This window comes from Trachurus japonicus, chromosome 21, assembly GCF_045865225.1.
Source record: "Trachurus japonicus isolate A0001 chromosome 21, Traja_1.0".
Lineage (NCBI taxonomy): Eukaryota > Metazoa > Chordata > Actinopteri > Carangiformes > Carangidae > Trachurus > Trachurus japonicus.
In genome coordinates, this window is record NC_140927.1 from 18,829,691 (window position 1) to 19,406,406 (window position 576,716).

Sequence of the window (576,716 nt, forward strand, 5' to 3'; positions counted from 1 at the left end):
AACAGAAGGAGATCTGTTTTATGTTTTGAGTACAGGCAGATTTCTACTTTAATATTTAAACTGTCTTTCTTCAGTCTGAGGCTTTCAGTTTCCTACTACTGAGACTTGTCAATTCTTTCTTGAAGTTAACAGAACAATAGGTGTTCAAAGGTTGAATGGCCGTGACATAGCAATCAATTGCACAGACATATAAAGTGCAGATGAGAACGGTTATTGACTTCCATATATAATGCATTCAAATTCTGTTGCAATTATCTGGCATTTCAGACTAGAAATTGAATAGATGTTATAACATTTGTTTCCTCTGGCTTCACTGCCACAGACAATGGTAGATTTTCCCCCCAATGATCCCAGCTAGAGCTATAGATTAGTCCACAGCAGCCTGCGTGACAGTGTGAAAGCACACACCATATCATTTTATTTTAGAACGCCATTAATTCTCCGGATCTGTGATGTTTGCTTTGCTTTGTGTTTCTGGAGAAAAGCTGATGTTTGCACGGAGCGATTTCATTGGCTGCCGCAGTCTTTGCTCGGAGCATGTGAGCTCAATGTGTTAGAGCTGTATGGCCGGCAGGGCTCACGCTGAGCTTTCCCAAAGAGCCACGAGCAACCCAGCAGGTCTGCGACACACACCTGTGCCTAATTAACCTTTGTGTGTCTGCGTCTGGGGTGTGTGAATTGGCGAAGGAGAGGAGGCTCAGGACCAAGCCAGGGGCATGAGGCAGTAGCTCGCTACACAAAGCGGCTCCACAGATGTTGAACATTTAACCCAACAAGAAACACATTTATAGTCAAAAACTATTCAGTCAACAAGGGAAGATATTAGACATTAATAGCTTGTATACGGTAAACTGCGGCACCACAACCTGGGCTTAATATCCCTTAACCCAGTACATTCATTCAGCAATGAATACACCAATCAAATGGTTCGCTGACTGCTACAAGCAGTTTTATTGATTAGACAAAAAGGATAAATCGGCAGGTTCTTCAAGAAAATGGAGTGAAATAAGAGGAGACAGACACCGACAGGAGGTGTGCCACAACAAATCAAAACACTCCACCCACCACAGCACTCGTCTTCTCCACACTTAGGTAAAAACCATTCCCGACGTACCCGCAGTCTGCCACCAGGAAAGCCAATGCAAGGAAACCGGCTTTAAAATATTAAAAGCCCACAGTGCTAAAAAACAATCTAGCAGATAATAATCTGCGCTTGACTGGAAATAAAAGACACTGACAGTTAGACAGGACTACAGCATAAAAGTAAATTATTTCACATGCCCTCTGGCTAGTACATACTGCCTGTTTCACAGATATTCATCTAGCCCAGGCAGCTACAGGTCTGCAGTCTTCACAAATCACTACACAAGAACCAAAACAATAAGCCAGCCAATGCTTCATATTTACAACACAGTAGACATATTTCCACATCTAATCCACAATGGAGCTCTACACCTGTTCAGTTTGTTTTTTTATATTTATTTTTTATTTTTTATATTGAAATTGTCACAATTTCTTCCTCACAGCCTCTCCACTTCAGTTTAACACCAGTAGTTATCAGTGTTGAGGAACATCCAATAAAGCATTTCTTAAGTTTCGGCCATGCACTCGGTCTATTGTGGAGACAGAGTTTCTTCGGGGAATACAAAGGTATGAGGTTTGGCTATTCAAACTTTGCATTTCACATTCATGTAACATCCTGCAGCATTTACCTTCACACAGTGAGCGTCCTTCACCTTTCCTTCAGAACCTTTGGGAAAGGAGACCAAATCTCTCTGCATGAGTGGAATCGCTAAAGGTTAAAGAATAAGTCGGGTGATAATACATATCTTTTATTTTCAAAAGACTGAAATCTTCGGTGAATTGACAAAACGTTATGTCCGTTGTGGCCAAAAGCCAGTTCCAGTTTGTTCCTGTCTGCCAGTGCCGTATTCCTACGTTTACGTCCGTAAAGCTATTAAAAACGCATGAGCAAGTGACGCTGTTAAACCGGATGACATGTTCCTTCATCACACTGAACATGGACACTGTAGTTTATTATGAGTCAATCTGACAAACACTGTCCTAGTGACATAAATATTTACTAGTGCACTGCAGCCATGGATGAAAATAGTTCCTGGCAAATACATTATTGACTCTGGTTTGAATAATTGCTAAAAAAAAAAAAAAAGAAGAGTACAACTGTTTTAGGAGATAGTTCAGTATTTATTACAAAATTAGACAATGTGCAGTGTGTGTTGATGTTTACCAAGAGTCTTGGCTTGAACGGGAATAAAAGGGCCGAAGAGCTACTGGAGAGAGTTTGCAAAATTATCATTAGCCTTAATGATATCACGTTTTTGTTGTCAAAAAACAACAAAAACGTGATATTTTGTCGGAATAATTTAGGTGAACTCACCCCTTCAAGTGTCGCACAATCCTCTCAGTTTATGTTTGGCTTAGCAAAAGTAGCTCTTTGTTCCAATACTCAAAGCAAATTTCTCCACTGTTGTTTCCTACCTGTACACTCTGAGAACTGTCACAGCCTGTCACCACAAAAATCAAGCAGATAACTCTCTTGTCAGCCTAAATCACTTCCCATGATGCTCCCTCATGTTCACCGTCTCTCTCTCTCTCTCTCTGTTGGTTGCATGTTTCCATACAAACTGCTGTGCAGCTAGATACTATGGAGTCTGTGTGGTTGGGTGAGGCTATGTGGACACACTGTCAGGAGTGATTTGCTGAATCAATCTGACAGTTTAGACATCTCCCCCCCAAAAAAACAAAACAAGTATACCACAAGATTTTGTGGATAAAAGGGCTGATCATCTTCAATACTAGTTGGTGCAAATGTTGATAAAGTACTCACAACCAGGCTGGGGGAGCAGTTGTATAAACTATCTGGGTGCCCTCCGATGTTTTCCGCTCGTAGCTTTTTGAAGAGCACGCAAATCTCCTCAACACCACAAGACATTTCAAATAAATTCTTCATTGGGCTGTCAAAATGCCTTTCCTCTCCCTTCAACACCAGCAAGAGACTACCGTGATCTACTATGAAATGGCCTCATTGTGCAGGGCATCAAGGATTCTACGGCTCCATCTCCGGGTGTGCTCTGAACTGTGAATTTCAGATTCAGACAGCCCAAGGCCCAAGGCCATGAGCCGCTAGCGCTGCTGAAGCACTCTGTTGCTTCACACATCTGAAATTGGCTGACATGTTTAAGTTTGCCGTACCTTTGCTCGATCTTTGTGCGATTGCTCTGTGGAAACCATGCAAAGCGAGTGACTCAAGACCTACATGTGTCAGGGCAATGACGTCTCTCCCCTTCTCTAATTTTAGTCTGCATTTCCAGAACTGCCATGTACACACATTTTGATGAGATTTATGGTATATACGGAAAGGCAGTTAGACGCATCAGCATGTAACATGGTAATCTGAGAGAGGATACTTGACAGATAGTTTTCCACTCTGTCTTGGTATCCCAGGGTGCTGTAATCCCTTAATATCTTACCAATAACTATTAAGGATTTAATGTCACTCGTGCTCTGTCGGTGCTCGACTTGATTCTCTCACAGTTTTCCTGAACCCAGGACACAGCTGAGACAGACTGAGCCCATAAAATCTTTAAAGACTCCTTTCACAGGTCACAGAATCAGCCGCGCAGAGACAGGATGTTCGGAAGCTGTGTACCAGAAAAGTCAAGGTGACCATTTCGTGTCAGAATATCCATGTCAAGTTAACCTCTATTGACTTGCTTTTTGCACAATATGAGAATAAGACGATGAGGTAATAGTCTACGATTCACACGTCAAATGAAAAAAGACCAACAAAAGAATATTGACTTAAATTAAGGGTTTTTAGTTTCACTTCATTTGCTGTAACACTCAATGAAGCTTTGTCAGCCAAATTGTTTGTATTCAGGCTCAGAGTTAAGTCGGTCACAGTGTGAAAAAATGTAGATCACACCAGCTGAGAGATGGAAAGAAAAAAAAAATCCACATTTTAAGTCTCCTCAAAAATCCTCCAGTTAATTTTTCATGGCGGTACCTTTTAAGAGACATGTCAGTTTGATTTAACGTTGGGCTGACAGTTATTGGTTTTTGGTGTTTACCTCTTATCACTTCAGAAAACTGGGGAGGCCAATTTATACTCTGGATGCACATAACGCGGCATCAAAAATTAAGATCTTGACGCCCTGGAAACATTATAAAAGCTTTCTATAATGCCGCTCTGTGTGTAATTGGTTATGCTCTTTGTGTGCTTGTGTGTCTGTGTGTGTGTGCTTGTGTGTGTGTGTGTGTGTGTGTGTGTGTGTGTGTGTGTGTGTGTGTGTGTCTGTGTGTGTGCGTAAGAGGATGGCAGGCGCTTTAAAATTTATCAGTATTTTCCCTATTCTGTGTTTAGACTGACACAGCACAGAGCCATTTCTAATGCCCCTCTTTTTCTTCCTACAGCCTCATCTGCAGCTTCACTCACTCACTCACTCACTCACTCACTCACTGGACCACAGACACTTTGCATCTGAATGATGGAAGCGCAGCCTTGATGTTTGTTTTTAAACTCCCATTACTGATGCCTCGAGTTCGCTTTTGTCGAATTGGAGTTTTACACAATAAACAATCAAGCTGCAATAAGTGTTCATTGACACAAACGCTGGCACATTTGATAAAGAAAATCTTTTCTAAGGAGGCTTTACAGTGAAGAAATTGTCTCAAGTGGTTCAAAGGATTTGAAGTGGAAGAGGAGAGGATTGATGTTTGCGCTGCAAGCCCCTGAGTAGAACTGGCCCAGGGTCTAATCAGAGACCAACAACGCAGCCCTCCACAACTCCCCCGTCCCTCCACACAGCCATAGGATTTTCTCTCACTATTCAGGGGCTGATAGATGAGCCTCTCTTTGTATTTCAGCCATGTACTTTCTTAAATCTGAAAAGCCAATTCATCTTGGGCAAATGCAAGAGGAGGAGGGAGTCAGAGAAAAACTTCAAAATTCTTTTATTTTTTATTTTCAGTCCTCCTCGCCGACGCTCAGGTGTCGTTCGCTATACCACTTTGTCTCTCCTTCATTAATTGTCTTGGTGATTCACCCACATCACGATCCTGTCTACAATCGAAGCTGGCGAAATCGTGACTGGGCTATAACCCCTCTGTCTTGTTCTCCATGTTGTTAAGTTCACAGTAGATAAGGAACAGTCTGCACAGACGGTTTCATTGAGGAAAGATATTACACAAAAAAAAGGGGAGGAATGTGTTTCTGTTTCCTGATGGACTGGATTAATCTTTGCTTTTCAGGTACAGTGCTTTTCTGACATTCAGGCAAAGTAGTTTATCTATGCTTGCTGTCAAATAGAATTCAAGCATTTAGTGAGCCAGACAAATAACCAGTGTAATAAATCATCCCTTTTTTGTGTAGAGGGGCATCAGAGAGGCTACTGTGTGGACAGCCTGTTTGAAGTTTAGGCACTTTCATTACACACATGTCAACAACCTGTACAAAGTTTAATGGTAGTGAACTCTGATTTTTTTTTTTTTTTCCACTTCCAGCGGCAAAATGAAAGCCTATTTTTCCAAGAAGATTATTTTTCAGCCAGAAATACAATATATACGAGAGTGTTTTTTTTTTTTTTTTTAAATCCCCCAGTGTCTCACCGTGCCCATGTGTTGGGAGAGAAACGGTGTCATGTTTAATTAGCAAATTCTCGCAGTGAATGCGGACACCTTGTTGACACATCCATTCCACATGAGCTATTGCTGATTCCTTTGAATGCAATTTACATAATTATACCTCATCCAGTCCTGTGAAGCACATGCCTCAAACATCATGTTGCTCGCAGCAAAACAGCATGAGGAGAAACAGCCATATTAATGCTTATGGCAAGAAAACATTAAATGTTGAAGCTGCTTCCTCCATCTGCATTGTATGAGACATGATGGTCTCGCTGCATTACAAATATGACCCCCAACCCCCTCATATGAGCACACACACACACACACACACACAGACACACACAAAAATAACACTGACTCCTCTTAAAACATACACACAAAGAGAGGAAATCTCACCGCCTGAGAAAGATGACCTAAATTTCTACAATGCTTAGCACTTACTGTACATACTTAAGTTGATCCGCCCTCACTATGCAAAACCTACAGTGTGCACCACCTCATTCCAAAACATAAACTCTCATTTACATATGCAATATTGCAAAACGAGGCTTGCCAACGGTGTGTATATAAGCTCTAAGGTAACATTCAAGTCAAACAACACCCATTTCCCCCAAAGAATAATGACACATGACAATCTGAATTGCCTGAGCATACTGTCAAGAGGGCTCCTCCGAAGCTCCCAGCATTGAATTTCACTCTGAATCCTGTCTTGCTCATCTAATAACTTTGTTTATGTCAGCCATGGGACATGCCTGGTGAGACACCTTGAATGTTGGGATACAGCTCTCGGTCCAAACATAAAGAGAGAGAAATGAAATATTCTGCTGTCTTATTGTCTCCAAACTCCAGGAGAAGAATCAATAAAGCATAACACTGGCTTCTCTCTGAGTTTAAGACTTCCGATGGGGTTTGAAACCCCCATGTGACGTCGGAGGCTTTACTCTCGCATATGAAAACACCAGAGTTTTATTTTGATGTTTGAATTAATCAGCGGAGAGCATCTTCAGAACAAAAAGATCTGATGTTGCCTGTGGGATCGGCGGCCATCTGAGATTTCGCAGCCTGTATTTAAAAGCATGTTTTGAAGAATGTATTTCAACAGCCCATAATAAGCTAAGACGATCCAGAGTGCCTCTCATATCTTGTCCATAAAACATAGCTAGCTAATCTTTTTTTTTTTTTTAATATGCCACATGCTTTTAATGTCCTGATCTATCACTTTGGTGAGTAAAATTGACATCAAAGACTTGCGTTAAAAATACACTGATAGCATGGTATGTTAAAACACAACTTTCAAGTGAAGGCTCCAGCCTTGTGAAGTGTGTCACTTCTACCAATACAATGGGGCAATTAAGCAGGTCAACATATGTAGATACCAAAGGAGAACAAAGGACACAGTTCAACATTAGGGGACTGTGACCTCATTACCATGTAGCTCAGATGTAAAAGAAATTATTTAAGCCTCAGCTTTGAACAGAAGCTAACAGTACTCTGACTTTATTGTGCGTACATCACACTTTTATTGTGAAACGTCCATTATGTGAAAGTGTTGATTTTGCCATTTTGGGAAATATGCTTATTAGCGTTCTAGCAGAGAATAAGATGTGAACATTGACACCACTGTCGCTTCTGTCCATTAATTATGAAGCTACTGCCAGCCGACAGTATGCTTGTCTTAGCATAAAGACTGGAAACATAAAAAACAGCTAGTGTGGTTCTCTATAATAAAAAAAGAAAAGAAAAAAAGGTAATCAACCGCTGAGTCGTACTACTTGACAAGTCCCAATCTGTTTGTTTCATTTGACCATAAGCCCTATGACAAATTCTGGTTTCAGACGGCATGGAACGAAAGACTGTTTCCAGGCAACATGTCATTTTCGATTCAATGTGTGGATAAAGAAGAAAAGTACTGAGCCTTCGATGTGTTGAAATAGTCTGGCTAGCTGCTCCAAGTCTTTGTGTGCTAAGTTAACCGGCTCCTGGCAGCAGCTCTTATTTACATACAGACATGAAGATGGTATAGCTATTCTTCTCAACCTCTTTGCAAGGGAGTAGCCATAAGTGCAATAACAGCCTTTGAGGTGTCAGAGGGCCCACTTACTAAAATGTAACTCAAATGTCATATAATGCCAAGTTGAACATGAGCAGAATAACTGACAAGAAAAGAGAAGTGTTGACGAGAGAGCAAGAGACAGACTCACAGAAGGAGAAGACAGACAAAAAAAGAGAGTCTGCCCTCTCAAGAGTTCTTTAAGGCGAGCGATCTCCCACTAGAGCAATATTCAGTTGAGCTGAGCTCCACCACACTGTAATTTGCCTCTGATTTCTAATCTTCGTAAAAGAATGCGAAGCTAAGTGCCTACCACAAATGCAGACGATCATGGCATTTCTTCAGGCACATTATGGACCAAAGTGATTAGAGAACTTAAAATGCAAAGGCATCCCTTGAAACTGAATGCATTTACAATCCCATTAAATATGGAATTGTGTCTGTGGGCCAACAGTAAATTCAAAATATCTTTCCCTGCAACCGTTTCTTTCTTTTTTCTTTTTTTTCTCATACATTTTCCGTTTGGCACTTGCTTCCTTCACTCTCTTGGTGGATCTGTTTGAGGCTGTGAATAATTTGCCCGTAACTTTAATGGAAATAGCTACACTTGACACAATCATAATTGCAAAAATACTATATCACGCTTTTCCATCAGCATCATGACGACATTTTTATGACTTATGATTGTGACAGGTGGTTGCGGCCCTGTAAATGAAAAGCAGTTTTATAAATTGGCATAAAGATATACAATTAAATATTAATATAAATGTAGCTTTAATTCAGAGCTTCGGATGCAGCGCTAAGTCTTCCTGGAAAAGTGACCTTGAGCTCATTTGTTAGAAAATAGTTTTTTCTAGTTCAAATTCTGTACTCTGTGTTATTATCATCTCTTACTGCAGTGATATGTGAAACTGAGTAGCTAGAAACTCCAGCAGGTCATAATGAGCAGGAAAATCATCCCCGCTAAAAAGCATCCAATATATTACATTTTGGACAATCAAAGATACAATTATGTGTAATGTGTAAATGAAGCCACCACAAACTGTGGAATTTGCACAACACAACGAAAACAACCATCTGGTAAATAACCTTTCTCAACCATAAACAACCATTTACTTATCATAAGTTTACATAAACGCCTCCATGTCCCAGTTCAAACTAATGCTGTATTGTAATGGGTAATAATCCATCTATCACAACAGCCATTTGACCTAGTTTATTGTAATCCAAAGAGAATCGCCCACACGGAATCTAAGATCACCTTTGTTCTCATACGAGTAAAAAAAACAGTCTACGCATAATGTGGCTCTAAACTGAGATCATCTCAGTGAGATGAGATGAAAGAAGACACACCTGAACCACTATTACCCCTTTCCCACTGGCCAAAAAACCCGTTTAAACCCGCTAACAATCGGCTTTTGGTGGCAGTGGGAAAGGCGCAATGAGCCGCGTCGACCCGCGTCGACGCGGGTCAAACGACTCAGCAAGCGACACGGGTTAAAATCGCCTTTAATCGGCTCAGCTCTGCTCGGCTTGCAGTGGGAACGCCAGACCCGCGTCAACCCGCGTCAACCCGCTAATTTACGTGATGACACTGAACGTTACGTGACGCACGTCATCGCGCCGGTCGCGTCTCATATCACGCACCAAAACAAAGATCCGCTCTTATTCGAGACTGGGACAAACGTCTCTGACTGGGATCAAAAGATCAAAGAACACTGACCGAAAACGATTGAAAAATAAAGAAAAGAAACGACAGTGTGTTTAACTGACGTGTTGTGCCGCGGACGAACCGCCATATGGCCGCGGCAGACTCGTTGTCCTCCGCGGTCCTGGTGCTCCGCAGGTCGGCCAGACGCCTCGTCTGCCTCGGCCGACAGACCTCCGCGGCGGGCGGCTGTGGCATGACTCGCACCGCGGATGAGAGCGGGGCAACATGGTTGCTCTGTCTGATCCCCCCGCGGGGGGTCAGACTCGGCTTATTTTGGTCAATGGGAAAGGGGCCAAATGCCGATTGTTAGCGGGTCGACCCGCGTTTAAAAAACCCGCGTCGACCCGCTAATTTTAGTGGGAAAACGGCTTATGAATAGTTTTAACTAATTTGTTGTGTGCAAAACTAATAACATTCTCATCCTCAGCTATGTTTTGTGCTTAAGACAAATTAACAATGGCTGGCATATTGAAACACAAAGTTTACATGTGGTAAACATTATACCTGCTAAACTTAAAGCAGAAGTAAGTGGTCCGGTCGTTTTCGCTAATGCTGCGTTCCAGGCAGGCTTTTGAAATCGTAAATTACAGCTTCAAGTCACAACTTACGACTTTGTAGCGTTTCAGGCAACCCACTCGTGTTTTTCCGACCTGTTTTACCGGTGAAAGTCACTATAACGGCCACTCGTAACTTCCGACCGGTGAACTCGTACCAGATCGAACTGGTACCACTTCGCGGTCGGAAAAATACGAGTTTCCTTGAACGCACCATAACAGTCCTCGTCGCTACGTCACCACATTCACGGCGTTCCTTGGCTGCACACACAGCCCTGCATGCCGTTCTCTCTCCTCATTGGATAAAAACTGTAGGATACGAGAAAAGTTTTCTCCTCGGCTCAGAGCAGAGCAGAGGGACTGAGAGACCCGTGTTTCAGACCAAACACTCTATGTAAGTGATTGCTGTCGGAAGATATAACTATTTAAGACTTATATTAACACAAATATATCACTTACTTCTGCTTTAACATTGCCACTTTTAACTTGTTGGCATGCTGAAGTATTTCAGCTAGAAGAGAATAGTCGTAAGTATTTGGTGGTAGTTGATTGTTTGGCCTCTCCTAGGCAGCAGTGCAACATGATGTAAAATTGTAAATGATGTGCTGTCTATGTGGGTTAGCCTAGGTGGCACATGTAACATTCGTGCTGACCAGATGTGTGTTATCCTGGAACTACCCAGCATTCACCTGTATGTGACATCATCATATCACCAGTAAAATACCATTACACCAAAGTAAACACAACAATGACGTATTATCATCTTGCAAAGGTATGGCTAAAATGTTAGGGTCAGCAAACACTCGGTTAGTTATCCAGTGTCAATATGGAGTAGCATTTAGGCCTACTGTAATTTGGAGTCAATCTGATGTCCTCTGTTTTTGGTCTCCACCCGAAGTGTCCAAGGTTTTAGCTGTTACAGGTTCCATGATGTTCATCAGTAATCTTCCATTTGGTGCTGGACAGGTCAAGTGCTGTGCCTTTATTCTGAGCCTTTTCATTAAAAAAAACAAAAAACAAACAGTGTTGGTTGTCTGGAAATGAGAGAAGTGCAGTCAAGGACGATTCAGAGACGTGGCTGATGCTACCCAGACAAGTCCAGTTGCAAAAAAGAAAATACACATCTTTAGAGTACAGATACTAAAGGTAGTTACTTTACAAACATTACACATAGCTACACTCTTTCTACAGGTGGCTGCTGAGCTCGCACATGCAACCATTGGTAACATTGGTCTGTTGATGATTCTGTGTGTAAACAAACATCACCTCTGGCAATTAATGTATTTTTTTACTCTGCAGTTTGATACATCTTCATTAAAACCTGCTAAAAACAAAAGTCCCCTATGACTTCAAGAAAGCAACAATCACAGAGCCACCACTGCACTAATTATGAAAAATAACTAGTCATATTATGTCAAATTAAACAGCAGAAGCTGGCCCACAGCCTAAAAACCATGTTTTTATGACCCAAACACTACTCAAATAAACAACTTTACATCAAGCACCTCTGTGTGGACCCAGACGCCACATTTCTGGTACTGTACATTATGCAGAACACATCAGCTACCGCTCATATGAAAGAGTCGGCTACAAAGATTGGAACGATCCATAGCACCGCGGCTACACAGAAGCTACACAGAAGCATGGCGGCAGAGAGAGAAGCCGAAAACTAGCAAAGTCAAGCAAACACAGACACTGCTTGGCCAAAACATGGTTGTAAATGTCCTCTTACCTTTGCTGTTTTGCCGTGAAAAGTTTGTTTTATGGGTAAATCCACAATGTTTCCAGTTGAACTTTGACCGGTGTTACATCTAAATCGGTCCGGACGGAGCCGGGGGAACCTTTACTAGAGCACTGGAATAAGAGTAAGGACCATAGGTAAGGACCAATACATCCATGGTAAGGACAGGCATTGGTCCTATGGAAGCGCCTCCTGATGGCGGAATATGGGTATTGCAAAAGTGCCCAAGAGCTGACATCTCTGCATTGTTGGTGAATGAGCAAGTGCGGTATTTTCAATAATTTAAGGACATTTCTAGATCACCCACGTTAATAGCATCATTGAGGACCCCTTACATATAAACATTAACACATAGGCTAGTAAAAAAACAAAAAACACAGTTTTCTACATGAATGTTTCAATCTACATTTTATAATAAACAAATTATAAGTGTAATTTGATATGACCAAGACACCTAAAAACAAAAACACGGCCGTTTTCATCAATTTAGAAGCAAGTGGGCAACACACATAGACATTGGAGTGAATGGGTTTTCTGGGCATTTTTGCAATACCCATATCCTACTGGTGGTTCCAAGTTGTGCCAAAAATTGACATTTTGGAAAGCTCGCCTGAATATTTTGTAGTAAAATCTCAATACTTTTGTACTGCTTCACTTTATCAGAATCAACCACTGCAGAGATAATGTTCACACATTGTACAATCATTTGATAGAGGTTTTGAGCTTCAGCAGCATCGTTCTGAAGGACACTCATCCAAAATATGATTTTTTTTTAGGCGAACATTAAATTTATTTAATTTTTGCTGTGTGTCATCTTCATTTACTCTTCACCAGTAACACATGTACTGAAATTTACACATCTCAGCAATTTCTCATTTTTTTCCTTTTACTATGACACCAAAAGTATTCAAATAGACCTTGTGGTTGCAGAGATATACTCATTTTATTATGGATATGCAATTTTCGAGAATAGGCCTAGAAAATAGGCTTGGTTTTTAACAGTAAACACTTCAGTCAGTTCATATATTCCCACCAAATCCCCCTGAGTTTGCAGGTAATTTCAGCATTTAATCCAACCACAGCTTTCTGTGTTCCCCCACTTTTCCCCAAAAGTTCCTTCCTGTGTATGTGACTGGGGAACAAAGAACCCTTTTTTAGAAAAAGGGTCCTATATGTTCCCTGCTTTTCCCCAAAAGGACCCAGAGAACATGCAATTTTTGGTCCATACCTAGAAGTGGAGTTGTGACTTTGCAGATTTTTGGCTTTTTTGGAGTGAGAAGTTGAGTTGTGACTCTGAGTGAGAAGTGGAATTGTAAAAATAGAAAAAGCATGCACATCCCAAAACCTGAACGCTGGGTGCCGGACAAAAGAAGTCAATGATATGAAAAAGGAAAAGTCCGCACACCAGCAAGCTCCAGAGCAATAATTTATTATCACTCAAGGGGGGAGTGTAACTTTTTGGGCTCAAGACCCTTCCTCAGACCCTCCCATAGTTTGAGGAAGTGTTGGAGGAAGGGTCTTGAGCCCGAAACGTTACACTCCCCCCTTGGGTGATAATAAATTATTGCTCTGGAGCTTGCTGGTGTGCGGACTTTTCCTTTTTCATAGAAGTGGAATTGTCCCATTGGTTGGGTTTAGGCAATGAAGAAAGGAGTTGGTTAAGCTTAGTAAAAAGACCAAGTAGAGGCTAGACAGGCCAGATAGATAGAGTCCAGATAAGTAGAGAGAGATCATCGTCCAGCAACAGCGGGGAACATAGGACTCTTTTTCAGAAAAAGGGTCCTATGTTCCCGGGTCACAATACTGGGGAACATAGGACTCTTTTGGGGAAAAATGGGGAACATAGGACTCGAGGAACATAGATGCTCCCGTGATAACAACATTTAACAGCAAGTTAGCTGGCATTATCATATGTAGCCAGTTACTAAACAACTATATAACATAGCATAAAGTTACTTACATTGAAAAAAAGAAAATCCAATGCTGAGTCAAGCTGGAGCTTGTGGGTGTCTCCATCTCTGTAAAGACAAACTAGAATTGGCTTCAGGATTGGACTGCGAAAGAGAGTCTGCCTTGGACTTCTCCACTGGGACTGTGGTCACAGGAATGATGACACTCAGAGAGCTGGAAGAACTGACAGAGCTAATAAAGACACTGAGGGAGCAGGTCGTCTAAGCACTTCATGGATGAAAGTCACAGATGATTTGATGTTTTACTGGGTGACCAGGGTTTGAACTGTCAGCACGGTCAGTGTCTGTGCCATGGACTGAGATCTGTCTGTCTGTCTGTCTGTCTGTCTGTCTGTCTGTCTGTCTGTCTGTCTGTCTGTCTGTCTGCCTGCCTACACGACACACAGACATAGAGATTTGACTCCAAACTCTTTCTCTGCTAAAGACTGATTGACTACATATTGAAAATAGTAAATTGTAGGTATATTGTTGTTATATCATTAACATAACCTTTAACAACAGCTTAAGGTAAACATGATCTCAGAGAATCAAGCGGACCGAAATGTGAGTGTGACCTTCACATATACAGTAGCTAAAGAAACTCAGTGACAGGGAAAATACTTGTTTTTATTTTACCTTATAGTGATTGTATGATACAATGGAAGCAATGTATTATTCAGCATGAAAGAAATTAATTTCAGGATGAGACAGACACAGGTAACAACAAATTGAATTTAATGCATTTCAGTCAGCAGCCAGCATGAATGTTGCACTGCAACATATCTCAACCTGTATATTTCCAAAACATAATCAAAACACAGTTGAATCCCCAATGCAATAACCTCTGATTTTCAAAATAAGAACATTCTGTCACAGCTGTACTCTTATTTGGAGGTATGTACTGTAAAATATCCCACCTACCTTTGTTGTGTATGCAGCCTCCACTATTTCGGTGTGCCTTTGTGGGCTTTTCACAATATTTCAGATCATTATTGTTTCAGTTGTTGTTTCTGTTACAACAACAGCATGCTGTGGACTAATGAATTCTTGAGAGTAGTATACACACTGCTGTCATCACCAACAACTCCCCCCTCCCCCCTCTATAAGATAGATGGAGAAGTTAAGTAAATATTAGGGGATAAATTGTGTGCAGGCTTTTGTCTATGCACTATGGTAGAGCTGTTAGACACTATGTTTTTCAGGGACTCCAGCAGAACAAAGAAGTGCACAAGTATAATTATTCTGGGGAAAAATGCACTCAAATCTAATAAGCTCCACTAGGTTTAACAAAATATCCAAAAATAGGGAACGTGCATGCACACATGTGGAAACTAAATCAAATTAAGATCTATTTATTTTCAAGAACAATGTTTAAATGTAGTTTACGCAGCCAATTCCAGCTATCACATTTGAAAAATCTGGGAAATTAGCTTAACAAATATTGAAACTGTTAACGCTGTGCCAACGCCTAACAAGTAGGCTACAACAAAACAGGAGCATGCATGTGTGTGCAATCCAGTACAGTGCTCAAGTACATATTTGACTAGACACTGACTGTGTGGCAATTGTAATGTTGTCGTATTGTGCCCATCTTTGATACACACACAGATGTCACTGCATGGCCAAATGTGTATGGATGCCAGAGCAAAGTATGTGAACATCACATCAATAATTGGTTGTTGAAAATGTCATTCTAAAACCTTGGGCATTAATATTCTGTCTTCAAGACCATGAGCTCCTTCTGGGGGGGATTTAAACAAGACTGGATCCTGTCTGCAGAGATTTTCTCGTGCAGAGATTTTTGAGATCAGGCACTGATGTTGGGTGATAAGATCTGTCTCACAGTCAATATTTCAGATCCAGCCCAAAGGTGCTGCATGAGGTCTCCTTTCAAAAACCTTCAAAAGACCTTCTCTATGAAATTTGATGTGTTTTTTTTCTCAGGTTGAAAGAGGAAAATTGCATCCATGCTGCCAGAGCTATTATCTAATTAGCTTGCCCTTTATTGTCAGAGATATATTTGCATGCCATATAGCGGTAAGAGCATGGCATAAACTATTGAAAATTGCCCCGAAACCACACTTAACATGTTAATATGTGCATTCAAAGGTGCAGGAAACAAATGGCTCATCCAGCATCACAGACCACTGAGTGTAAATTGAACTTAATATAATTTGAAATTAATAACATGGGGGGAGTTGTATTAAAAAGCTATAAGAGATAAGTCAACAACTTGTTTCCCATAAATCCGGAGGGAGACTAGATACAATTCAAATTGAATTTATTCATAGAGCACATTTTAAAAAGAAGCAAACAGCTGACCAAAGTGCTGCAGTCTAGACTCTAATTTTGACAGATAAAGAGGACTGGGAAAATAAACAATCTCTTTATCTGAAATTTGAGGGAATTTTCTCAAAGAAACTCTTGAATAAATCCCTTATCTGTTGTTGTCTAATTGGGTGGTGAAAATAGACAGCACTGATTACTTTTCTTTTCTTTTCTGAAGCCTACACAACAGATAACCAGAGAATGAAAACTCTCCTATTGTTATATCAAGAGATCGATCTAGCATCAGTGCTTCTTTAGAGAGGCTGTGGATGATAATTAAGCTGTTCTCAAATGAGCTGAGCGCTCAACAAAACCAAAAAAACAACTAAGATGCCCTTGTAAGCGCGTGGACCCACACACACACAGAGAGGGAGAGAGAGAACAGGCGCTCAATAGACAATAAACTAAACATCAAAAGAAGGGGAAATAGGCTTTCGCTAAATAAAAACCATCACTCGGTAAAGGCTGTGGTAAGACGATAAACAGTGCAGGGACTATCTTCAAGCAGTGCCATATCTTCCTGTCCCTTTTTTCTATTTTGCAACTTTCTTCAGTGTGCACTCTCAAAACTGGCTTAGAGATTTTTTTTTTTCCATAAGGGGGTATTTTTAATTCTAAAGCAAGGGATTGGTCACACTTGGTCTCATTAGCATGAGGAGCTGTATAAACCCCGCCACGGCAGAATTTTGAGCTGTGTTGAAGGCGAGGCAACAAGCGTATCTGACTGGCTGCGCGCAAGGAGCAAGTAACTTTCACTTTCAGCACATTTCAGTTTATAAAGGCGGGCGCTGCATGGAGAGCTCGCTCCAGAGGTGAACTGGTCCCATCTGTTCAGTACGCACAATGAGGCTGCCTACCGAGGGGAAGATTACTACGAAGATGACGCACGGCAAATTTATAACTTACTGGTACCGCTGGATTTTTATATCGTCAATCCATCAATTTTTATTTGCCTCAGTGGCTCAATCGGAAGGAAATACTATACGATACCAGACCAGTGAGGAGGACGCACCAGGTACAGTCATCGGAAACCTTGCCAAGGACATGTCCTTGAGTCTGTCTCATTCCTCCAAGAGCAATTTTAGGATGATGAAACAATTCAATGATTCATTCATCAGGGTGAGAGAAAGCGACGGGGAACTGGCTGTCGGGGAACGAATTGACAGGGAAAGAATCTGCAGACACACTCCACAGTGTCTCATTACTTTTGACGTGGTAAATTTCTCCAAAGATCGCTACAAATTGATTCACGTTGAGGTGGAAGTAAAGGATATCAATGACAACTCTCCGGAGTTTCCAAACAAGGAATCTGTTGTGGAGATCTCAGAGAATGCAGCGGTGGGGTCCCGTATCCCTCTAGACCCAGCTGTGGATGCTGATGTCGGGTCAAACTACATCCAAAGCTACCAGATTTCTGTCAACAGTCACTTCACCATTGATGTGCTCCTGAGAGCGGATGGGGTTAAATATGCGGAATTGGTGCTAATGAAAGAGCTAGACAGGGAGACTCAGTCATCATACACTGTGGAGCTGGTCGCCACAGACGGAGGGAACCCGTACAGATCAGGGTCAACAAAGATAACTATCAAAGTGACTGACTTTAATGACAATAGTCCCGTTTTTGACCAGAATAGTTTCTCTGTCAGTTTGCCAGAGGACGCGCCGGTTGGCACCGTCATCCTGGACTTAAACGCAGTTGATGCAGATGAGGGTTTAAACGGAGAAGTGGTCTACGGGTTCGGGAAACAGGTTTCTCACGAGATCCGAGAACTTTTCCAAGTGGATAATAAATCGGGTCGCCTGACGCTCAGGAGCCCGGTGGATTTTGAGGACAAAAGCACCTACGAGCTAGACGCGCAGGCGACTGATCTGGGACCTAACCCGACCCCCTCCGTGTGCAAAATCATAATTCATGTCACAGACGTTAATGACAATGCCCCAGAAATCAGCATCACCCCGATGACCTCCATCACGACGGGTATCGCCTACATCAGCGAGGCGGCAGACAAGGACAGTCTGGTGGCGCTGATCAGCACCTTGGACAGGGACTCGGGTGTTAACAGCCAGGTCCACTGCACGCTGTACGGCCACGACCATTTCAAACTCCGGCAGGCGTACGAGGACAGCTACATGATAGTTACAGCGGCAACACTAGACAGGGAGAGGATTAGTGAGTATAACTTGACGGTCATGGCTGAGGATTTTGGGTCACCCCCGTTGAGAAAGATCACCCAGTACACCATCAGACTCAGCGACGAGAACGACAACGCCCCTCACTTCACTAAGGCTGTCTATGAAGTTTCAGTGGTGGAAAACAACGCCCCGGGGGCTTACATCACCACAGTTGAGGCCAGCGACGCGGATCTGGGCAACAATGGCAAAATTACTTACAGACTAGTGGACAGTGTTATCATGGGGTCCCCAGTGAACACCTTTGTGTCGCTTAATTCAGTGTCTGGCTCCATATACGCACTGAGAAGTTTTAACTATGAAGTAATGAAGCATTTGGACGTACACATCCAAGCCAGCGATGGGGGGTCACCACAGCTGCAGAGCACAGCTGTCATCAGGCTGAAAATAGTTGATCAGAATGACAACCAACCATCTATTATAGAGCCACCCCTCTACAAAGGATCTGCTGAGGTTTTCCTGCCCAGAGATGCACCTGCGGGTTATGTGGTAACCCAGATAAAGGCCACAGACGCTGATGAAGGCATTAATGCACAGCTGTCCTATAAAATCACAGAGGGGGGACACCTGGGTTTTTCCATCAACAAAGAAACGGGGAAGGTGCACGTGAGCAGACAGCTGACATATGATCTCACAGACAATGTCAAAGTCACAGTGTCGGTCAGTGACAATGGGTCCCCTGCGCTCACCTCCACAGCCATTATACACTTGAGTTTCATAGAGGGAACTCTCCCCAGTTTGCCTTCCTTTGCTCAAAATGGCAGCGAGGAGCTCTTTGAATGGGACATGTCCATAGCCATAATCATTGTACTGGCAGGGAGCTGCTCTCTCCTCCTGCTGGCAATCATTCTCATCACAACCATTTGCAGCCGCCGGAGAAAAGAGACGAGGGAGAGGGGGTGTGATGAAAAAGAAGACATACCAAATGTGGAGAAAGTGGAAAGTGGTCATATTGATTCAGTGATTGCCAGCCACAAAGGGAAAGTGTTTGATGCCCATCCATTTCCAGAGAACCCACCGTTGGCCAGCAGCAACACCACGGCAGAGCCAGGCTGCGAGGATGGAAGGCAGACAGCAGGTATCTTTGAGCCGAACAGCAGAGTGATGGAAGGTAAATTAAAGGTAAGTTGTGGAGATTTTGAGTTTGTCACACACTGACTATGTTGTTGACTTTGGCGTTTTGACTCAAAGTGTGTTGCAACTGTCTTTGCAGGGTTATTCTACACTTCCAGGATATGGGAAAGAAACTGTCAGACCAATAACTATATGGAAGGGCAATTCCTTCACAACCATATCAGCAAGAGACCCCCACATCAGTGGCAAGGACAGTGGAAAAGGGGACAGTGACTTCAATGACAGTGATTCTGACATAAGTGGAGATGTGCACAAAAAAGAGTCGCCACCAATGAACAGTGAGTGTCAGTCAACAATAAAATATGATCAAATAGAAATTCAGCTGGAGGCAAATGAGAGCATGTTATAGTGAAATCTGTGCAGTGTTATAACTGATCTTGTATTGTGTCTCATGGTGTAATTTGAATATAGAAGAAAAAAATATGCCATATACCTAACAGATTGCATCCAGTTACAAAAAAAAAAGAAAGAAAAAGAAAACATGTTCCAGTCCACTGGACACATTATGATTGATTTAACTTGGGCTCAACTGGGGTTTTCATATTACATCCTGACAGCACTGCTGTTTTCCACAGGTCTCTGGGCTTGTACAAGTGAGTGCAAAGTGTTGGGACACTCGGACCGATGCTGGAGCCCTTCAGCTACAAGGCCCAACACGAGCCTGGCCTGTGGACCGCATCTGTCAACGTTCTCCAAGACAGCTTCACTTCCCCGGGACACCAGGAGGGAAAACTACTACCCAGCTCACATACCCAAAACCAACGGTCTGCAAAGCGTGTACGAACAAGTTCAACACCAGGAACTTGATTATATTCTGGTTGGTCCTCCCACACCGGCCAGAATACAGGAAACGGATGAGATATCAATTCCAGAGTATACAAACTCTTAAACGAGAGCTCGTACACTGGTGGAAAAGCATTTGATCTTTATACTGTACAGTACTTTTATCTTAACTGACTCTATGTTGGATTGTTGCAGTGTTTTGTAGTCTGTCATGTGTCTCTTGGCTCATATAAGACTGTTCATTGTACCATGTGTAATATGCAAGATTTTGTACATTAATAATATATTTTTCATACTGATTCAATGTAAAGAAGATTTTATTATGAACTTTCAAGAGCATGTGTTATTATTTAAAGGGCATGACCAATGGACATTTACGCTGAAAGGGGCCTTTCTGCTGTGGAAAACAATCAGTATGAAAGATTACCATGTTTGTTGGTAGATTTTGTCACATTGTTGCACAAATAAATGGCTAAAATCAAATTGTTTTTGCTGTTGAGCGACAGTTTAAACATTCAGACATGGGCTTGCAGGATTCAAATGCAATCTTATTGACAGAGCCCAACCTATTGTCTTGAGGAAATAGTCATAAAAAACACAGAATGACCTCAATTAGCCGGCTGAATGCATTCCATTTGCCGTAAAGGCTTATAAACCACAATAAATCAAATGCTCCTCCGCAGCTAAATTGATAGAAAGCTTATGTCAATGTCATATTCTTTTCATGGTACACAATGTGGTTACTGTGCAGCCAGTTTGCTGCATTTCTGATCAAATGCTCTTACAATTACATATTTTCAAAGGTCAAAGAATCCCCTCAACTTTCCTGATTGCCTCCCAGCTTACCAATTATCCAAAAAATGTGGCTCAGTCTGTTTCCAAGCAACAGCAGCACAGCATATTAGAATCTCTTTTTCTGTCTGTGCTTTTTTTCTTTTTAAGTTATGATAAGGATCAAGTGTAACCTTGACCACAAATCTACCGTTCTCACGTTGCCAAATCAGGGAATTCATTATTAAGCAAAGGTTATTTCTGTGTCTGTGTGTGTGTGTGTGTGTGTGTGTGTGTGTCTGCGACTGTGTATGGTGTTGCAATTCAGCGTTCTCTTAGTAGCAGATTGCAGGAACATGAAGATCAAAGGAGATCTGCTGCTGCACATAAGTTGGACTATAAGTAGTGCAATCAGGTCATTCTTGCTGACACCTGTAACTGCAAGAAAACCCTTCTACTCATAAATTTGTACAAGCCATCATAATTGCCGGTACATTATTACAGGTTATCTTTGAGACAGAATAACATAGGCAAGCTGTGATTATTTATAGGGGCTTATACTTAAGTATATTTTCCTCCAACCAGTCCATCACTGCTTGTCCCTGATGAGCCTCAGAAGTCTTGTTTTAGTTTGGTACCACAGGATGGCCACCTTGCCTTAGGCAACCTGGGCCTACAGGTAACATTCAGACGAAGAATTTAGCCCACAGAATTTATATCAACTCCACGTCATTCACACTCAAGTGTCAAATAGACCTTCTGGTGGATACCCTGATTCTGGTATCTGAGGCAACAGTACTAGAGAAGGAATTATAGAAGACATCATGAAAGAGACTGTGGAAAAAGTCCAAAATACCACTCATGGATATGGCTTTTTTGAACACAGCATGCCTCTGGTAAGACAGCTTTAATACATTTTTGATTAGAAATATAAATGACATCCATGACATATTAGTCTTGTAAGTTGTTTTTTATAGGAATGTTATTCTGGTCCTGGGCGGTGTTCAGTATGTGTCATTTCTTCCTTTGCTCACTCTGAACTTTTAAGGGACAAAGCGCATCCAGCACACCCACCTCTGCTACACTCAGTCGCCTCCTGAGATTCGGAGCTGTGGTTCTTATTGTCGGTGCTGTGCTAACGTTGTGTGCATCCATGGCCGCTCTGTTCCTGTGGAAAGTCAGTGAAAAAAATGTAAGCAGAAACAAATCCAAAGACGACACAAAATTTGACTATGGGCCTGATTGTTTGTCATTTTTTAAAACCTGTCATAAGAGGCTCTAAGAGGTCTAAGAGGCTCTAATATTGGAAATTGAATAACCAAGAGCCTCCATAAATAACTATCACTATTCAAAATGTGAAAATGCATTTTCGAATCTGTCTACAGTACATACATCAGTTGTTTCTGTAAGCTTTCTCTATCTCATAAGGAAGAGTGTTGTTTATTTGTGTCCTAATGAGCTCACCTGTAGGGCAAACATCCCCATCAAGGTTTGCAATAGCATCTCCTGTGGTGCTTTGTTCGAGTTTTCAGCATGCTGCAAGTACCCAGAATTTCTATAAGACAAGCAACAACAAAAACACAGTGCAGGGGAATTGTACAAGAAGTATAGAGCTTGTTTTTTTTTGTTTTTTTTTGCTGTATCCAACTTCTTTTGTGTTTGCCACAGTTTAGTTTACATAACTCGACTAATCAGTCACTTTAACTTCCCCCTTTGATTGCTGTCAGGTTTACAATCTTCGGTACAGTATGAACATCAATGGGGAGGTGAGGAAGGGCTCCGTGGAAATTGATTCTGACAACAACCTGGAGAGGTTTAAAACTGGGAGTGGAGCTGAAGAAGCTGTGGAGATTCATGACTTTCAAATTGTAAGTGAGTTTGTCCTTGTTCTCTCTTCCTGAGGTAGTTCAGCTGAGACTCCTTTTTTTCTGTGTGTTTAGCAAAGTAGCAGAGCTATGAGTGTAAACATGGCATCTCTGTGATTTGGTGCAGGGAATAACTGGAATCCGCTTCTTTGGAGGAGACAAGTGCTATATAAAATCCCAAATCAAAGCCAACCTTCCACACATGGGAGCTAACAACAAAGAGGCACTGATGTTTGACCTGGTATGCATGCTACTCGATGCAGAATGTTGCAAATTGGGGAGAGAGAAAACAAAATTACAGTATTAAAAAGCAGAATACATTCCTCACTCCTGCTGTTACTCAATTTCTCTTCTTCTATTTGAGTGATTAAAAAATTATCGTTTTTTCTTGTCAGACAGATGAATTAATGCCAGTGAGGTTTGATGAGGAGTTCCTCATTTGGGTCGCAGGAGAGCAGCCACTGACGGACACTAGTTTTCTGAGCGAAAAAATTCTGGGTCTATGTGGGGATCTTCCTATTTACTGGCTCCAACCTACCTACCCTAAAGGTGTTGCTTGTCTCTTCTTTCTTTTTATCATATATATATATTCATTCACTCCATCCTACAGATTCCACAACATAGATTCCAAGCAAATTACCAAAGCAAATTATGTTTCTTTACATTATATTCAGATCTTGGTTCGACTGCCCTGCTTATTGCTGACACACTTGTTACAGACTTGTCTAAGAAGTTGGTTGAACATCTTGAACATACACTACATTTTGAGTCATACACCAAAAAAGGCTGCAGTCTTGTATTAAAAAAGAATGATGTTGAAATATGCAAGACTTCCTGATATCACTGCTGCTAATTTAATTATTCAGAGCATCTGAGACGGGCCCAGCTATGTAGGATTGAGCTCTGAGGATGTGTATGGCGTCTTGTGGATGTTGACCCAATACTCTCGCCCCTTGTGGCCGCTGTAACAGATGGGGAAAGGGGAAAGAGAGACGCAGAGCGAGCCAAACGCCAGTTTAACATGGAGGAGTTGGAGGCAGCTGCTGAGGAGAAGGGCTCAGTGAGTCACGGAGAGGACGACACCCCCAGAGTCACGGAGGAAGAGGAGGGGACACAGTCAACCGCGGGGTCAGCATACAATCCTGAGAACCCCTACCATGTGAGTACCGACTTCATCAACAGCACTGCGTACGATAAACAAGACTCCAGAGCTGGTGAATTTTTGATTAACTATCAAGAGGCATAAAGCGAGGCCTGAAGCAACCCTCAAAGTAACATTATGATGCAAAGTTTCTCTGTTTTGTCAACAGTTTTACAGATGACTACATAACATCATCCTTAGGACACCAGCCTTGTTTAAAAATGTATTCTCACGGAAACAGAAGTACATGGTGTGGAAATGTGTTAACCTGGATTTGGTCTTTCTGTCAGCTGTGGGCGGTATATACTGCTGCTGCTGCTGCTGCTGTTGGGGAGGTGTCGTATTAGTAGCTATAATTACAGGTCACTGGGGTAACAGCTGCCATTCCAAGTTGATGAACTTATGAACCAAAGGGAAAATTCCCACTGGTTATAAAAATTCATGTTGCCTAAGAGAACTGGAGTCACGTGTTTGAGAGGGGAGGGGTGAGGGGGTATGAGAAGTCTTTTGAAAACATTTGAATTGCAAATGTGGGATTTTTTTTTTTAAGGACTTCAAAATTAACATTGCCTCCAAACTGCAGCGCAGCGGAGGAGCAGGAGCCAGGGAAGAAGATGCCGTGACCTTTGACACCATGTTGGACCACCAAGGGATCTGCTGCTCAGAATGCCAACGCAGCTACACTCACTGTCAGAGGATCTGCGAGCCTCTGCGTGGCTACTGGCCTTGGCCTTACAACTACAGAGGGTGCCAGGTAGCTTGCCGAGTCATTATGCCTTGTCGCTGGTGGGTGGCACGCATTTTAGGTGTTGTGTAAGTAAGCACGCACCATTTGTAAGGGAACACTTTCTTTATTTTATTTTAATTTTTTTCTCCAAAAGACCAAAAGAAAAGGTCTCTAAAATCACAGCTTCTGTTCAGATATGCATACAAACATTCATTCTCTGGCTTTGACTGTAAATAGTCAGATCTGCACATATTATCTGTATGATTATCTGTATAATAATACCTATGCTACCTGACTTGACATTTGCATATACATTTTAGATATAAACAGGTGCTTTCTCTTTCTTGGCATGCACTGCTTCTTTACATACAGTAGAATCAGTAGAGCTGGAATACATAAATGGCATATTCCTATTTGCAGCAACAGACTCACAAATGAGCACATTCATTTTTGCATCATGTAATACCGAGGCTTAATGCACTGTACTGTGTTTAATGGAGGGTATGGGACTGAATCCAAAGGCTCAGCAGATCATGTACTTTTTCTGACTGAATAGGCTTCAATAAATTCTAATTACAGTATATACTGGCTTTGATGTAGCCAGGGGTTTTTTGTGCGTGTGTGTCACATGTTGTTTCCATGGTTCCACCGGGTGCTTTTCTGATAAAACTGAAGTGACAGCAATGGTTGCCATAACTTCCATTCACAGCTCAGAATCAGTTTGAGGGCAATGCAATTTGTGCACACTGACATCTGCATTGATGTGATGTAATGTGAGATGAGTGTCATGGCGATGATGGAAAATATTTCCATAAAAGTGACATTTTTATTAAATAAATAAATCAGTATTTTTTTTTTCCAGGGAAAGAGGAGGAGTGTTGATGCTATAAGCTACCAAATAATATGATCACAGAGACAGGCTTTTCTTTTCATTTTTACGCACAGCTGTTAGTGGGACTTGTGGCGTAGGGCATTCTTAAAACCTCAAAATCAAAAGAAATCAGATTACTATCTCCAAAGCCATATGCCAACTTTCTAAATAACTGAAAGGAGCCATGTTGCGATCAAGACGATTTCACAGAGGGTGATCCCGGCACATCAAATTACAACAGATGTGAAATTGCACCGTGTCTGCCACTAAAACCACATTGAAACTCTGAAGCAGTGTGAGGAAACAACACAAAGAGATGCTTGTCTCTTTGCTTGGAGATCTTTCCTGGTTTTCATGGGGGTAGAGGTGCTTATCACATCTGCAGTGCTGATAAGACGGCCTCTGTGCTTCCGTAGGCTATATAATATTAATCCCTCTCCCACGTCTGCAGATGCACTTAAAGGAAGGTGACAAGCATGACATATCCAGGACCTCCTGATGGCTCATGCTCTGGAGTGCAGCCGCTAAAAGAGCCCCAAGTACCCTCAAGTGATGTAAATTTGCAGGGGGAGTCCAATTTCCATCACAGCGCTGTCACTGCCATGGTCATTAAACTAAATCATCCCGCTGTGTGTCACACAGCTCCCATTTTAAAGTCCCCTCAATAATGGAGTTATACTTGGACTGCAGATTGTAGCACAACAGTGAATGTCTGACCTGACAGCAGCTGTAAGAGTCTCCTGCACATTATTTCATCTTTAAAAATCACAGCCAGACAGCGTGCATGGGCGAAAGAGATACCTTGAAATAATTCATTATTTGAGAGACGTTTTGGTGTCTTAGCCGCACCAGTTGCAGTTCAACGGGATCAGCTCTAAAGTTAGAAACCGCAGCTGGAATTTAAATATGATGTGTTGTGTGCCTGTTGCTGTTGGCGGTTTCCTTGGGTTTCACTTAGAATATGTTGATACAGCAGCACAAGACAAAGAGCTCTGAGTCTATGCTAGAAAAAAGGGAGATGAGAAACACAAAGCAAAAGGGGAAAAAAAACACATCACCACAAGCAACAACTCAAAATGGCATTTAAACTGAGAAAAAAATACATAGCTCGGTACAACAGCAGTTTTGTTATCCCGAGGCCCTGTTTCTAAAAAACTTGTTTCCTTTTACCATTCCTCTCCTAAGAAGAGAAATGTGCCCCCGTCGAGTAGAAAAGACGAATGTGTTGGAGAGCAGCGTCAGTGTGTGAGACAGTGGTGCCTTTTTGTTTGTCTCCCCTCTGGAGCCAAGCTTACCCTGGGAGCCCTGCAGGCCAGGGAACAAACAGAGCTTTGTGAGCACTGACCCACTGTTCCCAGCAGCCAGACTGCAAACCTCCACTCCTGTGCTAATAGGAAACCACAGATGAGAAGTCCGCAGCAGGGGGAGCTTTCTCGCATCCACCTGTGCTTTCATCATTGCCCATCAAAACAAGCATAGGAAGGCAGGGTGCTGTGGTACTCTGGTGACCGCTGAATCAAAAGCTTTTTCACCAACATCCTCTTGGCACAAACACTTTAGCGGAATACATTTGGGATACCGTAGCCGGTGATTTATTTGGTGGCACAGATTTGAGCTAATCAAGCCCATGCACTCACTAGAGCTCCCTATAAATACGTCAATAGCTTGTCATAAATTCGCCTGTAGTTGCCCAAGAGGCATTAGGAGTGTGAATAGAAGTGTGAAGTGAACCACTCTAGTAAACGTGTCCTACATTTGATTGCATGTTTTCCATTACATCCAGACATGAATGAAATAAACAGTAGTGACAGTCCATTTTGCACCTTAACCAGAACACAGAAACCCTTTTAGGCTAGCTCATTATGTTTTTCTGCAAGAAAGCACCGCAATATGTTTATACATGCTGGCGTTGGGGGAAAAACCTGTAACCCAACTGCTCTGTGCTGGCAATGACTGCCCATGCAGGCACAGAATATTTGTCTTTTCTTTTCTTCCTGAATGGTCAGAAATAACATGGCTGGACGAAAAAGGCAAGTGAGGGGTGGGGGTGGGGGTGGGAGGGTGAGAGGGTTGGAGGGTGGTCAAGAGAGGGGGAGAGGGGAGGGGGGGTGAGTTTGCTACATGGCTTAAATGCTTTTTAATCCCATGGTTGAGTGACCACTTGCAGCTCTGCCCAGTAGTCTGACTCTGCCTGCCATTTGCAGGTCTCTCTGAAGTTTCTTTGCCATTGGCTGGGGTGTCCGCCTCACTCGCTCTCTCTCTCTCTCTCTCTCTCTGTGTTATTTCCCTCTCCCTCTCTCCCAAACGCCTATTTAGTATGCAAGCCCCAAATGGCCATTAATTAAATACCTGCTGATACTGTATAAAGATCTCTATTCCACCAAGTTAAAACTGTAAATATTGTCTGTAGACCCGCCTGCATTCAGTGAATTACACTTTCTATGTAATGAAACAATAGTAATTTTCCTGGGTGACTCAATTAATCAGCACACACAACAGGGATTTTTTCCCCCTTTCTTTCTGTCTATTGCACTTGGTTGCATAGTGTCCTTGCCACACTCTAATAGAAAACCTGTAGTGTGGTGTAGGTCTAAATTGGACGCAGAGCTGGAATTTGCACCATTGTTTTCCTTGAGACACGCTGCATATGTGACAGTGGTTGAGGCATTCAGCCTGCAGCGGATGTCGAGAGTTCCTCACCAGAGGTGGGCAGTTATCTCTATAACTCTGTGGGAGGAGGACACTGTATAATCAGCAGCATAACTCAGCCACATCATCAGTTTATTTACCCTGTCAGTGGAAATTTAGTTTGAAAAGCCAATGCCAATGGGATCAATATAAAAAAAAATAAAAATACAGATTTCCCATCAAAATATGGTATTTGTCAAAACATCAGTTATCCTAGGATGTACCCCAGAAGGTACACATCCTCTAGTGGTGGGGGAGCTATAGATAGCTCAAAGCAGAATCAAATCAAGACTTCACATCTACAAACTGTAAAAAAAAAAAAAAAAAAAAGGAGAAGGAGAAGAAAAAAATCAGCTCCTCCACAAAGCAATGTCAAGAGGCTTGCCACATGAAAGCAGAAGTTGTCCAAAGAGAAGCGGAAAGTACTGACAAAGTTTATGAAGAAAAAAGTAAATGTGTTTTTAATCCTCAGCAGCACAGGCAACAATGAGGGAGCCTGAGTGCTTAGATATGCCACCCCGGGGGCAGGCTCTATACTTAAGGCTTACAACAGCCTCATTATCTCCCTCAACTCACATCAGATCCTAGCAGCAGTTTGTCACAGGCAGGCTCCTCTCTGCCAGTAGGCATCAGACCAATCCTCCTGCAACACTACTGTACATAATTGCCATATGGACAGCATTTTGAGCCAGACTGAAGACTAAAAAGCCCTCCAGACAGATTCCCCAGATAACTAAATGAATATTTTATCTCATTTCCATCTAATTTGCACCACATTATTATACAGAACTGAAATTTTTAATTAATTGATAGAACAGATCAAACACAGGTTTATACTTTGATTTTCGGGAGCTGTTATTTTGATAATTTGCATGACTTTTTTCGCATGCCAAGCTTTTTAATCTCCCAGAATTTTAGCATCTCTATATAGAAACACCATAATAAAACATACAGCAAATTAATAACTGTCGCTGCACATGAAATGCTTGTCTTGGTTGCATGAGCAGTTCCAGAGAGAAGTCCTTTTACCTGCCACCCCACTGATTAATTAATTTCACACTGTTTAATTAAATCCACAGTCTGGGGAGTCTGGGCAGCACCGTGGGGAGCCCTATCTGAGCCTTGTGTGTACAGAGATTACCGGTGAAGGTCTCAGGCACCCCCCTCTCTCGCTGATGTTGACACTGACGTCACCCTTCTCTGGATAACAGAGCGTGATTGTGTCAATGTCATCAGGCAGTTGTGAGCCTTTACTGGCGGGGACATGATAGCACTGTACCATTTGTTGATTATCTGCTGGCATTTACATGCACAAAGGACACTGTAGCATTTCACGGTGTTTGACACAAATTAGCATTTGACAGAAGTGTCTTATGAAGTGTGTTGCCTCAGTATGTAAACCTTGGATTTCCATACAGTTACATAGCTATACAAATACAAATTAAAGCCATTTGAAATAGCCATGAAAGCCAATGGCTTTGGAGTAAATGAGCAAATTGAACTTGCGTATCCTGTCCAACACTGTTGTGGGCTATCCAACTGTCAAAGCTTCAGAGACACAGAGACACTGTTTCTCTTATGTCAGAACTGAGAGGTGCACAAATGCAAAACACGGCAGGCAGTATAAACTGTGTGGGCAGGGAGGCACGCATTTTACTTTCTCTGTTCTCGTGAAACATATTTTTGGCATCTCTAATCACAAACAAACATATTTTGAGTCAGATGTCTCAAATTTGTCTTCACTGTACAACTTCAAAATAAGATGACATTTAAAATGTGACACAATTTATGAGTTTTGAGGACTGTGATATATGCACAAACAAAAATTTAAAAGGATTATACGGATTCTCGCCCCTTGATCTGTCATAATAACAAATCTAAACCTACTCTTCGCTGTCATTCGCTCCATCTAGTGTTTATACATTAAGGGAGGCAAAGATAATCGATTAGGTACATGAAGATGGCAGCCTGCTGGTTTGATGTGATGTGATGTGGAACCAGCGTTTCCTTGTGCTCTCTGCTCCATGTGCCAAGAGCTATTAGAGCAACAAACACTTTGCACAAAGGCAATGGTACAAAAAAGTCAAGATATGAACTTTTTACACATGGTTATATTTCAAATGAAAAACTTAAGCTGTTTTTATTCATCTGTTTCCTTAATTGAAAAATAAAGTGTCAAAACTGAAGGATTCCAGTTAACAACAGATTAAATAAGACATTTTCTCTGCATGTGTGCTCATACTGTACTTGCTTGATGATACATTATGTTAACCGCCATAAGATGAAACCTCAGTGTAAGAAATGTACAATATTTTCCCAGGGAAACTTTAATCAGCTTTGGTAAATATCATTAAGTCATGGCTTCATCATTACGCCTCTCGCTCTCTCTCCCTGCTGTATCAGCGTCACAAACATCACAGGCATCCACGAGCTTTTATTCAAACGAACTCCTGAACCTTTACAAACAGTTGAGAGTTGTGTTCTTTGCTGCGACGAGACAAACTTTTAATAGGCATCCCAGCACACAGCGCACGCAGCATCAAGACAGTTTTGTCGACTGATACAGCATTAGCTGGAGGAACAGCCTTCTATTTGTGCTTGCCTTGTCCTGTGACAAGGAGACCTATCAGGTGCTCATCTCACCCCCCCCACCACCCTACCTCACCCCTCTCCCCCCATTCCACCTCCACTACCACCACCGCCACCCCTCCTCCTCCTCCTCCTCCCCCCCATCCCTCTCTCCTCCTGACCTCATTCTGTCATCTTCGTTTTCCTTCTTCCCCACTCTCAGGTCTTTTATAAAGTGTCTCCATGCATTACACATTTAACAATGCATTAAAAATAGGCCACCATCAATCAGTCATTCAGTAGCGGAGACAGAATCTACTTGTGGCACCAATTTGGTATGTTTCTCATGGTTCAAGAACGAAAGGAACGCTATAAACTCCTGGGCTTCTGTGTATGGGAAACTTAACAGAGATGAAAGTGCACGTTTATGTGCTAATAATACACCGTACCCCTTAAAACCCACCGCAATAATTTTGAATTCCCATTTGCTTGATTTCCTGAGGCAGAGTTGTCTTTCCAGAATCCAGAAACAGAATCAAAATAATATATATACATGCAGGCGGTAAGCTGTGACAAGATTTCTGTTGATGGGTGCCAGGTTAACATCATGCCCAAAACAGTGATTTGTGAACTGTGATGCATGATACAGGATAGGTACTAGGTAAAATCTGATGTAATGGTTGGGAGTGAGTCAAGCCCTGGGGGCAAATAGTCTGAACACTCTGACTCCAGGTTGCTCATGCCAAAGCAGATGTTGAACTGACGACAGCAGTACAAAAGACAGCACCTGTGTGTTATTCACAAGGTAAGGTTTATATTATTAGGACGGCACATGAAGGTTGCCAAGCTACAGATGGAGGTGCTGCCTTGGTATAGTGCTTTGATAGCCCTATATATATTTAATAAAGAAATACTGAAGAACTCACAAAGTATTTTCCACAGTTCCACATGAGTTTTGTTAACACAGTAAAGTGTTCTCCTGCTCAGGCAGAGGTGTGGAAGTCTGCTTGTGAGCTTTGATGTTGCTGCTGCTCTGCTCTGAGGCTTGATCCTGCATTCTGGATTTCGAAACAGACTGCACTTCGTCATGGGTAACAGCTTGAAGAGGTAGACACCAACAGCCCAGACACGCCTGAAGGACCACACACACACAAACAGAGAAGACATTCGGTCAACGGGCAAAAAAACATTTACCGTCAGATTCATGTGGAGAAAAGGGTCTCATTAGAAGATCTATTTATGCGTGGAGTATTTGTAGAATAATGGAAGTGGAAGGCAGTCTTGATTGTGCTGTGTTAATAATGATCCAACATATAAAACCTTCATTAATTCAGAGAAAGCATAAAAGAAAACATTTTCTCAATGCAGACGTATTGAACGCAAGCCTTAAGTTGTCCTTTAAATGTAGTAGAAAGGAGAACAAGTATATGATTTTATACGTAACAATTTGTCAAGACCATTATTGCAGAAGAACAGTATCTTTATGCTCTGCACTGTGCAAAAACCTGATGATAGCCAAAAGAAATCAAAGCATGCTTTAGATATCTTCCTCTGAGCTGGTAATACAATAAAGGCTTTTAAATTTCTCCCCTTGAAAATTGCCTTGAAGCTATGTTTTTTTCTCCCCCATAACACATCACTCTGATTCAGTGACAGACTGTCTCGTACATTGCCAAGTGGGTGTTTTTTTTTCCCTGCTACTGTTTTTCCAGACCATTTTCACTTATTACCCCCTCAGGTCATCACTTGGCCCAGTCTGGCCATTTTACAGACATGACTCCATATGTCCGTGATGACACATGATAGCTCATCCAATGTGGATGAGATTGTTTTCAACCCCCACCAGCTTTTGTCTAAAATTGAATAGTGCCACACACAGGTACTGTACAACAAACATGAGAAAGACCATATGTCTCACCTTGAAACATTTCTTGAATCTTTTGCTGACCATGTACAATGCAATAGGGTTGATGCAAGAGTTGAGTGACGCCATGGTGATGCCAAAATAGTCCAGGACAAGAAAGGCACTGGGAAAGAAGCGTGAGAATAAAGTAAATCACACAAAAGAGCGGAAATCAGGTAATGCACATTTTTTTTAAAAAAGAGTGTGGTAGAACATTTTTAATGCATACCTCAGTAGTTTACATCTATTAGGATCTTTTTGATCATATATGGTCGATTTCAAGATTCTGCTGAGGTACAGTGGAAACCAACAAAGTGCAAATACGATCACCAAGCTGAAGACAGTTTTTGCCACCTCTCGTCTCTTTAAGAACAAAAAAAGAAAAAAGATAATCAATATTCAAATTAAGGTGAAACTGAAAAATGTGAAATGTGGTGAAAATGTTGTCAAATTTCTTTGAAGGGAGAAGGTTTATTTATAACCTGCTTGGTAAGGTCGCTTAACGTAGTCTTTCTCAGCATATTCCTGGTCATGAGTGTGTAGAAGACGAGGGTCCATGCCAGTGGCATGCAAAAGTAGAAGCCGAAGAGCCACCAGTCCTTCACTGATTTATAAAACTGTTGATTAAACATGACAGAAGCCCACAGTCAGTCAAAGCCACAGATGACACGATGATCAGTGGTTGCTATGTTAGAGCATGCATGAAAGCATATTTGAGGCGGTGATAAATATTACTGTATGTTGTATATGAAAATACTGTCAAATCAAACACATGTTGATGTGCGTGTTGCATCCTGTTGCTGCATCCTGTTGTTACATTACCTGCATGAACTGTGTGGTTTGCATGGGATGAAGCAGACATATTCTCAGATGCTTGTCTTTATAGTTCATTGTTATCATATCAAAGCCGACAACTTCAGGCACAGCCAGCAGGATAGAAATAACCCATATCAGAGTTATTTCGATTGCTGTCCATACTGAAACCCCGCTGCCTTTGATTCGATTCCAGGATACTACAGCTCGGTATCTGGAAAAATCAGTGGGAAACTGTTTTGACTTTTTGTTTGTAACAATCATATTTCTTTTCTTTTTTCTTTTCAGTTAAAGAGCATTTCAAGGGCTAATGCTCTAAACAAATCTGTCTCCTTGATGAAATACAGATACTAGCCTGCAAACACTATTTTCTTGTAGGGCACCGTAGAGCAGAGCTTATCTCTTTACCTGTCAACACTCAAAGCACATAGGCTGAGCACAGTAATTCCAACAGATGTCTTCTGTATGAAGGGGACCAGTTTGCACAGCGCTAAACCGAATGGCCAGTCCTCTGCTATGAGCTGAAACAAAAACAAAGGACATTTTCAGTATATATATATATAACACATACACACAAACACAATCAATTCAAGCCAAGATTAAGGTTTGAAAATGGGGAGAAAGTGCAGAGACAGGGTAAGGTGTGACACTGTAATTGCTCACTATGAGGTTAGTAACTCACCCTGTATGCGTTGATTGGAATGTCTATCACGACGTGGATTAGATCGCCCAAAGCAAGACTCGCAATGAGTATGTTGGGTTTGCTTCTCATGCATTTGTTTGCGTAGATGATTTTCAGCAGCGCTGCATTCCCCACTGTTCCGACCACAAACACAAGTAGAGAGACGAAAGTATTGACATATTTGAAGGTGTCTCTGATTCCAGCTGACTCCAAGCACATAGGAGGGGGTGGTGTTTTCGGTCCGGCTACTTGGGGTGGATGGATTGAGCTGTTGGATTTCTGTTTTTCTAATATTGAAAAACCAGGTGAGGTCGTTTCAGAGGGTTCAGTCACAGGCAGTGGTTCTGAATGCTGATGGCTGGCCTCTCCTCTGATGAGAATATTTCCCAAACAAAGGGCAAGAGCTAGAGTCCACATTGTTGATGACTTCCTCAAACAGCCTTGAAATATTCTTGATTTATTTATTTTTTTCTTGCTTCACCACTGGATTGAAAATGAGAGTGAAAAATAATTAGAACACCTCAGCTTGAGATTCACAGCAAAGCATATGCATGATACAAAATGTTTAATCTAATTAATCAAAATTCAACATGAAATGAGTTAACAGCACAGATACTGTGTGATACAGTGAATTATGCTGGCTTACCTTTAGATGTGCACATACAAATGAATGCATGAAATGAATTTCTGTAATACCTACAGAATAAGCTGTAGGCTTTACACAAAGGACAACTCTTTGTTACCGTGCCTGCTCTAAAAGTTAGAACCCAGCAGAGGGAAATCAGGGCTTTATAGACTGAGGTACTGCTGTCAGCATTAGTCATCGATCTGTCAGTGGTGACTATAATTACTGCCCTTGATGCATCACCCTGAATAAAAGGATGGTGTTGAGGGGTATTGTCTGTTATCACAGAGTGAGATCATTGTATAAGCTTCAATAGGGATATTATGTTACAGTTGTTTTCCCTTCTTTCATCAGAAAACTTGGTCATTTTCTTTGATGCGAAGACTCCAGAGAACATCCGAATGGTGCAAAGTGTCTATTCTAGCAAAGTGAGAGATTTATTTCGCCTATAGCCACAAAGGCTCTATCACTAGTCATCATTAGTGAATGTAATGGAAAATGGAAGACTGTCCTCTGTAACTAGCTGTATGACATTTTGGATACATGAGCCTCCTGGGGCTGTATTCCAGTACCACTTAGCTCATTTGCTTAATTCATATGCTCTTTTATTGCGTTTACATAACCAATGAAATATCAAAAGGAGGAATTTCTTCACTGAGCGGGTCATGGTAGATCCTAATGATTAGCTGTAGTTTGAAGACAAAATTCACATAAGTAGGAACTGGCTACCCCGGGCCTGTGATCCTGCAACCATGACCAGATGCAGATCTAGCATTTTGGGTCACTTCCAGCCGTTGTGCACCTGGAAATTGTGTTTTATTTTTGTGATGGGGCCAGTTATTTGGTGCATTTAATGAGAAATCTAATTGGCTACACAAATACCTGTATAAGAGAGGACCAAGTGAGATAACATACGATTCCTAACGTTAGTCAGGATACTGCTGTAATACAAAAATGGGTACAATCCTACCTCTCCTTTTCTCCTTATACCTTCACTTAAGACGGGAAGTTTCTGCAATATGGAAGGCACAACCACTGCCGGGCAACTGCACTTGAACAATAACAAAAATGATACAAATGGAACTGTGCATTATTCAGTGAGTGCCCTCTGGAGATTTCGCATTGGTTGTCATGTCACTTTTTTTTTTTCCTCTTAAAACATGAGTCAGTCTCCATCCTACCAGAGAGACACTGCCTCTGCATCTCCTGAGAGTCCTACAGAAGGTGACTTCTCTCCTCGACAGATTTATGACAACCTGAAGAGCCTGGAGGAGCAGGAGACATGTGACGACCGGAAAGATCCCATTGTTAATATCGTACCTGACAACTACTCCAGCTCTTCTTTGAACGCTCAAATCTGTGTTCCGCTGGCGACAAATGACCTTGGAAAACTATTTGCTGGCATGCTTCCACAAGAACAAGTGATAAAGAGAAGTAAGTTATAGTTGAGTGGGATATGAAAAAACAAAGCATGACAACTGTTCACAGTAAGGATACATTAATATAACATATTCTCTTTTCTATCTAGGCCAGTGGACAGAACCCAGTTCAAGTACACCATCTACAGAACAGGAAATGTAAGAATCTGTGATTTACAGTAGCCTATTCCTTATTGATATATAATAATTTTCATGGAACACCCCCTTGATAATTCAGTGAATCGTCTCCTTAATAATTCAGTGAATCTGTTTAATAGCCATGCCATCCACCTATTATAATTTATACTTGTAGTTGTATGTAGTTACTTGAAACAGTAGTATATAGGATTTATTGGCATCTGCAGTGAGATTGAAGATTGCAAGCAACTGAACAACACTCCCCTCGCCCCTCCCTTCCTGTCCAGGTGTGCAGGAGAACTAACAATGGCCTTGAGGCAACATAAAAAAGCCTGTAAAAACAAATCTAGAGCCAGTCATTGGTTTGTCCAATCTGGGCTATACGCTTGACGTATGGTGGTGCATCATGACACGCTCCTCCAAAGAGGACATGCCCTCAGTGTAGATATCAAGGGTGATCATACAAACATTATCATGAGCAGTTTATTCTCTTTCTGCCTATACACTCCTCTTAAACCCTATACACACTGCTCCTTTAACATGCTGTAAAATTTGTCAGAAACAAGTTTGCAATGCTTGGCACTTTGGCCCACGCTGGTCTTTGACCATTTAATGACACTGCTGGTCAAGGTGGTCAAAGTGGTTAAAAAGCTTTATATCCTGCAAAAAAAAAGCCATTAAAACACTGCCACTGCGTCTGATTTATGTGGAGCGCTCAGTATAGCCACTATTCGGCGGTGGCATAGTGGTAATGAATGCAGTTTCATTTGAAAACATGGATGGCTGGGTTTAATACAGTTGGCAGTCACCACCTCGAGTCTGAAGGGAAAAAAAGGTGGCTGAAAATGTGAATGTTATTCAGTCTCAAAGAACTGAGGAGAAAAATAACAGTAAACTCAGCTTGGAGTGTAAATATTCTGTAATCTGAGCAATGGCCATTACCTTTTAAGACAATTTGGTTTGTTTATGGCTATATCAATAACCACTTAACAATATTCTTTATATAAATATTGCAATTACTGACCATATTAGCTTCCTAACAACTTAAATGGTTTACTGTACAGTATCAGCTTTGGTCTTGTTAACTTTTCAAGTAGAAGTTTATTCATAACCCTATAATAATGATAATTAAGCAACAAGCTAGTCAACTATTATAATGGAGAAAAAAAATTACCGTATGAGGAGTTGAAGGACAGCAAAAAAAAGTGACTAGATGCTCCATGTCTGCAAGCATATTATCCAAAACAACTTTACGAGGCAATAATATGTCAGAGTTATGTCTTCTTTTTTTTTTTAGCTTGTTAAGGGGTTCCTCTGTCCCCAAGAGACCAAACAGTCAATTAATACGAACACTAAGATGAATAGAGTTGTTCTGGCAAAGCTGTAATAGCTGTAATTCTTTGTCTCCTGTCTCTGTGTCCCGAGCAGTCCAGTCGCACCAGAGTTCATGGAGGTTCACGAGCTGGTTGGAAGATTCATTACTTTGGTGAGCTCTCAGACCCAGACAGATTGCGAGTGGGTGGAGCGTAGCCCCTTTTTCAGCTGTCAAAGTAAGCTATGTTATCAGTTTGAGTGCAAAAGGGTCACCTGTTCCTGCCCCCGTCTTGCCTCTCGTGACTTAGACATCTGTCAAACTCCTAATTATTTGACTCTTGTGCAGTTCAAAAGGAAATTGAAGATCCCCAGTTCCTGCAGGCAGAGGTAGGTGAGCATGGACACAGCCTCTGATTGTTCAGCAGGATCCTGCATGAGACAGAAAAAAAGATACATGGTTATGTCAAGTCCTTTTCATTTCTATAACCAAACCCAGTAGAATCAGTATGCTGCAGAGCAGTAAAGCCTTTTGTCAAAGAAGTTATACATATACAGTAGGTTATACATTATGTATCTTACACCCACAAAAAAGAGTGCAAATTTTGGATTCCTGTATTCACATCAGGAGACAGAGGAAGAAAAGATGCCAGAGAAGAAGTATGATATACCCCGTGTGTCTCTTCCTCGTCTCATAGCATACAGGCCAGAGCCAAAACAAACCCCTTGTGATCAAAAGGTACCATCAATTTAGTGCAGTATCTCTTTATTACCCATAGTGCCTGGAAATGGCAGTGGTGGCCTATTTCATTTTCACACAGTAATAGCAGCGTGTGGAGGCTATAATATCAGAGGTGGCGAGGTGATTGTGAATCTGTTCTTTGCTGCACGGCAGGTTCCAGAGGTTGAATCTGAACCGTTTGTGCGTCAAGCTCGCTGTGACTACTGCCTGCAGCTCTCTCAGCTCTCTCAGTTCTTCACATACGTTGAACTGCTGGAAAATGGAACCAACTTTGAGGTGAGCGTAGCTCGTTTACCTCCGACAAGAAAATTGAAAACAAATTTATTAGCAATAATGGCTGTTCAGATAACCTTTCCAAGAAGACAGAAATGTCTCCACTTTATGGGGGTTGAGAGGAGAAACAGAAAACAGAACAGAAATGCATAATGTGTTGAGATTTTTCTGTTATTCAGCTCTTTTGTTGCGAGCGAGCAAAACAAATGAGAGAGCTTATCCTGGGAGAGGTAAAAAATCTGGCACAGAGGGAGCCTGAAAGAAAAATTGATGTCAACCCTCCTGCACCCTTCATGAGTGAAAAGAGGAAGAAAGCTGCTGGAGAGCAAGCGAGGAGAAGGTGAGCAAGATGCTTTCCTTCTCGCAAAACTTTCAAAAAACTTCATATGCATTGATTTTCACATGTTGGTAAAACAGCTCAGGCAATATACACACAACTGATTGCACTGTAATCAAACCAGCACCATTTCTTTTCATGTTGTGAAAATATAAGGTGGCACCAGGGTCGGATTCTCAACATGCCCTTCAAGTTTTTGGCACATATTGCAATTTTTTGAGAAAATAACAATGTGTTTTGAAATGTAGGGTGAGGACAAGAACAGACAGCAGTAAGTAAGGCCCTAGGCTAGCACAATTAATACAAATGAAAATAAAGTGCACTGTCTTTCATGTTTCTCATTGATAAAATGTCAGTAAATTCTCCTTTGTCTGCTCAGACCATATTGGGATCAAGCAAAACCCCAGCCTGACAGAAAATATTCCCTTCATCAGCAATACGCCTATTATCCCTATGGGCATGTTTACATCTGGTGAGCTAAAGGTAAGTTCTCGGCTGTTAGGGCTACGTATAGGACAAAAATGGCATCAGTATAAATAAATAGATAAATAGATAATAAATAGATAGATAGATAGATAGATAGATAAATAGAAAAATGAATGCAAAAACTCAATGCAAAATAAAAAACAACAGGGAAAACTACTTCATGGAAAGCAGCCAAGGTTTGTTCAGAGTTACTAACATGGCAACAGTGGAAAGGCAATGCTCCTGTGTACCAGTCAAGGCGGTATAGTGGATCCAATCTGGCTTTAGACCAAAGAAAGATCACCTACCTAATTAACATATGGAGACAGAATAAATGAAGAAATACATAGATGAATCTTGAAATGCACAAATAAGTACAGAAATAAATCAATCAATCAATGTTAAAATACAGAAATAGCATTTTTCTTATCACGATTATTTAATTTAGCATTCATTTATGTATTTAATTATCCATTTAAGTCTACATTTATTTTTATATTATATGTCATTCTTTGTGCTTCAAAACAACTTTGAACTATTTTGTGTCACAGATTAAGGAAGTCCACATGAAGTTCTACAAAAATGGGAAATGTTTTCTCACCTTGTACCCAGATGGAACGGGCACCGTCTTGTATCCTTTTAAGCTGCGCACAGAGCGGAGGATCAAGGACTGGGTCATAGCACTAATGAGAGGGTCCGCATTTGTTCCCTTTGATGAAAGGTTTGCACAGTGTTAATTATACTTAATAGAAAAAGTTATCCTTCTGGGAATGCAGCCATTATATCCTCTGCAGAAGCTGCTGACTTTACTTACATCATCTTGGAAGACAAGGACACAGAAGCCGGCATCAAAGCCATCCTAACAAATAAAGGCCACTCAACATGCCACCATCCCACTGGAGAGATATGGTAATTGTTCCTCTATAGTAACCATTATAACTACAACGGTTAATAAATGTTATAACAAATTTAACAAGTTTCATTTAAACAAGGCCTTAAAGGAATAGTCCAGGGGAATATGTTTACTGAATATCTGAGATAGGTTACAAGCTTGATACAACTCTCATGCCTTGATGTATTGGTAAATATAATAGGCAGTTAGCTTAACTTAGCATAAAAACTGAACACAAGGGGAAGCGACTAGCCTACCAGTGTTTCAAGGTAGCAAAATGTATCCTCATTAGTGTCTCTGTAGTTCACTAACTAACCAATAAATATGAGAATACATTTAATTCTTCATTAAAAATTGAATAAGCCCATTTGCCGCAAATGTCTATTACATAGCCTACCATGTTTTAATTAAATGGGTCAATTAGAAATATAGATGTTATTAGATTTCAGAACCCTTTTTTTCCTTCTTTGTATTAAATGCTTAAGAACTTTGAAGGTTCCTAGAATACATTTAACCAGTTGCATCCCCAATCTTTGTGTGTCTGAAGGTTCAATAAGACCCCTAGTGGAGGTCTGCTCTTCGATGAGACAGGAGATGTGAGGAGGCAATGGAAATGGTTTTATTTTGACCCACATCTTCGTAGCCTTCCCTTCAAGCCTCTCACCCTTGCCCTGGGCCCACACATCAGTGTCCGCGTGCACTCACTGGAGAACATGCACATTGTCTTTTCACGTCAGGAAAACCATGTGCGCTTCAATGTGGGGTCAAAGGTTAAGGTAGGAAATAATAACTGCGCTATAAATTGTGCACGCAGTGATTTACTGTTAAGTGTTTCTCGTTGTCTTCTTTACCTGTGCATACAGGAGTGTACATGTAGAGTACATGCAATAAATTTTACATGCAGGGAAAAAAGAGAACAGATTTGAAACGGGACGTGTTTTTCTTTTAATGCAGCCCATTTGTCCAGAGAGCCATGACGAGCCTGGGCAAGACGATCTGCAGCAATATATCCAAATGAAGAGCTCAGAGATTTACTCTCTGCTTGGCCAGATGCAGACCTGCATGTCTCACCCATCTGCAAATCTACACAACATTAAGCCACATAACCGTTTCATTGCCCAGACTCAGCAGCTTAGCAGGGTAATGAAAAGGGAGAAATCACCCAAAAAAGATAGAGGCCCATGTAAATTAAGAGAGAAATAAAGAATTGGTAAATGCTGATATCATTTATGGCAGTGTTAATGCTTATTGTTTTAAATCCCCCGTCTGGGAATTATTCACAGTTTGCCTGTAAGAGGGCTGTTTGTTTGTTTTTATTTTTACAGGAAAAGATGGAATAGTGAGTCAATTGAAATCCAGCAGGAGATAGTAAAGGGGGAAAAAAACCTAGGAATAAAACCCAGCTTGTTTGGATTTTGTTTTGTTTTTTTGGAAAAGGGCAGCACACCGTAGTCTTGGATGTTGACTGAAACACATGCAAAATGCAATTAATACTTGTCCTCTCGCTGGGAACAAGACCTTCAACATTTTCAGAGACTAAGATAGATAATATTTCCAGCTGATTACATTTTGCAGCAAGTTGTTGTCCCTAATAGAAAAGCTTGCACAGATATAAATTGTGTTTTATAAGATAGCAAAAAGGCAACAGTCAACAGGAAAACACAAAGATTTCAATATATACAGTAAACCCCATTCCCTCTCTCCATTATCCATCATATCCCTTCTCTCATCCTCCAATAACATCACGTGCCTTTATCTTCCCAGTGGAAACCAGTTTCCCCATCCTACCTAACAAGGGATTACCTGGCATTTATATGAAATCCAGTAGCTGATAAACACCAAACAGTAGCAATATAACTGCTCCTCTGTTGTCAAATCCTTTCCCTGAACTTACTATTGGCAAAAAGCAAAGCTTCATTTGGGTCCCTTGAGAAAAATGGCAGAAGATCAAGTTGGATTTCTTACTTGGATGCTCAGATCCAGAATATCATTTCTAATTTATGTGGGAAGCAAATGGAGCGAAGTGTCTTTGCAAAGGCTAAATAGCATGCATTAGAGGCACAAAGCTTACCAACAAGCAAATGTAGATAACGGGTTGTTCATGCCAAAATTCTGAATGCTCAACTTTGCTTAAAAGTATTTCTTTTTCAATATGTTTCTTCAATGACACAATCATCCCATGACCTTTTCAGTCTGGCAAAGGCTTAGAGCTTTTATCTCATTATTTAATAGACATGGCAGAAGAAGTCAATGCTGTAAAAGAAACTAAAAGCTGCAAAGCTTATACAAACATTTTGTGGGAAACACTATAAGCAGAATGAGTTGCCAGGACTTTTTGATAAAATAAGCACATTAGCAACATCCCTTCTAAAGCAGATCCCATGGGCTCATTCACCATGTTGCAAAAGTTATTCGCAGTACAGTTGAAGAGAAACCTAAATTTAGAAGATTTAGAAGGATCAATCCTGATCTTCATTTCAATTTATTTCTAATTTACTTGTAGCTGATGGCCACATTTTTATAATCTCCTATAACCAGTTTAGTCTTCTACTGTAATAATGTATTCCCATTATCCAGTAACTATATATGGCACACTGGAAGAGCCTTAATTAGTGTTATTCCCAGACCTCTAAATTATTGAGCACATACGGTCAATGACTGTGGGTATAGTTGATTTACACATACGTACATGTACACTTGAGATTACAGTATTTGAAGATGGTAGGGACACGCTACTGAGATAAGAATCTCACGCTTCTCTAATAAGCGTAATTAAGGACAGTATTAGCAGAGAAAATTGCACAAGGTTTTTGGTATGCACATTACTACCTAATATACCATCACAATTTCATTTTGGGATGTGACACAACAAAGCCAAATTAGGGGCAGGTGATATACTGAATATAATCAATGTATTTCAGCTCGTTCCATATCACACACCGGTAATTGCTTAAAGATGTTGATCTCCTTCTCACAATCAAAGACACAGGATGTTGCTTATTTCTTCCCAACCTCACATGAAGCAGTAAAGAAGCTGTTCTGACCATATATATAGATACAGATATCTATGGTTCTGACTGTGCATTCATGAAGATTTCAATACGTTGGTATATTGAATAAAAATATCAAAATATGACTTACAGATTATGTAGTCAGAGTCATAAAGACCCAACATGGGTCCCTGCAACAGATTGTCAGGCTGACACAAAGCAATGATCTCAACATCATGGAGCCAGTCTGGTATCAGAGATGAGCTAAATCCACATTACTGTGTGGCAAGTTGAAAACCTATACTGTGAGGGCGTTTGTGATTAGATCAGACGTCCCGGTGGTCGACCAGGAGGGATGCATGGAAAGGACAACAATTCATGTTCTGGTTTTTTTTATAATAAGTAAATTACAACAATTAACTGATATGTTGTTAGGGCTGCAATAATTAGTTACTGTGCAGGCAATCACTATTTTCTGTTTATCATTTTTCGTCACATTGCCACTCTGTCCTCTGCTCCATGGGAGGTGGAGGCTGCACTCGGTACACAATGACATACACACATTTAGACACATGGAGCAAACAGCAGTGCAAAGAGGCTGCAGTGGGCATGGAACCAGGTGAAGTAAAGATAAGTGAGGATTACTTGAGTGCAGCCTTAATGGCTTGAACAACCAAAGTGAATGGCAGCGGTGAGAAGAAAAGCAACCGAATAAAAGGAGGTGGACACTGAAGAACCTCAGCACAGTTTCTTTCTCCCATTCCTGTCAATGTGTCTACCATAGAAACTGTTGCTTGTTCTGCGGTTGCTATGATACACTAGCATCGAAAAACATGCTGTTTTTATTCAACCATTGTGTATCTGCATACAAAATTGTTTTCCTTTTCATTTGCGGTTTCTCAGCTCACCTCTTGTTTGACAATTGAGTCACCAGGCGAATCAGCCGAGATGGACTCGAAAATCCAGAACTTGCAAACAAACATACAGTAGGTTAGAAAAGAAATGACAGAGACTTTAGTCACAGGATTAGGGAGTCTAAACACTGCAAATAAGACAGCCAAGACAGACAATAACCATTTACCACATTTACTCACTTTTAAAAGAGGGAAACAAAAACACAAGAATGGTATTTATGCATCTGTATCTTGCAATAAACATATAAAAATGTTTGTTAAATCATCAAATTAAATCCGCACGTCGTAGGTAGCAGACACTGCATATGTGTGAGCTCAATAAACTAATAATGAATAATTGCTTCCAGTGTAATCTCAAATGAATACCTGACACTCCATGCGTTTGACAGGTGGGTTGCCAGAGTCAGCGCTGGTACATAGTCTGACCTGAGACATGAGGAGCAGTGGAGTCAAAGTACAGCCTCTTCATGTTTCCTGCTAATTATGAATCTCCAACCTTGACTGGGAGATGATTGTGAATGCCTGTGATAATTAATATCCTTATTATTTTCATTTGGGCACCATGAATACCCAAGCCAAGAAGTGCCAAGAGGCAAAAGACATAAAGAAAGAATTGGGGTTGACATCAGAGCAGGTGAGCATCTTGAGTCTGAGTGTATACAATGGAGGTTTACAGCAATAAACTGATAATAAGGTATTCAAGCTTCTTTATAAATTGGATTGAGGAAATGTCTTTGGCAAAGCAAAACAGACACTAAAAGCAGGAGAGGTTTCTCTGAACTGGATGTTTTATGTTAATAAACTAAGATTTGAAATGCACTTTGTAGCAAAACCTTAGAGAAACGGTGAATGGATGCAGTTAAATACTGCGCATCAGGTCATTCTGTGTATTTTAGAGATAATTTTACCGTTGCAAAGAGAAAAACCGAATGCGACTTTTCGTAGCCTTGTCTATCCTTGTCACACTGTAAGTTTTATCATGTGAAAGATGATATGACATGGTATCCAGAGACGTGAAGTTCCAAGGTTTTGATTTATTCATGAAGCACTAGCTAAAGACCTCAAAGAATTTAATAAATTATGAAGTGTCTTTGTTTTTTTTCCCCCCTCAGAGCGTTCCTAAAAACATGAAGTCTGACTTGGAGATATCCCCTAGATATTGAAGTGTTGGAATTGCTCACCAAGGTAACTCCCTAAACTCCTGCTGCCTGCCAAGGAGAAACTGACGAGTCTTTATAACTAATCAGGACAAGCTATGGAGGAAAATGACACTTTTTAACTGCTCCTATTCCACATCCTGTATGAATACAAATTTATAAAGGGAGCATGCAATTAGTGTACGTTTGGGTAGTATCAAAACCTGTCCATCAACGCTGCCTGCTTGTTTTCATGTAGCTACGTTGGTCCAACAAATAATGGCCTTGCTTGACACAGATGTATTTTGAAGGTTTGTTTTCTCCTCCTCTCTTTCTCTCTTTAGATCCCAAAATCAAAAGACACTGTGAAAAATACCAGAAAATGAAAATATAACGCTTAAAATGTCTCTCTGTCATGTGTGTCAAATCCATCACCTGCCCATATAAGCAAGCTCAACATCATAAGCTTGTGTGCATCAAGAATCAGGCCCGAACATATTAGCAAAACAAATTAAATCAGATACAACTGCAGAAAACAAATAAATATAGCAAATATGACAAGTCAAATATAATTGTGTATAATTGTGTTTGCCTCTCAAACCATTTTTGGAGCCATATATCTTTCCACTGCACATAGTGGTTCTGCTCCATTGCTCTGAACGACAATGCTGCAGTGATAACCTCAATTTACGTAACTCCTGTCATGTGACTTGTTACTTTCCAAAATAAAACAAAGCCTCACGAGTGACATTTAATATTCCAACCAAACTTCAATCATTATTATATATTTATCATTACACAATATGAAATACACATCTTAATGAAACCCATGCATGGACAGCTACAGACAGTGCTTTGTAATACCTCACCTTAGTGTTTCTTTTTGAAAGAGAATAAGAACTAAAAGAAGGAAAGGAAGAGGACAGACATAAAATGTCTATTCGATAACATTACAGTGCACTCGAACAAGTGACGTGCTCAGTTTAAATCAGAGCTGAAAAAAAAACTAAAGTGTGATTTTGGTCATTCTCTGTGTCAGCGTGTGCAGTTTGGAGCTGGGGTGATAATGAAAGCATAGGAGGAAGGACTAGTGAAATGTGAGCATATGTGGATATTTAATATGGAAATTGAAATGCCACCAAATTTATAGCATTTAAATCTTTTACAACAAAGGGCATCTAGCTGAATTCATGTGGTCTGAATTTCCCTGTCTGACATTTCCAGGTGATAATTTCTACAAGGGCAATTTTAGTCACAGTAGCAGTGAGGCTCAGGGAGCAGCAGGGCTGGTTGAGTGTCCAGACTGAACGGACATTCATGGTCCCAAGAGGATCAGTCTGATCGACTCTGACTTTTCCTCTAATGCCACCATGAGGTTGACATTTGTGGCTCAGGGTGAAATATCTTGACAACTATTGAATGGCTTGTCATTAAATGTGTGTGGAGTAGGCAAATCATTATGACTTTGCAGATGTCCTCACTCTCCTATTAATTTGTCCCATATTTTCGTTCAAGACCAAATATCAACAAAACCAATGGCATTCCCATCAGCCCCAGCTGTATATTATGTGCTGTGCTGATTAGCTCAGCTGATCTGACTCAGTGTTAGCATTGTCACCCAATTACTTTCACTGATATGAACATTTATTTGTACTATGTGAATACGCTGATTGTATTTGATCTATGTAAAGTAAAATGTTCCAATGTTATCAATTCATGTTTGAAGCATTTTACAGCAAGGCAATTATTTGCTTCCGTTTTAAAATATGAATATATAATAAACTGAAAATGTACCTACAATCCAAATTCTTAATGTTATAGATTCTACATTTTTACTAGACCTGTTTTCTCTCTTTTTGAGGCAGGTTGTTCTGCTGCGAGAGGGCATGGAAGGGTGCAGCGGCTTCCACTATAAAAAGAATGACTGACAGGGACCCGGCGGTGAAAAAAAAAAAAAGATCAAAGGTCAGGATTGCTCTTGTCCATTGCTGGCTTCAGGAATCAGAAAAAAGCTCAAAACGTCAGATCGCTAAAGCAGGTTATACACACACAGCACTGACTGATGTCTCATGCAGATTATACTGCATTGCACTTATCTCTCCATTTGTTTCATTCATGTCATGATGACACCTCTAACTACACTAACAACAGAGCACCTGTTTGCTACGCATTGTAGCACACTCTTAAATAATGCCTGATAGCCAAGGGAGGAAGCTTAGTGCTACTAGAAACCGTGGATTCTCAAAACACACTCTCTTTCAGTGGGAAAAATAAAAATGCTGGACTGAAGGTTTTGTCATTACGTTAAAAACACAACTGCTTTTCACAGTCAAGGCTGAGGAATCCACAGTCATACGTCCATTGGATGTCCTTCGTTCAACAAAGGGTGAAGCCACTTGTCAAACATTACGACACTGGTCAAATATTTAACGTGATTTTCCCAGTTGGAACAGGAGCGTGTGTCATGTACTTGACAGTGAATCTAACTGGCATTTTACTGACCTGATAGCATAAATACTTAATGCTTGATTGTTCTGTTTAAAAACTGTCCATCAGGAAGGGCTCGCTATTCTTGTCTCTGCTGAGTCAGCTGATCGGTCTTGTGTGGTCTTCATGGGAAGACAAAAGGCAGATTTTCCTTCAAGCAGTTTCCCCCAACCAGGACAGACTACCTGTTATCACAACACAATAGCAGCAATTTGCTATGACTGGGTGTTTAATCATTCCTAATATTTCAATTTTCCAGTGTAAATGTAACTGACATAAAATCAGCATATTAATTAAATCATTAAATCAGCGGCTCTCTGTAGAAGCATTTAGAGTTTGGTTTATTTTAATTATTCAGATAAATGGCAGCAGACAAAAACTGTCTGGTGAGAGACAATGAAAAGCCCCGAGGGAGCTGCTGCTGAAAAGCTGTTTCTCTTTATTAGGGTGAATGTGACTCTGTGGGGAGGCGCCCACTGCAGTGACACAGGAGATTTGAGGAAGCAGCGGAGCTGGCTGGACAATAAGGATCATGTCTATGCTCGGCCCTGCCGTCCACTCTGCCTGACACCGAGCCTTAACCTCAACATCCGCATCAAATCCCGAGAGAATATGTGCATCACTTTCACCTCTGGCAATCACGCGTCGCAGCTTAATGTCAGGGCAAGAGCGAAAGTGAGTTAATGTGGCTTGGCAATAGTACAAATACAAAAGAAATGAAGAGAAGATCCAGTTTAAGGCCAAATCACAGATTCTCGCTTAACTGTCATAGCTAAATCAAGGCAAAGGTCTAACGCTGCCGGGGCCTGACGCGTTACAGCCGCATCTGCAGCAGAGGAGTGCAGAGATCAATGTCCTGCTCCAGAACATCCAGTCCCTCATCACCTATCAAAAGACTGTCAGTCCACAGAAGGTCAAGCCCCAGCAAAGCCTCATCTCACAGATGGAAAAGATGGCGGTTGCCAATGAAACAGCAACAGTCTGCCAAGAAGACCCCCTAAAGCTGATGATGTCCTTGAATGGCAGTTTCTCATTTATGTGAAACGACTTCTAATCACTGAATTTGAATTCAATGACAAATGTGTTGTTGTTTTTTTTTAAACAAAACCAAAGACGATCATTAACCTTTTTTTTAATCAGAATGTTCATAAATAGTTCAACTGTACAGACCATTTTACATGGGACACACCAAAGCAAATGTTACATCACAGGTGCCCTGTTACCTTTGTTATTCTGTGAGGACCGCGGGGAAAGATATCACTCAATCTTATATAGTGCAAAATTGCCAAGGTCAATGGCCCATGGTCCATTTTGCCGGAGTAAAAGCACATTAGTTCGTATCAACCTAGTTATAAAAAGGAAAAAGTATAAAACATAAGATTTTGTCGTCTTTTGTACATATTTGCAAGGGAATAACAAAAACATTCACACAGAGAAGATGGGAGAATTTTTAGGAAAACATCTGGCAGAGATAGAACAGCTGTAGGGATTTTTGCTATGATCAGAGGGGAAAACCTGTTGGACCTGTCAGACCATCCTGTAGCACTTCAGGTCATTTGTGTAACTGTGTTACAAAGACTGTTACTATTTAAAATAAATGAATAAAATATTTTGCAGCATTTTAATCTTGTTATCCTTCCAAAGCCATCAAGGGAATCCAGGCATCTGAATGCAAGCCCCTCTTTACTGGCCATTAGCTACCTGGCTAATGAGAACCCCTTTAGTGCTTTTTATTTTTCCCTAAACCAAAGCGTCCTTGTCTGAACACTTGGATAATTTGACCCGTCCCACCCTCGCGTAGTGTGCAAATTATGTTCATTCACAATAATTTGGTGTTAAAAAGATATGCAACTGTGATCCAAACCCACCCGACGTGAAAACAGCCCTGACCACGACGCCTTTAACTTCAGTCAAACAAAGTGATTAGCTCGGTACCAAAAACAACACCCTCCACTTCCCAGTGTGTTACAGACTTCAAGATGAATACCTGAACCTCTCAATAGCTGCAGCTGTTCCAGCCTCTGTCTGAGAATCTTTGGCCTGCAGGATTTTTGCTTCCTTTTCTTTCGTTTTCATTTATTTTTATTTTGCCGTCAGTCCAGCGTTCCTGTTCCGGCTTGCAGCTCAGGTGCACTTCCCTGGTTCTGACTCCTGGTCATGGCTGGACTTGAAGCATCCCATCGCTATCCGGGGGGTGTTCACCAGCGTTGCCGCTCCAAACCGGCACATTACTTATTCACAGACAGCAGTAGATTAATCTGAAAGAGAGGGCATGAAAAGTGCTCACTGAGACTTAGCTGGCATACATTATCTATCATTTCTCCACTGAAGTTGGTCTCAGCAGTTTTGGATGTTGCCGCAGTATTACTGAAACCATCGGGTTGCTTTCGGGCTGTGCTAATCCCACAGTAACATACCTGCTCCATAGACGGACATGCGATGATTTGAAGGTCCTCTCCACTGTATTCCTCCTGAAGCAAGGCGAGCAGTCTTTGGAATACCTGCTGGATGTTATTCTGTAGGAAAAAAAACATCCTATTACTGAGTGCTGGAGGGAAATTAATACTACATTTCCATCTGGCCTACATCCCCCCCCCTACTTTCTACTTTCCATTTCAACACCAAAATTTTGTTTCCATCCCTAATTCAACTTCACCTGGCACCTTGATGATCGGTACACATGGAGGACTAAGATTTGTCAATTAGGGCTCCATCATGCTGACAAATTTGTAGCTAAAGGCACAATCTTTGAGCAAGAGCTTTACCCCAGGAGGAGAATTCACAAACAGAATTATTGTCTATATTTTTCCCCCCAAAAAACTGACTGACAGGCTTTTTACTACACAGACTTAACACTCACTAATGAATAAATGCATGTCATGAATGATTTCTGATGCTGCGAGAAGTTTGTTTACATGGTACAATCAACAAACACCCCAGTGTAAGAAAAGCTTTCATTTCAATGTCTATAAGGACAGAAGCATAAATTGCTTTTCTATCATTGAGTTCAGCTCTTCAGTGAAATGAATGACTTCTAATTCTTTTTTTTTTTATTACTGGTGGACCTTTGAGTGAGACAAAGGTATACCTGCTTGGCAAATACTGTATGAAACTTGCAAAGAAACTGACTCATGCAACACATGCTACACCCTAGCGTCTCTGCCACCCACCCGGACAGGCTTGAAAAGGATGAACTCCGTGTCTCTATTGGCTAAGTACAAGGACATGCTCTGTAAAGTGCTTGGCAGCTTGCTCTTCATCACACGGTAGGTAGCCATCACTATATCGTTGATCTTTGCTGAGAAGAGGGGGAAAAAACAGTACTAGGTTAAAAAAAACACTGGCCTCTAGCACACGCTTTATAAGTTTTGATGAATTACAGTGTGATGCTCGTGGCGTTTCCTGAGACAAATCTTACCTGGCTGAGCCCAAGGTTGCTGAGACAGGCTGTAGGAGGGACCACCTTGAATTGCCATAGTTTTAAGAGCTGCTACCTGAGTGCAGACACAGTCAAAACAAAACATTACAATTTGAGAAAAAGACTTCATTTGTGCTAGTTATATTCACTGCAAAAAAAGCACAAGATACGGTGCTGCCACCTGAGCCAATTCCATTCACTATTAGACTGCACAAAGAGCAGAGCTGACATGAACAGTGGTAGCAGACTGCGAGAGGTGGGTAGAAAAAAAAGACACACGATACAATCTTTCAGCAGGATCACTGTACACACAGAGCCCGGAACAATATAAACCATCAAAACCCATACAGATGTATACAGACACAAATGGATAGCAGCAGAAGTAGATATCCTGGATGACAGTCAGCCATTCTGCCCTCAGTTAAAGACTGAGACCTTTACTGATCAGTAAACAAGCAAATTACTTTTTAAAGTTTAAAGGGTTTCAGAGGTATAACTGAAAAAACAAAAGTAAGGACAAACCATCACTGCCTGGGGCTAAGTCTGCCTTCACTCTTAACATTTACCTTGGTGAGAAACTCATCAAGGTTCCCCACAAAGATCTGAGTCTGCTGCTGGATGAACTGTTCACAGCTGAACTTCAGGTGCCTGTCCACATCCTTCTTCGAGTCAATGTAGTGCTCCTTTATCTCTGGTGTTCCCTGAGGGCCGGAGAGAAAAGGCAGTTTGGCACTATCAAATGGCGTTTCCCTTAGGCAGGGTGCTATCAAAGTATATAAAGTGTATGGTCTGTTCAATAAAAAAAAAAAAAAGGAGAAAAAACACTACCTCCAACAGGAATTCAAGTATGGCGTTGTGACTGTTAAGTCGGAAGAATTTGGGAACAGCCTTAGGGTTCAGGATTTTGAAGGCAGCATCTGAACACAAAGCAGAGAGATTAAATCTGGGCTGATGTAGAATTAGAGTGCCCTCTAGTGCTGCAAATTTAAAATGACCTTGACTGAGACGGGGGTGATAGGCGGAGTGAATCTGCCCTGTGAGCCGTCGGTTAATGTACATTATGGTGTTGGATTACACTGTAATTTCCACATTAATTGTTGCCACTGGTGCATGTTATAGGCACAAGTTGCTTAATGAGCATGAGAATGTAATGACTGGCTTTGTGGAGCTGAACACCAATGTTCCCCTCCACCTCTAATTATCTTACCTCGCGTTTTCTTCAGGTCCAGTGAGATTTCCTTGATGGCGAAGTCGGTGTGAAATGGGGCAATCTGTTCACGCATTATCAGCAGGTGCTTGATCAGGAAAAGTTGCCCATCTATTTGTGTCTACAGAAAGTGATAGCACACTGTTAAATCCACACTGCAGGCTGCCAAAACAAAAGGGCATCTGCTGACTATCCGGGCTACAGAGAGTATAAAAAGCACAGGCTCAGGGATGATAAGAGAATATGTCTAATTAATAACTGCTGATTATCCATAGCTGGAAAGGGGCATATTACGGTGACACGGAATAAAAGGCTGCTGAAACCATTTACTGCTCAGCTAGTGACTAAAACATTGGAAAAAGACATCATCAACATGGGGTGGGAACATCTCCTCTGAGATTGATGCTGCTGCTTTAATTTGAAGTGTTAGGTTGAAACGCGCCAGTTAGCACAGATATTGACAGCAAATTTGAAGGCGAGAGAAGCCGATAAATAAAGGATGGTCTGCTGAACACTCTGTAGGGCATAATAAAGCACCTATTAAAATAAACTTTCAATGACATCCCAGCTGGTTAGTTAAGGATCCTGTAGCCTGAAGGAATTTGAATAAAACAGTACACATTTTATCTAGGCGGGAATTGATCTTATTTACTATGTAAAAAGAAATGTACTCAACCGGCTATTTTGATCATAATGACAATGGAAAAGTTCAGTGAAGTTACCCCCCAGAAAAAAAGCACACACACACACATAGTACATACATACACACACACACACACACACCAACCTTGTTTTTAAGGATGATATCAGAAGCTTTAAGAAGGGACTGGATGCAGGCAGATAAGGCTTCTTGAGATAAACCCTGGAAGACTGCTCTCTGGAAAAAGACCAAGTCACAGTGAGAAACGCATGAATAAGAAATGCAAAAGTTGGAAAGAATATATACACAACACTCCCCGCTAGGTTTTAGAGTAGAGGGACTAAAGCAGTGATTAATAGAAATTGAAGACTTACATCTATACATCTATAGAGCTTGGACAGACAAACCAGCGTTCGTCTGACAGTAGGGTACCACATGCCGTGCAGATCAGCAGGAGAGATAGATGTCTGGAGGCGTGATGCTTCGACATTCCCTGTATTCATTGTACAAAAGGAAGAGAAGCCATAAGGCAAACGACAACAACACCAAAAGTTGCACAAAAAAAGAAGCAAGTGTCACAATCTGGAAACACAGACCAGCAGTACTGTTTCTTCTACCATCAGGATCCTCAAGCTGTACATCTGAAAACATTGACTCTTGTGACATCTGCTTCATCTGCTCCTCCTTCAAGCTCTGAGCAATTCTCTATTGATGACAGGACAGCGAAGGCAAGAGAAGGTAGACAGAAAGTGTTAGATACTAGATACTAGGCTACGTTGCTCCATTTTGCTTTAGCAGGGAGCCTTCAGGTAATTTGTAAATAAACAGAGGATAAAATTCAACTCTCAGAATGAGTCTGTAGACAGGCAGATAGGGAGATAAACATCTGAAGAAATATAAAATGAATCAGGGCAGATGTAACACAGATGAGCTGTCAAATATAGGTTAAGATTCAAAAGGCATATTTAACATGTGCAGATATCCTCAAGTCAAAACAGCTTCCTTAAATTTGCATAACTCAACTTCAAATATACAGACTGTTCAGGCAGCTGTAGATAGACAGAATTTAATTAAACTAGCTGAAAAATAGTTTGATGATAGACAAAAAGACAGATAAACATCTAAGGAACTGTCAGAGCATATGCCTGCACTATCAGGTAGATTTGATACTGAGAAAATAGTTTACGTCAGTTCATTTCAGTTCATTTTTTTAACATAGGCCGAGACTCAAAGATAAATTTAACATGTGCAGACATTTGCAAATCCAAAGACCTTCAAAGTTTGGACTTGTACATAATTCTAATTACGGTAACACATTACGACTTTTCAAGGAGCAGGAGAAAAATACAACACAGGTATATCACAGGTGGGGGAACACACTACTTCACTTTCCCTTTGCCACATTTAGCAACAAAAGAAACATATTTTAATGGGATGTGATGGCAATGAACACAAGAAAAGAATTAATCAAATTCTTGGAAATCAATATAGTCTTTTATCCAGCAGAGAAGCCAATCAATAACTGTTTGCAGCTTCTATGGGGTGATGATTTGTTGTTGTCTTCTGCTGTATTTAAATTGCTGGTCAGGCATTACTGGTATTCTGAAAACCATTACTCGATCCAAATATTTCTCAACATAAAACAAACTAAAGAATTGATCAATAAATGAATAAATATGACCAATGCATTAATAACAAATGATGAAAAGACTTGCTTTCATGCATGTTTTGTGAGGCTGTTGGAGAAGCAGCTGAAGGGACAACAACTACTGGGTGTTTTGTTTCTGGAGATATCAAGGAGAGCCGATATCGCTTTGAGCATGCGGGACCCACCTCCATCATCTCCAATTTCTCCGGATAGGCCAGATCCCCCGGAGCGGGGTTGTACCCCATGATATCAGTCTGGATGTAAATGTGAGTCCTGTAGACCAGTCTCTCCTGGACATCCTCCAGCATCTGCTTTACAACTGCATCAAAGGCTCCCAGCTGAGCAGCTGCACGAAGGCAAACAGAGGTCAACTCACAGTTCAACTTTCAGTTCAAGCTTTGCTTTCGACTCCAAGACTTTGTTGTGAATAGATTTTTTTTGTCCTGTAGGGTCTGTATAAACCTGAACAGTATGTGGGATATATACTATTTGTTGGATATGATGGACTTCAAATCAGTGTGGGTGACTGAGGACTGAATGCAAATATATTGTAGCATAAAACCATCCAAACTTCCAAGTTTTAACAGCTATCATGTTCCCTTGTTTCTTTTGTGTATATTTTCACTGGGGGTTGTCTTTTCAGACACAAACAAATCAAAGTGGGCTCAACGTCAATAAATAGACTGTAATTTTAGATTAACTTCAGGATCATAACAATGTGTTTTTCCTTTAATTACATCTAGTACTAATGTCACTTATGAGATAATGAGTCCATGTTTTGTTGGATTAGAAAAGTTATGTTTTTGTTGGCGAATTAAGGCAGAAATTTGAATAGTAATTGGTCATTTTTGCTTAAAGCCTGCAGCTACAATATCATTATTTATCGCTTGGCAAAATTAAGCATTGAGGAGGACACAAGGGATGTCGTTTTCAGTATTCTGTTTTTCATTTATTTGCAGATCATTAAATTTGGAAAGTATTTGGTCTTTCTCTAGTGTTGTAAAATATTGCCAATTTCAGGCAAAACACTCACAACAAATTCCATTTCAAACATAATTTTGTTGCACAACAGAAGCGGGAAAAAACAAGAAGGTTATCCAAAATTATACGTGGTTACAGCTGTGGCGAGTCCCAACAACTCCAGCACAGCTGCACCCTGGAGACTCAATTCTAACCCCCCCCATGTGGCATATGAGAAGCCTTCAGGAAAACAAAAACTGTAACCTACCATTGTTATGAACATGGTCTTCCAGCATCTCATTCTTGAGAATGCTGCAGAGCTCGGACAGAGTCTCCAGGTGGATGATGTGGATGATTAAAGGCCGGAGGACATCATACAGGGACAGACATAACTTCTCTAACAGTTCACTGGTGAGAGATTTAAAAAAAGCTTTTCATTGCTGAGAAAAGGTTAAATCTACACTTTCTGTTCAGGTTTTGTCAAGTTCGGGGGGAAAAGGTCATGGCAAAAAAAGGCTGAAATATTTTTTGCTCTTTAATAATAAACCGCATTTCCTTCCCAAACTGTGCAAATGAGTAGTTCCATGGCTAAACAGATCAAGCTGAAATGGCCATTATGTGCCGAGATCGCCGCGCCTTAGTCAAACACATACAAGACAAAAGCTCTGTGTGTGCTCAGGGATCATGTTACCAATAAGGAAGGTGCTACTCACTCGAGTTTTGGAGTAGGTTTAGAGAAGAACTCGTTGTACAGCTGGTGTTCATCCTGGCAAACGTGAACCATAAAGGCACAGCCACTGCGAACCTGTACAAACACACATCATAATCACCCACCGCAGTGCCTCCAAATACTTTGCCTCCGCTTCAAACGGGCAAACATTTCCCCTTCGCATAAATGATGCAGGCACCCATTACAGCAACCTCACAACCTTTCAAGTTGCATTAAAAGAGAAAAGAGAGAAAGTGAGAGAGAGAGAAAAAAATGCCGGACAGGTAGTGTGGCTGTTTTGACATTTCAAAATTCCTCCCTTTATTTATAGCACCCCCATCAAGCCAATTAGTGAAGTGTTAGAAATGTCACAGCAGCGACAGACATAGTCCATCCAGGTGCCATAATCTGACCTGCTTTGTCTGAAGTATCACATCAGAATAACCATTTTGACATTAATTAGGTCACTTAAATGTTCTGACATGCAGCACAATAACTCACAGCTTTACAGATGAGCTATGACTGAGGGTGGACTAACAACACCAAGCCCCTACGCGGCAATACACATGCGAACAAAACAACAGCAAGCTTCAGATGCCTGCTGTGTGCAATCTCAGGGTTATGCTCATTTATCATGTGCACAGCTTTGTGCCTGCACCAAACACTCCAATAAATTTCCCAGAGGGTCCATACTGGGCATTCTTTGCAAACCCAAATGTCATTTTACAATTTCTAAAGGCCAGTCCCGGCTTTGAAGCACTCATAACCTACCAGAGCACAGTGGTCTTTGCTGTTCTGGTTGGTGAGGTCAGTAATGGTGGATGCGATGCTGGGACTCAGGAGTTGCTCTCTCTGCTCAAGGTAGCACTGGTGGATTTCATCCAGGAGCTGGTGGTATCTGCACGCATCAATAGAAGGCAGGATGAGTTAAAGGGATAGTTCACCCAAAATTCAAATTTCACTCATTATCTACTCACCCTCATGTCGACTAAGGGCTGGGAGAATTTTCAGAGTCCTCCGTGCCTTCTCTGAGTTACGCACAGCAGTATTTGTCCATAATGTTTGTGAATGGTGCTCACTTTTCTTCGTCCAAAAAGACACACCAAAAAACATCCAAATACCCCCATACTGCTCGTCTGTAATGTCCCTCTTGTATTGAAGCCCCGACATGACAAATTGTTCTGCCGGTCAGTGCAAATCTGGAAGAGCAGTGAACTGAGACACTGGGAGCTTCCGCTACAAACAAGCTTAAAATATAGACTTATTTAATTTTTTTTCGGAACAATTTCTCATGTCGGGGCTTCAATAAAAGAAGGACATTACAGACGAGCAGTATGGAGGTATATGGATGTTTTTTGGTGTGTCTTTTTGGACAAAGAAAAGTGAGCACCATTCACAACCGTCATATGGACAAATACTGCGGCGCAGACCCCCCCTGTAACTCTGAGAAGGCACAGAGGACTCTGAAAATTCTCCCAGCCCTTAGTCGACATGAGGGTGAGTAGATAATGAGTGAAATTTGAATTTTGGGTGAACTATCCCTTTAATTTGGCACCAAGAACGGCAGGGAAAAAAAGAAATTGAGCGAGAACGCTATACTGTGTTAGTTGAAATGCCAATACTCACTCAGGTATCTTTTCTGCTCGTTGTTCAATCTGTTCAATCAGGGACTGAAAGAAAAAAAAAGAAAAAGAAAAATTTACTTTTTATTACAGAAAATGATGTGCTGCATAAAATCAGCCTGTTGTAGATATATACTCACTCTAACTTTAGGTGCAGCCGCCCTAAACTTTACATAATAGAGTGTGAAGGCATTGTCGACGTTGGTCAAGCCCATTGGATCCTGTGGTTGCAAGAACAAAAAGAAATTAAGTACTGATAATAAACAAGGCACTTACAGTGTCAATGGAAACGAGTGACTTTTCCTTACCCTTTTTGTTAACTGGCTGGTAAGATTCTGCATAGTGTTTACAATGTGGATCTTCATGAAGTGCATAGCTTTGGAAAGACATTGCTTAAACTTGGCCAGATAAACTGGATAGTCCTTGAAATTTGGCTGTAATCAACAGAAATACACAAAACATTATACAGGTTTACTGTACAGTAAGTGTGATCACATGAAATTTTCTAACATTTCTGACGTTGTAACAGATCGACATTATATTGTCAAGGTCTTGATATTTTCACATTGGATAGAAATGTGTGTATAAAACACAATAGTTAAAAAAAGAATGTGTGCTAATCCTGACAACACTTGGTCTACGCCAAATTATTATCTACTCTGGTAATAAAATAAGATTTGCACGGCCAAGTGCAGCAAAAGCTACTTACATGTGAAGAGACATATTCAATGCAATCATCCAATTTCGACAGCATTGGTATAAACCCTTCACTATTTACAGACAAGGTTGGGGAGTTCAGTTTCTGCAAAACCAAGGAGAAAAGGTCAAGTTGAAGTAACTCATGACAAAAACACCTCGGATTTTCCAACTCGTGGTCTTTCTGATGAAAATATTTCTTCTTTTCGTTTCAAATCACCACTGCCACAGAGGGTGCAGTCCAGATTTTGCGACTATATTTCAAATATTTGTAAAGTGAAATCAATGCTATGTCATATTCAAAGCATACAATGTGATTAGACATATAGCAGACATCCAAGTCCTTTAGAATAAACCCTATAATCTGGGACATAGCAGCTGATTACTAAGGATAACTGGACTTATACATAATTAAGCAATTAACTGACACATCATTTACAGCGTATGCATTTAGTTAACAAATGATGACAAAAAGAAATCCAGCCTACCGTGTTGATGTTTTCTAACTCATTAAAATATGACAGTTTCTGCTGTATGCTCTCTGCCAGGTCAACAAGCTCCGACTGCAAAGAGAGAGAACAACAAACCACAGCTGACATAATAAGGCATGGCAGTTTAATTCAGTGCAGTTCAACTTCCTCGGATTGGTAAAGTCTACAGACATCTGTGAGCATGAGCAGCTACCTACAGGAGCAGGCAAAATTCAAGAAAAAAAAGGTTATGTCAATAAAAGGGAGAATAAATAAATGAGAAATATGAATAAATACACCACAGAGAGAATGAAGAGCAGCCTGCAGAATGCTTGGTAGACATTTCATTTTCAGACATGCTTTTATCTGCATCATGACGTTCTGAACTAGAAAGTGCAGTTTTTTCCAGTCATGTCCAATAATTCCTGCAGGTCTTACCACAGTCATTCTTAGACAATTTCCAGACTCAGAACAGTTTAGACCGTGCAGGTATTAAAGCTTAGACTACAGTTCCTGTGTTTGGATGCAGTCATGTTTGAAAATACTAAATATTCTGTCTTTTACTGGACTGGGAAATACATTATATTACAAATCAAAGATTTTCCACTCCAAGTCTTAGCAATATCAATAAAGCTGGGTGGGTGTAAAGACCAAAACAGCAGCAGTGTTCTTACCTGTTCTTTTAGGAGCTGTTCACAGGCTTCATGCAGGGTTCCAGTCTTATTGGAGACAAACAGGTACTGTTTCTGAAGGGAGTCTAAGTGCTCCAGAGCCTCACTGACATCTTTCAGAATAGCATCGCACTGTTCTTGGTAACAGTTCAGATCATCTCTGGTTTTCCTGAAGGGAAAGCAGACATATCATCTGTCTGGTTTGACAAAACCATGCAGTGAAGTTACGTGGGAGAATGCTTAGCAGTTTCATTACAATTTCACACTGAACACAGTGTTCCCTATGGGCTGAAACTTTAAGCAGCTGTCAATGGCAGAACACCTGCTGTGATATCATTACTCTCTAAAGGGGTATGTTACCATGTTGTTACCATGTCTGTTAAAGTACTGAACTGATTAACACCGAATTTGGCGGAGGGATGGGACATTAAATAATAATAATAATAATGATAATAACGTTTATATAGCACCTTACAACATCCGGAATGATGAACAAAGTGCTTTACATAACAGATACAAAGAGAAAAAGAACACAGAAATGATAAAATACATGACAAATGATGACAAATGACAAGTGTCACTGGATATTAAAAGCCTTTCTAAATAAGTGAGTTATAAGATTCGACTTGAAGAGTGCCAGGTCATTAATAAAATGTAATTTGGGGGGTAAGGAGTTCCACAATTTAGGGGCCGCTATCGAAAAAGCACTGTTTAAAATTTCAGAAAGGAACCAGGAAACATTGGATGGGGAAATATACTGGTAACGATCTGGTTTAACAGGGAGCTCCAGAAATCTTTTTTAATCACTTCAATCAATCTCAATTTCATTATCAAGAAGCAATGTATAGATCATGGTGTAAAAATGAATGACATTAATGATCTACATAATCACTGACTGCATGTGACAGACTGTCACCAGTCTATTTTAATTCTGGTGTAAATTCAAGAGGTAAAGTTTATCATTTACAGAACAAGATAGCAACATATTTCTGCTTTACACTTAGCATAATGCTAGAGTCCCAACTTGAAGAAACAACTTCTAAGATTAGTTTAGATCCATCCCATCTGCAATGACCTATTGTTTCAGGCACATGGCTGTTGTGTGTTTGTGTCTAAAGTTTATTATGTCCAGACTCTACCTGACAATAATCACAAAACAAATCTGAGGTGTGGGCAGTGATTCAGATGATAGAACCGGAGGTGTCACTATTGCATATAATAACATCATAATCTAGGATGAAGCACTTTAAAATGTATGTACCTGTATTTTGAACTCTCATCCTGGTCCATGTTTGATTGTAACTTGGCAAACCAGGAAAAAAACTGCAACACAGAACACATGCAGATTGTTGTGGTGGTACAGCAAACCTCACTAGCTAGTAGCTACAGCTGTGTTTATTTATCACAAAGTCACCTGCTGTGCAGTCTCTATCCTGTCATTCTCCATATCAAGCATCTGGAAGCCCTTGAGCAGCACGTCCTCTGTTGAGGCGGGGACCGTCGCTGTGAAAGGGGACTGCAAAGACCGGGACGAGAGGCTGCACAAGTCCTCAATGGGAAGCTGCAAAACAAAACAGAGCTGCTGGTTCCTGAACACACTCACCAAGCTTGAACGTACAGCTAGCATGGTAGTAGCTTGACGTGACGGAGCAAGAGTGCAAGCCCACTGGTTTGCCTTCAAGTTATCATTGCGACGTAAATATCTTGTTGGCATGAGAAACAGGTGAATAAAGTCCACGCAGAGGCAGTTTGGTGGTTTAGTTTACCTCCCTTGCGTACGGAATTTAAAATTAGCAACCCTGTTAGCTTGCTAGCTGGCTCGGGAGTCACAGCTCACCTCTGAGGGCACAGACAGCGTTTCTGCTGCGGCTCGGATGTCCAGCACAGAGTCCATTTGTTTCTCCGTGAGAGGGGCCATGGCATCGGTGCGGCGATCCCATAACGACAGTTTCTCCCGGGTGTCTTTATCCGTCAAGTCCAGGAGAGACTGCTCTGTGGACGCCATCGTTGCTTTGGACAGCGGCAACGTCAGCAGCAACGCGCAGGTACTTCCTGTCCCGGGGAGTAGGGGCGGGGCTTAGTGAGGAGGCAGACCGAGGCTGACCCTGGTTCAGTTTGACACCACAGTGCAAACAACAGTGTTTACTGACTTCACTGCAGCATAAAACATTTAAAATGAGGAATAAACATTTTGTTCCCTTAAACAAAATGTAATAATGTTCAAGGTAAATTTTTGCATTCAAAATCCTATAAAAGTGCATAATAAAATATACTCAGTCAAAAAGAAAAGCCCTCTTACATATAGCAAAGTGGCCCCTATGGCTGATATACATCCATGTAATTAATGAGATGGCTAATGCTGATGCAACAGCATGTAAGCAGCACTTTACTGCTCTAGCTGCTCCTAGTGGAGCTATTTCTCCTACTTCACGCACCGGTTGTTAGTTTAGCTCAGTGGTGTCAGGTATCAGGGCCCTCTAGAGGGTCACGGGATAAATTTGAAAATCTGAAGGGTTGAGAGATGATTGATGAGAGAGAAATATTTTAGCAAAATGTTGGTGAGGTTTATATTGAATTTCTATCCATACAAGGAAATTGGTATGTCGCATAGGCTATGTTAGTTATGACAGAATCATATTAAATCAGGTCCTTCACTGTAATATTTTTCTGAATGTAGGCTACTGTACCCTGAACTGCTATAAATTCAGCTCAGGTTTCACCTGGATGACAGCTGAAGTCCATAACACTATCATTATAATGCTAACACCACAAGACAAACAGTCCAATGTGATAGATGGGATTCCTGGGTGGGACTGACTGTGGCGCCCAGCAGCAAATTAATCTGTCACATGAAATACCGATCCAGCAGGTGGAGCCCTGGGGTGCATTTTTTTTAATACTCCAAATTGAGATTTTCACTTCTTTTTCATTATACTGGCAAATTGGTTTCTTTTTCTCCAAATAATCAGTTGCATTTTTCTTTTCTTTTCCCCATCACATGTGCGGAATCTCCACTAGGGCTCTGCCAACTCCACCATGTCTGTCTTATTTTATCATGGAAAGGATTAAATAGTGTTTGAAAGTGTTTTTTCACATTGGAAAAGCAAACGATGGACAGAAATATTTTCTATTTTGTCTTGGTATTCATAAATTATGAAATTATGGGACACACCTCACAAATCAAACATGATTCTCACATATTTTCTTAACCATGCTCTTTGTAGAATATGACACAGAAATGCTATTTCATTTTGTGCTATGCTTTAGTTGTCCTTAGCCATTTTTATCAAATTATATATTGACTAATGACTTACATACAGTAACAAAACATTGTTTTAGTGCAATATAATGGAAAAAAAGTACCTTCATTTCAGTGCTTTAATATAATATTATCTTTTTAATCTTTTAGAATTTTACAGTGAAATCTAAAATCATGTGTAGGAAATTATTCATATAAACAGCTTCCAGGGTGTCTTTTATTCACATAAATACACACATTTCAAAATCCGACAAAATCTGGTGGCCTTGCATGGAACAGAGGTGGTGGTGTTCAGTGTCTGCAAGGTGTCTCACAGGGAGGTCACAGAGAGTTCAATGTTTCCTTTTTTTCTTTTCTTTTTGTGCTCGTCTGTCTCCTTTAGCTGAAAGGAGACGCTGCAGAATTCAAGCCACGTTACTCCAGCACAAAAAGAGATGTCAGAGCGAATCTTGTCAGAAGTTGTATTTTGGCTCCGAGAGTGGGTCAGAGTGAGTCTTGTAAAGCAAGACTGACACTTTTCTCCACGGTGGTGGTGTTTTCTTTTCACCGTGGCGTTGAGAGCTTGTTCAAGCTTTTAATGAGACAGCAACTATAAATGAGTGTAAACAAGTAGAGTGTAATGAATTATCATCTTACTGAGGCCTATTTTTAGCATGCAGCGAGTCTTTAAAGGAGAAGGACAAGTCACACAGTTGATCAAATGAAGTCACCTTTATTGCATCTTGTCAGAGAGAAATTAAATGTAGAAGCTGCGATGATGAGTTCATTTGAAATGGCTACAATGAGAAGATGAATGTTCTCTTCACGCTGAACTGTGCTCGAGCGTTTGCAGCTAATAAATGACTCGACTGATTTCAAATTAAAATTTCTAAGTGAAATTGTTATCCGATCTATTTAAGTGCCTCCTCCTTACAAAACAATGACAAGTAAACATTTGCATTATGGTGCATGTGGCTTAGAAATGGATTTTATAGTGACAACAACTTTTCTTCGGAAAGTGAAGATGAATTAAAAAAAGAAAAGTCTTAAAACCCTTACATTTATCTTACAATACAGCCTTTCAAAAACATTAGAGTCAAAGAGTTGGCTTGTCACTTGCCTTTAACAACACAGGTATGGAAAAGCGTGCAATATGAATTGGAAAATAGCTCCATGAATTTAAAATCGTAAGCAAACCCTTTACACCATCCAGCTAAGGAATGTACATAAATGTGCAAAGCAAAGAAATACATTTACAGATACTTGTAAATAATTTCTTAAATAATTCAAATTATAATTTCAACATAGGCTTGATTAGGAATGTACACCAGGGCAATTAATTCAGTCTGGTCTTTTTTTTTCTTCTTTTTCTTCTTTTTTTTGGAGTACACAAAAGAAAATCCAGCAGGACCTGTTTTGTCAGTTGTTGTAGTCGGTCCCCTCTAAGTGGTCAGGGATGGGCAGTCCCGTGAGGATAGTTAAACACCTGTTCCACACATTGAACACGGGGCAAACCGGCTGAGCGAAGGCGATGTCATAAGTATACAAGTGCTGAGAGCCGACGGCATCGTAAAAAGACAGGGATCCAGAGTCGTAGTCCAACAGTATGCCCAGACGCCGCAGGTGGGGTGATGGCTCGATAGGTATCTCCTTGCTGTTGTGACGCACCACCCACGAGTTGTTGCAGCGAGACAGTACCCAAGAGGCCGAGTTTTTGCCGATCCACTCGTGTTTCGGTGCCGACTTGTAGGCAATGCCCACTGCGAACCTGGAAACCAAAGAAAAGTCAAATGGAAGATTTCATAAATACTAGCATGCTTGTAAATATGAAACATTATTCATGATGAAATGAACAAGAGTAAAAGTCTACAACTATGCCAGAGATTTAGTGTAATCTCACTGGAATCTAGCCAACAATAGATGATTCTGGACTAAACACAGGTGAACCGACCCACAGTAACAGCCTTAGATCCAGATAAAATGATTTTTACCATGTGCTTCCTCCTATCAGAGCCTCCCAGTAATGGCGGCCACTGTCGATGTAGACATTTCCCGTGACGCCGTAGCTGCTGTGACTGGAGAAGCGGTCCTGACTGTGGCTCTTCTTGGATGATGTCTCGTCCCTCTCCACTGTCAGGTTGTCATGAGACACTCTCAACTTCCGATGTGCAGACTTCGGATCTAATTTGAATGGCTGACCTTAAAAAAAAAAACAACAACAAAAAACAGTCCAGTAATTCAGCTTTTTCATCATTAATACTAACATGAAATTCTGTATAGGTACTGAATTTGATGTACTGTTTGTCTTGAGTTTCCCTGGTTCACTGCTGCGGTTTCCAGCCTGGTTTATGGCCTTCACTATGAAGATGTACTTTGTGCCACACTGGAGCCCGTGCACTGTGTAGTGATTCTGCTTGATGTTCGGTACAATCATCCAGCTATCAGCAGAGTTACATAAACCTGCAGTCCAGACAGAGACAGAGTGTGTCACAGACAAAGAACAAAACCAAGCTATTATCAAAACTTAGTGCCTCCTTCAGTGCTTTGAATCAAGATAGCACAGTGTAATTGTTTGCAATGTTTTAATCTACAGCTTCTATTTTGACTCATCAAATATATTCACATTACCCAGTCATCCACGCGTGCGCTTGAGCACTGAGCTGGATGAGAATAAATTGCTTGATCAAGCATGTTGTGACCTTGTTAGAGCAATCAATTCAAACAGGCTGCTGCTCATTTCAACCCTGAGATAATGTTGAACTTATGATGCGCATCTGGATGTAAATCTAGTCTGACTAAGCTGCTATTTTCTTTTCCATACAGACACTGCAAAAAAAAAGAAAAAAGAAAAAGAAATGCAGTGTATTTCTGTAACATCTCATTAAACATACAAGCCAGGAGGGCAGAGCTCTTTTCTCCTGCAGCTTCAATGCGATGTTATGTTTGGATATTGTTTAAAGCCTGCAAACAGTTTAAAGCCATTCTGTTGAAATCCGTTTCACATCCCTGCATCATATCCATGTTTTTTCACCACAAACATTATACAGCAGAGCAGAGACTTACTGACAACATTGGATTGGCTGGTAAAGATGGCGTACTGGAGTTCATATGATACAACAGCGAACTCGTCATCCGATGTCCAGTGGACTGTGATGGTGTCATATGAAGCCGTACACAATTCCTCGCGGATCACTGGTGGATTTGGCGCTACAGTGGGGAAAACAAAAGACAAATCTTCTTCAAAGAAATTCATGAAAGCTGTGTGGATGCTAGTTTCCCCACAACAACATAAGAAAAAAAAGATGAAAACTTGTAGTGGAGAACAGTGGTGGTAAACTCCACCATCCATTTGTGTTTTTTAATCCTGACAAGTGTAATTAAACTCAGTAGAGGTTCCTCTAGCTATTATAGCTGCAGCTCCCATGCAGAGTTAACTTCACGCTGCACAACAGGCGCTAAGCATAAACAATCAAACCTGTTTCTTTCAGCAGAAAATAAATCTTAATTGCGCTCTTGCTTTGTTTGGCTTTTTAGGTTCTCATCACTCGCTAACAAGCACAGTTATGGCTGAAATATAAACTCCCTGTTGCTATCCATGCAAAAACCTTATACCTGTATGAATCCATAATCACAGGATAATGTGAGGAGACAGGTTCCAGGTGCACTGTTTGGATAAAGGAACCATACAACTAATCTGAAATAGTTATGATAAATCATTTGTAGTTTTCCTGCTAACTATTGAATATCATGTGTTTGATTCTCTACCATCACTCACCTGTGAGATAATCCAAACTTTCTAGCATTTTCTTCTCCCTCGTGAAGTCCAAGGCAAAACTATCAAACGTGTCATTCAGATTAATTTCTGGTAACAGGATTTGAGAGGACGCCGTTGCCATTGACACTCTGTAATAAACAAATAGACACAAGATATGTGTGAGACTCTTATAGACGATGGGCTGTTTATCTTCGGCCTGTCAATGCTGCCTCACCTCTCACAGATACTTTTAGCCGTCTGAAGGAAGCGAGTGTGGTCCGTCTCCTTGAGGGTTTGGTCGGCCTGAGAGATGAGGGACGAGGACCTTTCGATGCACTGTTTACAGCTGGCTATCTGCTGGGCTAGCTTCCTCAGGCGCATAGACTGGGCACAAAATAGGACATGTTGATAGATGAAAAGCTCAGTAAATAAACCAACCAACGTATGACCTTCTGTATGAGGCGCCAACCTGCCAGATGGGTGATTTGATTTTACCCCACAAATTGCAAAATCCTTCTGGGGGAAAAAAAAAAATCTGATTTACACCTTTGACAATTTGATCTTTGGGCTGTGTAACAATGTTGTAAAAGCTACGCTGGCACACGCGGTGTGTTTATGAAACATCGCTCGTAACTCTGTCACAGTAACCAGAGCCTCCCATCCCCCCACTGTGCTTCACTGGCTTAGAGCAACCTCGCAAGTTGACATGAGGCACGGGGTGAGGAAGGAAAGCGTCCCCCTCCAGAGACGATCATCACAGGAAGCAAGGCTGATCTTAACACTGACACTGAACGCAGCACAGCATGCCACTGCCTGTCTAATGGCATCTAACAGGGCGGAAAGGAAGCTAAAACAATTTATTGCACATTGGTATTGAATGTACATATATATATGACACTGTGCTGGACCTGCTCCAGAGCTGAAACAAGGGATGTGGTACTATAAAACAGAGGAATAACCCCTGCATACTAGGCAGACGCTCTGAGGTTTATCACAAACTGTGGAGCTCTAACTCATCACTGTGTCTTAAATACTAAAGTAAATTGGCCATCTTTATGTGTGCTGGTTGTTTAATGTAACCATGTGTTGAAACTGTTTGACCTTAACTTTATGTGCTGCCATTCTTGGCCAGTTCTCTCTTGCAAAAGAGATCTTGGATCTCAATGGGACAAACCTGGTTAAATAAAGGTTATAATAATAATAAACATACAGAGGATTTTTTTCACTGTTAGATGCAGCTTTAACACGTTTTTACATTTTAAAATGGAAAGACAATAAGTAATTCATCATTTTCAGGGTGTCACCTTCAATTTAGGCAATTGCATGCTGTAATTTAGTTTAATTTAATTTAATTTAAAATAATTAATTGCTCCTTCCTGGGTTATAAAATTGAAAAAACACTAAGATCTGTGAAGCACATTCACAACAAATTAGAAGAACTCAAATTAAAAACTTGTCAGTGAGCCTGGTAAACTCCATGACACAAGTGTGATGCTAATATATGAGAAGTATAAACTGGGGCTAATGTGTGATTATGTTAAAATGCAAAAAACTGTGGTACAAAAAAAAAAATCTGTCTTCAAATGATGCAACCATGTGTTTCATCGCTCATGAATTCAGCTCCTCATCTGTAGGAATATCTATGTGTTTTATTTATAACATCAAAAATTCAATGCCCTTGTTTTGAAGAGCAACAGGCTGTAGATGCATTTTCCCCCAACAACGCTGTATAATAAATGTGTTAAAGCTGACGTTGTGTAAGGACACCGCGTTCAGCCGCTGAGCTGTGAGCTCACTTGTCAGCTGTGCGGGGAGGCAATTATCAAGACATGCAAGGTGATAAACAAACAAAGGTTATCAGGACACAAAAGGTGATAAACAGTACCTTCCCCTCCTTTATCTTGGTGCCGATGATTTGTCTTCGCTGCTGTATGATATTAATCAGCAACTCGCACTCCTCAAGCAGCTTGTTTTCCTGCCGTGATGCATTTACCTAGACATGACACACAGTAAGAGCAGATAACACACAGTCAATACAGGAACTCTCATTAATTCCCTTCCATTGCACAAAGCAAAGTTTGAGATCATTATAGCATGTGTAACTCGCATTGCAATCAATTTTATTCAAACCTGATGTGGTAAGAAAAACACATTAGAGTCTAATTCATGTCAGTTCATCTCACATTGGGCTTTTTTTTTATCCCACACACGTTTAATTAGAGCCACTGTAGAGAACATGTAATGACTTTGCAAAATTAGCATGTTTGATGCGATGCGGTAAAACCATTTAAGGTTACATGGTTTAGTATCATTAGAGCCATATATCATGACCATTGTGTATTTGATAAGCCATCTGTTTTCTATGTCTTTATGTGTAAATATTTGGCTCACACTTGATGTGAAATTGTGAATATACTAAAAATGCACAGACACTGCAGACATTCTTGATCTATAGACTAACGAACACTTAATCTTGTTGACATGATGAAAAGCCACTCTGAGATACAGCGATTCATCATGGTGTTGATAATTTAATGAGTTGTTACACATGAAATGCCACAGAAGCTAAGAGACCCCCCCCTGCCCCTCTCTGCCCCGCCTTCTCCTTCACGCACACACACACACACACACACACACACACACACACACACACCTGAAAGGGAACAGATAAACAACCTCACCTCCACGTGTTGACAGGTTTGGATAAGTTTGCCCATCAGACTTTCCAACTCACTGGTCCTCTTGATGAGACTGCTGAGGTTGGAATCCAGGGCTTGCTGCAAAACAAAATTGAAAAGGAATATTTCATTACGCATGGATCCCCTCACCCCCACCACCCCCCCTCATACATGCACACACACACACACACACACACACATGCGCGCCCAAAACATCAAACTGTAAACAGCTGAATAAATCTCAGAGGAGAGTTAGGTGAGTGGGAACATAAGGACCATATCTGTAACGAGCACAGCAGAGGACACACAATGCTGCCGCTGGATGTGACTGGCCATGTTTGTGTGAAGCACCATCCCACACACACACACACATACACACATACACACATACACACATACACACAAACACACACACCTCTCCCACCGCCATCCCCAATCCCAGTCCTCCCGGTGTGCCAAAGATCCCATCATACTGCCTGCTGAGGCCATGGAGCTTAGCAGAGCATCTGCCAGTGATTTGGACAACTAAACCCCGCCTGTGTTAATCACTGACTCAGATCAAAGGCTTATGTTTCAAACTTAATCCCTCTCTGTAATTGGGCAGTATGATGACTGTGTACTACGGTGGTGCAAAATGTCTTTTGATATTTTGAGCATTATTCCTCTCAAAATAAAAGATGAAAGCACAATGATATTACGGGGTCAATCAATAATTGAATATTAGAATAAAACTTTAGTCGCACCTGAAGTGGAAACAGAGACGCAGAACACTGAAAGTAATTTGACAGATGTTTTAATGCAAACACTAAGACAAAAACATAAAATAAATTAAAAATCTATTAGTATTTTGTGCTGCCTTAAGAATCCTAGATTTTCTCGACTGCAGCAGATAAAAGCAGAAAAATACTCATTTTAATCTATTATTGAAAGTCTTAAATAATATATGTGAATTGATTTGCGACTTTAAAGGATTAATGTCAGAGAGGGATTTTAGATTCACTACATCTCCATATGTTGAAAGTGCAAACATTATAAAACTTTTTTTCCCTTCAAAGGAAAACATCTCAAAAATCCCATAAAACTGATGTAATTTTTAGTTCAGCTAATGTAATTTTGAACATCGTCCAAGTTGTTTTCCTTTTCTCAGAAAGGAAAAACTGCAAATAGTCAAAGAACAAACAGGTAAGAGAGACCTGCAAAGCTTTAAAGACCATTTTCAGCTTCAATGTTTCGCATTGTGATTTTATAAGGTGTGTGCGTCACTGTCTACTGAAAATAGCAGAGATCTTATTTTACTGCTCTCAAAAATATTCATTATTTATACGGAGGAGAAGGCGATGAAAGCCATCTCAGATCCTGAGCTGCAGGTAAAGGTGAGGCAGGTTCAAAAACTTCCACAATGGACACATGAAACACAACGGTGATAAAACTGAGGTTGAATGTGGACAAAGGTATGCACATCAAAGTCTCATTGTTTTTCTGTTGTTTGATGATGAGTATCAAATGAACAAAAGGAGAGACAACAGAGAGCGGGAGAGACAAATGTTAAAGACAAAAGAGCGTGAGAGACAGAGTGTGTTCACCTCTCTCATTCTGCTACAGTGGTTTTCTCAGAGCGCCTAAAAATCTGGCTTCTCCTGCAACTTTAATACTCCTCATGTGTTTGGACAGCTCTCCCTAATGGAAGTCTCTTTCCTAAAATCATTTAAAGCTGATGAGAGGAAAGAATAGCTGCTTCCTTTTGTATGCGAATGCTTCTGGTCCCATACCTTTGCTTTGGCCAGTCTCTCTTCCTTCCTCCCACAGTCCTGACAGGTCACTGTCAGGACCTGGGAGTTTTATCCTGTGTCAACATTTGAAATTGTATCCATTGTGAGTGGTTGTCGCTTTATCCTGTGAACACCACAGGTCCTGAGACACATGAGCGTTTAAGCTTTCAGTGAATTTCACAAACACATCACAGTGTAGACGGACCAGCAGTCCTATTCTGCTGCGTTACAGCAGTATCCGGTAACTATAACGTCAACAAACTGTGCATTAAAGGCCCAATTGCTTTTTTATACATGCACACAGAGAAGTCTGTTTGAGATCTTTTCTCATTAACATTTTAAATACAAGAGTTTTGTATACATATTGCATTGTACTGTATATGAGCTACAAAAGACTCAGCTGTGCCTGAATAACCTCCATATAGTGTTTTTCATACATAATACAACTTAAATATACTGGATATTGCTGTACATGCTGATTTTTATTCAACATCAATATATATGTTTTGTGCTTAGATGTATAAACAGGGCAACCACACTTGCGAGTCATGGTGACCTGGTTTTTCTTCTCCCGAACACTCAATGGGCACAAAAGATTTCTCCCTTTTGCCCAGTGCATGATGGGATGTGCTACAGTGACTCCTCTGACCCCAAGTGGGAATACATTTAAATAATATAAATAATGGATGATGGATAGATAATAACAGATAGAAGACCAGACCAGGGGTCATGTCATATAACGCCACAAACCAGAGTGAAGAAATGATTGCATTATACATGCACAGACACACACAGACACACACTCGCGCCTTTACACTGCCACAGTATCCCTTTGTGAGAGGTTTTTGAGAGAGATGTGAGGAACTGTGGCTGTAAACATATGTTTGGAGAAACCAACAACTATGAACAAGCTCAGCTGCGTGCCACCTGGGTCCTGCCCATGAGAGAAAAACAATTTCTCTCCAAGATGGGAACGGTGCGGTTTCCTCTGTCACTCGAGGCCTCTAACAATGCAGCTATCGAACAATAATGTAATATGTGGTCAACGAGACACAAAAACAAAATCAAAGCAGGAATTAGTAGTATAATATCCCTCTATAAAGATTATATCAAGCAGCTGAGGATATTATAGAGCAGAGGAAGAAGATCACAGCTTGAAAGTCTATCAGAAGATAAGATAAAAGGACTCTAGTCATCTCAAACTGCCTTTTACCACTGGGAGAATGTGCTTATTAAAAAGGGACTGTACATTAAGTGCTACATCAAACAATGGCGACACAAAGCGGAATATTGCAGCTGTCACCTTGGTAACCACCAAGGCTACATTTTCATCTCCTATTACTTTGTTGCATTAAGTGCCGGATGTATTTCACTAATTCAGTTTTTCTATGGAACTAAATGTGGTATGACCCCTTTAAAAAAGAAAGTAGCAATCAGGTTGAGGTTGTTCCATAGCATTTATATCTGTCCCTGAATGTGTAATTAAAAGAAATGATGCTGATCACCTGGTCTGCCTCCTGGTGTGAATGATCACGCCCCACACAGAGAAAGCGGCCAGAAGATTTCTGCACAATGACAGCATGGTCAGACAAAGCAGACATGTTAAGACCGGTCCACTGAACTATCTCAGCAAAAAAAATAGGAAAAAAAAGAAAGAAAAAAAATCCCAGTCCCACCTTGACCAAGCATTGTGAAACAGAGGAACAGGCACAAAAGGGGGGTTTTGGAGTGTTACTTGTGATACAGTAAACATTCCCGCTGTGAGTCATGCTGTGAGTGGTTGTGAAGAAAAAGGAGGACCATCGTTTTTTTATTCTTATTTCATGCAGTCTATGCCGTGCACAGTTCTACGGATAAACTTTCACTTGAAAAGCTCAATCCAGCTGAGTTGAAGACTTGCTCCCAAATTAAAACAGCAGATATTTTCATACTTCGCCTTTACTTGCTTGTGTACAGCTAAATTGCTATTTCATGTTTTCAGGCTTGAAAGTAAAGCTTCACCGCATGATTGCCTTAGTTAGTGGCTATATAAAATGATCCCATGAGGCTGCAGCAGCCACAGTACAGACTGAGTGTGTTGGCAAAACACTAACCTAATAAGTCAGATTCTCTTATACGAGAAGCTCATTCTACTCTGTAATGGAAGGAATGCCGCCGAGCCACCTTTATATGCTCTAGCAAACAGCATCTTCTCATGTCTTATTGATGTCAGCCCATCTGCTGAAAGTGAACAGCTTCACTTAACCTAAAACTGTGAAAGCAGTCTCTTGCATTGGGGTGTCATTACATTTCAGACTGGTACAGAGAAAGAGAGAGTTTCCAGCTCACTTGACTGTGTGTTCTATTCATGCAATGTATATTTAATGCAAAGGCATTTCTTATGATAAAGTTGGTCTCAAAGAATAAGGTGGGGAAAATATTCATTATTTATATTATGGTCAACGTGATCTTGTGAATAGACCATAATTGAAGCCTATTAATTTCTATTGACAACACACATCTTTAACAAGTCATAATTATCTTGTTTCCTGTATTAAAAGAGGGAAACAGCATGTTAAAACAGCTGGACACTGTGCTGTGGGTAAATGCAACTTAAAACGGGAGTATATCGTGCATTTGTTTGGGGACTATTTTCAGTCACGGGTTTGGCATGCTAATGAGTATTTATGGTAGAAAGACGGTTTATGTGGGATTGACTGAAAATAAACTACACTCTCCATTTTCATTGTAATGAAGGAACATGTCACCCAGTGCAATGGCGTGACTCATTTATGTGGGTTTCACACAACAATGGAAGTCTATGGAACACAGAGGAATCAGCTATATCAGGCTCAAGCTACATAGATTTGTTAGGTTAACTACCGGTTTTGGCCTTTTCATGGGAAATTTCTTTGACAATAGGAAAAATATACAACATCACCAGACACAAACACTGATGTAAAATCCAACTGAGTTAGTGAGGAAGTCATTTTGTTGTGTTCATAATATTTTAGATTTGCTCAAATTCAAGCCATGCTTCACATTTGAATTGCAACAGTAAAGAGCGTTTGAGAGAGATGAAGCTAATTTTCTCTGATATTATTCAGTACAAAGTTGTTCTATGTTTCAAGTTTGCATTATTTGCTTTTCACTTCCATGTAATTACATCAAATATTTCTTATAAATCAGATTCAGTACCACAGTTCTACAATGAAAAGCATTACGAAAATATATATTGCGAATCACAGTCGAAACCGAACACATAGAGTTTTTGTTTACCTTGGTGTCTGCACTAGCCTGTGCAATATTAAGATCCAGCAGCTTACAAGCACTTACATCTTTTATAAAATGGGAATTCAACACTTTTGCTTGCAGGTGTGAGTCTGTCATGCTGTGATTCTGTATGAGCAGAAAATAGGTACTGTGCAAATGTATCTGAGGGTAAATATGGCAAGAACGGTGAGTCAAAGATCCCAGAGCATTCCTCAAACTACACATCATTTCTTACCTTGAGTTTGTCATATCGGTCACTGAGGGCTGCCACTTGGTGGTCTCGGTGTCGGCCAACCAGCTTACACAACGCACAGATCAACTGCTCATCTGTCACACAGTACATGTTGACCTTCTCGTCCTCGTGCTCCAGACACATTAGCCCTCGCAGATGGGAGTCCAGCAAGGGTTCGATTAGTCTGTGGCCCGTGAAGGGCTTCTTGTTGGGGTGGGTGGCCTTCAGACATTCGTCGCAGTATGACACCTCGCAGGTGACGCAGGTCTTCACGGCATCCTGGGGAGGGTCCTGCTCGCAGAACTGACACTGCACCCGCTCGCCGGGAGATGTCATGGCTTTGCTGTTGGGGACGGCTCGCTCGCGGCGGGTCTCGTTGGGGGAGTTGGGTCCGCTCAGTGAAGCTTTCTGATAGCGGTCGATGATGTTCTGCAATGTGACGTTGCGTTTGAGTCCCTCTAGGCCCCTCTGGTTGAGGGTGATGACATAGCGACAGGTCGGGCACTGAAAGGCACTGATGGACTGAATTGGCTCGCTGGGGGTGCAGTGGGAGACCAGGATGCGATGAGCACAGTTGAAACAAAGGCTGTGAGCGCAGGGCAAGAGCAGCGGGTCCTCAAAGAGCTCCAGACAGATTGGGCAGGTCAGCTCAGACTCCAGTGTTTCCATTTTCAGGCAAAACAAAGAGGGGACGTCTGCGAAATCCAGGGAAGCTGATCAGCTATCTGTGAAAATTATAAAAAAAAAAAAATGAATGAGAAAACAGTGAAAACACTCGAAACGTTGGCCTTGCATCCCGACCAGAAGAGCTGAAGTGATTTCCTGATTAACAATCCATACACAGAGTATGAATCTGCAAACTAATATACTAATAATCAAATTTTACATTTGTTTCAGCTTCACAAAAGTCATCACTTCACTCATGAAAGTTATTGTTATTCCAGCCCTGATGTCCAGGTTGAGATAAGAGGCTTCCGTGAGAAAACATAAATAAAACAGACATCATGCATATTCTGTCTGTGTTATCAACTGCTTTGGAAAATAAAAACAAAATCAAAATTATTCATCTCTATCTTGAGTCATTGGATTTCCATTGCAAACCAAATGTGAAATATGAATATAAATGTTATGTAAATACTTGTTACACATATCTGATTATGGAAATGAAGCAAATTGGAGAAATAAAAACGAACAGGCAGGAGAATGCTAAAAAAAAACCGACAACAAAGCAACAACAACAACAAAAAAAACACGTGTTTGCATATAATGCATACATCAGAAGTGAGCGTGTATAGCCGATTTAGCTGAACTTACAACTTCAAGAATGCAGCGGCAGCTCATTTTAATTTGGCACAGGAATAGTCTAGCCTGTCCCCATGTGTTCCTCTCTATACTGTAGCCCGCAGGCCAGCAGGCCAGCGAGGACTGACAGCTCAGCCAAGCAGAAGTCTATTGGCCTGCTTGCTGATGGCTGGGGCTCCACACTATCACAGACACTAAGCCTTTGTTCCCGGCCAGTCAGACACCCCAGCTGCGAGTGGACACACTGTGCTCACAGCGTCTCTCGATGTGAACTCTCTACCTCCACTCATTATGTGTGAAGAAGGCAAAAGCTCATTATCAGGACAGTCGGACACAAGTAGCCTTTTGAAGTTGTGAGGATACAGCAATTACCTCGGAGCTACAGACCTGGGTTTGTTCTTTCCATTCTATTCAAATCCTCACAGGCACCCAGCTATCCCACTGTACAGTAGAAAACAAGAGGCGATTGTTGCACTTGTCTCCAGTGACTGTGATGCATCTGTGGGCCTTTGTGCTTCTGCTATTTGGTTCTTTAAACACAAAGTGGAGAATGCAAGTGTCTAGAAGTTATTATAGAGGATCAAAGACAACCTCCTAACTGTTCAGTACCCTCACTCTTGGACAAAACATGTTGAAAATCAAGCTTTTGGTATTTTATTATTAATTAACTCTTTAACATTTCAGTTGAATTTTAACCACTGTAACTACTGTACTGTAAGTCTGTGGTGAATGATGAAGAATAAGTCTTGACTTGTGTGTTTAAGCAGCCTGAAATCAAACGGAATAACTTGTTCAGCATGTTGTAATTTTCTGTAACAAGATGTTACTCAAAAACACGAGGCAGCATCACATCACTCCTAGCAGAGCTAAAACACAGTGGCTCCTGCATTTGCACAAGTCTCAGGGAAAGTTCACTCAGGCTGTCCTGAGCACAAAGTGAAAAAAATAGCTTTGTATGACAAACACAATGCAAAGACGATACCCTCTGATGTCATCACCTGTGATATAACATATCCTCAACATTACAAAAAGCTTGTAAAATAACACTGTCCCACAAAGAGCCACCGCGAGCAGCGAAACAGCCCCGAGTATGTTACGCACTCCTGAAAGCTCTCCCATTCATACACGGTTTACTTTACCCACCGATGGATTTCGCCCCACTTTGCACAGCCGAGACATTTCTGCTGAAGGAAAACTTCTGACCTGAATCATGAAAATATATTTATGACAACAAATGCACAGGCCGTAAACCCCTGCATGCTCGTGGAGAGCAGGGCATCCGGACGGCACGAGTCAGTCTTCGCAGCCCCAGTAATCCTGCAGCAGAGCTGTCATTAAGGCAAGAGATTGAGCAAGAGGTAGCAGCAAGCACAACAGGAAAAGTTGCCCGACAATTCCAGGAAAGCCAGCTCCACCTACAGCTGGAGCGCTGGCCAGTATACTGGAAGAAGAGAGAGAGAGAGCGGACAACAGTGTGAGAGAGAGCAAGAGAGAGAGCAAGAGAGAGAGAGGGAGAGGGAGAGGCTGAGAACTGTGCAGAGCCCCAGCCAATGTCCTCACAGGCAGGTTAGTGTCCTCTCAGCCCGGGCCATTCAGAAATTCAACGCGTCAAGATCAGTTTCAGGTTTCCTTGTGTGGCCATCCCTTCTGATTCTAGCAGCACAATGGAGGGGAATGAGACTTCTCTTGGCTGGGCCATTGGGGGATTCAAGGAAAGAAAAGGCTGAAGACACAAGCACAGATGAGAGACAGCCTGAGAGGCAGCAGGAGTCATCTGGAACGTGAGACAGAGGTCTGCAACCCCCCCTCAGCATCCAAGGGGTGAATTACATCACGGTCTTGTTGTTGTCTGTCCCTCAAGAGGCTTATGGAGTGCAGTACACACCATGAGCGCTACGGTTCAACCTCCACTAAAGCGTCCACTTAGACAGATAAGACTACAAATAAAGACAGGGGGCTACATAACATCATCTGCTACACACAACTCTGTCCCAGTCGGCCCTCACGTGGAAATCTCCGAGGTGCCATCTGCCTACCATGTGCCTCCGCTTCCAGACACACCCCCACTGTGCACCATTTGAATTCTCCTGTCATTCAAAGGAGTCCCCAGAGTGACCGTCCTCTCCGAGAGGCAGATACACACTGTAAACATTAAAGGCACGCTAAGTTCAAACAAAGCGATGGGTGTGAGCTACATTGCTCGGGAGATGCTCATGGGAATGCGACTGGCATTCCCCAGGTTTCTTCTATATTCCCTCCAACTGGGACAAAATGTGGTATAATGAGATCAGCGGGGAGGATGTTTTCATTCAATTAAGGGGAAACAGTAAGAGAGAGATTTCCAAATAGCATATAACAGCAGCTTATTCTTTATCTCCTCTGCTCACTTCTGTTTTTTGTACTTAAAAGTATTTACAAGACAAGACTACAGCGAGATTTGACATTTGGTGAAGCTGTTTGATGAGACAGAAAGCTGTGGTGCATATGTCCATGTAATACTAAAGTTTAAAAGTAAGGCATAGTTTTTTTTTTCTTATTAGTTGCATATTTTACATACCTCAGAACTGGTAGTCATGCACTCTTAGTATCACTATTCTTGAATATAGCTTCAGTTACAAAGGTTAAGATGAATGACCAGACAGATTAACAATTCATTTCACTCGGCTACACCGGCCATAAAGATGAGAAAATGACAAAAGCTATGGAATGATATATAATAATACTAACCATAACTTTGAATTTAGAGCAAAGCTGAGAATATCCATGATTTACTTTAACAGCTATGTTTGCTATGGGCAAAGAGTTTGAGGAATTTAATGCAGAGTTGAATGCAGACAGGTGTGTGACAGATGTGAGGCACTTCACTGCGAGGCCTTTTGTCAACTGACGAACTTGAGCACTAACTTCACATTTGGGGTTTTATTTGATTAGGAAATAATGGGTCATTTAGAGATGAAACAATTACATGTCTCAGATAGGAGGACAATTTCCTGCTCAAGCACTTTCTAATCCTTTTGGTTATGGTCTTTTATCACCCTTAATGATGGCTCTGAACCATGTATTCAGCAACTGAAAGACTGTGATTGCTCTTTGTCTTCTTTCCTGGGGCAGACACCTAACATATTTATCTGTAATCCTGTCTTTGCAGCGTAACTGTGACCAATGTGTGGCCTGTTGCTGCTCCCTAAAGCAGCCGGCTCAGCATCAGCAGCACACTCAGGCCTTAATGTGATTTACAGCTGTAGCAGCACAAGCCAGCTGATTAGACTGACAAATCTACCTGATCTGCAGCTGCACACATTACCGAGATTAGCCTCATGCAGCCTCGCCCCAGACTTACATCCATTATTGTTGTTATTCAAATGATTATGGAGGGGGAAGTTAATTTCAAATCAAAAGATTTGGGTTAGTGGATGTAGTTAGTTATGTAAGTTATCTGTCAGAAAGGATTACACTGGGAAGAATGGCAGTGTCAGAAGTTGTTGCTGCTGCTGTGCACTCATTTGGCAAACTGGTGCTAACTCACATTAAACTGTAATGAAAGCAAGGAATCGAGGCTTGAGCTTTCCTTCCCCCAGTGGACACCATGTTTTATAAGGAAGCTCCACATAAAGACACACACACACAGGGCCAAAAATCTGTAGCTAGCCTACTGTCTAGCAGGGCCGTTGTACTATAGGGGAGAAAGGTGATGATAATTATAGGGGCCCAGCGCCCAGTAGGGCCTACAAAAAACCCAGTAGTCTAATCTTGTATGTATGACTGATTTATTCTGCATAAGACCCTGACTAATAATCATAGTAATGCCGCATTAGCATCAAAACAAAGTAGGCTAAAAAATGATAAAAATGATAATACATACGTAGTCTAAGAAAAAAAAAGGAAAATGGGGGGGGGGGGGGGGGGGGGCACTTTAGTATTCTTTCAGGGGGGGCAAAATTTCTAGCAACGGCCCTGCTGTCTAGGGTCTAATGACTGTCAGGCTAAGAACTGGAAATAGAGGTCTACAGGTCAAGCTCAACTTTCTTTTTGTTGCCTTTCTTTCCTCTGTCCGCTCACTGTCTGTGCTGTAGGCCTGCAGGTCATCGTGGTCGGCATCAGAAGTTGCACCAAAGTCTCATTTCCTCTCCGCGGCTTGGCAGGTGGCATCATCGGGAAAACACTGTATCCTTTCCACGACCACAGGAACTGCACACAAAGTGACTTTCCAAGCATGTGGCTGCCGCCTACTGTTCAGCAGTCCACTCTCTCTCCCACACACACACACACTAGGAGTGTCTGTCTCACACACAGACTGTGTAAAAACTACCGAGGAGGAGCTGTTTGTCTCAACGCATAGCCAACATTAGTTAGTTTTCCAGCCTGTTTTCTATGCGCCTCTTCGTGTGGATAAACAAGTTAGACGTCACACAACAACGACGCCTAATGTGAAGCGACAGTCAACAGTCTGTACCCTTTTTCTTTTTCTTTTTTTTTAATTTGTTTCTCTCCTCTTCTAATTGTTAATGTTTTGTTTTGTTTTTTATTACCGTATCGCCTGACTTTTACCTTGTTCCATATCTATTTTTTGTCTAAAAACGATATTGTACCAGAGACGTTCTAATATGATTGTACTCTACTTGCTTGTCAATAAAGAAAAAAAAAAAGCGACAGTCAAAGCGCGACACCGTGTGGCCGGTGTAAGAACTGCAGCCAACATGTTTATCCATGCAGAGAGGTGATCCTTCTTATCCATGAAAAATGCCTCTATTAAACTGTGACATTTTACACTTGTAATTGAAAAATTATCTACAGTCAACAACTTTAATCTAATTATATATTTTCTCCATATTCATCTCAATTCTACAGGTAAACAAATGACCACAACAAGAGTGATAATAATATGCCATTATTACTCATAAATTTGCCCTCTGATTAATCTCACCTCACCCAAAACCAATGCCATGGTTCTTTATGAAAGACCACATTATGTTGCCATGGTGACAGCTCAATATCTAGAAGTGATCAAAGGCTGCGCACTCGGGTGGGAAGATGTCTAACATTCCTCCTCGCAGGAACAAGATAAGTTACTAATTAATAAGGGGAGCCATGGAGCCAACTGCAATGTTCCACTTTTACTCTTCATTACCTCCACGTAAACAAGACACCTATGTGCTTTAATGTACGAGGTCCTGTCACAAACTGTGTCCAGAAGTGTAGCCAGAGCATGTGTGGATGTAGCAGGGTGAGAACATGTCTTTATCTTCTTTATCTTATCAGTGAATGAAATAGTGTTTTTTTTTTTTCTTTCTGCTGTCGAGTTACACACGAAGGGCTGGGTTTTATCTCCCCCAGTGCTGCAGTGGATCTCAGAAGAAAGTTTGAGTAAAGGTAATAAAAAAAAGTTTTACGATCAAACAAGGGAAAGTGAAGCTTATTGTAACTGTACATCCAGGAATAATACTGCAAGGTCCACTCCTGTGATTGCTCTAACAAATTATATTATATTCCTTTAGTCAGAGCCCAAAGCATACACTGAGCGGCTGCTTTCATACTGGATAACTACTCCTACTCCCTCTGATGCTTTTTTTTTTTTTAATCACATAACTCCCCCTCGGCCCTCTCACTTAGTCATCTTATCCCTCCAGTATTATCCACAGCTAAAAACACTGAGGATTCTGTGAGCACAACAAGGCCAAACAACATCAGCTCTCGCACAGAGCGCTACCTGGAGGCTTTGGAAATATATGATGACTCACTGTTTTGACAGCAAAACACAGAGGCACAGTAACATAAAAATGCAGACTGAATCAAGAATGACCCTCTGACTTACCCGCCACATGATTACATCCATATACAGGCAAGAGAGGAAAGAGCCACCCTTTTAAAGTCAATCAGTGCTGATGTTTGGGGCTCTGCACAGTTAATCCACTGCAGTGGTCAGAACTTTGAGAGAAGTGACTCCTCTCTCCCACTCTCTGTGAGTTTCTGACCCTCTAACCCTGTTCTCTAAGTCCAATGAAAATCAGCAGGCGGATCGAAACTTTCCACCCTTCTCTCTTCTCTCGCTGAGAACTGTACAGGTCCCATCCAGACAGTGGGCTGCAAATTGTTGCATTAGCCAATCGTACGTGAGGGGGCAGGACTTTGTGTGCTGGTTTGGTCTATCACTCAGGGCTATCAGAGCATGGAGTGTTGCCCATTACTTTCAACAAAGCTTTTTTTGTCATCCTCTAAACAGACATCTTCCAAAGAGCTGGGCTGCGCACCACAAAAACAATCAGTGCATTAAAAACACATTCTCTTCCCTTGCTATTTGCATAATTGGTAAAGATGACAATCACAAGAAATATCAAACATATTCAGGCCAAGTCTGAACTGTTTTGCATTTCCCATCAACAAAAGTAGGTTAGATTATTGTAGTTGGAAATGTGTTTCATGCTCAAGGCAAAATTCAATAGAGCCAAATGAAGTAGTGCATAAGCAAACACAGGAATCAATGATGATTAATATTCCCAACAAAGGACAAGAGAGATGCTTTGTCAGTGGCCCAGAGGTACGTTCACAGAGAAGCCTATGTTTGACCAACACAGCAGCGTCTGTATGGACAGTTGGCACGTTCGTTAACACAACTGTTGATGTGATAAAACTCAAGTTACCTCTTATCAAATGCTACAGCAACCTTAGTCTTCAAAATGGTCGCACTCTTCTTGTTTTTTCCACATGAACACAGTCACTGAAATGGAAACACACAGGAATGCACTGCGGTTGCCACAGCTGACTTAGATAGTGTTGAAAGTTGTCTCGGACAGTTGGCATCTGTTCGCCAGTCTTTGGCTGCGTGGAAAATGTTCTCAAACCTTGACTGGCTGACACAGTTGGCATTTAAACGATGATGCTGATTGATCATGTAAAAATGAGATGTATTTTCACAGCTGTGGGTCTTGGATCTGCATGCAGCACTGTTTATCTGTGGGGGCTGAGGTTTGTAGTTCAGCTACCTGAGACGACCTTATCAGCCGCGTCAAGTCAGTGTTTTTGATCTGGTATCTCCGTGCGAGGCAGGTGTTTATGTTTCTTGGTAAAACCACAGGATACAAGGCACAGATTGATTTAAATTAGTGGAAACTCAGAGCCCCTGCCAGGAGACCTGCAGGGCTCAATAAGGTATGAAAAGAAAGGTGAGAGACAATGACAATAATTTATACTTTGAGGTTGATCAGATAATGGCTTGACAAGTAACATTAACACATTAACATCTTTGTAATTGCATGAGAATCAGAGTAAAATTCAATTATACCAGCAGTAAGTACATGATGTGCAGTGTGAAAACACAACGCAACACAATTAAGCTGAAAACAATAAATCAATTTGTTTGCAAAGCAACTGCAACTGAAATTCTGAATTGTTTTTTCATTGTCATCTCCCCTTCTCTGTAAATCCAGGAATATTTGACTAAATTTCAAACTTGTAGACATAAAAGAATGCAGAATCCTGCAAAAGCACGTTTATTTCAGTGCCCCCCAAAAACTTTCTCAAAGCTCAACTTTACACTCCAAAAGAGACTTAAAGGAAGCTTTAACGTGTCGCCCCCTGGAAAAGCATACCATCCCTTACCTCACAGTCTGTTAGTCAGTCAACCAGACAGTCCATAGTCCAGGTGACAGATGTATATAGAAATAAAGCCCAGGAAGAGATTTTTCTCAAAACACAGCTTTCCTCTGAAGCCTCCCTTTAGCTCCCACTCTCTGGGCTGTGCTGCTCCGTCTGTCTCACCGCTATCTCTGAAATTCTCTTCACACAGCTTCTTCTTCTCTAATCCTCTCTTAAGGAAGCCAAAACTGCTCCAAATGGTTCAACCAGGCGCCCGACTTCTCAGGCTTTTCCCTCTTTGTATTATTTTGTTGGCTGGGATCATTAACTTAGTCCCATGAGAACATAAGGAGGTAAATAACCCCCCCCCCCCTCCCACCCACCCACCCACCCCTACACCCCTCCCTCCTCTTTCCTGTGGGAGGCTGTCAATCACATCTGATGATGAGGTGGCGAGGGTGGCGAGGGGCGGAGGGCTTTTATCCGCCAAGGAGGGGCTTCTGATTGGCCACTGGGGAACAGAGGTGCGCTGCATGACAAATGGGAGCACCAGGATGGATGGGCCTGAAGAGATGCTCAGCTGAGGTTATGTGCACATTTATAATAGACCTTTATGCAGCTCGCTCATTTGCATGACGCTCAAAAGAAAATAAAGTGACGGACGTGAATGAGTAATCAAAGCCAATATGGAAAGAGTCCTATTTTACACAGCTGGATTCAAGGACATGTCATTTATGCCCTACATGACTAACTAGGTAAATGTGAGGGTCAGTCATGAGAATAATCACATGGCTCTTTAAAAGTCTCTTTGGTACAGTCTGGACACTCAGTGGGGGGACTGGGAGGAAAGCATAAAGCTTCCGTTGCCATGACAGTGTGGCAGAAGCAACGATGAATCTTGGCACTTGAGCCAGATGCCACTCTAATCTTTTCACTGGCAAACCTTCAGCTCTCTCTTCACAGCTTGTTTGTTTCTCAGTCAAGCCTACTGCTGTCTGTCAGTCTCCAGTTCCTTCCAACATCCCATGCCAATCTAAAGTCTGCCGCGTTTAGTAAGGAAAAGAAATGTGGAAAGACATTGTAAGCGGGACCTGGGAGGAGGGGGGGTCACACGGCTCCCAGTGACCACGACTAAACTCTTCGGCTTGACAAGTAAAAGGGAGAGACAATGGACAAATTAAGCACGACTTCCACTGTGATTCCTTTGCTTGGCTCGCTCTGCACACATTAGCAGCACGCTAATGGATTTGTAAACAGCCCAGCACAAATCAGCTTCGCATGTAAAACACACAGACGGGCAATGCTACATTATTCTAACATCACTCCTTGGATGCATGGCACCGCTCACAACAGCAAAGAGAAATCTACAAGAAAGTGTTACCGCTGCTGCCCAAGGGCCACACACTGCTCTACAGATATCCATGAATTCTCTGTGAAATAATGATTTCACAATGAGATTCATTTCACAACAACAAAATGTCATAAAACTCATGACATTTGCATGGACCATGGAGTCGTGCTGACATTTGAGACCAGTGCTACTCCAGGATCAAGTCAAACTCTTGAAGTACAATAAATATGAAGAGGAAAAATGCCTTCTTTAGCATCTTTTTTAGCCATTCCACAAAAGAAAATTTGTCTGGGCTGTGGTTTTAGCAAATGTCCCCACCTAACCCACTGGAAATCTAACCTGATCCTTCATCCAAGCTCACACACAGAGAAAGACAAATACAGACACATGCACACAAAGTTTCTGTGGCTTTTGTTCCAGAAAATAGACGAAATAACAATTTAACTTCCAGCAATCTAAACAAAAAGTGACGCATTGTTTACATCCAAATATTTGACATCCACTGTGTCATACATACAGACAATGACTGTTCCATCGCAGAAACTTGATAAAATAAGGCCCAAAGCCACAATTTAATCCAGTCAAGACGCTGGGAGGCTGACAATAGGAATTCAATTTTATGTTTATGTATTTGTATAAATGACAATCAAGATGTTGATGTTCTTGGTGTGAGCTAAAATTACTTCCAGAAAATATCTTGCATTTATTCTGCAACTATATTCCCTTATCATGTAACAGCACTGTCAAAATAATTATTCAAAACAAATGAATATTCATCCCAGCTAAATAAGGCCATTTGCAGCCTGAGGCACTTCTCTTGGTGGTGGTTGGCACATCAAGCTGTATTAATTGGAAAAAGACCCGAAAGGGGCCAGAAAAGCCCTCCTGAAGCAGAAGATAAGAAGTTGGAACAAAATAGGCTGTGAAATATGATGTTACATAAACTTTGATGGGGTAAAAAGAAAGAGGATTTCTCTCAGGGACCAGACTTGCAGACATTTGTTAGCTACATCCTCATGTTCCAAGGTTATGCTTCACCTTGGTGCTCAGCTATTAGCAATTGTAAAGTCATTTTTGCACTGAACAAAGAACCCGGGAATCTCTATGTAATCTCAGTTGTACAAATCTGCATTATACAGAAAAGAAAGAATAAGAGAAACACTTGATCTGAGGCAGGACAGACTGGATATGGTGGGGGGAAAAAAGAAAAGAAAACTTCTTCAGAATTTCTCCCTAAAGCAAATCATCATCACAACTTTTCCACTGGAAACTAGCAGCCAAAAAAGGAAACAGAGTGAGCCTGACTTACATGCTTTTACCCACGGTGATCCTCCAAAACACAGCACAGAAGATACAACTCCCACTGATGTGTCAGCTCTCTATTTCAGAAGCACATGGATGAGAGACTAAACAAAACATACAGTAGCATCCCGGCTAGTCTCCTTCCACGCTCCCTCCCTCGTTGCTAGATCTCCCCACCCTGCACCCAACCCCAGACAGCCATATGCTCATGCAAGCGTAAAACATGCCCAGGAAGCGTCACTTCCACTGGGTCATTTCATGGATATTCTCTCCATTAATGCTCGGGGTCCATCAACCCCCCCTCTTCCTCTCTGGGCTTGTGCTCTTGCCCCTGGCTCCCCACCCTCTCAGCAATAAGACAAAGAGGTAACAAATGGAGTCAAAGAGAGAGAGGGGTGGGGGGTGGAGGGGGGTTGCATAAACCTTGGGGACCACATTTTTGATGAGTTTCTGGCTAAACAAGCAGGCCCCAACCAGATGGGACTAGTCTCTGGGGCTGTGCTGCATCGCTGCATTTAATACACAACTCCATACATCCTGACAATAAATGTATTCTGCTGCTCACTAAACAGCGCTCACCACATCACGGGCCGCATGCAAGTGCAAGGCAGCGCAGGACAGCACAGAATTTCTTCATCATGTTCTTTTTGTTATTAAGCTCTCAGAAATGACAGTAATTAGAGCCTGAGTGCAGATGCCTAATTGAGTTAACGCATGCTTCGGCGTCAAAATTGTCTTTTCGAGGGCAAACCCTGATCTAAGCAGCAATAATTGTTTTCCCAACTAGGACAGTCCAAAAACAGCCACTCCTCATTTTTTTTTTGCCAATAAACAATAAGATGAAAGCAGAGCCAACTCCCAGCATGGCAAAGGTTCAAGATTTTAATTGCTTTCATCCCCAAGCTATGCTGCCCATAACTAAGCAACACACAGACAATCCAAATAGCAACTGGAACACCTTAGTATAGCGAGCCAATCAACGCTCGCTGCTATTGATCTTTGAGACGCTACTTGGTGCAACTCAAGGCAGAATTTTGTCCTCGTATCTTCTCATCGCAAAAGTCATTTGTGTGCAAAACAGTTTCTGAACACATCACATCACATCACCCACAGTCCACATGCATTTCGAGTGCTTTATGATTAGCTGGCAGAACATATAGGAATGTTGTGTGCATTGACCTGGAATTGATTCTCTTCCTCTGAGCACGCTCCACTTTTGTTGGCGTCGGATCAATTCTAGGCCTCGTTCTCTAATAACATTAAGACACTCTGGCAACGTTTAAAGTGATGTACCACTTTCCAATACATGTGTAAAGTGGTTTTCTATCAGCTCTCACTGAATGGTTAACTGGAAGGTACCATGTGTATACATTTTCTTTTATCGAATGATAAAAATAAAGGCCAAAAAAAACTTTCAAACAGCACTCACCATGAAAACCAGTTATACTTTGTGGTTGAAAGCGACACAATGAATGATTGTACTGGCTGGGGTTTGCTCATTGAAATGAAACAGTGAGGGAGAGCTGGGAATGTAAGGTCATGTGTTATGTTGAGTCCATGCTGCATTCTCATAGCCTGAAAGTCTTGGGGTTTTATTTTATTATTTTTTATTTTTTTCCTGAAAAAAAATGTATCCTTTTGAAAGGGTGCGGTGAAAGCTTGCCTGCTGCATTCTTTGCTGCTTGGAAAAGTCTGTAATTGCTTCCAGCTTCTGAGGGATCTAACTCAGGGAAACTAGTGTCACATCTTTATCAAGAATCTCCCATCAACAACAGCACTTCAGATATGGTGCCAGTGAAGCACTCAGCCACCCTGGCATCTGCTGACTCCACCCAAAAACCAAACCTCCTTTCTTCTTTCCAGCAGCCGGTGCGTTCAAATCCGCTATCTATTCGACGCAGGCAGGTATAAAAGTCACACATTAGGTTTAAGACCTACGCTGTTCCATTATCCTCCAGTGAGAGAGAACGAGACACTACACCGCTAAGCTCCAGCCTCCCACAACCAAGAAATGCTGGAGGAGGTCTGAACATCTGTTGTGGTGTGCTGCGTTCATGTGTCCAAGGAGACTGCCAGAGCCAAAGGCAGGAGCCCAGCTGTTGGGATCTGGGTCGGCTGCATCCGGGGTTGAGGGATGTTTTCAAAACACTCGCTGTTCAGGATGAGCCGCCTCTGACGGTGCTGTCACCTCTGCAGTTAGCATTGTCTGTGATAACCACCCATGTTTAAAGTCTGTACACGTAAAGAGGCCTGTCTCTGCTGCTGTGTTGTTGCAGATGCTCTTAGAGGTTAAAAGACAGTCAGACTGATCAGTTTTCCGCCTGGCTCAGTGTGGCTTTACAAAAGTATCCTCACTTTACACTCCATCTACATGTCAACAGAGCATTCCTTCAAGACAGTGTAGGACACATTCCTCAATCTTGGCCTGCGAGGTGCATTCTCCAGAGTTTAAAATGGATTAAACATTTGCTTTTCCCGCAGAGGTATCACTGATGAGAGAATATTCCTCACTTGCTGCACACACCCACACATATACACAAGACACCCCATTTCCGTGTAGTTACAGGCTCTAACAATCACACTGAACCAGCGTTAGCTAACGCCCTGTCACAACAACCGAGGCCCCGAGATTTCACAGCTGTTGATGGAGCTGGCACCGCTGACCCGGTGGAGACACTTTTGTTTATCAGTTGGAACAAGGAACGAAGAATCAGAGCTTCATGATGAGAGAAACAGGGAAATATTTTACTAAATAGATCAAAGAAAAATGACCAGGGAGTCGAAGCACACAGGGAACTAATAATAATGCTACATCCAAATGAACCATCTTCCCTGGCCATATATTATAATACATTATGATATAAGAAAAACATTAGTCCGATGAATAGAGATTGATACCAAGACAGAAAACCTTGGTTTCAGTCTCTTGAAACTGAGAGAATGAGGGCATTTCAGAGCAATAGCAGAACCAGATGCTTGCATGAAGGAAAGTAGTGAAAACCCAAAATGAATTCGCCAGAGCTCCCTATCCACAGTTATTTGGCACAATTACACATTCTGTCCTCCCTTAGAACAACATAACATTGGTTTTGCTCTCACCAAAACAAAAGTTTGAAGGAGAGCAACGCAGCTCATTGAAAATCATAAGCTATCCCCGAAAATCTTGGAAGTATCACAACAAATTGTTCCCAGCATGCTCAGGAAATGTTACATTTTTTGCCAGTCAAATAATTTGCTGTTGTTTTACGAGGAAGCTGATATCTCAAAAGTGCATTCAGCTGTCAGCAGATGTGTTGCAAGTGCAAGCAAGACCGAACACGTTGTTAAGACAACTCTCCCTCTGAATTAACATTAAAAACACCAAACAACTATCGCACTCTTACTGCATTGCTCATCAAATACAGTGTTAGGTACCTGGTTGTGTACTGCTGTGCTTCCAGGCCTGTGCACGTTAAGCATTTTCCTGACTGTACTGTACAGCAGAGTGTAGATTCACATAAGAGAACTCAGCATCCAAAGTATTGTATATAATGTGAAGTTAATGATCTGTATTTCAATAGATCTATTAACAATTTGATTCAAGAAGACTTCGACTTTGGCAGGAATTCTTTGCAGGCTCAATTCAGACACATTATTCAGACTTAACATAAAAGTGCAGGGCAGAACTGCCAAGTACTAATGGTTCCTGCTGCCAAAATTTAAGACACTGATTAAACTCCTTCTGCCCAATGCCACTAAATGTGTTTTAATCAGATCTTACCTGCTTCCCCATGGCTGCTGTGTTAAGTGTCTCTCCTGGGTGAATAAATACTAGACTATCACAGAGTATGACTGTTAAGCAGCTGGTACTTTCCCTGGGGTGAAACAGACAGGAGACAGGAGGTTGAAGGTGTTCTGTCTGCATGTACACTCCCTTCATCGGGGGTGTGTACACACACATACCTCACTGACACTCACTCTGCTTCTCATCTGCTCTACAGGTTTACACAGGAGCATGGAAAGCTCCTGAGTAGACTACTTAACCCTTTTAGTGAACTGGCATCGAATGAAGACGTTCATTAAAACCACATTACCATGAAAACCAGTCAAAAGTTGTAGCTTATCTTATCACTGGCAGAGGCTATGGAGGTGTTAATGAGTGAGGTTTCCACTTTTTCTCTCTTTTTTACAGGTAAAAAGAGAAAGAAATGTGTGAAAAGGTGTATGTAATAAGGCTGGACCTGGTGCTGATATGTTGTAAGTCAGCATCAGATAATGGGGATAAAGGGCTTTTCTTCGTCGCCACAGGCAGCTCCATTGAGTTACCAGGCACAGAAAAATAAAGCTCAAGCTTTAGGATCCACAGAAGCCAGCAGGCAGAAAGCAGTGAAGGAAAAAAAAAAACTTGTTATTAAGCAAGACAGAATTGGTTTTCTCCACCCTAATGAGAATTCATCCTGTGAGATAGATGAGTCAGTCTGAAAACACAATTCCATACTTGCAATAATGAGATCATATTTGAGGGATGCTTGTTCATCTCTCAGATGGAACAAAGGCTCAAGGTTACTGAGAATTTCAGCAAAATTGAACCTTATCTTGAGAGTTTCTCCACCCAGTCCCTTCTCAACTCCTTAAAAAAATGCAATCCCTATTAGTATTCATAGTACAAGCGCGTCAGCCAAGGTGTTTTAAAGCAGTAATGGTCACCAAATCAGAAAAAGAAAAACTGCACGGGTGCCGGATTTTTCCTTTTTATATCTTTATTTCTACCGAGGAACAAAATTTAAACCTTGTGTGTCCAGGGTCTTTCCAAGGAATAACTGCACCACACACTTAAAAGGAAAAAATAAACTGAAAAATGGATCGGAAAGATCTGGAGGTTGAAAAAGCCACTTGGGGGGAAATCAGAAACCCGGGACTCTAAAGGCTTACGCAGGTTCCCTTGGATAAGATACAGCAGAGTTTCAAACCACGCAGGAGCTCACATTAATAAAGTTCATACCACTTTATTACACAAACAGTAGAATAGTAAGGGACACGCACGATTACCTTGTGTATCACTACCCCCATAAAAGGATGCTGCCAATTACCCTCGACAAACACCCATTAACGTAACCAGATGTGCTGTTTAAATGTGATTTTTGGAAACATTGTGACAGGGTAAGAACTGGGAATAGCTACATGAAAAGAGGCAGTTATACTTTGTGGTAATACGATCAAGAAGAGGATCCAGGAAAAAAAAAAAGATGATGAAGGTGTGAGAACAGAGCCTGAAATGCTTTCATGGGTTGACGCCACCACAGAAAATTTCAGGTACATGTGAGTTATGCTGACAACTAAGGGATGGCAGTGCTGCCTTGTGGTTGCGGTGATGTTTTTTTGGACACTGTTAATCTTAAACGAACAGAGTCGAAATTTACAAAGCAGATGGGAGAGTGGAGATGGAAGTCGAAGATATATTTAGTTTAGTTTTCTCCTGTTTTCCTCCACAGTTTTTGCACTAAGTTTAGATTTATCCTCTTAATTTGATCTACATCTTCTTCCAATGCTGCCATCTTCTGAAAAAAAAAACCCTTCTGGCTCTTCCTGTGACAAAGCGGCACCTCTGAAAGATGGGAAAGTTGCATTCATGGAGTTCAATCTCCTGCAGCTCAAAACTTGTTTTTGCAGGAGAAGAATAAGTCTTTCTTGTTGTGGGTCTCAATGTTGAAGTGAAGTCATATGTGTTTCACAAGAAGGTATTAGAAATGGAGTTCAGAGTCCATCTGTCGAATTGATCTGATCTGGCTTGGAAGACTAATGGAATATTAGATCACCCATAGGCGCTACAGGCTCCAATAAAAACAATGGGCTTGTCTGTGAGGAAAGATCAGCACGGACCAAAAGGAGCAGCTCATTAATTCAGGAGTTCATCTTTAAATTCAAGTCTAAGCTACAGTCCTTCTTTGAGCGTTCAGACAGTGAAGCATTGAAGAGAAAAGGTGGCGTCCACATGCAGCTTTTTTTTTGTTGTTTGTTTGCAACAGGTTTCAGGTTTCAGGTCTCTGCCTGCATATGACGAAACCAGGGAGGGGGGAGTTTTGTTGGATTAGAGGGACTTTTTACACTTGGTGAGGAGGGATGATTACAGCTTTATCATTCCTTTGAACAAAATGCAGTTTGATGACTTCATCAATTTTTTTAACTCCCTGCACCCCACGCCCACCTGGTCAACCAGACTAACTGCATGCACACTGTACACATTTGTGCAACTCTACTTTGTGAGTGAGATTTGTTGTTTTTTTGTTGTTTTTTTTAATTTTTGTTTATTAATGCTGACACTGATGTAAAAATGGAGCATCTTCAGATTAGGTGATCACTCAGCAGACTGTTGGCACGTTGGCCTTGTGGGAACAGCATCACAGGAAGGAAGCCACAGAAAGGTCACTTGCAAATCCCCAGCATGTGTTCTGTCCACTGTCATGTTTGTGGTGCCAGTTATGTAAATTATGATGGAACACATTTTTAATTCTAATAAATATATAAACATATAATATAAATATAATAAACCATTTTAAACAAAGTATTCGCTGCTGTGTTTGAAGGTCTAGCTTCCTCCCATGTTAGAAGAGGTATCTGTGGTTTTTTTTAATTATTAATAAGCTGCCTTCATACTTTGTAACCCTGTTCCACAGGGAAGTCAATACTCATTAAAGTTTACTCAATAACAGCTTGCACTTGATAAAAAAGTCAGGTTCACTCAAACCAAGGAAAGACAGCTTTTAAATTGCATGTTCCTTCCACCTGGAATTAACTTCTAAAGATTTTTAAATTGGGCTCGGTCTCATTACATATGGATGTTTTAAACAGGTCTTTTTTTTTCTTCCTTTCAAAGTGTAGATACCATTTAATCACCTGCAATGCAACTATAGTATTTCGATCGATCCACATTGTATGACTGACAACTGACCATTCTTGTTAGTGTTGTGTGTATCTTTTGTGATCTCAGTGTATTTTCTGGGTGAGAAATCTGCACACTTCAAGATCAAAACTAGAAAAGGTTTGCAAATTACAAATGGCAGCTGACAGAGTTGAAATTGTTTGCATTCTGTGGTTTGTATCTTTTGGGAACCTTTGAGGGAAACCTTGGTTGTTGTTGGGTGATTGTTATGGTGATCATGGTTGCTGCAGTGTCTTTATACATTTACAACAACTCACTGCAAAGAATATAATGACAGGTTTTTTTTTTCCCTCAGCGGCCTGGAAATCAGTGCAGCGCATGTCTGTGTGGAAGCTGTGGGGGGGGAAAAAACAGCAGGACCAAAGAAAAGATGGACTGACAAGTATGAGACGGCATATTATTAGATTCTGCTATATCAGCACGTTTCTGAAATCATATCTGAAAATTAATACCAAAGGGACTAAAGATGAAACCAAGACAGAGGAAGAAATGTGCCGGCAGGAAACTAGAGGACGCAGTGGGGAGAGGGTTCAGAGAGAGAGCTCCTGCTGCTGCTTGCTCGTCTTCTTCGGGACTAAAGTGTGGAAATTTAAAGGTGTTGATAAAACATGCAGCCCTGTTCCCAAGTGTTTGTGTGTTTGCATTGTAACTCTTGGTACGGATTCATATTTTTTGAAGTCGCTTCTTTGATAATTACCCAGGTCGATCCTCTGCTTAATTATTAACTGCTGGCATTTTCTTTGATGCATAAAAAGGCTTGATTATATGTTTGAAGCTCGATTTAATGCTATGTGTCTGAGCAGCAGCTTCTCTCGCAATCAGAGTACATGGGAGGATTATGGAATTTTAACAAACATTACAGCCTGCTGAGAACTGTTTCTCTCAGCAGATTGATTTTTTTTCTGGTAATGATCACTTTTATTTCCCAGCAAAAATATATAAACAAAAGTGTTGAGAGTATTATTGTTTCCATCACCTTTTTTGCACGATTTCTGAATGTGGAACTCATTTCACATGATAGCTCTGTGGCTTATGAGTTGCAAAATGCACATTGGAAGTCAGGTTGAGATATTATCTTATATATCTCTCTCTCACCCACACACATGCTTTAGCTACAGCTTTGCAATGTGCCAGCTAAATGACAGACAGTCAGAAAAAAACAAATAAATAACAATATAAAAAAAATATAATATGATATGAAACCAGATTGGATCAGTATGTGTGCAAGGCTGTCTCATAAAACAAGCTTGATAAGCATAAGCTTTACAGGAGAACATCTGGACGGTTTAATTCCTGATGTTGCACTGTTGAGTCACTGTTTCAGCCACATAATTTTCTGTTTGTTGCGCAACTGACAAGAAAAAAACTGCCTGTTGCAAGCTGCATTTTGGTGGTTGTCCTGGATGTATGCTGTTAACACGACTTAAATGGTGAATCATTCCCTGGCCAGCCTGCCAAAGATCTGACATATTGAGGTTGACCCAACTTGATCCCATGTCCCACCCGATACACAGCCTGCATCCCAGCTGAGCAGCTGCCTTGTATCATGTGAACTCAAGGAGAGTAGAGGAAAACATCATTGGCAATGTGTGCACTAAAAGCCATGGGGCGCATGGGGACAGCGCGGCCACATGGGCATGCTACTGACATGTTGTATTATAGCCTGTGCCACATGTACATAGATCGTTTGAACACAAACAACAAAATGGAAAGAAACATGTTTTCTACCAATTTTCTGGGGCGAAATTTGATCCTTGTTTAAAAAAAATATATATATATATAATAAAAGAAATATTAATCAAATGTGTCCCAACAGGAGCATGAGGCAGAGCAGATGAGGTGAATTAAATGAGATTTGGTGGGCTGCATAAACACAGGCTGGTATTGCTCCACTGAGATGGCAGAAAAACAGGAGAGAGGAGAAAATGTTTCTTGTAGATATAAACAGATGAATCGATTGAATCGATTTGGAAAGCCCTGAAATTCAATTCAGTTAATAACTAAAGAAATCTAAACACTACTTCAAACCCCAGGACTACAAACCACTAGCAGCACCACCCACCACACCAAACAAGAGTGAAGAGTCACTCTGAATCTAAAGTGAGTTGAAAATTGCACCAAATTGGTTAAACTTGTCTTATCAGTGAAACACTTGGTATCTAAAACTTCACATTTCGTTCATGAAGTGTTGAACTGCACTAAGCTGAGAGGCTTAATGCAATCACTGCTAATCCTTTAATCTTGAACATTTTTTTTTTCTTGAAATAAACTTCATTACCCAGTCATGACCATGACTCCCATAAGCCACTCTTATTGACATCTGGGCCCTGTGTCACTCTTGCACTCATTAATAGTCTGCTGACTATTGTATTTCACATTTTTCCATTACTGAAATGATGGACATCGTGTTCATTCATTATTGTCATATACCGTTATTGCTGTATAGTATTCGTCCCCCACAACAAAGACCGCAGAAATACATTTCAGATACAATGGAGGGGGAGTGGAATCATAAATCAGCAAGAAATAGCTTCTTGTCTCAACTTTTCAAAATGCAAATGCAGCATATAAACTTAATGCAACAGTGACAGACAGTACATTTATTTGCCTTAAAGGTAAAATCCACTCCCCCACCCCCTTTTTTCCTCGCAAGATTAAATTTCAAAACATCAACAGTAAGCCAGGAGAAAATTTTGGGATTTAGGTCCACTCTTGGATGCTGTAGCAAAGTCAGAGAGTGTTGAAAAGCAGTCTTTATATATGAGGCATTCAGGGTTTGGTATCTGTGATGGCAGAAAATGCACTGAGGCTTTGTAGCTTTTGCTTTGAATGTGTTTTGTGCTTGCAACACCTTAATGAGCTCCACTGCGCTCTATTTCAGTTCAGCAGAGATTTGTATATCAATGTCGACCTTGAAACCCCAGGGCCAAGGCTCTCTCTTGCTTCTTGACATTCAGCCTCATCTCAGCTGTGACCTTCCTCTGTCCTCCCTGCAGCTGCTCCTGATGCCAGTGAGCGGACCCAGACAGGATGGACCCCCTGTTGGGAACAGTTGCAGCTCTCTGCCAAAGGATCATTTTACATCCATCAGTGCTGCACAGATAAGATACGAAATTGAATATTTGATCTTGATTCTTTGCTTTCAGGAGGCTGGTCACAAATGAAGAATAAAAAAGAAAAGCATCTCCAGGCTGCCCCTCCCCCCTCCCCCCTCCAACATCTTTTGCAGGTTAATAGATTGGACATTTGATGGGATATTGGGAAGGCAAACCAGTCCATTTGTGGTGCAGATACAAAAGTGCATCCAGACATCCTGTTCTGTGTCTTTGGTCTCATCGGAACGGGACTGAGTGGTGGCCAGATACGACTTGGCTCAAACAGCTGTGGAGCCAGATAGGGGCCCTGGAAGTTGAACCACAAAATTGCGGTGAGGAGGAAATCCCCTGGCTTTGTTTAACATGGGAAGAGTTTAATATCAGGGTGAGAAGGTTTACTGTCAAAACATAGTCAGATTACTTATGACTTTGCTATCAGAACAAGACTGTCTCTGTCTGTCTCAAAGGAACTCTTGCAGACTCAGCTCCTCCAAAAGCACCTCCTCTCCTAACACCTTTAACACCCTAATCATACATGTCTACATTACTCTGACTGTGCACTTCTTTACCTAGTCTTCTTGCCCTTTGTCCTATTGAACAGATTCAGTACTTAGTGCTTACTGCAAGGTCTTCTCTCTACAGAAGGTTGAGTGTTGTTCATCACTTGTAAGTCATTGCATTGGATAAAAGCACCTGCCAAATGAATGTAAGTACTTGACACTTGAAAACTCAAAAAAATAATGCAGTCTATCAAATCGCACAATTGCAGTGAACACAACTGTTTCCATCACTGTTATATCCTCAAATACACATTCCAACACTTTCTTTAAAGTATCTGTAATGGCAGACATTTTCTGCATTATTGCACGGTTACTATGAGTACTCCTTGCTGTTCTGGTGCATTACCTAATTGTTAAATTTTCTTTTATACTATGATCACAGCTCACATTTCTCATTTTCATCCACATTAAGCAAGATTAATGTGGATAGAACAAAATATGCTTTTCAAAAGCAATCAGGGCTTGTAAAAACAAACCAAAACAGTCATCATCCATAGTGGTTCCTTAGAATGAAACAGCTGTTCTGAGTGTGATGACTCACATCAGCATTATGCTCTGTGGGTAACAGTTTGAAGAAGCAGGGAAACCAACAATCAAAGAAGACTTTTTTTCCTGGTCTTATTCTGCCCCCTTGTGGTCAGTTTAGGGAACTATTTCTTTGTGTTCTGGGCAGTTAACTTACCGTTTGATTTTTAATTCATGCCCATTCCTCAAAAGACCCTCCTGGGGAAAATAGTCCAATTGCCTCTTAAAGTATAAAATGATACGTACCAAATGGAAATAAAAGCACAGAATGAAAACAGCTTTAGTTACCTGCTGGGATGCAATGGAGACACACAGATAACTCATTAATGCTTATGGGCTCCATTTTTCTTTCTATTATGAATTGACTTTACTTGCATTATTTGCAGCAGTTTATATATATATGTAGACATGTATGTAGACAATGGAACAACATTGATATTTATATAAATAATGTGTTATATATGGTCTGTTTAGATATAAATGTAATTATACCTTATCATTTATTCCCATTATAATTTACATCAAAATTGTCATTATTAACACAAATTCTTGAGTTAAAAATGTGTTACATGAGGCCACAGTGAACTTTTGACCGCCAAATTATAATCAGTTCAACCTTGAGTTCAGCTGAACATTTGTCCCAGATGTAATGAAATTTCTTCCAGAAGTTCCTGATAACAGCACACTAACAAGACTGGGACAGACTTGAAGTCATGGTGACCTCGAACCTTGACCGCGAAAATCTAAATCAGTTCATCCTTGAGGTTAAGAGAAAGTCTGAATCAAATTAGAAGACGTTCCCTCAGGCTGTAATTCTTGAAATATTGAAGATTGCACTTAGAGCCTTGAACAAAACTCAATAGCTTCAGTAGATGAAGGAACTACACATTTAAAGCAACATTACAACACAAACATTTTATTTTTACATTCAGCATTAAAAAAAAACATTCATGGCTTCCAATCAAGCATTAATAACATTCAAGTCTAATTATGACATTCAAGTCTAATATAAAAGTTGTTCATGGTCGTGTTGCAATCGCTGTGTATTTCATGACTAAAATACATTAAAACAAACTACAAAAAACATACAAAAATACACAAAACAATCATTATATCATGTTTACATACCATAATAATAATAATAATACGTACAGTTTAACACTTATGCAAAATAACAATTAAACACATCTAAGAGAAAGTTGGTGCAAAGTTCTGTCAGTCTGTTGAAGATGAAAGAAGCATTAAGTGTTATTATAGTTAAATAGGTGCGTGTCAGCCTCGGATGATGTGACGCGTTAACTTAAGTTCATCAGAGTATTAGAGTGCATCACACCAATGTTTCCGGCAGGGCGTCTGCGTTTTCTTTTGACAGTATCTGCCATATATGCCACCTCTCTGTCTGCCAGTCCGGTGCACCAGGGCCCTTTTCCTGTCCACGTCCAGAGGCGTCACCAGTGTCCACAGTCTGGGAAGAGGGGCTGTGCTGGGACAGTTGTGGAGTTTGGGGGTCAGACTGATACATGAAGAGGGAGGGTGTGGAGTGAGAAATATGGGTCTCTCTCAAAGGTCCAGAGTAGTGAAGGTGAGACAAATTATCCGTCCTGGACTGAAATAAGGGATATGCAGGATGTCTCGTCCTTGCTGTCAGGTTCTCTGAGCTAATAGCTCCTGATTGGCTGCTCAGTCGTCGCTGATGTAACGTTGATTCTGATTGCGTCTCTCCTCTCTGGTCACTCTCTGGACCACTGCTGCTCCGAGCCACTGGGAGGTGTGGCCTGCATTCCTGCACGGCCAATGAGCTTTGTGTTGGTCTGATGGGCAACTTGTGGTTACCTTGGTGACTGCTCAGCCCCTCTGACGATCCATACGACTCGCATTCTGACATGTCTCCAAGGGAACCTGTGAGAAAAAAAAAATCACTTACTGAACATCCAGCATCATCACATACCTCAAAGACAATCTGCAACAACATGTAAAGAGCTCGTAGTTACCAGTGATGTGATTGTCAGGGAAATCTCTGCTCAGCAGTTCCTGCCAAGTGTCCCAGAAAGGGTCACTGTCACAGATAGTTGAGGCCGCTAACAGAAACCAGACCACATGTTTTTTTTTATTATGTTATTAAAGGGATAGTATCATTTTTTTAAAGTGGGGTTGTATGATCTCCAAATAGCCCCTAAGTACTTTAATTGCAGTAGAAGACTCTCTGCACTCCTCCCGTTAGCAACACCAGCCCATAGCCCTGCCCAGAGATTTACAACATACATTGTTGTGAATGGACCCAAAGAAACGGCCTATTTTCACGGCCTAAAAGAGGTTTTACCTGAGAAAAAATACGCAGTTCCATTGTTCGCTATAATATAATTTTTTCCAGGTAAAACCTCTTTTAGGCCGTGAAAATAGGCCATTTCTTTGGGTCCATTCACAACACTGTATGTTGTAAATCTCTGGGCAGGGCTATGGGCTGGCGTTGCTAACGGGAGGAGTGCAGAGAGTCTTCTACTGCAATTAAAGTACTTAGGGGCTATTTGTAGATCATACAACCCCACTTTAAAAAAAAATGATACTATCCCTTTAAGGCTATGATGGACACAGATTAAAAAAATAATTCAACATTTAAAAATACACTTTATATTCAACTGTGCTATATACTGCAATGTATTTTAGTCACCTTTGTTGGTAGAAAGCGAAGGGGAGGTGCTGCCGGATCCATCTTTTGAATTGCCACTGTGTTTGTACTGCCCAGAAAGTTTGAAAACTCTGTCTGAGAGTGGACTGCTGTCCTCGGGGTATTTCCACAGCGGTCCATCTGACAGGACAGGCGAATTGTTGTCATAGGGAGACACCTCTCCGCTTGAAGCCTTGATGGAGTCACTGGACAAGCATCGCTCAGTCAGAGAGAAGGACTCCTCCCCTCTCAGAGCGCCTGGATCTCTGCACAAACACAAACAGCACAATAAATATTACATTAACCTACTGCTGCTATAAGCTCCAGGCAGATGGAAAGTAATGTTCTGAGAAAAGCACGCTGTCTTATAAAAACATATAACAGAGGGGAAGGGGGGGTAGGTCATGAATTATAACGCACATGCTTCATTTAGATAATTTAGGTGCTTAGGCAGGAAGACGTCGCACGCACGCACAGACACACATGGTTGGAGCAAACATACACACAATGGGACAAAAGGTGGAAACTCACGAGTACTGAGACGCCTTCCTTCGCAGCAAGTAATCCACAACATCAGAATCGGTCTCAAGCAAACTCATCAGCACCTCATTCTGCAGGTCAGCAGGAACCTGAGGGAAGCAGAACCATTTCACTGAATCCCATAATAAAGCATGACCGCTGTAAAATTGTATTCTCTGTTATTTTAATTAATTACTCACATCTGTAATAAATCACTGTCCCTGTTTATTTGGTGAATTACAGTTTTCTATTCCTGGTATTTGCAGTATTATGTCTAATGCAGTATGTACTGCAACAGGGATAGCATGGTGTTTGTATGATATGAGGAGAGAATAATGAACAGCATTCAGAATTAGAGAATTAATGACATTGAGAAAATATCTGAGGGGCTTTTATTGGCTTCCTTAAGAGATCATTTTCAGATACTCCAATAGGTGCATTTGTGCGTGCATCTGCACTTAAGTTCCTGGTAAAAAGAATTATGTGGATACCCTTGCTTCTAATCATTGTCTATAAACAGAACAGAGGCTGGAACGACACTTGTTAACCTCTCTAGTGAGGCTTGTGATGCAATAAAAAGAGTATTCAATAAAAAACTTAATTTAACAAGGTTCAGGGATGAGAAACAAATTGCTTTTTCAGATTGTTTTTCTGTTATACTACTTTGTTTTATAAGCGACTGCAGATGCTTAGTTCTTATCAAAACCTATAAAACTAATGTTTACATTTCATTAAGAGGTTCCGCTCTATTGAGCTAAAAAATTTCTCATAAAATCTTTTTTTTTCTTTGTTGCCAAAAAAAGACTTGACTAAGACCTTGAGATTGTTTGATTAAACCCAGGGCTTCCTTTTAACTGTTTACATGCCTTTTTTGTTCGCAGTGAGCTCGGCTTACCATAAATAGCGTATCATATGAATCGATCATCGCTTGGACCACGCTGATGATGGATGTGCTCTCCTCTGCACGGGCAAAACTCTCCACTGCAAACTCTTTGTCTTTCTTTTGCTTATGTAAGAGATTGGGTCCAAAGATGGTGGCTAGATTCAGTGATGTCATCTTGTTTCCTGTTATCTGAACAAAACAGAGGACATAATGCTATTTGTCTGGACACTCAGTTAACAGTCATGCACTGTAAACACCCAACCAAATTTGTCAAAAAAAGAAAAAAAAACCAAAAGAGCCATTTCTTTGATGGAAATGTGTTAATGTTTAGCCAATAATGTTATTCATCAGCTTTGTCAGTAAACAAGTAACCTCTAATTACCCAAAGACAATCTCACTGTTACAAGAAATGTTTTTTTTTTTCCAAACGATTTATGTTAAAAAATGACAATGCAGCTAGATTACAAGAGATTTTTTTTAATCTACCCATGGAATGAAAACGAGGAGTAATTGTCGTATTAAAAGTCGTCTCCTGGTGACCTCCCAGGACTAGTTGGGAATGTCCTGGGTACCTAATACAGGCCTGCCACCATCAATCGTTCAAAGAGACCAAGCGAACCTTTCCTTCAAAATTACAGTATGTGTGCTCAAGGGCTGAGGCCAAGAATAAACTTTTTTTTTTTGTTTTAATGTGTGGGAAACTATTAACCTCCATTGTGACTATTATCAAAAAGTAAGATTAACACAAAGGGACTTTAGGGCCCAAAGTTTAGCAGCAGAATCATGATGGCAAGTGCAAGGTCATGTGCATGAGGGCGATGAGTTCGATGTGTAGTCAATATAGAAATGTGGGAATGGCGATAACGATGATGAATCATTATTATACTCTCACATGATTTATCTCCAATCTCATATAATCCCACTATTCTGCCATAAAGTGGTGCATGACAAAAACGGTTCACCAAATCAAGCAGAAAGTCCAGATAGGCTTTGTGAAATAGAAAAATATAATTATCCGGTGGATGCGGGGGGGAAAGATGCGAATATGGTCCCCGGTGAGATAAACTTTGTGACATTATGGAGATGCATTCTGGGAACAATTTCTCTCTACTTCCCATTTACAACGAATAACAAATCATGACTGAGGAGCATGATGTTTGCAGAGGCACATCTTTTTTTCTGTGTGTTTATTGTGAAGCAGGGTGCTGCCGGCTGTGCATCATTTAATCTAGACACCCACAATGGATCATGATGTGTAATGGTGCTGCGCCGGGCACAGGACTTGAAATCAGAAGCTGCAGGTGTAGCAGACATCTGTCTTACTGCCTTTTGTTTGCCGTGGGAATTCATCAAAATCGCATTAAACTTGTAAAATGTTGGTATTATTCTGCGATGGCTGCCCATTTCCTAAACATATTGTTTGAGCTTGTTAGTGGAAAATCGGCAAGTGTCAGAATATCTGGCGGGCTGCCTACAGTCCTCAGATGTTTCATTTCATTACAAGATCAGAGACCCAATTAGGGTGGAAATATTGACACCTCGTCTTGTGCTGCCTCATGTGTATAAAATGAGTCGGAAACACATCTCGTTACAGATCACAGGTTTCTGCTTCTGCACTGGTTGTTACACTGCCATCAAAGAACGTCCAGTCTCTTTACCTCGTGGCCATTACGATCCAGGCTGTCTTCAGCATGCGCAGCCACAGTGGACAACAGGCAGAGGAGACGCTGCAGCGTGTCACTGTTACAGGCAGGAAGCAGAAATGTCAGGAGCTGGATGGCACTCTCTTGCTCTGAATGATCCAACACTGCAGCAAAAAAAACAAAACAGAAAAACAATCCAAAAAGTTGACATCAGTCTTCAATGAACCCTTCTGCAAGCCATTGACGTGAGTCGTGTTTGTGCATGTGTGTATGCAGTATGTCTTTTCTCCTCACACATTGTGTTGATGAAAGCTGTGTAAAGCTCTCTTGTCAGCAGTGGAGTTGGCATGTCTCGGAGGAATTCTTTCAGCAATGCAGCTACATCATGGACACTGTGCTCCTCATCCAAACGAACCTCCCATCCCTGGTCCAACTCCTCGCGAAGCTGGATAAAATATTGAGACGGTTAATGCAGAAAAAATGCAATTCGATGCAATTTATTTATTCAGCGCAGACATGCTTTAATGCTAACCATCTCTAATCTTACCTGGCGTACTCGCTTCTTGGAACTCCCGACACGGAAAATTCCTACCATCTGTAGGCCTAAGCAAAGACAGAGATGCTCTCAGTGCCAATACTGTGGCACTCAGCCTCCAAGACATTTAAATTGTGCGCAGTGTATTGCTAGTGCTCATTCTGAACTTTTATGATGTGTACCAAATTTTTCCAGATGCTGGCAGCAGAGATCCACGGCCCTGGGCACCTGTCTGTAAATAGGGTTGAGACTGAGTTTTTTGTCACGGCGCTTCTTCCTGTTCCCAGCTGCCTCCTCTGGAAGCGATAGCTGGAGGGCCTCCAGGAGCCGAGACTGGTTATCGTCAAGGTCAGTGATGCAATCCACAGAAACTCCACCCTGTCGAGCAGATGGGTGACAACAAGCATACATACACTGACTGTTGTGAGTGATAAAAATGAGATGCAGCCATTTAACGCCCGCACCTAATTAGTGATTATCTGAAAAGGTTATAAATATCAGGCAGGAGGATTCTACTGTGCAAGGGCCACCAGGCAGAGTTCCTCTTGCACAACAGAAACCTGTCAGCGTTTATCGACAGATAAACCTACCCTCCTGCGAGTCTGCGGGGCTCGGTCCAGCGTGCCCAGGAGAGGCGACTCATTAGGCGTCTCCGACGTGGAGCTGAGAGAAGAGGTGCTGCTGGAGAGTTCTTTGTTTCTCCTTTTGAGACTGGAGGTGAGGTTAAGGAAGGATAACATCAGCTCGGTGGGGTCACTGTGTTCTTCCCGCTGGGGATCGTGCCGCTGCTTGTGTGTGCGGTCGTTGGAAATGACCTGCGACAGTGGTATGCCAAACGCCTGGGGCATGGTCTCTGTGTGGGGAGGGGGGAAGACAGGAGGACTAAAAGTTCATCTTGCTGGCTCCGAGTCAACTGGGAAAGGTTAAATTACTCTTTAGATATATTAGTCCTGTCAGCATATTATACACTCTTGTACTATAAATCACATTGAAAACACTGCATTTATATTGCCATTTGGATTTACAGTTGTAGTATTTTCTGTTCAAAGCTGTGCTCATTCATTCAAGTTGACTTTTAAAATAAATGCTGCTCTACATAAATGTCACTAGAGAAATACTAAGAGCAGAGCTCTGAAGTGCACTCTCTGTATTCAGAGTCAGGCAGTACATACTTTCTGAAACGCCTTTGTAAACAAAGGCGGAAAAAGAGGAAAGAGGGGGCTGGCCATGCCGGAGGACAGGCTGTAATGAATGAGCCACCACTTAAGATTGTTTTCGTTATTCCCCTCAACTGCCTGTCTGACAGAGAACATCATTTCCCTGGCAGGGCTGCTGCAGCAGCGGGTGTGGCAGCGTGGCGGCTGAGGAGCGCGGCTCCCTCTGAGACTTCTTTTACCGCACTGTGGAGATTCTGATCACTCCGTGCTCCGTGGGTATAAACAGCTGAGGATGTCTGCTTCAGTGAGCCTATACAGCTTCAGCCAAAAGGATCACAGAGTATCTTTTCAAGTGTCAGAGGCTGACTAGGCTGGAAACTGAGCAAGGGGGGGAATAAAACTCTGACAACACTCAGTGGCTCTTCCAAAAAGCAAGTTGTGTTTACAGTATCTTCACAAGGTTGGAAATTCGACTTAGTTGGTAAGAAACTCTTATCTGGAGACAATTTTTAAGGGTGTGCACTGAAATTCCCTCTACACAGCTATTATATAAAACCGTGATAGGGCACTGAAAAAGGCAAATCGAAGTCAGACTGCTCTCTAATTGAACATACTGAACTGTACATGACTCCAATTACACTATACATAGACTCATATTACCTTTATCTTTGCTCTTCTCTTTCGATAATGAATCCAGCTTCTTCCTAAGTGACTTCTTGGGCTTGTGGCCTAAAAAGGAAGCAGAGGTGTCACAGGCCACTTGTTAATAAGATGATTATGTTAAAACAGCTTAACAAATCAGAGGGGCTGACAACAAACAAATGTGGCGCTGGAATCTTCATTCATAACCCCTATACAAGGGTAAGCCAAAATGTAAGCGTACTGTAGACATGTTCACAACATGAAATCAAAGGTGGTGGTTTGTTTTGCTAAATGTTTTATAAAACATGCAGTGACAAGATTTTGCCTGGGAGAAAAATAACAACTTGGTAGATACAGTAAGAAGGGATTTACAGTAATACACAGAGAGGGATCTGAGAGTCTTTTGAAACCTATTGTGCGTGTGTGTGTGTGTATTTTAATACATTTAGGGATGGTGATGTGGCAGCCCAGGTCGTGATCCCGGAGCAGCCTTCTGTAGGCCACATCTTGGAGACGAACCCTCTCCAGCTCTGAGAGGCTTTGCAAAGGGACGGGCTTCAGGCCAACGCTGCGTCCTGACACGCTGTTCCAGGTGAAGTCACCCTGAGGACACAGACACACACACACACACAAACACACACACACGCTACATATCAGATACATCTATCATTGCTGTCACATTTGAAGTTAATGATCAGCCGCGCTCCGTGCAGACCCCCAGCCTGCATGAACTGACAGATATCTCTGCTTCACTTGTCAGCTCAAAGTGAATACATTAATCATCTGCTGTTTCCCATGACACAAACTGACAGTCTGTTTTCAGAGGTGTCTAAATACTATTAACTTCTTGATGTCAGCATGCAGCACTTGTACTGTATTTTTTTTCTGCAGTCTGAACACATACACTTTGTGGTTTTTTGATTGTCGGAGCAGGAATTGTGAGCTGTTGACATTATGAACACTGCCTCCTGGTAAGAGAGTTTGTCTAAGAACCTTTCAAAGCCAAAAGGTGAATTGGATCAGTTGTCTTATCAGAGAGAGCAGCGAGAGTACAGACTGTGCACAACAACTGCATGATGCTGCATAACTGTCTTCCTGGAACTCAACAGAAAGCACTTTAAAATGATTTTCCTCTTGATCTTTTTAAAGTCAGACACTTTAACTCATTTGTACCTGTTTTAATGGACTTACACTATTTAGTAGTTGTACTGTTCAAATTGATATACTTCTTGTGTATTTGCTTGACATCACTCTAAATGATTTTCAAATTTAAATAAAGACATGAGAATAAAAATAACTGGGGGATACTTTGAAATGATCTATCACCATTCACCAATAAGGAATTTTAACTATCATCATCAATACTTCATTGGCAAACCGATGAGCCATTATGTGGGTTTAATACTGTACTAATGCCTGTGCAAATAATCAGATCTGAAATCCTCAACCTTTGAGCATCTCCATGCTGGAGATTACAGTGCTTTGATCCAGCACAGTCAAGCCAATCATATGAGCCATGTTCCAAAGAGGCTTAGTAACTCATTATCAGGATAAGGCTTACACTAAAGTGGCTCACTCCTATTAAATCTGAATTAGGACTGTACTTCTGTAGCACACTTTCCTCTGGTACATATATAGTGTACTAGACGTGATGACAAACATACAGTGGGGTCACTGGCGATTAGCTTACTGTACAAAGGGAGTGGTCATTAGAGTCATTAGTCTGTTCCCTTTGGTCTTTCACAGGTGGAATATCAAATACATCTGTATCAATACTGTTGGGAAAAAAATGATGCCTTAACTGCAGAAACATGTGATTATTTCATCATCATCATCATCATTCATTCATTTTGCACAGAAAATGCCAAGTTAACACAATCAAACCACAATTTGTTGTCTGATCAACGGTCCTAAACCTAGGCTAATCATACAGTTCAATTCCATTACCCCCATGAAACGTTTGCATGGCAACAGATGATAAAATTGCAAGAACAAACCAACAAACAAAAACAAAAAAACAAAGAATGAGAAGCAGCGTTTCATTGGCACTTTGCAAGTAACGTTAACTGCAAAGCGTGAGTAATGTTTGTTGTTATCCACCCATTTTGGTCAGACATTCCTCTGGTGTGACTATATTGGAGTGGAAACTTTCTTCCTATCTGATATGATGGTGAACTCACAGTTCCCACAGTTTTGCCTCAAACCATTTTTTTTTTTTTTTACTTTCTCTGTGGAATTCCAAGTATTGTGTGAACAGCATTTTAATGCAAAATCCCCCTTTTGTTATTACATCATAATAGAGGGCTTGAGTGTATCATGCCCATAATGTTCTAGTGCCAAATCACTCACACATTATTCAAATTTGCCTATCACCTATTGTTGGGAGATGGATAACGCAAGATAAAAAATACTCATGCTGTTATTAACAGTTATTGTCAAAGCTGGATGAAGTTACTGCTTCTTATCTTAATGAACTCATGATCAAGGCGTTCAGTCAGTGACAAAAACCATATTTTAACATCTTACAGTATAATGAAAATGGGTTCCATTTGTCTTGGCTGCCTCTTAAAAACAACATGCCTCATATGACTTTACATGGACTTGAATTACACTTGATTTTGTTGTGTTAACATTTGCAAATTTAGATTACTTTAATCATTTTGTTTTTTATTTTAACAATGGCTTGTCTTTTATCTTTTATTTATATTATCATTATATAACAGTAAGTCCTCAAAACCCCACTCCTGGTTCAGTGGATATACACACTTCCCTCTGCTGTGCACCATCATCTAAATTTAATTCAAAGCCTTGTTGAAACACAAAGCCTTTGTTTGCTCTCCCTGGAATACAATGAGAGGAAATGTGCTAGGTAGTCCATACAATATAGCAAGATTGAAAGCTCAGATTATAGCAATCAACCACACTTGAACTAGCTCCAGAGAGGTGATGGATATTCTTCAACACCCAGAAAGCCATTCAGTGGTGCATTATGGGAGACGTTTCCCACAAGAGTCCTCACACTCTGCGCATGATATTTGTTGATTAGACTTCTAAACAACAAAACACAAATGCTTTCAGATATTACACTCATTGTGTTATTTATTATTTTCTTTTTACCACTACAGTATGTGTAAAAGTGCTGTCAAAACAATAATATCACTGGAGTGTCTCTTATAAAACTCGGAAAAACTACCAGTACCAGAACAAAGTCATTCAATTACTCATATCCTGTTGTTTAAATAAATAATGGGCTCTGCAGAGTTCACTGCAGACTGTTTGACAAGCTTTCACATCAGACATCCTATTTTTTCCTATGCTTTCAAGGTTTTGCATACAATAACAAATAATAAATCTCCATTATTTACAGTTGTAGCCTACAAAAACATGCAGAGTGTGGTGGGCACTATGCTTGCCTGTTGACTTGGTGAGGTTTCAATCAAATTACAAAACTATGAAAAAAGAAAATAATAAATATATAGCTACAGTATATTTTTTATAAATGTATTTTACACTTATTGTGACACAACAAATTGGACACGAAGCCCCTCCAGTTTTTTCAGCCTTAAACTTGATTTTCTACACAACTTACAGGATGTTTCTTTCATGTGTGGTTAATCATTTTGTCCTAAAACATAACTAGAAACAGCAGGAAGGCTACTCACAGAATGAGTGTTGCTCCGTTGCAGAAGCTTATCTCCCACTACATAGACTGGTCGCCACGGACGAGACATTTCCCCTCAAATCCAAACACTCAGTAAGTTACCGCAAAATTAGCCGACGACGCCATTCAACTTCAGACGAGACGCCCCCCAGACAAATAAAGCCTGACATGCTCTTTACTGTCTCGACCCAGGGCTCACAACATGCACTTCAACGTGACCTGTTCTGACGTGCACGTAAAGTTTAGTCTCTCGACTGACGTACTTAAGTCAGGTGGGAGAAGGAGGACACGGGTGGTCACAAAAGTTTTGCTCAACCCCCAGTTTACAAAACAGAAAAATAACATTGGTCAGATAGGGTCAGATGGAAAAAGCGGATGAGCATTACAAATACTACATTACCCATGAGCCTCAGCAACCACCCACCGTTTCCATGGAGAACTTAACGAGGATGAGCCGCAAATTTGACCAGCACAGTGTAAACAAACAACAAACTAACGAAATGAACATCTATTTTTAGCACCATCGTTATAATATCCATCTAGACTCTAGTTTCCCAAAAAAGGAAAAGTGAATAGATTTTTAGCTCTCATGAATTACGCATATTATGTCGATTATCAGTTCAAACTTTATCGTCTTTAGCTTGTTGTTTTTTGTCAAGAAAAGCTAACATAACGCTAAGTGTGTCTTGGAAATCTCATAAACATACACTGTCCTCAGGGAACAGAAAGACAAACTGCAAACTGTGTGGAGCAAGACAATGGCGTATATCAACACTTTAGAGGTAAGACGATTTATTTATTCATTCTTTCAATTAGTGTGTGTGTTGGCAGCAGAGCTAACTTAGCTAGTTTAAAACAACTGAAAAAAGCTGCGAGAAGTCAGTTGCATGTCGGTAAATAAAGTAAGTAAAGTGTGTGAAGAGCTCATAGGAAGATGTTTAAAATTTCTGACCAACTCACATCTCCTGCCCGTTTTTAAGTTTCTTTCATTACATCAAAAGTTTTGACTACAAGATTATTGTGGCCAAAATAATCAATGATAACAATATTGGAGAAATTTTCAAACAACAATGGTAAAAGTGACCTATTAGAAAATATGTCTTAACTTTTGACTGGTAGGCCTACTGGCCACATTGCCACCACAGTTTTCACTGTTGTGCCTCATGTCTAATATAGGGTATTGTTGTATGAGTCTTAAGTCTAAAGTGGAGTGATGTAGTCTAATTTGTTTCAGTGGGCATACTGTTCATACAACACATGGACTATAGTTAGATAATTGTTGTAGGCAATGCAAGGTAGCTTTATTTATTCAGTACATTTCATACCAAGGGGCAACTCAATGTGCTAAAAACAAAACATAAACTAGACTAAACTAGACTTGCCAATCCAAGATTCAGATTTAAAGTTCTTTAAAAGAGCTCACATGAAAACGTAAATGTTTTTAACCTGGGTTTAAAAATGCTTAGAGTTGGCTGGGTCTGACTTCAGTTCTGCTGGTAGACCAAATGTGTAGTTGGTATACTGAAATGTTAATTTTCAGTGGGTATACTGTATAGGCCTACCTGAGTATTACATAGACTACCTGAGTCTTACACCTGTGCAGGCTGACCATGGTAATCAAACTGATGTGGCAGCAGAGTGATATGGAATAAACAAAACAAATTGACAAACCCCTGCCCGGATTCAGAGTCTGACACCCAGAACATTGGCTGTCATACTGATAAAAAATAAAACACAGTCACTCCATCCATCACATAGCTAGAGATTCAGCCTCCTTCAGCCTGAGATAAAGGGAATGGTCTCAAATATGAAGGGGACCTGCGATCAATATCAATATTTAAGTTTTAATTGGGTTATTTGGGGTAACTGGTATATTCACCACCCTTTGTCCTGTCTTGTCATGTTTTGCTTGAACTACTGGCTCCATTGCCCACCACAGTTTTCACTGTTACGCGTCCTGCTTTCTGTCTTACACCTGTGTAGGCTGACCATGGTAATCAGACTGATGTGGCAGCAGAGTGAGGTGTACTTAAACAGGAGGACCAGAGCTATAATGTCAGTCACCATGGTAACCCCTCTACAAGGAGGCCGTACTATATATTGGGTATTATAGAGCACCAGTGGCTGGAGGGAACCTATTAAACCTTACAGTCGATTAAAGGTCTTGTATCTTGAGTTGTAGAGAATTATTTGAACAAAGTCATATTACTTTTCCATGTGTGTCTGTTGGAGAAGCTTTGTACTTCCTGGACTGCTGGAATGAGGTTTGTTTGTGTTGTGCAGGGTGATGATAAACAGGAAACAGAACTGATGATTCAAATGTGATTCTAGTTGGAGAAATCCTCATTCACTCTAGGAACACTTTAGGCTGCACAGTATCTTTAGTAATATGTAGCATAGGTTTCAGTGGGAGGTTTGGTGTCTAGTTTACTTGGTTTTGTACTTTTTCAGCTTCATCATTACAAAGGATAGGATAGTCAAAAGAGGGAGCATGACAAGATTTGACAAAAAAGTTCCTGAATTTATATTGAATTATATTTCATCTTGCATTTAACCAAGTTAATTTCCTTTTGTGAGATTTTAGTGGCTTTGTACGATAAATCAGTTTCAGTTTCCTGCAATCTCTCTCTCCTTCTCCTTCAGGCCATCTCTCCTCCATGGAGCTCAGAGGAATGCAAAAAGACTCCCCATCTAAACACAACAACACAGTGCATCTGTATGGTCTTCATTCAGCCAATACATTCAAAGAGTCATGGGACACTCAGATGTGTTTTACATGGTTTCTCAGTTGAAACTTAATATTGCACTTTTCTGTTTCAGAATCAAACTTTGATTTTTATTCCTAACATTTCAAATTAGAATGTTAATTTATAGGCACATGTCATTTATGACATGGAGCATACAAAACATTGACAAATCCCTGCATGGGTTCAGATTCAGATTGGGTTCAGATTTGACACCCAGACAATCGCTGTAATACTGATAAATATGAAGCACCGTCCCTCCATCTATCACAGAGCTGAAGATTCAGCCTCCTCCAGCCTGAGATAAAGGAAATGGTCTAAAATATGGAGGTGACCTGTACAACAACAAGATGATAAACCTATATTTTATAAAACTTAAGCATTTTGCTGGATACAAAATCTATGCATGCATGTTTGGGTACTACCTCACGTAAACTCTTAATCCTGATTAATGTCCTCATTTAGTGACTACATCACTACCTCAGAATGATAAATGACTCCCTCTAAAGGCTTTATAAGTTCCTGCAGTTTTGTAAGAGAAACCTGAGCAACTGGGGATACACAGTATTCTGTTTGCAGCCATACAGTATATCTATTCTGGATTTTAAAGTGACTAACAAAAGTATTTCTCTTAAGTGTTTTGCATCATATCAAATGAGCGAAGATTACATTACGCTCCGCCTGGGTTTTTCTTTTTTTTTCAAAGGCAGCATCTCCTGGAGGCACTAATTAATGTGGACAATATTAGCTGAGTGTAGAAAGAGAAAAAAAACTCAGACTGACAGTTAAATACTTCGGCTTCTGCTCTTACCGACAGATTTTAACCAAGGGCAATATTTTCCAATATCTCACCAAGGCCTTCATATCCAGAGGCTGTAGTTGAATAACAGGCCAAAATGAAAGACATCAGTTTAAATGAATCTAAAACAAGACCGTTACCAGTGCAGGCACATAATGATCCACCGCACTCATATTTAACACCAACTGACTCGCAGTGGGGCAGTAATGCCGACTGACATGATATTCAAGGGCGTGCAAAATACTTCAGGATCATTACTCCAGCATGAAATGCCAGGAAGATGTACACAGGATATCCATGCAGATCAAAGATACTGCTGCACTGCTGAGTGTGATACAAGGAGGAGACCTAGGGGAGAGACACTTTACCTCAATAATAACCAGATTGTAAATATACCCTTCTTCAATCAGCTTATTTAGCACTTAAAAAACCCAAAAAACACTGTTATACACTACTGTCTTACTGGAGACTCATACTGTATTCTCACAGAGTGACTGAGAACTGAATCTGGTTAGTCAGTGTAAGTATCCAGCTACTGAGGCTGGAAATACCCTTGGACACTAAGCAGATCATATATGCCAGTTACGTAATGATACAAGGGTACATGAAAATGAGATTAAAATGATCCAGTGTGAAACAATGATCTTACACCTGTGTTTATATGTGACTCGATGTGTGTTTTTACTCTTGCAGACACAAACTGGATGCTGTGGCGCTGCAGTTGCAAGGCCAGGGAGGTTTAGTTCCATGCCATACAAACGGACAGTCTCCTGTGGGAAGAAATATGTGCCTGAGGGACTGTAGCCAAGGATCAGGTCATGCTGCTGTACTGTGAGAAATAAGAGTTGAGGCTTTCTTCATGTAAACCAGATGTCTCTGCTTTTCATCTCAGCTCAGACTACTGAGACCCCGGGTGAGTACACCTCTAATACAGCACAGTGACACTCAGCCTATGGAAAACACAAGGTCATTTATAACATAGATCAAAAATACCACTCTGACACTCCTTTTCAAACAAGGGAAGGGGTGTGTTTCCATGCCAGGATTACAGTATGCTACAGTGAGTTGCCACATCCTGATTATATGAATCATATACATCATAGTGTGACTAAACACATTGCAATGCTATATTTTCACTGATTATACTCATTATTAATGTTAGCAAGCTCTGACAGTATGCATTAGTTGGGTATCTCATGAAAAGAGCTGGGCCTGGGTGTGTGTTCAGCAGCAACATGTGTATAGAAACAGTGGCAGCCGAGCTTCACCAGTGTTACTGTGACTGTATCTTAGATACGATTGTCTCTAATTGAACTGCTGGTTGGATATTTGCACAGTGCACCCAGTAAATGTGAGTTTCATTACTGACATGGGGTGACATTTGCATAGAATAAGCCATTTACTCACTGTCAGCGTATAAGCCGACAGTGTGGTCATGTGAGTCTCCAGGAAAGATCTCCCACCAAAGACTTGAGCTCGACTGGCTCAAGTGGGTTATGGTCTTTCTCAGTGGCATGTTGGAGCTGTAAATCTCAGCAGTACTGTGCAGCTGTGCTTTTAGATTTCAGCTTTATAATGCTTGGCGAAAAAACTAGGCTGTAGAGCAGCCCTCTGAGCATAATGGTGTAGGCAGCACAAAAGCACTCCCCAAAGTCATGAATCACATTAAATATCCTATGTGACACAGAGCTGTCTTCAATATTAATCAGCTTCATTCATATTTGCTGTGATTACATTTCTAAGTGCTCTGGCGTGGGATGTGCGCTCTGGTCGATGACCGAAAGAGAGACCAGATACCTGGTATTCATTACAAGCCTATTGTAATGTCACATCTGTAATACATTTCCATTATACTAAACAAACAGTGTTACCATGAGGACCAGCTTAAGTGCAGCAGCGCAGAATTACTCAAATTGTGAACATGTGACTATGGTAAATGCTAAAGCTATGATAAAAAAATAAATAACTGCAAATGGCCATTGTAATTTAGTGTTTTTAAAATATTTTTTTATATAAATATTTTTAATATAGTTTCTGCTAATTAAATGATGCAGTGAGGCGCCTTCTCATGATGATGAAAAGCATGGACACAGTAATGTTTCTTCATTTGCACAGGTCCCAACATGCAGTATTAACAAAGGTGATTTGTTTGGCTATACTGTAACAGGAATGCTTGTGCATTTGGACAATTATTGAAGAATACTGCTACTGCTTTACACGGTGTGGTAAGACATTAATCTACATTTGAAAGTGAATGTAACATTGATTAATAATAAGAGAAGTTCTTGTCCTCAATTTGAAGTTTTCTTTTTTTTTGTTTAATTTTAAAATGATATAATAAAAGCAAAAAGCCTCAGCTGGAGGAAACTTCGGGAGCTCATGGTCTTGTAAAGGGCGATCCACATTCACAGCACACATTGTTGTCAAGTTGAAAAGTGTTTTGGAAGTTATCAGTTCATCAACCATTACAACCACATCCCCAGTTTCTGTCATGATACCGGGAAATTAGCTCTTTTGTTGCTGTTAGTGAGAAACAGTTACCAATTGTGACATGGTTTTCCAGTCAAACCTCTTTCAACAGACACTGGCAAGTCAGCACAAGCAGATGTTTCTACTGACATCACTTAGGCCAAAGGAATGAGTTGAATCACCTTTTTCTTGCTGTCTAGTGACGCAGCAACATAACTGGTGCATCAAAGGTCCACACACATAAAGTTAATGTGTGTGTCCTGTTAGTCATACACTTGATGATGTTGCAACAACATTCGCTCGCGATTTGTTTCCCCATTTGAAAGAATGAAATAATCAATGCACGTGTAAGTGTGCAGAAAACAACTTTTAAAAACGTTTTTCATTAAAGATTAAAGATAGATGAGAAATATTGGCAGTTCTGTAACTACCGGTACTTGGATACATCATCATTAGTTTATGGGCTACAAAACACTTCCGGAATTTAGTAAGTCTATACTGTACGGGCTGTGCGCTCTCAGGAGTACAAGAAAATAAAAGAGCTGTTTCTGCTAACACAGAGGAAAGTTTTTGGATGTTTGCCAGCCCTCGGTTCATTAAAAGTTCCACTGCTAAATTTGTTGTCATCACAATCAATATCACTTCACGCCAGTCCAGCCCAGTTATCCTGAGAAAACTAACACAGTCTGTAGTTGCTGTCTGGTATTTCTAACAGGTAGCATCACCTGTCTTATAAAGCCATCAGGTCACTGACCTTGTACGACGTCTCTTCCGCTTCGGTACCATAATGTCGCATCAACGCCGGGTCCAAGCTCCTGGTCAGTCTCAGCCTCCGCTTCGAAATAGTTTTGGGGCTTAGGGAGCACGAGAAAACGGTGCTTAGCAATCCTTGAGCGGACATATCTACTGCAGCTGGTCGGGTTGTGGAAAAAAGAAGTGTAGAAAAATAATCATCTCTCTGACACAGATCCAAACGGAGCGGAAGAGCGGCAGCGTGTCTCAGCAGCGGCAGCAGCAGCAGCAGGTCCCCTGCGCGTCTTCATGCTATTATGAAATACGCGCCTGCTGTCTCCCGTGACCCCCCTCCGCCCCCACATAGACTCTGACTCAGTACGTCCTCCTCAAAGTTTTAATTGGGATAAAAAGAGGAAAAACACTCCATAAATGTTAATCCTCTGGACGCCTAGACTTATCAAAATGAATAGTTGCAGAGAAAACAACTGTAGCCAACTTTTCTTTCATTTTACAATTGAAATCTCACTTAAAATCAATAATTGTGTTATTATTATCAAAACATGAGTTTAAGATAATTCCATGTTTAGTCTATATCCAATGTGAACTGTAAAAAAGTTTTTTGTTAGGGCATTATGTACAGTAATGTTGCTTCTTATTTGTAAGCTGATAATACAATTTGATAAGTTTTAGACCAATGTTGATTAAACTGTTGTTAAAATTTAAGCGGCTGATGGCAGTTGTACGTTTACAAGAACAGCATTATCAAATCAGGATATATCAAACAAAACAAAACAAACAACTTTTAAAATTACCCTGTGTTAAGAACTATGACACCCTCTTAATGATAAACCCACTGGACGAACTATGCCCACATTCACAGTCCTTGCTTGACCAAAATGCTTTTTTTTTTTCCTCACCGTAAGGCAGTTGAGATACTTAGCATCTAGTGCCCTATGGGAACACACTCTTCCTGTGGGAGCCCTGGGGAAGGGACCTGTGTGATAAAATGACATGTGAACCAGCGCTGTATGGCAACGATAAGGATTCATCAGATACCAGGGTCCACCAAACAGACAGGGGAAGTGGTGATAAGGGTGGGATAAGAGGGCGGCTTTGCGTTTGATTCACTTATTTGGTGGTGCTGGGGTTTGCAGAAAGAGTCCATGCAGATTCACATCAGACTTCCCGTTCTGTCATTTCTCAGTGGTATGAGCGCATGGGAGTTTACATACTAACCTCGTAAAGGATTGTCTAAATGTTAGGCCCACACAAGTTCAGAGTGGGATTTTGAAATACCTCACAAAAAAGAGTTTGGGTTAGTTTCAAATATTTAGGTTTTTTACTTGTGGTTAAAAATGCGATTGAAACATTCTCCATGTAACTGCCACAATGTAATGTAATTCATATTTCAAAGTGATGATCGCTCCCTTAATCAGCTAAGCATCTTTCTGAGAGGCACTTCACTCTACAGTGGGCTGTAGAAAAATATAATGAGTACTACAATGAGCAGCCTGCTGGCAGGAATACTCTGAGAGATTGCTGTCTCACTGGATCAACACAGGTTTCTGAGCATGTATGGGGGAGGTAATTTCTCCCAGTGATTTATTAGGTCAGTTCTCTAGTGCTATTAGATTTTCAGGGGGAAAGGAAAACAGTCTCAGCAGTAGCACTTAGATTTCTTGGTGCTGGCTTCTGCTGAAACTATGTGTTCCAGTATCTGTGATGAAAACGATAACCGAATGTAGATCTGCAACAGTGTCTTTTGCTGAAAATGTTTTAAAGAGACTGACTGTTAATATTGTTTCGACATGTATGGACATGAGCAGTTGTGCTTGAGGATTTTGAAGGACATGAAATGGAATCTCTGTCTCTGTGAGTGCAGCTGTGGATGAGCTAGCATGGCATGAGGTGGGTGACTCCTCCTTTTTGGGAAGAATAGACCAGTAGATTACCGGCCACTAGATGGAAGTAATACACCCATATTGTTGCTTAGGTATCAACTGAGTCCAGGCATGTGTGCATGTGTGCTAATGATTAATTTGGAGAATGTACTTGTGTTGACCACATTAATCTGCTTGGGGGCAGCAAAGAAAAGCTGAGCAGCTGGGCTCCTATTGCAGCCTCTCCCCCACATCCATCCCACTGCTTTCCTGGGTTTGGGTTACTGTACATTCTTGCTATACCTAAAAATGACATTGTTCCAGGTTTGACATGTGGAAATTTGACACAAATGAAATTATGCACCATACATCACCATAAAATGTGAAACCAGATGTTGATACAGCTCTCTTCTCCAAGACAAAAAGGAGAGCTAGGGTATATATACTGTATATATGTGGGGTTAGTAATGCATTTAAATGAAATTTGACATCCCCATATTCCAGACAAAATTACAGTCACTCATACTCCCACAAACCAATTGGCACACAGTGAACCTTGGGCTCCTGGCCCACCTGAGGATCAGCAGACCTGGGGCAGTTTGCTCTTGGTTACAGATACAAGATTTAGAAACAATGAATTCAATACTTTTGCAATGCAATGTAAATATATTGACTGATTTGTACCAGATTCCATAACAGTTAAATCTGACAAAAACTGAATTGTATGCTTCACAATGGCAATTTTCTCCAACAGTCATGATTGATTTTACTGCAGGTAACATTTAAAGCTCAAAATGAAACTTTATGCAATATGCTGAAATGCCATTAACATAAAGATATTTCTTTGCTTTGAGTCAGATAAGAACCAACAAGAAACTCTTGAAGTCAAACTCATGTGCAGCCGCTGTACTGCATGTCATAGGCAAGCTCTACTGAAAGAATGCCAATTCTTGTCACTATATTGAAGGAGCATTGTATTACTAGCATAGCTTAGCCCTGATCTCGTGCAGTGACTCCTTTCTGTCACTTGTCTGTGCTAGTGCGCTGCTATGCACTAGACATAGTATCATCAACATTAAATGATTCACATTAAAAACAGAATCTGTCCTAGTGGGGCACCGAAAAAACTGTGAAATTTAATGACGTATTTATCTGTTATTACTGTGCAGATATTGAGACATAACTCTTGTGAACTGCCACTGATTGTAGCTCTGAAGGAATTTACAGCTAGAGGCCTTGTAGCCTGTTAACGGCAGCAGGGGAAACAATATGATTGGCTCATTGTGGTGTATGTCTCCTTCTCTTTGGTTAACAGCTCAACATAGTGGTATAGGATTAACTTAAACACAACAACAATGCAGAATTTTGACTCACTGAGTCATTGTAGGCCCTCCGCCCGGCACAAGAGTGTGCAGTCTAAGAAGAATGAAAAGTCGTCGGCTATGGACATGCATTTGGTGCGGAGGAGAAACAGGATGCATTTGTGAAAATTGAGACCATAAGACATAAGATAATATTCAATCCCTTAAGTGGAGTGCAGATATATCAGATTGGTGACTGCTAATATGACTCTGATTACCATCTCTTAAATTTGATAGCACACATTCTCTATGGCGAAGAGGAAAAATGGGAGGAATGCTGAGAGGAAAATGCAATCTAGATGTCAGACAAGCACTTGATTAACCACTTACAGAAGCAAGTCTCTGCGTCAGGGCAAGGCCATGCCATCTCACATTTCCACTCAGCCTGATCCCTCAAACATTACTGGCCACAAGGTATTGATTTTTCATTCTTCTCAATATCCCCCTTGCTGTTAATAGAATTTACACCAGACTATCAATGTTTCAAGGAAGCCTCCCCCCTCCCTTTCCAGTATTGCCCGGATAGTCTCACTCTCAGAAAGCGCACTCTAAGCTAGCTCTCCATTAGCTTCAGTTGTGAGCATCTTACCTAAGAGAGAAGACATGGAAAGTGACAATACAGAGAAGGATGAAATTTGTGTTAATTTGGACAAAAACCAAGAAGAGCAGAGGTGAGTCTGAGGAACTTTCACTTCTTTTTTCTCCTACAAATTTCAAAATGATTGACAGCAGAGATAATCTTACAATATTTAAGGTGGGAACACTTCCCACACTCATCTGCGTTATACTGTACTTTACAATGTATCATATGAAATCTATTACTGCACCAGCATCGATTGAATGACAGTGAATTCTGTGTTTAAGTTCAAATTCAACTTTTATAACTCAATCCCCATTTAAAGAACACAATTGGAAAGGCATCACATTTTTTTAGGCTGAGATTTAAAATCTAGACTAAAGCTAGACCATAACTATAAAGTAAGTACAGTTTAAAATAAACATTGTTTTTCATGGGGGAGGTATAAAAACAAACTACATGAACTCAGTTCTGTGTGAGGACGTGGATGTGTTGTGATGTTTTCATCTGAGTGAAATCAAAGATAATTTCCTATTCTACCATGATCACATGCAAAAAACAATTATCTTCCATATCGTCAGGCTAATAGATATCGTAATCCGTGGTATTACAAATGATGCGTGTTCTCACAGATGCTGACTGATGGGCTCGGAGCCCAGCCTGCAGCAATGCAGCGCTTCTGATTCAAGTGACAACGTTGGCTTGGTGACCTTAGCAGCTTTCCATGGGCACATTGATTTTTCTCCCACATTACAGATAATTGCTGGATGCTGTGAATCCTATCCTCCCAGGGCAGCAGGGAGGAGCTTCTGTAGTGTGTTGACACGAGAGTTGCTATCTGATTTGAGGAATGTGATATCCTGCAATCTCATTGACTGCGATTGACTTCTGTGTACTTCCTGTCTAATTTGCAAGTATATTTAAGGTTGCTGAGTTGTTTTTATGCTTGTTGGGTTTGTTAGTGGTCTATTTTACTTACCCAACAACATACAGTATAATGATGATTAATGCAGTCTCATTAAATAGTCCGCTTTAATGTTAATGTTTGATTTAAACAGAAAGAACACTTTTCAGAGTTTAATGAAGGCAAGGGCTTTGTCCAACTCTGTTGATGTGTTTCCAACTTGTTTAATTAATTAAGATTAATGACCTATTTGGCATTCTTTTGAGAGGGCAAAAAAGATAATGATCCTTATTCAGATTTGTGGCCAAAATCACATTAATGCAATGAATGCAGTTGACGGCTCCTACAAATACATCTGTAACCTTTAGGGCCGAAGCAGTAGCTCTTATTATGTTATGAGTTTTCCTGTTCTGCATGGACTGACTCTCATCATTTTATGCAAATGACTGCATCTACTGTTTGTTCTGCTCCATAAAGTAATGAAAAAGTCACTTTCACTGTTATTATGTGAGGCACAAATCTGCTTTGATGGACTGAAAATCAACTTGTTTCTTCTCGCTTTGCAATTTCATTTCTCTCTCATGTGGAAGTAACAGCACCTTTTGCTTTTGGTTATTTGTTTTAGCTACCATTTATTACTCTTTTTTTTTGTTGGAACATTGGGGTGTTATAGCTTCATGTGCCCTTAAGTGTATTCTACTAATTAATCAGAAACTCAGAACTGTGTATTGCAGCCATGTAAGCTGTCAAAGCAATTTGCAAGGAAGCATGCAGCTTCACATTGTTCTGAGGAAACAAATGAGCCATCCTCCCACACACAGCGAGCAGCACATTAAATCAGATGAGTCTCAGAACACACACTGCCTATCATCACCATCCTAAATCGTCACTGTTGTGACCCCAAGACAACATGCTAATGTGATTCTTAGTCGCGTACAATGTGCAGGGTGATTGCGCTGTGCACATTCGCTCTAAGTGCTGTGGCCTGTGTTTGTAACGGAAAAAACTGGCCACTGCTGCAGTGTGCTGAGGCCCAAAGGCAAATGTTGGGCCACATGATTTGATGGATTCATGTGCAGTATTTATCTCTAAGGTCTGCTGTCTGATTTAACCTCACACAGCGTTCCATTGTGGCCATATGGCGATGCACAGCTTGGGTATACAGTATATGTATGGAGAGAAAGTGTGTGCACTATTTGCAGTACACATATCCTGAAACTATAACACCGTGCTATACACATATCACAGGAAATGTTTTGATGAAAAACACGTTCAGACATCTGGTTACATTTTAATGGTGTTATATGGGAAGCTGAACTTTAGGTTGTTGTAGCCTGCTGTGGGTGTACATGGCATGGGATGTGTTATGCAAGCAGTTCCATTTGCTTGCAGAGGCAAAGACACGTGCCTCAGCTCATAACTAATGGAAGACTGTGTATGCCATTCATGCATGAAAGAATCTGCATGGCATAATCCAGTGTGAACTATCATGATGTTAAACTGCCATGGTTTTATGGGAGAATGCGCTAAAAAGCCAAAAATATGGATGTAGAATATCATTTATTTATTAGATTAAAAATACACTATGACAAGTTCCATTATCTGACAATAAATGTGCATAAACACATCGAACGAAAATATGTATAATAAAATAATACCTGCTACTTTATTACATTTAGGTTAAGATCTAATTCCAAGGTTTATAGGACTTAGGTTTGGCTCTGTTAAGGGTGACAGTTGGCAGGCAGATAGTGATAGAGGTTGGATTACGTTTGAAGCTTAATTTTTAAGCTCTCATGGATGATAAAACACATGCCATTTCCAAATGCCTCATACAGGAATCAGATTAATATTTCAGATACTGAAATTTGGTTATGCGCTGAAAATGTTGTAAATAATGCCATAAAGAAAAAAACACTGGTGTCTGTGACTTACAGTACGGCCTGGACTGGAGGCACTCAAATGTGCATTAACTCTCCTGCTACGACCAGTGGACTTGACTTGAAATATGAAAACACCACAGGTGAATTTCATCCAAACAGGACAGATTTTTTTCATGAGAGCCTTGTTCATTGAGGCTGCCTTAACGTGCACAGCAAACCATTGGAGTCCAGCTGTTCAGCATTGATCCCTCTGTGTTTTCTGATGCACTGGCCCGGAATGTGATGTTATTTCATTACTGAGGCAGAAGCGACAAGCTCAGTCTCCTCCCCCAGGGCAGTGGCCACTCACTTGGACAGGGGCACTGTATGTAATCATAACTGAATGCCTTACTCAGACAAGCTCAGTTGCCTATGGAAAGTCCAAATCAAGCAGGGAGAAACTTTGGAGTCGGGAGAAAGGACGGGAGCACACATCAGTGAGAGGCTTGAAAGGCCTGGACAAGAAAAACTGAAACTGAAAGTACCGCATTAAAGACATGTCATCAGCAATGGACCCAGACGACAATGAAGTCGGCATCTTCACTGTCATTCAGTGAGTAGTGTACTGTGGATTGGAACTGTACTAACTTTGTAATTCAGTCAGGGCTGATTAATCACACAACTCTAGGAGCAGGTGCACTGGCAGTAGTAACTGTACAAAGACGTTGGATTGCGAGTACTTTAGCATAAGAGTTACAGAGCCAGTTTATCCTTTCACTTCATTTTAACATCATTCATTGTGACAAGAATTAATGATTGCCTCAATGGTGTCTGGCGTTTGAAAAACAAAACAATAGATTGTGTTGTTGTGCTTAAGGTTGCTGACTGAAGGTCAGAGTGGGGATGATGGGGATGGGGGTGGGGATGAGTTGCCTAGCTAGCTCATTCTTCTTTATTTTTCATCGCTTCCTCACAGTAATGATGTATCACATTCCTGTGGGATTGCTGAGGTTTTCTTTTGAGATTCACAGTTCTCTTGAAAATAATTGGTGTTTGCAACTTTTGCAAGAACTCTTCCTTTTGTGTCTTTGCACCTGAGTGACAATAGCATGCTGAGGCTACTGTGTGTTTTACAGGAAAACATCAGTTTTGTAAGGCTGTAGATTATACTGCGGATGCCTGACGTAATTGTAATCTATAGCACAGCTTGTTAATAACTACAATGGCTGAAATCCCTTTGGGTCCAGTTAGTGTGATGCTCACTCACAGGCTTGGTTTGCTGAGATACGCAACGAAATGATTTCTTTGGCCATTTGGGGACAATGGAAACTAGTTGCAACATAACACTGTCATATGATCAACACTTTGAGTTGATGGAGTGAACTCATTCATGAGCATTTACAAAATGTAAACTTGCAGCGGTTACAGACAAACATTATTTGAAGTGGCTTTACAGGCTTTCCGATCAATGTCCAATAGTCACTCAGTAGTTTTGGGCCTCCATCAACCCCTGATGGAAATATCAGGCTTATCAGTTGATAAATGCTCCACTATGTGCAGGTTTTGTACAAAACAGCTGCTGTGTTATGTTTCTATGAAAGAGCAGTGAAAGAGAACTACTCTAGGGATGCACGATAACTCTTTTTTTCTCACTGATATCGATAACCAATAACTTCCTGCTTCTTCTAACCGATGTCGATACCAGTAACTGATAACATTTTTAATAGTTTACGTTAAGAAAGGCTAAGATGTAGTGAGTAAAGATGCCTCTGACTTAACCAAATAGTATAACTGACGTCACTACTGTAATCACAACAGAAACAAGAACAGTTATGACTCTTCAAAAATCTAAATCTATTATTGTTTCAAATCAACTGAAAACAAGCAAAATTCAGGCAATGTTGGCTAATTATTATACACATATCTGTGTATTTTGGCCGATAATTATCAGCCCATATCGGGCCAATAATTATTTGTACCAATAGTTATCGTGCATCCCTAAAGTGAACCAAAACAGTAAAGTTGTGGCCTGAACAATGAAACAAGGTCTGATAACGCTGCATATTTGAGTGGCAATTCTCTTAAAGGGAAACTTCACCCAAATCCATAATTCATTGGTGAATTATCGATTATCTACTCACCGTCATGCCAATGTGACAGTTGACCGTCCTGTCACTATGCCGCCAATTGATCATGCGCCCTGGCTACTTGGCCACAGGGATATCCCTTTGGTCGAAAGGTCAGTGCGCATGACCCTTACCCGGGAGACTGGTCTCAAACCCCGCCCAGGCCCCCCTTCATCCTGCCACACCAAAGGGTTTGGAGAACTCTTGGAGTCATCAAAACACTTTTGGAGTTCCTGGGGGCGTCCGGCTGGCAACGGATTTTCATATAATGGCAGCAGATAGTGCTCATTTTTGAATCGTCCAAAACATCCAAATACCTCAATACGGCTTCAGGACACTTGGGTCAGTACGGACGAGCAGTATGGAGGTATTTGGATGTTTCATAGTGTGTGTTTTGGACGATTCAGAACTGCTGCCATTATATGAAAATCTGTTGCCAGCCGGACCCCCCCTGGAACTCCAAAAGCGTTTTAATGACTCTGAAAGTTCTCCAAACCCTTCCTTGGCATGATGGTGAGTAGAAAATTGGTGAATTATCGATTTTGGGTGAAGTATCCCTTTAAGGTTCAAGAATACAAGCAACCTCTTTCATATTGTTTTCGTAAAGTCAATTGATACATTGTCACAAAAATATGAATTATAACTGGTGGCACAGGAACATGAATTAATGCCATCTTTATTTTTCCTATCAGAGAAGACAAGTGACAAATTTTGCATTCACAAGTTGTAATAGGAAGAATATTTTTCAATTTTATGGCCTTGTGATAGATTGGTGAATGTCCTCTGTGTATCAACTGCCCACTGCATGCTGGGAAAGCGACCCCGAACAGATAATCAGACGTAGAAGATGAATGGATGGACCAAATATGACCTGCCAATGACCCATGAGTTCATTTATTAACCCTGCCTGTTAACCAGGCACGCTGTGTCTGTGTTGTTGAGCATCTTTAGCAGTCTGCTCATTAGTTTATTCGCTCCACATAGAACAGGCCCCAGCATCCCAGTATTACTTTGAACTTTATCAGCAGGTGTAGTGAAACTGGAAAAACCAAATCCATAATCTTTTCAAAGCGTAACACAACTCAGCCAGGGAAGACTTCACTTCTCATCCCAATTATTCACACCACTGAATATTCATGGCAAAACACAGTTCAGATCTTTAAACTTCCTGCTAAAAGCTGTTTAATTCAGTGAATAAATCAGCCACGGCACAGGCGTAATTAGTGTCGCACTAACAGATCGGGAAAGTTGAGTGTCTGAGGTAGTTCATAGGCAGCTACATGTTGACAAAACAACACACACACACAAACAAAACGCAGCAGATGAGACAGTTAAGTGTGGTTTCTGAGGGCAGTTGGCTGGAGGGACCACTGACACACATGTGGATGAGATCCAGGGGCCACTAATGCTAAGTTGGGATCAGAGGGCAGCAAAAGCTACAGAGTCACATTACTGTACTGCACGGTTTTAATGCAGTGCAATCTGCAGTCTAACAGTCCGTATGAACACAGCCTCATTCTGTTGTCACTCTGACGAAATCTGGTGCAATGAAGCTTTTTAGAGCTTAATATACATTTATGTCCTCGCTCTCTAGCATCGTTAGCAATTTATGCAAAGTGGTTTTGCTCTGCTTTTTTTTTTTGTTTTTAAAGTCAAACAACGTGATCCACAGGCTTGAAAAATGTAAGCACTGCTGGGTTTTAAGTGGCCAAGTCTGCCAGAATGACTGAAATCAGCTGTTTTGAAAGGGAGTGGAGAGTTAGGGATCAGCAGGGCAGCAGTGGGGTTTTATTGGTCAAAGCTTAGCCATAGTCTCCTTAGATCACGCTTCTGTCTGACCCTAATATCCTCTGCCCCTCATGTTGGCCTCTGGGCCTCAAGCCCAAATGGACAAACATAACTGTCCAGAATACGCTGAGTCTCTCAATCCTCCCGCCACAGGACACCGAGGTTGCATTTAAAGCAAATTGTCAGACATGTTCTTCACTCATCAGTGCTTCCTTGATGTCTTTGCGTGCACACTAACTTTGTTGTGTTGCAGAATGTGATTAAGAAAATGATGGTTCACTTCACTGCATTGTATATTATCTTAAACATCTGGATCAGGTGGTTTCACAGATGCAGAGATGTTATGCGAAAAAAAAGTCAACATCAATCAGGAGTTTACCTCTTTACCCATCTAGTGCCATCTTTTCCATGGCAGCAAACAAATGTGAGTCTGACCCTGAGTGGAAGTGACAACATTCTTTACTGCATGTATCACTCTCAGCAAAGGCACACTGAATCACCCTGCAGAGCCTTACAAGTTGTGGCATTTAAATATAGGATGGCCGCTACTTGACTGAGGAAGCAGTTACAAATTGTAGCTTGGCATTCCTCAACTAGTGCTTGTGTTCGGTGTATTTGTATTTATTTATTCATTACTACCCTGACATTTTTATTGATTGGGCTGTTTGTTATTCTGTCAAGCTCCCAGAAGAGATTCAAACTGAATGTAACTAGATAGGGGATAATCTCCTTTTAACCCTTTAATGTATGAGTTAAGTGGGAGGGATTATATTTGTCCAATTTCCACTGTTTAATAACCATTGGAGTTGTTATTACAGTATTCAAGCACACATGTTTAAAAAGTGGATCAGATGTCTTTTTAATATATTTGATGTGAGCCTTGTGTAGCTGTGTGTCGGCACATCACAGATGAGGACAAAAGAGTAAATTGTCTGTCTTACTGTGAGAAATCCCTTTTATTAAAACTGTCTGAGCCACATGAAGAAGTATCAAACCTCCTTGGATCAGAGACAAGGCTAATTGTCACTTGGTGGTTTTTCGACAGAGGTGACTCATCTGGTGGTGTTTGATTTATGGAGGGTGGTTCTTCCTCTTCGGGATAATAAGACACGTGATGATTCTTCATCTGGAGATGGGGCTAAAATGCGATGTTTCTGGTCTTATCTTTTGCCAAATTATATCTGTTTTCAAACTTTTAGGAGTCGGACTCTCCTGCACATTCATCAACCCTGATGTAAAAAAAAGAAAAGAAAATCCCAAACTCGCTGAAACGGCCTTACATCTCAAATTAGACGATGAAAAATATGAAAATTTATGGAGATGTATTTCGATCTAGAGAAGTATCACAGAGAAAAAAATAGATGCTTGAAGCATCTGTTAACATGCAGCTGGCTACTTCAAGCTCTATGAATCACAACAGCTCTCATCTTCTCCCCTCTGGACATCGATTAATCACAAAACCCAAATTCCATTCTGTATATTGTGATCTGCTTCTGGGACCATGCAGCCACATCAGCTCTGAGTTTGTTTGTAGGCCTCTTGTGAATGGACCCATTGAGAGTGAGCATTTAGCGGCTGGACTGCTTTGAAAGGTCAAAACAAATGCACTGTACAGTACGGGCATCGTAATGTGCAGCTTTGAGGCAGAGGTCTCAGCCGTGGGGAGGGGGACACATTATAGGTCCTCCCGTCTCTCCGGTGTGCTCTCACCGCTCCTCTCTGTTGCTTTTTGCATGCGGTGTGCCTCTGTCATTTCATCTCTGTCATGCTTTTCAACCATTTCCTGCTTTCTGGAAACACACCGCATGGTTGATGATTGATGAGACTAGCCTTTGGGGAATTCTTGGAAATTGGCTGCATCCTTTAGTAGCAATTCTTGTGGCCCCTTGCTGCCATACACACACACACACACGCACACACACACACACACACATACACATAGCATCCTCGCACATTCTTCTTTCCTCTCTCCTCCACTCTCATCTCCCACCACCATCGCCACCCCTGTCCCTCCCTCCCTCCCTGCCTCTGCCCCTCGCTCTGGCTCTCTCTGCCTCTCTCCAAAGCTGTTGTTACTGTGTGGCTCCCGCACATCATTCCACCGCGATGGAAATTAAATGAAGGTGGCTTAACACAGCTAACAGAGGCATGCTTTGAAGGATGTAACCGGGGGAAGCTGCGCTGCCAGATCCTTTTCCATGGGCTGTGGATTTGCGCTGCTGAGGCGAGGACAAGCAATCACTCAGCCATGCAGAAGCCCAGACAACAGGACTAATCTCTCCACCTGACTTGTGGAAGCTCCACTTTTTTTTTTTTTCTGAATTATTTATTCCCCCCGCTGTGAAAGACAGTGTGGGACAATGGAGCCGGAGTGAAGTAGATGGTGAATTTGTAGCCTTGACTGCAGTCTGCAGCACACATGGATGTGTTCAGCTTTGTGAAGATGCCAAAGCTGTCAGGGTGAGTCCAATGGTTGCTGCTGTGTATTTGCCCGTCTGTGGATGTGCCTGCTCATTCTCTGGAAGGTGGTGTTTCGCATGTTGTAAGGCGATAAATTGGAGAGAGAGAGAGACAGACACGAGAGTAACGTGGGGAGCAGTGTGATTAAAAATGCTGAGTTATTGATTGCTCAAGAGAGCAAGTTGTGCAGTCATGTATGATGTGAAATGAATGAGCAAGTGGGGTAGATACAGAGGTGGGGGTGGATGCAGAAGCTGATGCGGCTGCATGCCATCATCCAAACTGTCTGTATCTACTGTAAGTTCACAGATGTATCATACTGCAGACAGTGGTCATGGTTGGTTGCTTTAACTGTTTTATAATGTCATGAAATCGACACACTGAAACACTACGAAGCCCTCCCTCGAGCTGCTTCGGCTTATTGAACTGATTCATTAAATCATATCAGTTAAAGGACCGTGGGTTATAAGTCATTTTCAAGCATCATGTTTTGGTCATATGATATAAAGATATACCTGAGTGCAATCTGTCATTGGCCGTTATAGATTAGATATAAGTGGAGCGGACAAGTTTGTATGGCCAAAATGTACAGCTGATGCAGAGGACAGCTGAAACCTTGCTGTTAAAAACTACAAAATACAGAGAAATCACATGACATTACAGTTTTCATTTGTGTGTTCTTGACTTGATGGAATTGAAAATACATTTTTCAATGTTTTTTTTTTTTTTAACAAGAAGTCACGGGGAGTACATGACATGTAAGCCAACAGTCCCCAGGAATTCATTCATTGCCAGGGCAGGCGCCTCACCTTATGCACCCATGGGTCTGCTAGATTGAGTTGATCTGCCCCAGTGGACAGTAATCCTCCTAGGGGATTTGGCTCCATCATGAACACTACAGACCACTGGTGTTGGGAACACATGATCATAAAATGGGAAATATTAAATCATCAGATACTGGATATGACACAAGAATGACCATGCCGTGCATTTCATTTCATTTATGAGTCATCAACAAGACTGTGGGTTTTTTTTCTCCATTAGTTTTCTTTTCATTCAGGGATAAAAGATTGTGGTTACGTGCTCCAGCTTTTGTAGCCTTAGAACATGATATCACGCCTCAGTATTCAGATCCGTTCTGTCGTATGCAAATCACAGCTCCTTTTGTAACATTCCTGTGAGAAAACGAGGCAGGTAGCAGGGATTTTTCCATCAGATGATAGGACCGTTGTTTTCCAGTTAGTATCCCTCCATGGCAGCATTTATGATTGCAGCTCCCAGTGGACCACCAACGTCACTGCATCCTGTCACTGTTAATAACGCCACACAATGCTATCCCTGATTATGAGTTACCACTGCTACAGTGGCGTTTTTTCATTTTTTGTTTTCTCCCTCTCAGCTGCCAGCAGGAATTAAAGTCAGCAGGATGCAGTTTTGCTAAGGTTGATAGAACATTTTACAGAGAAACCCACTGTATATATTTAGAGCACTACAAGAAAAGGAACATTTCCCCTCTTTGTCTCTTCCTCCCGCCTCACAACGCCCCCAGATGTGACTGCTGTCAGAAACAAAAGCATCCTCTTCCTTTCATTTTCTTCATTCTTTCATTTGAGCAAAGATTTTTTTTCTCAAGTTTGACACTTCTTCATTGAAAGATAACTAACTCAAAGCCTCTGTAACTTCTTGTATCTAAAACAACAACAACAACTTCGACTAATTTGCCCAAAGTTGTTTAATCTGCTCTGTTTTGATCTGTGTATGTAGAACTTTGCTGTTGTGTTTCCATACATCCTGTGGGTGTTGTGTATTTGTTGGCTACAGCACTGTGACGATAATGAGCACTAACATCACATATTCATGGAGAAAGTATCAATTATGGTTCTGGCACAGTGATCGTCGGGCTCAGCGCGGTCACTCCAATGTGTGTTTGTGTAGGTGATTGCTAAATATGTTTACATTGCATTGTGAAGAGCTGTTATTGTGCGATTACGCAGCTGTTTTTTTATCTCCCTTATGTAAAAAATAGAAGATGTTCATTAGACGTGAGTGGAGATGTTCTTCTGGATGGCATTGGCAAGATTCTTCCTCAGCATAAATATTATGAAAGATCAGTTGAATGAAGATACACTGGACTGACTTTCTGCTGCGAATTGCTGCCTTTGTTTATTCATAACTGTGAGCTTTTGATTTTTGTTTTTTTGTATAGTGTGTGTGTGTGTGTTTTTTTAATCCATTAGCTATGTGATCCATTGTTGGGCATGTTTTGACTGCAAACTTTTTGCACAGGAAATCGCTGGTCTGGACACAAATTGATTAACCTAAATGTTCATCAGAGTACACAAAGACCAAAAGATCTGTCATACTTAGACGATCAAATAAGTAGCTTCCAGGGAGGAGTGGATCAGAAATGGCTCAGGGTCAGGAATGGGAGCCAGCTGGCTGGTGGATGAGGTCTCAGGCAACCATTTATTTCACTCTGTCCTTTAGAGCTTTTAGCATAAAAGCAGCGAGTAGCACAATGAGGTGCAGGAGAATCCAAGTCTAGTTCAGTGCCCACAGGGTTAGTTCATGACTATATTTGGTTAATGTTTTACATAGAGTTCTGTGGAGCAGAGGAGGCCTGGGGACAATGCAGTATAGTAATGAAATAATAATGAAAACATAAATTTCTTTCATTAGTCTTGTCTCTGTTTTTATAGCAGGATATAAAATACTAAATAATACGAGGGATGTGGTCAAATGAGAACTGTATTCTGTGTGCATGCAGTCCTGCACTGATTTGTTATATTTCCTGTGATGTAGCCTAAGTGTTGCTGCAGACTAGAAGAGTAGCTCCTTCATGAGATAGTGTTGTTTAGTTGTTGAACAGGTAAACTGGAGACGACTGGACTCACTCACTGTAAAACAGCAGGAGAAGCATAGTGGGTGGGCTGTTTTCCAGATGCTGTTTTATTCCCACCCAGAGGAGATTAACTAACCAAAAAACCTTCCTACAATATAGAAGCACCAGAGAGCTGCTCAGGATTGTGCGGTTGCCCATGGCAACAATATCAGTACTTCCAAAGACAAACAGAGATACAGTATCCAGACAAAAATAATGGGGGGAACAGAATCTCTCCTGGGTTGTTGTGGAACATTTTATTATTATAGGACAAAGTACAAATTGGAGACACCTAGCCTGTCTGATGTGGTTATGTTGCTGTTACATCATCGCTGTTCGCTTTGTATGACAGAGGTTTGTTGCATGCTGAGATAACACGCCACAGCGTTTTTGGATGTCGAATGAATACAATGTAAAGTGGACAAAAAGCAGTGAAGTCCAAGTCAGTCACGATGTGGACAAGAACAGCAGAATGACTGCACAATTATGTGTGACTACATGGCCAGCCTCACTTTCACAGTGACAGAAATAGCAGACACAATATAAATAGCAGGTTGGACTATATACTATGTGCGACGGTGCTCCCATACAGGCCAAGGTGGTGGTTAGAGAAAGTCAAGTGGAGGACAGATGTTTGCTTAAACAAAAGGCAGTTGTGTTTGTGTCTTGGCCAGGATGGAGGCAGTCTAAAAGAGGCAGAGGGGAATAAGGCCTTTAATCAGAGAGGTTCCTCTCTGTCTCAGCCACTTCTGCGCTCCACTCCCCAGGCCTCCTCCCTGGAGATGGTCATCTCATCTGCTGTCTCTCCACAGATTTCATATCCAAACAGAATCACATTAGTGGTCTATCTCTGCATTAAATGTCTCTGTTTAACTCAAGAGCACTGAGATTGTAGCGTCAAGGCCTCTCCAGCATGCATCTCAAGTCATACTTGAGATATTTCACTTGCTGTGATGAATGAAAATTGAAAAAAGTGTCTTTTATTTTTAACTTTGTGAATATTTTGAGTGATCTGTAACAAATCACTGATTTCAAACCCACGCCATGCAGTAGATTTAAGAAATACACAGAGATTTTAATTATTCTCTCTTTGAATTTCTTTAAAACTCCAAGTGGTGTAATCGTGACTGTCACTGTACGAAGTGTGTGTTTATTTATGCAGCTGAAATTGTGTCGAGTGTCGCTCAAATGTAAGAGAGTAGCTTGTTAACATCCTGTGAGATTGTTCAAACAGACACACCAAAACTAGCTGAGTAATGAGTAATGTGATGTTTCATTCATGATGGCATATACAAAGAAAGAGTGAGATTAATACTGCTCTCTGGGTGCAGATACCCCGCTGTGTCTCACCCAGTGCATGATGGGACGGGGAGAGTCGTAAGAACCGATAAATTAAAAAAAAATCCTATGAAGTTCAAATGTGAATTGTTGAGACAAACATTTCTCAAGAGGTGAAAAAATACACTACGCGTAATGACAGGCGTGCGGCACCAGAACGTGGTTTCATATAGCCAAGCCTCGTGGAGATTGTCCATGTAAATTATTCACACTAACTTGAGTGTCTGTGTTGTAATGTTCTCTTCTTAGCCGTGGCTTGTCTATAATGCATAGTTACTCCCTAAATTAACAGGATTTCAGCTTCCGCGGGACCACGAGATGCTTCTTTGCAACCTGCTTGTATTCAGAGAGATGAAAGTGAAAGTGAACCACTGTGATAAAGCAAGGATCACATTGTTCATGCAATTTTTATTAAGGACTGAAAAGTGATCTTTTCCCCATGTCACTGACAGGACAATTAAAATAATATCTTCCCGGTTACAGCTGCCGATAAATTTGAATGACAGACCATCGCTTCTGTTCATGCCAATAAAGTTATCAAGATAGATGCATGAATTAAGAAAAATGAGTTTTCATGTTTTGAATTTAGATGAAAAAAAACATCTTGTTAGTTGCAGTGGTATTAAAGGCTTAGTGATGTGGCATTATATTGATAATATTGTTAACTTTAGGCGCTATAAATCCTATTTATTTTTTCCCTTTGTTGTTAATTCCCTCTAAGTATCTACTTTTTGGACGCTACTGAATAAAGCAAGCACTGCCTAAATAAATGTGCAGAATAAAAAAAGAAGTCATAATTCATTTCATACTTTGAGACCAATTTTTCCTGTGTGAAATCCTTTAGTAGCACACGTTTGCTTCCAGCTTCGTCTTCTAATTGTCCTTGCTCTGACTCTTGGGTAACCTGTTCATGAATTGTGTAGCATCGCTTGCCCACTTGGCGCTCGATTACTTAGTCCGATGTGACTGTGCAGGCATCATTTATTAATGCTAGCCGAGGAAGATCAGTTTCCCTGTCCACCAGTGGGTGAACCTTTTCAGCCCCATGTAAAGCTGTGAGTGCTGCGACTCAATGGCATAATGCACCTCCCGCCTGCCGACAAAAGAAATCAAAGATCACAGCGACTATGACTATGCGGTTGATACAGAAACACTGTGGCTGAGAGACAGAAAATGGATTTTCTGGAACAATTTGCCAGTTCAGAAACATACTTTGGAGGCAGAGCATCTGAAACTGTAAGTACAAAATGCTTTACAGAGTAACAGACCTTTGGAGAACTGTTAAAGATATCAGAGTTTATGTGTAATCCCTAGAAAAATATAAAGTAGTATCTCTTTTTTACAACCCTAACCCTAAAAGGTGTCAATCTGCAATATCAAACACTGATCATACTGACACGGCTTTCAGCTCGGTCCCAGGGGCTGAAGTGGAGGGTAAAAAGTACAACAATGAGGTGAACATGGCTCCCAAAGTGTCAGGCTGTATCCAGTTGTCCACACATATACACACACACACACACACCATTTTAGCTGCAGGAAATGTGTTCTAAATATACACCGCCGAGGCCTGCTCCCAGCTAATGTACTGTAGGTCAGATAAATCCATATCCATGTGGAAACACTAATATCCCCCAAACACATCACTGTATTGGGAAAGAAATCGGATTGCTTCCTGTGTTCGGAGACCAATTTGAAAAAAAAAAGTAGTTCACAAAAGAAATACACAATTTTCAGCCACACTACTTGTTCCTCTATGAATTAATTATGATTTAATGCACCCAGTAGCGCTTAGGTGTGTTTTGTTTATTGGTTTAGGGTGACTTCACAACTGTACTCTTCAGCGTTATTTGGTTGCTGACTGTTTTTGCATTAAAAAGCTTTGTGGTATTGTGTAACCCTTCGCAGAGCTCCTGTGTTGCGTTGATGATGAGCTGGCAATATTTTATTCATACCTCATGAAACGGGCACGTGTGCCCATACAGACAGGCATGCTCTCGGGCACACACACACACACACACACACACACACACACATACTCCCCTACAGATACAAGCACACCGCACATTTATTATCAGCAGTACAGTAACTGGGGAAACATTTAGAGGCAAAGAAAGAGGGGCTTTGAATAATGAATGCGAAGAGCCCTGTTACACGGCAGACAAGCCTTTGAAGTGACATAACTTACTGCCACTGCTTTCATAGCATCACCAGTGTGCAGACACAAAGACAGAGATAAAGAGAAGACAAGAAAGAGAAGAGAGGTGGTGGTGGTGGGGAGGGGGGGTCGACAAAAAGACAGATGAAACATTTTAATACCTCCACCCTACCAACTTGTAGCACAGGGACACTGGGGATGCAGAGCTGTGTTGGTGAAATAAAAAAAAACAACTGAAAGCGAGATGTCAACGGGTGCAATGAATTGTTGCGTCAGTGGTGGTCAGAGCTATAGCCTCTGATAAACTTTATCAAATCATCTTGGCATTGAGCAAATCAAATAACTACTCCATAAGAGAGTTCCTCGGGGCTGCTTTTATAAAGAATCTGCTGACATCTAGAAATAAAACCAATTTCATGCCTCTCAAAGCACAAGAGTGAGGCATGACAACACCGCCTGTGTGGTTAGCTTACGTAATTAATTTGATTTGTATTCACTGAGTGAACTGTGGCTATGGGACATTGTTCATCACGCCGGAATCAGACATTTCTCTCGTCACTTGTTTTGAAACACCGCCCATGGGCCCTGCACATATTTGTTTTTTATTAATATTTGATATATCTCAAAGATCAGTTTAACCGTCTGACGCTGAGCCGGATAATGCCGGTTTTTTGTCAAACAGAAAGTGGATCTAAGCTTCACTTCTTTTCTTCTGCAGCCACAGGACCAAATCCTCAGGCTGGCCGCCCCCTTCAGGGACCTGGAGCGCTTCACAGGGACCCCCCAATGGATGGGACATGGGCACCATTAGAGAGGGGCGTGACTGCTACATCAAGTAAGTGCCCTGTGTTTAAAGAAAAGCGAGAGGGGGGAGAGCGTTCTCTTCTCTGTCCCCCAGATGTTTCAGACGCTCTGCCAACCTGTGATTATTCCAGCCACGTCACAGCCTCCACACTGTCTCCATCTGTGCATTCAGAATACTGATTCTCTCTGTTCCCCTCCACACTGCTGCGCAAACTCTGCCCCTGCCTCCTCTCACTCTCTCTCACACTCTCGCACACCCACAATACGCCTCGTGCAGTCTCACAAATGCAGAAGAGGAGCTTTTTTAGAGCGTGAGTGTGCATGAAGTGTGTGTGTGTGTGTGTGTGTGTGTGTGTGTGTGTACGCTGCTGCAGCTGATGAAGAAAATTCACCTGCACCGGGGACTTTTGTTTTGATCTGAGAGGCTTGCACGTTCCTCGGAGGATGCTGGGTCAGGGTTGTCAAGCGTAGTTGATCCTTCATAATTGGCACTTCTGGATATCTGCACAGGCAGGTAAAAAGAAACTCTTTGCTGGTAACAAGTGAGTGTTTGTCTGTTTCATCTCTTCTGTTGGTTAAGCTGCATGGGCTTTCCTGTTTTTTTGTGGTTGTTTTTTGGTGGGGATGTGTTGGAATATAAATCCATATTAGATCTAAAAATATTGTTGCATTTATGAGCCATGGTGCGTGCTAGATTCAGACTTGCTAATTGTATTTTTATTTTTTTTGCTCCTCTTCTCTGCTCACTAGATTGTTATCTCCTCTCATTGGTATTTATTATGACAGAACATAACATGTACCCACGCATGGTCGTATTTGTTCTTAGGGGGCAGGTTGCAAATCCAAAACAAATCTGTTCATCTGTGTGGCGCACGGAGCAGAAGGTGAGCTACTTGTCACACATGGGTTACAACATGAGAAGCGTGATGTCAGAGGAGTTATATAAGACGCAAGGAGCGGTGAAAGTGCTGGATGCAGAGTGTGTCTGGATGAGGCAAGATCACGGAGGCTGTTTTGGCTCCAGATTTAGCTTTCTAAATTTGAGAAAGGCTCATGAATAATCAAATGACTGTTTCTGTGACTGTCGGTGACCATCTGAGTTTGTTAAGGCCCCGGGCGTGCAGATACTTCAATTGTTCTAGCTCTAAATGAATCGCATGTCTAGTCTGCGTGACAGGGGCACATGAATAAAGCAGCAGCTCGTCATATTTACATTGTGACACGTTTTTTTTAACAGATGTAATGTCGTTTAGAAGCCGCTGTGACAATATGCTGGAGGAGTCTGTAACAGAGTGGCTCAGTATTGTCTGAAAAAGACTCAATTTAACAGAGACTTCTGTTTAAATTAGTTAAATCAATTAATTCTCAAGAGGGAGCATGAGATGGAAGGATAATAATGTCTTTTCACTGTGGCAGAGATGTCATAGTAAAGTGATGAGTGGTTCCATCATTACTTGAAATCATTTCATCAGAGCATTCACCACACATGTAATTGACAAAGCTAAATTTCCCGTTTTGGAGGTTGAGGAAATTCACAGTAGTCGGTCACCTCAAACAGATGAGCGCTACAGTGCAACATATGCCAATAAAATCTGGCTGTGATTACATAATTTATTTATTTTTTTTAAAGAGTAAGACAGATATAAACCCTTCAGTGCCAGTGCAGACCCAATATGAACAGATGAACATTTTCTACTGGTGTGCTTGCAAGTTGGAGACCAAATGGAGTTTACACTGGCGTGTACTGCCTCCGGGAAATAGCCGTATGCCCCCACTCTTAATCCAACCTTGACAAAAGCTTTCGTCTTCTCCCGCCTTCTCGGCTTTTATATGTTAGCAGACTAACTGCCAGCCATATTAAACATTAAGCATTACAACCCTACGTTTAAAAGCTTGTTTGAGTACAGTGTGACAAAGCTTAGCTTTAAGCAGTGCAGTTAGTGACTGACTGACACGTTTTTCCTTAGGATTTACAATAGCTGTGTGCACTCACTCGCTGACACCATTTTTAAAACTCGTATACTCGCTTTCCTCTATACACTTTTCCGTAAATGCCGGCCGTACACCGAAGATTGCCAAAGACAAGAACAGACCACTTTGAAGCTTAAAGGTCTCGTCACGTTCATTCATGTAGCAGAGCAGCCTCAATGCTTGTTAGCCCGTTAGCCTGTGGATATTAACCCTGATTCCTGCTTTATTTCAAAAGACATTATCTTTATGTAAGATGCTGCTTAATATTTTGTTCATTTCCACTTGATACCAACATATTGAGTCAATATGCCCTGCACTCACGTGGCCTGAGAGGAAGGCAACACTCAGAGCTGCAGAGACTGTCCATACATGTAGAGGTCCGTACCCAGTATGTGCAGAGGAGGAAAGCAGGCCAACATCCCAGCACAACAGCAGCACCAACAAGTTGCGAACCGTGTCACTGCAGCCTTTTAGAACACGGGTAACAGGATATTGCTTTTTTAAATTTTTTTTAATGAGCTTACTCCACTTTGTCTAAAACATACTTTGAAAAATAACAACAGTAAAAGAGGCTAGCATTCCCGGGCTGCTTATTTTTGTTCATCTTGTTAACTGTGCAGCACACACAGACTTGTGATTGCCGTATAGAGCGGTGTGGAGCTACATGAGCAGCTAATGGGTATTATTAGGGACCATTAGATACATGACTGTCTGCATAATGGGAACCTAGCCATGTTTAGCAGGTGGTCATGGAGGGGAGGAGACAGCGCTCTTCCTGAACGCACAGGTCCATATGGTTTTGATCTGTGCACAATCTGTTGAGACAAAACTGACTCACAAATCTAAAATAAATGTGTCTTAGTAGGACCCTCGGAAAGTATTTACTGTACGCAACCGCTGTTATCAGTTCTAATGACTGTCAAGATGGTTTTAAACAGTATGAAACAGATTCTGTGTTTTAATGTCAGCATGATGAAGATGATTAGAAAATGCATCACTGTTAGAGGCATTAGGGTAAAACATTATTATTTTAAGAAATTGCGAAAAGAATACAAAAGATAAGTGTTTTACTCACAAGGAGGCTCAATCATTGGAATAATTACAGCCTTCAGTAAATAATCATTTTAACTGACACATTTGTACAACACTAGTCAAAATAAATAATATTTGTCAAAGTGCTTATTGCGCCAATTAAAAATCAATTTGATATTCCGGCCCATCCAATGATCCTAATCTGGGCAGTATAATGAATATTCTCCCACAGAAACCACAGACGTACAGTCTCTATGATTTTGGGATGACATTATGGAGACTGTCTAAGATGAGTGAAATTAAAATTAAGGTGCCACCTGCAGCTTTTATGACAGATGCAGATGACAAATTTTACATTTAGTGTTACCGGTATTTTTGCATAATTAAGGTACTGTAGTTGAATAAGATGCCTACAGACCAAGGTTATTATAGTTTAACATTTTTCCTTAGTTTTTATTTTTATTTAGTTTTTCAGTTTGCTTTTTTCTATCAGTTTAATTTGAGTTAGTTCAACAAGTGATTAATCAGTTTTAGTTTAGTTTTTATTTTGAGGAATTGACTAATTTTTATTGAGTTTTTCAGGAAGAACAAAGCCTCTGTGAGAACCTCTGAAGATGAACTTCCAAATTAGTGGGATTTTTCCCTGTTAGTTGCATCCCATCATAAATGTTCCCATCAGTCCTCATTACGTTACATTCACTACTGGGTCATACTCAAAGTTCTCCCACACTGATCTGTGGCGTTTTCTTCCTGCAACTTTAAAACTAAGCTAATGTTATCTGCAGTTTTAGTTAGTTTTGCATTGTTCATTGTAGTTTTTATTTAGTTCTTGTTCTTGTTTTTTTTTCAGTTTACTAAATTACTTTTTCATTGCTAGTTTTAGTTTTAGTTAACTATAATAACCCTGCTACAGACAGATACTAACTAATTTGACAGTAAAGGAAACACATTTCCTTAAGAGTGGTCTTCCTTGGATAACTCATAAATTGGCACAAATGCCTCTTTCTATCATAATGCTGCTGCATTAACATAAATGTTTTTGCTTTACATATTTGCATAAGTCCAAATATTAGTTGACTGAGTGCATGACGTAAGGGGTATTTTTTCATGAATATGTGAGATGAATGATAGTGTGTTTGTTTTTTGTTTTGTTTGAGCATTTGGTTCTGGACAAATGATTATTCAAAGTAATACAGAAAAAAATGAACACTAAACAGTATTATTTATTCATTTTTTAAAAATCAGCTTCAAACAGTGCACTGCAGCCCAGGAAAGACAGAAGATGTTCTCTGTCTTTCATTATACCTTAATTCAGAGTGCTGCCAAGCTCATCAATGCAATACTTGGGGCTATGTCATTTTTAATTGAAACAAATAGCTCTTACAAACACAAGTATTATAGCCTCTTCATAGTCATACATATACATATTAGAATGCAGTGCATTATCATTTCAGTTAAATCTCGAGTGCATTACTTTTGAGGCATTTGTTTACTCACCATTAAAATAAGAACAAGAGAGCCAGCAGCTGTGTGCCTATAATACATTTCCTTACCAACAAAATGAAGCTATTTATGACTTTGTCGGCTTGTGCATATGTATTGTTGTTGTTTTTCTGCAGAACAATGTAGTTTGAGGACGGATATGCATATTGTCCTTAATGCAGTATTTATGTACTGTGCTGTATTTAGTTAAAGCATTCAAAAACCAGCAGCTCCATTTACATCTGACCTGACTGAAATTGTTCAGCCTGTACAGAAATGTGTCTTGGGGTTTATCTGGAATTAGAAGAGGACAGCATGAGGTCATTTAGACCTTAGAGCATCCTTGTTCTGACCTAAATGTCCGAGCCCTTTTGAACCTGCTCCAGACAATGAATTGACTAGTGTAGGCTGATAGAGGCGGTGTTTACACGCGAGTGCATAATGGTTTACCCCTAGTATAGGAATGATATTACCAGTTTTTAAAATATAAATCATGGTTCAAACCAGCATTCTTTCTACCTTCTGCAATTTTTTGTTTTCTGTTGAACAGCAGCAACTCCCAGCCTGAAGACACATCACGTGTTCAGGTTTATTTTCTGCTTTATAGCTGTGGGGAAGAATTATTGACAATCATTCAGCTTTGAACATCTTGTTGTCTTTGTTGTTGCAGTTTTTTTTTTTTTTGCATAGTATCAGAATTGCGATTGACAGATCTCACTGTGCCTTTGTGCCATGAAAGATTAATTGTTAGTATTTAGTGGTGAATAGTACATGTGTCAAGAATAACTGTGAATTACACAGTCTGCCCACAGCTTTAATTAACCAACATTGTTGGCACCATACGGAGCTGCCGCTGCTGCCTTTGCAGCCAGGGAGAGACGAGGAACACTGTAGAAACTCACAGATCACAGAATATGTGGGAGCTGCATGCAGTTTGTGCACGTCTTTTACACTCAAGACAAATGCATTTAGCAAGGGAAAATGCACTGATCCGGATAACTGAAATAAAGGAACAAATAAGGTTTCAAATTCACAATCGTGTCTGCAGCCACCTATTGATGACAAGTCATAAAGAATCGGGAGTTTTCCACAGCATGATCGTCCACATTATTCTTCCACCTGTTCTGCATCTTTTTTTAGCGTGGCCAAAAAACAGCCTTTGTGTAACACATTACAGTGCGAGTACTACAGAATACTGTAACTGGTGAAGCACACACAGATCTGCAATGTGAGAATAAAAACATTGGAGCTTGATTACCATCGCCCACATGATCTATTTTTTGCAGCATTGCACTTGTTCCTTATTTTCTGATTCTGGCATCTTAAACATTTTGTGGATTTAGTCTGAAAGAAATCGGCCATTTTCTGTCCAGTTGCATCATTACATGTGCTGCTATCCTGTTGTCACACTGACTGTGATTCTTTTTACTGGCTGAATCAGTTTGGCAGTAAGATTTCTTTTTTAAACTAAAGTGAGATCATTAATAATGAATTAAATAAGAGTACATCAAGCAGATGAAGAATTAATCTGCTTCTTAATTTCTTTAATTAACTGATTAATCAGTGTGTGCTTTAAAAACATCATGCATAAATGTGTCAGAAGCTGAGAAATCTATTTATACTCTGAGTAATGTGTGGAGAAATGACTGAATACATTGAAATTTCTGAAATTGTAAAAGCTGCCCCCCTTCCCCAGTGGTTTCACAGCTCTTCAAACAAAACCAGTGTTTCACAATGTAACAAGAGCAAGAAAAACATGTTTTTTTGTGTATCATTCTCCACAGCCACGTCTCCCAGAGCAGCTCCCTTGAGGAGATTCGTCTGGACGGAGACAAGTTTGTGCCACCAGCGCCCCGGAAGGTGGAGATGAGACGAGACCCAGTGCTTGGCTTTGGCTTTGTGGCAGGCAGTGAGAAACCTGTAGTGGTCCGCTCAGTCACACCAGGTAAACTGTACACTGAGCTCTTATACAGCAGTGACTCATTCATGCCGTGTCCATTATCAGCACCCCCCACCCCCCCTCAATGAGATGAAATACTAAAATGTAGCTCAAGAGACGAGAGGAAAACCACCCAGGCTGTGGTTTACAATGATGATTCATTGATTTTAACAACCCTGAATGAGTAAGCGTTCATTAGATTCTCCAGCCACCTTCAGGACACCACTAAAATCAAGAAAATTACTATCATTGTGAACACTTTGTCCCACTTCCTGTGTGGTGTGTGTGTGTGTGTTGTCAGGAGGTCCGTCAGAAGGCAAGCTGATCCCAGGGGACGAGATCATCATGATTAATGATGAGCCAGTCAGTTCAGCGCCCAGGGAGAGGGTTATTGACCTTGTCAGGTATGACAACATAGTAAGGTGAGATGCCATTTGCCTGCTGTTAAACCTGTTGTTGGTCTCCAGTGCCTAGAGAGTATTGGCCCCTCGTGGAGGTTTCCATGTTCTTCTGTCTAACAACATTGACTCAAAGTAAGACTAAATGTGGCTCTTTAACATTAATCAACGAAAAAAGACCCTTTAATACCATATTTTAAAGCAGAAGTAAGCGATCCGGTCGTTTTGGCTAATGCTGCGTTCCAGGCAGGCTTTTGAAACCGTAAGTTACAGCTTCAAGTCACAACTAACGACTTTGTAGCGTTCCAGGCAACCCGCAACTCGCGTTTCTCCGACCTGTTTTACCTGTGAAAGTGCACTATAACGGCCACTCGTAACTTCCGACCCGTGAACTCGTACCAGATCGAACTGGTATGACTTCACAGGTCGGAAAAACACGAGTTACGAGTTGCCTTGAACGCACCATAACGTCTTGTCAGCCGATGGAGTGAGCAGCCCCCGCCCTCATCAAGGATCTATTGGTCCTCGTCCCTACGTCACCACATTCACGCGCATCCCTTGGCTGCACCATACAGCCCTTCATGCTGTTCTCTCTCCTCATTGGATAAAAATTGTAGGATACAAGAAATGTTTTCTCCTCGGCTCAGAGCAGAGCAGAGTGACTGAGAGACCCGTGTTTCGGTCCAAACACTCTATGTAAGTGATTGCTGTCGGAAGATATAACTATTTAACCTCCTGTACTTATATTAACACAAAAATATCGCTTACTTCTGCTTTAAAGCAGATTTCTAAAAAAAAATAATCAAAATGAATCAGAAATACTAATACTAATTCACATAAGTAGCAATTTCCTTTAATAGGCCACTCCTCAGTAATCACCGGTGCAGCCAGTTTTTGTTAATTACACAGTGAATTGAGGGCTTTTTAGCTGATTGTCGTCAGTACACCTACCTGGAGGGTCCAGATTTTGGTGAGTCAGTATTGTGTCTCCCCCGACACCCTTAAGATAAAGCAACTCCAAACAGCTCCACAAAGTGGTGGTTGAAAACAATTTCAGTGGAATAAAACTTCCCACTTTCTGTCAGTGTTGTAAAACAATAAAACATGAAAACTTGTGAGAAAATTGTGGTGTTTGTTTCTAATCGAAGCTATTTATATATTTTTTCTCACAGTTTACAGACAGACTGTTGACCTCCACTTTCTATCCAGAATAAGAACTGTATATTTGTCTTAATTTATATTTTTAAGATCCATAAAATCAAATGCTGCAACTGAATGAATTTGGTAGATTATTGCAGGCACTGCTGCATTCACTGCAACTCATCTTTATACTGCTGCTGATGTGTTTCACGCGTCTCCTTAGATTTATGTCACTGAAACAGCTGAGTGGCTGCCTGTGAGCGTTCGGCCCTCGTCCGAACCGTGCAGCAGTCTGTAAACAGTACAGTAATACAGGTAAAAGTGTATGTGGACTTTCCTTCACGCTGGCTTCACATGAGCCCTGTGCTTGTAGTAAAACCCTTCACTGTGGAGGCAAGACAGAGCCAGGAGCGTCACTGGGACACAGTGTTCCTCCTGCTGCTGTCCACTATGATGTGTCAAAAAAAGAAAAACAGCAAATGCTTCCAGGACAACTGAAATATGTATCTGACTTCGCTTAACCACTTGATTTAGTTTGTTTTTATTGTCCATGTCTTTTCTTAAAAATTAATCATCAAAGATATTCTTCTTTTTTTTTCTGCAGGAGCTGCAAGGAGTCCATATTGTTGACCGTTGTTCAGCCGTACCCGGTAGGTTTCTGCGCGTTCCTATGTGGAAGAAATGGACGCATTCACATTCCAATAGGCTGTTTGTGTGTTGGGAGCTGATTATTTTGTTGACTGTATGAAAGCAAGTCATTAATCATGCCATATGTTTGTGCTGGCACTGTATCAGTAATGCCTTAGCTGAGTGCTAGAGCCGGGCAAACTCAAAGGGAGTCCAATTGCTGCAGTCATTCCAAGCCTTCTCATGTTGTGGCGTCAGATCCCTGCAAAAAAAAAAAAAAAACCCTCAAATGAACCTGCCACATCAACATTTACTGGAGTCACGGGGCACCAGATGGTCATGAACACACAGCACCAGGAGCATATATTCGGCCTTTGTTTGCAGTTCACATAATAAGTCAGTGCAAATGGAATTATGCTTGAATTCCCTCCAAAAATAGACCAAAGCATCAGCGTGAGCTCCGAGAAAACATACAGTATACTGTGTGGCAGGAACCTTATGATGGCTACCACGCTCTAAACACCGCAACAGTAATTATAGTGCATTACTGTATATCATGCACCATTTCCTAAAACTTGAAAAATCTAATGTCTAAACACATCCATTCACCTTGAGTTTTGATTAATCCTTTTGTTTGTTGTCGGTGCGTCAAGCTCTCAGGGTGAAAAAACATGAATGATTAGCAGGAAAACATAGAACATATAATTATTTCCTTTTACCGGGGGTTTTCTTTGCAGTCTCAATGACACAAGAGCAGCGAGAGTGTCGTCGCTCTTACGCTCTTATAAAGTGCCGCCTTAATTGCATCAGCACAGAGTGGAGACATGGGATGGCGTCATGTTTCAAGAGGGAAGCGTCCTTGAATTGTGTGGAGATGAAAAATACATGACTCATCTCTGATTGTCCTTTAAATCTCTGTTTTTTTCTCTTTCTGTTTCTATCTTTCCCTCCAAAAAGTCACCCAAATCGGCATTCATCAGCGCAGCCAAAAAGGCCAAGTTAAAGACTAATCCTGTTAAAGTCCGCTTCGCTGAAGAGGTCATCATCAACGGCCAGGTCCCAGTAAGTCACGATGGACACTGATTCAGTCTGTACACATCACGGTTCTGCACAAAGCAGCCAACAGCAGCACACTTTTTTACTCTTAAAGCTGTGGCACGGTGCAGAGTGAAGATATCAGAATTAACTAACCAAAATAAAGACACACCAAAAAATTGCACCTCCTATTTCTTTTTCCTTTTCCTTTTCATCAACCACCATCACTGGGATGAAATAGAGCGGATGTAGGTATGACTGACAGAAAAAGGGGGACCCTGTCACAGAAAGCTTCCCCAATTTGTTGGATGTGTCACACAGAGAAGAGGTTTTTAGGAAAACAGCTACAAAGTGAGGAGACTATCAGGCAGTCGTACCCTCTGAGGGGAGGACAGCAGCAGAGAGTGATCATTAAGGAGGATGCATCACCGTGCTACTTTATATTATTCTCATTACTATGTTGGCTCAAAAAGAATCTCATGGATATGGATGACATTTGATGTTTTTGGGAAATAAGATGGCTCTCTTTCTTGTTGAAAGTTAGGTGGGAAGATGAATACTACTCTCATGCAGTGCTACAGGAGATGATTATCTTTGCTTGGGCTCGAGAGAATTCTCACTGATTCACTTTAACTGCACTGTATAAACAACTTTCAATGAGAAAAAGTGATCAAACGATTGTCATTTCATCCTCAGGAAACTGTGAAGGACAACTCCCTACTTTTTATGCCAAATGTTCTGAAGGTGTACCTGGAGAATGGGCAGACTAAATCATTTAAATTTGACAGCAACACATCCATTAAGGTAGGTGCTGGAAAGATTCCTGCTTCGCTGTGAAAAGCTGTTGCATAATCATAGTTTAAATGTTAAATGCCATTCAGAGTGTGCAGTGTGTTATGAAGTGCATACTCCTCTTTTCGTTGTTACCTTGAGAACCTCCTCTGAACTTCATTATGATTCAAGCAAAATGCAGCTTGAACTCAGAGATCTTGGACAACAGTTTGCATGTACTCAGATTTTTTTTTTCTGTGGCAGTTAAAAGTTGGATTGTCTGTTGAGTAGCACTCATGTTTTTGTGTTTGTCCAAACGTGACAGTGACTGGTGGTTATGTTTCGAGCTGAGCCTGAGCTGCTGCATCTGCACAGTTCTTGTGTTGTATTAACTGTGACTTTGTCTATGTGAAAGGACGTCATCTTGACCCTGCAAGAAAAGCTATCCATTAAGAGCATTGAGCACTTCTCTCTGATGCTGGAGCAAAGAGCCGAGGGATCTGCCAGCAAACTCATGCTCCTGCATGAGCAGGAGATGCTAACTCAGGTGAGACGGCTCTGTGTGGGTGCCAATAAACAGGGCAGATGCAAGTAAATAATACACTTGATGGCAAAAACACAGAGAGGTTACCTTCCTGCTCTTCAGAATATATAGTGAGTGTTTTTGTTTTTATGCTGCACTGTGCAGTATTATTCTGCACAACAAAAGCAAAATTTCAGGCTTGTTATCAGTTTCACTGGATCTGCATGAAAAATATTCGCTTAGTCACTTTCCTGCAGAGAGATAGAGAGAATCAATATGTCTTTTACTTGTTTGTTCATTAAACAGGTGGTACCTTGAGACTTTAGCTTAGCTTGTAGCATAGTTGGGGGTTTTTTTCTTGATTATTTTTTGGGGCTTTTATGCCTTTAATTGATAGGACAGCTGTAGAGAGACAGAGAGAGGGGGAATGACATGCATCAAAGGACCAACGGTGGAATCGAACTGGGGCTGCTGCAGCGAGGACTATAGCCTCTGCATATGGGGCGCCTGCTCTACCCACCAAGCATAAGGACATCCCAGCTTGTAGCATGATTTAAATGCAGCTTACATCCTGGACCATAGGGAGTCACTACTTTCAGCCTAGAGTATTAGTTCCTCAAAGAAGCATTTTTTTAAACTTTGTTTTATTAAATTGTTTAAACAACAAAAATATGTTGAGAAGGGATATTTACAGATGTGTAGGTAATTTAAATTTGTCCCTGTTTCTACTCTTTGTTTGTTTATTTCTATTCCGCGCTGACAATCTCCTGGCTTTAGCTGCATATTTAATGAGCAGATCAAATAGTGCATGCAAAGTACTGTATGTTTGTTTTATTTGAATATAATATTAATAATATTTCAGTTAGCCACTCTATTGAAACAGCAGCTACTTGGGCCACATAAACTCAATTTATCTAAAGAAGAAACTACATGAATAACTGTCTTGGAAAAATGTCTAAGCACTTGTGATGAGACATTTTGCAGGGGGCACATACATCATGACTAAATGGGACCTTCCTTGTCTCTGGCTTGGACTCTAGGTGACACAGAGGCCAGGGTCACACAAGATGAAGTGCTTTTTCCGCATCACTTTTGTCCCAAAGGATCCCCTGGACCTACTTCGGAGAGATGCAGTAGCGTTTGAGTACCTCTATGTTCAGGTGACTATCAGCAGATGCAGATGACACGTAATAGCTTTTGGGGAAGTGAAATGTCCTTTTTTTGTCATGCTAGTCTTTTTTTAAGTCTGTAATATTGGTCTCAGAAAACACATGGCTGCTGTAGGTGTGTTGTTGTCTTGCATTTCATGATTAGAAGACTGAAATGTAACCTCTCTCTCTGTCTCTGTCTCCCCTTGTCTCCATCTCTGGCTCCTCCAGAGCTGTAATGATGTGGTATTGGAAAGATTTGGGTCAGAGCTGAAATACGACACGGCCCTCCGCCTGGCTGCTCTGCAAATGTATATTCTAACCATCAATACCAAGCAGTCCCAGAAAGTTTCCCTGAAGTATATAGAGTAAGTAGATTAGATTTCACACTGCATCATGCTTTGCTGGGATCAACTTCATGTCTCTCCATCTACAGAGCCATTTTGTTGTTTCAAAGGACTTATTCCAGCTCTAGAGGATACCACTAATCCAGAATGCTGTTATTCAATCAAATAATAATGAACTCAGTTGCATTATTCTGCTGCAATGCCAGAAGATACATCCCTCCTAGTTAGTCGATAATTCTGAATATACCCTGTCATTTGATCGATGCATCGCCCCGAGATGAAGTCGGTCGATGACTCGCTCAAGAATGAGGAGAAAAGAAAATTTTCATAGTGATTGAGTGACCTTTATTTTAATCTTTATGAAATGTGGGTCTGCAGGAAGGAGTGGGGTCTGGCGTTGTTCCTGCCCCCTGCAGTGCTGTCGAGCATGAAAGAGAAGAACATCAAAAAAGCCCTCACTCACATCCTCAAAACCAACCAGAACCTGGTTCCACCTGGTAAAAAGGTAGAGTCTTCACCCCCCTCAACCACCACCCCCTGTCTCTCTCTCTGTATCTCACATCATACCCCTCTCTCTCTGCTTTGCACCACATATGAAAAGACTCTCGACTACCACCTAGTGGAGTGTTAAGTTTCAAAACAATGATGAGGTCTGACTAGACAATATCACCTTTCTTTAAATGAGTTGAAATTTATTCTGTGAAACGCTCCTTTGATTTCTTACGGTTATTTCTTACCCTATGTCTCTTGTTTCTGTCCTTCTCTAGCTGACTGCCCTGCAGGCCAAAGTCCATTATCTCAAGTATCTCAGCGACTTGAGGCTATATGGAGGGCGGGTGTTTAAATCGACACTCATTGTGAGTAAAGCTATGCAGCTAGTGTGTGAAACAGCCGTTTGACACATAGGCCAAGTGTTCACTTCTTCACATCCAGTGAGATGAGTGTTAATACTATCTTCCTGTTTGCAGCAAGGCGAGAAGCACACAGAAGTGACATTGCTGGTGGGGCCTAAGTATGGCATCAGTCATGTGATTAACACCAAAACAAACCTGGTGGCGCTTCTGGCTGATTTTAGTCATGTCAACCGCATCGAGATGTACGCGGAGGATGAGAACAGGGTTAGAGTGGAACTACACGTCCTGGACGTAAAGGTTAACAAGCCTTCTGCCCTTTTTAGTACAAAAGCTTGTGCTGCTGACTGGTGCTGTTGTGTGAATATTTCACCCAAACAACACCAAGTCTGTTCAGTAAACATTGCAACCTCATTCTACAGACCCACTCTCCCATTTATTTTGTACTAACTGTCATGTGCTTATCTGTCTTTTTCACAGCCCATCACTCTGTTAATGGAGTCTGTTGATGCAATGAATCTGGCGTGTTTAACTGCTGGCTACTATAGATTACTGGTGGACTCACGGCGCTCCATCTTCAATGTGGCCAAAAAAGCAGATAATATTGAGACAAGTACGTCTGAAATGAATCCAGTGACTCATCAAAAAAACATGCTGTATTTAAATAGACTTGTTTCATTGTTTGGTTCCTCTTTGCAGGCAAGATGGGGAGAATAAAGCAGAACTATCAGGCCATCGAGTGTACATACAGCACACCCCATAAGGGATATGAAGACAGAAACAACCAGAGGTGCAGCCAGGATTATTCTGACCAGGAGTGTGAATACCTCGACCATGGGAGATGTGAAGGTCAACCAGTTTACATAACTGAGATCCACCAGCCCCAGCACTCGATTCACATGGCAGAGAGGGCGGAGTGCTGCAGAATCCCATGTTCTCAAACGTACCTCAACATCCCAAGGCCCAAATCCCAAGACCCCTCCAGGAGTGCAAAGGTCTCCTTCATATTCGGAGATCCCCCCTTAGACGGCGTAAACCCCCAAAATCTGGGCTACCAGAGACTGATGGATGAAGGCCCAGAGATTCTAGACAATCACAGCCCCATGTACAGGCGTCTGGAGGAGGACTATAAGATGATGGATGCCATAGAAGACGGGGATGGCTATCAGTACTCCACAAAAATCTTCGGCACTGCTGAGTGCATCGAGGAGCCGCTGCTGCACGATATCTGCTACGCAGAGACGACGGATGACGCGGAGGATGAGGATGACATCAGCTGCGAGGAGGACATGGTGATGAGTGACATTGACAAGCCTACATTACTGTCACTCTCAGGATCCAGCGATGACATCATTGACTTGACCTCCCTCCCTCCCCCGCCGGAGGGAAATGACGAGGAGGACAACGACGTGCTGCTGCACTCTCTTAATCTGGCCATCGCTGCTCCTCCTCCTGGCTTCAGGGACAGCTCTGATGAGGAGGAGCAGCAAGGGGCCGGGACTCGGGCTCAGGGGGCCCGCAATGATATCCCAGTCTCTCTCATAGATTCAGTGCCCACCCACGGAGCGGAGGGCCAGGGGGAGCCTCTGGACGATGCGGTGGTGTCCACCTTGCAGGCACTCGAGGCCCTCGCTGCATCTGAGGAACAGAGTCCGGCACAGTCAGAGAGTAGCACAGGTTCTCCTTACACTATTGTAACGTTCATCCATTAACACCACACATGTTCCAGCCATTCACTTTTGATTTGTTGTTGTTGCTTTTTTTTTCAATAAAGCCCATTTTGTTCTATGTTTCCATTTGTGTGAGTATTTCTTCATTCATTTGAGCATTTTGGACAGCTGTGTTCATTACACTGTCATTCATTTTGTCAACATTTTGTTTGCTTTCTCCGTTGCACATTGCACAATGTCAACCTTTTGTTGCTCATATATCAAAAAGACAGGAACAATGTTAAATGTCCATCTATAATAGGTTATTATGACAGTTCTCTATCAATATTTTATGGATGCTAATTTTTATCTCAATCTTAAATGGAGTGTAGTCAGTACTCATTCAGTCGTTTCCTCACTCACATGTTGATCTGCATTGCCATTACACTACCACTGATTATGTTCGACTCACTAATCTGTGATATTTTCCATTTGACTCAGATGGAGTTGTTAATGAGGTGTTTGTCTTTCTGTGGCACACAGGTGTAGAAATATCTCGAGCATTTAGTCCCGAGTCCTCAGATTCTGGCAACGAGACAAACTCCTCCGAGATGACGGAGAGCTCCGAGCTGGCCAGCGCTCAGAGACACTCGGAGAGCCACCTGAGGATGCACGTAGCCACGACGGAGGGATACCACCCCGCCAAAGAGGAGAAGACAGAGGTGGCTGCGCAGAGCGATGGCGGAGCAGGAGCTATGCAGTACAACCCCCAGGAGCACCAGGAGGATGAGGCCAAATCCTCCCCAGTCGCCTCCTCCCAGATATTCCACTCAGACGGTGGTGAGATGGAGCCAGAGACGATGGAAATAAAATCAGTGAGTGAATACTTCACTAAGATGCACATGGGATCAGTAATGAGCAGGCAGAGAGGAAAACAGAGGGAGGTCGAGAGCAGAATGCAAGGAGGAGATACGTGCGAGTCATCTGATAGATTGCACACAACCTCTCAAGACTCATCGAAGGAGGAGGCCCCTCATCTTGTTGGGAAGTATAACGCTTTCACTGTGAGAGATTCCTATTACATGAATCAACTTGATCTGGGGCGAACTCACTTAAAAGACAGGCATCAAAAATTGCAGCCGAGAGCGCCTGCAATCAAAATGGCAGACAATCTCTCTCCAGAATGTGTGAATGAGTCACAGGCTTCCCACGCAGACAGGTTGACAGAGAAGGGAGAGAAGCAGGACTCAGATGAAAGAAGCCAAAAGTTAAATGCCCATCTACGCTCCCCGTCCAAAGCGTCCATCGCTGCAGATGGAGATGCCACTTACCAGGACAGCCAGCAGCAGCAGCAACAGCAGCAGCAGCAGCAGCAGCAAATGAAGATCCCAGCATCGGAGCAAGACGTCACGCGGTTGTATGAATACCACGTGAGCAAACGCATGTCGTCCATACAGAGCGAGGGCGTTCATTCCCTCCAAAGCTCACAGTGTTCCTCCATAGATGCCGGCTGCAGCACGGGCAGCAGCAGCTGTGCCACCCCGATGGATTCCCCCCTTTGTGCCACAGACAATATGCATGTACTGTCAGAGTCCTCGCTCAAGGGGCTGAGTTACGTAACAGCTGAGGAGAAAGCTTACGGGCCTCCGGGCCAGGGGAAGGTTGGCCATCCCATGGACGCCACCCTGCTGAGGAAGATCCATGCAGCTACCAGCGCCGAGCACGGGTTCACTATCACACGGGACGGCAGTCACAGGATGCCCAAGATAAAAGAAACCACAGGTAAAACTAGACAGGAGGAAGCTGCCTCTTATCTGTGTCTGTGTCTGTGTCTGTGTCTGTGTCTGTGTCTGTGTCTGTGTCCGTGTCTGTGGATAAAAGTGGCAAAAGGGACCTTTAAGAAAGATGCTCATTACAAGAAAATATGGAATATATTTCAATCATTTGGGTTGATTTGCACAATTAGGGATGGCTGCACATTATTGGGGCGTTTTTTGTTTTTTTTTTAGAAAATAATTTCCTGCCTAGATGGCACTAGAGGTTACATTTTGGGAAATAGACTTATTCACTTCCTTGACTGATGCCACTCTCACATCTGTCCATATGTCAGAGTCAGAGTCAGTTTATTTGCCATTTGTGGAAGGAAACCACATTGGAAAAGGGTTTGCAAGAGCTCAAACAGGAACACTTAAGACAATAGGACAATAGACAACCAATAAACAGATAAATAAACTGTAGCTGGAACCACCAGCCGGCTAGCATAGTTTTTTTGTTTAAAAACAGGGGGAAGTGTAAATATGTAAAGATAAAAAATCAGGTTGTGGTTTCTTTGTAGTTATGTGTAGTGGCTTCCTGTTGTATTGTCTCCACTGTAACATTGACCGGTAACCAGCAGACTCTCTAGGAAGTTCTGTGCTCCACACCAGAAGTCGTCAGAATAGTATGAACTTTTGTAAAAACCGCTACTTCAATTTTCACACTTAAGCTTCTGTGTCGATAAAACAAATGAAACACAATGTGTTCATTTGTTAGCAATAAAGGTTCTAGTTGGCTGATTTTTTCATATTCAGACACAGGTTAGATTTATATTGAGTGGACAGATGGTGCTTCAGTATCAAAGAGTATGCTTTTTCTTTTTTTTTTGCGAAATGTCAAATTATTTGCTTAAATGTCACTTTTGCTGTTTTCATCCATTTAACCTTTCAGAAAGTATCTACCTTAAATAAGTATGTGAATTCCACCAAAAAAAAGTATTTTCTGTAATTTTAGATTCATGAAGTTATGCACTGCCTAATTAATCAAAGCATTTTCTTACAGTTGAAGATGAGATGAGATGCTTAACAGGTCTCTTTGTTTTACTACTACCCCTAGTGTAGCTTGCACACAGCTGAAGAAGGCTGGGGAAGAGTCATCTTTAGCTCTCTGTAATGAGACCAGTATCACCACCAAAACCATGTCACCATCATCATTACGAAGTAGCACAGAGCCCAGCCGGCGTACACAGGTCAGCCCCGAACCCACCTCACATGCCCTGGAATCCCCCGCAAGCGGATCTTCATGTGACCCAACAACAGGCAGCCTCAGGAAGCCACGCGGGGTCCGGATGCTCAGGAGGAGCTGGAGTACCATAATGCCAGGTTCTAAGAGCTTAGAAGCACTGTTAGAGAAAACCAAAGCCACGCTTACAGGGAAAAGTGGTGGTCCGAATTTCCAGTCTGAAGACGCCCCAAAAGTACAGAGGATATTCGCCTCCAAAACCTTACCCAAAAGCTTCTCCCAGGGTTCAGTCGCATCTAATTCATCTGGTAGAGGGGTGCTTAGAGGAGCCTCCCTGTTGCTGCCAGACTCAACAGCACCGAGGCCAGACGCAGGTACGTGGAGGTGCCGTGGACCGTTCAGCCACTGCTTCCTCAGGAGAAAGACAAACGCTGACGGTGACGACGGAGGCAGGAAAATGCCCTCGGACGCGTCGTCCTCCGTCAGCTCGGTTTCTTTCAGCCGTGAGGGAAACACGAAGCAGAAAAAGCAGAAAGCAGACCATAAAGCTGAGCAGAGTAATAAGGCCGCTGCTGCCAATGACAGGAGCCTTAAAGCAAGGCTGGCTCGTGTAAATTCAATGAAGGGAAAAACCTACAGTCTTCACACAGGGTTCGCAATTGCACGGAAGGATGCCTTAGAGATGATCGGCGTGTTGCGTTCCAGCGTCGGCCGCTCGTCCAAAGGCGAAAGGCTCGAGGTCAACGAGGCTGACATGGAGACGTACGCCCAGCTGCTTTTCATGCAGGCCAAAGTGCTGAGCAGCGCCTGCAGTCAGATGGCCGTAGAGTACAGCAGTCCGGAGGAGTTACTGCTCACTCTGACGCACAGCTTCCACACACTCTGCTGCCTGACACAAGCCTGCATGTCACTGGTGGAAGGCCTGAGCGCTGAGAGGGAGCGGCGTGAGGTGGTGGCCAAGGTGGACGAGGTCGTCATGAACTACGTGTGCCTGCTGAAAGCTGCAGAGGCGGTTTCAGGACGCTCCCCCAGTGACCAAAGTGTGAATGCATTGACACATCACTCTGCCACCATGTCTGCTATTATAAACGCACTAACTCACTCACTGAAAACACTGCTGAACAAATAAACTGTTGTTATTTTGTCTCGATTATTGATTTTAAAGCCATACATAAGAGACATGGGTTTAACGACCAATGTGAAACTGCTGTGAAAAAAAATCTTGCCTTGTGTATACAGTATTTTATTATGTAAATTAAAAATAAAATTATATGAATCATTAAAGTTTTAAATAGATTATATTAAGGCCTCTAAGAAGCAAACAACCCTCCTCTAAAGTATATTATCTAATATTAAATAATAGGGATTATTTTAAGGATTTATTGGTTATATTAGGGGTTTACCATGTAGATTATTACAACCTTATTAGTACCTTGTTTATAAATTGTCAAAATATATATTATGTTGAAGAAATGCATATATACAGCTGTAGACAAATCATTGCACAGGACAAGACATTATCTAATAAAAGTACCGCATATGACTTTTTTCATTTGCTGGATTCACCTTAATTTAATGAATACTTTACACATGAACACTGAGTACTTTCCTGTTATTTTTTGTCAACATCATTAAAAAAAGATTAAAACTTTTAAAAAGGCTCATTCCAAATTATTTTTTTGTCTATTTGTGTTTGGTTTGGCATGTGTGAAACAAATGCAAGTTCCTCATTTTAATTCTCATTTCAGTCGATCTCTGAGGCTTTGAAACAGAACAGAGGCTGACAGAAACTTTTCAAGACTGTACACGTTTGCTCCTTAAATTGCATTATTCATACAGAAAAGTTGCTTGACCCATGTCTAGTTGTATAACTATGTTTAATAATTCATTATTTTACCATTTGCTCATGCCTGGGTGGTGGTAATGTGTGCGCTTTGCATTAATGATGACGATGGGCCCATTTCACTTATGGTGCCGGAGAGAGTGTTTGCACAATGTTATGTGTGAGAGTAGTCTAGCACATGTTGCTTCCTCCTGACAGTCCTCAGCCATGAGGCTACACAGTTGTGCTTTGGTCTAGATGCTAACATTAGCATGCTAACATGCAGATGTTTTGGCAGGTGATCTCCCGAGTGTTCACCATTGTGTCAGCAGCATGCCAATGTTGCTAATTAGCATAAAACACAAAGAACAGCTGAGGCAGATGGGAATATTTTTTTGTCTTGCGGTCACAGGTCACAGTTGGAAAAATTCAAATTATGACACAGAAAATATGGTGATAACCACAGTGTTTCACATGCATCCACTGGGGACAATCAATGTCGGTGCAACATTTCAATGCAAGATAGTTGTAGAGATATTTTGGTCTGGAGCTAAGCAGTGGAGCGACAGGCTGACTTTGCCTTGCTCGGAGCCACACTGATATCATGGCTAAGCTAATTTGTCATCATGCTGTTTTACTGTGCAAAATGCTGATCAGATTGATTCATAGGGAAATAAAAACAAATCCTGCATGTGGTCCATCAAATAAAAGCCCAAACATACATAGAGAGTGGAACATAGTCACAAAGCAGACAAGATGCTGCCTGGTGCCAGAATAGCATGGTGTGCATGTATACAGTAGACCCTACCTCAAGCATGAGTTTCACATTCCCCTGCAGGATAATCAGAAATGAAACCACTCTCTCCACGGGTGATGGCCACTGAGTTACCCACAGCTCTTGCAGCTGTGCCATTAGGCTATAATGCAGCCACTAAAACAGAAAGAGGCTACACTCCTTCAGCCTTGCGATCTTAAGGCCACAACTTCATGTTACTCTTATTACTGTGTGTGTGTGTGTGTGTGTGTGTCCTACTACAAATAACAATCAGTCAACCATATTGGATGGAAGATTTGCGGTTTGTGGCAATAGGGAAGTGATGCTTGCTAATTATACACCTACTGGGTTAACCCAGCCACCTGTTACTTTCATCATGTCACTTAGAAATCAATGTTACACTTATTCTAGTGTGCAACAGGACTCATAGCAGGACCTCTTTTCCACCTTTCACATGAACAATGCTTCTCCACTCGGTGAGTAGGCCTATCAGTTATCTTCACTGATACGTTTTGTGCTGTATTTAAAATTGCGCTTATGGTGTGACATGGTATTTTAGATTTGATCACAAGGGCTGCAAAACCAGAGGTGGAAAATTAGATTTTGATGGAAATTCCTGGTTGTATTACAAAGACAAACACTTGCTGCCATTTTCAGGATTTATAGTACAGTATAAAACAGCACTGTGCCACAAAATACTTCAATCAAGTGTAATATGAGTGTTTTCTTGTAATGTAAATGTGTTACTGACTTTTCACCTGCATATATTTCTCAGAGAACCACCTCTGTTGCTGTACAGATGTGTGTGGCACTGCTGGCCCTGTGGTGCTGCCTCTGCATATCGACAGCTACCGTTTTGTACCCCAAAACTCTGCCATGTGATGTTGGTGACATCGACAATGGGAGTGCTGTGACAGTGGATTGCACTGAGAGGAGCCTCAAAGAAATCCCAAGTGGTATCCCCAGAGAGACTACCAATCTGACTCTCACCATCAACCATATTCCTGAGTTAAACTCCTCCTCCTTCCAGGGTCTGGAGAACCTGACTGAGATCGACATGAGGTGCAATTGTGTGCCGATCAAAATTGGCCCCAAAGACCACGTGTGCACTCAGAGTGTGACAGTAGAGGATGACACCTTTACAAACCTGAGGAATCTGCGTGCACTCTATCTAGATGGTAATCAACTGCCCAGTATACCTAAAGGCCTGCCTTCAAATCTGGTCCTGCTGAGTTTGGAAGTGAATCACATTTATGACATTTATAAAGCAAACTTCTCTGAGCTTGGGAATATTGAGACACTTTACCTGGGTCAAAACTGCTATTACCGTAATCCCTGTAACACCTCCTACAATATAGAGATCGGTACGTTTTCACATCTTAACAATTTAACTTTGTTGTCTCTGAAATCAAATAACTTATCTTTTATTCCAACTCAACTACCCACAAGTCTGAAGATGCTGTATCTATACAATAATAATATTGACAAAGTCACTGATGAGGATTTTAAAACCTTAACTAACCTTGAGATTCTAGATATTAGTGGAAACTGTCCTCGATGCTACAACGCCCCTTTCCCATGTACCCCATGCCCAAATAATTCACCACTACAAATCAGCAAAGCAGCTTTTAAAATGTTAGCAAAGCTAAAGACGCTCCGCTTGCACAGCAACTCTCTGAGGTGTGTGTCATCCGAGTGGTTTACCAACACACCAGAGCTGAGGGTGCTTGATCTCTCATCAAACTTTTTGGCAAAAGATATAGGAGTCACCAGATTCCCACTTTTCCTGGGTAAACTGGAAGAACTGGACCTTTCATTTAACTATGAGCTTCAGCTGTATCCTCGGACACTGATACTTAGTTGCAATTTCTCCAAACTTGAGTCCCTCCGAATTCTCAGATTAAAGGGTTTTGTGTTTCAGGAGCTACTGACACAGAGTATCGCTCCTTTAAAATCTCTCACAAACCTGGAGGTTCTAGATCTGGGTACAAACTTTATTAAAATAACAAACCTCAGTATTTTGATGGAATTAAAAAGCTTTAAAATAATCAGCCTGTCTGACAACAAGATATCTTCCCCCTCTGAGAGCCAAGATGCGGTTGGTTTTTCTGGAGCGGAGGTCTCGAACTGGTCTCCGATGTCAGCTGGTGCTGAGTACCAAGGAAGTAAGGAAGTGAGAGAGATTCATTACTTCAGATATGATGAATATGCACGCAGCTGCAAACACAAAGATAAAGAAGTTGGAGTTGTTACCTCCTTTGTTAAAAGACAGTGCAGTCGCTTTGGCAAAACCCTGGATGTGAGTAGAAACAATATATTCTTCTTGCATTCAAGATTTTTGAATCTGATTGAGCTGAGATGCCTCAATCTGTCTGGAAACTTGATGAGCCAAAGTCTGAATGGCTCTGAATTTACCAATCTGAAAAATTTAAAATATCTAGACTTCTCATTTAATCGCTTGGACCTGCTCTTCTCCACTGCATTTGAAGAGCTGCAAAGTCTGGTTGTCCTTGATATAAGCAACAACAATCATTACTTTGAATCTGAGGGCTTGACCCACATGCTTAACTTCACTGTGAATTTAAAAAATCTTAAGATACTGATGATGAACCATAACAAGATCTCTACTTCCACTAACACAGAGCTTGTGAGCCAATCTCTAGAGAGGTTAGAGTTCAGAGATAACCGGTTAGATATATTGTGGAGAGATGGGAACACCAAATATTACAAGTATTTCAAGAACTTGGTTAATCTGACTGTCCTCGACATCTCTCAAAACAACCTCGATTTCATCCCAGAGGAAGTGTTCAGCAATCTGCCTGACAAGCTGTCTGAGCTCTACATCAAAAACAACAAACTAAAATCCTTTAAATGGGAGAAACTGCAACTCCTCCAGTCTTTGGAAGTTTTAGATCTCAGTATAAACAGTTTAACTACTGTTCCACAGATGCTGTCAGCCTGTAGCACATCTCTCAAGAAACTCGTTTTACATAAAAATCTAATAGTAAAACTTGAGCCAGATTTCCTCAAAGATGCCAGCAACTTAAAATATCTGGATCTTAGTTTCAATTCCATAAAGCACATTGAGCAATCCAACTTCCCAGATGAGGTTGACAAACACTTGGACATGCTGCTTCTGCACAACAACAAATTCTCTTGCTCTTGCAATGCAACTTGGTTCATCAAATGGCTCAACAAGACCACAGTGACTATCCCCAGACTAGCCACAGATGTGACCTGTGCTACACCAGGGGCACAAATAGGTCATCTTGTAATCTCAGTGGACCTGCTGGCCTGCCAGCACAACTACCTTTCAATCATCTTCTCCATCCTCACGACTTCCCTTATCGTCAGCTTCCTGACCCTGTCCATCTCCAGCCATCTTTTCCTGTGGGACGTCTGGTACATCTACCACTTCTGCATGGCCAAGCTCAGAGGCTACAGCCGTCTGCGCTCCCCGGGTGCCGTCTATGATGCCTTTGTCATATACGACAAAGAGGATTCTGCCGTGACAGAGTGGGTGATGAACGAAATGTCAGTTCATCTGGAGCACTCTGGAGACCACTGCCTGACGCTGTGCCTGGAGGAACGGGACTGGATCCCTGGTTGTCCCCTGATCGACAACCTCTCCCAGAGCATCCACCGGAGCAAGAGGACCGTGTTCATCCTCACCAACAAATACATCAAAGGCGGCAACTTTAAGACAGCTTTCTACATGGCCAACCAGAGGCTGATGGATGAAAAAAATGATGTCATCGTTCTCATCTTCCTGGAGAAAGTACCTTGCAATTCAAAGTACCTCAGACTGCGCAAGAGACTGTACAAGCGGTCTGTGCTGCAGTGGCCGACAAACCCTCAAGCGCAGGCATACTTCTGGTTTACCCTGAGAAGTGTACTAGCAACTGAAAGTCACAAACAATACAACAATCTCTTCAAAGAGACTCTGTAAATACAAGAAAATCGGGAATATATATTGCAATATTATGTAATAATGTACATATGTATATGAATTATAATGTGTGAATATTTCACCATTTAAATGTACATTTTAAAATCAAATTATTGTATTAGATTGATGACTAAATCATGTCCTAATTTTAAATGCAGTTTACTGGAACTAGCTGGCACTTGCCATTTCAACGAATGCGTTTTATTTCCATTTTCAACAGTATGAGATAACAGGGAAACTGCCAACATGTCATGAAAAAGGGAAATGAAACACATGTACTTCCTCATTTCGTATGGTACTTTTGCCTGAGGTCTTGTTATCTGGACCATCCAATTTGTTGCATTTCACTTCAGCAACAAGGAGATTGTGTTGTTGTTGTATTTTTGCATATTGTATGTTTAAAATGAAGAAAACGGAAAATAAGTAGGCTTTGGCCTTTGGTGACACAATGCCAGACGAGGCAGGCAGGGTTTTTTCAACGGATTCTGTTTAAATTTTTACCTGAAAGACTACAGCGTTCCAACAATACAATACATGCACAATGGTGAGTTTCATCAATACATGTTCATCTGTTTGTTTTTCAAGCAGAATAGATGATCAACTTACGTGTTATTTATCAGACTTATTAGTCAGAGCATGTCACTGAGTTACTTGTTACCTGCATGTGGTTTCTGTGATATTATCTGCGATGTGCTTCTGTCATTTTGTGCTATGGACTTTATAACATTTAATAATCCTTGAACTAACTTTGTGTGAATTGATTTAACTGATTATTCAAATTATTAATTGGAATCTGTTTTGCATTTTTGATCCATTTAAGGAGTGTGAAATGAATACAGCCCATTAAAGTTTCATGATACTGTATCACTTATGTTTTTATTCTTACTGTTCATTTTTATAGGGCAACTGTTAACCCTTGTTAATGATCCCCTCATGGACTAGTTATTATAGACTTACATTGTCCAGCTAAACATTGTCCAAAATTCTTCACAGCTATATTTTAAATTGTAGCACAAACCCTAAAGTTTAAACACACGGCAAATACGGTAACGTGTCTAGAATGATTCATAAGAAATGTATAATATTTCAGGTCAATGAAGCCATATTGTACTTATTTTGATATCTGTCAAAACGATGTCAGTGAAGCGATGAAAGTCCATACAGGATATACGTATATGGGATACTATCTATTAATTTTGACAACCTTAGACCTACCGATGGAAAAATAAATGAGACTGAGGTTAGAGTGATATTATAATCCTTGAATTATTATCATCCTTATAATCCAAAAAATAACAGACTGGTTTACTTAACACAATTTTTAAAAAAGAAGATGAAATCTTCAGCAATAGATCATTTTACTGTCACAGTCTCACTTGGTATGACCAGCGGTTTATGGTGGTTAGTGTAAACTGTAATAAATTTACAATATACTATTATCTCACAAATTCACTTTTGGCAACGGTCTTTACAGTCTCCTGTAAAAGGTTAATGTAACTTGTAACTGTGACAAAATAAAATGAGCAGCTTGGAGAGAGGGTTACTTCACTTACAGACTACTGCCACCTGCTGGATACTGGTGGCACCTTTCTAAAAAAATTAGCTTTCAAAGGGAATCATTCACATTTTTTAAAAAGTCAAATGTACATATCAGCACTGAACCTGGTTTTGCTTGCTGTAATCATTCCACCTGATCAGACTGTAACTTTGAAAGGTATACATTTAATATGACTATGGATTTTGTCTCCATAATTTATGCTGAAAGTATATATATAAAGACCACTCTCTCAGAGAAACTGTCTCAAATTATTGTATTCTGACAAGAAAAAAAAGTCACTCGATCCTTTTACATTACACAAAGTTTGTGACATATTACAAGTTGCTTCAAATGACTTACTTTATTTATCTACAGGCTCTCATATGTTGGATGCACCTGCTGCTGTTCTGTCTGTTTTACCATTATGAGATCCAGCCTGCTGCATGTAAACCTGCTTGGATGTCACCGCAGTTCCCTTGTGATGTGAGAGTCTGCAATACCTCTGAGGTCGTCTTTGACTGTAAACAGCGCCACCTGCATGCAGTGCCTGACAAGTTACCTAGTAATACAACTGAGCTGGACTTATCAGAAAATGTCATCACTAATATTTCAGCAAATTCATTTTCTAAGCTTCTGAATCTGACAACACTCAATCTCAGGTGGGCAAACAAGAAGACAGGACTCACCATTGCTGCAGACGCTTTCAAAAATCTGACACGGCTGAAACATCTGATACTGTCAGGCAATTGCCTGAGACAAATTCCCAGCAATCTCAGCCTCAGTGTGAAAATCCTTGACCTGAACAGTAACAACATTACGTCCTTGGATAACAGGAGCCTTGCGGGCATAACAAACGTGACAAAACTGTTGTTATCCAAAAACTGCTACTCGTGGAATCCTTGTTGGAAACCTATGAATATTACAGATGGTGTTTTTGCAGTTATGACCAAACTGGAGGCTTTGGATTTGTCCTTTAACAACCTAACCCACGTTCCCAAAGGATTACCACAATCATTAAGGGTGTTAAAGCTGGGTTCTAACCAAATACAGTACATATCTGACAAAGATTTTCGAGATTTACATCATTTAAAATCCCTAAAAATACAAGGGAACTGTCCGAGATGTCAGACGGCTCCATATCCCTGTGTCCCTTGCCCGAACATTTCACTTAATATCCATCCTGATGCATTTAATAATCTAACACAGCTTGAGACACTACATCTGGCAGGAAACTCACTGGAATCTCTGAATCCCCTCTGGTTTAAGAAGCTGCGCAAGCTTAGACAATTGTTTCTGTCGTTTAACTTTTTGCTATATACAATTACTGAGAGCGCAACATTTCTAAATAACCTTCACAAGCTAGAAAAACTTGATATCTCTTTCAACTATGCTCTCAAATCCTACCCTATAACGTTAAGTCTTTCACAAGAGTTTTCAAACCTTGCCTCACTGAAAACTTTGCATTTGCAGGGGTTGGTCTTCCAGAATATTGGACCAGGCACGCTCGCCCCACTGTACGAGCTCAAAAATCTATCTGCACTGAATTTAGGTACCAACTTCATTATTCACTGTGATTCCACCATATTCAGCAATTTTACCCGACTGAAAATGATATACCTCGGAGAAAACAGGCTGTATCCCATTCAATCGGAAAATCCCCCACTCCCAAGTGGGGGATACAATCAAAGACCAGGCCTTTCTGTTCCACCTTTTGTAAAACCTCATCCAAAGGAATTTGCCTATGAGCTATCACACAGCCTTATCAAGCAAGAATGCTATGAATCAGGTCGAGTGCTAATCCTCAGCTCAAACAACCTGTTCTACATTTCTCCAGAGCAGTTCAATGGATATGGAAATATTTCATGTCTCAACCTCTCCAGAAATGGCTTTTCACCAGCACTTAATGGCACAGAATTTTCCTTGCTGCCCAATCTGACATACCTGGACCTGTCGTTCAATAGGATTGATCTAGCTTATGATGGCGCCTTCAAAGAACTAGAGCAACTACAAGTACTCGACCTCAGTTATAATGAACATTATTTTAAAGCGTATGGAATAACGCATAATTTGAATTTTATTAAAAATTTGCCTGTTTTGAGAGTGTTGAACATGAGTTACAATGCCATCTCCACATTAACGACAAAACAGATGTACAGCGAATCATTATCAGAACTGCAGTTTACAGATAATAATCTCGGGACGCTTTGGAAAGAAAAGGATGGCACATACAGCATGCTTTTTACTAATCTTATTAATTTGACCACTTTAGATATATCTAGAAATAAAATTACAAAGATTCCAGTGATTGTATATAAATATCTGCCACATAACCTCACCACGCTATCCATAAGCCATAACTTCCTTACTGACTTCAACTGGGACGCACTGAAGTATTTCCATCAGCTTCAAATTTTAGACCTGAGCTTCAACTCTTTATCTAACGTGACAGGTATAAACTTAAACATCAGTCAGACTTTGACTTTTCTTGACCTGAGTCAGAACCACATTTCCCAGTTGGACATTGGGTTTACACAAGTTCCCAGAAGCCTTAAGACTCTCAGCCTTAGCAACAACAAACTGACCACCATCAATCAATCCACCTTCCAGTCAAAACCTAACAACCAAATCATCCAGATTCGGACTTTGTTCTTGGAGGGAAACCCCTTCCAGTGTACCTGCGATATACTAGATTTCATTCTGTGGATTGAAAACAGTGGAGTCAATATCCCAAGACTGACCACTAAAGTGACATGTCATGCACCAGCAAACCAGAATGGTCAAGCATTGATATACTTTGACATTAACCAGTGTGTAAATGACGGTCTAGCATTTCTGCTCTACATTGTCACAACCTGTCTCATTCTTTCTTTTATGATTGTAGCAACTGTTGCTAATTTATTTTACTGGGATGCTTCCTATGTAATACATTATATCAAAGCTAAGTTGAAGGGATACAGCTCCTTGGACTCAACAGGCAGTGTGTATGATGTCTTTGTTACTTATGACACCAGCGATCCACATGTCTCTGAGTGGGTGATGAAAAATCTGCGGGTGAAACTGGAAGAGGAAGGGGAGAAGTCTCTTCCTTTGTGTCTGGAGGAGAGAGATTGGCCCCCAGGAGTCCCACTGCTGGATAACCTCAATCAGAGCATCCGATACAGTCGAAAGACCCTGTTTGTTTTAACCGAGGGCTACGTCAAGACCGGGGTTTTCAGGCTGGCAATGTATTTGGCCCACCAAAGACTTCTGGATGAAAATGTGGATGTGATCGTGCTGCTGATGCTGGAGCCTGTCCTACAGCACTCTCACTTCCTGCATCTGAGGAGGAGGCTCTGTGGGAAAAGTGTTGTAGAGTGGCCGAGAACAGCGGCCGCAGAGCCCTGGTTCTGGCAAAACCTGAGGAACGTCGTCCGAGTGGACAATCAGATGATATACAACAAGACATATCTAAAATACTTCACCACCAAGTGAAGCAAGACAGGGATCGGAATGACTGTCTGGGGGTAATTTATACATATGTCATGTGGACAATGTTATGTAAACCCATTGTTTGTTCCATCATCACCTATATCATTCTACAATACAAGAGAACTGATGATCTCATGACTGTTGCTGATTACAATGATACTAGACTACTGAACTTCTTGTAATGCATGAACAAATACTGCCAAATAAATAAATCTATTCTAAACATGTGTGATTTTCTATATGTGGATGTTTCAGTGTGTTATCTGGTCTCCATCTACCCTAGAGAAGTGCAACCTACAAAGAGGAAATTCACTCTATATATGGGCAGAGTTAACTCCAAAGTCATTCATCAATGTGTGTTGTGTTTGACTAACCTAACTCATATCTTGATTTTAAAAAAAAGAGAGAAACTGGTGAGATTTTACACATTCTAAATATTTAACAGTGATAGAAATCCTCCTGAATACACACTGCATGTTTTCTTTTCCAGTTAGGTCCCCATCTTACTTTGAGCCTGTGTGAGTTAGATAGGCTACTTCAGTTCCCCACATGGTGTCGCCACTGATACAGTTTTAAAAGGGCACAGTATGCAAGGTAAACTTAAAACTTATTTCCCCCACTCATTAACCAGTTTATAGCCCACATTTTGTTCATTGTATGAAAACAACAGACATCTGCAACCGGTATGATGACACCCAGGCCTCCTCTCGTGACAGGAGAAGCCCACTAGACTTGATTTCATCCGCTTAATTCGACACAGCTGGTCGCTGTTGACAAACGCAGTTATTTCTTTTTGGTCAAATAAATGCTCACACTTTTAAACTTGGTTTGTGTTCATCTGTGAATCGATCGCTTTGAGTGCATTTTTTCTTTAGATTTTATCACTCTATATGTAAAAAATACGTTTTTACAAAAGCTGCGTTTGGACACAGTGGGCGTGACGTCGGGGAGCTATTTGCATACTGCGCAGTACTTATAGTGTGATTGACGCCAGCGATATCACTCTGCCGCTGCGTCAACTAGACCGCCATCCTACCATCTCTCTGACCAGTTAAATAAACCCCGGTGAGTGTGTATGCGTTTCTACTCGAGTTTATTTCCGAGCCTGCTTTTAATTTAGCTCGGCTGAAAGATTGTAGTCCCGGTTGCATCGAGTTTTATTACATTTCTTCTCCATCGCCTCACGTTTTCCTGGCGCAGCATCAAACGGTGTCGGCTGCGCAATAGTTGGATTAAATAAGAAAAAGATGGATATAAAGCGTCACCGTTCGGCTTTGTGGTGTGTGTGGTCTGCCGTTAGTTAGTTTTTTCAATCTGTGTTAGTCGGCATGTGTTGCATGGACTCCCAGGTTCATTGTTCTGAGGAGGAGGAGGAGGGAGGGGGGCGGTTTGGCAGGAGTTGAGCCCGGTGTGCCTGTCTAGATGGCTGAAAGGGCGGTGGTCCCTCAGCTGCACACTGACTGACAAAGCCTGTCTCACATCAGGAGATGGACACGAGGCATATTTATACATTTACAGGTTTTAAAAGTATTCTCAGCCCTAGTTATATTGTGTCTGTAAATGGCCTTGCAGGTTCTTAAATTAGACTTATAATTAGTCCCCCATGTGAGGGTTAATTGAACTGTTTAAAAGACGACCGTGACTAACAAAGCCTGGTTTCCTGTCTCTCCAGAACATCTGCAAACATGTCTGACAAGCCTGACATCAAGGAAGTCACAACTTTTGACAAGACCAAGCTGAAGAAGACAGAGACTCAAGAGAAAAACACATTGCCAACCAAAGAAAGTACGTGCCTCTCCCACTTGTCTTAATCTGGAGCATTCAAGTAGCTGCAGTGGCTAACTTGGTTTGGTGCTAATGATGCAATCTTTCTTTCTTCTTCCTCCTTGCAGCCATCGAACAGGAGAAGACGGAGTCATCATGAAGACGTCTGCCTGTTCACTGTACATTTCACAAGCCTTGCCTTTTCTTTTCTTTTTTTCAATCTCTTGACTATGTATTCCAAGTTGCAGAACTTATTAATTGACAAAACATTGGCTGTCCAACTACACACACCACTCACTTGGCTAGATGTCGCTCTGGTGTAGTGAGGAAGTGTGGCTCAATGTCGGCATAAGTTCCTGGTCACCTGTTTTGCTGCGGCTGACTCTCAAGGTGTCATGAAACAACTGAGGGACCTACACTTCATGATTTGTAGCTCTGCTCTGGTCACCTGTGAATGCTCAGAAAGCAAGCTGTGTTTCTTTTTGTAAAAAATCTGGAATGCACAAGTTTGTTAAATATGCAAAATAAAAAAAGTAAACTGACTAATGCGTGTCTCATTTTATGGTAAGCGCACATCACCACCCTAGGTGATTGGATATTTTGTAGGTGTGGCATGTGTTCCCAGCGCTGGTGCAATGAGGCCTTCAGTTGAGCTAAAATGCTCTGACATGCTAAGCACTTGTCAAAACCTGACAATGAGAGCCACTTGAGTATGAACAGGTACTCATTTGTAAAATCGTGAAAAGACTAAAGCTGAACATGCTTGGCTTAATAGCCAGCTGTGCTGAACTTTAGCTTTGCCTCAGGTTGACTTAAACTTTTTGGCAACCAGAGAAAACTTCCCCAACTACTAACTGCATTACATTAGACCAGCTCTTCACTGCAGCTCCACCAGGCCCATGTTCAGCCAACCTGAGCAGGAGCACATCCCCATGTTCCTCCCATTTTGCCTCCAGCTGTAGCTATAGTAGCTTCCCACTGAGAAACTACAAGAGGCAATTTTGGGACTTTCTCCTGCCTTAAATGGATCTCAGGTGCAGGATCAGGGCAGCATGGTGTGTGGTAAAACACTATAGAGAGCAGGACCTGATGTGCCTGCCCTGTGTTGTGTTCAAAGGCAATGGGTACAGACTACCTGAAGTAGGTTGAGGCTGATTTGTTGTGATCTGCCCAGAGATTGTGTGTGCATAAAAGACAGGAGATAAGGTTTATGGAATACACAACTGTTGTCTAAAGAGCTTTACGATGTAAATTTAAAGCAAAATACAGAAAATAAAAGATAGATCACAAATTAATTGTCCCTTCAGGGCTGTTGTCATTACATACTAGAGTGAGGTGAGTAACACAGTCAGTGACAGCTTTGTGTTAACAGATGCTGTGGTCCTGGTGACCTCACTGAATGTGTATACCACAGTATTGCAGAAGCTGCACTACTTGGGGCCTGTCACCAAGTAAAAGAACTACCTCAATATCCATTTAAAGAAGAAAAAGAGAAACTGTCTTTGTGATTCTGCTGCACACAGACGACAGCTGTATCTCATGTGGGGAAAGGGGGCAGGGGGAGTGCAAGAGGGGATTACGTAACTGCAATGTGTCTATAGACTATAACTGCTGTGCTGAAACAACAACAATAGGCTCTGCTGAGGGACTGGCACAATTTCACATTCATCCTCCTCTTTCCCATGAGGCTGCCTTTCATTTTTAGTATGGGAAAAAAAAGGACATTAGTTTATTTTTTGTTACTTGCTTTTTTGAGAAGCACCAGACGATTTATACACTTACACACATCTGTGATACAAACACATCCCTTTGAGAAGTCCGGTAACAAAACAGCTCCTCATTGTCCTGCAACAATGTGTGCTTTCGGGAGAACATTAGCCAGTGTTACACATTACAAGACACTACACACTTTGTTTAAATAGATCATCAGTGGGGGTCTGATTGGCCCCCACACAGCCTGGCTAAGCCTGAGGTTTCTAAATTCTACCTGTTATACCTTAGAACATAAGGGCCTCTGTAAATATTTTTGTAGAAAGTACGGTCTATATGAAAAGGGCCAAGAGATAACTTCTGCACTTAATATGAAAACAACTGACTTGACCTGGCATTTCTAACCTCGTGGTCAGACTATATAACTTTACGATGAAAAATATAGCTAAAGGGAACAGCATCATCCTCAACAACACTTACAAGGAAATAAAGGCCTAAAAGCTGAAACCTGATCTTTGAATAGGGCGTAGAACATCAATGTACACGTACATGTACGGATTTAGCCTGTTTTCACTATTGCTGCATGTACGGGTCTGCATTCATTGATGGTGTCAGGCCGGTCAAGAACTGATAACTGTCCATGATGCAAATGACACTGAAATGACACTAAGGGCTGATTGTGGTGGGTTTGGCCCGGGGCACCACGAGGCCATCTGCCAGTGTTGTGACGGGCACCCTCTGGACCAGCTGTGACTCAGACTGGCTACAGCCCACTACGAAGAGCACTGACACTGTGTATGGCTGAATACGTAATGTGCTTTGAGAGTGAGAATGAGACCACACTGGAGCTTCTGCGGGCCAAAAGGGGCCTATGCTACTGCTACATATCAACAACCGCATTGTAGTTTAAGGGTTAAACTGGCAAAAAGGCTCACTGGTGGTGTGATCTATGGAATCCAAATCAACAAGCGCTAATCTCCTCCCAAATCCCCAAGATGTTCTACTTGATATCTTGCAATACTTATATTGTCTCAGAAATATTCAAGCCACCAACAATCATGCTCATTTTCTCCCCATTCTGATGTTTGATAGTAATATTCATCAGTATAGGGGAGGTTTGATGTTAAGACTCAGAGAGAAGATGGTTTCTTGCCAGGAGCAGGTGGTGGTGATTGTCACTTGACAAGAGTCTTGGCTACCAATGCGTTTACATGAGAGGTTGTAAGAGATGTTATAATCGACCCTACGCCATGTCTTGGCCAAATGCCACACTTGCCACCAGAAAGTGATGAAACAGCCAGTTAGCATGCTAACACTGTTACCTTCACAGCTCTTGGTGAGTAGACAAAATTTGAAGGGAGGAGGGTTAGCGGTGAGTTTTTACGACAGTGAAAATATGGACTCCGAAATGGAGCTCCGTAGAGAAAAAAAGCGACCAAAACAGCGAACAAGGGGCCAAACTTGCATAGTTCCCCTTTAAAGCAGAAGTAAGCGATCCGGTCGTTTTGGCTAACTTCGTTAGTTAGCAGCCCCCGCCCTCGTCATGGATCTATTGGTCCTCGTCCCTACGTCACCACATTCACGCACATCCATTGGCTGCACACACAGCCCTTCATGCCGTTCTCTCTCCTCATTGGATAAAGGTTGTAGGATACAAGGAAGTATACAAGACGTTTTCTCCTCGGCTTACAGCAGAGCAGAGTGACTGACAGACCCGTGTTTCGGACCAAACACTCTATGTAAGTGATTGCCGTCGGAAGATATAACTATTTAAGACTTATATTAACACAAATATTCCGCTTACTTCTGCTTTAAGTTTGGTGTTGAACTCACATTGTTTCTTCTAGACCGTTTAACAAACGGTTGTTGATGCCAATGTTGGTCATGTAGCAGAAGTAAAAGTCCACATTAAAATGAACTCCTTTAAACCAAATTGGCTAATGTATTGTATCTGTACGGTCTCAGTTGACTTATTATTTTTGTGTTATATGTCTCAAAGCATGTTTTTTACAGTGAAACATGTGCTACTCAGTGAGTTGATGTGCAGTCCTAGTCCATGTGGGCTAATTATTATCTGTGACAACCAGGTACGGTGTGAATTGATATGAGAGGAAATGCTGATTACATCTTCTGGTTTTAGACTGAAAAACTGGCAAGACAAAACATAATTACCACAAACACACATAGCCTATGTATTTCATACAACAACATTTAAAAAGCCCTCCTTTGCAATGGGAGCAATTTAATGTAGGCTACCTCCATAACTTCCCATTGTCTTCGTTGAAGAAGAAATGCTACAGGAGTAGAAACACAACCTGCTCCAACAGGTTATTATTGTGACATGCAGAGAAGGAAGTGACAGAATCTCACAGCTGCTCACAGCGACATGGTGAGACTCATCTCCGTGTCTCTGCTCCTTCCTCATGTTCAGTCTAAAACCTGAGCACCCAGTCCATCTGTCTTGTTCTCTGTTTCCATGGTAGCAGACAGGAGGTTTTAGGTTTTCACACATTACCAGCGACCGCAGGGTTGTTCAGAGCTCTGAATCCATACAGCTAAATCATATCATATTCTCAAGACAACACCTGACTGTGAAATATTTCTTTGTCATATTATCATCAACATCCCTCCACAATACTTTGAGCATATTTTGGCATTTAGTTTTCTACCTCTTTGCATTAGTGTTGCTCAAAATAAATGCAACAGTCCAATGATTTCAACTGAATGTGGCCTCAGTTTTTATGGGAAAATATATGTGCAACTATCACAGGACAAAAGACTTGTAACTTGGTCCTTTTTGGGAATACCTGCATGCTTAAGTAAAACAAGGGAAACCCGATGCCCCACTGAACTATTTTCAGGTGGGTTGGTTTATTTTACACTGCTGCAGGTTAACAGAATGTTTGACATTCTCTGACCTGTTCAAGTTTGTTTTTCATGTTTAGGCACAGCCTTGCTTTTCTTTAGGGGGTGAGGTATGCAGCACTGCCCAAATGCTGAAAAATGTGTTGTGCTCTGACGGAACAGCTAATACGTTATTATAATGAATGAATCACTGCGACAGCATGGGCCATGTAAACAGGAGGGATTTCTTTTTTAGAACAATTGGCTGTAAATCAGCTCCGATTAAACAAGTCCTTCAGATGGCCGCACAGTAATAGCTCAGTCTCAGTCAAACATGTCTGCTTCCTTAAGATATAACAAAATACATGAGATTAATAAACTATATGGGTCCATTTTAAATACATCTTAATGACACTAAATGGGTGTGCCAACTTCTCAGTTTAACAGAACAATAACAGAATAAGCACAAATATTTATAGATAGATTAAGAAGAGAGACGCTATGGTATGTTTCATAAACTATAAATCATTCCCTATGAGTTCAGACAAAGTAGCCTAGTAATTGAGGTCATAGTTGTAGTAATAGTAGTGCAACAAAACCACACATGGATTAATGGTGTTGAAATATGATTAAAGATGATAACATTTATCAGTGTAATTGATGTATTTGAGAAAGGCTCACTGCTGTATCTGCCATTAGATGTAATGAAAAGCTGAAACTGTGTTGGAAAAAAAAAAAGTTCATTCAAGTGTATGGGGAGGTTCAGCGTCTTTATGCTCTCAATACAGAGTGCACCAAGGAAAGGACAATTCATCTTTGTCTTCATTATCACACCCATGGTGGGAAAAAGCACTGCTGCTATTGTGTGATAGGTAGACACAAAAGCTGAGGGTCTGAGCTGGCCAATCCAGCGACACACCATTATGGTTGCTATGTGTGACAAAGAAACTCCCAGAAATGTGCCTTGTGCTATACTTGTGATTTGTGGCACTGGAGAAATACCTCTCTGGCTCACAAACTGGATCACTGAGCAGAGATGCACAAATATATAAACACGTGCAGATTTTGATGGGAAGGAGGGAAAAAAGGCTATTCAAAATGTGAAATAGCTTTTTGAAACGTCATTAGCAGAGTAAACACAAAGGCAGAGTAAATACAAAGAAAGAGTTGTCTGACCTGTTTCTCATTCTCTCAAAGGCTTTAGTTAACCTTTAGTTAGTGTAATGGGCAGCTCCTCCTACTTGAATGCACCTTGCATTTATGGTATCAGTGTTACAGAATTACATGGCAGGGATAGCAGCCAAACAAGACTCATGGGTCACTGGGTGAAACACACAGTAAGTAATGTCTAACTAGATGTAGAAAAAACACATTGAGGGAAAACAGAAGGCAAATCATAAAAATCTCATTATTAGAATATTTAGAGAGCATCAGTGAGTGTTTATTTATATAAAATAAGACACCAAGCAGGCAGACAAATTAATGGATACACCCCAGCTAGAAGGGTTTACACACAAAGTCTCCATCACAATGACAGACTCTTGACTGAAAAGTCAGTTTGAAGGATTTGTCAGCTGGAAAAGCGGCCTGGCAATTAGATGGCCAACCAAAGGTGTGTTGGTCACACACACACACACACACGCACGCACACACACACACACACACACACACACAAACAAAACAGTGGCATTGAAAACCATGACAACACATGCTGAACATATGCTGTACTAAAAAAGAGGAAGATGAAACTAACCTGCAAGGCAAAGGACAGGCGAGACGCTAGGAAGAAATATACTGAGATGATAGTCTGAGACTATTTTTGTCTCCTAGAATAGCTAGTTAGTGCAAATAAGCAACTAAAGTGTTATATGAACACACAACTGTGGCATAAGGTACAGTAAAGCTCTATGGCCTTCCCCAGGAAGTGAGAAATGTTAGAGGCTGAGTTAGAAATGTCAACCTAAATCAGGGGAGAAATATCTTACTATTTCTTTGGTTTGCCTGACTTGATTTTTTTGCAGCTAGGCAGATGTGTCCCGAGTGCACTGACAGAGATGTGGTGTTGTGTGATTCGATGTGACATGTGCATGCAACCTTGCAGCTGCAAGAGTCACCCTGGTGTGCACAGTAGCTCTCCAGCTGTGAGCCTGGCAACTCTAACGCTTCCCCCTTCAGCACCAACGTCTCCCAGTCACACTCAGTGTATACAGTACAGACGGCCGTGAAGAATTAACAGTATTAAATGCTATAATATCGGCGGTACAGACTGAATGGAGGAGGTTACTGTAGGTTTAAAGCTTAAAGTATATAATAACGGTGATCGCATGTGACATATCACGGCAGGAAGTGAGAGGAGTTAAGTGTGAAGTGGGATGCCAGTTTGCATGCTGTTTAAAGCTGGAGACGGAATATGCGGCTGTGGCAGTGGATCATGGGGTGTAAGTGCTGGAAGTGAGTGTTTTAGGTCGATAGGCGGAAACGGTGGGGGGGGGGCGATAATGCAGAGCTGGGACAAGCTGTTGTGAAAATGACAAATCAAGAGGGGGAAATATCTGACCACTGCAACTGAGAGTGACAGAGAGAGTTAGAGTAAAACAGACACTTGAGATGAGCCTTCAGGGGGTATATTCATCAGTGCATGGTTGTACAAAGGTGCAACCAGTGCTACTGTGATAAACCTGAAATCTGTGTCATAACATTGGTTGAGGCCAAAACAATGTACAGACATCTGATGTAAACTTGATTTGTCCATTCATCCTCTCACTTAACATACAGTCTGTGATATAAATAAATGAACATGACCTCTACAGGGACACGCTGTTATTAGGCCACTAAGTAGGATGAATTTCCCGGTCCCGTTCTAATGCTTTGTCACAGTCACAAGTTAAGTCCGAGAAATGCTGAGGGGCTGTGTGCACTACAGGAAACAGAAGTAGTTCCCTTTTGAGAAAAGACTAAAAGTGCCTCTGTCTGTCCATAGTTAAGACTTCAGTTCAGTTTGCAGCACTGACCAGTTCCTCCCTGACACATGCACCACTATGATGCAGAAAATGACACACACACAAAAAAAATGACCCACTGCTTTTGTTTCGTGTCATGTTCCATGTTAGATCAGGCATTCTTCCCCATAAATAACAGGACAGGATATTGACACATGACTGTTGTGACTGCTGTTATTGGACACAAAGAACCAAAGCTTTGCTAATGATGTTGCTCTCTAGTTAAGTCCCTCTGGCTTGTTGTATATATCATCGTACCAGAGCGGGATAATGCTCTTGACAAATCTTCGGAGCTCCACTATGTGTCAACTTCTCCTCCTCCCATTTCTGCTGTTACAGTGATGTTTCTGAGAATTACAGTAACTGCTTATTTACTGCTTGCAAAGGATTAGCCTCCTCTCTGAAATGAACTCATAACATGTCATTTCCAATTTATCAAAGTATTTGCGTTGCTAGTTGACAAAAAGCAGATTATTATTATTATTCCTCTAGTGAAAAAAAAAAAGTATCAACCATAACTGCTTGCAAGAACGCATTATCATGCCCCGACTGTGAAATCTCCCATGTTGCAATTTTACAGTTTCTCTGTGCGTTGAGGCAGCTTGTTTGTGAGTCTGTCTGAATCAAGAAGTGTCAAAGGTGTGCAGCAGGATGTGGTTAAAGAGCTGCAGTGCGTTACTGTAGCAGCAAAACTCTGCTGTGAAACAAAACTGTGCTGGTGGTGGACTTACGTTGCAATAGCCGTTGAAATAAAGCTGAAGATTTTGCCGTGCTGATTCCTAATTGCTGAATAATTCTTGTTTGTCAGCGGGGGAGGAAAGACAAGAAGAACTTGTTGATCGTTTTGCACATATAAAAAGATTATGCAAATACAGCCTATAGCTTCTGCATGTGTTCAGCAGCTGTTCAGGGCTGTAAACACCCCTGTATTCTGCCCCCATAACATGCAGCGCACAACGTTGTAATGAAGCAAACAGGATGATATAATGTGCCAAAAGCTGAACCCATCATACTTGTCAGAAACATTGCCACATGAGTATGTCTGTACATTTTGTGCTTTGTTTTAATGTTTTCTATTGTATATAATACAAGATGGCTGTATTAAACTATTTTAGTTTGGTGTTCTTTTATCTTCTCCTCTTCTTCACCACACCTCCAGAGTGAGGTGGACTGAACGAGAGGGCTCTTCGGACAGAAACACACTAAACCTGATGGATTTAGACAGCTTGATGAAAACAGTCTGAGGAATGTGCTTACAGTAGCTATCAGCGCTCCTATAGTCCTGGCCAGATACAGCATGTCTCAATGTGGATGTGGATGGAGCAGACATGGCCAAACTGGGGATTTACATGTTGATCCTTTGAAAAAAGACCCACAGCTTTATTTACATTCGTGGATAAAGCCATAAAGGCACACAAACATTCCCGTCCAATATATTCTGCGCTCGTGTCTGCAGCCGTCTAAAAAGCCTGTTGTGAAACAAGGCTGCTGAAACTGTGGCATTCAGGTTTGTTCTGAGAATGGTTTAATCTCCTCTTAATTAATGTGGATAAGCACTTGGAGATGTTTGTGTGTGTGTGTGTTTGTACTGTGTATTATATATGAGTGTGTGTTTGCAGCTCCAAGTGGGTCGGTGGAAGCCGTCAAGACAAAGCATGGGCTAAAGTCTTTGAACTGGCACTTCCGACTTTTGCTATTTGTGACATTTTCTCTCTTCCTTTTGGTGCAGGCCGTTTCTGCTTCATGCTGTGCACCGCTACAGAGGAACCTGTAGGTGTAACACACATGCCTCGTTCCTGTCTACCCAGACCTCAAATATCATGCAAATATGAACCAAACAAAACTTGCATGTTCAGTTACACTACTACTGTTACAGAACAACTCGTACCTGCAGATAGTATTTAACACAAAAACATACATGTACTGTATGTCCTCTCATAAGTTTAATAATTCAGTACACAACCCCAATTTTTTATCCCTGTCTTTTGAGCATCCCTGCAGCAATAGCTATAAAGCTCATTATAATAAGAAACAGGAAATGAAACCTGGTTGTTTTCATTTTCATAGACTTTTGCTGATAACCATACAAGTCTGTAATAACAGCGTAACCGTTTTAAATGTATTTCCAGGAGCCTTTAATCCCCTAAGAAAAGCGCAGGGACATTAAAACTCTTGTGTGCTGACATGGTAAGAGGTAAAAGTGATACCGGAGCATGTCTTATCCTGTTAGGCATGCAGTTTACATTATCAGTGCACTGAGGTGAGGTAGGTTGAGGTTCTCCTCTTAAGCTACATAGTTGTGTAATTATACCCAGCATGAACCTCCACAGTCCTTAAGAACAAAAGGCAGGTTTGAACTTTAACCTTTGGGGTCTTGCTACTCACAGGTTAAATGGTAAACTGAACCCCTTAAGGCATCAAAGACCAATGTTAAACTCAGTTACAGAACAATTACAACTCTTTATTATCACAGTATCTTGTTTCTTTAAGTGTAGCTTTGACAATCCAGTTGCATACTACGCATGCATGAAGTCATACTCTTTGTGTTATAGTTAATAATAACAATAACAAGGCTGTCAAGGTTTCATCTGAGAGATAACAATTTATATGATATAGTATACATGATGGGATGAGGTCTTTATGTAATGATACAATTGTAAAAAGTGTATGAAGGAAAATGTAAAAGCACAACCTGTTCTGTAAAGGAGGTTTATAAAAGAGGCTCTGCAAAAGGGAAACGTATTTAGATACAGTCATGTGGCAGGAAGTACACAGGGGAAGTTCCCCATTAACCAGCCACAGATTTGAAGAAATGGAAGTAGAAACACACACACACACACATACACACAGCAGAGACACCAGCAACAGCATATGTGGATATAGTGAGTGTATATGCACTGTTTAGAGTACATGTCAAGTTGTTCATGATTGTATGGGATATACAGTAGTCAGGAGGATCCAGCGAGCAGGATGATTCGCAAGAAAACATTGTGGTCATGCATCACTGAGATAACCCAAACTGAACCGTCAGCATTAAGGGAGCAGACAAAGGCAAGATGCCTTCTCTAAATACAGGAAGACAGTGACGCACCGTCATCAGCTCTGCAGCAGAGTGGCCGGCGTAAGAGCTTTAAGACCGACAGACTTAATAAGTCACTGTAATGTCTCTGACCAGGCAAGTCCATTAATAAGTAATGAAGGGGGGGGGGCACACGTCAACCCACTCTTGAGAGGTGTGGTGCTTCCCCGTCAGTGCCATTCTCACAGCATGGTGCGTCGCTGTTCAGTGCTTTACTATTAATGAGAGGAGAACGGGTTGTCCAGCTGAGGCCAAAGCCTGTGTTTAGCCTGTCACACCCGTCATGTCGATGGGGCGAAAGTGTCTGTGTGATCTCCCACACGGCCCTGAATCCCCCAAGGTCCGTCTCTCTCTAGTTACGCTGGTTTCAACCCCACTTAGCAGCAGCCTGTCATTGTGTAATCTGCAGGCAGCAGATGTTCCAGGAGGAGCACCTGGACTTATCAGATCTCCTGAGTGTGAATTACAGGAGGGTTCTGTTGGGTCACTAAGAGGACAGAGTCATAAAATTACATCTATATAGACAAAAAAATCGAACATTACTCTCAAGGCCTCTTTCGGACACTTAATGTGGATAACTCAAACAATACCATAAAGGTGCCATACAGCTTGTTCTTCCGCCACGTCACCATGTGGCATTTGACCACTAGCACCTCTTTCAAACAGGAAGATGAGTGCACAAAGGTTGCTGGTACGACGCATCAGTCAGAATTGCACACACCAAGTCGAAAAGATTTCTCAAGGTCCCATTTATCATCGCGAGGGGGAAGTCGTAGCTCCCCTGCACCATTGCGGACTTTGTGGAGTAATACATGACAGACCACACTGCAGCAGAAAATATTTCACTTCTGAGCTCTCACAAGAGAGATGTGTCATTAAAAAGAGAATGCATCAGTACCTGTTGCACACAGGATGCACACAAGATGTGACCCTTATTTAGACCATGTGATGCATCTGAACACATTAATAGCAGGTACCACAATATCTTTGATGAGCAGTAGCCTTTTTCATAGCAGTCAGTCAGTGTTCTCTGCTGTGCACTCACTGCTCATGTCATCTCCCACTCAGGGCAGGATGTGGTTGTGTACGCTCATCACTTTCAAAATAACTCTTCAACAGCCTCGTCTCTCCTTTTATAGTAAAAGTCTTGCTCATTGTGCCATGGGCCACAATGAGGGACTCATGAGTGGATGAATGTATGTGCCAACATAGGAGGCGTCTGATTTTATCGAATGATACTGTACCATGCACTTTGCAGAGCGGATAAACTAGGGTTTGTTTTTTTCAGTATGCATTATCAGATTACAACCTTATTGACTCACGTCTGCGAGCTTGGAATCAATTAAAGCAAGAGGAGAGTGAATTCTAGGAAGTGGGGCTGGCACATACTACCATGCAAGCTGCTAAATGGCAAAACAGAAAAAATGAGAGTCATGTAAATCTGAACCTCACATATACACTAAACTAACTCCACACTCTTTACGTGTTCATGTCAATAGCTACATGAAATCATTGACCAATGAATGGACACCTCCCATTGTTATGCGTCTCCACCTGTATTCTCATTCAGGTTGTGGTGCTGCCTTCTTCAGTCAACGAAAAACTATATTGCAGACAGATATGGACCTCTGGTGACAGAGACGTGACAAAGCGCACAATTACAACTACGAAGGGGCTGGTAAAATTCCACTCACAAACAGCTTCTGGTTTCTGTTCACGTCAAGGCACAGTGCATTAAACCGCAAACCATGATAAGTCTGAGTCGCTGTAAGAAGAAAACAACTAGGTGAGACACTCGTAAAGAAATCAAAGTAAAGCTCAGATACGCATTGATCACAGGCAGAGTCTAGAGCAACATAACGCCTTTTGTCCATTGGCTGTGTCTGAATTACTTGCAAGTGTTGAACTGTGTCTCCCCCTTCTGGGAGAAAGCCTACCTGCAGAAAATGATATAGGGGAATATACGTACATGTATATGCACTATACTGTAGGCACAAAGCACTCAAAATGTGTACAGCTATATACTAAATAATAAGCAATGCATTCTTGTGCTGTAAAAAAGAAACAATCTGCAACTACTGCCACTAAAAACACAGCAGCACGGTGTGCTTTATACCTGTTTATAATTGTTTTGCTTTGATATGTATACACTGAAAATTACACCTAACAGTCATTGTTGTGTTTTTCACTTGCGCAAAAAATTCCAGTGCTTCAGAATAGAAGAATTTCAAACTGAATGCTCGCTACCTGGAGCCACTGCACTGAAATCCTATTTGATTGACATTTTAGTCATGGTCTAAATGTAAGGGCCTTCAACTGGACAGATGAGGGTGCTGTTGTTGTGATTATAATGGCTTCCTCTGGTTCACCTGACTCCTGCTCGAGCACAGAACCCACAAAACTCAATCCACACAGCAGCACTGAGGAGATAACTCTAGTGTAGTGTATAGTACACATGACCCACATGCTCACGGTGTCAGTAATACAGAGTCAGGTTACAGACTCAAAATGGGACACATAGAGAAATGTGTGCATGTGAGTGTGTGCGTGCGCTATTCTGTACTCTCCAATGATAGCCAGAGGTGGTAAGGATATCATGCATCAAATGAAGCTAACTTAATGGTTACAGAAAGTACTAGATGAAATTGTAGAAACTGTCACCAGAACAGTACATAGAAGATACAGTATAGTATATTTTATTAATATAGGGTATATATTATTATGCATTGTACTTGCAATCATTTGCTTTCATGTTCAACACATACCATAGTCTACAGCCTGACACACAGGCTGCTCCACTTTTGCTAAATAGAGTGTAGTTCAATTTGCTCACATCTGTGTCCTCAAATGGGGAGTCCAGGTGAGTTTCACTCAAAGCAGGAATGCATATATATTTTCCATCTTATTATTATTGCGTGGTTCATTTCATATAATGTGTTTCTGGGGCAACACACTTCATGTTCAAATGAGCTATACCCAAGATTTTCTTTACAAGGCCTACATGTAAGGTTGTGTTTTTTAATTTCTTTTTCTGAGATCAGAAAAAAATAAAATACAGATGATAAACAAGCTAAATCCAACTCAGACATTGTTTTTAATGAAGAACTGAATAGATACAGTACTATCATGATCTTTTATCACAATCGGTTTCTGTCCCTTATTAACATATAATAGGTATTTTCTGCCAAAACCACTGCTCAGCTGTGCATACTTGCAGAAACCACTGCCTTCTTATACCTGACGTGGATTAGCATGTAGGATTTTCCACATGTGGACCAAGCAATATGAGTTCAGAATTTCAGATGCATCTTAATTATTGTTGTGTATCTCCTAATCTGCCTTTGTGAACTCGTCAACATTTCTTTGTTTGAACTGATTTGTTCTGGAGAATCGCATGAGCCACGCCAAACTCAAATAGGTATTATTGTTGTGGGTAAACGGGTTCAACAATGGGAGTGTCCAGACTGACTTTGTTTTGACCTTTTGCTATTCAAACAAAAGAGGAGATATAACCAACATTTAAGCAGCTCAAACAGTTCAGCTTCCTGACAGGAGTCTGGCAAAATAATCACAGACCTATATTGCTGAGCTCAACTACAGTGTTTAACGTCAAACTCCCCTCTCATCTGACAGTTACTTCCACTCACTGCACTTTCCAGATCATCGTTTTAAGCCTCCTTTGGTGGTGCGGTGCTGGACAGACATTTCAAATATAAAAGAAAACAGATTTCAACTGCAATGCATGAATGACCCCTCTGCCTTCCCAAACCATGGGAGGCTCACTACAACAACAAACGTGAAGCAAACCCTGGAGCTCCCGCAGAAAACATCACCTGTCCATCTCTCAGGGTACAGAGGAACGGGACCAGATGTTGGAGCTGACTTTGAAAGCGTGAAAACTCATTAAACTTTTTTATGGCTGAACTTGGAATTAGCATGTGTGAGAGAGCAAAACTTTCTGCGTTACCTCTGAGCAAGACATCAAAGAGTGCTGCAGCTGCTTAATGACAAGTCTATGCATGCCTGAGCTCCACAATTAGCCAGTGCAGCAAATACTAAAATATATATATATATTTATGTAGAGATACATATATAGAGCAAAGGTAGACTATTGAACTGCAAATGCATTCGAAGCTCATGTTATTGCAGAGAAGAAATACCCTGCATATGACATTTCAGCAGCAGAATAATTTTTCCTACTCCCTGGGAAGAGTTCCATGTGATCCTGTATAGGGTTTCACTGAAGAGAGGAGCACCCCTAAACATAATCTCCACCCCCCTTAGAAACACACTCCTACCTCCAAAAGTCGCAACCTCTCCCTCACAGTGGAGTGTCATTTCACAGAGTGTCAACCCACCTCTGAAATTTCAGAGAGGAAGAAGAGGAAGCAAATTATGGGACACTGATTGAAGCTGCTGCACTTAAGAGAGTGACAGATTTTTTTTTTTCCACCCCTGGAGGAGACTTTGACTTTGTGCTCTGGAAATAAATGCAATCCGGCTTGCCTTGTGTAAAGGCTCAACTGAGACCTGTCTAAGCATTTTAATGAGTGTAAGCCTCCGGGAGGAATAGTCAGAGGAACTAACAGCAACTCACAGTCAGCCCCGTGGGAAACGAAGCGCTCCGGCTGCACATAGTCACAGACATGCAGCCGTTCACCTGGGTCGGTGCTCTTCTTCTCCTGATCTACATCTCCTCCGGTAGTGCAGAGGCTCATAGGTAAGTGAGTCAATCAAGTCAAACCTCAAGCGTTAGATGATGCATGGTGTGTTTTGACCCAGAGACCTGCAGCAGGTGTAAACTTTACTTGGATATTTGCTCAGTTAAGAGTCAAAAAGATGCTCCTCAATAATGTCAGACGGATTTCTATGAGTTACTTTCACTTTGCAGTGAGCCTGAATTACACTGACACTAATAACAAACCAAAAATATCACCTATGGTTTGGCTAATATACAGTTCGGCCTACTTCCTGCCGGCAAAAAAGAGGAATTACTACCACTGTAACTGCTAGTTTGCTAGTTTAATGAGGGACAACAAATTGTCCCTACTTTGCACTGAATTATGTGCTTTAAATCTTTACAGGGAAAACTGTTGTTTTGATGGTATGTGCAGACTGCTGCTGCTGTCAACAGCACTATAGGAGCTGTGGCAGTGTGTCAGCTAAATGTGGCCCAGCAACTGTTAATAACTGAAGAGCACCTGTCACACTTAAAGAGTCCCTCTCCTCTCCTGTGAGCTATTCTGGTTGATTTTCTATCAAGTCTCAGATTCCTCCAGTCCTGCTGGAGCCAAAGCTGCTTTTAGGATGCTGCCCCGGTGAAGCCTCAACATCTGGGATATCAGATCTTGGCATTGGGCCTACGAGATAAAGATAGAGCCACTGATGCTGAAACCTGTTAGTTTTGATCTGAATGTGTGGTTCTAGTATGAATTTACTGATTCAGTCAACAGCAAATGACAAATTACCTCTTAATCTAATTTACAGGTTAAAAATACATGCGTGCAATGTAATCTCTATATAGGATATTCTGAGTGCGACGCCGACTCGCTGACCACAACCGAGAATAGCTTTACAGTAGATTCTCTTATGAGTCCGGTAATGAGAGTCAGATGAGGATCAATGTAAACAGAGGGAAATGTCTTGCATTAGGTATCGATGTGCAAAGCAGGAAGTGTCTAATTAGTGTATTTTCTCCATCTGTATCCAACATCCTGTCAGCTGTCTGTTGCTCCACAGGGAGCCCAACTTTTATAAGGGAGCCTGTGAGGGGACACTGTGTTTAGGTTGTTTGTTTTTTTTGTGTGTTTTTTTTCCACCAACACCATTGGGGCCATTAATTAGAAAGGGATGTCTCAAGGTCTGAGTTTCAGAACTCATGTGAGTGTGGACATGTGGACCCTCAATAAACATGGACTTTGCAATAACCTCAACATGTCCCGGTGGTGTGTCATTGTTATTAATGGGGCAAGGTTTTTTCGTTTAAAGGCCAGATTACCAGGTTGGGCCGTAAACACTGCTAAGGCCGCAAAATTACAGATCTTACCTTCCACTCCTCTCTTCTTCTACAAAGGCACTACCGACAAGTCCTTACTGGAAGCCAACCAGGTGTGTGTCGCTATGGCAGGAGGCTGGAGTGTTGCTATGGCTGGAAGAAAAACAGTAAAGGACAGTGTGAAGGTAAGAGCAGATTCCTTATAATCAATAAATAATAGCTCTGAAATAAAAACACTACTCTCCTATGAACCCTCGTATTAACATTCCAGTTTGCACACAATGGTTTTTGAATTAGGGAAAAATAAATAGAGATAGGAATTTTAGTTTACTGCTACATTACACTTGTGTGCGAACGGTTATTATTCTTTTTCGAGAGCGATATTTTCCAAACCCACAAAATGTGGAGGCTAAGTCTGAATTGGAAAACCTTTCCTGCACAATAGCATGTGTGGTTTATCTGCAACCCACCATTCTCAAACCACTGATGTTTCTGATTGTATTTTCTTCATGTTAAATGTTTTACCAGCTCAGTGCGACCACGGCTGCAAGCACGGAGAGTGTGTTGGCCCCAACAAATGCAAGTGCTTCCCAGGATACACCGGAAAGACGTGCAATCAAGGTGAGTATTTGGAATCAACAAAAATGCTCTGGATAAACGAAGGTCAAACTAAACTCAAGCTGATGAACTGTCACTTACTTTTAATATGCTAAATTTGAGTATATTACATGACTCATGATTGGCAATGACATGACTCTTATATTATATTATTATATCCTCCTAGATTTGAATGAGTGTGGTTTGAAACCTCGTCCTTGTGAGCATCGCTGCATGAATACTTTCGGCAGTTACAAGTGCTACTGCCTCAATGGATACACCGTGATGCCCGATGGATCATGTGCCAGTGAGTCACATCTCACTTTTTTTAAATACTCTATCTACAGTATACGGCTGAGTTTGCTTATTTGCAAAATGTGTAATTATTCGTTTGTGTCCATGTGTGTAGATTCCAGGACGTGCTCTCTTGCTCACTGTCAGTATGGTTGTGAGGAAGTTCAGGGGGAGATTCGCTGCCTCTGCCCATCTTCAGGGCTTCAACTGGGGCAAGACGGGAGGACATGTGTAGGTGAGCATCCAACGTTGATTTTTTAGGAATACAAGAAAAACCTATATAATAGTATCAGGCGCATGTGAGGAGAGTAAAAAATCAGATGGTGCAGTCGCCCTTATCTAAATCAGCAATACTATACGGAGAGAAGAGGAAATTACTTTGGCTTGGAATAGGATTTCTTGCATGGGGGAACAATTGTGCAAAGACCCTATTATGTGGCTTTTGCATGGTTGGCTTGCAAATCAGATGGATGCAATTAAGTCATATTTCTTCTCACAAAACTGTTTGAGCAGTGACAGAGCCAGTTCAACCAACTGATCTCACAGGGGAAGTAATAGAATGGTTGTAGAGCATTAAATTTCATGACTACTGTGGTTCAGACACATTGAAAAATAGACTGTAAAATGAAAAAGAAAATGCACCTTAAACTACATTTTTCCCAGATGTACTATACATAACAAGACAAAAAAAATAATGGACCCTCATTAGACAGATGCATATCAGCTCTATCCAACATAAAAGAACTAAGTAGTTTCAAATATGTGTAATCTTTTTATAAATAAAGTCTGTCCTGGGTTTGACATGCAGGCCCAGTCCTCCAGCTGCAATGTGAAACCCTGAATGTGTGTAATTAGATATAAGTATGATAACATAATGATATGACTGAATGAAAATTCAAAAGAGCATTTTTTTTTTCCATCAAATTAAAGTAACAAGCCGATTACTGTGACTATCTGGTATTGTATTCCCATGTTTCATTTATTCCATGTTGCATCCACAGCCATGTCAGTAGCTGCTTCCTGTGCCCTTCGGCGCCAAATCAAACAAATTAGCAGTGCTGGCTAGTGGGAAGCCAGTGAGGGATCATGTTCACGATGCATGCATTAAATACAACAGGATGGTGAAAGATGAAAACGTGACTGATGACTCCATGTGAATTACAAAGGAAGCACACAGTTACACCCCACACAGGTCAATAGTCAGCAGGAAGGGTCAAGCTGTTGGAGCAGTTGGAATAAGCCATTAAAAAAATGATAACACTTCGTTTTAAGGCATTCTATGTTAATTTTTTGTAAATATTGTATTTACTGTTTTGCACTATTCATTTTCCCCAAATTATCTCCCATTTTGTTTCCTTTCAGATATTGACGAATGTGTCACTGGGAACAACCTCTGTCCATACAACAGACAATGTGTGAACACCTTTGGCAGCTACTACTGCAAGTGCCAGGATGGCTTCGATCTGAAATATGTTGATGGCAAATATGACTGTGTAGGTAAGGTATACACATTTATTGATCAGAAAACATACGTGATCAGTTCTGCTCCCGAGGGTACAAATAGGATTCTTCAACTTTCCAGACCTTGATGAGTGTGCAGCCGGCACCCACAAGTGCAGCCACCATGCTGCCTGTCTGAACACTCAAGGATCCCACAAGTGCAGGTGCAAGTCTGGCTTCAGAGGCAATGGCTTTGAGTGCTCGGGTGAGATCCAAGACCTGTTTCACAGAAATATGAATTAATTAATTTTAGGAGTGACTATTAATATGTACTAAAACTTGTCAAATAAAATTAGATACAAAAGATTTTGTATCCCAGGCCTCTCCCAGATGAGAGTAGTCAAGTTAGAGAGGTCAGGAGCAGTTTTATGGCCACATATTTCATTTGGACTCTTTAACACATCAGCAAACTGCCAGACGTAGTTTCCTGCTTTCAGACTCCACTCCTCTTTGCAGATGTGGAAGGAAGGGAGGGCCACAGATTGAAAACACACCTGTATAAATATAACACTGTATGGTAGCCAGCCATCTGAAGAAGAGGAAGGGGAAAGACAGCTTGTGTTGTTGTACTCTTTGAACCAGGCCCAGATAGCAACAGGTGAAGAAGCCACATGCAGCCAAATGACATAAAAAAAATAAAGGCTGTAAAATGAAGATGCCTTTTTTTTGTAGTCAAGCCATTTTATCATCAGAGGTCGTGGGATGGAGACAAAGGCAGTGCAGATGAGTTCCTCAATGGTGAGACTGTGTGGAATCCGAGACTCTGCTTCCGCTGTTCGCTCCCTACCCTGCAATCCCATTCATCCCTTCCTCTTTCCTCCTTTTAAGAACACCTCCCCCGACTCTGCCCCTTGCTCATGGCTGAAACGCTGTACGTCCGCAGAACACACACTGTGATATGAGACCTGGAATCCCCAGCATGACCCTTAAGTAGCAGAATGTGATTAAATATGCTTGTGTATTTAACTTCTATGCAATGAATGTCACTTTCATGTTTCACCTGCATGGAGTAGGATATTTCTATCTGTTGTTTTAGCATGTCCACTTGCATTAGTACTGCCTTCTAGGAAAAGTAATGTATCTCATCCGTGAACTGGTAAGTAACTGCGAGGAAGTGATTAACAAAAACAGCAGCTGCAAAATACATGACAACAAACAACGAATTTTGCATCCAACCCCTTGTGAAATACTGTGTTTCCGAGATGTGATTGCAGTTCCACATGTCTAACCTGATTCCTCTTCCTGCCTGCAGCCATTCCAGACTCCCAAGTGAGACACGGTAAGCTGGACCACGAGGACATCAAAAACATCATCCCTGAGCCAGTCGCAACACCGTCCCCTAAGGTCCGCCAGCAGCCTTTTGACTATGATGGTGAAGTCTACATTGGGGCTCAGACAGAGGTGATACCTGATGAATTACCTGTGGAAGAAAAGGAAGAGGAGGAGGAGGAAGAAGAAGAAGACAACCAGCTCAATCCAAGGGGAGACGTTTTCAGTTAAGTGCAGATATCTTGAAATAATTCTGTTTCCTGTACCATGGGTGGTCTACAATGCATTAATCATACACAGACTAAATAAACTCTGTATATTTCCTTAGAGATTTTGCTCTTGTGTGTTGTGCAGTTATAACTTTTCCAATAAGCAGCTGAAATAAGTATACAATAGCAGGTCCAGCCCTTCAAGCATATTTACATCAATCCCAGGCTCCTCAAAGACCTACATGACTCTTCATGGAAAGTCTGTTGTTTCTAACAATGAAGACACATTTACTCCATAAGTGAAACAAACTGGATGATTTAGGATGTTTATATCAACAAAGAATTGTTTGCCATTATGAAAAGAACCACTACTCCTTCAGTACGACCTAAATAAAAAGTAAACTCTTTACATTGAATTGTTGGTTTTAACAAGAACCCAGTAATATAAAATACAGAATCTGTCACTCAGTGGCTTATTGGACACATCATTCACCCCTGTTTAAATATGCATTCTGGTAACAAATTTGCCCAGAAAAAAAAGATTGAGTATGCAGTGCGACCATGCAGTGGTATGCATCCCACTGCAACACCACATAAATGCAGTTGCCTTTCACCACCGAATCTCCATCTTTATGGGAACATAAGAACTCAGATAGCAAGAGGAGACAGGCCCCAAGACATCCATCACCTCCAGGGAGGAATGTTACTCTGTCGGCATGTGAGAGCCCAGGGACACAAGTCATCCAGGGCCTGCTTCCCATCTCCTGGGTGGAGGGCGAGGGAGGGGAGGGAGGTTACGAAGCCCCCAAGCCTTTTATTATGTTTTCCCCAAAACAGCTGTTGTGCAAACAGACTTGACTCCTAGTGGGAGAGTCTATCATCAGTACTCCAGACCTTTCTAACACTAGCCCTCTCTGAGCAGGAAGGTTAAATAACCCCAGCTGTCACTCGTCTGACAGTCTGAGGCTGCTTGCCATGGGGGTGTTCTGCTGCAACAGCTTTAAAGCGCTTTTTTTGTATAGGAGAGGGGGGGGGGGGGGGTTGTATCCTAAAGTTGTAGTTCCATCTCAAGACATGAGTGACAGCAGGGCAGGCCCACACCTGTTAGTTGAAATCCCCTTTCTGGTGTATGTTTCATTGGGGAAAATCTCTTTGCTGCATAATTTTGGAATGTTGTTTTATATTTTCTGAGGAATTTGTGGGCAAAACATCAATGTCACATGTTAACCTTATGCAGTTTTGTTGGCCTTTATTCGATGATTGTGATATTTGCCTTGTGGTATTTAGCTTGAAAGTCACGTATTCCCACTGATTTCTGCATTTTCTCTCTAAATACAGTATCAGAGGACTTTGAATCAGTTTTTGGCCCAGACACAGAAGTCAAAGAACTCCCAATTACACCAGTTCAAGAAGGTAATCATCAAGTATCTGTTTATGAACCTGTGTTTTCTATTGTTAGAAGGTTTACTTGACTAATTCTGCCCATCTTGTCCTTTCACCTTGTAGAGTTTATCATGGATTGCAACTTTGACCAGGGAGCATGCGAGTGGGTCCAAGACAAAGCTGATGACATGGACTGGAGTGTAGCCTACCATGACACTGGTAAAGTGGATTTGACTGAAAGATATTCACATCATTTTCATATGCTATAAATTTCCATATCAGTACTTGTTTTTATTTTTATAAAATCCAAAAAGAAATATTATAAACACTAGAAAAAGCATTTCCAAGAATGGAAATGGTGTGAAAGCTGAAACCAGCTGAACACTATTGCTGAATCAATGCTGAATAAGCTGAAGAAATCATTGAAACAAAGTTGAATTAGCTGAAGACACTGCTGAAGAACTGTTGGAAAAGTCTGACGCTAAAGCTGAAACAAATAACTTGAAGGCTGAGAGATTAATGCCTTCTAATAAAATGATGATTCAGCAATAAAAAAATGTACAGTATATATTTTTGTCCATCAGATACAGTTACTTTTAACAGCTATAAATTCCCTCAGGTGCTCATTATTACATGGCTATGAGTGGGCTACTCGGGGGCCAGGAGGACGTGGCTAAGCTGAAGTTGCTTCTCAATGACCGAGTCCAGCGGGGAAGCTTCTGCCTCACTTTTGACTACCGTGTGGTGGGACATAACGTGGGTGCTCTCAGGGTGATGCTGGATAACAACGCTTACCCAGTGTGGGAGCAGAACCAAAGCAAAGACCAAGGCTGGCAGACGGAGCTCCTCACTGTGGCCTGGAGAGAGAGGGCCCCAGAATCTGTGAGTCATTTATTCAGAATAGGTTGTTGAACAAATGCAGTAACAACACTTGATGATGGTGCTACTGAATGTCTTTCAGGTTAACTTCGAAGCTCAGCGTGGGACAGGTATTGGAGGAGAGATAGGGCTGGACAATGTTGTGCTGACCTCAGGGCCTTGTCAAGAGGAAGACAGTCCAGTGTATTAGGAATCTCCACCCCGGATCAACAATTTGAAACCCTCCGCTGATGACGCATGTCAAAGATTCCTGTTTCCTGTCCGTATTATGGTCTCCTATTTGTGGAGTGTTCTTTCATGACATAGCCTCAGGACATTCACACAAAGACAACTTGACACACGGTCTCACGGGGAGATTAAGTGCTACCAGTGCATGCATGTTTACTCTATCACAATGCTGCTACATCGATACATCCCAGTATCATTTCTACCGTGATTTTCAAATGCGCTCTCTTACAAATATAGACAACTCAGATCTCAGGAATCAGTGGAAATGCTAACTGTGTCTGTTGGTTATGTTAAACAGTATTGTGCTTAAATCCTGTTGTGTATGTGTTAGTGAATTGCTGAAGTTCAATGAAAAATACTCTATGACATGTAATGTGAATTCTTAGGTGAATTATTTCTGAAATTTGATCTTAGATGAATAATGTTTTTGAAGGCTGGTGAGTTTAAATGATAAAAAAAAAGTACCAGTGCAAAACTGCTGTAAATTTTGCTTTCATATTATACTGTACTATTACATTAAAACTGTTTTTTTTCTAATACTGTCTACCTTCCTTTTTTCCTCACATGTTATAAAAATGCATGGGTAAACTTCAGCGTGCCCTCTGGATGTTGAGTGTTAGAGATGCTAAGTCATTTCACATTCAAACTGAATGGGAAAAATATGGCCTCATGCTTAACATTCATGAAAAAGAAAGATTACTAATTAAAAAGATTAGTGAAAACAGTGAGGGAACGATGCCACTATGCTGTAAAGAAACTACATTTTACTTCAAGGGCTTCAGGTGTTTTTAAGTTGTACATTTCTTTACAACTTCCATCATTTCCATTAGCCTATCTTTCACTTATACTACTACTACACTAAACCTCAAAGGGAAATATTGTACTTTTATATGACAGCTTTGTTTTTTATTAAACAACAAAAATATCAGCATGAAATACAGCAGACTGGTTGTGATCTAGTCTAGAGTCCAGACTCCAGTGTCACGTTTCAGATGTGCATGACTTGATAGCTCCAGAGACATTCCCCCATTTAACATCAAAGATGGTTTCAGGACCATCTGTTTTATTCCAAATGAGGCAAGATGACCTAATTCATCATAAATCAAAGATTACAAGTGTCCATGTCGGTCCTTTTCTCCCATTAATCATGTCACTATCTTAGATTTATCCAGTGTCCCCTTAGAGACTGACCCCAAGGTCGGAAACCACAGAACAACCAAGTCCTGCAAAAGTAGTGTTGGCCAGCCCAAGACCAGCTCTATCTCCAGCAGCAATAAAATTCTGCTTAAACGGTCAAATGCATCGTTGCAATAACATCAGTCAGAATCAGATTTCAGTCATTGAGAATATTTAACAGCTTTTTACTGCTGCGTGATAACGCTTGTGTACTTTTACTTAAGTGTGGGATTGAACGCAGTATTTTAGCTAAGGTTTACATTGCAGTAGTAGGCAATAACGTCTCTAGTCTGGTGGTGACACTTACTTGAGTAAAGGGTTTCGACCACGATGGATGTAGGCCTAGTATGTGGTGTGTAAAGTCATTTGGACATCGCAGTGCTTCACCAGTAGCTTCAATTTTGTTAAATTAAAAGTGTGTGACTGGGATGCTGCTAGCTAACAGGTGAATGTCGCCCTCTGTTGGAGGCTAATGAACACTACAAGGAAGTAAAAGATGGTAAATGTCCTAATATCCATGGACGAGAAAAACATTTAAGAAACTTCTACTCGGTTTTAACTTGGCCAAATTATAAGTGTAACTTCTTCACATTATCATATGTGGAAGTTGTGAGGGCCTGAAAACGTTACCTCAGCACTCGTTGGTTGTTTCCATAGATATTTACAAGAAGACTCACCTAGCGCTGATGCGCAGTGACACGGGGTCGCCACACGGTCGCCATCTTGCGTCGGTACGCCATGTGCATGTTCTACTAAAATAACCAGAACTTTCTCAGTTTTTGACCAATTTTCAAACGGGTTTGTTTGTTATGAACGTCAGAAATGCAGTCATGATATTGCATACTTAAAATCACGAATAATATAACTGTAGCTATAGGCAACATTTTTGATTTTTTTCTTTTTTTTTGAGCAATTGAAAATACAAACTCTCAAAGAGGATGATTATAATGCAGGTGAAAGATAAGTGCAATATAAAAGTGCATAAAACAAAACAACATTAGGGGACTCATGGAGGAAAGGAAAAACAAAACAACACCAAATAGTAACGGGGGGGGGGGGGGGGGGGGGCACATTATATGTAAGGGATAATGCCCGACGAGGTGTCCATTATCAGAAATTAATGGACGACGCGGAGGCGTGAACCGTCCGACGCGATAATATAACAGGCATAATTCAACATAAAATGAAGCAGTAAAAGAAAGGGGGGGGGAGTTATACATTACAATAACAAAAGACGGGCAAAAATTTAGGCTCTTGGAATATTTGTTTTCTATCCAGATGATTGATAACTGATTACTGACAGAAGTTCTCTGTTACTGATCTGGCCAGAGCAAGTCGACTGACCCAATATGGCCGCCTGTGAGTTACAGCTGCGCGTAGTCCGACGATCCTCCTCCTCCCCCTTGAGTTGTTTCTGTCAGACATCAGATCACATGATCCGCGACTCGTCCGTGTAGCTGTTGTTAGCTTGTTAGCAGCTAGCTGTGTTAGCGCCGAGGCTTTGGAGCTGCTCATCAGGCACCGCTGCGACCTGTCCCGAGCCACACCGAGGCGTTTGGCTGTCAAACATATGCATTAACATTATTTCACTTCCCCCCGTGCTTCTACTACTCGTTTGCACGGCAGCTGCAAGGCCCGAAACTGTAAGGTACGTGCCCCATCTATCTTCCCTGATAGTAAACCTGTGCTAGCTAATTTAGTATATTACATTATTTCCAGCTGTGTTCCCTTGTTTTCTTTTCTCATGTTGCCCAGCGCAGCTAGCACTTAGCAATTCAGCAAAACAATTAAATTCAGATACTATATATACTACAATGTTAAAGCAATTAATTTAATATCGTGCACGTCGTATGTCATGGGTTGAATTTTACACCTTATTACAGTGGCCACTGCCAGCAATGGGGTGGACGCTGGGTAGGGCCTCTCTCAGCTGGGACTGCTATCCTGGGCCATCTGTTAATGAGGAAACTGGGTGTTTGTCACTGTTTTTCAGCTGGTTGAACGTTACCTACATGGCTGTTCACATCAACATTAAACAAATGAGCATGTGACCAAGGACAAGGGTCTACAGCACATGATTTGGAACAGTGGAGGAGGCTAAAATCAATCAGGGGTGAGACAAAAATGCACAAAGCATTCACCAAAACTTCTGCTGTTGCACCAGTTGTTGTTTTTTCTGTTCAAATTGATATTATTGTGGTGTACAGATGAAAATATCTTTTACATATGGCATCTCTCCACCAGGTAAATCATTTCAAAGTGGTCGATCAGGAGTAAATAGCCATGACAACAAAGACATCCCTGTTGAAAGTCATTCTGCTGGGTGACGGCGGTGTTGGGAAAAGCTCCATCATGAATCGTTACGTCACCAACAAGTTTGATGCGCACCTTTTCCACACGATTGGTGTCGAGTTCCTCAACAAGGACCTGGAGGTGGACGGCCACCAGGTTACCCTGCAGATCTGGGACACTGCTGGCCAGGAGCGCTTCCGCAGCCTCAGGACTCCTTTCTATCGTGGCTCTGACTGCTGCCTGCTCACCTTCAGCGTGGATGACAGCCAGAGTTTTCTCAACTTGGGCAACTGGAAGAAGGAGTTCATCTACTATGCAGATGTGAAGGAGCCAGAGAAGTTCCCGTTCGTAGTCCTGGGCAACAAACTGGACGTGACAGAGAGGCAGGTGTCCGCCGAGGAGGCTAAGCAGTGGTGTCAGGAGAACGGCGACTACCCATATTACGAGACCAGTGCCAAGGATGCCACCAATGTAGCGATAGCCTTTGAGGAAGCGGTGCGTAGAGTGTTGGCAATGGAGGAGAGAACGGACCACCTCATCCCCACGGACACAGTCAAGCTCCACAGAAAGCCTCGCTCTGCCACAACTTGCTGTTCATAACGTCCAGGATCACTAACATTAATTTGCTGTTATGCCTGTTATGTGACAAGGCAGTAAGTGTACAATGCTGTAGTAACATCTTATTTAAACAAATTATGCTACTGCCTTTTGTGATGATTTGTTATACTGTTGAAGGTTTGATCATGTTATAGCTGGATGGACTTCTGTTTAAAGAGAGAGATGAAACACTAAATTCATTCAAGTATAAATAAAAATTAAAGCACTGTATCACCCGCTCAGCTGTGCCACAGTTTAAAGGTCAGGAAAAACAGGAAAAGAAACAATTACTTTGTTTTGCCTCTACTCCACCTGTGGGGAACTTGAATATGTGACAACGGAACAAAGGCAATATATTTGAATTTTTACTTCCCTCTAAAATTGTTTACTATTCTGAATCTATTCTATCATAATGGCAAAATTATTAGGTGTCAATGAAAATATGTCAAGGTGTTTATACTACCTGAGAAGTGCACTTGTCATAGGTCCCTTAAATTCTTTCCAGATTGTGACAATGCAGACAAAGTGATGACCTGTACATTTGTGTTTAGAAAATAACCACTTAACTAAAATAATTTATGAGACCAATAACCTTATTTCTGAGGATTATAAAGTAGCTAAGGCACTACTTCTTGTAACTAACAAATTGAGGCTTGTTGTGATTCTTGCACCTTTAGGTCTTGTTTGTGCACATTCTACATAGTAAATAGATCATGGCTATGTGCTGGGAGCACTGAGGGACTGAACATCCCTAACGGAAGATAAATATTTAAGCAAAATTAACATGCATGGCATATGTTGTATTTAAGTTTCTGGAAGGTTTTGTATTTTGTAAACTGTTTTTACCTTAAAAATCACTGAATCAAACTACAGTATTTCTTTGAGGTAAGTTAATGAAGAAGTCATGATTGAACTTTTTGGGTTGGGTTGTTGTTTTAGGAAGGATTTTAATCTTTAGAGTACTCTATAAAAATGTTCAGCCTTAAAAGCAAAAGTCCTTATCCAATATTGAAATTGGGGAAGCATTCATTTACCTTAACTGTTTCTCATCCAGATTTCATTTATATTTAAAGTTGTACTACTGGTATGCCAAATGATAAATAAACCCCCTTGAGAATTGTTGCTTGAAGCATGTTTTTAAGCCTGAAACATCATTCAGTATTACAAAGTTTGATATTAAATTAGGGCTGCACAATATGTAAAATATCATATTGCAAATATTTTTCAGCTGTAGTGGTTGCAACATGTAATTTCAGGTGGAATGGTCACTTCTGATTTTCACTGAAAAAATGTTAAAAAGAATAAATAATTTTGTTGGGTTTTGTATCGAACACGTCCCTTCACACCTGGATAATATAATTTGTAGGCTGGGGCGTCTCTGTGGCACCACAGCACCTCTGGTGCTAACCACATGACACATCTTACATTTATTAAATACACTTCAACTCCTGCTGTATTGTTTGTGCAGCTACTGCAGTTAGGTTATTAACTAGGCCATATGGTGATCTAAATACATTTTGGTTGTGCAGCCTTAATCTGAATCTTACACTTCACTTTGCTTTTTTATGGACATTTTTTTCTATGAAGACATAATGTCAGATTGTAAATCACTATGAAGACATAATGTCAGATTGTAAGTCACTAAATCAATGCACAGGATTGTGTTCATCTATTTGTTTTATTCATCATTGGTCAGGCACTCTGGGGATAAGTTGGAATTGTTCAGCCTTAAGTCTAACATTTATCATAAATAAAATGAGAAACAGCTCACCCCGTGCACAAAATCATTTAATAATCATTCATTACCCTAGAAACTAGATCAGACAAGAACATTCTGTACAGAAAACCCATGTTTATGTTACAGTTGTGAACAGGAAAAAGACAAACACACACATGAAGTGTTAAGCATATGTACAACAATGAACAAGATGCATTCAAATCCCTGTGCATCTGATGTGATTAACTCAGGAGATGTTTCTTCCCAAGAAACTGGACTTTCCTCTCAAAAGCTGTTGAGCGGATCGGTGCATTGATTTCATAGAATGGATTCATTGCAAACTAGAAGAGACAAGACAGAATCATTAAATCAAACAATGCATGGACAAACATGAAGTAATATTTAGTCAAAGGTATTCTCATTATATGGAAGGCAACTTACCTTAATGTATAAATCATATACATCATTAAAAAAGTTCTTTATTCCGTCCTCCTGTCGCACATCATGCAGCATGATGAATCTTATATGTATGGCAAATAGTTAAAGAAAATGACTGTGCCAAGATTACTTGGGTGTAACTGTATGGAATGACAATAAAATATAAGATAATTATACTGAAAACTAATTGTTAGATGATGGCAGTGAGATTACACCTGATAAATCATAAAAGCAACAAATATGTATGTTTAGGACACTGGATTCAGAAAATCTTTAGCATTTTGACTCATAATTGATTACATAAAACTGATTATTCATTTTCTGCCGATTAATCAACTTGTCTTGCATCTACGGTATGCATAATTATCTGAACTACAGATGTACACTTCCTAAAACCAGTAAATCCTCTCATAATCATAGACTGTAAAAAGAAGCTCATAATTTAACAACAAAATGCCAGTGAATAAATGGAGGAATAAAGGATATGTCCTGCAGTGACGAAGGCTGAAACAAACCACTCGTTGAATTTGTCCACAGTTTTCAGGTACATGTTGTTGGAGAGCCACATGTTTTCATCAACCAAATCAAGGGCAGCATGTGCAATGAACTGGTTCAGGTGCCGATGGTCGTCCTGTGGTCAATAAAACAAATCTTATAAAACAGGATAATCCATTAACAAACGTTATGACCTGCAATTAACTGCAAACGCCTTGTATGGCTGACAGTAAAAACAGTTAAGTGTAATCACATGACTTATAGAACAACATCCCCACAGTTCCTGTGTTGTCTGTTTAATGGATTACACAGGTTTCATAACTACTCTTAGAGAACAAGAAAAGATGCAGCGGCACTACTGGTGTAGTTATGACTGAAGACACATTACCTTTGATTCAGGTTTTCCAGATGGCAAGAACTCCATCTCAAACACCGGGTTGTCTTGATGACCAACCATGACAAAATAAAAACTTCCAGACATGGTTTTCTCGTCTTCTTAGCAAAGCTCTGACATCAAATAAAACCAAACAAGTTGGGTTAAATAATGTAATATTTTTAAAATCACCAAAAATGTTTGTAAAGTCGTTCGGCTAGCAGGCTAACGTTAGCTGTATCAATCGGCAGATGCCTGGCGTCTTTCAAGTCTCTAAGTGATTCGTGTGAGATATAATGAAAATTAACTGGAAATAGACAAAAAATATATAAGAATACAATGTACACAACAAAGACAACACGTAATTTTCGATACGTCGACTTTTGTTTACCTGTTAATTTTTTTTGCTTCCTGGATAGCAGCGAGACCAGTCGCGTAAAGATGACGATGTTGTTAACTATTTCTATCTATTGTACAAGTTTTGCTTTTGAAAAAAAAAAGCTTAATGTAAATAAAATGATAATCATTGCGTGAAAATTATTAGGATAAACGGAATAAAAAAGTAAATATATTGCTGTTTTATTTTATCTTTGTTTACGTCATAACTATGCGCCCGGGCGGATATTTCCGTTGACGGATTTAAATGTTTGAGGCTCCTCCTGGAGAGAGATGCTTTCTGGTCGCTAGGCTGTTAAATAGCGAAATGCTTGTTGTTTTGAAAATATTTTGTTAACAAGATAACGTAGATGGTGTAGAAAAAGTCATACACAAGGTACGGCAACATGAAAGTTATTTAAAAGTTACGTTTTTGCTTTTTAGCTTGCTGTGTCAGCTCAACCGTATTGTTGTCTACTTTTGTTTGTCTTCTGTCAGCACCTGCTGCTAACACGCCTGCAGCTATGTACTCGACTAAGGAGGATGCCCTGTCCCCAGATGAGCTGAGGAAAAGACTATACCAGACTTTTAAAAATAAAGGAGTCCTCGATACACTCAAAGTAAGAAGTGCTAGTAACACCAATGTTGATTCATGTATAGCACGCCTCCCAGTCTGCTCAGGGTGAGTTTGGTCTTCATTGCTGTTTCCCTCTGCTGAACCGATTCAGACACAACTGAGGAATCAACTTATCCAGGAGCTGAAACACCCACCCGTGCCCGGAGGAGAACCAGTCCCCAAACCAGTACCTGTGAAATCCGAACCTCTCTTGGTCTCAGCCTGTAACAGCATGGTGGCTGATCACCTGAGCACCTCAGGATATGAGTACAGCCTCTCTGTATTCTACCCTGAAAGTGGCTTATGCAAAGAAAAGGTGAGCAAGACTTCAGCGTTTGTTTAATTCACTGTGGCCTGAAGTGTAAAGAATATTGTTGCAGATGAAAATGTTTGGTCTCTGATCTTGTTTGGCAGGTTTTCACAAGAGAAGACCTTCTTTATCTTCTCAGAATAAGCCCTGAATCAACCCTTTACAAATCTTTGGTAAATAATAATATTAATGGGCATGTGGAATGCCTCCCTTTCTTTAAATAGGCAGAAATAAGAAATATATATTGTCAGTAATTGTTTAAATATTTATTTTTTACAGTCTTCAAGTAAAGATAATGATAAAGGTAAGTGCAGCTCTTTCTTATATCAACCTGCTCCTAGCCTCCTGTACTTTTCATTGACATACACTTTATCTTTGTCTGTCAGGTTTGCTGATCAGCCTGCTAATGCAGTTATCCCGCCATTATGCTTATGGCCAGTGCCAAGATGCAGACACACAGACAAGCGCAGCAAGTCATGGAGAGTCTCTTGGTATGATGAATTGATGTCTTGGATTGTGTTCCAGGCACATGCCATTCATTGCTCAGTTTTTAATGTTTAATGCTCTTTCTGTCATTCATTCCAGTTGAGAAGATGAAACTGATTGATAAGGAATATGAGAACTTGAATTACAGTGGGGACAAATGGTTTCCACTCCAATCAAAACTGGCTGCATATAGAAAAGAAATAGAAGCACAGATGCAAACAGAAATGGACACTAAGGTATGCATTTTTTTATTTTTATTTTATTTTTTACAGGTAACGAATGAGACAGAACAACTACACACTTATATCTGCAGTAACAAACATATGAAACCTTATGTTTTCTTCTTTTTGTTTCTTAAGATGCAGCATTTTAAAGATGTTGAGATCGCCAAGGTGAAGATGGAAGAAAAATCCAAATTTCAGAAAGAATTTGATAAGCTGAAACAAGAGCTGGAGAGGACTTATGAAATGAAAGCAAAAGCATTGATGGACCGGGAAAAAAATGCCATTGATCGATTACAAAAACAACAAGAGGTAGATTGTTGCTCATCTAATGCTGATTTTTTTCCCCACCTCCCCTCTTTCCTACTTTTTTAATTCATGAAACCTTGCGAACCTCTCTCCCACACAGTCTATCTGATCTTGGTATATGTACTTCTCATTTCTTAGATTGAAGAAAGAAATGTGTATATGCAGAGACAATCTGTGCTGAAAGAAATAGAAACACTGCGGAGCAGAGAAAGTGAGCTGAGGATGAGAACGGAGGCTTTTGAGAAGTAAGTTAGGGTTTTTGGATTTAAATTACTCATGTCAGTTAAGGGTTGCTGTGCCATTTTGTTTCATAGAGAATTTTGTTTTGTGCAATAACAGGACTTGTCGAATTCATGAAGAGAAGGTCAAGTCTGCAGAGGAGCTGCTCAGGAGGAGAGAACTGGCTGTGAAGACAATGGAGGACACGTATGACCACAGGCTGCAGAATGAACTCTCCAGGTATTGTTTTACTGAGGGTTGTTTCATTTGTCCAGTTTTTTGTTGTTTTTTTGGCTTGGTAGTTGTTACTAATCCAAATTAGTCTAATGAGGGATATCCTCAACAGGGAATGCCACTGATGTTTTGGCGTAAGTTTAACTGCGGTGTACACAGTGTACACTAAATCTGAGGGTCATTGACCTATTTTGATCCTAGTAAGTATCGGAAATAATAGTGTGTCTCTTGGTATTGGTATATATACTGTTTTTGGTTTTAGTTTAATTAAAATTCTGTAACCTAATATTTATTATCAGTTGACCTGCTATCAGCTACATAGGATCATTTCTAGTATGTTTTTACACTGATTTAATCTGGAGAAATTTGGAACTTTTTGCTTCGTATCTGTTATTAGGTACCAGTTTGAATTGAAAGAAGAATTCATCAAAAGAACAGAAAAACTTACAGAGAATGAGAGCCGAAACAAAGGTGAGTATTTAAATGAACGCACTGTTGGATACTGACTGGCTTGCTTGCTTATTTTATGTTTAAATTCACTGTTTTTCCCCCGAAGTGGAAACTGCTCGTATCCAAAAGGAGGCGGCCGTGATTGATGCCAATCTAGAGGAACACAGTAGAGCATGTTCAGAGTTGAGGCGGCTGCAGGTAAACAACCCCCCCTCAGTGATCCTGTAGTGTCACTCTGTTTAATGGGCACCAGGCACAATGTTTCACTCCCACTAAATAACTGATCAGTGTGATGTGGTTGTACAATAATTATACAACAGCATACAGTGTATTTTGATAAGTTCAGTCTCCAGCTTTATTTTCCCTGCTCTTTTAATGGTTCCTGTGCTGTTTTTCCCAGGCTGAGCTAGACACGGCACAGCAGCAGATTTCTCTGCTGACTCAACAGAAGGAGCTGTTAAGAGAAAGGCTGGACACCATGAGTGACTACCCCGGCTTGAAAAGAGAGAAAGCAGAGCTGCAGGGGCAGCTGCGGCTGCTGAAGAAACAGCTGGATGAGGCCCAGGAGGAGAACCGGTTTCTCCACGCAGGTGAAGAGCAGCTTCTGTTCCCACGAATCTCCAAGGAGTCTTAGCATGACTCAATTTCCCTATCCACTTTACCATGAGAGAGTATGAGTTCTGCTTGCAATAATGTACAGCTGATTCCTTTGTGGCTGGGGGAACGTTATGTTGTAGTTATTGCTTATCATATGTAATCCCAGAAAATCAGTACCTCGGAATATTTGCAGTAGTATTTTTCATAACTCAGATAAATCCAGTTGCCTCAGAGTGCTTGAATGTGGGCTTACTGTGAGCTCTGGGAGATGCAGTGTACTGTGAAGCATTCATGCCCCTCTGTCCCACTGCTTTTGGCTCAGCCGAGTCTTTTTGAATGTGTTTTGCCTGCCAATGTGGGGCCTCTGTGCCATGTTTGTAGCTTTGCAAACAACTGTCTAAAAAGGAACCGGGGGGGGATGGGGAGGAGTCACAGTGAACAGAGGCAGAGGCCTCCCATTACCCATGGCAAAGAGTCCGAATTTTACCTCTCTCTTAAGACCAATGGGGCAGGGGGGGCAGTGAGTCCCTCTCCTCACTACACACATACAAAAAAAATATGGTGTTAACCCACATGTGTTGATTTCTCATGTACTGTAACGCCCATACTGGAGCTGGAGTATTTAAAAATTACATCAGAAATCACAGTTCTTTTTGTATATCACACAGTATTCCCACAGAGGTAGATGGGGGAAAGTGGACTGTACATTTAGATTATAATTGGATTCTGATGAATCCTCTCACAGATTTGGGCAAACCCTCCAAAGAGCAGCTGGCCTTGCAGATGGAGCTTCGGAGACTGCAGAGCGCCCGCAGACTCGATGAGGAAGAGTTTGACAACCAGAAACAGGTGCTGCAGGCACAGCTCCAGAGTGAGGTCAGTGATATCACCGCCTCTTACTGAGTGTGGGAAACTATGCGTTCAGCTTTTTTTTCTTCTTTTTTTTCATGCAGCTTTAATTCAACTTTTTTCAACAAAAAAAATCTGGACTTTCAGTGACTTGTGTTTATCTTTGTAATTAATGATTTGTGTACGGTAAGTCGTATGTGATTTCCAGGTGTCCGCTGTTTCCTGCAGGTGGAGCGCTGCGGTCAGCTTAAGGCTCAGCTGACTGAGTGTGAGGAGAAGTCGCAGTGGATGATTAACCACACCGAAGACCTCAAGATGCAGCTTCGTCAAACACAACAAGGTACCACATGATGGGCTGCGCATGTTTGATACACGTTGATTAGTCACTCAGTCAATCAAGTTGGCATTTGTAGGACGTAATTTGTATTTCATCTTTTCACAAGTTGGCTTTTTTTCTCTTTTGGACCACACTACTTTATATGAACCTAATGTTCATATAGATTGAGATTCTCAGTAAAAACAAGAAAGAAAGCCATATTACTTGAGCGGTAATTGCATTGTAGATGTAGATGCATGTCAGTAGTTTTTTTTAAATTAGTTTAGCAAACCTTTTCCCCGCTTTTGTGCTCTCTTATGGTGGTTGGTTTTCTGTATTAGTGCTCATTTCTCCTCTTCTTTGCTTTCCCTTGTCTTTCCTCTTTCCCTGTCTTCCGTGTGATCACGGCAGCGCTTGAAAACGAAGTGCTGCGTAACCCCAAGCCCTCTCTCGTTGATCGCTCGGTGCTGGAGCTCAGTGCTGACAGGCTGGTTCCCCCTGACATCTATGTGGACAGAGCTCTGCTGAGGGCCAGGGTGGGTTATGATGGTGTTTGTGAAGCAGGTGGGCCCCCGCGAGGACACAAGTTGCCTCCGAGTGACTCTCCGGACTCTGACATGGAGCTGGTCGCTGAAGCCAAGGCTCGGATCCAGGAGCTGCAGGAGGAGGCTGAGACCTTGGAGGAAGCTTACAGGAACTACCAGCAGAGGGCAGTGTACTCCACCATCTCACACACGCTTCTCCCAAGAGCCCATTCCCCACAACAGCCACATCCTTCGCATCGCCCCAAGTCTCCTCCAAAGAAGCGCATCCCTCACCACTCTCACACCCACTCACCCCGCACATCAAAGGGCTCACACAGACCAATGTCTCCCCAAATAACTCACACCCCCTCCCTGGCATCCCGCCATGACACCAGAAACACCTTACCACCTGCGCATCTGAGAGTGACCTTCTTAGAAGACGAAAACCGACCTGAGTCCGCAGTTTTCACTGAGCGCAGTCTCCAAACAATCACGGACCCTCTGTTTCTGAGAGACGGACACCCTGAGGATGAAAGCCCCTCTCTTCCCAGACGTCTGTCCTCCACACCGCACTCTTACTCCAGGAAAAAGCTTCAAAGAGAAACTGCAGAAGGTACCTTCAAAAATGCTTTATCCTGTGAAAACACTTCTAAGGGATTAGCTGCACCATCCCTTTTCACCTGTCAAGAAATAAAAAATGAAATCGTCTCATGATGTCAGTGCTCTTAAACTGCACATTTTATACATACTGTATATATTTTATTAATGCCTCAGAACATAAAAATAGTTCAAACGTTCAACACAGTCAGTCAAGATATTTTCATAGCAGCCTTCTTGACAATCTTTCCTCCATAATGATAAAATCTAACAAACTCTTTGCCCCTGTTAGAGGCAGTTCTGTCTCCCGTGGCGTTCCCGGAGCTGTCGTCTGACAGACAGCTCCCCCCTGCCCCCCGCGAGGAGGTGGTGACCTCAGGTGACTTCTCCTCCGAGTTCAGTCCTCCTCCCAGTCCTCAGCTCAAAAGCACAGCACGAGACCAGACCAGGTACCATCTGCCACAGGTTTTACAAGGACATTCTGTAATTTTTATACACTTATACACAGAGATGGTGAATAACAATGCAGCCATCTCTCTCTTGTATTTTTTTTTTTCAGTCCACCCAAGGTGCAGCTTGTCTTCTCCAGCTCAGACTCGTCCCCACAGCCAGAGAAGATCAGCCTTGAAGACCTCACAGGGAATTTGTCAGGTACTCCAGGCTGGCATGTGTTGCCCAGTATGAAATCACTATATTTCAATTTCTATTTTATTTTATTTAAAAGGGACAGTGTACAGTTCAAACATAAATGTTGCCATTTGATGCACTGTACCAGATTATAGCTTTTGCATCTGTAGTGCCTTGGCAGGTCACATTAAAAATACAACACAATAACAAAACAGATAAAACAGTATACAAGGATAATCAGAACATAATAGCCACAACAACATAGCTACACACGTCTGCGTGCACCCACTCCTGCCCACATCCACACCCACCTATACTGAACTTGGCTTTCTCTCTTCGTGTGACTTAAAGTCCCAGAATTCAGATCAAAGACAAACTTTTAATGTCCTGTCACTCAGTACTTTTACAGTCCCGCAGCATTATGGGTGAGATGGAGGAGAGATTGCATGCTCGATGTTTCCGTCTGCCTCAGCCTGGGGTGCATCTGTCGTCATGGCAACCCCCTCAAATTGCCATGGCAACCTCTAAGCCTCAGGCCAGAGCCACAGCTGAGGTCAATTTATTAATTAGGGACTCCTCTGATATTAATTAGTTAATCTACTTCTGACCCCTTTTTCCCCATACATTTATATGAAGTCTCAACACAACCACACACAGGTAACCTTATGTGGTTACTGTCGCACACAGACACACACAAATGCACAGACAGTGTGACAGCTCCTCAGTGTCAGTGCTCAGAGAAAGATGATCACATGTCTGTCTGATTGGCTTTTTCTTGACCTGAAGGTCGTGGGTTTGATTCCCTTGTTCACAGAGATCACACACCCCAAGCAGCGGCCCCGTGTGGCATTCTCAAAATATCTGTGAAGAGATTTTCTAGTTTATTTTGGTTTTAGATTATACATTTGTGTCTTTTTTTCACTTTTCATTTTTATTCATTCAAAAAAATCCCACTAAAAAATGTGGCATATCCCATACGGACATTTTGGATTTTGGAATGGCCGTTTTGTTAATGAGTGTGTGACTGGCCTCCAAAGTGTCCTTTCAGTGGCCCCGCACAATGGTGAAGATGAAGGGCAACTGATTATGTATTCTGTGCTGGTCCTCTGGTCCTGTTGCATTATGGTGCAGCATAAAAGATCTCTTTGTGCGTGTCTCCCTCCAGAGCCCGGCCACATTCCAGAGCTTCTCCTGGACACTGCTGTCCCTCTCACTGAGGAGGCCCCTGATGGCCCCGCTGTCCCCCGCCCACAGGACCTCCCAGAAGACCCGACAGACTTGCAGGGCCAAGCGGGTGAGTCTCTAGTCCCAGTTGACCCGAATGACTCAAATGAGTCAAACAATCTTCTATTGATTACCATCAGTCTCATGAATGTCATAGCCAGTCTACAGTACAAACCTAAAGCATGATGGGAATTGATCTGACTCATGTCAATCTATACATGCAGAAGTCCCACAAACGTTAGGTGAGTCTGCCAGAGAAGAGGATGAGGAGCAGAGGTGGGAACAAGAACGAAAAGAAAGACAAGAACGAAGGCAAAGGGAGCAGGAGGAGGCCAGAGAGAGGGAGCTCCAAGAACTTGAAAGACTGGAGAACGAGATGGTAATTATTACACCGCATCAGGTTCTTTGAAAACCTTCTGATCTTCATATATTTATGTCTACTGGGGAAAGGGCAGAATGAGTGAGAATCTGTGTCTGCTTTTGACCAGCTTTTTCAAGAGGCAGAGCAACCAAGACAGGAAGAGGAAGAAGAAGAAACAGGGATTAAGAAAGGAGGCGATGAAGAGAAGGATAATGGAGAGGGGTCTAAAGGAGAAAATCCCCTGGAAAAATATATGAAAATGGTCCTGGAGGCAAGAGAGAGAGAGCGTGGACAGGTGAGTTGTAACCAGTTTTCATTTTTGTAGCAGACTGTTAACCCGCGTATTAAACTGCGTGTTTGTTCTTTCAGAGTCCTAGAAGAGAAGAAGCAGGACAAACGAGCCCAGAAGCCAAGAGTTTGTCTGAAGAAAAAGAAGACAGGTAACTACCTCCTACATGTTGTTTTTCTATATTGACATAAACCCACTTAGATTAAAGTTGAGATTTTCACTTTAATGTTGTGGCCAAGATTTTATTTCAACTTGAATGGGCTGACGCACGGAGCCTGAAGAACAAAAGATGTGTAACTGTCCAAATACTTACCGTCTGGACTGCATACAGTCTAAGCCTACATAATCCTTTCAAAAACATTTAATTTCTCTCATGGGTTCTCATCTTCTTGTCTTTATAATGTTGTTATTTGTTCTTGAAGGACGAGTTAATTGAGAAATACTTTACTATTTTAGTTTTTTTCTGTCCCTTGAGGCTTCCATTAACTTGATTTTTGTTTTTCCAGCATAATGGCATATTCGCACAAGGATGAAGAGGATGATTTCTGGTGAGCCGCGTGGTCCCAGACTGCCATCATACACTGATAAACAAGCCTCTCTGGTCTTTTACTGGTTTAAATGTGATGCATTTGTTTATATTTTAATATTGTGTATATTTATAGGTAATGTGTATATGTGAGCTTGTTTTTACTGCAATAAATGAATAAATGCTGCAATATGATATGTTTTTTGTTTTCCTTGCTGTACACAAAGTAGTGCAAAAGAAAAACACACCGATACAGAGAGAAATCTGCTTTATTTTCATAAAAACAGTCAACAGGCTTTGAGTCTTGTCATAAAGGGATTTCCAGTCAGACAGGATGCTGGATTGATGTCCTTCTGGTGATTGATAGGTAGCCTTTATTCTTTAGTTTATTTTCTTTTGGTCCTTTCAACAGGAAACACAGCATACAGAGACGAGATGTGATATACCACAGCTTCATGTGCTTCTGTCATCTTTCATCTCTCCTCTGTACACCTGTGTCTATTGGTCTTTAGAGAACAATGCAGCTTTGGTGCTACAATATCTCACAGATACTGTGTAAAACACTGGGTAGAGAGTCACAATGGCATTCACACTTTGGCTAAATCTACCATTTAGATTTTTGTACATGTTTATAAATGACTGATGTTGCAACTATGTGTAATTTGAAAGTTAAGCATCAGTAATTCATGTGGAAGCCCTTGACATTCATAGAAAACACGAGTATACTATCAGGCAACAAAAATAATGTACGACTTATATGCTTTTGACTTGGATAAAAGAACCTACAAAAACATCTACTATAACTAATAACAGCTATATAAAAATGGATTCATTTATTCAGTTAGGGGGGGAAAAAAGAAAACAGGCAAACACTGCCTACTACTGATGTCAGTATACATGACTGTACATCATGTGAGTTGCTGCAGAAACAGATTTCTTCATGCAACAAACGAACATCACGTTATCCCTGTAACTCTAACAGAAATCAAAGACTACACGAGTAATTATGTCAGCAATATGACAACTGCACATCAAAAAAGATGCAATCATAGAAAATTAAGAAAAAGTGGTTTCTGTCAATAATAACAAAGCACAAAATCCTGACTTGTAATTAATTTACAGTTCACACATTGAGCTCTTTCGACTTGTTTAGATCAATAAGGTTGTTGTTTTTTTTCTAATACCAATACACATGGGACATAGTGTTTTCATTGTACAGATGCTACATTAAACAATGAGCTGTTGGGAAATCAGAGCTCTCATCATTGGCAAGCCTTCATCTTTTTTTTTAATTTTCCCAAATGAAAACATGGATGAAACGTTGAAGATATTAAATACATTGAATATCTTTTTGTCTCAATATTGGCAGCGGTCCACATTTAGCAAACAAGTTCTTCATATGGAATTACCCATAACAAATTTAACTCTTGACAGGAGCAAGTGTGTGTGTGTACGTTGTGTGTGTGTTTGGTTAACTTTGCAGCTACATAAATACATGCTGTATGTTTTAGCAATAAAAGAGGGGTTTTCAAACTGTGCTTGTACATGTGAGAAGTGTTCCAGTTAAATTGGTCCAGAGGTTCTAGTGCACACCTGAGGTAGTGTTAAAGTAGGCCATGAAAGTTCTGTGTGACTTTTAAGTAGCTGTACAATGAAAATTAGAGTCTAGAACCAATCAAATTACCATTAATGAATATAAAAATGCAGTGAAATACTTGAATATGAACTGACACCTCCTGTCAGAATGTGGTGCATACTTTATATTTGACTTTCTGCAAAGTCAACGTAAAACATCTTGTGAAATGTAATAGTCTTGTGTCAGTACTGTGCGACACTCAGACGGGATGTTAAGGCCTTTCATGTGTGTAATTCATCTGCATTTTTAGCTGGAATAAAAGTGTGGGGGAAAATAAAACAGAGTTATACATTCCCTTGTTGAAAGCTGGCACCACCAGCTCAGAGGAAAAAGAGAGAGCAAGACTGTAAAACAAACTCCTTGTTATGCATTGTATGAGAATAGTGCAATGTCTCAAGCTTCACCAGCAAAGACTGGTTATAAAAAGGGCTGGAGAAAATGAAAAGACAACATGAACATCAGGTTTTTCCTCAAGGAAAAATAGAAAATAATAATAATTAAAAAAAACCAGCATGAATGAAACTTTACATAGCAGTTCTAAAACACTTCCTGGTGAGTTAGTGCAGAAAGCAACACTGATGCATTAGTTTGTTAGGAGCCTGGTTAGTACTGCACAGTGTCAGAGCAGTTGGCAGGTTATTTTAGTTGAGCATTGTCTTGGTCCAAAAAGGGCCACAGTGGTTGGCCACAGTGTCTATGTGTCACTGTATGTGTGTGTTTGTGTCTGTGTACGTGCGTGGACTGTGAGCGTGTAATATCCTTATGTGTAGGAATTGAGGCATTCCTTTGAACGTGAGGTGATGTCCTGCAGCTCCCGCTCTTCCTTCATTTTGATGTCTTGGTAGGCATGCATTTGACTGGCATCCTTAAGGTAGGCCCAGTTTGCTGAGAGAATCATGAGGAAGTGGATCTGGAAGAGAAGGGTGAGGTGGATGGCCGGTGAGCATGTCAAGAGATGCAAAGCAAGCTACAGGAGTCCGAGCTAATAGTACGTACATCATAGACATACACAAAGTGAAGTTAAGCTTTTAAATAAAAGACCTAACACACAGGGACGACGAGACATCACTGAACAAGACTGTTACTTAATACTGGTGTTACCATCTCTCTCTATTCACAATACAACTATCTCACTATGCACAATACTACAGAAATGACACTTTAGAGACGTGAGGGTGAGTAAAGGAGAGGATGAGAGCCAGAAGTCGTGCATGCAAGCTTTACGCAGCTGTAAAAATGCTGGAGGTTAGTGCAAAGCATAAGATAGTGACCCTGCCACATTTGCATCTCACTTTCATATTTCTGAAACACTCTTTCTTTTTTTTGTTTGATTAATAAGAAATAGACCAGGTGGGGGATATTTTTGTAAACAAAGATTGTTTATTTTTTATAGAAAGTAAAAGCTACAGTCTTCCAAAACTTAAAGAGAAAATTAAATATATGAAATATGGAGTATAAGTAACTATAAATCAAAGAATCTGAAAAATGTAAGCATGCAGGCTCAGTGTTAAGATAAAAACAAATGGCTCTTTAATGGCACTTTGAGAAAGAATAAAAGGAGAATGTATGAAACAGAACATCAACTTCATTGCTGAGGCCATACCAGCATCAGCTCTCATAGAAAAAAAAATACATTTACTCTACTCTAAAATAGGAGAATTTCTTCTTTTATAAAATACATGAAATTAAAGTGAGGCATAGGGCCTCATACAGAAGTATAGTAAACCTGGTACTGGCCCTACCCTTCATAGTGTGTTGTGCTAATGTATGTGCAGTTACTTTGAAATCTACAAAACACACACATGGTCACCATAATACTTGTCCGCGTAATACAGTCGATGACAGGTTTTTAGTGGTTTAGAATCTATCGTCGTGACGAAGGAAATAATACTGAATGTTTGATGTGTAACACGTTGTGGTTTTTTGCGTGAATCGGTAGCAAACTTAAGGCTGAGGAGATAAACCAAAGAAATATAAAGGCCACTGCTACTTCGTCGCTGTAGCTAGCTGTCGCACAAATGCTTCGCTAGAATTCATCCTGCTGATCTGGCAATCAAAAACCTTAAGCCTGAGAACACCTTCAATATTTTTCATCGGATGTCCACGTGGACTTTTTTTAAATTTTCTTTAATTATTTTTAACTGTACGTACTATTGATACTACAAGGGCTTTTGATCAGATCCCTGAATGATATCATTTCCAATTTCAATTTCATCTTTTAACACCCCTGCATAAATACTGTTTCTTAACATTTATCTCTAGTGCCTCAGGAGTTTGCGCACAAATTTGCATTTCAGCTCTTGATTTCAGTCGTCCTATGATGTTTGTTTGTTTTTTATACTTTGTGTTGGTCAAAATCAGCTTCACAAGGTAGGAATATAAATAACACTGGTGTGGATTTCTAGCTGTGCACATTTCTATCAAATCTAATGGTGACATGTTGCTGTGAGTGCCAAAGAAAGCAGAACAAACCAGTCAACTACAAACCACCCCACTCTGAAGACAACTGTCATCAGGTGTCCTCGGACAAGCAATATCCCTGGATACCAAATGCTAAAGGAAGCACATCAGCTATTTACACTTCATGTGATTACTAATGGAGAGATGTTGTTTTTTTTCCTATTCTGTTTTTTTTTTAGTTCATTTGTTGTCAGTGGCAACTGTCTCTACTCAGTACAGCCTTCAATGTGCTGTGCTCTTAAAACAGTTTAAAACTTAGTGCAGCAGTCTTCTCGACTCTTAAACTTCAAAACAGCAAAGTTATAAGTGGTAGCCATCATGTAGATCAGCTGGTGGAAGAGAACAAAGAAGGTTGTAAGAGAACATGCCGGTGACCTCCTTGTCACTAGTAAAGTGACCAATCAATTTCCAGTAATAAGAGTAAAAGAGAAGTGAAGGAAAAATACACTGCCCATCCCAAAAAAAAAAAGAGTCACCACTTAGATTTAACTGAGCTAATAGGAGCCTCCAATTGGATAATTACTGCATGAATGATTATGTTTCAGCTGGCAACAACTTATTTAACCCTAACTGATGCAGTCTCATTTCTTAAACAACCATGTTGGAAGACACATCCTGTGGTTGTGGAAAATATGTTTATCTGTTTCAGAAGGGTCAAATTATTGGTTTACATCAAGCAAATAAAACATCTAAGGGCGATTGCTGAGACTACTAAAATTGGGTAAGAACTGTCCAACACATTATTAAAAACTGGAAGGATAGTAGGGAACCATCATCTTCAAGAAAGAAATGTGGTCCAATGTGACCACAGAGTTCATAACATAACCCCATTTTTGAAAAATTAATGCAACTCTGGACGGAAATAAATGTTGTGAAATTGCAGAAGCTTATCGAGACGATGCCACAGCAAATGCATGCCGTAATCAAAGCTAAAGGTGGTCCAACAAAATATTAGAGTGTGTGACTTTTTTTTGGATGGGCAGTGTTGCGATTTTTCTCATGATGATGATTTTTAGATTACACGTTATATGGTGCCGAAACTGCAACTCGTTCCGTCCTAAAAACATGGCAATGTGCATCTAAGCGGACAGTAAACAGCAAATGGAATAGGAGCTGAGGGAAAGCCTGTGCAATAGTCCTTAGCGTGGTTACATAAACCATATGGGAATGACAGGAGGACCACTTGGACACATGATCTGTTGATACAAACCGTGCAAAGATGGGCTAAAGGAAGGAGGATGGAGAGACTGGAGGGAAACTCACCAGAGCAATGACAGTGGCTCCTGCCCCGGCGCACGCTACGATGTACAGGTGATAAGACAGGTAGAACTGGAAGAAGACAAGCGTCAGTTAGAGAGTGGTGTCCTTATCACACACTGTTGGGGTATGTGTGTGTGTGTGTGCGAACAGGAGACAGGATCTTACCTCACTGGTGTTGCAGATGTCGCCTAGCGTAGATCCACAGGCCTTGCCTGGTGTGGCATTCCATGGAATAATTCCTGAAATATAACGTTTTAATTTACACTCAAATCCATTGTGAACCATTGTGATAATAATCAAATCTATCAGCTTCTCAGATTTACAATTCAAATTTACAATGTTACACATCCTGCAGCTTGTTCTGTAGTGTTTCTTTTTCAGTGCTATCCACCAAGCATATTAATGAACATTTCAGTAAATATGCCAGATTTAGCCAAAAGGCTAGTTTTCATCTGTTGTGGCCAGGTCTTACAGAGTTCGTGCAATAACCAGGTGTTTTTTAAAAATACCAATTACAAGCATCTTGTAAATGAAAGATGCAGTTCAGTTAGATGGACAAAGAAAATCAAGATCTTGGCCTCCACTGCATTGCTTATACTTCTGCTGGAGAACCCCTTCAGGAATTAACACCTATTAAAAAAAGATTCCAGGGAACATTTGGCTTGTTATCAGCATTTCCCTATTCTATCCCTGTTATACCAAGGGTGGAGTAAGAAAACAGATGTAGTTTTGTATTTCATTTGTTATTTAGAAAAGAAAGTCCCCGGGTGGTTGGGTGAGATAAATTTGAGACGTCACAAGACAATTAAAAGAATAGAAAAACAGAGAGGAATGTGTTTTTTGGGGGACTTAAAAAAATATGACTCCCTCTTACATGGTTACAAGCCAAAAGGGTTTCAGAATGAGTGTGCACAAATTCATTGGGTTTGTTTTTGAAGTGAATGGTGCCATGCGAGTCTCTCTTTGTCCTCTTACCATACTGACGAACATCCACACAGATGGAGTCGATGTTGGTGAGGTTGGCCATGGGAGACCTCATGGCGGCACAGGTAGACCACATGTTGTAGAAGAGGAAGACCGGCACGGCGGAGAAGCCGAACACACCGAGCCAGGCCACGCCCAAAATGTAAGTGAGGAACACAAACTGAGGAACACAAATCAGAGGGTTAACCATGAAACCATAAATCAGCATCGAAACGGTTTACAATACTCCTCCATTTGTATTTTAATCACATGGCATGGGAGTAATGTGTCGAAGCACTCTGTGTTTAAAAAGTTAGGATTGCACACAGTGGGGTGGTTGTATTAACATACCATTCCGCTGATGCAGCGTCCACAGATGGTAGTCTTGAACTCGCTGTGCAGCTCCTTGACTGCACTGGTTGTGTAGAAACCCTCGGCCAGCAGGATGATCCCGTACAGGAAGAAAAACGAAGCGATGCCATAGATGACATACTGCATCAGCTGTATTCTGTTTGAGAAAAACGTCACACATGAGTTGAGGCGGTAAAGCCGCAGTCGGGTGAAGCACAAATCATCCTATATCATGTTTTTTGTCTCCGATGTAACACCTGGAGACACCCACTAAAAACGTCAGGTAAAGTAATAGCATGGCATACCACTGTCTGGTGTGAAAAATGGCTGCTTGCAACCCTGTGTTAGATTTTGTATGTAGTCTTTAAACCATCAGTAACCTGGGCTGGCTGATTAATCATAAGCAGATGGTTATGAGCTTCCTTAAGACATGAGGAGAGACGCTAAGCCCAAATGTGGAGATAACAGGTGATACACGTCTTAGGAAATCATCCTCTGAGACATGGTATGTCTCTAGACATCTTAAATTAAACAGAGCTCTCCACATCTACACCAACATAAAACACATGTGCACTCCTGTCTCTTGTCTGCCTCTTTTATAGACCAGACTAATGGATGTGCAGTAAAAGAAAAAAAGAAGTTCCATATTAGGATTGTTTTCCAGGATTAGGTGAACATGTGAGACATTATGAGCTAAAAATAGCCCACATAAAGTCCTCATTAAAAGTGTTATCTATCCTAAGTTTGGATGTCTTTATTATACTGGTTACGCAAGAACATACTTTCCAGTCCACATAATGTGCAAGTTTGAACAGGAAACAGAGTTCATGTGTATCTTCCAAAATCTGTTTGTATTTGTTTATCAGACACCACATTAGTAGTATACACACATAGAATATGAGGTCACTTACACGTCAGTCAGCATGGCATGATCACTGGTGACCTTGGAGAAGTGGGTTTCTAGGATGGTCACGGTCCCAGTGAGAGCCACGTGGCCGCATCCGCAGAACAAGGCGACGCCAGAGAAGCAGAGAATCGTAGCCACCAGCGACGCATACGGCACCCCGCCTAAACATTTGATGCAGCACTCAAAGCAGCCTGTGGGGGAAAGAAAACAGGAATAAATGTGTCAGTGACAAGTGATATCATGTAACTGTGTTTTATACCAACGTCAACATCAGCCTTAAATTCTGTGTGTGTGTGTGTGTGTGTGTGTGTTTCACTTGTGGGACAGGAAGTGATCTCAGGGAAATGAAGATTAATATTCATATGAATCACCCGTTTATCCTTTGAGCCTCTCCCAGCATGCACTGGGCACTGGGAGAGGCTAATAAGAATCATATTATAACTAACTGCATCACTCTTCTGGACTTATTAAAAAACACAGCTCACTCCTTTTCTAGTGAGAAAAATCTCCTCCTCACTGCAACAAAGGGAATTTGGAACATATCTGTTCAAAATAGGCTTCATAAAATTTGTCTGCACTCACACCTGATGCAGCATATTTCTTTCCTTTACAGTACGGCAATGCAAAGTACCAGAAGAAAAGGTGTCTAGTTTTCCACTATCTACACTGCCCTTTAATGTTTCATTTGATAATTCATCACTGCTCTTAAAGGCCACTAATGGCCGTCTAGCAGGTCAGAGCAATGGATGTCTGCCAAGCTGTAATGGAAATCAATGGCCGCTCACATTGAGGGAATGAAGTGACCCAGATGGGCCTGTCTCATTAAACGTGTTCTTATGCCTTGTGAAATGGGGGCCGTTAACCACAACGCACTGTTTGTGGATGCACGGAAACAAACCTCAGTGTGCTGCTTCCACAATCAGATCCACATGTGTTTGACAGGATGTTGTAGAGTCACAGGACATTCGGGTCCATGGCTGTTTATGTTTTAAAGCTTTCACATATGCCTGATATCAGACTGCGGCCTTGGCCTGTTATCAGTGTTTTGTTTTTGTTTTTTCACATCAAGAACATATCAAATGTCTATGTGTCTTTATCACTACCTGTCGCCTCTGTCTATTCAGGGTTAGCACTAACTCTTTTAGCCTCTTTCAGCTTATTTTTTGGTTTTCTGGCGCTACTATTTTGGTTCACTACTCTACTACTAAAATTAAAATACTGGTTTACTACCTGTCCAGCATCAAGTACAGTAGCAGCAGGTAACTGACAACATTTGCAACCAACATGCATCAGGTACACACAAACACATCTCTAAATGAATGTTGCTAATGTTGCACTCACTCCACAAAAAGCCCTATAGAAAAATTATTTCTTATGTACTGGCTTTGAAAAGACTGCACCAACCTGCACAGAAGAGGTATTGCAACAATAATCATCAGTGAAAGAGGGCTTTGGATTATGATAATATTTGAATGAAAGGAACTGTAAACCTTATCCATATTATCCATCTACCATCAACAGTGATATGATTTTAAAAGTAATTAATTCAGAGCACATTTCCTGTTTGAACAAATTTTTGCATGTTGTAGGAAAGTGAAAAACAGCCTATACTGGGACTGACTGGGACGGCCGCAGCACATCTTAGCTCAGCAAAACTTTGCGTTTGTGTTGGGAGAAAACTGGCCCAAAATTCCTCTCTGTTCGCACGCTTCCTCTACGAGGCGAGAATCCCCAAAGTTCATCCGTGTTTGTGCTCTTCTGCCGCGACGAAAGGAAATTAAAACAGATATACTGCTGCCGGGACGCTTCATCCTGGCTGTTTGTGTAGTACAGGGAGATAAAAAACATTTTTGTCCCATGGTGGGTGAGCGAGAGTTGCCATGGCAGCATGTTAACCACAACTCAATGAGTGTGCCCACAGCAGAGTCGCTTACTTCTACCGCAGCCCACATTTCTCCAGTGAGAATGTCGGGGAGGGTGAGTGCTGGGAGCCACAGGATATTGAGCTCAGCTGCAAAGTAAATACAGTTCGTTTAGAGGAAGAGCAGCTCTTGTAGTGGATGTCACTCTCAGGTAGCTGTGATCCACGGGCAGACTACATCTTGGCTAAAAGTTGACAAAACTCATACAGTGCTGGCCGTGGTCAGGCTGTATATAGGGATTTTTTCCCCTCAGTCACACAACATACTTTCCTGGCAATGAAACTCACCCTCCTGAGGAGAGGGGAAGTTTCCATATGAAAACTATGGTTAGAGTTCATCTCTAAAAGTCACAAGGGTTTGTTATGAATTAATTTAGCTACAATCAGTTGTGATATACAAGATGCAACACTATTACCATAAGATATCTAAAAACGATGATGCTGATGATCACCATGACAGTCAGTAGTAGCCATGTTTGCTCGATTCTTTTTACAAATCTGGATCTGGAAATTAGAAATTTCGAACACAGACAGGGATGTCTAAAGTTATAGAAATAAAAGTGTCTCTGGGGACTTTAAAACTAATGTATGAAATGCTCCAAGCCTTTACAAGATCACAGCGACCCTGTATAACCACCCACTCCTGCAGCCTGTCACGGGAAAAGGTCAGGCTGACATGCCTGCATCTGCCATCACGGTCTAACTGCAGCGAGAGAGAGAAAATGTGCACTTAGTTTGTAAGCCACCAATCCTGTCAATAATCCATCTGTTTGATTAGTGTCCATTCCACAGGATTGGTTTGCTTTTGAAGCCGTCTGTCCATCCCGGCTGAGACGGGCTGGTTGGCCATCTCTCTGTCGCTGGAGAAACCTCATCTCACTTATTGGCTGTTATGCTTAATAACGCAATAAATCCAAGGTGGTATTTTCACAGCTGGACCCGACATGTTGGCAGGTTAGTTTAACTCTGTTCTGGCTGACTGAAACAACACTGGCACAAGGACAGACCCGCTGCAGAGGTTCGACTATTAGAAGACTACTCTGTTCACAAAAGAGCCTCTGTGAAAGCTTTAGCCTTGGTATTAGACATCAGGGGAGACAGACAGGGAGACATCAAAGCTCAGCAACACTTTTAAGGAGTCCTGTATAAAGTACTATGGGGACAGCGGCCGACACCAAAGTAAAATTAAAAAAAAAAAAAAAAACAGTGGGTGGATTCAAAGCAGAAGTGGAATTCTGAAGCAATCATGGGATCTGTGAAATATTACGTGTCTCCTTATCAGCTAATCTGCCGACTTTAAAAAGGCTCTACACAGGGTTTGGGGTTTAAAGAATGATTTGACATTTCGGGAAAATCACTTTCTTGCTCAGAGTTCAGTGAGAAGTCAGATGTTAGACGAGTTAGTTGACAGGATACCACACTGATGGATGTTTGTTAAATACAAGGCCACAGCCAGGAGAATGTTAGCTTAGCATTTAGACAGATGGAAACACCTGGTGTGAGTGAGCTAGCTTCCAGCTGCTCAAAACCTGAACATACTACAGTATATCTCGTTTGTCCAATCTGTACACAGCACAGTGACTTCCTGGAGTCTCCCCATGGAGACGACAAGACTCCAGGAGCTGGATATTTATTGGACAGGCAGGAGCATTGTATCTATCTTCTCATCTAACTATGCAAAAAAATAAGTTTCTTGAAAGGCGGCACTAAACCTGATGGATAATCAATGCAATGTGTTGTAGAGAATGTAAGATAGAAAGACAGCCAAGATCTGTAAACCTAATAAATAAATAGTAAATACAGACTGTTTCTCTGAGTGTAGTGTGTGGGATCTCATAGTGTACAGGATGTTGCAGTGCAAACTTGAGTCCAAATCATCCTCCTCCACAGGCGATAACAGCAGGGGCCGGTAACTCCCGAAACAACAAGCTCGCACTAAACAGATCTTCCCGGCTTGTTCTTGAGTGCAGCACTATAAATGAAAATCACGTTGGGCCTTTTCCTTCTGATGACTTTCACATGCTCCCTGACTAATGCTCCTGGTTAGACCTCCAACCACTTCAAGACTCTTCGCTCTCCATCTCCTTGTTACAGTGCATGAATGGGAGGAGGAGGGACGAAATGAAAAGTAGATTAAGAGAGAGAGAGACTCAGACAAGTTAGGGACTGTTTTGTAATGACAATGTCGGGCCTTACAGCAGAAGCTAGACTAGCCACATAGTGATCACGGGGAGAGAGGGAGAAAAAGAAGCTTGTGTGTGAAAGAGTGTGTCTACGCGTGTGACACTGTGTCAGAGAGACAAAAAAAAAAAAAAAACAGAGAGAGAGTCCAAGAAGGCCTGATACAAAGAACCAGTGTGTGCAGTCCTAGACTGTCCATCACACAGGACTCTCAGGGGCCCATTCAGAATGGCAGTGAACCACAGCCCCGTCCTTCCGGCCCACAGGCTGGAGGCCCAGGACAAGCCCACCGCTGAGCTCCATCCTGTGTGCCCCTCCAAGCACTGCACACAGCTCAGCCACAATGGACCTTAGCAGCCTCTTCAAACTCCAGAAGGATCCTGTTTATATCAAAGCCTCTCAAATCATCGCGCACTTTGAATGAGATGGCTCTTGCAAGACCAACATGAGCTCCAGGTAAGATGGCATCACTGGCATGCAGAAGAAACAAACAAACAAACAAACAGGAGGCACAGCCAGAAGTAAAAGTGAACATGAAAAAACAGGGTGTTTATTCTTTCGTCTAATGACAATACAATCCACAATACTGGATTACCCAGCAGGTAAAGTTGACTATTGGCCTGGCCCTGCAGACCTCAAGATCATGGTTATGTCTAATTTAAGTTGAGAGTCAGCAGTAGAGAAAGTGAAAACAAGTATATCAAGTGAGAAAAAAGGTGAAATAGCAAGAATCCCAACAGGATGTGAAAGGAGGATGTTACTATTCATGGTTGGCAACCAGGGCACTCAAAAAAATTGTTTTGCACCGCTTTAGTTCATTAAATTGTCTAGTATTACATTATTGCAGGGCTTTGTGTCAGTAGTTTTAGCACCTTTGTTATTTTACTGTGCATCGTGTACTAACTTTGTGACATACCAAGTTGTGTTCCAGACAGACTACCTGTATCTGTACCAAATGTTAGTCAACAAATTGTAATGAAGCTGCCATCTACAGTTTGCTGTGGGAGCTGTACTAAGAGGAAACGGGCGCTCACTTTGCTCCAGTGCCTCCAAATGGGTTCATCCAGCCATTCACCAGTACAGTCTGCCTTAGTTCAGACTTGTCTCTAACTAACCCAGCTGCAACTGGCCCCGCTTCATCACCACCCTCCATCCTTTAACGACAGCCTTCAACCGGACACTGAATGTGTCATCACACAACACTGAAGTCTTCCAACAGCTGGGGCCATCAGTGGGAGGTAGGAAATGTTAAAAATGCTGCGGCTCAGAAGGTAGAGCAGGTCGGCCACTAATCAGAAGGTCAGGGGTTCAATTCCCAGCTCCTCCAGTCTTTCTGTTAAAGATACTGAACCTCAGCTGGCCCCTGATAGCTGTTATGGAACTTATTATAAACAAGTTTGAGCTGTCTGTTCTGTTAGAAAAGTGCCTTATTAGTGTAGGAAATTTACCATTCCCCTTTTAACTGCATAAAAGAAACATTTTGACAAACATTATTTAATTCCATGTCCACAGCAGGACACAAGACCAGACATCCATACAAACAAAGTACCACATGCAAGACTGCATGGTAAAAGTATGCATTTCATATACAAACAAACGCCACTCATGCAAATAAACACGCTTGGACACACACAATTTGAGATGGGGACATTGAAACTCTTCCATCCCATTGATGAGTCCTAGAAGAGATGGAACTGGCTTCCAGCTCAATTACTGTACATTCCCCATCCCATTTTAATCTAACATCTGAGCTCATTGCTAACAGATGTGTCTGTTTACACCTAATGCTAAGTATTGTTGTTTGTTGCTCCACTGGGGCGAGCTGCAAAAACACCATTTATGAGAAACAGTCTCATTTTCCACACTCTCCACTTTGAGAGGAGCAATACTTAAAAATGCCATAATGGCCATAATGGCTGCTCTCGAGGGACGGGGGGAGATCTGAGCCTGCAAATTCATCCAAAGTGGTCCCACTGCTTACTTATCTAATGACGGAAACTTACACTCTGTCAGCTAATAGCAGTTGACTGCAGCTCACCCATGGCTCTGAGCGAAAGAAGCTGAGAGATATGTGTGTTCATTCAGTGACAATAAGCAATGATGGTCGTAATGGCTATAAATAGACCATTTGTATGCATTCAAAGACAAGGGCAAATCTGTTTACATTAACTGCTTCAAAAGGATAATTGTGTGTTTGCTTCAAATATATTACAGAAGAGTCTATTCATAGATTGATATCACATACACTCTCCAGGGTTCTCAGGGGTTGCCGATCTGGCATAAGGATTTGAAGACAAAGTACAGTTCATCATTAAAAAACCACACAGATTGGGGCACCATAGTAAGATTTCATCCTCTAACCACCTAACTGCAGTGTCCCCAACTGGAGTCCAGCTGCAGTCCGGCATGTGTTCGGCTGGTTTCCGGCTGACGACGTATGTTCCATGTCTCTCCCCATCTCCCTCTCCCCTCATTTCCTGTCAGATTTCAACTGCCTGCTCTCTAATAAAGCCATAAAGAGTCCAGAAAATATAGAAAAAGAAGTAGGACGACTACTAGCTGGAAATAAAATCTTAGGAGAGGTCATTTCAACTGAGAGGCCTGGCTGGGTGGAGGTGCAATGTAATTGAGGCTGTAGGTGGGAAATTGGCAGTTACAGAGACTAAACATAACGCTGTAGGCATTTCCTAAGCATACGACACTTGGATTATAATAGTACAATGAGATAATACCGGCACTCCTCAAGCAAAAACACTTAACGGTAGGTGACTCTTCAAATGTGATGATTTGCTGTTTTAATCAGTTTTATGTCACCTTCGGGGTTTAACAATATTGGTCAGACAAAAACCAACTTGGTCTCTTGGGAAGCTATTTTCTGACAGATCATATGTTACTGTTTGGAACAGATGTACAAGATGAAGAGCAAAAGAAAAATCAATGGTTCCTGCTGATATGGCTGAGAAGGGGGTGAGCAAGTTAATGACACTCCCGCTATAGAATACACAACCCCTTACGGCTGTCTATTTGTGAGACTGGTAATGTCTGGTTCATTTATCTTTGTCCTTGCCAGCCCCTCATCCACCTCATTAATCATCAGCACCCTCCTCACCCCCCCACCCCCCCACCCCCTCCCTCCCTGGAAGAACCAACTCAAACGCAGCCTGAGGTTTTGATTGATCTGCTGTTGATTCTGCAACAGGCTCATTGTCCTTTAAAGTGACACTAGCATGATAATAACCGGCGGCAGCAGCAGCGGCGGTGGCGGCACAGCATCTCTCCGACTGCGGGAGCGAGGTCTGCTGAAATCCCCCTCCCCATTCTTAAACTGATTAGATCATAAAAACAGAAGAGCACAGAGAACACAAGAAGCAAAACACACCTGACGCATGACATCAACAGCAGTTTTGCAGGAGGCAGTGATGCACAATTTTTTGCCAATGAAAAATCAACACTTTTCGTGCATACGAGCACTGAAAAGTCCCTGCTGAGAAAAACCTACCCAACTATTGTGCAGAGTGAAACCAAGCATTCTGGAGTAGGTTAAAGCCCCAGTAAACACAGCAGTGAAAAGAAGTGAACTGGCTCTTTGTGAGCACTCATTGGTACCTCTTTTGTCCTGCCTCTGGTCTTGGTTTTCTTCTGGTGGAGTTTCCATGGTTGTTTCTCTCCCATCCAGCAAAAATGCTTTCTTTCAGCAAATTCTCTCTTCCTATCTCCCTCTTTACTCTCCTCTCTCTCTCTCCTCTCTCTCTCTCTCGCTTCCTCTCCTTCCTGCACGTCCCTGCTCTCTCTCGCTCTCTTTCTCTTGCTCTCTCCTCCACCTTTTCGTCTCCTCTCCCAGCTTCACGAAGCCAACTGTATATCACAGCTCCTCTCCAAGCTGCAGAGGTCTCGACACAAGGGATTCCGTTGAAGTCTGTCGCACATTGCATCCAGTTTTCACAGGCAAAACGTGCATCTATTACATTTGCAGTGACTGTTTCAGGATTCGGTTCGAGTCTGAACTGAATTTGTCCTCCTAATGATATATACAAATCCTAACACACACTCCTGCCTCTCGTAGCAACCATGAAAAGCAATCTGGAGAGAGCTGCCTGGTGAGAATGGGCTTGTTACAGTGAAGGAGACTAGGAACCCATACTTTAGTTGTGGGTTGCACAAAGGCGCACAATCATCTTTTTCTAATTCCCATCTGACCACAGTCTCAGAGAGGGGGTTGTGTGTGTGAATGTGTGTGTGCTGCACTGTAGTGTTGACCAGGGTTGAGCCCTTCATCTTCTGATTTGCACCATATGCCCTGCGCTCCTGCAGCATACATTAGCAACCTCTGACCGCTGTCCTTTCCTCCATCTGGTGGCTTCTACCTCGCATAAAAAAGGACACAGGAAAGAAAGGCAGATCAACATTTCCTAAACACGGAGGCAGAGTGTCCTCTGGGCTGTTACAAACAACAAGAAGTATAAACTGCATGTGAAAATGGAGCTCAGGGAACCAGAAAGGGAGGAACATTATGAAATTTAAGAAGCTTGAAGGAGATGATAACAGAGGGAGAAACTGGAGAATGCTACAAAAACAGAAAAAGAAGATAAACTATTTGTTAGAAGTGATAGAGAGAGAGGAAGATGTATGATGGGCGATGACTTGGCTGTGTTTGTTTGGCAACAGCAGGCTGAGGAGCCCCAGGGGCATGCTAATGAGAGAAAGGCCTTTCAGCGTTGGAGGGGTTGGGGGGGGCTTCGCTGGAGCGGGCCTGGAGAGAGGGGGCTTCTCACGGATACCAGACCTCAGAGTGGAGAGAGGGGGGGATCAGCAGGGGAGGGGAGCCTCAGGGGTCAGGGAAGTGAACTTAGCGGGGATCCCACAACAACAAACGGCACACTAATCTTAAAGTTTTTCACCGTCAGCCCCGTAAAACGCCAGGAAAAGTGACATCATCCCTGTGAAGTGGGGAACGAGCGTCCATATATAGAAGCGTGGATTGTTTGAACAGTTTATGTGAGAGGATACAGCTGATGGAGACAGAGCTGCACTTGTGATCTCCACATTAATTGCGCTGAGGGGCTCAAGTGAAGCTTCAAAAACGGCACCATGTAACCCACTTAACCACACAAGGCTGATTTAAGTTTCTGAGAACGCCAAGGCATCCAGTAAAAAAGTTTTGAGAACAGAAAACAGAATCAAGCTGAGCTTTTTGAATGTTCATAACCACTTTAGTTTTTCTTCTTATATGTAACCAAACAAGGTTGAAGTCACAACATGTTGCATCTGGGCGCACATGTTCGATTTCAAGTTCTTTGAGAAATGTCAGACATTGACCTGGGTGAAGAGGTGTAGTAGATCATTGCAAACAGCTGGAGCGTCTGGTGTTTATTGTCAAGTTGCTCCTGATCTCTTTCTAAAGGCGAATCATGGAGACTATAGAAGATATTCGTGTCCCTGTCTTGGACTCTGTTCAAGTCAGAGATACGTCTGCAGGGAAATCCAATTGAGACAAGTTTATAAAGTTAAATTTGGCTTTGCTCTTTTAAGGGGGTCTCATAGGAGCAGACAGAAAGATTTTATAGGGAGAACTAATCCAACTATCTAATACATTGGATTTTAGTTCACCTTATCAAAATCTTAGCACATTAGGAAGAGGTTGGGGTGGTGATGGGCTTATGGCACTGGCAAAAGGATATCAGCAGAGAAACTGAGGTAAAGTACTGTAAGTGTCAGGTTATAACGGCCACGCTGCCAGTGCTGCTGCATGAATAGGATAGTCAACTGGTAGCCAAGCAGCTAATGCATGAATCAAATGACAGTAAAGCATGAATGAATAAGCTGGTGTTAACAGTTCCAAATTAGATAATAGATTATAAAAAATTAAAATAGACACTAAACTCAATTAATGGCAAATAAATGTTTTAACGCTGCGATACCAATCTCTTATAATGAATAATAGATCCAAAATTGGGAGGCTATAGTAGTAACTACAGAAAAGTGATATTAGACACTCACTCTCTGCTTTCACCATCTTGGAGGAAGTGTTACACAATATTTTCAATAAAATATGTTAGGAAATCACAGAACAGACACAAATCAAAAAATAGCATTTATTCAGGGTTCTGTTTTTGATCACCTAATGATTACAAGTCCAAGATTCATTCTACTTTCACTTCAGTTTTGGTTACCACCCAAGATAATAAGAAGGAAAACCCCTAATTCTAACTGCTATATGACTATACAGCAAGAGTTTTTGTTAAAAACAGCTGCCCGTTGTTCGATGTGAAGCTGATTTGGAACCATACAACTAAAACAATAAGCTAAAAAGCATCTTTGTGAACAGCTTATTTTCTATTGCATAGAACTATTCAAGTGGATCTTTAATGATGATCAATGACAAAATATCACTAACAATGAATGCAGAGCATCAGGTCTTTTTAGTCACACAAAAAGCAAACAGACTGACCAGACTTAGACATCACAAGTACTGTGACAGGTTGAGTGGTGTGGGAATCATCATGTGAACATAGAGGAGGTAAGGCCTGAGTGCTGCACGCTCAGCTTCAGTGTGAGACAGAACCACTCCCCTACTTGAGGACACAATCTGAATGATGATGAAGCTCATACAAATGAGGAAGAGAGGAGGGGAGGGAGTGCTTCATTGTGGGTCAACCTTACACGCTGTGAGACTGGGGGGCCCTGAAAGCTCCTCAGTGTTCAGTCACCCGTGAAGACCTGCACCCTGCTTGGCTCACACTGAGGAAAGGTTTCTCAGGGAGCGAGGTCTGTGTCCAGGCCCAAGTACCACTTAAAAAAAAAATAAAAAACTACCTTCAGTCTGAGAAAGCTCACTACACCAGAGAAGAGGGCAGATCGAGCCAAAGGGTGAATGGAGTGGCCCACATGAGGTATGACTGATTGGTAAAGCCAAAGTCTAAAAAAAAAAAAATAAGAGAAAGAAACAAACTGTCTGTCTAAACATCTCGGAATATTTTGCCGCTCTAATATAACTGGGATACAGCAACACTGGCCATTCTTGTAACCACTGTTTTGACAATTTGTTTTAGTCAATATCATTCCAGTGCACTGCGATGGCATTACTGACCTAGATTTAAAATGCAGGCCCTCTTCAGTGGTCAATCTGCTCTGTATGTCTGCCTCCATGTTTGGCGTGCTGAATCCAAGTCATTGATTGGTTTACAAAAGCAGCGCACTACAAACCCATTATACAGATCCATTCACTTGTTTGCTGACCCATTTTTCCTCTGTAGGTCTAGTAGGACAAAAGCATTACAAAAGTCTGTATGACTTCTGCTGAACAACTGAATGTGTGATTTGTTATAATGACCCACGATGTAGCTACGACTCAAACTCAACCTAGAAGTTGAACTTACATAACCAAACAGTCCGATCTATAAAAACAACTCTAGGCTTTATTCATTATGAAAAAAAAGATGTCCCTCTGTCTGTACTGGAAAAAGTGAATATCCCAACTGTCCTCACTCATTAAAGCAAGACATGCAGTGAGAGAATAAACCACAATGAGCTGACTTATAATGAGCTCTGTGCTTCCCCGTGGTTCTGTCAATTACTAAAAAAATCCTTTCACAGGAAAAAAAAAAAAGGAAACACAATTCACATGTTTGAGCAGACTAAGGTTAAATGCATGTCATTCTTTTATGGTGTCACTGAAATAAAGGCTTTTCAACCTTTATACTTGAACTTGAGCAACTGCTTTGGATGTTTTCTTTTGTTGGCAACTATAACCCTCAACTCCACAGAAAGCCCACATATAAGGTTCTTTCTGACTAATTATCATTATCATTCTTTATCCAATCAAGTTCCAAAATGCCAGGAAAATAATGAAAAATGTGTCTTGTACCCTGAATGAAAGGAGAAAAGAAGTAAATCCTAACTACTTTTTTACCCACAACGTCTGGAAATCAAATATGCCCTCAGGTCTGAGACTATAAAATTATACTTAATGACACCTAAAGTGATTTTCTTACCAAAAAGCTGCTGAATTTGAGTTACACACTCACCCTAACACAAGCTTTGGGAGGAGGATTGTTCATTCAGTCAGCTGAGACTCTATCAATCCAGACATTTCATTTGTGGACTTTATGCAACCGAGACCTCATCCCTCAGACCTTCATCGTGACCCAACCTTAGAATTAAAATCTTAAAACCAACCTGTATCCGCCTGTGGTGCAACACATTGTTCATCATGCTAAAGAACTCCACCGCAAGAGGAAAAGCTGTAAAGTTTGCAAGATGGTCGAAATCCATCTGTGCTGTTCGATTTCAACTATTTCTAATAGAGACATACTTCATGCCTTGGCATTTCCTCCATTGTAAAAATATCCAGATTGATTGTTTTTGGTCTCCAGTGTAATTATAAGCATTTGACCAAACAATGCCAAGGGTATCTGACTCAGCACTTCTCTAATTGCATGTTTGTGTTACTATTGTGTTAGGTCTGGAAATGGAGCAACACTCGTTCAAGGATGCCTGGCAGCCATGTTTTTCCTCTAGAAGTGACTTCACAACCCTGGCTCTGCTGGCACCTCCGCAGCCACTGTGGGTTTGGCCTAACTGTGCTGCAGGGAGAGCGAGAGACACAGATGCTTCATATTACCCGGCCTTCCAGGCTTATAGTACCTTGGAAACTGCCACCATGACTTGGCCGGACAGAAAACCATTGCAGTATTGAAAACCTAAAGACGAAGAATTTCATAATTTCAGTCTGGAGTCAAAAGATCGAATTGATGCCAGGAAACAGAAACAGAAACCTGGAAGCGAGTGAAAGAGTAACAGAGAGAGAGGGAGGGAGGGAGAGGCGTTTACAGTGCAGTAGCTGTACCCCACCACCTCCTCTCTCAATAAGACCAAGAAATCTGGCCATTCAAAATGAAAAAATAAAGCGTAATTATTTGATCTTGTTTCAGTGTGCAGTTAACTAAATATTTTACTGAGGCCTCTGGTCTGTGTCACTGACTTGTGGTGCACCATGCTTATATTATGGAGCCAACGGACCAGACAAGAGGTACTGCAAGCAAACACCTCTCTATTATCCAGTTAGAGTAATTCCACATAATAACCGCTTGTCTTTTCAATCTATTGTGCACTGGTGGAGAATAATGAGAATACCCAGATAACCCTGAATAGTTGTCTGTTAAAATAAATTGGGGGTTTTAAAAACACTATTATTTCTCAATGAGGGAATAACACATCAGCAGTTTCTCTGGTGTGGTTGGACCTCAGGACGTCAGGCATTCGGTAACACAACCTATCATCCTGTCAAACGTGACCAAAGGCTACACTTACAAAAACTTGTATCTTAAGAAAAAATAACCGATAGACATGCCTACTGGCTTAACACTCCCTATCTAAGATTGCACATAAACATTGTGCTGATAAAGTACCTAATTCTGCAACAGTACACTTTGGCCCCTTGCAGCTGAAATAAGCCGTGAACACAACTTACAACTTTCAGTTGTAACTTAGTTTTCAAGTTGGTATGACAAACACACTTCCAAAAAGTATCCTGTTTACCATACATAGACAGCAGAAACACCATTAGCATATTAAAATGGCCATGTTTTTAAAGTACTCTTCTTTATCCACCAATTTATCTGGCATATTAACCAGCTGGCTGCTAAATTTATCTGTCAATCACTGAAGCCACAACATTTGATCAGTTTTCACGTTGATCTGGCAAATACATTGGCAAAATTATCCAATTTACCATACAGCAGAGATAGCATTAGCTATGCAAGTCCAATATTAGTATCCTTAGCTCTCTTTTTGTTCTCCAAATCCAGAGGAATATATCTGGCAATTGGACCAGCTTGATAAATAGCTACTTAGCTAACTTTCTATCAGTCCATCATTCAGCAATATCAATTTGCTGAGTTTTGCTCAATAGAAAATGGCTGCCTGCTGTAGCTGGAAACAATAAAAACCAAACCAATGAGTCGTTTTATTGTTGTCTCTATTTGTTTTATTGTCTGGAAATATTGATTAGGCTATAACTGCTTTGATTCTCTCCTGATGCCCCCCTAAAGTGTAGATGCCCCTCTAATCTGATTTAATCCATCTCTCTTTATATCTCTTTCTGGTCACCCATGAGCTGCAAACTGCATCCCCCCACGCCCCCTGCTGTTATTTTGACACCTAAGGCCATTTGAAACATCTGACTGTCCATTAAACTGCACTGGGAGCACAAATAAATCCCACTGGGACTTCTCTTAGTGTTGTTAATCCTTTAAATACAATACCTATCACCGTAAGCATTTTTATATTTAGCCCAACACAAAGACCACAGAGTTGCCTTTTATGCTACTTGAGTGGCCGAACAGCACTTTAAATCATAATGAAAAGAAAGGGGCTCATCCATTTTTATCTTGCACCACAGATGTGCACATCTTTGAATTGAATAATGAATATAATGCTGGCAAATGAAGCAAGCAAGTGTTTGTTGATTGTATTGGAGACATCTTTTGACAAGTGGAAGGTGTAAAACACAGGGAATTAACCATTCCGTTTATTTGGGTATCAATAAAGCTGGCATGTTGTGTCAGGAGGCACAGAAGAAAACAGTGAAAGCAAGATTTTTCAAAATGCAATGTCTCACACACACATACTATGTCAAGGATCTCCCCAACTAAAATGTTCTCACACTCTCTCACAGATCTGCTGCGACGGTAAATAACACAGGGCTGGAGACAGGCTTTCATTTTCCTACTTGTTGCACAGGGCATAAGCATGTGAACGTGCACACACACATACACACACACACACACACACACACACACACAATAGAGACATAATGAAGCACAGAGACCTGGAGACAGCAGACGAGACTCTCCAACTAATCTTGGGGTTACTTCCCATGAACAGCCCCCCCCACCCTCTCCTGTGTCTCCCCTGGCTGCTGGGATCTCTTTCTCTGTGCTGCTCCCGCCGGCCCCATTGTCCCCCCACCTCACGCTGCCAATCTCTCACCCCTGACCCAAGACTTTACCCTTTTTTCCTCTCTCTTCTTAACAACCCCTCCCCCAAAACTCTCATTAGACGTAGCAGAAAAAACCTCCTCCTCTCAGCTCCAGCCGGTGCTACTCAACAGCCCAGCCAGTCAGACCCCACCATGTCAGGATTCACCGTCGGCACTATGACAACAGAGCAGCCGACACTCAGATCACTTTAACGCTATTGTTCCGCCAGGCGCTCCTCCCCGTGTCTCAAAGCCCTGCGTCCCAGAGGGATGAATCCTGGAAGGACGGGGGAGTCGGCCGTAACCTGAACCTGACACTTCCATCCCCACAGAGATTTGTTTGTCCACAGATTCACAACAGAAGCGGACGCAGCGTTAACCAATATACAGCAAATACAATACACCACAAGAGCGCAAGTTGGAAGCCATTTCCTCTAGTGGATGATGGTATTCTATCCCGGCCGACCTCTGTGAGAGTGGGTCAATCCATTGCATTATTGCTTTAAGCACTGACAGGCACTTGTCCAACAGCAGAGACTGTAATGTTCTTTTGTCCATCACACTGGACATTATATAGCACGCCACGTACTGTGCTAAGTAGGACCTACTTATGGCACCATCAGACTGAGCTGCTGTCTCTACATCATCATCAGTGTCTAAACATTTACACCCTGAAGAATGTATTCATGAACACACTCCCTGCATTTAAATTATATGGAAATCTCCATAGATGGAAATACTGTACACACTGCAAATGAAACTCACATATAACCACTGCAGAATACAAGTATTCTGCAGTGGTTATATGTGAGTTTCATTTCACCAGAAGAATTATATGTTTACATGTTCAGATCCCTTTGGACCTTGATACTGATTAAAAACCATTTGTAAAATGTTAGTCACTGACTAAAGAAAAAACTGTTTCTTCCTCTTTTTTTTTTACACTACTTTCAGTGCAGCAAGAACCCAGAAAGTTATTTAAATGTCATACTCCAAATTCAAATGACTCTGAAAGCAATAAATAAAGAAAATGATAATTTTCTTGCATTGTCTTGGAAAATGTCCAGTGTTGATTAAACAAGCCCAGCAATAACAAACACAAGGCAACCCACATTCTAAAGCTATGCATGCTCTCCACATGGCATGGAGCAACTAAGATTATGTTATGCACACACACATGCAACAGATGCACGCACCCTCGTACATTCCAGATGCTCTGCTCCGTCACTTTTACGTTTACGCCACTCTATTGTTACAGTATTGTTTTCCCATAGAGCAGAGGTCAAAAGCTAAGATGACTTATGAGACCCCTCAGTGATGGAGCTGTAGTATTCATACTGCTCACTGATCTCTGCTCCGGTCTGCGTGTGGTTACGGTGTCAAGCCCTTTCTCAGACAGAAACATCTGGGATTTCCTCTCCCCCCGAAGCTGCTGTTTGCTGGTACAGTATGTTTCTCCTCCTCTCTGAATTGAATTTATAATAGAAAGTGACACAAAAAAAAAAAACCATGCGCAAATGGTAAAAGCATCACACATTAAAGAATGACTCAGTGGTGTGGGATTCCACGTTGAATATATGTAGAGAAAGATATTCTTCAGATCCAGCATTCAGAAATATAGTCAAATTGAAATCTATCTCCCTAAAACCCTAGAAGGTCTGTCTGTGAAGCACACACAGCATCCCCCCAAACAGTCTCCCTCAGCTATTGGGTTTCCTGCAGCTGTCGCTTTATAAAAGCTCAGCGATTGCAGATTTTCATCTGCTTGGCAGAAGTGCCTCTTCCTGCCTATCAAGCCTTTCTCTGGAGGATAATAACCAGACAATGAAAACTCTCACTTGGAAACTTTTTTTTTTCTTGGGCAGAAAAAATGATTCCTGGCAGGAGAGAGAAATAGAGAGAAGGAGAGAGAGAGATTGTGTGTGTGTGTGTGTGTGTGTCCAGTGGCCCTCTAACTCTGGTTTCACCGTGTCACATGCAGCGCCACGACACGACAACATGAGCAAACAGGAGTCATGCGCGTCTTCCTCATCTTAGATAAGCAGCGCAACGAGCTGTGAAGAAATAAGCCTGCGCAAGACTTGTTTTTCTGACAGTGTTATCGCAAAAACAACATCTCGATAGGCTCAAGTAGAATTTTACACATAATCCTGAAAACAGAAGCAAAGAAAGAAAAAAAAGTCATGAAGGGTTACATGCTATTCATTTAAATTCCTGCCTAATTCATCCCAAGCGTAGCATTTGGCTGTATCCAAATGGTCTCAGGCGGTCTGGCATGGCTCTTCATATGGTGAACATTTCTCATTGGTGTGCAGGGGTACCCCAGATGCTTTTGTCTTACGGTTGTTTAGCAGCTGCGTAAAAGCGCTGAGGACAAAGACCTATCTGTGGAGGGTTGAATACACTCAGTGGGCACTCGGCCAACAGCTCAATCCTACAGGCTCCCACAGTTGAAAAGCAGACTAATGCATTCTGCTCTCACTCCTCACTGATGATCTTACAGAGAAATTAGCTGAAGCCCCTATTATGTCTCTCATTTCACCTGACCACCCTCACATCTGAACTGAGGTCACATAATTAAATAATTATCTATACATATAGTTTGTTTTTTTGTTTTTTTGGAAATCTACAGCAGCCTTTATACATTTCCTGTCAAAACAGGAAGATTGAACACAGTGAAACCATCTTAACTGGACCGCTTCCTCACCCATGACCAATCTAAATCGTCTGTGACAGCTCCAGTAGGTTATTGAAGGGAACCTAAGATGCCTGGATTTTGGTTGACTACTAATACATTTATTAGGGTGGTGCTGACATAGGTCAAGTGAGCAGCATTCAGCCTTTGTCTAACTGACCACAGTAGTCTGAGACACCTGTCGATAAACCAAGCATGTCTGAACACAGACTACTTCTTCCAAGTCTTAAAGCAATGAAGCAATATTTGTTCAAAAATCCACACTTGACATAGTCAAACTGGTTTATGTGACTTCTGAGGCGGCAAAAAGGGTTTATAGCTCTGCACCACAGCCACACTCAAAGGCGGGGGTGAGCCAGCGGAGAGAGAGCGAGAGAGAGAGAGTGCAGTAATTGGGATAAAGGGTCATCGTTTCAGACAGGCTCGCCTTAAAGGCAGCCAATAGTGCTGCGCTCGTTTGTGCATGACAGAAGAAGTTGTGTCAACTGATGAATGCAAAAAAAAAGAACTTTAGAGATAAGTTCAGACCCTGCCAACACACACACACACACACACACACACACACACACAGAGACACACACACGAACACACACCAAGCCAATTGCTGCATCAGTTTCAGAAGCTGACAAAAACTGCATTCAACAGTTTTTTGGATGAGTGCTATAGGAGCCAGGTTCAACCTTTTCACCAAGTGACCCTGCAGAGCTGAAACCAGTCTGAAGGCAGATGGAGCTTCACCCAGTTGGTCGACCTATGGCTTTAATCCCCTTTGTTCACATCCTGTCCATCACAAGGTCGAGGCATCGGTTAACATAGGCCTCTCTACATGCATTATGATCCATTTCAATGCTCAAGGCTGGGAAGAGAAAATAGGTCATTCATGTTAAATATTACTGATTTATCAATGTCCTCTGATCATGTGATATGGAGAGAGTGGATCAAAGCATGGACGGTGAAGCGAATGCAATCATACATAGTGCTGTAGAGTGGGGTTTGACAGCAGAAAATCCCTGCAAGTGGTGGTGAATGACTGTTGAATGAGTTGTTGAATGTTCATCAGATGCAGCAGCTCTTTGCTTTCACCAGCCCATTATTTCCCCACAGGCCTTCTGGAACAGTCATCTGACTGTGAACAAAAACACTAATACAGATTGCTGCGCCACTGGGAAATATCACCCCTGCGCTCTACACACCACATGCACTGATGCAAACATATTGTAAAAGTGAAGAAATAAGATTCAAATTAAGCCTCATTATGCATGTATTTGGCAGTTTAACCTTGGTAATCGTGGGTGTTTTTTTCTTTCTTTCCTGGAGCTTTGCAGATAAGATAAAGGACATATTGTATCTGGCATATTTTAGACAACCCCAGAGTTCAACTGTTTTTGCATATCTGAGACGCTGTGGTCTTGCGCATATAGGGAGTATTTTCAGATATTTAAATGCCATCCTGTTTCTACCATGTAGCAGCGTGATTGTGGCATGTCTCTAAACTAGGGTGGACTCGCACGCACACATACACATACACACTATGTCACCCACGCATCCTCTTGCATCCCTTCTGCTCAACTGTGAATGGGCTTTTGGTAAAAGTGACGGCCGAGGCACATGCTTGAACAGGCATCCCCACTCAGGAACTTCTATTCCTGTCATTTCATGTCACAATACTCAATGGTCCTCTTTGTTGTCGGAGGAGTTATTAAGCTCAACAAATTAACATGACTGCTCCGACAGACCTGCAATGCTGAACAAAACAAAAAGAAAGAGAGAAATATATAAAAAGGCAGAGGAAAGCAGCATGGAGGAAGAGTTCAGAGGACTCTAAGTGGAGCAGGAAGGGAAGCAGGAGATGAATGAAGTCTTGATTGAACCAAAGGGGTCTCTTAGAGCTGCACGGTTACAAAAAGTACTGTATGGGCCTCATCTACTGTATAATTACCAAAGATGCTCAGTCATATCCAATGCCAAATGGAAAAAAGCCCAGAAATCATGTAGCTATGACAGCAACTACCTCATTATGGAGGATATTCACTGTAATTAATGACTGCAAACCACAGACGAAAAGCAATTTAACGGGTTATTGATGGTGACATGAAAATGTGGGATCAGACGTAAAAGGTTAGCACATACGTTATTGCGAGTGAATCGCGTTCTTTAGACTTGTGGAAAGAATCTTTTTTTGGAGTTAACGAGATTCAAAGGAATTTTCATAAAATAAAATAAAAAAACAAATCACAACAGGGCCAAGTTCAATTTTCGCTCTCAGCACCCTTTGACCATCCCTGCAGTGACTCATCCTCGTGTTTTGCTCAGCATCTCTTGGGGATACAGAAGCATGAAGTCAGGGAGGGAGGGTGGCGTGGTGGGGAATGACCTGACTCTGTGTTATTGCTCCGCCATTCGATGACAAGATGTTGATTCCAAAAGCGCAGATTGGATCTTTCGCTGGCTCAGCATTAGCAGTCATGGGTCTTTCCTCTCTGTAGACTCAGGATGCAGGGGTCACGGCGCATACTGTCCACCCGCCGTGCGCCTGTGACAGTAATCACCGCTGATGCACGAGGCCACATAATCAGACACTTTCCAGACATCCTCGTTCGAAAGGGAGCAGGAATGCACAACATTAAATGGGGTAACTGACACCTCGGAGAGGTTTCCCAGACGCACGTGTAAAAATCATTATCAACAACACAGTCCAAGTAGTGTGTGAGTCTGAGTGTGAGTGTGAGTGTGTGTGTGTGTGTGTGTGTGTGTGTGTGTGTGTGTGTGTGTGTGTGTGTGTGTGTGTGTGTGTGTGTGTGTGTGTGTGTGTGTGTGTGTGTGAGGAACAGAATCGATCCTTTTTTTTATGATGTGGTCTTCACCATAATTATGAAACCATTAACATCCGACACTGTGTTTTATGCCTGTACATGTCCACTGGCAAACGGCGAGGCAGAAACAGCTGAGCTGTTGAACTGCAGCAAGATGTTTAATTAAAGACACATTCAAAACTGTCGTCTGTGATTAAGTCACTTTTTTTTTTTTCTCGAGTTAGTCAAAAACAATGATGTAACTTTTGGATCTGGTTTGCATCCAGCCCCCGTGACCTTTTCCACAAGGACCACCACGCAGAATACAAAACACTCTGAGCAGAAGTTCACCAGTTTCCATAAGGAAAAACAATCTTTCCTTTTCTCTTTTTTTTACAGTCAGGATCTGGCTCCAAGAAGAACAGACCTAGTGTTGTCATGTCCATAATTTGCTGGATTTGATTACTTGCATCTCCCGTCATAGGATAGCTAAGCACATAATTCAATTGTATCTGTAAAAGAGATAGATTGAAAAGATGGTTCATTTTCCACACCGGGAGCTTCTAAACTGCTTTTCCAAAACAGTCTTAAAGCCCTGCGAAGGCATTCAGTGAGAAATAAAAAAAAAAAAAACATAAAACTTTGCTTGTGTTTGACAAGTTTGTGCTCTGCAGTTGTTACAATCTGCTGCGGGAAGAAAACACGATTAACACACTCTGCTGTGCTTTACTAGCTAAAACCAATGTGATCACAAGGAAGATTTATCTCCAGGCCAACACTTTCTCTTCAGATGTTTGACTCAGTGGGAAAGTATTCTCATAATATACAAAAAATTGGGCTGAAACCTTGTGTGTTTTGTTACCGAGGAGGCCCATGGCAACCTAACTCTCCTGGTTGGGTCATTGTCACAGGTCTAACGCCGGGAACCTAACAAGATATTGGTGGAGAATGACTTGCCGTCTCTTTCTGAATTGAGCTCAGTGGGCTGAGGCCAAGTTATCCTCCCACATCCCAAACACAGGCCAATGCACTGTTAAATCGTTCACGGTGAGGGACAGAGGAGAATCTCTCTGAAAAACACGTGCCCCCCCTCCGCAAGGTGAAAGGTCACCGTAAAATCAAATCAGACACAAGTTATATAACCTCTTGAGTGACATCTTCACTTCTTCACAGATCCGTGCAACAATCCGCTTTGGAGACATCCTGTTTTTTTTGGGCTGAACGGTTTCATACACACAGATAATCCGTTTTCTGTTTTTCAAAGCTATTTCGCATGAAACGGAGCAAATCACAGCACAGCAAGTGTGATATCAATTTCTCTGACACAACACAGCAACTTGCAAGTCTCCGCACAACAACAGGCCACCCTATTTTTTTTTCTTTTTCCTGAGAGGGCCATAAAGAATGTTTGAATATGAAATGGGAGCTTTGCAAAGTGGACAATGCACAAAGGTCGATTACCATGCAGAGCAATATCCTCTGTGAGAAAGTGGAAAAGGGTCTGTGGGGAATTAGTTCACAAGGCATCCGCTCCGAAACTTACAATTCACTGGACTCCTCTCTCTACATTAAGAGAGCCACTGAAGTTGCACAAAGGAGCAGCTCCAAATTGGGAGCACAAAGACGCCTCTGTGAGGAGCTTCAGAGCGAATTAATGAGCGCTGATACACATTCTCACACAGTGTTCTTCCCTGGCCTCAGCTGCACCGCCGCGAACAACACACAAGCCCCCCGAATGCTGCCCAAAGCCGACTCTCTGTGTCGCCTTATTGTTAAATGTCTGGTCCGGTGATGGGGGTGAGAACAGTTGGGGAAGTGAAAGCTGAGTGCACACTGACTGTCCCATCTGGTTCACAGTTCATCGCAGTTTTTTAAAGTCTTAAAGTTACTAAACATCCATGACATGAGTGCCTCACTCCCACCCCCACCCCCCTTAAGGTTGGGAGCACAGATGGCCAACACTTGGGGCTGATTTGAGGATGGGGCAGTCTCATCTCAGCCCTCCAGATAGCAATTACAAACTCTGGCATGACACACACACACACAGCATCTGACTAACACAACATGTTGCCTATCTGTGTTTTTTCTTTCTTTCTAGTCAGTCTAAATCAGCAAAACACAGGGTGCAGTTTGATTAGGGAATGCAACACAAACAGCAACCTTTCACCTTTACTGAATCACTCACTGCTGAGCAATAATGATCAATACAGGCAATCAAGTCGAGTATAAGATTGTGCAGCTACTCAGAGTAGTGGGACAGTGGAGGCTGTGGAGCAAGTTGATCTGGACTTAACACCTCCGCACACTCGAACAGAGTTGACTGCAGGAATCCTGATAGACTTAATCTCTCTAATCGCTTTCCTCAGGTTGCTCCAGCACTCTGCTCTAATGCCTATTCTCATGAAACCGGGTCAGGTTAACAGCCCCATGTCTGGGACCGGTAATTGCAGTTGTAGTAGTAGTAGTAGTAGTAAAAGTTGAAATCAGTTAAGTTTGCGTGCAGGCAATCGGCACACCCCGACAGTTGCAGCGACAATAACAAAGTCTGAAGCGCAAAATGCTGTCACCACGAAGCAGCAGCGATGGTTGTGCGTCCAATAAATGAGCAACAGGGTAGAAGAGGATGCGTTTGCGATACTTACCCATTTTGTTATGTGTGTTTGTAAGTTCCCCCAAAGTGTCCGAAGTTTAGCGATCGACCCGAAAGTTGAGCTCCGGCTCCACTGACGTCGCGTCCCGTCCCGGTGATGCGCACTGGCCGCCTGGCTGCTCGAGCTGCTCAACGCTGCTGCTGCTGCTGCTGCTGCTGCTGCGTCCCTTTGGAGACAGCCTGAGTGACGTCGCCACAGAGAGAGGGGATTAGACACTGATGGGAGGACGGACGGAGCGCAAGGCTGCCACTCCCGCCCCTCCACTACCACCACCACCTCCACCCAATCCATACTCTCACCTACCACCCCCCACCCCCCTCCCTCCTTCTCCTCTCCTCCTCCCTCAACTCCTTCAGCCCTCTATTCGCAGCGAAGTTCACTCATCATCATGAGCCATTTTATCTATAAGAGCGTCCCAGCAGTAAACAAAGTAGAGATACTGTGGCTTTGTGTCATCACTGTGCTTATCGGATACACTGAGTAGTTATCAGTGTACGCGCTAGGCCTTTTATTTTGCACCACTAGGCTACATAGTGAGCCAATGTAGAGGATAAAGTGTCATCAGGTCAGTTGTGTGTCATGTGTCAGTATCACTGGTCAAAGACCAACATTTGTTTGTTCGTTTGTGACCCATTCAAGTCACATGGCTAGTACTTTTTGAAGAGCATAGACATTTTCTGAACATTGCTCACTGCTGTTGTTGTGGTGTTTTAACATTTTAATTGAAACCAGTGGCACTGGCATCAGTTAGGGGCCTGTGACTGACAGGTGACCTAAAAATATTTTATCATAATGTTCTGTTTTTTGTTGTTGTTTTCAGTATTATATGATTGACCTAAACGTTCTTCAGATGTGATATCTTTTCCCCAAATCCCTGGCAGTACCATCCATTTTTTGTCACACATTCTATAGAAGAGACTTCTGTAGTGAAGAGTCTCAACCAATTCTGGAGACTAGGTCTAGACAAGGAGTAAATATTGATTGACAACCCTCAGGCTTTTTTAAATATCGCTGTAATATAGGCAAACATTTGCTCAAAATTTTTACTTGTCTGACCTGTTTGATGTAAATATGAAGCACAAACTGGCATTAGGATAATCTTGTTCTTCTGTAGAAATTAACAACAACAAAAAAAATACTAAACCTTAATGAACCTAACTATATTACATACGCACTTTAAAAAACTGCATTACATAATACTGTAAATACAAACACAATGCATTCTTCCTTTTGTATCCAAAGAAAACTATCCTTCTGAACCATCGCAATGTCCAAAACTCTTCAATTTCCCCAAAACCCTCATGTGAAGCATGCATTTACAACACTGTCGGTGGAAAACAACTCACGGCGACTCTTTTTGTACTGGCACTTGCATGCTCACATGTGCATGGGTGCATAAGGTGTGTGATTTTAACGCTATCTCTTGATATTACTTCTGCAGGCAAATGAGATAAATGGCAGCCTTTCACAAAGATGGGCCCTTTACAAAAACAATGGCAGTCATCATCAATCCAGTGCGCTGGTATCCGGTATCCAAGGAGGTCTGAGCAGCCCTAATCCAACTCAGTCTTTTCATTAGTGGCCAAGTGGGCAATTCTCAATGGCCTGTTTCATGGTCAAACAGGGCATCTGCCCAACATAGCAAACACAAAAGCCTCAGAAAGACAAATATTTAACTGGTCAGTTTCAGAGTTACATCAATTTTTCAAAAAATAGGCTTCTTTTTTTTATTTTTATTTAATGCACAGTGGACGCACTTTATTTCTTGATCACTTTTGGGAAGTGGTAGCGTGTGTCGGTGAAACCGCTGATCTTTTTTAAAAGTTTCACTTCTCAGATGCACAATCTGCAATTTCAGCAAAGATCCCAAAAATACGACCTGTAAATCTCTGTATATATTTCATCTATCTATCTATCTATCTATCTATCTATCTATCTATCTATCTATCTATCTATCTATCTATCTATCTATCTATCTATCTATCTATCTATCTATCTATCTATCTCTTTTTTTAAATTATCATTCTGGTTATCATTCAGTGTCAGTACTGCAAGTGTCCAACAACTTTTCAATTATGTATGATCAATCATGTGCAATCAGTGCACTCTATTTGGCTGATGCATCCTCAGTTTGTTATCAGAGATCTGCATCTGCATAAACTAAAAGAGCCACAGCCGCTCTTTGTTGGCTTTCTTTCTATCAGCGTGCACAAGCTGCATGTTGGTGTGTGTGTGTGTGTGTGTGTGTGTGTGTGTGTGTGTGAATAGAGGATCTGCATGGGAACATTCCAGCACTGTGCTGGCTGTTACAGCAGGCACAGCAGCTGGCAGCCAGCAGGCATGCAACTGTTATTAGGGTGGCCCATGGCAAAACAAAACACATCAGACAAAGCCTTTTTATCTGACATAATACCGTACATATGGTCACGACACTTGGGCAACACACCCTGGACATGACACGATCAAAGTGACAATGCCATCTAGGATAGAAGTGACTGATAGGTGAAATAGAAACAGAAAAATGGGCTCCTGTAGCAGACGTCCAGCTCTGAATCAAGCCCTGGACACTGATTTGTAGTTTCCAATTGGTTTCAAGTATCAGATACAGTAATACTGTCTTTCTGAGTCTGTGTTTTCCTTACCAGTGATGGAACATATTCTCTGTGTTATGTTTCTAATTAAGAAAAAGCCCAGTCAAACAGAGATGATGGCAGGCAGGAGAGGCAAACTGAGGTAATCCTGCGGCGTCTAATTGCAAATAAAGCAAAGCTGCTGAAGCGCTGCACCAAACACAACAGCCACCATGGTTACAAACCGCAGAGAAAATGGCAGGCAGAGTGAATGGGCTCAAAATGAGAGGCACTTTGAAGCACAATCAGAGCGAAGTTGGCATCAGTGTGAAAGTTACATGACTGGGTTGGACACGTCTGGCCTGCGAGGCATTCTATAATGTGTCAGCTCATAATGCTGCACAACACAACTAACCAAGTGATGATAAAATAACACAAAAGTCTCAAAATAGAACACACAATCCAGTCTTGATTTGATGCCAATGATAATTTAATTCCGTTTTTTTTTTTTTTTTTCAAATACTTTTTCTTACAAGGGAAACAGATGTTCAGACACCGGGCAGCAAACATCCAGCCACTTTTCACATTTAAAGAAAAACGCTCAGTGAGAAGAGAGCAGACAGCCCCCTCCGGCTCAGATGTCTTGTGGGCACGCTGACTGTTTTCCCAGGAAAACTATGGTTCAGCAATCAGGCAGAATGTACTAAAACGTCTAAATACAAACCTATATCCACTGTCACAAAGACAATGTGTCATTTTACAGCTCATCTGTTGAAGAATGACTTTAAACTGTGAAGTTGAAGGATCAGCTGCCGATTAGTGGATTGAAAAAAAAAACTCAAGTCATAAAACCTTTTTCAAACTCAGCAACTAATGTCAAAACAACATTGACACTCGCTCTTCCTCCGAACTCGAAAGAATAAAAAGAATGAATCTGACTCATAAATCTGTTCTCTTTGAACATGAAGAATACAACTGTTCCTGATGGTTCATCCTTGGAGTGAAGTGAACGGCACACAAGGTTTGGAACCAACATCTGGTTTAGTAATAAGAATAAGTGGAAAATAATGTTTCATCTCAGGGAAAATAGAGAGGAAATATGTTGTTTACCACGATCCCCCAAAGGCTATCAGAAGAGTGTAATCTATGCAACCTGCCTATAAAACTAAACCCTGCTTACAAGTTGAAAACATATGCCAGCCAGGGACAATGTCTGAACCTTTTATCCAGTGTTTTTCCAAACTAATCTCCGACCTTGGTGGGTATTTCATTATGTCAACCTTCATCGAAGCTCGCAAATGGCCTCTAATTTAGCAATTTCTCCATGGAGAACAAAATAATAAGTCATATCTTGGAGGAGTTTCATATAAGTCAACCTCTGCCGGTGGTTCTGCAAACACAAAAGCATCACCGGGGCTCATGAGTCAAAACAGACAGCGGTGAAGAGGTGGTGACCAGCTCCAGCAGGTCAAGGGGAGTGATGAACATGTAAGCAGCACTGAGCTCATGTAATTTATCGCCCCCGAGGCCCCAGGCAGAGGGCAGTCACATAAACAGCTCCACGCACAGCTGGGGGTTGGGGCAGGAAGTTGCATCCAGGCCAGTTATCTCCTCAAGCCCATGTGCAAAAGTAAAAAAAAAGAAAAAAAGAAAAAAGGGAGGGTTTTGAAAAAAGAAAACCATGTGTTACTGTTAGATCCCATGAGAGATGTTCAAGAATCTAGAGTGTGAACTGCAGAGAGTAATGCATTGAACAAAGTGAAACACATTATGTTGCATCTCTGGCAGCTTTAAGACGGAGAGGTGTTGGGTGTAACCAGGTTCAGAGGACTCGACGGCAAACTTTAACTCTGGTCATGGTGAAAAACAAAGAGCAGCTATGCACACCCTCGTGACTCAGCCTCCAGAGATAATTGGGTCACTGCAACTCTGGACTCTCCAGGATGCATCATGGGGAAACCACCAGCTGTGCAGTGTATGTACAAGGGGTTAAACGTTTGATTCCTGCACATGTGGAGTGAAGAGATGGCAGTAACATGACGGGAAGGAAGCTGAAACATGGTTTTGCAGTTACTTATTCATTCTTCCGAGCAAACATTGTCCGAATACTGATGTAACCTCTTGCTGGATTCCTTCACCACTCCCACCACTTACTGCCTGGCAGCGACGGCCATGGGCAGGGACCACATTACGATGAATAACCAATTCTCAGTTTACATGTGGCTTGAAGCTGTTTCGTTGATGACTGTGGTGTGTGAGTGTGTTTTTGCTGGAGAAGAACCATTTAATTTGGATGTTAGTGCAGTGATGGAGGCAAAGAAAATTCACATTAGTTTATACTATGCTGCCATCTAGTGGATTATTTTACTTTGCATGACTTCAAGCATTGCAGAAGTGGATACCTGAGTATCAGATTATTGCATTTACACAAACTGTTGTCCTGCTGTATTTTTCTGCACTATGGTCTACCCTCCATATTTGCACTTGAATGTGAATGTTTAAACATTTTTTGCTTTTGGTTGAAGCTTATTCTTTGTTTCTTTACTTTTCTACATTTGATTATTTCTATGATTGAACCATGAACCTTGTTTTATATTTGTGTATACTGTTCAGTTGTTCATAGTTTTTTTTTTTTTTTAAATATGCTATTTGTTGTTTTCACTCTAGGTTGGAGATAATCTAAATTTCAATCCTCTCTATGTCTTGTACATACAGCAGAATTGTCAATAAAGCTGACATTGACTGATTGAAAGTTTACACACTTATACACATATACACTATTAAGGTCGTGAACCTGGTTTATGAGGAGATCTGAAGGTGAAATTCTTCATAGCTCGTTGTTTAATCCGCACTGTCTGACCTGGACGATTAAACAGTGACATATTAAATCTATGCCCCTATATGACAGGTGAGGTATGGATAGGTAAAAAGGTTGCGAAATATATTTTCTCAAGTCTTTCCTTTTCATTTACACCTTTTCAAAACCATAGCTGAGAAAAATCCAGATATGAAAAGAAGCCTGTTGTTGTGATGACTTTTTGTTTCAGGTTTGAGCATGTCTGTTTGGTACAATGAGGTTTTTCTGACTGTATGAAGGATCTGCAGAAAGGAAACACATATTTGAGAATGTTTTGTTTGTTTGTTTGTTTTGATATAATATGCTCCAGAGCTCTCAGATTAAATGACATTGTTTTGTAATGTTGTGCTCTGTATTATTTGAATGGCGTTAATGAGAGTGAACCTGTAGAACAAGTAGAACAAGGCTTTACTGAAGTGTTTTATGTGCAGATTAACCACAAAACTAATGTTCTTCTCCAGACACTCACACAACAGTCTCTCATTAGCTGCTTTGTTTTCAGCCTTGATAGAAGTAGATAGCCACACACACAATCTGTACTTTCAATTAATCAATGGAATGAATGTGATTTTTTTTTCTTCCTATCACAAATATTGAAAGTCACATTTCTCCTGAGGACTCCTGTTATGTTACTTGACAGATTAAGAAAGTGGTGCACTTGAGTTTACCTGAGGGAAATTATCTACTCCTCGGATGACAGGCGACTTATGTTATTTGAATGGTATCACCTCCATGCAGCTGCTCGCCTGTTGACTCTCCCGAGCCCCGAATGAAAGCATGCAGTGTGTGTGAATGTGTGTGTGCTTTACATCTCTGTCCCTTTTGAACTCTTCAGATTTACATTTCTAAAATATACATGTATATATGTATATAAATCCACAGTACAAGGACTCAATTACTGGATTATGAAAAGCCTGCCCACATAATTTTTTTCAGATTTTTGACACTAATATTTTTGGGATATATTACCTGTCTAATGTGCTAATTTGGGTCAAATATTTACAGATATATATTTTTAAATGTAACAATAAACCCTTTTAATGTAATTATTTTTATTCCGTCTGTCTTGATATTTTACAACTTTTAAATCATAAACTGTATTGTTCTTTTGACTTTGTTTTTTGACAAAAATATTTGACCAACATTTTAAAGAATTTTCACATGATTATCTTATTTCAATTTTTTGTTGAAACCTTTTTATATATATATATAAATTCTTCTTCTTGTTATTTATGATGATTATTATTATTATTATCATTATTATTATTATTATTATTATTATTATCTTGTAGGATATTTCTATTGACATTACTGAGTTTTAAACAACATTTGAAAATATTAAGTTAGATTTTTTTTTTTTTAATAAATCATCAAAGTAATCAAATCAAGATTACTTTGTCTTTTACATCTGCCGCCTCCATCTTTTGTGATCACTGCAGAGTCTGTTTTGTGTGTCATGATTAATCTTCCTCCGTATTCAATAGATAAGATGCACTCTTACAGTAATATATAAGTTCTCCATACATATAGGAACCAGATCAATGTATTGAACAGTTTAGTGGATGGACAACCTGTAAAAACTTGTTATCTTTGAAACTATTGCCAATCCCAAAGGCAATTATGTCAAATTGAAGGAGCAGCATCATTCAAGTTTTATATTGAAGTAATGCATCATAGTGTCCATTTGCAGGCTGATTACTCTCCACCAGCCTTGAACATAATTTCCCTGCTGTGTCTTTCCCAAACACAATGTCAATATTAATGTAATTAGAAATAAATGCATCTTCTCATATATTATTCATTCCCAGGTTTGGTGACCTCCAAATGATGATGTTTCAGTGTGGTTTTGTATTTACTTGTACAAACAGGACATGAGTCTGAGAGAAGCCATTAGCAAATTTAAGTTGCACATTAACACTGCTGCTCCTTGCATTGTTGCAATTGATTACTTATTTGCCAAATGGATTTTATCTACACGCTCCCCCTGGTGCTGCTACACTTCATGGTCTTTGCTTGAAAAGAACAAATGAGGTGAGGTGGGATGATGGAAACCGGCATGGTTCACCATGCTTATGTCAGTGTGACACAGACAAATCTATCAGAAAGCGTCTTTTCTTCTCCTTCTCCTCCTCCGTGATCACATTAAAGCAATTTTCTGGCATTCACTTACACGTAGTCCTCAGAATATGCCCCACAAGTTTGGCACAACATGCTATTGATGCTGATGTCATTGTGTGTGTAGGCTCTTGCCTGTAGCTCCTCTGTACCAAGGGAAATTGGACCTTTATAATGAACATAATGGCAGATTGTCTTTTGCCGACCTGGTAATAACAGGAATTCATTTTTCAGTTATTTCACCAATGGTTCACTGAGGCTGATTTTAGTGCATAGTACACTGGACTTTCTTTTGATAAGGCAGTTTAGGGTGGGGATCTTCAAAAGAGTAAATTACCTCACTGAACCTGCAACACTGGTGTATTTCTTAGTCATACTGTGTAGCACACCATGTACAAAGAGAGAGGGACATGACTCAGTGATATGGGCCAGTAGGATGCCACAATTTTCTCTAAAGGCCCTGTTTCATTAGGAAACTGATCTACAATCAGTATTGCAACAAAATGAGAATGTGCACTTCTGGTGTGTGTGCGTGTGCGTGTGTCTGTGTGTGCATTATAAGCTAACAACTGTTGACATACTTCATCTGTCTATACCGATTTTCACAACCATACCTAAAATGATGGGGCAGTTAGTTTACTGCCACACCTTACACTCCACCACCAATGATCAAGTTGCATAGTCTCAGAGCTTTTTTTTTTTTAGGTCAGTGCTCTCTTACTTTCTGTGCAGCCCTTTTAGGACCGTGAAAAGCCACAGAGGGGAGATGTGCTGCTGTCAGGCAGAGCTTCTCTCACGACACCATCAGTTGCACTGTGATCAGGTTGTTCTCTCTGTGTGTGTCCTCCCAGCAGCTGAGTCTCAGCCCATAACCCTGGAAGACTTGGCACACAGTGTAAATATAATCTCCTGGTGTAAACTTTTCTCAGCGTATAACATTAAAAATCCCCTCCAGGCGATTAAAACACTCTGTCTCTGAATAATAATTGAGTGTCTGATCTGTTTTTTCTGAGAAAAAAAAAAGTTCAATTACCTCATTCAAAATGCATCATAATCCTTCTCCCTTATTGTAAATTCCAGAAACTCTGAATATGCAAATACTGTTCATTTAAAAACAACATGTAAAACTGTGTTCTTGCAGAGCGAAGGTCAAACATCCAAGTGAGGTAACAATAAGCGCTTCAAACTAAGTGAGCGGATGCAGACAAAAAGCATTTGTGCTGGAATTTATGCTTTAAAAACATTAATGATGTGACTTTTTTATTGTTATCCTTTAAAACTGACCTTCCTATGTCTTATTCTTCATCTGCTTAAGACTATTGACTGACGCCAAATTAAACTGTGCCTGATTGTTTCTCTGGCTTGATGAGAACAGCTGCACCAGATCAATATATCCATTTGTAAAGTAAAATCTAATTGGAAATTGTTGCCCATTTGTGGCTGCTCTCACTCAGACACAGAAGCGGACCCCACAGCCTGGCTAGCTGGCTGGCTGACTGACTGACTGACTGACTGGCAGAGGCAGAAGCAGAGGCAGAGGGTGCTTTTGGCAAAACCAGATAAGAGTCGTTTGTTATCTGCCTCATAATGAGAAATCAAACAGATTCCTCTGCTTATGTGGATCCCTCTTCCCCCCCGAATATATTGGCAGCGTTTAATTGTGTTCGCCAGCTGAAGCCCTCTCAGCTTTTGAGGTTCCATTCGTCATCAGAGAAATACAGCTGCTCCAATCCGCTTATCAATGTGTGTCTCGCTGATGTTTCCATGGAAACTGTGTTTACTGCCCCACAGTGTTCTAAAAATGGTTCCAAAGTGATAACAGTGCCAGACTAGTGAAAGCAGTGCAAAGATGTGTGAGGGACAATGACAATGATTGACATTGTAACAAGTGAAAATTAAAATTCATGCATATAAAGCGTTGCGTAACGTCCTTTAGACACTGTTAGAACAAAATCCAGTGTGTGCAGTTTTCCGTCTTAGCGTTGTAACATGGTAAATTTGTTTGTTTGTTTTTACCCATTTTATTCTCACTGATTATTTGGAGCTGTGAGAAAATGAAATGGTGAATTAAAAATATCTCCTCATGCTGTTTCCTCCTCTTCTCTCTGTGTGTCTTTTTTTCCAGTCGCTCCTGATAAGTCATGCTGGCTGCTCTGGAGAGGTGCTGGAAATGTTAGCTGATGAGTACAATTTAGACAGAAGCGAATTAGAAATTGAGGTTGACCTTGTGACAATCTAAGCACAGTGTGAAGTCCAAATAGTGGAATTAAAAAGGCTAACTGATGTCATTATTACTCTCTCTCTTCTAATTGTGTGGGATTTTGTCACCACAAACCTGGACACCGGCGCCAGATATTTCCTTTTTATGTCTTGAGAGGATCTTTTGAGAGTTTCCACAGCTGAGACGGCGCCCAGTCATTTCAACCTGCTGATTATTCCTGATTGGTGCTTTTAAACCCAAAGGTGAAGGACACAATTGAAATGTTCCTTTTTAAAAGATGAAAGGAAAAAGACATAAACAAAGCACTTTTACTCTCAATTGCCTTGTCATTATCTTTTGGTTTGTATCTGGCTCTGTACTATCATAATAGTTTCTCAACACGAGAGGTCTTCAGAGGAGGACCCTATCAACCTCAGTCTCAGATGGAGGAAGCAGTTACAGCACGGTTCCCATGGCAATCAGACTGGAAGAAATAACTTTACATTCATCAAGTTTGAAGTAGGATTTTTACCATCACCATGGGAGTACTGGCTTTCAGTATACTGCTTCTGTCTGGTTTAATCATTTCCATATGAACACTGTGAAGGATCTTCTTTATTTCAATTGAACTTCTGAAAATGTGCCCCTTTTTTTGATGATATGATCTGTTTCCTTGTTAGATAATGAGATTCATTAGAGTACTCACTGATTATTGAGTTGAATTCACTTTTAGGAATGGAGTGGTAACTGCAGGTAGATGAAAGAATAGTATTTCTGGTCACTGGACACCGTGTGATGGCTCCGAATCCAAGTGATTCATGGTTGTGAATAAATGAAAGAAAAGGCTGAGATGGTTCTTATGAAAGTATTTATAAGTTCAGACTGGTCAGAGTGTGAGTTCAGTCAACTACTGACTTAATGAAAGTGGAGCTGTTCAAAAGACACATATAAGACCTGGAAGCTGTCTGGTATCTTCTCTGACTGTCTCCACATCAAATAGGATCTGCATCGTTTGACTCTAAAATATATGAAACACTCTGATGTGGATTTTCTTTTGATTACGACAAAAATAGAAGCTCTTGGTCGTGCAGTTGGCCTAGCAACATCAAAAAATGATACTAGGATCAGTTTCTAATAAGCCCCCCACCCTTTATCTATCTTTTGTAACAAATTGCTTTATTAATGGTTTATTGATTATTTATACTCTGTAGATCTGTTGTAGTAAATTAATAAAAGTGTTTCGGTTGGGGTCGAATTAATGATTTATCAAAAGTGAATAAAGTCATACAATAAACAATTTATAAGGGGAGTGATGAAATGTTTAAGTGTTGGTACAGACTATATACATGTGTAGTGGGAGGCACATACACATGTTGTGGTTGTAATATCTATCCTGACATCTTCAGTGAGTTGTAACAGAACCAACTTTTTTTTTTCATCACTGTGGTGTCTTTGATGTTTAAATGCTCCGTAAGGCGATGTGCAGCACGCAGTCTTGAAGGAGGAGAATGAAGCCATGCTGGAGGTGGATGGCGCAATGAGCTCCACATGAAGATCAATAGAGTAGATTTGAATCTGCTGCATCAGTCACCATGGCTCTGTATGTTTCAAAACAAACGCAACATCACCGAGCTTTACAAATAACGCCATCTGTTCGTGGATTTTATTGTGGTACCTTGGAAATCTTGCTTCAGTCTATGAATTTTTAACATCGCATTACGATATTATTAAGGCATTAAATGTGAATGTTGATTAGATTTTCTTGCACTGATCCCTGCAAATTTAGTTCAATAGCTATATTTACTTTGCACAATTTAAGATAGATAGGAAATGAAAAATAGATAGCATATAGCAGAGGAAGAAAAAAAACAATGGGCTTATTTACAGCCTCCACCTAAATATGTTGTTCTCAAAATTAGAAAAATACAAATAAAGATACGAGAAAATAACATGACGAGAAACTTAAAGATTTGAAACCATCATAATAAAAATCACAGCAATAATATCGAAATAAGAGCAGGAAATGTAAAAATGTGATGTGTGTACAATATGAGCCAAACCAATTAGACCACATGGAAAATTATTAATGAGAAATGTTACAGCTGATGATACCTCTAGTGCATGGGGAAAGGGATGGGTGGGTTCATTATTAACTCTAGAAAGACAACAGACATACTGGAAATTAGTCTGAATAACATTTCTACTAGTTGTGATGAAATACAGATGTGGCACAGCTGTGTGTGAGGTAAACCTGCAGTACTTTCTGACTATTTAAAGCAAGATATACATGATGAGCAGAAGAAGAGACATGTCAACCGTCCCGTCAGAGAAGATACAGTACTGATGCTCGATAATAGAGAAGAGTGTTTCCGAGGAGCTGCCAGCGATTCTTTTCTTCTTTACCTCAGGAAAACACACAGCAGAGACAGAGACAGGCGAGTGGGACAGAGAACAACCCTCTGTGGTACAGCTCGCTGCTCACTTCTATAGAACTGGATTCATTTGGAGTATGACAGTCAGTCATCCTTAATGCAGTCCTCCATTTGACAAGCTGCATGCTAATCACTTTTGTGAAGCCATGTTTGTGCAAGCACATCATGTCTTGTGTTGTGAGCCTTTTAACTATAGAGTACACTATATGACAACAATCAGAAGACTCCCTGCTTCTTCTGACAGACCCCTGAGATGCTGCAACCAGCTGCATTATTCCCTGCCACAGGAATTTTCCCTTCCACATTAACGTGGAATATCAACACACATTAATATTCAACACAAGCTCAGTTTCCCCCATAAATATCTAAAATAAAAATTAAAAAAAACAGCAGAGAATAAGCTCTGCTGCTCCGTCTGTGTCCCTCTCATGCATAATTGGTCCCATAACATACATCTAAGCTGCGCTGAAAGGAAGAAACTGATGTAAACCAGTTAAGCAATTGAAATTGCATCCAGTCTTCAATCTATTCTTGCATCACTTTGACAGCTGCGCAACTCCAGTGACAACGCTCAGTGAGACAAGCCTGCAAGCTAGAAATAGATAAATTGTGAGCCAGTGTCAACACGGAGCAGGCACTGGCCAGGGAACAGCATGTGTATATGTGTGGGCTGTTTAGGGTCTGGGTGAGTGCACAGGAAAACTCGGAGCTCAGGGGAGCCGTCCTGACATGCAGATCTGGATGGAAAACTTGATGGATTCACTTGAGGAGTATAATTGCTTAACAAACTGAACACAGTCATTAATGTTCGATAGGTTGTACACATCCTGTAAATGTGCTGTGGCGTTTCGTTCAGCTGATTGAATGTGCAGAGACAGGGCGACTGTGGAGCGTGTATGGGGGTGTAGACTGGGGGATCAGCGGGTTTTCAGTGCTCAGTGATGGAGAAAGGCTCTGTGGCTGTCAGTGCGCTCCCACTGATGAAGGAAAGCCGTGATTGACAGATGAGTCTTAGTGAAGACCACGGCTGCTCTCTTCACTCGGCCGGAGGGATAAAATGACCTAAAGAGTGGAGCATTTAGGCAGTTCATGGTTGAACCTATGGCCAGCAGGACTCTAGAGAGGAGTGTTTCAACCATTTGTCTGTATAGCTGGGTGTGTGCATAAGCTAAACATGTTAATCACTCTCCTCTGTGCCACATTGGAGCCTGAAAATAGCTTCATTTTGCTATGACAGAGAGCTTATGATAATTGAGTTGGGTGTTGTGGCACTAGAGAATTCTCAAATCCTTCCTTCTCTTCAAGAATCCACTCATTAAATCCTTTGCATTCTTCCTCCGGCATCTCCCTCCTCATCAAAATATAGCTCCCACCACGAGTTGCATCTCCCGTATCCCTGCTAGGCCCCGGGATCAGCTCCATGAGTTGAATTATAGACCGAAAAAGTCATTAAGTGGGATAAAGATACAAGGAATCGATGGAGCAATGGATACTCTGCAGCTCTCAATTGTCTCCAGTCCAGTGCACATGAGCATCAGGGTGGCAAAGCCCGCTTGTTGTTTCCAGGTGAGCTCTCCAGTCGGTCTACAACTCTTCAGTTATTGAGGGGGATCAATTACAACAGCCTACCCGGACTACGCCGAGCTTCCAGCTGGTTACTGCCTGAGCTTCAACCACAACAACAAAAAGGTCTGTGTACGAATACACATCCAAAGATCACAGCAGGTTGAATTTTTATATGTTATTTTGGGATTACTTAAAAAAAGGGAAACATTCTGATTTCATTTCAAAGTTATAAATTGTGCAGAAAATCCCTTTAGACAACACAATAAAGCAGATGATGTAAAACCCCCTTAATTCCCGGCAGAATACCAGGCAGCAACCAATCTTTGTTATGTGTGGGCAGCTTTAAAATAGCGCCTTTGCCTGTCTTGAGCCTGTAATTTTAATGGCTGTGTGGAAAACTGCTGGATAAATGAGACAGACGGTCTTAAGAAGCATTCTGTCTTGTTCTGTCCCCTCATAGACAGAGAGGTAGCCTACACCACCATCCCTCTCCCCTTAATGACACCTGGATTTGACTTCTTCTCCTTTAAATACATGACCCACCAGGCCCAAAGACTTTCCTTATGGAAACTAATGGCCAATTGAAGCTCTGGTTGGTTGTCGTTACACAGACAAGCCAAACTGCAGCTGTCTCAGAGACGGCTAATGAATGACCGGAGTGCAAAGAGAAATTTTTTGGCCCTTACCACAAGGAAATGTCCTCATTAAAGAGACTGCAGGTTTTATACGTGTTATTTTTGACTTGGATGAGATTAGGTGACACTGGAGTCATGCGCGCGCAGTAAATCTGAGTGATGCGCTGCTCATCATGCAAGAGAAAGCAAACTTACTTTCCCATTGTTAATTAAAAAAGAAAACATGGACACACAGTACATACGCCTGCTGGTAAATAATTCACACAGGGCATTCACTATTCATGGTGGTAAACTTGCTTGCACACCCTGCACAAGACCTCTGATAACACTCTAATGTTAAATCCCCCAGACCAGAGCAAGACATAAACTTCCCGAGTATGAGATTCAATGTGACACTTTATAATTTGGACCTCAGCTTTAAAGGAGGAGGACACTATGACTCGTCCTCAGGCGGAGACAGGGCCAAGATCATCTGGAGACTGGTCAGTAAACCGAGTGTCAGACCAAAGTGTAATATGGCCTCGAGCATGTCACAGCAATGAGGCATGAGAGAGTAATCTCACAACATGTTGCCTGTGGTTCACTTGATGTGAATGAAATACTTTGCCCCCCACCCCCCCTCCTCCCAACAGACACCACCCACCCACCTACCCTCTCACTAAGTTTAGCTGGTTCCACCATGAGCACATGCCTGTGTATTCATGTGGAATGAGTCATTCATGCCTGTGGTCGTGAAGCCTCACAGCCCACTCACATCCACACACTGTCAGGTTCATATCCAGCCTCGGTATCAATACCAGCAGCTTGTATACATTTATATTGAATAGTAATTACTACATCTGCGTGGTGGCCTACTAAACCTCCACACTCTCCCGCCCTTAGGGCCATTTATTTCCTGCCGTCTCCGTCTGTGTCTCTTGTCTGTCAGTTCTCTCTCCCGTCTCGCTCTGGGAGGCCAACCTTTCAGCATTTCCAATGATGTGCCTCGGAAATCTGTTTCCAGGGCAACCAGGGTACCAAATACTCTCCCAGCGGCTTCTCGCTGGTGCGTCCTTTGTTTACACTTTTCATATCTCTGTGAGGATGTAGGTTGTTCTAAACAGACAGGGATGGGAACAAATAGAAAAAAAAGGCACAGTGCGTAAAATTACAGCCAAGGATGATGTCAGAGAAACCAGTCAATCAGCACCCGTCTATTTTTTATTTTTTATTCTAATTTTATTATAGCCAAATGGAAAATTATGAGGGCTATTATATCACAGGCTTATGTGAAAATTTGATATTAGATATCACATTATCGATATCATGTCATATGCTTAATTACCACATTGGAAAGCATCAACACCTGCTAAAGCCAGTTGATCCTGGTGCTGAGCTGGATGCGCGCACCAGGGAGTTTCACAATAAAGGCGATTTCGTGAGGCAAAAGCTCTGATGTGAAAAAAAAAAAAAAAAAAAAAATCTTCCGTTATGTAACATGATGTTTGAACGTGTTTCTGCAAATTACCTCTCTCGTTTATTGGACTTATTGAAAACCAACTCACGTCCACCACTTTTAAGTCTTGCGCTTGCGCGTAACGGAACCGGGAGCTGTCCAAGTGCTGAAATGAGGGGAAAAGGCGTTCCTCTCCCCATTCCTCAACAGAAGACTGCTCCTGCACCTGCGAATTATCTCACTTCATATAAGTAACAACACGGGGGCCAACGGGGTGGGTGGGTTGTCTTCACAGAGCGAACCAACGCCAAAAAGCAAGAACGCATCCAGTGGTGGTGAGAGAGTGGGGGTGGTGGTGGTGGTGCGTTTTGGAGTTTCACCCACTCGACGTCTAGCCACAGGACTGATGTTCCTCCACACCTCCGCTTCGAGAAATCTGTTTGTGGGAGTCAGAGTTTGAATGAAACTAAACTATGATCCGTGGCTGCGTTGAGGAATGTCTCCGGTATTTTTGTGTGACAAAAGAACACCCAAGCGCTCACGACCTGCTCAGGAAGACAACGGCGTCCCTATTTGGATTATGTGTTTGTCCAATGTAAACATATGGAAGAAATAGAAAAGTGAGCACATGGGGAAACCACCGGGAATGATTCGCTCCTTCATTAAGGTTTTGGTAGCTTTACTCACACATTTCATGGAGACGAGCAACTTTAGGTAAGGAAATGCATTTGCCAGATATGCTGATTTAATACAAATTACATTTCTCATTCTTAAGTCTGATATTCAAGCTATTTCACTCTGATTAACTGTGATTTTAATGTGAAACATTATTAAATGGGTGATTTTCTTCCTCTTCACAGACTAAGTTGGTAATTGCTTGAGTGTTGCTTTGATTTGGATGGACTAAAGTTACTGATTATTTGCAGCAGTTTGTACTGTTGTTATGGGAACCATTCGCTCACATTTTAAAACGTATAATATACGGGATTTATTTTTTTTGCCATGGAGTGCAATGCGTTTATACTACAATTACGCACGCAATGGTATTATTTTCTATTATCCTGCAGCAGCACAACTATATTCCCGTCACCAATATAAACGACAACATGCTGACATGCCAGTATGGTGGTCTTGCATGATGGTAAAGGAGAAGCCCCACGACGTCGAAATCTCATGAGATTCATCTGATACGCGGGTGCGCTTTAACGCATTTTCCAGTTTCCACCATGTGTGTGTCCATCACTCCCCGACAGCTGCTCGGCGGCAGATAAGGTTTAACGCTTGGTTCTGAGCTCCGACTTCTGTCTGAGCAAGTGATTTTCCTCACGCTGTGTGTATGTGTATGTGTATGTGTGTGTATGTGTGTGTGTGTGTGTGTCTGTTCCAGAGTTGTTGATGCCAAGGAGCACGATTCCAGATCATCCTCCAACATGTCTCCATCAGACTTTCTGGACTCACTCATGGGTCGCACGTCTGGGTACGATGCACGAATAAGACCGAATTTTAAAGGTGCGTTTATCGTCTTAATAAGAAATAACCACACTTCACTTTAGACACACACACACACACACACACACACACACACACACACACACACACACACACACACACACACACACACACACACACACACACACACACACACACACAATTACTACCTTTTGTCAACATCTTATAATGTTCACTGAGTCTTTGCATGTCTATCCACCTGTAAGTGTAACAGTAAACACAGCAGACTGACTATTACTTATCTGGAGATCCACTGGCTGTTATCTGTGGAGAAGAAACTGTGCTGCCATTGATAAGAACAATCAATCACTTGAGTTGACAGTGCCATGACTGTCCTGCTTGAAATTAAATCATGAACTAACCCATCATCATGCACTGCACGACGTTGCACATTTGTTTTCATTCAGTGAAATGATGTGCAACATAATCCATATATCCATTAAACAATATTTTGGAAACAGGAAAAGGGTGTGTGTGTGTTTTGGGGGGGGGGGGGGTCCTTGTAAATATCACAGTCACACAGTCAGACTGGTACTCAGAGCAGACAGGGATGCCACCATGACAGGCCAAATGATGGATGGTGCCCCTGTGGCTGGGCTGCAGGCTACTGACTTCCTCTGTTGCTGTTGGTGTGATGCTGGAGACAGACACAGCATCTGTCACTGGAACAGAGTTGAGTGAGGGGAGGCAAAGGCTGGACTGCTGGGGCTCAGACCCCGACTGCAGGCTGGGTCAGGTGGGGCACGGATTTGTTGGGCAGTTTGGAGGGATTCCAGTATAGTTGAAGGCGACTAGACAGTTGTGCAGCATGGGGATTGATCAGCAAGGATTCAGAAATACATGGCCCAGATCTCTATCTGGGATTGAAGGGGAAAAGCAATGCTGACAAGATTGCTGAAATGGACTTGAGATGAGCAGAGGACAGTGTGTTTAACTCTGGCTGGCATTTCCAGGGGATGGGTGAAATGTAAGCGACTGTTTCCAGCTAATAAAGAGAGGATCAGCACACATGGATTAAAAGACATAAAGCCTGAAATGAATGTTCCTGGTTATATCCAGATCCTCGTTGTATTTAGGGATAAATAAAGCTCCCGTAGTCTCGTACACAATCTAACACCTTATCGCTGGAAAACAAACACTTTTGCATGAACCCTGTGTGATGTAAACAGATGATTTCTGTAGCGAACCTGCTAGTCATACTTTGAAGGGAGCGCTGAACTGTATTTCTGAAGGCTGACCTAGATTTCATTGCTGAGTTTGTTGTGAGGAGGTAACCGCTTTATTTTTCTGCCTCTGCTGTTAAATGTAGCCACCTGACGAGAAACTGAGGCAAATATTAATACCAAGTGTCATGCAATATTGATGAAGAATGCACAGGGGAAGGGCACAGTGAAGGGCTTACAACTTCACTTATCAGATGGAGTAAAAAAAAAAAGAAGATTTGCAGTGATTTAACCTGGCAAGACTCACAAACGGTTCAGGCCACACCGGAGTAAAAAAAAAAAACTCATTAGAGTGCGCTGGTTACTTTGCACTCACTAGTGTTGGAGAGAGGATGCTTTGGTTTTATATTAGAGCTAATAAATGACTATAGGGTTGAAACTGTATTTGAAACACAACCAAAACAATGCAAAGATGGTTTAATAGCAAAGAGTATGGGGCCAGTCAGAGAATTGTTAGATAATTTTTGTGAGGAAAAAAGAATTAAATGATTAATTTGCAATGGAAAGAGTTGCCAGTAAATGACTAATGGTTTATACAGCTAATTGTTGCAGCACTGCATTACAGTAATGTTTGAGTGTGTATGTGTGTGCGCATTTGCCTGTGTGGGCATGTATCCTCATGTTGAATTAAGGACAGGATGTAGAAAAGACGTGGTCACACAATGTTAACCACAGAAGATCACCATACAAGGGATAATCACTTGAGTATAGAGATTATACCAAGCTGATGCAGTATGATATTGCTGCCGATTCTTTCATATTCCATTTGAATAAAACAGAATTTAAATAACATTTTTTTTAAAAAGTCTGTTTAATCTTAAAAGCAAAAACATGGATCCTCTCTTTGTATGTGATCTTTTGCCTCTAATGCATGCAACGTGTCACCAACCACTCCTGAAACTCCCATTAGAAATGATTATAATATTATCAGAATTGCTAATTGGTGTTAATGCAAATTGCCATACATTGTGCAACAACAGCTTGTAAACCAACAGATCCCAACTTTTTCTATTGAAACATCTTCACTGCTCCAAACCCAGTGGTCCTTGAGGATATGGTTTAAGGCTTTCTCCTGTCATGTCATTGTCATTCCATTTCACAGGTCCCCCTGTAAACGTTACATGCAATATTTTTATCAACAGTTTCGGCTCTGTCACAGAGACAACCATGGTGAGTTCCTTTGGCATTTTGGTTGCTTTCTGCCCTGTACAATGTGTCAATGTGTTATCTATCCCTCAACTTGCAGGTCCACCAGTTAATGTTACCTGCAACATATTTATCAACAGCTTTGGTTCTATAGCAGAAACTACAATGGTGAGTTGCGCGTTGTGCTTGGAAATCTTCTAAAACCCTGATCCCCGCTCTGGAGTTCAGATTAAATCATTTTAATCATTTATTCACCCCAACCTAAACAACTTTATTTATTTATTTACGTCTTTGACATCTATCAATGGTATGTCTTCCTATTCATGAAAAGACTTTGTTTTTTTTTTGCCATCAAGGAGTCTATTGGCGGGTCCACAAGGCACACATACATTAAATCTGTGTAACTCTCACTATAAATTACACGTGTTAGTCCAGGTTTAATGATTCATGGAGCAACAAGAAAGTCAGTTCAAGTGTAGCCATTAATTGTGGGTGGAGATGAGGGGCTGTGATTTTCAGTGGAGCTCATCTGCCATGATGTAAATATGTAATGTGTGCAAGCACTTAACTGCCAAAGGGTTAAGGTAAAAAATACAAATACAAATAAAACCTGCAAGGCTGCAATGAAACTCATCCTGATCAAAGGATCCATAATGACTGATAATAACTATTTAGATCATGAATGGTGGATGTTAATTTGCACAGGAGCTGGAGCTCATGAGATTGCCAGGCAATTACACGGCTTTAGACACGCACGCAAATATTTGGAACCGCCAATATGCTGATGAAATGTCAAACAACATAAGGGCTTCTCATCATCATGACATGTCAATTACTCTGAGCAACTGAGCTTTGTGACATTCAATCTACTGCTAACTGCACTGTTAGAGTTTCCCTCATCAGTTACTGCATCTTGCCAATGTGCCATTTAGCTTCTATAATGGCACTTAGATAATTATGATTAACAAGAGCAGTGTTACGAGGTCAGTGCTTATCAAATGGAATTTAAGATTACATAGGCACCCAGATGACAGCGCTGTTATTTCAATGACATTTTGATTTTGCCAGACGTGCAACGAAAATTATATTTTGCTCATTATCCATTTTATTTCATATGTTCTCATTAATGTTACATGGATATTGACATATTTTGCATTACCACAACTGTTGTTTCTGTGTTAATGTGATAATATGGATGTAACAAGGAAAGGGAGCATTGGACTGCTTAAGTTTCCTTAAGTGAAAGTATTAGCTGTGCAATAGAGTATTATAAACAACAATTCTATAAAAATGCAAACCAATCACATGTTTTTAATGTAAAATCATAACTGACAAAGTAACAGGTGTCAGATAAATGTAGCTGATGGAAAAGTAGATGAACTTCAGTGAAGCAGAAATATTAATGTGTAAAATGGGAATGCTCACATTGTACTTAGTGCTTCTTGAATACACATAGTAACATGTTACTACTCAATAAAACAGATTTAGGTTTTTGACTTTTTAAGAATTGGTATAATGCTTGATTGGTCTATTAATGTATTATCATTATTTTAAGCTACGCAAATATATTTTCGAGAAAGATAATAGTCGTGTAGGGGTAGATTTGTCAATGCCATTTTCCTATTCACCTCATAAAAATGAGGGTTGTGTGAGACTTAAAATTTTTTATTGATGACTGATGCTCCATCACCGGCATGCTTTCTCATAGCCCCAATCACCGCACCACAAAATATGCAAAGCAGCTTGTCATCTCCGCAGGATTACAGAGTGAACATCTTCCTGCGGCAGAAGTGGAATGACCCTCGGCTGGCGTACAGCAAATACCCGGATCCCTCCCTCGACCTGGACCCGTCCATGCTGGACTCCATATGGAAGCCTGACCTCTTCTTTGCCAACGAGAAAGGAGCCAACTTCCATGATGTCACCACAGACAACAAGCTGCTGAGGATCTTTAAGGATGGGTCTGTCCTCTACAGTATCAGGTGAATTAGTGAATATGATGTTATAAATGACAGCTTTTAAAAAGGAACACATGACACAAAGATAGAGGTTTATGCTTGAACTAGGTCAGTCTGTGGATTCATCGAAAATTACATTTTGATAGCTGCTTTATCAGATAAGAAAACAGAGGTGTGTGAAAACAGTGAAAATGTACTGGATAGTTTATTCTGTGTTGAAAATCTCTGGGTTTTGGATAAAAGCTGAGATTTTTAAGACATCACCATGGGCTCTGGGAAATTATCCAAAGCATTTTTCACTGCTAATGTTCTCCAGACCAAGTGATTAACCAAGAAACTAATCTGTGTATTCGTTGATGACAAAAAGAGTTTTTTTTTTTTTTTTGCAGTTGCAGCTTCAGACCTTGCAATACTGTAGCGGTGGTAGGAATTTGTGCAGTGAAAGATGAGAGGAGCAGAAGCTCTGATGCATAGATTGCCCCAGGACACGTTCACTTATTGCTTTTCTTACATTTCCTCTCAAACATCAAAGTCTGTCAATCCATAGCATACAGTGTTAAATGGATTTTATCGTATTATGATCACTCCTTTGAAATGGCATAATTCACTGAACTACGGCACATCCCCATGTGCAATGTAGATTTTTAATAAAGGAACGCTGATTGCAAAAGGGCAAGTGAATCTCAGGGGCATTGTTGAGAATCCAAAGCAAAGATAGAAGCAAAAGCGAAGAGGGGAAAAAAAATTGTGAATCCTTCTCCATGTTAGTCTCAATATCCATAAGACACTGCAGAAAACTCTGAAACATGCAAGCAGCTCAGGATGGGTGACATCTTAAGACCTATCAGCTCCAAATTTTGAGCACAGCTCTGTTATGGAAAATATGTTTCATTTCATTTCAATACAACTTCAATCACACACAGCATTCAATTTTCTCTGCAGTGATATGATACAGGGCAGATCAATTCTGAGTCCATTTAAAGGGCAGCTCAAAGCTCAGGGGAGCTCAGGTGTGGAGGCAGAGTGGGTCAACGCCAGAGATGAGAGAGGCGGTTAGCCACTCGATCCATTCATGAGAAAAATGACAGAGTGAGCAGACTGTGGGCCACAATGCATCAAAGAGACAATACGTTGCAGTAATGACAGTGTGATAGGAACCTGCTGAAGGGAATCCTATGTGGTGTGACAGAGAGAAGCGCACCATACCGAGATTAGAGAAAAGAGCAGTACCGAGCGTGATTTAATTTTCCAAGCAAATTATTTTCAATCTGTGTGCCGACTCAGCAGTTTGAGATTTAATGAGCATATTTCTGTCAGAATCTCTCCTCCATATCTCACTGCAGGACTTTGTCTCACATCGCAGGTTGACTCTCATTCTGTCCTGCCCGATGGACCTGAAGAACTTTCCGATGGATGTGCAAACTTGCACAATGCAACTGGAAAGTTGTAAGGATCGACTTTTGTCCCAGTTTTGTCACTGCACTCTGAACAAAGTAGAAGTAGAAGTGAATATCTACAGATTGATTCCTGTGTTCTCTTGTGTCTCTAGTCGGCTACACCATGAATGACTTGATCTTTGAGTGGATGGAGAACGGACCAGTGCAGGTGTCAGAAGGACTCACCCTGCCTCAGTTCATTATGAGGGAAGAGAAGGAGCTGGGCTACTGTACCAAACACTACAACACCGGTTAGACACACACATGTGCTTTAGACTTTTTAGAGCTACCAATTCCTCCCGGTGCGGTTTCTGAAAAATATGTTTGTGTCCCTTCCTGTTAAACAGGTAAATTCACCTGCATTGAAGTTAAATTCCATCTCGAGCGCCAGATGGGCTACTATCTGATCCAGATGTACATTCCCTCCCTTCTGATTGTCATCCTCTCATGGGTGTCTTTTTGGATCAACATGGATGCTGCGCCTGCCAGAGTGGCACTTGGCATCACCACTGTGCTTACTATGACCACCCAAAGCTCCGGCTCTAGGGCTTCTCTTCCAAAGGTACACAGTTCTTTCTATTTCACAGCAGGAATGGTGCACTTGTAGAAGATTCAAAGTACATAAAAGCCTCTTCTAGCAGAGCATATTATAAAGAGACTGCATGCACCATGTGAAAAATTGCATACAGTATAATTACATCAGGTTTTGTCCAGATATTTATTAATATGTTGCTTTACAGCATTTCACCATTAAAGGTTAAAGGTCCAGTGTGTAATATGGGGGTAGAACCGTGATATCTAGCGTTCAGATTCTAGTTTGCAGTGCTCACTCGTTCGCTTGCACTGCAAAGTGACGGTGGCCTCCGAGGACAAAAAAACTTGTTTACCACAACTGGGACGACTGGTAGTATTTCAGGAGCATGGAGATGTTAATTTTATTTTCCAGCGATTATACACTTATACAAATATATTCATGGGTAGTATATTCAGATTTCGCCAATAAATTCTGCCAATTATTACACACTGAACTTTTAAGGGCAAACCACTGCATGTATCAAAACATACATTATGTATCATAAAGTTGAAATATGGGTCTAACTATTTGTGGTGCATGGATTGTAGAAACATTACTATTTGTCAAATCTAAACATATCAGCATAGTTAGCTGGTGATAGCCCCAACAGGAAAGGTTAGCTAGGAACTGAATTAAGACATAGCCTACTTTTAAAAACGTTTTCATGATTTGAAAGAATCCAATGATGAAACTAAAACTGAGAGATAAGGAAAGAATATATTCACAGTTCATAAAAAATGAATGGCGTAGGATGTTTAAAGAGTAAAGGGTCTGTAATTGGTGTAAATACAGAGACCTAAAAGGGAGAGCCAGAGCAATCAAACCACGTACATACAGGGGGGGGTGATGGTTCTCCATTCAGGACGCCATTACTGCACTATATTGCTGTATTATTGTTTAAGATCTCGTTAACACAACCTTTTACGTTTCTGTAACAGCAATATGTCTAGCATGTGTACAGCTGCAGCAATTGTAGATGGTACTAGCTTGTTTTCAATCAGGGTAAATTGCCATGCACATATTTCACGAAAGGGTACTACAGGCTGCGAGTGTCGGATCTTGATCATCAGTCTTTCTCCAGGTATCAGTCTGCAGATGAGCACATTAAGGCCTCAGCAACAAGAGATTCTCACATGAAAGATGCGTAAACTGATAAATATTTAAAGAGAGCCTTTGAGAGCTTTGATTCAAGAAAACAATAGCTCAATGTGCCTTAAGAGCCCTCATAAAGCTGAGTTGTTTTCCCAACATGCTAATCAGCTGTCATGAAGACAGGAGGTCACGCTGATGAGCAGTAAATACCTTCGACTTCAATCTCACTCTCTCAAAAGAAACAGATCAAAACCAATGCTACAGTTCACTGTTTAATGGTAATTAAATCAGCTATTATTTGCCACTGTTTATGTTCAACTGATATTACTGGGAGATTTAATAGCCTTGTTAGCAAACACCCCCTCTAATTACAGCCATTCAGAGCTAACATACATAATTAAGAGAAGAAACTGATTCGTGAGTGTGGATGACCTGGTAGATTTAACACATCTAAGAAGCAAAATCAGTTCAGAAAAGTTAAAAGGAAAACAAAATATTTTAAACTAAAGCACCAATTCATTTTGCATTTGAATTGAGACAATGTTTTTTTTTCCCTTGGAGGATCTAACAAAGGAAATTTGTTTTCTCCCCCAGGTCTCTTACGTGAAAGCCATTGATATCTGGATGGCTGTGTGTCTGCTCTTTGTATTTGCTGCATTGCTAGAATATGCTGGGGTTAATTTTGTCTCCAGGCAACAGAAAGAGTTTCTGCGCCTGAGGCGAAGACAGAGGAGAAATCAAAAGGTAGGCTTTAAAAGTCTTTAAGATGCTTCTGTTTGGTTATTAAACTTTCCAGCCCCATCAGAGGGGTGGTGAAGTTGATTGGTCAGCCATATTTACCGATCCAGAGTGAAATATCTAATCAACTATTGGAGTGGATTGGAACTTTTGTACAGATATTTATGGTCTATACAAAATTACCCAGAAGATGAATCCTAATGACTTGGTCAACCTCTGACTGACCTCTTTCCTACATATATATCTAGGGGGGGGACTCATCAATTGGAACATCTATTGGACATGAAATGTGGTACAAACAAGTGTTCCTAGGGATGATGTGCCAAGACAGGTCAATTTCAAATTTGCCTCGAAGAGCTTTCCAATCAATACAGCACCGAGGGGGCTTATAGTGCATAAGATAGAATATAGGTCAGAGGAATCTGTCCTCAAGGATGGGCATGCAATAGGTGTACAGAACAGATTAAACCATGTTAGCATTGTCACTGTGGTTGCTGGTAGTATGTAGCTCAAAGGAAACCTCAGTCTCAGAGCTTTGGTGGGATATTGAACAAGAGCAACATAGTTACTTGCCTAAATTCACCCCAAAAGCAGTGGTTGTAAATACTTATATCCGGTTCTCTTAAGGCAGTTTTTGAGATTCAAAATTTGTAATATCTTGTGATTAATATGTAAATTTACTGTATGTATACTACAGAAACACTGAGCCTGTGGCCACTGGGAGACTGTAGCTCAGGAGGTAGAGCAGATTGTCTATTCAGTGCAGTGTTAGCTGCCAGCTCTGCCTTGTACATATGTTGAATGTCCTTGAGCAAGACACAGTGTGCACGGGTGAATGAGAGGCAGATCGTAAAGGGTTTTGTTTGCTAAGGTGGAAAGGCACTACATAAAAGCAGACAAAAGTCTGTGCTGTAGAAAGACTAATTAAGGTCATTCTGGCCACATGTGCGTGTGTTTTTCAGGATGAGGATATGCGTGAAGGCCGCTTTAATTTTGCTGGCTACAATATGACCCAGTGTCTGCCAACGAAGGACGGCTCAGCTGTTAAGAACGCTACGCCAGCTCCAAACCCTCAACCTCCAGTCCCAAAAGACGTGGACACCATGAGGAAGAAGTTTGTGGACAGAGCCAAGAGGATAGACACGATCTCCAGAGCAGCCTTTCCTTTGGCCTTCCTGATCTTCAACGTCTTCTACTGGATCACCTACAAGATCATCCGGCATGAGGACATCCACAAGAAGTAAAGACTTGACAAATAACATTTATTTTACATTTCTCAGATTGAGAAATGCTCAGAAAGCACAGTGAGATGAGATGGGATACTGTGCAACGAGAGGCACCATGGTGATGATGGCGATGTTCTTTCAGGGATAATGTATAATGTTCATGCATCGTACAGTAATGCTCATGTTCTGATAACATGAAGAGCTTTTGAGACACAGATGCTTTTTTGTTGTTGTACTGCTGCATAATATTTCCTAAAGAATCTGGAATTATGGTTTTAACTCAAGGCTTAGTAACATGCTGGAGACGAGGGACCAACATTTTTGTTTGAATCAGTTCTGAGTTGACATCTGTACAAACCAGGAAAAAAAAAAAACATTCCATGGATTTGTAACTGTAAGGTAGATTAGCAGGACCCTCGAAGACCTTTTGTGATTGCAAAAAGGGGTCTTTCTTATAAAGGATGTTAAAGACTGTTTTATAGTGTATTATTGTCACGGCACATCTTGTGTTTATACAAAAATACAGCAGCAAATGTCTCAAATATACAGGCAGAAAGCACATGCAGATGCATCTTTCAAACATTAGGCAGCAGCACAAGTCTCAGGCACGAGCGCGAACAAAGCAGAAGAAAATTGGGAATTGAATTTTTATGACATACCTGAGGCCTTAGATATCAAAAAAGATTTGGTGAGATGAAGTACTATGCTTCTCTATTTTTTCAAGCATCTCCTCTTGTTTAGTGGTCAAACAGATCGAACGCACCGTTTGAGCTTTTCTACCTGTGGCCAGGCATCCAAAGGTACTACTCCGTGTCGTTTCCTTTTTTCTCTGAGTGTATTATAAAATCATATACATGTACAACTGATGTCACCTAAAATCAATGTAAGTTAATCCAGATGTTTTGAAAGTCATTCATTTTGATTTTCATTGGACAGTAATTGATCAAACAAACTGTCATATATTTCACAGGCTAAATTCATAAAGTATAAAGGCCAATTTTGATCAAGTGTATATGTTAGCCTGCAAACTGTGAACATGCACTGCATTACTCAATGTTGTCATATGCCCATATCCACATGAATTCATTTATATTCCAGGTAAATACTCCAGGTATCTTAGGTATGCTTTTAGAGTTTGAGACTATGTTTTTGTAGATTTAGTCTGATGAAATATTTATTGTAATGGAGGAAAGGTTATGTTTCTAAAAAAGAAAAAAAAAAGCTTTCTGTATTCCTCTTCAACCTCTGTGGACTGTTTCCCTTCACTTGGCCTGTTTGTTGCTGGATGGTGACGTATGTTTGTAGAAGGATTTGACAGTGAAAGACAGATCTGCCTAACATTCATAGTACAGAGCAGCTAATGGTCACTGCACTCCTGATATACTGTGGTGAAGATTTACTGGCCTGTACATCAATAAAATTGACTGTGCACCATATTTACTTGATTTCCACCTTATATGTGATGTTAAAGACTTGGCTTTGCGAAACATTGTCATGCAATAGATCATAAGATTAGACCATATATTGCTTTGCTCTCATATACAAAATGAAGAGATGGATGCCCTTCGGGAAAAAAAAGAACAAAACTGTCAAGTAAGGCACAAACACATGAAAATGCTTTTTGCGCCCGGTTGCAGATCAGATCAAACAAAATGACAAACACTGCGCTTTGCTCTTATCCAAGCCCATAAGTCAGGGTGATGACACACACACCGTGGATCAGTGGGTGGCCTGGGGTGACACAGATATGATCTGACTCTGGGTTTCCATTAATGCATGATAATGGACTTCACACTGTAGTGTAGCGATTCCATCAACTGGGGCTCGTGCAGCCAGAAGAATGGAAAACTATGGCCAAGTGCTCAAATACAAAGAAAGACACTATAACATTATACAAGGTAATAAAGATTCCTCTCATGCTGTTCCCACCTGTTGTTACTGCAGGTGAGCTCAGACAGCTCAATATATGTGAGAGGAGTGACCACACATTAGTTCTTGGTATTCAGATGGATGTAACGCCATTATCCACTCAATCATGCTATTCATTACCATAGTGTGGGTGATGCCAGGATCTACCAACTTTTATTTGATTTAAAGATGAATACATGGCATGTGGAGGGCTTATTGGGAAGACTGCATGAATAATCCAACAGCCTTTTTTTAATGCTCAAAACACAGGGATTATAAACTAATCAATAATACTAATCCTCACATGGAAATACCACCCATTTCACACACAGAGCCTTACATCATGATCCGTTATTAGCGCTGTTTGAATATGCAAGGATGCAACAGTCATTTATGAAATCAAATTGGGAATGACGGCTTATGAGGGGAACGTTATTTGCAGCTTATAAAAAGGTGTTTAAGAGGGGAAACAACTTTCCCTCATTCATTTAAGGTTTAGAGAGGCTGCTTTGAGAAGTCTGAGCGAGAGAAAGAGAGAGAGAGAGGCAAGAAATGTGGGTTGCCATAGCAACTGCACAGCAATTGATAGGGCTAGTGTGAGAGAAAAGCAGGACATTAATGAAGTTAAGAAGACCGGTGCATGATTCTGCCAAAAGTGTCTCTTATGCATGAATATAGTATATACTCCACTACGTCAAAACATATTTTTTTTACTATGTTAAGGGCAAAATGAAACCAGTGGCTATGTCAGGTGTTTTCTCTAAATGTTTATATCCAGATCATTTACTCAGCATTGTTCAAACAACAGCCACTGTATGTGTGTTTAGTGTGTGTAGTATCCGTCTTATGAATGCTGCACTGTTACAGTAGAAGTACATTGAGACATGTGGCACTCCAGCCACAGACACGCTGTGGGTTGATGTGTGATCGTCTGCAGACTAGTTGTACTGATCTCCACTCCGCTCCTTTATATGCAGCTTGTGAGAGGCGAGCATTCATAGTTTCATGCTGAGAACTCTTTACTTCATTGGTTTAATAAATAAAAACTTCAATTTTAAAATGTGGCTGCATCTGGAAAAACCACAACTGAACAACTAAAACGAAAGTCCTAGGCTATGTGGTTGGGAGCTTTAGAAACATGGTGAGTGATATTGTGTTAAGAATTTGTTTTTGAATCGACTTCAAAAGCCTGAATATTCAATGTTCATGTGCTCAAGATTGGTCTAAATTTAATAGCCAGATATGTCTAATATATAATTCAGCTTGTGTGTGCTGTTTAGTGTAGTACAATGCCTTAGGGCTTAATAAAAATGTGTTACTTTGTGATAAGCAAGAGGCACAATCTAAATAAATACTAGTATTTATGGTCATAATTACGGTGAGATGTCTTTAGAAATGGTTAAACAATTTAAATATGGTAACATTTAACTCGAATGTTGCTAAATCATGAGGATTTTTTGGTGTTTGAAGCAGTTTTGGGCCACATGGGAGTTCTCTGCATATTGAATCATGTTTACTATGTGGTATGTCTGTATGCGGTGTGTGTACTATGCATTATGTTGTAGATATAATCAATGTCCTCCCACTTTGTTTGGTTGAGAAGAAACCCTATGACCCTGATCAATACCAGTCAACTGCAGGCAAAGATCAGACCCGTGCCCTCGTCAAGCAGCACCAATATGAGTAAGTCTTACTAGCACCATTCATTATTATGGATGACTCACCTTGATTTAAATAAAAGGCACGAGCTGTGGTTCGAATGTAAACAAAAAGGTCAACCCACTAATAAAAACAAAGCTGCGATTTTAGATTACAACTAAATTTAACTATATAATGCTACATCAAAATAAAATAAATATATATATTTCAAGTTAAGCAAGAGATAAAATAGTGATTTTTTTAAAAAAATCTTAAACTGAAACCATTTCCTTTTTTTTCATTAGAAAGTCACATTTTTAAAAAGTAGCTTTTTTTTTCTTCTATTTTCCTTCTCCTGGCATAAATGAGCCTCCATACTAAAGTGACAGTCGACAGCTGGCAGCCACCGAAGTGTCAAGAGATGCAGAGATCTGCCCATTGTCAGTTTGTATGTCAGTCATATTAATAAGCTAGATGAGGTGTAGAACAGCAGGAACATTATTTATTTACCACATCCTCATTCCCCCTTTAGGTAAAGGGGGCTTCAAGAGAGGGAGAGAAAACCTGCAACCTACTTCCACCATTCACAGTTAATAGAACTTAACAGGTAATAATGGGATGACAAAACATATCTTTTACTCTGGGTGGCAGTCAGGGCTCAAGGGGAACACCAATACAGATGAATTTTCCTTTTCACATGTGATCTACTCTCCCTGTGGCCATTTACTGGTCTTATTTACTGTACAGGATTCACAATTCTTCTTCATCGCTAGCCTTGAGAGAGGTGTTTGTCTCACATCATAAAAAAAGTGACGTTGTGTGTGAGTGTGTGTGAATGTTATGCCACAACAAAAGTTAACTGAGCGGCAAAGAAGAGTTTTATTTTCATTCCAATGCAACAAAAAATATGTTTTATCATCTCGCAGTAGCATTACTGTAATAAAATTACATTTTGGAAATGAGTCATCGAATGTTTAGTGGAAACCTGAGGCTGTGAGTCTGGTGGAAGTTGTTATGTGCAGCGAAGCAGAGACATTAAAAAGGTGTAAAAGAGGTGGGTGGATCTCTGACTGTGTACTACAAACACATGGACCACACACACATCTTGGTTTTTCAATCCCCTCTAGGGTAGAAAAAAAATCATCAATATAAAGGGCAGAGAAATTAATTCAGTTAATTTAATCAAAACAAGATTGTGATTATTATGCCGCATTCTTTTTCGCAACTAATTTCATCCCCCCTACAAAAACCATCTGATGTTATCGATTCTGCTGTTAGTGCTTAAAAGAGATTTCCATCTCTGATGTTTTTGGGTGCATAGACACAAGGCTTTTTGTTTTGAAATCAGTTTTTCTTTTATTCATTTTTTTCTTATTTAAAATTTCAATATACACATTGTGTTTCTAACGTCAATAAGAAGTCATGTTAAATAACTGATTTTTGCCAGTCTTATCCATATAAGCAAATAGTAAGGGTGAAGCTGCTTCATACCTCATGAATCCAACAAAGACGAGGCCCTTCAAGTAGGATTCGATGTTTACTTGGACGAATGGCATTTTAACTTACGTACATCACTAACAACCTGTGCTGCGTCACAGGAGCAACGGCATCCAAGGAGTGTTTTATTTACATCGTTTCACAGGAAAATAACTGAACCATGAGAGGAAACACCACTAAAAGCTTTCAGTCAAGTGCAGCCAGTGAGCAAATGTATAACCCTTTGCTCTACTGTCATCGGTTGTCTTTATTCACAACACAAATAGTTTCTCACTCAAGGATGAAAATGGTCTCTCCGTCTGCTGCTGAAGAAGAGCACCCGGCAGCAAGGACAGATGTAAAAGAGCGTTTTTGAACACACAAGGTCTAAAGGGACGCGAACAGGAGAATGAGCCGCCGAGCACAGATGTAGTACCGCATCAGTACCTGATTAAGGCTGTGAAACCCAGGAGGTGATCCGGATGGAAATGGGCTCAGGCGCTATACAGCAACAGACACTCGGAAGATACAAACCCCAGGAGGCTCTCTGAGAGCAGACACGCACAGTTTAGCCCAGAACATAACCGAGCCAACAACGGGGGGTCACATGAACAGTCTTTTTTTTCACTTATTACACATGACACGACATACGATTACAGGCTTGGCTTTTTCCCCTGCATTAATACCGACTGCATGATGAGGAAACGCGGCCTTAGCAATGGGATTTTCAACAATAACGGCGTCTGTGGTATATTAGTGGAGCAAAGTTCTCTGTAACTCCAGTAGAGCTGCTAAATCCCCATCAAGCTGTACTTTGGACATGCTTTGGGTTAATTTACGATACCTCCCAATATCCACCAGGGGGCTCAATCTGCCCCTGCTCCTCTCTACATCCCACTGCCACGCCTCTCTGCACCTCTGTAGCCCCTCCACAGTACCTGGCTCAGGTATGTCAGCGCTTCCGGGCCTCCTCGTCTTCTTGTCCTCCTCTTTTTCACAGAGAAGCGAAGACATGCAGTCTCTGAGCGACGCCACCTCTTTTTCCAGTGTCGAAGAAAATGTCTGGGCTGCACCTTGCCCTCTTGTGCCTTTGACATGCCGGATGGAGCAGGATGTAGGGAGGTAACCCAAGAGAGAGTCCAGGAGCTGGAGCATCTGTAACTGGCTGCAAAGGAACAACAGAACCGGATTGTGCATGTTACTACACAATACACCATGTAATAGATGCAAAAAAAGATTACGTTTCTTGTAATTCATACCATTTATCATCCGTTACACACTCACCTGTGCAGAAATCCACTTACAGGATTTCATAATTTCAAATGCCCTGTTTAGCAAAGGATCTTAATTCAGTGCAATATCACAATGACATCCTGGTCATCAATCTTCAAAGCCTTGTTAACTAACTGAACACTGCAAGTTTCTAGTTGCAGGACCAGCTTTCTTTGCTGCATTGAATAAAACTGAATTATTCAAGAGAGACTCTGGCAGCTGTGTTTGAACCATACACTAAGAAGTAAAAAGTTTGGGCAAAAAAATACAAAACATTTCCATCATATAAATTATTTGGTGGTTTTCTGGCTTTGAGTACCCTTCATTCAAAAACAGCAACAGATACAATTGATCTTGGTAAATTACACTACAGAAATTGTCTTTGTTTGCAGGAAACTTCCGCACTTACATTTTAAAAGCCATTGTTTCACTTTATGAACTGATACTGTGCTACCAGCCAAAACCCAGTGCTGTCAAAACCAACAACTACTACATCTGTGAGGTTAATAATACAGCCATCTCACTGGTATCTGCAAATAAAGATGATTTACCTGGAGTGGACTGACAGCTCCCCTTGGAATGGGGTTATCTGATGCCAGCGCAGCAGCATGAGTGCAGATGGTCCTGAAGAATTTAGCAGTAGATACTGAGGGCTGACTTCTATCCTCTTACAGCCCATTCTCTTCTGAATCCAGCCATCTATGTCACCTAGACTGTGATCTGGAGAGTCTATGAAGAAGACCCAGTGATCCAGCACCGACAACAAACTCAGTAGGTCTTCTTCAACCTCATCTGGGCACAAACAAAAGACAATGATTAACATCAATCTGTCAAAATGTGCCAAAATTAGAATCTCAGGTCGTATAGGCTTTTGTGATTTTTTACCTGTTTTGAGTTCAGGGTTTGTCAGCAATTGGGTATGGAAAGCAGCATGGATGTCTAGAACGACCTGACCACAGTGCAGGACAACCGGTGTTGGGTTGCTCACGAGGGAAAAAGCATCTTGTCTCTGGACGTAATGGAGCATGACATGGCACTTGACACAGCCAGAGTTCAACAGAGGAGTCAGCTTGGTCACAGCAGTCACAGCCAGTCTGCATGTGTTGAGATCATTGGGTCTGCCGGCGTTGTGCTGCTTGCTTCTTTTGGCTGCGGGCTCTGGGAACGAGGAGGAGGAGGATGACGAGGGGCAGGGTGTGGGGAGCCACAGCACTTGGCTCTGGGTCTGGATGACTTCGGGCGTTGAGCTCTGGCCCGTCTCTGTCAGGATGGATAAGCTCACACTGGCCATTGGTCTGCAACAAAAATAACACGTATATCGCTAACAATCAGATATCACATGGACAGTGGGTAATCAGATACAACCGTACAAGACGGAGAGTGTGAATGAAAGTGTGACTGTAAACTCATTAACAACACTAATGCCTCCAGGTGGTGACATGCCACCAACAGTACCAGTGAAGCAATCAAAACAGCAACATACAGCGCAGTCAGAGTTGATAGGTGAACTTTCCAACCGGAGTTCCTGAGTGCACCTGTCTCTGAAAAATACTGTACGTCCACTGCATGATGCTGTTATGACAAAGTCTGAATAATTAGGTCTGTGTGATATAGTATATCAGTTTTACTTTTTAATAAATTTGCCCAAAAAAAAATTACATTTGATTTGTGTTTGATTTGGTATTTAAAAGTAATATATTGAACTTATGGCTGCAGAACAGGAAGAAAAACATATGGTAATTCTTTTTAGGCATATTTGCAAATTCATTTTCACAGAGAAAACCTGCTTGCTAAATGCTGCTGATGGATTTTTTGTTGTGTCTAGTACAACGCTTAAATCTTCCAGTACATCTGGGGAATATGATTTCTAGGCCGGGTTGTCTGTGTAGCAACACAACACTTAACAAAAATGTTGTAACACATTTGTCCTTTATCAAAATGTGCACCTTCTGTGATTTGGATTGCGCTTGGCCATATTACAGTTAGAAATAATATTTTGATAAATTGTGCAGCGCTAATTTCTTCTCCTTTTTTCCCAAAAATACACCAACATAACAAAATGTGAGAATAGTTAAGAGGCCTCAACACTTTCTGAATGGACTGTACAAGCTCATGCCAGAAGTAGTTTCCCTCCAAATATTCTCAAATAGCAAACAGGAACAGGTGGATGGAGGAATCTGATAGTTTCTTGTTCCCACTAAAGGAGCTTGGTGAGTTATTAAAAATGTGTTGTCATGGGGACCACCTAGCCACCGAGCAGCTGGCTTCTGAAACTCATAATAAGTTTGGGGACAATCAAAAAATATAAATAGATAAAACAATCTTACTTTATTACTGCCATTTCCCGCTTGCATCAATGTTTCTATACAAAACTGCCTCGTTGATTACATTATGCAAAGAATTCCACCTCAAAGATGGGATTTGAAACTCAACATGATCTGGCAGCACAATGCTGTGGTCCTGGCAAATCTAATCAGGCAGCTATGATACGTTCTGACAGCTGGTCAGCAGTTGAGCACTTGAGTAATACTGTACATGCGAGTGTCGCCTTTATCTTTACCATACACAGATGGACCCACTCAACCAGATGAACTCATTATGCAGATACCTATTTTAGAGGGATCACTACCAAGTGTTTAGATAACGTCATGTTCAATTGGACATTTTGGCTGATGCCGCAGCCCATAAAGCTTGCATGTACTCCATGCAGAAAAAATCTATACAATTCATTTCAATTAGAAGAAACAAATGGCGTTTACACAGAGCTGTCAGTCGTTAGTATCACTCCCACAACCATTCGGTCCTCAGCAATGCGATGCCACAGCTTGTCAACTTGAGGTTTTGAAGACACTGCTGGCATGTCTTGCGTCTTGTCATCCAAGGCCTCATCCTTTGACTCATCAGAGTCCCACAGAGCAATGAGGCCTTCCTGGACCAGAAAGTGCAAAGACTATAATCAGCAATGACAAGTGTGTGACAGCACTGACAAGCAATAGCAGTTCCTGTCAGACATTTCAATTTGAACAACAGTGAATTAGGTAAAATGCAGTATACTTTTAAAATGCTATATGAAAACACAGAGAGGGGAAGTGATACGTTCTGTCAAAATACAGTATAATTATCCCGAGCATTTACGTTTCATAGATATTTGCTTTGGGCCATACGTGACATTTGCTCTGGTTGTTTGTTATATCACAAAGGCCATCAGTTAGATGATCCTTTCAAGTCAAGGTTCACTCACAACCATGTCATAAATGATGGAAATTACATAATTGAGCAACAAAGAAGATGACAAGGAAACAATCTGTACCATTGGCTTTTACTACACATGTTTAGCACTGCTTTCAGTGCCTGTAGGAAAGCTACCTCAGCCCCATGTGAGGTATCATTTCAAACATGACAAATTATCAAAATGACTAATTATCAAAATGATTAACAAGCGCTAAGGGGGAAAAAAATCAGCTGAGGGGAAGAAAGGTAGGACAGAACAGTAATATACCTGTTTTTATGTGTGTTTTCACGTTTTAAGGTAATGACTTTAAATTCCAATAAAGGTATTATATGATGTTATGCACTCCAAGCTAAAAATAAAGCAAGGAAGACTTGCATAAACAGTACCTGCTCTGGATGCATGAGAACAGGCTCTCTTCCTGAGACCACATCTGTAAGGGCTTGGACCGACTGCTGCACCACTCTTTCCTTCACTCTCACTTCTCTTTGAAGCTCCTGAAGCATGGTTGATCCACTCTAGATGACAAGATTTGATTGAAAGGACATTTCATTATACTGCTTTTTTCTTATATAGCTTCCTATTGTTATCTGTTTTTATGGTATGTCTGTCCGTATTTAAATGTGAGGACCACGGATGGAAATTAGCTTTGAGCTGAATCCGGCATATTTACATGACGTCATGTGTAGTGTACGTCACCAATTGTTCATTAATGTGCATTGTCCTCGTCAAATAAACAATAAGTGTGAATGAAATAAATAGAGACTTGACACTATCATTGAGTCATCCATGAATATGGGTCATTAAGTCATACAAATACCATCATGAGGGCAGTGATCATGAAGAATAATATGGATGGGGCTATGGATTCAAATCATGAAGCTCTTTCAGGTGTTACAAGACTAGTGCTGCTCCAGAAACTGCTTATAAATGTTCACCTGTAGTCGGGACTCTAAGGCCTGAAGAGTGAGACGGTAGTTCTCAGGTGGAAGAGATGGATTTGGTGCTCCAGTGTCCTGTCCATGCTGAAAACATGTATTGAAGTCATGATCTCGGCCACATATACACTTTACCAAGGGGAAATGCACTGGGAAATAGCACACTGTAGTTAATAACTAGGAAAAAAAATTATATTAAAAAGTGCCTCACAGAAAATGAAGTACCACAGAGGTCAGTGATGAGGAAATTTTCCAGCGGCTGCTCTGCTACACCTTCATCCTTAAAAACTAACAGCAACTGGTCCGTTCCACATCCCAGGAAGTCATCCACATGGACCGAGCTGACACCAGACCAGTGGGAGGCTATCTGGAGAAGAGGGATTAGACAAAATAGGCTTATTAAAAACTTGCAAAACCGTATGACTGATAACAAGTAAACCCCACACGGAAGTGCGTTTTTTTTTAAACATACCTGAAATCCTTCCTTCCACACGGCACACACATGCCCCTGGTGAAAGGATACAACAAACAAGCAGCCATTCCTTCCAGTGTTGACCAGCTGAATATCTTCAGGTTGCTGGAAGGCGAGTTCACATGTGTCTTTCACGCTTCCATTCTCAAAATACACCAGCTGCTGATTAGAGGTCACCGCCACCACAGCAGATTTCAGCACACCCTGCACTTCTTCAGCTGACAGCACCAGCATGCACCGTGTGATGCAAATGTAAGGGTGGGGTAAAATCATAGAGCCGTCAAAAGCATGTCCACTTTCAACAAAATAACCTAGGGTTTGGCTTGTGGGACTATTATTGTCATTTTGCACTCCTAGGAAAAATACCTGCCCTTTATGGAGTGGGAGTTCTCCAGCAACACAGTGGGACAGCTTAATGGGGATCTGTCTCACCTCTCCTGCTTGTAAAGATGTATAGAAGACATTACCAGCATGACTCCACAACACTGTGGGGCCCTGGAGGATGGACACAGTCTCCCTGATTTGATAAGTGAGTTTAAACTCAATGCGAGGCTCCAGTCGATTTGAGCTGCTCAGTGTGAGGAGACTATACTTGAAACCCTCTCCTCTCTCGCTCTTCCGTGTCACTAAAACGCACGGAGTGGCGACTCTCCTCCGAACATCTATGACACATTTACATTTCACAACATCCACGTGTGCTGCTGACTTTGTCTTGCTGATGACAGCCGCTCCCTCCGCTGCCTTCAGGAACCTGCAGCTGTCCTCCCGGTCAAATGAAAGGCTGCGGAATATTAACTCGTTTCTTTCGCCGCCGGCCTTACCCGAAGCTCGTTTGCAGTTAAATAAGATTATCTGTCCACACAGGGAAAGCCGATGGGGATTTCGATACACATCTTCGCAGGGCAATCTTTCCATTGTACACCAGAGAAGTCGTATCGGACACCGACAAGGATTAATCCCTCCCTGTTGACAACTTTAACTTTCATCACAGAAGTATAACAAAGCTATTCAGCGGATCTTTCGTTGTTAAATTCCCCGGTTAGGGAGAAGTACAGCGGTGTTTTGTCTCATCATAGCACACGAGTGTTTGTATACACTTATTATCCGCCCGCCAACCGGAATTGAACACTTCCTGACTGATGCATTGTGGGTGAGAGTTTGTAAACAAAAAAAGTGAGTTGACGACATTATCGCAGCACACTTTGCTCGCCGGTCCTGTATTTAATCAAATCAAGTGTGTGAATGGCTGGATAATCCTTTTATATCTCCCGTGATTATGAGCTTTAAAGCCACCAAACAAACCCCTTTATTGTGTCATTTAAAGCCGTTAAAACCACCGGCAGGGAGAGGTGTGGCTTAGGCTGGAGCCAAAATGGCGGCCACCGGACAGCAGTTTCCCTGTTCGCACTGATTCATCTAAACGCTGGTAAGCTAGCTCGGTCAACAAGGAAACTACCAGACAAGGAACTACCGGGGACGGCTGAACATGGCTGAACTTGAACAACACGAAGGGGAGCAGGTATGGTGAAAGACCGCTACAAGACACTTTTCTGGGCTGCTGTTATTATGCAAATTGTTATGTTGAAACCCAAGACGTGCCTTAACCAGAAGGAACCCTGTTTTGACAGGACCTCGAGAAGAAGATCGAGGAGACGAGACAGAGATTCAAGGATGAGTTCCTCCAAGGTAACAAGTTAACACAAGTGACACAAGTGGATAAGCAGGAATTAACTTGCGCCGCGGCCAGCCACTTGCTTCGTCATTCCCATTTTCATAAATTCAAATACTGTACAGTTCACTGACCACGTACTAACTGTTACTTAACATCATGCTGACCTAAATGCTCGGAGCCTAGATAAGCTCTTTCAAATTACTAGCTAACACTGGCTCTGTATTGTGAATTAAATACATTAGAATTATACACTCTGTAGAAATAACGTTATTTAGCAGAGTTTACAGCAGTATGTGGTACTTTTAAAATAGGTCGGCCTGTGCATAATGCTTCTCTATTTACAGATTCAGCAGAAAAATATGACTCCAGAGATGTGCAAAAGTTTCAAACAGACGATGCCCTGGTGGAGGGCTACCTGACATGGAGACTTTATGTTATTGATGATGCCTTGAAAATGATTGATGAAAGTCTACAGTGGAGAAAAGAATTGGGCCTGAATGGTAAGAGTTCACACTGAATGATTTGTAATACACACAGTCTCACATCACCTAATTTTAGGGTTAAGTATTCATTTTGATACTAATGTCAATGCAATATCCCAGTTTTAAAATACTCTCAAGCAATATTTTATTTTCATGGCACAGGCACTATTTGGTCAGTAGCAAAGTTCAATATCCTGTCCAACCTAAAAGTAGAAATGTTGACATTGCTGTATTTAGATGTTTGCAAGCTTGCAACACACACATCACTGGTTTGTCTTTGTGCCACTCTGGGATGAATCCGGACAGTGTGTCATTGTGTGTTAAACACCCGTATATCCATGCATACGCTACCTCGGAGAACAGTCCCCTCTGTTTTAGGAATTTGTCTCAGTCACTGTTGGTTCTTCTTTAATCCAGCAAATTCAATTGTCAAACTGTTGTTTTTAGAAAATTTGATTTATTTAGGTCATTAGTATCCAGAGACATCAGAGGCAGTATGGCTTTATTGCAGTTATTGAGGAGGGTTGATGACAAGCGTGCCATTCAAGCAGTTGTAAAAAGGCACACTTTAAGGAAACTGGCTTCCTCAGAAGTTAAAATTTAAAAAGGTTATAGTGCGTGACTTTCTGAGAAACAAATTAACCACTGTTCACAACTGATTTAAAGACACTTCACACAGTTTAAAATGCCTCCATTTTCTTATCTAAAGGATAATTGAAAATAACAAATCTATTGTACAATATTGTGTGCACCCAAATACAGAGAAGAATTCAAATGGCCTAGCCTATAATGCCATGTTATGAAGGATTATTGCTCTAAATGTGAACAAACACCTGTTAACAGTGTACTGTGTTTCAGATATAACCGAGAGCACCATTCCCAAATGGATGTTTGAGACGGGCGCTGTCTACCTCCATGGATATGACAAAGAGGGCAACAAACTCTGTATGTACATGTTTTTAGCACTAACCTACTTAAACTCTGCTCATGTAGACTTAGAAACTTAGTTTGATATGCTATCTGGCCTGTTAAATGTATGTAAACAATACCCAAATTCAAAAACAGGTCATACTTGAATTAAAAAAAAAACTAATATTCTCTTTACAACGATATGCTATAACCTTGTTTCCTGTGTTTAGTCTGGTTTAAGGTAAAGCTACACACCAAGGATGCAAAAACAATCTTGGACAAAAAGAAGTATGTTGCCTTCTGGCTGGAGCGCTATGCAAAGAAAGAACCAGGAATGCCACTCACTGTTGTGTTTGATATGGCTGAGTCCGGCCTCAGCAATATAGTAAGTCCATGATGGTTGTGTTTCAGAAAGTGTGTTTTTGTATCGGCTGGTTTGATATGCTCTAATATAATTTCCAATTTAACGTCTTTCCTTAATGCCCAGGTCAAAACAAACATTTTAGTTTGCTTTCCGTTAACCAGGGCCCACTGTTATTTTTTTAAAAGGACAATTTCTTCACCGTGACTGTGCTGAGATTGAAATACTGTTGAGGATCCTCATATTTCTTGCTGTCTGAGCTGTGGTCTTGCAGGGACTGATGGTTTTACACTTTGGAGATTAAAGTAACCTTTAAATCCCGTTGGTCAATTCGAGAGGACTGCCTAATCCGTAGACTCACTGTGTCACAGGCGTTAGCTCCTTGATGGAGCTCTCTCTCTGCAAGTGTTTTTCATCGGGAAAGCTCTCTCCTGCAGAAATGGCTCAATTAAATATAAATAAAGCAACACAAACAAGGCGGAAAGGATGAATAGCTACGCATCTGAAATATGAAATGAGTAGATTAGAAGAGCAGTTTGGAAAGCAGCCTTATTTAGGCTTGTTGAACCACAGTGCGGGTTAGAGCAAGGATAGCCAGTATGATCTCATTAAGGCTTGGGAGTGAGGCTTCTGCATAGCAATGAGGTTCTTGGCCAATTATGAAGCCCAGTCAGGGTTTAGGGGCTGTATCTATTGACATATCGGCTGCTGGTCTGATGATGGTGATTAACATAAAGCAGTAACATGAACATTTATCATGTTCACCTGAAAAACATTCTTAAAGCATGACAGAACGTTTCACCTGGATATGAGCTTTGTAGATGTGATTTATAATATGAATTTTATCTCTTAGCCATGATTAGATTTTCTGGTGCTATCTAAAGAGTAGATTAAATTATCTGTTTGAATAAGAAGTCTTTTAGTATTTATGTGAAGAAAATTGCATTTGAGTTTGAGCCATTCCCTTTTTTTGATGGACTCTTTGAAATGATGAAAGCTGTTAGATATAGGTAGTGAAACAATACTCTAGTGCAAATTGTGACAAAGCAGTATATGTCAGCGAGTCACATAATTGGCTGTCTCTAGAAATTGTTCATATAAAAAAAAAAGTAAGATAATTAGAATAATACTCAAATAATACCCTCAATTATTTGAGGACTATGTAGGGATCAAGCCGGGGATCATTCAGAGCAGCTTGTAACTTTCATTTTATGTGAAGTGGGTCACTTCAGATCTAGAGGCAGTTTAACAGTGAACAAACATTCTCCCTGTTGAAAACCCATGAAGCATCTTTAGATGAACCCTTCAGATTTTCTTCGCTTTTAAAATCACTGTTTTTCCCTACTTTTTTTTTCAGGACATGGAGTTTGTGAAGTACGTCATTAACTGCTTCAAAATATATTATCCAAAGTTTTTATGTAAGTAACAAAAGTTGCTATGAAAGCACAAACATTTCTCCTCATGGAAATACGTTTAATTCAATTAATGCTAATGTACCGCTGCTTTTAAGTCTATACTCTTTGTCTTGACTCACCATTTCAGCCAAAATGATCATCGTGGACATGCCGTGGATCATGAATGGTATTTCTTTCCTCTTTCACAGTCCATACAAACTTGTGGTACTTTATGTCCATCAATATCTCATTTAAATCCTGATTTCATTACGACATATTGAACAAAGAGCTTGTCTCATTTCAGCGGCATGGAAGATTGTAAAGTCGTGGTTGGGTCCTGATGCAATCAGCAAACTAAAGTTTGCATCCAAAACTGAGGTCCAGACATATATAGACCCAGAGTACCTGCCACCTCACATGGGTGGAACGGTATGTTTTTGTATTTCTATATTTATCATGTTCAAATGTCCAAATAACCTTGCATCTTGAATCTTTTTTTATTTTTATTAGGCAGTCGTAAAAGTAACAGTTACTCAACAGAACTATGATTAAACATCCTAAAGTTTAATCAGTTTAAACAAATTTAGGAAAAACATTTTATGCCTTGAATAGTATTTGTGCCACATTTAAATTTCATTCATTCATTTCCATGAATGTTGTTGCTGTTGTGAAATAACAGATGTTGTAAGTTTGCCTGCTCTGAGATGATCTCCATTATCTTGTATAAATGCTGATCAAACAATAAAAGTGAAATCTAACTATGTTGATTCTTTAACAGAATTTCCCTTTAATAACTTGTGTCTTTACATTTATTCATGCGGAGGTCTTTGTCTGTCTGTGAACAATGTGATTATATTATTGCTTTGAGGAACAAGTAGTGATATAGTAATGATATAATGTATCTGGCTACATTGCAGGACCCCTTCAAGTACAGCTATCCTCCTCTTCCTGATGATGACTTCCAAACGCCCATCTGTGACAACGGACCTATTGTCAGTGAGGACGACACGGAAAGCAAAGAGGGCGAAATGGAGAGCAAAGAGGGCGAATCGGAGAGCAAAGATACCCTCGAGTCCAGCTTCAACTCTGAGGTCGCAGTAAAGCCCAAAAAGGTACTTTTCTCCTTCAAGTCTAGTCATCAGGCCTTTGGAAATCAGGTGTGCTATAAAAACTGTAAGAAATGTATAAAAATGGTAAGTTAATGTGAGATAATATGAGCAGAGCAGGACCAGTGTTTCTGTTACCTGTGTAGCTACTCTGAGCTGAGTGATTGAGTCATGATTAATTGTGATTCCAGCATTTCGGGCAGTGTTGTCCATCTCTAACCGGCACAACTCACTGCTCCCAGATGCACTCTGGCTAGAGCTTCCTTGTGTTTCCTTCTTTGACTCACTTTCTTCAAGTTGAGCCACAGATTACAGCATGTAATCAGGCCCGCTCTGCAGAGACAACTGTGAATTAAATGGCAAGTAATGCCCTTATTTGGTAGACGTTAAGCTCTCGCTCATTGTCTCTGTGAAGGTGACTCCAAATGTCTTTGGCTGCGGTTAAATCCTGCCAACAAAGCCCGTGCATCACAGCATGCACACTGCTCCTCTCATCCTCTCAGCTCCTCATATGATCCACAGAGGTTGTCAAGTCTGTTACTTAAGCTGTTCCCCGCTGTAGCTGGATTCCTGTTCGCTCCCCAAAACAGCAGCATGCAGCAACAGCGTGGCCCCCATCACAGAGACACCCACAGACTTTTTTGCTTGAATATATCTGCAGCCTCTGTCGCCTCAGTGTCACTCTTGTGCCACCAAATTTCACCTGCTTGCACCACGACTGGAGCTTATGTCACAGTTTCTACTTGCTCCCTACAGGACGATTCAGCCCTCACTTCATAATCTATTTAGCTTCTTTTCTAGCAAGCAGTATGCAAAGAAAGCCTGTATGTAAATAGACGGAGGGTATTAAGGGGGTCATCTCAGGATATGCCTGGTGGTTGAAGACTTGTAGAAAGTCACATTTACATTGCACATACATTTTGGCGCATCTCGTTTTCAACCATGGGTTATTTATTCCTCCTGCTTTGTTGATATTCAGCCCTGTGGGTTTTATTTACAGATATTTTTGTTGTTTTCCTGTCACAGCCACGGAATAGCAGATTTGGGTTTAACCTACATTTGATGTGAGGACTGGGACATAACAGTGCTGTCGTGTTTTTTTTAGCCTGTTGCCTATACAGGACACTAACTGTATCTACTGGAGAGACCTAACAGTTCTGCGTCACCCTGAGCTATTCCCACGAGTCTCCTAAGCCCCAACAAACAAACAGCGCTGCTATTGTTGATAAATTAGACAGTGGTCATGCACAGCAGATTTAGATTTACAAAACAGAGATATGCTAATCACTCAATTGTTTGCCTCTATAGGATTTGTTAATAATAAAACTGTAAAATGTAAATGCAGAATCACCTGGCACTCCTTCTAGCATATTTTAGTCAATGTATGGTGTACTCGCTCTGTATAACCCCACAGAAAACGGTGCAGAGCACTCTATTGAAGCAATGACTTAATTTCATCTGCAGATACTAAACCTCATAACTGTAATGTAACAAGCACTTACAGTCCCCTGAGGTGTCAGCCTACATATCAAGACTTCTGAGTCAGCTCTGTGGCAGAGAGGAAGATATTTTTCATGTTAGTGTGAGAAACTGAAGTTTTCCCCTCTGCACACACAGCACCTAAGTTTATGGACGTGCCTGACTACAGCTAAATGGTTTCAGGCAGCTGTTGGGGGGAATAAAGGGGATCATTCTGCAGTTTCTTTCAACTTGAACCTTGAACGGTGAATTACAGTGATTAAAATGAATGCTAATGGTTATTCTTGTGACCTCTTAGTCTGCCGCTGGCTGAAGGTTACGCACTAATTAGATCTTGTCCGAGAACTTTATGAACCTCACCCCTTGGCCAAGTTCATTCACTCAAGGCTTTGCTGTTATCTACCAGATAACAGAAGAACACTTGCATACACACCTGTGGTATTGTATGTAATCATTTATATTACAGGATGAATTATTACGAGTATTTGAAAAGCAAGTTGAAGTACTCGAAGTGAGATGGGGAGAGCGGTGATGACAGGTTAATACAAGAGCTTAAAAAAGATCTGTAACAGGTTAATTAGCATTAGCTAATGTTCATCAGGTATTCTGAGTAGCCTGTGCTGTGACTAAACCTCTGCCATGTGTTAATGTACTGTATCTAAAACCCATCCCAACACATTCTTCAGTAGCCTACACCCAGCTCTCTGCTTCTGCTCCGTCTTGTCTGAATAAACAAGAGCCTCTCCCTCCTTCGCCACTGCCACCCACCCTCCCTGACCTGAATTCTGGGTTCCAGGCAGCGCTGCACAGCACAGACCTTGGTGGCTTCAGCAAGCTAATTGCCTTTCTCTCTGTTTTGAAACAAGGGCTGGAGGTGGTAAGGCAGTGTAGGATCACACCCACACATGGAGCTCTGTGCCCAGAAGATTTCGACAGGCTGGAAGGGCAGGTGTGCTCACGTGGTTTTGAATTTTTGTGAGCGCACCTCCCTCACAGTCAACTTGATGCCATCACCACTCCTTGACATGTTCGTCCCATTGACTTGTTCTGGACCACACCTTTCAATTTTGTCCCCCTAAATTGTACTGTACTGTTTGAACCAGCTCCCCAAATCCTGACTGTTTTAATGAAGGGATTTAGGCTAAATCATAGATAGTCTACTTTTTGCACTGAACCAAGTAAGACACTCATTTTATTGTTAACCATTGAGAAAACGGGTAACACAGTCACTACTGTCCTTTAACCATTTCATATCAACTCTACCCTCTAACCTCAGGTTACAAAACTAACTTTTGTTACTGTTATATAACAGTAGACACCGTTATTAACCCATAGCACTAAATCTAAACTTGCCTTTGTGGCAACCTTTTAACTAAAGCCATTAGTGCCTTGTCCACTAACACTACCCCTACTAGTGGTAATCATGTAGACAGACTTTTGTGCCTTTTTGATATGTACTTCTAATCAATAGACACTCCCTATTATGAGCATTTCACTAATCTTTTAGTCTAATTTTTAATATTTGCATTTCATATCTTACACAATGTGTAGAAATCATGGAGAAATTATTTAATTTTACTTTAATAATGCTCTTTTTTATTTGATTGTACATGATTATTATAATGAAAATGTGTTTAATTTGTTTCTAAACAAAATAAATGTCCATTTATTTTGTTTTAAATCCCCACACTACCTTTAATTGTAATATGTGTATCAAACCTAATGTTTCAAGTTTCATTTTTAATTATTTTCAACTTGCGTCATTCACCTAATTGTGTTAAGCATGCTCTTTAAAATGACAAATAAATAGAGACATTTCATCAGCAGCTGATAATCTCTTGATGTCTTCATTGTGACAGTTGCATGACAGTCAGCCGTTCAAGTGAGATGACATGTTTTGTTGTTTATGACAACAAATGACACACTTCCCACTTTCCCTCCTGAGTCATAAATGTTGCCATCACACACAGAGTCCGCTAACCTTTGCCCTCCGCCCTCCCTTCCTCCCTCTATCCGCTGCTCCCATGATGTGCTCACTCGCCCATCTGTTTACACAATATGTGGTGCCAGCAACACTGTGCAAGCATGCATTTCCCCAGATCTCCCGCTTCTACCCACAACGTCCAGTGCTTATGCAGAAGTTTCACAGCTTCTGTCTTGTCAGCTGTCGTATGGTCATGTGACCTGTCAGCAGACGATACTGGGCCAAAGAGTCTGGATGTTACGCTGAAATGAAAGTGGATATCATGACCTGTGTCCTACTTTTGATCAAGGGTTGTTTTTTTTTTGACTGAAGTCATGAGTTTGTGGGTTATTTGGTTCTGCATTTTTAAATGGACATGCTACGTGTGATTGTCCCACTGGACACTACTCGGAAGAAAGGTCAGGAATCGTCACGAGGGTTTCTGAGTAAAAGAAAAAAAATTATATATTTTTAAGAAAGATCCTCTTTTGATAACATGACGCTTAACCATTATTTCACAAGAACCATTTATTAATCATTACAGATGGCTGTCAGGGGCTTCATTAACTGATAGCTTTCTCCTCATGAAGGTCAGGGGTCAAGCATTTCATTTTCATAGAAGGAACCAGATAACAGTCACATGTCCCACTATCAGTATTCAGAGTCTCTTTTCTAATTAAGTGGTCTTTGTTGTTTCAGGTGAATTTCCTGGAAGACAGTTTGAGGTCAGACGACAATGATAAAGGGGACACAAGTGCCAGGACCAAAGGAGCCAGGAAGCCCCTGACCACCTTCAAAGGCCCTCTGCTAGATGTTAGGTAGGTCACCCTACTTCCAGCTTCTCCTGGTTGACATTGAGGCTGGACGCCTGATCATAGTCTCATTGCAGCGAGAAAGGAAAAAGGAAAAAATATCTTCACATTTTATATAGGATTTATGGTCGACACAGATTTTTTATCTTCGTTAGGACGTAATGCATTGTTATTTTGCATCATGTGATGCTTCAGTTGTGTCATGTTTATATAAGCTGCATGTTGTCCACTGCATGTTGTTTGGCTGACCTAGGTCAAAGCGTTGCATCAATAGGGACGGTAATGTTTTTCTGTCAGTTCATGTGTCTACCACTTTGGTCTACACTGAAATATTTGAATATGTAATATTCAAATATTATTTGTAATATTCAAATATTTCACATAAAAGGAATTAATGGTTCCCAGAGGATGAATCCTATTGACTTAAGCAATCCTCTGACATTTCCTGAGGTTAAGTGAAATGTCTTCACAATTATTGGTCTGCCATAAGATTTAGATTCACATTCGTCTCTCTGCCTCTCTCTCTCTCTCAGGATAAATACATGTTTTTGTTGTTTCAACTAACTTATCATTTAGCACCATGATTTAATCAGTGTTTACATGTTTCAGGCACGTTGGTTTATTCCCATAAGCCTCTGCTGCACTTTGTGTGTGAGACAGATAAGCAACTCTGAGCATGCAAACACGCTAAGCTAAGGTGGTGAACGTCATACCCGCATAACGTCAGCATTTCAGCGATGTCAGTTTGAGTGTGCTGTGTTCAGGGAGCTGCTGGCGCTGTTATGGGACTCGCAGTCTTGTTTACAGTGGTTGTTTTGAATGATGTCAAATGCATAACCCAAACTCGGGGCCCACTTGAAAATCTAAAAAAAAAAAAGGTTTGTGGTCCACATCCAACCATGTAAAAAATAATCCGGCACAATACAGAATAGTGCCGTTTTCAAGAAGCCTAATGCAAAATAACAAATTTTAATTGCCTTGTACGTATTGACTTAAACATCCTCTTCGTGTATCGGCTCAAAGCCTAAAGTCATTATTGATGTATTTCTACCTTCATAGCTCAATTGATCCGGTCACACGTGGGTGGGAATTCAGGATGCAACCAATCAATTCTTCAATGAGTAGAAATTAGCTGGTGTTGTTAATTATTAATGGTGGCACAGTAATCAAGGGGACAGGCTGGCCAATGATCAATTAACCTTTAGGGAGGGAAGCACTCATTACGTCTTGCACGTGTCATCGGGCACATCATATGTTTTAATTAAGCTTTCACTGAATTACAAAGAGTGTCAACTTCAAACGTGGTGTGTTGCTAAAGGAGTATAGCAATCACAGAGTGGTGTAGTTGGATCTTTGGTAAATACTTAGCAGCGCATTCACACCCTGCATGATACTACTCCTCATTTTCATGAATAATGTCCGTTGAGTTCCAGAGTAACAGCTTTGATGTGAGGATTTTGACAGCTCTGGGCTGTGAATTATAGTGATAAACAGATTTAAGTGAGCCTTAAATGCAATTATGTTTTCGAGGCTGTGTTAGCCTTAATTCGAGGCTGGGGGCTTTAGCGGGGAGTAAGGGGGGCTTTGATCTTGTGTTTGCCAAAGGTTCCCAGAGCCAGTAGACTCACGCTGAGCACAAGCAAATGCCAGACTCTTACAGCTGTTTGACTGGAGAAAAGAACACACGAGGACATGAAAAAGGGAAAAAAAAATCTTTGTTTAGTCCATGAAACATTGCCAAGCTGCATCAGTGGGAACCTTTAGACATACAAGGCAGATATTATTGTCTTTACACCATTTTCTACTTGGCAATGATAATGTCCCCCAATGGAGTAAATGTTCAGTGTCTCCTGAGGCTGATTTCATGAAATCACATACTACAGAGCCAAATATTGTTGCAAATGTGGTCAAACAAAGCATCAAGTTCACTCTATTGAGAACCAGAGTGAGAGCTGAGGTCTCATCCCAAGAATGCGGCCCACAGATTTGCTTAACTCTGGATTTCACAGCTTTGATGCACAATCAGAGCTTTATCCTGCCTAAAGACCAACAGAAAATATATCATATACAGTATATCTATCACATTTTATTTCTGCTGCAGCTGCAGCATACATACGTGCTCTGTGACTCACATGACCTGTGTTCTCCTATGGGACAAAGTAAGAAACCAAAAGGGATATATATATATATATATATATGTTGATTCCATGATTACAGGACTGATTAATTTGTCCAAGTACCATTAATTCTTCATTTACAAAAATGTAATCAACTATCATGGGCAGATGGTTATATTGATTGAAAGCCAGACACCGACTTTGATCAACAACCCAGTTTAGAATTGGAGCTCAAGTCTTCTTCTTATTTAACTTACACGGACATATGTCTTGTCCTGTACCTTGGCTTGATGAACAAGCCGACAAACAACCAATCAACAGGGATGCGTTCACTGCAATTGCCGGTTTGCAGGCTAGATAGTTAATTAGCCAGCTGGTCAGCAGCAGCACATTAAACAGCATGCAAGCACATCTGCAAATGTCATTAAGGTCCCTGCAGATGCTGGCGTGAGTCTCACTCACTTGCTACCACTGCTGGCAGCGCCCCGTCGGCCCGTAGCTTGTAAACCACAGGATGAATTTGTTTACATTTTTTCTCGTTCTCTGCTGGTGCTCATCCTGTCAGCCGCTGTCAATCAAATAGAGAAGCGCAGGCAGCAACATGCTGAAAAAATGAGTATTTCTGATATTTCCCCAAAGACCCTCTCCTTTCCTTTTGAAGAATAAAAATATATATTTTTCCTGCCTGAATGGGATTTCAATTGGACTTTAAACCTGATAATAATGCTGTTTAATGTCTCCTATAGCCTGTACAGACACTTAGATGGAGTTATTTTTATTCAAAGCGATCAAAAGCTTAGAGAGAGATCTGCTTTGGAGTAGAAGAAGTTTCATCAGATGCTGCGTTAACATTGTGGTCAGGAGCCGGGGGAACAATCTCAAGATCTGCAAAAAAACAAAAACAGGATGTTAATTCTGCTGATTCACAACCGGGTGAACAGGTCGATCACAGAATTGATTAATCAACTAATTATTCCAGCCTCACATTTACTGTATGTCAGTTAATTTATCATAATGTGAACGTGTATAGAAATATTCAGCACAAACAAACGTACATCATCAGGTGTAGTAATGAAGGTGTTAAGGCGGGAGCTGCAGCTGGTTGCTTGTCTTTGGCACTAATTCATTTAGAAGAATGCACTGCCAAACCAAATTGTCACAAACAGGTGGTCTACAGTGGCCACTAATTCAGCTTTTGTCCACATAACCGCTCCAGCAGAGTCTCCCATTCATAGAGATGTGTTATCAATTTTTTTAGACCACAGCTAATGAGATTCATGTTAACAAACATTTGCATGTATTTTTGATGCATTTGATGGTCACAAAGAGTCAATGAAACAGGTAGTTAAGGTGATGCATAGCGCCACTGTGTCGATGTGAAGTCTCAGGATAATCACAGCACACAGGCAGCGCAGCAGAGGTACTGCAGGAGCTCGGTTTGTATTAATAACAGAAACAACAAAGCACGGTGTGAAGCAAGTGGGAACTCCTGTCTGCATCTAGCGGTTGTTTCTGCTCTGGAATGCATTAATATACAGTACATGGCTGTATTTCATTTAAGACCTCTGGGTTGTTTTTTTTTACACAGCTCCTGTAACACTGTGTGTGTTTTTCCTCTCCCTCCAGCCCTGCAGAGGAGCTCAGCTTCGGTTCTGGAGAGGCTGAGAAGAAATGTCTCATTATCCTGAGCAATGTGACCAAAAATCAAGTGGCCTTCAAGGTGAGTGTAAAGGCGCTCAGATGGGCATGTGTAATGTCTTAAATATTAATCAGTAACACTGATGAAGACACAATTTGTTTGGTTCCAGCTTCACAAATGTGAGGATTTGTTTCTTTACCACAGAGCATCCAGAGACTATCCACATTAAAATTGTTTAAAGTATTTTTTCCCCCAGCAGTCTAAGCTCAATATCAATGTAATATTTATTTAAAAAGAAAAACTGAAATATCTCATTACCGTAACTTTCCTCTGCATTTAGTTGAAGCACCTTTGGCAGTGATTACAGCCCAGAGTCTTCTGGGATAGGATGCAACAAGCTTTACACATGGATTTGGGGGATTTCCTACCATTCTTCTCTGCAGATCCTCTGCAGCTCCGTCAGGTTGCATGGGGACTATCAGTGGGCAGACGTTTTTTTTTAGGTCTCCACAGAGACGTTCGATCAGGTTCAAGTCGGCGCTCAGGCTGGGCCACCTGGGGACATTCTTTAAGTCCTAACTCTGCATTATGTTGGCTGTGTGCTTCAGTGAGTCATCGCCATGTCGGCAGGTCAACAGCACCGGGCCCAGTCTGAGGTTCTCTGGATCAGCTTTTCTCTGTACTTCGCTCTGCTCAGATTTCTCTCAGCTCTGACCAGTCCTGGCGTCCCTGCCGCTGAAGAACACCCCCACAGCAAGATGCTGTCACCACCGTGCTTCAGTGTTGGCATGGTATTATTAGGCAGGTGATAAGCTGTGTCTGGCTTCCTCCAGACTTGATACCTTAAGTTTAGCCCAAACCCTTTCAGTTGTGGTTTCATCAGACCAGAGACTGTTGTTTCTCACAGTCTGAGAGTCCTTGAGGTGATTTTTGCTCCTTTGTCTGGTCATTCCGCCATTAAAGGTACATTGTGTAGGAATTACTCCCATCTAGTGTTGCGGTTGTATATCGCAAGCAAATCAATCAGATTTTTCAGGCTGCATTCACGTGAAATTGGGCAGACAGCAGACGGACAACAGCCGCTGCACGTAACGGCATAAACAAGCCTCTATGTAAACAAGTGGTCCGTCAGCACGAGGCAAAACAATACACGTGACAATATGTTGTCATGGCGATGTCGTATTGTTTACCTGACCCAGGTTTTACCGGCTTTCTCTCGACTTCTGTGACTAAAATGACATCTGGTTTATTACGGACTGCAGGTGAATGCAGCATCAGTGTAACGCTCCATTCCTCCTCACTGCGTTACCGCGGTGACTTTTCACAGACGCCACCTCGGCCTGAGCCGACAGCTCCGGTGTCTCCGGTGAGTTTCTGTGGTTTCCTACGGTCACGGTGCCACTGAACGTAAAAACATGGCGACACGACATGGCAGCCAGCACCGAGCTTACCCGCTCCATGTAGATATGAATGATGTGAACGGCAAATTCAGAGCTTTCCGGAACACTTCAGTTTGTTGATGGGGGGATTACTGATTAATGAAAAACATACTTTTGACTGAAATTATCAATTTTCGTGAATACATAACAGGAGAAGTTACACAATGTCCCTTTAAAGCTCAAATCGGTGGCGTGCTGCAGTGATGGTTCCTCCTATCTCCACACAGGATCTCTGGGGCTCAGCCAGAGTGACCATTAGCTCTTTGGTTACCTCTCTTACCAAGGCCCTTCTCCCCCAGTTGCTCAGTTTAACCAGGCGGACAGTTCTAGGAAGGCTCCTAGTTGTCCTGAACTTCTTCCATTTAGGGAATATGGAGGCCGCGTGCTCGTGCAAATTTTTTTATGTTTTGTAGCCCTCCCTGGATCTGTGCCTGCAAAACAGCTCCTTCCTCTTCATGGCCTTGGGTTTGCTCCCATATGCACTGTCATTGTAGCACAGCAGGACTCCAAATAAAGTGTTGAAACAACTCAAAAGATGATCCAGAGAAATGGGATTTGTCATGGCAAGGGTCTGAGTACTTATTTCAATGTGATATTTCAGTTTTTACTTTTTAAAACATTTGAGAAAATGTCTTAACATTTATAACAAAGCATAACACTTTAACTCGTTCATAAATGTTTTTATTAAACGTGCATGCAATGTCTCCACAGGTCCGGACCACAGCACCTGAGAAGTACAGGGTGAAGCCCAGTAGCAGCTGCTGTGAGCCAGGAGCTTCAGTCGACATAGTGGTGTCCTTACACGGAGGTACGGCACTTAAGCTTTGCACTCTACTCCATTCCCAGCAGATGTTTCCTAATTCTGAACCTTTGAATGATCAAATGGTCCAGTCTATTACTTGCCTAAAGTGCCAGCAGGAACATTTCCTTCCCTGACATACATATTTCAAGAGTGATAAAAGAATCATCTCCCCCAAAACAAACTTACCAGCCAACTGACAGCGCTCTGCGAGTAAAAAAAAAAAACATGTTGTGGCCTCCGAGCACTGAAATGTCAGCTGCAGGTGAAGATGTGCTGCACGTAGCTCCGAGGAATCTGGGCTGCACACTTAAGGTTGGCATTTTAATGCCTCCATGTCAGCGACAGGCCTGGCCGGAGGAATTATGTTTTAGGTTGTCTGTTTGTGCAGCCCTCACACCTTGAATTTTAGTTTGTAGCTTTTATGCTGTGGTGTTTGTCTTTTCACTAATGTATAGCGCAGTTTTTAACATGACCTCCTTGTTTTTGAAGCAAATCAGTCAGTTTCCTTGGCTGGTTATTGATTAAAACAGCAATTTGAATTGTTTTCTCACTTTTGCTGGAACAATCTAATCCTCTCCTTTATGTAATGGGATTCAGAGCAATGTTTTCTCACATATATCCATGGAGGATTTTACAAATTGAAACATTTTGTAATTGTACTACCTTGCATGAATCTTTTGAATTAATTTTGCTTTGGATGGTTTTGTGCAGGTTCTCAGGCCTCTCCACAGGACAGGTTTTTGGTAATGGCTGCCGAGATGGACAACGTCGGATCACAAGAACTTCCACAGTTCTGGAAAGAAATACCGAAAACCAAGGTTGTGGAACACAGGTACTCACATCACAGTACTCACTCTTTGTTAAACCATAGCAGTAAATACTTAAAGGACTGTGTGCACTCTTGGTGATGGCCCTGTGCTGCTGCACAGTACTCATTACAGATGTGACAGCGGACTAGGATCCATATACTCCCCATGGTCTCTTGACTCATTAGACTGTAACTTTCCCACAGATTGCGCTGTCATGTTCTGGAGAGTGTTAAACCAACAGTGTGCCCTCTGAGGGACATCCCTGTGGAAACAGGGACCAGTGGGCAGCAGGAATTTAACACAGTGGTGAGTTGAAGTGGAGAGAAAGTTTTGTTCCTCTACATAACGTATGTTCAGGATGTGATCTAACCATTCATTAACATACTTATAAACACTATATAAGTGTAGGTTGTAGGTTCATTAAGTTTTATTGCTACAAAAGTCCAATATAGCGTATGAGCCTGGAAATGGACAAGCAGTTAGTCTGGATCTGTCTAATGTAAAGAAATACTGTATGTACATATCATTTGTGTCTCTACACTAAGAAGAATGTTAAAATAACAATTTGTGGTTTTAAAGCAGAAGTAAGTGATATATTTGTGTTAATATAAGTCTTAAATAGTTATATCTTCCGACAGCAATCACTTACATAGAGTGTTTGGTCTGAAACACGGGTCTCTCAGTCCCTCTGCTCTGCTCTGAGCTGAAGAGAAAACATTTATCGTATCCTACAGTTTTTATCCAATGAGGAGAGAGAACAGCATGCAGGGCTGTGTGTGCAGCCAAGGAACGCCGTGAATGTGGTGACGTAGCGACGAGGACTGTTATGGTGCGTTCAAGGAAACTCGTATTTTTCCGACCGTGAAGTTGTATCAGTTTGATCTGGTACGAGTTCACCGGTCGGAAGTTACGAGTGGCCGTTATAGTGACTTTCACCGGTAAAACAGGTCGGAAAAACACGAGTGGGTTGCCTGAAACGCTACAAAGTCGTAAGTTGTGACTTGAAGCTGTAATTTACGATTTCAAAAGCCTGCCTGGAACGCAGCATTAGCGAAAACGACCGGACCACTTACTTCTGCTTTAAATTTAGGAAGTTGGTATACTCAACCCAACTTGAAACACATACTGTGGTTTTTGCATTTCACCAGCGTGTGCCATGGTGCCAGAAAACCACAAATAAGTGTACAAAAAAGGAGAGTACTGTATCTAACCCTGATAAAGGTCTTTTGACTTAAGGCTTGATCTATTAAAGATACTGAATCTTGCATCAGATCCAAGTGTGCAGATACTCTCCTTTTTTGTACTCTATTTTTAGTCTAAAACCACATATACAGTACGTTGTCTAAAATTACAACATGTTGTTCCCGATGGTTAATTTTTAAAGTTAGCTTCCTCTTTCTACCAGTTTTTATGCTGTGCTCAGCTAGACATATTGTCTTCATACTTGACACACTCACACACATAAATATGAACTCTTCCATTATGACTTCTTTCAGTCACGCTCACCACAAGGGAGTTGCGCTAATAAACCACGACACTGATTTTAGTTTGTCTCCCACCAGCTCATGCGAATGGCGGCGAGCCACATGCGTCTGGAGCAGAAGCTGAGTACGTGCCTGTGGGTGCAGAAGGTTCTGGTCGGGTTGGTGCTGGTCCTCATGGTGCTGAACCTGCTGTGTCTCATGGCCCAGTGGAAGTCTTGACGTGTTGCAGCTCCCTCCGCCTGCATTTGTCAACCACAGACGCACAGAAGGTTCCAGCGGGTCTCACGGTCGACCATCGGGAGGGACGGTCGTCCTGAGCCTCCTCTTCCCTCGCCCAGCCCTCCCTACAAGCTGTTGTCATGGAGAGGAGGAGCGCTGGCTTTAGGGACATGTGAGGTATTGTGGAGTTACTATATGAGGAGATTGTACTTCAGGCACTTGCAAGTTATCATAACAGAGACACTTTTAACAAATCATTAAGGCATTTTTAAAAAAAGAAAAGCTGATCATGGAAAAAATAAATGTGTATTTATTGCAAAAGTCACAATATTTAGTAAAGATGAGTTATTTTTGTGATCATGATGTACAATTTTTTTACATTATATAAATCTACAGAATCTAAAATAAACTCTTTTTCAACTAATCTTATTTTTCTTACCATCACAATACTGTTCTCCCTGTGTATAGTTCCATCAGACAGGGATAAAAGAGTGTAACTTGAAACAACATCAACCCACCCACTTTATCTGGAGATGTAGATGTTTGCGACCACTCAGAAGAGTCCTGTTTTGCATAAGTATTTGCACTCTTTAATAAACCCTCATTAGTGCGGCGGCGTCTAATTGAAAACATTGCAGTGTATGACCTAACTAAACCCCTCCACTCTCAGACCAAGAAGCCACAGGAGATCTCTGTCTCCACTATCTCCTCCATTTGTTTTAATTACCCCGACACTTGCAAACTAAAAATACCAAAGCAATTACTGGCGAGTACAAGGACACGGCACAACCCACTTGTAGCTTAGTGGGAAGCACTGATATCTATAACAAGATCCAGCTCGGAGCAATCAGGACATGAGCCAGCCGCACAAGGAATGATTACAATTTGGTTATTAGATGTGTGCACATAAGAGTTGCCTGTCTGGCAGCAGCATTCGCAGCCTGCTCATAGTAGGTGGTTGCTGCTTGCATTCGAGGGATGATTAGAAAGATTCAAGCAATAATGAGTAAACTAATCCTACACTGATTACAAACACTGCGCTCTTTTGGCCACCACAAAATGTTTATTCCCTGGAGATTGCATTGTGCTGTCTGTTTCTGTAACTCATTCTATATTAGTGGTAACTCTTCATATGGCTCCTTCCGCTCTGAGTGTAAAAACCTCTCCGTTATTAGCCACATGCAGAAAGGAACAGGATAGTTTTAAGCCAACGTGTGCACTGGATTTAAAACTTTCATGTGCGTGTTTCACTTAAACCCTCGGTAAAAAGTGCATTTTGCACTATTTGGGTAGTAAGTGCCTATGTACTAAAAAAACGGATGGGGGTTAATGGAGTGCTAGCCTCTGGAGAATAAAAGTAAAAGCTTTGCCATCACACATAGGTGGGTTGATTTTTAAGTGCATGTGAGAGAGCCACACAGTACCTGACTGAACTCGGAAGGTCGTTCAGACACACTGCACTGCACAGGGCGAAAAACAGAGCGCGGCCATCAGTTACGCCACAACGGTTGAAGTGGAAAATGATTGGAGCGGTCATGTGGCAGGCCTTTCCAGACAGACTTGTCTCACCTGATTGTGTAGGTGTCGCTAATTACAGGGAGTGTGCACACTGTATTTCTTTCCCGACAGCTTCTGGAGTCAGAAGCTCCTCCAACCGTATTGATTTAACATTACACACCAGTAAAAGTCGAACCCCCGGTTCGATGTGCGGCTGGCCCCTCCGGCACTTGTGCAGTGTTTGAGGGGACGATGATTTAGTTCAAGTGGTAAATTGGGACGGTGTGGGGGGGCGGGGGGGGATCGATTGAATGTTAATGAGTGCTGCATTTAAGGGTGTGGGTGAATTGAGCAACTGTTGCTTTTGTCACCAGGGAGATCACTTTTTTTTTCTTTTTTTTTTTTGGCCAAAACACAGCCCTTCCCATCATCCCTCTAAAATGTCCTGTTGAAATCGATGCTTATAATACAGCAGTGGCAAATTACTCAATTCCAATAGCTGTAGAGCAACATAAAAATGATCCATATGCTCCATAATCGGTGAGTGCACATTATATTCTCCATACTGCACCTAGAAATGTCTGCTTTTACCGTCTTCGTCATATATTTCCATCTAATCCTGAACCTGTTCTCTGCTCTTCCTCCCCTCTGTGTTCTGTCAGCACCACTGATTGGCTGAATGCACAGAAAAACACATGGGTCAGAGGTCAGTGAGCCCTTGAAGAGTTTTGGGTAAGGTTGGTGACAGCTGACAGGTCGCTAGCAGGCTTGGAAACATTACCGATGAAGCCTCGCTGGCATTCAATATTTATAGGGACTTGTGTGGACTAAACTATTGAGAGAATCAAGACAGAAGAATGATAAATCTGTTTTGAATTGCATGTTCCTGCTCGAGGCGGCGGATCCACAAATAATTACCATGAAATCGGCCGGCACATCCTAAATACTAGATTTGGGCAATGGAGAGAGGAGATGACCCAAAAAAAAAGAGTGTTCTTTGGTTTCTGTCATCTGAATTAATGGGAGTCAGAAATTGTGTCAACCATTGCTCCATCTTGGTAGCAGTGCCCTCCCTTCTCTTCGGGTTACTACAATAATAAGGCACCAAAAGGAAACTAGACACTAATAAATGTCTGATTCTTCACATTAACATCCACAAAAGTACTTTGCACAGGGAAGAGCATTCATTATGTTTATGTAGGCCTTTATCCTCATGGTAACTGAATGATAACATATGAATTCATACAACAAACGCTGTCACTTTTCATATGATGCATTTTGTCAGCTTTATTCCCAATACATCCATTGTTTACATTTCTTATTCTTTCTCTTTTTTTGTTGTTGTTGTTGTTTAGCTTGATCCTCACGTTGTGCTTGTTTTCGAAAATATCCTCCAGACTCTGGGGAAACCTTCAATTTGCATGATATCACAACACATCCTGCGCACAAGCACAAACGCATAACATCAGAGTCTGTTTTCACAGCGAGTGAAGAACGAGCATATTTATTCACAGTCTCTGTACAGAAGCATTTATCTGTAGTTTCTCATTAAATATAACCTGCAGGCAAAATACACTGTGCATTAGAGCAACTGCCATACATTTCACTTTGCGTTTGCAACTAGTCAGCAGTAACTTAATATCATTATTTAGTATACTTAAAACCCACTTTGACACCAAAAACAAACTAAAAAAACACAAAAGCATGAAAAAGATTTCCTTAGCAGCTCAAACTCCCTGTTGGTTTGAGTGCAGGGAAAGCTGACTCATAGTTACTGGTTATCTAGACTAGATTCTGAAGAGGATCACCATGTTTGAAGTTACCGAGACACTTGCGTGAATGATAATCCATGAAGCACTGCTAGATATCTTCTCCATCCAAGCCTGAAGGAGCCACCTGTCGTTAGTATCTGATGGTTTTAATTTGAAATAATCAAGGAAATTCCTTTCATCTGTATGACTTCATCATGATGGTAAAAAAAAGTGTAATCAATTGTGTCATGGTAGTCGTGGTGTGTGTTCAGCTCCCTCTTTTGAAAATGCTCCACTATCAGAGGATCTTCTGAAATTACTTGGGAGATAAGTTATCTCCGCTCTCAGCTCATCTTCTAACACGATTACTTTGAATTTTGTGCACTGAGGGAAAAATTGTACTGCGTGGCCCAGAAGAATCTTCATTTACTAAACAGTCTTTTTTAGTCACCAAAGAAAAACCAATATTAGATGAATTGTGTAATATTACAAATGTTATTCCAGTGTATTAAATGAACATTAATCATATCATTGGACCATATGAGGCAATTTTCTCATTTAAAATATGAATGAATTGCTGTTTATGAATATTTAGTGATCAAGTCTTGCTCCAGGACGTCTTCATATAAAAGTCCAGACTGATCTTTAGAATCTGTCACAGCAGAATTACAGTCCATTAGTATCACAGCCATGAGCCATAATGTAGTCATTTCAGTGGAAGATGATGCAAGCCCGCCCCCTATTGACCTAGAAGTGAATTGCTACAAAAATTTTTCTTCAGGTCATTTGATCTCCCCAGGAGTCTGATTGGTAAAGAAGATACTGTTTCAGTTCAGTAGGAAGGTGAAGGTCAGGAATCCCACCCAGCCTTTGTTTGCCCACAGTCTTCCTGATGTTGAGCCGGCACAGCTGCTTTAGAGGAGACACTCCTGTTGGGGTGGCAGGCAGGCAGGCAGGCAGGCAGGCAGGCATCAGGGGTGAAAGCAAGAGCCATGATGACAGAGAGATGCTTTGATTATTAGCCACTGCTCAATGACTAAAGTTAAAGATGATTAGTTAAAAAAAAAAAACCTCAGTCAGTCTACTGGATTAGTTTGTTTGCACTGATACCTCCTGCTTGTCTCAGCAGCCTCTCCGCCAGGCTGTTGGGAGGCGCGAGGTCCAGTGGCTGTTTGCCCTCTAGGTTCCTGAGGGAGCGGTCGGCCCCGTGCTCCAGCAGGACGGACACCAACTCCGGGCTGGACAGACGAGCGGCGACGTGCAGGGGCGAGTCACCAGACACGCTGTTGTTGTTCACACGAGCACCTGAAGGAGAGAGGAGACTAATGAGGTATGATGTCCTCGCATTACATAACTGATGAAGAGCGTCTCTGACAGTTCAACGAAGGCTTTTGTTCCTTTCCTCAACAGCACAAGGCCACAGAGAACCATTACCCTCTTACTGCTCACATTAAAGCAGTTAGACCGTTAGCTGCATTTACTCAGGTCATGAATATTCAAATGGAGTAGATGAAAGAGTGATTCGCATTAAATACAGAACAACATGCTTTATATTTGTACTCCATATTTTTACCCCACTGTCAGATTCCATCTGTCCATCCATTGGCTGTACTGCTTATTCATGCCAGGCTGCTGGTGTGGGGTGGAGTGGGGGGTTACACCCATTCCATCACAAGGCCGACATAGAGATAAACAACCTCTCACAGTCACAGCAACTGGCAATTTAGAGTCACCAGTTAACCTGGTGTGAACCTTTTTGCTGAGTGCTAACCACTGTGCGTGGAAAATGTAACTTAAATAAAAGTCTAGCCTGAATGTTATCTACAAAATGTTTTTTTTTTGTACATATAAAATCTGTAAAGTCTCCAGAAATGATGACTATTATATCAATAGTGGAGTACATTCTACTTCATTATACTCGAGGAAATCTAATCAAATGCAGCAGAACCAGAGACATCACTAACTCCTTTCTGATTCAAGTGGCACCACTTCCAGAGTAACAAAAGGCTTTATACATCTTTTCCATGTGCAGTGGCACCACCCACCCAAGACATATAAATAAACTCTTGTCTTTAAAGTCAGGGGAGTTCCCTTTTAAATACATTTTCCTCATTGCACTCCATTTTTGTACAAAATAAAAATGAGTATTTGACCACTGGTATAATTACGTTCACTAAAGAAAATCATTTCAGTTCTGTATGTCATCATCATAAATGTGTGGACCGTAGTGTCCTCTTTCACCTTAAAGACCAACACATTGAATGAAGAGGTCAAAGTGAGGAGCCTTCTTACCAAGCTGGAGCAGTTTCCTCACAGTGCTCACATGCTGATTGGAGCAAGCAACTTGCAGAGGAGATCCTGAGTGGTCAATGTACTGATCCACATCTGCACCATACTGAACAAGAGGCGCAATGCACTCTGGGTGACCTAGACAGAGTCATCACACTGATGTTACTTGGTTGGCTAAAACAACTGACACCATTTTGAAAAAAAAAAAACATGTGCATTTCTCAGAGCCTCTCGGATATTTTGGCATATTTTGGTGCATTTTGTAGCGACTGATTAAGCTGGTTTAGCGTAGATTATCCGTGCATATATGCAGAGGAATGTGACCTCTGACCTTCGGCTGCAGCCCTGTGGATTGGAGAACTGGACTGGTTGGTCCCCACAGGAGTTGCTCCGTGTTGAAGGAGCAGAGACACACATTGCACATGGCCCCGGGCGCAGGACTCTGTCAGAGGAGTCTGTCCGTCCACATTTGAACCGTTTACCTGATATCAGAGAGAATAGCTTTTAAGATAAAAGCCACCAATAACGCTCTTAATTCTTCAATTCAAAGTCAATATAGTGAACAAATCAGGCAGAAGTAGTCATATTTATGTGTCTGATAATTACATGTAAATAACATAAAAGTAACAATAATGCTAACTAACTAATACTAAGTAATGAAACACAGTAGATCTGCCATCAGACATGTAGTGCACTGTCGTGTTTGAACTAGTCAGACTTCATATCTGGATATTATTGTTAATGTGTAACCATGCATGCATGATGCTTGTTTGCTTTGCTTCTTTTTAATTGGTTATCTATCACTAAAATGTACTTTCGCCTTGGTGTGGTACTAAAACCAGAAAATCCAGAAATAACTGATGTGGTTGATTCCTAACTAGACCAGAGCAGGGTTTAATGAAGGTTTCTTTCAAACAAAGACAAATGAGATACTGTCGTCATTTGGGAGTTTTGTCTTAAATTCAATTGCATTCACACAAAAAAAGAGGCACAAGCAGGTGAAGATGCCTTACTGACATTTGCCCCATTTTCAACCAGAAGCTTGGCACAAGTCTCATGGCCCTGTACACACGCTCCATGGAGGGGAGACACCTGATCCAGTGTGTTCAGATTTACACACTGACCCTGTGAGCAACACACATGTAGATTCAAAAATACTGCGTATGCACATTAATATTAACTTAAGATATTATTTCAAGATGTTTATCTGATGCTGTATTTGATCATTTCAAAATGTTCATGTCATATTGTATTCATAGTTTTTACACTATCCTATTAATCTTTACCTGAGCAATAAGTCTTTGCAGAGTGAGGACACGTCCATTAAAAGCTGCATCATGAATTGGAGACCAGTCTGATTCCACATCTAGGTGTAAACATGTAGAAAACAATGGCTTTCCTTTGTATCTTTTTTTTCAAACAACATAAATATGGATTAAAATGACACATGATGGAGGACCTTGTATAAAGCAGCAAATATGCTCCAGCTGCAGTTTGAGCTCTTGTTGCCAGCAGCTACTCACCACTCATCAAAGGGTTGGAGAAAAAAACAACAGCTCCACTTTGACATGTAGTGTCTCGCGGCGTCTCTTTGTGCCCAGCGGACATACTGTATTTCATAGTGTCGTTCCAAAGCTTGTTTTATAGCCCGGTTGTTGTTTGTTTGTTTTTTTGCTTCATAGGCTTTTTTTGGAATAGAGGCTGAACTGCATCCAAGTCAAGTCAAAACACATCTGAAATGTTTGCTCCTCATCTGCTTTCAGTGTGTTTGATGTTGTGATGTCATTTCCTCTCAGACAAGAGTGTACTTGCCATGCAGGAAGCAGTGCTGGTGCAAGTGAGGCATTCAGAGTCTTGACCAATGAAGGTGCAGGAGGAAGAAGCTGAGGGGCCTGTTGAGCAGCTCTGTAATTTGAGTGTAATTTTGCGACCACACCACACCCTATCCTCTAAGGCCAGGGGGGGTGGGGGGGTGGATGGGGGGCTGTGAGGGAGGACAATGGTGGAAGTGAAGTAAAATGAAGGGAAATGAATGAGTCACCTGAATGTGTGGTGTGTAGCGGTCCACTGCAACTGTATCACATGCCACAGGTTTAAAAACACAGCAGGCTAGTAATGTGCAACAACTAAAAATACAATATGTGCGGATATTTCTTCTCATTGTGTTGTAGTTTTATCACTTATAAGGGCTGCATATGCACATAAAAAAATTCAACACACTAAGAAGATAAGAGGATTAATAATGTATCTATCAACAACTTTAACTTCTCCAGTGAGCCATATGTGGTTGCTGGAGTATAAATACATAATGACTATATTGAGACAATTTATTATGATGTCAATATGTCCCTGTAATTGCTAACATACTTACATTAAAAAAAATCCCCTTATAACTATATTTTAGAGCGATTGCGCCAATGCAAAATTTTGGACTTTGAAGTCAAATGTAAATTTCTAATTTATGTCTTAATGATTAGTTTGGTTGCTTTGTAGAATCCAGAAACAATATATTTCCTACTTACCAGAGTGTGGATCTTTGGCCTGACAGATAAATGCTCCATATAAAGTTAAAAAGCAGAGTTGAGCACCCATGCTAACAACATATTCAGCTTCAGACTTGCAGCTCTGGCTCCAGCTTGTCCCCAAAGCGCACAAGCTGGAAAATAATTTCCTTGCACAGTTAATATGTGTCTTCACAACAGAATAAACCCAGTTTGACCAGTCCTGTTATGCAATACATCCCTGTGATTATTGATTTACTTACAGTGACATTAATTGTACTTTAGACATCATGGTGCAATGGTGTGTGACACTAGGAGCTGCATTATTTTCACACATAGCCATCAAATATACAGGATCAGCACTATCTGCTGTGACCCAAAGCGATACAGTCAGGTAACATGTCGACCAGCAGAGGGCAGCAACAGAGAGCAGACTTTGCAACAGCCAAGTCAATACTCCCAACTCTATTCCTCAGGGAGTTGTTAATCCCTGGCAGCAGGCTACAAGCTCGCCATACAATTGACTTTGTGCCTTCCTTGTCAGGGAAGGTGCATATGGATTAGAATACCATTGTACAAACTCAATGAATGCCCTCTCTGTAGTACTGAATAATGAAATCCCTTGATGCTTTGTTTCCCAAATAAATCTGCTTCAAATGTCCACCAGTCTTCTCAGATCTCGGGCCAAGCATAAGCAGATTCAGCAGTTGCCACGGCCTCTCCTCTCCTGCATCTGGCCGTGGTGAACGTCAGCTGCATGAACGCTGGAGGGGAGTGGGGGTTCAAGTATAGGCTCTATAAATCCTAACTCGATCTCAGCTAACCCATGCAAACAACAAAAATAAAGTGCACCAGAAAATAAATCACAAATCTAATTCTTCTTGATTACTTTTAACTCTTAGTTTGACCTTTTTGTGACCTTTACTGACCAGAATCACTCACATCACAAGGCTATTTCCACCCGCTGTGCACTCTGTCCGGATTACAGCTCACTATGTCACACCTATTTGTGCACTTGTGATTAATGAATGCACAACAGTGGATATGTGAAGCCATAATGTAGCCTACTGTATGCGAAAAGCTCCTCAGAAGCCACGTGGCCGGTCACACAGTGGTCAACAAGTCTAAATGGATGATGAGTTCATGTGTGTGTCATGAGTGACCCACATCACATATTCACTGATTGATTTATTGATTGTTTTGTCATACTAGAGTATAGTGTAGGGTTATACACTACATCCAGTATAAAGAAGTTAATATTTCTTTACTGGTGTAAATTTTCCATCAAAGATGTTTTCTTATAGTTTAATGTAGCTTTTTTTTCTTTTTTAAATCATCAGAGCATTAGAGTCCAAAACTATTTCTCCCCAATGATAGAAAACAACATTTCATCACCCTTATTATACTTTAATGTGTTATTTTATTATTATTATTCTTTTTTTTAATATATATTAGTTAGTATTATATTAGTGTGTTAGTGTGTTTTCTTCAGAGGTCCTGTGCTATGAATCAGCTCATTTAAAACACACAGCATGTGGCTGAACTAACTTCACTTCAGACCTAAATCACGCATCACACAACAGGCCATTGTCGGACCTCTCTTGTATTGTGGCACAGTTAAGCTACAACTGCAGGGATTAAATGGAAGCACATGATGATTCAGCCCCGTGATTTGTCAAGAGAGTTGGGTCGTGGACTCATTTCCTCTGATTTTCTTTTTCTTTCTCTTCTCGCTCCCCACTGACACCGTAGCCCACTTCTCCTCTCCCTTCTCCCTCTCTCCTTCTCTCTCCGGTCCGTGATGGCATCCCCCCGGCTGGAGACCTTCTGCTGCCCGAACCGAGACGCGGCGACGGAGTTCGTGGTCTCCTTCCAGCCGGTTCTGTTCGGGGCTCTGACTCTGGGAAGCGCAGCTCTGAGCCTCATCTTTGCTATTTTACAAGTTTTGCCAAAGCGAAAGGGCTACAGAAGACTGGGACAGTATCCTCTGCCAAGGCCGGCGTCCTCCTCACGGATATTGTTCATCATCAGTATATGTGACATACTGGGATGCGCAGGTACAAACTGTTGCTGTGGGGCTTCTTTTTTTCAGATTAGCTGAGGAGGGGGAAAAAAGGAGGAAAGATCAGGTTGATTTTCACAGCAGTGGTGTGGCTGGGTTTAATTACGCACGCAAATATTTTGGTTTTAACCCTTTTATAGCTCTGCATTTACAGCCTGGCCTGTTCTATCCACACAGAGAAAACACCAGACAAAATCAGATGGGGAAACTTAACCAATGAAGGCAATTCAGAGAGATTCTACACAAATTGATCCCACATTTTCTGTTGAAAAAATAAATAAATAAAAAGGAAATGAATGATGAAAAAAAGAAAAAGAAAATCCACCCACACTTTTTCTTTTAAATTGGAAAGTTGGTTATAGATCAAAACTGCCAGCATATCAGATATTCACTGCATTAGCATTACCAACAAATAAAAATTACATTTTAACCCTTTACATTAAATTCCCAATTGCTCATTTGACTTTTAATCAAAAGTGACTTACAAGTTAAACATCACTAAAGCTTCACAATAATAATAATAATGCCAATGCTAGTTAATGCTATCAGTCATATACATCTGTAACTTTGTTTACTTTCTGGCAAATGGAGAAGACTCAAGTTTGGATTTAAAGAGGTGGAAATTGTGTCTGTAACCACAAGAGTGGCCTAATGAAATGATAAACAAAAGTTCCTCAAGGCCATCATCATCACCACCATATTGTCAGTGTGTGATTTTTTTTGTGTTAGCCTAATAGGCGATTGCCAGTATTTTTCAACACCCCCAGAGCAGATGTCTCTAAAATTTGTACAAAATAGATCAATTCTAATATGTAGTTGTGAAGCAGCTTCTCTCCTATTATGACACAACAGAATGAATCATCATCATCTCATGTGAGTAATGAAATGACTCACTACAGTTGCCCGTCTTCTTTCCTCCAGGTCATTATTTTTTAATTTAATTTGAAAGCAGCATTGTTCTCGACACAACCAGCTAAAGTAAAGAGTCACTGATAAATTCATTTCATACTGTTCATACTGCACCACATTACAACTAATGTCACATTCACACTGTTCATTCGCGGTCGGTGAGGGCGCAGGCGGATGTGATCATGTGTTACAGTGTACTTAGTGCCCACTGAGATCCATTCACCGCTGCAAACTTAACAGCTTGAATCACACCCATGTCACGATTCTGAAGTGAAATACAGCAGCAGCATGCAGTCCGTGTCTGTAGTCTGTATCGCATAAAGATGCTGGGAGAGCTCCTGTTTTTTCCATGGCTCTCTGCCGTGAAGAGTTTCATGTAAGAAATGGAAACACCCTTATAAAAGCCCACACCTGGAGGCACTTCATATTTCCATGATGCAAAGCTGCTATTAAAAGGACTCCGTGACTGACTCTCATTAATTCATCTGCTTAAAAATAGACTGAAAAAAACAAAAAGCAGTTGGATGTGTTTTAAGTTAATGAACCCCAGGCCGAGGTTTTTCCCCCCTTGTTTGTGTTTGGATTTATCCCTCTTCTCTTCCGCTTGTGTTTGCTACACAAACAGGAACTGTCCAATTATGTACTGTTTTTTTTTTTTTTTTTTTTCCCTGAACTCCCCCAGGTATCATGGTGAGGTCATCAGTATGGCTGGGCTGGACCAACATCATCCAACACATCTCTGTGGCCAACAACACCGATGTGTGGCCAGAGGTCTTCTGTGTTGGCAGTGCAGTACGTATCACCTCATCCAACAAATCCAAACAGTTCAGCTCAGCCTTTATCTGAACACAACATACTGTATCTTATTTCAGTATGACTTCAGATTCAAAGAAAGGCACTATATTGATAACAAACAAACACGTCATTGCACTGCACGCATCGTCCTCGGAAAATCCTGATTCTATGGATGAATTTCGGTCATTTGTTTTTATAAAGTGTGCTCATCACAAGCATGTGCACAGCTGGGGTGTGAAATATTTGTCACATTGCGTCTTTTTGAATCTGTTACGGACCCAGATGAAACAGAAGATAAACTCGCACCAAAAACAAAGGCACAATTACTCATCCCCAAATTGAATCCAATTTATGTGTTACAGATGTGGATCCAGCTGTTTTATAGCGCCTCTTTCTGGTGGACTTTTTGCTACGCCGTCGACGTCTTCCTTGTGGTGAAAACATCTGCGGGAATCAGGTGTGCCCTCCGTTCACCAAAAGCTCATTATCACCTGAGCCTCGGTGCTTTACACTGAGCTGTCACTCCCCTCACGGCCGATGTGTAAACCACCTTTCTCTCACTTTTTCCTCACTGTCTACTGTGCAGATGTAATAATTCTTTGTTTTCAGAGCTGCAGCATGTGTTGTGTGCTCAGGTCTCATGACTGACTGTGTCTCTCTCCCCCCCTCTACCCCCATCAGCACCATTATCCTCTACCACATGATTACATGGGGTCTGGCTGTGCTGCTGTGTGTGGAGGGAGTGGCCATGCTCTACTACCCATCCATCTCAGAGTAAGACTGTTTGCTGTTCCTTTAGATAAGCCAAAACACGCACCTCTCACCACTGGCTCGTCTTGTGAGCAGATAAACACAGACCAGTGACATATCTGTGTGTCTTTTCTCCTGCAATAGCCTGCAGCTCTGTTAGAGAGTCCAGACAGACCCGGTTCAAAGCAGATGTAACCACAAGACAGACACAGTTTATGTCTTTAGATTAATATGTGTGGAAGTTTGCTTAATGATTAAAACACTCTTTTTGTTTTGTCTTAGAAGGATAATGAGCCGAGAGTAACTCTGCATTTTATTTTGTCGCATTTCTTTGTGCAGCTGTGAGCAAGGCCTCGAGCACGCAGTCCCTCACTACGTCACCACGTACGCGCCGATGGTGCTCGTCCTCGTGGCCAACCCAATCTTCTTCAACAGAACCATATCTGCAGGTCAGTTTCCTCTACGGTTGCCCCAAAGGGCTCATCGACGCACTGCAATTTGAGAAAACACATACAAAAGACACAAATTCAGAAAAAAAATTGACAAAACATGAGCTGCAAAAACTCACAACATAAGTGTTTCTGGGGACACAAAAAAAGCGACGGACCCAGCAAAGGCGAAGCAAACAGTACATATTAGCAGTAATGTCTTATTCAGGTGATATTGACATTATAACACACACACATTATTTTCAAACACCACTAAGGAAGCCGTCTCTTGACTTGACATTTTAAGTTAAGAAGCACTGAGCAAAAGAGCAGCCCACAGTCTGTCACTTTTTAGTGTCCCCAGAAACACTCTGTTGTGTTGTGAGTTTCTGCACCACACGTGTTGTCAATAATGAAATTGTCTTCTGAATTTGTAGCACATTTATGTCTTTGAAGCTGTTTCCTGACTCAGACTTTCACACACAGAGAAACAGGAAAACACAATCTTGTTTTTCTCTCCCCGTCACTCTAGTGACATCTCTGCTGAAAGGACGACAGGGGATCTACACAGAGAACGAGAGGCGACTGGCTGGCGAGATAAAAATGCGCTTCTTTAAAATAATGCTGGTGTTCTTTATTTGGTATGTTGCCACCATCCTTAAAGGAGCAAATACAAATGGGACAAATTGTGTCATGATAATGTTGTCGTTGAAGGGCCACAAAAGTGGATTAGGAACAAAAGTCTGCAAATAGATTTTAACATATTTTTATAAAGAGAGAGGCTTGAAAAAGACAGCAAATGATTAGCTGTGATGTCAAGTACATGTCAAACATGTAAAGCCATCACCATTTAAAAACTGTTTCTCCCATAATGTAATGTACATTTTTCACTTTTATGTGTTTGTGTGTGAGATTATTTATAAAGAGGCTGTTGTGCTCAGAAGAAATTTAACTCTCACAAGACAAACTCATGAAAACTCACATGTATTAGTCGTCAGCAGAGGTCAAACTAATTAGCCAATGGTTTTCTCAGTTTTCTCTTGAGCTGGATGTTAATGTCACATATGGTGAAAGGAGAAATGTAATTTGCTTTTTATTATCATTAAAAAAAAAAAAAAAACTTCAGAGAGACTAATGAGACGTGTTGTTTCTGCTCTGATGTGTCAGCTGGCTTCCCAACATCATCAACGAGATTCTCCTCTTCTTCCTGGAGATGCAGACAGACATCAACGACAGCGGGCTCAGGAACGTGAGGAACGCCGCTCTCATCACATGGTTTATCATGGTGGGTTAAAAAGCATAAACACACAGAATGAAGAATATTAATTTCATAAATGTCTAACACTTTGAAATGTTGTGTTTCTTTCTTTTCTTTTTTTTTTCCCTCAGGGTATCCTGAACCCCATGCAGGCCTTCCTCAACACCCTGGCCTTCCACGGCTGGACGGGCTTCAGCGTCGACCTAAGCCTGCAGGGAAGGAGGGAGCTGGCCTGGGACTCGGTTTCTACTTCAGTGCCCAACGGAGGCGGCCACAACCCCATGGTGGGGACCACTCTGCTTTACCAAAGCCACGTCCAGGAAGCCAAGAAGCTGGGCAATGGGCAGAACCACTCCGACGCCATCAGTGTGCTCTCAGAAGGTAACTGCTTTTTTAGTGGCAGTAACAACTCACCTGTTTATCAGGGCTGGTGAATCATCAGCATGGTTTATGGACTACCTCTATTTAATAGATGAGACTATTATGAAATGATGAGCCTGCTCCCACTGTTTGGATAAGCTTATTTGTTAGTAGAGGTTTTCATTGCTATTGGTGTAAATAGTACAGACTTGGATCCATTGTCCAGGATAAACATAAAGCACTAAGCATTGTATTTTTTTCACGGTAAAATATTAATATATTCAAAGTTGTTGCTGATGTCACATAATGTAACCTTGCAAAACTTCATGTTTTGATCCATGGCGCTCTGAATAGTACAGTACAATAGCGTAACATTTCATTCCAAGGGAGGTTACACATTCTGTGTTGATAATGAGAACAGTGTTGCTACCAATCTTTGTTCATTCACCGTGGCACAACATGCTTCTTCTTCTTTTTATTTATTTTTTTCCACTAGGCAACAAAATTGAGCACAAATCCTGATCTTCTGTTCAAGGTTGTGCCGAGTTATCTCACAAAACTTTGAAGTGTCTATTGATAAGCCGAGAGCAATGGTAAAGCTGTTATATATGAACGAGATAACATAGCTACAACCAATTTCCAGTTTATTGGGTTAGCCTAGCTAAAGCTAATGTGGTCTAAAACAGTAAATTAAAAGGAAAAAAAGAAATAGCTGTAGTTTGCTGTGGTGTTGGATTAGACTAAACTGGTTTTAGTTGGGTTGCACCTCGTGAAGTGGCGTCTGTGTACGCTGAGCGCTGAGCTGCATTCACTGGATTAAGATATGAATATTTATTCTGTCATTCTGGCAACACTGAGTGATGACACAGGCCTTTTTCCAGCGCAGACACGTGTCATGGGAGGACAAGCACAGATGTAAATAATAAAATTAATAATGGCTCATTTCCATTAAGCTGTTTCAATTCCAGGGTCGTGGTGCTGTTCACGCCGACTCACTGTCACGGCTCACTGTGACATTTTGAATAGGACAGACATTGTTAATGATATAAGCAGCGTGCTAACCCGTGCTTTCTCCCACTGTCGTAACATCTGCTTTGGAAAAGGCCTGCTATGATTTCAATAAATGTATTTTTTTTTTTTTTTTTTGGGGGGGGGGGGTTGTAAAGCATTTTTGAAGATGTGTTTGTGCACCGTTTACATCATGTACAAAGCCTATTCAGTGTTTTGTGTCACCATTCAGTGTCTCTGAAATGACAAGTCCTTAGAAATAAAGTAAATCTTTACAAGGATGAATGTTTTTCACTCATTCATATAGCTCCAGTCTGTTAGTAATAACAAAATCCTTTTTTATCCAGATAGATAGATAGATAGATAGATAGATAGATAGATAGATAGATAGATAGCTTTATTTAATCCCCAAAGGGAAATTTTATATTATTAATATTGTATCATGATGCAATATATATGATACAATGGCTTTGATCATGGTTTGGTGTCATGTGGAGTCACACCCAGTAACCTGCCCCTATTTTGTCTTACTAGGTTCAGAGTCTAGTACAGTTGAAATCCACATTTCCAGCGAGATCCGAGACTATGAGGATGTAGACGCTGACGGAGAATCGCTGGACAACTCTGTGAGGCACTAGCTGGGGGTCGACAAGGACCCGCCTCTCTCCCTCCCCTCCTGCGGTGTGACGCTGCTCTTTTCGGTTGACTTTTTGTACTAGCATTTGCCTGATCTTAGCCTCTATTGTCCTCTTGAGACTCTCCCAGATATGAACAGTTCACGTGATTTTATTAGTTGGTACGACAGAATGAGTCTAAATCTTTTGATTCCAAGCCTTTTTTTTTTCTCTCTCTCTCTAAGCTTTTTAAATCTGTCTGCAGTTCAGTATAGTGGACAGCTGAGTAAAGTCCCACAGCCAGTCTCATGTATGTAGCAGTCAGTCAGCAGAACAAACAACACTTTCTCAATAATAACGCACAGGCTGAGCTCTTTAGTTGCTTGAAGTGTCTGAGGAAATATTTCTGTTGGCAGGTTCTCTGAATTAGATGCACACTGGGTTTGTGAAGATGCCGTTAAATTCCTAAGGCACAGCAGAATGTAATTTGTTAGTCTTTGTTTTTTTTTTTAACTACGTTACTGTATTTCCAACTGTATTTTTGCACATCTATTTTATACAATATTAAATATCCAAAATATTTCTTAAATATTTGTTGGTGACACTTTCTGGTGTGTTCTGAGTGGTAATAGTGTAGTAACCTTTCAAACTTAAGACTCATGAGTTAGAATATTGAAGACACATGCTCTGTAGTTTTCTGATATCAAAATAGAGTGATTTATTTGAGACACTGAATGACTTCAAAGTTTTGTCTTGGAAACAGGTGAATGCACCCTGGACCAGGGTGTGAGAGACAGTAGCTGTCACAGCACTTAATTCCATACTGGGCTCCTCAGCACGCCAACAATGGCCACCAACCCACAGCCCAATTCTCAGTCTGACACAGACAATAATGGCTCTCAGCAAATGAAAAACAATGAACCACCCATTAACATCCAATTGTGACTTCAAAATAAAAAGAGAGTGAGGAGGAGAAAAAAAAGACAAAAAAATAAAAACAAATTGGCCCTTTACTTTCAGCAAAAAATCTGAACATTTGCTGACCCCCCCACCCCCCTCCGCCCCTCCCCGCTGTTACAAAAAAAAAAAAAAAGTGCACTTCACGTTGCTCCAGCTGAATTTGACTGAAAAGAAAAGGGACCAGAAAAACAAAAAAAAAACAAAAAAAAAAAGGCAAATCACAGTGATGGCATGTTAGTTTGTAGATACCGTCTTGTACATTAGATCCCAGTACGCAGAATAGAGAGGCAGACTTACTGCACACTACTGAAGCTCAGCCACAGGCATTTTAAAACTGACCTAATCTGATCAGTGGGCAGCATTTGGTAGAACTGAACAAGACCAATCATAGCTTCTCTTTTTTTTTTTCTTTCATTTTTTGACTTTTGCTTGACCTCCATCTTCTGGTCAAAATGTGCTCTGCATTTTCAGTAGATTGATCAGAGGAAAGTGCCAAAGAGAAACCATGCTAATGCTAATCAAGCTGTAAGCAGGTCTCACAGGTAGGGTTTTTTGTTGTTGGATCTTTTTTTTCGGACTTTTCGTTCCATGTGCGACACTTTCGTTTAAAAAAAAAAAAAAAACCAGCACACCAATCAGGAGACTATGATGACTGCTCACTCCCCACATTGTTGACCTGATGATTCCCTGAATGTGAGTAATGAAATGCACATTTCCTTCCATGGCCTTCAGTGATTATTAGAGGAGAGCGAGTCCCCGTGCCATGTGTGACTCACTGGAGGATTAAAAAAAAGAAAAGAAAAAAAACTTGATACACTGGATATGATTGGTCGAGTTGAGAACAACTGTGTTAAAAAGAAGCTGATGAGACATGCACTTCATTTTAAAAAAAAAAGGTCTGGTCACGCATTATCAGCAAAGATGTGACAGCTTTAGCCATTAATGAGCCCCTACAGGATGGCAATAAAGAGTACTGTATATAAACATATATACACAGTATATAAGTCTGTGTATTAATCTAATTTACATATCTTTACATTCTTTAAATTTACATCCAAAAAAGGGAGAAAATTCTCTTTGTAAACCACACTTTTCACATCTTGTCCACAAAATGACGTTTTCTAATCTCGAGTGAATTGAGCAGGTCATTTTAGGAGACTATTTCTTGGCAGGTTTTTCCTTTTGTTGACCTGATGTTAAACGTGAGCTAAGAACTACCTTGTAGCGGCACATTCAATTTTTTTTGTTGTTGTGGAAAATAGACAAAAAAACAAAGCAAGAAGTACTCTTGAAACAAACTATTCTCCACTGAGGAGAAGTTGAGCACCCTGTCGACAGACAATACCAGTGCTTCAGTATTGATGTTACTTTTATCATGTCACCAGTTTGTTCGTTGTTGACATGAAGCAACATTTGCACAAAGGAATTCTAAAACCACAACCTGTCTTTCGTAATTTGTTGCCTTTCGCAGCCAAACACGTGTCTCATTAACACTTCTCTCTTTCTGTAAAAAAAAAACGCATCTTTGTGTTTCCAACCCTTCCAACCCGTTAACAGCTGGACCAGTGGCCCGGAGGGATCGCAGCACTTCCTCATTAGAAACCTTTTTTAAAAAAAAAAAAACGCTGATGCACCCAGGGAGTTGGATTCAGTCTGGTCTTGTGGGATCTTTTAACCCGCTTCCATTGTCTCAAACAGGTGTATCGTAAAAACACACGTCATCAGGACTGTTAGGTACACTGAATCCAGTTGGTGTCGGCTCCTCAGAAGCTGCTGCGGTCATCTGGTTTTTACTCCTGTGAGGGTTTTATCTCAGTCCACCTTAACCTCTTCTTGAGCAATGAGAGTATGTTTGCTGATGTCAGAAGAAGGCAATTTGTTCCACATTTCAGGATTCATCAGTCTCCAGTCAGCTATTTTCGGAGATCAAGAACACATACCTGGAAGGGAGAGCATATGTTTGCATTAATACATTTCAAACAACACATCTCTTTTTGCCTTGGTGTTTACTTGCATGCACACTGTATTTTCTAGCACCAAACTGCAGCAGCTGATCTTGTTGAGAATTATAATAGCTGTGGCTTACCGAGCCGTCTGATGCACTGGCACCGACTTTGTCCCCGGTGCTGTTCCAGCAAACCTCGAATATACCGCCAGTTCCCCTGTAGCTGTGCACCAAGGCTCCAGTCTACAACAACAGGACAAACACATAAATTACCGTCTCCATTAACAAATGATTCTGTGGTCACCATCAATCTTCTCTCCCGTGCTATTAGTGACAGTATAAATCCCTGCCTGACTTACCGTGGTGTTCCAAATGTGGACGCACTTATCGAAGGAGCCGCTGGCCAGGTGTTTGCCGTCGGGGCTGAAGGCCACGCTGTAGACAGGCTCCTGGTGTTTGGTCAGTGTGTGAATACAAACGCCTCGCTCCACATCCCACAGTCGCACTGTCGAGTCGAAAGAGGCACTGTGTGTGTATGCGCAGGGGAGAAACAGAGTGCATAAATGAGATGTGGCCGGTGCCAAGGATGTGTAATCATGTTTTTGTAACTTGAAAGCAAAGTTTCACTGGGGCCATAAAAAATGACCAAAAAAAAGAAAGTCTGTGTAGTGGCTGTGGATGCTTTTAAACAGCCTGTTTCATTATTACAACTGATTTATGATGCAGTGCATGAAACCAAAAAGACCAGGAATCGAAGAGAAATAAAACTACAAATAAGGATCACACTTTGACACTGTAAAGATAAAAAAAAAGTGTGAACCTTTTCGTAGAGAATAGCACCTGAGACACTGTCGGAAATTAATGGTGATGCAAACAGGATGATTTCAATTAACACGTCTTCTTAACACAGAAGCCATGGCTCATCACCGAGGTATGAACAAACAGAACTCAGAACTGGGTGATGGGTAGTTAAAGTGAACTCTATGACAGTGTGCCGGGAACAAAAAGTCAATTAAAATGTTTTTGAAATGGCATTTACTTAAGATTATGAAGTTCCATCCAAGCTGTTGTAATAAAGTCAGTTTTATTTACATTCTGAACTACAGGCAGGTACATTATAGTGGGTTGTGCTGATGGATGATCAGAACTGTCGCCTTATGTCTTTGTAAATGTCAAGACGATATCTGACCTTATTCCCCCATAATGTAAATTTCTATTTATATTATTGAATTAATATCAAATTTATTTGCCCTGACGTAGTTTCACATATATAACCACATAATACGGTGTAGCTTTGTTTGGTGTAGGTGCTTCGGCGTGATATCAGTGACAGTTAAAAAATAAAACATGTCATTTAGTTTGGTTTCACAGTCAGTGAGAGAGCTGTGTTATTTGCGATGACAATTTAGTTTGAACATGGCCTTGAAATGTATTGTAATGTCTTAGGTGTCATCTCCATGAAAGAGAGATAACACAGGTGAGTAAAACAGGATGTTCTTGTTGCTCATGCGGCAACATAATGCCTCCTTACCAATCATGTTGGCTATCTGCTATTTCACAGGGTGACGATCGCCCTATGGTTAAGATCGCACAACCCTGGTAAGGGCTGTAAATTCCTGTGGTATTTGAACTAGAACATTTAAACATGCGTGCACATCTGGGTCAGGGTGTAAGGCTGTGGGCCACTGACATTTACTAGCGCTGGGATTTGCCCGGAACATGGTTTGTTCTGAGTGCCAGGCTGTGAGTATCCCCTTCCCAAATACATATAGACAAAAGCTCAACCGCATATATGCGATTTCATGAGTGCATGAACCTTGACTTTTCTCTCAAAAGGTGAGCGATGTGTGTGTCTTGCCCCGTACGGTGCTGAGCGTGAGCTATGTGTAAGTGATTTCCCACCTGGCGAGCATTATGTTGGAGTTGGGGTTGTTTGTGCCGGGGCCTGTCGGGCTCCACTTGATGGTGTAGATCTCTTTACTGTGAGCCTGGAGGTCGTGAACACAGGACTCCTGCTTCATACTCCAGATCTACATGTGAAGGAAACAACAAGAGCCAAATATAAGTGAATGCAATCCGCCACCTAGGATTGTTGTGTTTCACCTTTCAGGAGCAGAGGACAAGTCTCACCTTTAACGTCATGTCGTCTGAACAGGAGGCGAGCAGCATCCCAGATGGATCCCACTTAATGGCATTAACTTCATTCTGCAAAACACAAATGTTGTCAGCGTGGCCGCCGAGGGAATTCGCGTGTTATGGAAGGGAGATGAGGTCAGAGGAGCGGTGCGGAAAAAAAAAAAGCTGTTTACCGTGTGGCCTTGGAAGGTCTTGAGGGGCCGGTCGCTGCCGAGGCGACATACGTGAATGCACATGTCCGTGCTGCAGGAGGCAAAGGTGGTGTTGTTCTGCCAGTCAACATCCAGAGCTGGGGCTGAGGGAATATTTGAATGCAAAGGTCCACACTCATTAAAGTGTTAGGGGGAGGGGGGGGGGTTATGAGGCCACAGTGTGACCACATCTCACCTGAAAACATTTTTTTCCATCACACTCATCACCTACTATAATAAGCTTTTACTATTCTGGATGCATCTTGAATTGGCTTTACCTGAGTGGAAAGGGAACTGCTGCTTGGCTTCTCCTGTGTGCGCGTCCCAAATGATTGTCGTCTGGAAAATGAAATTGAGCATTTCAAACCACAAATGTGACAATTCAAATGCACCATTACAAATAATGCGACATATTAAAAGGGTTCATTAAAATGTGCTCCAGGGCTTGAAATTAACACCCATCATCCCATCCAATGGGTAGGTCAGGTAAAGGAAACAAAGACAAAGGTCGTACTTATTGGCCTTGGTGTGTGCATAGGTGAAATCTTTTTTTCCCTTTCTCTTTGCAAGTTTTAATTTTAAAGAATGGCCCACAACATGACCCTATCTGCAATTCATAGCATTTTATTTAACATACAGATACATTTGTGTTTAACCTGATCATGCTATGATATACAGGAGTCTTCCCTTTGTGAGTCTCTGAAGAATATACTGTTAGGACCATTTACTGTTGGATGTTTAGTATGCATTGTACTTTATGGATAGCAGTGAAATGATATGCTACCGATCCCAAAGCAGCTCATTCCAAGCCCTAGGACTAACAAATAAAAAACATGACAATATTGTTATTACTGAAGGACACAAATCCAAGCTTGGGGAGCTTTATGAATTACCTTATCTACACCAGCACTGAGAATAGAGTTCCCCTTTTTGTTCCACTTGAGTGCAAATATGGGTCCTTTGTGCTGCCCCAAGGTGCTCGCCAGATTTCCTAGAGGATAAGAGGCATATCCATTTCTTTTAGAAAAAGATCGTTCAAAAAAGTGTCACAGAGGTTGCATTATTCACAATAACAGTGACATAAACCTAATGACCGGGGAAACGATACTGTACTTGGATGATGGAGGACTTACCATCCTTTGTCCATATCCTGGCAAATCCATCATACGAGCCAGTTGCCAGTAGAGTCCCGTCGCTCTGTTGGATGGAAAGATATCAAAGCTGTTACTTCGCTGTCCTCAGCTGCACATGGTAAAAGTACGGATGGACGATTGGGGACCTACATTCCAGTCCAGTGAGGTGACGTCTTTGTTGCTGGGGACATCCTGGCCACCTTCTCGGATACAGTGGCGCAGCACCAGCTGGGTGGAGTTGGAGTTATTGTTCTCGTTGAGGTTCCAGATCCTGGCGGTGGAGTCCCCCGAGCTGAGCAGAATACCAACGCAACGGGGAAAGACAAGTTTGTTTAATATGAGCTGTCAGCCAGGGGTTCTTATGAAGCCATTTGTCTTTCAAAATAAAAGCCAAAAGTGTGCATACAATAACGTTATGACTCATCCAGCGATCTGTTTCGGCACTGACAACACTCACCCTGAGGCCAGCAGATCGCTGACGGGGTTCCAGGCACAGATGAACACTTCAGACTCGTGGCCCCGCAGCACCGTGGCTTTGCTGGCTGGTATCGCAACGTCTATATCCATCTCCATGGGCTCACTGTGGTTATCTGAGAAGGGTTGGTGCGCACACAAATGAACAGATACACACATAATTAAATATGCATCAACACATGCATGCAAACACACGCATGCCAACACTTAAGCAACCTTAGAAGTAGTTTAATTAAACTGCTGATAAATTAACTGTTACCCACTGTTCATGGAGGAACAGACTAATCTTTAAAAAAAAAACAGGGAAGAATGAAGTAAGTTTTTTGTTGGTATATGACAGTGCTATTTTTATTTACCTAAGTCTGAAACACTGACCCACTTTGCATGAGCACAATCATCGCATTATAATAAGAAACCCAACCGCAGTGATGGATGCAAAGGACAAAAAGGGGAAAGCTTGATGAGCTTTTCACTTCATTTCTACCCTGATGGTGGAACCTTACTCACACCTAACTCTTCCTGTTGCCATTGACACCTTAGAATTAAATTCCGTGGGGGATACGCCGACACAAACATACACTCCTCTCCTTCCTGCCTGTTGCTGCACCTGATCTACACCTCTCTGGTTTCACTCACAGAAGACACTAAAAAACTGACGTCCTGTGAAAGCCATATAGCTATTTATGTTCCTGCAGTTAAAAAAAAAAACACATATAGAGTGATATGTGTTATGACATAATTAATGATATTGTATAATGAAATGAATTACTCAATGTGAAATTGCCTGTCATAACTGAGAAGGTTAGGATTAACAGTCAACATTTTTCTAACACCTTTGTTTTTCGTGTTTGTTATATCCTTTCTTATGCATTTGCTCCAACCTTTGCCACTATTGTTACGCTTGTCTTCATTAGTTTCAAATTCTTATGAGAAAAAAATAATCACTATACACTATAATTCCATGTAAATGCCAACAATATACATTAACTATAGTTTACTCAAAATAAAAACTCCTTGCCAATTAATTACAAGTCTAAAATCGTCCATGCAACACATACTTTTTTGTACTTGTGAGCTTTCACAACAGCAGACTGAATTACTGATAACGCCTCTCTTCCCCTCTTGTTTACTGTTCAGTCACATAATTGCTTCATATGCATCATGTCAATTTGCAGTAGCTGAGACGTCCATATATGGACCGAACTTACTCATGTTGTGAGTGCCGTTCTCCTCCCCGTTGACAGTGGCTTCTCCATTCTTTGGTGCATTAGACTGGTGTCCGGAGGTGGAAGCTGCCATGCCGCCGGCCGCTTGCTGCTGGGCTAACTTGTCGCGGAAGGCCTGCTGCCGCGTTTGCACCACATCTGGCATCACGGCGTCGATGAGCGACAGCGACTCGATCGGCCGACCGTCGAAGACCGTGCCGTCCTGCAAAATAACACATCATGAGGCGGTGGGGTTTTTAATTAGCGGCTTGTCTGGAGTGGTGTTTCTCGATAATGATCAATTAGGGGTGAAATGTGTTTTCTAATTGGTGGTCCTCCACAAACATTCTTCAGTGTTTTCTCTTTTTTTTCCCAGAGTAAGGATGTGCAACAATGTGAGAAGCATTTGCAGTTAAACCGGTGTGTTGTCATAGAGATTAAAGTCTGTCTTTGAATCATTAGCAACCGAAAACATCTATGGCAGCTTGAAAAAAAAAAAAAAAAAGCATGTCTCTGCCCTCACCTCATTGATGCTGATTTCTGCCTCCACATACTGAAGCCCTTTCTGCAGGATGGAGATGAGGGCTGCAGGGGGCACTAGTGTTCCATTGATGTTGGACTGGCTGATGTGGCTTTCAATGCCAAAGGTGAATGCTGAGTGAGAGAAACCTGAAAACAAAACACCATTCATATTCATTAGTGGGAGAGTGCCAAGCACAAGATGTCTACAAACACAACACAAACATTCAAAGAAAAGTCTTGTCCGATCCAAACAAAACCAACAGTAATTGAATACAAAAAAGAATAGCGTGGCAACTATGACATTTGAGAGCGTTATAAGGCATGCCAATATCAGTGTTGACCTCTGAGCAGCTAGAAGCGTATTTTCTGCCAAATGGCTCCACCAGTGGTCTCAGTAAACAGTAATAAAATTGAGCAGCTAGAATTTGGATAATTGATTGGGCAGTGAATAACATGCTGGCATCTCAGAAGAATGGCACCCACATTACAGAGAGTGAAGGGCCAGTTCATTTGGATGCAGTATCGGCGAAAGAAAAAAATATTTTGCGTGAGCGTGAATAACAGGAAAATAGCATGTTATGTGTTTGTTTTGCATTTTGAAACTGTTTATGTACGACAACATGGGTTTGAGACAAAACTCTGCAACAGTGGGGATTGTGTTGAACAGACTTGAGTGAGACAAACCTGATTCTTGGAGGTATCTGTAGACCAAGAAGTTCACTTCGTCGCTAGTAATACTCATCTTAGCCCAATGAAAGGGAGGAGGTATGCTGGAAGGCTGGGCTCACTCCTGTAAAAAATAATCAGAGATGGGAGTTTAAAATTAACACTTAGGTCTGCACTCTTGCATGTGACATATTTCTAAGCTGCTCTTACAAAAGATATCTTCATCACGTTCCCATAAATATAGATACAAGTTCTCCACACAGCACAAAATGTGTGCCGCGGCTTTGTTTAGTGACACAGTCATGTGCTGGTATATTTTAATAGACACATAAACTCACACACACAGACAGACAGACAGACAGGACAGCCCTGACCTCCAGCCTCTCTTAGTACATGATCACTCTTGTCTTGCCCATTGCTGCATGACTCCCTACTTTGACAATGTCAATAGCTGGGTCACTTAACCTGTGAATCCATGAATAGTACTGGATCTAAGTATTTCCAGCCTCTCTTCTCTGGCCTAATGGGAGTGTCTATATCCATTTGGCTTCCACTGAGAACTGAATGGTGCTTCCCATTAGTGACCCGGCCAACCATCTAGATGGAAAAAGCCCTGATAAAGCAGTAAGGATATTAAATGCCAGTCTACTACCCATCTAGTGAATTACAGAAGAGACCAAGGGGCTAATTATTCATAGCAGGCAGCCTGACCTTCCCTTCTGAGTTATTTTCAACAAATAGGGGTGTTTAATAGAGCTTCTGTTAACATATCAATTGAGACTGTCTCATAACTGACGGGAGCCGAGTAAAACAAAAATGCAATTACATTGTGAATTCCATCATGTTTTTGTCCTCGGGCTGATGAACACTGCAAGAATACTGTAGAGTTCATCATTTTCCAGTGACTCAGGCATACACTTTCAAAAGAGCACGGTAAATGGAGTTGGAATGAGATTATTTATACAGTATATTCACAACCAGAATGTAAACAAACGCAAAAAAGTGAGGTAAATATGATAAGCAAGACTTAAAGTAAGGAAAAGGCAAAGCCTGCAACCTGATAATGACTGTTAAAACAAAAGGCATACAACTATTTCCTGCTCTCCCACTGGGAGATAAAGGGACAGACATTTTGCTGAGAATAAAAAGAGATATAAAAGAGGGGGATGGTGTCAGGTATGAAGACTGCATAGCTGCCCAACCTTCATTCCTAACACTGTCCAGGCCCACTCAAGTTTCCCTTTGGTAGCATAGCAACAAGAGCGACCGAGCAAAATAGAGAATGGTGTTGTCCCAATTACCAGTGGGCATACAGCCAGAGGGGTTGAACATGTTACTCAACATGAATTATTCACTTTCACCTTGGTATATTCTTTCAGAAAGAGTCTACCTTTATTGTACCACAGCGGACAAACTAAGGCCTGGAATTATAACAACCTAGTCTGCAACCAGTGTGTCCACTATGATGACACACTTATATTCTCCAACAGGAAAGAGGAGCTATTAAGTTACACATGTAGTAAAAAAAAAAAAAAAAAAACTTCAACAACTGCAGAAAAAGGGGAAAGAATCTCAAAAATAGCACACGCAAAGACACAAATATTAGTGTCAACTCAACATTTCATACATTCTCTTTATCATAAACATCAACTAACAAGGGAAACAGGCTCTTTGCTGCCATCTTCCTAAAACAAAACCAAGCTGGTCGACCTGCTTTGACCACTGTCACCATGTCTCTCTTCCACTAATTAGCTTACTTATGGGACTAGGAAGGGATAGCCACATCAAAGCCAGGCAGCCACTGCACCCAAGGCGACTACAGCTACATACTGAACAACTGGAAACGTAATTAACAGGCAGTCTGGAGGGGCTCACAGGTCCCTTCAGTGCAAGGCAGGAGCAATAATCCCTCTAACAGATGGGCGCATGATGCCACCCTCACCAACTCCCTGGGCATCCCAGCCTCCTTTGACCAAACAATGCGTGCCGTCCAGCAAGCCGCACAACACGCCAACCTTTGCTAGGGCTACGGTTTATCCACTTAACTCGTGTAGTTGAGCAGAGTCAACATCTGAAGACATGATTCCTCTGAAGAAGGGAAAAAGAAAAAAAATAACACTTGCTTACAGGGCTGCTCATACAAAAAAAAGCATAGCACAGCACAGATTAACCACATTGAGGTACTTACATTGCTGACCTACAACTCACATTGCTGAGCTCGACAAAATTCCAACAACTTAGCCGTTTTGCCATGTTCTGCACCGGCCCAGTTTGCTTTTTCTCCAGTTGTGGCCACATTTCACACTGGATACAAATACAGCTGTTTTCTTCCCCTCTTTGTTCTCCTCTGATGTTTTATTTTGAAAGATCCTTTCTGCCAGCATTGAGTTACCATTCTTCTCAATGAGCAAATTAAACAAATGACCTGCCAACCACACACTGGCGACACCCACTTTCAACAAAAATGCTGTCACAACAAAGGTGTCAACATTTGTAGTTTCTCAATTTGTAGTTTCCTGTTGCTTTAAATGTCTCTTTAAAATGTCTCTAAGACTGAGTTTCAGTTGTGTAACAAATGTCTGAAGCATCTCTTACCAAATATTATCAGTCTGTGTAGTTTTAGCTCGCGGCGACTTTCCAGGGTACAACCAACATGCTCCATTTAAAGATTACCTACTGCAATCAGATGGCTGCAGAAAAGATAAGCAATGGATGGGCCGGGGCTTGGAGCCCCAATGATAGATGATGAAAACCACTCCACACCACCACACACTGTGGTGAAAAGGCTCATTACGGTTAACTTTCATCCGCTTACTGCAATCTTGCGACAAGTGCTGACAATGTAAACAACACCGCCAGCTTACCGAGTCACCTAAGTGCACCGTGGCCTAAGGATGTGGTCAAAGCTGAAGAATAATGAGAGCCTTTATAATGTAACTGTCTGTTGACACCTGAAACGTTGTAGCTGCTTTTTTCGTAAATCCGTCTCATGCATGTCTGACAATGCACTATCTAGCAACTCGTGCTTCACTCAACCCAAAGCACGTACTTGGCTTTTTGTGTTGGGGCTGTAAGCACTGAGTACACAGCATGCAACAGCACCACGGCTGAATGATTCCAGTGTACAAGACGACGGACAATGTGTGCTTTTAATTTAGGTTCAAACACTTTCCATAAGTATGCTTTGACAAACCTCAACATCATGAATCTGCAAATATTCAAGAACACAGATGAATGGACTTCAACCATAATATTTCCATAACCAGAGTCTGTGCTGTACCATTTACAGGAAAGATACCTGAACCCCAAAGCTTTGTAAATGTTAAAAACAAACAAACATTAAAACCAAAGTGAAAGAGCTATGATACGAGTACACATGAACTTTCTAGGGGTTGGTGACAAAATATCCAATACTAATGCAGATGAGTGAATGTAGCAAATAGCAAAGTATGAATTGTCTTATGATGTCGAGTCAGAACACATTGATTGTTTGGTGAACAGATCGTCTTATGGGTGGCTGGTATATCTCCAAGTTGTCAGAAATGCAAAGTTGGATTTTCTCGGTTGCCAGGGAGCACGGCATTGCCAAACATTCATTTCCACTCTGATTGGTTTGTTTTGGTTGGTAGGGGATGTTACTGCATCCCTCACAAACTCCACAACAATAATCTTGCGACTGAGTCTGTCTATTTTGAGTAATTCAGAGTTGTTTAAGGTTTTCCAAAGCAATGTGAAGTCGAATGTCAGCAGTTCTTTTACGTCTCTCTGTGCTTTGTAATTCGGAATCTTCTCCTGTGTTGTAGTGCTAATGTTAGTGCTAAGCGGCTTTGCGAATTACTCAAAACAATTCAGAGAACTGAAGTAAGGACTGACACAGAAAGTCCTTTTTTGTAGTTTCTACGAAATTGTCAAGTAAAGAGCTACTGTTAGCTGTAAGATGTTTTATGACTGTGGTTTTTGTATTCACCACAGTCATATCTGATGAGAACATTGGAGTGTACATGTTAAAGTTCTTCAAATATAGTAAGTAGCACATGGTGTTTGTTTATCGAACATCGACATTGAATCCAACCAACACGTGTGTACATTCTGCAGATTACTCAACTTTGAGATCATTCAAAGTTAAAAGAATGGGAAATTGCTGCTGTGGTTTAACTATTTAGGATCCATTTAAGGGTGAGTGTAAGAGGAGGGAACATGCTGGGAACCTGAATTTCTATTCACTGTGAACCAGTTCAGAGACCTGCTTTTGCATTGCAGCCAATATACAAAGAGGAGGGAAGCTGCAGATTCAAGCAGGTTGAATCTAACTTATAATAGATTTTTACAACAAAACGCTGACTTCCTCTTTATGTATTTGTGTGTGTGACACCCACGCATGGATAGAAAAAAAATGTTACAATTTCCGCTACTGTGGGTAAAACAAACATGCCACTGCTAATAATTTCACGCGTCGTGCTCTGAAATAGTCTTGCCATGTGAAATCATCCATTAAACACCAAAACATCAAATAAAATGCCTTTCGAACATAAACATTTAAATTTATAAGTAATGGAGTAATGAGATCTGCATAACCAGCCATCTCCTACACATGCAGGTTTGAAAAGAATGATGTTAAAAAAAACACACACACACAAAAAAAAACAGCATACCAGGGACCCCATTTTCTCCTGAACAGTCACCTCCTGACAGATGTGCAAACAAGACCTGGAAACAGCAGCCATTTTCTCTTGAACTGCTCTGCTGAGTAAAACCCGCCTTTGAAGCTTCTGGTTGGGCTGCAGTCTTCAGGGGGGGAGGGGAGTGAGTGAGAGAGAGAGAGAGAGAGAGAGAGAGAGAGAGAGAGAGAGGGAGAGAGAGAGAGAGAGTGGGGGAGGGGAATCTGAGAGAGGGGATGGTGGAATGGGAGCAGGGTGATAAATAATGATCCCCACACAGGTAATCACAACAACCATTTGAGCGTTATTCCTCGCCTCTCTCTCAATGAGTCATTTAGCGGCGGCCAATGTAGGTCGACGCACGGTGGGGGGATGGTATAGCCCCTCCGTCTCTGGGGGGAAACACTTCTCCCACGCTTCCTATGGGTGGCAACACTTTAAATGTTTACCCGGGGTGGCCAAGAGTGTGCCAAGAGAAACAACGGCGCGCAGGTTTTCATTTCAACCAAACACTCCACCTACTGAGCAACACTCCTTTAAGCGGTGGCGAAAAGAACTCGTACAAGAAACGATCTGCTGAGGTGATCAGTCCAGATGAAAACCTGCGTGGTGTTGTTGGTCCTACGTATAAGTACGTGGCTAGTGGCCACCCCTGGGGACCACTGGGCCTAACCTAATGTTTCTTCCAGCAATTAACAATCAAAAGAGGTCATCAGGGTAACACGTTAGTGCAACCGCAACCACTGATACTGCAAACATGTCCAAACTATGAGCTTCGATTCCTCAAACACGCGCACACACACACACACACACAACTAGAACGAGCCAAATCTTTGATATGTGCCTTGACATATTTTTGCGAATGAGTGTATTAGGTGTGTCTTTCTTTTTTCAAGAGAGAATTGCACATTCACAAGGCGCCACCATCAATTATATTTTCTCCTCGGGGGAGTGAATGGGGGATGGTGACAGACAACGAGGATCACTGAAAGGATTCATCATGATGGCTTCTAATCGGGGGCGTCAGGACCTAAGATCCACCCTCATGCTGAACCCATTAGAATCAAATAAAAATGACAACTCCCACTTGCCCATTGGTGTCATTTAGTATTCTCAGAAGAAACAAAAGAGGATCAGCAGTCTCGCATTGTTCAAAGACGAGAACCCCTGGGCTTCTTCCCCTACTGATGTGGACAATACATTACATACATAAAAAAGATCTAAACCAGTTTTATTAATGAGGATATAGACAATGTCAAAGAATAGATGCTAGAAATGCTAAGAGAGACAAAAGTATTGATGATTGAACCGTAGCGTTCACCTATCTATAATTATTCAATCCAAAGCCAAAGTTACAACTGAATGTTAAATATGTGTAACTAAGACATTTTACACAGCTGCTTCCTCGTGACAGAATTATTACCTGCTGTACAGCGTAACAGTATCTAATAGGCCTTAAAGCTGATGGATTTATTATTCCAGCTGAACAGCATTACATCCCGTACCTGTAGCAACATGCCCTCACTAATGCAGATCCCTGCAGTTTTGGCCATGTACAATATTCAAATTGCAGCAGAAGCATTGCGGTTTTACAAAGACACCCCCGCCTACAAATCATATTCAGACATGGGAGAACATGCTTGTTTGGCATACATCCCAACAAAAATAACATTGTCTTTTAAAAAAATTCTTCCAGTGAAAATGAAACGCATGTAATAACCATCCACACTAAAATCATCTCATCACACTTTCTGCTAATATGATGCCATTGATTTTTTTTTCCATTTCATTCTGCCCATGCAGTTTAGGACATATTCAAATGATACTGGAATCGGTCACATCTTGCCACCAACATTTACCATCTAAATACTAGGATTCCCCGAAATTACCAGCTACTAACGAAAGTTCATTTTCACTGGCACACTATGTGAGCACGGCATACAGCATTACTTTGAGTCATCAACCAGTGCATCAAACCCCACAGAACCCACTCGTTTTTCAGAAGACATCTTTGTAAAACTGATGGTGAAAGGGTGAATATGGCAATATGGCCGTAAATGTACAGTGTGGGCTGCAGCGTCAGTTACTGAGAACCGCGGCTTCTGATGAACACACACACACAAAAATGATGGGGATTAGCCACAGCAAACATCTCCCCAAGAAAGGCTAAGATTGACCTTGTACCATTGACCATTGTACCATAGCATTAGCACTTAGCTGCCTGCACTTGTGTCCATAGCTAAGATCCTCTGTTAGTAATTACAGCATAGGTAGTGCTCTCCACAGGCTGTGGCAAGCTACTTGGAGTTAGTAAAGTCAAATACTGGATGGAGTAAATTGCAAATGCTTGTTACATGTTGCCTCTTAAGTGTGTTAGAAAAAAAAAAACATAGTGCAGGTTGTAAATGGGCATTATGGCAAAAGCTGTAAATGTAAACACAAAAGACAAACATGAATAATCCTATGATAATGATTCTAAGGTCATTTCATATGAGGCTATCGTGACTCGCACGAGGGTCGGTGCTGCATCCTCACAGACGCTTGGACAACAACGTCGCTGCTGAAAAACAATTCTCTTTTAGATCTAATTGTTGACCAGCTACTTGTAACACACACAGATTTTACAGTAAGGTAATTGCAAGTCAACACTTTTTGTGATTTCCTGCCTTAAAGAGATAGTTCAACCTTTTGGCAAATTTGCCCATTGCCATAATCTCTAGTCTTAGGAGTAGGTTCGTTATCTTTAATTGTCGTTGCAAGCTATTTTTAAATCGGCGGAGAGGAAAAGTTTTTCGGCAAGCAGTCTCTTTTCAGCACGACACCAGCTCTGCATTTGCCTTGAAAACAACTCTGTCTCGTAACGTTACGTTATTATCTTATAGTGTGGTGAACGTGCAGGTCACAACTTGTCCACAAGAGTGTGATGAGGGAAACCAAGAAATTCCATTAGCCTCCGTAGCGGTAGCTGAGCAGCTCACTTCTCTGCTCCGTCTATCTAAAAATAGCTTGCACCGACAATTAGTAAACGAACCTACTCTTAGGACTATAGGGATTATGGCAATGGGTGTATTTGCCAAAATGTTGAACTATCCCTTTAATCTGGTTTCTCTAAATAACCTGGTTTCATTTGTGCACGCAAGTACACACACAAAGAAACCAGTCGCCGTGGGACAGGCACGTGCACATACCTCTGTGGGGGTGGGAGCCAAGTGAATTGCCACCCACAGGAATTGTGGGAATAAAGGAAATAAAGCGAAAAAACACATGTTCTACATGTCATTTGTTACTTTGTGCTTAGAAACAAATAACGCCTTCAATCCTCTGACCTTGCAATTGTATCACCACATGTATAGAGAGAAATTTGCACAAGATAGTTTACTGCTCTGGTTTAATTGCTCTGTTTTTCACATAATAGAATTCACTGTACAACAAAAGACAAGTTTGCAAAATGAGATCATTTCTAATCTAGGCCAGTGCATACTTTGTATCTTGATGTTGCATAATATGATAAAAAGCCACAAGTTCCTGTGTATTCTATCTGAAATTGAGACCAAATTTATCTGTTCATTTGATCAAAAACAGCCGACAGAATAGTGAACAGAACATCTCTGCTGTGTTGACACACTGTAGCAAGGTCCATTGTCTCCACCACTGACAGGAACTGAAACTATTACATCTTTAGAGGAACGTACAATATGTCTTAACATGCTTTTACGTAACCAGCATTTTACTGAAGGAAGAAAGCATTGTATCATTTTGTCCATTTTCATTTAGTAGAGTTAATGTATATTTCTATACTCATTCAATAGAAGAGGAGAACTAAGTGTTTAGGAGATTGTAAAGTCGACATAAAGGCCTCTGCCAGGCAATTCTCTTTTTTTCCAGCAAGATGAGGATTGCACAAATAAGCTGTAAACACAGCGACAAACCAGTGTGCGCAATACAAGTGTTGCTATGGTGACCAGAAGATCTTGCTTCTCTGTCAACAGCTGCTCATGCCACCCTGAATACCCCCCACTCTCCTTGAGCTTTCCTTCCATCTGACACCAGGGTCAAACAAACAAAGCAGACAAGTGAGCTGAAATGCTGATCTTTATTTTAAGCCATGCTTTGACTTATTCTTTATCTAGCATTTACACAGTGCAACATTAACACCTCAAAACAAAGATTCCCCTACACAGTGTGTGTATGTGTCCTCTAAACGGCACAGCTACATCCCGCTGGGCAATCGATTCCACACGGATTGAGAAGTTTGGAAATGTTTCCAATTTCTTATTGTAACTCAACAGAACTCTGGGTTCACATTCATCCAATGTATCTGGAGATGTTATAAATCTACTTGTGTATTTAGATCATCACAATACATGTAGTTACTAAATCAATCATGAGATACCAATATCATGTCTTTAATTTAAGTGCGTTCATTTCTTCCCTGGTCCATTACTGGCCTCTCTTAATGCAGACACATGACCGGACCAACAATGTAGTTTATTTGTTTATTTTTTAGGATCCAGGATGGAATTATTATTCCCCATAATATAACTGGCCTTTTGTACAGCACTGATAAAGAAAGATTATACCTCAAATGCAATTTCAATGAATTATGTGTGTACTCAATTTCTCTGTGCATTCATGTCCACAACTGGTCAGATCAGTCTGTGGTATGATGTTCAAGTTACAAACTACAAGGAAAAGGAAATTACAAACTATGCAGCAGCACACTTGAAACTTTCACTGGCATTCTACAGATGGTTGTTTCGTTTCCGGAGCAGTGCGCTCAAAGCCACAATTCATGGTTTTCCTGAAAACACACACTCCCTATCACCGGCTGCCTGGCCAAGGCTCTAGACAGATAACTCACAAGTACATTCAGAACATGACACCGCAATAAAAAAAAAATTAATCAGTGCAATGTTTGCCTTCCTTTTAATAACGATATTACTGACTTCCATGCGCCAGTATGGGACTGCCATTAAATGCTCATTTAGTTAACATGCAATGATGCTTGAAGGGGTGAAGACAAGAAATGCAAATAGTGGTGGTGCTCGTGTACACATATCCAATTAACATTCATCATCATCGCATTTGGTTCCACCCCTCCAGAGAGCAACTTGGACTGGAGAACTCAGTTGGAGAGGTGTTTGGGAAAAACAAAGTGTTCTTTAATAAACTTTACAAACACACCATGTTGCAGCTGTGCTACCATTTATAATATCCACGCTTAATCTGCATGTTGGAAGAAAAGCAGAAATGGTGGCATGGCTGAGGATAGTAAAACTCTAACTAAACCAACAGACTTATCTAAACGCTGACAAGGTATAAATACAAACGGATCTGGATTATGCAAGTTGTGTGTTGCATGTATTAGGCGTTTCTCACATTAGAGACCTGGCAGGGCCCCGTGACAGTGGCTTTTTAACTTTTAACCAACCCCAGGATGAGGTGCCGCTGATAACACCAATGTCATCATCTCTGAGACATTATCTGTGACAGTCGCATGCATGTTTACAGGCTAGTGCAACACAGACTATGCATGTACTGTGATCAGTTATGTGCTCTGGTGCACTTGATCAGTTAATCAGAAAACCAAAACAGCGCTCATTTTCAGGTGGTGCTAGTTCGCTATTGAGGCCTGCTTTGGTTGTTTGATAAATTAATGAAGTGCGCCTTTCACCAGAGCACACTGGGAGCTGATCAAACCCGGAGAACCCTTAAATCTGACAAAATCATGTAATGAAAGATGAGCTTTTCTTGTTCATTAGGCGCAGGAGATGAGGATCTTGCGAGTTTTCTTTTTTGGATCAAGAGGAATAAAAACTACAGCAAGACATCACACACCCTGCAATGTGACGGTTGCACATGTGTGCATCTCAGTATTAATGTTGAAATGACATATTGTGCAGCTCTAGTTGAAGCACTTCCATGGCTTGTACAGGCAAGAAAAAGATGAATAACCGCATTATAAATTATCTAGTTCTTTGATAAGAAGTCAAAGGTACAAGCCTGTGTACATGATGAGAACGTGGTGCAATATGATGGGAAATCAGCTACAACTCTCAGTATGTCCATCAGTGATAAACATCCGATCACAGAGCTTAAAGCTCAGTTAAGTCATGTGCGCTTTTATCAGCGGGAGGGAGATGAAGATTAAGTTGCTAAGAAAACCTTCTGACTGACTTTTGTTGAACCATGATAGCTTTACATGCAACATGGGGACGCTAAATCAAAAATATTAAAATAAAATAAACTAAGTTATTGTCTAGCCCCACCCATTTTTTCAGACAGTGAAGAAGTCTTTGTCAAACCATGAGGTACAAAGCCATAACAGTTCAAGATGTGGTCTCCATGGTTTTTATGGCTCCAATACAAATTTGGATTAGGGCGAAGCAGTTCAACCTCATGTTATCGAGTACATACATTTCTTCACGTTTACACACACACACAAAATAATCTTATATGGCTCAATCAGCAGGGGGGTGAAAAGAGAGTGGAAACACAATAATTCCTTTTAGTCAGAAAAAAAAAAGTTTCTCACTCTGGCATGCATGTGCTTGCACAACTTCCTGAACAGTCATCCACCAGTATAATTGTGGCCCCAACACCTTTCTTCTGAAAATGTAGTTAAAAATGATAGACCCACTTCAGAGGCACACTAGAATGATAGTAACTCAACTTGTTGTCTATTTTAACTTTTCCTTTTTTGTCAGTATTAAGATATGACACTGCCTACAAACACACTGTCCTTGAAAACAACAAAAAGAAGTGTCTGTTGACTGAGCCTTCCCTGACACAGCCAAATCACAGTTCACTAAAAGCAAATGAACATATTCTTTTAAATATAAAGAAAGAACATGAATCTTTCTCTACAGTGGGTTCAGGAACAGAAACTGATTAGCTGCTAGACACAAGAAAGAGTTGGGAGTTTAACACACCCTTAAAGGCATGTAGTTTTCTCCCGCTTGTTTTAATTTAAATACACAGGACAGTCGAGGCACAACAGACACAAGTTCACACAGCACTAAACAGAGCCACCCCTAAATCCAAAACTAATCCAAATAAATAACTATAGCCTTGAACTAGCCAGTACTTGTATGGGCGTTATTTCAGAGTAACCACTAGTCTGCCAACTGGCAGATAGCCCATGAACACTGCATGTCTCTTTTGGAGGGAGAGAATGGTTCACCTCCCCCCATGGCCTATCATAAATAAATACTGCTACAGAAATATTTGGGCAGCCCGTTACAAAGCTCTGCTGCACCACAAGGCTGACATGGGCTTTCTCAGGGACTTCCTTGCCCTACTTATGAGCAGGAGGATGCATTTCTGTTTTGAACACACAATGTACTTTAGATTTTCCGCTGCTGTTTGCCGTCTGCTCTTCACTGAATCCACAGCAGTCGCATTCAAATGATTTATCAAGAATCAATTTAGGGCAAATCGAGGAGTGACTAGAAGCCAGCAGATGAATGATGATACTTCCTATATTACAGGCCAGCCCATTTTTTTTACTAGACCTGAAACCACGTACAGCGCTGACATCACAGACAGCGTGGTTCTTATATCGTGGCTCATATCCTGTCACTAAACAAGAGGCAGGCAGACAATAACCCGTGGGCCAACAACATTATTCATTGATGTCCTCTGTGGATTCAATCCATCTTTGCCCATCTACTGGAGCACCAAATCAAAAGAAAGACAATTGAAGCCCTGAAGAAGAGTTAAGAGGGAACGATTCAAAGTCTATGACGAATAGAGAACATTTCTGCTACTCGCAATAACAGTAATAATTGGAAACACTTATGTTATGAGAAACTTGCAATTAAGGCATAATGAAACTCAGAGTTCTTTTAACAGGCAGCACTAAACCTGTTTTTGTAACGACTGCAATTAGACTTCACTGCCAGCCCTCACCTCTGGTGACAAAACAGGTCATCATGCTGCTAAGGCTAGGCATTACATCTGCAGTCACTGTCTCAGTGTTACAGGTCTATCTTTGCACATATAAGCAAATCACACATGCGTACATATTTATAGATACAATCCACTGTGTTCCATTTCATACATCACATCAAACAAAACACTCAACTGCGTATAACAAACAGCCATGTACCGTAACTACGTTTCATGCCGTTAATCCACCAAATTCAAGCTCAACTAATTTTAACCCAAATGTCAACTTACTAAACTGTAAAAAAAAAAAAAAGAGGCGACCAAATGCTTAACTGATGTATGGAAACATGTAATTTCGCGTACTCTAGGGGGCTCTTATCCACTAAACACCATGTGGTCTCTGGGGCTGACCTGAAGCTCAAAGTTTCAATGCTTCAATGATTTCCATGATCGGTAATTGCCGTCCAAATCAATATCTGCATGCTAGAAGTTAAAAATGACCATTATTTATGATGCATAAACAAGAATTATTATAATTAATTATTGTCAGAAAAAGACATAGCCTATTTAATCCGAGTGATAGTTCTGTGTGTCACAGATCTCATCTCATATTACCATCACTGACACTTGTGACGACCCTTTCAGTTCTCCACATCACTATATACAGTGGGTGACGTGTTGGAACAGCACCTGAAAAGTCAAGTGTCTGAAAAAACTGCAGTTCTCAGTGAAGCTCTTGCAGCCCTAAACATGGTATTTGGGGCAGCCCTTGTGGTTTCTGTAAACTAGTTCATGTCTTCATTAACACAAAATGGAGTAAACTAGCAAGCTGTGCTGAACAATTATTCATGACGCCAAATGAAAAAAGAAATGTGAGCGAGCATTTTGGATTGGATACCATAGATGTAAGAATCGTATATATATAAAAAATAGTCTGATTGTTTGTGGCACAGTTTTATAGTAAGGTCATCAAGACAATAAACCTGGATTCATGTTTAACAATGAAACTAGGGATGCATAATTAATTGCAATACAATCAAAATTGCAATAGGGTTAGCGTTAACTCCAACCCTAATCGTTAAAATGGAACAAAAATAGAGAAAGAACATGATTTTTACTTATTTTTTTCCAAGTGAAAATCAATTGCATAAATATTGAGGAACCTTAAATGAAAACTGAATAAAGCACCATAACATTAACAGATATCCAATTGAATACAACAGACACAAAGGTGGTAAGACACCAAAATGTCAAATCAAGTCCAGCCAGTACCTTCTCTCCAATGCAGACTCTTTGTTATAAAGGCTCCATGTGATTTCTGTAGCCAAACAAGACTGACTGATGTTGTGTACAAACAACATCCAGCAGCAGCCACTAGGTCAACAAGAAAACGGGGACATCACTTTTAGCATTCATTATTTGGGCCACCGAGGTAGAATCAGATTAAGAAAGCATTCAAACAGCAGTGTGTTTTTTTGTTGTTTTTTTTGAGGGGGGGGGGGTGTTATTTTCATCTAAATCCTTGTCATGTCTTGCAGAGATAATGAACACTTTGATGCTCAGAGGCCAGGCGAGACGTCTTAACTGTGTTTGTACATGCTGCATCCCATTATTCCATGACCTACAGAGAACAGCTACAGATACTAAGTGGGAAATAAGGTCACACAACATTTCTTTACCTCTTTGTGACAAAAGTAAACTGTTTAGTGTGTTGTGTGGACATCACACACACACACACACACACACACACACACACACAACACTTGAAAATAATAATAACACTTAAAGGTGCAATCAGAGTGTCCCAGGGCTTCACATTTCACAGGTTACTTTTGATATGTTGATGCCTCTCTTGTGCTTTCAGACACTTAGCCTACAGCTGACATGCTCAGGAAACAGCTTAACAGTGTAGTTATACAGTAACATGAACTGTCCCTTGACTAAAGGTGGCAATGTCTAGTACAGCTGAATGTCTTTCCCCTCCCCCACTCATGCGCTTTAAGTCTGCAAGGAAATATAAATACATAGGCTATGTGTATCATTCATATTTCAGCTTCACCAAAATGACTGAAACTGCACTGGTGCAACTTGATTTGGAGGGAGGTTTTCTTTTGTGCTATAAAAGGGCAGATTCGCCAAACTGGGACAACCTAACCCCTTGTACAAAAAGAAAAAAAAAACCGTATTGTATTTTTGTTAAGTAGTCCACAGCTGAGCTAACCAAGGTTTTAACAAAAAATAAAAAAAATAAAACACATGGCGTGAGAAAAGTAGGTTGTAGCGAAAAAGAAAGACACACAAGCAAGAATTTCAACACACGTGTGAGTCAATGGGTGACTAAGCTCTGCCGGCAACAACCTCCTAATCAACGCCATAATCACCAATTTCTGAAAGTCATTATAAAAAACCCACACACAAACACAGTCGCAGCGTGAATGCAGTGCAGCCAAACACGCGCAACTCGACTTTTTTTTCTATTTCTTTATGTGTATGTGTGTGTGAGAGCGAAGAGAGAGAGTGTGTGTGTCTCTCTATGTGTGTGTGTGGAACTGGCTTACCTTTTATTGTGAGAGTGAACTCGTGGTGTCCGCCGCCACCTCTTCCTCTTCCACAAGGAGAACCTCCAACTTCAGTGAGCCAGCAGCGACTTTCCTCCCATTTTGCTTATCGTCATATTTCAAGTTCCGACCGCTGCTGCTGTGACTCACTGTCGGCTTATTCGTGCTATAACGAAGCGTAATCGCCCCAGACAACACTGACAACTGGCGGTAAAGTTGCGGAGGGTGGTGGTGGTGGTGGTGGAGGAGGGGGGAGTGGGAAAGGAGGAGGAAAAAAAAAAAAAAACAACAAGCCGAGTTTCAGTGGCGGCTGTAAGGGCTTAACTCTGTGGAGTTTCACCGTCCACTGAGAACAGGGACGTAAAGAGACGGCAACAAGCAGGCGCTGATCGGCAGCGGGAGAGAGACGTAGACAGAGAATAGGAAAGAGAGAGAGAAGGAGGAGGGGGAGGGAAGGAGGAGGAGGAGGTGGTGGTGGGGGCGCTGGGGAGGTGAAGGCTGACCTTAAACCTGAATATTGAAAACATGAAAACACAACAAAGTAGCTAGATTTATGAATCAATTCGCGAAAACATTTCTGCCTCTTATGTGTCGATTTGCCCCCAGCTAAGTAGGTTAAGTGCTAAAAAAAAAAAAAAAAAAATGTGGCACTGTAAAGTGTAGCTTTATCTTTACACTCAGAGTGGCTACATGTTACATAAAGAGATAAACGTATGCTCGTCGTCCAAAGACTTGTTTCAAAGGCTGTGTTTGCCCTTACCACTGAGCTACTGTACATTATGTAGCCATCTAAAATGGAGACAATCCTGACTCAGTTTTGACTCACAGTAGTGTTGTAATTTAACTTAGAGCGCACTCTCGATTATATATATATATAAAACGTCTTAAAATGTAATATTACTTAGGTTTTTTTTGTTGTTGTAAGCCTAGTATGAGCAGGGAGCTGAGTCTCGCAGGCTACAGTCTTGCATGTTGTCTATCTGGCCCCATGAAGCTTCTCCTCCCCTCCCCCACACTCCGCTCTTTTTCGCCTGCCCGGTCACACAGCGGTTGATTAATTCTCCTTTCGCCTTGCTCAGTCATTCAGATTTGGAAAGTAAATAACAAGTTGACATCATTACGGCTCTACACTGGTGTGACACATTCCTTTGGTTACCGTACACACGGCAAAGTGAGCGCACTACATATTACTATATTATTTGCTGAAAGCCACAACTACTATCCCCTGTTTCTGGTGCAACGTGAACTTCATGCTTTTAGTTGCCTGGATTAGGGTTAGGGTAAAACCAATGTAGGCCTAGGGATTGTGGTTTTGTAAGGCTCTTCTTGTAGGCCTAGGCCTACTGGTGTAAAATTGGAGGCTACTGATCTCAGAATATTTTTCTATTATTCAATTATTCATTCATATATTCCTATTTTTCCCCTCACAAATGTTAGGAAAACATAACCCATTTTTCTGGTTTCTCTGACTGGTTACTATTCAATTTGTATATGGATTTCATAGTAGCCTAATTTTTACTTCGTATAGCCTACATGTGTTTGTAAAACCCTGATTATCAACTTAGAAGTCGTAAATGACAAACTGAAACAATAAAACTAAATAAATAAATACATTCTACGATTATCAATGCATCCTGTAACAAGCAATAAATACAGGACTGAAACAATACCGCTATCTCCCCAGTGTCCCAGAGAAGATAAGAAACATTTGCAGATATGATGAGGTCTTTGAGGCCTAAAATGAGCAGGCCTATAGCTAAACAAGGTATGTCAGATATGACTCAATTATAACAGGGATTAATTGCTTAGGGGAAATACAAAGTTAAAAGGTTTTAAACCCTCTCTTTCACTTGTATCCGTGGTCACAGCCATGACATAATCCTTCTGGTCGTTATATCTGTATAGGTCACTGCATAACTAAAGTGTGCTGATAGCAAGTAGGACATAACTGTATTGCTTCATACAGAAGTGTAGAGCATGTTGGAACTCTTTGTATTAGTGGGAAATGTACATTTTCTATTATCCTCGTATACACTGAAAAGCTCTCAGGAAAAGAACCAACCATCCCTGATCCATTTGTTTTAATGTCCACATCCAAAAAGATACCCAAGCTCAGTCGACCACTGCACAAAAGATAGCCAATGGCACTGCATCTGACACGTGTTTAGGGCCTTAATCTCAGTGGGAGGAGAGGGCTGTGGCCACTCTTGTCCAGGGTATCTGCATTTTCTTTTTATTATTTTTGTTAAAAATGCCACTGCCATCTTCTCTGTTCTGGCACCGGCACCACTCTGCAAAATAAGAGACACTAGCCATGAAGGCAACACCAGCTGCCCTTTGAAGACTGACACTCGTGAGAAGTCGCAGAAGAGTTATTTGTGGTCCACAACAAAATGAATTTGACAATCTTATTGTTTTATTTATTCACTGGAAAGACCAGGGCCAACTATTTGTCTGTGCCAGCTTCTCTCTCCAGTGTGTGGTCTTCAGCCCAACCCATTCATTCTTATAGAGGATCTGACAACATTTTAGCAAATATTTCTCAGACAGGGATAATGTATTTATTAAGAGTTATTTTCAGCCCCGGATTTATACACTGCTAGCTTTCTAAATGAAAGACAATGAAGCAAGATAAACACACAATTCACATAGACATGCAGATGTCAGCCAGTCAGTCTCTGATGTGCAGATGTTGTAGGACCATATGCTGCAGAGAGTCTTATCCAAGCTGGTCCCTAGAGCAATCTGTGCTTGATGAGAGCAGATAAATGGATATGAGTTCATCTTTTCAGCCTGCCAAATGGCTGTTTCAGAGCCCTTTCTTAACAGAACGTTTATATAGATTTCAGTCAGGAAGTGAAACCCAACCTAAACCTCTCATTTCCAGAAAATGACAGGTTAAAAAATTTGCTCAGCTCATACATCCATTTGCATTTTCAAGCTCGCTGCATGTTCCTCAATGAGTCCTTTTCCTGTCATCTTCCTGCGAGGCGCTGTGATGTGATTCAATGGGTAGGCTACGATGTTTCACAATGGTTGAACTTATGATCCACATGAGGCTAACACATGAGGCCCACTGAATGTTGAATAACAATTTTAGTTTGGAGGTCAGTTTGGAAGTATTAACTTAAAAAAAAAAAAATCAACATTCCTCATGTGATGTGGTAATTCACATCTGGCGTGTTGATGTGTAGACTTCTTCCCTGTTAAACAGTTTTGCCATGTTTGCAACAAGCAAGATTAAATTGCGAGACAGTGACAACTAGCTGCGTAATAAAAAAAAAGACTCAAAGATACCAACTGTCAGTGTGTCTGCTATAAAGGAGATATTTATAGGCTAGGCTTTGCTACTGCCATGTTAGCATTGCTAAGCTGTTACCTTTCGAGATCAGCATCAAACTTTATTCCTTCACTTAGCAAGACTCTCTGTGCCTGGCAGTGCAAAGCAATGCTAATGATAACTCTTTTCTCTATAATATCTTTTCATCAACTGAGGTTAGCATGCTAACCAGCTCGCCCTGGCCCTTCTCATCGTTTCCAACAGTGACTCACTGTAGCCTCCAATCTGCCCTGAACACATAGCAGAGCATAGTGGGTGTATAACATCTTGAAAACACAAACATGGCTAAAACTACGGTATCTGTCCTGTATAATTTACACATACAAATACACAGACACAGTCATTTGACAACACATGCACTGCGAAAAATCAGAACATCTCAGGGCCACCATAAAAAGCTCTTGTCAAGCAGCAATCACCTCCATCTGCTGTTGGCAAGAAACCAGTTTGCCAGCAAAAAAACAAATGTTGAAGTGTGGCTGAATATCATGAAAGCCACATACAAACAGGAACAAGGGTCACAACTTCACCTACAAAAATGACAAGAAATTTGCAACACAAATCACATAACATAAAATTAATTTATTGTAAAATAGAATCTACTGCACAGCAATTGTGTTTGATTGTATGGTGCCTCAGTTTATTTGATCTTAATCCCAGCCCTCTCACATGTCATACAACTGCAATGGCCTAAATTTACAGTCTGGTGCTGCCAGAGGGACAACGTCATCTGCAAATATAGTAAAATTCTCAAAAATTAAATTTATTCATCTCATCTCATTTTTTTTTTTTTTTGGGCCTATCCTGGTATGAACCTTTGGAACTGCCACAAACAGCAGAGATAATGTGTGCGTTAACTGTACTCAGTCAGTGCTAATTAAAAACAGAAACTGGTTCAATTGTTTCTTTCTTTTACATCAGCCTCTTGCTGTTTTAAAACCACTGCAGCTGCTGTTGTCAAGTGAGTTTATATGAGCTTTGATTGCATGGCCTCTGCTGCATGAATACTCAAACGCTCAGTGTTTTGCCTCCAATCCCTCCACACTGCCTCCTGCACACTCTGCGCTTCAATTACATGGTGTACGGTAGAAGTGCTTCCTGCCATAGAGCTGGGGCTGACCTCCTAACAAAGAACAGGTTCAATCTGCCTCCCCTCCCCCAACCCAGGAAGCTGATGAGGGTCACATGACCTTTCTAGACAGCACCGAGGAGCAATGGTAATATGTACGGGTGGGGGAAGGGTGCTGTGAGTCACACGACTCTTGTTGTGTCGTTATTAGGCCGGGAAGCGCGGGGAAAGCTCAGTCTGTAACAGGGGAATGTCCAATGGGGTATCTATTCCTCATTGTGCTCTGGTGTCCATTGACATATTGGATTTAGCTCCCTAAGCCCTGCTGCTTTATTTACACTCTAAAGAGAATAGGAGGATGGGGGCTGGGCCATCAGACTCAGTCTGGAAGAAAAGGCTTGTGTGCGTGTGTATGTGTGTGCGCGCGTGCACATATGAGCACGTGGCATTAGAGAGAAAAAGTGAGCCTGTGTACTCACTGTACAACACCTCCCCCACTCCAACCATCTACACCAGCTAGAGATAGGCCAGAAGGATTTCTGTGGTACACTGTTATGTCATAGCCAATAGACCTATTTTCTAGACAAAGCAAGAGTAGAAAATAAGAAAAAAAAACACATCTATTTTCAGGAGTAAAAGAACAAAATGTAGTCGTAAAAAAGTGGAGCTGCATTAAACTGTACATTATGTGAGCTGCTACAAACACACTGTTTATATACCGCACTTGCTCGCTGAATTAAAATTGTATTCTCAAGAGCATGTGAGTGTTTAAAAAACACGTGTGCTACTTTAGGAAACCACATTCCTCCCTCCAACATAATCAAATTCCTTTGACAGAAGAGGGGGAGGGAGAGAAGGCGGGAAAAGCAGACAGATGTCACGGATTCATGGGTCGAGGACAGAGGTCAAGGGTTGGTGACCTGGCCATCCAACAGACTCACCTTGCCTTTCCTCCCCCTCCAGCACAATGGCAGTAAATGACTTTACAATGCTTTCTTCTCACAGTGACATGTAAATCTTTGGTTACACTGTTTTGTTTTGTTTTGTTTTGTTTTTTGTTTTAGCTGTAGATTGCTCAAAAACAGTTATTTTATTCCTTGATTTGTTTTTGGACTAGCTTAATCTTTGAAAATATGTTTATCCTGCTTTAGAGTTAGATGAGATACACCATACATTCATCTGCCTTAGATGGCAGCATGTGATAATTGCTTTGTATAAAGACTGGAAACAAGGTGAACAATGGTGGCCTGTCTATATGTTAAAATGTAACAAAATCCTAGCCTGCCAACCAGCGGCCTATTGCTCCTAACCACCAAATAGCCTACTGACCCCATAAAATTGTCATTTACAACATATAAGATAACAGTGAACTTTAAAGGTGCTACTACTTTGTTATCTACCAGGTTATACTTTCCCCATTTTGACTGTTTTTATGCTAAGCTAAGCTAGGTGGCTACTGAGCCTTGTTATTTCCTGAAATAAGTTAAGTGAGTATATTTAATGCTAAAGCGTTTTCAACATTAGGACAATGTCATTTACATATAATTTCAACATTCACACGTGAGTTACTGTCGACACTGATGATGAATAGTACGCCACAGTGGTTATTTCCATGGAGACCACTGTATGAGTTTCAATCCTGAGATGTTATAAATATTCCTGCCTGGTATCAGGGTGGTAATGCAGTGGTTTTATTAGATGTCCAAATCTTAATGTACATAGGCCTACTTGTGTCTAGCTTATATAGAAGCTGCCTTGGGTCAAATCAAAAATATTTATTGCTAAAACAAATTTAAACATCACAGCTTCATTTATTTCTTTTTCTGCTTTGAGATATAGGCTTTCTTAAAATAGATCTATCAAAACCTGGATCGTTGGTGAAACTATAGGGTGGGTTAAGCAGTCGGTTTACAACCCCAGGGCGATTCTACATTCCTAATGTATGATTTCAAGTGAGGAGAATCTCATAGGAGCTGTGATCTCCCAGTGACACTGTATTGTTAGCTCGGAGGTTGGGGGATGGGCATATCTGCTGTGCACTGGATCACTGGTTTCAGCCTTCTGCTTTGTCATAGCAACATAATGCTGTGTAATGGACCTCCACTCAGCCACACACACACACACACACACACACACACACACACACACACACACACACACACACACACACACACACACACACACACACACACAGCATTATTACTGGGACATGAAACTCTACATAATCCATCTCCTCAACTACAGGTTCAGAAGATGACATTTAAACATGGCTGTCATGGTTCTTGTTCTTCCTTGTGGAAATAACTGACAATGACAAAGAGAAGCATGGAGATTTACAATCGGCTGAGGATGAGATTGTATAACAGACAGGAAAGAACAAAGTGTGTTATCACACATCCGGATAAAAGTCACTCATATGGAGATGTCAAGCACCTCATGATCTGATATGTAAAATAAAACGATTCAGAGAAAATTACCATCTGTTAACATTTCCCTACCAAATGAGGTTATAAAACATGGATAAATCCTGCTGCACAATCTAAGAGATGTGTGCATGTCTCTCTCTCTCTCTCTCCTCCTCTCTCTCTCTCTCTCTCTGTATGTGTGTGTGTAAAAACATTTGAATGTATCAGTGTACGTGGATGCATCTGTGTGTGTGTGTGTGTGTGTGTCAGTCAGAGAAAGAGAGATTACATTGAATTTCAAAATGTGTTCTATATTTTCCATCATATCTGATAATTGTTTGCCTGAGACAAGAGAACAAAATCCCCCTGATAAATTCTCCTTTGTTGGATATTAATGCTGGATCATCTCCTGGAAAATATTGTGAGACAGAGAGAGAGAGAGAGAGAGAGAGAGAGAGAGAGAGAGAGAGAGAGAGGTCTCAGAGCACTGGCCTGGCCTTAAAATTTATCTGTGGACACATTGCCATCTAGTGGTACAAAAACAGCACAATGCATATTAATAACCACTGAGACCGAGCCCATTTGGATAGCATGTTTTCTGCCTTCATAGCATGACTTTGTGGGTTTGGATCATTGCTGGTTCAGACCTCTATCGTCCTTTGTCTAGTCTTTGTCTATTTATTACATCCACTCTAAGAAAAATAAACACTAGCCCAGTTTCCTGAAAAAAGGTGCATTTATTATCATTCGCCCTGTTTACAGCCACAGAGGGATACTGAACTGTCAGTCAACCATCACTGTCTACACTGAAACCAAAATGTAACTTTACCTCTGAGTGGGTGGTTTATATGTGAATAACAGCTTGTATTGGACTGTCATCTACCCCCACCGTTGCACAACGCTGCATTGTTTTGGAACGTCATGAGAGAGGGAAAATATCTCACGCAGGCATCTATTTAGAAGTGCTTCCACGCCAAGTAGGTTTTTCCAACCGCATGTACAAGACAAATATTTTCACAGGGAACGTTAGAAAATTCTTCCGAGCACATCAGGAGTGAATAGGCTTAAAAATTATGAATAGACAAAAAGACTGACTGTACAGCTTAAGGCTTTTTTATCAGCGAGACAGCCTATTTAAGGAGAAAAACGCTTTCCACATACTGTGTTTTATTACGTTTCAAAGACTTCTCCTGGTTCACCTGAAAGAATACCACTGTGCAGTATCACAGGAACAATAACTCAAAATTTAAAGAGAATCAAAAGTACTTGACCTAATCAAAGACAATACACAGATTGCACATTTGAATCACAAATTATAAAGCATGCTGTAAATCAATATTAACCACACTCTCATTTGGAAAAGATGCACACAACACATTTCTTTTGAGTTACTCTCCCTGCGGCTTACATATCGATACTCAGGGGGGAAAACAAATCTGCAAACGGAACAGAATAATTAACTCACAATGCAAATCATGTTGCTCCAGTTATCTCAAATAAAATGACACGACTATGACAAACACTGACTGAACTTGATACACTGCCTCCATTTGAACCTGTGTGTTGCCATGACATGATTTGTCGACTGACTGGGTAAAAGGAACAAAGAGGATCAATACATGAAATTAATTGTAAAAATTGATTTTCTCTGTCTCTCTCTCTCTCTCTCTCTCTCTCTTGTGCCACTTCAAGTGTAGCAATTGCCTTTGTTAACTTGGGCATGTGATGAAAGGTGTTTAATCAACTGCTGTGTGGGTATTGACTTGTGTGAGATTTCTGCATTTCTCAGCCCGTCCTTGGCGGTTGAGCCTGGTGATGAGATCTGTTACAGTGATGTCATTGTGGTAGCTTGCTGTTACAGATAGGCCTCATGTGTTTTGTTTACTATTGGTTGCTGATGTGCCTGGAGCTCTTTTCTTGGATTCAGTATCACTCAGGGAATATAATGATGTCTCACATTAATTCATAGTCTGTGCACACTGAGTGGTGACAATGTGGTGGAGTTACAGATTTACAGTTTTGGATGCCATCAGATGGGAAGTCTTTGTGTTCCTGTCCCCTCTATCAGCGGGTGTTTAACAGTTGAACAGCAGGTGTTGAGAGTCTGAAATTAATAATAGATATACACTTTTACATATGCAACACCATTAGGGACAATAATTATGAGCTCTCTCTTAGCACTCTCTTATTTCCGTGATTAAAACAAATCAACAGTGCCTTAAGGTTAGTGCCAGATGAGCCATTGTTTAATTTATAGAAACACACTCAAAATGTGTACAAACTGAAATTAGACTTCATGATTCTTGCACTTTTGTTCTATAGTAGTGACATTAGCAGTGCTGGTATATGCTGCCTTCATCTCTGTGACCTCATCTTCTCTTTTGTTTGAGTGTTCACAACAAAAGCCGCTTGTCTTCTCTGATCTGGGTGGCCCCTCATCAATGGCGTGAAGAGCGCGTCCACCTGCGCCTTAATGCATCAAAGATACTCAAGTGTTTGATCGGCATGCGAGGTCTTCCTTCGGGAGCATGCAGGCTGAAAACTGATCCCGGTCTGTTATCTTTTTGAGATGCCTTTCGTCAGATCATGTGACAGAAACTCACATTTCTGCAGCCCGGGAAGTGAAGCTGGTGTTAGGTGACGGGATAAGAATAACAGAGTTGACTACGTTGTTGTTTTAAGTACTAGTTCATGTCTGTAAGTTACCAGTAACCTCAAAATCGGTCAAATGGACAATATGAAGACTGAGGGCACCTTACTGGAGGGAAAATGTTTTGTTATGTGCATTCCCTCTGGGCCAGTTAATCCACACAAAGGCCTAAAGACATGTTGCTAATGGTAACTCATGGTAAATATAGGTGTGTTAATGTTGTGACGTGAGTTAGAGATGAAATCCGGTCATATGTACATGCCCTGTTTCTCTTTTAGCTTTATAGTGTGAGTCTACAACTGGCGGAGGCTTTTCCCAGTCAATGAAAGCATGGCTTTGGACGGATACATGTCCCACAGGCTGCAGGAGACATCAAGACCGCACACAGACAGACAGTATGTTTCCTACACTGCACAATATAAACCAACCCCTGCCCCCCTCCATGGCTGTAATAAGCCAACAAATTAAGCCATTATACTGTTTTTAAGGTACACAGACATCCGTGCTTAAGTATTTTAAGAGTAGCAAGGGATCTCTCACCCCAAGTTACATTGTGTGTCTGAGACCACCAGGGAAATGATTGCACATCCATGTTATCGCTAGTGAGCTGCGGGTGTATTTGTATGTGATACAGCTGTACATTTGTCCACATTATTGCAGTCGGCGTGTTCTCACTAAAAAAAAGTTGCGTTTTTATGAAAGACAAGGGAAAATGTCTCTGGTGGGAACTTTTAAGGCGATTTCATGATCTCCATCATCGTTAGGGAACATGTCTGCTGTTCAGGATGTGCTAATACGGGCACATTAACGGTTTCAGCAGTGAGTGAGGCACGGGTCAAACTATTTGGCATCATGTGTGCTTGGCCTCAGGCAGGATGGCAACTTAAGCCAAATCTAATGATGGTGTGTAAGTTTGTGTTTTTACTCCCCCCCTCTGCATACAGTTTAAGAGCAACACCTATAAAACTTCATTATTCTGCTGCTGCTGTAATGGGGTTCAGGGAAGTACTCCATGAGCTGACAAAAGCAGGAGTGTCTTATAAACCCTGGAGGGTACTTTCTAATTAAACACTCACTCCTTAACTCCAACAAGGATTTCAAGCTTTTCCTACATGTCATATTTTCTCCATACCTGAGGCTACGGGATGATGCCAGAAGTTGGGAGTCCATCTTGAGGAATTTAGTCAGGATGGTTTTAATAGTTTTCCATGTAGAATTGTTTTTCCAAGCTACTGTTAAACTGGGAGGCGAGAGCTGAAGGCAGAGGGCTTCCCTGGGATGTTGGCAAGCTTCACCGTGGCCATATGTGAGGGCTTGATACAGAAACCTGTCTACTCTACATTTTTTGATGAGTTCTGCCATCAGAGGATGGCATACATCACAATAACCAGATGTGTATGCGGCTTTGTTGATGAACACAAAAGCTGGTACACGGCCAGAGAAATGAGTGGGAAAATGAAAATGAGGAAGAAAGCAAATGAATCTACACAAATAGGAAGGCGAGTAATATATGAGTATAAGCATACATAGTATTTGCACATCACAAGCTATGTCTAAAATAGCCCTGATGGTATGGTATGTTGTGTATCTCTTAAAGTATTATATTATTACATACTAGAAAGACTGCAAAAATGAGGTGTTGGTTGAAAGGTGCATTATGGAAAATGTAGGAGTTGTTTGTGAAGCTATAAATCTATACTACAGAAAAGCCAGATCACCTCAGCTGTTTGGATTTTACCTAATCCTCCTGCACTGTTTCTCCCCCCTATCTTTTGAAGTATCAACTCTAATTATGTCTAAATCAAAACACTCATCTGTTTACTGATTATATGTATGGGAAAGCGGTTTAATAAGACACAATAAACTAGATTAATAGCTATAATTAAGTCCGAGAATAGAGACTTAAATGACTAACACTGGACAAGATGGTCACCTCACAAATAATAGACTGTAGATTAGTCTGCACAACAAGGTGCTGGATTGAACACCCAATAAACACCTGTCTGTTTCTATTTATACTGCATCTTATTCCATTACAAGTGCTGATTATCTCACAAGCTGCGACTGTGACTATGATTTCCATCCATACACCTTTTTTTTTCTTCCTCCTTGAAGGGCCTGTTCGCTGCACAACCTGCTCCAGGCTCGGACAGTGTGCGGGACTAATGCAGCAGTCTACCTGCTTTAACGCTCCTCTTGTCTGTCAATCACCGCGGCATCCTCCAATCACAGGGCACGTGAGCCCCGTGGCTCCTCCCCAGTGTATAATTGAAGTTTCTTTAGTTTCTCCAGCGGAGCCTGCGCGCAGTAGTGTCCGATCCGTGGAGGGATTAAAATACACAACCGCGGGACCATGTTTTCCAGGAGCCTGAACGTGTGTGTGACCCTGTGTTTGTGGATTACGGCGTTAACGAGCCCGGGAAGTGTGTCCGCGAGGAAGCAGGACGACTCATTCTTTACTGCCAGTATTTACCGAGCAAGATGCGCCTCGAGATGCCTCAGTCTGCACATCACTCGTATCTCTGCTTTTTTCAAGCACTCTCAGGTACGAGCATGTGGTCACAGTCCGCTCAAACTCCCGGCAAAAAAAGAGAGAGAGAGAAAAAAAAGCTTTTGCACAACCTCGGTGTTGTGTCATGTCATAAATGAAAATTTGCCAGCCGATGCTTCCTCAGACATAAGTCAAACCTGTTTCTCCTGAGCCCATTGTGAGCAGACAGGAGCAGGTCACTATAATGTTGTTGGGGACACTTTGTTTTGTTTTCTATCAGGAACGATCACAGATGAAGTCGTTTGCTGTTATTGTCATTAAATATAAAAGGCACCAGTTGCAGATAATAAGCATCCACTATATGAGGATCTGAGTTGCTTGCAAAGTTGCCTCATATACTAGGAGGATATATGACTGGTCGTCTGTGTATGGATTCAATATACATAACACAATGCAGTTTTCTTGTGGCTGAGAGATAATGATGCCTTTTTTTTTTTATTGGAGACAGTTTCCATTCATTACATGTTGTTTACTGGAAAATTAGAGGACTGCCTCTGTTGGTGCAAATGTGATGGGCTTAACTCTCATAGTGCTGCTGTTGTGTCTGTACTCCTCTCAGATGATAGGACCCCACTCACTGCTTTACTGTATGTGCCCACAGTGACAATTTCACCCCCTCCCTTCAGAGTAGCCTATGTTGTGATGCAGAGCTTGTCTGAAGCTGCTCGAAGTTATCTGTATTCTTTGGCTGATTTGGTTTGCGGTGTCAGAATTTGTTTTTCACCCTCCACTAGACACACTGTTCTCCCCCAGGACTCCCCAACCAAAAAGAAAAAGAAAAGAACCGGTCACTGATCCTTCTCCTCTCTGCTTCTTTTCACCAGCTATCTATCTGGTGACCAGCCTTTATACTCACTTCATTTGCATTTGCAAGGCTTGACTTTTCCTAAGGTACTTTAATGAATTCCTAATTGTCAGGAAACATTGTGGAGTGAGGTAAATTTGTAATTAGGTCTAATGAATCAACAGAGTGCGTTGCTTGTTTCTTTGTCCCCAATTAACTTTACTTTGAAAGCACTTATTGATCTAGTGCAGTGGCTCTTAATGCAGTTCCTCCATGGGACACAGAGACCTACTGCGGTCAATTCTTGCATTTTTATTAGGGGATAATATACACCTGGGGTGGAGGATGAATGCGGTGAAGTGTAATAAAAGGGGGAAAAAATAGTAGTGCTGTGCATCCAAAGGGTACAGATTGAAAACAGTGTTTCTTAAAGTACAACTTGGCAGTGGCAGGGATTTGTTTTGAGAAGAATCCAAGAATATATTACTGCCCAGGGTTGCAAAGTTGGGGAATTATATTAGTCACCGACTCACTGTGAAGTCAAATAACTGATGGAAGTCTCACCTCTAATGAACAGCTAATAGTCGATATAATTGACTGCAGAGCCACAGAGTCTGAGGCAGCTTTATTCAGAAAGGAAGGGGGGGTTCAGAGGGAGGTATTTGTCTAAAGAGAGGGGCATTTTTTATGTTTGGTGATAAGCAAGGTTGCTTCGGCAAGCCTGTGGGTCTAAGAATAGAAGGCAATTGATAATCTGCAAGGACTGTCTAATGCACTGTGTTCTCAACAGTCCTTTCAGGTGAAAGGGGGTGGTGTTGGTGGGTTGGGGAGTGTGTGTGGGGGGGTCTGGTCAGCTGCAAAAACATATGGCTGTCCTTCCACCCCCTGCCCTCTACCCCCTGGCCCTGCCAATAAATGCCAGCATCACACCTCATAGGCATGCAGAGGATACATAGTGAGCTACCGATGCTGCTGCTGCTGCTGCTGCTCCCGGGTCACCTTCCTGCTAAACGCTGGCTCCCAATTGCGTTAAATGTGATAAGCTTTAATGTACTGTTGCCACAACGCTGGAGCATGCTCAGTCAGCACAGCCTACAGGTGGATCTGCTTCCCCTGCCAGATCTTATTACAGCATGGGGCCAACAGGCCACTTGGAGCTCCACTCCGGTGATTGAGACGACAGACCTTTCAATTCAAGTTGGACATCCTTCAGGGGTCATTTAATACTCGATAGGAAAACCAAGACATACAACACTTTCCACTTTAATGGAAATGAAATGCCTGGGCTGTATGTCAAAGCTGTGACTTTTGCCTACTGTTTCTCAATATTTTACTGCTTGTACTCCGTATCTAGTAATCTATACGGACCACTACTTATGTTGGTAATGGTACAAGAGACAAATTGTCCTCTTAACACATTTTGCAGCTGGAATTGAAGACTCTGTTATTCATATCAGCTTTAATTTGATCATTCTGTGAGCACTGGAATGATACTGTGAGAATTTGGCACTTGCAGATGTTACGAACACCCACGTGTCTTTGAATCGCAGGACGAATCAGACACTTTTGTTTTAATTGTCGCAATTATGAATTAGTGTGAAATGGAAACAAGCATGCAGTTAGAGCGTTGGGAAACACATGGGTAGTCTGTTGGTTGTCAGATTTATAGCGACTCTAGATTTATTGTTGTAATAGTATTTCCAAATACAGATTTATTGACATTTTACTCCACTTTTGGGGAACTTGTCACCCTAATATAATAGACTGAGGGGAACACCCAACCATAAATATTAGCCTCGGACACTCTAAAATATTAAGAGCGAACTGGGAGCCCTGTGCAATTATGTATTCTGAAAGCATCAGCCTTGTAGTGGATTATTTATGTGGTGAACTGTGAAGCCAAAAACAAGGTGTGTCCATGAGGTCTTGTTATTACATTCAAAGCAATAAAAATCTAACATTTTAAATTCAGTCATTCATTTCTAATGTGCCGCGCAGTAAAGTCTAAGCATCTTGCTTGAGAGATTTGTGTTTTAAAGCTAAAGGGAAGAAAAAACATTGGAAAGTAGTTTTTCCGTGTCCCCTTGTTTTCGCCTTTGATATTAAATAGCTCGCAGTGGAATCAAAACCCCGGTCAGTGTGCGTCTCATGTGTAGAGTTTTTCATTAGTGAAGACAGAGGATGAATAGAGGTCTATGTAGCTTGGCCTCACCTCTCTGTAAATGCTTTTAAACCATGACAGTCCTGTGTGTAAATCTCGGCCCCCGGGTGCCGCTGCACCACCCTGAGCTATACCTCATTTGACAAACACCCTTCACTCCTAAGTGGACACAACTTTACATCAGTGTAGAATGAGATCTCTGAAGCGCCCTTTTATGTTATGTTCCGAACACATTAGCTCACTTTCAGATCCCCTGTCAAATAATTCATATAAAGTGAATAATTGATGAGCATAATGACCACAGCCCTCACACCCACTCGAGTCAACGCTTAAATCTTGAGGCCTTTTTATTTTAGTGCTGCATGTGTGCCTTTGAGGGGGAGTTATTTTGGTGTTGCCCGAGGACCCCTGAGCTGTCAAAGGACAGACAGAGACACCCGTCTCTCCTTTGAAGTCCTATCTCCTGTTAACTTGGCCAGAAATGTACAAGGTCTCATAGACACAGCGACATTTCCCAGTAGCTCAGTGTTGGAAAACATATAGGTAGGATTAAATGCAATTCAGAAACACTTCAAAGATGTAAACTGAGATCCATTTAATCCAAATGAGGGACTCACAGGAAACAAAAGATTACCTCTTTTTTTTCCAAAGGTGGAATTCTATCCTCAAAGATAAAAGGTTTTTTTTGTTCATGTTCTCTTCAGTTGTCTAGACAATACAACACGCCCCTGGCCACCTGCTCTGCCTTCTCAGCTGACAACAGCCATAATGTAGCTCTGTGATAAATCCCCTGTTTACATGACTCTGCCAGTGTCACTAGTAAAGCGGGCGAGTTTGCAGCAGCATTCGTGGACCACTGTCTGGCCCCTTCTCCTCGACCCTATAGTAGCGCAGGAGGATATCTGGAAAGCATTCATTCACTGGAGTCCTTGACGGTCCTCAGCACTGCATAATGTTCAGACTGCGGAGGAATGTCATGGTGAGTCAAAGGGATGAAATCCTGACCTATAATTATTCCCCCGTTGGTCCCTGACATGGTGGGGTCAGGCCTGGACAGCTGGGGCAACATCCTGCTGAGCTTCTCTGCTCTATGGATGCTGTCACACTGCAAAATTAGCTCCTCTGTGGATCTGGCCCTGTCGCCGTTGATGGATGGGCGAAGAAAGCTGTCAAAAACAGGATTGATGATTTAGGACGTGGTCTAGAGTTGTGACAATTTGTATAAATTATCTCGAGGCTTTGCCTGCCAGTATAAATGTCAAGGTTTTTTTTTTTTAACAGGGTGTCACTAACAGCGGGTTTGGCTTGCTTGAACTGATCATTTTTTAGAGGTGAGAAAACTCTACAAGGAATTTAATCTTACGATGCAGTGCGAAATGATGTACTGGTGGGGAATATTTCATTTTTTAATCAGTGCTTGGACAAACAGGGGTGAAGGTGTTCTCATTTCGCACAGCGGGACAGAAAACTCGCTGATGCACAGTGAACTCGGCAAAGTTGGTGCTCACTTCAACTTCATTTGGCAACAAAATGAAACAACCATTCCTCCGCTCCTCAGCTACTCATATATTTTTCATCCTTATCTACAGTTTTCAGTTGAGGAGATTCTCTGAAGACATGGACATACAATCATGGATTCCTTTGAAGCCATTTGACCATTATCCTTGACACTAAAAGCACAGCACTTACTGGTACTGGATGTCAAATTAAACCCTTTAATGATAAGTTCTCTCCTAAGGTCTCATGGGAAATTTCTTCTGGATTACATTGTGGGAAAAGGCTTTGAACTTGACATTGAACTTAAGCAGACTTTTTTTTTGTGCCTGCAGACCCCTAAAGTTTTGGCTGTATCCTACAGCTTCATTAGTTTCATATCGAGGCACAGAAAGTATCCAAAACTGAAACTCAGATCTAGGTCACCGACTGGAATGAATTCCGTTTAATGTCACTCTAAACTCAGAGCCTCCACTCAAAAGTATTTGCATTTGTTGTCACAGTTGTCAGCAGCGATGATGAACCTAGCCGACCCAGCTGGCCTTAGCTATACACAACTTTTTTTTTCTCTTTTGGCTCCTTTCAGTGCATTGTTTTGGTTTCACAACCCACAGCCTTATTGATTTGTTTCACACTCACCACTCTCATAGCAGCTTTCAGTTATTGGAGACATAAAACATCTAGAAGATGAATAAAGTCAATGTTTGACTTATATTCATCAAATGGCCAAAACCTTGACTCCTGCTAACATCGCGTCATATCATCTGGATGCATGAATAGCCAGGCTGCTAACAAGTTTTTTCAAAGGTCGTGATATGTCAGTGTTGTGTTTGCAGCATTGACTCTCCTCATGGGTGGCCAGAAAAGTCAGTTTTTTGCAGCCTTAAAACATTGACCTAAATGGCCCCTTTTGTTATAAACAGCACATTCACACATTTTGTCTCTTTCATGTGGATGAGCCGCTCGTTTATTGTGAAGCACTAACCTTGCTCTTGCCATCCAAGCCCAATTACGTTTGCAGCGAATGACAACATAATTCTTTGGCCCCTAATGGAATGCAGGAAATGGCCACTTGCACAAGCCATTTACCCCCACTGGTCCTTCGCTCAACAACTCTCCGTATTTACACATTGAGGACTTATAAACACGCAGCACTATTAGGACCAAATGTTTGCCTCGGTCGGAGCGCAGAAGGTGACACTTCTGCTGCGGCAATTAGAGGAAATTGGCAGTATCTGCAGTTCATGTAGTAGTGCTGACATCAGTTCCCGCCTCTATGACCTCAGGGACGTCTGTGGAGAGATCAAACAGGTCCACTGAAAAGCTGAGGTCACCATGCTCTGCTGAAACTGACCAGAGGTTTTTAACTCAGGCCTCCGGAGCTGCTGACCCTTCTTTCCTGCTTAGGTTACAAGCACTCAGCACGTGAAACTGACTCAAAGTCAGTCTTTGAAATGTATCTGCTGTTAGCATTATTTGTTAATCAAAAAAGGTCATGACTGGAGGAGAGTGGTATTGAGATGTACTGTGATGAGAGAGGGTTTGGTTGGAGCGACATGAACTGGTTGTAAATATATTTTCTATGATATGTGAGATGATTGATGATTTTTTTTTCTCCCCCCTTTTCTCCCTAACAGAATAATGGATCCTTGGTGTGGTGCCAGAATCACAAGCAGTGCTCCAAGGTAGTGTGGTTTCACTTCTTTCATGAACAAGATGCATGCCTCATACATGCCTCATTATTAGAGGATAACACAACATAAAGTGCATGAGTCACGACAGGACTAGTTTTGTCTCGCCTGCAGAAATTGCTCAGAGGGCCGCCGACTACCGAGAAAGACTTTTCTTTTCAGCTCGTCCTCACTTTGATAGCTCCTGCTTTCATTGTGACTCATTTTGCTCTTGTAAACAGGTACAATTATATACATCTAAAAGTAACCCGGAGAGCTTAAACAGCTGTCGGTTTATGAAAGTAAAACATGATTGTTTTTGTTTCACAGACTTGTGATTTGGAATTTCTGCAGGGTGCATTACGGTACACCTCCCGCGGCGCTTGTTTGCGTTTCATGCCCTGTCCCGAAGAGGGGGTGATACAAAGCTGGTGTTGACAGCTCTTCTGAAAAGATGGTGCTGACATATTCTATCAGACTCTCCTGGAGCTGCTGACAAGGCCCTCAGACATGTGCTGTATAGACTGTAGTGAGAAAACACTGTTGGAGCTGAAATAAGAAGGATGATACGCTAGTAGAGCCCAGTCCAAGCAGCAATCTGAACAATGCTCTCTGTAGCTGTCAGGGGCTCTCACCTCCTCACAAACAGACCGTGAAACCAGGATTCAATGCAGTTAGCCCATGAGGACTCAAAATAGGACATATACAACACAGACTCACAGGAGGATGGGATTCCCTTTCATGAACACTGCGTGTCTGTTGGTTCTTCCTCCTCTGCTGGGTTTTCCTCAGAGCTATAAAATCGTGTTATAGTAAAATACAGGAAGCGACAACAAATTAGACAAAATGCTTGGCTATATTTATTGGCCTTTCTCAAAAGTTGTAATTACAGAGGAATGCACGCTGGGAAGTTGGGCAAACCTCCATTTTGTATTGATGGAGATTAATTGGAATTTTAGGACAATGCAAAGTGGTTGATTTTTTATTTTTCTCTCTCTTTGATGCAGTGCTTACTTAACACAGCCTCACGTTTGGTGTACATATTAATCACAATCAGTGTCTTGTATCAACTTCCTTGCAGAAATGACCCTTTGTGTTTTGATTTTTAAATTCCCTCTTCTTTTCTTTGAATTTCAAATTGTTTCCTTGGCTGTTTGCATGTGCCCAGGATACAACAGAGCTATTGTGCTTTGTACTTTTCTACTACATGTGCAGATGGAGCCTATAGGTCAGTTTTCCTGACACTTTCTGGCACATGTTTACAACATGGTGCTTTGTCACATCAATGAATGAATGAATGTGACCTAACCTCTTGAAATTGAACACCATGTGTTAATTAAACAATCTGAAAGTGACTAACTGGCTCTTAAAGAAAATATAAATTGAGAAGAAACATGCTCTTCAAGATGTTAGATAATCTGCGATGCGTTTGTATGTTTGAGTTTTATGTATACGCTCTCAGGAAGGCAAACCTCCTTTGTCTTCACCATAATGCTGTGAAACCTCCTTTCCACTGTGATGGCCAACATCGGCTCTTGGCACTAGTCGCTCCCCAGTCATTCAGCAGAGTTTTATGTTTGAATAAGGCTTTTGCTGGCTGTGAGTCTAAGCACAGCATACTGTTTTCATAATCAACCAGCTACCACTGCTGAAACTCAAATGTCCAAAAACCCTTTAATGGACTCCCTTTTTTTCTCCCTGCTATAACAAGCTTGTCAGTTAGCACTTCTTTATCCCACTTGTAGGCTGTAAATAAATGAGCTGGATTCCATGTTAAAATAATGATATGCTTGTTTTACAGCTGTACAACTTCCAAATAGTTTCAAGGGCCCTCTGAATTGAATTAATTTTTATCGTAGCCTAGGTTTCGGTTCAGGCATTCAGGACGCAGGATGGGAACACAAGCGCTGAAGCTTAATTTGAAGCCAGAAGTCAATATTTTGGAAGCAAACATCACCCACACTTCAGATCCACATCAGTGACTCGAGTGCACACTTAGGGCCTGTTTGTAGTGTGTCAAAACACAGCGCTATTGTGGCCACTCGAACAATTGTACCAAATGGGCCCATGCTGTACAGTGATTTCCTGTGAATAGCTCTACAGCCGCTGATTAGCCTCTTCACTTCATGAACAGCACACAGTCAAACAGAGAGACAAAGGAAGTGGCTCCCGGGGAGTGCGTTAGGGCAAGAAGGCCTGTCCACCCCAGGGCTCTGTTAAAGAGCCACTGAGAGCTCCCCTGCCTGTCAAGAAAATGCGAGGAGCGGTCTGCCTAATAATTTAGACAAAGATGCGGTGACCCCGTCCATCTGTCCACGTTTTGGAAAATCAAAGCGACCCTCCGTTTTCCATTTGTGATGAGAAAGTCACGCCGGTCATTTCGTATGCAGTGTCCAGAGTCGGCCCCCGCTCTCAGTGTCCCCATTGTCATGGTAATTAACCTGCTTGCCCTCTCTCTCCGGAGCAGAGCGCGGTGGCATTTGGAGAGCCGGGGAGTCATTATCATGCCATAACAGTGGACCGGCAGACAAACTCCATTCAGCAGGGAGACGCCAGGAGAACAGACAGCAGGCATTTCTATGAGCTATTGTCATTTTGTCTCCCTACAGTTAAGAGCTTCCCACTTGAGAGTTTGGATGTGTTCCCTGAAAGTTTGAGAAAAAAAAAAAGACTCCAGGGTGTTCTCTTCTCGCTGGTGAAAAGAATATAGATTTTGCGCATATGCATGGGAGAGTGTGCTGGAGCCGCCAAAGAGCTTTCCACATTCAGAGCGTGGCTGATATTAGCAGGGTTTGCTCCCCCCCCACCCCCCACCCCCCATGGGTGTGATCCAAGCTCCAAATCAAATGCTAGGATTGACTTAAGGCAGCTGAATGCCGGTCTGCAACAAAGCGGTGCGCTTCATTACTCAAACTAACTCTCAGGGAAGGAAGCGAGGAGAGGACATGTGCACCATGCCTGGATAAAGTTGGCCTGCGGTGAGTCACTGGAAAATGTCCATCGCTCATAATTCCTGAGGAAGACAGTGTAATATTTTTTCATTTAAGCACCCTGAATATCCTGGACGTTTATTAAATTCAGTATACTTTCCCCTTCACTGAGACTGATCTCTCAATTAATCAGAGGGAGTGGGGATCACTTAGCTGAAAGGAATTAAAGCACGCGTTGGTAATATAACATCTTTTAGCGATGGGATGCTGACTTCACCCAACATTTCTCCAAGGAGGCAAACTCCCTGCACTTTATTTATCAAGGGTTTTGCAGAGAGGAAAAGAGAACATTGTCTAGGTCACCATTTGACGGCAATGAGTCGTGCATGTCTTTCATAGACGGCTCGCATGTCCCAGGTGGCTCTTTTGAGCGCTGCTTCCTACCAATCACACCCTGAGCCGCACATACCAGCGCCAGAGAAAAGAAGTGTTTGCTCTTTTGGATTACATGCGCCTTCGTCTTCACATGTTGGGAGCTTTGGGAGTTTTTTTTTTCTTTTTGCTTGAATAACAATCACTGGAATGCTACTATGTCTCATTCAAAAGTGTCTTTCAAAGCCCACTGTCAAACTTCCCCCCATCCTCACCCCAGCCCCTTTTCCCCTCCACATTTCCAACCCCCCACCTAATCCCATGTTTTCTCACGCCAAAACGAAATGGTCAAACTTCACCATCTCCTCTTTTTCGGAAAGCACCAATCTTAATTAAAAAAAGAAGCCATTATAATAACAGCACATACTTTCTCATCACTTTTCCATGAGGGCTTTAAGAGCGTGTCAGCGCGGTTTACAAGGCTTTTGTGAGGCCATCTTTCTCTTTGGCGGGGAGGTAGTATATCTTTAAGGCTCACTGAAAAGATGTGATGAAGTGGGTGCTGGTTGGTAGTTTACGGCTGGGCATGGCTGGGGCTGTTAGGTGCTTAGACAGACTTCAAAGCACCTTTTGGTCATGTTGAGGCCAGACGTTCGTCTCACCTCCCCAGTGTTAGCCACATTACCAGCACCGACACCTCAAAGCAAAGCTGGACTAGAAATCAATCTGTCAAGTGGGCAGTGTCTGGATTGCCTGTCAGTGGGGCTGTTAAGCAGAGTGTAAAATGGGAGAGACAATCCCAGCAGCCAGTGTGACTATTGATTTTCTTATTTTATATATATGAAAGAAGAGAAGTCTGAGGTGTTTGGGATCCTGTAAAGAGACATCTCTGGAGTTTCTCTGAAGCCTCTTTCTTCTTTTATTTTATCTAGTTTGAGGCAGTGCGACTGTGAGGTTGTGAGTCTATGTGTGTGTGTGTGTGTGTGTGTGTGTGTGTGGGTGGCGGAGGAGTGTGAAGCAGGGCTGGTCAGTCCCAGCAGGAAGGACCTGATCTGGACATGGTTGTTAAGTTTCATTGGCTAAAGGGGGGGTCGCTTCATTGGCTGCTATCTGTGGAGCTCATTATTCACATGGTGGGTGGCAGAGAAGGAAAACCCCCCACAGCAAAAAAACCCCCCAAAAAACCCAAAGACGTGGCCACAGGAGAGCAGGAGAAGAGGCGGTGGAACTGCGGTTTAGACTTCTTCTTCAGCAGTGAAAACTCACATCTAAAGCTGCTGTCTGTTCAATACCTGAGTGGTGGTGGTGATGAGCACTCCAGGAAATCATCCACAAACAAACACAAACAAACACACAGTCCCTATCATACATACACCCAACCTGTGATTTTTTAAAAGGTTGCTAGCCATTTATTTTCCAGGATAATCGACCTCTCACAGATAGCCCCGACGTGTCCTCCCTGTCAGAAGGGATTTCATTTTCTTGAAGGATTAATGTAATCAAAGCTGCTGTGAAATCCTCTTTTAGCAATAATGACCAGTCACACAGCGACAATCTGCTGTCATCCAAAGTGTTTATTCTCATTCTGAGCATGTATTGGCTGACTAACACCGATAACAACATACCTAGGTACAACATCAACCGTCTCGTCCCGCCTTGGGCCGCCGCCGCCGCCGTGTCCAGAGGTGCTGAAATGAGAAGCAGACTCAGCGGCTTCATCCGTCCTCTGTGCTAATATGTCGTTACCGAACTGATCATCAGTCACATTGAGGAAAGGGAGATTAGAATGTAAGAATCTTAAAGCTGATGTACTTAGTAGATGTGGGCTTATCAATTTATTCCGGCTCGTCTCAAAGCTGCTGCAGATAAATCCCATAGATTGTATGTGACAGTTTCAGGACGACCGAAAACCAGAATGTGTGTCAAAGAAACAGCGATTGACCGATGTCTCAGCATTTGGTTGTTTTCAGTGGAGTAATTTATACACCCGCTCTCCAGACTGAACTTATATCAAACATCTTTTTCTCCTTTTTTTTGGTTTATTCCCTGTGGCAATGTAAAAATGTAAATCCCAAACTCTAACCGGTTAGGTTTGCCCCTTTCTTTGTAAAGTCTTTGTTCGCCGCTTTTGAAATGCACATAAAAGAGAGATGAAACATCACCTGAAGCAAGTAGAATACATTATTGTCACTCTTACAGTGCACGCACAAATTTTTCTATCTGTATGTATTACAATTGAAATGTGATACTTAAAGGGACCAGTGGTTGTTGGGGCCTGTTTGGTGGAAGCTGGAGAGGGCAAGTAGGATTAGTGAATTTGAAGTGTTTCTGAGACTCAAATAAACAAGTGGAGATAGTGCTGGAATGTGACTGCAGCACGGGATTAGCACGGCTTTCCTCCTCCTTCACCAGGCGTGTCATGTTTTAGAGGTTGTTGGCCTACATTGAGACCGATTCTCCAGGTCTCATTTCATCTGAGATGAGGAGGGATTGGGACCGCCTGAGTGGCGAATTGTAGAAAAACAAGCCAACATGGCTGACGTCCTTTTATCTTGTTTACTATCTGCTCAGTCTGCCATGACTGACACTGCTGTGGCACGAAACACATTTTTCATCATCTGCGTCTGGGAAAAAAAAAAAAAAAAAACGTGAGTTCATTATTGTTGCTGTAAATCAGCTTTACCGACGGTTCTGAATAAATATCTTTGGCAGCGAGGAAGTGTTTTATCATGTGATCTGCTCTGCTCCTGTGCATCTGTCATCATAACGTTATTCAGTGTGATGGAGTGGGAGTATATACAGTAAATCAAGCGTCGGGCAGATCTGATTTGGGGTTGAGAACTGCAGGGGAGGGTTTGGCTTTCCCATGCCACGTCACTGGCCTCTTTATCACCGATCTGACCCCACATGATGGATACATCCTGTTGTGTCTAATTGTCATGAAATGTAAACTGAGCCCAGAGGTAGGTGATAACTGAGGCTCTGGTTACAGCCACTGTAATTTTCACTCTTGTCACTGCAGAGCAAAAACAATGTGAGATGGCAGAGGACGTGTAAGAGAAGGAGAGTCGGGCATTGGTGTGTGTATGTGTGTGTGTGTCTGGGTGAGGAGGAGGAGGAGGGGAGGCAGGGTGTCTGGGTGAAACTTCAGAGTCATTAAGTATTAAGTGAACTGCTATTGCATTCCACAGCAGACAAAGCACAATTCTAGCTAAGCTGTGTGGGCTTTTTGCTCATAAATAAGGCAGGCACCTCTGATTGTGGGGTAAATGTATAATTCATGCACTGCCCCTCCTGCTCTTTTTCTCCTCACTTTCTGCCAAGCTATTCCTTTTCAGCTCTTTGTTGTTTGCGCCCTCAACTGCATTTAAATTAATAATTAAAGTGATGCTCTAAGAAATGTCTGTGATACCACCTGCTAGGTTACTCACCGTCTCCGAGTCGCGGATTTGAGAAACAAAATAGAGAGTCGGGGAGCCGTATACATTTCAGTTCACCCCACCGGAGCTGGAGTTCTACTGTGTTTTAGTTGGTTGTAAATATGAAGGAATTATGACACTGGCAGCGTTAAGCTCTCCGGGCTGTAAAACATGTGGAGATTTGGAAAAATATGTCACCGCTTATATGAGGGAAATTTGAGGATGTCTGTATTTTTATCAATTAGGACAGTTATTATTTATTACACTTAGAAAAAGTCTCACATTCTGGCCCTTCTGTTTTTTAATCAAAACTGCATTAGAATATCTCCAGCAGTGTATCCAGCCTTGACAGAGGTGATAAACAGATTCGGGGTTGATGAGGATCTATTGCACCTTAATGATGAATTTCCATATAGTTTCGCTCCATGCACTTCCAAGACCTCAGCACCAGGAGCAAAGGAAGTGCCAGAGCAGCAACATGCTGTAATTGTTGTCTCCTCTAGCTCTGAATACATGTGGGTTTCCTGTTAGTTTGCAGCGGAGAGGAAAACCCCACAGCAGCCACTGTGGTGTAAGCTTACTTGTGAAATATCAAACCCAACATCTTTTTTTTTTGCATATTTTAAAACACACACAGTTTTTCTTTTCTTTTTTTTTGTCCTCCCTGAAACAATCAACGTTTACCTATTCCACCAGCATTCACACAAAAACTAAATCCACTTCTCATCCATCTCCATCTCTGATGAGTTATACACGTGGTATTTACAGACTGATCAGAAAAGCTTGTATTTAGGAGCACTTGTGCGAGCTTGCTGTGTATTCAGTTGCAGACTCACGTCTCGAGCACGCCATGTTTCTTTTTGATCTACCTGATCCACCCCACTGTCTGCTCCGCACACACCTGTGCTGATTTACGGCGGTGCAGGAATGTAAAGCGCAGTATCTAATGAACTTAACACACTATAAGGTCACGATGGGTTGAGTTAAATACTGTCTAGACTTCATAGCTTTTTCGGGACACAGATATCTTCTTCCTGATTTACTCGCTGTGTTTTTACAATCCTTTGAAACTTAATGGCCTGTCAGAGACCTATTGGAAAGTCTTGCTAGCATATGATTTTACACTCACCCTGCCGGTTGATGAAATATATTTCAGCCTGACAAACCTGTAATGAGAGTCTCAGTGTGCATTCGCTGAAAGGCAACTGTGCTGCTCATGCTACATATTTTTATTCTCAAAAAATAGACTTGAATATGACTTTTGAGTTGAATTCTGTAAGGCAGCTTGAAGTAGAGCATGTCCCATGAATGAGAATGAGGGAGAAAACAGGAAACCATCAAGAGTAATGGTCCTCATTGTGGCTTCCCTCTGAGGACCGGTGGTGAGAAAGGAGAACAGGTGACAGACAGAGGACAGAGTGGAGTCATGTCCACAAAAAGTAAAAAAGAAAATTCAGATTGTTCTCAAAATGTCAGTCATCCACGATGAAATGCCAAAAGAACAGAAAAAAACACAATACAATCTCCTCTTTTCTTTTATGTCTACTGGAGATTTTCAGACCATGAAATGACACAGTACTGCAGCGTGAAAAGAAGAGGGGCTGAATGTATATTATTTAAACTGTTGTTGATGATACTTGGTGTTCACAACTGAATGATTAATAATAGTCGACTACTCTCCAGTTGCAGAATTTCAGATGTGTTTTCTGATGGCAATCGCATGAATGTCTTTGGGTTTTTACATGGTTGAAATTGAGCTGTTCTAATCCCCCCCTTGGGCTGTGGGAAATTATAAAAGGCTTTTTTGTAGAAAATAATCAGCATATTGATCAGTAGTGAGATGGATAATCATTAGATGCAGTTCTACGTTTAAGTTTAACTTGGTCTCTTCTATTTTTCTTCTGTCATTGTGCCTGAACTCTCGACACAGGTGCAGCTGTTGACGCACATCTGTGTTCTGTTCTAATAAATAGATTCACACAAGTACAGTATAAAGTGGATTTGATTCTTTGTGCTGTGTAGCTTTGAGCTGACAGTTTTCTGCTCATATGCGGTTCGGTAACCGACGGTGGCAGCATTTCAAAAAGACACCAAACTCTCAGGTGAATCATAAGAAGCAAAAGATGAGCAACGGCACTGAAGAAATTCTTGTTGTTTTTTTAAACGACAGAAGTATGTGGGGGTGTCATGACTTTCTTGAAGTCTCCCACGTCAGTAGTGTTTCTTTTCCGCGTCTCATCTCAGCCACACTAGGTTGAGAAAGCCAACCGTTGCCTTAATGTGGCACCCCAGTGCTGGGCCAATAAGGGTCTGACTCAAAATCTGGGATATGACTATCACAGGGACTTAAATCACTTATGTAATACCCATCAACTTCTGCTGTTACTGTTAATTGATATAAAACAATTAAACAACCTCATTAATCCCTGCATTCTGTTATTGCAACAGTCAAGATAACCATTTAGAGATTCCAGTGCAAAACTGATTTCAAATTCATGTTTCTGACATTCTTTCTTTTGGTCTAAATTGCATAAATGACAGAGTGTGAGGAAAGATCTGGCTGAGGCATATTCAGGGACACTATTACCCAATGTTAACTGAACCCTATTTTAAACTTAAATGCTGTCTCCAAAACCTCTCTTGAGATGCTCGACTTTTACACTTTTTACTCTCTGTGATTGACACTTTCCATTAAATGACTAGTTTGCACTGACATGCACAGATTGTGTTATACCAGACAGAAAACACGTGGCAGTAACTTCACCTGTATTGCGTGGTTGGCTGTAGTCTGGGAATACACATTGGATAAAGTTGGGGGTCACTGAAACATGGCCTCATAACTTTTTCTGGCTAGTGAGAAAGTGCCTTGGCCATGTTTGTGAAAGATATATCACATGATAAAAAAAAAAAATTCTTTGTCTGTGCTGCAACACGAGCCTGCCGTTTTCAAATTTATCTACTTTGGAAGGAGTTTTGGAAAACATCCATTTTCTCAGTATGAACACGTTGGCTTTGGGGAGATGGAAAGGCAAAGCGGGGGGAAAAAGATGAGTTTTAAATTTTATGTGGATTAGAGTGGACGTGGTCTGAGGGTGAAGGAGAAGGGAAAAGCGACGGATGGAGAAATGAGAGCCGGGAGGAGATAAGAACTTAGAGGGAACTTGGGGGGGGGGGGGCGAAGGCGAGACGATAGCCAAATAAAAGTGAAATAGAGTGAGAAGAGAGTGAGTACGTGGAGCGAGTGGCCTTTTTTAATAGAGAAGAGAGCCACAGCCCGACGAGCTCCTAGATGGGTCGATAGATACTACCAGAGAGCTGCGAGCAGCCGGAATAATTGAGTCTGGTCATCGTGCGAGTGTGAAAAGCGCCAGGGCAGCAGAAAATAGCAATAACTCAATGAGATTGGGGGTGAGATTTACAGTGTGAGTGTGATCAACAACACAGATTCCACCATGTCTGTCTCAGAGGAGCGGAGGGCTGCGACTCCTGAGGTGCAGCAAAGGCACCTTGTAAAATATCTGTTGGCACCTCCCGGGCTTAACGCTAACTGTCAGTGCTGCGATCGATGCACTCAGCTGCCCGATGTCATGAGTTTTTGGGAGAGGGGTGAGAAAACGTAAAGAAAAAAAAAAAAAAAAAGGCCATGTAGATATAGGTGCTCACATGTTTTGGTGTGTGATTTTTGCATAATATGCTAAAATGAATTTACAAAACAGCAGGATCAGTCATAAATGTCTCTCACGTCTCCCTGTGACCGTGTATGTAAATATGTCCGGGGCAATATGTGGAAAATGTCATCAGTATCAGTATGAACTGCGGCCTTTCTTTTATTTTGTATACACGGTGCTGTTGCTGAGCCCGAGGCGCTCCCGACTGGTAGCAGTTCATGCTTCATTAACTAAAACAAAACAATTGCGTGACATTTTATATATACGCACTTTTTCATAGTTTGTTATTCCAGTCACTCACTCGAGTCGGGGAGCATTTTTCACGATGGGTGGAAATAACCAACGCTCCTATGATGGATAAAGGCTGTTCTATTCACTGCGACCCCCCGACCCCCCCAAAAAAATCTTTCACTTCCCACCACCCCCATCTTTACCCATGCCCCCCCCCCCCATGTACCACCCCACCAACCCCCTCCCAGCCATGACAAACTGAAGATGGGCTGTGGCATTGGCTGCCATTCAGCCCAACTCTCTCATCGGCCCCACAGAATGCCTTTCAGAGTCCCCCAGAGTAACAACTGCTGCGTTTTATTACGGCGTGAAATGGGGAGTGAAAGACCGCTGTGGATGTTCCTACTTAACCATGCAGAATGTGTCACTATTGGGTTGGAAGATAAGAGGACAAAGGGGTGGAAATCAGCCGCTTTTGTTAACACTAACAGCCCGAGTCCATAGAAACAACCCTGTGCTCTTGTTTACATCTCTCAGCGAAAGCATTTTGTGTCTTTCTAGGTGAAATTTGTACCAGAAATATGTTAACAGCGCACTGGATAATTACATGCATTCCTTCCGCTATTCAAACAGATGGTAGCTGTGTTGCCAGCATGAGAGATTTGCTTGAGGGAGACCCAGACATTGGCACCCAAACCGAGCTGATACACTGTCCAGCTCAATTATGTTCTCCACTCCTGCTCCATGGTGTGTTTTCCCAGATTAGATCTCAAGAAGTCAAACACTAGCATTGCTATTGGCGGCGCAAAGATGTGCAAATGTTTGAGGGCTCCAAGCCTCCTGGGATCCCACTAATACTCTGTGTTAGACCGCAGATATCTCCGAGCTTGTTCCCATTGATTAAAAAAGAGTGTGTAGTTTATACACGCAGGTGGTTTTGTGTATGGTTTGTAAATGGTTTTGCTTTTATTATTTTGTTGTAATTAGCTCCTGATTGGTATAATTCTCTCTTACCAAAGTCCTATGTAACATGCTTTTAAAATTGCAGCATATAAAATCTCGGAGTACATGATTGGATGATGAGGGTGCGTATTTGTACCACCACCTTTAAACTACCATCACCCCCAAAGGGAAAAAGAAAAACATTGCACAACCTCATAGAAAATCTGTTATGGCACTTTTCCCAAGCATGTTTTTTGGCAGCATCAGCGCTATGGTTTAGATTGAGCACCAAACTGTGTAAATAGGAATCAAGCACTTGATTGATGAGAGCACCTTTGTAATTATATCCCGCCGTCCTATTTGCTTTGGCAAGGCATCTGTCATCGGCCCTCCTCTTCCACTGCTTAAATGTCAGGTTGTGGGTGTGGCCGGGGGGAGACGATGACAGACTGTCGGTTTCCAGCACACCTGCAGGGAGCTATCACTGCCTCCACTCAAATGCTTATCTTTTTCAAGGTGCCATTCATGGTATTCCTGCTGATCAAGCAAAAGTAACTGTCTTGGTAACATTTTTTATGCACTTCCTGGTACAATTTAGATAGTTTGGAACTTTTGCCCTGAAGAAAAATGAAAAAAAAAAAAAACTGGGACTGTGAGGGTGAGACAACACTGAACACACAGCCAGCATTCTGATCTGTGTTGCAATATCCTCAGTACACAATGTGCTGTGTTAATTCATGCTGCTTGGCACGCAAGCCCGAGCATCTCAAGGTAACGATGATTCTATTTTCTCTCGTGTAGTTGTGATTGTGTTGAAACTGAAGAGAGAGAGAAGAAAAAAAAAGATTCGTCCTCAGGAAAAACCAATGGAATGCATTCAGTCCGTGCACACAAGATCCCTCAATGAGTAAAATGAGCTTGATCCCCGGGCTTATGTGTGTATGTTCAGTGATTTGTAGGAGGGATTTGGGGGGCTTTAACATGTGCGTCTACTGGCAGAATGTCCTTTAGACGCTGCTGCAGCACACACACTTGCCTTAAGACCTCATTGTTCCCGCACGGTGCTCGAGTGAGGCCGGGATGCTGAGGGTTGCCGCAGCTACTGCCCCGTCTGCTCCGCAGGCTCTTGCTCTCAGCGGACACAATTGAGAACAGAATTAATGATATAAGGTCACCGTATTATTAATAACAGATGATGATGAAACTCGCGCATCCTCTCCAGACGGTGAGGCAGGACTTGGACAGTGCACTCGAGATCATATGTCATCTTAAATCTCTGAGGTGTTACAGCGGTTTCACCTGATCAGCTCCATGGAAACCACATTAGTTTCTTTTGGAGCTCTCATCTGTCATAACAACTTTTCTCCCTCAAACGTCTCACATTTTTTTCCCCCCTTTCTAACACATATTTTTTATATCACTGGAGTGATATCTATATTGCTGTGAAGTAATTAAAAAAACACCCTTCTATCCAAGCTCCTCCGCCCTCTGCGCTGAAGAGCCGGTTGTTAAACACTCAGCACACTGTCCACTCGGGGATCACGGTTGCCTGAGATGAGGCTGGGCGATCCAGAGAGAGAGAAAGAGAGCCCAAGCTCCGGTGTAATTGAGCGCTGGCAGGCGTGTGCATGGTCCTGATTGCAGCATGCTCCTCCAGAAGCGAGGTTTATGTTTCATCATGCGCCCGTCCACTGCACTCCATAAAAAGCAAATAAACTTTTCACTGGCAATGGCATAATAATGACAGAGCTGGCTAATGAGTGAATTAAACTGCAGTCCTGGCCTCCCGGACTGAGAGGTGAAATTTCTTACATCATCTTTATGTCAAACGCAGTCTACAGTAGGTGCCCTCATTTAACCACTTGTCTCTACTGTACCTTACATAACACCGCAGATTGGCCGCATCATCTTTTTTTTCTTCCCCAAGTTAGTAAGTCCCTTATTCCGGTTTAACGCGTGTGTGTGTATCCGCCGATGCTGATGATCTCCATATATCTACTCTACCACATCTCCCCCGTGGTCACTGACCGACATATTGGACTGTCCAGGATGATGAATGAAGGTGGAGGTGCTGAAAGTGCTCTGCTGCGACTTGTCTCGGTGCTGTGGCCGGTGCAGGAGACTGAATTAAATGCAGTTGAATAAGTGACTTTGGCAGGTTTCTGGTTGGTGTGGTTTTGGGGCTGCTCCCAGTGCAGCACAGAAGCAGCCTGGCAGCGGTTTGTCTGTTTTGACTGAACTTGCTCTTCTCTTTCACACCAGCGCATGAGACCCCAGCTCATTTCGGTCCCATTTGAACACATTCCCTTTCCCCCGCGGCAGCATCTGCCTAATTCTGTTGGACATACATGGACTTTTGTGTTATATCACATTGGTTTTTTATTGAGGTTGATTCAGTCAGCGGTGAGTTGTTGTATTTACAGCAAGGGGAGTTTGACTAGATTGGTAAACTTTCATTTAAAAGTTTTATCATCCCATTATGTTTGGCAAAAAGACTCTGAGCTGCACTCACACTGAGGCTTTTTCTTTTATCCCTTGCCTATGCCAGACATTCAGTAAATTTGTTCCACGTGTTTCCAAAAAAAGGAAAAAAAAAGGGAATCCCAAGAACATTAAACCAAGTGTATCATTTATTAAGCACTCTCTGTTCAGTGTAGCAGAGAGAGGGGCGTTTAGTGCCAGTGCCAGAGTGTATCAGGTCCAGACATGAGCAAGAGAAGAGAAGAGGCAGGATAACAATGAAGAGCAGGGAAATCTCTCACCAAGCGGGCTGCTGGGAGTTTTTACTTGACAGGTGCGCCTGTCTGCTCATAACGGAACAACCCCGCTGCCTCGTGTTTGCTTTCCTACAAGGTTGTTTAGCAGGGCACCTGTAACAAAAAAGAGGTGACTAGCTGATGAGAACATGCGGGGGAAGTGGCTGAGCGAGGTTCCTGCCTGCCCTGCCTGCGTTTGAGCACAGAAAGCACCATCTCCACAGCAGCGGCCCCTTTGATGTGGCTGCTTCTTTGAAGAAACTGACACTCTTCTCCCTTTTTCACAGTGCCTGGAGCCCTGCAAGGAATCCTGGGACCTGAAGGAAAACCAGTGCCAGGATTTATGTGAGGTATGTTACTGCCACAAATACAGTGGCCGCCGCCGCCGCCACCACCGACTTTGGGCGTTTTTGAGCTTTTCAGGCTCAGTGGGAAAATTCTATGAGATGAAAAGTTTGAGGAGAGGAGTGTGAAGTAACCCCCCCTTTTTTTTTGCTCTGTAATGACCTTCTCTCTGTGAGGCTAAATCAAAGCTGTTGAATGTACCTACCGCTCCAGTGAGTCATAAGCTGAAATGTAAACAGGACAATCCCTGTTAGCTCACAGAGCTGCCTGTTTGCAGCCAGGCAGACTGGTCTTAAAAAGTATCTGACATGTATTTTTCCTCTCCTCCTCCTCTCCTCCTCCTCCTCCTCCTCCTCCTCCTCCTCCTCCTCCTCCTCCTCCTTCTTCTTCTCCCCCCACACCTTAGCCGCTCTTTCCCAAGAAGCACTACGAGTGTCTTACGAGCTGCGAGTTCCTGAAGTCGGTGGAGGGAGTGAAGCAGGGCGACTGTCCGGCCCCGGAGAAGGCCAGTGGCTTCGCAGCAGCCTGCGTGGAAAGCTGCGAGGAGGATGGAGAGTGCTCGGCTGTCAAAAAGTGCTGCTCCAATGGCTGTGGTCACACCTGCCAGCTCCCAAAAAACCTCTACAAAGGTAACAGATAACGGCAAGAAGTTCTCAAATTTTTAAAATCCTAGTTGATCTGACACCTGTTGTTACTGGCGGTAAAAGGTTGGTACAATAATACAAATGACAGCAGGGCAGCTACTTTGTCAGTGACCCAACTAAACTGAATGCTCACAATGTGAAAAACAAACAGTACACACAGCGACTGATATCAACAAAATGAGATTAAACCTATCAAAACTGGATTATATACATGCATTATTTCCTGCACATCAGTCTCTTCCACTTAGATTGTAAACTACTGTATGAGAGGCAATCACTGAATGTAAATACACTGAGTGTCTACAGTCTAAAGAATGCTAACCATCAATTAAGTCAAAAACCAAGTCCATAAAATGTGTTACTAACTTCAAAAACATCTGTTCTGAAATCCAGCTCCTGTTCTGTTTACACTGAATGAAATATTCAAACCCGATACTTCATGTTTCATTAGTCTCATTAAATTTTCCATTAAATGTCAAATATGAAAACTTGACAGAATTTGCAACAAAGTGTTGTGTCTTTAAACATTAGTTTATTGCACGGCATGTGTTTGTGAGGATGGCACCCCTGCCGGTACACTGCAGGACGAAAAGATTTGGAAAGACTGAAGATAAACATGTCAGTAACAGAGCTTTAGTGCAGCCCATGCTGACAGCCAGACTCAAAAATGTGTGGATTGATAGTTACTTAAGTGTCTGTGTATTCAAACACTCGTCTGTGTATTTAATTACCGCCCAGCACTGTTTCCAAGGGGGATCGGATTAATACGGTTCATCAGCCGAATCCTTGATACTCTCTATCCATCTCTATTTCTCCTGTTCAGTTACTGACATTTTTTATCTGGTAATGGTCCAACACAAACGTCATGTTTTTAATGTGATTAAGTGTTGCAGTTTGCATAATTTTCATAAATAGCGTTGAACCAATTAATCCCCCTCTCAGTCAAACATTCTTTTTAGATCCCGGTGGTGACGTAGATTGCAGATTTTCTTACACAATTTTCTGACAAGTCACGGAGAATCATAAATCTTTATTTCATCTCTTTATATTGCACTTCACCCACACATTCCTTATGCTGTTTCTGTTTTAAAATGGGAATATATCTTCTGTCTTGAGTTTGCTGGATAAGCTTGAGGGTTTCGCAGACACGGATGTACCCAAGAATCTTTGCTCCAGTAAAACAGTTTAATAGCGCTGCCCAAGGCGGCCGAGTCATTATGTGAGAGAACCAAGTGCCCCTGAACTTGGAGATGGGAGCTGGAACTGCATTATATACACTATCAGCACACAATTGTCAGCGGCCCGGGGCCATAACAAAGTTGAGGAGATTGTGAAGTGAGAGCAGTGAGTCTAAATCAAGCTTTGAACTGCTGCAGTGAGCGACTGTAGCTGTGTATGCTCTGAAAACGCACTGCAGTCAGCCTGTTTTTACTGTATTTAGTAGTGAGAGGCAGGAGCGTGTGATTTGTGAGTTTGAGCCGGGGCACGCGCGTTCACATAACGCGCACGCACGCACAGAGGAGCATGCTAGTATTTATATTTGATTTGGAAACATCCTGAGGGACGTCACGGTGGATGTCATGCTCTGAAGGTGAACAGCACGTTAATCGGGGGAAAGATGAAAGCCTGAGCACGTAACCTTGAAAATTTCAGTACAGGCGACCCAGTCAATGAAAAGCATTCAGCGCACTGTGAGACCTTCACATCAAGTGGCCTGCCCCCCCCCCCCAACCAACACCACCACCAACACCACCTCCTCTCCTCCTTGCTGCTTGATTCAGTCCAAACTCCTGAGCTCACGACCGGTTGCCGTCAACACCCCGTTTACCCCCTTTTCGGTGAAAGTCCGGGTGGAATTCCTGGTCCTGGTCCTCGGTGTTAAAGGTCTAATTAGTTGCTCATGGTTTGAAGAGCGTAATTGTTTCTGTGTGTGCACAAGTGTGTATGCAGCCTTCTCCGTGATGAGCCATGATGCTGGAAGCCATTAGCAAACACAAGCGGGGAGAAATGGAGCGTTTCCCCCACTGAGATCACTCTCAGATGTGTGTGTGGTTGTGTGTGTGTGTATGTGTATGTGTGTATGTGTGTATGTGTGTGTGTGTGTGTGTACAGGTTAGGGTCCCCAGCCCCGTGTGTATGTCCCTGATAGAGGAGAAACAGCAGTGTTCAGGATCTCTGAGACGCCGGAGCCCCACTGGGCTTTTGGTGTGCAGTGCACTAAATAGATCTGACACCATTACCCATCATGATATATTTGCAGAGGTGTGCTACAGATGCTGCGTGCCTATGAAATAAGTGGTTTGTCAGGGCCTGGTACGTGTTTTGTTTTTGTATCTTCCTCTCTGGTTCTCTTACCGTCTTCAGAAATTGCACCATGTGTGATACAACTCGATTTCCTATCGATGCTTCCCGATCAAAGGCAGCGCACAGTTTTTACACCACAGTGTGAAAGGTGGTGGAAAAAAAAGGGAACAACCAGGAAGGTAGTTAAAACAAAATGTGAAATGTGTGGATTGTCGGTATGAAATCTAATTCTGCCAGAGTCATATTTACACTGTCACAACAAGTCAGTCAGCTAATCAGTCTGTCAGCCAACCTCAGTTTACAGTAAGTCCTCGTGCTACAGGCACTATTTGTAGTGTTTTCCTTAACCCCGGTAATTAGAGCTGTGATTATGACAGTATGTGCGTGAGTATTGAGAATTATATTCCTGGAGTGTAATTGTTGGCATGATTAACACATGAATGGATGCCGTTCTCTTGATCGTGCTTCAGCAGCAGTTACATCATGCTTTGGAGTAAGCGTGTGGCCATTGAAAAATGAACGCTCTATGATTCTTGGATCCAACCTGACCCAAAGCTATCTTTGGAAGGAGCAAGCTGAGAGAAAGTGTGTTCAATTCCCTCCCTCCCTCCTTCCCTCCCTCCCACATATTGCGGAAGAGCGACATTGTGCGTGTGTGTGTCCATATTTTTATGTGCGCGCCTGTGATTTGTGCCGTGCCGGACGACTTGTGTGACTTTTGTGGGAAGATGAGTTAAGACAGAAAGAAGAGGAGGAATGCTGTGGTTACATTGGTGTTCAGTATTGCGCAGGAAGCGAGACACGTTTGTTCTCACACACTCTCACCCACACACACACACACACACACAATTGGCTGTGGAGCTGTGAAACCACAGCACAATGACCCCCAGCTGTTAGTATGCAGAAAGCTGTTATCAGCGGGACAAAACAAAGTACTGACTCTCTATGCGTGTGGCTCAAGGACCCTCCTCCATCCTCCAGGATTTATATGCATCATTCAATCACTTTAACATGGTGTGTATGAAGACTGAATAGAAATATAAGTAGATCAAGCGCTCTGCATACAGAACACACAGTCTTGATTATGTTGTTTACCGACATGCTGTGCAGTAGCCTTGAGCGTGTGTTGATGCCGTTTATAAATGCCGGAGCGGTGGTGGGCCGCCCGGCTGCGACAGAGGTCCAACATAATGGTCTGGAGTGCTAGGTGATTTATTGAAAACTGTGGGATGTATTCAGCCTTCTCCTGTACTTTCAAACTCGCTTTTCCAATCTCCATCTCATTATCACTGTGCCCGACGCTCAATCAACAGCTCACTACGTCTCCACTGCAATAAATTCACTTGAGCGACTCGGTCCGACTTGGCGCGGTGTGTTTGTCCCAGGCCTGCACTTAATAGAGCTCTAATTTATCACACATGGCCACATCAGCTTTGTCTGAAAGGCTGAACGCGAAGTGCAACGATGCAAATTAACTTCACCTATATGTGTGTGTTTGCACGTGTGAGAGGGACAAAGAAAGAGAGAAAGCGAGATACGTCGTACGTGCCATCTCACATACCTAAATGCAAACTGTGTGTATCATTACTAAGAAGCGCAGCTAATAAAACACATCACTCTGGCCAGGAAATATCACAATCTGTCACACTAGAAAGATGATGCTGTTGACCCACAGCATGTATTAAATCTATTGCGGTGAGGTCATGTCTCATTTTCAAATCTTATATCTGTCCAGCTCTGAGTGTGTCGTTTATCTTTCCAGCTGACTTTCACTCACCGGAGGGAAAACAACAAATGTTCATGTCGTAGCTCACCTATAGTGTTCCACACAGTGGTGGTGGTATTAACTCTCGTCACGGCATCGTCTTCCCTGCTTGTACTTTTAGGAGTCCCTCTGAAGCCGAGGAAAGAGTTGGTGTTTTTGGAGCAGCTGTCGGGTCAGCTGGAAATCCGCTGGTCCTCCAAGTTCAACATATCCGTGGAGCCTGTCCTCTATGTGGTGCAGCGCCGCTGGAACTATGGCATCCATCCCAGCGAGGACGATGCCACAGAGTGGGAAACAGTGGCACAGGTAGGAAAGACATGAAAGACATCTAAAAGACTGAGGCACGGCAGTGAGAAGCGAGACGGTTTTTGCCCTTTTTAGATGCTGTCAAATGTTGTGTTGTCTGTGTCATTCTTTTGATGAGATTTGTATTTCAGCTTCACGTGTCCTCAGCGTGCCACGTGCTACAGCTGTGAAAGTGCTGCACCGCACCGGCAGTCTGTTGCATGCGGTTGCAAATTCCTCCCAGTCACAGTGTCTTTGAAAGTTTGGCAAAGAGAAACACACAGATGACTGATGTGGCAGCAAACTCACATTGGGGCTGTGACCCTGCGTGAACCCTGACCCCTGTGGTTTGCTCCCCCCCCCCCCCCCATCTGTCTCTCAGACTGCAGAGGAGCGCGTCCAACTGGCCGACATCAGAGCCAGCAGATGGTACCAGTTCAGAGTTGCTGCAGTCAATGTCCACGGGACCCGAGGTTTCACTGCACCCAGCAAACACTTCCGCTCCTCCAGAGGTCGGTGTGTGTATCTACATATGTGTGTGTGTGTGTGTGTGTGGCCTTGCTTTGTATGTAAGTTCCTGTTTGACACCCTCTGCCCCCCCCACATTTGTTATGGTTAAGACCTTGGAACAGGTGGAGCCCTTGGGAAAGAGTTTTCAGACCGGATTTGACTCCTTATCTTAGCAGAAAAAACAATTGTTTATAGGAATATGTTGTCTGAGCTTACTTTATCTAACTCTAGGAAAAAATCAGCATTGTTTTGAAAAAGAAAATAGTTTCTTATTTGGCTGCACTTTGCACCTTGCGCCTCTTTAGAGGCCTAAAAAACACGTTTAAGCATTCATCTTTTTGTGTGATCCCCTCCTAAGCCAAACTCCATAGCTCCATTAAACAGCAATACACTAAATATGACAAAGTCAAATATACATTTATCACTTTTGACTGATGGTTTTCACGCAGCATACATTAAACTCTTGAATTAATTTAGTTTGCCATATTAAACTGAATTTAGTTTGCCGTATTAAACTGAATTGTAAATAAGTATTCCCCCCTCCACAGTTTCCACACATTTAGCCAGCGTGCTAAAAATGAGAGTTTGATACATGTCGATGCAAAGTAATGAGAAATGACTGGGTGTTCGTCTTTGCGGTGCAACCAGATCTTCATTTGTGTCTTCAAAGGAAGGGTTTCCCCGCTTCTTTACAGCCACATAAAATGTAATACGTCTGAATTAGTCAGGATATTGCAGGTTTCAAATGAATGCAAGTGTTGTCTTGCATCCAGCGGGAGTGACGCAACCAAGACGCACTTCAGATCTTTGCCACAGATTAGTGCAAACGCACTCTGATGGCGTCCTGTGTCACAGCTTAGCTCTCCCTCCCTGCATTTTCCAGTGTTGAATAACACTAAATAGCCACGTTGTGTTGCAGATGGCATTTGTTAAAGTTACAGCCAACTGTTGTGTGGTTCCCAGGCCTCGCGCGTTAGTCAATATAATATTGTGACTAGATAGCATCTGATTCACATCAGATACAGTGTGTTTGTTTGACATGTAGAGACAGAGCTTATCTGCCCGCTGGTCCGCATATATTGAGAATAAATGGCTCAGGAAGCAGCTTTGAATTCATATGTAAAACATCTACATTGTGTGGAGTGCTGTGTCTTTTTTATCAGAGTGCACATCAAGTAACTTAGATAAAGCTTAAGGGTAGATAAAGTTGTTTACAACTGGCAGAGGTCTTAAGTGCAAACCATGTTCTGCCAAACACTAAAAACTGTGCCAAAGACAAAAAGTAAAGAGTTTGTTGGCATCTGTGGGTGTGTGTTTTCACCTGTCCTGTCAGTTCTTCGTCATACATTTGCTCCCCAGAGTGTTGTGGATGGCTGTCAGACAGATCCAGACACCAGGTGGGAAAAGGATTCAGCTGCAGGGATGGAAACTGATCTCCAATCAGACCAATCAGTGCCAGAACGTTGATAGATTGATGGGAGCTGTCATGGAGTTGATGAGCTCCTGGCCGGTGTGTCATGCCATTGTTATTTATATAGTAGGGCCATATCATCTGATTGCAATTTTGCACTACTATACTTTGTTGGGGCAATTTGTAAGAACTGACTGCTTATTTATCTTGCGCGGCCAACATCAGCTGGTATGGAGAACCGATGTGACCGATTGTGTTTTTGGACTGGATAAAATGTGTTTCAGGTGGGAGAGGGCAGTGGAGAGGAGAGCCAACTGGGCTGTGGCGTGAATCATTTTCTCATTACAGGGCTATTCCCTCTGGTCTGGCGTCTGGCATGTGGCCCTGCCTCTCCTCCTGCACCAGGCTGACATCAGCAGCCGGCAGCAGGCTGGGTCGCAGCACACATGGATAACTCAGAACCGACTTTCGTTTTGCGCACGCACACTTACACACACACACACACACACAGAGTGCAGGAATGCTGAGTGCGGAGCCAAAGTGAGCAGCATGTGTTTGTTAACCTCTGACCCGCGCTCTCGGTCCTGCTGAACGCTGTCATAGACGTGACATGACACCTGTCATAACATCTCAGTGCGGATTGTGAATGGTGGACTAATTACTTTACACAGTGTCACACTGGTCTCCCTCCTCAGCTGCAATGCAAACTGTCAAGTGGTGAAAGGTATCTCAGCCTGAAATTATACTTTGAAGAAAACTGCCTTCGCCCAAGATTTGTTGAACCCTTCTTTTTCCTCCTCCCTAAATGCCTGCAGATGTATTAAAATCTGTTCACACTGTGACAGTGTTGTTTCCATGTCGCTGCTACATCTTTAGATCCGTCCGCCCCTCCCGCCCCAACCAGCTTGCGCATCACCAACGTGACACTGGGCGACGAAGGCCTGGTGACAGCTCGTCTCAACTGGACCCTGTCGGAGGAGCCCGATATCCCCATACATCACTACAAAGTGTTCTGGAGCTGGACTGTGCCCACTAAGTCCATGGTGCCATCCAAGAAGAAAAGGAGAAAGACCACCAACGGGGTAATCTTCCCGTCCTGTCTTAGTGATGTGTTCTTTCTCTTCTCCCCCATTTTCCTCTCTCTAAGGCTTCAGACTCTGGTCCAGGATTATCTCAGCATCTTCTCCTCCAGCCTAAACAAATCCCTGTATACATCCACGATGGCCTGCAATGGCTAAACATGGAATAGGAGTTTAATTTACTGCAAGGTTATCAATCATACACAGATTGGTGCAATGTGTGCGGCTTTGTTTTGATTCCTTATACTGATGAAAGAACCCTTAAACGCACTGTTAAGCTTTGAAAGAAAACACATTAAGTGTGATAAATAGCTCCATTTAAAGTGATACATCATAGTTTCAAGGTCTCTGTTTCTTAAATATCACAATTTACATTCATATTGTTTCCCTTACTTCTTATTTCATTGTGCAATTCAGCTATTTTAGTTGTAATATGGCTTCATTTATTTATTACTTATTTTAACATACAAGTCAGTCGCTTAGAAGTTGGGTTGTTACGCAACTACAGTCCCAGTTCCTAAACTGTTATTATCTTTTACATGATACATTATTTTTAGACCAAGTTGCGACTAAGTAAAACGGGACAGGACAGCTAAAAACATCCAAGAGACATTTTCATCTTCCTCTTGAGTATTATTGTTAAAGCCTTCACGACTCCCAGCATCAGTTAAGTTTGCATACTGGAACATTTTCAAGTATTTACTCTGGATGGAGAGAAGAGGTTTCATGGCCCTTTGCCCTTTTTCTGGCATGTCACATAGACAAACTCCCCCACGCCCCCTGCGATTACCTAGACAGGATAAATATAATTTGGTTACAAAAGCTCAAACAAACAGACAGGCTAAGAGCTCACACAGCTCAGCTTCCCAAGTTGGGCAAGTTGGGAACCCAAAGAAAAACATTTTGATAGTGTTGCAAACAAGTTTTTTTAGTTTCTCTGTAGAAATGACACATTGATGTATGCAAACACTGGTTGACGTTACAGAGAAATCATATGATAAATCGCCACTCTCGTCTTAAATCACAGACGATAAATGTGACTGAATAAATGTGGACATTTGCACTGTATATCCAGTAACATTTGGCCTGATAGCACGTATCTCTCTGTGTCTCTGAGTAGTGTTTCATTAGAGAGAACCAAAAGACAGATTGTCTAGACAGTCAACACACACCTCTATAGTGTCTTCTCCTGAATTAGTTTTGGAAATGTAGAGCAGATGTGGCACCAAGGAGATAGAGGTAAGAGACACCAGACACCCTATTGACACATGTACTACTGGTTTCCACTTTGGCACCTCGGGGCTTTGAAAGCAGCCTGCTGGTAGAGGAATGTCAAAACACGCACAGTCAATAACAAGAACTCATCAAGCTCACGCTGATGGTGGAATGCTGGAAGTCAAACACAGTGAGGAAGCCCTGGGAGGCTCTGATAACATGGCTCCCTCACAAGGCCCTGAAGGCTATCTCTTCGCCACGGTGCCTTCCTCAACTCCGCATGTGTTCTCAATAAAGGAAAGGCTTTCCCACAGGCCCCCAGTTGGCCCGGGCTGAGCTGAGCTGAGCTGGAACTATGACTGGGACGGTGACAGGGGCTTTGAAAGTAGGCTCAAGTGACAGTGTGGTAACGTACACATGCCAGCATGCTAGAGTTTTTTTTTTTTTTTTCTCTCATCACAGGCTCAGAACTGGGTGGATCTGGAGGGGCTTCAGCAAAACAACACATACACTGTGGAGCTGCAGGCTGTCACATACTGGGGACAGGTGCGCCTGAAGAGCTCCAAGGCTTCACTTCACTTCAGCACCAGCCAGAATAATGAATCAGGTAAACACTGGTGCTTATAATTAATTGTCTTTTTTTATTATTATTTGCCATTTTCAAAGAGTAGCAGACAATTAAACCTTGCTGAACTGAACCACCATGAGATCGGATTTTACGGGCTTCAAATATCTGCACCTATAGGCTACAATAGAGGGAATAGCTCTGTGTAGGAGCAGGACATTCACAAATTCACAAATACCTCTATTTGGATATGCATGCAAATGCGACTGACTTGTTTTTAATAATATTTTTTGGGCACCCTGGCGACGCAGCTCTAGGGATGACATTGTCAGTCGATTATTATTATTAAAGTGTTGAATGGATTGCCATGACATTTGTAGTTCCCAGGAGATGAATCCTAAAGCCTTTGGTGATCCCCCTGACTTTGCCTGTAGCGTCATCATGAGATTGATATTTGTGGTTTTTCAAGGGAAAGGTCTCGACAGCTATGTGTTGTCGTGATTTTTGGTACAGTCCTACTCAAAGTGAATTTTAACAACTTTAATCTCTTGATTTTTCTCCACGGCCACACTCATGTAAAAACCTTCATTTGGTTCAAAAAATTAAGCTAGTGACGCTCCCATCAGCCCCAGCTGCACTTTGTGTAGTGAAAATGCTCACATCTTTACCTAAGTTTGTGAAAGTGGGAAACATATAGGCACTAGCATATTAGCAGTGTAACTGTATGCCGACATAAGCATGTTGCTGCACAGCCACACAGAGCTGATATCATGGCTGTAGATCTTACTCTTGTTAAACTATATATAATATACATGTAATTTACATTCAGCCAAAGCACCTTAGTGCTGATTAAGTCCCCACTCTGATGCAGATAGCATGGTAGGTGCAATCAGGAGTCACAGGCAGGGTCATGCACTTCCTGAAATCAAAGAAAAACCTGGATGGAGCTGTAGCTGTATTTGTGATTGCAGATCCATATGGGTTTGGCTGCACCAACCGAGCAGATCCAATTTTCTTTTGTTTTGTTTTTCTTGAGAGCTGGGTTTTGCTAAATTACCGAGTCTTCAGGCAAACAATCATCATGAGAGTTGCAAAAAAAGCAGGAATGGCCAAAGTACACTGACAACAGGACTGCAGTCATCCGGAGCTCGCGGCGTGCTTCGGAAGCACATGCCGAGCTTCAATGGCGCGAGTGTGTACATTTTAAGCATGTGTGGCTCTAGAGGGAATTGAACCTCTAACCTTGGCAGTGTTAGAGCTGTGTGTACCCATCAAATTACACCAGATCTATGCATAAAGAACGTGTTGTAACTGCTGTGGTTTCACAAAGAAATAATTGTGTGTTTTTGTTACCATGCTGGAGAGTCTGCCACAACACAGTCTCCGCTGTGTCTTAGCTACAGCAGCAAACATTTCTCCTTTTCTCTTCTCAGTGAAATCGGTGCACAAGTCAAAGAAGGAGGAGATATCCCCTCTTGGTTCAACCCTGGCCAAACGCCCATCTGGCCCTCTGGAGGTAGGCACGCCCTTCTACCAGGATGGCCAGCTGCAGGTCCGTGTCTACTGGAAGAACCGGGGAGGTATGCACTCTACCATATTGATTTATAGCTTTGTTAGAATCTAATTAGCACCCCATTATGCACATCAATCACTATGAGACACGAACGCCATAAGAAAGTCTTATGACTGAGGCATAGTCATGCAAACAATGGAAGATTGCTTTCATAAACATGGCATCAGATGGTGCAAATGTAATAGAGAGTGAAGTTAAGTATGAAAGAATGTGTCTTTGTGAGAGCTGGGAATGTGACTCCTGGGCAAATTGGTGTAAAGCTGCACATGGGCTGGTAGAGCGGAGCCACCGTTCAGTAAAGAACAATAAACACACAGAGCCGGAGCCGTGCAATGGGATTTATTGACAGCTGTATTTAATAGATCCTCACCCTCGCATTAGCGTTGAAGCAGCCCATTTTGTTTTACAAGACCTGATGTCATAGGGAACAGAAACGGCAGTGGGTTGCACCACCGCAAGGGGTTAAAGCCTATAGGAATGCCTGTCCCAGCGGTGTCCATTCCCCAACCCTTCTGTTAATACCAGAGTGGAAATATGGAAACCTTGAAAACCATGCTCTCAGGGTAACCTGTCAAGTCCCATTCACTGGTCTATGTTATGTTACTAATATATGTCATCGCCCAAGCCAAACTCCACATCTTAGAGTCAAGAATGCAAACCCTGGCTGAAGGAGAGGCCTGGTGAGACACCAACTGCTGAATCAGAGTGAGGGAGAGCGAGGGGGAAGATAGAGTTGGCCCAGAGCTGTTCGCAAGGTTGGCCTGGACTCAGAGAGCTGAGTGATGCTGACGGGGGTCGAGCGCGGCTTGGGAATCACAGTGTTGCAGAGCGGAGTTAATCCCGGTCCAGCTTCTTTTTCTGCCTCTTGTTCGCAGCGCTGGTCTGCAGAGTGCGTGTCACTGCCACTCATTAGTGTGAGGGATGACCGCTGGCTTTGAATCTGACAGCCTGCGTTCCACCACTGTAAACACACACACACACACACACATGCACAGATGGTTCTCTGGATGTCTGCTTTGTGTGACACAGAAAAGGGACAGGTTAACTGAACCACGATTAAACCCTCACTCATTAGGGCCACGGGCAATCGCACCGGGCACTGGTCCCAACAGCTATGAAATAGCTGCAGGGACCAGTGCCCGGGCGAAGCCCGGGCACTACTGTTATTGTGTGGATTTTTTCTTATTATTAGTGTGACTGCTGAAGCAGTCACACTATTGTTCTTCTGTTTGGCCATTTTCTTCCGCCTTTTTACGGTCTTCTTCTAGTCCTTCATACTTTGTGCTATTTCAACAATTCATATATCAAAACGTGCAGCTTCTTTTGAACTTTATCGGCATTACTTTTCTCTTTTTAACTATTTATACTTTTTCAAATATTTAACTTTTTCTGATTTTTTTCAGCTTTATAATGTGTGTGTGTTGCGTCTAACGAGCAGAGCCAGAGTGGTGTCAGAGTGTAGAGAGGCAAAAAAACATTCTAGAGTTTTTCTGGCTAAACTGTCAGCACGGCCACAAATTAAACTCTAGACAAATTATTTTCTCCAGTTTTGTAGCCACACTTGTCTTCTGGCTAAAATTCTGGTCAAAAATGCAAAGAGACTTAGATAATAATTTTAAATATTTTTTAAATGCAGCCAGGGAGCTCTCTGCTCTCATTAAGCTCAATGCATTTTTTTCACATCAGCAGGAGAAGGAGCTCAACTTTGTAACTTGCTGTTAAGTGCTTTTTAATTCATTTTAATTCACCAAAAAATAGTCACAGGTCACAAAAAAGTCCTCTTCTTACTTGGTGTGGCTAATTTATATTAATTTATTTTTGTTTTAAGCATCATTGAAAAATCTCACATTCATCAAAGTCTCAACCTCTCTTCTTCACAACTCCACTGTAGTGTAGGGGGTAGGGTAACTGCCTGCCAACCCTAAGGTCACTGGTTCGAATTCAAGGGAAGAATTCTTGTTATGTTATGTTGAATTCTGCTCTCCTCCCCCACCTTCAATTGGTTACAGGTGTTTGTTATCTCCTTGATTACTCGTACCAGTTTGCAGCACATCATCACATTACAATGAATGACAACAGTCTTGAAAGCAGTGTGCTCTCTGTAGCCGAGTGGCAGAGTAAAGGTTTAGTGATCATATGGTCACGGGTTCGATTCCTGCCTCAGTCATTTCACATCATTGCTTGACTTTTGATTCCAATTATTCAGCTGTCATTGGACAGTCTTTGATTCCTCATAGTATAAAGCTCATTGTAACTCAGGTTCTCTGTGGCCATATGGTTAGTGTGTTAGGTGTTGTGCTATTTCAACAATTCATATATCAAAACGTGCAGCTTTTTTGAACTTTATCGGCGTTACTTTTCTCTTTTTAACTATTTATACTTTTTAAAATATTTAACTTTTTCTGCAAATTAAACTCTAGACAAATTATTTTCTCCAGTTTTGTAGCCACACTTGTCTTCTGGCTAAAATTCTGGTCAAAAATGCAAAGAGACTTAGATAATAATTTTAAATATTTTTTAAATGCAGCCAGGGAGCTCTCTGCTCTCATTCAGCCCAATGCTGAGAATTCTCCACAACTCTGTCTGAAACATGCTTATGTCTGTGCTCTCTGTGGCGAAGTGGCAGAGTAAAGGTTTATTGATCATGAGGTCATGGGTTCGATTCCTTACTTTTTTTTTTAAGCAGAAGCCAGTGATCCTCTTATCAAAGGTTTTCTTTACCCCTCACATACTGTCTCTGTCTGTAGCCTAGTGGTTAGCTTGCTGGTCTGGAGACCTGAAGGTTGCTGGTTCAATTCTTGCCTCAACAACAATTATAGTGAATTATTTTCCCAGTCGTCCTCTGTTGACTTCTGATAACTTGCTTCATGTTGAAACTGCTGCTCTCAGCCTGAAATTCACAGAAATTTTCATTCTAAGTCATTCAAGCTTGACTCTCAAGCTTTCTTGATGTTGACAGTGTGCAGATCATTAACAGACAACAGTCTCTGCAACTGTGTGTGCACCGTGGCCTAGAGGCAGAGTGGAAGTCTAATGACCATGAGGTTGTGGGTTCAATTCCGACCTTGGTCAAACATTTGTATGGTGATCACTGCTTGCACTATTTGCTAATTCTGCAACAGCGTACAGTTGCTATCAGCAGTCACACCATTTCCATTCTTGGAAATGCTTTTTCTAGTTATTATTATTTTTCCACTTCCGGCCGATTTTCGATGTGCTACTAGTCCTGCAACTCGAAGAGTTGCAGGACATATTATATATCAAAACGTGCGTCCTGATCGGGATCGCTGTGCTATTACTTTTCTCAACAGTTTACGAATTTTTCGCGACGTAGTCGCGAAAAACTGCGCAAAAATTTTGCATGTAAGTCAATGGGACGGGCGAAAAAAAAAGAGCGAAAAAGACCAATCATTGGAGTTTAACAAAAGTCTACTGCTCAGGCATACTTTCACCTAGAGACTCCATTTAAACTTTAAACAGTAGACACAAGTCTTGTGTATTGTCGTATTACTCCACGTTTTGATAGGTCATTATAGTTTTTGATCAATCCCTGATCAATGACCATGATCATTTTTGGAGAAATTATGAGTTTATAATGGGTGTGTATTGCATGGAATGTTCGTGTCAGAGTGCGTGACATCATCGGTTAGAGTGGGAGAGAGTGAAGAAACATTCTGTATTTTTTCTGGATAAATTGCCACCACGGCCACAATTTACACTCTACAGACATAATTTTTTCAGAATTTGTAAGACAAACTTGTTATCTCTCATGTCATGTGCTCAAAATATCAGAGAGACTTACAGAACTTACAGAATCAGCCTCTGAGTGCGGCCACGTCTGTCCCTGCTCCTCATTGAGTCCAATACAAATATTTTCTGAGAGGAGCAGAACGGCCTGATGTTTTAAAACTGCCAGCGTCGCCAAAATATTTACTGTAGAAACACCAAATCGTACCGAAATTTTCAGTAAGTCCTTAGAGCAACGTTGATCTGTGTTTTGTTCTGATAGGAGTTACCGTTTTGTCATGCTAAGCCTAATTGTGAGGCCGGTTTAGAGGCAGAAAATGGCTGTTTTTCTCCACGTTTCTGTCTGTCTCAGCCTGCGGGGGCCCCTATCGCCGTGGTAACCTCTTTGATCCTCAGGCCAGGGCTCGTTAACTTCATAAACAATCCACCTGGCGCTCGTTTTAAATGTTTATAAACACAGACACAGCTAAATCAGACTGACACAGGATGCAGCTACTAACTAACTATGTGACAAGTCAGTCACACACACACACACAGACTCTAGAGCCAGCTTCATGTGATTACAGTCACACACACACACACACACACACACACACACACACACACACACACACACACACACACACACACACACACACACACACACACAGGTAACCTAATGTGGTTACAGCTCCTCCATATCAGTGCTTATAGAAAGATGATCATGTGTCTGTCTGATCAGCTCTGTCTTGACCTTAAGATCGTGGGTTTGATTCCCATGTTGACAGAGATGGCACAACCCGCAGTAGCTCCCGTGGCCCATTCAAAATTTCCCGAGAGGAAATTTTCTAGTTGTCTCTGTGATCCAAAGCAGTCCGCCCTCTGGGTTCTCTCCAGCAGACGAAAGCGAACCTTTACTGTACACCAGCTCAGATAATATATCGCTGTCTGCCCAGCACCCAGACAATGGACAGCTCAGCAGCAGCAGCAGCAGCAGCAGCAGCAGCAGCAGCAGCAGCAGCAGTGGCGGCGGTGCTTCTGAGGCTTGCTTCCAGTCACCATTTATCGAACATCGCTGAGGTTCTGTTCTCTACCTGATTTCCATGTCCCATTTGGTGTTTTACATACCACTTCCCCTCTCTCCGTCAGACCCAGCTACGGCATATCTTGTTTATTTTTTCCCCCGATTTCCCGGTTCCCTGTAATTCCTCTCTTCTGCTTCCAAAGAGCTCAGGGGCTCCAAGTGCCAGATCTGTGTCTAAGCCTTCAAAGGACCCCTTTTATCTCCCCACTACAACGCAGGCCTCCGCCAAGGGGCGAACATAGCATAACTCAATTATTAATTGGAGAAGTATTTCACATATCCAAGCGACACAGTCGAATGAATAATAAATCTAGTAACATAAGATGAGAGTGATGGGCAGATAAACACTGATGATGAGTTTATGTGGAGCTACTGTACAGTAACGGAGGAGAGCGAGTGTGTCCTGGCATGACCAGGCTCCTGCTCCTTCTGATGAGAATATAACATCCTTACAAGCCAAAGCAGAAAAAGTTTAGTTTGGGGAATTGAGCCTTCAGCGAACAAAAGGAAAAGGTTCATGTTAATAAGCTAATGCAAAGATAAAAAAAAGACGGAAGCGCTTTCAAGTTTCTTTTTTATTTTCAGAGACATAAGTTATCACGATCATCCACAATAGACACAGTGATAGCAGTTCTCAGATGGGGAACGTTGTAATCTGTGAGATACACATCAGTTAATCATTTCAGTCTGACAGATCGTCTTTTGATATCAGATTCATGTTCGGTGGCTGCAGTGGTGAAAGATAACCAAGTGTATTTACTGGTTCAGGGCTGAGGTGCAGTTTTGAAGTTTCTAAAAGCCACATTATCTCATTTTATTTCAAAGGGAGAAGGGTGGGGCTTCTCACGCTTATGTATTTGATCAGTGCAGTTACATCATATTCATTTGGCAACACAATGCACCTTGTCTGAAGGGAGTTACGTATGTGCGCATGTGTTTCTCAAGGACACACGTTGTGATTTGTGTGTGTGTGTGTGTGGGGAGGGGGGGCTTAGGGATGAAACAGCCAACCTTGTGTTTTATCTTTCTGTTTCATCTGGTGATGACTTTCTACCAGTCACTTCGCACGATAATATTTCACATAGAAATCCTCTGATGACTTTTATAGAAACATGCATTATTACAAATTTAAATACCAACAGTGTGTATAGTAATTGAAGTTAGCCCTACCTTCATACACAGTAATGCAACAGTAATGATAATCAGGGCTAAAAGAAACAATTGGTTTTCAATCAGTTAAACCAGCTTTTTTGTTCATTAATTATTATTTTTTTTTATATAAAAACTCAAGAAGAAGCCACATGTCTTGTTTTGGAAGCCAAACAGACCAGAACAGATCAAACATGGACACTGTTCTTCTGTTGATGCTCTATTTCATCTTATTAGATCAACTTGACTGCAGTAATTAACTCAGGATTAAAGTACTATTAAGTTTAGTACTTGCACATACTTCAACAAAATGAAGTGGGATGACTTTTATATTTTATGGAAGCATAAACACATGACTACATCTAAATACTGAGTTTTGCCTGTGATATTCCCTCCTCTTTAGATCCAGCAGTGAGTCGCTACCACGTCCAGTGGATGCCTGAGTACTGCAACCACAACGAGACCCGTGGACTGGAGAAATCTGTCACGCAGGTCAGTCTCCCGCAAAACCTCTCACGACTTCCAAACTGATGGCGGGATCACAGAGTGCACGGATGTATGACTTGATCAGCAGCCCTGTGCTATGCAAAGCACGTGGCTAAGCTTTTGTCTGATGCTTATAAAGGACAGCTCCTCTAAAGAAAACAACTCCGCTGAGTGAGCCCGGCCCCGAAGTAGCCCTGTTGTGTTGGATTTGCACCGGGCAAATGGCTGGCTGTTGTTTCGAATGTTATGAGTCATTCGTGTGGTCAGACATGTGGTGTGTTGGCCAATAAAACGCATTTAGTTTAAAAAATGTTTCCCAGAATGGGGGATCATTCACCTCCAAAGGCTCCAGCGAAGCTCCTGCATGGGGCTTTCCTTTAGGGTGCAATAGGGTCTGTGTAGGGGTTGGGGGAGTCTGGGGGTGGGGAGGGGGTGTTAACTGTTTGGGCTCAGGCTGATACAGGATGGCAGAGGCATGGCAATCAACGCATTCTTTGGGGACCAGCGCTCTGGTTGCTAGGAAATATACATCCATTTTCTATAGATCACTGGGAAGGATTCCAGGCTTGTGCTTTTATGTGAGCACAGCGCCTCATTCACTTTTAATCAAAGCTGTTTCATATCAGAGAGAATATACTACACGCCTTCTTTCTCAAGAGACTGCCTATTAATGTAGAACCTCTTTATTACAAATGCAAGATCTAAATCCACTAGTCAGCGTGATTTCTTTTCCCTTTTTTTTTTGTTTCCTCGAAAAGAGATGAGAAAAGCATTTTTTGTTAAGATCAATAGATAATTAAAGCCTGAAGTGAGTGTTAAGTGTAAGACTGCTGCACACAATTCATTAACATGGATTTACAGGCCTTTTTTTCAAATGACACATAAATCCACTTTGGTTACTGCTTCTTAATTAAGTTCATCTTTGTTTTTGCATTTGGAGAGCTTTTAAAGAAATCATTGATATTGCAGTTTGAATAGTAGAATGGTGGTCTAACCCTTCCCATGTGAGTGTTCACTGTGGTCCTATATAATGTGGGGCATGTTCCTGAGGCCAGAGTGGGAATGTGATCTGCCCTGGCGCTGTGTATTTAATTATCTCTGAAGCTCCATGGGAGCTGACCTGGGTGACATGTCGAAGTCATCAGGGCTGAATAATGTGTTTCTTGGCTCAGGAGAACTACATCAACCTCCCGGGCCTGCTGTTCTCCTGCAAGTACAAAGTCACGGTTCACATGCTGAAGTCCAAGAGACGCTCCAAGGATGAGAGCACCACCTTCCTCACCCCATCCTGCGCTACCATCCGGAGCAAGACTCACAAACACATCCCCTGCCCAGGGGAGGGGGGTGAGTGTTCAGTGGTTTGACACATGAAGGGCATCGATGTTAGTGTCACAGTGACACATTCCTAAGATACTGCAGCTATGCTTATCATAATGATGATGGATGTAATGAACTCAGTGTTTTTATTTGATTTCTTGTAAAGAGTCAGGTGAGATTACACCTCTCTTATGCCTTAAGGGTAAATAAGAAGTAACATTTGATAAGCTTATCTTAGCACAAGGACAGATTACAAGAAGAAATGATTTAACTTTGTATCCTCCTTACAGAACCTGTAAAACTCACAAGTTATTTCTCAACAGCACCAGGGCTTCCAAAGGTTTTAGCAAAACCAGAGAACCTGACAGCTTCCTTCTCCATCAACGAGGGAAACATCACTGGCAGCTTCCTGTGGCGTGTCTCCAGGGTGGCTCCCCATCAGCGAATCACAGGCTTCCAGGTCACCTGGGCTGAGATCACCACAGAGAGCCGGCAAAACAGCTTACCCAACAGCATCATCTCCCAGTCCCAAATCCTGCCTCCAGTGAGTCTTTTTTTCATTAAAGCAGGAATGGTTTCTGTTTCAACTCCTGTAGTAGCCTGGCCAAGTAGTAAAAGCTGTTTTCAAATATGTTTCCATACACCGCAGGGTCCTTGCTGTCATCTATATATATTCAAAAAAACCGTGTCCCTGGCAGCTGGGAAGTATGCTGTATCTTCAGCATTTCACTTCACAGCATCTGTCAGAGGTTGAGGTTGATGTAGGGATAAGGCTGTTGTGGTACCTTTGCATGAATCTTGCGATAAGCGGCGGTGTGTGTAGACAGACACAGGGGTAGATCTGAGGAAGTGTTGTGTCCTGCTGGAAGTTCTCCTCCTCTAACTTTTCATCTGCCTTCACGTCTTCCTCTTTCATCCTCCACGAGAGCTCTAAAAAAGACGCTCTTTGACATAATCTTCTCCATCAACAACACGTTCCGCCTATCTGCACCTCCCAGCCTCTGGAGCTCGTCTATAAATAAAACCACCCACCGCACACTTTATCAAGCTGGCAGCGAAGAAGAGAGACAGCAAGCCTTATGAAAACAAAGTCTTTGTTTTTGTCTGTGGCTTGTGCAGAGACAGCTATGCGGCTGATACTCCCTTGGTCGTCAGCCAAATTCAAATCCGTGTCCTGTCAAATTCAAAGGCGCGTTCTGTTGTATTTCAGCTGATTGCATGTCTTCTCGCTGCTCCCCTCCCTCTCTTGGCAGGATCATAACTTACTTGTAGTGTCCAATCTGCGGCCGTCCACCTACTACAGACTGGAGGTGCAGGTCATAACAACCGGAGGAGAAGGTCCTGCCACTGTCAAGACCTTCCAGACCCCAACCATATTACCAGTCATTCAACACCGTGAGTACTTAGTCGCTATCAGCTGTTACTGTCAAACAACTTGAGGAATTTATAAATTGTACCTTAATTAGTTCACTTAAAGTGATAATCTCCCAGATTTTTTCTATATTGTGGTGCTCCATCATGTTTCAGCATGTGTGTGTGTGTGTGTGTTAGCTAAGTATATACTGTAGATATTCCATTTATCCTTGGCCCACTACTTTGACATTTTAGTGGCTTTCTTGCCAAGATGTAGATTAGAAGATTGCTACCACTGTTACGCTTGAGCAATAAATATCAGGCTATATCCAGCAGCCAGTTAGCTTAGCTTAGCATAAAGACTGGGAAACACCTAGCTTGGTTTTATCCAATAAAAACAAAATCTAACTCGCTAATAAACACGTTGCTTGGAAACTGCTCAGAGCCAAGATATAGTCCAGCTGTACAATGGCGGACACCAATCAGTGGTGTCTGTCAGCTCACTGGTTTGTTTTTATTCCACACAACATTACTGTCTTGGTTCTCTCTTGCTTCCCTCATTAGTTTCTAAGCCACAGCAGCCAGCTGTTTTAAGGGGAGATGTCTTAAAATCCACTTTATGTTACACCCTCCCAGCACAGAAAGGATAGTGGCTATAGCTAATGAACACAGTGGAGCATTTTGCAGCTAAGAACACTGGTATTTCCTTTGTGATATGGTGGAGAGAGAAAAAACCCGGAAAAAAGTAAGTGAGTGTTGCTCAAGGTAAATAATTAAAAGGTACTACTGACTTATTTGATGGATGTATGAGCAGCTGTTCCTGCTGTAGGCTATCCACAGTTCCAATCAGCACTTTTTAGGAAAGTTGCTGTGCTCCTTCCACATTATTTTGTTTTATCAGCATCATGAACACAGCTACCCATCAGCAGTGTTGGCCATGTTACTGAAAGATCATAATTAGTTACTTTCAAGACATAATTGAATAATGGTTTCATTGAAGTAATTAGTTGTTTGGGAAATTAGATTTTGTGTTTTTTTTTCTAAAATTGTTTTATTTATGTACATGCAGGCTGTTATTGTGGTCTTCCTGTGGCACAGTGTTAGTCTAGACATCTGTCAAAATGGATCACACAATAATTATGATTGTACACTGTTGCCCATAAAGTTGGAAAGATTTTGTTTTCAGACACATTCCTCTTTTTATTCATATTATAAAGGTTAATTGTGGTTGTCATAGTGATATGTTTGAAAGAGATTGATCAATAAGGTTTGGACAAGTATACATGTTATCTGTGAAGAATAAATAATATTGTCACAATCATTTTATCATAAAAAAATATTTTATACCAACTTTATGGACAACAGTGTATTTACACTACTCATTACTGTAGAAGAATGACAGGAATGTGTTTCTTCCAATGCTGTTTATCAGTAATAGTAAGTGATAGATTATTAATAGAGGATTATTTAATGTGTTTGCCTTCTCAATGGTAAAGTGTGTGTGGGATAATGTGTGTTTTCTAGGGCCCAGACTCCGGCAGCACCACTCTCATCACCAGAAACCGTCAGTAGAGAGACACTGAGTTTTCAAGCGGAGGCAAACCCAATGGGGAGACGTACCAGTGGCTCTCTGCTCCAGGCTGTCAGGGAAGGAATGTGTGGAACCGAAACAGAAACACAGCGCACCAGACCATGAACTGACCCCCCTGTTCGTGAAATATGGGTCCATCTTCTCAAGGCTCCACAACACATCAGCTTTCCTTCTCAACCCTTCTCTCTTGAACGACACAAGGCACCGGACGGGTTGGTCTGTACAGTGAAATCATAAGGAAGTTCTGAAATTCCAGGTAAAAAGTACGATGCAGAAACTACCCGCTAAAATTGTTGTTGCGATCCAGCCATCATTGTAGGCTTTGATACGATATTAAACATTTCAGCTGGATTCCATCATTTGATTAATGACAAGCAATTGGTACACGGTTTATAGAAACACAATAACTTCGGAAAAATGATCTCAGATGGTTGAACACGGAAGGGAGAAAATGCCAGAAATGTAAAACAAACCCATGAAGACAGAAAAGTAGAAACTCATCTATTTATTTTGTGTTACCCTTTAAAGAGGCGCTTAGGCATACAGTCAGTACTGATGGATAATGTAACTAAAGTCATCGTTGTCTAACCCAGAATATTTCACGTAGTATGTTGCATGTAGTACATTTGATTTTTTTTTTTTTAAACTGTAAATGAATTACTTGCTTCAAATTGAAAGCTTGTAATGGTTTTGCATGACAACCGTTAGCATTCTGTTGGCATGAAATAATGGCTGTGTTACCTCTTTTCAATATGTTAGCAATATTTCATTAACAGATTAACAAAGAATTATATTGCGAGTAATATGTAATGTTTATTAATGAAATTATAACTTGTGTGGAAATGATGAATTGTACATGTTCTTTGGCTGTAGAAATATTTGTCGTGGAACAGTCAGTGAATGTCTATATTTATTTATGTGTGTATTACAAAGTTTGGTTTGGATGTGTGTGAATGTGTCTGTTCTGTGTGTTTTAGTCTCAAACTTTTGAACCGGCAAAAAAATCTTGTAAAGACATTTTGTAAAAATGGAATTGTAAATACAGTCTTATGTTACATGTTATTTTTCCATGGTAGAAACTGTACAAACTGCTAAGTAATAAAATAATCCTTAACCAGTTCCCTTTGCTGTTTGTTTAATTGAAGCTGCTGCGATCAGTAAATAGACATGCTTCTCCTCCCTTTGCTATTTGGCAGTTGCTGTTGCTTATTTTGGCTGTAAAAATCCTACATGGCAGACTGTGTGTGTACAGCATATTCACTGATCGGTCCAGGAGCCCGAGACATGCGCTCTGCAAAGTCCAAATAAACAGGTCATCTAGCTCAACAGCCCGAGTGAATTTACCATCGCCGAGGTCGGGCACCCCTCAACATAATGTTCTGCTTCTCAGAGCGCTTGTGTGTTTGAAAAGCATTAAATCCCTCCTCTGCACAGCAGCCTTTCACCCTCGTAAAATGAAAAGTGGAAATGTTTACAAGAAAATAAAGCTAAGAGTGACACTGTGAGACTTAAGCCTTGCAGTCGATGCGCGGATGTCGGATGAAACCCTTTTTTCTAGCACACAAATAATAATCCTGAAAGCAGTGCATGCAGAGCTGTGATTTATTGCAGTGCCTTTATCATATGTTCCAGGCGAGCTGCTATACATTACAATCTTATTAATAGTGCTTTCAGTATTATAGAGCTTTATTCACACTGGAGATACTGGATGTGTTGAGCTTGCCATCACATTTTGTTCCCGCAGATGCTTTTTTGTGGTGTGACCCACGGGGCATGCATTCAACCACCACAGGAACAAGAGCTTGTTGTTAAAAACTGTCTCGAGCTGCACCACTGAATATCAGCATCAACCTCACCAGTCAGAGTCTCACTCAGTCAGAGTCTCACTCATCAGGGTATTCACATCACAGTGTCAGCCTTGGTTTTACTTAAAATCTGAAGCAAAGCATTGTGGACTTCAAGAGACACACACCTTTGATTAAGTTTTTAACACAATGACAACATGCAAAGAACCCATCAGTGATTTATTACATTTTTTTTCTCTTTATCATGTTAAAAACTAAGCCTATTTTCTAGGCCTTTTGTCAAAAATTGCATATCCATAATGAAATAAGTATATCTCTGCATTTAATTTTGGTGTCATAGTAGGCTAAAGGGGAAAAAATAGAAATTGCTAAGATGTGTAAATTTCAGTATATGTGTTACTGGTGAAGAGTAAATGGCACAGAAAAAATAAAATAAAATAAATAATTCGCCCCCCATCATATTTTAGATGAGTGTCCTTCAGAATGATGCTAATAAAGCTCAAAACCTCTATCAAATGATTGTACAATGTATGAACATTATCTCTGCAGTGGTTGATTCTGATAAAGTGAAGCAGTACAAAATTATTGAAAAAAATATTCAGGCGAGCTTTCCAAAATGTCCATTTTTGGCACAGCTTAGAACCACCTGCCACTATAAACCATTGTTTAATCTTTATTTCAATTTGCATAAACTAACTGAAAAAGAATCAACAGGGACTAAACAACTACTTTCTGTGTCCCTCTGTAAAGCTGCCTGACCTGCTTATTTGGGTGCAGTTACGCCTGGCTCTATCTCTGCAGCGGATTGGTTGATTCGAGTGATTGACAGCTCATTCGAACAGTTGGCGCCAATAGAATGAGGCTATGCCCACGTTGTGATTGACAGCACTGGCAGCCAATCAGAATCAGAATTCTTCTCATGAGCCAATCAGAATCAGCAGAATCCATGCGCAGGCTCTTGCGCTCGTAAAGGACCGTCCGGACCGATTTAGATGTAACACTCGTCAAAGTTCAAACTGGAAATATTGTGGATTTACCCATAAAACAAACTTTTCACGGCAAAACAGCAAAGGTAAGAGGAAATTTACAACCATGTTTTGGCCAAGCAGTGTCTGTGTTTGCTCGACTTTGCTCGTTGTTGACTTATCTCTCTGCCGTGCTTCTGTGTAGCTTCTGTGTAGCCGCGGTGCTATGGATCCTTCCAATCTTTGTAGCCAACTCTTTCATATGAGCGGTAGCTGATGTGTTCTGCATAATGTAGCCTATACGAGCCAGAAATGTGGCGACTGGGTCCACACAGAGGTGCTTCATGAAGTTTGATGTTTAGTTGTTTATTTGAGTAGCCTAGTGTTTGGGCTGTGTTTGGGTCATATAAATGTTTTTTTTTACACGTTGTAGACCAGCTTCTGCTGATTAATTTGACGTAAAATATACATATATTATTTAATAATTAGTGCTGTAGAGGCTCTGTGGTTGTTCTGTATGTCTGTTTGGGGTATAGCAGGAACATACACTGGCTAAGCACTTCATTAGGAAGGCCTGCTTATTCGTGCAATTGTCTAATCAGCCAATCGCGTGACAGCAGGGTGTAACGTTGACATCAAACATCAGAAGTGGGATGGGTGGAGGTGATTTTGACGTACTTTTGGTGCCAGACGGGCGGGTTTGAGTGTTTCTGTAACAACTGATCTCCTGGGATTTTCACACACAAGAGCCACAAACACCTTGTTGATGAGAGAGGTCAGGTTGGAGCTGACAGCAATTCATTTAACTGCACTCTACGACTGTGGTGAGCTGAGAAACATCTCAGAATACACAACACATTGACCCCCACCCCCACAGCATCCCTGTTTCATATTGCTTTTCTGATTTGCCTTACCTTTTGATACACTTAGTGAAAACTACTCTCTCTGAATTGACATATTGTTAATGTAATATGAAATATTATTCCAGTGTGCTACAAGCAAAGGCTTTTCCTGTTGTGCTTGCTGGAGGTTAATCGGTGTCAAACACTGCATTGGTTGTGGCTGTATATGAATTGAAGGGCAGTGATGTTTGCATACATCTCTGTGTATGTGTGTGTGTGTGTGTGTGCTTTTTTCTGTTAGTGAATAGACAATGATGTCCAGACATTCAGATTTGAAGTCTGCTCACCGTTTTTCACAGAAAGCGACAAATTATTCCGAGCCCTATTGTTTTCACACACTCAGCCTCTTCACTCAGTCAGTGCTTCGCCACTCACTTCTCAGGGATGTTGTTTATGTACAGTTCTATTATGTCACAGGAGATTAGTTCCTTTTGGTCTGTGCACACTAATCCCCTCACTCTTTTCTAGGAGCCGGGCCAGTGTTTAGCCAAGGCTCCTCACTGTGTGAGCCAGCCCAGCCCCTCTCCCTTTCAGACTGTCACAGACCCCGCTCTACACACACCAAATACCATGGCCCTCAAGTGTGAAAACCTCAAAACAAAAGGGCCTCCAGCCTCCTTTGAGGCATGTTGCAAGACGTCCAAGTCTCCGAGGACATAAAAGAAAGGGGAAAAAATGCAACAACTAAATAATAGGCCAGTCGTCAGTACAAAAGCTTTGTCTCTGATGGTACAAGGCCAGTGAGGGCTTTATTCACTTTGCATGACATTACATCCCTATTGTGAAAGTCAGGCAGGGGATATTGCTTCAAAAATGTAACCACATATTTCTGAAAACAATATTATTCATTTGGCTCTTTGAATAATCCCACTCAGTTAAATATTTACCTGTCTTCTGGTTGACATTAGCCCATATTTTATTAGGGTTGAGAATAACACAGGAGTCCTTTCAGAGGAGCGCAACAAAGATAGGCTGTTTCTCCCAGACATTTCCTCTGACCTCTTTGCACCCGTTCTGCAGATTAACACTGCAATGAGCCGTGCATTGCTATTTATCAAATCTAAGCCACTTTTATGGGTCATCCTACAATAGTTGACTGAACAACTGTAACATTAGTCCTGAAAGGATGGGTGGAGTTCAGGTTTTTGACGATAGGTTCAATCCCATGCTTGACTTTGAAGAATGAGGTGAAAAATAAAATGGATGATGGACTTTGCTTTGCCTTTTTTTTCAGTTGACACCGATTTTAACCTGAATGATCCAAAAGCTCACATTTTCACTCTCATGTGAGTTTCAGGTCAGTGAGATCATTGTGCAGAGCTCCAGATTACTACCACATGGCCCTATGTCCATTCGTGTGGGTGCTCCTCAAATATGATGAGATGGAATATATTGTTTGTGAGATTGATGAAAAAGTCAGTGCCCCCCCCACTCCCCCATTAGGAAAGGCAATGTTGCTTTAATGCTGTGGTATGGTGAGAAATCTGACCTTGCCCTGGGCAGTGGCATGTTTCTGGTTAGGCTCTGGTGAGTGGGACCAGGCAGGGGACACATGAAAGGATCTCTCTGTCAGGCCGCAAAGATGTTCAGTCTAGTTCTAATGAAGACCAGAACACATGGACAGACCTGAGAACATGCATGCCACACATTACACAAGCACTAAGAGCTGCAACACCGTGGGCAAGACCAGCGTTCTTCCTTGTCGACAAAGTGAAAAGCTTGATAAGAACACGTGTGTGCTGAGATTTAAAAAAAAAAAAAAAAAAAGAAAAGAAAGAAACATTGCTACTGGGATGCTGAAGTTAAACACTGAACACTTCCAAAGACAGACAGATAATGTGTGTGCTTTTGCTGCCTTTCATTTCATCAACGTTTCTCTTTGCCTCTGTGGCTCCATGGGGAAATTGGTTTCCTAGATTCTGCCTGGAAAAGGTTTCTCTGTTGTGAATTTGAGATGAAATGAAAACGTGCCATCTTGGATTGCAGGGTGCAAGTCAGCTGCTGAGCTGTTAATACTGTCATAACAAAAATTCAGTTTGCTGACTCGTGTTGGATTCTTGTGCAATCAACGCAATATCGCCACCATAACTTTAATCCCATAATGTTGATTTTTTTTTCTCATACTGTGTCAAAGAGGTGCAATTCAGCTCTATGGTAATTTTGTGGCAGCTGTAGTGGACAAATATTGAATTCCACAATAGAAAGATGTTTATAATATTTAATGGAAAGAAGATACTAAAAACTTAAATGCAAGTGTAATCAGAAAACTTGCCCTAAAATATCAAAAGTAAAAAGTCAAATAGTGCAGACTAGTAGTGAGTGACCCTCGTCAGAGCATATTGTCAGCATACAGCATCATATGTTTTCTAGATCATTTCATTTCATGTATTTATTTATTCACATATCTATTTGAAAAACCAAGTGGAAAACATTTAATTTTGCATTTACATTTTGTGAAATGGGATGCCCTCGGAAGCTGAAGAGCTTTTTGAGAGGGGCCCAGGCACAAAGAATAATGAAGTTTAAATCTAAAATCAACATGTACAAATATATATATAGTACCAGATTCTTAAACTTAATACCAGAGTGAGACAATACTAGCTTAAAAAGATCAACATCACTGTGACAGTGTCAACAAATACAGAAATCAATACTTACACATTTAGATGAGAGCTCCCAACTGTATTATGCATATACCTGGTGAAGATATAGCCCATCCCTCAGTGTGTAAAACCATAGCCAGGATATTTAAAGGTGACCCATGCCGTTTCTCTAACAAGACTCAGCTGACCCTTATCCTGCATAAAACACACTTTCTTTAAAGGACTTTGGAGTTTGGGTCAAAGGTAAGCGTGAGGTCCAGTGTGTTTGTGTTTACAAAGAAAACGTCGCCAGAGGAGTCATTATCTGGACCCCTCTTTCCAAACCAAACATCCTCCTCCACAGGCGTACAAAGTGTCGAGATCAGGCAGGAAAGCACCATCCAGCAGGGTAATAGCTGCTTATAATCCCCTCTGATTAGTGTTAATCCCCTTAATGCTTCTTCCTGACAATAAACACATGTTGACCCAAGTGACCCACTCCCAATTAATGAAGTTAGGCAGTGTGGCATGCTATCATCTATTCGTAGTGGTCAATTCAGTAGCCTATACTGCAGCGGCTTTGTTTTTAGGCCCAATTTGCTCTTAATGATACAATTCATAGGTAATGAGTCAAAAACACAACAGCTGACACTTTTTCATTGTCTGGTGTCAGCTTTTCACAATACAGTACTCCCGCGGGCGTGACTAGTAATGAAGGGAAACTTTCCGTCTTGTGTTCTTTTGTCCTGTGAAGTCTGTGTGAGGGGTCGGTAGCCGGGCCTCAAAGGTGAGGCAAAGTTCACAGGTCAGCGTGTACCCAGGAGGACCGACGGCAGCGTGAGGGCAGGGCCCAGGCTCTGGGACAAGGGAACGGGGGTCAGGGGTTGAGTTCAGACGGAATTCACGCAGAGGATGTTGAAATAGATATTGTCAGGGGAGGGCAGAGCTCCCTCCACCACCACTTTTCCTGCTGGCCGTGCCGCTAAGGACTCCTCAGTGCAGGCACAGGCAAATACATGTACATCCCCAAACTCTGAACACCAATTCAAAGGCGTTAATAAGATGATACTTCTGCCATACAGGGCAGCTGTTACAGTAAAAGAGGAAATGATAACAGGGATAATTTGATGCGTAAACACTATGCTCCAGCGCCTTGGCTTCCTCAGTATCAGAAAGAAGAGGAGGAGAGGAGGAGAATGCATCTTGAGGGCTGTTTGGGTATTAGACTCACAGTATTTTTGCTCCTTAGATCAGCTCAGACAAAGCTGAATAATTTAAGCCAAAGATTTCTCTGAGGAAAACCTGCTGTCTCCTTCTTGATTGCTCCAGACTGGCAAAGACCATCTCTTAAACAGCCAATCTACTGTTCTACGTCTGTGTGCTGTTTTCTCTCACCACGTGGAAAGACTGCAACAGATCAAGATCTGGTTCATACCCAAAAGTAATAAATGTACCTGTTTGTTTACATATGGTGAGATGGAATCTGAGGTCGTCACTGCTTTACAATACCAGCACTGGGACACTTTTCAAAATTTCTGTTAAATCCATTTGTTGTTTCTGAGAAAAAATCAAAACGAGGCATGAGCTGAAAAGGGAGCATGAAATTGATTACTCTGTAAAAGAACAGCTTATATCTGCAATCACTGGTCAGAGAGCGAGGCAAGAGCTTTTACAGCCCCACAACTCCATGGAGCAGCAACTGACTCCACAGATAAATTATCACCACAATAATATGAAATTATTTTTAGTTTTAATTCTATATGAATATGTAAATACATCACAGACGTAGCCAGCACACGGCTCACAAACCACAATGTTTATAAAATGGATATGTGGTATTTCATCCTCTGTGCATATGTGTCTGTGTCTGTGTGTGTGCGTATGTGTGTGTGTGTGTGTGTGTTCCAAGGCTAAGAGCTCATTTCCAACCTTGATGATCACAGGCACGATTGATTGTAACGCTGACAAACAGGCTAGTTCTGCCCATGGCGCACAAAGGAATCTGGACATGTTTAAATCTCTAACTTTTGTGTGTGTATGTGTGTGTGCGTGTGTGTTTTGATGCTGGTATGAAGTTGAATGCTGATGTCCCTGGCAGCTGGTTCTCATTAAGAAAACATGATGTCAAACAAAGAGCCTTGGCTGGTGAAAGTCAACTGCCCTCCTCTCTCTCCTGGCCGTCGGCGTCTCCCAGCATATGCCAACCACACTAGGAGCTGTCGGGCACGGTGGACGTAGGACGAGCTTTGAATGATGCTTCTGGGTGTTAATGTGGAAGAAATCATGCGATGCATAACTTAAACCCATATAAATTAATCAACTCCTTGTTTTCACAAACTTGTCAGAAATTCTAAATTAACTTTGCAGGTCTGGTAAAAAAAAAAAAAAGTTGGTTCCATTTTCTAATAAAGCCAACTTTGATTTTTTTTTTTTTTTTTTTTTAAGTTGTGACTAATGGCTTAATTAATGGGTAATGAATAACTTATTCATGTTTAATTAATACCTTGTATGTAATTAACCATTCATAAGAACAAAGCTTTTGTTTTCCAGGCTATGAAGAGTCCCATTATCTGTTACATGCTCCTCAGTGTGCTTTGTTTTTTAACTACCTATTCAACTCTAACTACAAAGACCCTTTGTGGTGTAATAACCCTTTATTAATGACTTACTCACTTTCTAATAAGCCTACTTTACAGTTACAACTGACTCATAAAGGGTCTTAGGATTTGCTCTGTTATAAACCACCAAGTCTGCCCAGGAGTTGCACCCATCAAAACCTTATTACTGTTATATTAAGCATGGTAAATAAATTATTTATTGAGCATTAACACAGACACTAGATATAACTAAGGAACCCTTCATAAAGTATGCCTCATTAGAAAGCAGTGCCCAAAAAAAGTGCAAGAGTACAAGGAACATCCATTGCTTCCATGGCTTCACTTTATGGCCTCAGTGATGGCTGACCATTTCCTGTGCCTCAGCATGCTTGGAGGCACACAGGCCGGTCGTGTTTGTCTGAGGACAGTGGTGCACAGATCACGTTGATTTATGTCACCATCAAACCGCTGAAGCCTTTGACGTGTCCCATTTTAGCAAAATTACAGATTACAGACAGGATAATAGGAATATTGTTACCATATTGCAGTGGGTATTAACAGATTAGGTGTAAATATCTCAGGATCCACACACTGGATGGATCGACCATCTAAAACAGTGCGGTCACATCCTGCTCATAAATCCATGTCAGCATGCCTCTCGTTTTTTTTTTTCTGAGTCAGTTTGCAACATAAACAGTTCCGTTTGTGTTGAGGTGTTGAGTGGAGCCAAGATTTAGGTGAGCTGAGGGAATCTCGTGATTCAGTGTCAGGACAGGCCACTGTGTCCGTGCAGCCTGTAACACGTTTATGACACTCGAGAGGAGTAGAACATATGGTATACATGTAAGAAAGGTTTACAGAGCATGCTTAAACGAGGGATGATCTCTCTTTTACCACACTTTGATGGTAAGTGCCTGTTAACCACCTCCCACCTTTGGGATGAACATTATCAGCTAATTATCTCATACTTTTGTTTTTGGGACAATCTGTTTTTCATCACTTATGACAGAAACCTAGAGTGCATTCTGGGCTCACTTCACTCTCCCCACTTTTTATTGATATCCGATGACTGCAGCAACATATTTTGAGGTTTTTAATTGCTTGAAGGTTATTTACTCTACTCAAGAGACTGTCTCATCAAATACTAGCTGTCATTTGGCTGAGGGAAAGCACCTCAAGAGAAATCAGTGGTGAAAAAACTCACACCAACACATTGTTCCTGTTCGATTCATATCTGCTTAAGCAAACAAACATTTTCCTCTGTTCAAATCAGGAATAATTTACAGCCTCGCAGCCTTTTCTTCTTCTCACATCTGCCATTGCGTGATGTTGCCAGAGAGCTCTCTGCTCATCTCCTCTCATATTCAAAGTCCTTTAAAGCAAAGCTCCAACAACAATGAAATATTGTGCAGATGTGATTGAAAACAGCTTTCATAATGCAAGCTAGCAATGTCCCGGACTTATGTCATTCCAGTTTTAAAATAGAGCATTTGAACCATCACAGTAATTTGATTAAAATGGATTGACAGCCGGTGAGTTACTGTCTGTGTGCCAGTGGGAAAAGAGTGTTTTTGATTTCTCCTGAGGAGAATCCTTCACCTCCCCAGCAGTTTCTTTTAATATAAGGGCAGAGCCTTTCATCTGCTCCTCCGAGCGAGGCTCTTAATGCGTTGCAGATTCCTTTTCAGCTCCGACAATATTTCACCATCATCTCTTTAGAGGGTTTCTGGATTGCCTTTCAATTAATCTCACGTAAAAGCAAACTTATTATACTGTGTTTCAAACAAAGTCAACCCAATGTTTAACAAATGACTTATACACATACTTAGAAAATAAAACCAGGAATTGATAAATGGCAAAGTTTTTGATTTATTATATACAAAGCTCTGATCACACTAATACACTACAGACGATGAAATACTTTTAAAAAATATGTAGCTCTATGAGTGCATTTTTCAGTGTTGTGGAGCTATTTATTTTGTGCACCTGTAGAAAATAAGTACACATGAAACATTGCAGATGACAAATTTGGAAACAAGATTAATTTTAGCTAGATTGAAGCCATTTTCATGTACGTTTAGGCAGCATGTTAACTTGACTATTCGGCCAACAAGTAACATACTGTAGGCCATTCCTAGCCATAGCTCATAAGGAGCTATTTTAAAGGTGTTCAGAAATGGCCGTTTGTCCTGTTTGTCGCGACGAGTTTCCACGAGTTGCTGCACGAGTTTACCCGAGTAAGGAAAACGAATTTGATTGGTCGTTATCGAGCGGGCGGGATATTCAATGTTTGGGGTGAGACCATACAGTCTATGGGTGAGACAGAGCTCGGTGTGTGTGTGTGTCTCAGACGTTTGATTGACGGATGACGGATCCAATATCAGTGGCTGATGAATCATGAGCAGGATGACGTATAATTTGTGCACCTGCATTATCCAATGCAGAAAAAAATACCACACTTAAATCCCGGATTTACTCGAAAATAGAATTTTGCACAAAGTTTGGGCTACATCGTCTGATAGATGAGTTATTACACTAATGTTAGGACCCACAGTGGGCTCAAATTCAATTTTCTTTTCTGTACAGCCTTAAGTAAGTTTTAATATTGGTACATACAGTAGCTAACACTAACAGCTGTTTATTTACCAGTCTTCCAAAGCCATCATTGTATTTAAATGATGGGATAGTAACAACAGACTGGTGCTAAATGGTAAGCATGTTAGCTTCACCAGAAAGCTTGAACGGAAAGCTGACATGATAGCTAAGAAGAAAAAAAAGAAGTGATAGGCTAAAGCAAAACAACAACAACATTAGCATTGTTTCCCAGCGCTGGAGGCAACTCTTAGCGTGTAAAGGAGTTAAGTTTGCTACTGCAATTTTCTTTTGGACTGGTTAAGTAGCTGTTAATGATACAATTGGGTACCAAATGCCATTAAATGGCAAATAGCCCCTTTATCTAAGTGTGGTTTAAGGTGCTAACTTTGGACAGATCCAGATTAGCTGTTTTCCTCCTGTTTCCAATCCCATGATAAACTGAGTTAATCTCCTGAATGTAGCTTCATACTTAACTGGCATTAAGTATGTGGTATTGATTTTTTTTCATTTATTCCTAAACTGAAAATCAAATGTCCTTCACAAAATATCGAACTTTTCCTTTAATCAGGGTAGTGTTTAATCAACACCGCTTATTCATCTCCTTGCCGTATTTCTATGGTTTTCTACTCTTCATAAGATTAAATTGTCCATTTTGCTCATGGACACCCTGATCTTTGATTAACTCAATTAGTAGGCTATGACCAAATCACGAACAGGAAGCCACAATATGTAAAGATAATAGAAAAAGCAAACATTATATTAACTAACCACTGTAGTGGTCGCTGTAAAATCCCTCTAGTAGTCCTCTGGCCTCCCTGCATGATCTGTCTTTCATTGACGATCAGTGTCCGCTGCCAAGAATAGCACTCTGGCTGATGTGTCTGGCTCTTGTTAGTGGAGGATAGGTTTGTGTCAAGCACAGCTTCTCTGCAAGCTGAGCTACACTGTTGTTGTGGTTAAATAAGATTGTCGGACTATTGTGTGCGTTCACTCACTGACAGACATGGTTGGTGCTGCTACATGACACACCTCTAATCAACTGATCCCCCGCCAGTGTGAGTCATCTTTTTCTCATGGCAGGGGCCAAACAGAGCGTCTTTGAACAGGTGTCCAGAGCTCTTGTTTTTCTTTCTCATCACTTCTTCTCTCTTCTTCTTTTTTTTAACATACTGTTTGTGTATCTGATCCCATCTCAGTCCTGGCCTCCCACACACTCTCTCTCACACACACCCACACACCCACTCTCTAATGCCTTCACTTGCGTTTTGTACAAAAGAAACAGGGTTAGCCTCTGGCATTTATCAAGGATGAAATGTACTCAGGGAGAGAAAGTGCCTTTGAATTTGAGTCTATTCACCACACTTTATGAGAAAATACTGAATTGAGTTAAATTTTCATTCTGGAAAAGTGGATAATATTTCTTTACTGCGATTAGTCTGCTGTATTCTTATCCCCTTTCAACCGACTAAAACTTCTTATGAAATTCTTCCAAGTGCAGTGTCACTGAAGAAATATCCAGTGATTTTCCTCTCTTGAAGCCCTGCCAGCCATTGAGGGGCTGTTTTTAATTGACTCATTGTCCACATGGTTGGAATATTCACGGGCATTGCCACGGGCTGAATTTCCTCTCATCAGAAGCTGCTGTTGGTTGAACATCTCAGATCTGAGGCCAGTAATTGAATAGATAGGCTTTTGATTGATGTTAAGAGGAAGTCCCTTTCCTATTTAAATATTCATGGGTCTGTAGCCTGCAGGGGTGAGACAGGAATCCAAAGCAAACCTGTGCACAACAATAGCAGCTCAGAGTTCCTCTTGTCTGCTTCTCATTACAGTAAATACACTTTCAGAGCTACCAATGCCTCGTGCATTCCTGCTCACTGCGCCACCATGCTCCACCTAATGGAGATTATTTGGCCTCTGAATGCAAGCCTACATGCATGGAATGAAAAGACAAATTCCCCATGATTTTACTGTTTGAGTAAAAAAAAAATCACTTGAGACATGAATGAGAGTGTCAAGACATGGGGAAGCAAGTGGATTCATATTTCTCTGGACTTTACTGGCTGCTATACTTAATTTCACTACATAGCACAAATTGGAAGTGACTGTAATGCTACTTCATTTAAAACTCATGCAACTCATGTTACAGGTGTTGCCTCTGGCATCATGTCCTCCCTCCACTAATGCACTCATGGTCTTTCAAGTCCTTGCAAATCCCACTTGAAATGTGTCAATCATGACAGGCCTGTCGCCTCCACAGCACAGATTGTCGTGGACTCCCTTGCTCGCTGTGCCAAAAATATCCCAAAACCATGAAGCATGTGCAGAAAAGCAGCATTACAGTATGCATGCTTTTAGTCTGTGGCTTGAACAAGCTCCCTCTATGAGGAATGCCTTTATACTTCACGTCAAGTGGCTTTAGTCAATAGTTTTAGTCTGGATTAGCATGTGATGACATCAAAATCATTGCAGGCTAAGAGACAGATAAAGTAACACGCTAAAAATGAAGTGAGGAGTGGTTTTCGTGAGCAACGTCCAGCTGGTTTCATTGCAGGTTCAAGGTGGATCATTAGCAAGCACCATATCTTTTCATCCCAAGAAAAGCCTGAAGGAATTACCGGAGGTAGAATTACAGACTTTATCCTAGCCCTTAAAAACAACCATCATGAAGATATGAATCATTATGGAGTTAGTGAGAATTGACAACAAACCAAGAACGCAAGTTTCTCCTGACCGGGGTAAGAAGGATGCCTCATTAGAGTCGTAAAACTTCAGCACAATGGCAGGTATGGAAACCTGGATTCACTGAGTGTTATAATTGCTGGTGTGACCCGGGGCCTCTTATTGACTGTCAACTTACAACAGTGTAAAACTCCACCACCAAGACGCTGAGAAGAAGAAAAGGAAACAAAGAAAAAAAACTGTTAGAAATAAATTCACCCACTTATAAGCCAACAAACACAGACACAATCTGGGTTGGAGTGAGAGCAGCTCTCTTTGGGAAAACAAGGGGCCATGAATTGTCTGCAAAAGTATTTTGTGCATGGAATATCTCCTTTCTTTCCACAAACACGTTTTCAATCGAGGATTTAATTAAGCGAGGGTGAGAGTTTGTTTGAGGAGTACCGGGAAGCAGCACAATAATAAAAGCTCTGTTACAGAGCCAGAGAGTCAAACAGCATGCTGCTAAATACACAGCTCACATTTCTGTCGTCTAACTTTTATTATTTTTTTTGTTGCCATCGTGTGTAATTTGTCTACACATTTTAATTTATGAGGTCTCTAGGTATGAAGCCAGCACATTCCTCCCTAATGTTGATGCAAAAAGGATAATTCTTGGCCATGGGAAATAAAGATCCCTAAGTAGAATCAGAAATCGCGATTGTGTTGCTTGTCTGGTCGTCTAGACTCACACTATTCATTGGTAAAGAATGCTTTTTTGAAAATGAGAAATTATGGAGTGAAAGCACACATAGCATATGCTATATAATGTGCTTTTTTCGGTGTCTCATAGTTGTTCAGAGGACAAGTAAGCTCAGTGAAATATGTCAGTCGATTCCCAGCAGTGCCTTTGAAGTGAGAGACAAAGTGGAATGAAGCATAATATCCCCAGGGTCCCATTTGGTATTTGGGAAAATAAACATTTGCCAAGCCCAATCTTGTGTGACTGATTCTGTACGTATAGGTCTGGGAAAAGAGCCAGTAGTATTTGTACAATATAATTAAAATGATAGGTATTCAGAGATGATTTGGTCTTTGAGGACTTGTGATGATTTCATTAGTCAGTCTTGTTGACTCCAGAGAGCACAAATCTCATAACAGAAACTGCTGAGTTTATACTACAGAGCGCGTTGCAGACACACAGAGAGGCAGATAAACACACAGCGACTTTAAACAAATATCATAATTTGATGGTTTTCTTTATGGTTTTGCAGTGCAGTCAATGTTTGTCTTCAATTTTCTGAATTAAAAAGAGAAAAATGGAGTGAAGATTGTTATATTTCCTGTTGTTCTTTGGAGAAAATCCAACCCAATTTGACAAAAAATCACCACAGGGTCAATTTAAAAAGTTTTCCTCAGCAGATTTCAAACATATCAATTGATCTTTCAGTGAAATGTATTTGACTCGGAGCTATATTTGTAGAGAACTGATCACAAATAATCCTGTGCAAAATGATTTGACCTTTCCCTTGTGTTGGACAGGAAACATTAGGGCAATCAGATTCTGGCACTAATTGAAGATAAAAGATGAAACAAGACACAGTCGAGCTTCAAGAATTGACCCATCAAAGCTTATCTGAGCCTTTTAATAACAAACTTACTCTCTGGCATTTATTTAGACGTCCCCTCCAAAAAAAAGGGAAAATAAAATTCTTTCTTAAAAACTGAGTTCATTTTTTTCCCCTTTTTTTCCAAAGCCCACACTTCAACTACTCATAATATCCCCGCTAAATGTTCTGATTTATTACATCTTCAAATTTCACAATCTGGGGACAAATTGGTCCCCACAAAAATGCACGAACACGGCCGAGAAGCCCCATATTAGATGAAAATGCATTCCTGATGTTGCAACATGAGAGAATGCGGGCATGGTCGTGTCACTGTGGATTAAAGGAGATGCCATGTTTTATGACCTGCAATACTGTTGCTAATTTGGGGACACTTGATATGGCGCGTTTCACTGGAGGGAGACACAAACACAGAAACCCGCAGTGCTGTTTCTCTCAGCCCCAGTCGCTGCAGCTCAAGGTGACAGAGACACATGGCCCACAGGGTGGTTGGGATAAGCATCTCCTCTCTAACAAGAGGAACAAAAGCATTGTGAGGCGGAACAAGCCGTCATGCCAAAACACTCATAAAGAGGCATGAACTGGCAAGTCCTCCATCTCCACATCTTGAGAAATAATCACTCCCTTCTGGATGTGTTTATGAGGGCAGAGGGGCCTGTGCAGTGACGCCTGTACAATACTGAGGAAGAAGCGTACAATGCCGCTGATCAGAGCCTTGGACTCTCGGCGAAAAAAGGGTACGTCTGACATGACAACGTGCTTTCGTCATTTATAAACGAAAGACGCGTTTTCTGTTGTGAATTTATCCCAGAGATTGTGACGTTTTGGGTTCATCAGAGCTGAGTGCAAAATTAATTCAGTAAGTCACCGAAAAGGATTACAGCATCTATATCTGTGACCACATGAACAAAAAAACCCACAAAAAAAACATCACGCATTGTTTTGTTTTACAGCTACAGTATGGCTTCACAATCGTAGGTGTTCTCCACATGTGCTTCAGATCAAATCATAAAAATCGGGGCATACATTTAACTTTTGCAAGAAAAATCATTTATGCTAGTGAAAGCTTATATAAGGTTTGCAGTAAAAGAGAAGAATATTTGTCCCTCGGCACAGTGTTATTGTGAAGTCCAAGAAAAGAGAGAGAGAGAGGAGAGTTGAGTCCAACTCCTCTGTGAGTACAGCAGCATCCAGTGAAAAGCTCTTTCTGATTCAAATGAATGGAGCCAAGGTCGGGGCCAAGCAGTCTGGACACTTTGCAGCATGCAGTCACCTCACAAAGCAGCAGACCAAGAGGCAGGTTTAGAAATGTTCGTACCAAGGGGGGTGGGGGACCAGACTAGTTACAGAAGGGGGCACATTTTGTAAAAAGAAAGGTTGGGTAAGTATTATAAACGGCAACCCACTTTCTTAACAGTAATAATCTGTACATCAGTAATGGTGACGTTGTTGCTGTCTCGGTGTTTGGAGCCATTTTCTGTCCCTTTTTGGCTAGTATGCATCTCTTTCAAGTCACTTAAACTCTTTTTAGCTGTTTATCATTCATTTGTAACTCTGTTTAATCATTTAGCATATGTTTTGGGTCATTTTCCATCCCTTTTTGGTTGCTTTGCATCCCTTTGTGGTGGCTGTTTGTCTCTTTTGAGTCACTTTTTTGATGTCTTACACTGTTTCACATCCCTGCTTCCTCATTTCACCTATGTTTTGGGCCTTTTTGCATCAATTTTTGGTTGTTTTGTGTTCCCTTCTCTTTTGAGAAGCATCTTTTCACATCTTTCATTGTTTTGTATATCTCTTCAGTCCTTTTGCATCTTTTTATTTGCTTTGCAATCTCCTTTTAGGCATTTTATATCTTCTTAGTTATTTTCCATTTCTTTTGAAACATTTTACTTCTCATTGCAAACAGATTTTATTTGGGGGGGTGGGGGGGCAGGCCACCGCTCTGGCACCACCCCTGCGAGAGACAGCACGACAACACCATGGGACGTTATGAAGAAAACCACGATCTATTGACTTTACATCAGAATTATTATGGAAGCAAATGTTCAAAGCATGACATATTGTAAGACAAGAAAGGAGCTGAAAAATGCTTCATTGGTTATGAGGCATGTCATGTGAGCAGTAGACTGTTTACAAGTTACCACAGGATTAGGACAGGGTGGATTTATGCCCCAGTAGAGGTTCAAATAATTCCATGTCAAATCCAGGGATATGTATATTTTGTCCACCCATTTTAAAGCACCCCTTTCAAGCTGATGGATATGGTGAGAGCACATGACATGCAGAGGATTTGCTATTCCCTTTCATGATCACTGTGGTATTGTTTCTTTCTAAGCTTCACAAACCTCTGAGGACGTTTGGGGAAAGCTAGACATGTGTTTGTTTGTCAGGAGCCCATTCATAATAGATCTATATTTCAAAACAAAAGCATACCATCAAAGTGTTTATCTTAATCATTACATCCTATTGAGGACAGCGTTTATGAATTGTGTTACAACAAGGAAACACGCCTCAAAACAGAAAAGAACAAGGGAAACTTCAGGATTTGGTGACACTTGATACAATGGCACATGAAATAGCATCCATTTTGGTGGATAGTTGGTTCATACAATAACAAGCAGGCTGGTTTGTCTAAACCCACACAGCTGTAGGAATCTTAAAACAATTTTTAAGCCACTGTGCACGATATGATGATTGCTTTTTGATTTCTTTTTTCTTTGCAGTCTGATTTGCATTTGGAGGAGGAGAATTCCTCCGAGAATCCACTCAGAGGAGTTGCATCAACCTTGTTCTCTGGATAGACGAAAAGGGCTTTATGTGTCTCCGCGAGCTTGTTAAAAAGCAAAGGAGAATGTCAAGGAAAAGAACACGTGGATATACTATTCCCAGTGGAACAGCCCAGACTTTAAGAGAAAAATGTGTTCCAATCTTTTTTCCCCCCTCAATGGCTTTTGCTATCAATGAATTTTATTAAATATGAAAAGTTCACTAACAAACTGCCAGTGACCTGAAATGTCATAAAATTTTCCTGGAACTCAACTCGGAAGTGAAATAAAAGTGTGTTTGTTGTTGCTGGTTCCGAGTCTGCGCTATTGTTAATGGTGTCATTGACTTTGCTACCTTTGAATTGGTACCAAGCCCAAATGAGATTATGATTTATTTCCTACAAATGACCTTACTGTAGCATATAAAGAGGCTATTACAAATACATCTTCCACTTTAGCCGGAGCTATGGAAGTGGAGCAACAGCACAGCCCAGTTACTGTACAGAACCTGAGGCAGGAGGCCACATATGTACTGTAATGGAATCCAGGTTATGACCTATTTTTGTTTACATGCACCTTCGCTGGCATGTCATGTCTACAACAGTTCCTGTGCTGACATTTACAAGTCCGGGGATGAATGTGGAGGATGGCTGTTGCAGGCCTCATCTCCTCACATGGCGAACGCTGGGCTTAATATCAGCTTGTCATGCATCTGAGCCAATTGCAGAACATCCAGACATGTCCTTGTGTTGCAAAACACGGTGACGAGATATCTGGACCTGGAGCTCCTACTGCCTCGGATAGCGCCACTTTACAACTTCCTCTAATTAGTTTCTTCATTTATCAGTCAGAACTTTCACCACATGTGGACCACGTACAGTGATCCTTAGACCGGTATCACTCCTTTGATATGGAAAGAACACATCATCATCACTGTCTCCAAGTCCCTTCACACCAGGCAGCTCTATTCAGACGAATGACATTGATTGTAATTGTTTGCCATGTGAAGGTGCTCCTTTGAGTTACGTCTGATTTGACTTTAATCTGAATTTAAAGGTGTGATCACAAACAGGCCAGGAACACTGCACATGGATATCTCTGGAACTCATTTCTCTCGGTGTCTGGGCTTTGCTGCGAGGTGTGGCAGGGGAACAAGAGACAACATTGTAGCGGCTACAGCCGAGCGTGGATATATCACTCGTCCAACTGTCCTCTCCACATCTCTCCTCAGGCTGGGATGTGAGCTTTAACCTTGAAGCAAAGGCAGCGCCGAGCATATGCAAGTAATTTGTATAGAATAAATAACAGGATGATCTTGTGACAGTCAGTACAGCTGCTCCGCTTTGTTGTTGGCTTAGCTCTCAGGCGGCAACAGTGCCAGTCTTCTGGCTGAGACTGCGGAGATGTGAAACTGAAGTTCAAAGTTAGCCTCACAGTAACTTAAAGCAAGTGTTTACTGAGATTTACATATCTTTAAGTGAAAACAAGCTGCACCACACAGCCTAGTTTTGATGTAGAAATCATTTGTTACTAAATATTTAACGTGATCAGATGAATTTAAAGAGAAAGAGAATGTTAGATTTAACATCCATATACACTGAAGAGTAAGCAAATAATATGTATGTAGGGTTAGGGTTAAGTTTAGAGAGATCAATGTTATGTTATGCAATAAAGAAAAGTCTACTGTCATTCTAAATAACACGCATACTACAGACTCACACATGTGTATTGTTGTGCATATGTTTCTGCATCCATATCAAATCATTTACAAATCTTAAGCAGTGAGATTAATCTGATATACAATCCGGAGATCCTTTATTGTACAGATGTGGCGATGTGGGCGTAAACAGTTAATACCGACTTAAATTCACATCACTCCAAATTCTCACACCAACACATGTTGAGGGTGGGGATCTATTTGGGAAATGTCTAACAGCGTGCGAGTAACGGATCATAAAGTTTGGCGTCTGGAGCAGAATTTTTTTTTCTTTCCTTGATGTTTGATGATTCATAGTATTGGAGAACTGAAGATAGTGAAGAAGAAAAAAAAAGGCTTTATATCTGTTTCACCCGGGATATTTAAGCCAAACAAAAATCTCCTTGAAAGATAAACCTTAACACCAGATCGATCAATTTCTTCACCATGTCGGATCCACTTGCCAGCGCAGGTATAGATTATGGATCTGCTCATTTCCTCTACATGAGCCAAAGAGCAGATGGATTGCACATTAAAAGACTTCAGACGCGCCAGTGGCCATTTATAAGAGCTAAAAAAAAAGAAAGCAAGTGGGATATAGGCGACATCCTTTCAGGAAGGAGAAAGATTTAAAATGGCATGATTTCCCAAAGGCCTCAGTAACCAAAAGGCAGTTGGAGAAAAGACAGAGAGTAAAATATAACCATCTTGAGTTTGTGACATTTGTTCTGTACATGGATTTATAACATTTTTGATAAATGAACGGTCCATGCAATATAAACTGAAGACAGCCCAAGGTTAAGATGCTTATTAGATAACATGGTTGAGGAGGATCCCCAAATTACACGTTGAGGAATTTAATTAGGTGCAAAAGAACGGGTGCGTGCGTGTTAAATGTTCGGCTCTCATGTTGAATATTGATACAGATGTAATTCCGACTCTTAGCCTGGCTCGGCTATTGGAAGGAAAACATTGCCTGATGCTTCACAGAGATTAATAACAACCTTGGTCACACAGTACATTTGCATTAGATGGATGAGAGCAGAACATTTTATCAGACATCTGTTCAACCTGACTAATCTCAGACAGTTGGAAGTGAAGCTCACTCGCGGAACCGAATAAAGCCGTGAACTGTTGCTAACACTGCACAGTGACTCGTGGTGGACTGTCATCCAAGAATACCACATAAAACCAAATCATTCTTATAAAGCTCTGCTGTCCCCACGGCTTTGAGCTGGGGCTTCAGAGCTTATAAAGGGGATAGTAAACCCCTTTAAGAGACTTTGTGGCCTTGAGGTTAAGGTAACAGCTAATTGTTTCACTTGTGTCCTCAAGCTATTCGCAGTGAGCTCATGAATCAAGCATGTGACTTATGCATCAAGCCACATCCCCTCATTCTGCTCATGCAACACACAGACTGTGATTTATGGCTGGACAGTGGCCCTGCAGAGGTGTTGGATTCAATGAAATACATGGGAGAACATCTGGAAAGCCTATTAGCGTCGAATCACAGCTTGGGCCAGTTTGATAGCGATGGCTGATGCAAGACTGAAATTGACATGCCGGTGCACAGGGGGACACTGAGCCCTTCTCATCTAACAGACATGTGTGAACCGAGGTTGCTCATATTTTAAGTAGATCAATATTAATGGTCCTACTTAAAGCGCCAGGTGAGCTAATAAGAGCCTTAAATGAGCCTCTTCCATGTGTCCTTAATGTCTCCCAGATGTAGAGTACTTCAGTCCTGTTGGCGTCCTTGGCTGGAAGCAAGAGAAACTCTTAATCTGAAAAATGAAAAGGCCTTGATAGGATAAAGCATCCATTTCCAAAGCTGCGTGACACAGTCTGTGTTACACAAGTCATTCTAGTCAAGGATAATTGGTTAAGAAGGAGCATCGGCGGGGAGTGTCTGAACAAGGTACCCTACATCCACTCATCTCAGCCTCGTAATAAGAGCATGCGGAGGTGTGTTGAAATACAACCCCATCACTATTCATCCTAACCCCCTTGATGCAACAATGACTAGCATGCAGTCTGCTTTTCATTTAAGGGAATTACCTTTGGGAGGCCAGCAGACGTCTCCTGAGTTGCTCTGTGTGTGTTCTTCTCATCCCTGCAGAGCTGTCTCATTAACACAGAACGCAGCAGGCTTGGTTTCTGCATAGCCCCATCTCTTGTCCTGCCTCAGCCTGCCGCATGGAAGCCGAAAATAATGACTCACACACATTACAAAGTCCCTGTACACAGTCCCCAGTTCCCGCACCACTCCCCAGGTCGCTGCAGCTTAAGACCTCCAGCCTCTCTAACGAGTTGACTGTAATGCCGAGGCCACTTAAGACGGAGAGTGCAGAGAAAAAGAGAGCCGGGAGGGAGAGCCGGGGTGTCACACAAAAGTGAAAGAAGTAGCACCAGATTAGTTTAATTTATGACTTTTATGAGAAATATTTGTGACAGAGTGTGTAGTTACCTAATGAGGTTTTTGACATGGTACATGAGTTCTTATAGTCTTTCAATCAGAGGCAAGATGTGTGGTGTTATTTCAGACTGCAGTGGAGCAGCTATTACTCTTTTCCTCTGTAAAACATGTTTTACAGCCATTGAAAAAGGCCTAATTTTTCAATCATCAGTAGGGTGGCTACTTCCTTTAGAGCACTTATGAGTTCAGGCGTCATCCCACCAGGGTGTGGCTCATATCATTTACATTTCATTAAAGCACGCTGTGAGACATCATTGATTTCTTAGTAAACCAGGAGTTTCCATGATGCAAGCTCATGGGTGGGGGGGTGCGGTAGACGCGTCACCCATCAGGAGCTGTCAGGAGCTGTCAGAGGACAGGATCCAGACGCATGGCCAGGAGAGGCCGGGCCAGCCAGCTGTCACCTCTCTGACACTGGCTGAGACCATCCATCTGGCTGAGAGAGGCCCACCATGGGTGGAGAGAAACTCACCAGATCCCAGACTACATGCACATGAAGGCAGGAATGTTCACACACAAGCAGACGTGTTTCATGTGCACAGAGATAGATGAACAAATGTTTATCCACGTACTGTGACATACTGTGCACGCGCTCCTCTGCGCATGCACATGCGTATAAACTTGTGTATTGCTGCATGCCAGGGCTATTTCGGGTAATCATCGGTACAATCTGTGGTGCTGTCCACATGAATCATTCCCTCACAGACGGATCCGGGAAACAGAAGTGACATGCCGCCATCGAACCCAACAGACACAAATAAACAATTATAACATTTGGCCCTAACACTCACTTTCACATACAGTGACTCTCTGTCTCAGAGAGCGAGCTTTAACAGCAGGAGGTTTTTTTTTCCATACACCTACGCATCATTATGGAGTATGTAAAAGTCCTCTGTTGGCAGTAATGTATGAATGAGTGGCAGGCTTTACTCTACTCCAAATTTAGACATGGCACAGTAATAGATCCATCTCCCATAGTTGGGTTTCACTGGAATTTTTACTCTTTTCTTTTTTGCTGCTGTGATACTCATGTAAAGTAAAACAACAACATCAGTGCACATTGGTTCAATGTGGAACGCATCCACACTGGCATGTTTAAGTAAGAAGGGTCAGTGCAGTTGCCAGACATGTGGAGAACATTTAGAGATATTCAGACTCCACATCCACCACATCAGAGACCTTCAGAGTGTCGTACATCTTGTTTTGGTAACATCTCATTTTCATAAAAATCTTAAATAGCCACAATTGTCCACAAAAATTCTGGAATTATTTTACTAAAAGAAGCATAATTCATTGACTATTTAAGAATTCTGTTCACTGAAGACTGAAATTCATTAAGTTTATTGTCATTTGCACATGTGCGTATCACTCTGATAATTGCCCTTAGCATAATAGCGGTTCAAAATGGAATTTCAGTCTTTTGGGTCAGATCTTCATTGTTCAGTAAGGGTTTTATTCAGTTAGTGAGGACTCAATTAACGAAAGCACAGTTTATAAATGTGGGTGACCTCCATGGAAAATCTCCATGTGGGCGACCTTGTCTTTTCGCAACAGTGAGGCTAAAACCTCAAAGCGGCAGTTGCGTTATCTTTACAGACTTTTGAATGCATCATTTGATAATTGTTGTGATCAATTCTCCATGCGTTCAAAGAATGCACCACAGGAGGCTGTTTGGTGGAAATGAATGCTCATCTCTTTTTGTGAGATACTTCCTCAAATTCATAACAGAGTCAAGAAAAGGTGATTATTTTGAAATCCTGGACAAAAACAGATGCAACTAATACCAAATATGTTATTCTGGTGAAGTCATCATGATTTCATGTCACACTCACGAGATGAGAGGCAACAGTGAGCCATGAGAAATGTTACTGAAAGCACAGTTCAGGCCCAGGAAGACAAAGACAGATGGAGGAGAGCAGGAGAGATCAATGATAATGTGATCTGATGACATAGTTGAGCGCGCTGTTCCCCTCTGGTGGTCTCGCCATCGACCAACTCAGAGCTGGAGAGAGTGAATTTTGTTTGGATTGGCTTTAATCTTTCCATCAGACAATACGAGGCAGGCGGTATGCTGCAAGTGTTTTCCATTTTGCCACAGGAGAATTGTGTCAGGTTCTGCAAGTGCACAAGCGCAGATACGTCAGCGTGGCACATTGACAGGCAGCTTGTTCAAATAAAGAGCTGACAATGCTCGGAGCTCGGCGACTCGACTGCTGAGAAAAGTATTTACAGAAACACATGCACATGACAACAGAAAACAAAAACAAAGTGATTCCCTCTGCTGGATCTCACAAACTGTCTGTCCATGGTGCTGAAAGCATAAATTTCCAATCCTTGAAAAGGGAAATGCATACGTTTTCCACACCAAAGTTAATTACAAAAAAAAGTTACAGAGCAGCTTAAAAATGTGCTGAAATGGAAAACATAAGGTCCTGTGACAGCTTTCGCAATGCAACGTCGAGACTCTTCAACAACTTGCGTGGATCTTATCTTTGACAAATAGCGTCATATGGCGTTGGTTGTCGGAGACAGGAGAGTGTGAAACCAGATGATGAGTGGAGCTCATTGAAAGGCTATATAGTATGTGAGTCAAAGTCAGAATGTGTTATCCAGCCTTTTGCTTTCTGTCTCAACGGATATCTGTGCTGCGACCGACTTTTCTTGACAGAGGAAGAGACCAAGAGTCTGCAGTAATCCCAGCAGCTTTGTGAGGCTGTACCGTTAAGCTGTATATTAATGCTAAATGGTAACATAAGGACACTTTCACCGTGTTCACCATGGTCGCAATGTTTGCACCGCGGGCTGATTATTCTGCTTCATAATTCCCGGTATAGTTTTTGCTGGGTCCATTTACAGTTGACCGGCTAAGTTGAGTTAACTGCTCATTCATTTATTTCCCCCCTGAGCTATTGTAGAACTGTCAGGATTGATCTTGCATCCAGGAATTTGCACAATACATGGTGGGCAGGATTCTGTGGTAGATTACTGTTAAGTGACAATTATGTTAACTGTGAAGTCTGCCCATTATGAATTCAATACTGACATGAAATGAGGCCATTATTATATTACCTTGAGCTACTGCCAACAAAGAATTGAGTACCTTGGCAGCTAAATATGCTAACAGCTGACTGGTCTATGTGAACTTGTCACTGCAGTAACAGTGGTTTCATAGCATTGGAAACAAAGTGAAAGATCCAACCAGTAGCACTACACCTCTGATATCACCTCTCTTAATTACACCAAACAGTGCAGTGTATTAAATGTTATGAACATTTGTTTTGGCAAAGGTGTCTAATGTGTAAAGGCGTATTTAATGCTCGTTATATAAAATACTGATGTTGTTAAATGGTAACGCCCGGCACTTGGGACAAACCAATGCCATGTGTTTTCTGTCCCATAGTTACTTAGCAGGGAAATTTAAGTTTTTTGTTTTTTTTCCTAAGCCAGCTTTTTTTTTGAGTGCATCCTCTGGGAAACATAACTGTCATGGTAATCTATTCAACAGTCTCAGTTTGGACCAAATATGAGGATGACCAACTGACGGACTGACCATGTCATCACAAGAGCCACTCTAGTGCGTCTAAAAACAATACGCATGTTATACTAATGTCAAACTAATGTTTTCTAACACTTTAGATGAGAGGTTAGTCTATTTTATGCTATGTAGTGTTTGGCTCTGTTTCATACTTAGCTGTGTGCCCATACTGTTTAGATAAAATGCACAAATTAGGCCAGGTTCTTCTGTGTTCCCACCACAAAGATGAAAGCTGTCTCCGAAGCAAATGCCCAAGAGAAGCCATAATGAAAACATGTAAATACTCCAAGATTTTTCCTGGCCATTCAAAAGAAAATATTTACTTATCGACTCTGCTATTGATGTTTCCGATGGAAATTATTGCCAAGACTTTGTATGACAGAGAAAGTGCGCAGACACAAAGATGTGACCAATCTTCAAACCCTTGCCAGGCCACAAGGAGATGTCTGAGACTCTGTAATTAGCTTTAAGCTGCCCTGATGTGAAGGAATCCACCGCAGGACTCACGCAAACATGGCTGCCGCTGCGCACACCTTCAGTCAGCCAGGAGGGAGGTCTAATAACCAGTGTTTATATTGTGGTCACCAAATATGAACATGGCAACAGCGGTGTGTCTGGTAGACCCTGTGTTGTTCAGACACAACAAAACAGAAGATAACATCCTACCCCAAATTAAGTTCCTTATTACTTACTTATTATTACTTATTATGATGACAACATAATAACTGTAACAAATCTCCGCAATGATCTGGACCTGCAGAGCAAGGCCTCCGTTATTAAGATTACAAAGGAGCTGAGATATATTTGAAGTTGTTTTAATTACCCTGATTTCTGAGAAGTTCAGTGAGGACACTCAAGCAACTTGCCCTAAATCTATTTTATCAGCCCCATTTGCAGCATTTATAGGTAAATAAGTAGCATATTAATAAGTGTTTCCACTGTGTTGGGTACTGCCGTGGGTATAATAATCTTCCTGCCTTGGGCACCCTTGAATTTTACATGATGACCCAATGCTAGCAGAAAAATAAAAAGCACGGAGGTTGATTTGGACCCAAACATACAGCCATAAACATCATCACTCGACAGGAAAGCCTCGTTAAAAATATAGTATAATAATAACTGTGACAAACAATGCTCTGCCATTACTCCTGATACGGTAAAAGCAGGGTCCAAAGACAATCAGGGTTTATTAGAGGTCCTTTTATAGAGATAGGAAAAGGACATTATTTCATTATAATGTCTCAACCACATTTAACAATTTATCCACATAATTATGGTGGGCACCAAGGTTGCACTGTCACAATAAAGTAGGACCCAGACAAAGCCAAGAACTTTTATTGAGCTGATATTAATTGATGTGTCCTAAACTACCCAGACTTAGTCTCCGTGGGTTCTGCCCCTGCTTCCTCAGAGCAGTGGAGCAGTGCCAAGGCTCTGTCCTAACTCTGCATAAAAATAAATGAGAAGCTATGGGGCTAGTCTCTAAAGTCAGAGGATATTGTTCGATTTCACGTCAGCCCTCTAGGAGGCAATTTAAACAATCCAGCATGCTAATCAACCTGGTATAAAAAGCACTTCTGGAGGGTGGCCCATTTTTCTTTCTTTTTTTATTTTCTACCTTATCCTATTGCAACAAAGCCAAAAAAGTAACTAAGCAATCTGAGGGGGAAACAGTGTGATTTGGCCAGTACCTGAGAGAACACTGCACAGTAATGTAATGTAACTATACGATGTGGAAAAGGAAACGATGCACTGTGTGCATTATAAGGGCACGTCCTGGCCAGCTGAAAAATATGGGCTGACTTGTTATTGTTGCAATATCTAGGAAAATCTTTTTTTTTTTTTTTAAAGGCCCTTCAGCTACAACAGCCATCCCAAAGATGATTACAATGATACTTAAATAAAAATGTCCTGGCATGGAAAAACAAAGTCTTGCTTCACTGGACAACTCCGAGCCAGGACATGAGCCTCCCTGCTGCCATCAAGACACCAGCAACGTCTCAGTGGAACCACATTGTGACCCATGTCTGAAGAGGCAAGAGCCCCAATCTCCACAAATAATTCAATACTTCAATATCCCCCCTCAGTGTTTGTTGCGACCACAGAAATATGATAGCGTTCATTTCTCTGCTTGTGCCCTGAACCCACAGGCCAGGTGGTAGCAGATCACAGGCTTCTCCGCGACTCAGAGGTTAAACTAATCGTGCATGACTTTCTCACATGGCCCGGCGCGCTGCCCTCGGAAATCTACAACAGCTTGTCATCCAGCGGTGGGTGAACCTGCTTTATATGCCTTTACGTCACTGAGCGGTTTAGGTTGATCAGACTGTTTAGTTTAATGTTGCAGCTGTGTTGCTCCTCACTGAATGCAATGTAGACCTCCACTGAACTGTGTTTGCACTCAGACAAATACAAAATGTGATGCAAGTGTCCAATCAGACGTGTTTCTCTTTCAACTGTGCCAACGCTGTCTCTGACTTTTGCTGAATTTTTATCCTTGAACCGGTTCAGACCCACACATTTATCGATCATTCATTTACACAGCTCCTTTTCCTCACACTATGTACAGTACAAGATCACAAACATGAATGTTTCAGACTACAGTTAAATGTTCTGCAGTAATATGTTGTAAAACCACACGTCACCGTGATATTTTTTTCTGTTATGTATTAGTTGAGCCTGTCTTTATAGCCAAGGATGTCCTTCAACCATGTTGAGTTCCAAAAAACAACTAATTTCTCACATCCCAGCTTAAACGTCAGAGTGTAACTAGAGGTAAAGGCTGATAAACACTGCCCCCTAGTGGAACAAAGATATTTTACACTGTCCGCAGTTTGTTTCTGTTTATTTTTTTATACAGTTGAAGTTCTAAGCTGTCTAATACTGTTTTTTCTCTTATTTCATTGCAGTACTGAATTTCATGTACACCCCACCACCACCACATTTAGAGTTTTCTTGCCCCTTCATTCAGCTTTTAAAAGCAACCAGAGACAAGAGTCTGAGAAGTTGATATAACCTCCTGTTATATTACCATCAAAACATATATTGATTGTGAAAGCATTTAATGATTAAAAATGTGCACAAACACATTACAGGATGTCACAACATCATAAAATAATATAAATTGAGCCCTTTACGAATCTAGAAGGATACTAGCACCGTCTGGGCACAGTCAAACATTCAATTAAACTCACTTCTATTACAAGTTTCTGCTGGTTGTAAGTAAGGCTGAGCGTAATAGTGTGAGATCTGCTTAGAGATCACCCAGTTAAAATATATATTTCAGTACTAAAATAACATTGTCATTGGACACACATTCATGCAAGACACAAACAATGAAAAAAAAAAACAATGCAATGTGAAAAAACATACACACACAGTGGAGATTATAATGCTCTTAGTAGCACTACACCTCTGATATCACCTCTATTAATTACACCAAACAATGCAGTGTATTAAATGTTATAAACATTTGTTTTGGCAAAGGTGTAAAATGTGTAAAGGCGTATTTATTTACAGTTTTTCTCATTCTCTTTGCTGCATTTCTCAGATCAGAATGAAAATTTTCATAACTATTAGTTCAACATTTAGTCATTTGTGCACATGAGTTTCTCCTTCCTCTGAACAAATTGCAAATGCTTTTGGACATGTATCAGTTGCTTTCATACAATTCTCTGCAGTTTTATAACATTATCATTATGTCTTGTCAGTCAAAATGAACTTTATGAATACTGCATAGTCGTTCACTATAAAACTAATAGTCCTCATTTCGTTTCTTGAGTCATTACATACAAAATTGTTGAACTAGTTGTCAAAATCAACTAATTTTAAATGTTGGGAGAACCACTGTATTCAAACATTTCAGGGAGAGCAGGTATGCATAGTATTAGACAGTATTTTACACAAAACAATCTGCATTGCACTACTGTCACTGTGTCAGGCATTAAGCTTACAGTGGGATAATAACTTTTTACTTTTCACATTTAGGCTAACAGCTTTACTACAGTACAGATTTACTGTTTTGTAGTGTATTACAGCAACCCACTTAAAATAAAGATTTGCCTACAGTAATGCGGGTTGATGTAGTATACTGTGCATTACTGTAATTTTACTCTGCACCACATAGGATTGCAAGACAACCTCACAGAGGTGGAAGAGGACCCCTTTTTACTCCGCAACAAGAGGAAGCCATTTATGCAATGGTGATCGTAAACAATGCCGTAAGGTTGAGAGAGATACAAAGCAAGGCTGACAATATCTTGTTGTGCACAGCTCTACCCAAAGGGTATTTCTTATGATTGTTGTAGATGACTGTAGTGTATTTTTCTTTTGCACAATGCTGTGAACAAATTAGAATTGCAAAGAGCATACATGTATGCAGTAGAAATCAGTATCAGTTACTCCACTGTAACTTTACTGTAGTTTTCACATGGTGATGTCTGCCGTATAGCAGTCAGCACATTTGTAGTTTTTTTTGTGTGGAGGGGTTTCTACCATCCACCTCGAAGCTGCTTAGTGCCAGTGAAGGCGATACAGACCCCCTCAGGCCATGACAGAGGTGTCATTCAACCTGTTGTAAGTCGATGTACCATCACAAAAGTTCTGAAAATATTATATGAAGGTTGAAAAGTTACTTACTGTAGTGTTGGTTTAATGCTCGTTATATACTGTACTGATGTTGCTAAATGGTAACGCCCAGCACTTGGGACAAACCAATGCCATGTGTTTTCTGTCCCATAGTAGGGAAATTTAGGTTTTTTTTTTTTTTGTTTGTTTTTCTAAGCCAGCTTTTTCTTTGAGTGCATCCTCTGGGAAACATAACTGTCATGGTAAACTATTTAACAGTCTCAGTTTGGACCAAAGATGAGGATGACCCACTGACAGACTGACCATGTCATCACAAGAGCCACTCTAGTGTCTAGTCTAAAATATCAAGGGGGAAAAAGATGTAAAAATTTGTCTTCCTCTATGTTTGAAAGATGACTAACAAAAATGCTTGTCATACTGTACCTGGGCTGGTGAGTAAGCATACTGGTAGAACTGGTCTGAAAGAAACCGTAATGTTATCATGCCTTTGGACTGCATGAAAGCCCTCCATACTGTTGTAACTCCACTTTACATATTTGAATTGATCTTATCCATTTGTTTTGTGGTATTTACATCTTCACTATCACCATCTGCTTCGTTTTTTTTCCTTTCTTTTGAGAATGTATTCGTTGCCCCTGGTCTTTCACAACCGTTTTACCTTCACTCTGACTCATCAGTCAGTCAGTTCTTGGTTTTGCTTTCTGGGTCTTTGTCTGGCTCACCATGGCCAGTCTTTAGAGACTCAAAAAGGTGTTGGTTTTAGTTTTGTTTGTGTGGTGCTCTGAGGCTGCTGAGAGGAATCTTTTTTCTCCCCTCACCTACACAGTTTGATTCACTCATCTCCAACAATGGTCCATTTCCCAAGTGGGTTGTCCTGTTCCATGTTTTAAAAGATGTTTCTGAATTATTGTGCTTAGGAACAGAGGACAATTGTTTCTTCTCACTAGTTGTCTGTGTCAGGTCTTGGTTATCGATCATTTTCTGTAGTTTCTCCATTAACTGGATCTGACTTGGTACCTTCTTTGTGTTCACCAGCAGCGTTCTTTGTTCCCACATCTGGAGAGCCATTGGTGGAACGTGGGGTGCCATTTGCAGGATGGGAATTATCAGATCAGAGGAGACATATTATCAGATTCTGAAACAGAGAGAAAACAAAGTAAAGAAATCAGAACAAAAACTGCACCTACAGTATCTGCTCAGCCTTTGCAAAGAGGTTAAATCAATGAGGTCATGGTTTGAAATGAGTCACAATCAGTCTGACTCAATTGGAGACTTACCAATGAGCAAAGTCAAGAAACTGTTACCCACTTGAGCAACGGACTGCGTTAAATACGTTGAATCCATATAGTTTCTCCATCTTTTAACATGTGCTTTTATAGATACATTTTGAACGGTCAAAACTGAGGAATGTTGTGGTCTTTTTTGAGGCTCTCACTGGCTGCCGCCAATTCTCTCTACTATGAGGAAGAACACAGTCAAGTCTTATCATCTTTTATGATCATTGTAAAGAGTAATCAGTCAATGAACGAAACGTCTGCAGCGCCCTTTGTTCTGTGAATCAGACAGTTAATTTGGGTGTGCCCCATGAACAGACACAGCCCATAGTACAGTACTGCCTGTATGCCATAACCACAACGAACTGACAGGTCAAATAAAAATTATTTAAATTCTTATTTATGACTCTTTTTTCACAAGCTTTTCTTTCCAGACAAGATGCAAAGTCTTTCAAATAGTATGAATGCAGCAGGGTATACTGCAAATATATAGCGAGCAACATACCGGTATATAGTATTACCAGAGACGTTCTAATATGAAAAGCCTAGAAGGGCTTTGGTATTACTCAATTTTATGATGAAGATATTTTTGCAGTACTGGTGGCCTCAAATACACTCAGATTACAAGCATGCTGGAGACTGAGAAAAGTTAAATTTTAGCTGCAGGGTTGACAGGATTTGGGATCTGAAGATTGAATAACTAAATATAGTGTAGTTAGTTTCCAAACCTGTTATGGAGCCTGTGTGTCCTCTCTATGGTCCAACCCAACAGCTGGGCCTGGTTCATTTGACTTCTCTGTGTCTGAATGTCCACCCTCTGTGACTTTGTTCTCTGATGGATGCTGAGACACAGTTGTCTTATGCTCCTTCTCCAAACCTAAAACCCAGAGGAAAGAAATTGAATGGAAAGAGGGATTTAAGAGCTTAACTCCTATAGAAGCAGTCAGAGGAGTTTGGAGTCAGAGAGACCAGCTATATCTAATGTACTGTATGATGCTAGTAGTGCTAAAGCAACAACATGATTAACCATTAATTGTGTGGAAGAAAATGAATCAAAACCTATTTAATTTATTAACTAATATTTTGAATCACTTACCTTTTGGTAAAACAAAACAAAAAACTGGCTGCGATTACGATGTCAACTCAGGTTTCACACTATTTTGTGACATTACAGAGCCCTAATGCCCGTAGTATAGACCTTTATATGAAACCATCAACATAATAACTAAGAGTGCAAAATTTTCATTGAAGGTATTTCACCTGCTCGTTTGCCAAATCTCGTTGAAACACGCTTGACATACCCTGCAAAGATGGAATCATGCAAAGACACAGTGAAACATGCAAAGAGTGAATCATGCCATGATCAGTAAAATTAAAACAGAGAGAATTAGGGAGAAATGTTTCATGCTTTTGTCATTAACAATCTGAACACCTGCTGAAATCATCATGAAAGGTGTAAAATGCTGCTTGACAGGATTTGAGATTTGACTTGAGTATAACTCTGATATTTTAGTTTCCAAACCTAGTGGCTGTGGAGCAGTGGATGACCCCACGTCAGCCTGTGTGTCTGGTTCATTTGTCTCCTCAGTGTCAGAAGGTTCACACTCTGGGACCTTGTTCTCTGATGGTCCTGCGGACTCATCTTTTTCTGCATTTTCTTTGTTGCTGCCTGGTTGATTGAGTGGAGGGGAAGGACAAGTATTCTTGTCCTTATCTAGGTGCTTCTCTATAAAATTTAAGGAAAAGAGTTAAAAGATTTAAGAGATTTCCCGCATTGTCTGGTTTACAGTCATCTCCTGGTCTGAGAAGCATTGCCCAACACCAAACACTGCATATCCAGGTCATAATATCATTCTCAGAAACTGCTCTTTTTCCTGGCTGGTCTGTTTCTGTTGTGTTTACGTAACATGTCTCAGGTAGTATACTGTAGTTTCCAAACCTGGGGTTTCTGAGGCAGTGGATGGCACAACATCATCTTTTGTGTCCCCGTTATGATCCAGCCCACCAGCTGAAGCAACAACATGATTAACCAATTAACTGACAGAAAATGAATCAACACCCATCTTAATTATTAATGAATATTTTATATAATGTAACTCTTGATAAAACAAAAAAATAAAACAATCTTAAGATGTCAACTTGAGTATCAAGTCAAGACACTGCACTGACCAAATCTCCATATAGACCTTTATATGATACCATCAACATAATAACTGAGAATGTAATATTTTTATCCAAGATATTTCACCTGCTTCTTTGTTAAATCTCCTTGAAACGCGCATGACATAACCTGCAAAGAGTGAAACATGCAAAGAGTGAAACATGCAAAGAGTGAATCATGCCATGATCAGTAAAATTAAAAACAGAAAGTATTAAAGAGATGCTCATTAACAACCTGTTATAATTCACCACATGCAGAAATCATCCTGAACGTTCGAAAATCCATTTTTAGCTGGTTGACAGGATTTGCAATATGAAGATTGAATGTAACTCAGATATTTTAGTTTCCAAACCTCGCTGTGGAGCAACGGGTGACTCAACCTCAGCCTGTTCGTCCTCACTATGTTCAGAACCACCAGCTGGTTCTGGTTCATTTGCCTCCTCTGTGTCTGAGGGTTCACGCTCTGGGACCTTGTTCTCTTGTGGTGCTCCGGACTCATCTTTTTCTGCATCACTTTTGTTGACTGGCTGATTGACTGGAATTTGACGTGCTGGCTTTTTAGGTGGAGGGGGAAGACAAGTTGTCTTGTCCTTGTCTAAGTGCTCCTCTATAAATTTAAAAGGAATAAGAAAAGGCGATTTTCAGCATTGTCTGATTGACAATCAACTCCTGGTCTGGATCGTATCGCCCAACACTGTACACTGGACATCCAAGTCATCTCATACTCAGAAACTGGTCTTCGTTTTTGTCTTGCTGGTCTGTTTCTATTGTATTTAATCTTTAGATAGTCAGATAGTGTAGTTTCTGTACCTGGTTGTTTTGGAGCAGCGGAGGACTCCACATCAGTCTGTGTCTCCTCTCTATGGTCCGACTCACCAGCTGGTTCTGGTTCATTCGGCTTCTCAGGTTTACATTCTTTGTTTTGGCCTGAAAGGTGTGCAGTTGGTTTTCTGGCTATCGGGGGACGAGGTTTCTTCTCTATAGATTTTCAGGAAAAGAGGAAAAGAAAGATGAACTTCTTTGTATTTGTGTAAACTGTTTGTGGTAATTCATCCATGACATGTTCTGTAAATAAAATAATTCAGTTTTAATTCTTAGGTAGGAGGGACGGAGGGGGGTATTGGTCTTGTCCTTGTCTAAGTGCTCCTTGATAAATTTAAAGGGAAAAAGAAAAAAAAGATTTTCAGCATTGTCTGGTTGACAATCATCTCCTGGTCTGGATCGTATTGTCCAACACTGAACACTGCTACCCAAGTCATCTTTTCATACTTAGAATCTGTTCCTCTTACTTGTCTACTTCTGTTGTGTTTAACCTTTCTCAGATAGTGTGGTATCCAAACCTTGATGTTCTGGAGCAGACTCTGTGTCCTCTCTATGGTCCGACCCACTAGCTGGTTCTGGTTCAGTTGCCTTCTCTGTGTCTGAAGGTTCACACTCTGTGACTTTGTTCTCGTGTGTTTCTCTGATGGACTCATCTGCTTCTGCATCATCTTTGTCTTTGTCCAAAAGATGTACAGCTGGTTTCTTCGCTACTGGGGGAGGAGCTTTGTTCTCCTTGTTCAAGTTCTTCTCTATAAATTTTAAAGAAAAGAAGGATTCAAGAGATTTTTTACCATTGACTGGTTGACAATCATATCCTGGTCTGGGTCGTATTGCCCAAAACTTAACACTGTATCCAAGTCATCATATCATGCTCAGAAACTTCTCTTCCTTTTTCTTGCTGGTCTGTTTCTGTTGTATTCAATCTCTCAGACAGTGTAGTTTCCATACCTGGTTGTTCTGAAGCAGCGGATGTCTCCACATGAGTCTGTGTGTCCTCTCTATGGTCCGACCCACCAGCTGGTTCTGGTTCAGTTGCTTCCTCAGTGTCTGAAGGTTCATACTCTTGGACCATGTTCTCTGGTGGTTCTCTGATGTGCTCATCTTCTTCTGCATCATCTTTGTTTTTCTTCTTGTTTTTGTCTATACATTTTAAGGAAAAGTAAGATTAAAAAGACTTTCACCATTATCTGGTTGACAGTCATTACCTGCTTTTGCTTCTGCATCATCTTTGTCGCTGCTTGGAAGACCAGACACTGAGCAGATGCTGCCCGGATGCTGACATAAGTTTTTTAGGCAGAGAGAGAAGACATTTTCTTGTCCTCATGCAAAGTCTTCTCAATTAAATTTAAGAAAAAGTGGAAAAAGAGATTTACAAAATTTGAGAGATGTCAGCTGTCCTGATGCTGATAGAAAGGTGGCAGAAGGGCACAAAGAAATTGAGGTGTGCTCAAACAAACCAAACAAAACAAGCAGTGTGTGAGGCTAAAATAAAACAATAACATGTTTAACCAATTAACAGACATTAACCAGCAGAACTTAATCATAATTAAGTACTAATTAATAGTTTGAATCACTTAACTCTTCGTAAAACAAAACAAACGTAAGATGTCAACTTGTTTTGGGATTCACCATCTGATGACATATTGTAAATAAAAAGAAGAATAGATTTTTTTTCATTAGTTATTAGTTTAACATACACTACTGACAAAAAGTTAGGGATATTCCACTTTTGGGTGAAATTTATGGAAGATGTAAAAGTTCATGCTACAGTGAGATTATATCATGAAAGTGGGGCAATAAAGTAGGAGTATGGAATGATCATTTCTTCATGTCAAACTATTAATTGAAACAAAAGCTAACAACAGTGGTGGGTATACCACAACAAAAACTGTCAGTGTCTCAATAAATTGTCACATGGCCAAAGGATGTCTATTTGCTGCCTTTCTGTGTCTCTGTTCAACCTGCTGATGACACTCTGAGCTCAGCGGACACTTCCCTCTGTGAACAGCGTGTTATGTTATACATACTAACATTAAACAGGTGGAAATGTGCATTCAAAAGTTTAGAGAAGTACAAATTAAATTAATCTGAAAAGGTTATAGTACATTTAAAGAGCTGAAATTTAATCTGAAAGGTGAATATCCCTAAATTTTTAGTGAGTAGTGTACAGTATATTTAAAAAATAATTTTAAACTGATCAGACCTCCAAATAGACTTTTAAATGATACCATGCACATAAAAAACTGGCCATGCAAGAGTGATAATGTAATGTAGTTATGGTCACCTGCTTTTTCCTCAAAAGATTTTGTAAGCTCTTTAACATGCCCTGCACGAACTGAAAAGTCACAACCAGCAAAATTAATTTGTAGAATTTTAGTAATATCAGTAATAACTAATTTTTTACTTGTCAAACCTTTTGGTTGTAATTCATCAATGACAGGTTCTGTAATTAAAATAAAGTTATATCAATCATTCCATTTCAATTCTGGATGCACATTGAAATAATTTCACTTTATTCCCTCTATTCATTATTGTAAACAAATACCTCAAACAATTAACTGCTGTTTTAAAGGGATACTTCACCCAAAATCAATAATTCACCAATTTTCTACTCACCATCATGCCAAGTAAGGGTTTGGAGAACTTTCTGGATAACCAAACACTTTTGGAGTTCCAGTGGGGGCCAGGCTGGCAACAGATTTTCATATAATGGCGGTGGATAGAGTTCACTTTTGAATCATCCAAAACACACACTATGAAACATCCAAATACCTCCATACTGCTCGTCCGTACTGACCCAAGTGTACTGAAGCTGTGACATGACATTTTTTTATTTGATCTCTGTTTTTAACCTTGTTATAGTAGCTTCCTGTGGCTCTTCTAATGTTTGTGCGCATGCGCGAGATTTACTGCGTGATGTTCGTTCATCGTTGTAAACCATTGGATATATGATATAAACACGGAAGAACATCTCACAGCAAATCTTGCACATCTTGCGCAGCCACTGGGAGCTACTGCTACAACAACGCTTAAAACAGAGATCAAATTAATTTTTTCCGAACAATTTTTTCATGTGGCAGCTTCAGGACACTTGGGTCAGTACGGACGAGCAGTATGGAGGTATTTGGATGTTTCATAGTGTGTATTTTGGATGATTCAAAAGTGAGCTCTATGGTAACTTTTGTTAACTCCAAATGTTCTCCGTACCCTTCCATGGCATGACAGTGAGTAGAAAATTGGTGAATTATTGATTTTGGGTGAAGTATCCCTTTAACACAAATGCATTTCTGAAAAATAGTAAAAAGTTGTCATAAATCTGCCTAGAGCGTACATCAGAGTGTAATATTCAGTATTACCTTCTCCTTTTTCCATCTCGTGACCCGTCTTCATATTCCCATGATCTCTGTTCAGATTGTCAAGTTGCTGAGTAGAGGGCATTGTGGGTGTTCTATCCATGGGTGCATTCTTATCAATGGTGCATTCTCACGTTCCTCCTTCTGAGATGCCTCAATACCTGAAACAGATTAAAATACAAAATGTGTTTTCCTTACTAATTAGAAATAAACAGAAAAGATATGAGACAATATGACTATCATCAATACAAAAATACAAATGGTGAACTTCTGCACTTATCTGACTGATATGTGTCACATACCTTTTCCCTTCCCTTCTGCAAAACATGCTGTATAGGAAAAGAAAAAAAGAAACAATATATATATATTTTTTTGTGAAGATAAGAATCAGTAATGGCAGTGGCCTGTGTTCACTGCCAATGCACAGACTGTTGATACATCTGAAGGAACTTTTTATTTCTAAATAACAAAGAATACTTCTCCACATAAAATCCACTCAGCTACGACTAATGATATATTGATATACTACATGGTAAGTGTATCTGATAGTTATCCTCTGTTACTGAAATCATTCAGGTTTATGACTTTTAACTGTACCTTTCTTCTTTTGTTTTAAACAGTAGAGTAGAACCGCCAGTACCACCAGTATGAGAGCAACCGCTATGCCAGCACCCAGCACTACAGGTAAAATACTGCCTGCTGCACAGAAAGACAAAAGTCACATTATCTTTATTCACATTAAAGTTACTCAAATGGTATTCATATAGTGTGAGAAATGGACATTTCAGTTGAGATTTTAGAGCATGAACAATGAATCTGTGAGAAGTGAGAATTTACCGGGGTAGCAATCCTTAGCAGTGAATGTGACCCTTTCAGAATCCATGAGGTGGGTAACTGTACAAGTGTGCGTTTGATCATCATGTTTTTCCCCTAGAGATATTGTTAACTTTGGGCCTTGCCGCATCTTTCCGTCTGAGTCCCACTCATAGGTCACTGAGGACCGAGAATCTGCAGAGCATGTCAGCGTTGCCTGGGTCCCAGAGTTGCCATTATTGATGTCACAGGATATTATGGGTTTGGAAATCTTGTCTGCATGAAAATAGGAATGAGAATAAACACTTGAATGCAAACCTAGAAGAGCAAATAAGTGATCCCCTTATGTTACATGCATTTATACAATAACAGGAATTACATCCATACATAAACAAAACTAATTAAAACACAATTAAATTGATACAGTAATTGAAGTGACAGGGATTATTAATATGATTCATTCTGCTCATATGTTGCAAATAATAGCACAAAAATATAAATACGTTTAAGAAACCAAAATTATAACACTTTAAGTGACAATATGGCAATGTCAAAATCTATCTATCCTCAGCTTTTTCAACAAAGTACCAATACATTCTAGTGAGCAAAGTCCATCTGATCTGATACAAAGGCAAACCAATTACATATAGGTGACTTATTAAGAGATATTACTGCCTTCAACATGCAATATCTTGATTACCTAGGCATGGACAATGGTGAAAGAGGTACGCAGATTTTTTACACAATGTAATTGTATTCCATTAAAAGTATTTTAAACCAGTAAAGTACTGTGACAGCCAAATGTACAAAAATAAAAGTGATTCTATAAGTAACTTTACATGGGACATACTGTAATTAGATTGTTAATCTAACCATGACATGCAGTCATATGCATGTGGCATCTTATTGTTGGTGAAGACGGGGAGAGTTTTAATTGCCTGTATACTTGCAGGCCTTCTACACTGATATCAAGGATCCCACTTTACATGGAAGGAATGGATTAACTTTGAACCTACATAACACACCTCAGTGCAATCATTACTGTACTGCATGGTAATATTCTTAATTGCCAATTTCATGTGAAAATGCAATTCAAAAGCTTTACACTTTACTCTAATAAATATCCTCAATAAATCAAAAGGTAGGCTACAGTGGCTTTGGGAAGAAGAAATGCCACAGAATACTACAGCCTAGTGGGTGAGATTACATTTGGCTTCAACAGAGGATGATACCGCAATGATACAGTGACAATCTTTAGAAAACTGATCCATAGAAGACAGCCTTGTCAATTTATAGAAAGTAAAACAACACTTACCTATGACCAGCACTTTATATTTCAAGATTTGAACCTCTTTCTTTTTCACTATTTCCAGTTCATATTCTCCACTGTCATCATATCTCAGGTCTGTGATGTTAAGTTCTGCAGAGATCCAGTCAAGAGTGACCCTGTTTTGAAATTGGCTGTACGCTACCTGCTCCTGGCCATCAAACTCCACCACTTTGTTGCCATTGTGTTTCCACAGTATATTATCAGGTTGTCCAGTGGTGCCCGGGTTCAGGTGGAGCATCTTCCCTTTTACGCCATATTTTTGAGTAGTCTCTACGGAAACTAGACACAGACAATTACAAGGTGAAGAGACATGTAGAGACCTGTATATTTGAGGGATATGATAACAACAAAAATATGATAAGCTGCCATTGTACTAGGTTCAACTGCAAAATGTAATATAATGCAATACAAAGGTATACAATAAATCTTATTTGTGTAAAAACCCAAATGTTCAGTCTTTAGTGATTGTGTCAGAGAGATGTTGAGTCAGATCTACTAGTGCAGCATCGGTGATGTCATGTACTGCTTTGTGATGTTTTTAATATGCCCAATGCAATATTACATTACTACTTTTAATGTAACTGTGAAGGCTCAGTCTTGACCCTGAAGTTTAATATTATAATCTGGACTCATGATCCACTTAAAGCAGTACTAAAGAACTTTCAGTTTTGGTTGAGTTTGGCGGCACCTGTGGACCAAAGCGGTAGTGTTTTGCCTGAAGGAAGACTCCATTTCCCATGAACACTAGCGTGAAGCCCTGTAAATATCCTGCATTAAAATTAACAGAAGACATCAAAACTAAGTTTCTGTTTCCAGTGGATCATTTCAAAGTGAAAACACAAACATAATCCATTGCTAAAGTGCCGTTTTGCCTGTTCCCTCCTTGTTGTGACTCGCAAAAGTGAAAGTGAAACTTAAGTGAGAGCAGGGTTCCTACCATGCTCCTCAAAGCTGCTTAGTGCCAGAGAAAGAGATACAGACCCCCTCAGACCACGACAGAGGTGTCATTCAACTTGTTGTAAGTTGATGTATCATCACAAAAGTTATGAAAATATTTTATGAAGGTTGAAAAGTTCCTTAGTGCTGGTTTAACACCTCAGCTTCTTCTCATGCTTTCAACTGCATTTCACAGTGGATGAATTTAGTTAGAGGGGTCAGAGTGCTGGTGTCAACAAACATCACGCTCAGCTTTTTAGTCTTTTGTTCGCCAATTTCCAGCATTTGATTAAATTAATGGATGAGTCAGGAAAATAATCAGCTGGTTAATTAATAATAATGAGAACAGTTAGGTGATCATTAGGCTAGTAGGTAGGTAGGTAGGTACACACACACACACCAACCCAGACGCACGCACGCACGCACGCACACGCAGTTACTCATTAATTACGTACAGCTCTCTGTGTCAACACAGTATAGGTAGGGAATGATAAGGATACTTGTCAGACAATGTGCATCATATTATACCGTGTAGACTACCGCTGTGTTACTACAATGTATTAGGAGTAGCCTAAATACTTCAGTTTAAAGATCTTTCATGCTTTTTGCTCAAACGACTCGGACATTTTGGTAAACGCACGGAGAGAAAATCTGAAATGTCACTCGCAGTCTAGTTTAGATTTGTGTCCACACAAAAGGGTCAAGTTTTAGCCTACTAAAAAAAGAAGCATCAGTATGATTGTGACCGACTTACCAAGGTGGTGGATTAAGATCACATATAAGTAGGACCAACGAGCCATTTTCCAAAACCACAGAAAAGAATTCCAAGGAGACTCGTTTTACTTTCACTTTTGTGCCTGGGGAAAAAAATTAACCGTTTCGTCCCAAACAGTCTCAGGCATTATTTAAGTTTCCCTCGAAAGTTTTGACACGCTTAACATGAATATAGGAACTACGAAAAAAAGACGGCGTCTATGTTCGACATGTAATTCACTCTCTACACAAAAGCGTCCGTCCGCATTTCGGCTACAGGTGGAGCGAACAGATAAACACCTGAGTTTCCGGGATTCCTGAGGCACCGCACCCCTTCACAATAATCTCTGATCCAGTTTTACTCAACATTACAAGGAATCTATGAGTTTCGAAGATTAACATCAACAAAAATAACATAGGTATTACGTCCACAATATGATTGAAATATATTTTCCAGCATATAACTCACAGCTTCAATCAGTTTACTTAGGGCGTCTAATGCGCCAGCTCTTAAGTCTTTATTTTATTTTATTTTTTTTAAAGATTAAATACGAGTGGCCGGTAAAAGCAACACCGTTTAACAACAAAAACAAACAAACAGAACCAAACAAATGAGCTTAGTTTGAGTTCCGTATGTTTTAGTTTGAAAACGCCTACCGGAAGCTCAACTCCTGTGCGTCACTGTTTTGCTTATCTGTTTTTAGACTGATCTTTACAATTTAAATCGTAAACGCCCTCCAACAAACTCACTTGTTATTTCTGATGATCATTTTCTGTCCATATAAAACCAGGTTTGAACAAGTGCTGCTTATTCTACCGAATGTAAATGGTTGACTGACTATTGAGGCAGATCTTAGAAAAAACACTGTCAGACTGCTATGTTCATGTCATATTTCAGTATTTATTTGCACAGTATTTTTGTGCTAATTTCAATGTCTTTGGACCTTTTTTTTATATATTATTATTAGTTTTTACCACTGCACCATCATTGCTTCATTGTAATTAACAATTTTGTTAATTACTGTAAGTTTGTTTTTTTAAAGTTTGTTTCCAAGGCAAAATAGAAAGAGCCAATAACAACATCTAAGTATAATAACAAAAAAGAATAGAAAAACACTGTATAAAAAAATAAAGGTTTCTGGAAAGGTTTATGTCCTCATCTTCACACAAATGAAAAGATTTGATTCCCCAATAAATCACTTCATATGCCTCCTTTCACTCCCAGTCTCTTCAGCATTGAAGTCCTTTGTCACTGGCTCTCCAAGGCAGGTGCTATTCTGTGTATATGTGTGTAGGACTTCATAAGTGTCACACTGCCGTGGTGAGACACTCCCATGGGTAAAACACACTCCTCTGTCAGCACCGTTCGAGCAACGTCCCAACACATCACCGTGGAGATCACTTGGTTTTTGTTATCCCGACCTCCGGTGATGAAGAGTTTGTTGTTACAGGCAGCGATGGCGCAGCTTGCCCTCTCCCCCAGACGGGTCACGAGGGACCACGAGTCAGACAGAGGGGAGTAGCAGTACATGGCATGCATGGCACCACCTAAGAGCAAGCAGAATATGGTTAATGAATATATACATAAATAAACAGATCCATTTCTCATGGAAGAATCTCATTTCATACTGTGTACAGAGCGTTACTGAAGTCAAATACAGACTCACACGAGTGGTGAAGGAAGTAAAAGTAAGCTAATTTTAACTATATTATATACTCTTTGGTAGATTAAAGTCTGTCTACAACCAACAATAGTTCCCTCTGTACTGCAGTGGCATAGAATTATAAAGCAGCATGAAATAGAAAATTCAAACTATAAAAACCTCAAATATATTTAGTTTCACTCCATATTCACAACTTACCAACCACATAGATGCAGTTCTTGAATGTAACAGCATTAGTGCACTTGGTTTCAATGGGAATGGGCGCCCGTAGCTCCCAGCCGTCTGTCCCAGGTTCCCAGCACTGAACCTTATCAGTTGCCAGCTTTCCATTGGGCCCACCACCGATCACATAGATCCATCTGTCAAAGTTTGCAGCAGCGAAGGAGCTCACACCCATTGCAAGCGGAGTCACCTGCAATATGTGCAGCCAGAAGAGCTTCCGATTAGAAATATGTGATAAGAGTAGCCGAACAGACACAGACGGGCTATTCTTTAAATAGCGTTTAACACCTAATGTACACCTAAACAGAAAATAGGGTTATGGACCCAATCTTGTGTTGGAATATGGCATCACTACTCCCAGTTTTGAGAAAGCCTGAAATTTTGGGTGAGGGTTATGGCTGCAGTGGGCTGAATAACATCTACAGCTACCCGTTGCTACAGTGAGAGTGAAACAGAATGACTTTGCTGTAGGACAGGAAGCCTTTATTCAGTTGTCAGAGCTTTTAAGATGAAAATAGCAGCCTTCAGCGAATGGTATAGTGCGAGTGACACAAGCATCATTGCAGGCTGTAAAACTAAAACAATTTAAAGGCATTGAGACGCTGTAGAACTGAGAGGAACTACAGTTATGGGTGTAATTTAGTCTCACCAGTACAAGCAACACTTTTTACACACATTGCTGAACATTAATCAGCCAGTTTAAGAATTTTTATATATATATATATATATATATATATATATATATATATATATATAGATAGCTTTTTTATTAAGTTCTTATCCTCACCTGCGTCCAGCGATTGTGAAAGGGATCATAGGCTTCGACACTAGCAAGTCTCTGAACTCCATCAAATCCACCTAGGGCGTACACCTTCCCCTCATGGACTGCCATCTTGTGTCTCCAGCGACCAGTTGTCAAGGGCTCGATTGGGATCCACTTGTCCAGGGCACCATTGTATTTCCAAACATCATGTTGTGTCTCCTTACCTCCTGCAAGAGGAGTATTACAAAAAAAAAAGTCACCTACAGATCACACTATAGCTCTTATCCCAATATCAATGTGTCTAATGTGTGTGTAATGACTGCATCGTTACTGCACTACAAAGATAAGCCAGTGTCTATGTTCTACATGTAATCTTCTCTACACTTTCACTTTTGTGCTGGGAAGAACATGAGCTTCGAAAATTAACATAAACAAAAATAACATATATTACGTCCACAATCCTATTCAAATATATTTTCCACGTATAGCTCATAGCCAAATAGCCTTCAATCAGTTTACTTAGGGTGTCCAATGTGCCAGTAGCTACACTGTTGCTCCTTAGTCTTTTTTGTTTTCTTTATTTTCCCAGATTAAATATGAGTGACGTTTGGGCACCACGTTATCATTCTAGTCAAAGATGTAAAAATCCAATGGCTGAGCCTGAACTTTCATGGTATGTTGCTGAACAGATAATGTAACCGCAGCGAAGGTGTCATTTCCTGAGTTGGGAAACACCTAAAACCACAACAAGTGTTACAGAAAATGATGCTACATCTTCCTGTTGATTTGTTTGGCTGTATGTGCACTTTTCATGCAAATAGCAGAGCCCTACAAGCAATTACAGCAGTCTTTACACATGATGCAAATGCAAAAAACAAACAAACCTTAATATATGACAAGAGGACATGGAGAAACTTTAAATGTGCAGATGTAGGCCTACTGTATAATGCTGAACAATTTCACTTTCATCTGTACGTCTGTAGAGGGTTGCACAATTTACAGGAACCAATGGCTTTCTATGAAATTATGAATACGTAACTTTTCTCACCAGATATGTACAGTTCATTGCGGAAGGTGATGCAAGCAAATTCCACCCATTTTCTGTTTTGGGATTCGTCCTCCATCTCTGTCATTGGCAGCCTGGCAACCTCTAGCCTGCTGCGTCTTAGGGGGTCCAAACAGGTGACAGTGGAAATGAAGCGTTCATCTTTGGTGCAGCCTCCGATGATCAAGAATACCTCTGACAGAAAGTGCTGCTCACGGGGTTTTGTCCGTTCAGAAACCACCTAGAAATATGTCGCACAATGGATATTCAGCTGTATTTAAATGCAGCAAATGGATATCACAAAATTATATAGCCAGAGAAAGGTGATTTTAAACTGTTAAAATTGAACTTTTTAAGGTAGTTAGTTTTTGCCTAGGAAAGTGATGCATCTTTACACCATTAATTCCTCAATGTTTTGGCCTCAGGGTTTCAGACATATTGAACCAAACAGCCTGCCAATATTTTGCAGAGATGGACAGAGTACTCGACCCCAGTACTTGAGTAAGAGTACAAATACTACTGGTCAAAATTTACTCTGTTACAAGTAAAAGAAGCTCAGTCGACATGTTACTCGAGTAGTAAAAAAGAAGGCCACTTGCTTTTAAAGGTACTTAAGTATCCAAAAGTACATGCTTTTAAATTTACTTTAAGTAAAAAAATAAGAGTACTAGTAAATTTCTTATTTTTCACATCAATTAATTACTATAATTTTTTCTAAATTAATTTAAGGACCTTTTAACTCTTGATTCTGAGAATTAACTCTTTGAAACCATGGGTTAGGGTTTCCTTCTTTGACAAACACAGCTGTGTCCAACAGTATTTTAGAAAAAAAAAAAAAAAAGAGCAGACCTGAAAGTAACGACGATTTTTCAGCCTTCCTAGAAATTAACTAGTAAAAATATTTGTCTTGGAAATGTATTCAAGTAAGAGTAATAACTACTAAAGAAATCTAATACTCAAGTAAAATACGAATCCTCTGGATATGTACTCAAGTACAGTACTCAAGTAAATTTACTCCATGACTGTCCACCACTGGTATTTTGTGACATAAAGTATCAGAAAGGAAACACATTTTTGGCCTCCCCTGCTTACTGACCTCCCTGCCCGAGAGATGATAGGCGCGGGCCTCTTGCAACAGAGGAAAGGCTTCGCTGCAGTGTCGTATCAGTTCATCAGACTCCACTTTTTCTACAAAGTATGCCGGCTCCAGCAACGGCAGTCGTACATGCGAGAGCAACCTGGCCAGTAAAGGATAGCGTTCTTCCTGCTGGGCCCTCACCCAGCGCATGAGTGCCTCCAACACCAACTCCTCGCACTTCACATCGAGGTCGTCCCTTTGCAGCACGGCCTCCAGTGACTCTGCCGGCACCTCCAGGAAGTCCTGCTGCTGGACCACCTGGGAGAACTGAGAGGTGATGTAGTTCTGCACCTTGGTCGTCAGAGCCAACAAACCGTGACTCTCGGCTAGATTGAGGACCCCAATGCAGTTCTCCAGATTCAGGGACTTGCTCAAAAAGGCAGCACATGCATCCACGACACGCAGGAACTAAATGAAACCAGACACACAAAGGAATCATTGTTGCTTTTCAGATGGAAATAGAGTAACTTCTCTCATGTAAAGAGTTTCTCAATACTGTGGTCACAGTAGTGGTGAATGAGCGGATAACTAAGAATACAAACCTGTAGTAGGATGCATGAAGACTGTATCAAAAACCCTCAAATGTATCACAGACCATAATAAGATGGGAAGTGGTGCCTTAACAAACCTTACAGTAACAATGTTTCCTCAATCTTAATCTGATCCTAATTCTAACCTCAATCCTAAACCAGCTCCCAAAAGCCTGTTGAGGATGGATACTTGAGTTGTTTTTTTTTTAATCTTTAAATCACATTTTTAAAACTTTAAGTATAAATAGAAGCACAGGAGCACCTGACCCATTTGTTGTTTAGCACAGCTGTGCAGTTATTTTAAGCCTGTATGGAAAACTGATCCTTAGTGTAAACAACTGGGCAACTTTCACTTCCCTCTTAGTGTGACACAGTTCTTAAGCAGTGAGATGTTTGTTCCACTGAATGGGGGAAATACTGTCTGAAGTGAGACGATCATGAGACTAGAGAGTCTAAATGTGTCTGTGAACTGAAGCAGCACCATACTACTTTTAGCAAGTTATCGTCATTATCAAATGTGTCTTTCTGAATGTAAAGTCCTAAGTGAAAGTGTGTTTTCAGCCTCACTCTAATTTTAGTAGTTTTTACTACAAGTGAAAAAAAACAACTTTTGAGAGGACCAAGCTAATTTTTGTTGCAGATTTTATTTTATTTATTTTAATTAAATAGGTAATTGAGGTTAGTGGCCTAACGCATATTAGATGGTAACATCAGATCAAAAATAACTTGCTTTAACTAGTACACAATAGTATTTGCAAATTCTTTAGGACCTTTAGTGGAAATCAAACTGTAAAACTAAAGGTTTGTGATTGGTGATAATGGTCTCAAGTGTGTGTTTGTGTGTGTCAGAGGGTGCTTGTGCTATATATAATCTAACAAAATGTCTTTATCCAGATTAGATTTTAAAGGTTTACCTGAAATTGACTGGCAGCCTCTAGTATTCTCTGAACATTTGAGTGTGTGAGAAGTGCCCGGCTGGTGTAGGTATACTCCAGGAGAGAGCGCATTGTCCCACTGTCCAGCCCTTTTATTTGCACGCACTCCTCATGGCTTTCCTTCAGGCCACTGCAAAACATTGCCCTGCACAAGCAAATTTCATTTAGTAAAAAGCAGAATTCCTATCGCCACATTGAAAAAAAAGAAGAAGAAGCCTAATATAGTTAATTTTACCTGAAGTACTGACTGGCAGCAGCAAGTATGGCTCTATGGCAAGGGAAGTCATGTCCTTCAACACTCAGTATCACATCAGTCAGTTCTCTGTTTACTCGTAGAGTCTCCATTCCTCTCTGAAGCTCAACAGGTAGACCTCCATCTTCCCAGCGTACTTCACTTGTTCCTGCCGGGTTCTCCCTCTCCACATTTGGGCTGGACTCATCTCCGAGAAGCGGTAAAGGACAGTCTGTGGTCTTCTCCAGTGAGTCGCTCATCGTCTACACCAGAAGTTCTTCAGAAACTCTCTCCCCTCAGAGGCAGAGCATGCAACTTCTTGGTGCACCTGCATGCGTATAAAGACAGAAAACAACCCCCGTGTGGTTTAGTCTTACAACTTTTATGTCGCTGAGTTGTGGATTTGTTTTTTCCTGTCCCCTTCATACTTCCTATTCCTGTACTGTGAGGAACATGCGCATGTTGCAACGCTCGTTTCTAGACACTTCCTCTTCTTATGTAGAGTAGATTTCCCCTAAGTTACCGATTTTCCTCTTTTTTTCAGGACCCCACAAACCCACATTTCCTTATCTCACTAAACCGTGTTAACTGAAAATAACACTGAACATCTAAATGTGTCATATCTAAAAAAAAATGTTTTTTAAATAGGCTACTATAGGTTCCTACGTTGATATACATTGCTACCAGCAAGATCTCACTTTTTTCTCACTGTTGGACATCACTCCATCATTCTGGCATCTCAGTGGGATGGACTGTGTTCATGAGAAGCAGCCTGTGACCAGAAGGCTGCTGCCAGCATGAATGTGGGTGGGAGAGTGTAAGAGCAGCTTTTGCCCCTCCCTCATCATCACCACCGCTGTGGTTCTCATGTCTAGTTACCATAGTAACTATGGAACAATGTATACTACGTTGCTTTATTAATTTGCTTTATATTTCATTGTATAATATATTATGTATAACATGTATATTGTAGTACTGCACATAAGAGTTGCACTACTTCACACTTTCATCCATAACCTATAGGCCTAATGATGATTTATGTTTTCTTTCTTCTTATCTTATTTTCTTGTCTTAAAAGCTGCAGTGGAGCTACATTAAATGGGCCAATCTTTAATTATGAATTACAGTATGTAAATGTGTCTGACTATCCTACACTCGGGAGACAAAAGACAAGCAGGCTACATAAAATCCTTCAGCCTCTGCACAGTGAGACCAACAGCTAAGGCCAGAGGCTGAGGAAGAAACACAGCTGCAGTGGCGTGTCTTCTCCACTAGGTGGCAGTATTGCCTGAATGATCCATAGTTCACATTTCAAACCATATTATCAATAGATCCAATTTCATTGTTTGCCTAAATGGGTCAAGCTTGGACGTAAGCTGTTTTATTTACAACACAATTCAAAAGCAGCTCCTTCAACAAAATAATCGTAGCTGCATAACTGCATTAAAGTAAACCTACTGAATATCATAGGAGGAAAAAACTGGTTACACATACGCGCATTTTATAGCTACTGGAATAAAATAAAAGGGCTGGAATAAAAATAAAAAAATTCAGAGGAATGTTGTAATTGTGGATTGGTCGGTTTCTAGAGATGCAGAATGACACCTGTCTTATGTGAATGTCACAGTTTCACTTCACGGTGTCAGGTGAGGCTCAGGTGAAACGAGCGCGAGTTCAACTTTCTCACTTGGCTTGTCAAAGCACGTTTAACGATGGCGACAAAACCAGATCCCGTAGCCCATATGTCAGCCCACGTTGTGAGTCTATCGGTCCACCACGGATGTGTAGGACGGAGATTACAGGCGGAACAAAACTGATATGTAAGTTGTTGTTTTTTTCTTTTTTCTTTTAAACTCATTTGTCATGTGTATGTTTTTTTTCTCTCCACAAACCATATACACATTTCAAATGGGGTAACTAAATATAAATACTGTATATAGAGATAATTTCTGCGTAACTATGACTGCCGAGTAGAGGTAAGATCTTAAGCCCGAGCCCGAGGGTCGGGTATAAAATGTCAATCATTACGTTCGGGTCGGGTCGGGCCGGGCTTCTCTCTCGCTGACTTTTTTTTTTTTTTTTTTTAAATATATGTTTATAGAAATGTATAAACGATGTGTGGAGATACTAAACTGAGGAATACTTGTTATAAAATAAATAATTAGGGGGATAAAAACGCGCTGTAAGGTAATTGCTATTTAACTAAACAGGACAGGAGCCGCAGCGCAGAGCCAGACTCTGGATGAGTGCTGCAAAATGCCCTGTTAGTGTCAGAGGCAGAGCCGAGTTAGTGGCGTGGGCCATGATGTGTAGGAAACACCGAGATTAAATCAGTAATCTTGTCACAACTCACTGTGATGTTGCTACACTAACATCACAGTGCGCCGACTTTGATGCGTTTCGAGGACCTGACTGAGTAGTTTGGCCACGAGACACCGTGGTCCACAAAAAAACAGAAGTCGCCTCATCACAGCACAGAGCCTTTATGAACCTGAATGTGATGCTGAACTTCGTCAGATGGAGTTAGAACGGGCAGACAGAGAGAGGAGGGACAAGGAAGTGAGAAGCTGAAGTTAGACCACAGCTGTGACAGACAGGGTGACCGGGTGATGATCAGTAATGCAGCGCAGTCCGTGGTGGAAGATCAGCCGGTCAAATAAATACACACACAAGTAGGCTACTATCAGACAATCAGCGATTGAGGACGATTATTTTTTTCTTGCCGTTACAGTATAAAATAGCGAGCCTACACCAGCCACGTCCACTGTGCTCTGGCTCAGCTCAGCTGACCTGATCAGCTGAACTTTTAAAGTGCAGGCCAGAGAGAGAACTAGTGAGCCTCCTCTGACAGCTGCAGGTGAGCCGCAGGTGAACTACACGTCAGCTGGCTGGAGAGAGTAGCGCCGTCCTCTCCCTCTCTCCCTCTCTCTCTCTCTCTCTGCAGCACCGGGCTTGGAGGTGATGCGCGCTGTCTGTCTGTGTGTTTGTCGGTCTGATCTTCCACATGGACTCTGCTATAGGAACCAACATCAGGAACCAATGTCAATTTGATGTTTACAATCGAGCAATTATAGAGCAGCACAAATCTCAGCGGCATCGCAGGGTAATCGTGGTGGAGAGCAATCGTAGAACGACGTGCAATTAGTGGGGGTCTGAGACTGATCTGAGACGTAGGACTGAAGAGGGGCGCTCGTGCAGTTTGAGATGTGAACAGACGAATAGTCTTGCAGTGTAAGCCCAAGATCTTAAGCCCAAGTCTGTCTATTATCCACCCCGTCATTGCTCTTCTTTGTCTCTCTGCGCGCTCTCTCTCTCTCTCTCTCTCTCTACGCGCTCTCTCTCTCTCTCTCTGCGCTCTCTCTCGCTCCCTCTCCCCGTCTCTCTCTCTGCGCTCTCTCTCTCTCCCTCTCCCCGTCTCTCTCTCTGAGCTCTCTCTCTCTCCCTCTCCCCGTCTCTCTCTCTGGGCGCGCTCTCTCTCTCTCTCTCTCTCTCTCTCTCTCTCTCTCTCTCTCTCTCTCTCTCTCTCTTAAACTGCCGCGCTAGAGTCTCTGAGTCCTCACAAATAAATTATGAAATTTCGGGTTTGGTTCGGGCTCGGGCCTGCAAATCAAGTTAATTGCTCGGGTTCGGGCCGGGTCGGGTTTTAATCCCGCGGGCCTGGGTCGGGTCGGGCTGGACTTTTTAGGCCCGATTTTACCTCTACTGCCGAGCCTATTGTATAATGTATAATGTTGCAACTGCATGTGAAGTGTGGCAGGAAATATCTCAGACTTCCTCTTGGTGTACCTACAGGAAACGTAAGGCGCTTCATCAAGCCAGGCTGAATGCCACAGAGTCAGAGTTTTGCATGCTACAATATGTTGTGAACAGTAACAGTATTACCACTGAGGCTGCTTCAGGATGAGGTGTCCCCTGTACTCACTGTGGACGGCCAGTACACTCCTCTGGATGATTCTGCACTGTGGTAAGAAGTTCCATGAATTCCTGCTGTTGTTGCATTTGATTCTGCTGAGGGAATCATCATATATATATATATATATATATATATATATATATAAACTGACTTGATTTGCAACGGCTATGCAGAACAGAACTTCTTATATATAAAAAAAGAGGAAGCTGTTCTTGCACTGGGGATGTAATAAGTGAAGCCAAGAACCTTGAAAAGGAAGAATAATAACCACCAATGCATGTATTATTTACATGATTTACTGTCAGAGCTTCTGGCAACACATTTTCATCATTTCATAAAATCACATTTAGTGAGAACGTGATTAAACTCAGTGAGTCATAATTGTTAATTCACCTGTTATTCTCTTTGCTGTTTTTAATGACAGATTTATTGATGTAGACAAACAAATTATTCTCATGAAACTGAACAAGATGCAGTAATTGCTTGGGGGGGGGTTATTCCTCTGCTGTTGAACAGACTTTTTCCACTATTTCCCTGCACTTGTTCTCATGGATACTTAGAATGCATATACATCACACTTTATGCTGTAATAGGTTTATATTTCTTGTCATGTGCATTAAATCTTACAGCCTCATAGCTGTTTGTCACATATCTATGCATTATTTATACAAAGGGTTGACCTTGTTGTGCAGCACCCCTATGGAACATAAACAAGAATTAAAGTTGCAGCTTCCACCTAACTTCAACATCTGTGTTTTGTCAATGTGTTGCTCAGCAGAGGCCATAATCCACACTGAAGTCCAGGCTGGGCCTCTGTATCGGGTGCTGGGCTCTCGTCTCTCCATCTCCTGCAATACAAGCGGCTTTGCCAATGAGAAAGCTCGACAAGACTTTGAATTTCGTATTAAAAAGCCTCAAAATCCAAATCTGGAGAAAAACATCATCAGCACTAACGACAAGTTCTTTGCGTATGCTGTGTATTCACAACGCGTGATGGGAGGAGAGATTACTCTGACACATTTGTCTGTAAACTCAGTCGTCTTTGTGATAGAAAGCCTACAGAAAGGTGATGAGGGGGAATATGACTGTTTTGTGATCAACTCAGAATCTGGATTTGAAGGAACCTATAGTGCTAAGACAACAGTCAAAGGTAATCAATCACCATTCTACCTTTCAATCAAAAATTTTAAATAGAAAAAAAAAAAAATGACTTTGTGTGTTTTTGTCTCTGTTTCCGATATGGGGCCATAGTGATCGACGACTCCCTGAGCGTTTCATCATCTGACTCCACATCACCGAGCTATAATGAGGGTGATGCTCTCACTTTAACATGCCAAGCCTCCAGCAACACCATCCAGCACACCCATCTGTCTTTTGCCTGGTTTGTCCATAAAGCTGGTGAGGACAGTGCTCGGCCCATCATTTCTCTGGACAGAGATTTCACACTGAGTCCAGGCCAGGGGTTTGAAGAGCGTTATCAAGCTGGACTCATCAGGTTAGATAAAATGGGAGAAGCCACCTACAGGTTAACGATGTCTCAGCTGGAGGTGTCAGACCAAGGTAGGATCTACTGCCAGGCTTGGGAGTGGATCCAAGATCCTGACCGCTCTTGGTACTCTATTGCACAGAAAGAGGCAGCTGGGACCACACTTAGCGTCAAAGCCAGAGGTTAGTCTGTCTAGCTTTTCTGTCTATGTCATATATTAATAGCATAAACTCACACGTTTATTTTTCATCTTCCTCTTCACAGTCACTGTGACTTCTTGACAGGATGTGTGCTGTACTGTGTGCTGTCTGACTGTGACTATTTTTTGCCCTGAGTAGAGGTGGTGCCAGACACGACGTCTTTGGTAGTGAGAATCTCGACGCAGCAGATGTCGCTGCAAGAGGGCCAGGAGCTGTCGCTAACCTGCAACGTAGACACACATAACCCAGAGAAAAGTTTTTTCTCTGTTGCCTGGCTGCGGGATAGTGTAGAGCTGGCCCGCATGGGTCCCACAGGTGTTCTCTCTGTGGGGCCTGAGTACAGTGGCCGAGAGAAACAAGGAGAGCTCAGGGCGGCCCGGATCGGTGACAGAGACTACCATCTCGTGCTGAAGCCTGTCAGAACTGAGGACCAGGGAGGTTATGTGTGTCGGGCGTGGCCCCAGGACAGAGGCCAGGATGGGGCCTTTACACAGGCAGCAGCCCAGGACTCCAGCCTCCAGCAGATCAGCATCTCACCCACTGGTCAGTCAGCACATAAAGCCATATAGTACTGACTGAGACACATACAGGCATTTAAGTCCCTGTATGATTTACCCTGTAATTTAAGGTTATTATTAATGAAAATATGAATATTAATGTTATCCTCTCCAACTCAGTCATGCCATCTGTCTGTTGCCTCGTCTCACTACAGAAAGCGGGCTGTCGGTTGAAATGCAAGACAGTGTGAGTGTTAACGAAGGCGACAGGTTGATGCTCACCTGCAATGTGAACGGGATTAAAGGTCAGCTCTCCGTCACCTGGCAACACAAATCGACCCCCACGTCAAATGCCTTTATCAGCCTTAGCCAGGAGGGTGTTATGTTGACAGAGGGCAAGTTTGAAAATCGCAAAATAAGGGCAATGCGTCCAAAAACCGACTCCTTCACTCTGGAGCTTGATGAGGTCACGCCCTCTGATGCTGGCATCTACCAGTGTGATGTGTCTGAGTGGAAAACCAACAGCAAGACTGACAGCAAGTCACAAGCCACCACTGTAACGGTGATTCCTGCAGGTAGGATGTGTTTCTGTCTGTCATAGTACAAATGATGAAACCTGTGTATTGACACAAGTTCCTCTTATTATGTTGTTTGGTTCCTCTTTTAAAAAAAACAACTTGTGTCATTGTCTCTCTCATGACGCATATTTGCAAATTGTGCAAATATGTGGCAAAGCTACAGCTGTTAGTTAGCGTGCCAAGTGCCTCTTAGTACAGTTTAGTCTAGGCTAAGTGTGCAATTTAAATAATATAACATAGATATGCATGGTTTACAACCCGTGTGATCTTCACTATGGTGCCACCACTAGGAAATATCTTTTAGCACATTTGCGCTCCACAGAGGATGCACCCGTTTCCATTTCCAGGGATACATGCGGGCTCACCACATCTTATTTATACACAAGTTTGCACACATAAGAAATTTCAAAATCCCACAGGCAGATTACCTTGACATTTGCACAATCACGCTTCCAAGAGGAAAATTGTTTTTTCATTTTGATCAGCACTTTGTGCCAGACTGCGAGTAAAGCCCGAAGAAATCAACAAAATATTCAGGAGTTTTTTGTTCCGTTCAATATTCTATGTGATCTAGGGTGTAATGAATATTGCTCGATTCACTTACAGGGTTTTAAACTTAAAGTCTTGTTAACGCACGTTTGTTGTAATGACACAAAAATACAGACTTTGGAGTACCTCACTGCATAAATTTGCATTTAATAAGGGGAGACAGATTTTTTTTGCAAGTGTTTAAAAATGCTTAATGCTTTAAATTATAAGTTTTATGTGAAGACACACAAGTACATGATATTTAATGGATGAAAGGTAATATTCAGTACATACAAAGTGTATGTGTATGTCTGTGTGTTAACTTCCGCTTGTTTTAAAGAAGGAAATGAATCTGAGAAATGGTTTTTAAAACCACATTTGAAGATAACTGAGAAGAGACAAGACAGAGAATTTGGAAATGTCATATGCACACATGAATGCATTATGACTGTGTGATCACCAATTTTTCCTCTCTTACTCAACACAGATAAATTTGTCACAGTTGCTCTGAAAAGTCGCAAAACCCTGGTGACTGTGGGAGAAAACGTGGAGTTGATTTGCCAGGTCAAAGGGCCACGAGTGCCAATAACACTGACTTGGAGTGTGCAGCGCGATGGGTCTGTGGATACCATCTTGACACTGTACCATGATGGCACCATCAGTTGGTCTGGAGACCAGCAAGGCTACCAGGTGAAAGTGGACAGCAAAGGAAAGGACGTAACTCACTATCTGCTTATCAATGGAGCGAGCCATAGGGAGGCAGGAGGCTATCAGTGCAGTGTGTCCGTCTTCCTGGAGAAAACATACAAGAAGCTGCCTTCATCCAACACACTGGCTGTGGGGGTGCAGACCACAGGTACCAAAGTTGCAAGTCTACATGCCATCTTTGGATCCATTCTCTGTTTCTAGGCATTTAAGACTTAACTTTTCTCTCTCTATCCTAGGGAGAAAGCTGCAGTTGACTTCCTCGTCCGATTTGACAACAAATATCAGCTCTGATGCAATAATGCACTGCACAGTTACCTCAGAATCTTTTGCAACTGATCGATATGCCGTCACCTGGCTGCGTCAAGAACAGGCACACAATAAAACCATTATAAGCTCCGACAGAGACGACCTAGTAACATTTGGGACGCAGGTGAAGCTGAGCGACCAACAACGAATCAGCATGAAGCGCATGCAGGGCGCTAGATTTGAGTTAACTATTCGGCAAGCTCAGGTCTCGGACAGAGGTTCATATATATGTGAAGTGGTGGCATGGCTACAAGATCCTCGAGGTGAATGGTATCAGCTTGCACCAGTGTCCACAATCACAGAACTAACTGTCACTGAACCTGGTAAGTTTGTTTAACTTTAACTAGGTCCAAGAAGGCTTTCAGATTTCCTTAACCACCACAATGTTCAGTGTTCTATATATTCTCAGTAAGAGAGCTATAGGCATACTTCCCAAAATATTTCACTCATATGTTAATGTGAATGTGTTTGTCTGTATATTGCTGGCTGGTGCCCTAAAACACACTTTCTCAGCACAACAACCATTTTGTCATGGTGTTAGCACCTGTCTTAGTGATGTTGAGGTTTTTGCTAAAACTACCTGTGGTTTGGTTTGTACACCCACGTCTTCCTCTTTCCTGCCTGTTTTAGTACAGATACCTGCGTCTGCCTTTTGTAAAAGACTCTAAATCTCCCTTTTGCCAGACCTCTCCCTTGTTTGTCCATTACTTTAATTTTAATTCTGTTCTTTAAACTTATAGGTTGAATAAAATGTGTTTTACCTGTTTGCTTTTTCATAGAGATTAACCTGTCCATTGTAATGGATGAGGTGGAACGGAACGTGAGCACATCCCAGGATTTCACCATCCCCTGTAAGATCGCCAGACAATCCAGCAGTGAATCTGAGTTCCAGGTCACGTGGTTTTGGCAGAAGGGAACGGAGGTGGAGACTCAACAAAGCCCCATATTCACAGCTTACCGAAATGCCACCCTTCAAGTCAGGCGTGGGAAGGGTGATCAGCTAAGATTCGGCCATCCCCTTCCCAAACAGTTCAGCCTCACAGTCCTGAAGCCCAGTCCTGAAGATAGCGGCCTATATTACTGTGAGGTAGAAGAGTGGCTTCCATCTCTGTCTCTCGGGTGGAAGAAGTCTGTAGTGAAAAAGTCTGAATATTTGACTGTTAACGTCTATACAGATGGTAAGCAGAGTGTAAGATGATGAGCATTTTTCTCTTTCCAAATAGCAGCTGTTGAAATGTATGTGAAATCACATGTGTATGTGGACACAAGTAATGCATGTGTTTGTGTTTCTTGCAGGAGGACCAGTCTCTGAGCCCCAGTGCAACTCAGGTACCTGGATAGGGATTTTTGCTGTGTCTGTCGTCGTCTTACTGTTGGTGATTTCTGCACTGGTCTATGTGATGATTCGCCGCGGCAAAGGCCCAGGAGGGAAGAAGTCAGGCGAGTCTCTGTGGGCAGAGAAACATCCTCTGGAGACCAAATCTGTTGCAGAGGACTGAACCTCATTGGCTAGAAGTGGAGATGACAGCAGAGTAGTGGAGCTGAGCAAAAAGGAAATCTACCCATTTTTTATCTGCCATGTTGTATTATGCAATAATGTTTATCTCTTAAGAAGTTGTTGCTGTAAATATTTTTTAAATTAATTTGTTATTCAAGGTTGAATAAATCTTGTTGAAATAAATCTGTTGATAAGGTTCCATTAAAATAAAAGTTTAAAGAATAATTTTGCCTTTATGAATTCAAGAATTCCATGAAACTATTAAAATTAAACAGGCACTTTTCATTTTACACCTAAAACATATTTGCATAATCACCAGCCTCTTACGGCTTACTTGCAATGGGCAGTCAAGGCAGCATTAACTTTGTGGCTTTACACCTACAAAGCAGCAAACTCTGACTGACAGATTCCTTTTTAGGTTGCAACATAGCAGCCGGTTTGATACTGTGTCTTTGATGAGAAGAAGTCAAAGCTTAGCGTGTCTGTGGGAGCGGCTAATGCGCCGTGGTGAGATTTGAAAAGACATTCTCAGAAACTAAGTCAGTGATGAATCAACCAGGAAGTGCTCTATGGTTCTGCAAGAACACCGCATGACTGTGGTCAACAAATGTGCTGATGTTTGAATGTGACAGGGGCACATTTTCAGAAAGGGTATATTCATGCAGCAGAAGTAGAACAGCCTTGATTGATAAGCAGATTTTATAACATGTGATTCAGAATGGACAGTTTCACTCACATGTTGAGACATGGAAGCTGTGTGTGTACATGAAAAGTTTTTATTTTATTTCATTTTTTTACTTTACTTCTGCACATTGGATTGGAAATGAAACAAATATGTGTTCACAGTCATTATGTTTGTGCAATCGAGGTATCAGATGTTTTCATACATGACATCATTGGTGCATCAAGTCTGTGCACCTCCATACACAGACAGAGCATTTAGGGTGAGAGGAATGCTCTAGACTTGCCAAGTCAATAACCTCAATCCAGCTGAGCCTGCCTCGCTCTTCCTAAAGGCCAGACTGAAACTAAAATCCACCAAAACAAGCAAGAAGCTCAGATGACTCATGAGCCCAGTCCTAACAAACCTCCACCCTAGAAGTTACCAAATTTCTGTTGGTGTCAGTGACTTGTCAGAAATGACAGTGCCAAAACTACAGAACCGGTCGCAGTCCAGTTTCACTGTGAGCTGCACTGTACATGCGTATGTTTGGATGTGAATGTGAGTGAAATCTTGAATCTCTGCCAGATCGTATCAAATGTCCCTGCTCAACAAAACTGGATTCTAGAGAGTTAACAAATCAAAAAAGAAGAAGAAACTGTTCTCTCGCTCTTCCATGTTTCCCCATTTCTCCCTGCATCAGCCCTATCAATGTTTAACACCCCATCCATGTAAGAGGCAAGAATAGAATCCATTTCTTGCTTTCACCAGCCTAGACATCGAAATACTCCCATACTGAGAAAGACTCTTGTCCAATGAGTGTTTACCAGTCGTGTGCAACTTAAGCTAAAACTAACTGGTTTTCAGAGAGATGTAAGAATCTAAAAGTACACTGAGGAACTTTAAGTCTGTGGTTGTCTCAGCCCCAGAGAGATGAAGTAGCGCTGTCTTTGGTCTTGTATTATACCAGCCCTTCACAGTCTGGTGGACCAGCTCTCTCTTAACTTTATTGTAATTCCACTCCCTTGTGTTTCCATGGCAATGCCTGTCAGAGCAAACAAAGAAACATTGAATTTGGGAGGCAAATCAATGCTTCTGTCTTTGCAGCAAAGACAAGACGTAATGGGGACAAACTAGCGTGTACAAGGGCAGCAGCTACATGCTAGAACTTCCCAGTGATGCTCTGCCTCAAAACCTGACCATTAACATATTAAACAGTATTATAATCAGCTCACTTTGACAATGAGACTGTTGCATGCAGCGCAGAGTCAAAAGTGAGATTCACAAAACCACATCTGTAATCTCTCTCTTCCAAAAGCTCACGTGTTGGAAGACATTTTGGTTCCCAGTTTGCCAGCATGTAGCTGGATGCTTTAAGCTGGTTATCTCTAACGCTGTGATCTCATTCCAGATCTGATTTGGCATCAACTTAATGCTCTGTCCTTCATGTGCCATGAATGGATTTATGAAAACTTTGCAACTATTATCTACAATAACTTCTTGAACCGAGTGAACAGACTTAAAAAAAAATAGGCCTGCTGTGATACCACAATGATTGCAAAATCAGAAACCTCACAGCAGTATATTTGTGGTTAGACTGAGCTACAGCTACAAGTGAAAGGTTTTTGTCTATCTGGAAATCTATCTCTACTTTGCAAACATTCAAAAGCAGGTCAGGCTCTTGACACTGTTTACACTCTTTGTCTGATTTACTGACACGCCCAACTGCCGCCTTTCCATCATTAATCATATAGGTTTCACTTTTGTTCTGGTGATAACCAGCAGGTCAACATTACTTACATAACTAGATACATTGACACAATATTACTGTTTGTACTGACCTTACAGGATTCCTGGGGTTTAATTCCCTTCTAGCGCCACCATGAGGTTGACAATGGTGGTACAGAGATATGGACATTCATGTTCCCCATAGAATTACCTTGTTGATCCCTTGACTTGTAATTCAGGAGCATCTTTTGGTGTTTTATGATCAAATGGGTAAAAGAAAAGACATTCCCCCTGCTTGTTTACTGTAGATTCAGTAGCTTACGGTGGTGTAGATTCATTTTGTTATGAGAGGTCAAAATGTCCTCTGTGGTCTGCTATCCATATGCCTCTCTTACTGTCATCTGTACTGTCATCATAGACTCTCTATGACTCACATGCTCTCTCTCTCTCTCTCATACACACACACATATACACAATAAACAGCACAAGTGATCAAAGTTTGCCCTAAAACACCCTCCTGAACAAGAGGATAATGTGTCCTGGCAGAGGTAGAGATGACACGAGGGGCGAGAGACACTCAAGCTACCATCTGCACGAATTATGTAATACCTCTCCTGAAATCTGAAAGTCTTCTCTGAAGCCTCCTCTCACCTCAGCTCACTGAATCTCTTTGCTTATACCCTCAACCCCTCTCTACTCCCTCATGGCCCTATCTTTGCCTTTGATATTCCCCTTTCTCACAAAGAGAAGGCACAACAAGCCTGACAGGCCTGCCTTCTGTTCCTCGCCCCAACCCAGAGCTACATGGTTTTACTCTCTTCTTCTCTTTCTCTTTCTCTCTGTCTCATTCTCTCCCTCGTCTCTCCACACGCCTCAGTCTTAGTACGTGTCAGCACTAGAGGGAGCTATTGTTTCCCAGAAGGACAGAGACATGCAGAAGTCACCAGGTTAACATACAGACATAGGATTCAAGAGTCCTTCGAAGCCTGTCGTCATGCACGGCACCCAATTTGAGATTTTCTTCCTCTGCTTTGACTTGTTGACTCTCTCTGCCTTCACAGCTTGGTGAGCAATCAAATGTCTGTGTATGAATAGGAAAAGGAGGGGGAAAATGCCTACACAGTTGGATGGAACCAAACAGCAGGTGGATAGGGTAAAAAGCAGCCTCAGGTCTCGACTGCACATTGTCACCTAGAATGGCAGGATTTGAGAAAAGTCACAGCAAAGTGAGCATGGGTGATAATCTACAGCCACTCCACAATAGCCGAAAGAGGGAATTACCTCATTAATCCAAGCCCACTTTAACAGATAAATATATAGATATACAGACTGTATACAAGTCTCTAAACTGTTAGGAGTTGTCTGCCTTTTCTTGTTGAGGCCTGATTTTTATCCCCAGAGATGGTGCCGGCTGGTGGAAGGAGCTGGAGAGTCCAAAATAAAAACAGCTTAAATGGTGCAATATGAAGTAATAGCCTGTTCTGCTCCCTGTCAAGGGAGCTCTCAACAAACTCAGAGCCCCCATTTTTTTTCTTCCAGAGCTGTACTCTCACATAGTGGAACAGCGCAGATGAACATCCCAAAGCTGCTTTATCCGTGTGCCTCCTGTTATGATAATGTAACGCAACAATATGTACAGTATATGCATCTGTCTTTTGTGTTTGACTGAGCCTGTCAGTCTACTATGTGTGAATGCACACAATGCTGTTGCTGCTACCTTTAATCATATTTGCAGTTTGCTGTTGTGTCTCCCCAGACACACAAAAGTGGAGCGGATGATGACAAGCGGAGATGTCATTATAATAGCACCATTGAGTATTTACTGATTCATGTGTCAAACTAAGATCAATTCAGCATTTTTCTATTTTGTATTGTGACAGTAGCCACTTGTATAAAATAATCAATGACACTTGTGTGAACACACTTGAGAGTTTCACAGTTTATGAACATGTATATACATTTACATACAGTTGCCATATGTACTCATGCCCCCCTTCACTGCTATTCTCCAAAAAGGGCTGTATATGATTGTGTCTAACAGGACAGCATAGCTATTACCATCCCACTAGATTTTGGTTTTGGGATTAAATGCAACACACCTCCCAGATAAGATAAGAGCAGATAAAAAGATAACAAGCACATTGTTGGTGCTTCCTTATAGGACTGCAGGCTTTTACTGTGAGACTGCTGTGAGCCTATAGCAGCTACTTCTGGCCATTATCACAGCTACCATCATCCATGCTAGAATCATTCAGAAATTCCCTTTAATAAATTATTGGGCATTTATATCAAAGAAACATCAGTGACAACAACATGTGCCCAATGTGAATAACTGATGATATATCTAACTAATACATTGGGAGTTACCATGCATCTATGTGGCTCGCAGATGACACGCTGCCAAGGGCAATCTGAATCAAGCATCACCAAGGAAACAGAAGTAGCATGAAGTCTGAGATGTCAGCTAGAGAAGTTTTTAATTTAGCACAACTGTGATTTCTGGCTGAAGTTGCCATTGTGAACTTTTGTGGGCTAGAATATGAGAAAACAACAGTTAAGCTGGCTCAACACCGTCTGTGCAGAGCTCGACGTTATCTGATTTTGATAGTGACAGAGCTGCTGCTGAGAACAGGCCCTCTTGAGCTGAGGGATGAGAGTAAAGGAAAATGTCAGCTGCTTCCTGAAAACATTCATTCATTGGTATCTCAAGAGCAGGGCAACAAAGTTATAGCTCCAGCAGCTATCTGGGAAGTCTATCAGCAGAGGGCATGCAAGCTGCTAATCAGCCTATGCAACAGCCACTGGCAGTTTATGCTTCTTTTCTTTTTTTTCCCTCCTCTCATACCAAGTGCCCATCAGGATTTCGCTTCCAAAATGTTTTCCTGACAGGTAGAGAGGAGAGAAATGCCACGGTTTGATTTTACCCGGACTGAACCTTGTTGGTAAACACAGTGTGAGAGGTGAATAAGACCAAGAAAGAGTCTGTTGAGAGTTTTGCACAATAATAGAAAAATCTGGCATAAGACTGCATAGTGTCTGTCTTTGCATCTTCCTCCACACTTCATTAGCAGCATGTTTGTGCAATTCTGCTTCCATCTAATTATTATTTATGGCTCTATTATTTCTGTTATATATAAATATATTTATATCCCTATCTTTATTTTGCTCTCAGTGTTTCTCTCCATTACACTTGTCAGTGTCAACATTTACTGTAATACAGATCTATCTTTTTCCAATACTGTAGCCTTCAAATAGTCACAGTAAAACCTTTGGCGCCGTGACAGCCACCTGAACTGTAAATGAATAAAACTTTTCAGTTGCCTTTGTTGCCTTAAGCTGCTCCGTTGCAGCCTTCGTGGATTACTGCATTTGCCAAACCACACAGGAAAGACTCAGATGAAGTACATAGCCCGAATCAGACATATCCATCAAACAAACAGAGCCAATCTGCTGTTTTCTTTAGTTTAGCTCTGCACATTTGATTAGCTGTGCAATGCCACCAGGACACCACCATCCCCACTGCAGTGAGATAATTGCGTGTTCACAGGCAAATGAATGTTTTTTTGTTCTCTGCACTGGCATGTGTACGTCTGACAATTCTTCTGCGCTGCCTGAGCAATTCATTTACGCCATGATGCCAGTTTTTGACGGGTGCCTTGCCTGTGACTAAGATAGCTACCGTATGCTGGTGAGCTGACGTCTTCATTAGCAGTGGTTTAGATGCTGTCACCCCTCCTCTCTCTCATCCCTCCTTCTCATCCCTTATCCCTCCTCCCCTCTGCATCTCCTTTTCAGTCACCAGCAACGACGCTCTGCTGCGCCCATCAGCTCCCATCAGCCTTTCTCTGCGTGTGAGGAGCTCCCCCAACTGCTGCCGCACTAATTCATGTTGCTAATTAGCTGACAAACACTGTACAGTTCGACCAAGGACCTGGCACATTTACAGCACTCATGTTTGTATACCACATCCACAACTACTACACACGCGCACACACAGACTTCCATTCATATATATCCTGGTTGATGTTGCATGTGTTATTTAACATTTTCGCTAATTTCTGTTACATACTGCAAACATAATTAAGTTATTTCACATGTATTAATCTACACTTCTAACTAGAAGTACTATATGATTTAACATATTTCCTGACAATTTCTTTTTTACGGTATTGATATCCAACATATACACACTCTTCTCAACCGAAATAGAGTATCTGATTATCATCCCCCTTTCAAATCATACATAATAATGTGGCTACCATGGTAACCAACTCCTTGAGACTACTGACAGTAAAAAAAAACTTTTTAATGTAAATGAACCACTTATAAGTGACATTAATCTCTATTGTACCTAATTTATTATCCTCATTAGTGGATTTTCTGTGAGGCTGTTGAGTCTGTTCCATCTGGGGGTCACATCAGGTAAGTATACGGAGAAATATGAAGCTAAAAGACTTTAAGTGCCAGTCTCTCTGTCTCGCTGCCTCTGCAGCTTCTCTCTGTCTCTGTTTCTGAGCAGCTGGTTGATGTGACACTGAGGCAGGCAGGCCTGTCATACATCATCAGGGTCTTGCAGTGTGACACTGTAGGCCTTCAGGGCACAGAGATGGTCTGATCCACGTCAGCATGTAGGTATATCATTTTTTTTCCTCAAGTCCAGAGCACAGTCAGAATCAAAGTCATGATGGAGCTAATGAGAGGCCCCGTGATACTTTTAGCAAAATTTTCTTTTATTCATCATCTGTCAGTCTTTGCCTAATTACATACAGTACAGATTTAGACATCACAGTCGCTGCTTCTTTTTTTTTTAAGTTCATTTATAGTTTGCAACCTTGAATTAGAAAATGACCCCGCAGGCGGCAGCAAAATATACACATATATTTGGCTGCATATTTGATGCAGTGCTTAAGGGATGACTGTCATACTCTACTGCAAACACTATTAGAAATCAATCTTTTCTCTCTTTATCTTGTTTTCCACCCAACGGAAAAATCCACATGGATTCAAACAGGGCAGAAAATTTATGGTGCGAGGAAAGCTGGATCACTTTGCACCTCTAGCAGCACCGCAATCAGAGATGTAAAATCATTTGATTTTCTCATTCTTCACTTTTTTTTTCTTTCAGTGGCTGATTTAAAACATCATTGATTGGTGTGTGGTCAAGAGTGCAGCATACTTGACAGTTTCATCCACAGAGGGCAGTTCAGCAGCAGTTTTCGACTCAGTAATTGAGTGTTGATTTACTTTTGAAGTTTTATCCTTTAAAGATCATCCAGTGTTTTGCACTGCACTGGAATAAATTCTGACATTTTTTAAAATTCTCTTTTTTTCCACACTAATGAGAGTTGAATCCTATACAAGCCATTCAGCTATTTACCGATTACAACTCGCTGGAGAAACCGCTCTTTTTCTTTTCCATTTTTAATGCTTTAATGACATAAATATACACTTAGCAATAATCTCTTAACAACATAGATAGCCAAATTTGCTACCAACACAGCTGACATGAAAGGCTACCCCCTGGCAAACCTCAAATAGCAGACAAGTGTGTTCCCCGATAGCATGTTTATTACTCTACTGTGTGTGAAAGTGTACAAGCAGCGAAGCTTATGTGAGTTTACATGCTGATTTACGGTCATTTAACTGCAGATATTGTCCTTTCAATGAACCACATAGTATATTTAGCACGCCATGTGAACTGAATAATAAAAATCATACAATTGAAAAATGCCACCAATAGGCTACCTAGTGTTTGCATTAGGCCTGTCAAACTGCACTTATAGCAGTATTAAAACAAGCTCACAGGGGCTGAGATACAGGTTTTACAGATACAAAACTTGCAAGTCTTTCATCCTCAGGATCTCTCTGCCACAGCAGGACCATTAGGCATCATGATGCAGTGTGAAGTAATTTGTATTTCTGTTGGTAAGCAGCTTCTTTTCCCTGAGCTGAGCCTCAAACTGTGCCGGAGACTGATATCTGGGCTGAAGAGAACACATGAACCTGTACATATCACTCAGATTAACACCTCCAGCGATGAACAAACTCCAATACTTCACAGACAAATTTCAGCTCCACATTTAGTGGGAGTGATTTGGTCTGTCATTTTATTTTTTTCCCCCCTCTATTTCCATGGTGTAAAAATATTTCCCTTCTGCTGCACTGTGTATGATAATCCTTCCTCTGAAGGTATAATAGTGGTTGCATATCCTGAGCATTATGCATTAAGATGACCCTAATACAGCTAAGGGGAAGTTCATAAATTAACTTTTTTTTTTTTCAAATGCCCTGTGTCATCAAAATTGGCGGCTCGGGTTTACACAAATACACAAATGGCAAAGGGTGGTTGCCACTTTGATGTGGTAATAAGCTGTTTTGATGTCTGTGTGTCAAGCATGTTTTCACGGTGAGAGGCATTCCCAACAGCTACTACTTCAAAATCAATTAAAACCTTTTTGCTAACAGCCCTGCCTGGCTCAGAAGGAGGAAAAACTAATTTCCTCATGCTCTCTCCCTCAGTCATTTTAAGAATGTGGACCAAGAAGAGCAGAAATGGAGAGTCCTGAGGGATAGAGAGTAAGTCCTGGATTCAGATAGCTCTGCAATGTTATCTTTGCTGCATGTGTGCTGCTCGCAGCACGCTTGCAGCAAAGTGTGTACACACAGGGCATATGCTAACTGGGCCTATGTCTCTGTTTTTATTACCAGAAATGTGAAATATGTATTGAACTCAACTTATTTGCAATGAGGAGATTTAAAAGGATGACTGAATACACAGCTTGTTTTATCCACAGCATTTCCCCCAACACAAAAACTACAAGATAAGCAATGTTATAGATCTAAACAATTTAATCCACTTATGATTGTTGAGTGTCGGTGCAGCTAATCAGCCATGCAATCCAAGTCAGATCTGTCTACGACAATCTGATTCATTAATTCCCTGCACTTCCTGTAACATTTACAAGTCTCTGAACAAATACCCCCCTGGAACATATCCTTGAATTAATATCACATAATTTGTTGCTATTGGTATAGTTTTTTTTCTTGTCAGCGAAGGCTTTATCTTCATCACAGTGAAACAACATACAAACTATAATTACTTCCTTCAACATATATTTCAGTGGCAGAGGTTGAGAGCAAAAATCAATATGGACCCATGGGAATCATTTCTGGCCTCATGCTGGAAAATGAGAATATTAGAACTTGCAAAATGTTATGATTCATAGAACCAAGGTTTTACTCTTGCACAAGTGTTCACAGTATGAAAAGCTTGGAAAGTTTTTGAACCGAGGTGTGTTGTTTTGGCATGATTGGATTGTCTGCACAGTCAACACATGCTTGCATCAGCTTGTACGTGTGTAGGCATGACATTTTGGTTACATGTGGATATTTTGCAACTTCTCAGAGACAAGAGAGAATGTTTTTCCAGCTCGAGACAGTCAGTCACCAGGAGGAAAAACATAGCACTGTATGCCTGGGTTTATGAATTTTGAACGACATGAAAAGCCCATATGAATGTGACTGATGAATGCAGGTGAGATGAAAAAGGAGGAAGGCTCAAAGGCATGTTCGAGGAAGTGTTTTGCATGGGAATTCTGGCATGAGATAGTGTTTGCATCAGAGGCAGTGTTTTTCACAGCAGGTGTATGTGTTTTCCTAAACTGTGTGTCCGTGTGTGTTTGTGTGTCTGTCCCTGCATGATGAATATGCAAGAGTGTTTGTTTAAGAGAGTGAAAGTGCATGACTCAGCTCAGAGTAGGCAGGCAGCTCATATTTCCACTGCTTGGCATTCAGCTGAGATGAGATCGGATGAACCCGATCATTTAAGGAGCCCTGGGCTCCACCTCTTCTAACAAGCCTTGGTCAAAACCTAGTATATGGCATGATGTAAACTAATGTACCATTAGCTGTTTGCCAAGCTGGTATGGTGTTTTACGATAATATGAACATAATGAAGCCTCATTTACATGTTTTTTTCTTTTCTGTTGTCAGACAAAGGAACAAATACAGTAACTGAAATGTGGCTCATTACTGTTACAATAAGACTACATGTTAACAATTTCTATCCATCATACACAGTGGTCATGGGATTGTTTGTTGTACATCTGGACAGGTGCTATAGTTATTTATTTGAAACAAGCAAGTTACTGTAATACTGTAACTAATACAACCCAGTGCAATTAGCAAGGAATCTGTCAACAGCCTGACTAAAATACAAAGACAAAGGTGAAGGGAACCAAAGGGAAATTCAAAGTAAGTGATGTAAATAATGATCACTCAGTCAGTCAGTGAATAGATAGACCAACAAGTCCTCCAAGCTCAAAAACAAAAAAGATAATTTCCTATAATAATAATAATAATAATAATAATAATAATAATAATAATAATAATAATAATAATAATAATAATAATAATAATAATAATAATAATGATAATGATAATAATAATAATAATGGATTACATTTATATAGTGCTTTTCTATTACTGTAATACCCGATACCCAAAGCGTCAGACTGACGGAAGCATGGCTGCCAATGTGCGCCAAACGGCCCCTAGTAGTTAGATAGATAGATAGATAGATAGATAGATAGATAGATAGATAGATAGATAGATAGATAGATAGATAGATAGATAGATAGATAGATAGATAGATAGATAGATAGATAGATAGATAGATAGATAGCACTGCTAGTGACATTGTCCTGCAGCCATTAGCTTTTAACAAACCCTCATCTGACTCACTCAGTGTAGACCAGATTTACTGTGTGACTTATCATGCATTAGTGCCATCAATACGTCAATGTGACCTTTAACAGGATTTAATACTTGTGTCCTGGAGACTGTGGCTCTGTTGTCTTGTCTCAGATTTCACTGTCAGATGATGTCACAATGTTTTCCCGCTTCTGTTGTGGACACAAACCTTTCTCCTTCTTCTAAAGGTTAATAAACTCGCTGGTGGTAAACGTTAGGTTTTCCTTGGTCTACATTGTTTGAATGCAATGTAAGATAATTCCCACCATTTAGATTGTAGTTATGTATTCAAATGTGTGTTTAAAGTCTTGTTTGCTCATTTTATCAAACATATGATTTGAATAAATACTACAGTAAACTGAATTTATTGGATGGCTCAGTCACTTTGAGAATTAGAGAGGACCAATCTCACTCTCATGTCATCACAGTAAATATTAAGTTAGTGACAGCAGGTGATTTATTTAGTTTAGCATAACAACTAGAGATGGGGAGCAACAGCTGGTTCAGCTAAGCTCACTAATGAACACGTTTTTGGATCTTGGCTTCCTAAAGATTAAATGACATGTTAGTGAGCTTTATAGGTGCTGGTAGGGTGATTTTCTTTAACCTTTGGACGAACCAGGCAAGCTGTTTCTCCCTGCTTCCACTGTTTATGCTAAGTAAAGCTTACCATCTGCTGGCTCCAGCTTTATATAAAATGTTGGCAAGTATGTTTTTTGTCCACATGATTGTGAGTGTAAAAGTTTGCGTCTGTCTGTTGTCCCTGCAGCAGACTGCCGTCTGTCTATTGTCTGTAGTTCTCACCGACGGGCTTTCACAGGAGGACAGGCTCAGTATGTTCCTGTGCCTGGCCTTGGGGTAGACTTCATCTCCTCATGACACTATCTTGTTTGCATGTTTTATCAATCATATGATTTGACTAAACGAAATGATACAACGACTGGCTGACTCACTTTAAAGGGGTAGGTTTACATTCTGTTTTGCATATTGCTCATGCTTTCTTGTTGAGTATTAGATGAAAGGACCAATCCAACACATGTCACCTATTAAAAGTTTCTGTCTGTCCATAAAATGTGCCTGTTGTGATGGACCCATGTTTTACAGGAGGACAGGCTCATTGTGTCGCTGTGCTTTGCACCTGGGACAGACTCCATCTCCTCATGGCACTGGAGACGATTAAGCAAGTGGGTCACGGGTTAATGACATCAGTCTAATGGCCACTGTTGCTCAATGTGCTGTAGCGCATCACGGCTAAATTACAGTGGTACACCAGACCCATATTTGCAAAGCGGTAGTAGTAGACTTTCAGTTAATTGACACTGGTGGTTGCAATTTTCTCTGACTACTCAACAACAACAGATAGCATGAATAAAATGATTTGACTTGACAGGATTTCTATTTGCTTATTCATTTAGATTTTCTCCAGCAGTTCTCTCTCGATTATCTTTTGCTGATGCAACAACCTATAATCATGTTTAAGAGAGCAACAACGCCAAAATTGATGCCTGGGGCTAAGGTAATCCAATGATAAAAGCATGTCGTAATCCTATGATTATTCTTTAATGGCTTTAATTCCAAACCCATGTTCAAAACTGGTCAGGAGCAGGGATCCCAGGATGGATATAACATATGTTGTGTGGTTGTGTTGTGATGAATTGAACAGGGCGTAACACACATGTTCCTGGTTCTGACCCTCTGGTTACACAAATCTCTTTAACCTCTACAATTACAGTCACAACTACCCTGTAATTTCTCCAGACTTCACTGCCACCCCAGTAAAATGAATTCATACTCAACAACCAACCACAGCGAGGCTGTACTCTTCAGTGTGAGTTAAATTAACTAAATTCTTGAAGTAAAACACGTAATATATGAAGGTGAAAGAAGGTGAATACAAGTAAATCATCACCCCGCATGATACATCATCAGTTATCTATTAAAATCTACTGAAACATTTCACACGCAGTGCCCCTCTTTTGTTACCAGTTTGGATAATGCCATGATTCAGTGATCCGGTGGTGTTAACTGTGCCTCCAAAAGCCTTTATAGCCCACATACTTCCTCTTGCAGCCATGAGTCACATCAGTTTAGTACATGGGTGTATGGTGAGCAAGAGTTACCTTGCTCGGTGTACACAAAGCAAAAGCTCCAGTTAAGTGTGACCATGAAAAGCAAATGATGTTTTACAGCCTAGAGTTGATAGATAGCATCTGCTTTGTTGTTGTTACCCAACAGCTAAAAGGACAAGCCTGTACCTGTGAGGGATGATGAGGGATGTGTGTGTGTGTGAGTATGTGTGTGTTGTGTAATGTGGTTGGTGTTTTGGGGCGTAAAGTCGAACAATCTTCACAGGGTGTCTAAGCTCACCTTGATGCCCCTCCTTTCGTTCCCTAAGAGAATAGCAAGTGTGTGCGTGTCTGTGTGTGTGTGTGTGTGTGTGTGTGTGTGTGTGTGTGTGTGTGTGTGTCACTTGTGTGTCCACCACAAATGAATAATGTATGACACTCAGCTGTGTTTGCACGTTGGGCAACACCCACATAATCAAGATGAGAAAGACAGACAAAGACAGAGAGAGAGAGGGGCGATGAATGCAACACAAACACACGAACATCGCTAAAATAATTTTTAATGAAGCTCAGAGAAAATTAGTTCAGCGAAAGAACGAGTGTACACAGCTGCCCGTCTCCACCGCACGGAAGGATTTTTTATCCACACTGCTGCCAGGAACTGTCATAATTGTATCTGACGTGTTGTGTTCGGTGTGGCCATGCAGCTCTGTTGCTGACAATGTGTGCATATGGACACCTGGTGCAATGACACCTATAGTAAGTCTAGCCAGGCTGGGTGAAAGGATCTATTGTTGCTCAGATGTTCAGGTATTTTGTTCAAAAGCCTTTATAATATTCACGTTCAGCGAGAGTAATCATAAGCAATAAAATAAATACAGAATATTTCTGGTAACCACCTGTCAGCTAATTACATGTGGTGTTTAGGCCTTATTACAGACCTGTAATAAGGAGGATTTGAATTACCACAATGCCATGATGACTACCTTCAAAGGTAGAAAGAAAAGAAAGGACACTTGTACTGTAGTCCTTTGATTACCACAAAACCTTACTCACAGCCTTTGTTCACACCCCCATTCACAGGAGGAGCATCTTTTACTATTCTTTCTGTCGGAGGGGGGGAAAAAATTCAAATGCAGCCACATGCTTGTGCTGCAAAAAATGAGCATCCATTCAGACACATACATAAGTACTGGTGTGTTATCAAGTAATCATGGTAATCTGAATCCTCAAGTGGAGAGAGAGAAAAAAGACATCAAATCTGGGTAGCATGGAGAGCACAGACGTGACAAAGTAAGGGAGAGAAAAGGGCCATCAGAGCTCAGAGAGGATGATGAAGACACAGACAGATAGGATCCCAAAAAAATGGAAGCTTGACAGTCATTTCATATTAATACTCTACATTAAGAGCCCCTATGATGAATAATTAATCAGCTGGAAAATGTAGTGACTTGAGGTCCTGGCTGGCTAATGCATTGTAAAGTAAAGTCTTGTGAATGCTGCGATGAATCTACATGGAGTAAGTTTGTTGTACAGTGTTGTAAATTTAGATAACTGAGCTTTATTTTTAGCGAAAAAACAAAACAAAAAGCTTGTGCATGACTTCATAACATAAAGGCAAAATTACATCTTTGACTGTGCCAGCCTCAGCTGTACGTAATCACAGGTTATCTGACAATGCAGTGTGTAATCTTCTGAGCCAATGTGAAGCATGGCGTGAGAAATTGAGCTGCATCACTCTGACTGTGTAGTGACTCAGCCCACATCTAATATACATTCACAGATCGAGGAGTGACACTCTTTGAATGTGGTCGGTCCCAGCTGGAGTGCTGTGTCTTCTGCCCGCCGTCTGTCAGTCTGCTGGCTGTCAAAACTCACCGTATATACAATATGCCAAGACGCTGCCTGTCACTATACTTCCTCTGTGCATTTATGGACCCACCAGCAAAGGCAATACGATCAGAGGATGTCACATCATATGAATTGACGGGCGCGATTTTAGTTTTGACATTGAATGTGTATGTGTGTGTGTTTGTTGATGGATTGTGAAGTAGCTTCACACAACACTTTGTTTTTCCAACAGGCAATGCCAAATTCCTTTTTACCTTATAACCTCGGTTGCACTCATGTTTATTTCAGAGGATCTACATATTGCAACATAACTTTTTTTTAACAATGCTGCACTTTCTTTGTTTATCTTCCCTCTATCTTCACCCATCTGGATTATTCCCCACCCCCACCCTGTGCCTTGTTCTCTGTTGCTGTTATGTCTCACTCCTCTTAGAATCTCTTAGAATAAACATGGCCAGAGGTAGTTTCAAAAGTTTCTCCCACTTATCATCAAAAGAAAGAGCTTTTAATTTACTTATTTATAGTTCCATGATTTGTTTCAGACACAATTATGAGTTCATAGTATCCTTGTATGTGCACTGCAATGTAAATTCTTGATTTATCATAAGTGAGTGCAAATATAATCCCGTGTTTATGTGCCACATACTGTGTGTTTGTGCAAGTTTCCATAATTTGAAGTGGCACTCGTATGTGTACATTTGTGATCATTTATATTTGCGGATGCGGATGTGTTTTCTGTGTGAACTGCCTCCACAAAGCCCAATGTCTAATTCTGACATTCACACCAGACTGGAGCTGAAGTGCATAAAGAAATCAAATAAATCATTCATATACTTTTGGGACTTACTATGAAAATGTGTTTATGATGAAATAAGTGAACAAATCTCTCTCTCTCTTTCTGTACTGAGCCTCTCGTAGTTATCACATGTAACCTGTCTGACACCATCCCCACAGACAGTGCTGTTAGGATGCTAAAGTATAAGCTTACAAAGGATCCTTCTGTGAAGGCAGCGGTGATCCAGACTTATCTGAATGATGGACCCTGTTATGAAGTGTGTACGATGCAGACCCCTCTGTTTCCATGGAGACCTATTGTGATCCCTGGCATCCACTGTACTTGCAAACATTTGTCTGAAAACCTTGTTTATTTTTCTTTATGGTCTGAGCAAACGTGTTTTTGGATAGTTGCCAAAGTTGGCATGTGGGGTCAAAGGTGATCTCATCTCCGGTGCGAACATGATGCCGGGCTCAAACAACATTACAGCTGCCTTATGGCTGGCTGCCTGCCTGCCTGCTTGCCTGCCTGAGCAAACTGTGCCATCACTCGGCCATGCAATAAGGAGCGAGTGGAGAACTGAGCTAATTTTAGGTGCAGCAATATGTAGACCAGGTGTAATGCACATGGCCTACCTAGGCAGCTCTGTTCCTGCTGTACAGTATGTTAATTCAGCAGTGTTGGACTTCGATAGACCTTTGGAGAAGCTGGACCAATAGCCCGCATACTTACATACCAGTGTCTAATTCCATTCTGGCTTGCTTTTTGTTGGCAGCAATGCTGGCTAAAGCTTTGTTTTCTCTATATAAACATAGGAAAATCTGACTGTCTTTTCTGTTAATACTGTGACACAGTTCTAGACAGAAGGAGGGACAAACATACCCCCACCTCCTCCCTATTTAACAGTTGGGTTAACTGTTATTCAGATGTGAGGTTACGGTTTATCAACGTGCAATATTCTGTAAACATCTCTCCTGCTGCCTCAGGGCGCAGGCTCATTTCACCGGTTGTTCAGGAAGTTTTATCTGAGCTGAAATCCATGAACGCAGCAAAGGGAGAAAAAAAAATCATCTTTACTACTTCCAAAAAAAATGGTATTCATGTTGCATTCAGGCAGTGTTTGGAACTTGTAATTCCCAGTTGATAAAAAAGAATACCAGATGGGTCTATTGCAATTACTTTTTTGTAAGCACTGCAAAGGCCTGCTCATTTATTTATGTATTACACAGGAGAAAGCTTTGAGTTTCACTAACTTGGAGCATTTTGGTTTCTGTCCTTTCCCCAAAGCAGCACCACTTTTTCTGAGCTTTCACACCATAGGAGTATTACCTCATTTCACTATTTTCCATCAAACCCCAGCAAACTCCCATTCATTCTGTCTATTTTGAGAACCTCCCTAATAATACAGACAAGTCGTGCAAATCAATAAATCTGTGCATGTGATCTGAATCAAAGAAGGGTAAAACCCTTTTGCAACTTCCCCTCCAAAGGTAAACTGTAATATGTTGGGGCAGAGGAGGAGGAGAGAAAAAAAGAGTGTTTGTTCTGATACAGTTTCCAAGCAGAGTGGCACCTCATTATGTTGACTGCCAGGAGTGCGTGAGGCAGTGTGTGTGTTTGAGTGTCTGTGTGTGGGGTAGGGGGTAAGGGGGGTGGATGGTAGGAGGTGGGAATGATAGAAAATTTCTACCAAAAAAAAAAGAAAACACAGAGACTGCTGGAGTAAATTATGCATGAGAAGGTGACTTTTGTGTGATCCACACAAGACAAGTAAACACCATCAATGAAAAGCCTGCACTTAATACGCAGTATAATTTGATTTTGTGCCATAATGATTTCATTGCCAGGCTCAAAGGGTTGTTAAACTTCACCATGCAAGAGGTAAATAAGAAAATAAAAAGGGGGGAAGAAAAGAAATAAGTGGCGGCTTTGGAGGCGTAATCACCCTCCAGTTCACTTCACCTATTCAAACCATCAACGTCTTCTTGTCCTAGATTTTAAATTCAGAAATGCAAATGTAGCCTATCTGGCCTCGGCCGGAGTGGATGGTGTCCCACACTGCCGGGGCGTGGTCACTGGGAGGGAAGGAGGGATGGGGGGTGGGCGCAGACAGCACGCTGATAAGTTTTCAAACTGCGGGACAAACAGAAGTGATTTGCCAGCCTGGGAACAGGGAAGTGGATGTGTGAGGGGAGCGGCGCTGGACTCTGTCTTTACTGGGACTTGATCAAAGCGTTTGTGCAACACATTTTTAAATGAGCACCTCGTGCTTGAACTGTTGAGTGAAGTGTTTTTTTTTTGTTTTTTTTTGGATATGAGGTGGAAGGATTTTGAGCGTATTTTTGGTGCCAGGAACTAGGACAACAGTCGCTCAGGTGTATTGGTAGTTGAATCGATTAATCAGATTTATTGTGTCAGCGCACAAAGCCTTGTCTTGCCTCATCTAGAGCGCCCGCCCACTGGGCTTTCTGCGGAGCGATAGTGGGAGACTGATCACAGTCTCCGGGATTTGCCGTGGAGAAAGCCGGAGTCTGCCTGGACTGTGATTCTGCTCTCCCATCACTAAAGGGGAGGGAAATTAGCAAAAGGACTTATTCCGTCGTGACTCCCACAGCGCCAGGACTTTAAGACCCCCCACCCCAACCTGTCTTCCTCTTTCCCCTGTGTACATCCACATCCAGTCCCCCCCACCTCTCTCTCCTCCTCCTTGTCTTCAATCAGGTGGCCTGTGTCCGGATACGCGCAAGTCGCCGCTGGACTTTTTTTTGTGTGTGTGTCTCACCGAGAAGGGTGAATCGCCTCCGCAGTCCTGGATGCGTAAAACGGGGGAGTGGGTTGGGTCGCCTGGGCGCCTGGCATAGCCTACGCACACGTCGTCAGCGATAAGACACAGATAGGTGAGGGGTGGAAAGCGAGGAGGTGAGGGAGGGGGGGAAGCACCACCCGAGGTTTTTCTAAAGAGGGAGGACGCAGGGAGAGGTGAGTCGGACACTGGCAAGACCGCCGGGCTCACCGGCTCTGGATTTGACTCCCAGGACAAAACCCCCCTCCTCTGGTTGCTTCTGTCGCCCGGGATTCATAGACCACCACTACCTTCTCCACCTTCATCTTCTTCCTGATTCAGAACAAGCGGATAACCCAGGCAACCAAAGACATCGCCTCCTCATCTTAAGGGGAAATATTGGGAAGTGAATCTGCGGGGCAACACACAATGGCAGCCGGTGCGCTCCTTTTTGCCTGTGCGCTGCTTGGTAAGTCACCAGAAGAGGCTGTCAGCACGAATTTCTGCAGTGAAAATCTCACCTCTGTGTGTTTATTATTATTTTTTATTGTCTTCATTCTTATTAACGAGGTAGACATACATCTGCCGTGGCTCAGACAGACAGTCACGGCACACCTGTATGAGACGTGTGTGCATCTGAACGGGTTAGTTGGGAGAGCAACTACTAGTCATCATGAGTCAGGTGAAAGTAGGCTGCTTCGATAATCACTGCAATAATAACAGATGCCTGTGAACAGCTGTGTGTGTGTGTGAGAGAGAGTGTGTGTGTGTGTGTGTGTGTGTGTGTTTGCTGAACTAGGTTAATGTGATATTTGGACTTTAGTCACAGATTAACCCTGTGTAGTCTGATCTCCTGTGTTCAAGGGGCTGCTATTGTCAACCTGATGTAGTCTGTAATTAACCTACACACTGCACACATATAAATGCACAGGCAACACACACATCACAGGTACACCCAGATCACACAGCAGCTCCAGCTATGAAGTCATCCAGTAGGTGTGAAGACACTCAGTACCCTGCTCTCTTGTACAGTAAAGACTTCCCTCCAGGTGAGCTCACCGTGTTCATGTCTGTGACTTCACCTCGAGTTTTAGGGAATTTCACAGACGAAATGTGGTTTTTCAGACACTCGCATCCGATGACACTCAGACAGTGACACATAGCCTACTAATATTAATACAAGCATGACTGTGCTGACACACACACACGTAGGCTACATCCTGCCTGTGAACTGTCCCAAACAAACACCAGATGGCTTTTTCTGTTCCTGGATTGGGAGGCCTGTCAGTGCTGCTGGGTGTGTGTGTGTGTGTGTGTGGGGGGGGGGGTGGTTAGGGGAAGGGGGAGTGGGTTGGTGGTGGTGATGGTGGGGTGAGGTGGAAGTCGGCCCGCTGGAGGCCCCCACTTGGCCAAGAGGATTAACCAGCCTGCGCCTTGCTTGCTCCACGTTCCCTTTTTCTTTTTTTCTTCTTTTCCCGGTGGATCAGAAGTCACTTTCACTGGGATGATGGGATGGGAGGCGGCGGCGGGGGGCTGTGAATGAAAACGTGACATGTATTGTTCACACTAGAGTGGGGAAGACCGCACACTGTTACAATATGGATCTTATCTACAGTGTAGGCTGGATAATGGAGTGTTTTTTTTCTCAATATATTGCATAATAATCATGAATCATGTGGTTAAATGAGAAGCAGTTTGAGGAGGTGAGGAACATTTTCACCGTTTTTATGTACAGTAGTGCACGTTCCTGTGGATCATTGGTCACAATTCACAAAGGAGCTTGTGTTATTTATTTAATCTACTGCCATTTTCAGCCATAGTGATGTGGGAGACATGATGCATCCCTGTTTTTAAGCATAAATGGTCAATGTCTGTGGGTCTATCCCCAAACATCAGCCAGGATTCAGCTTTTCCTTATAATGAACTGAATGTCTTTCGAGCTATGGAAACTTTTTATGAGTATTCTTCACTATTAAGGGTACTTAAATGTTATACGAACAATGATTTGGTTTATTTACTGTTAATAAAAGTAATCTTTAGTTCCAGTGTCAGCAATGTGTCACAGTATCAAGGAGCCAAATGACAAAATTATGTTTCTCAAAAGCAAAGAACCAGTCATATTATTTTTGATTCACTAGACTTAAAAGTTTTCAGTCTTAAGTGTTACACAAGTTGAATTAAGCCGCTTGCACGATGGCCTGAATCTTAAGCTGTATTTAACACTTACTGCAACCTGTGCACATGTGCCATCTTAATATTCTCTAAAACCATCATATCACCCAAGTTAAAGGCTGATCTGTCTCAAGGAATGATACAGCTGAGCTCCAGTAATGCAATATTGGTGCTTGTGTATTAATAACACAGCCGCAGGAGAATGTATGGCATGTCAATGATTTATCCCCCTCGACGTATGTACAAGCACACACATCTGTGCTTAGTGAGATGTGCTTGGGAGCATCTTTTATATCTGATCAGCTGTCTTGATTTTTGTGTCAGCTGGCACATATGTTTGGATTTGCATTTGTTTATGTAAAAAAAAAAAGAATCATAAAAAAGGAGGTGGATGACAGCTGTGTTAGATTGAGGTGCCGCTTACATAGTTTTGGCAGCCGAATCTTATCGGTGTTATTTATGCTGCTGAGTTTGCAACCAGGTGTGAGTGAGTGTGTGTGGTGTTATTTGTGGGAACCCGCTATATGATATAAGAAATATAAAAGGAGTTGCCTGAGGGCTTTTTATTAGCTTTACAAACAGGATGTCATCCTTCTCCCCCACAGAGAGTGAGAAAGATGTCATGCAGTCGCTGTGGTGTACCTGTGTGCGACTTTTTGTTGTTGTTGTTTTTTTTAGGGGGGTTGGTTATGCTTCTGTTTTGAGTGTGTTTTGAAAGGGGGAGGTGGCAACGTAAAGTACCCAAGACATCCCAGTTTATATAAGTAAATTGAAGGTGTAATATGTGTGAGGCTGGCTGGTTTAAGTGTGAAATGCCCGAGTGGTTTCCATTTACCAGGCTGACAGGAGAGCAGCCTGCACTCGCCCCGGTTCTGATGAGCTGCCACTGGTCAGGTTTATCAGCTGGTCTCAGAACAGCCTCACATTGTACACAGGGAAATCTTATGAGCTTATGAGTCTGACAAGATGCACACTCTGCCACCTGCAGTTACTCATGCATCTTTCATGATGTGATGTTTTATATATATGTGTGTGTGTATGTATCTACCTTGATTAGCTCTACCAGCTCAGGAGGACAGGTGCTGTTTTCATCCTGTTGCTACAATAGCTGAACATGTAATGAGTGGATTTGCACGTACATGAGAGTTGGTTGTGGTGATGGGGGAAAAAATACACATTTTTCATATGCATAAAAGTGGGGTGTGGCAGTGGGTGTGGCCTCACATTCAGAAGGAACATAACACGATGCAACGCTGCTTTAAATCCCCGCACTCCACTTCATTACTTTTACTGGATATCTCATGTGTATGAAATTATATTTGCAAATCTTAAGCATGACTCACATGGATTCATGTTTGTTTTAGTTTTCAAGTCTATCTGCAGCCGACACAAAAAAATAACCTGCAGACTTGATGGAGGACTTATTTCAAACCTCCACTGAGAAACACATGAAAAGCAGTGGCTACCTGGAGAGTAAGCTCCATTGAAAAATTTCAAACACTGTTATTTGGAAAATGGTCAGCAGTAATATGTAAAAAAGTATATATGTGCTTCTTAGTCGGGTGCAAGCTCGCAAAAACACTTGATGTTCTTTCAGCATCGTATCTTATATCTCCTTCATCCACCTCCATTTCTTTTCACTCTCACTGTGTGGGTAGATGTTTTTCTTCTTTCTTTATATTTTGCTGTATCTTTTTTTTGATGCTATTTTTTGATCAGCCGTTTCATCTCAGAAGTAAATGTGAAACAATAGCGTGTCATCCCGGCTCATTACAGTGCTATTGATTTGAAAAGAGAAAAGTTTTAAGTAGTTGTAGTAACGCCGTCAAACTTATAAGCAGACAGAGTAAAAAGCCAGCTCTGCATAATTGCCCCAATCAAACAACATAAAGGTACTTAAGAGCTCATTTCCATTTTGGGCTTTTTTTTCCCCAAAAACTTTGCACAACATAGAAAGGGCAGCACTTATGGCCACTTAGATTTGATTTTCAATGTGGCGCTGTGACAATTGTCACAAATGCATGAGAGTGGTTTGGATTTGAATCATCCAATTTTTCGTTTCAGACAAACTCATTAAAATGTGTGCATCGCATAATGTGAAACAAGATTATAATTAATGGTGAAAGAAATTAGAAATCGGGTGTATGGAATCGACTCATCTAGAAAACTGCACAGAGCTTCGCTAAATGCCGTCTTGTTTTCCGATATTATGATGGAAGCGTAAAGAAAAGTGGGATTTCTCCTTGTTTAATCCTGTCACATTAACGAAAACATTTAACTACGTGGAAGCTGAAAAGACGAGAAAACACAGGATTTGTTAAAATAGGTGAGATACACGTCTCATAATCATTTCTTTTCAACCCGGTCACAGGGAGGCTGTGGGCAGCTCAGAGGCATTTCAAACTTTATCAGAATTTAAAATTTTCAGCGCCACTCCCCGATGGTCACCCCGGCCTCTCCTCTGCCCCAAATAGGAATGACAGCTGGGAAGCCTCCACCCTTCCCCCTGCTGGAACTGACATGACAGGGATTTCACAGGGAGCTTTTAAGTTGTGTGTGTGCGTGTGTGTGTGGTCAAACCATGTGTCTCCACACTGTGCATCTCGAGTCAGCTGTTACCACACTGGGAAGCCTCAGCTGACACAAGAGAGAGTGCTGTCTAGACGGTGCTGCAAGTCACCGTGTAGCTGTTTGTGTAGCTGCTCTATGGAAAGGTTTGGTATATGTGTGTGTCAGTGAGCATATGATTGTCCCAAGTTTTGTTTCTCATTATTTTTGTCTGTTGTTGTTGTCACCAGAAACAGAGGACCTACTTCTCTACGTTATGGGGGGAAATACGGGCCCGAGCAGCTGTCTGACTGCGGTGCTGTTTGCTCCCCTTGTTATTTTCTCTGCCTGCTATATCCTGTAGTTGCACGCAGGCTTGTTTGCATGATAAGCATTAGACCCACGTCTCCGTGTATACCCATGACAAGACACCCCCCTCTCTTTTTTTTTTGCTATTGTATTTTTCATATCATAACATTGTTGACTCAACTGCCAAAAGAAAAAAGAAAAGGAAAAACAACAATAGAGAAACAGAAAGAAGACTGTCAGCTTGGCTATCAATCACCAACTGTGTGGTAAATATTCATTAAAGTTGGGATGTGTAATGAAAACACAGGTCTTCTGTAGGTCAGCGCTCTGTTTGGTTGTTGTTGAGGAGGCCTGAGAATGTCTTATTAGTCCTGGATCAATAGGACCGGATATGAGGGCTAGGTGGTGGACAAGTCAAATACCGGTTACTAGTGTGTACTACCAACAGGGCAAGTAATTGCCTGGTGATACAGACATCACAGTTAGCTACAGAAACTCACACCCAGCTATCACTGCAGTTTTACTGCAGCCCTGCTGTGTTCTGTTATCCGGTGTCCTGCTCGCTCCGTCCTCTCAAAGGTAAAAACTTTGTGTGAAGGAATAAAACAGCTTTTCCTCCAGTGGAGCTTTCGCAGGAGATCAAGGAGAAGTCTGAACACATTTGAGATTGAACTGTTTGAACTTTATTGTTAGGTTAGCGCCGCGGTAAATCAAAAACCAAAAGTTAGTTGTGGAAAATCAGAGGTAGCTCTTTTACAGAGAGTCCGTTTTTTTAACTGATGATCCACCCCTCCACCCCTCCATGACCCAGATCTGAGCAGCAGCCTCTCTCTGGTTCACACAGAGAAGACGAGTGACTGTGTGAAGTGAAACAAAGTTCTTGGTGGGGGGAGACTTCCTGCCTGCCACAGTGGATAAGGAAAGTGACTGTAGCTGGAGACAGAGCAGAGCAGAGGCAGCGTCTGTTTTGTGTTGGACTCTGCAGCAGCACCTCTGGTCAGCTGTCAGGACTGTCCCACATTACAACTCGCTGCCAGGATCGCACTTCTGCGCCGGAACATCACTTCACGCTTCAATCTGTTTTGCGATGACAAACCAGCAACGAGCCTTTAGCTGTTTTAGTTGGTAAACTGTTTTTTAAGTGTTCTTTGGGGCTGATTAACGCCGATCTCTGCTTCATCTCACTCACACTTAAAAGGCACTCCAGCTGCCTCCTCTTCCTCCTCCAGTGAATAGCCCCTGACCTCCCTCCCCCACTCGTTCCCAAACAAAACCATGCCCAACCCACCTCCTCTTCAAAGAGCACTAATTAGAAACTGCCCTCAAGTGATTGAAGCCCAGATATTTTCATCTTCCTCACAGTGTCAGTGGGACATTCACACACATCTACCTTAGATTATGAGGAGGACCCTCCTTGACCAATTAAAAGACCAACCCAGCCCCCCTCATATCCCTTGGGATTCTGTCTGCTGGTCTGTGTCGGGAAGGATGATGACTGGCCAATGACAGGCTTCCACTCGACTCCTACAGACACGCACATCCACACACACAGAGAGTCACCCACAGGCACACACACACCCCTGCGCCGTTCTCGATTCGCAACCTGACTAGATCCCACACTGGTGGGATGCACATAGGCGCTGTAACTATGGCGACCTGCTCCCCACCTGCACACTGGTGATCCATATTCAGTGGCGGTGGTGTGCGTGTTCAAAGATGCACGTGCGCCCATGAATAAATGTCTACATGCATGTTAAATTGACCCCGCAACCCCCCCTTTTAAAAAAACCCTCTTACGTAATGACGAAGAGCACTTCACTCACTTTGCCATTATGTTCTGTTAATGTGCTTGTTTGCCATTTTACACCTAAAACCAAAGAGATGCGTGTGTGTTTGTGTGTTTGTGTGTCTAACCGCTTATGCATAAATGCATGAATTTACAAGCGCATGTCTTTTTCTGCCTGAAAGGCAAATCAACTGACAATGGAAGAAAAAGTCTGTTTGAAGTAGACTAATTAATAGTTAATTAGTTTCCTTTCCAAACTGCAGCTTAATGCGCAAACGTGGGAAGTGATAGCAGGCTGCCAGTCATACAAAAACTAACCACTGTACATAAAGTAGATACAGCTGTCGAGTTGAATTGTCCACAAGCACAAGATGGATAATGACCGAAGATAGGCCTGTGTGTTTTTTTTCTTTTAGCCTCACAATTAATGCAAATGTACACTCAACTCTGCTGTTAACAGTTGCTCATGACAGGATATAATGGGTTGTGCTTTTTTTTTTTGTTTCCCTTTCTGTATGTGTGCGTCTGTGTGTGTGAGAGAGTGTGTGAGTGTGTGCGTGTGTGTGAAAGTTTTGTTTAGGGCAAACTTGAGACCACTGGTCCTTTGTCATTCACACAGAGTGGGGGATGTGTGTGTGAGGGGGGAGGGGATGAGATGAGGAGGGGGTGGGGGGTCAGACGGGTTTAGATTGGGGGTTGGGGAGATGAGGTTAGTGGGGTAGCAGGTGTCCATATAGAGTTAATGGATCTACTGAAGGGAGATGGAGACGCTTAATGTACTCTGTGTGTGTGTGTGTGTGTGTGTGTGCGTGCACTGATATGAAAGAACCAGTTTGACAACTCGTCTCGCCCACTGTCATAAACAGATGTAAACAGTAGATGAGATAATGGCCATAAAAGGTGCTACTCTCTTCACACACACCAACTCCAACCAATGAAAAGTAAAGAGCACTCATTACAGTATGCAAACAACCATATCACACATACATTTTAATACATATATTTTTTTTATAATATCCCTGTCGTGTCTTCATGTTATGCAGATGGTGAAAAACAAAGAGCTGTGCAGTTTAGGTCTGAAAATTGCCCCTTTATCATTTCAGTGATCTATGAAGTTGAATTTTAAAGGCAAGTTGGCAGCAGCAGCCGCATTCATAAAGAAAATGATGAAGAGTGTAATTACTTCTTCACACGGCACTAGGGTTTCTTTTTCCCTGATTCATGTCAATCTCTTGATTGACTGCTCGCATTTGTAACTACTGGGTTGAGTGAAATTTTTGTTTTCTTGTGCAGTGTAATAAAGTATAATATCCTAGCCTTATTATATTTTGAATAATATACATTATGTGTGTGTGAGAGTGTCTTCAGCAGTAAGATTTGATCTCAAACATGAAATATCTTTTTGTGTGTGGGCTTTTGGACAGAGACAGGAGAGGCATTGCTACCCAGCTGCAGTAATAAGGCTTTAATTGTATTGAGACATTGTCATGTTGCTGTAGCTGTGACGATGGTTTAGTAATTGAGTTACAGCTCTGCACAAGCTCTCTTCGATGACTCCTGCAGCAGGGTCACAGAATCATTCTCTAACAAAGCTTTAAAGTAATTATGTTTACCTTCATGCTGATAAGGCAACACGGAGCAGTGGAGAAACAGTAGGTTTGCAGGATGAGGAGGAGGAGAAAAACAATTTGCCTCGCGCCTCTAACGGGAATTTTGATAGGAAATGTTTGATGAAAATGTTATTTAAAAAGAATGAGGGGGAATTACCGTTGATTATGTGTTTCGGAAACCATCATTCATGATGAAATGCGCAAAACTCAAACGCTATTATGTCGTGGTCCAGCTGCAGGAAGGCGAAGCAGCTGAGGATGTAGGAGGCAGGAGGAGGAGGCAGCTGTTAAGGAGGATAGATTATGATCTTCTCCGTGTTGTTGACACTATTGACAAATACTACAGACGCTGGATGTAGGAAGGCGAAAATATGAATCGGTCCATGCAGATAAATCACATTTCTGCTCTGCATGTGCAGTCCCTTCACTCCTACATTACATTTATAGCCTGGTGGCCACAGACACCTACTGTGTACAGTAACACATTGACACAGAAAAATGAATTAGCCTTGAAACCCCCCATTGCTTCCATCTTGGTCTGACCAGCTGTTATGAGCAACAGTGCAGGTGGGGTCATGACTGCTGTAGCCCGGGGGGCCCATAAATTAAGACTGGTTAGCGTGGTGAGTGCAGCGGACAACATGACCCAGGTGTGACACAAAGCAGGAGTCTGTAGAGTTGAGTCATGTTTGGATTCGAGTCACAAAACTGGAGACTTGTATTATCAGCTGGTTCGCTTTTCTTTTACTGACTACATTTTTTACAAGATAAGCTATCATGTGTTTATGAATTTAGCTGAGAGGCTCTTGTTTGTAGATTCTGCTACCACTATACACAGCTGGTTTAGCTGTTTCTGCCAAAGCGAAGCTAAGAAAAGCTAACCACCTGCTGGGCCTGGGCCTACCCTTATGTTTACCACATCGACAAGTGGTATCAATCTTCTGATCTACTTCTGGCAAGAAATCGAATTAGATGTAGCCTACTTCCCAAAATGTTTAAGAATTTCTTCTTTTAAAAAAAATGCTTGTGGGAAATGGAGAAAGAAGAATTATGTAAGAAATTTGCAAGTGCACTCTTTGTACCTCAGCTAGAGATAGAATGAGCCTCAGAGGGAGCATGAGTGTGAAGTATATCCATGCACTACATATAGTGTATGTGTCTATTTCTTAAAGTTTGGTTCTTTGGCCTTTGGCTATGTTTTCTACTGTATGTTTCCTGCTCTCCAAAGTGCTGCAAAGTCGAGTTGAAGAATTTGATCGTGAGTCCTCCTCAACACGACTGGCTTACAAAAAAGACTCCCTCTGTGAATTTAGCTCCTCCTTGTAGCTGCACTCTACTTGTAAGCCTTGCATCCGCTAGCAATGCCTGCCTCTCTTTACTTGAGCCGTGCAATGACATACAGTAGATCCACTTCATCTTCCCACTCTAAACGCTCCTGTACTCTCTTGTTCCTCCTCAGATTAAAGCTGTGTGGGTGTAATGGGCAGTTGTTGTAAGTGTTTGTCAGCTGTTAGCGCGGCCTGCTGGCACGTTTAACTGGCCCTCTAATGGAAGTTACAACACTTTGTCTCTCTCTTTCGCTGTATTTCTCTGTGACAAACTCGCACGTACGCTGTCACACCTGTCTCCCGGCTGACTGGCTTGAGGCAGCTTGAACACTGAAAATCATTTAAGTCGCTTCTCAGCGCTGAAGAAATATGCAGTCTTAAAGCATCTCTCCTTAAAATATTGCAGTTAATAAACCAGGCAGTGGATGTGGGATTTGTCGAGGCTTTTGACAAAAGGGTCAGAGGTTATTAATGACAACCCTGCTACACTGATTTTGACACAGGTGATGATTATCACTGCAGGAGAGATGGAGAGTGGGGAAAAGAGCGAGAGGGAAACGCTTGAATTTGTAATGCTTGATGCTACCAGGAGGCCATCAATCAAAGATCCAAGATTCTGAGAAAAGCCACGGGGAAGGAGGAGTGGGGATTCTCATCTGTCCATTAGATGGTTTACAGTAGGAGGATGTGATTATCCTGCGCCCTGTGCAAAGAGAAGCCAAATATTCACTCTGTTTCTTTTGGGCAAAGTGAGATTTTTCAATTTCGTGCACTATATTCCTCTATCAACATTGGAACTGATCCCCTATTATTGTCAAATTTACCAGCCCTTTGTTGTCAATAGGAAGTAAGTAGTTATGATTATTGTGGAATACAGAATACTAGAGTTTAGAGCACAATTTTTGGAGCACTCACACGAAATCCTCTTGAAACGTCAACATTTCCATTAAAAGAAGATGTCTCCGCTTTCTAATGCTTTTATCTTTTTCCCACTACTTTTCCCACATCTTGGAATTTCTCCGTCTGTCTCGCACTCTTGCTTTCTCTGGTAATGATGTTAACAGGGTCAAGTGCTTTTCGAGGCCTTGAGGGAGAAAGATGCAGAGTGATTTTTGGAGAATGGTTAACCAGACGGGAGAAGTGTGCCGAGTAAAATGCTCCCTCAGTTCTTCATCTCTCTCCAGTGTTTAATTCTCTCTGTAATACATATATGTGCAGTGCAGCACATGTCTTCACACGTTCACTGCACATTTTTTGTGGTGTCCAACACCCTGAAGGCAAAATGTTGCCTTCTCTTCAGCTCCCTTTTTTCTCCTTTCTTTTACTGTAGCCTACAACGCAATCCTTTACTCGCCTTGTCGCTACCTCGCTCTCTGAGAATCTTCACAAGATTGCAGATCCCAGGGATGAGTCTCATACTCCCTTGGCGAGATGGGACATTGACTAGGTCCAAGCATGTTCATAACTAATTCATATGGTTACGTCAGTTCCCTGGTTCTTCAACTTCCCTCGAAAGTTTTTCCATCGAAGTTGATGTAAAGGTTCTTCTTTCTGCCAACATGTTCCAACTCTCAGTTGCAGTCCGCCAGAATCGATAATATTGAACTGTAACCAATATGTTGTTGTTTTTTATCAAACACCCCAAAAACTTTCCGATGTTCAAATATTTCTCTGTACTATAAAATTTTAATGACTAATTAAGTTACAAGTTAAACTATTAAAAGTATCGTTAGTATTAATAATTAAGAGTTTATCACTGCAAAACTCAACTAATCTGCTTCACCAGAACTTTGTGCTTGGCTAGACTTCATAACATAAACAAACAACTTCCTGAGAATTTTGCTCCTAAATCCTGATTGGTCTGTGAAAATTCATAAGGTTCAAGGTTCAAGTTTAGTACATAAACTAACTACTTAAACTAACTAACTAACACCAAAACATTTTGAGTTTTCTGTTCATCTGCTGATATGGACCATGCCTCTGAAAAAGAGAGATCACTGGTCAGTAGGTTTAGATTTGCGTGTAGCTGAAATGGTTATAGAGTCATCTCAAAGAGTGCAGATCTTCACCAGTCCACAGTCAAACTGTGAAGTGGAGCTGATTTTATCCTGCGGCTACTCTTCCAAGAAGTGGACTTCCAGCTGAGATGACTCCAGTAGCACACGGGAGATGTTCAATAACCTAAGCAAAGAAGCTCAAAGTAACGGCTAAAGGGTGATTGTGTTTTTCTTCTTCTATTTTTTATCTCTCATTTGCACATCGTGTTAAGTGACATAATATCTCTGCGTGGGGTGCCCTCTCTAGTTTATGCGGGCTTGCTGAGAACATCAGAGGGGGGGAAAATGAATTCCCATGTTTGTTGCGGGATGAAGTCGGGGTGGCTTTACACCAGTCTGCTGGAGCTCAGGAGAAGCTGAGTGATGTTTAGGGTCATTGTCCTGCCGCATCAAAGTAAATCTACAGCACAGCCACTTCAGACAAAGACAATCCACCTGTTGTAGCGGCCCTGTTAGAGCTCAGACCTTAATCCAACAGAGATGCTGTGGCTGTGACCTGTAGAGAAACATGCACACCAGTGTCCTGACATTATATCTGGGCTTAAGCAGCTCTTTAAAGAGAAGATCTAATCGGCAGGTACAGGAAGGTCTTGTTTGACGTCACCGGAGTCAAATGAGATTCAACCAGTTATTATTTTACCCTAGGGATAGTGTGTTTTTCTATGTTTTAGACTTTGATAAAGACATGATCATATAAAAAATCAGTGCAGAAATCCAGGTCATTCCAAATATATATGTTTTGTTTCTCAAATTTGGAGTATTTGAAGAAGCTCTTGTACAGCGGAGTAGGTCTTGATGCTCTGGTTCCTTCAGCTGTATTGTTAAGAGGTGGACCGGCTGAAGCTTGGATGCGTGGGGTCGTTCACAATACTGAGTGCCTTGAGGGTGCACCATGCTTCACAGATTTGCTTTACGGAGGGAAGAGAAGCACTGATGGTTCTCCCCACTGTGACGGTCAGAGACTTTGCAGTTCCCATAGCAGACAGTAAGGCAGTGGAGCGAGGCTCACCTTCTTCAGTCGATGCAAGAAGTGAGCTGTACAACCACCTTTTTGTGACTCCACCATTTTCCCACCTGATTTCTGTCTGTTGAAGTATTTAACGAACAACTTTGTTGAAAATTGTTTTTGTTTATGTTGTTTGACCCAGAGTATGATTGGAGGAGGAGGGGGGTGGGGGTGGGGGTGGAAATAGGCTTATGGATTTTCACATAGGGAACAGCAGTGTGTTGTGATTTAAGTTGTTTGTTATTATACGCCAAACCTCAAGCATTTCTTTCATTATTCTCTTTTAATTACTTCACATCACATGCTTGAGAAATAACTCCAGATGATGTTTCTTTTCCATTTATATAGTGTGTGTGTTTGTGTACGTGTGTGTGTGTGTGTGTGTGTGTGTGTGTGTGTTTTTGTCTTCTCTGACCTAAAAAAGCAGGATCACTGCGTGCATACATAGAACAGCAGCAGAACGACAGAGCGTGCCTGCATGGAGAAGCGTGTTCATGATATAATGTCACTCACGTTAGAAGATGACAGGGAGCATTATTTTCAGAGATGTTTTTTATGTTCTACAACATAACAGATAGAGACACATCCATTTTTCCCCCCACATCCCTCCTGTTGTTGCTAGAATTCATGCTCTCAGTTTTCAGCAGTAGTGATACTTGTTTTATTGAGCAGCTCCGCCTGAGCAGTCAGGTCAGACTTTTACTGTCAAACAACTCCTGGTTTTATGTGCCAATATGTTATACACTCCTCTGTGTGTGTGTGTGTGTGTCTGTCTGTGTGTAATTAACAGTGAAAGCAAGTGAGAAGAAGCGATGGACAGCTCGAATCTCCACATTTGCACTGGCTCAACAACCACAATATGAGTTCACCCCTGCTGCGTTTTTATTATACACCTTTCTAGGTGTATAATTAACATGTGTCATAGAAGAGTGATGATGAGAGTAGGCATGGATGGTAGTGGCCTTGCTGCTGTTTCCTCCGAGAATAAGACACTGGCCACAAGTGATTGGATTAGTGTTTAACCCCCCTCCACTTAGCATAATCCTCTTTGCAGCTTTTTTTTCCCTTTCTCTCTCTCTCTCTCTCTGTGAGTGTGTGTGTGTGTGTGTGTGTGTTTAGCTATCTGCTCCCACTGCTTTGCATGCTCCTGCCAACGAGCATCAAGGTCAGCTGGAGAGCTTGTCCGTCATCGTTCGCCATCATCCAACACGACACGGGACGCACGTTTCCTCGCGTCCGGTCAACAAGCTGTGTGGGAAGCAACCGGCAGCAAAGTTGAGCGATGAGCCACAGGAGAGTGAGGGTGGGAAGAGACAGAGAGGGGTAGCAAGTCACCCACGGTATGCAGAGATGGAGATGAGTGTTAATAATAGAAAATCTGAGGCCTCGTTGAGCAAATATGGGCACTTGGTGATCGAGGCAGAGCGGCCAGAGGTGAAGACATGGGGGAGGTTGCAGGCGCAGGATTATTGCGGAAGGGATGGTGGAATAGAGCGATCAGTTGAAGGTCTGCAGGGTTTGGTATGTCATTGTCAGCCTTTCTAAACAGCCTGCAGAGCGATGGGCACTTTGAAGTTTCGCAGAGCTGCTTAAATCCTGCCTGAAAAGATGCAGAGAACCGCGAGGCACGGAGAACAGACAGGAATATACAGAGAGAAAGAGAGGGAGAGAGACAGACTGGAGGGGCAGGACGTAGGGAAAGATTGATGATGGGTGAAACATGGTGGAAGGGAATGAGAGTAATCAGAAGTAAGGAGGCAGCTTGTTTCGGGAGGATGACAGGACAGGAGACAGGCAAGCAGAGGAAAGCTCTTAGTGCACCATCATATGAGTCTTATGGGTTTTTTGGGGGGGTGGGGGGGCATGAGTAATATGTTTCCAGCAGTTCTAGATGAGTCGCAGCAACATGAGAAGCAGTGATGCAGCGGTACAGCTCTGAGCTGATCTGAGTAGACCAGGCGCCGCCAGATTAACAAGGAACCAGGGTCTGAGTCAGAATAGATGGCTGCTTCTCTTAGGTAACGCAACCCTGATTTAGTCAGCACCCTTCACTTTAGACCGTCTGTGGAAGTGACTTTTGAAAATGTCAATGTGGCCAAATGTTTTCACAGGTTGTGGCCTCTTAGTTGTGCAGCAGTGAGCAATGGCAGTATACTGTATACAGCTGGAAGGAGACATGCAAAGTAGCCGTTAACTACACTGATATTTTGTTCATTAGATGGATCACTTTTATTTCTTGCTTAACATTCCTTCACTTGTAGGATTCGGTGACATTACAGTGATACTTTTTTAAAAAAAGAAAAGAAAATCTTTCCTTCATAAAAATAATTACCTAGTTTGAAATTCCAGTGTCTTCAGCGGCACATTTGTGAGTAAAGTTGAAGGATTCAGTTCCTAATTAGTCCTTTAGGAGACATCAAGCAAAGGAATGATAGTTTAATCGGTTCTCTTTTCCTTGTGCCAGTCAAACCATGGACTGTAATTCAGAGATTTGTTGAGGTTTTAATCAGCTCATCTGGGGGATGTGTTTCAATGTATAGACAAAGGACCTGCAGCTGTATGCTCAGGAAGGAAATGAGACGTATGATCAGCAGAGACAGATATGCATGTTTTCACACACGCCAGCCCACACTCATAAATGCACTGTTACTGTATGCACGCACAGAAAAATAAATGTGAAACCCTCCTCCCCGTTCTTGCTCCATTTTGCACAGCCTGCGAAGGTGACTTCATTTCTCAACAAGATAACCTTTTTATTGTAATACACACACGCAGACCCGTGCATGTTTTGCGCATGGACACACACGTACACGGGCGTAAATGGACTCAAATTATAACGGTGAATGAAAAGTGGGGGTGTAGTGGAAGTGTGAGAGAAAGTTACTATGAGAGGAAAGAGGATGTTGAAGTTAAAAAGCTGTTCTGGTGAATTATTAATGCCGAGCATTGTGCCCACAGACACAGCCTCTTACAGACTTTCTTTCTCACACACATACACATGCGCACACACATACACACACACACACACACAAACCCAGCTGCAGTCCCCAGTTGCTTGTGCAGACAGGAAACGGCGTACTTGTCGCCCTGTCTGGATTGGGGAGGGGGGCCGTGTATGTGTAAGTGCTCTGTTGTCTCCGGCCCCAATGAGAGAGATGTTTGTAGTTGTTCCCTGAATGGTGAATACTGTGTGTGTGTGGGTGTGCGTGCAATGGGTTGATGCAAGATTCACATATGTTAGTTGCCCTAAATATAGGCTCCAAAGCAGTATACAGAAGTGTAATAATCAGTCTCCACAGCAGGTTAAACACTACAATCGCCTCTGTTTGTTACATTGCACAACACACGATTCATACTTCAATCCAGTAATTACAAGCTTTATTTGAATGTGAGAATAGGTTTATTGTTTATTCCTCTTTCATTTCTTTGTGCTGTGTGCTTGGATTCCGACAGTCTTAGTATTTATCTTCAAAAAGTGAATAACAGACTCTAAAATGAAAAATAAAACAGTTTCTGGTACAAAACACCTCCATAAAACTGTGACTAAGCAAACTGAATTTGTTTTCTGGCCTATAGGACAGAGAGGTGTTTTGATACATTAGACAGCAGCTTGAACCTTAATGTGTGTAATTAAACCCAACCCTGAGGCAATTCATTCAGTTCAACTTTCAACATCCATTTGGACGTACAGCGTAATGGCTAAGATTTGAATAAAAAATCGCAGTTGATGTTTTTCATCGTCATAATGTGGTTAGACGCATATTTAGAGTTTCAAATGGGTCGTAATGTATTCATTATAATACACAAATGTGTAACATTAACAAACATTTTGATTATGATCCCTAAAGTAAAGTATGTTTCTGTTCAGCTGGCATACTGGAGCTAAACAGTACTGATCGGCATATCTGTCCAGCTTAGCTCTAATAATTAGTCTGTGCACATCCCAGCTCAGAATGATGATTACAGATGCACCAGGCAAAACTGTATTTATCATCCATTTTCAAAAAAACTCCTGTGCAGCTTGACACACTCAGCATGCTCGGCTGACTTGTGTTTTACCAGCTGACACTGACCTCTCTCTCTCTCTTAAGTCCCAGATGGCTGCCTCTCACCTCAGTGTGGTACAGCTGCAGCGCTGTCCCTGTGGTAAAGGGTTAACACAGGAGTGTGTGTGTAACAGCAGTGAGCAGTGATTGGATGATGGCTGTTAAAGAGTATCTGTGTGAATGTTTAAAGATGTTAGTGGTGTTCAAGAACCATGCATGTGTGCGCATTGTGATACCTCAACCTCGGTGAGCACTATCCAGCATGCTTATCCGTGCATGTCAGGCTGTTGCTGTATTTAAACAACAGTTTTTTTTAACCCAGGCTATATTTCTCTCCTTTCTCCCTGCCTTCACCCCATCCTCTCTCCTCTCTCCCCTCTCTCCTCTCTCCTCTCTTTCTATCTCTGTCTCTCTTCCCCCACCTCCATTTGCAGCCGGTGTTGCCGTGGCTCAGAGAGTGGTAACGGTGCAGAGTGGACCGCTGGTACGGACCGAGGGCTCCCACGTGACCATCTGGTGCAACGTGAGCGGCTACAAAGAGGGCGTGGAGCAGGACTTTGAGTGGTCCATGTACTTGCCATCGGTACCAGACCGGGAAATCCGCATAGTAAGCACGGCTCAGCCAAACTATGCCTACGCCGTCTATGCCCAGAGGGTGAATAGTAAAGAAATCTATGTGGAGAGGTTGAGCCGCGACTCTGCTGTGCTCCACATCACCAAAGTGCAGGCCAAGGACCAGGGTCTGTTTGAGTGTTACACACCCAACACAGATGGACGATACCTTGGATCCTACAGTGCACGCACAAACCTCACTGGTGAGTCTCTAAGCAGCACACACACAAACACACTCTCAATGTGCAAACAAACCACCTGTGTGTACAGATAAACCACACACCACATGTCAATGTTGCTCTAAATAGATAATATCAGATATTTACCACCCCAACCATACATCTTTTCTATATCTATTTCTATTTCTTAATTATGCTTATTTGTCGTTTGATGAGTTCAATGAGTAAGGCCTTCCGACTGTGATAACAGAGATCTGCAGGATGTTTTTTTAAAGACACCCTGTGGACTTTTTGACTACAAGCTGTGGAACAATGTTTAGATTAGCAGATATTCTATTAGATACACAAATGAAAACGTGACTGGAATTGGCTAACAGTCTTTCGCCTCCTTTCAAAGACAATTCAGTGGTAATTTAACCCTGACCCAAACTGACCCTCTAATGTAGCTGTACCATTGTGATTAGTCAGATATCAAGATTTTTTGTAAAGTGGGCAATAAATATCCGTCAGGTAAGGTGCACATGGGCGGGTTAAACGTGTTATCTTCATTATAGTTAGTATAAAGCCCCACAGAATAACGAGGAGTTCTACAGTATTCAGCGATATTATATTCCTATCCTGCATACTGCTCTGGGTGTGTGTATCCGTTATTTTGAGGTAATTTCATTAAGCATACATTTATTCAGGCGTAGGCACACCATAATATCATACCATAATGTCAACTAAATTAGCAGGATATCAGAACAGCGCCTCGTGATTAAGTAAAAATGCAGAACCTGCCTTGAGTTATTGTGCCTCGACGCCGCATATTCCAAATACATTTACAATAAGATTTTCATCCCGAGGCCTCGGGCTCCTGCACCTCCTTACAAACGTGTGTGTTGTGAGCTTGGATTGAATGTCCTGTTGTTAGTAGTTTGTCCAAGTCCAAGTTGAGCCCAGGCCTTTTTTATATACCAAATACAAATGAATAACTACAATCCCTTCCAAAATAAGAAAGAAAACAGCAGTGACCGCCGGTGCACCCCCTTTGGAAGGAGTGTGAGAGGAAGTGTTGCACTCCAGAGTCACACAGAGTCACACCTGTTCCCACCAGGAAAACCAAGCTCCTCCCCCTGCCCCCCCCTCTCTCTTTCTCTCTCCTCTCTCACTCTCTCTCTTCCTTCTCCGTCACACTTCACGCACCTACACACACACTGACGCATCTCCCTCCTGCCCCCATAATTTGTTTGATACAAAAATGTTTTCACACAGTAGCATGATCTTGCCTCTTCAGCTCTTTCTTCATCCACCTCAACAGGCCCACACTGCAGCGAGGGGAGCCACAGCTGTCACAGCTGGTGGGGAGTTACATTTCCTTTCGCAAATTCATACCTTTCCCCCCGACGCCGCTGACCCTCCTCTTGGGGACAAAGTGTAAACCCACTTATTGATTTGAGTTGCACTTATTTGTATCACTTGTGGCATCTCCACTACATGAAACATCAGTGTCTACGTATATTGCTTTTTCTTGCTCAGCAGGGCAGTTTCATGCCAGGCAAGGTGTTTTCCCTTGGATCTCAGCTGTTGTGTTCTCCAGCATGAGCGGTATGATCTGCATGTGGGGCAGGGCAGAGTAAAACAGCACTGCTGATAGCACAGAGTATTTATAGATCTTTGTGCGCAAGGAAGTTAGACAGAGTATGCAAGCAAGAGGTGTTGAGGGACTTTGTTATCTGAGCCTCTTTTCGTGTCTCGAACCTCTTAACCCAGTTTCGCAGGTCAAGGGTATGCAGCGGGGTCTCTGTCGTTGTCCCTCTGTGATTCCCCCAGCAGCTGCACGCCTCCCTGGACTCTTATGGGTGAACAATACCCTGTCCTCCCTCCCTCCCTTCCCCCTTCTCTTTCCTCGCTCTCCTATTTCTCACTCTGTCATCTGTCTGTCTCATTCATCAGCCCTGGCCTCTTTCTTTAATTTGCTCTGGCTTTGTAGTATTCAAAGGAGTCCTTTGTAAATGCTGCCCTTGAGGATGTTTGTTTCATCATGGAGGACATATGGGGAGGAAGGATATGAGATAGAAGGACAGACAGAAGTGGGGGGTTGTGTGTCTGGCAGTGGAGCGATTTGGTTAATTGAAAGGCTAGAAGGCCACGCAGTAATCTGTGCCCCGAGTGCTGTATTAAGGCTCACTCACTTGGATGCATTTCACCCACTGTCAATGTATGTGTACAAAGACAAGGTGAGGGTTTCAATATGGAACTGAACACCTGCTGCTGGAGGAGGAAAATGGTTCCAGCTGTGCACATGAACCCAGCTCTCAGAGAGTTTTCACTTGTCGTATTTTCTGTCACATAGAATCAGACTCTCCAGCTGTGCATGTCGCTGGTTGTCCAGAAAACTGATCCCTGATTCCTCTTTGTCTATCTGAGACCATTTTTTGTGAACGGTCAGAAAGTGTGTGTGTGTGTGTGTGTTTTTTACCCTCTGATACTAAACTTGGATTGATCAAATGGAAAAAAGTAGCCTCCGTCCAGCCCCCAAGTGCCAATACAGCCTCAGGCACTGTGGTAATGTTAACATGAGTAAAGAATAATTGGCCATTATGGCACACATACTGCATGTGTCCACAAAATCATGGAGTGGCATAGAAATGCAGAGAAATCATTAGTTTGTCGTGTGAAATAACAGCATAGAGTTAAAATATCAGCGTATACAGTATGTGCACACAGGTCTGCACAGACCTGCATCGGTTCTACCTGCAACTCAATTAGTCACAAAGCTCTAAAAACCAATTCTTAGCTACCAGCACCAAACAGCAGACAGATGTTTAGCCACCAGCTGCTGAACATACTTAAGTATTAAGCTTATGAAGAGCCATTTGGCCCCTTCAGGAGTTGGTGGAGAACAAAAAACAGAGCTTAAAGCAATGTGGTTCACATGTGTAAATAGGAATGTATGTATGCTAAAATGTGAACCATGTCAACTATTTAATGCTTGATTGTATTTAAAATATTCTTTGGTACAAACTGCTCCTAAAACCAACAAGTTACTGCTAACAAATACTGTCTGTTCAGCTACTTTGCTGAAACATAAGTTCAGGTAAATCACACTATTCATGCTCAAAGATCTGGTTCCATTTTTACACCTCTTGTGATTGACATGCCTCTATGTGATTGACATGCTGTGAGGCGGGAATCAAACTTAATGTGTGTCACATAAATGCCACATGAATGCATTTATGCGTAACACCTTTCATCTGTGTTATTATTTTTCACACTTAGATGGTGTCTCTCTTTACAGCAGCAGTTGCTGTTAATGCTACACTGTTTTGATAATCAGTTACACGAGCCATGCCAGGCTGGAGTTCTTTGAAGCTGTTTGAGGTCAAAGGTCGTCTGTAGTTTCAATGCGCACACCTCTTATCTCTGATCTTGGAGATCGACTAAGCTTAGTCTCTTGAATTTGAATGTGTGCGTTTACTGTGTGCACCCCTGCATGTGTGTGTTTGGATTTACTCCCACACATCAGATTGCAGAAGAAAAGGACAACAGCCTGACATGGCCATCATGGTTGTCCTTATCCTACGCACCAGCCTGTGCGCGAGCAAGTCCAACAGCTAGCAGAACAACAAGCCCTCGCTGAGACAAGTATCACACTGCTCTTACTTATGAAGCTGCCATATACCCTCACTGTCATAGAAAGCACCATAGGAGTCACTGTGCTGGCAGATATACAGATTCAAGCCTCCGCATTTGGCACTCGTCATCCATCCCCAGTCCCATAGTAATGTAGTATTAGAGCTGGAGACCCAAAGCCGTGATGCATTTTCAGAGGGAGGTATTCCGACCCCTTTCTGTTATTCACCGCCACGGGACAAGACACAGGAAGAAAACGTCCATCTTCAGATGTGTGACCAGGAAAAAATGTATGTTTGGCAGTGAGGGGGTTTGTAGAAAAGAAAGTGAGATGGATGGTGCAAGAACACAGAGATGAGGAAATTGGAAAAGAGAGGAATGGGGACAGAAGCGGCAGTATTGTAGATGGGTAGCAGGGTGATGCTGAATAGAGCGTGTGACCAATAAATGATGAGCTCTTCCTCTCGACTCCAATGTGATTGGTTACACCTCCCCAAGGCATTACCCACAATACAACTGGCGCTATAGGGGTGCACTTTAAATAGTCTCTGCCTGATGTGACTCCTAAGGTTAATGCAGTTGCCAGCCGCCATCCAACTTCTAAACGCAATTAGCCAGCGTAAATTGAGGAAGCTAGGAAAGAAAGAGAAAGAAGGGAAACGGCTCGAGATGAGAACCAGGAATTTCAATTAAGAAAGAAGAAAACTGTTGGGTGAATCATTCTCAGGACATTTTTCTAGTCACACTTTTCATTTTCATTATATTTATGGCCTACATTTTTTCCTTCCATTTTCAGTAGAGGAATGAAAAAAATCCTTTCACCGGCTTAAACTATGGTCCTATGGTAAACTAGTAACCTGCAAGGCAGTGCCTATCCAAGGTCAATATATGCAGTTATCTATCTTTTTTGTTTGTGTGTTTCTATACACGTGCAACCTTCAAGCATGGGTGTCTGCGACGAGGGCAAAGAACAGGGGTGTTGACTTTTCCTAGCTTGGCTGGGGCTGTGTGCACTGTTAAACATACACAGAGAGTAACAGTGGGTGAAGGATGCTTGTGCTGAGCTCAGCATTGCGAGCGTGCCTCTGATTTGTGTGTCTCTCCCGACTGTTTTTTTTTTGCAAGAGAGTCAGCATTGCCAAGTTGCACTCCTCTACTTCACTTAATGAGATAGATTGAATGGGGAGATGTCATCTCACATTCTGTCTCTTACACTGGGTGACACTGAGACCTCTCCCTACTCCTCCTCCTCTTCCTCTTCCTCTTCTTCCACTGTTCCACACGTTCCCCTTGTTTTCTCCCCATCAATCCAGACCTCCAGATTCGATTTAAACCCGATCTCTGCCTCGGCCCCCAGCTGGCATTGGTCATGCAGGTATATGGTTTTGTCAATACGGCTATTCGTTGAGCTTCATCACAGGAGAAATGCACAGGAGTGATTGAAACACATAAGACTGTGGAGGGAAGTAGCAATTGAATATAGGCAGAGGAGGAGAACTGGAAGAAAAAAAAACAAATTGTATTAGAGAAGACAAACAGCTGAATGGGGAGGACAAAGAAATGTATAGTAAAAGTTGCTGGAGGATAGGTGAGCATGGGAGAGAGTGTAGATAAATAGACATGGAAAATTGTATCTCTGTATCTTTTTGTATTGATTAGGAGGAGAGGCCCTTGTGTGCCTGGATCATTTCATCTCCCTTGTCTCTCCTCACTGTGACACTTTTTGCTTTTTTCTGCCCCATCTCTCTCCGTCCTCACAATCACCTCTCACTTTCATTTACAATTACATTCCCCCCTCTCCACGTTTGGTGTGTGTGTGTGTGTGTGTGTGTGTGTGTATGCACATGCTGGCTCTAAGCTGCAGACCAGGCAGGCCTCCAAATGGAAAGAGATTTTATCACCATGTCTGGCCTGCCATTTTCTTGCACATCTCATCTACTTTGGCGGACAGGGCTTCCTGCTTGATAACATTGCTGCCACGGGGACCAACTGTACAGAGACACATGCGTACAGTAGCCTATACACAGGAAACACACAGTCACAGTTACACACTGTAGCGAGCTGTCAGTCAGGACAGATGTCGCACCCATAATTGAGTCTGAGAGGGACGGTGCTGTAGCGCTCCCATCGGAACACATGCTTCCCTCTGAACATCACTGAAGAGGGTTTTAACAACCCAGCGGATCACTGTGGTAGACAATGCATCTGCTGAATGCAACATTACTGCACTGTGAATAAAACAGCTTTGCTCAACAGGGAACACCAGTTACCTTGGCACTCTGCAGTCCTGTAAGACAAGCTGTACTGTACAGTACTATAGGCAATTATTTTATTTAGATTCTCAGTTGCAGTTAACTTAGAAAGGGAAGTGTTTTGGATTCTACGTTTTAAATTCATTTTCAGATGTGTAAGCTTATCACAAAAGGTCAAAATCAAATCTGGCTGAACAGGCACATTCAGGCAGAAGGCATATTTTGGACATCGGACAAATAAGCCGTGTACATTACTGAGGTCAAAGAAAACAACAGTAATGAGGCCACAGGTCCAAAATTTTAGGCCTGATCCAAAATGACCCTTTCGAAAATCCCACAACCATGAATGTAATGTTTTTTGTTTTTTGCTTTTGGGATTTTAAAGGACTCCAGGCACAATCACAGAGACACACTCTAAATAGACCTGAGAAAATTAGATCTGATCCAAATGCTGTTCATCCAAACAGACAAATGAAACAAACAAATGGAGAAAATGGAGAGAATGCCAGGGCTGACAGCAGCATGACGCGCCACCAATTAACAAGCACCCTTGGTTGGAGAAAGTAGAAATATATTTCATTTTTTTCACAGTTTGTTCTCACTGTAGTAAGTAAATCATATTTTTTTGAAGAGGATTGGGAGCACACTCAAGACCAAAGACACATGACTTACAGAGTGGGACCCTGGCCCACTGAGATTGACTAAATATAATTTGTACCCAGCCCAACACAGGTCCTAGATCAAGTCTCGGATATTAGGACCCCAGGGGATCCATAACGACCTCCAGATGAGGCCACAGTGTTTTTTAGCCCTGCCTCTTGCTCCAAGTAGCTACTGCTGCTGAGGAGTATGACAGGCCAATTAAGAGGCTGCCTTTAAATATGAATCAAAATACTCCTGTAGCCCACAGACACACTTTCAAGCACACACTGCACAGCAAGTTTTGGCTGTTACCCTTATGAAAACATAAATGATGTCAAAGATGCTCCTGTATTTAGCCCCTTTGCCCACGCTACTGAGCTAGGCTAATGAGAAAGGATTTAATATGTTAACAAATACACGTGTGTATGTGTGTGTGTGGTGAGTGTATATGTTTATTAATGTTTATATAATGGGCTAAAGATGCGCCAGTGTTCCTCAAGTTGATTTGATTAGCTTAGCTAAGCGCTAACCCTCAAGGGCTTGCCACCTCTTCTCGGGGAGATTAACGGAGCACAGCCACAGTTTGAATATGAATTCTGCATGAATATGGATGTGAATGGATGTGCTAATGAGTGTTTGTGTTCATGTCGTTAGTGTGTGTGTTAGTAAAGAGTGTAATGTACGGCGTAGCCTCCAGGACTCGTGCAGTCCAGGACACTCCGGCTGCAGCAGCATTGTTTGATGTTGGCAGCTGCTTTGAAGCCTTATCTGGGCACAATGGGGGGGCGGGAGGTTTTTCCAGGTTCAAACTATAAGTATGATAACCCCTTTTGACATGGACACAAAACACATAGGCCTACACACACACGGGCATCAGAATCTATTTACTCACATTCATGTACAAGAGGTATTGACACACGCCCTCACAACAATTACGCAGGTTATTCAATCAATGATAGACATTCAAGATGCTGAGGCAGAATTTCTCCTCAGTGATGTATTCTGTGTACAGAGAGGTAGGCAGGTATTATAAAGAGTGGCGCCCTTGCAAATTATTTGTCTTGCAATATCAATTGGGTGGCAGCTGTTTGTGCAACACAGCTGGCTATGGACAGAAGCACATAAGCTGCAGTCCTCAACATGCCAATTGTTAGGCTACATAGCAGTGATGGGGAAAACTCAGCCGGGAATGAGACAACAAGAGTGATGTTAAATATAATCTACTTCAATCAAACAAAAGCAAGATGTGTAAAAGCTGCAGTAACGTATGTAGCCTAAAAGCTTCTTTGCATTGGAAGGGATCATGCCGTGCTTACATTTAACCACAGTATGCCATGGTGGGCACTGTGGGTACACATGGTATTTTGTTCACCCGCTGCCCATATGTTTCGTGTGCCAAATTGAAATGGGAGTGCCCACCTGTCTCAGGGCTACCCAAAGCTGCATGTGCTACCCCAGCTGTGATGATGATGATCAGATTTAGCAGATATATGGTCTAACTAACACACAGAGGTCAGTTGTTAAAGCACAGTGATGCAGTTCCTCCATACAAGATCCCATTTGGGCTCGGCGCCCTCATCGTCCCTTCTCTTGGGCCTGGGCCCTTTTCAAATAGGACTCTCTGATAGGCCTACCAGTTTTAAAGATTAGCATCGCACCCACCTCATTAGCATGCTAATCATAGCCTTATTATTTGCAATGGGAAACAGAGGATTAGTTAAAATGTCTTATGTAATGGATTTGAGTGTGGGCTGCAGAGCCAGCTGCTGTAGGCTGTAGTCGTATAGAGGTAAAAAGTAAAAATGGAAGAAGCCTGGGAGGCTTAACTCACTTCGCCGAAGCAGCATTAAGCAAGCAAGACGATGACCCTCGAGCTGTGTCTCAGGGACACACCACTATCTAGAATCTGTACAGAATCTAATCATGTATAGGAGCACTCACACATACCTAAAAGCTTTTGTAAGGACTTTTGTGAGAAAGAAATACTGCACACACACACACAATCTCATGTCCAGGCATGAGCGGCCCCTTTCTCTCAGTTGACTGAGGGGGTAGACGGTGGACATATGCTGCCACCTGTGCCCCCGTGCCAGGGCGGCCACCCTGGGATGTGGGTAGAGTAGATCGGCTTGTGTGTGTGTGTGTGTGTGTGTGTATGAGAGGGGTTGGGTGGGGTTGGCATATGCCTGATTCCCCTCAGTGCTGGCAGCTCAGACAGACAGTTGCTCCCTCATTTGCTGCCCTGCTGGACGGCTGCCTGGTGACTGAGCGCTGCCCACCTCCCTTCGCTGCACTCTACTCGTTTTTTCCCTCCCTCCTTATCCGTCCCTCCCTGTCTGTCTCTCATAGACCAATACAACGTATACACACATGCACACTGACTAAAATTTCCTCTAATCAAGTGACTCTCCAGTTCCTGGTACTTTGTTATCATGTATGTGTTATTCTTTGACTTGTATGCCAATGTACTTTTTTGGAGGGGAGGGGAGGAAGAAGAAGCCATGTGGAACTTGCCAAAAAGCAGCGCTTTGTAAAGTGATAAAAACACAGTATGGTTTTTTTTAAGGTGGACGTGCAGAAACACACACACACATGGTACGCACTCACAGAAATGGTCAGATGGCTGGGGCTATAACTGGTTCTATCCTCAGGGAAGTCTTTAATTGGTCACAGTGCTTTACCATCTGGGGCTGGAGCGATGGATGGAGGGAGGGATGAAGGGAGATGGTGGGAGCTCCTGTGAGGGGTGTAGAGAGAAAGAAAGAGGCGGGGAGACAGTAAGTGCAGCACAGGGAGGGAGCTTATTAGTTTTAATACTTGCACCTACGGAAATATCGGAATGATAATATACTTGATAGATGTTGTTTCTAGTACACAAGTGGGACAACGATGAATGTGGGTGATTGCGCGCCGCGTGTCGGTGTGCGAGTGTGAATTCATGTGCGCCTGTAGGTGGAAGAGTTATTGCATGGTGATGTCCATGTGTGTGCGCATATGTGTGTGTGGAAGTTGTTATGACTCTGGGGTGTGTGTTTGCGCTGATGTTGGCAGACAGAGCAAAACCAGGCACATGTGCTACAGTATCAACCTCCAGGACAGCAGCGAAGAAGACAAACACACACACACACACACACACACACACACACACACACACACACACACACACAAAGTGGGTGTCTGTGTGTGTTTCTCTCCTCCTGGACACATTGGGTTTGCTGTATTTCATGTTATTTGGATAGATGAGCAAAAGGGGAGGAGGAGAAATGCCAAAGAAAGTGTGTGAGGGATAAAATGCTTGAGAAAGTGGGTCTGAAAGCTGGTGAAGATGAGAGAAGAAATGCAGGGACAGAAGGAGGAGTGTCATTCTTGAAAAGGGGGGTTGAGGGCTCGGGGGTGGGGGGGGGCTGGTGGGGGGCGGGGGGTGGATGGAATATTTCATGTGTTTAGGCATGATGCGCAAATCTTTGATGCTGTAAAGGATTTCAGTCAACGATAGCTTTGCACACAGCTCCTCTCAAACGCTCTTAGGAAGATTTGTCTTTCATACTCCCACCTCTCTTCAGACTACCCCTCCTCTCACGCCTTGCCTTTTAATCTGCCGCTTACTCTCCATCTTCCCAACACACTCACTCAGGCTCATTTCCTGGCTGGGCCTCAGTGAGAGGTAGTGTCATATTGTGTGAGTGTGTGAGTGTGTGTGTGTGTGTGTGTGTGTGTATGTGCTTGCGTGTGTTTGCGTGCGTCTTAGTTAGTGTTAAATCCTCCTCTTCTGCCTTTGTGTAAACAGCGTCTCATATCTGAAAGCTTCTTCTCACCATGGATCCCACTCTTATCGCAACATTCAGCCTTTTAACTCCACGTCACCATTCTCCTGCTACAATAACAAAGCCCACTCCTTTACCCGCTGCCCATCTTTCTTTTCTTTTCTTCTCCCACTTTCTCCTTTTGTTATTCCTCTCCTTTTTTTTTTTGCTTATGCTGTCCAGTGAGAAAAACATGGGCAAATGCACATAATTTCATCTTGAAGGGTGACTGAAAAATGCTTTAATTCGTTCTACTTGATTCATTTGAAAAGGGAGGCGATTTATTCTATTTCATTGTATTTTATTTTATTTTCTGCCCACCTGGGGGCAGCACAAAGAGTTGTAAATGCAACACTGAAACAATGCTCTCTTATTGTTAGCAAACAGTTGCCTATTTACACGTCCATGTTTCCAAGCCAACCTAAAAAGAACAAGCAGCTGCTGGATGCAATACCAAAACAATGAGCTCAAAGAGGCTAAAATGCTGATGGAGTGGAGTTGTGAGTCTGGTTACTGTTTAGCAGCATCTTTTCACATTGACATGATAGAACCTATTGTCAATGATGAAAACCCCAAACACAACAGCTTACCATCGTGCACATGCTGTGAGAAACCATGTATACACAGAAGGTCAGTCGCAAAGTCACTATAAGCCCATTGTTTAACTCTAGCCAAGTGACTGTGCAGCTGTTGTACTCCATTCAGCAGTGGCCAAGGTTACATCAAGCCTCTTATTGATAGTGAGCGTAGGAGGTTAGGAACATTTGAGGGAGAGCAGGAGGCGCCTCAGAGTGTCAGGGACGAAGAGTGTGTGCAGTTTATTCGGACAAAGGTCAAGGAAAATTTCTTAACATGTGTTAAGTAACACACACATTTTGTTTATGGATAGAAGTTGTATGTAAGAGATACCCTTAGGTAAAATTGAGCCATGTGAGAAACAGACTTGAAATGGTATTACAGTACATTAGGTAACCCCTTCAAATCTGTAACTCCCCACTGCCCATGTCCTTACTGCATCATAAATAATACTGCTGACTTGTAGTGTCTTCTGAAAATACCTTATCCATTTTATAAATCTTCACATGCTAGACACTTTGTCACAGAAAGTTCATGTCTCGATCTCTGTGTCGATCAACTTTCTCCCAGCGTTATGTGAACCAACTGTTAAACAGATGAAATTCATTGTATCCTTTGTTAAAATGACTGATTAAACAGATAGAGGCACAGTTATCTTTCTTGCATCTGACTCACACCTCAGTGGAGATTAAGCTTGTATTGTTACGAATTTATTTTATTATTATCGTTCTAATTCAAATAAAGCATTCGTCTACATGAAAACACTAGAATGCCACTCTAAGAGCGCAGACCTCCATCAAGGCTAGTGTTAGATAATATACACAAGCTAGAGAGGAAGAAAAAAAAAAACTTGCACTCCGTAGTAAATGATCCAGATCTGCCCCAAAGTTTAATGACTCTTCCTTCCACCCCTCCACCAAGTTTGGCGGAAATGTATTTTGAAATGCTATTATATAATTAATGACCTTCTAAATTCATGCATTTTGCAACTCAGCTTTAAAAAGGGGGAAAAATGCAGTAGCAGTAAGTTCTGCTATTAACTTAATGTATGTTCTTCTAAAAAAAAATAATGTTAATAAGCATCACACCCCTCAGGACTATTTGTAATTCAGTGACCCAGCTTGGCTGAGTCACAGCTCTAGAGGAAATGTTTGGGTGAGCAGAGGGGAAAACCACAGTCAGTTATACTACTACTGTGTGTGCGTGTGTGTTTGTGTGAGTTTGTGTGTATGTGTGTGTCAGAGAGCAGCTGTCCCCTCAGGATTGACTGTGAATGTGTGTGTGTTTGGGTGGATGTAAGAGAGAGGGAGAGACTGAGCCCAATTGTGATGTGCCTCTCCTTCTACCTTTAGGTATAATGAGCTGTGTTAGCCACAGGGGTCTCACTCTGGCTCCGTCTCCCTCTCTCACACACACAGCAGATGGAACTTCCTTTACTAGTTCCATGCCCCCCCAACCCCCCCCCCCCCAAATATAAAAACGTAAAGCTCTCGGCTTTCAATATGGTCATTGTCTGACTGACATGTAGCGTATAAGCTGGTTAAAGAGGGATCAGCAGCTCGATAAAACGTGCCTGCCTGCGTTCAAAGACAGTCGTGAAGAGGACGAGCTGGAGGAGGAAGGAGGCTGAGAAAAACAGAATAAGTGATAATTAGGTGCTGACAAGCAACTTGTCTAACGAAACGAAAACTCACGAGATAATGTGGTGGAGAGAGGCGGCAAGGATGGCGGTGGTGAGGAGAAAATTGTGAGGAGAGAAAATGGGACAGAGCCCGAAGAGGAATGACAATGTAAGGAGACAGGAAAGATTGCTTCAGAGACCCCTTTATTAAATGAAGAGGCCTCTTCCTTTCAGTCATTGTGACCTCTGTGCTTCTGCGCAGGACACACACTTACACTCACACACCCGCCGAGAATGATGTTCCATTAGCAGGAGACCTCAGCTGAAAATCTCATGATAGCATCTGTAAGATCTCTCATATCCTCTCAAGGCTTTTCTTGTAGCCCCCACCACTTCTCCTCTTTACTTCTATTTTATCTCCCCTCACAATTTTTATGAGATTGGAGGTGGTGTGTGGAAACCTCTTTGATCAGACCAGATAATTTGAAACATTCCACTCATGGTGCCTCATATTGAAAACAGACCATACACAAACTGATTTTAATTTGTACCTGTTTGTTGTACTATAAAGTCTCAGAAATCAAGCAATTTACACTATGGCGCAGTATGTCTGGTGTTTACTCTCAGTCAGTGGTCTGTGATCCTGATGATAAATGACTGCTAATTCATTCATAACAAAAGGAGTCTGTTTATTCTGTACACACTTAGCTCTGAACAGAAAACTTTGTATCTCGCCTAATCATATGCTTACAAGCTGCAATAAAGCTTTTTTTTTATCACCCTCTTAAAACTTCAAGGGAAACGCAAGTAAGGGTTTTTGTGCCCCATGAAAACAGTTTCAGCCCTCTAACACACACAACTTGACTATTAGTTCCATTGATTTGCAGAGGGAAAATTATAAGACTGACAGGTTTATAAAATTACTAACCTGATAATTAAAAACAAAACCCCCCAAAAAATCCATGCCTGCTGATGAGCCATTATTAATGCAATCAAGATCTTGCATTTTGCAAGTTTTGTAGCTTTTGTTGCACATATAAATGTAATGTGATCAGTGTGTTATGTAACCATTCAGTCATTATGGTAAAATGTATTCAGCAATATTTAAATAATTTGTGCCTCTGACCAAGACCTTAGCCGTTCCAACGTCAGATATTTGACAGCTCTCCAAAGTGAGAGCTGTTAGGTAGCTACAAATTATTACAAGTGAGTCCAGAGCACCGTCCGTCCACAGACTAATGAATGTGCTGTCATGTTTCCCGTTGTGTTTCCTTATTAAGTAGTCGAGTTGCAAGGCATTGTCAGCACCCAGACCATCAAATCCATGCCATATGGACCGCACTTTTAAAGTTCAGTAATTAATAACTGCTGTTTTCTGTATGTGATAAATTGAAATATTGACTTTATTCACACAATTTTACACTGGAAACTGGATCACAACAGCAGGCCCACCCTTATAAACACAGATCTCTCACTGACTGACTGACTGACTGACTGACTGACTGAGTGATGATACTTCAACCACTTGTCAGTATGAGTGCCAAGCCTGAGTTTACGGAGCCCCTTTGGTTTTTTGGCTGCAGAGAAGCGCTTTTGATGGAGAAAATATATACTGTCATATACTTGTGCTGTAATCTGCTCATTTTAATACATGCTTGTCTGCATGTGTTCACTTGTATCGAAAATGACTGTGATGCGACCACTTGAATTTTCCTGTGGTACAGTGCAATCTCTTTGCTTTTGGCTTTTTCAACTGTTTTACTGTTTTACTGTATGATATGTGTCATTATTACAAAAGGAGGCTGAGGAGTAACCAAACACAAGAGGCACCAAGCTCAGGGTTACCACGTGACGTGAGAACAAACATCTGCTCTGGTTAATAAATTCACGACCCTACGTCATATTAACAAGCACAACATTTTTTTACACAAGAACTTCATGAATATGTTATTTTTTCCTTGGTTACACGCAATGCAACGACAGCTTTTACATCTGTTGTACATAACGCATGTAGGTGTGATAACACAGAAATAAGTGTGAAGGAGCTGAGTTCCATATCTTCGACTCAATTAAAGCACTGACATCATCTGATCATGTGCGTGTGTTGCATTATGTATATAACCCCCGCTGTGCAGCTAGATCCCACATTGCAGCCATCAACTCTCGCCTTCTGTTTTTTTCATTCTCCTCACCCCTTTCTTCTATGTTAAAGAGGGCTCCCACATGTCTGTTTTCAAGCTCCGAGGCATGATCTTTATTCTGCCCTTTTTTCCGCTTGTTTTACTCCATATCCCATCCTTAATATCAGTACAAGCTCTTGAGAATGTTGTGTAGACCTCTGTTCGTCAGAGTTTGCTTCACTGGCTACGCACAGTGTTTTGTTTGAAGGCTTGCTTGATTTCCCGAGTCTCCTGAGATGGTGGTTGCCCTGTGTGTTGCTTGTTGCCAGAATTTGTGTTAGTGTTGGTGATAGTGCACGCATGGGTTTAGGGTAGCGAAGTGAGACTGACAAGCTCACTATCTATATATAGGCTACAACAGGGTAATAGGAATTTATCTGAAGTATATTTTCCACTTCCATCACAGAAATCGCCAAGAGTTGGTGTCTGGTGTGTATGTGCGTCGGGATACAGCGCTGCCTCTTTGTTATTCATCCTGTCTTGTCTCTTCCTTTTCCTTTGTCATCATATACGCACCTTCTTCCCTCGTCCTCCTACCTCACCCTCCTCTCTCTCTCGCTTCCCCATCTGAACCTCTTCATTCCTCGCACTGACTCATCAACAGCTCTCACAGAGACAAACAAAGGTGTGGAGGATGTGAATGAGCACGATAATGGATAATAAGTATGAGAAAGACAGGTGTAGGCACGGCTTCTGTTTATTTCCTGTTATATTACTCCCTGACCCAATGTGCCTGCAAGTACTGCGGGCTTGCTGGGTCAGTGACGTCGGCCCGGTTATGAGGCCGGACTCCAATGAAGTGGAGCTGAGGATCGCCCACTCGCTCTGTTGTCCTCTCAGCAGTACTCTCAGTTTCACAGAGTAATTAACAATAATTACCCCACTGGCTTTGCCAAATGGTCATTTGCTTGAGAGCAACACACACACATAGACATACACACATAAACAGACACTTACATGCTGAAAAGCAGTAGCCATTTCAGCTGTGTCTGAACATCTGCTGTGCGATGTTGTAGTGTAGTGAATGTCATGCACTTCAGGGCAACAGTATGTGAAATGCCCTAGTGCATAAACTTTTGTGTACTTTTAGACCTAGGCTATTTTTTTATTTTTTGCATCCATTTAAGGAGAACTTTTGGTTGAAGTTCACAGTGTTTGATAAAAGATTTACTCAGTTCAACATAACAATGCCAAAAACAAAAAAAAAAGGTTTCTGGGTTTGTTTTAGAAGAACCCGACTGACCTCCCCAGAGCCATAACATCAAGATTCACTTGAGTAATCCTTACTGTACCAGATACATTTCAACTAGGTGTAAAACCCTCACTTTGGTTTGGGTTGTACTTGTTGTACACAACAGCAGAGTCATATTAGTTTGTGCACTAGGAAGTTTACTGGAGGTGTTTCAAACTCACAATCAGCTCATCACGTGTTGTTGCAAGGCTTGACCGGCATACAGATCTCTAGCTAGATCTTAACCTCAACCCAGGTGTAAGTGGGTTAGTCCATGGGATGGATGAATGCACCAAGTGACCAAAATCTTGGGGATCATTGTCCCAGAAAAGACAGAGTAGCAGATTTAACAAACATGTATAGATGCCAACCATATGGTATGCAGAGGTTTGGGCACCCTTGGTCAAAAAATGTGAACAGTTAAGCAAGTTGAAGATTAAATGATCTCCAAAAGGCATTAAATTAAACATGAAACACTCTTTTGCAATATTCTAAGCAATATATAAATGTAAAATATGAAAATTGAAAAAAAAAAAAAAAAAAAGCTTGTTTAAGATGTAAATGGAATGTGTCATGTTTAATTTTATGCCTTTTGGAGATCATTTCATCTTCCACTTGCTTAACTTTCACATTAACAGAAGTTTTGTCCAGGGGTGCCCAAACTTTTGCATGCCGCTGTGCACTGTGTACCACCTTGTTTATATGTCCACCTACATTTAACGATGTAGCTTTCAGGGTTTGCCATCAGTTTCTGCTTATTCCCTTGCCATCCAGTCTGTTGCAGGATTTGTCAACAGGCATGAAAGAATTCTTAATATACGTGAGAAACAAGCTGCCACATGGATATTGCCACTGTTGCACACCTTTTGATATCCACTCCCTCATTTTTATTGGCCAAAGCTGGTGGCAAAAGTTCTACCTTTCGGTATTGGTTATAAGGTACTGCCAGACTATCTCAGAAACAAACAACAGACCTACATAACACATCAACATGCACACGAGTAAACAAATTCAGAGAAATTCAGTGAAATGGCATCTGTGTGGGTGCGTACATGTGGTGTTTGTGTTGCTGTAAGGACAGAACACATGTTTGTGTGAGCAAGAACATTCGTAGCAGTGTTAACATCCAGTGGGTGCTGTGATTCCTCTTCAGTTCCTTGTGTAATCATCTTCTCCTGTGACAACACCACAAGAGTGAGCGCAAAGTGTCAGGTGGTTGGATCTTCACTATCTGCCTGGTTTTTCTGTTCCACCTTTTAAATAAAAAGGTGAAAGCATTGAACACTCAAACAAACACTGGCATTTGATTTCCTGTTGCTTCTCTTCTCTGCGACGAATCTTTTGTGTGTCTGCAACTTCAGTAGCAACCTCACACGCTCACAGAGAGGAGTTTGGGTGCATGCAGAATGTACAGATCAGACTTCAGAAATTATCATCCTTTTCACTTCTCGTGTCGTCTTTGCAAAATCCCTTTTCCCTCCATTTTTGTGTCCTCGTGTCCCCCACAATTCTATCCCTGTGTGACTGGACTTAAAAGGCCAGCTTGAGGGATGACAACCATCACTCACTTCAGAGGGCTGAGAGAGCAGGGGAAGATCAGGAATGGAGAGAGATGAAAGCAAAAATTGCAGATGAGGTAGAGCAGGAAGAGAGTAGTTTTAAAGATTTATAAAGGACTGACAGCTTTTGTGTCAGTCAAAAAAAAGAAAAGAAGAAGAATAACACAGACATGTTTTTCCTCACATCCATGCATGAGAACCTGCATCCTGAGCTGCAAAAGATTACCTAATTTATCTGTAAAAATGTTTTAATCACAAGCACTTAGAGAATCCAGTCTCTAAGAATGTCGCACAAATAAGGAAAATTACCTTAGAACCTTTAGAAATTCCCTAAGCTGTTTATTTTATGGTAATAAAGACTGGTTCATTGAGTTGCACTGAACTCGTGCACAGTTATTTGCAGCGGTGAAATGACTAAATGTGATGCTAAATGTCCTGAATACGTTACAAACTTCCATCCCCGTTCCCATCATCGTACTTGGCACACTGAGGTAACTGCTAGGTTAGGTTGGCACTATTTTTTACCTGGGGATTGATACACATTGGCTGTGATGGTGAGTAATTCATGTATCGCTAGGGTGCTGAATGGGAGAGTCTCTTCAATACTGTGCCCACGTTCGTAATGAGGAAACATGCAAGGCCAGAGTGAAGCTCATCAAAGCTTGTAGTAATAGTTTTTGGATAATAATTGTAATTTTTACACACATGGCTAGGTTTTATATAAGGATTTGGCAACACTTAATAGTTGGATATAGGATTCGTTGAGTGTGAGAAAAACGCATTGACCTCGTGAGTATTTCCAGATTTCTAATGTAACGGTTGTAATTAGGCATACAGCACTGTAAAATAAGTGATACGATGTCTTCACAAGTGGCAAAAGTGAGTATATACTGTAGATACACACCACACTCCCTTTTGTGTGTGTGCCAGAGAATGCCATCTCATGCTGTTCTTAATCCTTCCCAGATTGAGGTCAGTGGGACTACTGGAGGATCTTGGTGTGTTTACAACCTCAGCTCGACCCTCGGAAATACTGAGATCGGTCGGTGCCATCTGATTGGTTGCCCTCCAAACACCCACCTTCCAGATATACTTGTACATAGGGATCTGATTGGCTGAGTGGATTTTACGTGTTAAATATCTCAATAAGAAGCAAGCCAAGCTGTTTTCACGCTCTGTTCCCCAGGTGGTGTCCACGGAGACGATGTCACGTTCAAGACTGGGTTGGGTAGGAGGCTGATTGGGGGTGGGTCGGGGGAGTTGCACAGTTGTTATAGTAACCCGGGGTGTTCTCAAAGGCCCACGTCATCATGTGGGAGGGTTGCTATGGCGATGGCAGGTTGTAGCGTAGGTGTGTTGTTGTGGTAACAGTGTGTCTGTGTGAGGCTGCCGTTCACTCCGTGTTGACTGGAGAGTGGAAGTCAGAGGACTTGGCAGCATCGGGTCCTTCAAGAGCCCAAAAACAATGTTGTTGTGTAATGAAAACGACTTTGATTTAATGTCGTCACGAGCCTTAAATTAGCAGAGTACCACGAGAGAGGCATTGCTCATTTTTGTTTATATGCTGTATACTGTAAATACATCCATACACACGGCAACACTGCCCACTGTTTGAATCATCCTTGTACCTCGCTTGTCATTCTTCTTTTTTTCACTCTGAATCTTCCCGTTTCGACGAGACTGATTCGTCGAACAATAGCAACAGCCATTAGGAGAGACAGATTGCTCAGCTGTAACCTATTATAAATAAAGCACCGGAATATAAACACTGATTCAGGCCCAGTAAGATTCCCATGTTTGTCATTTTACCATACAACCAACAAACAAATATATCAGCAGAATGGTTTTATTGCTGCCCATGACTGCCATTAGCCTCCCTCACTGCTGGGGTGTTTATCAGGTACTGAAGGTAATTTAGAAGTGGATTACTCATTCAGACCTTGTCAATGTTTTCACAATTGCTTCAAAAATATTGCAGGAAACTGTTTACTCCTGTCTGGTCTTACTGTATATATCTCCTTAATGTAGCATCTCATTAGAGTGGCACTGTGTCTGACCCACCTGATTACTCACATTATTTTCCTGCCACTTCTGTTTTCCTGTTGTTTCCTTTCTTTGAGTGTCTTGTTAAACTCCAGTAACCAGATGTCAAGCCTCCTTTCTCCGCCCTCACCCTCTTTCTTTTGTTTTTTGTCTCTGATCTCTCTGCCTTTGTTCCCCCCCCTTGTTTGTTTCATTAGTGGTGTCTGTTCCTCTGTTCTTGCAATCTCCATCTCTCAATTTTACCCATGTTTGTGCACACAGGACTCACTCAAGACGCTCGTTTACTGTAAATGCGAGCAGGTAGCACGTACTCTCATACAGTCTAAATAAAGTGGGCACAAAGCACTTTTTTTCCCCCCACATAGCAGGTGAGTTGAGGAGAAGCACAGGCTTGAAACGTGCTGATTTGTAGTCCTCACAATGACAATCCCTTAAGAGTCTGAATAGCCAAACATCTTGACAAAGCACTCCACTTGCATATACCCGCACAAAGCAATTCCATTTTCTGGATTCCAAGAAGGGCTCCCAGTCACCGCATGGCAATGCAAGAAAGCATCGCTCTGCATTATTCACTCGATTCATTTTATCCAGGCGAGGCTTACATGGTTGATTGCTGTCCGACGTGAGCACAGACTTCTCTGCAGAGTATAGTCTTTGCATCTTAGCCATTGTGTACGTGTCTGCATGTGCACATGTCTGCAGGAGACAACCAGGATACTGGTCTTGTGAGGACACACTCATCCTAACACAGCTGTGAGAATTTACACTCAGCATACTGGAACTACTTTTTTTATATATAGATATGACCTTAAGACCTCTTTTCTTTTTCGTTGGCATTAATGCGTGACGTTTTGGAATCTTAGGTCCAGTGCTATCGATCAGTCGCTTTCTGTCTCTCTACCACGCACACACAGACACACACACATTCACAGACGACTGGTACACATCCAAAAATACTTCTTCAGCTAATACAGGCTGCTTTTTTTTTTTTTTTATAAGCTGTACGTGTTTATTTCTGTCGATGTTTGGAGTGTTTCCATCCTGTTTTCTGAAATGATCAAATCTTGATGTCTCTGTTGCTCACTCGCACTTGGCTGTCCCCTCCTCTCTCATCTCCCCTGTTTGCAACCATCTGGCTTGAAGTCCGTCTCTGTTGTAGTGTAGATGGAAAGACCGGGCTGATTTTAATACATTTTTTGCCGTTTTATATATTTAGTATGTGTGATCAAAGAAAAAGAAAATGTTTGAAAAGTTTAGCGAGGCGGAGCGTGGCTGGTAGATGCCAGTGTGGGGCTGTTTTGTTGGCTATAGCTAACCTCATGGGATATAATCAGTCTGAAAGAAGTGCCAGAGGGATCTATGAGAGGAATCTGCGCGTGTGAGATAGAGGAAATGTCATCAACGCATCGTGACATGTGAAAGACACATATTAAAAAGGAAATAGAGAGCAGTCACCTCAGAACAAATGTTTTTTCTGCATTAACACTTTTTCCTCACAGTAGGGAGTAAATCAGATTTTCAACCACTCACAGCTGAATGTTGGTTTATTTACACCTCCATAAGAGTGTAAACCAAAATAGTCTGTTTTATTATGGCTAATCTGCCAATGAGAACAACATTATTTCATGGCATGTAACACTTTTTTTAATATATTTATATGTGTGCAGGTGGTTTCTAATCTGCCCTCACCTCCTCAACAGCCTCCACATTTTCTAACTTGAGTGCTAATTTTCTCTCTTCTTTTCTTTATTTTTGCAGTCATCGCCGACTCGCTGACTGTAACGGCTCCAGCCCAAACTCTGTCCAAGGTGGAGGGCGACACGCTACAGCTTACCTGCGAGGTGTCTCGGACCACAGTGCAGCACACTCACCTGTCGGTCGGTTGGTACCTTCGATCTCCCGAGGACGCGGCCGCCCCGCCTCAGGAGCTGGTCACCTTGTCCAGGGACTTTGTTCTCCGCTCCGGGGGAACGTACCGGCAGAGGATCACGGCGGGGGACCTCAGGCTGGATAAAACCAGCGCCACGTCCTACAGGCTGACCATTCACAAGCTGCAGCCCGTGGACCAGGGCCTGCTTTACTGCCAGGCTGCTGAGTGGATTCAGGACACGGACGGCAGCTGGTTCGCCATGACCCGCAAGCAGAGCGAAAAGACTCAGCTCCGCATTCAGCCCACTGGTGAGTAGATAGAAACAAGAGAAGGGGAGGGAGGGAGGGTGGGTAAAGGCTGCTCTGCTCTTAGGTCCCTGTCCTTTTGACAAGCACACACGCATGCATGTGGGCTGGCTTCCTCTGATTGCTGATCAGTATCTCGCACTAAGCTCATTAGTGCACTAAAAAGGGCTTAACGAAACCTCCACAGACTCCCCACTTTTGTATTTGTGTCTGTTTGATGGGCAATATTACAAGCAATCCAGGAATAATTTAACCAGCTCCAAACAGCGTGGGTGTTTGACACGGGAGACCCCTATAGCTTCCACATACACCAATCCCTCCAGGCAACGAATGGCCCAGAGATCAGAAGCCAAGAATGGGTTTTTCAATCACTCTGCGCCAACAATCACTCCAGTCTAGTACTGTATGTGGTTGAGTGCATTAGTGGGAGAAACCGTGCTGGTCCAGGTCAAGCTCTGAAGGAGGAGATTGTCTAATGGAAGGGAGGAAGGGAGTTACCAAGACAAAGGAGGAGGGGAGGAAGGGAGGAGGACACGGGGTCGAGTAAGTGACAGGGGATCCATTATGGAAGTACAGGGGAGAAACAAAGAGTGCGTTGAGGTAGGAATATTCCTCATATGATAATGATCCACTAAGCTGTCAGCATCTACTGTAGACTGGATGGAACATTAATAAACGACTTCCGACTCGCATGTCCCAATAACCTCCGACCTGACGCGACCCCCAGCGCGCCCATTAAGCAGCGCTCCACAACAATCCCTTTGTACGCCTCCGAGAAAAGTTTCCACGGAGATGGTATGATAAACAGTTGTGACATTAGCTCAATTACCAAGGCAGCACACAGTGGCAAGTGTCTTATGCCAGTAAATCAGTTCAAAGTGGAATCGTTTTGCCTCTCTCCATTAGGCATCAGATCCGCTCTGGACCAATACGACTTGATAGTGCCCCAGATAGAGCTGGGTGGATGAGAAGGAGAATGGTGACTCGGATGCGAAGCAGGTTTGTCAGATGAGTTCCTGCTACCCGAGGGAGGAGACAAAAGGCTCAAAGAGCTCCCCTCTCAGCACCCTTCGTCACTCTTTGTCTTCTCTGTAATCTATAATGGATGGAGGTGTTGTTGCGTGACAAAGAGAATACAGCAAACTGTGCGCGGATGTAAGTGTGAGCGTGAGTGCTCCAGCTCAGATGTGTACTGTGTTGTGGGTGTGAATGCATTTGGATTTCTTCTTGTGTACTTGTACGTATTATATGACGAGGACACAGCTTGCGTAGCTCGAGGCTGAGTCTGTATTTGACGTGTGCACCTGTCCGAGTGCATATTTGCTCCAAAAAAAAGAAGAAGAAAAGAAAGAGAGGTAGCAGCTCCTCCATTAGACTCCTATTATTAAAGATGGAGTGGATCTCGAGACAGCCCCATCACTAGCTAATCACCCACAGCCGGCATCACAGACAGGAGCAATGGACAGAATCCTAATGTACCTCTCACTCTCTGATTTTACTGTCTCTTTCTTTCTTTTTTTCCTGTCTCTCCCTCTCTCCTCTTCCATTGTAGTCGTGTCTCATCGCTGTGTTTTTTTTCCCTCCTGTCCTGCTCCCTCTATTTTTCTTCATCATCCACTTCCGTCTGCTACTTGCGCTGAGTACTGTTGTCTGTCCCGAGCCTCTGCATCCTCTCAGTCGAACTCTTCCTGTAAAACATGACCCTAATAGAGCTCCACGCTGAGCAGTGACCAGTTCTACACAAAGCAGGTTTTGGCTCTTTTTTAAGCTTTCCTCCCTTCTTCTTCTTCTTCCTACACAGTTAATTCAAACGTGGTGATGCAGAGACTTGCCGTCCTGCTGTCTTGTTGTAACAGGGCTGTTCTTTGTTTTTGCTATCTGCCGGTTGTTCTTTTCACGCCTACGCCTTTATGAGCATGTGTGTCTATAGTATAGCTGCGAGTACTGATTATTTCATTATCAATTCATCTAGTGATGGTTTGTTATATTTGTTTCATTCTGTAAAATTGCAGTTCCAAGGAGACAAACAAACCTAACACCAAAGCTAAAAAAGTGAGAAAGGCGGCAAATCCTCATGTTTTCTAGAGCTGCAGGCAGAATGTTTGGCATCAATCAGAAAGTCAGAATTCTCAACAAAGAAATTCCTGTTTATTGGTAATGATGATTGTTTCTGCATGAGTAAACACACTTTGTGCGTTCGTATATCAATATTTAGTATGTGTGCGCATTCATGTGTTTATGTCAAAACAGTGAGCCCCCCCCTACCTCACCCCATTTCCAGAACATCCCCCCCACGATGATGAGCACTATACCAACGGCACGTTTTGAACTTTTCCATGAATGTGGTTTGCAGGAAGCCTTTTTAAAGGCTTTGTAATTACAGCTGACGGCTACCACCTCACTGAGAGGCAAAGCAGCCCGTCTCTGATACATACCATGCTCATCATGTGGAAATTAATAAGGCAAATAAAAGTGAACACACAGCCATGCACGCACACACGCACACTCTCACAGCAGCACATGCGCAGACTATTGTAATTTGCCCAAGTGGAGGAGCTAACAGCAGCAGCAGCAGTGTTTACTCGCTTCTCTCTGAGACGGCGCAGGATGAGGAAGAGGGAGCGCCAGACTCTGTTTCAGACTGCTGAAGAGAATTTTAATTAGATGTGTTTTTTTTTATTGCAGAGGTGAAACCAAGGGGAGGCAGGGGGAGAGGGGAGACGGAGACAGAGAGGGAGAAACACGCACACAGGGGCACTCGGAGACATACACACACAGACACAGACAGACACACACACAGCAAAAAGAGACTCCCTGGGAGGTCAACATGTTACCAGGGCATGCATCCCAGACTGTGGGAAATAAAAAAAGCTCAGCAGTTTTATAGATTTCATCACGTGTTGGTCACATTTTCACTGGTTTTGTGGAAGTTGTTATAGAATAAAGATAATTATAAAAGAAGGATGAAGTTTTGTGTCTCATATCATCTCTGTTTGTTCTACTTGACATGCCTTTAACCTAACATGCGCCCTCTGTGTCTCCTTCTCTCAGATCGGGACTTCAGTATCCAGGTGAGCACGGAGCGACGGTCCTTCACGGCCGGTGAGCCGCTGGAGCTTCGCTGCACCATTGAGGCCCAGAACGTCCCTGAGCGCTTCTTCTCGGTGTCGTGGGTTTTCAGCAGCTCACCGGTGGCCGTGGTGGGCCCCAGTGCCGTGCCTGTCCTGGGCCCCGATTACATCGCCCGAGAGGCGGCCGGTCACATGACCGTGCGCAAGGAGAGCCCCAACGTGCACCTGCTCAAGCTGCAGCACCTACGCCTCGAAGACGCCGGGAAGTACATCTGTCGCGTGACGGAGCGGGAGAAGACGCCCACGGGAGACTTCATCGACCGCAGCAAGAGGTCTCGCAATGTCCAGATCACCGTCCAGTCGCTCAGTGAGTAATAATGTGTTCACCAGGCCACTGGCTTACTTGTCCCATCCTAGGTTGTCTATTACAGAATGATGAGCATTTCATAATAGGAGTTTTATCTTCATATAGGCAGTGAATGTCATGCTGTGCTCCTCTCCAGCCTCTCTCTCTCTCTCTATGTCTCTCCCCATGTCTCTTTTGCGCACTCTCTCTCTCCCTCCCTCCCCCTCACTCTCGCTACAAGGTGGCCTATAACAGATAGCTGCACAGCCTCTATTGTTAGCTGTGAGTAAGCGAGGAAAGGATAATGGCGCTCTTATTCCTGATGTATTTTCTGTTTGAGTGGATTGCTAAGGATTGGTAATGCAGCATTATGGTCCTTCCCATTTCCTTGGCTTAGCTGGGGAGTGAGGGGGGGGGGTAACACTATAGTGGGATAATGGAGAGCAGTGGAGTCCAGACTCAAGGAGGCTGAGCTAACAGCCATGAAATGAAACCGTGGAAAAAGAAAAGAAGCAGAGAAAGGGGCCTAGCTCTCCAGGGCCCTCTAAGTGGCTCCCCTGGCTAAATTAATGTGCTCTGCCGGGGCAGTCCTCCTCAGCTGTGTTAAGCAGGGGTGGGGGGGGGGGGGGGGGTGCAGCGACTGGCACAGTTGTGTCGGGCTCCCAAGCCTGGGTGATGCAAATTTACAGTCAAATTTAAAACCTTGCTGACAGTCTCCTCATCTGCCACAGAGATTTTTTTTTTTACACGCTTGCATCAGTGTGGGTCACATGCACCATCCCATCTCATCTTTGCACCGCCAGGCCTCTGAGGATTTGAATAGGTGGGAGCCAGATGCTACCAGTATAATAAAGCACGATAACCACAGAGTTGTATCTGCTCTCGAGCAGCCGAGGCTACCTTAATCCTGACCGCTCTGCACCCTCTGCTAAATCAGCCCAAAAAAACAATGGCCCCTGAGCCCGCAGCCGTCTCCAGGGAACCCTTCTGTATGGGAGGTTTTGTTTTTCCAACAAAAGACCGTAATGCCCTATAAAAGATGTTTATAGTGTTTACACAGGATAATAGCCATGGTTATTGGACGAGAACTTCCATGAAGCGCAGCGGTAGCGGTCAGGCGGCATTTATTTCATGCACAAATTGCCCTCTCATGTCTGCTCTCCCTCACCTGCACGCGCACACGCACACAGTCTCAGGATGTGCTTCATCACTCTAATTGTGGGAATTGGGAGAGAGTCGGTAACAGGGTGTGACAGGGGTTAAAGTTGATCAGTCAGAGAAAGACAAAGGTGACAGGAAAGGAAAAACAGAAGTAAACACTTGTGACAAATCAGTGTTGATGGATGAGTTTACCTTTTTCAGAGGGAAAGGGAGAGACAGTCCACACGCCATACTGAATCTCTGTCATATAGATAGAAATGTCAAGAGCAAGGACGCAGGGGATATACTGCACTGGAAGGCCAGAGAAAAGGGAAAAAGAAAAGTTAGAGAAACTGTCCAGAAACTAGAGGATTTTAAGCGAGGATCTCCATCTCTGTCAGTCTAACAATCTTCTCAGTGTCAAAAAATGATAGAATCCAGTGTGTTTTTAGCTGTGGGGGGAAAAAAATGAACCCGTTAAAATGAGACACGGGCAAGAACAAGAAAAGGATGAAGGATTTTCCTTTTGTTCATTTGAGTGTGATAGAAGTAAGAGGCGAGTTTATTCCATATTCACAGAGAGCTCATGCTGATTAGGGGTGAAGAGGGAAGCAGCAGAGCTTGGCCTGAGGGGAAACCGGGGAGAAAAAAAAAAAAAACCTTGAGACACACCCCCAAGAGACAGCAGCAGTGTGTTGGCCCCACAGAGCTGAGACGGCTTTTCAGGTCAATCACATCCCCATAATGTTTGATGGACGCTTGAAGTGATGAGAGCGGAGATGAGGCAGAAAAAACAGAGCAGAGGAGCCAGTAAAGACTTTTATCCTCCTCTTCTTCTGAAGTGCCACTGAGCCCTGTGATCTCAGGCTTTTTCCTCGCGTCCGTGTGGACTTGGTCAGCACAGCTACACAAGGTTCAGAGAGAGAGAGAGAGAGGGAGAATCTGAACCCACACACACACATTATCTCACCAGGGTCTGTTCTCTGGCTGTCACTCCGATGTGCCCGAGGCCAGATGCAAACCGCACTATCTTCCACCCCACACTCATTCTATCTCACACACACACACATATGCAATCATGCAATCATGCAAACATACCTGCACAGCACTTGTGCTCCTCTGGGAACAGACTCAACAATTTGTTTTATTTCCCCAGGCCTACTGAATGATTCAACACGGAGAATGTGATTTTTTTTGTTGTCTGTGGGATTCAGCATGACATGAGAGAGGGCTGAGATTTTAAGAAACTCCTCCCTTGTTTTTCTGTCCCATACGTTCTCACACTCGCCTCTCTGTCTCTGTCTCTGTCTCTGTTATCTTCCCACTCAGAGAGCAACATCACCGCGTCGTTGTCCAGCAACTCCTCCGAGGTCCTGGAGGGCGACGCCATCCAGCTGCTCTGCTCGGTCCAGTCCGTCTCGGGCCGCCTGTCGGTCGCCTGGCAGTGGACGGACAAGCAGGGGACGGGAGCGGCCCAGGACGTGGCGTCCGTGGATCGAGACGGCACCATCTGGCACGGCCCCGCCTACAGAGAGCGCGCCAGTTACGGGGAGATCCGCGTGGAGAAGATCCGGGAAGACGCGTACTCCCTATCCGTGTACAACGCCTTGCCCGGAGACGAGGGCCAGTACCGCTGCACGGCCACTGATTGGATTCAGACTGATTCTGAGCTAAACTGGGAGAAGATGAGCGAGAAGTCAGCCACCAAGACGGTCACTGTCAAGACTGTCGGTAAGTTATTTCAGCCCAATTTAACCCAAATATTGTCCACACGGTATACCTCTGAGGCAGCAAGGCGTGTAAACACTCAGAACATGACAGAGAGAGAGAGAGAGAGGGAGGTGTGTGAAGTCTGACGTGCTTAAAACTGATGAATGGCTCAGGCAGAACATGCAGTTCACATATTAGAATACACCATGGTTTATTCATGCAGCGCCCCAGGGAACGAGCCATTATCACACACAAACACACACACAAAGTCTTTCTCACACCACCTGCCACACGTCGAGGGGGCAGCGCTACTATGACACCCATCATGGTGCGCGCACACACTAGCACTCACCCATATGGATTAGCCAGAATTATTAGAATGGAAATGTAGGGGCAATGTGTGTTTCACAGTCTGGAGGTCTCCTCTGTCAGAGCTGAGTTAAGCTCAACATCCTCGGTACAGGCTGAGGAAGCCACTGGAGCGGGGCAGTTAGGAGCTGGCAGGCCAGGAGCGCTGGGTTCAACACACACACACACACACACACCCTAATGTAGACACACACTCTCACACACACACACACACACACACACACAAGCAACGGATTAGCTCCCTGCAGCAACACACGGCGGTGCTGCAGAGAAGAGATGTCACTTTTTAAGTGGCCATTTGTTAAATTCGGGCAACAACAAAAACATTAGTTTGAGGAACAAGGGACGTATTATGCAAATGAGGGAAAAGAAGTCCAAAGCTGCTCGTCTCTCTCCTCAGCTTCACTCCTCAACGTCTCCGTCTCCTCCTCCTCCTCATCCATGCTTGTTGATCAAAGGATTTTCCAAATGCGCGCTGTTGTGTGACGGCCAATGCGTGTGTTTTACTTGGTCTCAGACTTGTTTTGGGTCCTTGTTTTCTCACTTTAGCTTCCAAATGTAGCATCATTGGACCTAAACCTGTTATTCAAATAGAGTACTTTCCTGTGTCTCGTCTTTTTCCTTCTCCTTCTCCTTCCTCTTCTTCTTCTTCTACCACCCTTACCTCGCTTCTTTAGTCCTTGCACCTAATAAATAAAGAAGAAGAAAATTGATGTCCGGTTTCCCTCTTGAGCTCAGATTTGGCTTCAGATTTGGATTTGCCCTCTGAGTGAACCAGACAACAGGCAGAAGATAAAGATAGATGCGTTTTTATATAGCACTTTTTTACATGAGCAGTAACAAAGAACTTTACAACCTTTGCCCTCTGATTCACCAACACACACACACTGATGGCAACAGAGCTTCCATGCAAAATGCAGGCATGCGCATTTTGAGCAAGTCAGGGTTCAGGAAGAGGCAGGGATTGAACTACAGACTCGACTCGCCCACTCTACCCAAGCAGCCCCAAGATATTATATACGATTACTATAGTGTATCCTAATGTAGTTCATAGCTCCCTCCATTATTGATTCCAACCACTTACTGACAAGACATGATGGGGGTGGATGAAGGATGTCCTCCAGGAATCTTGTTTGGGTTTTTTTTTCGCCACAGTGAAGACAAAGGTGCTCAGTAGGGGCCCTCTGGGCGTCTGGGGTGGCAAATTATGAATATACACACACACACAGTGTGCAGCAGGTACTCATAGACACACTCTCGCATCCCACCGCACACACACTCTGTACAGTGAAGGAAACAAACGCATTCATACTTATTCACACAAACAAAAAGACGGAGTTGTATGGGAAAAATGGGTCGGCGTGAAATCCTCTTTTCTGCCACAGAGGCAGGCGAACAGTGAAGGAAGGGGAGGAAGAGAGGCACAGGGAGATGAGAGATAGAGCGAGAGGGGAGAAGTTATTGTCTATTAGAGAATTATGGCCCCAGGCGGCTGTCCCAGCAGTAGCCAAGTCTGGACAGAAAGCCATTGATTACACACCCCGAAGGACACCGGGGATGACGGCTGTCGGGAGGAAGACAGAGGGTGAGGGACAGGGGGAAAGCGACGGGGCTGTTGACATGAACATAATGGAGAAATCTGCGAAGTCTCAAGGAAATGAATTATCGGATCTGGATAAAATCAGACTTCATCAACATCCCTCCATCCCACCTCCCACGTCTTTTCTTTTTTCTTATCTGTGTATGAATGTCTTTCTCATATTCCAGCTCAATCACTCGCGTTCATTGAAATAGACGCAGCTGAGCCAGGTTATTAAAAGGCCACAGATAAAAAGTATTTTTCTTTATTTAGTCCTTCGTTTTCTTTGTTGTCTCTCTCCTTCCAGTGTAGGTGTATCTTGGCAATAACATATGGAGTTGGGTGAATGTTTTTAGCCTAATGAGGATAGTTTAGACTTGGCAAAGAGCTGGGCGTAGATCGAACATCAGCGCTTAGAGGAAATCTCTCCCCTGGGTTTTCTTTGTTGCATCACCATTAATTTTGAGGCGCACACTCTCAACCAAGCACACACAAGCTCATAGCTGCACACAAGCACAGTAACGTATATACGTGCACATACACATAGTATAAGCTAAATGGCTCTCTTTAGGTGCAGTCCGTAATGGCCATGATGGAGGAAAATGCTTGTGAAGTTTGAAAGGTGCTTTAACAATAAATAAGCCAGTGCACTTTAAGTAAACACTATCCGTATTTGTTCCAGCAGGAGGCTTTGTTCCTCTTGGTGGCCGTGCTTAAAAGGAAAGTTCCTTCCTGTTATAACAATTATGAACCCCCTCTACACACACACACACACACACACACACACACACACACACACACACACACACACACACACACACACACACATCATTTGCTGAAATTTAAGCTTTTAGAGAACAGGCTCAATCACACACTCAAGCTGTGATGTGCTATTATTATGCAGTTGGCAGTAGAGTGTGCATTATCCTAACATCCTCTCTCTTTCTCTACCATCTAGAGTCCTCCTTCATGGTGTCAGCCTCGTCGCGGACGCCATCTGTAACCTTCGGAGACTCGTTTGACCTCCTGTGCCTGGTCAAGCCCCGCCACAACCCCCGCGTCCCCACATCCGTCACCTGGCGCTTCATGCCGGCGGGCGCCGCGGAGGCCGAAGACGAGGAGCAGGGAGAGTTCAAAGACCTGGTGACTTTCACCCGCGAGGGCACGCTGCAGTGGGGGGAGCAGCTGCTCGGGCTGGGCACCCGCACCACGGTGGACCGCTCCCACTCCAACACCAACTTCCGGCTGTCGGTGACCCGGGCGGGGCGTCGCGAGGCGGGGAAGTACCAGTGCACCGCCATCCTGTGGAGGAGAAACTACAACAACAGCTGGAGCAGAGTGGCCAACCGCACGTCCAACCTGCTCGGCATCAGCGTCCTGCAGCCAGGTAAAGCCACGTGGCTGTTTGCCAGACAGACGCACACCTAATTGGAACAGACGCAGACACAAACACACAAACAGGGATCAACACAGAATCACTCACACAGACGAAACACAGACACACAGAGTGAATTCAACAGAGCTTATAGGATTTCTGGCTGCTCTAATTGCTCTTAGTCTCTGGTTTTAGCCACTAATTGGAGTGTGTGTGGACATGTATGTGTGAGTGTGTTTCTGTGCGTGCAGGGCAGGGTGGAGCGCAGTGAAAGGATTGCTAAATATCCCAAAGGAAGAGAAAAATGAGCGAAAGTGAGGAGAGATAGAGAGAGAGAGAGAAGCAAAGGATGAGGACCGAGAAAGTGAGAAAGTGTGATAGAGAGAGTGTGCGATCTGTCCTTGAACCTTCTTTCCTCAGCGGAGGCATTAGACTGTCTACGCCGCCCTCATTGGCCCTCAGTATGCCACACACACATATACGCGGAGGAAAACCCATTCAGACACAGCCCAATTAGTGGCTGAACACAAAACAGCACGCACACGCACACACACACACAAACCAACACACGTTGGCCCAATTTACCCCATCGGGGTGCGCCTCAACAGTACAACGTGTCATTTATCCAGGTGAATGTGCACAAGGAAAATACTCATCCGACTGATAAAAGACGAAGAAAAGAAAAAACCATCCAGTGTCTGGTTTTCACACTTAACAGCAAAGCATTGTGGTACTTGAAGTAGCCGTCGGGTCCAGATTTGCTGGATTTGGCAGCTGGAATATGAGCAAGGTGTGTGGGTGCGAGATGAGAAGCGGCTTTAAACTCACTGTAATAAGATCAGCAATCATGCAGCATCTTCTCAAATGCCAAGTGCTGGTAATGTAATGAATCATGTAATGTTATATTATAGATGCGGACTTGTGTTTTCGCCCACCTGCGAGTCCCCCGTCCGTGTTCACCTGAGGAAAAGAAGTAAGATACCGCTAGAGGTCAGAGGAGTCGATAACACTTTCGAAGCGAGCCAGTGGAATGTAGTCGCGAGTACAGTATATACACGGTCTCGCATTTCTCGCTGCTATTGATTAAGACACACACAGAAATGCAAACTGATGTAAACAGACACACATAAACACAAACACAAACACATACATACAGAGGCATCAAAGTACAGAGACGGAGCTTTACTCGTTCAACTGACCGTGCTCTGACCTTAACCATTCACGCAGAACGCACGGCGACCACGGGCCCTTCAGAAGTTATTTAGAAATCGACTTATCATCGTCAGTGCTCATTGCGCCCCCACCCCCTCCTCTCCAACTACCCAGAAAACACACACAACTCCACCCACACACACACACACACACACACACACACCCACTCCAAGACATTTAGCGAAGGTGGGGGAGAAGAATAAATACTGGGTCATCCTCCCGCTGTCTTGTGCACTGGCGCTCGTCTCCATGACAAAGTGATCAGTTACCTTGGTAATGCCATCAGTTATCGTGACGGTGGGATCGGTTGCAGGCTGAAAGCCCAATCAGTGACCGTAGCGGTGCGATCGTTCAGAGTCTAAGGGCATTACCTCGCAGGGGGAGGGCCCAGTTCAGCCTTGGAAACGCCGTGTTCGTCTCCTCTACCTCCCTGTCTTTTTTCTTTTTCTTTTTTTTTCTTTTTTTTTGGTCAGACCTTCATTTAGACTGATGATTCATTTGTCAGAATGTAGGACGTCTCTCTCTCTGCCTTACGCCTCTCCTCCCCATCTGCTTTCTCCTCTCTATTTTCATAAATGTTAACCACTCCTGGCTAAATGAGCGGCTGGCATTTTCAGCTCCTCTCTGAAAGAAGTGGGATAAAGGGGAGTGTGTGTAATGAGGTGTGAGCAAACACAGCATCTGACCAGATACATAATTGAGAGCCTTTAAATCATGCTCACAGAGGTACCTGCTCAGTATGTATAAGACTGCCTCAGCAGCATTGTGTGTGCACATCCATACATACATACTGTACATACACGTGGGTTCTGTGTAGGTTCTTGCATGAATGACTCTGCAGCTGTGTTGCTTGTGATGCACATCTGAGAGCTTTTAGATGCTTACTCTGCATAATACACGGAGGCCGACCTCACCCCCCGATACCCAGCGACACAACACAACACTCTCTCTCTGCGGGTCTGATCCTCCGCCTCCGTCTTGCATTCAGGAGAAAGACGCGTGCATTAAATAAGAAAGTTCTCCAATGCGGAATGACACTCATTAAATTATTGTAAGACTTCAAACGCGGAGAATGAAAAGTAGCGTCAGAAATAGCGCCCTTGATCCAACTTCCACGCAGCAGAAGAGAAAAGTTGGATGTAGATAAAAGCCGGACGGAACAGGAGCAGTCAGCCGGTCAACGTGATGTTTCAGTAAAGTAAAAAAAAAAACGAGTGAGGTGCCTGTGGCCCAGCCCAGACCTACTTCCTATTCCAGATTACATTAGCAGCGCACTGTGCCTGTGTCCAAGTCCCCTGGGTCATATGAGAAAAGTTCACAGCTATATCTGCTCCAACACACACACACAGACACACACATAAAGCATTTTTATGTTCATTGCAAGGGCAACCCTGTGCAATAGTTGTGGTCCAACTGTCCCCCACAGGCTCCATGCAGAGACCCCACTGCACACTGCACACTCCACACAGTACAAAGTACTTTGATACATAGTGGGTGTTAAGGGGTGGGGGGGTGTTGAGGGTGTTGCCTCCCAGAGCAGAAGTGTAATCATCTTATAATAGAATACGATTCAATATTATCCCTCACAGCACAGGATCTCCACAAACATAACATAAACGCATGGTACACAATTGCGCATACAGTGGTGGTGATATTATATTTCACCTGATTGAGTTTTCACTTTGTATCTTTCTGAAACGCAATAATGGCAAACACATGTTCAGCATGGCAAATCGCCAGGGAAGCCTCAGTCTCTACGACACAATCTAATATCATCGACTCATAACTCAAACTACACACACACACACACACACACAAACGAAAACACCCCTCATTTCCCCCACGCATACACATGCGCGCAACACACTGAAAACGCGCAAAACTAATTATGCAGAATCTTCTCTAATGGAACCGGAGTTTAGATTAATGACGGTTTGGGGAGTTCAATACATTTTTCTCATCATTACAGTGTGTGCTTGTGCACATTTGCGCGTGTGTGTGTGTGTGTGTCTGGCATGAGGAGTGGGATATTAAGACCGTCTGGTTATTGGCTGAGCTAGAATGATGATAGAGGGGTAGGGGTGGTGGCGGTGGTGGTGGTGGTGGTGGAGGGGTGCGGTGTCCCACTTAGAGTTTCTGCTCATCTCTCCTCACACACCTACGCTTTGCCTGGCTACCGTGCGCTCACATGATCAAACATCACGACGCAGGAATGGATGCCATCTTTTTTTTCTGCTGTTGTTGTTTTGTTTTGCTTATTCTTATCCTTTTCTTTTACTCTCTTGTGGTTGCGCTTTGAGTTAGAGGATATATGCCTCCTACTTTCTGTGCACTTTATCTTGTCCTGCCTCATCTGCTCTCTCTCTCTCTCTCTTCCCCACTTTCTCTCCCTGAGACTGTACTTGAGGGTATCTTCCCATTTAATATGGGCTGGCACTAGCAGATGCCGCGTGCGCTCTCGTTTCATGCCAGCGAAGTACTCGCCACCCAGCTGTTATTGATAGTGTTGGTGTCACTGCAGTGATTGGAGATTCCTGTTTATCAGGGCATGGATAGGAGCTGTCTATCCTCATTAAGGCCCGGCCGATCGCCCTGCCGCCGCCATCGCCGCCTCATCTCTGCCTTCCTACATTTTGTTCGCGCTGCTCCCCATAAGTCTCTTTTAATGTCTTCTTTCCCCTTCACTCTCACTTAGCTGCATGTTTCCCACCACGCACGCCCCCAGCTTTCTCTTTCTCACTCCTGTGATTTTTCAATATTTTATAATTCCCTGCTTCCCTCCTCCTCCTCATAATTCTCTCCGTTATGTTTACATTTTTCTTCAAACAGCTTTTCCACCATTGTGAGTATTTCATGAATAATAAGGATATGGCAACTGTGCTTGTTTGTGCACAATAGTAGCTTTATCACGGTGTTATTGTTGGTGACATGGTTGTAAATCTATTGTGTTGCCCCCCTTTTCTTTTTTTTTAGCAGCAGTGGATAAAGTGTGGGTTTGCCCGTAAGCTCACCTAAGGCAGAACTGGGCGTATGGGCTTTCCTGTATGTGTGCAACTCGCCACCTGCCTCTCTCCTATCGTAGAGTTTATGTGTTGCTTTCACAAATAATTAGAGTGCACTCACAGTCTGTCTCTGCATTGCGCATGCACACACACACACACACATATGAACACACGGGGTCATAATGTGTGATAAATGAAGAGCCTTTGAGGGGTGCACTGAAACAGAAAATAATTTCATAAAAGGTTTTTGATTAATCACGTCTGTTTGAGACATTCAAGGTCAGACTCCTTCGATGCACGTCGTCTTCCTCACAAGAACAAACCCAGACGCTCGCGCACGTGCACAACGAACACAGGCACATTTTTTCTATCAGATCCAATCCAATCCAGGCCTCATTTCCTTGTTCGGCCCAATCTGCAGACACAATGAGATTCTCTGTGTTGTGTCTCTCCATCTCTCTTAAGCACTTTTTGTGTATGTGTGTGTGTGTGTGTCTTCACATGTGCACAGGCGCATTTGTGTGTCCTGCTGCTGATGTAATTGAAGTCGTAACTCAGAGCTAGCTACAGTGCTGCTGCTCCCCATGTAAATCAGCGGCTAATAGTGGGAGCAGAGCAGGAGAGGCTCAGCAGTTCCGCCTCCTCAATGCATGCACATACACACTAGCTAATCTCCAGCCTGCACTAACTGAATAACCACCGTTCTCTGCAGTTTAATGAGCATAATGTGTTTTATTCTCATTGGCAGACCCCAAACACACACACGCATACATCCAGACGGGCACACGGCTCCATGCGATATGTCTTTATGCTCTCCTTTCCCTGCCAGCTTCTTCTGGGCTATTAATCTCCCAGAGTTCCCCTCTGCCCTGACCCCCCTGTCTTAACCCCTCTTGTGCATCTGCTTTTCCATCGGGCCCGGCCTGTGTCCAGCAATCACTCTCTCAGACAGGCAGGAAGGAGAATGGGAAAGTGCAGGGCTCGGTGTATCAGTGTCTTCGTATACTATCGTTGGAGAATAGGAATTATACAGGGTGGAGGCTGCAAGTGTGTGCATGCGGCTCTGTCTGGGTGTGTTCAAGGCTGCTGTTAACGTGCACAGATCCCCATAATTAGCCCGGTCTTAATGATATTGTAGAGGGAGTTGGAAAGGGGAGGGATGAGGAGTGGTAATATCCCTCTGACACAATGGGATCATAGATACATCGCAGTCATTAGCATAGAAATTAGGCTCCCAGTTTGGCAGTTGAGCCACTTTTCAGTCAGGAAAACCCCATCCCTCATTGCTTTGGACTGGCACCCCGCTCTGATCTATGCCCCTTGGGGTAGAGGTCCAGACGGGCAGGGGGTGGCGGTGTGTGTGTGTGTGTGTGTGTGTGTGTGCAGTGGCTGGGGAGGAGCAGCAAGCCAAAGCGAGCTGTTCTGCAGGGGATCAGGGCATGTCTAAGCCCCTCAGTCCTGACATGTTTGGGGTCCTGGCCGTGGATTAGCCCAGGGCTGTGCTAATGCTAATGCTAAAGGCGGAGCAGGCAGCCATTAAGACTAAGTCCTCTGGAGTGCAGCTGGAGAAGACTGCCTGCTGCTTTTTCCGAAATCCCCCCAGGAGCATGTTCTCACTTTCTGTCTTTTCCATCTCTCTCATCTTTTCCAGGCTTTTCTGCCTCCCTCCTCACTGATTCTCACTCCTCCGTGCTCTGTTGATAGGTTCTTGCGAATATCTGTTCAGTTTGGTGATGTATCCCTTAACTCTCCTATTTTTCTCTCATCCTGTCTTCTCTTAAAAAAAATACCATACCTCTCCTCTGTCGGCCTTGCTGCTTTCATTCATCCACACTATGTGTCTCTTTCTCCCCATCGCTTGTCCATTCCTCCAGCTAAGCTAGGCATTATATCTTTTGGCCCTGTGGATTGGTTGTCAGCTCAGTGGTCATCAAGTGCGCGTTAGACTGTATCTAAAAAAGAGTGTAAATGTTAGGCAGAGACCCCACCAGCACATCCGGTGTTCGCACTTCATTTACGTCTCATTAATTATTCATTAATCCACAGGTGAAGCTGCTGAATATTCATGTTAGTGTCAGGTGATTAGACAGAATGTGATCAGGAGAGACATAGATCATAGCAATACAGAGGGGAGAAAGGAGGCGATGCGTGGTCAAAACAGCAGCTGTGATGAAAGGGAAATAAGAGGGGTTGGAGCCGACATCTCAGCCCCAACGTTTAGATCCTGTCTGCTAGTAAAAGACTTCACCTGGAGCAGCAGCGTTAAACAGAGATGGGAAAATGGATTGAGTTTCCTCTGTAGCCAAAGAATAAAGGATGACATTCTTTCATTTACAGGCACTTTCCCGGCTCCTTTGAAGTTATCCTAAGATTTTGTCACAAGCCGTGGTTAGTGTGTGCTGACATGCCACAGTGGCATCCTTAGCTGTACACTTTCTCCTCCCCCTGGACTCAAACTTGTTTTCATCTCCTTTCACTCCATAAACAACAGTTGTGTGATGCAGCGTTTGGGGTTTTGGTGTACACTTTTCTATCTTTCTTCCATATCAAAAACTGAGCCGTTTTGTTGCCTTTGTGTACTTTACCTCGGCTGATAAATAAAAAGGAAGGAAGACAGCTTGGTCTCAACTCTGCAGTTTTCTGGAGCTATTAAACAGACACATTGGGCGCACATGGAGGGGAAAGGGTTGAGAGGAGGGTTCAATGAGCCAATTAGTGACTGTACTCTGCGGTTTTTCTGTGTGTGTTTGTGTTTGTGTGTGTGTACAGTAATGACAGTACATGCCCAGCAAACTGCTGAAACACAAGTACCACCGAGCGCAGCAGAGATGGTTGTGGGACTCGCTTCATATCATTACATCTCTATTCTGCCCAATAAAACATCTTTTAAACACCCCGCATGCAAAGAAATGGACTTTTTCATTAGCTCTTATTTAATCCTGCCTGGTGTTGCAGACAAAGGGAAGATGAGATCAGCGAGGTCTTTAAAGGTGTCTTAGCTGTTCCGTGTTGTTCATGGAGACAGGGTTGCCGTGGAAACCACAGAGGCAGGTGAAGAGAATGAGAAGGTATTCATGCTCAAGGTTAACTATTTTAACTTTTTATATAAGGTTAATCATTTTTTCCTCTACCCAAGATTTTTTGCTCGTTTTTTATTTCCCCATGCAGAAAATAAACTGACCAACCAAAAAAAATAGAAATAAAACAATGGTGCTAAATAGAAAAAAAATAAGAGCGTGCACTTTTACTGACTCAGACAAGGTTTGACTGGCACATGAGAGCAGAGAACATGTGTTTCCAATTACGGATTTGTCTTACTCTGTAGGTGCACCCTTGAGGCTCATTAAAGGAGCACAGTAGCAAAGAACATGTGAACACAACTAAAAATAGGTATTGACAGCCCTGCTGACACACCGACACAGAACTCCTCTCGCTGTTAAGGGACTGCACATGCATGATGAGCAACCTTTTTTTGGAGATGTAATCCGCAATCTGGCTCCTCCCACAGCGTCGTGAATCTGCTGTGTACAAAAAAATAAATAAAATGCTGTACACGCGCTGTATAGAATTTTTAGCCCGTTTGCTAATACTTGCGTCAGCAGAGATGCGTTGATGGATGACTGTAGTTGAAGGAAGAGGCATTGCTCTCTGTGGGAATGGACACGTGTCAGAGGATGTGACAGGCTGGTCTGTGAAGTCGCTGTTCTCTTGCTGAGACATTTCACAGCAAGACGGTTCTAGAGGGAGTGGAGACTTTAAGGTTGTTCTGGGACCAAAAAAAAAGACATCGTTTCTGTTCTTTTTGTTCCTCTTCCGCCTCTGTGCTCATTGCTCCTCCATTTTATTTCCTTGCTTGAGTGAGTGCTTAGTTATAATAACTTGTAATAGCTCATGATGCTACCTAATAAGGCTTGAATAATTAGCCTATCTTAGCTTTGAAAAAGCATTTCTGTAAACAGTGATGTATGGCAACAGGCTTTCAGCCCCCAGTTTTTCTCCTGGCTGCCGATTCAAACTTCAAATGGGAATGGCAGAGAATTGCTTTGTCCTGTGCCAATCCAATCCTGCATGGTTCCACTTCAGGAGGTTGGGAGGTAATTCTCCTGAAAAAAATAAAATAAAATAAAATGATTGCCAGGATTCTGCAGGGCTCGGCAGTAATTCCGGATGGGGAGATTGTCAGGCTTCCTACCAAGTCTCCAGTGGGTACCGAGGCAGTGATGATGACTAATTTGAGATGCTAGCTTGAAAACATCGTTGCACAACAGGGTGGTCTGGTGATGCCTGGCAGCCATGCATCTTCTTGAATGCAAACAAATATGTACGTATTGTACTGTATGGATAATGCAAATGTGCAGGATCACAAAAGGCGAGCATGCTCGCCCGTCTGTGGATAAGGGTGTGGACGTTTTTTTTCTCTTTTTTTTCTTTTTTTTTGTCTGGGCAGATGGCTGTGACCTTAGGCAGTCAATCAGTCAGTCAGTCATAGCAGAGCTTAGCTGGAGCTGGGGAGGGTGACATTGGAGACTCAGAGAGCTGTTTAAGAATACAAGTGACATGTAGAGGACTGAGTGTCTCATAGGGGGCCGATTAGTGTCAGTAAACAGAAAACACATTGTCAAAACTTGCCCCAAAAAAATCATTAATAATACAAATATGCATTCCTATTTTATATTTTCCTATTTGGAGTTGATTGTTATTATTTTTGTCCCTGCAATACCACAAGTATAATATACTTTTCTATACGTTGAAATACACTGTATAAAAAAGTGTACTATACTTGTAACCCTTGTTATATTGAGGAATAAAAATATGTGTATTTATGGAACCATTTCTTATGGATTTCCATCTCTTCCGAAAAGTGTGCAAATTTCATACCTACTCTTACTCAAAAATGAATTATAACAAACATAATAACTGATTAGGGTTGGGTTTTTTTGGCAGTCTATCTTTCTAGATTGATGAAGTACAGTACAAACAACTATGTACATATTAATCAGATGGTCTTTGTTTCAGTTAAAGATGGCTGTCCTTGGTGATACAGATTGGTGGTTCTGAGTTCAGTCCAGTAAATAGCGAGAAAATGCACAGTAGAAATACAAACTCTATGTACTCTATGTGGATTATGTTTATTCAAGCTGCAGGGTTTTTGTTTGAGTGCTGGGAAATCCCAGTGATTATTAGGCAAATTTCTAGTATCCAGCATATGTTAATGATAACCATTATTTTAAGATCTCTTTAAGATGAAGGAGATGTCCTCATAGTGTCCAAATGTAATAAGAATTTACAGCAGGTCTCATGGCATGAGAAATATATTGCCCAGCTTGAGAATTATAAGGTGTCAGGAATGTGTGTGTCTGTGAGTGTGTGTGTTTTCTACTTGCTCCTTGCTGTAATAATCCTTCCTGCAAGCATTTGACAGCAGGGCTCTGGTCGCGGTCACCCCTGATGTACCTGCAGCTAATCCTATCCCACAACTGATGTCACTGTAACCAACCCTGTCACAGCACTCAGGGCAGCCTCAGCTCCATCCTGACATCTCAGTCACACCTCTCCATCGTCTCCTCCCTCTCCTATCTGCTCCCTTCTTGTCCTTGCTTGACTTTATAAATGTGTTCTTCTTCTTTTTCTTCTTTTTCTTTTTCTTCTTCTCCCCCCCCCTCCTCTCTTTTCTGGCTGACTGACAGACCCCCTGCCCTGCTTTTTGTCTTGTATCTTACCTAATAACATACTCCGACTCCTTCACCCCTGTCTCTTCTGCTGTTCTGCATCTTATCATACATTTCTACCATGATAGGAACAACACAGCCCCCCCATCCCGTGAGCTTTGATTTGCTTGACATTTCCACCTCCTCTCCCTCGTACCTCTTTCTTTCTCTTTGTCACCTGCTGTACCCACCCACGCACCACTATCTTTTCCTGCCCTGGTGCCACCAGAAATAAATCCAGCTACAGGTCGTCTGTCACAAAACAGAAATTGCATTGTGTACCTGTCACCGGTGCTCACATTTTCACCGCACCCAGAGGAATGACTGTCTACTCCTGTTCTTTCCCCTCCTGAACCCCCTTCCCCCTCCCATCCTCTCCCTTAATTCTTTGCAGAGAGTAAGCTGCGAGTGCAGAAGACCAACCAGTCTCAGATGTACCCGGAAGACAGTCGTGTCAGGATCAATTGCTCCATCGCCTCCCAGACCAGCCAGGACTCCCAGCATGCCGTGCTGTGGTACGTGAGGCGCGCGTCGGGATCAGAAGCCGATGAACTCCTCCTGAGGATCGAACGCTCGGGGGCCTTCGAGTACGGCGCCTACGCGGACGAAGAGAGACTGCGGCGTCGCGTGCAGGCCGAGAGGCTGTCGCCCCGCTCCTACGTGCTGACGCTGAACAGGGCAGAGAGCAGCGACTCCGGGACCTACTACTGCCTGGTGGAGGAGTGGCTGAGCGACCCAGATGGAGCCTGGTATCGCCTCGCCAGGGAGTCCTCGGGGTTCACAGAGGTTCTGGTCAGACAGCCAGGTGAGTGAGCGGTCATAACTGCCGTCCTCTTCAACAAAATGCTCATTTATTCCCACTGCAGGGAGGCAGCAGCTGCCACTTTAGCCTCACATATTGTCCTGTTTTAGATCAGTTGAACATAGTTTAGCTAATCCCTCCTCCGAATGGCGCTCCCCACCTCACCTTGCCTCCCACGCCATGCTAGGCGTAAGGCCTCAAGGCCGTCTCGCTCTGATGACCTTACACCTGCCCTGGGCAGAGCTCAGGTGGCAAAAAAAATGGGTTGAAGTCATGCCAGCTGTCATATGACACGCCAGAGGGCAAAGCTTGGCTCAGGCGGAGAACCAAATCCTCATGTCCAGTACTCAAAGTGCTCAAAGCCATGATGTACCTACTGCCAGACCCTGACTTCCCGCCTCATGACAGCTATCTCAAGTGCACGCCACCTCACATTTTCTCCCTTGACTGGGTTTCCTTGAATGTTTTTTTTATTTATTTTTTTACTCCCACCACAACCTACTTTCCATTCATATACAAAACTCAATACACCAAAAATGCAAATAAAAACAACCATGGGTGTAGGTTTGCATACAGACAGCAGGAACATGTCCCCACCAATATTTTTGGGAGGACAGGCACGCTAGCGTTTAATTGGCTGAGAGGGTGGAGACACTAACTGCCAGTGTGGAGGCGAGAGCAGATCAGTGTGTGGTAAGTTGCTAGGTGGGTGGTAAAGTAACCAGCCAGCAGCCACTGTGTTTTAAAATGAAAACCTGTGAGCTACCTACATGATTAGACTGTGGATTATCAGCATTTTACTGTTGTAACTTGTCATAGTGGAGCTTGTTTTGAATTTTTAATGGATGCTGTTGACAAGTCATTTCCTAAAGTTTACTTTTCTTATGAATAGTGCTTATGTAAATGTTAGTACAAGTATAAATGTAAAAACAGGTAATATGTTAAGGAAACCATTCAGGTGACAGCATTAAAAAATGTGTTGTTGTTGTCTCTCTATCAATGTCAAAGTGACCAAAGCTACGCCCTTGACAACAACCCATCCGCCCATGGCACTTCCCTTTTTGTTTGTACAGCGCTACTCGACACACTAGCTGAAGGTGACTCTTTTTCAGACATCACTGAGAGCAGAGTTCTTCTGCCAGGTGTCCTGTTTACAATGCAGAATGAAGTCCATGACATGGCGTGTGTCCAGCTAGAACGTGAGGATCCAAACGTCTGCTCCTAAGCCAGCAGGGCAAGAAAAACTGCCTGTTTTTTTTTTTTTAATGTAGGCGTAGATGTGAACTTGACACTGCCCCCCACACTTAATGAATCTTCACCACACGTACAGATGCAGAAATTTGCAACCTAAGCATATGTATTGGGTAAAGTAAATTCTTCACAGCCATGTTTTAACTTTTAATGATATGTAAACGTGTCCACAAGATGAATAGAATATGTATATACAGTATAAACATCATGGATATTCATCCGGAGCTTTAAAAAATGCATTCACTTTGGAAGCCGTCCAGGAATCTGCCCATCAAGAGGAAAGATGAGGGGAGATGTGTGCCAGCACTGACCGTTTTTTCCTGCTCTCCCGCTGTCCTCTCCGCTTCTCATTTTGCTTTAACAAGGAGACTGTTCCAAACTGTGCTAGAGGAGCCTGAGCAAGCCAGGTCTTTACTGCCATTCTTTTTAACTGCAGTGGAACTGGGTCATTGTACCACCCCTGAAGGCCTGTCATATACTTATACAGGAAGACACACTAGCCTTGGGGTAGGATCAAACCTTGCTGAAAAGCTCAAAGTTGAGTGATAGCTGTGGGCAGCACTGTGGGATTTATTTATTTTTATCTTCTTCTTTTTTTCCACACTTGCAAAGTTTTTGTGCCACTGTATATAAGCATGTGCTGTTTTTACACTGCAGCTAACACTCAGTCCGTCTACTAATTATAGTCGTGACACAATAAAATAAGTTGTTGTGTCCAAAGTTCAGAAGGGAAAAAAATTAGATTAATGATCAACAGTTAACTCACTTGAATAGTTTTCCCATTCAAGTAATTGGGAAAGTCGCCTTAGATTTTTAGACCCCATCAGAAGATGAAAATCATGTGGATTTTTGACTCAAACGACTCATTGGTTACTAAAATATTTCATTTTCAATAATCGTATTAATTAATTGACAGATCGTTTCAGCTCTTGTTGACATAGTTATCAAAACGCAGCTGTTCATGTTACTCTGAGTGATATTTTTGTGTTGTGAATATTGATTTGTGCTCTGTTGCAATGCTCCGATACTTTTTCTGACCCCATCTGTTTCTCTCTCCGTCTCTGCAGAAGTTCGACTGCAGGTGGAGGAGTTGGAGTCAAATGTGACCGTGGAGGAGTCCGGTTCGATCCGGCTGGGCTGTAGCATTCCTTCCCAGTCGTCACGAGACTCCCGCTTCTCCGTATCCTGGTACGTGGAGCACTACGAGGACGACGAGGACGGCGACAACCAGCCTGGTGAGGAAGAAGCGGAGCGGGAGTGCGTGTTCTCCATTGGCCACGATGCCGTTTTTGGAAACGGCAACTGCAGCCCCAGGGAGGAGGCGGGGCCTAACTCCCGCCTGCAGTTCGAGAGGATGGCCTCTGACCAGTACAGCCTGACCATTCAAGGAGCCCGGCCGACGGACGCAGGCAGGTACTACTGCCGCGTCGAGGAGTGGCTACTCAACCCCCGCAACGCGTGGTACCACCTGGCCACCAACAACTCCGGGTTCACTATTGTCAATGTGCTGCAGCAAGGTAAGTCTTTAATTAACTAAATCCTTTGAGCTTCCCTCAGTGGAGATGAAAATGAACACTGTGACAAAGCAACACTTGGATCAATGGCTCTCTTCAGATAGCAGGATAGGATTAAATTTATTGCAGACCCTTTGAATCCTTTGTCTCATGCTAAATTCTGGCATATTTCCCGCACCTAATATGTCCTCTTTGTTACAGTATATGAAACATGATAATATTAATAGTCCAATTAAGGAGCTCTCAGATAATCTGAATGTCATCTCTGCCTCCTCCCCCTCCTCGCCCACCCACCCACCCACCCACTCACTCCCCAAGTCATAACATTTATTTTGAAGATTGGAACAACCCCAGTTAAAAGCAGAGCCAGACATGGCCACCCACTGTTTAGCATTAAAGCAGACTGATTAATGTCGTCAAAAACAGCGCTGAGATCTAAAGAATTCATTCACCAGCGGTCACATCTAGATGAAGATGATCTGTAGCTGTAAGAATATAAGAAGTATCCTCTACACGTTGACTCGTTAAATCCAATCAAAAAGCCAGTTTCCTTCATCAGCAATAAGTCAGTGACCAATTCTTCTTTTTATTTTCTTGTTTCTCTATTTATTTTATGCAAATGACCAAAGGTAAAGAATTTCACTGTAATTACTTTTAATTATATGTGACAAATGAAGTAAACCTGAAACTTGAACTTGATTTTCTCCAGGACAACAGCAAAAATGGCTTCTTCAGAAATTGTGATTTTTTTTTCCAACTCTCTCTCTCTCTCTAAACAGTGTCCACCCTCCAATCAGTGGTGTGCTCCAACGACTCCCTCTTCTACTTTGTCTTCTTCTACCCCTTCCCCATCTTCGGCATCCTCCTCATCGCCTTGCTCCTGGTGCGCTACAAGAGCCGCAACAACAGCAAGAGCCAGGAGGGCAAGAACGGTGCCCCCCTCCTGTGGATTAAAGAGCCTCACCTCAGTTACTCCCCCACCTGTTTGGACCCACCTGCACTCAGCCTGCACCCCGGCTCTGTTGACTAAGCGAGGGACACCCCCGAAACCCCCACCCCCTCCTGTCTCGCACACATTGCGGATCTAGCCGACACAATGCCAGGGAGCAGATCTGGACTACACCTTCAGACCTTACCGTCGTTCACCGCTGTGTTGAATTAGTCAATCAGTTGATCAGTTTTAAAATTCCTACCCTGGTGGCTGCCTGTTTTATGTTGATAACAACAACTGTGTGTGTGTGTGTGTGTGTGTGTGAGTGATTGGGCGTTTGTGTGCGTGTATGTGTGAGGGTGGGTGTGTGGACTAGAGTGAGTGTGCCATGTTAGCACAATGAATTGTATGAGTGCAAAATGAAGGGCAAGAGAGTTACATGAGCCTCTCTCATTTTTTGTTTGTTTGTTTGTTTTCTGTGAAACTTTATCTCATACCTGCATTTTGGTTTTTATTACACTGAATATTTGTCTATTTTTCAAAAGAGGAAAAAAGTTAAAAAATAAAAAATAAAAATTGCGCACATGAGATCATTGGCCAATCCATGAAGAACATTTAAGAGAAGAGACTCTATAATCAACTCCGGCTTCGAGCGGTTGCCAAAAAAAAGTCTCCGCACTGATCCAAGAGCAGCCACAGCCTGGCCCACTATGTTGGTTGCCATAGTGATGCTCTGCGCCCACTGACTCCGTAGCTGATGACTTGGTTTCCAGCCTGCATAGAGACAAAGGCAAGGACACACAAGTCTGTGTCCTAAGTGAGGATGTGTGTATGTGTGTTGGCCCACCTGCCTCCACAATGAATTTGCCTTGGCAGACAGAAACAGGTCCTGGTGCGCTGCTTAAACACTGCCAGACACTCTGGCCTTAGTGAGAGACTGCTCCGCTCTTCTCTTCTATCCTCCTCCTCTCCGAGAAGGAGACGGCGAAAGAGAACAAGAGAGGGAGGGAGGTCGGAAATGACGGAGAATAAATGAACAGCTCTCTCTCCTGCTGAGGATATACGTCCTTTAAGACAGAGGATTTTTTTTTTTCTTGTGCCAAGTCCTTCTTATTTCCACGCTGTCGTCTGCTGCCAATGTTTGAAGTTTTAAAGAGGGGGGAGAGACGAGCTGATGGGTTCTGAGGCAGATTGTAAATATGTCTGCTTACCTCCTGCTGTGGGTTTAGGGGCCTTGTGGGCAAAAGGTCAAATTTTTACACTCATGTTAAGTCAGTTGAATTGTCCTTCTTAAACTGCACAGTGGGGGTCACTGACTGAAATTAAATTCTTGCACATTTCTTTAAGTTGCCCAGTTTGACCACTCCGTCATCTTGTCTTTAAAAGACACCAGACGCTCAAAAGATGCATATTAGTTTTTGAAAAAATGCCTTCTGATCTGTTAAGAGCCACACTGAAGATTACTAATGTGTAGATGTGTTGTAAGACACTCTGGAAATGTCATCTGCACATTAGAAGGAAACAAAATCGATGGGTGGGAGCAAATGTTTGACTTTTGTGTTTATTTTAAAGATTTTTCTATTTATTGTTTTATACTACTTTGCATAGCTTTGTAAAATTTTCTTCTTTTTTTTTGCTTTGAAATTCTCTAAAAACTGTGCTGCTTGTGTTGCCAGGCAACTGCACCAAGCAGATTATGTCAATAGCCTGTGTGTTGGCAATGTGGTAGATGTAGAAATGCTAGATTTGTCCTGCGCATTGCAGTCTGTAGCATTTCATACCAGATTGTCAAGTTTGGTCAGTGTCAATACACTGTATATCTATATCTATAATGGAATTTACTGTGGCTTTACATGTACAGTAGAACAGACGAGTCACAAAAATGGATTCACTTACTGCTTTTTTGCTTGAGTCGCGTTTATTTAGTGAAATGTGATGTAACACCTAGGTAGGATGTTTGAACAAAGACGGCCGAAACCGAACTGTTTTAAAAAAACGTCTTCTAATCATGGATTCTAGCTGAGGGTGCACCTCCTCAGCTCCCCTGACACAAGGCAGAAGGGTTGAAAATCTGCGTCACCTCCCCCTGGAATGCAATGAGCCAGGCGAGGTGAGAAATCCTCCTCCCGACCTGGGCCCTAACCCTTTCACTGCCAGACTGGACATGAAAACTCTTGAAAAACTTGACATTGTTGTCTCAATCGTGTCAACATGTATATTGCATGACAATACTGAAGGAGAAATTTTGATGTTTTGTAAACTTTGAACTCTTTGAGCATCGTGTTTGTGTGACGGAGCAGTGCCCCGAACCCCCCCCCCCACACACACACACACACACACACACACCTCCCCACCCCCCACAACCGTCCCACCCCCAACCTCCTGAGCCGACAGTCAACACAAAGCCCAGCCCCCTCGTCATTTTACGATATCTGAGTGGCGATGACGCCCCTTTGAACCTGTGAAGTAGTCTATTTCAAGAATGGGTGTTTGTTGAGATTGTGTTTGATATTATTGCTCATATTTGTCCTTTTAAGGCTTTGCTTTAATGCAGCACTTCATTAAACCGATTTATGTCATGAAAAGCCAAAAGGTACAGCTGATACTGACACAAGCCACCGTCTCCTGAGATTTCAACTTCCTTCACTGTTTTATCCTAATTAACCAGAGCATTTCAAGTAGACTGCAGTGTTTCAGATGGAGTAGAGCTGGTGCTATTTAGTCATGGGAGTCAGAAATTTGAAGCGTGTGCAGCAAATCCAGCTACATCTAAATTGATAAATGCCCATCCATTAATCGCTGTGTACTCATGACAAAACATGTGTTAATGTATTTTCATTATAGAGATATGATATGATTTTTTTTTTTTTAAGAATTTGGTTAGTGCGCACACTGGACCTCAGAAAGCATCGAATGAAAGCGGTGCGCAAATAGAAAGGACAGGTAGTTCATGCACTGAATATTGCAAGCTCAAGTATAAAAGTGTTACTCACACCCGTGTAAGAGGAAACAAAGATAAGTCCAAGTACAATTAGGAGAACACATGATACAAAGACCTATAGCAAAAACATTACCCACTATACTCATAAAACTAGCCAATAGAGCATCCAGAGTGTGTATTTGTGTATATATACTGTATAATACACATTTCTGAAAAATGCACAGTTATAGAAATATGTACGATGTTGTGATTGTGCATGAGGAAGATGCATTTACAAATATCTAACTGTCCTTCTAATACTCTGTGTATGTATACATGTATATCTCTACTATATCCATTGTTTCTCTCACATGGTGTTGGCCTAACAAAGACCTTTGTGGTCAAAGTGTTGCTTCATTAAGTTGCAATATTCAGTGTGTGAACTTCTCTTTTTCCATTATAAACAACCTTTAGCCTCCCTTTTGCTATTTGATGCAATGCTAGTGCAAGGCAGAGGTTTATGTATAAAACAGCAGGGAAGCCATTCTGTGCATTTCCAGGCTCCAGGATCTCCAGTAAGAATAATTGATGCAGCTGTTTGTAAGGTCTGATGTGATTTGATGGTAATAGCTGGATATCTTATTGACTCGCATTTGCTCCGGCAGTAAATGCTAACATGAAGCCGATTTCAGTTTTTCACAAGCGAAAGGAGCTTATTTGTTGGTTGAAAGATTGATTTATTTTTTCATAAATCTTGAACATTCCTACGGTGCCACTGAACAGCTGCTCGAGCTTCGCTGAGTAAAAGATTAGAAACAAAAAAATCACATAATCCCAGACATAGTTTGTTCAAAATACAACTCATTTGATCTTTTCCAGACTTGAGCCAGAAAGTGTAGGGCATGGTCGTGGTGTGTGAAGTCACAGCGCTGCCACCGCCACCACCATCATTAGAGCTGTACATGAACCTTGAACAGAGTTTTTTTTTTGTTTGTTAAATAATATGAATACCATCCAGTGCTGCCTCCCAAGGTTCCTCCAGATGTTCTGACAGTGTTGTAGCTGCGTTTCGAGGGCTGCATGTATTGGCTGTGTGCTGGCTCCAGATTTAGGTGTAAAATAGTTTGTGGTGATGTTTTCAGTTCAGCCAGTGACTGCTTTTATTTTCAGTGATGTATTTTTATATGACCATGGTTTGTTTGTTTTTTTCTTTTCTTTTTTTTCTTTTGTTATTCTAATAGTTGCCATCGTGACCATTAAAAAGGCACTTTGCTATTGTCAGTTTATTGCAATAAAATACATTCAGTGCATCTTCCTGGTTTTGTTTTCGACAATATGTTTTTTTTGTTTGTTTTTTTGCAGCATTTAGACATGAGTTGTTATAACAACATATCGATCCACATCAAGCATGATGTACTAAAATGCTACCACAGCACCCTTCCCAAACATCTAGTTCTGCTATAACTGTATAAGCAAAAGGTTAATGCCCTGTAGGCAGCAGGGTCTTGTTGAGTTGGCGTGGGATTTTAACCTCTGAGCCCCTCAACATCATGAAGGTTTATTTACTCCTCATGTTCAGTTCGGTCTCTGTGTCTTTTTTGAGTAGAGATGTAGAGAGAGAGAGGGATTGGGTCAGAAAGTCAGAGGATAAATGATGCTTAGAGGGCCTCCTCTAAGTTAACCAGGCGCTGTTTTGACAGCCTCAGCAAATCACGTCTCAGCATTCATAACTCATAACCAATGCAGATGGACTCCCTCACTCTTCCTCCCCCCTCTCTCCCTCTCACATATAGAAAAAACCTTTCCAGAAGGAAACTGCAGTCTTCCACCAATCCATGCCATTCATAAACATCTCCCGTGAATTCATATTAACTCTTACTATTGATGCACACATACCCAATGAAGGCAAGGACGAATGCCCCCACCTGTTCCATAAATCATGGTGACATACAGTAAGGGAGAATGGCATTCACTGCAAGAGGAATCATAGGTTGGTTTTTGCTTGTGGAGTAACTGGATCATTTTATGGATTCTGTGATGCATGAAAGTTCCCCTGCAAGAGTTTTTTTTTTTTTCTTGGTCAGTTCTTGACAAAACAATCCATCTTGACTGAAAGAGCTCCCACACTCAAAGTTCTTTTGATGCTGCAAGCGCTGATCGCAGGCACACAGATACTGCCGATGTTATTGTCAGCCAGCGCCATCATAACTTCACAGGATGCAAAAAAAACACCACCAAATCCTCCCCCCTTTGAGCGCTCCATGTCCCACTTTCTCCCTGATTGTTGTTCTGTCTCCATTTTGTCAAGCGTGCACCCTATGAGGAAAGATCTGTTTTGCATAAAAGTAAGCAACGTGCACAAATCTATAGTCCTCGCTGAGAACGCAGACACCAGAGGGCACACATGGGCAGACAGTACTTAACGATCCAGAGCAGCAGGGCAGCAGTCAGGCAAATAGATTATGATTTATTACCAGTGAGAGAGGTCGCACTGAGGAGAATGCAAAGAGAGATCATGTCTTCTTCTGATTTCACTGTGGTGAGCTCAGATGCATAGTAACAAGGACAGCGAGGAAAAATCCATTAAGTCTGGTAAAGATCAACAACATCCAAGTGTGAATAGCAAAAGGGAAATATGTGCTTATGTACTAAAATATGTTCAGTGAACACACTATATATATAGAGAGAGAGAAGCTGGATAGACAGGTTGTTCTGTTCTTAGAGATGAAGACATAAGGGAGGCAAAGCTAAAAAAAAATAAATCAACAGCTTGTGGAGTGTGACTGGTCTGCTGAGGCCTGTGCGCAGCCTGTTGCATTCACCTCAGTGTGGCGTGACTCACTCAGTGATGTATGTGTGAGTCAGGCAGAGCCATCTTAGCACATGGATTGTAACATTCCTGTTTCAAAAGTAGAGTGTTGGTTTTAAGTACTGATGTAACACAAGTCAGCAATAAAAGGAGGCGGAGAACCGATGTACCACCTGTGCTGCAGAAAATAGCACTTATTATGGATGGGTCTGCAGCAGTCTTCTAGGACAGTGTGATGTCTGTAAGTTCTGCTGAAAAAAAAAACAATCAATAGGTGTATTAAGGGCTTGTTAGTTAAAGCTGTTAGGATAGAGAATAACAACGATCAAGCACATGCTGATGATCATCATGGAAACTCACAGATGAATCACATGCAACACAAAACACACAAGACGCGCGCTGACATCCAAACAACAAAAACAGTATGGTCCCACATCATTCATTATGAATTAAAAACACGCACAAATTTACAAACACACTATTCTCATCGCATCCATAATTGATACACTCTAAAATTGTGTGTGCACTTCCACTGCTTCTAAGATGGAGTAAACTGATGCTAAGGTTGCTGCTACGGCAACGTTCCCCTGGGATGTCTGCATTTAGTCTCTGTAGTCTCTGAGGCCCTGTAGAAGCCCGGAGATTCAAATAAGGAGCTAATTAACAGTTCCTGGCGTTTGTTGTTTTATTGAGAATTTAAATGAACATTTAATGTCTGATAGGTAGAATGACCTTGCGAGATTCATTATTCCTCAGCCAGGGCCATTTTATCTTGACCTGTCCTGCTAACGCTTGCTTAAAGCATGTAAATGAGTAGAAGTTGTTTGAAATGCTTCTGGGTGCACAAGCAGATAGAGGGAAGATAGACTACTAAAGCATTTCTTAACGTGGCTGGTCTGCAGTGATGTTGGCAAAGCTCTGAGGTTATACTGGGGCTTTAAAGTAAACAGCCACTTGCTTAAATGTTCAAAAACATTACAGAACCAGTGTTTAGAATTTAGGGATTGATTTGCAGTAATATCGCTTGCATTTTCATTAGCTTTACAATGACACTCCGTATACTGTAGGGAGCAGATGGTCTTCCATCCAGGCTAGCATGTTGCACCGCCATGCTGCTATAGCCCAGAATGGAAAAACCAAACTCTGACTGTAAGAAGGGCCTCTCTGTTTTTTTTTTTAACATTAGTCTACTTGAAAGTCATAGTGGCTTCTATACACTTTGAGATCATAATGTAACAAGGTGGTTGCAATGTGCAACCTCACCACTAGATGTCACTAAATGCCACACATGTTTCCTTTAATACACTAATGTTCAGCTGGTCCAGTATGTTTACTGTGTGCCCAAGTTTCGAAACTTGCTACTTCAAGTAATATGATTAAAAGCGACAAATGTGGACATCAAAGTGGGGCTGAGTCTTGAGTCCTCATTTATAGCAAAATGTGGCAGCCTATAGCTCATACTCTACAGTCAACCAGTTTTGCTTCAGGGAGGAGCAAAGAGATCTGTGGTAATGTTATTCTAAGCAAGTTGTTTTTTTAATTGTTAATAAGACTGCACACTCAATCAGATGAGGCCTTTATGCATAAGTAAAGGTGGTAAAAACAGCGAGCTAATCAGCAATGTGCGTGTTGTTCTCCTGTGAGACACCAAGTAATTATGAATGAGCAGGAGCAGGCAGCGCAAGTCCACTAATGTGCCTTTAGTGCTGAGGATGAGGAGAGGAGGAGAAAGATAGGATTCCACTACTATATAATGATTCAACAGAGGGGGGAAGGGTGAATCACTGAGGCAAAGAGAAGGCAGCAGGGAATAGATAGGAAAAAATAAATGGCAGAAGAAGAAAAAAAGAGAGGAACCGTAAAACCCACGTTCCTCTGGGACAGCTGGTTCACACTGAATCTTTGCATGAGCCCATTGAATATTTGACAGAATATATTATAGGGACTCCTTATCCAGTGATTCATCTCTCATGATCATGAATGCGGTTAAGGGTACTAGTAGTATCATAATGCTCACTAAGGCCCTGGTGTAAAATTGGCAGATGTGGATTTTAAACTATTCAAACTAAGTGTAGCTGCTCCCAGTAGTAGTAGAAGTGTGTGTGTGTTCCTGTGGGTTGGTCGTAACCCCTGCGGTCTAACAAGACGGCCTCTGGAGGGGCCTGCTGTTTGGTGATCTGACTGCTTTTGCTGTGTGGTTGTACACACCATAGTGCTCTGTTGAAGTCTGCACACACCTTTGCCATGGACTGCATGAGACGTTCCCGCAAGGCAGCGCTCTGAAGATCAAAAGCTCTACATGATGGCTGTCTAACTCATTTTTGGTGTAAAATCTTTTCTGGACTTGCAGTATCTGCCCTCTTTCTTGAACTCTTACATATATATACCTTTCCCTGTGTGTGTGTGTGTGTGTGTGTGTGTGTACACTCTATGGACTGACCGGCTGTGTGAAGGATCAAGGCCGCTCATACACTTGACCAGCAAGGAAAGGCCTCTCAAGTGTTGATGGATCTCTGTCCATTCTGCTGTGTCTCTGCCCTCCCCCACCCATTACTGCTTTTAACTGCACATGACAGCACCTGCAGATGGTGTTGTCATGGCATCAGAGCGAGAAGTCTCACATGAGTGACTTTGATGTATAAGTTAGGGCCCTGCATGTGAGGTATGTACTGTACTGTATGTGTGTGTCTGTGGACGTGCGAGTATCCTCCATACACTAATTCTGTTACTGTCACAACCTGCTTACAGCTCTTTATTTTCTCTCTATTTTATTTTTTAATAATTCAACAACACTGTGTAAACATTAAAATATAATCTGGGGGGGGTGAAGCAACTGTCAATTAACTGATAATGAGACTGCGACATGGCTTAAGGAGTGTGGAGCATGTCTAGGTGCTGACTACTCCTGCACACTGAATTGTGTCCCTGTCTGTGAGAAGCGGCAGCGACACAGGCAGACAAAACGCCTGTCATCATCCATTAGAGCAGAAATCGGTCACAGGAGATTTCCTCATGATGTATAAAATGCATGTATCACACACAAACTCCCCTGCTGCGTGCACGTCACCCTTTACGGACCTGTACGTGCACATATACAATCATCCAATGTGGAAAAGTGATGACATTATCTGCCATTATATGTCACGTCGAAATGAAAATACAGATTTTAGGCATCAATATTTCAACAGCCTGTGAACTGCCTCCAAGACATGCGCTGCATTATTGAAAGCGAGCTGCTTGCAGTTTGAAGTATGTCATGGGTGATTCTCATTGACATGAAGGTTTCCTTCAGCAGACAAAGACGTAAGAGATACTGTTGACATGTCTTTAGTCTTCCTGGGTGTCCTGAGGAAAACAGAGAGGCTCCATATCCCAGGCTGGCTCAACAGATGTTATATTTCAAACTTGCAGCCATCACCATATCCTTGCTCAGTGGCACCACTACCGCACATGATCCACTTGACTAACACTAACTTTATCAGTGTTTTGATTCAAATTGACCCGATGGAAAAGTTCGTCATAAAAGAGGCAACATGTAAAACTGTGTTAGTGAGTGTTTTAGTTTAGTGTTTTAGTATGCTAATAGAAACAAGACTGTTAAATTTCAATTATTTTTGGCAGAACCAATTTCTCAGCAGCTTTCTGCAGCCAATTCTCTGCTGCGCTGTTAGTGACGCTGTTCACACCGCAGAGGGCGGATGCATTATAGATTACAACACTGTGGTTCTAAAAGCCGTGTTGAATATTTGTTCACGCTCACAAATTAATAATATATGCTTACGATTTCATTATGATTTCTTACTCTGACTAGGATTCCCCTCTATGTGGCGTGTTTGTCCAAATTTGCCATCTAGTGTTGAAGAAGGAAATTACACAGCCTCATAGTGCATATGGCTATATGCATCTTGTTTAAGAAAACAAAATTAGATATTAATCTAAGTATCATTTCTGCAAAATACAGTGGATTGCAAATGAATCCAATCGTATATAGCGTCATTATCATTAGTTACATAAAAATTATTGCCACAGCTGACAGGAAGTGTACTTTGGTGAGCAGAAAAGCCTCTCAGAATGAACATGTTGCACCATGAGGGTGTATGGGCTACACCAGTCAGATGGTAACAGATGAAGACTGGTCCGATGGATCTGGATTCCTACTGAGTCAACACTGTGAATCCATGGATCCAATCTGCCTTGTGTCCACAGTCTAGTTAGCTTGTGGTAGTGACAGTGTAACCGAGCGTTCCTCGGCTTGCCACAGCCCAGTCTGAATATTGCTGCTAACCATGGGCATCCTTTTGTGACCACAATTTACCATCCTCTAATGGCTACTTCCAGTGTGATAATGCAGCATGATAATGAGTTCAGTGAACTTCAGTGGCCTCCCTTGACAACAGATCCAGGCCCCAATAGAGCACCTCGGGGATGTGGTAGAACGGGAAATTAGTTACGTGCAGGAGCATCTGATAAATGTGCAAAAAGGATGTGATGCAGTCATGTCAACATGGTCTCACAGGGAAGTTTGAACATCTTGTTGAATCTATAAAAAGTTGAGTCTGTTTAGAGAGCCGAGGGAGGCTGCAGCACTGTGCTTAGTGAGTGTACATTCAGATAACATATTCATGTTCACTGTTTTATTAAACCTTTGCTACAGTGCTTGTGCTTGTACTGTGGTTGTCTTGAAATATAATGAGGAGATATAAGACGGCCTTTTCAAACAGGAATCCTTACACTGGATTATATATTTAAATTATTTAATGTCAACAGATACTCAGTCTACCACATCCGGTCAGACCCAGCAGAGAGGCTGCTTTCCATTAACCATTAACCAAGAATAATGATCTGTGGGTGAAATTCTGTACTTTGCTGTGTATTTATTATACACATCTGACTTGCTGCATTTCTGCATCCTGTCTTCCTTCAAGTTTGGTCTGATTCACATTCAAGGTCAAATTCTACACATCGATGTCCTTGGGTTTTTTGTTTTGTTTTGTTTTTAATCTGCAAAAACCAAAATCTCAGAATTTAGTAGTGTAACATTTTTTTTTTTTTGCTCATTAGCACAAGAAGGTTTTAACTGGTCCATTTCAACAAAACAGTGAAAGATTTAAGATGTACGAAACATGATTTCAGATGGAAAGTTCAGTCTGAAAATGACTAATCACAGTGTTCCTTGGGTGATCTGATCTTATTGTCATGATCAATTGATACTTACAGTTTACAGTGCAAGACAAAAGGATATTGGGAATGTTTACAGATGAGAAATCAGCATTAGGTCAGATTCCAGTCTCAAAATCATGACACTCACTTTGAATTAACTGTTCAGGAAGGAGAGACTGTGGAAGGACAGGATGAAGTCAGACAGTTTTGTAGAGGCACGATGCAGCTTCACACACATGACAGTGTTTAAGATTTGGCCGTCTGCGCCCACGCTGCTCCCACCGCTACCACCCGACCTCTACCCCAGAAATGTCCGTATTGAGTCTGTCCCACCGGCTGCTGTGGTGTGTTGTTAGGACGGGCTGGTAGTAGTGTCGCCGTGGGGATCTCCACAAAGAGCACATCTCAGCGGTCAAGCGAGCGTTTCTGGATTGCTTCGGCCACCACGGTGCGCAGAAGAGAGATGACAGAACGAGGGTCGTCGCTGCCTATCACTGCGCTGCCCGACACTATCATGTTGGCTCCAGCCTGAGGCAAATATGATAATACACACAATATGAGAGAAGCGCCAAAAAAAATCAATAAAATCAATAAACAGTTTTTTGGGAAATGATTTGAACATGCTGTACTGTTTGTAGTCCTCACCTCTGCACACTTGTGAATGGTGTCAGGGCCAACCCCTCCATCTACTTCAATGTCTAGAGAGGGAAACTGACTCCGCAGCCAGCTCACCTGGTTACAGAAACAAGAGATCAAAATCCATCATTCACTTGTACAACAATTCACATGAGTGCAAAGAGATACAGTGCTCCGGATTAAAGCACAGATGTCCTCATCCAGATTGTAACGCCAGTCAGACAAAACTACTGCGCTTTGGTTAACAGATGCTTCTATCAGGCCGTTATAGACATTTACACAACATCCAACAGATGCCTCCACAGTCACAGCGAGTGGAGGCATCCACAAGGCGAGAAGGGGGAGAAAAAAGCACTTCAACTGAAAATAATTTTATTTTGTACTTATATAATGGGACTCTGAGGTTTAGCAGAAATATTTATGGACACTCAATCTCACATCATTGGGAAAGTGAAATCTAACCCAACATTTCTGCGATTTTAGTCTGCATTTTAGGGTTTAGTGGATGTGTCAAAGAGCGATAGACGTAATGTATAACCATCTTATTGAGATAATAGTTTATATAAATCTATTCCACAGTTACTTTGACTCTGCTTCGCTAATATCTTGGTTACAGATCACCTAGCAGCTGTCTAAAAGCCCTCCCCTAACAGAAACACTTTAAGATGCAATGAATGTAACACACATCTGTAGTTGCAGTGGCTCAAAAAACTGAGCAGCAGTTTATTTGTCTTCTCAATTAACGCATGGTTGTGATGTTGCCAATTTAAGTGAGGCAAATTGTATAAACTATTGTACTTTCATCATTGTGCTGCACATCTGGAATCATGTGTTGACAAATGTTGGGGTGTGGTTTACGTTGGGGAGAAGCCAGATTTTTTTTTCCATATTGGTGGTTTACAATAAGGCAAATGAGCAGCTTGTTCTGTTTGATAACACTGTGTTAATGGAGCTATTTCTACGTTTTGCTATTTCTACCGGTAGCACTAATGGTTGTTTACTTAGACTGGAAGGAAATGGTGCAAGTTAAGCATCAAACTACATTCCTCTATTTGTCAAGAAAACACAAATATTGACTCTTGTTTTTCTTCGGTTTGTATCACTTGTTTACTTCTACTGGAGTTAGTACTGTATGCTAACCAGCTAGGTCTGGCCCGACCTGTCCTGTCACACTCTGATATCAAGTCACAGCAGCATCCAAGCTGCACTAAAGGAAGTAGCCAGATATATTATAACTTCCTGTATTGTAAATAAGATAAAAAAGGAGAAAAACAAGAAAAGCTTATCTAAAGATGTGTTTGTGCCATGGTTGTTCACTTACTTTCGGCATCATGTCCTCCATGAACTTCTGTCCCCCAAAGCCAGGTTCAACAGTCATGACCAGAGCCATGTCGATGTGGTTCGCCCAGGGAGCCAGCTCCTCCACTGTTGTACCAGGTTTAATGGCCAAACCCACCTACAACATTCACAGTGTTAATATGAGTCCTCATCAGCAGTCATGTAGCTGATAGTATTATTTAAATTTTTGATGCAGTATCAATATGTGGTTTCATAAAGGATGAATTCATTTATTTTCCTCATTTTAACACACACTGGAGCTTTACTTCCTCTTGCAGAGCAGGATTGTTTTCTCACCTTCATGCCACTCTCTCTTATTTCCTTGATGAGATTTCCAGGGTTGGTGGTGGCCTCCAAGTGGAAGGTGTACTGGTTGGCTCCTGCTGCAGCCATGGGCTTCACCCACTGCTCCGGCCGGGACACCATCATGTGCATGTCTGCAACATTAACAGTCACAACAGTGTAAGGCAAGGCATTCATGATTGGTTTCAATGAAATAACTAGGTTAAGGTTTGCAAGATTAGTTGGGTGTGTGGTGTGTGTTTCTTACCAAAGAAAGGGTCTTGGCCTACTGACTTCCTCAGACACTCCACCATGGGATGGCCAAACGTGAGATTGGGGACAAAGTGCCTTTAATACAAGACACGGAGACAAAACCAAACATTAGACTATCAGCTGTTGTGAAAACGACTCATCTTGCACAAACAGTTGCAAAGTAACATCTTGCGTAAGTGTGGAGGAAGAGGCAAAAGCATGTCTTCACCAGGAGACAGAGGGGCAAGGTCTGTCTGCCATCTGAATGCAGTATAATGTTTGACAATCTGACGTTTGACACAGAAAAAAAAACCAATCCAATTACATAAACGCGGGCTAAAACCAGCTTAACTTTTGACAAGCTAACTTAGCTTGTTGACATTAGCCAACTTTAGCTCCCTCGCACTGAAACTTCCCACCGGCTTGCTAGCCGTTAGCATGCTCTTATAAATAAGTGCTAATAAACTGACCCGTCCATGACGTCCAGGTGCAGGTAGTCCGACCCGCACTCCATCATCCGGACGCACTCGCTGCCCAGACAGGACAGGTCGCTGCTCAGGATGGACGGACCGATCTTCGCACTGTAAGCCATGCGTGCTGCTGTCACCGCTACTCTCTGCATGGAGCCAAGAGAGGAGGCTAACAAACTATCGCCAGGGCAAGTTAACCGCTATGTAAACCACAACATCCGCTCGTGACTTTCAAAATAAAAGCGGAGGAGAGAAGCGAGTGGAGCAGGAAAACCAAAAATATAATAGCGCCTTTTTGATATCGATTAACAAATTATGTCGTCATTTAAAATACTACTAAAATGCCCACAAGTGATTACCAAACATATTTACAGTGAAGTGACTTCCCTAATGTTGGTTGTGCAGGGATAGGTTACATTGGAAGCAGGCAGAAAAATTAAGGTATGGTAGGGAATGGGATGTGTGTTCATATAGCTACAATCTGTGGAATAGAAAACAGCAACAGTATAACAACAGGATTAAAAAAAGAAGTTACAATATAACTTTTTTATGCTGTTGTCTTTAATTTAGTTCTCATTGTTGTATTTTAATTTTAAAAATAACTTCCGGTATTGCTCTCGCTTACCATTGCTACCTTAACAACTCTGTGGCCCATGTTCTTCAGCTTCACTTCCGCCTTCAAAATGCAATAGTACTTACGTTTGAACACTAGATGGCGCATAGCTCATACATTTAGCTACTCATATACAATTCAGTGTCTCGCCCCATAGACTGTTTGTTTGTCTCAGTCTTAGAGTGGATTTAATATGAATGGCTGGATGGTGAGAGCAGAGGATTGCAGCAATAAAAGCTCTTGTCAGCTTAGTAAAACAGTAAAACTGTGTGAATGATTTAAACAGTGTAATCACTGTTTGTTTTCAGCTGATTCATACTCTGAAACATTTTCTTAAGAAGTTATAATAGACTGTTCTGCGATTAGAATAATAATAAAGACATTTTCTGAAAAGTCATAAAAGGCAATTCTGTGATCACAGCCTCAACATTTATTTTGGGTTGTTTTGAGTCGAAACACACTTTGTTGGGCAATGTGAGACACAGTTCTGTGTAAACATTGAGAAATAAATTGAGACACAGTTTACTGGTGTAAAATGCATGAAATTGCCAAATCTTTTTAAATGTTGCTCAAGTCAAATTATCCAGAATGCTGTCTGCTCTCTTTGTGTTTGGCTATTGATTTCATGCTCCTAATGCCTCTCTGAGATTTTATAGAGACTTGTTCTTGTCAGCCACCTCTCTCCATCTGTCATTCTGCGACATCGTTGCTTAAAATATGCATCAGATAGATAGTGCAATGGCTTCAGAGCGAAACTTTTTCACAGATGGTGTGCAAGGACACAGACTTCAATGATAGAAACTTGTATGGGCTTTAGAAAAAAAACAAAAAACAGAGCTTATTGATTCAAGTGGTTTGCCGGAGCTGGGTGGAGGACAGGTTAGCCTGCAGGGTTATTGCTGTTTGCCAAAGACTTGTGAATCTATTCCTCAAAAGAAAGTAAACCTCTAACAAAAGTGGGGGGAAAAGACCAGTAGAACTCTCACCTATAGAAAAGCCTTTAATGTCCCATATGTTAACTGCATCACCGTAAAAATGAGTAAATGATTAAACAGGCAAACGATAAAATGGGCAACAAATTACAAAAACATATTAAAACTTTAATGCTCATTAAAAAAACATTCCGTCATAATCTTATTACATTAGATAATATTATGACTGTGATGTTGCTGATCATTGTGTGGACAGCTTCCAAATAATGAAATATGTGAGTCTGAATTAGTCCCTGATGTCTCATAATATCTGTATGATTTATAGCTTGTGTATCACCTACTGTTTAGTGTCATTACGCCTCTTTGCTGATGCACACTTGTGGTTGGTACATCCAGAGTTGCTTTTCTCCGTCTGATTTGCCTGTCAGCAGACATCACAGAAACGGACAGCATGTTTTGAGCGTGTAAGTTGTTGTGATTTATAAGGAGCAGAGGGCTGAGCTTTTAAAAGCTCTCTCTGCAGCACTCTGCTGAAGCTCAGCCCACAAAGAGCCTCACTCATACACCCAGATCGGCTAAACAGAATCTGACATTTATGAGTTTTGCCCACGTCCTTCATTACTGCAGCAATCGTGAAAACACCAGTGGTGTGGCATAGCTGCTTTGGCAAACAGGAAGATTTGAAATATGTGATTTTTCACTCAGGTTGAGAGGGAGTAAGTCGGCGTCACAGAAAACTGGGGCCTCTGAGGAAGGCAGTAAAATAGCTCCAGGCTTTGACAGTCATTTCATGGACCACTGCCATAGCTGCTAGGCACTGTTTTTTTTTTTACATCTGTCCATACAGACGTCAGTCCCTCATGGTACCTCTGCATATAGAAAGTGTCTCTGTCTCTGTGATTCTTGAGTGCAGGGTTGATGGAAGCTGGAACGAAGGAAGATTCACGACAGCTCAATCACTGACAGTTTTATCTTCATCTTAGGCAAAAGGGACAACATTTTAAGCGAAATGGAAATAGTTATATAGTTCCCACTGGACTAGAGCTTTGCCCAACCTGGTAGATGCATTTGGGTTTCCTCTTCAACAGGGGTTTCCTGCAGCTGACACCAAGACACATTCCTCATCTACTGTATACAGCTTAAAGGCTGATTTAAGTCAACCCCATGCCTTTTGTTTACTGGAGGTCTCCATTAAAGACACCTTTTTTTTTTTTTTTGCTTTAATAGAGGAGGAGCAGTTCAGGAATGTGACTTGCAATAATTTCCGAGACGCTACCAAGCTGTTCCCTATTGCTCATTGTGGACATATTCCCAGTTTAAATTTGCTCCAGTGCCATGACCAACACTGCACTGTCAAATCCTGGCACATAGTTTCCAGTTACACTGATATCTACAGAAAGAGAACATGAAGGATTTTCAAAGGATTAATCAAAGCTTATTTATTCTCAAAAAACATGTATAATGCTTAAGTTTTCTATTATTCTGAAATGTATAAATTCTTTTCACACTGTTACAGTAGATAAAATAGTATCAGTCTTTAACTAAGGATTGTATTTTGAGTGTCACCTCTTTTGTAAAACCATCTCATCTTATTCCTTTTACATCGAAGTGACAAACGGCAAGCTCCCTTCGCAGATTTAATGGCAAAACGCTCGGAACTTATTTGGATGATCAAGATCCAAAAAGTGTGTATATGTGCTGCACATTTTCTGCCTCTTCACGCCTTGTGAAATATATGCTGTGTGATCCTAATGAGCTTTTGGATAAAGGATTTCTTGTTACATGCGTTCCTGCATCTCAGTCATCTGTGAAGACAATTAAAGAAAAAAACCTCTTTTCATCCACACTCTGCGACAAATACACGCTGATGCTGATAAAAGTTGACGTCTAATCAATTCCATTCCCAGTCCGCTAAATTAACGTGCATTCATTTTCATATATATTGGCTGTTGTCATTTTAAAGCATATCAAGTTGTTGAGCTGCCATATAAATGAATATGCTGGGATATTTTTCAGTGAGAGCACTCTTTTAAATAGATATTTGTATTTTTCAACCCAAAGCGGTCCCACAGGGTTTCAGCACTTTTTCACTAAGTTGGCATACGACTTCATTAGCACTTTCAATTGTGTCCTCAGAGGTTTACATGTAGACTTTACCTGTGGCTAATTAACAGCTGAGCTGAAGAGCCAATTAAACATGTTTAACTTATTGAACAGTCTTTTGAAGGGCATCTTTTGCCAAGTATGAATTAATTATATGGTGAATCAATGGCCAGCTTGATTGCACACACACACATACTAGAAAACAGCTTTCCATATTACAATCACTAATCTGTAGGTGAAAGGGTGTGTTGATTTCATATAGGAAAGATTTCCTGTACGTCTGTGTGTGCTTTAAGTGCTCCTCAAGATGTGTACAATAGTATTCAGCTTTATGTGGAACTGTGAGCTAGGTTACGTTGGGTTCATGTGACCTTGAACCTCAGCAGCATGAGGCAGGAACAGGAATGGACACAGTGTTGCTGTGTTTTTCATGACTTTTTCTTTGGTCTGTGTACTGGTCGATTATTTGGAACTTGGTACAACTCCAAACTTCTGATGTATTATCTTGATTGAAACCTTCCTCCTGCTTCCCGCCTCCAGTTGTCTACGGCCTCCTGTGCAAACAGATAGCGATAAAACAGTGGCGGTGATGGTCGGAAGGATCGTGTGGAGCATGCGTCCCTGCAGCCTCTCCCTTCCTGGGCTTTATGTCATCGTGATCAGGGTCTTCAAGTGGAAAAGGAAGAATAGGAGCTTCCAGTGGAGTTTGTTTTTTCTGCTGGGGTTGGGGGGTGTCTCACAAGAGCAGCATGTTTGTGTGTGTATACCTTGGCTATGGATGCTCAACAGGGAAACTTTCTATTATCTATATCGACATTTATGGAAGTGAGATAAGATTAGGAGTAAGTACATAAAATAGTTTTTCAGCTGATGGAGGAGTTATCCAATCATGTAGGTCAAAAATCAGTAGCTTTAATGAATCAAAAACACTCAAAACACACTTTTATCTTTCAAGGCCTGTTTGAAAGTTCTCGCTCTCGCTGATGATACTTGCCAATGCTCACTGAATGTTGTAGAAAGGCTTTTCATTACGATGATGAGCTCAAGGAAATTGCAGTAGACATAAAGACCCATCATGGCTCCCAGATCTGTAATCATTAACCACATAAAAGAGACTTTGAAACCAGGGAAACTAAGACTGGGGTCTTTCTTTGTGCTGCTTGAACTGGGTTTGCAGCTGCAGGATCTTTTTTTCTTTCTTTTCTTTAAATATATATTGGATTTTACCATTAATAGTACTAAAAACAAAGACATAAATCACTGAGGATGTCCTTTAATATCCACACAATGTGGTTAGATGTTGTCTTGTTACGTGTCCAAATGTGATTCTGGACAATCTGCTCTAAGTTATTTAAACAGCATTAAATCGGTTTATGTCATGGTGCGTATTCTTCAGCGTGACCTCAGCAGCTTATGTACCCTGACCACAGCACACTTCAGAGCACTATTGGCCGACCTTTAAAGGCAATTGCCTGTGAAAACACCCCCCAGGAAGAAATGGACCCTTCCACCAGTCATAATTTACTGCTTTACGGTGGACAAGTGTCACTTCAAAAGGCCAGAAATTGGACCACAGGGGCACTGGTGACATTTTAAAATGACAGTAAGGGGCTATAAAAGAATAAAAAACAAAGGTTTGTCAGAATATTGTTTTTTCCGTGTGTGTGATTTAAGACCCGTAGCCCACTGAGCAGGTTTATTGGAATGAAGGTTACCTCCTGACTTCATAAAAAATCTAATCCACCTGATTTAATCTTTAATATTTGAAGACTGCGGATGCAAGATACTGCTGGAAAAAGACTGTGGAGTTTAATATTTTCTCACAACATGTGCAGGGTTTGGTTTATGAAAACAGAAAATCCATTTTTAATAATACTTCTTTCTGAGACCAGACAGAGAGACTTATTATACTGAATTTTAATACATGTATTCATCTTTTCATCCAAACTCCATTTGCTATTTATTCATGTTTTTGCATAGCTATCACCCAAACTCGATGTTATGCTCTAATACTCCCTTAAAAAAAGAACATTTTTTTCATTGACGACATTCATGCATACAAACATGCATACAAACAGTCGCTATATTTAGTGTAAAGCAAATCCAGCAACAAATCAGAAAGCAAGACTCAGTCCATGTGTTTACAAATACAGGCCTAACTGTGAGTCATGAGTCTCTGCTGGAAAGAGTATTACTGTAAATGCTTGTAATGTTACATGAACATCCGCTGGTAAGTGTTACTCAGCTGTGGAGTGAAAAAAAATGTATGAAACTCCTTGGCACTGAGGCTCCCTCTCTTTTGGAGAAAATAAATTTGTTGGAGGAAAAATAACTGAGAAGAAGCATTATTACACGATCCAGGCAGGAGAATGGATCCTTACCCCATCTGGCGTTTCTAACAGCTGTCGGACCCCCCGTGCAGAGTGCTAAAGAGCCAAGCACTATCAACAAATTCTCCAAAATCCAAAGTCCTCAGACAGGAGGCATTCAAGCAGCACACAGAAAGAAAAGTTACTGGGATAAACACAGATTAAGTTAGAAACATACAAACTATAAACTATACAAGACCAACATTTACACTATTAAATGTTGCAAGTTCTTGGTTGCAACATAAAGAAACTTTTACAGTACTGGCGGGAAGACACAAATGGTTAAAGTTGAATTTTACTGAAGTTAGGGCTCAGGACTTGACAAAGCTGAAATGACGGTTCTGAACTTCTCACACAAGCATTGAAACCTCAGCAGGATCATTAGAAAAGGCACCTCATCCATCTGCAGACGCAAAAGAGTGAGTGCAGGAGAGCAGCTGCATTGTTAGTGCATCCAAAAGGTAAAGCCACTGGGAAAAAGACTTGGAAAAAACAGGCCCTAAAACAAAAGCTTTTGGAGCAACTCATCTTGTAACTCACACTCTCTGATCCTGGGCAGATGACTCATTGGAGAACTGATAACGTGACTTTGTTCACATTAAAAGGTATTTGTGATGCATCTACACTCGGACACTTCACTAAATGTCAGCTTTTCAAACTTAAAGGGTAGTGACTTTATCTCCAGATTCACCTTTGTGTATTATAACCTTTATAGTTAAAAAGGTTTGGCAATCTCACTGATCCAGATTTCTTTTGTAAGAGAGGCTGTGGTTAAATAGTGTGATATGTTAAGCCATTTAACAAGACAGGCCAGGGTTTTTTGCTGTCCTGCTGTTTATCAAATAAAAATAACGAAATGACAACGCAATCATGACAAATGTTTCCGTTAAACTCTGTGCTCCTTGTGAACCTTCATCCCTGGCAGTGAGACATGTGAATGCCCTTATCAGAGGAAATTGTTTGTTTCATTTATTTTTCTTAACAGCCCATGTGAATTATTCCATAGTGTCATGGACACATCCTGACAAAGTACAGTATTGCCCCACTCTCCAATTAACCTCACTCAGAGAATTGACGGAAGTGAGAGCATAAGTGCGATGGGTTACAGCTCCCACGGGACAAGGATCTTTGAGAGCACTTCACCAATGTTCCTGCTATCCAAAATGCTTCCATTTAGCCTTCAGATATCCTTTGAGGTATTTGCCCCTCTTTATTCTTTTATTCTGTTTTCCCTACTGCTGGTTGTCAGCATAAAAGGCCAATATTGACTTTACTGGTGTGTTTTTGTTTGGCATGGGAACGCTTCAGGCTTTGGCTGGCTCTGGCCTCTTTGAGTGGCTTACCAGAGGGGCCTGGCACATGGCCAGCATGTACGTACAGTATAGCAGCTAATAATGGATTGTGCTATACCGGTCTGCAAGATGAGAGAAGTTGGGATGGAAAAACAACACAGATACAAGCCACTGTATTTTAGGATTTTTTCCAAAAAAAAAAAAAAAAAGGAACATTGACTTAGTTCTTTCCATGAAAAGTTTAATTGATTTCAGACAGTAATGGAGCATATAACATGGTCCCTGTTGGTTTCTTGAACTCTAAGTGAAGAACACTGGAGAGCAGCTGCATGGGGAAAGGTACTGGTGTTTTATCTCCTCAGCCAGGGCACGTGTCATTGAGAGAGTATAATAAAAGTGGGAAAAATATATGGATCACAACTTTGGAGCAAGGATCATTCGGCCTTCTGCCAACAGATTTCACGAGCTACTTCATCAACCGGAATGATGAACGATAGGGAGTTCCACGTATCCACACGCGCCCTGACAAATCTTCTCCTCACTAATGCAGAAACTATCTTAGAGACAAATACTGTAGAAACGCTGGCTGTTTTGGAGAAGATCCACCCAAGAATGAATTTCAGCAATGTAACAGATCATTGTTGTTTTTCAGGCTGTGACAGGGTGTTCCCTCACTGGGTTATATAAGGTCAAACAGTGGAGAATGAAAGCTGTTAGTGGTTCTTAAGGGTGGATTTCCCTTGAGTGAAATAACCAGTCCTGTGGGTGAGGACTGGACTTTTAATTACATAAGAAACTGTGAAGCGTTTCTTTTTGCCTGCAGCTTGTGTCACTATATTTGTTGCTTCTAACGAATATTTTAATTGGCTGAGGTATTTTGTTTCTACCTATGGATATATCTAACTAGGCTAGCTATTCCCCCCTGTTTCCAATCTTTATGCTAAGCTATGCTAACCAGTTGCTTGGCCCTGCTTTTATGTATTTATAGCAGACATGAAAGTGGCATTTAGGTTTCAACAAATAATAGCAAGAAACAGGAATATTGTATTTTCTCAGATGTATTATTTCAGAAATAAAAATGGCTATAGCTACATTATTAATATCAGCATTTAGCCTGATTTGAATTTAACTTGCTTACCATTGAATTTTGTTATCTTAATAAATGTTCCTTTGTTGTTGTTGTTTTTTTTGCAGATGTTAAGTTTGATATTGTTTTCATTTTTGCTTTGAGGTTTCCAGGTACATTATAGCCTATTAACATAATGCAATTCTTGTTAAGAGACCACACACGTTCTGCAGTGATTCCTAAAAGAACTGACTGCTATAAACAAACGTGCTTTTGCAAATGTACGTCCTTGTGTAACAATGTGATAAAGCTGAGAACAAACCCTGTGCTGATATATCTGTAACTTTTTACTAATGAATAAGGACAAAGTGTAACAAGCACAATGGTGCATGGGACAACTTTGGTTTATTTGCCTCCGTATCTGGAGCTGTCATGACAGTCATGTAAATTTGGCTTGTGCATTCCTGTGGTATTAAGACATTCATGGATCCCTGGCAGGAATTTCCCCTGGCCCGCTCTCTGTTTTTTCTGCTGTGTCCCTGCCGTGCCTCTGGAGGTGATGGAAAGTTCAACCACACCGAATCTGGAATCTGAAAGAGCATCTTTCACATACATGGTGTTCTCATACACTATTCCTGGCACGTGTGTTTGGTAAGTATAAACTGTATAACGCCACTAGATTCAATGCTTCTCACTCATAAGTATTTTGTATTCTTTGGGCAGGCTCTCGTAGTTAAAATGACAGCTAGAGGAGTGTGTGAGGTGAGTGTGTGTGTGGTTTTGTTTTACCATATTTCTGCTGCCCAAATACTGGGAGCCACCACTCTACTTGTGGGGTCCAACAGCTTTGTAGGGACCAAAACGCTGAGCCCCAAAAGTTTATTTGGCTGTTTGAGGTTTAAATGTTGGTTGGGTTGAGACAATTTGATATGATGGTTAAAACTGGGTAAAAAGCTAGGGAATTTGTCAATGAAGGGTCCCCACAATGCTGAGTAGACGGGTGTTTGTATGTGTGTTTGTATTTGTGTATTTGCACAGCTACTAACAGTGGACCTTTATACACACTTATTTAAGTGTGGTGAGGAGACACACTGCAGAGTCAATGCAGGTCCAAACCTGCGTTGGCAGCAGTGATGCAGCCACACAGCCGTGAAATTACACTGTACTATTCCTAAATACACACAAACTTTTCTCGAAACTCTCCATCTTGCAGTCACACTTTAGCCACTGAGGGTTTTCCACCACATAACCCTTGTCTCTATCACTCTGGAGATCTTGATGGAGCCAGAGCCTCATCATCTCCAGCAAGAGCGGTTTTCCGACAATCAGCGGGATATGAACCAGACACTGCTTCAGTGGTATCTTGATAAACAAACACCCCCAAGCCACAAAGCCCCTTTCACACTGGGAAATCGGAGCATTTTTCAGTCAACAGTTTGGGTATTGAACATCATTATTCACTGAGTCTCATAAGGATTGAATTTACAACCTCCAACCTTCCGAGTGGTTGTCGGACGAACACCATGAGCTATGTGGTCAGACAACTGACCCAGGAGTGTTTACGTTCCATGCTGGTCTCCAAATTCATTGCTGAGCCTGATGGTCAAACTGAACACCACAGAATAGTCCTTTGACTTCCTGAGATATTTGAGCAGAATTTATTATTTTAATTCTATTCCACTATCTCATCAGCTATGTCAATGTTTTATTTATGTCATTAAAGGAAGAAAAATTTTATTTTTGCTTTTGCTTTTTCAAGATGATAAACAGTCACGCTCCAGACTTGGTCAACATAATTTTGACAGTCCAGTGCTGCTAAGTTAGAAATGTATGTGTGTGCGTGTGTGTCTTTGTGGGTTTTTTTCACTGTTGACTTGGATTTATGCAGAGTCCTTTGTGTAATATAAAGGCAGAATATGAGCTTCTACAAAACGACGAATAAAGGAATAAGATAACTGTTCCGATGATTATGGCGGTACCCGACGGGAGTGTCACTTTACTGACAGACATAGAGTAAGAGAGGCCTGTGAATTACATCTTTAAAAACAAGGAGTGATTCATGTCATTGTCTTGGCAACTCTTCCATGTTCTGCGCTGTAAATTCTTTTTAGCAGCTCGTTGTCATCAGGGGGCTAATTTTCACCGCTCTCGCCAGTACTGTCTCCAAGCTGGGGCTCCCTGAGTGATTTATGGATAATGTATACTATAATCGATATCACCTTGACTGCATAAGGTTGCGTGAAATCTTCCATAAGGGTTTGGCACATTTTAGTGATGGCAAAGATCAGGAAAATGGAGGTCGCAAGGGTGGGACTCTTGGTTTTTCCTCCTGCGTCATTCGTGAGAAGCAGCGATATATATCATGTCCAGATGTTTTTGCAGGTTAGAGTGGACACTGATAATTTCCCTCTGTGTCCCTCAGATTTCCTGCTCTGACATGTGCTTGAAAAGATAAATTGAAAGATTTTATCTAAAAACTCAAAAGCTCAACTCCTTACAGCTTAAATTAATAAATATTATTCTATTAACAATGGGTCAAATGCCTATGTTTGTGCAGAAGGGGTCACTGTATAGTTCAGTGCAACTCAGTCGAGCTTATGTCTTTGCATCTTCCAATAAAAACAATTTTCAGTAAGTCTCACTGTTGTTGTATTTGTTTTTTCGCTGCCCCAGACAAGTATTTTCAGTAAAATAAGCACTAAAATCCTTTTGTACACTGTCTGTACATCACCAAAAGACAAAAAAATCATATTCAGAGAGTAGCTTGTGAACACAGTGAAAGGTTTATTGGATAAAGAACCAGATACTTCCCCCACAATTTGGTGGAGACCAAAAAGAGCTGAAAGCAGAGTGAATGCTGGACTTGCATTTATCACACACATGACCAGTTTCCAAATCAAAGCTAACATAGCTCTGTAAACTGAATGGACGTGAAAATATGCAACTGTTTGCCAACAGTATCAACCTATCAACTTAAAGGGTAAATGCCAATGTTGTGTTTACAGCATGTTTCCACTACCACCAAAGGAAAGAGCAAAAATGAGTCATTGTCGGTTGAAAGGTCTCGAGGCAGCTGTCCAGGTATACAGTCAGGTGCCAAAAATCAGCATATATACATTTCACATAAGAAATCTTCAGTGAGGCCTGCATAAGCAATGTAATGGCTGTCAATGGACCGTAGCAGTATCTTTTTACTTCGAAAACTTTCACTTTATCCTCCTCCAGAGGCCGATATGAGCTGTGGGCACACTCCTGCTTCTCTTTTATGAGCCATTAGAGTGCCCCAGCAGAACAACACCCCACCACTACTCCATAACACCACTTTCATCATCATATCACAACATTTAAGACATTTTAATTATTGCTCCATAGCTCAACTGTGAAAGCTGGAGGACAAGAAAATTTAAATGGCAAAACATGGTGTAACCAGGTAAAAGTTCACACATCGCAAAAGTGTGACATTTATGTGATTGCTTATTTGAAGGCTCATGATATACGGCACTCCTGATACTCTCTCTGCTCAGAGGACTGACTTTCAGGCAGTACATGGCAGCTATGTCAGGACTCCACTGCTATAAAAGAAATGAGGTAATTTTGAGGACCAGTTTTTCCACAGCAGTTACTTTCTCCTGAACTCAAACTGTCAACCTCTATATCTCACCTGCACCATGATAACAGGCACACAACCAGATACAAGGTCACGCTCCCATTAATCATGTTTCACCAAAGACGAGCTCAGGCCTTCCACATGCCCTGGTGGTAAAGAGGAAACAGGACTCTGAAACAGACTGCTGCTGGAGAGGTCAGAGCTGAATGTTGCAGATTCTGTTACAAACTTTGTCCTTGTTTTGGGCTGAAGGCCTTTAAAAGTAGCTAAAATGCTCTATATTTGCATCCCAAACTAAAACTTATGTCATGTATTTATTTTGAAGCTCAAAACAATGACAATAAAACTAGTTAAGATCAGTTATGCTAGTTCTTGTCAGAACAGGATCCAGGACCTCCCAGATATCAGTCATATCTGATCGGCTCTGACATCTCCTTTGTGACTTACAAAATCAGTAATAAATCTTTCATCTCCCATTGAAGTTACTCTTCAATTGTTTGCCATTTTTGGATGTAAAAGAGAGAACAACTTCAGTTAGTTAGGTCACGCCAGGGCTCAATACAAACAGACAGAACACTTCACTTAGCAATTATACGTACTAATCCACAGGAAAGACAGGGAAGTGAAGGTACCGTCAAAGAGAGAGAAAGGGAGAGAAGAGGGAAAGAGCTGCAGTAAAAGTCAATAAAAAAACAGGAGTCCTTTAGTTAGAACTGACACACCCATTCTTTGGGAGCCTCTCCAAAATCTGCAAATTAGGAGCTACTTTTAACCTTAAGATTCTTTGTAAATACAAGCTCTAATTTTTAAAATCTTTTTACAACATTATTGAAACTAAATATAGCTGTTCATGAGTCCATGCACTCTGCCATTTGAGAAGAGCCAGGTCATGGGAATAGGATCAAGAAAGGGAGACCTATATGTGCACTAAAGTACACTAAGAGTCCGATGACTGATGCTAATGGAAGAAGAGAGTTGATAATGTTACTTAGGGCTGCGTGTCATGAACACCTTCTTCTCTGTTCTGAGTTACATTACCATTTGTTTCAGTCCTAACCTCTCAGCTGGATTTAAGTCACTGACATCGCTGGATGGAAGCACAAATCAATTAGTTGACTTTGCCATTAAACATCTTCAAGCCCACCTGAAGCTCTGTTTTATGAGAAAGTGTAAACTGTGCCGCCATATGTTCTCAGCCAGCATGACATGCGTGCACATTACCAGACAGGCTTGCAATGGTGCACACCGTCTATAAGCCGAAAACAGCGCACATGTGCTCAGACACATCTGGGAAACACAAGTCATGATTAATGTGAGGAGAATTCGAAAGAAAAGGGCTGAGCCTTTGATATCTGTATATCTGTTTTTCCATTACAAGGCCACCTACTCAGCACTATTTATACACTGTACTGCAAACATAATCCACATAGCGGGAGAAGCAGGAGGAGGGGAAGAGTCTGGTGAGATTGGGCGGAAAGTAGAGGGAACGTGTTCAAGGATTTAATTAAGAATGTGGATTAGGGACTGAAAATAATTAAGCGGTGTAATGACAGAGAGGGAGGGAGGTGGGGGATTTTTAAAGCTTGGAGCAATGAATACGGGCACCTGTGTGTCCTTGTATGTGAACTGTGTTTTATGTGTGTTTATATTTGTTCACCCCTAGAGGTGGTCTGTGTATGTGTGTGTGTGTGTGTGTCCAGTCCGTGGCCTGGTGCGGATCAGGTTTGCTGCCTGTGTGTGTGTCCCAGCCGTGGACCCCCTCTGGTGGGCCAGAGGTGATGGATGATGCCTGGGAGCCGGTGTGAGTGCCGTCTGAGCAGCTACTAGACAGTTATGGATAATGGATGGTTTTGAGTTTGTGTGCATGCGCGGATAAGTTCGGGTTTGAATGAATGACAGCTCACTGATGGCTGTTGTGTTTCAGGTGTTATTCTAGCATTATTGATTACAAGGTGACAGGCATGTGAGGGAAAGCAATTTAATACTGAGAGAGTGCTGAAACACACGCCTACACACACCTCCTCCCTTTAGCTTGTGTTTGTTCAAACCCCCACTTCTCCTATAGGATTACAAACCATATACCAAGTGTAAGAGCAAGATGGAAAGCCCAGTTTGGGTTGCAGCCTTTGCTTGTGACATAGCGACCTCAATGAAAATGTTCATCCATCAAAATCTAAAACACAGACAGGTATGAGTTTACAGTCCGGACGATAGAACCCAGGGAACTTTACCATTTGTCGTTTCGTGAAATGTGTGAAGCTGGGAGAGCAAAAATGTAATTTTGACAGCCTGTCTGTTGAGAATAGAAGTTAGACAATAAGTCCTTGTTTCATGCAGGTGAGTGTATATAACATGCATCTTGATTTCATGACACACACACACACACACACACACACACACACACACACACACCACCACCACCACCACCTCCGATAAGATCAGTCTTACAACACGACTTGGAGTTTACAGCTAAATGCTACGCTACTATGGGTATTCTAACACTAACATGAATACAGTGACAATGCTAACATACTGATGCTGAGCATGCCTATTATATGCTATATACAGTACTAACTCAACATCCTCCCAGTTTATACTGGATGTCACTGTAATGGCAGACAGATGTTGGAAAAATCAAGGACATCAAAACTGAACTACCTGATGTGGGGTTTTGCTGTTGGCATGAGATTGGGCAATTTTAAAACAACAAACAATGAACCTAATTTCATAGAACAAGTTGTTGAAGCTTCCACTCAAAATCACAAATGTCACCTTCATTGTGGCACAGGGGGAGAATTCAGGACAAACTTTCAGGTTGTCATATAGTATGTTGGGTTAAGCAGCTACACCTCTCACTGCAGCGGGCCCCGGTTCGATTCCCGCAGTGGCCCATGTGCTGTGTTGCATGCCATTCCCCCTCTCTCTGTCTCTCTCAACTGTCCTTTCGATTAAAGGCAAAAACCTGTTAGCCAGACTATTACCAATATGTAGATACAGCCATGTCAGTAGCATGGCTGGGTGTTGTAAGTTGTAAGTTTTAGTATAAAAATCAAATTCAGTACAAAAACAACATGCTTCAGGTCATCTTATCATAAAAGCAAAAGTGCATAAATGTGCAAAAGAAAAAGTTCCTCAGTATTTTTCTCTCTTTCATGTTTTTACTTTCTTTTTTCAAAAGGGTCCTCGTTTTCATTGAGGGAGTTTCCATCCAATTTAGAAAATCAGACACAAAGGCCCTACGCTCCCTCTAGTCCTCATTCCCTCTGTCTTTCCTGTCATCTTTCTGGCATCGTTTTGGCTCTGAGCCCCAAATTAAGGGCCTTTGATGTTTTATGTCACCATGGTAACCTAATTGGACAATGCTGTAAATTATAACTTTGATTCAGTGAGATAACGTCATATCAGCAGGGTCTTTTTTTTAATTTTTTAATTTTTTATTTTTTTTTACATGTCTTCAAGTTGAATGCACCTTTCTCCTGTACTTGACTAATGACGTCTTTTTTCTTATCTCTCAGTAAAAACAATCAACTGAATGTGTTGATCCACTGCCCAGTAGTTCAGGAACATTACTGTAAAATAAACCTGCATGATATAAGATAATTTTTGCTGAGTTCTATGTAAGGTTTAAGAACGAGTGACCTTAGATAAATGGCCTGTAGTGATACTAGGTGATGTTAATTGCTACATTAGTCATTTCAGTGTTTCTCCTACAGCTCTCTGTTTCAAAATCTTTGTTTTGGAACAATGCAATGGCTGCAGCTGTGACAACAATGATGTCCTGCAGCTAATAAAACCAGTAATGGATACAAGGGGGTGACTCAAACCTCTGCAGAGGTGAAAAGGGGACAGGAGAGGACAAACCTGAGTTCAGCTTCTGAAATTCTTCTATTCATAACTATTAGGCCAAAGGGGGAATCCAATCCATGGCATGTTTTCATTTGGCCAATTGTGCGGAGTGAATGCTGAGATTTGGTGTCACACATGCAGACATTAGGCGTGTCAGCTCTCAGTTTCTCCACCCTAAACCACCCTAAACCCCACCCGGAAACTACAACTTCCTCCCCCATTCATCTCTGCATGATTTTGTTTTATTTCTCAGGAGCCGTTTTACAAACTCATTCGTCAAGCCACACAAAAGTTTACTGAACTCTGTGAAACCAAGCTTAGGAAAACAGTGGTGAGGAAACTCTTTTTTATACACAGAGATTATAGGATTACAACAACAGTAAGGTTGTGAGGTTGCTGTATCAAGGCCAACTGCACCGAACCTCGGCCGCAATGAGATACAGAAGTTTCGGTTTCAGAATCCAGCACTGGAAACAGTCAGATGTTGTTCGTGCTGTTTGTGGGTATTTGCATGCTCATTTTGAATTCCTTTTTATCACAGCAGTTTGCATGGCGTGCCGTGCGTCCCAGGTTGCTTGAGCTACAACAATGACCCCGCAACCAAAACAAAACCATGGAGGAAGACTTGAGTCGGTTCCAGAGATAGCAGGGGAAGTTTCACTCCTGTGGGAGGGGAGTAACCGTGGTGATATGGAGGAGGACGAGGGCCAAGATCACTCCAAGGTGGTTGTTGAATGACATACAGTCATTCGTTTTCACCTCGGGGTGTGAATAGCCTGTGTGTGTGTGTGTGTGTGTGTGTGTGTGTGTGTGTGTGTGTGTGTGTGTGTGTGTGTGTGTGTGTGTGTGTGTGTGTGAGAGAGAGAGAGAGTGTGTCATTGACGGCGAGTGAAACTCCCTGTAAACTGATACCCTGCAGCCTCTCTGCCCTGCGATCCACAGAAGAACAAGGAAGAAAGACGGAGGGAAGAGGACAGAGGTTTTCTTTTCTTTTCTTTTCGGTGACAGACACACTGACACATAAACACTCGCACATCATCAGTCACAATAACTGTTGGATGAACCATCTGTATATACAATGGATTGTCTGTGATGAACAATGTGAATAGCTGATGGGAAAGGATGAAGTCATGTGTCTCATACACAATAAAGCTCTTTGCCCAAGTTCCCGATTATACCGAATATGTAAGTAAAATGTTCAGTGTCAATATACTTCATTCGTTTTCTGATCCATTATCACAATAAGATGAAAAACATGATCTTGTTAGATTGTGTAAAAGTCAAAAGTGTCTTGAAGGTAGAGACAAAGTTTTTGCTGAACTTTACCATAATGTTTTCTCACTACCTTACCTACATAATGTTTCTTACACAAGAAAAAACAATACATGATCCAGGTAGCACTTACATTTCCTTGCCTTAACCAAGAAAACAGATTTAATAATACATAACAGTATCGGACTTTTGGCAGGGGAAGCCAGGGTTTGATTCTTCTACTTTGTTCTTTTTGGATGTGTTGAAAAACTTCACATGCGTCCACCTTGCATTATACACGAACCACATACTGTATGATCACCCCCATGTGTCTGTAATGGAATCAGCAGGTGTAGAGAATGAGAAGAGGCAGTCGCACTGCAACTATTAATTCAAACCATCTCTTCGTCTTTGTCTCCCCCATGAGAAGACTCACATGGGAATATTGCTTTACAAGGAGTATGTTCATGAATTCAGGTGTTCTAATGACACTTAATAATTCCCATACAAACTGAAATAAGGGGAAATAACATTTTTTTGGCAACACACAGCACACTCTATATAGTTTTGTATTCTGTGGTGAATGAGCAGGTATTGGCATGCGCTCAAATATTATATGTCATCTTGGGGGAGAAATGTTCAGTGATTGTAACAAGAACATAGGAATGCAGAGAAACAAAATTGCTATTGTGTGAGCTGTTTTAATTTGCGAAAGGTGTGCACGTTCCCCAATGGGGATTTCCATGTTTTTACCTTAGTTGTACAACTCCATACTCAAGTGTTGTAGGGGAAAAAAACAACATAAAAGGATGTAAAATTAAGTCTCGCAAAGTCTGTTTTCAGATAAAAGCATGTGGATTTAGTATTTCTTACAAAAAAAAGAAAAAGAAGCCAACTGCTGGTTTTATGAAGCTTAATAAACTGTGTTACGGTGCAGGGATGTCATGTTGACTTAACTGAGATGCCCTGCTTTTGTCTGAATAAACAGGCTTGTTTTTCCAGTGGAATGCCAGAGTCTGACCCCAGACAGGAACCATAGGACATTTGTCTGCTCAAACATCATCACAGACAAAACATCACCCACAGCTAGAAATTTGTTTTTTCTCTCCCTTTTTTTTCTCACTTCCCAGAGGCGCATCGCATAGATCCCACTTTTGATTTTAGCTGTCACCGTTAACACATTCTGTCAGCTGAGATAAAAGTGCGTCGACACCTTCATTCTGTCATTTTCTCCTTCGAGTCAAAATATACTGTCATTACCTGCAGTCGGAGTCGGCCTCAAAGTGCTGCGGGTAAGTCATTCATTATCTATCGAGGAGTAAGAGATGATTTGATGGAGTGAATGACTATTATAAACAAAAACAAACTGGGTGGCAAAGCAGAACTTTTGAGTATATTTGTGTGCAGCTTTGTTCTTTTTGTTGGAGAGCATCACACATTATGAAAAAAAATGAAAGCATGGATTAGTTAAATAAATGATGGTCAGATGGAAATAACAAGACACTTGAACATGAAGTTATGATCAACTCCCCTCTAACTCCAAACACATTACTGGGTGCTTATAAAATGTATGACAGATTCGTATATAATAACGCAGCCAAATGGTTTGTATGGATTTGTGTGCCTCTTTAAGCCGTAAAGCAGCTGCCTGCTCTGCTCTGCCATGTCTTTGAAGTTTCATCATCAGCTCTGACACGAGTGTGCTGCTGAGCTGATCGAGCGCCGGTGGATGAACTTTAAAGTCAATTTCGTCAGGTTTTGAGCTCTTGAAGCCGATGGGACTGCGGATGAATTAGGTGGTGTCTAAACACCGGATCTGCAGCAAGGGCACGGAGTGTGGTATAAATCAATGCCCCCCCACTCCCAGAACCAACCACCCACCTCCCTAAATATCAAGCCCTTCTATCCAGGTGTGTCCAGTCTATACAGTTACATTTGAGGATCTGGAAGAGATTACTGCTTTCACACTAACAATAAGCCACAGGATGGTTTATGAAGGTGGAACATTATCAGACATGGTGTTGTGGGCAACAGCGAAGAACATCACAACCCATTACTCATACATTATTTTTGGAACAATCCGTGTCTAATCTTTGTTTGGGTCATAAGTAAGAGCAAAATGTCCAGCCCACAGGCAGCCAGCTTAGATATTGCAACCAAACAATCTTACTGATGAGGCTGTAAGACCCAGGAAGCTATTTTTTTTAATTATTGCTTTTATAAAAATAAAAAAAATCTTTCAAAGCTTTGTGGTTCTTTTAATCATTTGTTGTTCCATGTCCAGTTAGGTTTTATACTTTGAAAAGACCAATTGCAACAGGTTTAAAGTAGATTTTAGTAGGTTTTGCAGTTGCTACATACAGTAGAGTTGGCAATGAACACAATAGCCTAGGGCAAAAATATTCCCTATATGGGACAAACAAGCCAAAATTCAGAAATGATGCAGATTCAATAATACAAATGAGAATGTAAAACAAGCACAATGGGAAAGAACAACTGTTTATTTACCGGTTTAGTTGAAACACTGTGAGTTCAGCATCAAACCGCAGTGGAAAACGACACCAACTATTGTTTTTATCACAGCTTTTCTTCTGCTGAAGTTTGCATGATTAACCTGATAAGTCACGCAAAGTTGTGCGTAGAATTCATAAATGTATTTTTCCATTTACCTTTGGTGGTACTTAGCCATGCAGATAGGTTTGGTTTTATTCTTCCGGGAATTCAATCTCTTTCTTTTGCTCCTACCTCCACACCCATTGTAATAAACATGAAAAGTATTTTGTTTGTGGTTTGAATGATGAAAAAAACATTAAAAAAAACATACTTAACACAGTAACTTTGCTTTCCAAAAACAATGTCCCAGTTAACTCTATCCATTATGCAAAGGCCGAGGCAGAGATTTCAGGATTGATATTGCAACAACTTGGACAAACAAAAACGTAAGTGAGACAATATGTGTTTTGTAATTTGGTTGAACTGACCCATTACGTTTTAGATTAACCCTCCTTTCAGGTCTCAAAGCTGCAGGACATTTTGTTTTGCCTGGACTAAAACGAAAAAAATATCAGGTGCACGGGCCATCTGCTTTCAAAGACCTGCTCACTATCATCATTAGTCCTGAATACAGCCACATAAATTCCAGCTTAGACCTCAGTTGCATGTTGATGTATTCCAGTGCACAAAAAGAATCTGCCCTCAGCTTAATGTTATCAGGCCTCTTCTAGGAAGGTTAAATAAGCCGTGGCTTTGTAAATTGACGTGTGTCACTGGTGTTGTTTGATCGAAATTCAGGTTGGACGGCCTCTTAACTCTTTTAAGTTTCCCTTCACCCTTTGACTGAACATCTGTGCAACATCTGGGCATAGCACTTGTCCTCCTCCCCTGATAGGAGTGGAGTCATGGAGTGCTAAACCAACTCTATCCTCTGACTTTTTTTTTTTTTTTTAATATTCACACCGAAAACTCCCTGTGAGCACAAGCAGCTGCCGCGCTCTCATTCGACTTCATTAATAATTCAAGAGCCTTTATCCACCATAAGTCTTCATGTGGAATTCCTGACAGCCTTAGCAACGCAAGCACAGACTTGATTAGGAATTGAACTTATTCTAAATGCTTGGAAATGGGCCAGAGATAATCTAACTTACATTTGCAACTACAAGGCCCTGCAGTGCTGAATCAATCCCACTATAAAGTGAGTGCACTCAGTGCATTTACAGTGTCCTCATCCTGTAGAAAACATCTGATCTAAATTGTTCTCCATCTCTGTACCTCCTCCCTGTTTCATCCTTCATTTATGTTATCTCCCTTCAGCATAAGGTATAGACCAACATATCACTGGAAAGCAAGACTCCCTTAATCTAGTTTATCTCTGGTCCATTACCTACACTTATTAAATCAAACTGTTATAAATAGCTCCATTAAGAATGTACTGTAACTCTCATACGAACCGGCTGTAAGAGAAACCAGGACAGAACAGACGATTTCATTTTCCAGTTCTGACTTGTAACTTCACAATTTTTTGCTGTAAATCTCTCTTTTAGTTTGGAGAAAACAGATTTACAGTAGGCGTACTGTAAGCACTCCAGCTAGTGACAGGAGAAAAGTGCAAACAGCTGAGGCCGTGTCTCAGAAGTGAAGTGTCATGAATGACAGAGCTCCTGTTAAGCTGGTTTTACGTTTTACTCACAGCACGGTGTTTGGGTTTTGTGACTGGTTCAGCAGTAGCCTATGTCTGGCACGCACTGTATACACGACTTATAATAGGAACAGAGGGGAATCAAAAGGGAATCATAACTGGCAAACTGTAAAAGGAACTACAACACTTCACAGCATACGGGCCTGCCAAGTAAAACACCGGCAACGGAGCAGGCAGCAGAAGTGTTTTCACACTTGTTCACCCTGACTGTGCTCAGACATGACTGCAGCACCTGAACATCTACTATACGGGTGGGATAGTCTGAGGTATTCGTATGGGATTTGGTCTGAAATACAGTATAGCACCTCATCTGGAATTATAATTACAACCTACTGTACTTCTATAGGCAAGAATCTGCCTCACGATCTCTGAGGCCCAAAGGCACCAGCTGAACGGTGCAGCAATTAGTTTGTGGTTATTCGTTTTATTGATTAATATAACAGCAGTTTTACCTCATCTTGAGGACGTGTAAATGTCATATTATGCTTACATGGTACATATTATTCTTTACTGTTTTGAATCATATTAACATGCACAAACACTTGGGGCCTAAAGCGCAATTTGACCCTAATTTTGTCAAAGCAAAAGGAAATAAAAACATTTTAAAAACCTGTGTTCTAGTTACAGCTACTACAAAGCTTAAGTAATTCACACACTGCATCTTGTTTTCTGTGCTAGTTAGCGGGGGTTCTCTGAGCAGCACAAAGCCATCAACAGGCTGCAACACCAGTGGATAATGACAAGGCTCCGGTCAGGTGAAAATCATTCACACAAGAAAGAAGAGGGATTCCCTGACTGTGGCAGAGCCGAGGCGACCGCCACACACCAGCAGGAATGCAAGATCAAGGCGGTGTTATAGGGAGGAGAGTGAGGGCACCGTTAGCAGATCACTCACTTTGGTTTGACCTTTGGAAATCCCTGCACAGCTTCCTCATCAGAGTAATCTCTGACACCCTGACCTGCCTGCACAAGTGGGTCAGCAAAGGGGGGGGGGGGGTGCTGAGCTGCCCCTCAATCGCCAATATAAAACTTCAACGTCTTCCATCAGTAAGGCTGTGCTGTCTCAGTTGGTGATGGTAGCGGTTACTGAGAAAAATATGTAGGAAAGAGGTGATGAACTCGAAAAAGATCAAGGTCCTCTGGTGTGCATGTCTAATGTTGTTTTCAGCTGTTTGATGGAGGAGGTATACAAAAAGGAAAAAAGTCAAGTGTACACCAGGGAACACTTAAATCAACATCAATACTCCTGTCCACAGTAAGTATGTGGGTTGACCTTGGCGGGGGAGATCACCATATCTCTCCGCCCAGACTGTGGCGTACAGACCTTGGCTACTAAATTGCACTCATCATTTCATGGGAAAAGGGGGAAGAGGCAGCGGAAGACACTTATGTACTCATGTGGAAGCTGATTGCAAGAAAGCAGGGTGGAGGGATGTCACATATCCTGAAGATAACAGTGGCAGGGTGTTGTCCTTCCCACGGGAGAGTGCCGGGTTAAAGACGCAGAACACTTACGAGCTGCCGTCCCTCTGTGACACTTCCGCAGATTGATGGTGCGACAGGCGGCAATTGCACACTCCCATTACTGTCAGTCTGCATATTCTTCTGTGTCCTTCTCTAATTAATTCAACAAACTGTTCTGTCAATCAACTTTCTCATCTGGCCCTAATTGTAAAAAAAAAAAAAAAAAAAAACCTGTCACACTGTTCCTTTAAAGTGGGGAAAGCAACATCTGTTTCTTTCTCTGCTGTCTGAAAGAAAATTAGTGAGGCAATAAGTGAAAAATGAGTGTTTTCTTTCACGCTGAAGGCTTCCCCACATTCCACAATTGAAACACGGCCTATCTAGAGTTGGGTGCACCAGTGACGACAGCTGTGAGAGACCCCAGGGATGAGGCTGATATGTTTGTAGGTCATTTTTGACGTGTTTGTTGTGTATGAATTCAGTTCAAATCACAAAGACCAAACATTTTCTCTGTATTTAATATATAGCAAAAACACATGTTACATATTACAATACCAAAGGAATGCCTCTGTTCTTGTAGGCACACGTTCATGTCTCAAATCTTCTCTTCTAATCGCAGCATGAAATATTTTCAGTGTAAAAGCACCCACGTGTAACCAATCACATGACACAATGTGCTCAACGTCAACCTAAGTCACCTATCAAGCAATTATGCTGTTCCCTACAACAGACAGTAAACTCATGTTTATAACACATTAAATGTCATCTCTTGGTATGCACTCACACTCACACTCTCTGACACACACACACACACACACACACACACACACACACACACACACCTACACACACAGAACTCTACAGTAATGCAGTGATGTACTCTGTCATTTGGTCCCTAATAAACACTTTGTTGTTAGACGCCACAGCTGCTGTCTGCATGAGAGGAGCAGAGCTCTTCATTCATGTTATTGGGTCATAAAAACTGCAGCCGCCTGTGGTCTCTGTGCTGACGCAGCAATTTTACATGGATGTGTGTATCAGTTGTACTACACTAATGTAAAACATAGTATATTATATAAAACCGTAAATTAGATAAAATACAGGAGCTACATGTTTCTGCTCCTTAAGCTCAGTAGTCCCAGTTGAAGCCTTCAGACAATATTTGGATTTACAATCAAAAGGGAACTGAGAAGTTAGTGATCTGCAGTGTGAAGGATGATTATGCATCAAGTTAGATGAGAAAGCTAAAATAACTCTTGTTGTCATCTGCACTATGAAGCTAAAGCCAGTAGGTGATTTGCTTAATTTAGCCAAGCTCATCTTCGCTTTACTTTGCTTCACTAAGCTTAGCACAAACAACCAGGGGGAGCTAGCCTCTGATTCTGAGCAAAGGCAAAAAAATAAAATAAAATTCCAATTCCATCCCTAAATGTTGATAATCAATATTTTAAGCAAATAGTAAATAAACAAATCTTATCTGATTGATTTTGTCCAAAACATTTAAGTCCAAAACTGATATTTTTAGACTACGGCTAACTTCATGACAGTAAGTTCATAATCTTCCATGAAACCAGAACTGTTCATATTTACATTTTGTACATCATATAAAATACACAGTTCTTTTCTTTTTCTTCTGAGCTAAGCTAATAGGCTGCAGGCTGTAGCTTGACATTTTGAGTGATATTATTTTCTCATATAACTCTGTAAAAAATGGAAAGTGTATTTCCAAAAAGCTCAATAAAATTGATTTATATCATTTTTCTAAAGGATTCAGCTGGTGTGACATGTGAGGTTACGGTTAATAATGTGACAGCAGGACTACACTGAGCCGTTCAGTGGCTCAACTATAATAATGATGAGGCAGCAATGTATGAAGTGGAGCACTGAGCAGACATCAGTGTGTGAAGACTTTCCATTACAATGTGAAAGAGGCAAAACAGTTCAAAAGTATATAAATACGGCTTGATACAAAAAAAAGATTAACAATATTACTCTGCTGATAATATCAATATTCAATGCCCAACAGACTACGCACCACTCACACAAACTCTCACACACAATATACATTCCTATATACACAGTAGGCCTATAGGCAAAGATTATACACATTTACAGTCACTGTTTTACAAATTCATTATCAGCTGTTATAATTAAACTGCTTTCTAAGTGCTTTTAATCAGTCCATCATCAACATTGATATTAGCCTGTCCTTAAGCTTTGCTACAAGGAATCAAGCAGATTTCTGTGAAAATAAAAAAGAAGATGCTGGATTGGCTTTTTCTCTTTTCACTGTCATTTCATGTCAAATATAACTGATATCTGTCAGACTCTGATGAAAACAAATCAGTTCTAACATCACATTGCATTATTGTCCATTTGGATTTATAGACAGTGTTCAAGAAATGCTCATTTGGTTTTGAAAGTTTCAGATCTGTGGTGGGTTTTCTACAGCGACAGGAGAGTACTCAGTCTCGGACATGTTGGGGGCCTCGATGAGGCGCGCTAAGCCCGTCCTCGTGGAGTATTTAAAGATGAAGGCTTTCATGAGGTCATAGCGGTAGTTTCGGTTGATGAAGTTGTAGAGGATGGGGTTGAAACAGCAGTGGAGCAGGGAGAGACACTGGGTGAGGTTTAAGGCCACGAAAATTACATTCTCCAGGCCACAGGTCAGTGGCAGTATGCCCAGCTGGGAGAGGGCGTCGGCCAGCAGGACGGCATGGTACGGCCCCCAGCAGCCCAGGAACACCACGATGTAAGCCAGGATCATCCTGCGGCTCACGCGGCGCTCCTGCTCCACTGTGGAAGACGGTGAAGAAGCAGAGGAGCGGGTGAAAGCGCTGGCCAGCAGGGCGTAAAACACAGCAATGACCGGAAAGGGGAGAACAAAGCCCAGCAGGATAAAGCTCAGCTGCACTCCCACCATCCACTCCCTGGGGTTTTCCCCCGGGTACACGGGCTTGCAGTGCATGGTGTCCTCGTGGTGTATTGACTTCACAGCATGCAGGAAGTAGGTGTCTGGCAAGGACGCCACCAGAGCCAAAAGCCACACCCCTACGCACACCCCGCGGCGGATCATCCTCCTGCGTGCGCCTCCCTCGTTGTCTCTGTGTTTCGTCACACTCAGGTAGCGGTCCACGCTCATGCAGGCCAGGAAGAAGATGCTGCTGAAGAGGTTGACTGAGAACAGCAGGTGTGTGAGTTTACACGCCACCTCGCCGAAGGGCCAGTGGCCGTGCTGGGCCAGCGAGCTCACCCACACGGGCAGAGTGGCACACACGCACAGATCCGCGACCGCCAGGTGGGCGATGTAGGTGTGCGTCTCGTGCCGCGGGGTGGAGTCTCTCTGTGCGCGGATGTTGACCCACAGGACCAGAGCGTTGGCGGCCAGGCCGACGATGAAGATGAAAGTGTAGAGGACGCACATGGAGTACAGCAGAGCGCTGCGGTTGAACGTCGAGGCACACACCATTGCGTCCACACTCGATATGTTACTGAAGGCTTCGGAGAAGTTAAACTCCCCCAAGGACTCGAACAGGTCCTCCAGCTCACTCGGGCTCAGATTCATTTTTGTTTTTTACAGATTTGACACACCACCTCCGACTGGGGTAGATCCTGCAAAAACAAGACATTAACTCATCAGTTCTTGCAACATAGATGGAAAAGAGCAGCAACAGCTAAATGCTACCATGTGTTTTTTAACCTCCCGGTGTCATATTCAAAAAAAGTAATTTTCTGTTGCATAAAGCATGTGGACTCTGACTGCACATGCTAGTAAAACATAAAGCTGCTTGCGGTCTGCCACCAGATCCTGAAGAATCTTAAAGTGGTTAACTGTTAAAACACCCGCTTTCATGAGTTAATAAAGGATCTTTGTTGTCGTGACACAAACATAGGAGCTGCCTATGACTGATGTGTCGTCGGGGAGCTGTACAATAAATGTTTACATTAGCTCCACTAGCACATAGTGCAGATTAGACATAAGGAAGTGGGATCAAGAAGTCCAAACAGGGTGTATTTCCGGAGCGTTCTTGGCATTCCAAGATAAAGTGATGGTCAGGGTGGGAAACCTGATGCCACTTTAAAGAGTGTTTTCCCTTGACATGCTTGTTATGGTAAAAAAAAAAATCTGTTTCCTCACTTCTCTAGCAACGAGAGGGTGAGAGTTGAGCTGTCACCACCCACATGATCAAAGAAAAGGCTCCTCATAACCTTGAAGACGTCATTTTACAACATCTGAATCTAATAAGACGCATGCACACAGTTTTAAATACAGGGTAAAGATGTGGTAGTCTAGTCTACAGCAGCTCGGTATGTCAGTAACCTTTTGAGCCTAAGGCCACTGATAGGTTTAACCCTGCTCGGTGGTATCTGACTTGTCTTTTCTTTTCTCTTTTTTTTTTGCTGTGATGTCTCTCTCAGCTCCCCTCAATGGCAGCCTGCCAGTGCGAGAGCTCAGAGGTGAAAGGTGATAGATCAAAACCAGAACACGAGTGTCTCGGCCCTGACTGATTTGTACGCCCACAGAGTGAATTGTGTGCAGGGATCAGCGGGAGGCTTGACGCCTGCTCGGGCAACGATTTAAAACGAGGGTCACTGACCACTGGGTGACACAGCACGCCGGAAAGCAGTGAAATGTGACCACAGCGGACATCTGTCTGTGTGGGAGGCTGTGTCTTGCACACGGGATAATTGGCACAGACTCACAGAGGATGATGAAAGAAAAAAAGCAAAGTGAAAATAAGCTTATACAAGGACACCTGAGACACATTAAAGATGTGGAGCCCCCCCAGTGTGCATGATATCTTACATTCACTTTTAATTGAATACTCCCATCCCACACTTCTATTTAAACATATACTAACATTGTATAAAAATCAACAATTACAGTTAATTGTCACTTTGCAGGTTCAGATTTTATGTGCATGTGACTGAAACCAAACAGCCAAACATTATTTATTAGTTCACATTAACTGAAGCCAGGGTTGAGTGATGTAACAAACTGACAAGATTTAGTTTGACTTCCACCAGAGAGTTTGCCACACAGTTTATGTAATTGTTGGCAACGTTGCAAATTAAAAGGAAAAAGAAAAACTGCCGCTCTCCTGCTTTGACTTTGACTTTTCCAGTATAAACTTCCACACTGTGAAAGATTTCTTGTTCTCAAATGAGCAACTTTACATTTTTTCAATATAAGGCTGATGAATATTTATGAACTTTCACTTGATTTAAACCCAAGGCCTGCAGTGGAGCTGGGCTTCATCTCTGCACTGCTCCTTCTACTCAGTAATGGCCATATATCTTCCACTACCGCCTGTGATAAAGCTCTTTAAAGAGATGTCAGATACCTCACATTTAATTTAAGTTTTGATTATTTTTTCGCCCACTGGGGAGTGCTATTCTTTCAAATGGAGGGATTTTCTATGCTGAGATAATCCCTCACAATGGTCTCTGTCTAATTCCCTTATATTATATGGAAAATACCTGGAGGTGCCAGGTAGCCCCACAGGCTTCAAGCTAATTAACCTTTTAACACCCACACCATCAGATAACAGAAACAGCACATGTAGCCATCTCTCTCTCTCTCTCTCTCTCTCTCTCTCTCTTTGCCTCTCTCTCTCAGTGTGTATCTATGTTTCTCCCTTTTCAACCCGCAAGTATCCAGTTACAAATTGGCTGAAACCGCCTTTTGTTTCGCAATACACATTAAATAAAAAGCAATGGAAAGGCCAGTTTCATGTGCTAATGCTGCTTTAAAGAATGGTGCAGGTGCGCATGTTAGTCACTAGTTTCCTGCTCCTCGCCTGTCTCCGTCCACAAGCTTTTACATCTCGGGATAAGATCTTTGCCCTTTAGGGACAGGACGTCATGTTTCCGCGTAGATTAATAACAAATGTGTCGCCTCGCTCGTCATGACGCACAAGTTTATGGCATCGAATCCAAGGGAAAGACCAGACTCCAAACACATAGAGTGTCATTGTTGTCATTGTTGATTTGTATCAGGCTGGAAACAAACCGCTCTTATCAGATGTCAGCTTGGTACACACAGTAGCCTGGGTCCGCGTTTGAATGAGGGAGGGGGCGCGAATAAAAAAAGAGCGCAGGGGCACGATGGGAAAAACTGGGGATGTTTTGTGGATATTCCTGCAAAAAGTATATTATCTGGTTGTGTATTAGTAACAACACGGGGTAAGTTACAAATATAGCGATGCATTAAATTCCGAATTGGTATTAGTAACAAGATAAATGCTTATCAATTATGCGTGTTTAAGTAAAATATACAAGTAAACCGCGCAGTTCAAATGTAATGGCAGGTACCGAGCATCTCTTGATTCAAAGTGTTACCACAAACTCAGATTTTCGTTTCCACGCAGGCTCGTTTTCATCAGCTTACCTTGTTTTGATTCTTCCTTCCTTCCACTGACGTCTCTCTCTCTGTCCAAAAAACCAGATGCGTTTTCGTTTCTGTTTTTTCACCGATGTGTGTAACTTCTACTCCGCTGCAGGAAACTTGTGCGATGGGTTCCCTCCGACTCCCTATATGACTCTGAGCCCGTTCCTGTCTTGCTCCTTCGCTGGTAGCGTCCCTCTCAAGAGTTACGCCTCCTTCTAAGGTTGGTCCCAAACAGCAATGCGTATTGACATGGCATCCCCTCAGGCGTTCAGTAAACAGCAGGTACTGTAGCCCAGCCAGTTTCGGCCAAGCAGGAAAAAAAAAAAAAACAAGCACACGCTGAAATTCCAGCTTCCCATGAACCATACTGTATGCAAACGTCACAAGTCAGCATTACTATGCTGTTTGATACCTAATTCATGTTCTCATATGGCACATCCTGGTCTATAACAAGGCATGCACTGCACTTTAAGTGTGGGATATTCAGTTATTCGGCATTATTAAGATTGACTGAATAGTGCATTTTACACAAAATCTCAAAGCTTGTGTTCTGCACTATTTTTTAAGTTTACATATTATACCAATACTTACAAAACACTAATGCTAAGAAAATAAGTTTTAAACTGGCAGGTCTATACATTTATAAAATCCATCATCCCAAGTAAAGTGAGCTGTTTTACAAGGGTGGTCATGAAACCTAATGATGTATACAAGATGGTGCACACATTATGCAACATTAATTTTTTTTTGTTCCTTTGAAGTGATATTTATTATAGTGTAGAGGCTGCTATAGATTGGTAACAGATTATTAGTACTATAAGTTATACAATACAAAATATATAGTTTTATATGGAATTAGTGGAAAAGGGGTTCATGATGTAAAAAAAAACAACAAAAAAAACAAATGTGCATTTAATCAAATCTCATAACTTTTTAAGAATCATTTTCAATTGTTTCACCATTTATGGACTGGCGACTAATGCCAATCTTGAAACCACATAATATAACATGAACGTGCAATTGACGTAATACACAATAAACAGTTACCGCAAAGTGATACTATATGGGCACCACCTTGTACACCATGTAGGGCCCCACCCAGGGTACCTCAATATGAAACCAGGGGTGCAGACTCTCAGTTAAAACCACTCCTGTCTGTACTGCTTCCACCCAAAACCAAAAAAGAGGGTTAAACCCAACAACTGGTTCCACACACAGGTAACTGAACACTAATACCAAAAGCTTGTTTTTTTTCACGACTCAGTTCACATCACCACCCACTGCCAGTTTGTGTTATCTAGAGTCAGTTAAAACAATCTGAGCATATGAAGGTGCAAAGGGGTTGAGTGTTTTTTTCTATTATTATTATTATTAATGCACTGTTTGTCCTGAAACCAGGAACAACAACATCAGCTGCGTGAGCCTTGTCGTTTCATTGTCGTTTGAGCATTAGTCTCATTTCAGACACATCCTCTGGAAGCAGCACAAAGCTGTGTGGGAGGCTCATATGTGTTTGCTGAAAGCAGCTGAAAGCTCACCTGCAACCCTGGTGGCCTCACACAGCTGCTCCCACCAGGGCAATTAACCCCAAGTTCAATACAAAGACGGGATCACACATAGAAACTGTAGAATCTCCTTGAAGAAAGCGCTGATAGATCTTAGTTTGAATTGTTAAAATTGTCAAAATATACTGATCCAGTTCAAGTGAGAGTAATTCCTTTGATGTAATAGTGAGTGATTGAAGTACAGACTTAGCCAGGTACAGTGAGGCCAGCGTGTTTGCTTGGGAGGAAGATATCGTTGACTTGTACAGGTCGTCTCACTGCAGTTTATTATTCATGTACACCCTGTTTTTTGTGATGAAATACAGCCAGCAGGCCGCTCTGACCTCATTAAAGAGCGGAGTAGTGAAGTTCGGTTTCAATGAGGCTTTAAAGTGAGCTCCCACTACGCACGCATACCCATTGTCCTCCATATCAGGAGCATCAGGAGGGATTTGTAAGCCTTTCTGATAAGCATCCGTAGCCCTGCAGACTGCTGCCAACCTCTGTTCTGCAGTCCCCATTCACAGGGAAGCCAGACTGGGAACTGCAGGGGTGTACGTGGGTGTGTTTGTGTGTGTGGTGTTGTTTGAGAAAAGGCCATCAGCATTTAATTAGTGTGCTTTGCCTAAATCTCATACATTTTTTATTTAATATTATCTGTTGTGGCTTCATTTAGTTAATAATTTTATTTAGCTAAAGCTGTGATAATGGATTTTAATATATAGCTACTGTACCTGCTCAGCCAAATAACTTCTTACGTGTGAAAGTGGTTGCTTATACAGTAGTATTAAAAAACACAAGGATTATCACCTAACTCCGTAGATCCGCACATTGTTTTGGTTTTCCGCCGCACCACTTTACTGTTTTTTGGCTTCTCGCCGGAGAAACTGCCGGAAACTGTTTTCATCAAAAAGTTTTGATAAACTCATCTCACCTCAGCTCTCTCAGCACCAAATAATGGAAAGACAAGGTTGAACAACATAGTGGAGCCTTTAGTTACTGAAATGTCAAAAATGTCCCCTTGGAGTTGGAAGTGACGAAAAAAGAAAAAAGAGAGAGGCAGAATTTAATTGTTTTGGTCCAAGGTCAGAAACACATGAACTTAGAGGGGAGGCTAATGTTTCTATATATGTTGGATGTGTAAATAGGCAATTATTTGCAAAGAATATTACCATATCAACTCAAAAGGATGAAATGCCAGTGTTGCGTTGACAGCATTTACATTTACAGCAGATTATCATGTATTCAACACCTCTTGAATAGAGCCCCTGCTCTATTTCTCTTTCTTAGGTTTTTTCTCCATTTTCCTCTGTTGACACAGGGATCTTCCTTGTTTGAATTGAGGATTAAATGGTATGAAGGTCTTATGTTGTGCAGATTGTAAGGCCCACTGTAAGAAATTTCTGATTTCGGGTGAAATAAATCAAATCAACTTGTTCTGACTTCATCGTTTTCTTTCTTTGTTCTATATGTTTATGTTTGACTTTTATTTATCTGCTATTCAAACGCACCCACACACTGCATCGGCTGCTGTCATCTATTCTTGTAATATCTTAGACAAGGCCAAGTTCATCACACATGTTGTCACCGACAGGATAAACAGAATGAACAGATAAGGAAATGGAAAATGCTCTGCAAGCTGCAGGAGAAGAGAGGAGAGGTGGTGATATAAAAAGCAAGAGGAGGGTGGATGGTGGTGTGGAGAGAAAAGTTGAAGAAAACAGAGGAAGACAGATTGAGAGAGTTATTCCTAATGACTGCCGTTTCTATTGTAGTCTGGCCCTATGTCACGGTGGGGGGTCTGACAGACACAGGCCTATTTTCGTGCAAATCTCCATTCACAGGGTCCCTCTCAAACTCATTCTCAACCACATCTTTACCATCAACTGTAAACCTCCATCCTGCCCTGAGGTTCCCTCCTGCCTGTCTCTACTCCCTCACATTCCTTGTCCCCCCGCTCTTTTAACCTCAAACATCTCTCACTTAATTACTTATTCATTTACAATTATCTTTCAGAGGGATAAGGGTCTGGGTGAGTGAAACTGAAAGCAGTGTGCGGAAGGAGGCGGATGTATGGAGCTCGTGAAGAACTGTGTGAACACGAAGGGTCGCAATGGACCTTTAAGAAAACATTCACAGAACAAAAGACTGCGATTTTGTTTTTTTGTTTTTTTTGGGAGGAAGTTTTTTTTTTGTCACTGCAGATACCTCTTGATGCTTGTGATGAGGTGATCTTTTGTGTCTTTTTGGGATCTGTTCCTGCAGGTGTGTTTTTGGCAGAAAGAGCGCGTCCCTGTGGGGAAATGTAGCAATCAAGGCATTCCTCACACTGACAGCATCTCTTACACTGGCCCATGAATGTGAATGAAATCTGAGAGCTGCTCAGATGTCATATCTGCAAAAGAAAAGTGAGGCTTTGTGTTAAAAGAGGTATGTGAGATTCTTAAACTGGCATTTTGGCCACTCGGAGGCAGCGGAAAACAAGCTGCACTGACACGTTATCAGTTGATAAGGTGAACTTATTAACAAACGACAGCTTATTTATGCAGCCAAGAGACACGGAGCAACAGTATCATTCATTTGGAGATGTGTTTGTGGCCATGTGGCAAATGGAAGTCAAATATTTACTCTCCTTTAAAGTTCTGGCTTGTTTGCTCTACACAAATTCCTGAGGGAAATATCCACCTCTTAAACCTAAATGCTCCCCTATCAGCCATAACCATATTTGTCTGCTGGACAGGAC

General features: G+C 41.8%; 28 protein-coding genes and 1 pseudogene across 61 annotated transcripts; 16 read left to right on the forward strand and 13 right to left on the reverse strand.

Annotated features, from left to right (window-relative positions):
* Positions 1-16,673: 16,673 nt before the first annotated feature.
* Positions 16,674-20,569, forward strand: pcdh8.2 (protocadherin 8, tandem duplication 2). The gene is made up of 3 exons (XM_085765387.1): positions 16,674-19,291; positions 19,383-19,581; positions 19,879-20,569. Exons 1-3 carry the CDS (start codon positions 16,823-16,825, stop codon positions 20,190-20,192), a joined length of 2,982 nt encoding a protein of 993 aa, XP_085621513.1. The 5' UTR covers positions 16,674-16,822; the 3' UTR covers positions 20,193-20,569.
* A 1,041-nt stretch (positions 20,570-21,610) lies between these two features.
* Positions 21,611-25,171, forward strand: LOC146965074 (leukocyte cell-derived chemotaxin 1-like). The gene is made up of 7 exons (XM_085765309.1): positions 21,611-21,753; positions 21,906-22,049; positions 22,585-22,725; positions 22,850-22,963; positions 23,118-23,271; positions 23,694-23,881; positions 24,447-25,171. Exons 1-7 carry the CDS (start codon positions 21,682-21,684, stop codon positions 24,678-24,680), a joined length of 1,047 nt encoding a protein of 348 aa, XP_085621435.1. The 5' UTR covers positions 21,611-21,681; the 3' UTR covers positions 24,681-25,171.
* ednrbb (endothelin receptor type Bb) lies at positions 21,919-34,735 on the reverse strand. 2 transcript variants are annotated; one of them, XR_015034611.1, is made up of 9 exons: positions 34,116-34,735; positions 33,842-33,954; positions 33,443-33,647; positions 33,103-33,237; positions 32,850-32,983; positions 32,636-32,744; positions 31,644-31,849; positions 22,322-22,412; positions 21,919-22,025 (listed from the first exon to the last, which is right to left on the reverse strand). XR_015034611.1 is itself a non-coding variant. In XM_085765307.1 (7 exons), exons 1-7 carry the CDS (start codon positions 34,530-34,532, stop codon positions 31,676-31,678), a joined length of 1,287 nt encoding a protein of 428 aa, XP_085621433.1. In that variant the 5' UTR covers positions 34,533-34,735; the 3' UTR covers positions 30,855-31,675. The 2 variants fall into 2 exon arrangements, 1 of the variants encoding a protein (XP_085621433.1); XM_085765307.1 differs by lacking the exons at positions 21,919-22,025; positions 22,322-22,412 and having other exon boundaries at positions 30,855-31,849.
* A 1,043-nt stretch (positions 34,736-35,778) lies between these two features.
* LOC146965076 (glutamate-rich protein 6-like) lies at positions 35,779-41,542 on the forward strand (annotated as a pseudogene). The gene is made up of 13 exons (XR_015034577.1): positions 35,779-36,174; positions 36,269-36,317; positions 37,725-37,846; positions 37,957-37,997; positions 38,236-38,346; positions 38,503-38,625; positions 38,802-38,962; positions 39,202-39,230; positions 39,339-39,442; positions 39,976-40,055; positions 40,181-40,333; positions 40,864-41,092; positions 41,271-41,542. The product of XR_015034577.1 is annotated as a glutamate-rich protein 6-like (transcript).
* A 6,720-nt stretch (positions 41,543-48,262) lies between these two features.
* Positions 48,263-61,911, reverse strand: cog3 (component of oligomeric golgi complex 3). Its single transcript, XM_085766246.1, has 23 exons — positions 61,722-61,911; positions 61,299-61,445; positions 61,146-61,207; positions 59,888-60,053; positions 59,232-59,306; positions 58,757-58,849; positions 58,356-58,481; positions 58,188-58,268; positions 58,052-58,095; positions 57,197-57,323; positions 56,430-56,521; positions 55,985-56,124; positions 54,942-55,102; positions 53,705-53,813; positions 53,483-53,601; positions 53,256-53,345; positions 52,469-52,589; positions 52,090-52,178; positions 51,828-51,962; positions 51,262-51,337; positions 51,014-51,141; positions 50,261-50,359; positions 48,263-50,101 (listed from the first exon to the last, which is right to left on the reverse strand). The coding sequence occupies exons 1-23, from the start codon at positions 61,887-61,889 to the stop codon at positions 50,072-50,074; spliced, it is 2,478 nt and encodes an 825-aa protein (XP_085622372.1). The 5' UTR covers positions 61,890-61,911; the 3' UTR covers positions 48,263-50,071.
* Positions 61,912-63,839: 1,928 nt separating this feature from the next.
* On the reverse strand, positions 63,840-90,249 carry mid1 (midline 1). 12 transcript variants are annotated; one of them, XM_085764361.1, is made up of 11 exons: positions 90,095-90,249; positions 74,811-75,532; positions 72,829-72,888; positions 69,558-69,653; positions 68,762-68,869; positions 67,112-67,260; positions 66,898-67,025; positions 66,186-66,329; positions 65,421-65,582; positions 65,114-65,321; positions 63,840-64,890 (listed from the first exon to the last, which is right to left on the reverse strand). In XM_085764361.1, exons 2-11 carry the CDS (start codon positions 75,474-75,476, stop codon positions 64,542-64,544), a joined length of 2,070 nt encoding a protein of 689 aa, XP_085620487.1. In that variant the 5' UTR covers positions 75,477-75,532; positions 90,095-90,249; the 3' UTR covers positions 63,840-64,541. The 12 variants fall into 12 exon arrangements, with proteins under 12 accessions (XP_085620487.1, XP_085620490.1, XP_085620486.1 ...); XM_085764364.1 differs by lacking the exon at positions 90,095-90,249 and adding an exon at positions 83,706-83,903; XM_085764360.1 differs by lacking the exon at positions 90,095-90,249 and adding an exon at positions 81,922-82,169.
* A 7,543-nt stretch (positions 90,250-97,792) lies between these two features.
* Positions 97,793-116,259, reverse strand: LOC146965079 (rho GTPase-activating protein 6). Of its 2 annotated transcripts, none has more exons than XM_085765651.1 (13): positions 115,905-116,259; positions 105,921-106,080; positions 105,496-105,564; positions 104,269-104,531; positions 103,861-104,056; positions 103,691-103,746; positions 103,438-103,588; positions 103,159-103,307; positions 101,513-101,689; positions 100,630-100,727; positions 100,102-100,364; positions 99,425-99,511; positions 97,793-99,332 (listed from the first exon to the last, which is right to left on the reverse strand). In XM_085765651.1, the coding sequence occupies exons 1-13, from the start codon at positions 116,049-116,051 to the stop codon at positions 98,761-98,763; spliced, it is 2,388 nt and encodes a 795-aa protein (XP_085621777.1). In that variant the 5' UTR covers positions 116,052-116,259; the 3' UTR covers positions 97,793-98,760. The 2 variants fall into 2 exon arrangements, with proteins under 2 accessions (XP_085621777.1, XP_085621779.1); XM_085765653.1 differs by lacking the exon at positions 115,905-116,259 and adding an exon at positions 109,140-109,401 and having other exon boundaries at positions 98,325-99,332.
* On the forward strand, positions 113,375-155,593 carry LOC146965080 (FERM and PDZ domain-containing protein 4-like). Of its 6 annotated transcripts, none has more exons than XM_085765644.1 (17): positions 113,375-113,594; positions 135,936-136,052; positions 142,291-142,451; positions 142,747-142,867; positions 144,588-144,633; positions 145,568-145,672; positions 146,342-146,449; positions 146,832-146,963; positions 147,980-148,099; positions 148,319-148,455; positions 148,813-148,939; positions 149,202-149,291; positions 149,403-149,585; positions 149,766-149,898; positions 149,985-150,962; positions 151,478-152,716; positions 153,811-155,593. In XM_085765644.1, exons 2-17 carry the CDS (start codon positions 136,015-136,017, stop codon positions 155,058-155,060), a joined length of 4,968 nt encoding a protein of 1,655 aa, XP_085621770.1. In that variant the 5' UTR covers positions 113,375-113,594; positions 135,936-136,014; the 3' UTR covers positions 155,061-155,593. The 6 variants fall into 6 exon arrangements, with proteins under 6 accessions (XP_085621770.1, XP_085621767.1, XP_085621768.1 ...); XM_085765641.1 differs by lacking the exon at positions 113,375-113,594 and adding an exon at positions 122,852-123,082; XM_085765642.1 differs by lacking the exon at positions 113,375-113,594 and adding an exon at positions 128,588-128,843.
* Positions 155,594-156,917: 1,324 nt separating this feature from the next.
* On the forward strand, positions 156,918-160,851 carry LOC146965081 (toll-like receptor 7). 2 transcript variants are annotated; one of them, XM_085765649.1, is made up of 2 exons: positions 156,918-157,004; positions 157,304-160,851. In XM_085765649.1, exons 1-2 carry the CDS (start codon positions 156,990-156,992, stop codon positions 160,475-160,477), a joined length of 3,189 nt encoding a protein of 1,062 aa, XP_085621775.1. In that variant the 5' UTR covers positions 156,918-156,989; the 3' UTR covers positions 160,478-160,851. The 2 variants fall into 2 exon arrangements, with proteins under 2 accessions (XP_085621775.1, XP_085621774.1); XM_085765648.1 differs by having other exon boundaries at positions 156,946-157,004; positions 157,328-160,593.
* tlr8a (toll-like receptor 8a) lies at positions 160,820-165,555 on the forward strand. Its single transcript, XM_085765650.1, has 2 exons — positions 160,820-161,021; positions 162,390-165,555. The coding sequence occupies exons 1-2, from the start codon at positions 161,019-161,021 to the stop codon at positions 165,483-165,485; spliced, it is 3,099 nt and encodes a 1,032-aa protein (XP_085621776.1). The 5' UTR covers positions 160,820-161,018; the 3' UTR covers positions 165,486-165,555.
* A 928-nt stretch (positions 165,556-166,483) lies between these two features.
* tmsb4x (thymosin beta 4 X-linked) lies at positions 166,484-167,788 on the forward strand. Its single transcript, XM_085765658.1, has 3 exons — positions 166,484-166,547; positions 167,155-167,267; positions 167,375-167,788. The coding sequence occupies exons 2-3, from the start codon at positions 167,168-167,170 to the stop codon at positions 167,404-167,406; spliced, it is 132 nt and encodes a 43-aa protein (XP_085621784.1). The 5' UTR covers positions 166,484-166,547; positions 167,155-167,167; the 3' UTR covers positions 167,407-167,788.
* Positions 167,789-182,214: 14,426 nt separating this feature from the next.
* egfl6 (EGF-like-domain, multiple 6) lies at positions 182,215-190,765 on the forward strand. 3 transcript variants are annotated; one of them, XM_085765656.1, is made up of 13 exons: positions 182,470-182,598; positions 183,952-184,058; positions 184,402-184,494; positions 184,658-184,777; positions 184,880-184,999; positions 186,127-186,261; positions 186,347-186,469; positions 186,937-187,002; positions 187,517-187,759; positions 189,081-189,155; positions 189,249-189,344; positions 189,745-190,007; positions 190,087-190,765. In XM_085765656.1, exons 1-13 carry the CDS (start codon positions 182,525-182,527, stop codon positions 190,192-190,194), a joined length of 1,623 nt encoding a protein of 540 aa, XP_085621782.1. In that variant the 5' UTR covers positions 182,470-182,524; the 3' UTR covers positions 190,195-190,765. The 3 variants fall into 3 exon arrangements, with proteins under 3 accessions (XP_085621781.1, XP_085621780.1, XP_085621782.1); XM_085765654.1 differs by lacking the exon at positions 186,937-187,002 and having other exon boundaries at positions 182,216-182,598; positions 190,087-190,446; XM_085765655.1 differs by lacking the exons at positions 186,347-186,469; positions 186,937-187,002 and having other exon boundaries at positions 182,215-182,598.
* A 2,093-nt stretch (positions 190,766-192,858) lies between these two features.
* rab9a (RAB9A, member RAS oncogene family) lies at positions 192,859-195,419 on the forward strand. The gene is made up of 3 exons (XM_085764761.1): positions 192,859-193,056; positions 193,402-193,521; positions 193,653-195,419. Exon 3 carries the CDS (start codon positions 193,692-193,694, stop codon positions 194,298-194,300), a length of 609 nt encoding a protein of 202 aa, XP_085620887.1. The 5' UTR covers positions 192,859-193,056; positions 193,402-193,521; positions 193,653-193,691; the 3' UTR covers positions 194,301-195,419.
* Positions 195,420-196,067: 648 nt separating this feature from the next.
* Positions 196,068-197,771, reverse strand: trappc2 (trafficking protein particle complex subunit 2). 2 transcript variants are annotated; one of them, XM_085765400.1, is made up of 5 exons: positions 197,712-197,771; positions 197,336-197,454; positions 196,935-197,083; positions 196,456-196,537; positions 196,068-196,355 (listed from the first exon to the last, which is right to left on the reverse strand). In XM_085765400.1, the coding sequence occupies exons 2-5, from the start codon at positions 197,426-197,428 to the stop codon at positions 196,257-196,259; spliced, it is 423 nt and encodes a 140-aa protein (XP_085621526.1). In that variant the 5' UTR covers positions 197,429-197,454; positions 197,712-197,771; the 3' UTR covers positions 196,068-196,256. The 2 variants fall into 2 exon arrangements, with proteins under 2 accessions (XP_085621526.1, XP_085621525.1); XM_085765399.1 differs by lacking the exon at positions 197,712-197,771 and having other exon boundaries at positions 197,336-197,600.
* A 178-nt stretch (positions 197,772-197,949) lies between these two features.
* On the forward strand, positions 197,950-206,637 carry ofd1 (OFD1 centriole and centriolar satellite protein). Its single transcript, XM_085766143.1, has 23 exons — positions 197,950-198,092; positions 198,194-198,315; positions 198,424-198,627; positions 198,726-198,794; positions 198,901-198,925; positions 199,008-199,112; positions 199,207-199,343; positions 199,467-199,640; positions 199,776-199,882; positions 199,977-200,096; positions 200,488-200,561; positions 200,647-200,738; positions 200,941-201,130; positions 201,883-202,013; positions 202,215-202,326; positions 202,714-203,439; positions 203,716-203,872; positions 203,983-204,074; positions 205,216-205,344; positions 205,499-205,653; positions 205,763-205,930; positions 206,005-206,075; positions 206,431-206,637. The coding sequence occupies exons 2-23, from the start codon at positions 198,220-198,222 to the stop codon at positions 206,474-206,476; spliced, it is 3,180 nt and encodes a 1,059-aa protein (XP_085622269.1). The 5' UTR covers positions 197,950-198,092; positions 198,194-198,219; the 3' UTR covers positions 206,477-206,637.
* A 64-nt stretch (positions 206,638-206,701) lies between these two features.
* On the reverse strand, positions 206,702-237,430 carry gpm6bb (glycoprotein M6Bb). Of its 4 annotated transcripts, none has more exons than XM_085766145.1 (7): positions 237,237-237,430; positions 214,032-214,218; positions 213,121-213,277; positions 212,782-212,950; positions 211,972-212,045; positions 211,810-211,875; positions 206,702-208,996 (listed from the first exon to the last, which is right to left on the reverse strand). In XM_085766145.1, exons 1-7 carry the CDS (start codon positions 237,238-237,240, stop codon positions 208,847-208,849), a joined length of 807 nt encoding a protein of 268 aa, XP_085622271.1. In that variant the 5' UTR covers positions 237,241-237,430; the 3' UTR covers positions 206,702-208,846. The 4 variants fall into 4 exon arrangements, with proteins under 4 accessions (XP_085622271.1, XP_085622270.1, XP_085622274.1 ...); XM_085766144.1 differs by lacking the exon at positions 237,237-237,430 and adding an exon at positions 221,736-221,990; XM_085766148.1 differs by lacking the exon at positions 206,702-208,996 and adding an exon at positions 209,445-210,875.
* Positions 237,431-253,208: 15,778 nt separating this feature from the next.
* On the forward strand, positions 253,209-265,400 carry glra2 (glycine receptor, alpha 2). Of its 3 annotated transcripts, none has more exons than XM_085764868.1 (9): positions 253,209-253,769; positions 254,443-254,564; positions 256,890-257,101; positions 258,692-258,915; positions 260,255-260,337; positions 260,441-260,578; positions 260,675-260,889; positions 262,588-262,737; positions 263,694-265,400. In XM_085764868.1, the coding sequence occupies exons 1-9, from the start codon at positions 253,684-253,686 to the stop codon at positions 263,973-263,975; spliced, it is 1,512 nt and encodes a 503-aa protein (XP_085620994.1). In that variant the 5' UTR covers positions 253,209-253,683; the 3' UTR covers positions 263,976-265,400. The 3 variants fall into 3 exon arrangements, with proteins under 3 accessions (XP_085620994.1, XP_085620996.1, XP_085620995.1); XM_085764870.1 differs by having other exon boundaries at positions 256,890-256,957; XM_085764869.1 differs by having other exon boundaries at positions 257,034-257,101.
* A 3,433-nt stretch (positions 265,401-268,833) lies between these two features.
* Positions 268,834-276,522, reverse strand: fancb (FA complementation group B). The gene is made up of 8 exons (XM_085766149.1): positions 274,891-276,522; positions 274,630-274,785; positions 274,419-274,505; positions 273,870-273,998; positions 273,011-273,180; positions 271,137-271,546; positions 270,803-271,043; positions 268,834-270,144 (listed from the first exon to the last, which is right to left on the reverse strand). Exons 1-8 carry the CDS (start codon positions 275,803-275,805, stop codon positions 269,733-269,735), a joined length of 2,520 nt encoding a protein of 839 aa, XP_085622275.1. The 5' UTR covers positions 275,806-276,522; the 3' UTR covers positions 268,834-269,732.
* mospd2 (motile sperm domain containing 2) lies at positions 276,348-294,001 on the forward strand. Its single transcript, XM_085766150.1, has 15 exons — positions 276,348-276,409; positions 276,519-276,576; positions 276,907-277,062; positions 277,903-277,989; positions 278,184-278,338; positions 279,672-279,732; positions 279,857-279,895; positions 280,013-280,137; positions 280,626-280,820; positions 284,956-285,074; positions 288,812-288,905; positions 290,975-291,071; positions 291,777-291,897; positions 292,078-292,180; positions 293,437-294,001. Exons 1-15 carry the CDS (start codon positions 276,377-276,379, stop codon positions 293,575-293,577), a joined length of 1,584 nt encoding a protein of 527 aa, XP_085622276.1. The 5' UTR covers positions 276,348-276,376; the 3' UTR covers positions 293,578-294,001.
* Positions 294,002-297,595: 3,594 nt separating this feature from the next.
* On the reverse strand, positions 297,596-300,941 carry LOC146965092 (uncharacterized). The gene is made up of 7 exons (XM_085766154.1): positions 300,638-300,941; positions 300,401-300,480; positions 300,132-300,239; positions 299,446-299,596; positions 299,118-299,252; positions 297,936-298,130; positions 297,596-297,754 (listed from the first exon to the last, which is right to left on the reverse strand). The coding sequence occupies exons 1-7, from the start codon at positions 300,732-300,734 to the stop codon at positions 297,603-297,605; spliced, it is 918 nt and encodes a 305-aa protein (XP_085622280.1). The 5' UTR covers positions 300,735-300,941; the 3' UTR covers positions 297,596-297,602.
* A 2,311-nt stretch (positions 300,942-303,252) lies between these two features.
* Positions 303,253-310,385, forward strand: gpr143 (G protein-coupled receptor 143). The gene is made up of 9 exons (XM_085766153.1): positions 303,253-303,672; positions 305,269-305,378; positions 305,744-305,838; positions 306,063-306,155; positions 306,471-306,580; positions 307,092-307,200; positions 307,727-307,844; positions 307,949-308,198; positions 309,720-310,385. Exons 1-9 carry the CDS (start codon positions 303,417-303,419, stop codon positions 309,821-309,823), a joined length of 1,245 nt encoding a protein of 414 aa, XP_085622279.1. The 5' UTR covers positions 303,253-303,416; the 3' UTR covers positions 309,824-310,385.
* A 107-nt stretch (positions 310,386-310,492) lies between these two features.
* On the reverse strand, positions 310,493-335,153 carry tbl1x (transducin beta like 1 X-linked). Of its 2 annotated transcripts, XM_085766152.1 has the most exons (16): positions 334,138-334,349; positions 323,684-323,816; positions 319,050-319,155; positions 318,367-318,512; positions 317,847-318,066; positions 316,622-316,754; positions 316,315-316,456; positions 316,165-316,228; positions 315,925-316,022; positions 315,310-315,370; positions 315,014-315,135; positions 314,835-314,909; positions 314,607-314,734; positions 313,064-313,229; positions 312,846-312,947; positions 310,493-312,699 (listed from the first exon to the last, which is right to left on the reverse strand). In XM_085766152.1, exons 3-16 carry the CDS (start codon positions 319,105-319,107, stop codon positions 312,673-312,675), a joined length of 1,542 nt encoding a protein of 513 aa, XP_085622278.1. In that variant the 5' UTR covers positions 319,108-319,155; positions 323,684-323,816; positions 334,138-334,349; the 3' UTR covers positions 310,493-312,672. The 2 variants fall into 2 exon arrangements, with proteins under 2 accessions (XP_085622278.1, XP_085622277.1); XM_085766151.1 differs by lacking the exon at positions 323,684-323,816 and having other exon boundaries at positions 334,138-335,153.
* A 10,639-nt stretch (positions 335,154-345,792) lies between these two features.
* anos1 (anosmin 1) lies at positions 345,793-390,100 on the forward strand. 2 transcript variants are annotated; one of them, XM_085766157.1, is made up of 14 exons: positions 345,793-346,146; positions 352,229-352,276; positions 366,867-366,929; positions 367,331-367,553; positions 371,759-371,943; positions 372,305-372,434; positions 374,720-374,925; positions 376,600-376,744; positions 378,136-378,282; positions 384,638-384,726; positions 385,893-386,064; positions 386,367-386,581; positions 387,291-387,432; positions 388,915-390,100. In XM_085766157.1, exons 1-14 carry the CDS (start codon positions 345,955-345,957, stop codon positions 388,971-388,973), a joined length of 2,016 nt encoding a protein of 671 aa, XP_085622283.1. In that variant the 5' UTR covers positions 345,793-345,954; the 3' UTR covers positions 388,974-390,100. The 2 variants fall into 2 exon arrangements, with proteins under 2 accessions (XP_085622283.1, XP_085622282.1); XM_085766156.1 differs by having other exon boundaries at positions 345,808-346,146; positions 386,361-386,581.
* Positions 390,101-420,148: 30,048 nt separating this feature from the next.
* Positions 420,149-431,484, reverse strand: LOC146965096 (uncharacterized). Its single transcript, XM_085764274.1, has 15 exons — positions 431,219-431,484; positions 429,514-429,807; positions 428,223-428,474; positions 427,983-428,084; positions 427,688-427,714; positions 427,520-427,546; positions 424,981-425,190; positions 424,551-424,781; positions 424,021-424,188; positions 423,563-423,817; positions 423,298-423,339; positions 422,572-422,775; positions 422,310-422,351; positions 421,783-421,926; positions 420,149-420,879 (listed from the first exon to the last, which is right to left on the reverse strand). Exons 1-15 carry the CDS (start codon positions 431,262-431,264, stop codon positions 420,743-420,745), a joined length of 2,181 nt encoding a protein of 726 aa, XP_085620400.1. The 5' UTR covers positions 431,265-431,484; the 3' UTR covers positions 420,149-420,742.
* Positions 431,485-431,808: 324 nt separating this feature from the next.
* On the reverse strand, positions 431,809-438,106 carry klhl6 (kelch-like family member 6). Its single transcript, XM_085764749.1, has 7 exons — positions 437,750-438,106; positions 437,494-437,659; positions 436,008-436,457; positions 434,915-435,152; positions 433,891-434,093; positions 433,080-433,293; positions 431,809-432,765 (listed from the first exon to the last, which is right to left on the reverse strand). Exons 1-7 carry the CDS (start codon positions 438,004-438,006, stop codon positions 432,467-432,469), a joined length of 1,827 nt encoding a protein of 608 aa, XP_085620875.1. The 5' UTR covers positions 438,007-438,106; the 3' UTR covers positions 431,809-432,466.
* Positions 438,107-441,575: 3,469 nt separating this feature from the next.
* LOC146965098 (immunoglobulin superfamily member 3-like) lies at positions 441,576-448,297 on the forward strand. 4 transcript variants are annotated; one of them, XM_085765022.1, is made up of 9 exons: positions 441,576-441,710; positions 442,435-442,809; positions 442,911-443,327; positions 443,484-443,888; positions 444,058-444,417; positions 445,436-445,804; positions 445,893-446,285; positions 446,742-447,140; positions 447,259-448,297. In XM_085765022.1, the coding sequence occupies exons 1-9, from the start codon at positions 441,647-441,649 to the stop codon at positions 447,459-447,461; spliced, it is 2,985 nt and encodes a 994-aa protein (XP_085621148.1). In that variant the 5' UTR covers positions 441,576-441,646; the 3' UTR covers positions 447,462-448,297. The 4 variants fall into 4 exon arrangements, with proteins under 4 accessions (XP_085621148.1, XP_085621150.1, XP_085621149.1 ...); XM_085765024.1 differs by having other exon boundaries at positions 442,438-442,809; positions 447,259-447,975; XM_085765023.1 differs by having other exon boundaries at positions 441,576-441,707; positions 447,259-447,975.
* A 17,102-nt stretch (positions 448,298-465,399) lies between these two features.
* On the forward strand, positions 465,400-530,850 carry igsf3 (immunoglobulin superfamily, member 3). The gene is made up of 9 exons (XM_085766066.1): positions 465,400-466,543; positions 483,370-483,750; positions 505,007-505,426; positions 508,475-508,861; positions 511,310-511,711; positions 514,597-515,025; positions 525,330-525,740; positions 528,056-528,505; positions 529,282-530,850. The coding sequence occupies exons 1-9, from the start codon at positions 466,504-466,506 to the stop codon at positions 529,530-529,532; spliced, it is 3,171 nt and encodes a 1,056-aa protein (XP_085622192.1). The 5' UTR covers positions 465,400-466,503; the 3' UTR covers positions 529,533-530,850.
* A 9,049-nt stretch (positions 530,851-539,899) lies between these two features.
* Positions 539,900-543,434, reverse strand: rpe (ribulose-5-phosphate-3-epimerase). Its single transcript, XM_085764974.1, has 6 exons — positions 543,301-543,434; positions 542,847-542,926; positions 542,594-542,733; positions 542,280-542,414; positions 540,968-541,054; positions 539,900-540,850 (listed from the first exon to the last, which is right to left on the reverse strand). The coding sequence occupies exons 1-6, from the start codon at positions 543,420-543,422 to the stop codon at positions 540,728-540,730; spliced, it is 687 nt and encodes a 228-aa protein (XP_085621100.1). The 5' UTR covers positions 543,423-543,434; the 3' UTR covers positions 539,900-540,727.
* Positions 543,435-566,860: 23,426 nt separating this feature from the next.
* ackr3a (atypical chemokine receptor 3a) lies at positions 566,861-572,584 on the reverse strand. Its single transcript, XM_085764867.1, has 2 exons — positions 572,430-572,584; positions 566,861-569,650 (listed from the first exon to the last, which is right to left on the reverse strand). The coding sequence occupies exon 2, from the start codon at positions 569,601-569,603 to the stop codon at positions 568,464-568,466; it is 1,140 nt and encodes a 379-aa protein (XP_085620993.1). The 5' UTR covers positions 569,604-569,650; positions 572,430-572,584; the 3' UTR covers positions 566,861-568,463.
* Positions 572,585-576,716: the final 4,132 nt, after the last annotated feature.

What these genes read in the sequence shown, in the direction of transcription:
- pcdh8.2 (XM_085765387.1), top strand. Translation starts at nt 16,823, where the DNA reads ATGAGGCTGCCTACCGAGGGGAAGATTACTACGAAGATGACGCACGGC. An exon ending in TGATGGAAGGTAAATTAAAG is followed by an intron (nt 19,292 to 19,382) that starts GTAAGTTGTGGA and finishes CTGTCTTTGCAG; the next exon opens with GGTTATTCTACACTTCCAGG. An exon ending in AGAGTCGCCACCAATGAACA is followed by an intron (nt 19,582 to 19,878) that starts GTGAGTGTCAGT and finishes TGTTTTCCACAG; the next exon opens with GTCTCTGGGCTTGTACAAGT.
- LOC146965074 (XM_085765309.1), top strand. Translation starts at nt 21,682, where the DNA reads ATGAAAGAGACTGTGGAAAAAGTCCAAAATACCACTCATGGATATGGC. An exon ending in AGGCACTGATGTTTGACCTG is followed by an intron (nt 22,964 to 23,117) that starts GTATGCATGCTA and finishes TTTTCTTGTCAG; the next exon opens with ACAGATGAATTAATGCCAGT. An exon ending in CCAACCTACCTACCCTAAAG is followed by an intron (nt 23,272 to 23,693) that starts GTGTTGCTTGTC and finishes CCGCTGTAACAG; the next exon opens with ATGGGGAAAGGGGAAAGAGA.
- ednrbb (XM_085765307.1), bottom strand. Translation starts at nt 34,532, where the DNA reads ATGTGGACTCTAGCTCTTGCCCTTTGTTTGGGAAATATTCTCATCAGA. An exon ending in TGTGCTTTGAGTGTTGACAG is followed by an intron (nt 33,648 to 33,841) that starts GTAAAGAGATAA and finishes TGATTTTTCCAG; the next exon opens with ATACCGAGCTGTAGTATCCT. An exon ending in GATTCAAGAAATGTTTCAAG is followed by an intron (nt 31,850 to 32,635) that starts GTGAGACATATG and finishes GTGGTCCTTCAG; the next exon opens with GCGTGTCTGGGCTGTTGGTG.
- cog3 (XM_085766246.1), bottom strand. Translation starts at nt 61,889, where the DNA reads ATGGCGTCCACAGAGCAGTCTCTCCTGGACTTGACGGATAAAGACACC. An exon ending in TACTTGAATTCCTGTTGGAG is followed by an intron (nt 51,963 to 52,089) that starts GTAGTGTTTTTT and finishes TCCGGCCCTCAG; the next exon opens with GGAACACCAGAGATAAAGGA. An exon ending in GCAACCTTGGGCTCAGCCAG is followed by an intron (nt 51,142 to 51,261) that starts GTAAGATTTGTC and finishes CCCTCTTCTCAG; the next exon opens with CAAAGATCAACGATATAGTG.
- mid1 (XM_085764361.1), bottom strand. Translation starts at nt 75,476, where the DNA reads ATGGAAACACTGGAGTCTGAGCTGACCTGCCCAATCTGTCTGGAGCTC. An exon ending in AAGTTTGGATTATCTCACAG is followed by an intron (nt 66,330 to 66,897) that starts GTGAGTGATGGT and finishes TCCCCACTGTAG; the next exon opens with CGCCAAATCCACCAGTGATC. An exon ending in CAGCCAATCCAATGTTGTCA is followed by an intron (nt 65,583 to 66,185) that starts GTAAGTCTCTGC and finishes TCTGGACTGCAG; the next exon opens with GTTTATGTAACTCTGCTGAT.
- LOC146965079 (XM_085765651.1), bottom strand. Translation starts at nt 116,051, where the DNA reads ATGTCCGCTCAAGGATTGCTAAGCACCGTTTTCTCGTGCTCCCTAAGC. An exon ending in AGAGAAGAGCAAAGATAAAG is followed by an intron (nt 104,532 to 105,495) that starts GTAATATGAGTC and finishes CTCCCCACACAG; the next exon opens with AGACCATGCCCCAGGCGTTT. An exon ending in CCAAGAAGCGAGTACGCCAG is followed by an intron (nt 103,589 to 103,690) that starts GTAAGATTAGAG and finishes TATTTTATCCAG; the next exon opens with CTTCGCGAGGAGTTGGACCA.
- LOC146965080 (XM_085765641.1), top strand. Translation starts at nt 123,027, where the DNA reads ATGTCATCAGCAATGGACCCAGACGACAATGAAGTCGGCATCTTCACT. An exon ending in TTGAGTACCTCTATGTTCAG is followed by an intron (nt 148,100 to 148,318) that starts GTGACTATCAGC and finishes TGGCTCCTCCAG; the next exon opens with AGCTGTAATGATGTGGTATT. An exon ending in CAAGATAAAAGAAACCACAG is followed by an intron (nt 152,717 to 153,810) that starts GTAAAACTAGAC and finishes CCCCTAGTGTAG; the next exon opens with CTTGCACACAGCTGAAGAAG.
- tmsb4x (XM_085765658.1), top strand. Translation starts at nt 167,168, where the DNA reads ATGTCTGACAAGCCTGACATCAAGGAAGTCACAACTTTTGACAAGACC. An exon ending in CACATTGCCAACCAAAGAAA is followed by an intron (nt 167,268 to 167,374) that starts GTACGTGCCTCT and finishes TCCTCCTTGCAG; the next exon opens with CCATCGAACAGGAGAAGACG.
- egfl6 (XM_085765656.1), top strand. Translation starts at nt 182,525, where the DNA reads ATGCAGCCGTTCACCTGGGTCGGTGCTCTTCTTCTCCTGATCTACATC. An exon ending in CAGTAAAGGACAGTGTGAAG is followed by an intron (nt 184,059 to 184,401) that starts GTAAGAGCAGAT and finishes ATGTTTTACCAG; the next exon opens with CTCAGTGCGACCACGGCTGC. An exon ending in TCCAAGGGGAGACGTTTTCA is followed by an intron (nt 187,760 to 189,080) that starts GTTAAGTGCAGA and finishes CTCTAAATACAG; the next exon opens with TATCAGAGGACTTTGAATCA.
- rab9a (XM_085764761.1), top strand. Translation starts at nt 193,692, where the DNA reads ATGACAACAAAGACATCCCTGTTGAAAGTCATTCTGCTGGGTGACGGC.
- trappc2 (XM_085765400.1), bottom strand. Translation starts at nt 197,428, where the DNA reads ATGTCTGGAAGTTTTTATTTTGTCATGGTTGGTCATCAAGACAACCCG. An exon ending in TTCGTCACTGCAGGACATAT is followed by an intron (nt 196,538 to 196,934) that starts CCTTTATTCCTC and finishes TGCCATACATAT; the next exon opens with AAGATTCATCATGCTGCATG. An exon ending in TATATGATTTATACATTAAG is followed by an intron (nt 196,356 to 196,455) that starts GTAAGTTGCCTT and finishes TGTCTCTTCTAG; the next exon opens with TTTGCAATGAATCCATTCTA.
- ofd1 (XM_085766143.1), top strand. Translation starts at nt 198,220, where the DNA reads ATGTACTCGACTAAGGAGGATGCCCTGTCCCCAGATGAGCTGAGGAAA. An exon ending in TCAAAGAGAAACTGCAGAAG is followed by an intron (nt 203,440 to 203,715) that starts GTACCTTCAAAA and finishes TGCCCCTGTTAG; the next exon opens with AGGCAGTTCTGTCTCCCGTG. An exon ending in AAAGACTGGAGAACGAGATG is followed by an intron (nt 205,654 to 205,762) that starts GTAATTATTACA and finishes GCTTTTGACCAG; the next exon opens with CTTTTTCAAGAGGCAGAGCA.
- gpm6bb (XM_085766144.1), bottom strand. Translation starts at nt 221,784, where the DNA reads ATGGAAACTCCACCAGAAGAAAACCAAGACCAGAGGCAGGACAAAAGA. An exon ending in CCAGAGGCAGGACAAAAGAG is followed by an intron (nt 214,219 to 221,735) that starts GTACCAATGAGT and finishes TTTCCCCCACAG; the next exon opens with GCTGCTTTGAGTGCTGCATC. An exon ending in TGTGGATGTTCGTCAGTATG is followed by an intron (nt 212,046 to 212,781) that starts GTAAGAGGACAA and finishes GTTATATTTCAG; the next exon opens with GAATTATTCCATGGAATGCC.
- glra2 (XM_085764868.1), top strand. Translation starts at nt 253,684, where the DNA reads ATGGGGAAACCACCGGGAATGATTCGCTCCTTCATTAAGGTTTTGGTA. An exon ending in TCTGTCCTCTACAGTATCAG is followed by an intron (nt 258,916 to 260,254) that starts GTGAATTAGTGA and finishes CTCACATCGCAG; the next exon opens with GTTGACTCTCATTCTGTCCT. An exon ending in GACAGAGGAGAAATCAAAAG is followed by an intron (nt 262,738 to 263,693) that starts GTAGGCTTTAAA and finishes TGTGTTTTTCAG; the next exon opens with GATGAGGATATGCGTGAAGG.
- fancb (XM_085766149.1), bottom strand. Translation starts at nt 275,805, where the DNA reads ATGGAAAGATTGCCCTGCGAAGATGTGTATCGAAATCCCCATCGGCTT. An exon ending in TGTGGAAGGAAGGATTTCAG is followed by an intron (nt 274,786 to 274,890) that starts GTATGTTTAAAA and finishes CCTCTTCTCCAG; the next exon opens with ATAGCCTCCCACTGGTCTGG. An exon ending in TCTGTGGTACTTCATTTTCT is followed by an intron (nt 274,506 to 274,629) that starts GTGAGGCACTTT and finishes ACATGTTTTCAG; the next exon opens with CATGGACAGGACACTGGAGC.
- mospd2 (XM_085766150.1), top strand. Translation starts at nt 276,377, where the DNA reads ATGGCTGAACTTGAACAACACGAAGGGGAGCAG. An exon ending in AACAACACGAAGGGGAGCAG is followed by an intron (nt 276,410 to 276,518) that starts GTATGGTGAAAG and finishes CTGTTTTGACAG; the next exon opens with GACCTCGAGAAGAAGATCGA. An exon ending in CACCTCACATGGGTGGAACG is followed by an intron (nt 280,138 to 280,625) that starts GTATGTTTTTGT and finishes GCTACATTGCAG; the next exon opens with GACCCCTTCAAGTACAGCTA.
- LOC146965092 (XM_085766154.1), bottom strand. Translation starts at nt 300,734, where the DNA reads ATGAAATACAGTATGTCCGCTGGGCACAAAGAGACGCCGCGAGACACT. An exon ending in CTCCAACCCTTTGATGAGTG is followed by an intron (nt 300,481 to 300,637) that starts GTGAGTAGCTGC and finishes GTTTACACCTAG; the next exon opens with ATGTGGAATCAGACTGGTCT. An exon ending in TGCAAAGACTTATTGCTCAG is followed by an intron (nt 300,240 to 300,400) that starts GTAAAGATTAAT and finishes TGTTGCTCACAG; the next exon opens with GGTCAGTGTGTAAATCTGAA.
- gpr143 (XM_085766153.1), top strand. Translation starts at nt 303,417, where the DNA reads ATGGCATCCCCCCGGCTGGAGACCTTCTGCTGCCCGAACCGAGACGCG. An exon ending in TCTTCTGTGTTGGCAGTGCA is followed by an intron (nt 305,379 to 305,743) that starts GTACGTATCACC and finishes TATGTGTTACAG; the next exon opens with ATGTGGATCCAGCTGTTTTA. An exon ending in CATCAGTGTGCTCTCAGAAG is followed by an intron (nt 308,199 to 309,719) that starts GTAACTGCTTTT and finishes TTGTCTTACTAG; the next exon opens with GTTCAGAGTCTAGTACAGTT.
- tbl1x (XM_085766151.1), bottom strand. Translation starts at nt 319,107, where the DNA reads ATGAGTATTACTAGCGACGAAGTGAACTTCTTGGTCTACAGATACCTC. An exon ending in TCACCTCACTGGACTGGAAT is followed by an intron (nt 316,229 to 316,314) that starts GTAGGTCCCCAA and finishes TCCATCCAACAG; the next exon opens with AGCGACGGGACTCTACTGGC. An exon ending in AGACCTTCCAAGGCCACACG is followed by an intron (nt 314,910 to 315,013) that starts GTAAACAGCTTT and finishes TGTGTTTTGCAG; the next exon opens with AATGAAGTTAATGCCATTAA.
- anos1 (XM_085766156.1), top strand. Translation starts at nt 345,955, where the DNA reads ATGTTTTCCAGGAGCCTGAACGTGTGTGTGACCCTGTGTTTGTGGATT. An exon ending in CTTTTTTCAAGCACTCTCAG is followed by an intron (nt 346,147 to 352,228) that starts GTACGAGCATGT and finishes TCTCCCTAACAG; the next exon opens with AATAATGGATCCTTGGTGTG. An exon ending in CAGCCAGAATAATGAATCAG is followed by an intron (nt 376,745 to 378,135) that starts GTAAACACTGGT and finishes TTCTCTTCTCAG; the next exon opens with TGAAATCGGTGCACAAGTCA.
- LOC146965096 (XM_085764274.1), bottom strand. Translation starts at nt 431,264, where the DNA reads ATGGCTCGTTGGTCCTACTTATATGTGATCTTAATCCACCACCTTG. An exon ending in GATCTTAATCCACCACCTTG is followed by an intron (nt 429,808 to 431,218) that starts GTAAGTCGGTCA and finishes GTCTGTGTCTAG; the next exon opens with TTTCCGTAGAGACTACTCAA. An exon ending in CGCTGCTCCAAAACAACCAG is followed by an intron (nt 423,818 to 424,020) that starts GTACAGAAACTA and finishes TTAAATTTATAG; the next exon opens with AGGAGCACTTAGACAAGGAC.
- klhl6 (XM_085764749.1), bottom strand. Translation starts at nt 438,006, where the DNA reads ATGAGCGACTCACTGGAGAAGACCACAGACTGTCCTTTACCGCTTCTC. An exon ending in ATCATCTCTCGGGCAGGGAG is followed by an intron (nt 435,153 to 436,007) that starts GTCAGTAAGCAG and finishes ACATATTTCTAG; the next exon opens with GTGGTTTCTGAACGGACAAA. An exon ending in CAATGAACTGTACATATCTG is followed by an intron (nt 434,094 to 434,914) that starts GTGAGAAAAGTT and finishes CTCCTCTTGCAG; the next exon opens with GAGGTAAGGAGACACAACAT.
- LOC146965098 (XM_085765022.1), top strand. Translation starts at nt 441,647, where the DNA reads ATGAGGTGTCCCCTGTACTCACTGTGGACGGCCAGTACACTCCTCTGG. An exon ending in TGCTAAGACAACAGTCAAAG is followed by an intron (nt 442,810 to 442,910) that starts GTAATCAATCAC and finishes ATGGGGCCATAG; the next exon opens with TGATCGACGACTCCCTGAGC. An exon ending in TGTGGGGGTGCAGACCACAG is followed by an intron (nt 445,805 to 445,892) that starts GTACCAAAGTTG and finishes TCTCTATCCTAG; the next exon opens with GGAGAAAGCTGCAGTTGACT.
- igsf3 (XM_085766066.1), top strand. Translation starts at nt 466,504, where the DNA reads ATGGCAGCCGGTGCGCTCCTTTTTGCCTGTGCGCTGCTTG. An exon ending in TTTTGCCTGTGCGCTGCTTG is followed by an intron (nt 466,544 to 483,369) that starts GTAAGTCACCAG and finishes CTCCATTTGCAG; the next exon opens with CCGGTGTTGCCGTGGCTCAG. An exon ending in TGTCAATGTGCTGCAGCAAG is followed by an intron (nt 528,506 to 529,281) that starts GTAAGTCTTTAA and finishes CTCTCTAAACAG; the next exon opens with TGTCCACCCTCCAATCAGTG.
- rpe (XM_085764974.1), bottom strand. Translation starts at nt 543,422, where the DNA reads ATGGCTTACAGTGCGAAGATCGGTCCGTCCATCCTGAGCAGCGACCTG. An exon ending in CACCTGGACGTCATGGACGG is followed by an intron (nt 542,927 to 543,300) that starts GTCAGTTTATTA and finishes CTTGTATTAAAG; the next exon opens with GCACTTTGTCCCCAATCTCA. An exon ending in CCATTCACAAGTGTGCAGAG is followed by an intron (nt 540,851 to 540,967) that starts GTGAGGACTACA and finishes TATTTGCCTCAG; the next exon opens with GCTGGAGCCAACATGATAGT.
- ackr3a (XM_085764867.1), bottom strand. Translation starts at nt 569,603, where the DNA reads ATGAATCTGAGCCCGAGTGAGCTGGAGGACCTGTTCGAGTCCTTGGGG.